Raw genomic sequence first — 576,716 nt, 5'->3', positions numbered from 1 at the left:
ACCACTATTCAACACAGTATTGGGAATAGTAGCCAGAGCAATCAGGCAAGAGAAAGAAATAAAGGGCATCTGGATTAGAAAAAAAAAAATGTCAAATTGTCCTTGTTTGCAGATAACATGATCCTGTGTATAAAAAAGCCTGAAAACTTCACAAAAAAACCAGAGTTGATAAACAATTTCAGTGAAGTTGCAGAATACAAAATAAACACTCAAAAATTAGTAACATTTTAATACTCCAACAATTGAACTAGCAGAAAAAGAAATCAAGAAAGTGATCCAATTTACAATAGTCACCAAGAAAATAAAATACCTGAGAACCAGTTTCGGCAAGGTGGTGAAAAAATCTCCACAATGAGAACTACAAATCACTGTTGAAAGAAATTAAAGAGGACACAAAAAGATGGAAAGGAATTCCATGCTCTTGGATTGGAAGAATTAACTTTGGGAAAAGGTCTACTACCCAAAGCAATGTACAGATTCAATATGATCCCCACCAAAATACCAATGACATTTTTTACAGAAATAGAACGTTCCTAACACTCATATGGAACAACAAAAGAACCCGAATAGTCATAGCAACCCTAAACAAAAAAATAAAAAAATAAAGCCAGAGGCATGACCCTACCTAACTTCAAAAAAGCGATAGTATTCAAAATAGGATGATACTGGCATAAAAACAGACACATGGACCGATGGAACAGAATAGAGAACACAGAAATCAACCCGTAAACTTACATCCAACCAATTTTCTACAAAGGCACCAAGAACATACACTGGAGAAAAGACTGACTCTTCAATAAATGGTGCTGGAAAAACTGGACATCCATATGTAGAAGAATGAAACTAGGCCCATACCTCTCTCCATATAACAAAATCAACTAAAAGTGGACTAAAAACTGAAGTATAAGACCTAAAACTATAAAACTCCTAAAAGAAAACACAGGAGAAACACTTCAGGAAGTAGGACTGGGTAAAGAATAACACCCCCAAAGTATAGGCAATAAAAGCTAAAATAAACAAATAGTATTATATCAAACTTAAAAGCTCTGCACAGCAAAAGAAACAATAAACAGAGTGAAAAGACAACCTACAGAGTGGGAGAAAATATTTGCAAACTTTGCATCCAACAAAGGATTAATATCCAGAATATAAAAGGTACTCAAACAAACAGTAAAAACATAAGTAACCCAATTAAAAAATAGGCAAAGAAGTTAAATAGGCATTTCTCAAAGGGAGGTATACAAATGTCCAACAGACACATGAAAAAATGCTCAACATCATGCAGCATCAGGGAAACACAAATCGAAACCACATTGAGATACCATCTCACCCCAGTTGGACTGGCTATTATCAAAAAGACAGATAAGAACAAATGCTGGAGAGGATGTGGAGAAAGGGGAATCCTCGTATACTCTTAGTGGGACTGTAAATTGGTTCAGTCATTGTGGAAAATAATATGCAGATTCCTCAGACAACTACAGATAGAACTGCCACACGATCCAGCAATTCCACTCTTGGGTGTATATCCAAGGGAATGAAAATCATCATGTTGAAGTGAAACCTGCTCTCCCATGTTTCTAGCACCTCTATTTACAATAATGAAAATTTGGAACCAACCTAATCATCTATCATTGGATGACTGGATAAGGAAAATGTGACATATATATATACACAATGGAGTACTACTCAGCCACAAAAAAAGAGTGAAATACTGTCATTTGCAGCAACATGGATGAATTTAGAGAAAATCATTTTAAGTGAAATAAGCCAGGCACAGAAAGAGAAAAACTGCCTGTCTTCACTCATCAGCGTGAACTAAAATATAAACATATAGTTAAAAATAAAAAGAAAGAAAGATACAACAATCACAATAATACATAGAACTTTCAAAAGGAGAGAAGAGAATTGAGGTTACCAAAGGTAGTAAAGGAGGAGTGGGAGGGAGATGAGTGAGGAACTGGTTAAATGCCACTAAAAACTATTACATTGCATAATGTTGAATCTACTAGTTATACTGATTTTAGATATCACATATTGCACACAGGTAATAATATTCAACTCTGTACCCCACAGAAATGTACAATCAACTATGTTACAATTTTTTTAAAAACAGGAAAAGATTAAACAAACAACATAAAATTTACACCACAGAGACAGGGACTTGTTTGTGGACTTGAAAGTTCATTTGGGATCCCACACAGCCCTAATGATTAATTGTACCCATAAGGAATGGTTTCAACTTCAAGCAACTGCTTGCTTAAACAGAGCATTATTGCTCTTACCACATGCATTCTGCACAGATGGTCTCTGTTATGGGTTCTACATCACACTGATGTCCAAATTTGTATCTCTGCAACATATTTGAGATTGTCCTCACTCTAGTTGGCTCCTAGTAAAAAAGAAGAATGATGTGTTTCCAGGTATCACATCCACATTCTATACTGGATAAAGGAGAAAGGTGAATGATGTTCTTTTCATAAAGGCTTCTCTTTTCTTTATATCTATTTATCTTAGAAAATACAATTTCTCTTCAGAAGATCACATGTTCCAAAACTTCATGCATTCTTTTTTATTTTTTTAAATTAATTATGCTGTTTTTTATGGTGGTAAATTATACACATTTCTTTTTCATTTAGTCAGGAAAAAGTTGAGGACGTATATCTGTGTGGCAAAGACTGTGATACTCAACAAATATTCTATCTGTTGCCCCTTGTTTTCCATCCCCTATTCAGTAAGGTAGGAGCACGTGGCTACATTGTGGACAATATAGAGTAAGCAGGAGTTGCCATATGGGACTTCCAGGATATCTCCTTAAAATTTAGTATTTCTACTTGTTTGGCTGTATTTTAATTAAGCTCATTAGTTTCCTCTAAAAACTCAGGTACCATTAATTTTAAAATAAAATAATGAAGATGTTCGTAGTCTCTACTACAGGATAACATATGCAAGCAATTTGGGGAGACAATTAAAATCCATTCTCAAAATGATTTTAAGATTATTAATTTAAGACAAAGTGTGATGGGATAAGAAAAGAGTAAGGCTTGAGGTTAGTTAGTCATGAATTACACATTGAGAAGTGCTGGGCTATATGATATACTAGGAGTACTGTGTCTCTACTTATCTGACCCCAGCACTGGAAAGTAAATATGAGTTATTCCATTAGCAGTAAAAAAAAAAAAAAAAAAAAAAAAAACTGTACCAGGAAAATTAAGTATGTAGGTCTCTGCTTCTCATCCTAGGACCCCACTTGGAGTACCAAGGTCTTGTAGGCACTCACTGAATACCGATATCATTTTCTTTCATTTTTGAATTTTCCCAGTACCTTGCTCAAAATAGTGCTCAACATATGTTTTATGATCACAAAACAAAATAGTAAAGTTAACATATTCCACGTTTGTAATTTATATAGATATGAATGATTAATCATTAATCAATCAGGAGGGCAGAGTGTAAAGGACACTTTCCGAACATCCCTCCCATTAAATAACCTCAATTTTGTTCACTAGCAGCTCGAATACTTTATTTCCATCCATAGTAATGTTCACTGCACTATATTCTGCAGATTTGGAGTGGGATGAAGATGCATCCCACCCCAAACCCACAGATGCAAGATGCAAGAATTCAGTTCTTGGACTCTTTAAGAAGATCCCAGATAAAGACTTAAGCTCTGAAAGTTTTAACAACTTTTTTTTTTTTTTTTTTTTTTTTTGTCCTCTCAACATTTGCTGTTTACAGTTGGCTCATAGACCAAGTTGATGGAGAAAAATAAGAAACTAAAAATAAACAAGATCTTTCATTCGAGGGGTAATGCAGTTACATAAGTCAAAGTGGCAGGTCATATGAAGCCTTCTGTGATTCCTTGGGGTTTCTGTCTTATTTCACTGGCTAGCAAACAGCAGAACAGTAGGATATATATTTTTCAATTAGGTTGTCAATATTGTGACCGAACAAGCTATTTATAACATTCAGGATTACTGTTCTGTTCCTGAGAACCACTAGAAGCTGCTGAGCGCTGAGAGTCATATTGGAGATTTGAAACAGCATGATTAAATAGGGTGCACTAACTTGCTTCCCAGGTCTCATCTGCCTGTCAGTCACGGACGTGTAGCACACTCATCATTGTGCCTGATGGTTGTGAGAAAACACCTCCCTTTGAATATCGCACCTACTATTCCTAATACTGTAACTTTAGTAATAAGAATAACGTAAGGTAAAAAATTAAAGACACTGAGTCCTCTGGGTCTTTATGAGTCCAAAGATGGGGAGGAGTATTTGTGGATAGGGGCATCAGAATCAGAGTTCTGCAAGGACAATGGATAAGATACTTTATTTAAAATAGCAGTTCATTTTCTCCAGAGTGGAGGCAGAAGAATTGGCTTCGCCATTCTTTTCCCTCCCAAAATACTATTTAGACTCTTATGACCATAGCTTTCATGGGCTTTTGGGAAAAGAATATGGACTTTGGGATCCAACAGACTTAGCTTCAAATCCATGCATTAAAAAAAAAAAAAATATTGCTAACTATATGACTATGTGCAAGCTCCTTAACATTAGAGCCTCATTTTCTTTGCCTGTTAAATTAAGACATTGATATTTATCACAGTTTATTGGAGAGGATCAAGTGAGTGAGTAGAAGTGAATGTACATTATGAATCATAAAACACTATACAAATATTACTTATTACTGATGTTGAAAGTCAATAATCTCCCATATTACAGTTATAGAAAAAAGACATATGTATAGAGGAATATATAACATATATATATTAAGTGAATTATAATTGCCTGAAGGATTAATGGTCTTAAACACCGAATAGAATATAGGGGGGTAAAAGAAAAGAAGAAAGAAAACTACTGTTTTATAGATACATAATACAAGGAAACATTTTCTTTTATTATAAAAATTTCCTATTAACATTTTCTCAAATAATAAGGGGCTATTCATAGCCTTTCAATATTTCTGTTACATTAGGTTTTCATGAGATCCCAACAGGGACAGTATAGCTAAAAGTTTAATTATCTAGAGTAACGAGACTGCCTTTGTTCTAATCAGGTTCTCCTTAAATTCCCATCTGAGGAACGGAGATATTCAGTGTCCGTAATCAATCGACCCAAATCATAGAGAGACTTTTGGGAAATGTACACATATCAAGAGGAAGAGAAGTTTAAGAAAAGTCCCAAAGAATGTCATTTTGATTGTATGACATAAATTCTTAGAGATGCAAAGTAGAAATATTTGGATACTTTGGCTTTTTAAAATATAAATGGAATACCTTGGGATAAATTTGCTCAGAAGCAATATTTAAGATCCCAGAGTGATACAAAACAGCATGCAGTCACAAGAAACTTCAAAAAGACAATTATTTCTTCCTTTCTTTACTTGTCTTTTTTTTTTTTCTAATGTCTTTGTTTCTTTTTTTTTTAAATTATAGTACATCTCACACACAGACTGGAGGCCACTTCCATACCTCTCACTTTCTGTTGCTTTACCCTCTCTTAAATACAACTAATTTGCCCACAAAAGCACAGATCTTACTCAGACCATCTAAACATCTGCTAGAGTCATTGGAACACCACCGATAAAATTCCAGCAGTCTGCCTGCTACTGCCACTCAACGTTTCTGGTACTTCGATTCCTCTTCTTCACCTTGAGCTGTTGATGTCACATCTATCTCATATATATGGTGGCTCTTCAGTTCTCAGCAACAGAAACCAACTCTAACAAACTTCCACAAGTAAAAAAACATGCATTGAAGGGGTAGGAGCTATAAAAGAAGACACTGGCTAGCTGAAAGAATCTGAGTCCATAAGTGTCCTCTGCTCTCAGACAACCATTATTTTCAGAAATAATCATGAAAAGAATTAAATAATAATGAGCCAGACAAGAAATGCAGTGAAAATTCTCTACTGCCTTCAAAGGGTTACGTCTAACTGCTCTCTGTAACTGTGCATCTCCATACAAATCTATATCTCTAGGAAAGAAAATACACGATTAGACTAATTGGTATTACAGGCCCACAAAGAGCCACATCGACTGGCAAAGAGGTGCTATTGCTCATTCAACCAAAAAGTCATATTAGGCATATGAAACCAAACACTACCCAATGCCCATTGCAACTTATTCACCTGGTCCTCTTTCCTGATGACACTTCACACAAGCATACCTTCTAATATATGCTTACATTCATATTTCATTAATTTCACTAACATTTGAATATGTAAAATTTGCTAATCATATTTAACCTTTGAACTCCAAGTGCTTAGAAGAAGGTAGTCAAGTTGCCTGCTTCAAAGCATACATTTTAGTGAAATGAAATATCTCTATCAAAATTATCTTATTTGTTTAGTTAATAAAACATCTATGATATGAATAAGATCAAATGAGCAAGGAGATAGAGTGATACATTTAGACAGGGTTGCCAGAGAAGACCTCTCTGGAGATGTGAAATGTACTCTAAGTTCTGGGTGATAAGAAGGTCTGAGTTAAGTGGACTATTCTGGAAAAATAAAAAAAAATTCAAGGCCAACAGCAGGGTCAAATGTTCTGAGATAAGGAAGGTCTTGGTCTATTTCAAGAATTACCATGGCTGAAACGTTGGGACAAAAAGGAAATGATGTTGGACATGAAGTTGAAGAGGACAGGGGGTGATCTTTTATGCTCTGCAAGTTATGGAGCTTGGATTTGTGCCTATTGCAAATGGAAGTCTCTGGAGGCTTTTAAGGGGATGGCATAATCTACTTTATGCTTTTAAAAATTCACTCTGGATACTCTGTATAATAGAGATTGTTGGAAAGTAAGGGTAGATATAAACAGAGATATGATGAAAAATGATGATGATGTGAAGGAGATGAAATGTGGTTAGATTTAAAATGTATTTTAGGAGTATCACACTATGTAACAAATGCTGGAGATACAGATAGCCCCTGCTCTTATAGCATGTGTAGTTATGAGGAGAAGATAGAAACTAAGCAATGAACCATGACTGTGAAAAGAATTTTTATTGGAAGATGTTCAATAGAATTTGGGCTGTATGTCAGAGGATATAGTGATGGGTGGGGTAGAGGATATGGAGCTGCATTATTTATATATTGCAACTATAGATTAAAAATAAAAGCCTACCTATTCCTCACCCCTTCACAATGCCCTGTGATGGTTCTGATTCAAAGCAAAAGAAATTGTATACATAAGTCAACAGTTTGTGAATTTCTCTTTTGTAGAATGCTTTATTAAAAAGAAAAAGATCAGAGCAAAATGTAATTTTTATTATAAATAGCATAATTAATTGATTATAGATAGGATAAAATACTATTGAGATGTATTATACTTCTATGAAACATTTTGGCTCATTTGGAAATTAGAATTTGAAATAGACACCGAACATATGAGCAGTATGGGGGAAGGAGGCATATATTATGAGGGAAAAGTAGCTTATATGGCATGCTAGCAGCATAAGTTGATAATTAAAAGCATATTTCCTAATGTTGATCAGACTGGGCTGAGATCCTAGAGTTGTGACTTCCAGCTTCGTGACTCTTGGCAAGTTATCTAATCTTTCTTAATTCATTTTCTTGTTTATAAAATGAAAAAAAATGGTGCCTACATTATAAATTGTAATGAGGACTAAAAATTTGACAAGTCAGAGTGACCGTATATGTAAGTGCTCAAGGTATTTTAGGTATTGTTGTTATTACCATTAAACAAGTGACAGACACTGATGAATACAAAGGACATAGCAAAATGTTTAAGAAAACGAATTCCAGAGCAAATTGCCTGGGTTGACTACTCACTCCATCACTTATACATCATAGATCTTTTCTTCCTCTTAAAACTGCAAAACAGGGCCGACACTGTGGCTCACTCGGGAGAGTGCGGCGCTGGGAGCGCAGCAGCGCTAGGACGCTGGGAGCGCCGAGGCTGCGGGTTCGGATCCTATGTAGGGATGGCCGGTGCGTTCACTGGCTGAGCGTGGTGCAAGCGACCCCAACCCAAGGATTACGATCCCCTTACCGGTCAAAAAAAAAAAAAAAAAAAAAAAAAAAAAAAAAAACCTGCAAAACAAGATTTGGGCAAAACTTCTCATTTGATACAACTCCCTTTTCGTTTCCAAATTCCAAATTCTTCTTTTACCCACTTTTCACAATATATTGGTAGAATAGTGCTCATTGGTTTATATGCTTCTTCCACCAATTTTCAAAGTCTTTCACATTATCTACATTATCTGTATCCTTACTGCTTAGCATGATATCTGGAACATAACAGATATTCAGTAAGTGTTTGTTAAATGAGAGGAAGAACAAATAAATGAAAGTTTCAGATACAAAGCATCAGAAAACAACCACTCTAAGGTGGGATCTGCACTACTCAAACAACTTGGAATCCACCTGGTTCAGCAATCTTTTCACCCTTTACCTTTCCTCCTTTCCCATCCTCTATCATGCTTTGACTTGCAGAAAAGAAGGGCTGAATTTGCATGGACTTGTGGAAAGTACTTTAGCCCAAATTTAAATAAACCTTTTCCAAATCACTCTCATTGACCCTGGCCAACTTAGCTTTATTTCTCTGTAAATTTGGGCCCTGTGCATCTCTGCATCTCAGTGGTGATCCCATTTATTTGGGGCTTAACATATTGATAGTTCTAGTAGGGTAGGAAAAATGACATTTTTCTATGAATTTTGGATTAGAAGTTGATATTTCAGCAAAGCACAGAAGGTCAGACCCTGCCCACACTGAGAGCTATTTGGTTGTTCAGAACCTTACAATGCCTTTGACCAGTACCTCTGTTTTCCATGGTTTATGGGACCTTCATTATTTTCTTTGTCTCCATACCTCTCCAGAGCCACTTCCCTACTTCTGTCCTGGATGGTATAAATGAAGGAATTTGAATTTTTTTTCCTACAAAAAATAAAACAAAATGGCATAGTTTAGTCTGTAAAATCCATTTTATATAATTCTCACATTTTAGAGGACACAACATTGAGCATTCAACATGAATAGACTTACACAAGGCCAAATGAAAAGTAGAAGCAGTATTCATGAAATACAAAGGATGCCCAAGCAAATTAGGCCCCTTTAGGCTTCATGAATAGGAAACTCTCGGAAATCACACCACCTTTTGGCTTGGCTTTGCCTGAAGCTGAGTAAATAGATAAATCTTTCAATTAAAATAAATATGTAAATATTAGTTAAATTCCCAGTACATATGTACATGCTGCTGTCAAAAGAAAATACCACTGTGAAGCACATAGGCTTTGTCACAGACAAGTACCTTCTATGGACTGCTGTTTAGAATGCTCACTTGTTTTATCGTTTTTCATAAGAAATGTTTATTTGCTTTTATGCTTCTCTCTCTCCCTCAATTAAAGAACAAAAGGAAATGCATAATCAAGCCACTATAAATAACAAGTATAATTTTCTGTATTTTTTGAAATTGTTATACATATATGTGCAGATCCATATTTATATATGTGTGTTTATATTGAATTTTAAGCAAAACCTTGACATCTGTCAACTATAAGAACTGCTGTTCTTTGTTTTCGAGCACTACCAAAGTCCAGGCACTCTGCTAAATATTTTATAAATCATTTAAATAAATCCTCAGAGAGACCACCTTAGATATTGGTATTATACTTAATCTGAATTTAAGAATATGCAAAAAATAAAAACACTGAAAATGAAATAATCCAAGAAATATGCACAAGATCATGTACTTGGTGAATGGCTTAACAGAGACTTAAACTTATTTCTGTTTGTTATTTTTGTGCTTTTAACCACTATGCCATAATTTTTCCCATCTAAACATTCAATTTTCTCTATCTTTCTTTGGAAATGCATCATTCTTCAGTCGAGTTCATAGCATCTCTCAGGATTGGTGGACATCTTGGGCATTCTAAGTCTCTGTTCTCCTTCAAACTTTGATACTTGAAAGACGAGAATAATTGGACTTGTGGTGTCACTGATTAAAATCTTTCTTTCTTTCCCTGTCCCTGTCATGAGTGGATGAAAGCTTAAACTTCAAGCTACCCAGAATTTTGCCTTCAAGTACCAGACCTAAAATGCCAGATTTTTTTCATAGAAGAGCCCATACTATTGACTTGGACTGTCTTGTGCTTCTATTGAGCAAGGCAAAAAAGATGGGTATACTCTAATGTGGGGTCCAAGGTATGAACTTATCTTTGAGAGCTGGCTCTCCTTACAAACTGTGTCACTTAGATCATAGTAATCAAAATTCCCACATTCATAAAGCTGAGATGATATCGTATGACACTATCTTGAAGTTATAAATAGTGCTCATATTAGCTGTATATTAAAGATGTAAAGTGGAACATATGTAAAGGGTTCTTTTTATTTTCACATCTTTTTACAAGTCTCTGTGTTGCTTTAGTTTGTATTTGGTGTGGAGATAATATGACTAATTGTCCTGATTTGCCCAGAACAGAGGGTATTCTGGGGACAGGGGCTATTCAGTGCTAAACTGGGAAAAGCCCTGACAAACAGGGTTAAGTTGTTCATTCTATCTGGAGCTTATAACATGACAGCTGTATAGCTATTCCAATTTTGTCATGTTAAATTTTTAATGTAGGTATACCCAGCTGATGAGTGACACCTGATGGCCCTGTACTGATCGGTGTGTCCGGGAGCAGCAATAAGACCATTTCTCTCTCAGAACTTGACATGAAACCATCTTACCTGATTCTTGTTTTGGGGTGATGGAGATGTAATTTACTCTCCCATCTTAGAAGCAGAAAAAAAAAAAAAAAAGGTGTTTGGCTTTTCTATCAAAATTTTCAAGTGAATTTTGACAGACTCTCTGAACAATGTATATTTAGAGCATATAGAATAGTTGTTTTCTCCCAAGAAAATTGTTAAAAATAACTTGAAAGGAAACCATAGCTAAAACCATAAGCTAAACACTAAAATGGCTTTTAGATCTTGTTCCAGGTATTGACAGATATTAGTACAAAAACTGAATTTCTGAACTCTCAGACTGTTAAGGACAATGTGAATTCATCTTAGAGCTGAATGTTCAACAGGATCATAGATTTGTTTTTAATAAAACCATAATTTTCCATTTTTAAATGACAATTCTTCCAACTTATTCTATTCTGCATTATTAAATTGTCAAGAGGCAACTTCTCATTATTATGTTTGAGACACTTTAGAAATTAGTAATTGTTTCCATTGTAATTTTTTTAGTGATGCATCAGATCTCCCTATTTTCCCTTTTACCTTATTCAGTTCTTTAGTTTAAAAAATGCATAAAATATTTTGAATCTATTCTACATCTAAACTAGGAAGAGATACGTCATGTCAGTTTCAGAGAGTCTTATAGGTGAATAAAAAATGTATATTTTGGGACAGCATAACATGGTGGTTGGAAAGAAAAGGGAAGCGAGTTAGCTGCAAGTAAACAGATGGACGTCTCTATGCTAGTACCATACTGTTTTAATTAGTGGAGCTTTTTTTTCCCTCCTAAATGTCCATCAATGGATAAGTAGATAAAGAAAATGTGATATATACCTACAATGGAATATTATTCAGTCTTTAAAATGAAGGAAATCTTGTCATGTGTAACTATGTGGATGAACCTTGAGGAATCTCATGCTAAGTGAAATAAGCCAGTCACTGAAGGAAGAACATTGCATGATTCCATTTATATGAGGTATCTAAAATAGTCAAACTCTTAGAAAGAGTGGTTGCCAGGGCCTGGCAGAGAGGAGCAAATGAGGAGTCAGTAATCAATGGGTATAAAGGTTCAGTTAAGCAATATAAAGAAGTTCCAGAGATCTATTGTACAACATTGTGCCTATATTGAACAGTAGTATATTGGACATTTAAAAACCTGTTAAGAAGGTAGATCTAATGTTAGGTGTTCTTACCATAATAATAATAATAATTTTAAAAAAGAACTTTTTTGACACTGCCAAAAGAGGGAGAAAAAGAAACAGAAAAAGAAAGAAAGAAAGAAAGAAAGAGAAAGAGATAAGAAAAGAAAAGAAAAAAGAAAAGAAATTGAGAAGTGGCAAAACACAGGACAGCACGAAAAGAGGGAAGGGAAAGGAATTAAAAGTGTAAGGAATGGGAGTTAGGGAAAGTGGCATTAATGTGACCTTTGAGTGCATTTAAAACTCCATATTTCCTACTTCAAAACTAAGGACAAATAAAGATATTCTAAAACAAATCCTTATGTATTAATGGAATCCTGTGTTAACTGCTACAACATTTTCTGAAGCTCCATTTGGTCATGTTTATGAAAGTGGGAGAAAAAAATGTTACATATTGTTAAGGTTAATTCTAGTTGTTAACTTGATTAGATTAAGGAATATCAAAAAACCTGGTAAAGCTATCTTTTTAGGTGTGTCCAAGGGGGTATTTCCAGGAGAGATTAGGATGAGATCCTGAATGGACTGGGTGGGAAAGATCCACCCTCAATGTGAGCAGGAACCATCCAATCTTCTGGGATCCCAGAGAGAACCAAAAACAGAGAAGAAAAGCTAATGGCTCTCCCTGTCCCTGGAGCTGGGATACACTCTTCTCTCCTGCCTGTGGACATCAGAGCTTCAGCTTTTGGGTTCCAGGACTTACACCAAGGACTCCATGAGCTTCCCTGGTTTTGAAGCTTTTGGTTTTGGACTGAGCCCAGTACTAGCATCCAGTTTGCAGACCATCTATCGTGGGACTTGTCTTCACAATCATGTGAGCTAATTCCCCTAATATATCCCCTCTCAAATATTTATAACAAAGCCTATTGCTTCCGTCTCTGGAGAACCCTGACTAATAGACATACGTTCATCATGTAAGCCTGATTTGCTATTGGAGAACTTTTAGAAAACATCCTAGTTACTCAATATAAGTAGCACAGTAATCGGCATCTTCATCAAAAAATAATGGGAAAAAACAATAAGCAAGATTTCCTTGAAACATTCTTTGTAGTAGTAAATTTGTGACAAATTTAACTATATTGAGAATTATAAAGCCATGAAAAGTATAATAATAAGGATTATAAAGCAAATTGAAATATTATATAGTAAGAGAATGAAATTTGAACAAAATTAGAATTAAACAGATTAAATTAAAAATTATATCTACAGTGTTAAAATAGAGATAAGGAAAGGACAAGAAAAAAGTAGAAACATATATACATTATTAGGATGGTAAATTTGTGGGAACTATTATTAGAATTTGATTCTCATTACCATCTTTTTAGAATTGAAGTTAATTTAAAATTGTGTTTTTGTGTGTATAAGTGTGTGAAAGACACAGAGAGCGTATGCGTGTGCCTGGAAACAGACAGACAATTTAAGGTTTTATTGTCCACAAATTTTGGTAAGATGATAAAAATTCAAATCATAACAATGCTCATAGGGATGAGAAAAATAATTGTGCCTCTTATTGGCCCAATTATCATTTTTTTAGTGTTGCTTATACTTGTCCTTGTATTCTATAGCATTCTTTTCCTAGATTTTCTGAGCTTTAGCAGAGGCGGAAAATTATCTGCAAATAGTGCACTTAAACAAGAATGTGACCAATGTAAGTGTAAAGTGCCCTTTAAAAATAGTCATTATCAATTGATTACCATAGAGACTGCTTCTTTTCAATATGCTTCATCAAATGCTAGTTGCCTATTTTACTTATAAAGCTAGAAACTGCTTCACTATGCTGCAGTTATTTGTTCTAAAATATTTTTCTCCATGTGTCACCTCTTCTATCACACTTAGCATCTTCTGCCACTGTCTCTTGAGAAGGTTTATAGTTCCAACCTTTAATAGGCAGAGTCAGTTACTGCTTGGGGTCTAAATGAAAATTGTGCTTCCTTGCATGGGGCCATGACACCTCAAGTGTTACACAATTAAATTTCTCCATTTGCAGAAATAGTTCAGTGTCCTGGCTATTTGCTCTTTGAGACACATAATTTCCATATGAAAACTGGTGTAAAATTACCTATTTTTCTTATATCAAAGAGATCTCATAATATCTAAGTAAAAAAATTCTTAACTACCTTGAATCAAATCTTCAATATTCTATAAAAACCATTATTTAATTCATAGATTAATGATACTAGCTGTATTCACTTTATTGCTTGGAATTTTCAATGTCCATAATTACATTTTAAAAACTGCTTCTTATTCTGGGATAAATTACAAAGATTTGGCCTTGAGAGTAACAACTTTATAAAAAAATAATTTAATTTGGAGTGCCCTCTGTCTCCAAGTTGCTTATATTAGTCTATTTCTGTGGCTGGTAACAGAACACCTGAAACTGTAATTTGTAAATAAAATTTATTTCTTATAGTTGTGGAGCCTGAGAAGTCCAAGGTCCAGGAGTGCATTTGGTGAGGGCCTTTTTCTTGGTGGTGACTCTGCACAGAGAGGCAGGGTATCACACGGCAAGAACAGGATGAGCGAGAGAGCTCACTCTTTCTTTTTACTCTTTCTCCTTATGAAGCCATCATAACCATGCCCTTGAATACCCATTAAACCATCAATGGCTTAAGCCGTTTCTGAGGTTACAGTCCTCACAATTTAATCACCCCTTAAAGGTCCCACCTTTCGATTACCTTAATAGAACTTTCCATCCTGTTATCACTGTTATGGAGGAGATTGTTTCCAACAGATGAACTTCTGGGGGAACATCTGATCCTTAACAATGCTTGTATCTAAAACCACTATGCAGTTCCCTGTTCAAGAGTTTTCCAGATAAGAGTCTTGCATCTTCCTCAGTCATCAGCCAAAACAACAGAAACTACCTAGTTAGAGTATATAGTGGGCCCCCATATCAAGTTTTCTGCAACCTCAGGACTATTAACATTTTAAGCAGAAGATTTCTTTGCTGTGTGTGACTATCCTGTGCATTGCAGGATGTTTAGTAGCACCCTAGATGCCAGTTGCATTCCTCCACTCCAGTTACAACAACAGTGTCTCAAAAATTTGCCAAATGTTCCTTAGAGAGCAAAATTAATTCTCTGTACCGAGAATCGTTACTGTAGAATGAATTCCATTTGTAACCTAGATATTCTTCAGTCCATCTCACAGATATCATTGAAATTGTTTGAAATGAATATGCAGATAACAGAGTCAGTCATTTTGATATAAAAGATAAATAAATGAATATTTAAAAAAATTTTCATTACTTTAATTTTCATTATTTAGGTAATTTTATTTTTTAATATCTCCATTGATGGTGACATGATGGGTTCAACAAAAAGCATGGTTGATGAGAATCAAAATATTATATGGTGGCATAATGCAGACTGGCAATATTACTGGATTTGATCAATAACCAATCATACTGAAATCATAGATGACATTATTCTCAAACAGCAGATAACTGTTTTTAGGACCAACTCTACTACATTACAGAGCAAATGCATACTGGCAGAGTCTGCGTTGGATATTATCCTTCAGTTCCTGTGTATCACACAAAGAAAGTTAATCATGCATGTGTGTGTGGTTTGTTTCTTTTTTTTAAAGAACTAACATAAGTTTATAAGTATGAGGCTTACAAATTAGCAATGGCACCAGTGAGAAATTTCACAGTTCTGTAACTGATTATGAAACATAAAAAGTTATGTTGCTAGTCTGTTAAAAATTGTACACAGTTTTTAGAGTCTACTTTCTAATTAGGGCAATTAATACAAAATTTTATACTTGGGAAAGGTGAAAGATTGTGTCAAATGATCTTTGATAATCTTTGTTGAACTTTTGAATTGCATATCATAATGTATTTACATTCAGTAAAGTAAGAAGGAGATGTGACACATTTGATAATATAAAATATAGCATATTCTAAATTTCTTTAAAGCAGCATTCTGAAAGGAAAAAAAAACTTATTGAATTAAGCTCAGAATATAATCTTCCATAGTTAGTTAAAATTTACCTAATCCAGATGTTTCCCTGTTACAAGACTTGGCAAGCTTTCCTATCTTATATTCTTCTGCAAAATGCGAAAACATTTTTTAGAAAGCCTTAGTCTATCCCTCAAAATAATAATAATAATAATAGAAATAATAATAACCTTATAGTATACCTTCTTTCTTGAATTAATTGTGTTAGTTGAGTTTTCTTTTGTCAAGTTACAGAAACTAATTTAAGTTGGTTTTCTTAAAAACTCAAATATTATTAAGACATAGAAATTCAGGTGCAGGAATGTGGAGAAGAAAAAAAACACCAGAAACTAGAAATCATACGCAATTTCCTCCACCTTTAAATATGCACCTTTATGTGCAAGACATCATTTACCTCTCTCTCTCTTCAACCTGACTCTCTCTGCTATTCAGTCAACAGGAAAGAGTATCTCAAATAGAGTACCTGAATTATTGCTGTCCACATGAAACCAGACTGTAACAATATCTCATAGCCCCAACTCCAAATGCTAGTTAGAGAATTCTGGTTAGAGCTTGGATCAGAGGTGATTTCATAAATTGTGTTTGAGGCTTGCATCTGGGGATTTAATATACAATATGACTAAGGGGACTCACTCAAAGCGATGAAGGGAGCTGGTAAGAAAGAATGCAGAATTGCTGTAATCTGGGAAGATTCCTACAAATAGCATGGCACTAAGAGAATATCCTTTGGTTTGGACCAATCAGTACTCTCATTTACTTCTCTAAGTGCTAAACTAACCCTTGTCTTTGTCCCCTAGACTGATCTTTTCCTGTATAGGTGTACGCTGTGGTGCTGTTTTTTTTCACTTTCCATTGTGTTGACTTTTTAAAACTGTCCACAGCCTGTCCACATCATGAACAGTACACACCTGAACTTAGGTGTAGAAAAGTAAACCCATTCATTTTGAGTTTTTATCTTCTCAGAATTGACTCAGGCAGTTACACTCTCTAGTACCTGTTGAACTTGGTGAATTCGTTACTTTTTGCCTCATCCTTCTGGATTTTCCCCTCTGTGCTCTGAGAAAATCATCTGTATCCTGTTTGAAAATTTAGCTATTGGTTAGGTGTATTACTAGCTGTGGGGCCTTGGAAAAGCATTTAACACCTGTAGGATTCAGTCATCATATCTGTGAAATTGGCCTGGCTGTATCTACATTACAGTGACAGGTTAATGTCAAGCTCTTTTACCTGCCCGTAATGCTGCCAACTGGGCCAATTGTCGAGCTAGGACTGGGTCTGGAGTTCACAGACCCCTCAAGCCCATTGTCCAGACTGGGTCACAAAACATTCACAAGCCAGGCTGGGTCACCAGACCCACACATTCAGGTCTATGAGCTAGGTAATTGGCAAAAAGGTCCTTGGAGCCTTAGGTTTGAGAGCAAGGCCGCACACAGCTGACTCCCGAGGCAGTCAACGCCAGCCAGGTAGTGGTGCCACGCATGTGAACTAACTCCACCCACACACAACTCATCCACAAAGAACGCACTGCACCACCCCCAACCAGACCCGATTAAATTATTCTGTTTTCCCAACAGTTAAGAATGAAATGAAATTATCCATGTAAAATACTCGATTTAGTGTCTGGTACAACTTAAGTAGCCCCCTCTCTTATGAATTTTAGCTGCTGGTACTGCTACGACTATCACTGTTACTAATTTTACCACTGCCATCATCACCACCACCACTGATGCTGCTACCACTATTGCTCTTACTAACCTGGTGACCATTTAAGATGGTATCTCTGACCACTGACTCATTACCCTGCAGGGTTTAGATCTCCAGGATATCACTGCTCAAGTCCATAGCATTCCCCACCCTCTATCCTAATCTTTGGAGTGTAGGGGAGATAAGTTTGAACAAATATGAGCAGAAGGTAGAATAAATACCTAATATGAAATTTCCTTCAAGCACTTTAAATTACTGTCTTAAAAATTTTCAAGTGTAGACCGACCAACAATGCATGAGAGTTCCTTTTTCTCCGCAACCTCGCCAGCATTTATCATTCACGGTCTTTTGGATTTTAGCCATGCTAACTGGGGTTAGATGGTATCTCAGTGTGGTTTTGATTTGCATTTCCCAGATGCTGAGTGATGTTGAGCATTTTTTCATATGTCTGTTGGCCATTTGTATATCTTCCTTAGAGAAATGCCTACTTAGCTCTTTTGCCCATTTTTTAATTGGGTTGCTTGTTTTTTTCTTGTAAAGTTGTTTGAGTTCCTTATATATTCTGGATATTAATCCTTTGTCAGATGTATATTTTGCAAGTATTTTCTCCCACTCTGTTGGTTGTCTTTTAACTCTGTTAATTGTGCAGCCTCTGTGGAAAATGGTATGGAGGTTCCTCAAACAATTGCAGATAGATCTACCATATGACCCAGCTATCTCACTGCTGGGAATATACCCAGAGGAATGGAAATCATCAAGTCGAAGGTATACCTGTTCCCCAATGTTCATTGCAGCACTCTTTACAATAGCCAAGAGTTGGAACCAGCCCAAATGTCCCTCATTGGATGAGTGGATATGGAAAATGTGGTACATCTACACAATGGAATACTACTCAGCTATAAAAACGAATGAAATACTGCCATTTGCAACAACATGGATGGACCTTGAGAGAATTATATTAAGTGAAACAAGTCAGGCACAGAAAGAGAAATACCACATGTTCTCACTTATTGGTGGGAGCTAAAAATTAATATATAAATTCACACACACTCACACACAAAGAAAACCAGGGGGAGGGGGAAGAAGATATAACAACTACAATTCCTTGAAGTTGATACTACAAGCAAACAGAAAGGACATTGTTGGGGGGGAGGGAGGAGAGGGAGGGGGGAGGGAGGTTTTGGTAAGGGGCAACAATAATCAACCACAATGTATATTGACAAAATAAAATTTAAAAAAAAATTTTTTTCAAGTGTACAATACCTTGCTATTGACTATAGTCACCATGTTGTACAATAGATTTCTTGAACTTATTCTCCCTAACTGGAATTATGTACCCTTTGACTAACATCTCCTCAACCACCCTATTGTGACCCAGCTCTGGTAACCACTATTCTACTCTCTACCTCTATGAGATAGACATGTTTAGATTTTATATGTAGTGAGATCATGTGGTATTTGTCCTTCTGTGCCTGGCTTACTCCATTTAACATAAAGTCCTTCAGGTTCATCCAAGTTGTCACAAATAACAAGATTTCTTTCTTCATTAAGACTGAATAGTATTGTAATGTGTATGCTCACCACATTTTCTTTATTCATTCACCCACTGATGGACAATTAGGTTGATTACATATCTTGTTTATTGTGAATAATGCCACAATAAACATGCGAGTGTGGATATCTCTTCAATATATTGATATCATTTCCTATAGATATATACCCAGTAGGTGGAATTGCTGGATCATATGGTAGTTTTATTTTAAGTTTGTAAAAAATCTCCATACTATTTTCCATAACATCTGTACTAATTTACATTCCCAGCATTGTACAAGGAGTTCTGTTTCTCCACAACCTCTCTAGCACTTATTAACATGTATCGTTTTAATAAATACCATTTTAACAAGTGTGAGGTGATGCCTTGTTGTAGTTTCAATTTGTATTTCCTTGATAATTAATGATATTAAGCATTTCTCAAAATATACCTGTTGGCCACTTATATATCTTCTCCAGAGAAATAACTGTTCAGGACCTTTGCCTACTCTTTAATATGGTTAATAAGATGCTAAGAACACACAATACAGAAAGGACAGTGTTCAGTAAATGGTGTTGGGAAAATTTGATATCCACATGTAGAAGGAATCAGACTTTTATGTCACGCCATAAAAAACAAACAAACAAACAAACAAAAAACTCAAAAGTTATTAAAGAGTTAAACATAAGACCTGAAACTGCAAAAGTACAAAAATAATTCATAGGAGAAAACTCATGTCATTGGTGAGGGCAATGATCTTTTGGTTATGACCTCAAAAGCACAGCAACAAAACCTAAAATATAGAATTGGATTACATCCAACTAAAAAGCTTCTGTCCAGCAAAGGAAATAATCAACAGAGTGAAAGAGACAACCTAAGGAATGAGAGAAAAGTTTGCAAGCCATACATCTGATAAGGGGTTAATATCCAAAATACGAGTATAGAAGGAACTCAGACAAGTCAATAGCAAGAAAGTAAACCTGACAATTAACATTCAGTTAACATCACGTTCAGATATTTCTCTTTTAAAATGTTACAAGTAAAAATGGGAGAAGAAGATGTATCCCTCTGTGCAAACAAAAGCCAGTTTGGTATTTTGTTTTGAAGAAAACGAAGGGCGGTGCAGGTAGTTCAGCATAAATAACCTGAATCAGTTGTCTACTTCAGTTTTGGTTTTAATTAGCATCACAAAAGAGAAACATTGCATATATTGAGCATAATTTCTAACCTCAGAAAGAAAATGTTACCTTAAGTTCCATGGTGAACACAAACTGAATTACTGTTCTAGCTCAGGGGAGGGTATATTTAAGCTTGTTTGTAAAGTATAAATTAGAGTAAATGTTATGGTGTCATAAATTAGCTGGATTACTGCAGCAGCTCCTCTCCTTCTGAATAATTAAGTGATGTGATTGAAACATAAGCACCAGTCCATGTATGCAACCTTATAAGTGTGAGACTATTTGTATAGATACACATATTTAATAAATTCAATCTTCAACTCTTAGACATGGAAGGCCATTTGATCTCTCTGCCTTTTCTGGTTGTGATGAAAATTAATAATAATAATAACAAAAACATCTCTAACCTTGTGAGCCTAAGGGGAGGATAATTAGCACACTTACAATTATTTATAAATAGATCTAGTCCTACTAATCAGCATTGTTTCCATTGGTGCTCGCTTTCAAGGTGAAGAGGAAAGGATTTACAACACTTTGAGAAGTGAAGGAAGAAAGTGGTTTGGTCTTCATTCTGACATCTGAGGAACAGGTTGGTGATGCTGAGGGATGGAGTGACTTTTGCTGAATTTTGGGATAGTTGCCCTGTAGAAAATGGTCATCCTTTGACCAACACCTCTATGTGCATCATTGTCTGGCTTTAAAAGTGGATTTTCTAATGTCTTTTTAAACAATAGATTAAAAAGCATCTGGCTAACACAATATCTTAATAACTGTTAAAAAAGGCATCATTTTGGAGAATGGGCTCAGAGGGGTCAGGTCCTCCCCTGGTTACATTATGATTATATTGAGATGGGAGTAGAGTCCCTTACACACCTACAATCAATCACTTGGATTTGCTTAGCCCCAAGTTCTCCTTGTTTTGGGAATAAAGCCCTAATTTTCCTTAGGGAGCAATTGCTTCTCTACACTTAGTTAATGTGGTGTGTGAAATTATGTTTTATGTCCAGCCAGTCAGATCTTTCCATCCTCCCGACCACACTGACTTGGTTCAGAGGTGGGCATATAAAACTGGTGAGACCAAAGGAACATAATCTTGGAACTACTGGGAAGGTTAATTTGTAACTACTTGGAAGGTCAAGTTCGCTTTTGCTGAGGTTGCTACACTATGAGAATATAGGTAGGCTCTGTCTAGTTGGGGACCTCATAACTTCGATGTTTATAGTATAAGAATAGCTGAAAGATGAAAAGGTATCAATTCTTGTAATATAGTTGGAGCTTCTGGACTCAGCAAGGATGAAAGGCATTTACCTCCGGTGATTTTATTATAGATACAATGTTTTCTCTCTCTCTCTCTCTCTCACTCTCTCTCTCTCTCTCTCTCTCTCTCTCTCTCTCTCTCTCTCTCTCTGTCTCCCTCCCTCCCTCCCCCCAATTTCAAGGGCCCATAATCAGTCCCTCCCCCTCTTGCAAATCCAAGGAATTCAACTCAAAATTTCTAGGTGACAAATCTCTTTATGACTACTGTATTGTATATTTTAGGACTCTTCTTTGTAGACAAAAGAATCTATGCTAGCATAAGCAGGGAGGTAATTAATAGAATTATTGAGTATTATGCAGAATCTTTGGGAAGGCTTCAGGCATTTGCTGAAAGCTGAGTTAACAGAAACAACCTTCAAACCACACTTCAGATTTAACTTTTCACAGAGCTTCTGTCATCAATAACTAATAACTGTGTGTCTCTATAGCAGTCTGGAAGCTTCCACCAATACCACAGACTACAGAACCAAGCTGCCTCTACCACCACCCTTACTATACCTGTTTACTGACTTCAAATTAATGTCAAAGTCATGTCAGTATGACTGGTAGGCGGAACCTAAATCATACATCCACATTTTAGCTGCAAGGGAAGGTAGAAGTTTTAATATCTTTTTTTATTTTTCTTCAATACGAGCCACACCTGAAACTTCCAAACATGCAAAATATACTCAAAAAGATCTGGGTGAGCATGAACAGTCAATTCACACACTGAGGCTATATTGTCTCCAATATAGATAGCTTAGAGTTGGCTATAGTAACACTTTGGCATTTATTATCTCAGTCTCTTTGTGAGAATTGATACCATCAAATTGATTAGATTCGTGAGAGGCTTGCTGTGCTAGAGCCCCAAGATGATCCATAGGCCATCATAAGCTGGATATATAATCAAAGAGATTCTATTAGCCACAGAGACAAAGGTCAGCCTTGCCTTCCAAAGGCACGTGTTCGGTACTCTCATTTCTGACACTCTGGCACACAGACGAGCTTTCCTTTTAGGAAAAATAATTAAATGCAGAGTAACAGATGTCAGCATTCATCAGGTAGGACAGCTGAATCTAATCAGAGCTGATAGTCAGAAAAAAATAATAATAAAAAGCATAACTGATTGTATTTTGAGAAGTGTGTCTTATTTTTCAATGTGGGAAACTAAACAAATATCAAGCTAGACTTTGTCACTTCTCAACCAATCAGCCGCAGTACAACAGAACTTAGGTATCCTGAAACACAAGCTCAGGACTCTTTATCACCTCTCAGCACTTCAGATGTAGTCTGATATGTGTTTTGTGTGCTGTTGGAAAATTGAATTTCCTCCTTTTCAGGCCTCAGTGTTCTTATCTGTGATGATGATAATGATGATGATGATGATGAGAATTTATTAAAGAAAATAAATGTCATGTGTTGTACATGTACTTTGTACGAGGCACTAACCTAACCACTACATATGAATGTTGGCTCATTTCTATAGCTATTTTTTCTATCTCTCAGTATAATGTTATCTTAATAGTAGTCCTAATTAGGCTGATATTCCCATCCTCATTTACATGTGCATATTGGTGGTGGTGGAGATGGAGATGTGATGCTTAACCATGGTACCAGGTCAGTGTAAATCTTAAACTGGGTTGAACTAGCTCTATTCCCACAGCACTAACCCACATACAGATGGAGGGTTTCCCTTGCTTCTCCCCTGATATACAATAACCACAAATAGATTTTGGGATTTATTAGTACACCAGGACCTTACTCAGTCTCTAGATGACTGAGTCCGGATAGGCAACCATCTATTCCAAAATCCCAAAGTAGGGCTGTTGTCACTGTTGAGTATCACAGTAAGATATTGGCTCCTGAGGTCACAGACAACTCTTGTAAAAAATAGCTTACTATGATTGTTTGGAAAAGGATAAACTATCTATGGAATTAAATTTAGCTCTAATTCCTGATCAAACATGGCTGAGATTTTCCCATGTGTCCACACATACATGGCCAATTCACATTACTTAACCTCTCTGGAGATTTGTAAGATTTTGGCCCCTCTAATATATATTTTTTTCCTTCCTAGTTACTAATTTCCATCCTCATCCCCCAGCCTGGGGGATAGGAGTAGAATGTAGATTATTTTCTACAGGGTTGATGAGCTCCTCAAATTCTTATTAAACTCTATTTATTTATTTATTTATGCTTAAAATTACTATCTTCTTAGAGCCAGAAAATCTTAATCTCCTCAATGAGCTAAACTTTGGAAAACCAAAGACAGCTGACTCAAAGAGTTTCCTGCTTTTCATTTAGTCCCATTTCTCCCAAAGGCCATAAATAGAGAACTATTCTTATGCTCGGTAGTGGAAAAGGAGAGGAGAAAATGACAAATATACTTTTATTTCCTCAATATAATATCTCAAAACTATTTTTTTGACATACACTTGAAGAATCTAAGTATAAAAGGAGAATAATAAATCTGTTCATGGTGACAGAATCAGTAAATGACAGAACTTGCATTATGATCAAATTGTGATCAAAATCCATATTTTTAACTCCCATGATTAAATATTTGCTTTTAACTACATCCTAGTACTGGAAAATAGGATTAATTAAATATATGGAATGCAATATTCTAGATATCAAATTACAGTGTATTACCTGAAAGTTAAAGAATTGTTGGTATGTGGTTTAGGTACTCATTGGTTAAGCTACAAATATATTACACAGTTATATTTCTGCCTATGAAATATATTATATAATCTGATAATATTTTTATAATTCTTTCAAAATTATACATGATAAGGGGTAAAAACATACTGTATCAGGTAAATAAGGTTCAGCAATTTTCATATTGACTATTATTCTCTACTATGCAGAAAAGGCTTTTTATTAGCCTTCATGATATTTTCTTCATCTATCCACTCCAGATATACCTAAGAAAAATAAAAAGGGGGATGTGGGAAGGGAAGAAAATGGAAGTAACATTCTATGAACATCTATTGTGAATAACATGTCTATAATACAAGAATGTTCTATAGAAAGGGGTGTAGCAGAAGTCTGACTGGAAAGAGAAGTACCCCCAAATAGAAAGAAAACAATTATATAACCTACAAAGAATAATTAAGAGCCATAAAAATTGAAAAATAAATAAAACACAGCAACAGGTTGTGAATTCCATATAGTTTCGTCCCTTTTTCTTTGCCAGACAGCTCTGAAAAATAAGTAGAGGCTGAGGCATAAGTAACATATTTGCCAGTATGTTCTAGAATTTATGGAGAAGGTGACTTACCTAAGATAGTTGAGCCATCAAACATGACTAAACTTTTCAAATGTGGACTTCTGGGGAGATATGACTACGACTTGGCATTTGACTGTCACAGAGAGTCATGATTTTCAAACTAGTTACTACCTTTATTTTGCTATACTCTATTTTTTTAATTATATTTCTTTTTAGTAAATATCCTCTTTAAGCATTTTCAATAGTTTCTCTGTACCATAAAAAAACATGAAGAGAATGCCTGTTTCTTAGAATTTCTCTTTTACTGAATGCCTAGTCCACAGTTTCCCACTCTCATTTATTTATCTTTCTCAACCTTGGATCTACCCAAAAACTTTTTATGGATGCTGCTTCTTTGTGCTCCATTTTTATAGCTCACTAGTTTCCCATTTGACTCAATCCCTTACACCACCTTGATTTTATCATTGCCTATAGCTGGGAGAAGCAGATTCTGTTTTTGGCAGAACCTTGCTGGCCTTGCTAGTCCACTGTCTCAAGGAAACAGTAATTCAAAAACCTGAGAATGAAATAAGAGTATCTGTAATTTTTTTCTTTCCACGAGCATTGTTACAGAAAAATGTTCCTACGTATCAAAATTATAGAAAGCACAAGGTTCATGCATTACACATATATATAGGATACAGAAGGCCAAACAACTTAGGTGCATTGTCTCATGTTACATTCAATTGAACCTATGACATAGAAATAATGTGTCAATCTTTCAGTTGAGCAGCGTTCTCATGATGAAACAGGCAAAACATAGCTAAATCCTAATTGAACCTCAAACTTCTGTAGTGTTAAGATACTATAGCAAAAAATTAGGTAACCATTTGTATTAAAGGATCTTAAGGAAATGGGATACAAAGATGTCCATTTGGGAGTAAAAAGGGGGAAAAAAGAATACATTTTCTGGTTGTTAGGAGAAAAGAATGAATGCTAGAAATGAACTAATCATGCCCTTTTTAATATACTATTGCTACATCTTAAATGTTGTTTGCATTATATTTTCTCTCCATTCCTTTCTGTAAGACCTGAGCCAAGCACCACTTGCATCAATAAACTCATCCTAACACTCTGCCTTCTTAAATCTATCCCAGTTTAGAACCCTGTGTTACTCAGTGAACACTTAGCACGTACAACTCTAAATTGTTGTTTCTCCTCTTAAGAGTCTAGTTTCTACAATTAAGCTATGATAAATGGGGGGGGAGGATGACAGCAGACATTATTTATTATTGAACTTTAATGCCATTCACCTTGGCAACTGACAGTAAAAGAGTGATGTCATTAGTCTGATAACCACATTTAAGTGATACTGACAGTGAATGAAATTCTACCATTTTATTACCCCATTATGTTTGACTATTTTGTGGCCACTTTCAATATTTAAAAATAGGAAAGAAGAGAACAAGGTCACCAATTATTCTTAGTCTTTTAGATTAACAACTATAGTATTTACTGTACAGATGTATACCAACTTAAAAGATAAAAATACTAAAACAACAAGAAGATAAACATTTAATATGTATTGACCACTTACTACATGGCCAGTATTCTCTAAGAGTGAGTTACCTTATTTAAGCTGCATTCCTACCTATGCTATGCAAAAATGAGTTAGATACAGTACCTGCATTTTAAGAATAAGAAAATTAAAGTAATTAGTGGTAGAAGTAGTATTCAACCCGGGCTACATGAGTACTAAATACAGGTTGACTGTTAGGCCTGTTTTCCTAATCACTACTATATTGTTTCTATTCATATATAGTCCGGATTTGAACCAGTTATCCACATTTCAAATTGAGTGCATGTTTCTTTATTTGGAAAAAAAAATGTTCCTAATAATAATTCCTTAAATGATAAGTTCAATCAACCATTCATCTACTATGTTTCAGTCAATATTTGAGATATGGGTGACATAACAATGAATAAAAATGAAGCATAAATCTCTCATTCCATAGAGTTAATATTACAGTGGTATAGGCAGAAAATAAACAAGGTACATTAAAATATAATGCATAAAACCACACACACACACACACACACACACACACACACACATATATCCCTTTGCCACTACATCCCAAGAGGGATAGTTTTAATATACCTCAACTTCATTAAAAACTTCAAAAATAAAAAGTAGGAATGATCAGAACTGACCATGACTTTGCCAAAGCCGTGATTCCCATTTTGTTGGCAAGAACCCATTTCCTGTGGATTTCATAATCTTAGCTCAAGTTTGCAGTCCTGAATGTGACAAAAAGCTGTAAAAGGACAACTATCGTCCTCCAAGCCACTTTAACCCCGTGGGCTCTGACAAGTTCACTTTTTGTTTTCCCACTGTGAGCTATAGAATAATTTTTTTTAACAGGTTTTTATAGAAATTCCAAAGCCTAGGTCCCACAACTTCTGATATGTGTTACATGAACAATCACATCTCTTCTTGATCATACTTTGTCTTAAATAAAATTGTGGGTTTGTGAGTTGTTAGCAAGAACATCTTCATTTATAACATTGTTTAACTGATACCTTTTATATTAGCTTTTTATCATTTTTTTTCATTGCAATGTAAGCAATGCAGCAGTTCTAATTATTAATGTTTAAGTGTTTTCCATTGAGTTTGAACCCAAGTGTTCAAGTGTGTGGTTACAATCCATAGGGTGCGATAAAGATACAAACTGGCACCTCATGATACTTTTGATATATTCTCCATCACCAATCAAGAAATAGTTTGATTTAGTCAATATTCATAGGCCAAAATTCCAGAATGTTATTTAGAGTGGATGAGAGTCATTTGCAAATGGAATAGGAATATAATGGGTGTTCCAGCCATTTTGACAGGAAGTATGTTGCTAAAACCTCTGCTTCCTTTTTCCACTGTGCTTGCTTTTTATCACACATGCCACTGGTTTACCCTCCAGCTCACCCATCACATTCCCATTCAGAAGGTGAATTGCACCAGTGACTTCACTTGGAAGTAGGACCAGATGTTCCAAATGCTCCTGGGCAAGAATGAATGAACATTTTAAGTAGTAGGTAGTGAAAATGTTCAAATATCATCTGTAGTCTCATTTGTCGCAAGACTACTTAATGAATGTCATAAACTTATGAGGAACAGCAAAATTACAAGGCATATGAAGAAAATAGACTGATAAAAATTGGCAAATTACGAGGCATTTTGTCAGCCTGAGGATGCCACTGAAGTGAACTGTTTGATGTTACTGTTTTTCTAATTCTTGTATAGTGTATTGGTTGTAATGCCAAGAAAGAAGTATTTGAGATTGCCTCTCTGAGTCCACTAGAATGTGATAATATCCACTAGAGTGATAAACCTCTTATCTAGCCAAGAGGGTGTCTTGATTTTAAGTGACTGGAACACCCCCCTCTGCTTGATAAAATTATACTGAGTTCACTACCCAGTTGATATCTTGATGCATGAACTATAGGTTAAGGGTAATAGCTGAGAATACAAATCAATTATAATGTTATCCTACAAAAGTGCACAGAAATTTAGATCAAGTTCAATTTATTATGTTATGCGGCATATACACAATATCTGGACCTTTAAATTGTGGAGAAGAAACCAGAATTTATTTTTTCCTTCTAGCCATTTTGATACCATATGATCATTGTGTCCATTTAATTAAAATTATAATTCATTATACATTTTCTGATCTATCTGGTGAACTAAGGATTTAAAACTAATATCTTACATACTCATATTTTCCTTGTTGAAAGTAAGAAGAGTCCAAGAGGATAGAGGTGTCATTGAAAGACACTACAAAATTTGCAAGCTGTTGGTTTATGATACTCTTTTTCTTATGACCTTTTGATCTATGATTTTTATTGGCTGCCCTGCTTTAAATTAAACTGGAGGAACAGCAGGCAAAATAAATGATTGACAGTGATAAGTGTTTGTCTTCATAAATCTGAAATAAAAGACTAAAGTTGACTTGCTATACTGAGCATATTGTCAAAATGCTAATTCCAGTAAAGCTTTCAAACTGGCACTTCTTATTGGCATTATTTTGAGATAAACTTTTATTTAAAAAAAATAAGAAAACTTTGAGTAGTAAAGAAAAAATATGTAGTTAGGCCAAAACTGCTTTATTAATTATATTAATTTAATTTTAGATTTGTTCTGAGAAGTGTCAGAACCTGAATAATTTAAAATCATTGGCAATACATAAAATTCCTTTCAATCAAAAGTCTTAATTTTCTCTTCCATCTAGTATTTGATGAAAATTGCCACAGGGTTCCAAAAAAGTTTTGTTTGGAGTGAATCTCTTCTGTTTTCCTGCCTCCATTTATGTGTAATAAATAAGGTAAATGCAAATACAGATATGAACAAAGTAGATGCTCAAAAATACTTATTAACACATGATTTCTTCCTTTTTGTAGTTTGTGTCATACATAACTAGGCATAACACAATGTGATGTACATATATTTATGAGGAAACACATACAGAACATTATAGAAATCCATTGAATATAAAATCCCTACTAAATAAGAGCATTTGAGGTCCTGCATGGAGGTGTTGGTATTAGAAGGACTAGCATATACTCTAAATGTGGAGATAGGGACACAGGACATGAGCAAACAAGGGACAAAAAATTAAAAACCACATTGAGGAAATGGAGTGCAGCTACTGTGGCTAGACAATAGTACAGTCTGAGATGAAGCTGTAGATGGACGTTTCAGGCAGATCATGGGAGGTTTTAAATACCAGGCTGATTGGACTGCAATTGTGTTGGAAATAGAATAGACACTAAAGGACCACGAAAGAAGGAATGGAATGATTCAACCTGTGCTCTTGGAAAATCAATTTGCATAGATTCACCTGGAGGGGACTTGAGACAAAGAAGTGCTAGGAAACTAGTGCTTCTACCTAAGTGAGAGTCAATAAAGCCTAAACCAAGGCAACGGCAATGAAGATTGAAGAGAAAGAGACAGCCAGCTTCAGAAGCCATTGCAGGATTATAATTGACAGGATCCTGAAAACGATGTGTTATCCTGGGAAATAAAGAAGTTGAAGATGGCTCTTAAATTTTGAACTTGTATATAAGAATGGTAATAGAGTTAACAGATAGGAAAGTAGCTGAATAATGGTTTTTTGTTTTTTTGGTCTTTTTGTGACCGGTAAGGGGATCACAACCCTTGGCTTGGTGTCACCCACACCGCGCTCAGCCAGTGAGCGCACCAGCCATTCCTATATAGGATCCGAACCCGCGGCGGAAGTGCCACTGCGCTCGCAAGCGCTGCACTCTCCCGAGTGAACCACAGGGCTGGCCCTGAATAATGGTTTTTAATAGATAGTTCAACTCCAGTACCAAGGTAGTGGCTTTCTGAGCTTCTCTAACCAAGATTGTGTGCCCAAATCTAAACCTCTAGGGAAAGGTCACCATGATGTATCAGTTTTGCCTGCCACAGGTACCGGAATGAGACAACATTTGTATGGATATCAGATATTTACCATGCTCAGTATTATACATGATAAAAGAGAGAGAGAAAGAAAGCAGAAATTAAAATTTGCAGGTTTATTTGACTTATTTCCAGCTGGTTGAATCTTCTAAAGATTAATGCCTGAAAGAAAGTGAGCCAAGATGCTGGGTACCGTTCAAGCTTTATGAAAGGAAAACAATCTGCCAGGCTGTGCTCAAAGTGGGGAACAGCCCAGGGCTGCCCTGAAAATGGGGGACAGCACCAGGTGGGTGGGTGGTAGAGCTTATATTGGTATGTTGGTGTCAAGAGCTGGGTGATACCATCAGGGAGGGTCATTATGCTAATGTGGATCGGGGTGGACAACTGCATCCTTTGCAGAAGCAAAAGGGGTTTCTGTTTAAGTCAGGAGGCTTATCATAAAGGGGGGGGGAGGGGAGGAGATGGGTGGCGCCATTTTGTACTTGGGCTTGTCTAAAATGGTTATGTTGCAGATCTATTAGCCAAGAGATCATTTTTTCCTATTAAGTTATTATTATATCAGAATAGAGGGCAGCAACAAAGACGTTAAAATCCTAATATACTCACTCGGAAATGATAAGCTTGGTTATTAAAATAGAACATACAATTGAAGGACCATTCAATTACAACAAAAGTGCATGGTTTTTGGGTAAAGGTAAGTCTCCTTATGTGAATTAAAAGTTTCCCATATTGAGTTTGTTTTATGAATCATATTTGCATTTTATAGAACAATAGGCAGATCTAAGCAGATAGCATAATTATAGCTAACAATAACAACTAAAAGACCATGAAACATTTTCTGGGAAATTTATTCTTTTGTAACTCAATGAAAGTTCACAATAACCCAAATAGCTTAGCAGTGTCTCCAATCCCATTTTGTAAATGAGAAAATTGAGGCAGAGAAATGTGAAATAATATGTCCAAGTTCACACTGCTAGAAAATGGTAAAGCCAGAATTTTAATCAAAGTAGCATGACCACGAAGTCCATATTTTTAGCTACTATAGTATAATGTGGTATACTATATATGGAAGAATTTTGCATAAAAAAGATAATGTGGATATTTTTAAAGAAAACTAATATGACATAAAGTTGGTAATGTGAAACCTAGGAGAAAAGCAAATCCCAATATCAGGTAAGTAAAGGAAATGAATGAAAGGAAATGGGGGCAGAGGAGAATCAGAGCATACATATTACTTCTAAAGAGAGTAGCTTTTTAGTAATAGCCAGTATAACTGGGGTGGGATGATATCTCAGTGTGGTTTTGATTTGCATTTCCCTAATGCTTAGAGATGTCGAGCATTTTTTCATGTGTCTGTTGGCCATTTTTATATCTTCTTTTGAGAAAAGCCTATTCAGAGAATAACAAATGCTTGCGAGGTTGTGGAGAAAGAGGAACCTTCCTACACTGTTGGTGTGACTGTAAATTAGTGCAGCCATTATGGAAAATAGCACGGAAGTTCATTCTTGAAACAACTATGGATAGAAATTCCATGAATTCCAGCAACCCCACTACTGGATATATACCCGAAGGAATGGAAATTACCATGTCGAAGAGATGCTTGAACTCCCATGTTTATTGCAGCTCTATTTACAATACCCAGGCTACGGAACCAATCTAAATGTCCATCAGCAGACTACTGGACAAATAAAATGTGGTATATATACTCAGTGGAACAATACTCTGCATAAAAAAGAACAAAATTCTACCATTTGCAGAAATATAGATGAACTTAGAGAAAATTATGTTAAGTGAAATAAGCCATGCACAGGAAGAGAAACACCGCATGTCTTCACTCATAAGTGGGAGCTAAAAAAAAACCCTAAGAAATAAAAAAAGAAAGAAAGGCACAACAATCACAATAATACACTGAATGTTCAATAGGAGAGAATACAACTGAGGTTACCAGAGTGGTAAAGAGGGAGGAGGAGGAGGGTTGGTAAAGGGCCCAAAAAATTGGCGAGAAATTGGTAAAGGGCCAAAAAAAATTATTACAGTGTGTAATGTTAAATACACTATTTATCCTGATTTAAACATTATATATTGCACACAGGTATTGACATTCAACGCTGTACCCCACAGATTTGTACAATCATTTATGTTTCAATAAAAAAAGTATTAAAAAAAAAAAGAGAAAGAGAGAGTGTAGCTACACTTCCAAGGAAGGAAACTTGGCCCACTGCTGATAGTGTTTATTCATCTTAGTGAGAGGACAGAAATCCAGAATATTATGGGAAATTCCTCTGTTTTTCAATACTGGGGACCAAGTTAAAATTGTTTAAAGATTGTGTTGGCCAAACCAAACAAAAACCAACAATGTGTAGTTAGACAAGTTTTAGTTGCAGACTTCTAATTGAGCACCCTTTGCTCTAGATGTAGAGTGGCTGTCTGATTGGTCTGAGCACTTAATTCAAATGGCACCTGCCCTAGTCATTCAGGTGTGGTTTAAGCCTGAATGTGCTGCTTTATCAATGGTGTCAGAAAACAAGATATTGGGACTTCAGATCTATCTAGTCATTACAATTAGCTTTGTGAATCTGGTGAATACTCCCAACCTTTTTTTGACTGTTATTGAAATGTTTAAAGAAAGAAAATGATGTTTGAAAGTAACTTCAGGGTCCTTAGAGTCTTTCCACGTCTAACATTTTTTTCCCTTTTTTATTTATCTTAATTTCTTCATTTTTCAATTTTTCATTCAAAATGAGACTAAGGGAATGTTTCAGGCTTTTCCAAATCACTGTATTATTTGCAGGTATAAAGCCAGGAGGAGAGTAAAAGAGCCTAGAATTTGAAGATATTTCTTTCCAGCTAAAGGATGGTCAAGGTATTCCAAAATGTTAATATATCTTAGATCATAGCTACCTCAAACAGTGACTGAATTCACAAAGAAGTTGAGTGTAAATGATATTAGAGCTCCTGGCAACTTGGTTCTCCAATCTTGCTCTTGAGAATTCATCAAAGCTTTTGAACTTTTACACTGATCACACCATATTAGAGGACATTTTTTTTTTTTTTGGCTTTTTCGATTCTATAATTTAATTATACCCCTACAAAGTGCCTATCTCCATGAAAATTTTTTTCTTAGGACTTGATAATGCAACAATGGAAACAACAATCAAACAACAAAATAAATAAACACATGAGTTCTCTGGGTTTTAGAAAACACTTTCAGTGAACGTATCTACATTCATAAAAGGCAATCGCTTGATTAAATATTCCATTAGTGAAAGTCACTTCTCCTTTGTTTGAAAGTGTCTACAACACACGCGTTTTTCTGGGATTTCTATCAGCATGCAGACAGCTTTCCAATATGTAGCCACCTATATAGGTGAAATATTAAATTTAGTGTTACCAAAATTTGTGACACAAGGAAAAATGTCAGGGACACAGAGAACTTCTATATCAGTTGAATCTTTTTTAATATCAAGAGAGAAAACCTCTGAATCTTGCTCAATTATATATATGAGAGCATGGTTTCAGTAACCTTTTATACTTTAGAAACAGCAGGCTTCATGGGGTCCAGACACAGAAAGTGGGAAGGACTCACTCTGTCTGTTCCTGTATGTTTCTCAGGATGGTCTATACCGTCATCTTTCTCATGCGACTCTGCTGTTATGAAGCACACTTCTCTCTCACTGCTGAGCATCTTTCTATGTGTTCACATCCTGCATCACATGGACAAGTGCAACAAACATACTTTGGACTATTTCAACACCTTTTAAAATTGTTTCCTGTAGGTTCTGATGCTGGGAAAATCTTTATAAAGTTCAGTTTTAATTCTCAGGTCAGAGAATCACATATTCTTAGCCCAACTTCCTGAGTTTTCTTATATATAAAATGGTGGGAGGGAGGGGTAATTTGAAAGCTGTAATAATTTTGTAGTTTGTTTTTAATATTTCAAATGACAACAATGATGCAATAAAATACGTCCACATCAAAATCTATTTTCTTGTTCCAATTTTTAAAGAGTTTATGTATTTTGATTCTGCTTTATGATGTAACTTGTTTATTTTTTATTAAGTTAAACATAGTAAAACATACATACACATGTATACCTCATACATATGTGTGTATTTACATACAAACACATACATACATACATACACTCATATGTACATTTTTATTTTTATTATTTTGTTAATATAACTTTGTTAAATTTTTCAGTAGAAACCCAATATCCTGTCCAGAAAATGCAGTGTTGGAAGGACAGTAGCCTAAGGCAGCAGTCTAAAACAATTTCACCTGTCCCTTTACAGATCAGCATTGTATAAGGGTACTTCAAAAAGTTTTAGAAAAACGGAATTGAAAAATAATATGGATCTTTCCATGAACTTTTTGAAATACTCTTGCATTTACTCAAAATAGACGTAGATTATACAGAAAAAGATGTTCTGAAGAACTAACCAGGCCCAAACTTGTTTCTCTACAGAAGTGTAAATTCCTCATTCAGTCTTCATGAATAGGTAAGGGGAAAGCTCAGAGTCCTTGGGAGATCAACACCCTGTGTTTAGGATCAAGTGCTTTCCCTTGATAGATCTACATTTTTACAAGTCACTTGTCTATGTCCACACTTCCCTTTTTAAAAAGTGAAATGGTTAAAAATAAGTATCTTTTGGTAATTGCAGATTCAGAGAAATCTATGATCCTGTGTTTGGCAATCTTGCCTTCCATCATACACCAAAATAAAACTTGTTAACCATTTGGGTCTATGTATTCTTCTCATAGTAGATCATTAATATCCCTGGTGGAATCAAAATGAAAATTTACGTATATAAATTTGTGAAAATACAATATGCAGCATTTGTTTATTTGTCCCTCTAGATCTACTCTCTGCCCTTTACTAACTCTGCTCTGTGTCTCAGAAAGCTTACCTCTCTAGACTGCATCAACTGGGCTCTCTTGCCCTCTATTTTCACTCGGGTTTTGCCCATGGTAGACACCATCAGGAGACTGAAAACTAGGAGAAAGGATTGAAAGTTTCTTTCCTGCTGTGCTTCACTTAGTGGTGCTCATCTCTACCTAAAGCTACAGTTCCTTCCAGGCACCACTCTCCCCAAGTTTTAAATGGAGTATGTGTGGATAAACACACACACAAAATCCTATTTGAAATTATAGATACTTAGGAAAATTAGGGCCCTGGTAATAAAGCTCTTGCTATAAAAAGAGATGATTCAAGAAAGTTTAATAAACCACTTGCTTCTTCTAGGACCAATACACATGTATATCATGCAAAAATCAAACAAATATTACTTATTTCTTGTGCATATCTTTACACCTTACATTAAAACCTTGGTCAGAGTTGACAAGAAAGACTGACTTGTAGGGAAATATACACTATTGGTAGAAATATAAATGTGTGCAAAATCTTTTGAGGTCAATTTGGCAATACATTTTAAAAAGAGAGACACACTTACCTTTCGTTAGCAAACACACTTTTAAGAATTTATCCTACAGATGTATAAAAATGTGTTATAAAACTTTGTGCATATTTGTAAGTAAAAGAAGGTTTTCACTGTATCATTAATCAGAACAAAGGCTGAAAATAAGAAAATATCCACCACTAGGAGCATTATTAAAGAATTAGGAAATGTAAATACAGTAAGCATTAATACAATCTATATATGAAAACATAAAAAAGTGTACCCATTGTAATTAAAGGGGAACAAAAAGCCAGTTTTTTTTTTTAATGTATGGAATCGAATATAAAAAAATAGTGGTTATATTTAGAAAGAAACATTGGGTCTATTTTGGGAAGTAGATTTAATTTTCACTGAAAAAACATTCTTTAACTTCTAAATTTTTATTCTGTGCATATTTTACTTTTGGTATTTCTTCATAAAATCAAATGAAATAAACTGGAAAGCAATTTATAACAAAAGGTATAGTATGCACCATGTCTATTAAACACAAACAAATAAAACTAATTTGATGTGAACATGTTGGGTGTTTAGCTAAGTCCAATGATTAGCAATGCAACGTGAATTCTGTTCACCAACTGCATCATGATTTGTAATTGTACAGAGGCATCAACTTCACTCAAACTGACTGTATGTCTTTCCAGTCAATAATCTTGATAGTTTTGAGGAGAATTGGTGAGGTATATTGTAGAATGCCATTTAATTGGCATTTCTCTGTTATTTTTCATTATTGGACTGGAGTTTGGTCTTGGGTAGTGTATTAGTCCGTTTATGTTGCTTATAACAAAATACCTGGAACTTGGTAATTGATAATAAAAAAATTATTGAATACAGTTTCTGAGGCTTAGAAGTCTGAAGTCCTTCTTGGTGGTGGCAACAGTAACCCAGCGTTCTCACATGGCAGAAAATGGCAAAGCAGACAGAGGGATAGTTCCTCATGTACTCTCCTGTTAAAGCCCTCAGAACCATGCCCATGACCACCATTTTTAATCTATTCACTAGGCATGGTCCTACAATCTAATCTCCTCTTCGAGGCCCCTCCTGTCAATAACCATAATAGGATTTCCCACCCTCAACAGATACAGTGGGAATGAAGTTTGGGGGGGATATTCAACCCCAAGCTGGGAGGAAGACCACAGTGGTAAAGTGTCACTTCAGTATGTCATATGAAGTGTCCATACTCTCAACAAGACTCACTACTGTTGATGTTAGCGTCGTTCCACCTGGCTCATGTAGTGTTTGTCATGTTTCTCCAGTGTAAAGTTACTGTTTTTTCCCAGTTCCACAATGTACTTTTGGAAGAAAGGAGCTATGCGCAGTCAACACTTAGAGAATGGGAATTATACTTCACTTTCTTGAAGGTGAATATTATACATTAATTAGAATACTTCTCCATGGGAACTTCCCTTCTTCTTTATTAGCTTCTTAGTCTATCATTTATTTATAACAACATAGACTCAGGGATATTTATTTTATACTTTTGGCTAGAATTCAGTACTGCTTCATTCTAATTGCATCATTCTAGCTTCAGCCATTAGAAAATCTTTCAGTTGGGTCCTGAGTCCCTTTTACATCTTCCGTTGTTGTCATGTGCACACACAGGCATACACAAGTATGTGTATGTTTTAAACACTTCCTTTCTCTCTGGCACTACAAGATGCTCCAAGTTTATCTTTCATATTTCCTGTCCCATCCTAGAATCAGCCGTTTTTCTGTGGAGCCCTGAGTTCTCTTTTTGGAAATGGTATTAGGTAATAAGATCTATGGCCTAGATATGCTCATTGCTACTGGGGGGTTGTTGCTACTGGGATCTCCCAGCTGACAAAACAAGGAGATACTTGTGTATATATTAACCCATGTATACACAATTACCAATAAATATTTCTGTGTCTATAGTAAGCTAAACTTGAGTTTATACTGATGCTTCCAACTCAAACCCATTTCTACACGGATCATTCTAGCTTGCTTCTCTTGCTTATTTGTAATCCCCCACTCCAACAGTTGGAAATCTGGCATCCACCAGCCACCACTCATTTACTTCATTGTTTAATTCCAGTATATGTGTACAGTGGCTTCAGAAGTGTGTACCCTTACTACTGTGGGAGGAAGAGGGAAAAAAACATCCTTTATTAACTAGACTACAGTGCTTATGAACAGATCTATTTGCTTTTAGTCTTATAGAATTCACTTATTTCTAAAGAAACTTAAGGCAACATCATTTTTCCTGTCCTTTCAATGAGGTTGTTCCATACATTTTTACTGCACTTTAATTCCTTTGTCACATTCTGCATTCCATTCTGTAATCTCCTAACCTCTCAAATAATTTCTATCTTACTTTGCATAAATTGGGGTTTACCCATTGAATTTTGCATAAATTCGATGTCTATGAATTTTTAGAAATTATAGTGTCGTGTATCACCATCCAACATCATGCAGAATAGTTGCACCACCCTAAAATATCCTCTGTGCTTTATTTAATTAGTTTCTCTTCCCTCTCGATCCCCTGGCAGCCACTGACTAGTTTACCATCTCTATACTTTTGTCTTTCTCAGAATGCCATATAAATAGAATCACATAATATCATAGCCTTTTCAGGCTGATCTTATAACTTAGTATTATGCATTTAGGATTCATCCATGTCTTTGCATGGTATATAGTTTGTTCCTTTTTATCACTGTTGTATGGATGTGCCATAATTTGATTATCCATTTACTTATGAGAGACACCTTCATTGCTACCAATTTTTGTCAATTATGAATAAAGCTGCTATGAACATTTGCATACAGTTTTTTATGCCAGCATTGTTTTACCATATTTTGTTATTTTTATTCTTAAGAAAGAACATTAAACTTGAAGAAATCTTTTTTGTTGTTGTACTTCACTTCCTAGTACAAGTGAAGTACATAAAAGTGCTTTACTACAAAATCATCATCTTTAAAGATTTGCTCGTAGGACTACAAGTGAACTTTAAGTTTCAAATTCTGCTTTCACAGGTGGCTGTTCTATTCTAATATTTTAATCTTATCTTCCAATTGATGTACTGTGAGTCAGTTTTATGTAAATGGACACTAGTAGTTTTAATCAGACAGAATGCTTCTAATTTCTTTATTAAATTTCTCTACAGAACTTTTTTGAATGGTTTACTAAACTCTAAATAAATTATGCCTTCTGAATTGGTTTCCAACTGTAACAAGAGTCATGGAAGGCTATCAGTTGTGTCTGACATGCTCTCCTTTTATTATTAAATACTATGTCATTCGGCAGACACTTTGTCTCCAAAACGAGGCCTTTAGAACATTTATTAATGCAACTGTTAATGTTGATGGATTCCTACTAAAAGGATAATGTTTTCAAATGTGTCTAGACAAACATTATTTAGGTATGAGTAATCCTGTACTTTATCTTTTCTCCATACGATGAAAAAGATTCTGGCATTACCTACCCACTCTGTTAATTCCCATCCGTATCACCTGCAAACTATTTTTCCAATTGTGCCCTATTCATATTTTTGATGCAGAATCTGGAGAAGAGATGGGAAGAGAAGAAGTATGAATGCTAGGGAAAAGGCATAGACACATGGGCTACACATTTTATAAAGTGGTTAGGAGAAAATGGCGACTTTCTAAGAAGATTGCCTACATCATGATCAATAAATGAAAGTAAAACCCTTTAGCTAATTTTAAATTATTTTTGGTTTCTTGATAGTATGTTCTGGAATGTGGCACTGCTATAAGATTTGGTCAAATGGCAAACAGCTTTAAGGGTGTTGCATAAATGTCCCTATGTTTCATTTGATGAAAGTGTGCACAAACACAATTTTAACAACAAATACAGCTACACCCAGAGTCACATAAGTTGGTGTAAAGTGCAGGTATAAAATGAAAAAGAAATTTGAGGTAATTTTCTGAGTAATTCATTTCAAAAAAAATAAATAAATAAAGAGTAACAGACTTAGGAATTTTAGATCTACAATCATTCACTTTGGGAGCCTGGAGAGTATTTAAAAAATTTTTTCCTAACTTTGTCCATATTCTGTTGCTATTTTGTTATTATTTTCTTTGGGTTCTGGATCAACCTTCTCTAAAGAGACAACATAAAAGAGAGCACAATAGGAAATCCAGCCTTGGTCCTGGTCATTTCATGGAGGTGATTAACTTTGGCAATGGGTGGACAGAAAAAGCACCAGACAGGATTAAAGAATTCTAAATTCTAGTCATGGTTCAGGCTCTAAAGAACCCTGAAACCTTAGGCAACTCACCTGACCACCCTGGTCCTCAGTTTTTTGTTTTTATCTGTAGAATGAGTTCAACAAGGTGATCTCTTGTCCCTTAAACACTAGCATTGTGTATCTGTCATTTAATCATTTTGAAGTAGCCGGCACAGAACCAAAAATCAAAGGACTTGATTTCTAGCCCCATATATGCTGTTTACTTGCAGTCGGCTAATGACAATCTCCATCAAAAATCTGCTAACTACTACCCATGAGCCTAATCTGCCTGCCTTTCTCTTTTTATCAGTAAAGTTTCATTTGAACTGGCCACATTCATTGTCTTACATGTACATACTTTTGTATGTACTGTCTATAGCTACTGTCTATAGCTACTTTTTATATTTTGTTTTTAATTGACACATAATAAATACACATATTTATGGGATACAGTGTGATATTTTGATTCATATATATACACTGTATGAAATCAGATCAGGGTATTTCCAAAGGTACTTCAAAACATGTAGAAAGATTTATGTTATCTTTCAATTTGATTTTTCCACTAGCTTTTTGAAGTTCCCTCGTAGCATATGCATCACCTCATATATTTATCATTTTTTAAATTTCTTTGTGCGAGAACATTCAGAGATGAGCTACAATGGCAGAAATGACAGCAAACATAGAGCCCACCAACCCACAAATATTTACTATCATGCGATTTACAGATAAAAATTTGCCAACCTATACTCTAAATAAACATTAATTTCTACATTTTAAATGGGGGACATTATACCTGTTTTGACAAACTTATCAAACTGTTGTGACAATAATTGAAAAAGAAATTGATAAGAAAGTACTTTAGAATATTACAAATACTAATTTTTTAAAAAATTATGATTAGTTCATAGGATAAGTTCATAGTGTATAATAATAGATCCTTTCTACCTATTGATATCAAGATCATGCATCTTGCCCTTGTCTGTTATTTTTCTCTGTCTTCACTGCCAGATCTACCCCTAGTATACACAGATCCCCTAACAAAATTGCATAGAACATACTGGCCACAAGCCTGACCTGACCCCTAGCTCAGCCTACTTCACTTTCTACCCCAAACTGTAACCTGCACCTCAAGAGGCTAGTGTGTTTATATGTGAACACCCCAGCTTACATTGCATTATCCACCACTCTACCACTAACAGCAGCTCTTTAGTAAGCCTTTTAACTAATGGTGCATGCCTTCCTTGTGAGGTCATCTGAGGAGAGAATTCTGCACATGTCCTGGAATGCATTAGTCCATTTCTGTTGCTTATATCAAAATACTTGGAACTGGGTAAATTGTAGGAAAACAAAATGTATTGCTTATAGTTTTGGAAGCTGGGAAGTCCAAAGTCCAGGGAACACATCTGGTGAAGGTCTTGGTGGTGGCAACAGTGACCCAGGGGTCTCACATGGCAGAAATGGTGGAGCAGAGAGAAAGAGAGACTCATGTGCTCTCCTTTTAAAGCCTTCAGTACCTCTCCCATGAAATAAGGCATGGTCCTTATAATCTAATCACCTCTTCATGGCCCCACCTTTCAGTCATTATAATAGGATTTCCCACACTCAACAGTTACAGTGGGGATTAAGCTTCAATGACTTACAACTTGGGGGACACGATTCAATCCATATAATCAAAGAAGGCTCACGTCCTTCAAGGAAATAACAGAGTTGGTGGAGTACCGGAGCACAATCCCCTAAATCCTGGAACTCAGAACACCCAATTCCTTGGTCTACCATTTGTCAGTACTGCTCACCTCCATTTCCTACCTAGTCCAGGCTCCTATTAGCTCATGTGCAAAAGATTGCGATAGTTTCCTAACTGTCCTTTCCATAAAAAATTTTCCTTCTGATTCTATTTTTACCTCTGGGAAGTAATGTCTAAAAGGCAAAATCACTCCTACCAACTGCCTAACCTTTATTGTGCTGAGAACACTGAGAAACCACTAAAGATTTTAAAGACATAGACTGAAGGGTTTGTGTGTTCCAGCCTTTGTCTATCTTAACAACTTCATTCCACACCACTTTCCTTTGTGCACCAGCCAGCCATGGTGCATTTTCAGTGTGTTAATAGTGCCATGTTTCTTCTGGCCACAGGGTTTTTGTGCATGCTCTTCCATGTGCCTGGGATGCTACACCCCACACATGCCACAGTTGTTTTGGATAGCCCTTCCTCTTCCTTCAGGTCTATGCTTAGTCAATTCTGTCTTTACATATTTATGTTTCTCAATTTTAGCAGGCCCTTAGAATTCTCACATACCAATGCCCCTGCCCCAGCCCATACAAATTAAATCAGACACATAAATGTAGAGGGATGGGTTTGGGTATTATTACAAAGCACTTCAGATGATTCTGATGTGAGGATGGGTGTGAGAATAATTGTTCTATATATTTCCTTGTAAACATGTCCATAAACCTCTCCTTTATAACCACACAAATCCCAAGAAACATCCAGAAAAATGGCAAATATCTGTTTTTCTTACTCCCTTGCAAGCTCCCTGAGGGTAGTGCCACCCACTTATTCACTCATTAATTATTTTTTAAAAAAATTTCTGGGTAATGGACTCTGTTCTATTTTATGAGGATAGAGCCATGAACAGTATCTGCACAGAATTTACATCTGGTGTCATTGTAGGGTTTCTGTACAGAATAACTGAGTGAGTATTCTTATGTTTTCATTGTTTTTCCTAGGAATTTCATATTTCCCCCATCCTGAGATAACTTCATTTCTCCCAAAATACTTAGAATAGTGAAGTTCTGAACTAGCTTTGTGAGCTCTTTAAATAGCTGCTCAACTTCCAGCTTCATATTGTCTTTTATGACAGTCTTTGGATTTCTTAATTATTGCATTTTGTCTTTCCCTGTAGCTCAGATAATAAAACTATAGTCTGTATTACCATTATTCAGACAGAAGAAAAAATTTAAAAAGCTTCCTGCTTTATTTTGTGACACTGCTACATCACCATTTCTCTCTGTCTTTGGAAATATATTGTTGGCAGATCTGCAATTTCTTCTGTCTGCTCCTTGGGACCCTTGCCAACATGTCACCTGTTCTAACAGATTTTTATATTCAGGGCACAATTCAGAGCTCAGGAAGAATTCTTTCCTGATTTCTTCCAGTCATTAATCATTGCCTACTGGCTCACTCTTAGGGAAACATCTCAGTCTACACATGTGCATTCAATTAAGGGTTGATTGTTTGAGTTTATGGATTATCTTGCTACTGTGTTTTGTTTTTATTTTTTTCCCTACATTCCTCTGAAATCATTTCCTAACTCAATTATTCATCGGCTTCTTTTTCACCATGAGAAGTATGGGGGATGGAAGAAGTAAAAAGAAAGTTAGTCTTTAGATCGTTGTTGCTGAAAAATGGGGAGATCCTCAAGCAGCTAACTATGGACATTGCATTTTATTCTGCTGTTCCTCCTATCCCTTCATTTAACTTCTGGGGGGGAAAAAAAGGGGGAGGGAAGCAGCATAGTGGAATGGGAAATTGCAAGACAGATTGGTTTGAATCTGGTTTCGGTCACATAATAGTTGAGGTCTTAGCCAAATATCTGAGCCTTAGTTTCTGAATCAATAGAATCAAGCAATGTTATAGACATTTACCAATGTCAGAAAAGTGGTGGATTATAATAAGATCACTGATTTAAATGCTTTATGATATACATATAAGAACATGATATCCAAACTCACAAAATTTATACCAAGTCAACTCATGTGTCAGTAAGCTAATGCCACAATATTGCTGCCTAAAATAAAAACACCCCCAAACTAAGTTACTTAAAGTAATCATCATGCACTATATTGGATCTCCGGTTATAGCTGGGGCAGCTTATCTAGCCTGAGCCCAGACATTCACTCTAGTCTGGGTACTCTTCGTGTGCCCCAGACTGAAGGGACAGAAGCTAATCTAGGGAAACTCTTCTCATGGTGATGGTAGAAGACAAGAGGCCAAAGACCAATGGGGCAGAAGCACTTTCCAACTTCCTGTGTTATGACTGTGACAGTTCATTTGAAAAAACAAGTCAGATGGCCAAGTCCAAAGTCAAACGGAATTACATTCTAGCTTCAGAGGCAGAGACAGTATTATAGGGCAAAGAACATGGCTACAGGGAGGAGCAAAGAATTTCAGACAAAAGTCCTATCTCACTTCTAATAACTGACTTCAGTTTTTACCATTCTCTTCAGCTTTCTGTCCTTCTACCATACCTGTCCTGACCATCTAGTATACCACTCACCGTTTATTATTTTTCATTTAAGTGGATACTTACAATGCTTTATCAGAAACATCAATGAATATTTTGAGAATGAGACTTGTAAATAACCTATTACACAAACGAAGACAAATACAATATTCATTTTTATGCAAGGACATTTATAAAATACATTTACATAAATTTTCATTTACATAAATTTATATTAAATATCCAAAGTAATGTCTGATTTCTTTATGCTATTTAAGAGGACATAATTCCCTGTACTTGTTTTTAAATTACATTTTATTGTGCATATTTAAGGTATACAACATGATGTTATGGGTTATCTACACACATAAAATTGTTTACTATAGTGAAGCAAATTAACATATTCTTTATGTCACATAGTTACCTATTTTTTTGTTTTGTTCTTATGGCAAGAGCAGCTAAAAACTACTCATTTAACAAGAATCTCAAATATAGTACAATTTTATTAACTATAGTCCTCATACTATACATTAGATCTCTAGACTTGTTTATTCTTTCTCCCCCTCCCCCGTCCCACTTCTGGTAAACACTGTTTATTCTCTAGTTCTAGTTTTAGTATATTTGACTCTTATTAAAAAATTTTTTTCCCATTGTCTATTCCTTTCTTTTTTTTTTTTTTTTTTTTCTTTTTCTTTTCCTTTTTTCCTTTTGGATTCCAAATATAAGTGAGATCATGCAATATTTTTTTCTTTTTGTGTCTGGCTTATTTCACTTAGTATAATGTGTCCAGGTTCATCCATGTTGTAGAATATGTCATGATCTCCGTTTTTATAACCAAATAATATTTCATTGTATATATATATGAAAATACAACAATTTCTTTATTGATTCACCCACTGATGGACACTTAGGTCATTTCTATACCTTGGCTATTGTGAATAATGCTGCATGAACATGGGAGTAAAGATATATTTATGAGGTGGTAATTTCATTTTCTTTGGGTATATACCCAAAAGAAGGATTACTGGGTAATGTGGTAGTTCTATTTTTAGTTTTATGAGGAACCTCCATACTGTTTTTTTTTTTTTTTTTTTTGTCGTTTTTTTTTTTTTTCGTGACCGGCACTCAGCCAGTGAGTTCACCGGTCAGTCCCATATAGGATCCGAACCCGCGGCGGGAGCGTCGCCGCGCTCCCAGCGCAGCACTCTACCAAGTGCGCCACGGGCTCGGCCCCATACTGTTTTTCATGATGACTGCACCACTACATTCTCACCACCAGTGTGCAAAGGTTCCCTTTTTTCCATGTCCTCCCAACATTTGTTGTCTATTGACTTTTTCATAACAGCCATCCTAACAGTTACAAGGTGATATCTCATACTGGTTTAGATTTGCATTTTCCTAATGATTTATGATGTTGAGCACCTTTCCATATACCAGTGGGCCATTTTTATGTCTTCTTTGAAGAAAGGTCTATTTAGATTTTTTGCCCATTTTTAATCAGGTTATTTGTTTTTCTACTATTGAGTTGTATAATTTTATTTTATAAATTTTTATATTAATTTTTTATCAGATATATGGTTGCAAATATTGTTTCCCAATCTGTAGGCTGCCATTTTATTCTGCAGATTGTTTTCTTTGCTGTCAGAAACTTTTTAGTTTTATATAGTCCCACTTATTTACTTTTGCTTTTGTAGCCTGAGTATTTGGTTTAATAATATCTAAAAAATTATTACCAAGGCAAATGTCAAAAAGCTTTTTCCCTATGTTATCTTCCAGAAGTTTTATGTTTTCAGGTCTTATGTTTAGGTCTTTTATCTATTTTGAGTAGATTTTTATAAATGGTATGATATAAGAGTGCATTATTCTTTTGAGTGTGAAAATCCAGTTTTCCCAGCATCATTTATTGAAGAAATTATCCTATTCCCTTTGAGTCTTCTTAGAGTCCTTGTTGAAAATTGTGTATGTTTGGATTTGTTTCTGGATTCCCTATTCTGTTTCATTGGCCTATGTGTCATTTTTTATGACAGTATCATACTGTTTTGATTACTGTAGATTTGTAATATAACTTTAAATCAGGAAGTGTGATGTTGTCAACTTTTTTTTTTTTTTTTTTTGGTCAGAATTGATTTGGCTATTTAGGGTCTTTTGTGATTCCAAGCAAATTTTAGGATTGATTTTTTTATTTCTGTGAAGATTTACACTGGAAATTTTATACAGATTGCAGATTGCATTGAATCTATATATATATATATAGCTATGGGCATATACATATTTGAACAATATTAATTCTTCTGATCATTATCAGGGACTATATTTTCATTTATTTGCTTCTTGTCCAATTTATTTCATCAATATTTTATAGTTTTCAGTGTACAAATCTTTCACCTCTTTGGTTAAATCTATTCCTAATTATTTGTTGTTATTGTTGTTGATGATGCTATTGTAAATACAATTGCTTTCTTGATTTCTTCAACAAGGTTGCTATTTGTGTATTAAAATGCCACTGATTTTTATATGTTGACTTTGTATCCTGCAGCTTTATTTAATTTGTTTGTTAGTTCTAACAGTTTTTTTGTGTGTGAAATATCTTGGGTTTTCTACATATAGAATCATATTATTAGGAAATAGAGATAATTTTACTTCTTTCTTTCTGATTTGGATGCTTTTACTTCTTTTTCTCATCTTATTGCTTTAATTAGGTCTTCCACTACTATGTCAAATAGGAGAGGCAAGAATGGGCATCCTGGTTTTGTACTGAATCTTATTGGAAAAGCTTCTTTTTTTTCCCATTAATTCTAACACAGTTTTTATAAATGGCCTTTATCATATTAAGAAACTTTCCTCTTATACCTAGACTGTTAAGAGCTTTTATCAAGAAATGATGTTGAACTTTGTCACGTGTTTGTCTGCACCAATTGAGATAATCATATGGTTTATATCTTTCATTCTGTTAATATGAGGTATCACATTGACTGATTTGTGTATGTTAAACCAGCCTTGCATGCCAGGGTCAAATCCCATTAGATCACGATGTATAATTTTTTTTGATGGTTTGCTGGATTTGGTTTGCTAATATTTTATTGATAATATTTGCCTCAGTGTTTATCAGATTAATTGGCCTGTAGGTTTTTTTGTTTGTTTGTTTGTTTGTTTCTTATGATGTACTTTGTCTGCTTAAGTATCAAGGTAATATTGTCTTCATAAATGTGTTTGAAAGTGTTCCCTCCAGCTCTATTTTGTGGAAGAATTTAATGTTTGGTGGAATTCAGCCATGAAAATATCTGGACCTGGGCTTTTCTTTGTTGGATGGTTTTGATTAATTTTTCAACCTCTTCATTTGTTATTATGCTGTTCTGGCTTTCCATTTATTCCTGATTCAATCTTGGCAAGTTGAATTTTTTAGGAATTTATCCATTTCCTGTAATTTTTTCAATTTATTGGCATATAATTGTTTATAATAATTCCTTATGATTCCTTCTTTTTTCTGAGGCATCTATTGTCATGCCTCCACTTTCATTTCTATTTTATTTATTTAATTATTCTTTTTTATTCTTAGTTAATTAAGCTAAGGCTTTGTTAATTTTACATAGTTTTTCAAAAAAAACTGTCTTAATTTAATTGATTTATGCTATGAGTTTTCTATTGTCTCTTTGATTTATTTCTGTTCTGATTGTTAGCTTTTTCTTTCCTACTGCTAAACTTTGGATTTAGTTTGTTCTTCTTTTTCTATTTCCTTGAGGCATTATGTTAGACTATTTATTTGGGATCTTTGTTCTTTTTTTAACATAAGCATTTATTACTATAAAATCCTTTCAGAACTGCTTTTGCTACATCTGTAGGTCTTGGTGTGTTATGTTTCCTTTGTCATTTATCTTAAGATATTTTTAAAATTTCTCTTATAATTTCTTCTTCAGCCCATTGGTTGTTCAATATTATGTTGCTTGATTTCCATATATTTATAAATTTCCCAAGATTCCTCTTGCTATTGATTTCTAGTCTCATACCACTATGGTTGGAAATGATATCAGATATGATTTTAATCTTCTTAAATTTGTTAAGACTCATTTTGTGGCTAACATGTAGTCTATCTTGAAGTATGTTTTGCATGCACAAAAGAAAAATTTGTGTTCTGCATTTGGAAGGAAAATTCTGTATATTCCCTATAATTGAATTATCTAATAACAGTGATATTTCACCGAACAAATGTGCAGGGAGGGTGGTATTTCTTGTTTTCAAATATTTCTACAGTTATTACACATTTATGTGCATTCTTATGTGTAAGGCAACACATAGACACAAATCTGAACTTTGGTGACTTAAACTCCTAGTAAGAACATGTGCTCACAATTTTGGAAGAGAAGCTCGGGATCAAGTAGACAAAGCCCTTCCCTTGTGCTTGAATCACCATCTACAGTAACCATATCATCAGGAGCTAGGAAGATGTATAAAGCTACCTCTGCCCAAAGTAGGCAAACATTATGGCTGCTTTTTTCTTCAAGTCCTTGATAAAATGTAGGTCAGAATCAGAAAAATATGCCTAACTATAGACATCACCCTACAGCCTAATAACTTGCTGCCTCATATCTGCTACAGGTTGAGTAATGAGATGATGACAGACAATGAAGCTTGGATACATATGGTTCACTGGGGTGAGTGACAAAGTTAATTCTACTTATGGTGGAGCAAACATTGGGTTCTGTTTCATATGTGGAAGTCTTTTAAAGTTCTATGCAAATGGAACAGAGTAGAGAACCCTAAAATCAACCCAGGTACTTACAGCCAACTGATCTTTGACAAAGGCACCAAGAATATACTTTGGGGAAAGGACAGCCCGTTCAGTAAATGGTGCTGGGAAAACTGGCTATCAATGTGTAGAAGAATGAAACTAGACCCAATCCTCTCTATATATACCAAAATTGACTTGAAATGGATTAAAGATTTAAATACAATACCTGAAACTATAAAACTCCTAGAAGAAAACATAGGGGAAACACTTCAGGATGTAAGACTGAGCAAAGACTTTATGAATAAGACTCCAAAAGTATAAACAACAAAAGAAAAAGTAAACAAATGGGATTATATCAAACTAAAAAGCTTCTGCAAAGAAAATAATCAAGAGTGAAAAGATAACCTACAAAATGGGAGAGAATATTTGCAAACTATACATCTGACATGGGATTCATATACATAAAATATAAGGAACTCAGCTTCACAGTTAAAAAAAACAACCAAATAATCCAATTCAAAAATGGGCAAAGGAGTGAATAGACATCTTTTGAAGCAACGCATAGAAATGCCACCCAGTACATGAAAAAACGCTCAACATCACTAATTATCAGGGAAATGCAAGTCAAAACCACATTGAGATATTATATCACCCAAGCTAGACTGGCTGTTACTGAAAAGACAGAATAACAAATACTGGCGAGGATGTGGAGAAAAGGGAACTCTTCTACACTGTTGGTGAGACTGTAAATTAGTACAGCCATTATAGAAAGTAGTATGCAGGTTCCTCAAATAATTACAGATAGTACTACCATATGATCCAGCAATCCCACTTCTGGGTATATACCCAAAGGAATGGAAGTCATCATGTCACTGGATTAACTGCACTCTCATGTTCATGGAAGTTCTATTTAATAGCCATGATATGGATCCAACCTAAATGTCTATCAATGGACAACTGGATAAGGAAACTGTGGGACATATACACGATGAAATACTACTCAGCCATAAAAAAAGAATGAAATTCTGCTATTCACAACAACATGGATGGGCTTGAAGAAAATTTTTGCAAGTAAAATAAACCAGGCACAGAAACAGGAATATCACATGTCCTCAATCAAGCAGAAGCAAGGAGAGAAAGATCACAATAAAAAGTTGAACTTTCAGAAGGAGACAACAGACCAACTAGAGGTGGGAAAGGGGTAGTGGGGTGTTAGGGAATAATTGGGTAAGGCGCACCAAGAATAATTACAATTCATAATGATAAACATGCTGATAATATTGATTTGATCATTATGTATTATACACAAATACTGATAGTCCACTCTGTACTCCATGAATATGTATAATCAATTGTTTCAATTAAAAAAAATAACATTTTATTCCCTCTTATTATCCATTTTACAGATAAACTAATTGAGATTCAGAGTCATTAACTTTTTTCTTCCCCCTGAAATTTCCTTGGTGGTTTTAAGGATACGAATGATCTTGAGAGGCAGTATCAGGAAAAAATGCTCTGCAAAGTGCTTATCTTTGCCAATCTGCTAATGAACTTCAAACAGCAATATAACATCCTTGGTGAGCCAATGAGATTAAGTGTAAGGGTATACCTTGTAGAGGCTGTCTAAAAAATGTCTCACCAAAATATAGTGTGGTAAAATAAACAGCAAAGATTTATTTAAACATGAAAAAAAAAAAAAAAGGTCTATGCATCATAGTATTGGTATACTTAAACAAAACAAGCAAACAAAAATGGCTTCTGTTAAGGTAGTAGATCTCAGAGTAAAAAAAAGAGACTCAAATCTGATATTAGCCTATGCCTTGTAGAAGGTGCATGACCAGGGTACTAGGGCAGAGTTCACATTATGCAGAAACAATTTGCAAGAAAAGTTTTCAGGTAACAAAATTCTTTCCTAGATAGTATGGAACAGTGTCTCTGTGTGTCAGAGAGACAGTTACTTGCGAGATAAGTATTGAAAGTCATGAAAGTCCCTGAATTTATTTACTTACCTGCTTATCTTTTAGCTAATTTTTTAAATATAAATTCAACACATATTTATGTAATGCTATATTGGTCAGGATTCTTCAGAGAAAGAATGTATACATATACATATACACACCCAATGGTGGGTGTGTATATGTATATGTATGTGTGGGGGGTAGGTATGTATGTATATACACAGAGAGAGAGAGATTTATTATAGGAGTATGGCTCATGATTATGGAGGCCAAGAAGTTCTAAGATCTGCCTGTCATCTGCAAACTGGAGAACGTGAGATCTGGTAGTGTAGTGTAGTCTCAATCCAAAGGCCTGAGAATCAGAAGTGCTAACATTTGAACCCCGAAGAAGATGAATGTCCTAGCTCAAACAGGGAGCAAATTTGCACTTCCTCTGCCTTTTTGTTCTAAGCAGACCCTCAATAGATTCCTACCTGCATTTGTAAGGGTGATCTTCTTTACCAGTCTACTAATTCACACACTAATCTCATAGAGAAACACCTTCACAGACACACCCAGAAATAATGTTTTACCAGCTCTGTGAGCATCCTTTCATCCTTTCAAGTAGACACATAAAATCAATCATCACAAGTGCCTACCATGGGCCTCTTTAATGAAGAGATTTTCACATCTCTAGCTCATTATTTAAATTAGGTTATCTGTATCTATAGAATTTTGTAGAAGTTCTTTGCATATTCTGAAATGAAACCCTTTTTTTGATTATATTTGCTACAAACATTTTTTCTACTCTGTGATTTGTCTTTTCACTTAATGTACTCTTTTAATAAATATACATTGTTAATTTTAATATAGTCCAATTCAAAGATGTTTTCCCTCATGGTTGATACTTTCTTCTTGTTGGGAAGAAAGCTTTAATTACCAAAATGACATATACATTGTTTAACCAATTGCTTATTATCTAATAAAAAAACTTTATTATTTTAGATCAAAAGTCCACTTACAATTGATTTGTGTGTATTGTGGTCAGGAGGGCATGGTATGTGTATATATGTCACAAATTTCTTTTCTTTCCCATTTTAAATAACCAATTTACACTGCAATAGTTATCAAAAAATATTCTTCTCTGGCTCTTTTGAAAAATCATTTTTGCCATGAAAAAGTGCTCACATATGCTAGTTTACTTATTTCTCTCTATTCTATTTCATTGGTTTTTTAAATCTTGTTCTTGTCCAACTCCAGCCTGTCTTAATGTTGCTCCTTTGTAACAGTTTTGTTATCCAATAGCCTAAGTCCTATAACTTTTTTCTTCTTGAAGATTGTCTTTCCTATTTCTGACACTTGGCATTTAAATTTTTGGAAAAACATTATCTGCACAAAACACACATGTAGCATCATATATAAATCATGAGTGTAAACTAATTGCTTTTCCACAAGTTAATCATACTCCCATACCTAGCATGAATCCCTCTAGAGCCTTCTCTTTTTTTTTTTTTTCCTCTAGAGCCTTCTCAATTCACTCCTACCACTCTTTCCAAAAGTAATCACTGTTCTGTTTTCTAAAGCTATAGATTAACTTTTCCTGCTTTTGAGTTTATATAAGCAGAATAGGGGATCTTTTGACTCTACAGCTAATTCCTTCACAAATATATTTGCAGCATTTGTCCAAGATAATGTGCATATTAGTTGTTTGCTGATGTTTATTATTATATACTATTCCATTGTGTAAATATATCACAATTTTTGTGCCCAGACTACTTTTATTGCCCACTTGTGTACAGATTTTTGACTATCAATAATGCTCATATAAATATTCTTGTACATAATTTTATATCTACACACTTCTGTAGTGTGTATAACTAGAAGTAGAATTACTGGTCCACAGGGTGTGTATGTGTTCAGCTTTAGAAGTTCATAAAAAACTGTATGTTTTCTAATGTTGAATTCTTCAACATGTAGCTTTTTTTGATTTTTCTCTGAGTTTACTAATTCTCTCTTTGGCTCTGTTTTATCTGACGTTAAATCTTTTTTTTATCCTCTGAGTGTCCATTTCTATTAGGTTGTGTTCTTTTTGGTACTGGTAATTTTTTGCTCTGTCATGTGGTTTGGTTTTCCCATATGCCTGACTGTTTTCAATTAAATGCTGTATCTTATATACAAAAATATTGTATAAACAGTTTGACAGCTGTGGATGAAAATGTGTATTTCTGGAGGGAAAATTCTCAGGACAGTTTCCTACAGGATATTTGTTTCATGGCTCGCAGCTAAGCCATGGGCTCCAGTAACTCCATATTATTTTAATCCAGTTAAATTTGGGAGTGATTTAAAACTAGGTGTCACATATTTGTAAGGCTGGCTTATTCTTTGTTGTCTTTTACTGATAGGATTTTCCCTTTGGGGCTCCAATTCAAATCAGGTGGTGTTAACAGGTCCTCTGCTCTTGAGAGGCCCATGACGCTATTCCCCCAACCATATAGGGCTATTAAAAGCTCTGCTCAGCTCTGCCTTTCAGATAGTGTTTGGAAATCAATTGCCTCAAAGAAAACACAGTACAAAATGCCAGTCTCCACACTTAAGACTTCTTATCCCACCTGAAAGTTAATTTTCACTTTCCTGACTTGGTATTTCTCTAATAACTTCAAACTTTTTTGTTAATTCAGTTTTTTAAATTTTCTGTTTGAAAGGGTTAGTCAGAATCCCATAGCCCTTATTAGGCCTGAAACACTACTGTAATCAGCAAAATATTTAAAGAAAAATTATCCAAAATAATACTTTCTAGCTCCCCTGACACCATTACCCTTTTTCCCCCAAGGCTTTTAAGTAATAGAGTTAGTTAGACTTAATAGGGAACAAATTAGGTGAATTATTTCTTGCTAGCCCAGGAGATAATGCTCTATGTTTTTCAAGGCTTGTTATCCTGTTTAAAGCTATGGGGTTTTAATTATTACTTCAATTGGATGTTTCAAAGGAAACTAGGGGCTTAATCACATTATTTTTTGCCTTTAGACTCAGATGGACTACATCGATCCAAAGATAGAGACTGGGCCATATCATTCATTCAACAAAAAAGCGAGGGAGATAGGTCACCACTTTGTAAAAATTTGGCTTTTTTTTGTTTGTATCTGATACATAAATAGTAAAATTGCATATCAGATACTACATTTCCTTTGGAATAATCTATTGAATATAGCCTTATTATTTTGGTTGGGATTTACATTTGGTTGGGACAAATGTAAATGCTGTCTCCTTACTTCCCCAGGAGAAGACTGGTTCATGCTTCATCAGACCTTATGGTATGTCCAACTTTTTATACTCATCATAAAAAATCATAAAGCAGCATATACTTCACACTCCACATGTATAAATATTGCTTTATTTCTCTTCATTTCTCTCATTCTCTCTCTCTCTCTCTCTCTCTCTCCCCCTTCCTTACTTCTGAACCAATATATGTCACTTAGGAAATATATTTTAGATGAGTGCACATTGAGAAGAGTCCTTTCTCAAGGTAAACTCTCACTCTACTAAAAATGTACATGGTAGAATTCTAGTTCATTGATTTACGTTGAGAACTCTTACTGTCCCTGGACCAGAAAACTTGTGGGTTATGTATTCTCTCCTTTATTAACAAGCTCAGATGCTACATAGAGTCTGTCTGCAGAGAGCTTGCCTTCTGGTGGGTCTCACTCCTTCATCATTTATGTGCCAGGCACTGTGATTGGCATTTGACTGTCATTGAATAAATATTCACTAAAATGAGTGATTAAATGAAAGAAAGGAAATGAACTGTTGATGGCTGGGTGACCATGGAATTAGAATAAAAAGAATTAGGTGTTTCAGATACTTATTATAATCAAGTTGTATTAAATCAATGTGTCCATCTCCCCAGTTAGAATGCCTTCCATAGAAGCAAAGATCTACACTCCTGTTTTAACTTGATTACCTTGGGTGACATAAGGTGAAACTAGACATAGATTATGTGAGAGAAATTGGAAAGAGTGTTACAGTTTTCCTATGTTCACAGATCCCTGGAGAGGACACAGCATGCCATGCAGGACCATTTGGGGAAGCACTAGGGTTAGTTAAGAGGCAGAAGGAGCAAGGGAAACTGTGTGCAAACTTTATTGTAGTTTCTATGGGAAGGAAAGAGTGTGGCAGTGGAAGTAGGTTTAGAATTGGGAAATAGGGGGTGTCCTAGTTTTCTGATATCTGCCCTGAGATGATTACTTCAGGTGTATAGTGTTATGGAATTGAGAACCCAAAAAGGGAAATGGTTGGCAGTGTGAACTTAATCTGTTGCTCAAGAAGGGGAACTAACCCACTGACCCTTAGCTAGGGCTTCACAACTGGGTCTTAACAGCACACACACGCACATGCACACACACACGCATACACATGCACACAAACCTATATTACAGTTCCCACATTTCCCCCTCCATCTCCATGAAAGTTGTCATTGGCCTTGCCAACATATTTTTCACAGATCTGGAAGTAAAATAATAATAATAATAATAATAATAATAATAATAATAATAATAATAATAATAATAACAACAACAACAACAACAACAACAACAGAACAACAGTAATGAAAGGAAATATATAAAGAAAGAAAGAGATAGAGCAAGAGAGAAGGAGAGAGGGAAAGATAATAACCTCATCTCCCTAATTAATGTCTTCCTCTTCCAGATCCATGCCTTTATCTAAAAGACAAATTCTTCCTTTAGATAAAATTCAACATTTTGTAGTCTAGTCAATTCATTCCTTCGTAACTATGCACAGTTTTATTTTTTAAGGTACCTTGATATCTAAATGTAATAGAAAGGATGAGATAAGATAAAGAAAACCTTAAGGAAGGAAACTCAAGTTGCTATCATTTTGTTCAATACTTTCTTTTCCTCTTCTGACATAAAGGTGGTGTGGAAGAGAAGTAAATGTCTCTTTTCAAATAACTTAGATAAAGAGAATAAAATGATGTCTAAAGGACATGCTGTATACTGGACTTGTATTTCCATTTATGGTGACATCAAAAGATCAAGTAGAAACAATTAGCAAATTGTATGCAGTATCTTTAAACATTCACTAAAATGAGGCTTGTAAATTTTAGTTGCAAAGTTTTAAGGTCTATTTTTGGTTATTTATTCTTAGAGAGAAATTTGCTTCTAATGTTACCCATACTTTTTTTCAATAAAAGCCTGACAAAAAGAGGAAGGAGAAAAAAACAACAACAAAAAAGAAACACGCACATACACACACACAATCCCACACACCAACCAGTAATAAGTATTACCTTCTTTGATATTTTCCAGTGGAAAATACTGACTTGTCACCTGAGGGGAAATTTTATCAGATGGCAAAAGACTCCAAGACAATGAAACCTGATGTGTAATCTAACAACTTGTATTTTTCCTACAAATGCCATGCTATTTTAAAAACTACTTGTTAATGATGTGATTGACTTAGATGTCATCTCAGTTGTTTCTTAATGTTTGCTTAAGTATATGATGTTTTGGAGATATTTGCCTGTAAATTGGAATTCTACATGCTATGTTGACATAAATTCCATGTAGAGACATGAACATGAATAAGCGCAGTACAATCTTTCATGTGGTCTATGATTTCATGGGAACACAATGTAAATGGGGACCTCTATGACAGCTACTCATGTTGAAATGCTGTCAGGGAACCTATTATAGCCTAAAGGCCAATGAGTGTCAGGTAGATATGTCATAATTTAGCATGCTTTAATGGGAAAACTTCAATACCATGTTGGAATCTTGATAATCTTTTACATTATTTTTTCTTCTCAAAATACCAATCAACATTTCACAGATTGTATTATAATTAGAACACATTGGATATGGAAAAAAAAGAAAAATTGTAATATTTTGAAGAGAATATCATGAGGACTTTCAAAGTTACTTATTTTGACTTTATTATTTAGTTATTTTTTCCACTTGAACATACTGAGTTGCCATCACATATCACCCATAAAATAGTTCTGGTTTGCTGGCCTCACTGACTTCCCTTTTGACTCTTCTCTGCATCCCAGGTAATTGAGAATGTATCAGCCAGCCTTCCCCAACCAAGTCTAAAAGCACCTAGTCTCTCAGGTTTTGCTGGCTTTTGTTATTGTCTTGTATACTTGGATTCTCTTAACTCCTCTAGCCCCGTGGGAGCATTGCTGTCTGTACAGAGTCCCATTGTGGAGAAAAGCTCAGAGTGGGTGGATAGGAGCCCTTCTTTTTGACTAAGGTTTTTAGGAGTCTGAGCTTCCATCAGTACCTGGACTACAGTGGGTTTCTGTCATCTACTGAGGGGAAAGTCTCTGCTGTGGAGAGAGATAGCAAACCAGATGCTTTTGTGAAAGATGGAGGGTGGAGTGAGAGCCTTTGCACCTTAGGGGTATGTATTCTCACAGTCCTCAGGGCTCAGTCTTTGAAATAAGTAGAATTAGAGGACTCTGCTTCTACTCTTTCCATCCCTCCTACTACACTCCCTTTCTAGTTGCTGTGGACCATTGCATCTTTCTAGAGGCAAGTATCCAGCCGGCAGTCTACCCTGTCCTTTGTAATTGCTCTTCTCCATGTCTTTCCTGCTACAGTATTTTAGATTTTGCTACTTTCTTTTCCCCAAATTCTACTCCTGTCCTTGCAAATAGAAGATACCACACTTGGGCTTAAGGCCTAAGGAAGCCAGTCACCTTCTGGACAAGGGCTCTTTCCTCCTTTCCTCCTTATCCGTGGCACTAAACCACTCCCCTGCTCCCTCTGCAGAAGAGATTCCTGTTACTGCAGCACTTGTGTCTGCCGGTCATAACTTGGCCACTGTCCCTGTCCTACAGAACTTGAGGGAGAAGGTGGTGGCTGTGTCTTTCCCCCGGTAACATCACTGTTTTTATTCCTTCCCTTTGGCAGCTGCCCTAACCACTCTGAGTCACAGGTGTGTGGGGTGGGTGGGGAGGGGAGAGCAGCACTTAAGCTGTAACCCCCAAGGAGGAAATAACTAAGAGATTCTTCCAGGGGTAGCTGGTGGTTGTGCTTTTTGTAGGCTGTTCCCTTTGCCTTAAACCTGAAGATGTCTCAAGCCTGTGGGCAGCATGCCCAGATTCCCAGATCTTAAGACACTGTGACAGTTGTCTCTCTTGGTCCACTGTGTTTAGTTGCAAGGATTTCTCCATGTGTGGTGTTTTGTTTTTGTTACTGTTTTAAAGGTGCGCATTTGTGATCAGCATTGTGACTTGGAGGTAATAAAATTTAGACTATGAATTTGAAAAAAAATAAATAAACAAATGTAATTGTTATGATACAAATGTTATGTTATGATAATAACTATGCCAGCCTTCTGTAGGCTGGGTTGGAGAGGGTGTCAGTTAACTATGTACATTCCACTCTATTGTCTGCCCTCCTCTTGTTCTGTTCTCTTATTTAGGGTAACTATATTTTCCAGAATTCCCTTTTCTCTAGCTTCTACCTTTCTTCATTCAATAAAACATCTTGATGCAAATTTGGAGAGGAAGGAGCAATGATGTATTTTTTACCTTTCTCTTGGCTTTCTACGTTGTCTCTGACAGAAGCAGCATCACTTTTCTGGATCTTACTCCCACCAGACAGTTCCTCCTCCATGGCTGCCTTTCACACTGAATAGCTCCTGCCAAACATCTGGATTTTGGGATGAAGATTCTGCATTCGGAGCTCTGATATGCCTACATGCCTACTCCGCCTACTGAACACCCAGCTCTAAGAGTAGTAGCACCTTCTCTCTGTTGTTAATAGCTGCTTTTTTTCACCATTCTCTGTTAGGCTGTTCATCTCTTGCATTACTAGTGTGAATAAGTATCTATACATAACTCCAGTACTTTTGTATAATAGAGCGGCCTAGAGTCACTTCTGTTTTTCTGCCTAAAACACTACTGACATCTGTAAACTAGAGTCATACAAACAGTGAGATGGATAATGTAGTCTCTCATACTTCAGGTGCTCACTTTCACTATCACTTATCCAGTTTGCTTAGTAATAGAAAATATATGGGTATTTGAATGATTTAAAAGATAGAATCTTAAGATAGGAAGGACATTTAAGGATTTGGGTAAATGAGACTTCTATTTAGGAAGGAAATCAAATATATAGTTTTTAAGGTTTGGTTTGGCAATAAAGCCTTTGATGATCCTTTGAGGATATCATGAGATATATATTAAGTTGTCTATTGCAGAATTGAAAAGAAGGGAAGAATAGTATAATTGTGGAATAGTTACTATAGACAAACAATATCTGTACAAATGATATTTGTCTTTTTTGTTGTTGAGATCAAGTTTTTTTTTGTCATGTAATTCATTCTTTCTGCCTGCAGAAATTTCTTCAAGATTTCTTATAGTGCAGGTCTGCTATTAATGGTGTTTCTATTTTTATTTGCATGCACAATGCTTTATTTCTCTTTAATATTTTGAAGATAGATTTACTCAGAATAGAATTTCAGATTGACATTTTTTTCTCCTTCACAGATATCACTCCATTGACCTGTGGTTTGCACATGTTCTGACACAAAGTTTGCTGTATTTCTTATTTTTATGTAAATGCAATATGTTTTCTTCTCTCTCTCTTTTTTTTTGTCTGCCTTCAAGATTTTCTCTTGATCTTTGGTTTTCAGCAGTTTGAATATGATGTATCAAAGTGTGTGTGTATATATAATTATTCTGCCTAGAGATTTCTGAGGTTCTTGGAGATGTAATTTGCTTTTATTATTGTTAGAAAATTATCAGTCATTGTTTTTCCAAATATTCAGATTCCATATGTTATTCCACCTGATATGTTTCCAGTCCTCTTGGTTATACCATTGTATTTTTTTTCTTTGTGTTTTACATTGAGTAAATTCTACTGAGCTATTTTAAAGGTCACTGTTATACCTTGTGCTGCCAAATAAAACACGAGAGATCGAGTGGCTTAAACAACAGAAAATTATTTCTTACAGTTCTGGATGCTAGAAAATCCAAACTAAGGGCATCATCATGGTCAGGTTCTGGTGAGGCCCTCTTCCTGGCTTTTAGACAACCACCTTCTTGCTATGTTTTCACAGGTCAGAGAGATAAAATGCTCTGGTCTCTTCCTCTTCTTATAACAACACTATTCCCATTATGCTGCCCACCCTCATTACTTTATTTAAACCTAATTACCTCCCAAAGGCCCATATATCATCATATTAGGGGTTAAGGCTTCAACAAATTAATTTTAGAGAAACACAGATATTCATTCAATAATATTCTAACCCCTAGACCCCAAACATATATTTTCTTATCACACATGCCAATATATTTATTTGTCTTATCCCAAACAGCACCAAAGTCTTTAATCTTTTTAACGTAAATTCTAAAGTCTAAAGATCACAGTCTTATTTAAATATTATTTAAATCAGATATAGGTGAGACTTGAAGTACAAGTCCACTCCTCTTCTCCAGACAAGTGGCACAATGGAAGTTTTTACAACCTCTGGCCTTGTCTAAAGTTTTTCATAGTGGCACCAGGTGAGATTTATGGAACTGACTCTGAGAATCAATATAAACTCCCGTATATCCTCAGCTCTCAGGACTTCTATATTCAGAGACTGTTAATATACTCAACATTTAGCAGTTCATTAAATATGTTAAATAATGTTTTTTTTTGTTTTTCCTAGTTTTATGGCTGAAAGAAGAGCAGTGGCAATTTAGGCAACCAGTTTGATACCATAAACCCATTTCTTTCTATAGAAACAGGAGAGTAGGTTATTAGGTCAACTAGAGTTAAACTTGTCTAAACCAGCTCCCAGCAATCGGTTCTTACCACAGTTGTATGAAAACAATTGCAAGGCATGCTTGGAATTGAATACAGAGGAAATTGATTAAGTTAGAGAAAACTGGTAGGAATCCAGAATTTAGGAATGTAGAGTCACAATATAAAAAAATAAAAATAAATAATTAAAAAAGGTATAGTGGATTCAATTTTTGACCAGGCTTGAAATTATGAACTCATGGTCTACTGATCACAGAAGTGGCAATGTCAGTGTCTACGAAGGGAATGCACGATGAGACCTTCCGGTCGTAGGAAGAAGGGGTGGTAGACCATGACTTTGGTGTAAAAGAACAGTATCAGATATTGAACAGATATATCTAGGATCCATCTTACCATATGCCCATAGAAGTTCAAAGCCTCCCCCACCACTCCCCCACCCACCCAAAAAAGGCCCAAAATAGCTTCAGTAATGATAAAAGCAAATACCACCAATTTGCTATTACCAAATTTGGCTGTATTTTGCTAAGTAAAAGATTGCATTCAATCCTCATCTTTCCTTTCCACATGTTTCCTTTTCCCTGTGAAGTATTAATTATTGTTCTCATTTTACAGATGAATAAACTTGCCCCAGAGTTGGTCATGTACAAATCGGCAGAGTCAAGATTCAAATCCACATCTTTCAGACTCCACATCACTTTTTCATGATGACATTGATGCCACTTCTTTTCCTACCAAATTTTCCACCCCTCCCCATAAAAGAAAGCATTTGGCAGATACACGCTGAATTTAAAGTTTAGTGGAATCATCTGTACAGAAATTAGTGTTCTTGAAACCTTACTAACATGGTTATAAGTTGTCATGATGGGGAATTGTGGGATGTTCAGAGAAACCAGCTATCATACTATTTGAGGATTATTTTTGTCTTCATTATTATCATTCTAATGTTTTTTATTTTATTTTTTAAATTGACAAACAAAATTGTATTATGTACAACATGATGTTTTAAGTATATATACACTGTGGAATGACCAAATCTAGTTGATTAACATATGCATTACCGCATATAGTTATCATTATTGTGGTGATAATGCTTTCTACCTTTCTCTTTTAGCATTTTTTTTAGGAATAAAATATACAGTTAACTATAGTCACCATGTTGTACTATAGATCTATTGAATCTCTTTCTCCTATTTAACTAAAATTTTGTGTCATTTGAGCACATTTACCCATCATTCCCCAACCACCCCAGCCACTGGTGACCACCAGTCTACTCTCTATTTTCGTTTTTTTAAATGTTTATCTGATATCTACTCATTCGGTCCAGGATAAGGGATATTGGGAAGATACTGGATTATTCTACATATGGATGGTGGGAAATTAATGATTAGTGAATGCCTATCATATTTCGAGCACTGTGCAAAGAGTTTGCTATGCAATTATTCCTATTTAATCCACTAATAGCCATGAATTCTCATCCCATTTCACAGATGAGGAAATTAGGGGTCAAAGATAATTGCTCAAGGTACCACTTTTAATACCATAAAAGCTAGGATGTTCTGTTTTACAAGACTAAACTCTTTTCACAACTGGGGGCTCATTAGCTTGGATAAAGTTGAGAATAGCAGGGAGCTGTGTTGATTGCTGAATCATTGCACTGCCCCTCTGTTGCTAATGTGATAGCCAGTGGAAATTGTCTGTAGGTTACAGAGGAGTGGAAAAATACCATGACAAGAATAATTAGGACCTGTCTGATGAATGTTGATCCCAGAGCTCTGGGAACTTATCCATTTTAACTATCCACATTGGTTCTTTGAACAGATTTATTCTATTTTTATTTGGAGAAACACAATATAAACAGGTGATGGCAATAATAATAGAATAATACATTAAAATATTAAATAATTATCAAACAGGTAAGATGCTCAAAGAGAAGTTGGAAATAGATTGAGCTATGGACAATTATCAGCACACTTATATGCAAAAAGACAGAATGAAAGATTTGTGTGTAAAATCAGGGGATGAACCAGGTTATATAAAATATCTCAATAAGAGGAAAGTTGATCAAACTCTAAGATGGAGGAGGTGGATAGTTACAGGTGAAGAAGTAGGGGCACCACCTGTTCAGGTCTTTTGGAATTGTTTGTTGAGGTGTTGAGGCCACACACCTCCTCCAGGGGCAGAGAACGAGCCACGACCCCACCCACATATGTGTATGTAATCTGTTGAAAACATTCGCCCAGACAGGAGAGATAAAGATGGCACCTGACAGAAGCCGCTGGGGAGTGGCCAAGGAAAGACATAGTTTAAAATTATTGGATAAAAGATATTTCCATGCTCATGTTGACCGCGTGATTGCAATAGCAAAGCATTAGAGCAAGATGCATGTTCACATGACCTTTAAGATGATAGGCTGAAGTTAGGAAATCCCCTTGCCATATTCTTATAAAAGCAGGTGCTTGTATGAAAATAAACGGAACTGCTTGATGGAACCCCTGCCGCCTCTGAGTGTCTCTCTGTGGGGCTGAATAGGTTGGCGGCATCCTCACCTTCCTCCCAGGCTCTCCTGGCCACTAGGGTGGCAGGAGTAATTCTACCGGTTCCCTCTCTTGCTCATCCCATGGCGGGGAGGATAAAAGGGGCTACTGGGAGGTTCGGGGCCCGCCACCCCTGAGACCCTGCACTTGTCTGTATCAAAAGCATAGAAATATCTTGTCTTCATACCAGGTATACCACCCTTATATAGAAGAATATGTAAACTGTCTTATTCTGATATACTTGAATAATAAAATCCTATGATTAACTTCTGATTCTTATTCCATGCCCATCAAGGAATCACGTTATTATATTTTTATTTTATTACAGTAAACTAACAGGAAGAGAATGTACAGGTGGGTCCAAATTATCTTTCCAGAAGGTCAAAGAGGTTATGTGGTATTTCGTTTATAATTGTCACCAAGGTTTATGGTTACCATTAGTCCATCTTTGCAAATCCCATCCATCTAGAAACAATAAAAAATCCAAGTCACTGAGACTGAATTCCTTGAAGTTCATTTCCAGGATGGTAAACTAATAAATATATAGTATCCAAAAGGACTCTTGTTTTGGCAGCTGTTAGGAGACTCCTAAATGGGGCCTGGGACACCATGTTGCTGCATTTTATATATTTTTTCTTTTCATCAAAGCAGGTAATGATGATAGATGTGACTGATATTCTTAACTCCAAGTTTTTGATGTACTTTTTATAACCTAGCCTTCATCTCTGCAATGAGAAATAATATTGTTCAGTATCTATAAAAATCATTTTAAGGCCCCTTTTAGAAGCCATGGAAAAAAAATGTGTCTAATTAAATGGGGAACACTCTTCTATCCATCCACTTCCATCTTCTAATGGAGGAGTTGGCCTGTTTTTCCTGCCGGGACTTAACTCTAAGTGTTGAAAGGATTAACTCAAGCCTAAAGCCAAAGAACCAACCATACAGATTTTGAAGATCCAAACTGTTGAGACCACTGAGGAATTCCATGTTTAGTAGAGAACACTTTGGATCAATGCTAATACCTGGGTAGTACATTCAGAATTATCTTGGATAGAAAACAGAGAAAATTAAAATATTTAACGTATCTCCATCAACTGGTGTCTTGAAATTTGTGTCTCATTTGATCAATATAAGCAAAACTCAGAAAAAACTTCGTGTGTAGAAAAGCTACAATCCCAAATATGGAAGCTTTCCCTGTGTGTATCAGCCAAGATCCAATCAAGAAAAATAACACAACTCTAAATTTCTAAACAAAGAGAAATTAGGAAAGGAGTTATTTCTTCAAAGGATGAAATGGAAGAAACATGCCACTACTGGAGAAGCTTCCTGATTAATATAGGGATGATAAAGACCCTGGCTTTTTATCAACTAATTTTTTTAAATAAATGTTTTATTTTTGAACAATTTTATATTTACAGATCAGTTTCAAAGATAATATGAAAGCTTTCCACGTAACTTTCAGTTAATTTCCCCCAGTGTTAACAAGTATAATTATGGTCAATTACTATTAATTAATCTCCAGACTTTTTTTGGATTTCACCAGTTTTCTACTAATGTCCTTTTACTTTTCCAGGATTTAATGGAGGATACCATATTGCATTCAGTTTTCATTTACTTCTGCTTTTACTTTTCCTGATAGAAGCTTTCAAATGTTTGAAACCGGGCAGAGACCAGCTGATGGAGGATTTGGGAAATGCAGCCTGTAGGGATAAGTCTACCTGCAATGCAGATTGGAGCAGGAGAAAATAAGACATGGCTTTGAGGACAAACAGGCCCAAGATTAGCACAGCAGGTTATACTCTCTTTTTATTTATTTTTAGATCTACTGTACTCTTATCACTATATTAAAGCCACACTTGCATTACTAATCATCTGTACAACAACCTTGAAAGTTAGGTATCACTGTCCTCTGGCCACAGACCACTAATAAATAAAACAGAATTTAAACACGGTTTATTTGGCACTTTCCACTTGCTTTGTTGAAGTTTTGAAATTAACATAGTTGTTTCTTAACACTATACCCAGACATCCACGTCTAAAGGTATCAATGTTTGCAAACTGTAATTAAGGTAGGCAAATCATTTCAATCCTTGAATACTTAACTTTTTCAGCTACAACATGAGAAGAACTTTATATGATCTTAAAATTGTTAAGTCAAACAGAGATAAAGCTGAACTAAGTTGTGTTTGCCTTTTAACGGGGTCATGTCAGAAGGCCAGCTGGGATTTGACTTTACCACTTCCCTTCCTGCTGGGTAAAGTGATTATGTGCCATGGTCAGACTGGTAGTCTTAAATGGCACCCCTTGGTTATTGAGGATGTATATGACAAAACTCAACTCGTCACCCTTCCCAGAAGAAGGAACGAAAATGTAAAACATGTTACAGGGTCATAAAGCTTGATATCTATATTAACTCATCAAAAATATGCTAGCCTCCCATTGATTCTCTGAATTCGAATGATCAGCTACTGGATCGGAGCCAGTCAGGCAGCAGGGACTGAGAAAGGAGTTCGGAGGTCAGCAGAACTAAGCAGAGGGAATACTTTGCGGTTAACCACATACTGCATTTTTTTTTTTTTTGGTTCTGTATTCATTTTTGTTGAATCCAATAAAGTTTTTACTTTTTGTTACCAAGGCTTGCACTTGTTATGTTTGTTCCCAGCAAACCACAAAGCACTGAAATCAATTCACACAGCTTGAGAGGCATGGCATTTTCATGTACAGTCTTTGCTGATGTTTAATGAGCTAAGGTGGTGACTTAGAATCTCACCATCACCACCCTCATCCCCAACTCTTGTTTGTAACCATTATGTAGAATACACAACAACCACTGGGGAGAATATTGAATGGATAAATGCACTAAATTAGATGGGTTCAATTTCCATCTTTGCCTCTTAAGTTACCAAATCCTGTACAAGTCATTAGAGGTGCAGTACCATGAATGTAAAAAGAATCACTGGTTCTAGAATATAGACTTTGCTTTCTCCCTTCTTCCTTCTTATAAAATCTTAATTTATTCCAGGTGTTTCCCTTCCCCAGCAGTTCAGCCTTTCTCTAAAGAGGTTCACCTTTACTAGTCAAAGTCAATTATGATATTCTTGTGTGTCCTGCCAGTGACTGGTTTAGTAACATGCGTGTGACACAATACTCCCTAGTTAAAAACAAAAAAAAACATTCTAGAGACACTTGAGAAAGGGTTTTTCCCAGAACAATGCTGCTTTTCTTCCACTTGTTTTTTTCAGGTCTAGCTGCATCTCTCTTGAAAATATGAAGACACCTAGCCCAAGATCAAGTCAACACAGCATGTCAGACAAGGAAGATTTGATAGGACTGTATCCTCAGTGATGTTACTGGTCTCTTAATTAACCAGAAGTATGAGAGCACCAGATTTGGAGGAATGAGACCATAAATATTTTTAATCTTTATGTTTCACGGATTTGGAATTTCCTGTTGGTTGTGGTTGATAAGATAGTAGATCATACAATGAAAAGCACCTAGCACAGTGTCTGATATATGATGGGCTTTTAAAAGTAAGCCTTGATTCTCTTCCCTTTTTTTTCCACTGAACAACAATGGCAGGTCATATCATCACTAAACCTTACAAGAGTACCCAAAAGGGTATGTATGAATAAATGGCCTGATCATTTGTATTGCAGAGACATAGGAATAAATACATATTTTTAAAAGGAGTTTTACTTCTTCCTGCCAGAGAAAAGAGGACTCCGGTTTCTAGGAGTTCCTCTTTATTAACTGGGAGGCTTCAATATCAATACAGAGTGCAAGGATAAGAGAGGAAATAAAACAAACCACACAAACTCTCCAAAGGGGGCAGTGAAACATTGAAAGGGCACAGTGGTCCAAGAAGAATGACAACTCTAGAAAGTGTATCATATGCGATTACCTATACCCTGCTTGCAGACACCAATCTGAGAGCATCACTATTTATTCCCACTTGCTAATGTCAGAACTCTAATTTTCACTTGTCCTCTTCCATTGTTTCATGAATGACTCCTTTTGCCTGGCTGTTGACTTCTCTGTCCCTGTCATTTGACCAGGATAATTCTGTAGAATTTCTTGACAGAGACTCCTGGAATGACTGGAAGGCCAGTAGATTCACTGCAATTTCCAGTCTGTCTTAGCAGTTTGTTGCTCCTCAACTTTTTGGTGACATGACCAGCCAATGTCTGTACTTACCTTCTTGCTGTAAATGGAAGCACATAATGTTTGATTTTTTGGTCTAGTTTCATTATTGGAATTGGATGTCTAATCCAGAGGATGGGCCACACTTATTTGCCATAAACAAGGACTCTCTTGTTTGGGAGGCTACTTTGTTAATAGTTTACAGTACTAACATTGAAAACAGAATCTCCAACAGTGTTCTACAGTACTAGTACAGATTGTGAGAATTTATGTCACAGTGGTGCCCAACAAGGGTACAATGAACAGAATTTGCCTGTTTCTAAAGGAAAAAGCAGTTATGTTACTTCTTTCACATGCAATGTTTATGTCTTATCTTGAGAAAATGTTCTGGGAGATTGTTTCAACCTCTACAACCAACTGAAGAATGTAAAAATACAAGTGTGGCTCCAGCTCAGAGCATTTCCTTGGGAAACAAAATATTCTGATATCTGTTGTCAGACAGATTTAGGTAAAATGTCTTAGATTACTAGGTTATTAGTTGAATAAAATTGAGCAAGATTAACAATTTCAAGCACTACTATCCCTCTTTTCCACATAAGGATTCTGACCATCCAAGAGTTTGTTGTTAGAAGTAAATGACTTAATTACACCATTTAAAACTCAGAGGAAACAGTAGACCTTCAATATATGTTATATATTAAAACTCTTTAAGTTCAAGTCAAAAGTTCATGGAAGACTGGCCAAAGCAATTCATATTTTCCTTGGAAGGAATTAACAGCAAAAAGGTATATATGGGGGATATCTTTCTAAACTGTAAGTAAGCTATAAGAACAATAATAATAAAAACATAGTAAAAATACATATACAAATATCTTCTAATCTGTTGACTATATATGGTAGAACCATCTCTTCTGGGTAAAATGAATTTGAAATCAGGAGAACTGACAATTTTCATCTTGAGGTTCTAGGTTTTATTTAGTTCTGTTACAGATACATATATGTGAGTGAGCCTGCTTAGATAATATATAATGTACATGTTGTCATAAGTTACATGTATCCTGACTACTTTTTTGCATAATTACCTTGGGAACTTTTATTGAAGTATAATTTAAATACAGAAAAGTTTATCATTTAAGTTTTGACAAATGCATACAATTGTGAAACATCGAGATACAGAACAGTTTCAAAAGGCCCCCAAAGTTTTCTCTTGCTTCCCTTTGAGGTCAGCACTTTTCTTCAACCCATCCCCCCCATTCCAGCCACTGTTAATCATGCATCTGTTTTCTGTCTTTATATTTTGCTTTTTTTTTTAATGTTATGCATATAGAGTTTATACTATGTAGCCTTTTTATCTGTTTATTACCACTTAGCACAATAAATTGAGATTCTTCTCTTTTTTAATTTTAAAAACACTTTATTTTGAATGATTTTAAATGGTTGCAAAAATAGTACAGAGTCCTTAGATAATCATTTCCCAGCTTCCTCTGAATTGAGAATGTTCTATGCTTTTTTCTGTATCGGTATGTGTGTTTTTAAACTTTAATTGGTAAGTAGTTAAGTAGTATTCCACATTAAGGATATCTTATCAGTTAAAGGATATTTGGGTTCTTTCTAACTTGGGATGATTGTGAATAAAATCACTGTAAACATTTATACAGAAGTTTTTGCATAAACACTGGCTTTCATTTTGCTTGGGTAAATGCCTAATTTCAGTGAGAATGCTGGATCATGTAATGAGTGTATGACAGGCTGTGATGGTGAATCGTATGTCTACTTGGCTGAACCATTGTTCCCAGATAGGTGGTCAAAAAAAATTTTCTGGATGTTTCTGTTAGGAATGTCTGGGTAAAATTAACATTTAAAGCTTTATGGACTTTGAGTAAAGTGGATTGTCCTTCGTAATGTAGGTGGGCCTCATCCAATGAACTGAAGGCCTGAATAGATGAAAAGATTGACCTTAGAGAAGGAAGGAATTCTGCAGCAGACAGCCTTCAGACTTGAACTTCAACATTAGCTCTTTCCTCGGTCTTCAGCCTGATGCCCTCTGGACTTGAACTGCAGCACCTGCTGTTCTCTGGTTCTCCAGCCCATCAGCTTACCCTGCAGATTTTAGACTTGCCAGCCTCCATAATCTTGTGAGCCAATTTCTTAAAATGAATCACTTTCTACACATATACAAACCTCCTATTGGTTCTATTTCTCTGAAGAACCTGACTTATACAGTTGCTGTAGCAATGTTTATTCCCACCAACAGTGTATGAGATAAGAGTTCCAGTTGCTCCACATCCTTGTCAGCAATTGCAATTTTCAGTTTGTTTCACTTCTAATGCTAGGTTTAGTAAAATATGTGTATTGATTTTTCATTGTGGTTATGGCCATTCTATATATACTGCATAGTATATAATTATCATTCGTTAAAAAGAAATTATGTTGAAAATAATAATCTTCAAACTTTTATAGCAGGGAGTAGTTTATCAAGTATGTTTACTGTATTGTAGTATTCATTCTTGTAGGTCAAAGGCAGAAGATAATTCATCTTTGTATCCCTAGGACCAAAGAGAGTGCTTTGTGGTTAGAAGTTGCTCAATACATTTTTATGGAACAAACAACCCTGTTATTAGGTAAAATGATAATTTCCGTTTTATAAATAAATGAATAGAGGTTCATAGATTGCAGGTCCCTCAACATAGTTTAGAAAATAAATTATAAAATTAGGATTCAAACTTTATTTTCTTCTGTCCAAAGATAGCAGCTTGCATTTTGGTGCTAAACCAAACTCTGTGCTGTAAACTTTGTAAAAAATATCATATCCATTGTCATAGATTATCTATCAGAACACAGAGGTCTAGAAAAACTTGCTTTTCCTTTTTAAATAAAATGTGCATAACCAGTTTCCATTTCCAACATTTAAGAGCTCTGAAGAATGTAGGAAGGATTTCCAGGAGAGTAATCAAGATGGTTGAAGGCAAATTTAAATTACTTTGATGAAAGTTTAAAGTCATCAGCATGACTTCCCTAGAGGCAAAAGACTAAAGGAGGGCGGAAGACTCATGTCTTTGTTTGTGCTGCTATAACAAAATACCACAGACTGGGTACTTTATGAAGAACAGAAATTTACTTTCTCACAGTTCTGGGAGCTGGGTGTCCAAGACCAAGGTGCTGGCAGGTTAGGTTATCTGGTTATGCTGGTTAAGGGTTACTCTCTGCTTTCAAAATAGCTCCTTGAATGCTGGATACTCCACAGGGGAGGAACACTGTGTCCTCACATTACAGGAAGCAGAAGAGCCAAGGGGGATGAAATTCCTACTTCAAGTCCTTTTAAAATGGCAACATTAATAAACGGAGGAGCCTGCATGATCTAATCACCTCTCAAAGGCCCAACATCTTAGAACCATCACATTGGGCATTAAGTTTCAACACCTGTATTTTGAAGAGTACACATTCAAATGATAGCAGTCTCATCTCAGGGTCTAAGTAACACTAACCAGACCCACTGTAAGATTTTACTTCTATGCCTTCTTCTTGACTGGGGACAATTACACAAAGCAGAGAAGCTTCTCTGTACAGAATGATCTCTGAAGGCAGCAGTTAGAACAGCCACATTTCACTCTGTTGATTGTTTCTTTTGCTGTACAGAAGCTCTTTAGTTTGATATAATCCCATTTATTTATTTTTCCTTTTGTTGCCTATGCTTTAGGGACATATTCATAAAGTCTGTACCCACTCCTACTACCTGGGGTGTTACCCCTATGTTTTCTTTATGGAGTTTTATTGCTTCAGGATGTATATTTAATTCTTTAATCCATTTTGAATTGACTTTGGTATATGGTAAGAAGTATGGGTCTAGTTTCATTCTCCTATATATGAGTATTCAGTTTCCCCAGCACCATTTGCTGAAGAGGCAGTCTCTTCCCCAATGTGTAGACTTGGTGCCTTTGTCAAAGATCAGATGACTGTAGGTGTGTGGGTCAATTTCTGGGTTCTCTATTCTGTTCCATTGATCTGTGTGTCTGTTTTTATGACAGTACCATAATGTTTTGGTTATTATAGCTTTGTAGTATAGTTTAAATCAAGTAGTGTTATGCCTCCAGCTTTATTTCTTTGCTCAGGATTGCTTTGGCTATGCATGGTCTTTTGTTATTCCATATAAATATCTGGATAGCCTTTTCCATTTCTGAGGAAAATGTCATTGGAATTTTGATGGGGATTGCATTGAATCTGTAGATCACTTTGGAGAGTGGAAGAAAATGTTTGCAAAATATCCATCTGACAAAGGATTAATATCCAGAATATACAAGGAACTCAAACAACTTTATAGCCAAAAAAAAATAATAATAATAACCCAATTAAAAAATGAGCAAAGGAGCTGAATAGAGACTTCTCAAAGGAAGATATATGAATGGCCAACAGACACATGAAAAAATGCTCAGCATTACTCATCATTTGGGAAATGCAAATCAAAACCACTTTGAGATACCATCTCACTCTGGTTAGGATGGCTAATATCCAAAAAACTTAGAATGATAAATGCTGGTGAGGTTGAGGAGAAAAAGGAAATCTCATACGTTGTTGGTGGGACTGCAAAATGGTGCAGGCTTTATGGAAAATGGTATAGAGATTCTTCAAACAGCAACAGAAAGATCTACCATATGACCCAGCTATTACACTGCTGGGGATATACCCAGAGGAATGGAAATCATTATGCCAAAGGGATACCTGTACTCCCATGTTTACTGCATCACTGTTTACAATAGCTAAGAGTTGAAACCAGCCCAATGTTCATCATCAGAAGAGTGGATAAGGAGACTGTGGTATATCTACACAATGCAATAATACTCTGTTATAAAAAGGAATGAAATACTACCATTTGCAGCAACATGGGTAGACTTAGAGAAAATTATATTAAGTGAAACAAGGCAGGCACCAAAAGTGAAATACCACATGTTCTCACTTATTTGTGGGAGCTAAAAATAAATAAAAAAATAAATATACAAACAAAGCATGGGGGGGGGGGTGACACAACAATCACAATTCCTTTAACTTGTTAAGACAAGGGAACAGATATGATGTTGGGGGTGAGTGGAGGGGGGAAGAGGAAAAGGTAAAGAGACATGAAAATCAACTACAATGTATATTGAGAAGTTAAAATTAAAAAAAGTAAAAAAGAACAGCCACATCTCTCAAAGCGTATGCCAAACCAATGGCTCTGTCATCCTTAGAACTCATCAGTTCACAGCTCAAATGCTTTAGAATTTGAACAAAACTAATTATTCTCATTCCTTTCTTTTGCTAAATTTGAGAACTTCTTTCAAAAATGGCAAACTTTTTATTAATCCCTCTTAATCAAAAAACAAGTATTAATTATTCAAATCTTCCTTTAACTTCCTTATGTTTTCATATAAATCAAGATTCTCAATCTTCCATTATTGAAACTTTGGCCTGGGAAATGTTTATTTGGGCAGACTGTCCTGTAAATCGTAGGATGTTTATTGCCTTCCATAAATACTTCCTAGCTTTTTAATCTATTTAAAAAGTTATTTACTGAGTATTTACTATCTGATTGAACTTGTGCTCAGTTCTGTGGATAAAACAAGCTTACTTCTCAAAGGTCTTTGAGTTCATAATTCAGAGGAAGAAACAGAAAAAAAAAATTTAAATGTTTTAATTTGATGCCTACCTTAAAATCTTTATGCACAACTGGATATCAGCAAATAGCTTTGTGTATGCATGTGTGTGTCTTATGCCTTGGATAGACAGATAGATTACCATTCAGTTTAATGGAATTTTGGAAGCTTCGCCTTAAAATGTTCTATCTTTCAACATCCCCAAATATACTTACTGTTTTTTATTAAGTATTTAATATATCTTTTAGAAAGAGAACTAAATATATGTATATATGCATATATATACATATGTATATGGTCCTTTGCCTCTAGGGAAACTATACACACACACATATGTGTATATATATAGTTATCAATTTGATATACATCTGATAACTCTATATATATACATCATGTATGTACCATATATATATATCATATAAATATATAGTTACATGATATATGTATATATCATATATGGGTATATATATCAGTCCTTTTTCTAAAACATACACACACAAACATGCACACACAAGAGTACTTCAAAAAGTCCATGGAAAAATAGAATTAAAAGGTAATACAAATCCTTCCATGAACTTTTATGTATAGATATTTTGTACACATACACACACACATACACACATATATATGTATATGTATATATATATATATATATACATATATATATATATATGTATATATATATAGTGTACTACTCTCTCTGTATAAATTCCATTGCAATAACCCAAAAATTGAATGGTGATAATTTTCCAGATGCCCCAGCCCCAATAAACAGTGAGAGACTATACTGAACTGAATAAGATCCCCCACATAGTACTTAGAAGGAGTATCTTATCAAGTTGATACTCCTGCCAAAAAAAGAGCTGCATATGGCTGACTGCCACCTGGAACCCTGCCATTCTGAGCATTTTTGCAAAGACCACAAGGTCTGAGTAAAGCTTAGTGTTATCTGTAGGATGTATCAAAACTGAAGCAGACATGTGTTCTCCATGGGGTGATTATCGAAGGGGGCTTTTGATAAAATTAAAGCTTCCATAGAGGCGTGTGGGTGGACTGTGGGGGAGTGAGATGGTACATTCTGTATGTATTTGTATGACTGTGTCAAAGTTCTTCTGACAAAGTACATGTACAAGAATTATTTAAGCCTTGAATGATGGGTTTCCAAAAGCAAAATAGATGACATCGAATATATCCAAAAAAAAAAAAAAAAAAGAGCCTAATAAATCACTACCAAATCCAGCTCAGTTTAGTTGTAATCATTTATCAATTTCCAGAGAAAATAAGATTACCGTACACATGCTTTCCATAGAAATTTCAACTGAAGTGCTTAGAACATATATAGAAATAGATAGCAGATTCTGTGTGAAACATGGTAAAAGTTAGTAAAATTCACTTTATAGCATCATGGACTGATGTATCAAGGACCCTAAAAATGTCATATTCTTAAACATAATAAATAATTTTTAATACATCTATACCAATAAAGTGCTATGTATATGAAAAATATATATTAACATACACACCAACCTCACACACCAAGAAAAGTTTATCATATGATAGTGAATTTGAAACAAGGACTATGGATTAATCACATATTATTAAACATTTTGATTAAATAAATGTTGGTAAATTTAGCTTATAAAACAGTATTATAACATACAGATTTTGTTCATGCTACAATATTATAAACCATCCCAAATATTATTTGAATATCAGATGAAAATTTTTTTAGTAAAACATTACATCATTTTATAGCAATATCCAGCTATGTCAGAATTATACATTACACTGCATGTATTGGGAAAAAAAGCACTGATTATCCTTTGCTGTTGAAACTAATTCATCTTTTTTTCTTTTTTCTGGATTTTTAAAAATGGTAGGTAATTTTTATCTACGTCTGTTACAGTGAAGAAAAACAATAATGCAATCTACAAAGCAAAAAAAAAAAAAGGGATAATGATTCTGGTGAAAGCACTGTACAAAAATGTATTTGACTCCATCGAATCCCATGTAAACAAATCTAACTACTAATCGCTAGGACAGCATCAGGACAACGTTGGGTGCTTGATAGTCCTTGCTGTCTTCTAGAATGAATAGAGAGGGCAGAGGAAGCATTTAAGAAAATAAACAATGCAGGAGCATGTGGTGGGGAGAAAGGGTGGCAGATTGCTGAAGAGTCAGACTAGGGAGAGCCTGGTGGTCTACCAGTATCATTCCTTTCATCATTAATGATAAAAAAATAAGAGAGTCTAATGAAAAAAAAAAAAAAAGGTCCTTCTTATTTGTCTTTGACTAATTTTATGGCTAAGTGAGGTTTTGGTAATTATTATGACTATTATTTTCTTTTGGGAGTGTGGTTCCTACTGAGGCAAGTGCAGGGTCAAGGCTAGATCCCTGGGTTAAAATTAGCTTCCTCAGTTCTAGCCTATTCCTTATCTTTTACTAATCATATAAAACACAAGGATCAGATAAATGCCTGCTGACTCATTTTGAGTGTTGTTTTGCAAATACAATTAAATTGTGGATGTGGGTTTCAGAAATGTTGTGTGCTCCTAATGCTAGGTTTTTCTGGACACCCAAATGTATGCAGTGCATCATTAGGTTGCGGTGAAGAGATTCTCACATAGGGAAGAGTTAATAGAAACCTTTGTACAGAAGTGGGCCTTCAATATCATGGAAAGGTTTTAAATGGGGTTTGAAGTTGCCCAATTATAGCCTTTCAAATAAATCAAAGACAAAGTCTGGTAATCTTCTTCTTAGGACATGGTCTGAGGCTCTTTGATGGGGAGGAGACAAGAACAAAGAGCAACTGTGCCTCCATAGGGATTATTAAATGAGAAATGGCACCAGTACATCACAGGCATTGGGGTAAACAAGCTCTGCTCATACCTCGTCTTGATTCATTTAAAAAAAAAATAATAAATCCAAAAAATACTCAAAAGGGTTTACTTCAAGGGGGTTGAAAGACTGTCCTTTGCCTCTTTATTGCACTTGTTCAGTGAACAATCAAAGAAATGGAGATTTTATCTCTGCAAGTGTTAGATTCATCTCTCTAAAATAACCACTGAAAATGTAAATCACTGAAAATGTAAATCTCTGAAAATACAAGAAAATCCATTTTCGTTTTTGTGAATGTAATTATAGATCTTAAATATCTGTTCCAATTGCTTAAAAATATGGACCGACTCCCAACAAAAACTGTGCTGCTTGTTTTCCATACTGTCTGTGTGATAATGACCTGATAGATTTAGAAGAAGCCCATAATTTCCTTATGTACAGGGATTTTCTATACGCTTTTTTCATGCTCTCTAACATACAACCTGCTTCCTAAGGAGGGGTAATAACTCCAGCAGGAGTGACCTTACCCTCCTCCGAACTTCTGCATGGCCTTTTTTGTCTCTTAACGCACTGCTCATATTTTATTTGACCCTATGATTTAATATCTCTTTCTGAGATTCATTAAAAAGGAAGTAAATAATGAGCATTACTTCAGCATGTATTTTTATCAGGTATTGTCCTACACACATACATGTTCTCTCTCTTTTTATTTTTATTTATGGTCAAGCTGGGATTCTAACATAGGCAGTCTTACTCTATACCTTGTTTTGTTTTGTTATTATTGTTTGGCTGTTGTTTGAGGGTTTCTTTTTTTTCCAATTTTTTCTTGTTGTGATAAAATACACATAACATACAATTTACCATCTTACCCCATTTTTAAGTTTATGGTTTAATGATAGTAAATACACCCATGATGTGCCGCCATCACAACCACCCATCTCCAGAACATTTTTCGTTTTGTAAAAACTGAAACTCTGTACACATTAACTCCCGTTCTTTTATCCTTTAACCCGTGCCAGCCACCACTCTACTTTCTAGCTCTTTGATTTTGAGTACTTTAAGTAGCTCACATAAGTCAAATTACATCGTATTTGTCTTTTAGTGACTGGCTTATTTAACTTAGCATAATGTCTTCAAGGTTTATCCATATTGTAGCATATCTCAGAATTTCTTTCCTTTTTCAGAATGTAAAATGATATGGTTGCTGTGAAAAACTGTATGGGGGTTCCTCGAAAACTTGAAAGTAGAAGTACCATATGATCCAGGAATTCTACTTCTGGGTATATACACAAGAGAATGGAAAGTAGATTCCCAAAGAGATATTTGTACAGTAATGTTTATTATTCACTAAATGTAAAGAATGGAAGCAACTCAAGGGCCCATGGACAGATGACTGGATAAGCAAAATGTGATATTTACACACAATGGAACATACATATTTTCATAATTTTGATAACAATTCCTGAGACTTTTATTATCCCCATTTTACCCATAATGAAACCTCAGTGTTGCATTGAAATCTTACAAGTTCACAGAACTAGTAGGTGACAGAGTTGGGATTAGGTCCCAGCTCTGACTTGATGATTGCTAATGATAACAATTGTTTCACTCTTTTAGGCCAAGAATGAAGACTGTACTCACAGACCATATCACCTGTATGTCAGTTGTCCCAGGATCTTTGCTACCAAATACAAATGGTATAAAAGGCTGAGATAGACATACACTGAATATCACTAAATGCTAAGAGAACATGGTAAGGCATACACATGTAGGTTTTTAAGTCAAGTACATGTAAATATGGGAAGTCTGCACCATTCAATTTAATGGAGTTGTCATTTCTTAGTTTGTATTTGAGTGATTTGAGTCTTGTACTCTACTTTGGAAAACAATGGCATAGGACAATGAGCACAGGAGTTAGAGTACAAATGATTTAAGGTGGAATAAATCAGTTATTTATTCTATGTGTATTTTTGCATACGTTATTGTATTGCTTAGATGTTATTCACCTCATCTTCAAATGAGAATGTTATTGATTGTTTTACAGAATTGCAATAAGAACTAAATTAGATAATGTGTATAAAGCAATCTATGTTGAATAAATGTAAGTTTCACACTTTATAAATTATGAAACAATATGCGTTAACTTGTTAAGTACAATATAAAATCCAGTTTTGTATTATTGTCAAATACTTTGTCAGCTGTTGTAGTTTAAAATATCACATCTTATATGCCCCCAGTGCCTTCTCCAATAAATATCTAATAGGAATTATTAAATTGCTACTAGGTAAACCATAAACATAATAACACTCGACTACAACATGTTCTTGAAAGGGGAAACTTTTGAGATAATAACTCTATTGCTACCAACATAACTGTCTCTAATCTATAGTTATGTTTTTCCCATCTGCTTCAACAATTCTGTGTTGAGGTCCTTAACAAAACGCTTAGAGTATACGTATTTTAGCTTCTCAAAATCAAGGAAATTTGCCTTAGATCAGATTTTCCAAAATCAGACCTTGGGATGAGGATCATTTATTAAGAAATTGTTCCAAGTGCTGGCCAGCTAGCTCAGCAGTTTAGAGTGCAGCCTTAGAATCCGAAGGTCACGGGTTCAGATCTCCCCTTATTGGCCAACTGCAATAAACAAACAAACAAACAAATAAATAGATAAATAAGTTAATTTTTAAAAAGACAGTGTTCCAAAGAGAAACAGGGAAAATATACAGGACATAGAAGAGGAAGAAAAGAACTAGTATGCAGTTTTAGGCACAGTCTCAACCTCAGCCCAATAGATAGGTGAATTCTAGAGCATGAGTTACACCTCAAAATTTGTCCAAACTCTAGATGAGAAAGCTGGCAGCCCCAGTAGCCAAAGGCTGTCCTACTAGAAAGTTACAAGTACAAGGCAGAAGATGCACAACTTGTAGACAGCCATGAAGAACATGTAAGAAGGCTCAAGGCGGATTTGGATAGAGCACTAACAAAGTCCTCTACTAATGCCAAAATAGATACAAGCCTGTTCTAGTGTCTATCTTATAGTTATCTATGAAAATTTCATGACCATCATCCTAGACAAAGTCTAACTCTAAACACACACACACACACACACACACACACACACACACATTTTTTTTTCCTCCTAAAACTCATCCTTTCAGAGAAGAAAAGATCAAGCCTTAAAAAGAAAGAAAGTTGGTTTGGAAATATATGGAACTTTTGAAAGTTAGAAGACAAGACTATCGATGTGTTTAGTCATACATAAGTTTATACTAAGACCAAACCTTTTCAGTACCAGATTTCCTAGACTGTTTCACATAGCAGTGATACTCCTAACAAAATCTACGTAGTTCTTAATGGCTTTCAAAGTATTTTACCCTTTATTATCCTACTTGAGACTCTCATAGCCCTGAGAATCTGCCATGTCATGTATTAGTGATTCCATTAGCAGCCAGGAAAACTAAAATTCAGAGAGGTGACGTGATTTACTCAAAGTTACACAATAAAATAGTGGCAGAATTGTGTGTTGTATTTTTCATTTTGTCTGCAAATCTGGTCTTCTTTCCTTTCACATGTTAGCAAGGATGAAGCTCAGTTCAAAACATTAGGTTCCCACAAATAAAACCTCATAGTTTCAGTAACAAGTCTTTTTTTTTTTTTTTTTAAGCTTTGATGCCCATCCCCATGGTACACGATAAGTAATTACTTGTATTTTTGTTGGTCAGGAAGCTCTGTGATGGCAAACCCTTTCCAATCTAAGCTGCATCTCAAAAATTTAGTAACTATTAGTCAGTAAGTGAGGTATTGAATGGTATCCCTGCAGGAAGGGACTACATGGACAAAGATATTGGGGAGCCTTTAAAAAGTGGTGATGAGTCAGCTGAGTATAAAAGACAGTGGAAGTTAGCTGGCAAGTAAAGGAAGAAAAGGCAGAGAGAAGAGGAAGTATAAGAATGTGGAGGTGCAAAAGGGCACAGGGTGTAGTTCATTATTAACGAAGTTTAAATTAGGTGGACAAGCTGTGACCAGAGATAAGGTTGAAGTAGAACTTAGGTGGCAGTACTGGCAGAATTTCCATTCTATTCTGAAGAACTTGGACTTTATCTCAGGTGGTGAAGAGTTGAATTGCTCTTAATAGTCAGATTTTTCTAGAGGGTTGGTGAAGAATTTGTATAGTTATGCTGCCCATGGAAAGATTAATGTACCAAATCATAAACACACACACACACACACACACACACACACACACACACACACACACACACACACACACACACACACAATCTCTGTCCAGTACATAAAGGATTGGCTAGGTTTATTGAAGATCAAATCATTTCAATATTGACTCATTTCTTATGGAAAAAATGAAAAACTGTTAGTAGACATGCAAAAAAAAACTTGTGAGAGTGTAGAATAAAGGGTGAAAAATATAATTTTTGTGAGTGTTCACAGGAATATGAGGAAGAGAAGGGTGTGCATAGGTGGAGAGGTATGAAAGGTGAAGTATGGTTGAGGTCTGGGGAAAATCCGACTGTGGCTGGAACTGAGGAAGTGATGACAGGTGAGCTGGCACAGTAGGTGGGACAATGTCTATCATCACAAGGAATTGTGCCACTTTCTTGAATGAAGATGTGCTTCAGAGATAGGAGAGGGAAGATATCCAGATATTTAAATAGAAGAATTATATGAGTCCAGGTTTGAATTTTAGAAAGGTACTCCCCACCCCCAGCAATCTGGAGAATGTGTCCCCTGATATTTGAGTAGAGGCAGAGTTCAGTGAGTATGCCCTCAGAACAGTCCAGGTGAGAGAGAGTTAGTTCCAAATTCAAAGAAGTGTGAGCTGGGGTGGAGGAGAGGCAGCAAGTGTCAAACAGTGGGGGAAGAGGCAGCAGGTGCTATAGAAACTATGAAGTTTTATTTGTGGACACCTAATGTCTTGAACTAAGGCTCATGCTTGCTATTTTTTTGGAGAAAAATTGGCAAAAATTGTGATTGATTAGCTATGGGTCTATTGAAAGAATATGAGAATAAGGCTCAAATTTGTAGCTGCAGTGATGTGGTATTCCTTATCAAAATGAATTGCACATAGGCAGGACCCTCTAAGTTAAGTTGTTAGGCTGTATTAGGGTGTATAGTACAGTTTGGTGCTATTAAGTTTCTGTCAAGCTAAGGATTCAGTATAGAGATCCTTCATTAATCCAGCTACCCTTTCTCCCTCTGAGATCCCCAAGATACAGATATCACAAAGACTTATGCTCAGTGGGAAACTTAGTGTCACTTTTCTATTATTACATGGGAAAATGCTCATTGTAGAACTCTGGAAAATGAGGATGAAGGATTTGGTTTGGGCCTGAGGTAGAAAGTGGATTTTTATTGTCTTTGTTTGGGCACTATGATAGAATACTATATAGCCTGAGTGGCTTAAACAACAATTTATATTTCACAGTTCTGTAGGCTGGAAGTCTGAGATCAGAAGGCCAGCATGGTCAGGTTCTTAATGAGATCCCTCTTCCTGGTTGACAGACAGCTGCCTTTTTGCAATAGCCTCACATGGCAAAGAGATAGACAGAAAGTAGGCTTTTTCAGGTCTCTTCTTACAAGGGCACTTATCCCATCATGAGAGCTCCACCTTACAAACTAATTAGCTCCCAAAGTCCTCATCACCAAATACCATCACTTTGGGGATTAAAGTTTCAACATAAAATTTTGAGGGGATGCAAATATTCAGTACATAACAACCATTTCTCTCAACTTAAAGATACACTTAATGATGAGACTTTGTAGAAATTGAGACCACTGCATAGATAATGCACAGGCTGCAGGAAGAAAGGAGAGAGAAGAAATGAATTAAATATTTAATGACTATGTCTAATCTGAGACAGTGCAATGTAGGAGAAAGCCCGAGGCAAAGTCATACTGGGAGAATTAAAAAAAAAAAAAAAAAACCCACAAACAAGCAGAAAAAAACAATATCCTTATGGAAAATAGTAAACTTACATAAAAGCAGAGAGAATGATATAATAAATACTAATATACTTATCACCCAGCTTGAGCAATTATCAGAATAAGGCCAGTAGTGTCTCATGCACCAACCACTAAACAATTGTTTTCATGAAGATCCAGGACATCATATCAATGTGTTTGTAAGTTCTTCATTATGCATGTCTAAGAACTACCTCCCATCCATGGTCAAATTTCAGTCTCTTGGAATTCTGATCCAAACAGATGGGCCTGGGACTTCTCTTTGGTCAAGGGTGGGGTGTGGGTATAATTTTTTTCCTGCTTTCCCCTACATACTCACAGAACATCCAGTTGCACTTTATACCTGGAACGTATGGCTTCTGGTCCCCCTCAAAGAATTTTAAATAAACACCCAAGTCTCGCATTCACATTGTAATGCTGGAAGGAAAAGGAGCACAGGGATTTACCTGGTATATTCTTTCCCAGAATAACTTATAGGCATTTACACAGCAATATTTTTCAGAAGTGAAGAATTAACCACAGTATATTGCCTTAAAATTCAAAACAAAACAAAGCAAATTTGTAGTTCTCAAGACTGTTAGATTTTTTTGCAACCCAATATCACAAGCAGGATATTACCTTTTTCACAGCTAATGAATTAAAGTAGACAGGGAGGAAGTAAAATCCAGAGTAGTTTAATATCAGGCTTTTAGCTCCTATGGTCATGGAGCAGATTTAGGCAGAGGATAACCCCAAGTCCCACTAAAAAATGCAATTATTCTGCATATCTGTGATAGGTCTATTTATGAAGAATTGAAGCAATCCTGAGAAATAATAGACATTATATTGGCAATTATCATAATCATTATTGAAGGGATAATATTAAATTTTTCTATGGATTTGTATAGTGTTTTTTCATATATTATTTTATTTTATGTCATTTTTTGTACTTTATTTTATTTTATTTTATTTTATCAATATACAGTGTAGTTGATTTTCATGTCCCTTTACCAAATCCTCCCTCACCCTTCCCTCTCCCCGCTCCTGCCCATCAACATCATACCTGTTCACTTGTCTTAACAAGTTCAAGGAATCGTGATTGTTGTGACTTCTTCCCTGGACCCCATTTATTTGTGTATTTATTTATTCATGTTTAGTTCCCACAAATAAGTGAGAAAATGTGGTATTTCTCTTTCGGTACCTGACTTATTTCATGTGATATAATTTTTTCTATGTCCATCCATGTTCCCGCACATGGTAGTATTTCATTCTTTTTTTATAACAGAGTAGTATTCCATTGTGTAAATATACCACATTTTTCATATCTGCTCACCTGATGATGGACATTTGAGCTGGTTCCAACTCTTGGCTATTGTAAATAGTGCTGCAGTAAACATGGGAGTGCAAATATCCCTTCAACTTGATAATTTCCATTCCTCTGGGTATATTCCCAGCAGTGGAATAGCTGGGTCATAAGGTAGATCTATCCGTAATTGTTTGAGGAACCTCCAAACCATTTTTCATAAAGGCTGCACCATTTTGAAGTCCCACCAACAGTGTAGGAGGGTTTCTTTTTCTACACAACCTCACCAGCATTTATCATTCTCAGTCTTTTGGATATTAGCCATCCTAACTGGAGTGAGATTAAAGGATTAATATCCAGAATATACAAGGATCTCAAACAACATTACACTAAAAAAACAAGTAAACCAATTGAAAAATGGGCAAAGGAGCTGAATAGGCATTTCTCAAAGGAAGATATACAAATGGCCAACAGACATATGAAAAAATGCTCAACGTCACTCAGCATTCAGGAAATGCAAATCAAAACCACACTGACATACCATTTCATATTTTAAAATAAATCATTCATGACAAATTTAACAATGATCGAATGAATAGCCTTATTACAAAGTTGGAATTTTCAACATTTTAGATCGGGGCTAGCTGTACTTTAGTAATATGTACAGTGTGTTTTGGGGAACTTTAATAGCAGTGAGACAAAACCATTCTCCTTGATATGAGCATGAGTAGATAAACCTTGTTAAGTACAACTGTTACTCAGAACATCTTACATGAACCATCTCATTTCTCCTTCACTCATCCCCTAGAGGTGGGCTTTCATACCTAATTTTACAGGTAAAAACCTGGCCAGGTTGTATGATATCACATAGTGAGCCTCACCTCTCATTTGAACTCACTCTGTTCCTCTAAATTTGGTGTTCCCTCTCGTATATCCATTTCTTCCACATGTTATTCTTTCTAGGTGGATAATGTTTTTCTCTCTTTGCCTAGGTTAATCCTACTCATACTCTAGGTCGTAACTTCTGTATTTAGTTCTTTTGGGAGCACTTCCTGGCTTCCTCTCTCCAAGGCTGTTAGATGCACGCTTTTTGTGTTTTCATATTTTTAATAATTTTATTTACAAATGTTCAAATTAAAAAGTAAAACTCCAATAATCCTCTTCTATATAGCCAAAATATTTGTTTAAAAAACATTGTATTTTCTGGAAAAAAGAAAAAAGCATAGATGGCTTGACACTGCTGCTTCCATTTTCATTGCTTCTTTATTCAAATACATTGTTCCCCACCCTACTTATTTCATTTTTATTTTTTATTGCAATCATTTTATTGTATTTCATTGTGGTTATGTAATAGAACACATGAAAGAGTTGCTGCAGTTATGAAAACAAAGTGGAATATTTTATAAAGATGCAATAAAGAATGTTGCAAGAAAAAGTATTCCTATATTAGGTGACCATGAAGCAATATAAAAAGAGCAGGAGAAATTCCGGATGCACTTATTTTGTAAGTGTAAGTTCTCTCCTCACTTTGACAAAACTGAAATCAGAAACTCAATTATGTATGAGTTACATGTGAGAATCGTGTAATAAAGGCAAGTTTGAATTCTGATCAATAGGCATGCATTCAAAAAAATCGTATCAAAAAACGGATGAATGTACATATATATGTTTAAATAAAAATTTGTCTTAAGTTTTGGATCCTGTACTCATTTTCAATTCCCAGTGTAACCGTGTTCTTAGTTTTGATATCTATATCTGTCAGGGTTCCTGAAGGAAACAAATGAAACATTAGCATGAGTTAATTAATGACAATTTAATTAAAGGGCCATTTGCAAAGGTACGAGCCAGTTTAAGGAAACCAGCAATGGACAATGAAGCATGTAACTTCTGGCAGCAGCAGGATGCTATTCTCACCCCTAGACCTAAAGGGGAAAAGAGGTTAAATAATGTTGCTAGAGCCAGGCAAGATATGGAACCTTGAAAGAGAACTTGCTTAATAGGAGCTATGGCAGTAGGTAAAGGAATGTGAGACTTTCCAGAATCACAGCCATGTGGGGAGAGAGGTGAAAGAAATATCCTGATTTCTTTTCCCTCTGGCTTTCCAGTCTGTGGCTGGTGCTTCCCATTAACACCAAATCAACTGGTATCCAAAGGGGCCTGGATAATGCGGTCCACAGAAATCAGCTCCCCGGGGACCATAGCAAGGCAGAGAAGAATGAAATGGATGTGGGTGACAGAACAACCAACCTACTAGTCAAGTACCTGTCTCTATCACAACTGGCAAGTAGGTTTCCACCATATCCATTTACCGTGTGTCTTTTCTTTTAGATTATAAAATGAGCTTTGTAAAATGAGCAATGGGCCCATTTTGTTATGTGAATATTGTTATAACCAGCAATAAGTAAATACCTGACATAATGTAGGCAATCACTCAAAGTTTGTTGCCTTACTGAATACTTAAAAGGAATAGAAACTCAACTTTAACACCGAATTAGCCTTCACATGATATTTTTTAAAAGCAAGATTAGTGTATGAGTTTCTGACAAGCACTGATGAAGAGACTGAACTTTGCCTGCCATCTCAGTTTCTACCAACACTGAAAGAGCAATTTGCTAGGTTTGGTTTTCACTACTAGCAGCACATGTTTTATCAGAAATGTTACCATACTGGAAGAATCACCATAACCAAGGCCCTCATCCATATAGTCCCTTCAGAAGAAAAATTAACTTAATTAGTTCTCAAAACAACACTACATCTTCTGCTGTTCATCATGTTTTTCTTTCCTCTTCTATAACTCTATGCTTACTTATTTCACCCTGCTCACAAAATAGCCCAGAAAAGTAAATTATATGCTCCCACCATGTGGTTGGTTTATAAGGCTTTCCTAGAAGACAACAACTCATGTAAAAGTCTTAGAATTAGGCATTTCTGTTATTTCTTTCAATATATTTTATTATCTCCTTTGTAATAATACTTGGTCTATTCACTGACATATGTCTCTAATCATTAAGGGCTAGAAAAATATTTATATGCCTTAGATTAAGTAGAAAGTTAACAAATTTGAAAAAAAAAACTATGTTAAAAAAATAGGTTGGGTTTGGAGACAGGTTTTAGTAGACACAGTCTGTCAGGTCTGATAGACATCATAGATATTTCTCGTCCAAACCCATTCCTTTTAAATAAAACTTCTGAGGCTCACAAAGGAGAATTACGTTACATATGATAACACAGAATCCCATATAGAAGATTCACTGTTTCTCTGGGACGTTACACTGGCGGGATTGCGAAGCTGTGTGTTTCAACTTGGGCTCTTCCATTTCTAGATCCAACTCTCAAAACAACAATGAAGGTACTGGGATGAGCTTCATTTGATAACATGTCACTGTACGGTAATGAAGAAATTTGAAGCCAGTTTGTTCCAGTCTCAGGTTATTGTGTGACTTTTTGTAAGATTATTGTATCATTTTTTTCCTTTCCATTTCATTGCATTATATTTATTTATTTTTAAGATTTCCTCAACAGTGAGTAGAGTACTAGCACAAGGGGTCAAACATAACATTTTGTGAAAAAAATCAAAACACAACAAAACATGTATCTCGGCCCCTTGCCTAAGGCTTTTTTCACTATACATTTTTTTTCACTTGTTTTTTAAATTTTTTTATTATTATTATTTTTTTGGAGCATCTTTGTATGTCTCACGTTATATGTTTGAAGGAAAATGTCTAAAAAGAATATGAAATTATTTTATTTTTATTGTTTACTTTTGTGTTATTAAATGAGGAAAATGCTAAAACAATTAACACAGGCAAACCAAAGCCTCAGTCATAGCATGAATGTCATTTCCACAAAATTAAATAAGTCAAAATAGTCATGACTTCTTTACAATTCTAAAGATTAGATCAGGGAGTTCTGACTCCCCTTTCTTCCTCGGCATTGTGTTCAGAGCTACAGGAACATATGTTTACAGATTGCTCTTTTGTATTTTCTGCTTATCTAAACCCCCCAAATGGGGGTTTGAGCAACAAAATTACAGGAAATCAACTTGCTCAGTCAGCTAAGCATGCAGACATAATGACACAAGGTGGAAGCTCGTGACAGGCAAGGGGAGTCAAGAGCACTGGCATTGAATCCACAGAGGCAGTGCTTGTTATTTGGGGGTTGGGGGTAAGTAGAGTTGAATGGGGGCTGAGAAAGAAGTTGGAGACAAAATTTATCACTCTGAAGCTGTACTTTATGTAAAATAGATAGCAGCTGAAAATTAGTTTTTTTGAAGAAATTTCAGGTCCACATCAATAATACAAAATTAGTATATAAATTTGAAAATATGTCAGCTCACATGACCTTCTGCAGGTTTTCACTTTTGTTTTATGGTTCAAAATGGTATGAAAGAAGGGGCAGAGTGACATGACAATTGGAGAATGTACCTATCTTCTGTAAGCAAGAGTGAAAAGAGGCGGGACAAGTAGGAACCTTCCATTCTCAGGTTATAGCAATCTTAAGAAAACGATACTATGGAGATATTTTTAGAAATTGAGTGAGAGTTTCTGGCCCCTAAATCGCATGGTAAAGTGATTACTTCCCATATACACTTATTTAATAAATATCTAGGGAACAGAAACATCTAAAAATCAAAAAATTGTTAAGGGCTATTATATTGCACATGAAAAGCACTTTCTTTATAATTGGCTTATTTTGTGCTGACAAGATTATTTATTATAAGATAGGTTCCCAGTAAAGGAAAATCAATGGCTTAGTAAGAAATTCAAGTACATCAAACACAAATATACATTGTGTACATTACCTGTTTATAGCCCCTAGCTGCGCACAAGGTGGTAGGAGGAGCAGTCCCTAAGCAGTCTCTAAACTCTGTTTAGTCCTCCTAAACAGGGACGCTGTTTCAGGTCTCAAGAATCCATGTGCATGTGCGTGTGCGTGTGTGTGTGTGTGTGTGTGTGTGTGTGTGTGTGTGTGTATGTGTGTGTGATCACAGGAGGAGGTTACCTTTCTCACAAAAATTTTTTTTTCCCCTAATCTCCATCTCTTAGATACTGGACTCTATTGTCTCAAACAAAAATACAAATAATCGTAAAAGAGTATAAGTTCTCAGCAAGCTTAGGGTGGGTAGCAAGCCACTCTAACAAAAAAGGGAGATACCTGGGCTGGAATCCTGAAAATAAGAAGAAAGAGATGCTATTTCATAAAATGTAAATAATATGGAGAAACAAATGATACATGAATTTTCTCATCATATTATGGGATGTCTAAGATAAATGGAACTGCAGTCTTCATTGCAATGTAAAAAATATTTTCCAAACATGTGAAAATATAGTTAGAGCCCAACTGTTCAAAAATTCCAAGTCCAAGAATTCCAGGTAAGATCTTTATACTAGAAGTAAAAGGAGTCCTTGGGGATTTTTTCCTAAAAGAAGAATAATAATGGGAGAAAGGAAAAAAAAAAGAAGTAATTCTTCAAATTATTTGTGTAAAATAAAGAAAGAAAACTGGTTGGACATCCAGGAAAACAAAAATAAAAAATAAAAAGAAACAAAAATCTGTTTCTAATTATTTTAACTTAAACATTCTTAGTGGACTCAAAGCTTCCTTTTTTATATATTTCATTCGTTAAAAAATGACAGGGAAAAAAATGGAAGAAAGAAAACGGGGGGGGGAGAGAGAGAGAGAAAAGAAATAAGGAAGGAAAACAGGAAGAAGGAATGAAAAAGGAAGAAAACAAGGAAGGAAAGAAAAAACAAAAGTCATTGAATTCTGACAGGATACAGAGTATTCACACAATGAAAAAATAAGTTATTGAAAAAAACCTCACAATCCTGTTTTGATTTGTTCATTTCCCCAGCATTGTTTCTTAGAGGTATTATAGGATAATAGTAATAGGATGATAGCATTAGAATCAGAGAGACCTGGTTGATTGTTTATTCCTGTTTCCTCATTTATGAACTAGTTAATACATGAATTTAGGCAGATTGTTGTGCTTTTGTCATCCCCCCATCTCTCTCTCTCTCTCTCTCACACACACACACACGCGCACACACACACACACACACACACACACCAATTTGAATTTTAAAAGCCCTCTGAGAAAGGATTTTGTGGATAGGTGGAATCAGAAAGGTTAAAAATAAAGGTACATAAATACAAGATTAACATTTAGTAAACACATATCGCCCCAATAGAATATTTTTTATTTGTTTATTGTTTATTGTCTATCTCCCAATACTGTACGTACATGGATGGCAGATGTTATGTCTCTCCTGTTCAGGGATCTTAACCAACTGTCTACAACTATGCCTCCCACAGAGTAAGCTGGCAATAGTACTTGTTAAGTGAATGAATGAATGAATAGATGAATGGACGAAGGGAACTTCTATTAAAATCACACCATCTTTTTGCACTGTTACTTTCTTCAACATCTACATTGACATTTTTATGGTGTTAAAATATATAATATTTTGTTTCAATAATTAGAAAGCCTCCATTTTATGTTCCACTACAAGAAGGGAAGAGGGCATGGTTAAGGAAAATGCTTTGCAACTACACCTTAAGATTATTTGATTGGGGTTCCATCTGAATCTTTGTTCTCCAGTACTCTCTGACCTTTGAATTAACATTTATCTATTAAAGAGCTGGATAGTCATAATTTCTTATTATTAATATAAGCTTATCATTTTTATGCTGCTGGAGAGGAGATTCAGCAAGACAATGGATTTTCTAACAAATTCAACATAGTTCTTCCAGGAATGGGCCAAGATCATTTACTGGGTCATGTATCCAACAGACATAGTACCATGAAGGTCCTGAATAAAATCTTACAAATTACTGCTTGCAGATTCATGGCGGGGGGGAAAGCCAATTTGAATATCTTAATTGAAATATTGAAGGTGGAGAAAAAGGTCTAGAGCCTCTCTGTGCCGAGGCACATTTGCAAGAGCTCACCTGGAAAAAAGATTAAATTAGGCTCCCTTTGGAAGAAATTAGAGTTCTTTAAAGACTCTAAATGTGGCTGGACGTTAGACAGAGGTCTAACCTTAAACCCAGTTTACAGAACATCCCCGGAGCCCACATCTCCAAATGTGAAGCAAAGAATTTTCTGCTAATGAAGGCAAAGGCTTCAAGCAGAGGTCATTTCAAATATTCGGGGAGGTAACAGAGGGCTCCTCTTCTGTCTCCATCAGGCGATTTTGCTTGTGATATTGTTCCCAGTCTTGCTGGACAGCCATCTGCATGAGACACTTAAGGACCCTGCAGTAGGGAATACAGAAGGGAATGGAAATCTCATTATTGAATGCTTCTGTGCTTTCTCAAGATTTGGAAAATGTCAAGGTATTCTTTCTTCTTTATAATGCCGATGTGTTCTTAATAGAGGAAGTGGTTAAGAGAAAGACAAATTCACACAGAGAATTGTTATTGACCACGCTGATTGCGTAGGTATTTTGCCTTTTGCTTTTATAGACTGAAAGAATGAAAAACCCTCTGTGATCAATTGGATGAGGGAAAGAAAGTGTAGCTTAATAGCATTCAAAACAAATATTTGCCAGATACAAAATGAAATAATAGCCTTGCTCTGATTACCACAATGGTTGTCATAAGAATTGGATAATTTAATAAATGAAATAGAGATAATTAAGATACAAAGTACTTCAAAATGTATAAAAACTCCCATCTTTTTGCATTATGGAAAGAATTCTCCTGCAAGAATTCTTTCAAGAACACTTTCAAGAACATAGTGGTATGAGTTTGTACGTGTGCTTGAGAGAGAGAGAAAAACAGACAGAGACAGATACAGAGAGAAAGAGAGACATAGATAGAGAGAGAAAGAGATAGCAAAGAGACTTAGGGAGCAAGGTTGCATGTAAACCCATGAAGGGATTTTGCAAGTTCAAAATTAGTAATAATTTCTTCTAAACATTAATTTCCCTTTAACCAGCCCTGGGCACCTAGAAGAATTTTAGTGTCTTACTCCCCTGCGTTTCAGTGAGATGCTTGTAAATTCATTTTGCCTTATTATGGATAATATGCATGCCAGGAGGGAATTTATTTTTAACTGTGGTTGGTCTTCCATTCAAAATTGTAATGCCTCTCTGATTTTATGAGCCATGAAATATAGTTTCCATAGCCACCTTCTGCCTCTCGCAGCCTCGCTTACACAGCCGGTCCATATTCTCTTACGGACATCAAAGAATATAGTTTCAAGTCATGAGTTCATTTTCTCTTACATGTTTAGAAAAGAAAATTTCCTAAGCCTTTATTCATAAACCTTGTCTCCCTATTCTCCATATGTGCAGACAGCATTTGTAAAGTATTTAGAATGTGCCAGGCAGCATGCTGAAAATTTGCAAAATTATCTCTCAAATTGGTATAGCTCAGGGCAACAGTGATCTTGAGCCATAAGTAACAAAAGAGAAAGGGACCAAGGGTGGAAGAGGTTAAACAAGAACTAGTATATGGCAGATGCCGGTTTCTAATTCAGGCCTGACTCTCTCCTCCTCTTTAACCCATGGCAAGTTATCTCCTCTTACAATACACTTCTTTCATTTAGAGTTCCAAACTCTAATTTCCCACCTTATATATTTTTTCTTATTTTCATAATTCATGGCTAGTGGAAATTGAAATCCTATAATTTCCTAAAATAATTACCAAAGTAAATTTGTGCATAAATTCATCCTTTGCTACATAAGAGTAATTGGTACCAAATTTTTTCCTTGTAGCTGAAAACCCCTGTAACCACCCATTAATTCTCATTATAATTAATATAAAAACACAGTGTTACTATTAATGAATATAATTATACACTGTAGATAACTGTAAACTCTATCATTATACTAATGAAATGTAAAACATTTTGAAGCAACTAGGAACTTTGCAGCAGCTGAAACCTCAGGTTGCAGCATTTCACCAGTTACTGGAGACGGGCATTAATGCTTAATAATATGTATGAAAACCAGTTTGGCACAAAATACAGGTGACTTTTTTAAAGATTATATACAGTGTTGGAAAGGGACATAAGAGGGTGCACCATGCAGACATTTACTTCAAAATGATTAGGAAAAAAAAAGTCATGATGGTGCAATTTAAGGTTAAGTATCTTAGGTTGTCAATACATCCTTCTTGAAATAAGCTGTCATTAGAGTTTTTTTTAAAAGAATGATTTTAAACCCCAAGTAACTGCAACAGCATCTACCTCTTGCTGGATTACATAAATGCTTTTGTTTAGAAACAGCTCTGGTGGCCTTGCCTCTCTCTGATATCCTCTCCTCTTTGCTTCTCTGGCTCAGTCCTCCTCTAGACTGGCACAGTCACACACTCATGTAAGCGTCTGCACAAACGCTACCTCTTCAGAGAGGCCTACCTTGACTTCTCTACCTAAACTCTCCTCACTTGTCACTCTCACTCCATTTAACCTGTCTTTTTGTTTTCTTCAAGTCTTTATTTTATTGTTTAGTTTTGTTTACTTATTGTCTGTCACCTGCTCTTGAGTGAAAGCCCCATGATGGCAGTGACCATGTTGGTCTTGCTCACCTGAGCATTTCCAGCCTTTAGCACAGTGGCTAGAACACAGTAAGTATTTAACAAATACTTTATATTTTTTATTTTTTAGAATGATTAGATGAATAGGCCATTAGTTATTCCCTCTTATTACAAATGAGAAAACAGTGTTGCACCAATCAAAGGCAAATTTCTCTACAACTTCTCTGGACTACAGCCTCCATCCACCCTTTCCACCTTGTCAGGGATTTCAGTCCTACAGCTGATTATCCCTTTTTCAATCTCCAATCATCAACCTCTCTTTACTCACTGGTTTATTTCTAATAAAGTAGGGTAAGATCCAGTGTCTCTACTACTTAAATAAGCAAAGCTAAACAATTTTCAAATGCTCTTCTGATTTCACATATTCCTAATATTAGTTCTCTAAAGAAATCTGTCCCTGAACATAAGTATATAAGTGTATAATTACTGTCTCTATTTCCTAAGTTCTCATTCTTTATTTTATCCACTTGGTTTGGTTTAATCTTCTTGGTTCAATCCAGTCTATTGCCCTGACTATGTGCATTCAAGGGTCACCAAGACAAATTTAATAGATGTTTCAGTCTGCATCTTACTCGATCACTCAGTTCTTTTCACCAAGTAGATCAACCTTAAAACCTTTCTTCTCTTTGGCCACCAGCCTCCAGTACAGCACCTTGCCTTGGGTTGCCTTCTTCGCCTCTGACTTCATTCCCAGTCTTTTTGCCATCTTCTTCTCTACTCTAACTTTTCCTCTATAAAGTAACCGGGCCTTTTTTTCTTCTCTTAATCACTGTGTGATTTCACACATTATATAGCATTTATGTGCTGATGGTGCCTAGAATTCTGTTTCCAGGAGAAAACTTTTTTGTTTTTCGGACTTGTCTCTTTACCTACCTCTTCAGTATCAGCCCATACAGTCATCCTGTCATTAAGATTGACTTCCTAATTAACTAATAATAAAAATAAATATAAATTATAATGTTGTACAAAATGCAAAATGATTTTTCCACTGCACGTCTCATCCAGTTCATCCCATGTTAAATTCCCTTTCTTTCACTATGAGGTAGCTAAACTCTTCTTTCATATTTGTACATTTGTCAAGCTCTTTTTTCCAGCATGGGGACCTTCTACCCTGTGATCCTGCCTTACTTCTCTTTATTTCTCTCTTGACCTGGTTAATTTTTTCTTGCCCTTTATATGTTAGCTTAAATGACATTTTTCTTATTTGAGGGCTTCCTGGCTAACCCAGTATAATCAGGCTCCCTTATTATTTTCTTTTATAGATCCTCAAAATGTTTTTTTTATAATATTTCAGAGCTTTCTATTTCTTATAGTGTTTCTGAATGATTTAGAAACGTATTTCTTTTCCAAAAGATAGATTGCAAAAAGTCACCCTCTCTGTGTGAACAAATAATTCTTCTTCCAAGCTGGCACATTCCCATACCATGACACTGGCTTGACTATATAGTCAGCTTAGATTTCTGCCTCCAGTGGTGTCCCCCTTTCCTTGTACAGGACACACTTGTTCAGCCTTATACTGCAACCCAGATAACACTTTCCACAATATATAAAATTCTATTTTAGGTATGTGTGTTTAAGCTGTTACCCTCCATCTCCCATACACTTTGATCCAGGAAGGCAGGAACCATGTCATTTTTATTTGCAACTGTGTACTCAGAACTCACTATAATCTTTAGCAGATGAGGGCACCCAATAAAAATTGGATGAATAAATATCTATATGACAGGTGTCTGTTGAAAGATTGAGCTTATTTATTTATTTTCTTTCTTTTCACAGTAGACAGGTTTACAAAGGTTTTGGGCACCAGGTGGATAAGGAGAGGATGATTTCACATGCATATCTGCTAAATTCCCTTTCATGAATGAGAATTTAATAGTCTGGTATCCCCTAGTCTCATTGGCTGACATACATACCCTTTTTTCTTGCCAGGTGTTTTCTGGAAACATCATTTTTTCCCAATAGTTGAGGACAAGCATAGGCTCAGAGTATTGGGATGCAAGCCATCACCGTTGATTATAACCTATGTCATAAGGCATTGAAACATTCTAAAATTATTTCTTAGATTGAATTTTATAGTTACAAAGAGGAATTTCTCTAAATATATGCACAGGAAAAAGAGTAAGCTGGCTCATATTGGAAATGTTGTTTCTAAACATAGCTATCTTGTGGACATAATGAAAGCTCCATAAAAAAGCGACAATGTTTTTCAAATTGTTTACTGGTAATAGAGAAAAAGCCTAATTTTGCTGAAGGTAAGTAAAAATAGCAGGCTTAGTGTTCCATGAAAATCAGGAGCTTGTTTGATTCTGTTTGATCGTAGAACTTTGTAAAATTCACTGCCACAATGGAGATGGCTTAAGAATCTTGCAGAAACCTCATTTACACAATTAAGTGAGATCATGCTTTTGGTCTCTCCTAGACATGCCACTTGTTATTAATTCACCACCCATGGACTATGATTGTCAGACTTTGTAATAAGGTGGAAATGTGATTTTGATCTAGTAACTTCATATTTCGGAGTCTCCGTTTCTTAGTCTGTAGGATACTGACAAAAATAGCACTTTTTTAAATTGACGTTTCATACAAGGGAATTCCATATTTCCTAATCAACTAACAGTTTAACATTTTTGTTTATTTCCTTTGCTCCTGCTTACTTCTCTCTGTGTCCTTATTCTGTCCCCTGATAGTTGGTGGAATTCCACAAAATCAAAAGGGACAACCACATTTTTATGCTATAGCTCCTGTCTCCTGTACTAAAACTTTAGCTTTCTTTCCAATTTCCAGTAACCGTTTTTTTTTTTTTTTAATGTCTGATCTCACATACTTTTTTTTTTTTTCATTTCTGATGCTTTTTTTTTTTAAATTTTATTTTGTCGATATACATTTTGGCTGATTATTGCTCCCCATCACCAAAACCTCCCTCCCTTCTCCCTCCCCCCCTCTCCCCCAACAATGCCCTTTCTGTTTGCTTGTCGTATCAACTTCAAGTAGTTGTGGTTGTTATATCTTCTTCCCCCCCCCCGGTTTGTGTGTGTGTGTGTGTGTGTGTGTGTGTGTGTGTGAATTTATTTATTAATTTTTAGCTCCCACCAATAAGTGAGAACATGTGGTATTTCTCTTTCTGTGCCTGACTTGTTTCACTTAATATAATTCTCTCAAGGTCCATCCACGTCGTTGCAAATGGCAGTATTTCATTCGTTTTTATAGCTGAGTAGTATTCCATTGTGTAGATGTACCACATTTTCCGTATCCACTTTTACAATAGCCACCAAAAAAATAAAATACTTAGGAATTGAGTTAACCAAGGATGTGAAAAATCTCTATAATGAGAACTACAAACCACTGCTGAGAGAAATTAGAGAGGATACAAGAAGATGGAAAGATATCCCATGCTCTTGGATTGGAAGAATCAACATAGTGAAAATGTCCATACTACCCAAAGTGATATACAAATTCAATGCAATCCCCATCAAAATTCCAAAGACATTTTTCTCAGAAATGGAAAAAACTATCCAGACATTTATATGGAACAATAAAAGACCACGCATAGCCAAAGCAATGCTGAGCAAAAAAAATAAAGCTGGAGGCATAACACTACCTGACTTTAAGCTATACTATAAAGCTATAATAACCAAAACAGTATGGTACTGGCATAAAAACAGACACACTGACCAATGGAATAGAATAGAGAATCCAGAAATCAACCCACACACTTACTGCCATCTGATCTTTGACAAAGGCACCAAGCCTATTCACTGGGGAAGGGACTGCCTCTTCAGCAAATGGTGCTGGGATAACTGGATATCCATATGCAGGAGAATGAAACTAGATCCATACCTCTCACAGTAACCATTTATTATTATTTTTCAGCCAGGACTAAGAATACTCGTGGGTTCCTTTCTGTTGTTAGCTTTGGGTTCTGCATACCTTTCTTGGTTTTCCTCAATTATGCCATAGACTAGAAATTATATACTCATTAACCCATCCTCAATTCCCTCATTAGAGTGTGCCATAGCTTTTTTGTCAAGACACTTACCCACACCCCCTTTCCCTGACTGTTAGCTCTCCTTTTCATAATATTGCCTGCCAAACTCATCTCATCAAAATGTACATGTATTAAACATTCCTTGTATATATATTTGTATAAAACAATCTAAAGGATTATTACTAGATATAGTTTAGTTTTTTATTTTTTCATGTAGTCCCTTAATTGAAGCAGATTGAACTCTCCTTAACCAAGGTTTCAGTATAGCAAAGCCAGTCAGCAGAAACTGAAAATGGAATTTTGCCATTACCCAGACATAAACATTTTAAATCTCAAAGACCATATTTCCATATTTAAGGGGTCAGACAAGAAGAGGCCAATAATTTTATCCAAAGAACTGGGTGATCACAGTTTGAAGTGGAAAACGGAATAGAATGCTTGGGTCAAAGCAAAGCATCTGAGAAGGTTGGACCATCGTGTAGTCAGTCAACAAACCACATCACAATGGAAATAATCAGAAAAAGTGGACATGGAAAATTTCAGAGTGGGATCACAGAAAGTAGTTATTGCTCTTTATTAGATTTTTCTGTGTAGTCCAGGAGAAGATTCTTCATCTTTGAGTATGGCCTTGTTGTGAAGATTTATGGTCACAAGTGACCTGTGGGGTGAGAAGAGACAATCCCCAAATCCTTAAATTTGTATTGCATACCACTTCTTCCTTAATTGATCCTGGGGATTTACAAGATTTGATTTTAGTAATGAGCTGATGGGGGACTGTGTGTGGAATTGATTTAATGACCTTATTTATACAACTCTGCCCATATATGGAGTACTTAACTCATCTTCGGAAAGAATTTTGAAGACATCTTCATCACTGTCCCACAAGCACATCTGTGAGAGTTAGTAAAAATTCTCACTGAGAAACTTGGTTGTGAGTGTGTGCCATCCTCTGCCGTCTCAGCATTGAAAAAACAGAGAAGAGCAATCGTTTTGCAGTGTTCTTACAAAACCATTATTGGTCACAGTCATTATTGTGATTATTAAACCATCACAGAGCTAGCAAAACTGGTTTTTGCCATCTTCAATGCCAGAATATTTGAAAGGAAATCAGCTCACCAAAGAGATACCTGTACCCCTGTGTTTACCTCAGCACTATTTGCAATAGTCAAGAAATGGAATCAGCCTAAGTGTCCATCAACAGATAAACATATAAAAAAATATGGTATTTATACACAATGGTATACTATTTAGCAATAAAAAAATGATATCCCATTTGCAGCAACATGGATAAGCCTGGGAGACATTATGTTAAGCAAAATAAGTCAGGCACAGAAAGATAAATATTATGTGTTCTCACTCTTAAGTGACGGCTAAAGAAAAGTGAGCTCATGGAAGTAGAGAGTAAAACTGAGGTTACTAGAGGCTGGGAAGGGTAGAGAGGAGGGAAGATTGGGAGATGTTGGTAATGAATGCAGAATTACGGCTCAACAGCAAGAATAAATTCTGTTATTCTACAGTCGTTCTAGATGCCTACAATTAACAATAATTTATTGTATATTTTCAAATGTCTAGAAGGGAGGAGTTCAAATGTCTCATCAGGAAGAAATGATAGATGCTTGTGGTGATAAATATGCTAATAATCCTGATTTTATCATCGCACAGTGTATACATGTATCAAAATATTATTCTACATCCCATAAATGTGTATAATTATTATGTGTCAATTAAAAAATAAAATTAAAAAGAATGTAGAAATAAAACTAACTTATATGAATGATAGTCTGTAAAAGACTAGTACTCTTATCAATTTAACATGGACCTTTCAGGACACCTCAAGTAGTGAGAAATACAATAGCATTAAAATGCCTCTTTTCACTGCAAATATTAATAAGATTAATATTAATTCTTGCTGGTTTTTAGGCAAGTCATATAGTGGCCATGACATCTTAGTGCAAAATGTCTGCATTCCTATAAATAGTCTTTCTGATAAGACAGACTAAATATTATAGAACAAAAGATCTATGTTACTTTTACTGTGAAATAATTATTCTAGTGTTGTCTTTACTCTGTTTAGCAAACTTTAAAAACATTTTTAACCTTTTTTTTTTTGTCACAGAGTTCCATTGGTTTTATTTAAATGTGCAGCTTTTGAGTGAAACATACAAGTTGGAAAAAAATAAGTAAATTGTGGGATAACTGCTCACAAAGATTTTTAAATCATAAAGAAAAGTTTGTTTTCAGTTTTAGTTTACTTGATACCCAGCATAAAACAAAAATTTTAGCAGGTAAGGTCACGTGATGATATTAGTGATGACGGAAGATCTGTGGCACTGTTAGCAATTTTTCTCTTAATCCCTGACCACTAGCAGCACTGGACAGGGTCTGTGGAGAACAGTTTGAAAGTAAGTGATGTATATAGTTCCCTTCCCTTCGTTTTGTAGAGGATGACCCTGAACTCAATAGAGACAATTGCATGTTTAAGGCCATGCAATCTAAAAACTGTGTCATATAAATATTTGTTTTCTTCAAAGTACTCAATCATCTCCATGTTCAATAAACATGACAAATGAATGTCTTCTTTGAATTGGGTTAGTACCCTATTAATCTTCCCAAAATAACCATTGTCATCAAACAACATATAGGTGTTAAAGGAGTTTATTTTTTTTTATTCTTCAAAATTTGATACTTTTAGGACTATTTCCTTTATTTATAAAATATCTCACTCTTTACACTTTGTCATTTTTACTAAAACTGTTGCCTACCTCCTGGTGGGTCGTACCTGATCTCAATGCCCACACACCCACTACTGTGAGTGGAACCTGAAGGATAAATATAATGTCTGCAGTTAAGTACCACTGGGAAGAAGAGCATTTCTGGATGCTTTTGGCAAAGGCCATTAAGAGGGAGAATCCTAGCTTGACCAAAGCAGAGACAGGACTTTAGATGAGGAAGCTTGGATGATTTTGCTGGCTTGCAGGTCATTGTTTATCACATAAAGCCTCTCTTCTCCACCATGGACCTTAAAACAGCCTGGACGTTTCTTTTCAGGGAGCCGTTTTCTACTAAGCCCTGGTGCATAATAAGCTCTTCAAATATATACTGAACCAAAAACTTAAAAACAACAAAAAAGAATGATTAAAAAGCCATTTTAGGTTTTTGAAAGAAGAATGATTAGTTAAATATGTTTCTTTAGGAAGATTATTTCATAATAGAGATTCCCAAAGATTGAAGAGGAAGATTAAAGATGAAGAGGCTATCCTGTAGATTATTCCAATAATCTATGTGAATGGTAATTGTTTCACAAAGTCCCCTCTCCTAAATGGGGAACCAAGACTAACAATCAAATTCAACTTTTTGCACATTGCTGTCTCCAGCCATTCCACACTTCCTTGACCTTTTCTCTTTTCTGAATGCAATGACAGCTTCCCCACACTTTATCACTTCCTTTGGATACTGTCATGTTCAGTCTGTCACATTACCTAATTATCTCATGCATTAAATTTATCTCTTCAATTAGCTGTGTGAAGAAGGCCTATGACTTATTTTACTGTTTTATTCCTAATTACACCTATTACAGAGCTGTGTGCAGTGTACATGCCCGATAAATAGATGATGGTATCCTTACTGTGACCCCCATCAAGAAAAAGGAAAGTAAATTAGATTTGATTGGATCCTCCCACTTTTTAAAAATCCTGTTTGTCTATTTATTCCACTAGCAATGTCTGTTAAATCCAATAGCGATTTTCAAACTTTATTTCACAAAATACATGAATGCAAAAAGATGAAATTGATTTTCAATGAAAAAAGAATATATAATTACATTTGAGAAATCCTGGGATAAACAAAATAATTTTTATTCCAATATCATTTCTAAGAGCTTTTAATGTGTGAATGTGGATTGTGACCTGGGCCTTTCAGCAAAAGCAAAATATATTGGAAAATCTAAATATTTTACTCAAAATAGTTGTCAAAGTCATATAGATTCCAGTTGTTCTTTACAACGTAATTCCATAGACTGGAGTTCTGGAGTTACCATCTTAGTCTAGGTTCATTAGCACATGAGAATTTTCACAATCCAAACACTACCCATCCTCCTCTCCACCACACACTAAAAAGGTGTGTGTTATTTATTGTCTTCCCTAAGCACACCTTACATTATTTATTTTTTTATTTTGATTTATTTATCTATTTACTTATCAGACCTCAAGTGAAAATAGTTGAATCATTCTTTCTTCTCAAATGGTGGAATGAGAAAAACTCTTTTAAAATATATGTTCCTGTGGGTGTGTTTTAATTTAGGTGATACTGTGCCATGAATTTTATTTAGCATTTTACATTATTTTTCACCTCACGATGTTTTCAAAATTTATACATATTGATCAAAGTGCATTTATTGTATTATTTCTAAATGTTTCATGGTAGCCCTTAGTGTTTATTAAGTGGCCATAATAAATAGATATTCCCCTAGTGTAGGTGCATAGTGTGTTTAGCATCTTGCTTAAAGAATGAATGAGCATAATGAATGACATTGGGCATATTCACTTATGAATCTGCACAAGGGTTTCTCTGTAATTTGTGTCCAAATATGGCATTGCTACATCATAGGGGAGACGCAATGTATGAAGCTCCTTGTTTTTAACTTGGCTCTATTCACCTTCCTGTACCTGTCTCATTAGTTTAGACAGAGAGCTTACTGTTTTACACTTGCATTTTTTAAAATTCAAACTAAGTTTGATTTTTGGTTCATATACTTGTGTCTGCTTCTGCACCAACAGCAGTAATTCCGTAGATTTTTTATGGCTTATTTTTTGTTGTTTTCATTATTTCCTTGTTTAATTTCTACAGGTTGGCAGTAAATTTTTCTCACTTGATAGTATGGGGAATACTCTTCTCTCCTCAACTCTCTTTTCCTTAGTTTTTGCTTTTCCTTGTATAGTAGCGGGAGTTAGAACTTCTAATATTATCCTGAACCAAAGCAGTGAGTACAGCCTTTCTTTAAAGAAATATGACTTACAGTTCTCTATTAACTATTTTATTTGCTATAAAATTTGGATAGATTACTCCTTATCAATTTAAAGAAGTTCCCATGTATGTTTTGCTTAGTTTTTTGAGGGTTTTAGTCTTATGTAGGTCATAAACTCTATCAGACTTTTTTTAATGCATCTATTAAAATGTCCCTATACTATTTTTGTCTTTGAAAGTCAAGTAACTATTATATAGTTATGCGCCACATAATGTCATGTTGGTCCATAACAAACCACATATACAACAGTGGCCCCATGAGATTATAATGGAGCTGAAAAATTCCTATGGCCTGATGACATCATAGCCATCATAACCTCATAGAACAACGTATTACTTGTGTTGAGGTTGGTGTAAGCAAACCTACTGTGCTGCCAGTCATATAGAAGTATAACACATACAGTTATGTACAGTGCATAATACTTGATAATGGTAATAAATGACTATGTTACTAGTGTATGTATTTAAAATACTATACACATTAATGTTATTTTAGAGTGTACTCCTTCTACTTGTATAAAAAAAGTTAACTGTAAAAACAGCCTCAGGCAGTTTTTATCTCCCATCATCATGACCAATTGAATTTTTAACTTTTTCACTGTGGAATAGCTCACTAAATATCCACCTCTTACCAAACTTATGAAGCACTAATCATCTTGATGCAGTGTTCTTATTGCAATTTGAAAGCACTAAAACGTATACGTATAAAAACATAGTGCCATAATGTAAAAAGCAAAAAAATCCATGTCAAGCTACTGCAGAAGACTGGAAGCTCTCAAAGAGAGGGATTGAATCTTATCATCTTTGACCAAGCCCCACAACATCTAGCACAGGACTTATCATATAATAAGTGCATAACAAATTAGGTGCATCTTTTTAAATTAGTTTTCATATAAATATTTTTTATACTTTTTTGTATGAGGCTTTTCTCTCCAGACTGATATATCACTTCAATTCTATGCACCTAGCATTTACTAAGTGCCAAACTCCTCAACTTCCAGTGAACCAGATAAACTTTATCAGAAAGTGGCAATAATCAAACAAACAAAAAAGATCTGTTTGAAGGAGTTTTTCCTGATATTTTTTATCATATCTAAACCACAAAGAGCAAATGTTTCTTCCCTTTAGAATTAGTATTTAGTTGAAAAGGAAAAGGCATACCTCAGGAATGCTTCCTGGACAATGTATTATGCTTATATATAAAGCTACATGTTCTTTTTTCCTACTTTTAGGTAAGCATAGATAAATGTTTTGAGATATAATTTGCTCATTTCTACTGAGAACTATTTCCAGTGAGTGAATCCATCGTACTCTAGCCAAAAATGAACTAACAGAAGTATAGCCTATATTTTACTTTTTTTATTTCTAGAAAGCTAAAAAAATATAAAATTTTTAGTCTGACTGGACCTTTTCTTCCTGAGACTAATCATGTGTCTTGTGACCTTTATTGACTCAGGTATTGATCCATAGAAGAATCAAAGTGTCAGAATGTTTTCTATATGGTCCCTGTGATGGTTAATTTTATATAACTTGACTAGGTCACAAGGTGCCCAGATTAAACACTTCTGGTTATGTTGGGGAGGATGTTTCCAGATGAGTATAGCATTTAAATCAGTGGGTTTAATAAAGTGGATTGCTTTCCCCAATGTAGGTGGGTACCATCTAATCCACTGAGGGCCTGAAGAGGAAGAAATTGGTCCGTCTTTTCTTTTGCCTTATAGTTTGAACTGGAATATCTTATCTCATCCTCTCTTGCCCTCATGCTTGGATTTACACCATTGTCTCTCCTGGTTCTCAGGCCTTTGGACTCAGACTGAACCACACCAATGGCTATACTGGATTTCCAGCTTGCAGACAGCACATTGTGTGGCATATCAGCCTCCATAATTTCATGAGCCAATTTCTCATTATCAGTTTCTCTCTCTGTCTCTCTCTCTCTCTTTCCTCCCCTTTGGTCAGCCCTTTGTATCCGTGAGTTCTGCACCTGTGGATTCAATCAACTGTGGAACTGATCTGTGTTATTATTTTCCATGTGGATCATTAGAGAAGTCAGGATGTCAGCCTGTGATAATCAAATTCACTTCAAGTCTTTCCAGTTTTTGTAAATGGCCCCACCAACCACATAGTTGTTCAAGGCAAAAATTCTAGGAGTTATCTTTAAATTCCATCTTTTCTTTATTTTACACATACAATTTAACCAACATCACTACACATTTTATATTCAAAATATATCTGGATTCTATCTGTTTCTTCCATCTCTATTTTCACTGTGCAGCAAAGATAATCTCTTCCTTGGGCTTTGGCAACAGCTTCCTATCTGGTTTTCCAGCTCTCATTCTTGTTTCTTACCATTTTATTTCCTTAGAGAAACCAGGGTAATCTTTTTAAAAGTATACATCAGACATCATTCCCCTGCTTTTGGCTCCCATCAATTCTCACCCTCTAACCCTCACCCCCACCCCCTTTCACTTAAAGTTAAGCTGAGCTTATTATACCAGTTGACAATGACCTGGATCACCCTGTCCACTCTAAGTAAAACATTTGATTTCCCATCCCTCTATTTTATGTTCTGAATATCACTTTTTTTCCTTATTTCTACTCATACATTTTTTTTTTTTTTGCACACCACAGGGTCTTTAAAGAAACAGACCACTCCTGTCCTATACACTGTTATATTCCTAGCACCTAAATTAATACAAAATCCTCAGTACATATTCGCTAAAGAAGGAAGGGTGCTGAAAATTTTGTGACATGTAGAATTTCATATGGTGAGATGCACTAGCAGTGGAGTTCATTGAGAGGTCCCCCACCTCAAAATCGCTATTCTTTCTCAGGCAGCTGGATTTAGTCTGGCTATATCCTCTAATATTCTAAGTTTAACAGTATACTACCTCCAACACTCATGCTAACACAGCCTCCAGAAGGATACTGTGTCTTGGCAGGCTTGTGCTCTCAAAACACTGTGTGCTTAGGGCTTCCACAGCATAGCCAAATCTAATTTTTTATCATTTATTTGCTTCTACAATTGTCCAGTTTGGTTTCATATCTTGAGAGGCAAGAAAAACATGTTACTCATCTCTTTTCACTCTCACTAGCATAGAATCTAAAACACATTATAGGGAAAAAAAGCTTTTATTATAAAGTTCTTAAAGTTTTTTTTTTAGTTTATTTGCAATATTGTTATTTATAACTCTAACATCGATCCTAAATCATCCATTCACATACTCAACAATCAGACTTGACAAATATGGAATAGCTCTCAAACTTTAGATTTTGAATTAAAGAAAACCTAGAAAAGTATTAGACAAAGTTATAGTCAAGGCAAAACATACATTGGAAAGGGGAAGCGATCCCAATGACTCCTAAATTACTGTGTTCAGTCTTAGAACATAGTTGTTGAAGTCTTGCAAAATCATAGAATAGCCCTGGAGATCTTTGCATGTACAAAAGAAATCTGAAGAAATTAAAATTTGCCTTTAGTGACCTCTCATTTCCTTTTGTGGTCCTGGCCTCTGAGTTCATTGAAGCCATTGTTTTCCACAGTCTTTCTCTTCAGACAGCATCTTGTGATATTTCTCCTAGCAACCCTCTTCCGTAATCTGTGGATAATAATAGAGATATCTATTATCTATTAGTAAAGATACTGCAAGACATAATACTTGCATTCAAGGTATGAATCAGATGGTGGTAAATAATTCAAACCGGGGGAAAAGTACCCACAGGCACCAATTTACCCAATAAATATTCTTGAGACCTAGATGAAACGTCCATAAATAAATAAATAAAGCAGGTGGAAGATACATATGAAAGCACTTACAACTTCACAACCCAGGAAAAGACCCAGAAAATGAGAATTTGATTCTTGTCCCTCTCACTTGTTAGATATGTAATTTAATCCTGGAAAATTCTTTATGAAGTCTCTGACACTCATTTTTCTCACCCATAAAACATGCCACAATTTAGGCAAACCTAGAGTGTCCTATGAGCACCCAATTTCTGGATCTAACTAAGTGTCCAAAAATAGGTTGCTCATCCTAAAAGGTGGTGCTTTTAATAATTTTCCCTATTGGTTTTTGGCTGTGATTTCTGTTGCTCCCATTCTTCAGTTACCATCTTTTTTTGAAAACTTCTCCATCAAGCCTTCTTGAGTCTTCTTATTTGGAGACAATTTCTTCCTCCTCAGTACTTCCATTGCACCATATAGAACTTTCTATTTCTTCTCATTACAAGCCTCACAATATAATTATAGAGAGGATTGTTTAGTTTAATGTTAAAGGGGATCTAATGACAGACTGACCTAAGTTTAAACCAGACTCAAATACTATTTAACTGTAGGCAAAGAATGTTTCAATGATTAGTTTACATGAAGTTGATTAACTCCAATTTACAAATGAACAAAATAAGCTTGAAGAGGCCATCATTTTTAATCTTTTCATATCAACTATGTAGCTAATTTTTGCATTGGAAGATGTTCAATAACTATAGTATACAAAATTCTTGTCTCTTAGAACATCAAGTCAGGAAGACTTTTACTTGCATATCCCCATAATGCTAGGACTGTGTCCAGAATGCTAGGACTAGGATATCTTAAACATTACCGTGTAATCCATAAATGAGTGTCGCCTAAGAAGAAAATAATGAAAATATTTTAATGATTTGAATAACAAAAATAAATACCTACTTTAAGGATAGTGAAGACATTGTCTTCTACAGTCATCGTCAATAGCAATAACTACAATGTCAAACAATATATTTGACATTGGCCAACTGAGTAATGTTGCAAAGAAAATTTGTAGAGCAAATAAAACAATATGAGAATTGAAGAAAAATAAAAATATGCAGTAAAGCATTTCCTACAAAATATATTCTAAGATTATTTTCTTCACAAAACTACAATAATATTAAAATACCTAAATACATGATTGGTTTGATTATAATCCCAAGTATTGTGAGTCATTACTTTGTTTACAAGTAAAAGCCTGCATTTAAAACCCTTTACTCTCAATCCAATTTATTTCAAATTTCAGGTTAGATTCAGGAAAACAAAGCATCAACATTCTAGGTTTTTGGTATTATGTGAGATTGTGAGATGAAAAATTACAAGTATAAATTATCCCCAGTAATTTGATTGTGTGTGTGTGTGTGTGTATGCAACTATATGTGTGTGTGTGTGTGTGTGTGTGTGTGTGTGTGTGTATATCTATGTGTATGTATGTATGTGTGTGTGTGTGTGTCTATATATATATATATAGCTGATATTCATATTTAAATTGTGCATTTATAGAGCTTTTATAGTGATACCCACTGTTTCCTTATCTTTTTGACTGACAATGATGGGATTTCAGTCATGCTCAGCCTTTCCGACAGTGCCAGTGATGGGATTTTTTGAAATCTTATTACTGGTTGCACTGCCCTGATCTCAGATGGGACTTTCAATCAAAAAGGCAATCAGAAGGTTATACATTTGTGAGAGTCCCTGCAAAGTCACTGATCGCGTAATACAACTTGTTGGAAGGGCCTACTTGCCTCCAGTCCTTATGTAGCTATAAAGCGTAATAGGCTACTTAGCTCTCAGCACCCGCTTTTCCTTCTCCAAAATACAGCATAGCCCAGAACTCTGTTGAATCTCAGTGTGGAATCCATCTGCTCCTAGGAGATTTCTAAGTCTCATGCAGAGACTTGTCTTACTTTAAGCATCTGATTAAGCAAACTCTCCCAAAGACACACTTGTCTCCTTCTAAGCATTCAGGTTTCACTGGTGATGCCAGTGAATCTAAGTTATCTTTTATTTTATATATAAACATATGCTTATCCACACATTTTTTTTTCCAAAACATTTTCTCAGTAAAGTTCTTAAAAATTCTGTGCTGCAAAGTTCATGTGTGAATTTAATTTGTAGCATATTTTAATCACCCAGTAATAAACTATTTTTTAACTTATAATAATTGCACTTATAAAAATTATTGTAAGGAATAAACTCCTCACACTTTGTAATATATATGTGTTTAAGAGACAATTTTGTTATTTGATTGGTCAAATAGCAGACAGGCTAGAGGCTGAATTTATCCCATATGGCATTCAATCACCCAGGGATGCATTGGACATCCATTCCTCAGAAAGGAACCTTGAATTGTGAGGTAGGCAGAGAAAGGTAATGTCTCACTTGGTTCCAACTTCACTGTTTTTCTGCATTAGGCATAGAACCCTTAGACAGGGATAGGTTTTAAGGATAGAAGAAGACTAATGTTGGGGGCACATAAAGATCCACAGACACATTAAAATGCCTGAGGACTGAATAAGCATTTTATTTGAAAAATAACCACACATGTATATGTAAGACATATGTTGATATTGTTGCAACAGAAAACAATGCACAGAGATAAAAATAGTTATTTTAATAAAGTTAAAAATGTATTATTTAATGAGTTGAGTATTATTATTTATTTTGAGTATAAATTATTTATTTAATGAGTAAATGTATTATTTAACTCCTAAAAAAGGACAGAAACCCCGTTGACCTCTTTTGCTTACGGAATCCAGGCAAGTCTACAGTTAATGTTAAGTCAAATTGGGGGGGGGGCGGGGCAGGGGGGGTGTATGTGTGTTCCTCGGATCATTATTTAAATTCAGGGTACTCTAAAATCGTAGTTCAGTCCTATTAGGAACAAGATATTACTCACTTGATCCCATACTACAAAACCTGAAATGGGCTCTTCAGCACAAAATGCTTGCATGGTGGAAGCAAAGAAAATCAGCAAGAGATACATGCTTTCATTTTCTCTTCCTGAGCAAAAGGTATCTCGAGGCAAGATTTGTGCAACCAGACATTATCTCCTGCCCACAAAAAACACCATTTGAAGATTATCCTATGGATTGCCAACACTGGAAGATATAGATTTTATATTCCTGAAAAAAATAGTATAATTTTACTATTAGACACGTTTGTGTGTCTGTAATTTATGGCATATCATTGGCAAAGAACACTAGAAAATGGTTTAGAATGTGTAAGGTAATTGAAATATTACTATTGATTATTACTACAACTACTACTAATAATTTGCATTCATCAAGTACTTGTTTTAAACATTGTACCACACGTCCTGGTGCATTTAAAAGTCACATTAGACCATCCCTTTGACAAGAAACAGTGTTCAACAGACATAGTAATAAGCATAAAAGATGAACTACTCTCAGGCAAAAGGAACTCAATAAAGAGTTGATTAAGCCACTAGAGTGTTATAAATTCTTAGTAGAATATTCAAACTTTTTGCTTCTGTCACAGTGAAAGCAGCCTCCAGAAGTTGGTGCCTTCAGTTTTCAAGCCAAAGCCATGCTCTTCTTAGGCAGCCCCAAGTCAAAGCCTGAGATGGCAGGAGACCAAAGCCTGACTATTTTTGCCCAATGAGGTACTGGTCTAATGGACAATCGGACTCCAGAACTCCCTATTGTGTTGGCAGAAAGTTTGCCAGGTCTGCATTGCAGTTTAAGTCTCTTTTGCCAAATCCTGCTTCCTGTTCTTTTTATTTTTACAAGTTTCAGATCTGCAAACTTGTCTGAAGATTTTCCCTGCCCAATGAGTCTGCTTTCGGAAGGACCCAAATGACAAAGTTGGACTAGCCTTTAGGTTCTCCATATTCTTTTTGTGTCCCTGCAGACATCTTGCTGTGTGATCACTGGCAAGCCATTTCTCTTCTCTGGCTCATATTATATAATAAAGACTCATACAAACAAAAGCAATCTTTGGGATGATTTGGTTGAACATTTTAGAATTTTAGTTAAAGCTGATGATTCTGTTAGTAGGTCTTTATCTGACTGGGAAAAAAGAATTGAGGACAACAAAAGTATTTATAAAAATATATTTCACAAAGTAGGAAACAATACAGGAGTTTCTCTGAGTACAATACATGGAGTAAATAAACAATATTGCATTAAAGCAAAGTAGAAAATTAAAATGATCTGCATGTAATACTTGAGTTTTATCATACATTTTCTACTCCTAAATGGCAGGTTTGCATTACAAATTAAATATGTTCACATCTTCAAGTGCTGTTCTTTTTTGGAGTCTAAGACATTCTGTGCATCACCATGAAGATCAGGGAGAGAAGTGCTAAAAACATAAGCAGTAAAATTATGTACAAATCAGTTCCTGCTCTAAAACAGTAGGGGCAACTTGAAGCGTGTTTATTGGGCAGGGTATTATATAGGTATCTAAAAGTCTAGAGTTTAAATATTCACAGGAATCAATATACTTTCAGCTGTTTGTGCTTGTAGTAAAAACACCAAATACTAGGATTATGAACAAAATAGAAAACAGTCCAAAAGTTTCTCTGGGAAAATGCTTTTCCTGCCATCACCAGTCACAATAACACTTTCTACTCTAAAGAGACTATTAGCTCTCCTTTTGATAATATTGCCTGCCATACTCATCTCATCAAAATGTACATGTATTAAACATTCATTTGTATATATATTTATATAAAACAATCTAAAGGATTATTAATGGATATAATTTAGTTTTTTCCATATAGTCCCTTAATCTATAGATTACCAACCTTAATAAATAAAAGCATTAATGGACATCAATAAAATATTTATTTCAAGGATTAAACAAATAAATTCACACGCTAGCAATAAAACCATCTGTCTCTTATATAGTCCACGGTGTGATACAGTTTATCTTTGTGTCCTTGTGGAAGAAGATGAAGTGGAGGGAACGAGGAATCCTGCTTATAGAAAACAATCCTGTTTGAATGGGATTTCTCTCCTCCCACCACTGAATTGGCAGTCCCCACCCTGGAATGGATTACGAACATGTGAATATTTTAAGGCTCGACACAATATTTAAAGATGCTATTCAGTCTCTGGTAAGTGGGGCCAAAGATTATGTACAATGTGTGGTCACTGTACCATATAATCTAAGAGGCCTCCCAAAATTCCAAAAAGTCATAATGTACAGCAGACCAAGTATTGCTTTATCATTTGTGGCGGGATCCTTATTGATGAAGGGGAAAAAACCACTTGCATTCATAAAAATCCTTGCAGAAGACACATATCAGCAGTAAATTCTTTGTAGGTCCATTTTTCTAAGAAAGCACCTTTTAATATTGATTTTTTCCTCTTTTTAAACTATTTCTCTAAACATTAGTCAGGATCCCAATCTTTGTCTGTGGTGGTCAGATAAATATCAAATATCCAAAAACTTCTAGACACTCCACATACTTAATTCACACTCCACAAGATTTATAACCTCCTAACATATATTTTTATTTTTATAACTTTTTTTGGTTCAACATTAAGATGTGGTTGAGTTCATAGATGATTGGTGCTAAACTCGCCTCTAAAACAAATAGCCACATTGGTTGTGTCTAAGGGGAGTGACCCTAGAATATTACAGAATGCTCAGTTCCGTTTATTTATTTATAATCCACTGTCAAGTTTCTTTGTCACTTTCACCAACAGAGTAGAGTTCGCCCAGTCTCTTAAAGCGGGGACCCCAGTCACTGAGGTAGTCAAAATTCTGGTCTGAGTCTGATGTGGTGGACTCCAAGGAGCTGAGGGAGCCAGCCACGGACCCTCGGCCTTCATAGCCATAAATCTGAATGGAGTCATAAGGTGGAGCCGTGGGGTCATTATCTGCCTCATGCAGCCTTACATTTATAAATTCATCGACATCAACACCATTCGGAACTGGAGCAAGCCCTTGCCTTGGCATAAACTGCAAATCTGGTTTAATATCCTTACGGGGTAAAAATCCATTAATTCCATCTGGGTTTTGTAAAGTTGCAATGTCAAAAGCCTCTGTGTCCTCTTCTCCACCTCCTTCGTCATCATAGCGAATAATGTTTTCTCGAACGTCTTCATCATCTTTGATAATTAATGGCTCATTTTTATGTCGCCGGAGAGTTACAAACAGCACCACAATGACTGGAGGAAAAATATTAAACAACAAAGAGCTAAATTAGCCTATCATTTCACAAGCATGACACTATATATGTTAACTGAGAGAGGCATTTAAAAAAGTTATGAGCATGCAGCTTTAGTAACATTTGCCAGGAAATTAAGCCGAACACCTTTCTGAAGGATGAGGATGGAATTTTCAGAAAATACTATTCCAGATTATTTCTGTTTATTAAACGGTGATGGAGCTTGGGTAAAAGAATAGGTTTAGACCTGTTCATGGTAAAAGCTGTATTTCATACTCTCATGAACTCTAGAGTAAATGGCACAAAATAGTGCAGATGTATGTCTAACTTGCTATGTGTCTTGGGCAAGTTGTTTTATAATATTTGATTTCAAGTCTCCCTTCTATAAAGAAAAAGGAGCAAACTAGATCATATCTACTGTACTTTGTGTTTTAACATTTCTTCAAGACACTCTCCAGTCAAATAATGTTCTTTCATGGAAGAAGTGAATGTAGAAGTTGCATAGGCAACTTCTTGTCTTGTACGAAGGCTAGAACTACTCTTTCTGAAAAGGTAGCCCTAAAGTGGGGAAAGAGAAAGAAACACATACCCAAGTAGTTGGATCAGCCAAATCAAACTTGGTTTGGCTAGTGGAGTAAAACATGGTGGCAAAGTGATGCTTAAATCCAGGGAACTGGGTAAGCAAGACTGATATAACTGGGAAGATGGTAACTGGCACTATTTTTACACTAAGGTGTTTTATTCCTCAAGGGTAGGATAAGATATAACTGTCCTTTTTGATGTTTTCTTATTGTTTAATCTCACTTTCATAATTAGATGTTTTTAATGGAAAAGATATAGAACCTTTCCCTTAATTGGCAATCTTTATTTTAAATTGATGCTAATATCAAGAAAAATATCTCAGGAACTGAACACAATGTTCTTTTGAAGGAAACATATTTTTGTTTGTTTGTTTTCTTTTCATCTCACCAAACTTTGTGAGAAGATGGACTCAGAAACCCAATCTATACATTGTTTCGATAAAACAGTATTGTGGGCATGTAAAAGCCCTCTATTGCAGTGAACTGGTTTACATCAGAAGATCTGGAGACCTTCTTATATAATAGATGCTGTTGTCACCACATAAAAGCTCAACTCCACTTCCACCACCATTGTGCTTTATCCATCTTTTTTCACTAGTGATGGGATTGAAAAAGGCACTGAAAGTCCTCTCCAATTGGACATTTACCATCACAACACTTTTTCTCTTTACCTTCTCTTAGTCACCTCAAATCAGGAAGAAAAAAAAAAAAAGTAAGTTCCTCTTCTCCAAAAAATGCTGATGCCTGGCTAGGTCAGAGTTTGCTGTCCTTATTTACAGTCATTTATGAACCAGAAAAATGGTGACCATTAGGCTATGAAGGAAATACGTACCTAGCAGCAAAATGATGCATGTTAATATGGCAATTAAGGCGCCCATACTGAGTCCAATCGGAAGGACATAAGCTTCAACATTACAAGACTGGACAACACCATCACTGCTGCAGCCACAGACCCGGATGGTCAGGGTGCTGGTGCTGCTCAGTGGGGGATTCCCACTATCACTGATGATGATTGGTAAGAGATAGACTTCTTGCTTCTGGCGGTTGAATCCATTATGCTTTGCCAAAATGCTGAGGGAATTATCTGGAAAAAGTGAAAATTAAAATAATTTGCATCATTTCAAAATAGCTGCTCAAACAACACTTGTTTTTCTAGTTCATAAATCCTCTGCAAACCTTAAGAAAATCCCAACTCTACTGGACCACGCAGGCGTTTTGCCCCTCCCCTCTTACCACTTTTCCAATTGGCATAGACCAAAACATTCATGTAACAGGCTGAATGAATGGGGCCCCATGAGGAACTGATGAAGTTTTACCATCACCTTATAAATACAAAAGATTTCCTTTATAAAAAATAATCTCCAAGTGTCCCTTCTGAAGACAAACATTATCCCAAGTCTCCATAAATCCATAAGTAAGTTTAATTTTCTTTTGTTTAGCCTTATCAGTCAACCATTAAGCAAGGTTGACTGGATAGAATTTCACCATATTTGAAAGGCATGTTTGATAAGCTCTGTATTAAAATATAGACTGTATGACATATGACATACAAAACAATGCACTTCGTTGACTCCTACAAGTACCTAAAAAGAGTCAGTCATGCCCTAGAACATTTATACTAAGATATAGAAAAAGGCCTATTTACTGCCAATTTGAGGAGAAATGCAGCATATCTTAAAATTCGGTAGAGAAGACCTATAGTGGTTATACAAGTAAGCAAAAAATGAGAAGTCATAAGAGTAGGTGCTCCATTTTGCATGTGTAAGTTACTTATATATATATTGGTTATCTGGAGCAATACTTAAAGTTATACTTTAGTTTGAAGTGAAACTGGTCAGTGAGAAGTGATTGGTCCCATGTTAGTCTTATGCTTCTCAAAATTTTATCCCCAAGATGAATTTTGTCATTCACCCCAATCTCATGAACCACAGTCACATTGTGTATATTGTTAATCTATTTTCTCATTTTGATTAATGAAAGACATATACATACCTAACTAAAAGGGAAACAGCAATTATCTCACACAGATATTCCAGCCAAAAGCAAATAAACAATATTTTGGTTACTGTGTGCAGTGTTATTTGGGCAAAATGGTTACTTCAGTTGGGATTTAAAAAAAAAAAAAAATTGGTAAATTGACAGACCTCAGAACACTGGGCTATTTTTTATTTCATATTAAAGCAGTGAATCCAAACCATCACTGTCCAGTTTCGGGTCATCTATGTCCAGACGGCTTTGAAAATCCTCAAATAGGTGGACAGATATTCCATTCAACTAATTTAAAGTGAATATATAAATCTTTTGTGCCATACAATACTGTATTATGATTTCTAAAAATATGAAAGCCCTTTTCCAAAATAGGTGTAATACATTTATTATTTCTTTGTTTAAGATATTAATGGGCCTATAGTCTCTTGCTAATAAGCAGTTAAACCAAAAAAGCAGTGAGTTGATAAATTTTTTTTTTTTCTAAATTTCTTCTGGTTGTGCCTCATTCTATAGCAGTTTGAAGATCAGAAAGGTTTCTAATGGAGTTAAGCAGTCATATACCAAATGATCCAGTAATTTTTATTTCCATGCCTTAGAAGGAATTTACCAGCAAGCTAAATGCAAGGGAATATTATCTCAAAGCAGACACAAAATATATAGTTGTGTTATATTTTCAGGAAGTGTGTGACAAGTTTGAGTACAGTTAATTAGTGCAAGAAGCATTTGTGAATGATTTCATATACCATAGTTCAAAACAGAAGTTGGGAATTGTTCTTCAAGATACAATTAATAAAATTGCAATGAGGCTTTTGTCTTTTGAGGTTGACATTATTTATATGGAAAACTATCTTTGCATATTTTCTCTTTAAAACAGTCTGTTATGATAATTTAGAAACTGCAGAAGGAATAATGCTTGATGCAGAACAAAGTTATCTTTATTACTTAGAAAAGCCTCATTGGGTCTAACACAAAACTCATACTCATAGTTTTTTACTAATCCTGGAATATGCATATGTTGTTTCTCTTTCTACACGCAGAAAAATGTTGTTTGTGTAAAGGAAGTATATGAGTCATTCTTGTTAAATTTTGCCTGCCAGCCCCAGGCAATTCCTTGTATGTGTACTCATCTTTTTCATTTTTTTATAACATTTTTGATAGGTGTTTGCATCTATTATTGATTCACTGGAATTCTTTTATTAGGCCAAATGAAATTGTCATTATTGTACACGTCAAATCCATAGAATATCAGCAGTTTCACACAGTTCAAATTAATGTTTTTGCAAGAAATTTTTTAGTCTTACATGTTGCAAATATTTTCTACAAAGTTGTGTTTTATTCCTTAAGAAATACAGTGCCTTTTCATTTTATTAAAATTTTATCAGTTTTATCAATTTTATCAATCTTTTATGATTAGTGATATTGTCTTATTTAAAAAAATAATTATAAAAATTATTTTTCATAATATTATTTTGTCATTTAGGTTACTATGTGAAATTGATATTTTCCCATACTGATAATTGATTTTCTCAAGGTTAATTATGGAATAACCTGTCCCTTACCCACTGATCTTCAATGCCTGGTCCCTTACAAATTAAGTTTTTGTGTTTCCTCATCCTTTTAGTCTGTTTTTTGGGGGGGTTTTTTAACCTAAAAATACCATGCTTTTTATGTATAAGAACTTTATTTGTTAGGACATTTTCTCTATCATGTTCATCTTTAAGAGTATTTTGTCTTTTCTTGCTCATTTGCTATTCTCTGACAAATATAGAATCCTATTATTAAGTTTCTTGAAAATTCACTTAAGAATTTTGGTAGAATATATTAAAATATAAACCAATCTTGAGAGAATTACATCTTTATAATCATTAGTCTTCTGTATCAAGTTCATGGTTTATTTTCCTTAATATATGTCAATAAAATATTGGTATTTTAGCTACAAGAGATTTTCACATCTTTTGTTAGATTTATTGTTGGTATCATACTTGTATATTTGGTTGCTATAGTAAACCTTTTTAAAAGTAATGTACTTTTTAAAGTTATGTTTTTAACTCATTGCTGATGGTGTATAAAATGTAATTGTTTTGTACATTGATTTTAATTCCAGCAATCCTCTAAGACTTTTTTTACTTATAAGAATATATCTCATCAGAGAATTTTCCTTCAGCATAATAGCATGAGGAACTCCACAGACATGCTTCCCAGTGAAAGTGTTGAACATTATTAAAGGAAAAACATTTAAAGTCTCTAGAAATGGTTCTGGAGGCAAGTAGCAAATGAAGAAACATTTATTCAAGAAAATCTACAAGAGCTTTGTAAGCATGGTGAGACTTTGTGGTGTGTGAACCAGGACCCACTCCTGCCCTTAATATTCCCAGTTCAGTGAGACAGAAACTCCACTCCAAACTGGTTCAGCCAAGAACCCAGGGCTGCTTCTACTCACAGCTAGCAGGTGGGGAACTATTTGTCTGGGTAGAGACAGAACATCAAAAATTATCTTTCTGCTCCTTGTTACCCATTGTTGATGCTAAGTTCTAGATTACAGTGGTCAAGAGTTCATGGCTTTTTTTCTCCTCACAGCCCCCACTCACAGGACAGAGGCTCTGCCTGGGCACTGCTCTGGAATATGTGCCTTCAACAGCCCTTGCCCCAGCCCATTTTTACATTCAAAGAGGCAAGCCAAAAATAATTGAAGGTATTGTCCCCCAGCATCACATGCTCTGTGTCAAAGTGGAGGTGTCACTCAGAGAAACATGCCATAAGCTACAGCCCAACTCTGGAGCCAGTAGCTCACAGATTTTGCCTGTGGGGGAAAGCAGAGAACCTGGGAAGGAGAGAGCCTTTGGGAGTTGCCCACATGGGTCAGAATAAATGTTAAACACTGATCTACAGAACTACTCTTTCAAAGAAGACCAAATTTTATTGGATTTGTAGTTTAGGTCCCAGGGTAGTGTTGAAAACACTACAGAAATCACGTGGAAATTAGTGGAGCTTAACATCCAGGTGTGGTCAGAGAAAGTGGCGGTCAAGGAGAGTCCTGCTAAATCCATGGTTATTCCAGGGTGATTGTAGGCATAGCCCAGGCTTTGATCCCCTGAGGTGAAGCATCAGAAACTTAACACTGAAGATAGGATATGACTTCACTAAAATAACCTAGCCAGTCACTGAACAAGTAACAAGCAAATAACAATAACAAGCCCTGGAAGGGGGCAGTACCCAGCTTTTATATAATACAAGGGGTCTTCAAAAAGTTCATGGAAAGATTGGTATTCTCTTCTAATTCTATTTTTACACTAACTTTTTGAAGTAACCCCATATACTACCTAAAATATCCAGTTTAAAACAAATTATTATGAGACCTGCAAAGAAATAGGAAAGAATAACCCACACGAAAGGGAAACAAAAATAGCAAAAGAAATGCCCATGAAAATGACACTGAAAAATTAACTAGAGTAGCCTTGAATTGGAAGAAGAAAGGATTACTGAACTTGGAGATAGAGCAATAGAGAATATGCAAGCTGAAGAAAACAGAGAAAAAAATAAAATAAAATGAACAGAGTCTCATAATAATGTGGGACACCACTAAGTGCACAAACAGATGTGCAATAAGTACACTAGATGAAGGGAGAAAGAAAGGAGCAGAAAAAAATATAGTTAAAAACTTCATAGATTTTTGAAAAACATTAGCCTGTACATCCAGAATGCTAAACAAACTCCAAGTTAAACACATACAAACAAAATCACAAATAGACGCATCACATAGTAAAAATGCTGAAAGTCAAAGACTAAAAGAAAATCTTGAAAGCAAGAGAAAATTTTGACTTATTTCTTCCAAGGGAATTTTGATAAGATTAACAGCTGAATTTTCACAGAAACAATGGAGGCCAGAGGGAAGAAGGATAACATACTCAAAGTATTCAAAGAAAAGATCTGTCAACCTAGACTCATGCCTGGCAAAGCTATTTTTCAAATATAAATATAAATACAAATGAAAAATATATTTATAAATATATAAAAATATATGTATAAATAGAGACATTACCAGACAGACAAAAACAAAACAAAACAAACAAACAAACAAAAAACAGATAAATTGTCACCAGCAAACATGCCTTGTAGCAAATACAAAAGAAAAAGAGTTTTCTTCAGTCTGAAAGGAAACAACCCCAGATGGCCATTCAGATCCACATTAAAAAAAGAAAAAAGAACATCAGTAAAGATGATTATATAATCGTAAAAGACACTATAAATGCATAGTTTTTCTTTTTTTGTCTTAACTGATTTAAAAAGCAGTTGCATAAAACAATATGTACATAATGTATTGTTGAACATATAATATCAAGAAATTCAAAAGTAATAGTTGAATATTCTAATATTCACTTTCAAAAATAGATAAAGCATGTAGGCAGAAATCAACAAGGAGACAGAAGACTTGAACAATAATGTATACCAAGTATACCTAAAAGACATCTATAGAACACTCCACCCACCAACAGCAGAATCAATATTCTTCTCAAGTGTACTTCAGGTATTCCACAGTGTAGACCATATGCTAGGTCATAAAACAAATCTTGGTATATTAAAAATGGTAGAAATAATTCAAAGTGTGTTCTCTGACCACAATGAAATAAAATTGGAAATCAATAATAGAAAAAAGTTTGGGGAACTCACAAATACGTAGCAATTAAACAATGAACTTCTCGATAACAAATGGGTCCAAAAAGAAAGCAAAAGAGAAATTAGAATATATTAGACAAATGTAAATAAATATACAACAAACCAAAATGTATGCTATGCAGCTAAAGCAATGCTTAGAGGGAAATTTATAGCTTTAAATGCTTAGATTAAGGAAGCAGAAAGATCTCAAATCAATAACCTAATTTTACACCATAAGACATTGGAAAAAGAAGAGCAAAGTGAGCTTAATGCAATCAGAAAAACGAAAGTCAGAAGGTTTTGAGTGCAAATTAGTGAAATAGAGAATAGAAAACTACGTCTGATCCTGTTTAGGGTATTCCTATATAGTCATATATTCTCTTAAATAAAGGATCTTATTCATTTCTTTCCAAGTGTTATTGCTTCCATGTACTTTTTAATCTTACTATGCTAACTAGAACCTCTAATATAATTATTAGTAAAAGAAGCTGTATTATAAACCTCTAAATTTTTCTTGATTTTTTTTTAAAGGAAAAGGCTTTTGGTTTTCAACATTTAGTAAGATGATTAATGGTGTTTACTGGAAGGCATTTTTGTATTGCTTGTTTATCTGTTTAGATGCACTTAACATTTTTTTCTCTTTAGTTTCTCTTTGATTTTGTTTTGTCATTGAAAAGGTGAAGAATATGCCATCCCAAAATATGCTGAATAATATATTTATTATTTCAACCTGAAAACTTCAGAGAAATTGTAGTTTTAGAAAAAGGCTAGCTGACCTGTCTTTTCCCGCATGTAGCAAACCATAAAGATTTTGTGGGGAGGGATGAATTCTCCTTGGAGTGAGTGAATATTCTTTATCACCAAAGACTGGGATTTGGTGCAGTAACAGGCCTGAATAAACCTCCCAAACTAACCCTACTTTCCACTCCTATTTACATCTCCAATATACTCCCCTAGAATTCACTGCCTCTTGCCAGATCCCCTATGTCCTGTCATTTTTTCACAAATTTATCTTTATTTGTCTAAAATGTATAAAAGCATATTGTTTTGGCCAATTCAGATTTCACTCTCTTGTGAAGATCTCCAGGTACATGTAAAACTAATACAACTTGTGTGTTTTTATCTTATTCATCTGCCTGTATCAATTTGATTCCTAGTTAGAGCCTAATAGCCCACATAAAAGATCAAACGAGTTGGAGGTGATCTTTTCCTCTCCTATAATTTCCAGAAATGCAAAAAGGAAGGGCAGTTATATAAGGGACAGTGTCTCAGCTGTTTGCCATCTCTAAACTTGACTTCAATTTTACTATTTCATTATTTAAAAACCTTCTTTTCAGTCCTGTATATTTTCGTGCATTTGCATTTTATAACACCTTGTTGTCTCTGCATCTTAATCTGTTCTTCCCCTTATGGTTTTTACTCCTGCTTATTGCATTTACTGCATTTACTTTATCTATTTGAGCATAGCCAACAGAAGAGTATGGACAGATAGTTATATGCTAGAGGAAGCAGAGACATTTTCTAAAACTGAAAAATATGGGAGAAAAGAGAGAAAATGATTACTGAAATGCATAGACATACACCATATGATTTTTCTTTTTTAATTTAAATCTCTTGAAGTTGAATATACAACAGAGTTTTCCAAAAGATGGGAGGATATCTTGGCAGGATCTACTTAAGAAATGGGTGGACCAACAGCAATCGGCATTCTCTAGGACGTACTAATATCCAACTGAATGTCCCATCTAATGCAGTCGTGATGCACTGAGACAAAAACATATCTTAATCTGACCACCTGGCTCTCTGATACTCTCAAAAATGAGATGGGATTTGTTTTTGTTTTCTTTTCTTATACTCTTACAATGCTTTACTTATGAGCATTGTACCAGGAGGGAAGAATGACTCCATTTCCAGAACCTTGCTTTGTACTCCACACACATTTGTTTCTGTTTATGACTGAGACTGTTGAAGGAAAGATCTTGATGGGCAGTTAAAGCCTAATAATAGCATCAGACATGCCTCAAATAACAGTAGTCTGAAAATAGTGATGGTATTGAGTTTCTTTACCCTTGGCTGAGAAAAACAAGGCATACACCAAATCAATAATAAAGAAGGGACCACTCAAACAGTGACTATTTTCAAGTACGTAGGTTCGCTTAGTTTCAGACAGCATAGTATAGTTATGTTCTTACATATAAACTTTTCTTCAGATTCTAACAGATTATGAATAAAAATATTTACTTTTTTCCTTAGTTTTTGTAATTTTGTGTTTCAGAATAATTTGTTAGAATTTTACTGGAATTTATGAGAGAGAGTATAAAAGTCAGTCATCCTAAAATTAATATTTTAGAATGTTTATGAAATGGTCTTTTGAAATTATTGAAAAGAAATTGATAATATTAAATAAACGTACGTATTATTTCACTAGAATATAAGCACCTGAGGGTGACTAGCCTTAGCCATAACTCTATTCCCAGTCTCCAGCACAGGACTTGTCACAGAGCAGGGATTCTCATAGTATTGGTTCAATTGTTTAACCCACTTTTATTTGGAATGATTTTAGGTTCAAGAAACTGAACACCTAACTGATTCATTACAACTGAGAAATGCTTAAAAATAGTTAGAAAATGAAATAGCAATGAATATATGCCTATGTATCCATCATCCATCTACCCATCTATCTAATCTTATAAGTATTACTGTTACTGAATAAAAATGAAAGACAGTAGCATATCCTTCTGGGAAAATTACATCAATAGAAACAGAATGTCATTTAGTCTAGATAGATAGATACAGCTTTTTCTAACTATCCATATGTGAGTACATCTAGATAGCTAGGTAGATAAATAGATGGATAGATAGATGGATGGATAGAAAGAGAAAGAGAGGAAGAGAGAGTCATTTTAGGATTTGTATGTTTCTATTACAGAATAGAGATTTATATTCCTTCCCCGAAGGCCTGCATGGTCTGGCTTCTGCCCAGTTCTCCAGCTTCATGTGCTGTCACTCTCCTCCTTTCTCTGTATGTTCCAGTCCCAATGGCCTTTCCTGAGTCAAACATCTTCCCTTCTCAGGACCTTCATATTTGCTTTTCCTTTTGCCTGATAATCTCTCTATCCCCCTTAGCCATAATTGTGAATATTTATGCATTCTTATATCTGTGCTTAAATGTCACTTCTCTGTGGATAATTTCCCTCACAAGTCGTCCCCAATCTCTTCAGTTGAATTAGTTACGTGACCTTATAAAAATCTCTATATATTCCTCAAAACACTATCACCAAGAAATAATATAGTGATGGAGATATAATAGACACTGGAGATACAGAAATAAACTAGGAAACTTCCATATAACAGATAACCTATTTAAGATGCAGAATGAGTATTCAGCAAATATTTGCTGAACAAATAAATGACTAAGCAATCATAAGCCGTATTTTGTAGGACTCATATTTATTTCCCTTCATGTTATTTGTTATAGAGGGTTATATATGGCTGTTCAAAATAAATCAGGAAGAGAGTTCAATTTTGGACTATTGGAAAGCATATATAGCCTGGGGTTGTATATGAAAATTTAAGAGCAATATTGATGGCTTCCAAGACTTTCTCTGAGCATGCCTTATATCATGAAATGTGAACAATAAACTGAGGATGCTTAGGTTCAAATAGAAAAATGGTCACAGAGAAAAAAATATCGCCTGAAATATCAGAAACACCATTACGTTAAAGAGCTGCACACTCAAATTCTCTTACTGAGCTGAAATTGATGCCTTAATTCTACATTCAGAGAGGGGCACACTGAATGAGTATCTCCAATGGTTAGTCTAGAAGAAATTTCTTCTTTGATTATTGAAATTCAGTCTTTACATTATTTGGAGTTGAAAATAAAAAAGCTATTCTTTCACACAACATTAATATCCTTGTAAGAAATTTGGGCTATGGACTGAATGTTTGTATCTTCCCCAAATTCCTAAGTTGTTGCTATTACCTCCACTGTGGCTATATTTAGAAATAAAGACTCAAAGGAAATAATCAAGGTTAAATGAGGTCATTAGGGTGGGGCTCTGATCCTACAGGATTAGTGTCCTTATAAAAGAGACCATAAAGAGCTCATACTTTCTCTTTATTTCTCTCTCTGGTAACACAACAAAGAAGTCATGGGAGAACCCAGAGGTATGGAAGCTGCCCACAAGTCAAGAAAAGAGGCCTCAGAATGAAACCTACCTGCACACTCCATATGCATCCTCCATGAAAAAGAGAAAAGTCTATTTAAAAAGATAGATGGTGCTCATCTGGATAACTCTAATTTTATTTGTGTAATTTGCCCCACAGTCTTAACTTTCTTCCTTCCTTTATTCTTTCCTTCGTTCCTTCCTTTCTTTCTTTCAGTTGCAGTAGTCCTCCCCCCCAATTATGGTTTCACTTTCTGTAGTTTCAATTACCTGTAGTCAACCTACTTTGAAAAACATTAAATGGAAAATTCCAGAAATAAACAATTCTTAAGTTTTTAATTGCCATTGTTTTGAGTTGAATGATGAAATCTTGCACCATGCCACTCCGTCCAGCCTGGGACATGAATCATCCCTCTGTCCAGTGTCTCCACCTGCCCCTTAGTCACCTGGTAGCTGTTTTGGTGATCCGATGGAAAAAAAAAAAAAAACATAGTAGATGAAGGGTTTGGTCCTATCCACCCTTTCAGGCATTGACTGGGAATACTGAATGAATCCCCCATGGTTGGGGGGGGTATTATTGTGTTTTTTATGTTTTTAATAAAACAAATAAGAATGAATGATTATTATTACTCAAATATCTCATGTTCTTTTCACATTACTTTTTTAGATAAAATAAGTCAGGTGAATTCCAAATTGTCTATTTGTTTCAGTGTGGCATTGAAATAACAGTTTTATCAGCTGTTACCCTGATGTAGAAATTTTAGATTCATCTAGGTCCCACACACTTAAAATCATGAGCTATGACTTTTGGTTGTCCTTTTAGGTGCAAGTAAGAAGGAAAAGGAGCCAGAGTTAATGAAGGCACTTGCCAGACAAATATTTATGACAAAATAAACTGATGAAGAGAATATCAGTAGTTTTTGTGCCTTTTTGAGAAATGTCTTCTGACACCTGACTTGCAAGTTTAATTCAAATTTTCTTGGTCAAGTCAAGTGGAATGAAAATGGTAAGAAGGTCAAAGCAAAGAGAAAAATGGCACTGTGTTTTGTATGTATGGACATGATATACAATTAAGTTCTTATCATTGTGTTGTGTTTGTAGTTTATTTTTAAAAACCTAGCAGAGAAATAAAAATTTAAAAAATCCATAAGATTTCAGCATATTAGAAACATGTGTAAACAGTCATATCCAGTACTTAGGAATATGAAGTAAATATTATAACACCCACACTTCAGTATATCTTTTTAGTATAAACACTGAGTCTTGCTGGAAACAATCACATTGTAATGAATTAATAAAAACTAAGTCTTTGTGAAGCCTGTCTCCTCCGGTACCATTATAACTTCCTACATAATTCATTGAAAGTGTGTCAACATACTACATCTGCCACAAACAACCAGATATTCTGAGCCACCTAATTAGATCATTGGCTTATTTGACACTGTTTTTCTCTTTCTTTCCTCATTAGATTGTCCATTGTGCCACCTGATGTCAGTAATCTCAATGTTTGAGTGTTGACTCATTACCAAGTATCCTAAGTATCCTAATATTTAATAAAAGAGTATATCTACTCGTAAAATATTGACCAAAGTCCACTTTCGAATTAGAAAAAAAAATAAAAATTAAACAAAATGTGATTGTGAATGTTTTTGGAAGTTCCTAGAATAAGGTCAAACTTCAACAATTAATAATTACACATAGAATAAATTAGCGCTTTTTCAACATAGAAAAACACTCCACAGGCTCTTTCTGCAGATTAACCATACATACAGCACTAAATTTCTAAAAATTTCTGCCTGATTGTCATTTTATAGTGGAGATGTACAGAAGGTGAGCTGTATTTTTCACTTCACAAATCTCAGGACTCATCAAGTGGCCTATCAAACTTAGGCACTTTCCAAAAGTTGTATAAGAAGCTAGATATGCTCTTTTTAAGTTGTTAATATAACAGAAATTTTTTAGATTGTATGAACTTGATTTTTAGTGGAACTATGTCTATGAAAAATGATGGTCACTCTCTCTATCCTCTTGTTTTTAATACACACATAATACGTGTGTATTATGGTAGATGGTGTAATATTAGTGTAGTGGTCTGAATGTTGACCCCCCAAAAAGACATGTCCACTTCCTAATCCTTGGAACCTATGAATGTTACCTTACTTGAAAGAGGGCCTTTGCAGGTAATTAAGAATCTGAAAATGAGGAGTTCATCTGGGAAGATACAGTGGGCCCTTAATCCAATAATATGTGTCCTCATTAAGAGTAAAGCAGAGAAAGATTTGATACAGAGAAGATGAGGAGGCATCATGACCACTGAGGCAGAGACTGGCATGATACAGCCACAAGCCAAGGAATGCCTATATCCAGTAGAAGGTGGAAGAGGCAAAAATTGGATTGTCCCCTAGAGTCTCTGGAGCAAGCATGGTCCTGCTAACAACTTGATTCCAAACTTCTGGCCTCCAGATCTCTGACAAAATAAGATTTTGTTGTTTTATGCTTCCCCATTTGTGGTAATCATTTATGGCAGTGGCAGAGAACAAATGCCATCAGCAAATCTGATTAAATATACTTGTGATTTACAGAGGAAGTAAAAGACTTTCTTATTCCCATTTTACATATGAGGAACAAGGTTCTTAAAGTGATTTGCTCAAGGTTTCTCATCTGGAGTCTAAGAATTACAAAAAAGTCCAATAAATTTTCTATAATCTCTCTCTCTCTCACTCTCACCTTAATAAAAATTACTTCAAAAATCAAGGAAACATGTGTGTAGGAAGAGTTTGTTGAGGCTCAAGGATAAGAGAAAAAGACAAAGTGTGTGGAGGAAGATTTTTGAATGCCATGAGACCTCTATCATAGACAAGGAAAAAATTAAATGTCAAGGCCATTGGTGAACACGACTATAGTATTTTTATAAGAATTAAAAAAAAAATCAATACGATGCTCTATAACTCTAAATCCCATACTTAACATACCACAGCACAGCATAACATGACCATGAATTAATTATGAAGAACTGGTCATTTTTGGTGCCAGAGAGCAATGCCTGTATCACAAAATTCAAGTTCCATGATAGATTGAATCACACCATCTTAAGTCTTGGGAATCTGATGATTTTTCCCCTGCACTTAACCAGCATGCTTGCTCTTACTCAAAATGCTCCATGCACCTTTTGTAGAACCCTTAATTCTCAGCGGAAAGGCAGATTTATCCCACTTCAGGCACTGGGGAATGAGGTATGAAGACTAACATTACCTTCGTTTTATATGAGAAATACCTGTAATAAGTAGCCCACAGAAGTGAAAAGTATACCAAAAGACAATCTCTATTTTGTTTAAATGGAAATTTTAAGGCATTTATAAGTATCAACATATCTGGAAAGAATATGTTACCTATTTGTATTTCTGCAGAATTGTAAAAAATACATTTTTTTCCCCACACACAAGCTACTTAGTGGGAGAAAAAAACAAACAAACAAACAAAAAAGAAACACCAAGACCCTTAGTGGAATTCCTTGTGAAATTTTCAGAAAAGAACCGGGCAGTGTTTAAAAATCCAGACATTATAAAGATAGCATTATCAGGAGAGTGACTTCTCTGCTACATCTCTATTGATTGAATAGATGCCACTAAAATTTATGAAACTGGGAGACAAAGATTAATTTATTTTGCACTGGGGTGATAAATGTGTACTCATTATCACATTTGATATAACAGGTGGTTGGCCAGAGAGTAAGATTGCTTTAAAACAGCTATTTGAGTGAAGTACACATTGGCACAAGATATTGAAATCTTTAAATGCTGTGAATGGAGAGCTGAGGACATGAAGGAAGGGAAGTTTCAAGGGCAGTTTGTTATCTAATAACTTGCTTTGATTTGAAGAGGGTCAAGTGTCCCTGGAAATCATCATTGTGTTAGATCCCATGATCTCCCTAAAGATTTTGAATTTGTACATATGAAAATAATACATATAAGCTGGCTGGGTACTTTAGTTGGTTAGAGCATGATGCTGAGAACACTAAGGTCCAGGGTTCAATCCCTCTACCGGACAGCTGCCAAAATAAAACAAAGCAAAACAAAAACAGAAAATAATACAAAATAATGCAGAAAGTGTTTCATCAGGTAAGTTCCAAAGTATGGTACAAATCCAATTTCTCTTGCCATTACCACTACCTTTATCTTAACTTCTTTCAAGTACTTACAAAAGCATTCAATTCATTCTGCCCTCAGTTATTCAACACCTCCTCTCCACACGACATCACTGGCAGAGGAAAGTCTTCCTCCGCAACATCCCACCCAGCATGGTGCAATACATTGGGGATCTACATTGTTTTTCTGTCTCACCAACTGTAGGGTCCTTGGATGTAGAGATTTTGCCTTCTTTGGCACATGCATCCTAGAATCTGTTACATGTGCCACTATACAGAAGTCTCTATGGTAAAATTGCAATTATTCCTTGTTGAATGAACAAATGGATGGCTACGTACATGAAGACATGATTACTGATCTCAAGGAACTTCTGACCCAGAAGGAGAGAGGAAATAGAGTATAACTAATCAAAATATCAGCCAGTTGATGGCCTCTTCTCTAATTATGATCTCTACCCTTCTGTCTCTGGAGAATGGCTTAAGAAAGGAGTGCATGTGAGCTGGTTTTAGAGGAAAGAGCTGGTTTGTTACAGGGGTAAAATACAGAGAATAGCATTTCCTCATGACCCTGCAACCCCATGTGTCTGTTCTATAGCAGTCTCTCCTCAGTCCTTTTCTTTAACCTCTTTATAAACTGTTGAAACTTGATTTGCTATCTGATTTTGAGTACCAGACTGCATTTCCTTCTAAAACTTCAGCCCTAGGGGTCTTCCACTTCCCTATTGGGCATGTCCACCTTTATGTCTAATACCACAAATTCAATTTTTCAATAACAGAACTAATAATATTTAGCTCCTCTTCTTCTGCATCATCAGAAATCTCTTTTTTGGTTATATTTCTTGTGTTTTTTTTTCTGTGTCATACACATTTCTTGATGATATAAAATAAAATCAAATTTAAACTTAGGCTGGCCAGTTAGCTCAGTTGGTTAGAACACAGAGTTATAACACCAAGGTCAAGGGTTTGGTTCCCCATACTGGCCAGCTGCCAAAAAAATAAAATAAAAATAAACTTTTTTTTTGGTTATATACATCTTTGTTATTGCATCTCACCCCTTCAATCCAATAACCTCACATCTTTCTTATCAATGTAGGGAAGTCCTAAAAGTCCTATCATTTTTCAGTAGTCAGCTAAAAATTTACTATTTTCTGCATAAAAAAAGTCAATAGAAACAAATAGACTAAGGATTTGGAGTATCTAATTTGAGATGTAATAGAGATTTGATTACAAAGTAAATGTGAAGTAAATATAAAGGTGTTGATTGGTTTGTTGAATAAGTACATAATAGCATCAGTGAATAAGAGTGAATCTGTGTGTAACAAAACAAGAGACTCAAAATGACAAAGGGTGCCTTGAGAATTCCAAATCATACCTAATTCTGTACAAATAGAATGCAATGAGAAAAACAGACATCACTGATCTTGCATTTATTATTACGTTAATTTCTAAAATTTAGTGACCTGAAATGTATACATACATCAAAACATCACATTGCAGCAGAATTTTACCAAACATTCAAACAGGAATTGACACCGATTCTTTACAAACTATTCCAAAAGATTGAAACGGACGCAAATCTCCCTAACTCATTCTATGAAGCAAACATCATCCTGATACCAAAACCAGGTAAAGATATAACCAAAAAAGAAAACTACAGGCCAATATCCTTGATGAATATAGATGCAAAAATCCTTACTAAATTACTAGCAAACAGAATACAGCAACACATACGTAAAATTATTCATCACGATCAAGTGGGATTCATCCCAGGGATGCAAGGTTGGTTCAACATACGCAAATCAATAAATGTGATACACCATATTAATAAACTCAAACACAAGGACCATATGATCATCTCTATAGATGCTGAAAAAGCATTTGATAAAGTTCAGCACTCATTCATGACAAAGACCCTCTATAAGTTAGGTATAGAGGGAAAGTATCTCAACATAATTAAAGCCATATATGCCAAACCCACTGCCAATATCATCCTGAATGGGGAAAAGCTGAAAGCTTTTCCTTTAAGAACAGGAACTAGACAAGGATGCCCACTCTCACCACTCTTATTCAACATAGTGTTGGAAGTACTAGCCAGAGCAATCAGAGAAGAGAAGGAAATAAAGGGCATCCAGATTGGAAAAGATGAAGTCAAACTGTCCCTGTTTGCAGATGACATGATCCTATATATCGAACAGCCTAAAACCTCTACAAAAAAACTGCTGGAATTGATAAATGATTTCAGCACAGTAGCAGGATACAAAATCAACACACAAAAATCAGTAGCATTTCTTTTCTCCAATAGTGAACATGCAGAAAGAGAAGTCAAGAAAGCCTGCCCATTTACAATAGCCACCAAAAAATTAAAATACTTAGGAATTGAGTTAACCAAGGATGTGAAAAATCTCTATAATGAGAACTACAAACCACTGCTGAGAGAAATTAGAGAGGATACAAGAAGATGGAAAGATATCCCATGCTCTTGGATTGGAAGAATCAACATAGTGAAAATGTCCATACTACCCAAAGTGATATACAAATTCAATGCAATCCCCATCAAAATTCCAAAGACATTTTTCTCAGAAATGGAAAAAACTATCCAGACATTTATATGGAACAATAAAAGACCACGCATAGCCAAAGCAATGCTGAGCAAAAAAAATAAAGCTGGAGGCATAACACTACCTGACTTTAAGCTATACTACAAAGCTATAATAACCAAAACAGTATGGTACTGGCATAAAAACAGACACACTGACCAATGGAATAGAATAGAGAATCCAGAAATCAACCCACACACTTACTGTCAGCTGATCTTTGACAAAGGCACCAAGCCTATTCAGTGGCGAAGGGACTGCCTCTTCAGCAAACGGTGCTGGGAGAACTGGATATCCATATGCAGGAGAATGAAACTAGATCCATACCTCTCGCCGTATACTAAAATCAACTCAAAATGGATTAAGGATTTAAATATACACCCTGAAACAATAAAACTTCTTAAAGAAAACATAGGAGAAACACTTCAGGAAATAGGACTGGGCACAGACTTCATGAATACGACCCCAAAAGCACGGGCAACCAAAGGAAAAATAAACAAATGGGATTATATCAAACTAAAAAGCTTCTGCACAGCAAAAGAAACAATTAAAAGAGTTAAAAGACAACCAACAGAGTGGGAGAAAATATTTGCAAAATATATATCTGACAAAGGATTAATATCCAGAATATATAAGGAACTCAAACAACTGTACAAGAAGAAAACAAGCAACCCGATTAAAAAATGGGCAAAAGAGCTAAGTAGGCATTTCTCTAAGGAAGATATACAAATGGCCAACAGACATATGAAAAAATGCTCAACATCACTCAGCATCCGGGAAATGCAAATCAAAACCACATTGAGATACCATCTAACCCCAGTTAGGATGGCTAAAATCCAAAAGACTATGAACGATAAATGCTGGCGAGGCTGCGGAGAAAAAGGAACTCTCATACATTGTTGGTGGGACTGCAAAATGGTGCAGCCTCTATGGAAAATGGTATGGAGGTTCCTCAAACAATTGCAGATAGATCTACCATACGACCCAGCTATCCCACTGTTGGGTATATACCCAGAGGAATGGAAATCATCAAGTCGAAGGTATACCTGTTTCCCAATGTTTATCGCAGCACTCTTTACAATAGCCAAGAGTTGGAACCAGCCCAAATGCCCATCATCGGATGAGTGGATACGGAAAATGTGGTACATCTACACAATGGAATACTACTCAGCTATAAAAACGAATGAAATACTGCCATTTGCAACAACATGGATGGACCTTGAGAGAATTATATTAAGTGAAACAAGTCAGGCACAGAAAGAGAAATACCACATGTTCTCACTTATTGGTGGGAGCTAAAAATTAATATATAAATTCACACACTCACACTCACACTCACACACACACACACACACACACACACACACACACACAAACCGGGGGGGTGGAAGAAGATATAACAACCACAATTATTTGAAGTTGATACGACAAGCAAACAGAAAGGACATTGTTGGGGGGGAGGGGGGGAGGGAGAAGGGAGGGAGGTTTTGGTGATGGGGAGCAATAATCAGCCACAATGTATATCGACAAAATAAAATTAAAAAAAAAAAAAAAAAAAAAAAAAAAACATCACATTGCACCCCATGAATATTTACAATTATTACTTGTCAGTTAAATTTTTTAATAGTACCTGTTGTATACTAAGCTCTGATATATCATGCCAACCTTGACCCTCCAAATTTCAAGCCCATTTAATTATCACTTATGTGTGAGCATATATTCACACAAACAGAAGTCAAGTGGAAAATGCATACAGTAATTCTGATAGAAATATCTGAGCATGTTAAAAATGCACATTCTTTGATTTTAACTTAAATCAACTGAATAAGAATTTGGGGAGACACAGGCCCTCGGCATCTGCATTTGAAGTAGATTTTGTTTGCATAAAGATCTTCAGGGATGCTTGAGAGCCATTTTAGTCTGTTCCATTTTTCCCCTTAGGTGCTAACAGTGGTTAATGGCTTGGCCCAAGCCTTTAGAGGCTCCACTGGGGAAGCTATTATGCTCTGGGTTGTGTAATCCAGCACGGGTAGCAGCTGATAGCAATTTTCCTGCATAATTCCTTCTTTCCTGGTTTAGTGGTAAAATAGCTGCTAAAAAGGAGGGAAATGATGCAAGAAAATGTGGCATCCTACCGTGAGCTGAAGTCCAGTGTTTGTCCTTGAATCATTTTAAAGTTTAATATGTTATATTAAAACAGCTTGGCTAAACATATATCTCTGGGCAGACGTCTTAATATACAGTGAAGGCAAGAGGATAGAAGGCATTTATGTGGGTAAAATTATCATTCAAGCAGTGGTCACATTGTCATTCCTCTCAGGTTTCTGAGAATGGCACGTGCTACTGAATCTTAAAATCCACATTCTTTCTAGTACTGGAAATAGTACTGTTTTGATCATACAAAAATGACTTTACATGAAAGGTCAAACTGATTTGCTTTACCTCAAATTCACCCACTTATTAACAGGTTAAAATACAGATGGGGAGAGAAGAAATAAAATGACTGAAAAAAAAAAGATACCTGTGTAGGTCACTCTTATGTTTGAAATAGAAATCACATCAAACTCATTCAAACTCTTTATATTGAAAATGTAATCTGCTAAAATTCCCTATTGTTATACACTATAGAGAAATCTGAATACATTTTGAAGTCATGCATGATTTCATTTTAATACTTTCTTTTAAAATAAAAGGAAATTTTTTGGATGAGTCTTTTAAAATATTCTCAAGATGATATTTGATATTCTAAGCTTGCCATCCCCAGCTGACGATGAATGTGTGGTACTTTCTGGCACTGGACAGTGATATACAAATCCTTACTATCAAATATTTTACATTTTGAATCATAAGAGTCTGCTTAACAAACAGAAAGAAATTTAGGGAATTTGTTCTCTTTTCAACATTCTTATTACTGAATAGCTTATGTTAGGTATAATTCCTTTAGGATGCATGTTTCAGCATATTTCTGAATATCATAATAGATAGTGGAGGCCCAGGAATCATCCAGAATCATTTTTGCATACCAATTTCATTATCTATTTTGTAGCATTTTTAAATAATTTCCCCCAAGTCATAACAGGTACTCTTACTATGCCCATATTACTAACTGCGAAACTAAGAGTCAGAGAGTTTTTGAGGAGTGAATGTATTACTTCACTAAAGCTTTTTTCAGTGTTTTTAATGTGAAAAGTGTTTAATAAAACTTAAAATAGTAGTAGTTATTATTACTATACGTATGATCCAAAATTACCTTATCTTTGAAATCAAGGAAAAAGCTGCAATCTTTTAAGAATATTTGGACTTCATAATTTAATTCTTTATAATAGTTTCCATTTGGAAGCCTCAAAGATGAAATATAAGTAACTCGTAAAGGACACACAAAAAATGTGTTAACAGGAAATAAGACTCTCCAAGATTCATATTGAGGAAAAGTTCCCTGAATGGTTTTTATAATATCCAGATGCAACATGAAGCAGTTTCCAAGCAAATGTTCCACCTAAAATAGTGTAAATCCATCAGTCCGTGGTTTGGTTAATCCAGAATTTGATTTAAAACTATCTTAATCAAAGACAAGAACACACACCTTTCAAGATCACCAAAACCAAACAAACACCAAGAACCACCAGAAAAACACTACAGTCCTGAACCAGGTTCAGAACCTATCCAGAGATGATGATTCCTATAAAGATGACTGTTTGGTGGATATTTACATGTTATTTCTCCAATGTCTAGCATTAGATTGTGTGCACAGTCGGTATTGTTAAATAACAGAATTTTCTCTCCTATCTTAATGGTTAAGCCTTCCTTAGCTCAAGATCATTTATATCATTTGATAGATTTCTTTCTATCTCTCTATTTTTGTGTTGAGGACTCCTCTTCGTATGTGTCTCTATTGACTAGGAACACAAATATTCCAACTATTAAAAAAAAAATATGTGTTCTCTAGAAAATTTTATCCATGTCACTTTAGGATGCATTTCATTTATCAAAAAGCTCACTTCTTTCTTTAAAATAGTCTGGTTTATGCCAATTCTTCTTTCTTCAGCTGTGAATCAAATTTTTCTAACATGATTATGCAACATTCGCCCTTCCAAATTCCACGAAATTTATATCTTTCTGTGATGCCTGGGTCTTACCTAGCATTGTTATTGTTTGTCATTGTAATATTTTATTGAACAAATACAAGTATAAATCATGCATAGAACACATTTACTCTTTCTTACAAAGGGATATTCAATAACACCAACTAGATTTTTTCTTTCTTGTCCTTGGAAGAAATTTAGGGCATATTCTACAACTTTGCCAGTGACTTTTAACAAGAGGCATATTATTTCAATATTTAAAAAGTATTATTCAATGTAATTTAAAAACTCCCAACTCAAGCAAATCCCCAACAGAGGATGACAGTCACACTGAGCTGAATAGACAGAGATGGGGGGTTGGCAATGATATGATATTGTTGAAATTTGCAGAAGTGAATACCAGAGAAGAGGAAGATCTGCAGGGAAAAAAGGAGCTTAAGAAATAGGATTAAGGTTCTTGAACCTTTGGTTTATTACCAAGGTACACATGCATAGGGTGAAATCCCAAAAGGCCTAGAAAGAATAAGTTCTGGAGATAAAATACCTACCATGAAGACATAAAATGCACAACTGCTGTGACTATCACAGGGTTTGGTAAAACTTGAGTTCTGATCATCCAGAGTGGGCAAACCTCACTGTACATAGAAACCAGAAAGACAGACTATAAGAGCAAGGATAAATGAACCCTAGAGTAATGGTCACTCTAGATCTGCCCCAAATTTATTTGCAATAATAAGCCTAAGATCGATTAGCACTGGTCCGAAATTCAACTAATTGCTGCCAAACAAAATTCAAGAGGCAATAAGAATTATATCAAAATCCAGATATCTGACAACTAACAGCTGTGGTGTCCAACACTCAAACAAAATCATGAGACATGTGAAGAAACAAAAAAATATGCAACATATAATCAAGAGGAAAAAATATTCAATAGAAACCAACATAGAAATGACAGTTGCTAATAAAACAAAAATTTTTTAAAAAGCTATTGTAAGTAATTCAAGTATTTCAAGGAAAACTAAACATAACAATAAGAGAAATGTAAGAATATATATTTTAAAAATACATGAATATTATGTAGCTAAAAACACATGAGATCGGAAATGAAATTTCAGTTGATAAGCTTAACAGTTAATTAAGCATTGAAGAAGAAAAGATCTGTTATTTTAAAGACATTGCAACTATCCAAACCAAAGCACAGATTAAAAAAAACAAAAACAAAAACAAACAAAAATAAAATAAACCTCAGTAACCTGTGGGATAATACCAAGTGGTCTAATATATGTATAATTAAAATAAAGAATGGCTAAAATGAAAAATTTTGTCATCAGGAGTCCTGCACGGCAAGAAATGTTAAAGGAAGTTATTCAGATAGAAGAAAAATTGCTTCAGATAGAAACATGAATCTAGACAAAAAAACAAAATGTGTCAGACTGGTAAATATGAAGGTAACTAAAAATAGTGTTTAATTTTATTATTTGTAAAATTTCTTTAAATGAATATGAACTGATTAAAGATAACTGTGAATTTTGGCTTTATAATGTACAGAAATAAAATGTAAGATACTTATAGCAAAAAGGATGGTTATGGAGACAACAGAAATTTACAGCGTTGTATGTTTTTTACATCATGTGTTAAGTCATATAATATTTGAAGATAGACTTTGATAAGTTAATGTATTATAAGCCTTAGACCAATGGCAATAACAGAATTATTGCTAAAAAGTTAACAGAAGACACAAAATAGTTCACAAAAATTGTCAATTAATACTAAAACACAATTTAAGGGAGACAGAGAGAATAAAATAATGTAAACCAGTAAGCAAAAGTTGTAAGATAGTAGACTTAAAGCTAACAGTGATAAATATTACATAAAAATAAATAAATAGAATAAATTCCATAATTAAAATGTAGACATCACATGAGTGGGTTAAAAGACTTAATGAGATGCTAACTACAAAAAAAAAGTAATTTTAATTGTAAAGTTATAAAGACACAGAGCAGTTAACAAGTAAAACTGCAAAAAGGAAAAAGAATTTTAAAAATGTATCAGTAAAACTCTAATCATAAAAAAGCTGGGGTTGTTATATTAATATTCCAAGGAAATTGGAGTGTCCATATGAATGTCAAACAAAATTGACCTTAGAACAATGAATATTTTCAATTATAAAGAGGGATAAATCATATCAATTAAAAGGTCAATCCAACAAGAAGACATACTATAAAAATGATATTAAGGGCCGAGCCCGTGGTGCACTCGGGAGAGTGCGGCGCTGGGAGCACAGCGACGCTCCTGCCGAGGGTTTGGATCCTATATAGGAATGGCCAGTGCACTCACCGGCTGAGTGTCGGTCATGAAAAAGACAAAAAAAAAAAAAAAAAAAAAAAGATATTAATACAACTTAGTGGTGCTTCTGAGAGAAATACAGATTTGTTTTTCCTTTTACCTGTGAAAATTAATCAATCACCAACTTAGTAGAATAAATGAGAAAAATCACATGATCATTTCAAACGATGAATTTAATAATATTCAACGCTCATTCATGATGCAAATTTTTAGAAAACTATGAATAGAAGGGAATTTTGTCATTCAATGGAAGGTCATCCATAAGTTAATATCATACTTAATGTTGAAATACAGAATCTTTTTCCCAAACATCAGCAATGAGCAAGGTTATACTCTCATCCCTTACTTTCACATTCTCCTGTAGGCTCTTGTCAGAACAATAAGGCAAGAAAAAGAATAAAAGACATATAGATAAGGAAGGAAGACATAAACTGCCTTTATTCATTGACAACATAATGAACATAAAAATTGCTAATCAAGATGTAGAACATTTCCATCACTCCACAAAATTCCCTCATTGCCTGCTGCCAAAAATGTGCAAGGGCACAACTACAAGGATGGCTAAGGGAACTTAGTAGAGAGATAAAAACGTTCCACATCTTGATTATGGTAGTTGTGACGTTGGTGTATACTGTTGTCAAACTTTTGGAACTGTGCTCTAAAACGAATGTTTCTTGTCGGTCAACTATACCTCATAAAAGACGACTTTAAAAATCTCCCAACATTTAATTTAAAATATCTGCCTCTTCCAAATTTGATTTTGCTTCAGGCTTGGAAGATAGCCTTGAAAAGTAGTGTATTGGGTATTTTTCTTTCTCTAGCCCTCTATTTTCTCTTTCAGGCAGGCAGATATCTGCTGTATCTGATTCTGACTTCTTCATGATCTGTCCCAGAAAACACACCAATCAAGGAAAAGGACATAATCTTGTATAGCTGATGTAGATATAATCTGTCACTGGTGCCCTATGAGAGGGAGATAAAAACTGCTAGGATACATACTGGGATTTCTCATGTGTCCCTCAAATACTCTCCTATTGGCAACTCTAACATTAATTAATTTAATGTAAATGGCGCCTTTCCCTAAAAAGTCCACAACTCAACTATTGAACTTCTCATATCTGGGTCCGTCTGCCCTACTAGATCTGGGATTTTCTTGGCTGCCGCTATATGAATTAGAAAATATCACCACGTATCAGTGGATGAATTGCAGCAACCTCAATACTAGAGAATTAAAAATGTGATTGACTTTGGAAATGTAGTTGGGTTGGAATTTTAGTCCCTATACCACACATCTATCTATTATTGCCCTAATACTAGGTCAGTCTCAGCTGCAGATCCTACCTCTGCATATGATAACAACATACAAAATTGTCCTGCTACTGATGAAACTACAATTTCTTCTCAACACTATTATCTCTTTGCTCTATTACAAGAGAGAGACAGGTTTAACTACTTGGTTTTTGTTTTTCATGTGTGTGTCAAAAAGAGTTCCTTTGTCCTGAAGCTCCAAAGCACATGTTAATACCTTCTAGTTGCACTTTTTGATTTCTCTTATTCTAAAATTGTATTGAGAAATTGCAGGAAGCCATATTCTTATACCCTTCCCTGGCAATCTGAAAAAGCAGTCCTTATTACTGGCTTCTTTACTTTCAACCACTTTTCATAAGCAGGAGACAACTTATATAATGATGTTAATGGACTTGGTTCTGCACCTTTGAAATTCTTCCATACACCATCTAGTACTGTGAGTTAGAACTTGGAGATTTACTGTAATCAGCTGTGCTGCTCAGCAAGTGTTTCTGGCTTACCTTCTAAAAAAATAGTATGACTACATACTCTTATACCCTTTTAAGTTGGAATGGTGTGGTCACCTGATCTGCTTTGACCACGGAAGTGTGAGAAGTGATGCGGATCACTTCCAGGATGAAATTTAATAGAAGTAATTCCCCATGTCCTATTTTTTCATTCTAGAGTGATCATAAGTACATACTGAGATGAAGTCTGGGTCATCAAATTCCCCCAATTCCCCATTCCCCAGCCCCTGCTGAATTCTTTTGAGACTGCAACAATGAGCAAGAATCAATTTCTGTTTTGTTGAGATATGTTGGTTTGATGGCCTATTAATTTAACCTACAGTAATTCAAAGTAAAAATCTTCATTTATATCTACTGTCAAATCTCTGATATAAAACATCATCAGAAAAGTCACCACTTAAAATTCTATAACAGAGTCATGGAGCATGCCTGGGTCCTAAGCAGGAGCCAAGGGCAACACACCCCTAGGAAGTAAGCAAGGAATATGCTGAAAATACCACTTCCATGTGGGTTACCCACCACAACCACTGCCACAGCCACAGCTAGCAAAAAAGCAGCTTGATGCCACAACAGTAGCCACAGCCACTGGGCAGGTGGCCAACCATACACTTGACTTAATTGACACAAGGAGAGTCACCAGTGTAGACCAGAAGAAGATGATGACATCCCTCTCCTCAAAACTAACTCCAGAGCAACTGCTCTATCAAATGACCAGACATCAATATAGAGATACTAGAAATGCAAAAATCTCAGATAATATGACACTACCAAAAGAATATAGTAATTCTCAAACACAAGACTTTATAGTGTTGGAAACCACTGAGATGACTGAAAAGGAATACTGAGCAACAATCTTAAGGAAACTCAATGAGATATAAGAAGACTCAGTTAGATGACATAATAAAACAAAACAAAAAAAAATCCAGGATATGAAGGAGGAAATTTACAAACAGATTAATATCTTGAAAAATCAAAGAATGTAACAGAACTCATGGAACTGAAAGATTTACTCAATGAAATAAAAAGCAAAACTAAGAGCTTAAGCAGAGGCTAGAACAAGCAAAAGAAATAATTTATGATCTTGAAGATAGTCTTTTTGAAATAACACAGGTGGACAAAAATAGGAAAAAAATAATTTTTAAAAAATGAAGAAAATCTAAGAGAGCAAGCAGACAACCTTAAGCACACAAACATTCAAATCATGGGTCTTCCAGAAGGGGAGGAGAAAGGAAAATGCCTGGAAAAACTATTCAATGAAATAATAACAGAAAACTTCCCAGGTATAGGGAGAGACATAGACCTTCAGATCCAGTAGGCTCAGGGATCTCTAAACATATTCAGCCCAAAAAGATCTTCTCCAAGTCACATTATAGTCAAACTGGAAAAGCTCAAATGCAAAGAGAGAATCTCAAAAGAAGCAAGAGAAAAGCATAAAGTCACCTACAAGGGAGCTTTTATCAGACTAACAGCAGACTTCTCAACAGAAATTCTACAGGCTAGGAGAAAATGTGATGATACATTCAAAATGCTAAAAAAACAAAACAAAACAAACAAACAAAAAAAAACAACCCTGCCAGTCAGAAATACAATGCCCAGCAAGGCTGTCCTTCAGAAATGAGGGAGAAATAGCATATTTTCCAGAAATAAAACTGTGGGAGTTCATCACCACTTGACTAGCCCTGCAAGAAATCCTCAAGGGAATCCTGTATCTGGAACCCCCCAAAAGATAATCAGTACCATGATTACACAAGAAAGAACAAAACCAACTGGTAGAACAAAAATGCAAACGAGAAAGAGAAACTAAATCTTACCATCACAATAAACCTTAATTACAATGAAATGAAAGCAAACAAATCATTACTCACTTTGGAAGATGATAGAGAAACAATTCATTTTTCTAAAACTAGTAAGTAAAGGAGAAGAGTCAAGCATTTATCCTGTCTTTCCTATATGAATTGTTCCACAGGGTAACCGTAAATAGCTGAGAAGGAATACCAACTAGTAAATAAAGAGGGAATAAAATAAGTAGGATATGGTATTTTGCAAACCCCTATTGAAATAATGGATCTAGTAAATGATCATCAATGTCTGCTAACGTCACAGAGAGACAATCAGACATAATGGGCCTCCTGCAGTAAGAACATATACCTCTGAAGCCAAATCTAACCTGAAGGAGATCAAACCTCAGGATACAGTAACTGATCATCAGGAAATGCAGGGGACAGTGCAACATATTAAACATTACTGGGATACAGCCAGCAAATCCAGAGCTTGGAAAACTTTATGGGGTAAAGGAGAAAATATTAGATGAAGAGGGAACCTACACATTAAAAGAAACTTAAGAGACAGTTGGCATAGCAACCAATGCAACAAGCAGAACTTGCTCGGTTCTGGATGTAAACAAATCAAGTATAAGAAAGAGGGAGGGGAAGAGAATTTGAGAAATTTAAACGTGTTTAATACTTGATTATATTCCGGACTTATTATTGATTTTTTAAGTGTGAGTATATAATGCAAAAAATTTAAAAAAAGAAATTAAAGCCAACAAATTTAAATTTTCTTGTATTGAGAATAACCAATGATAGTATGTTTTGCATTCCTAGAAGTAAGCTGTGTTTTTAAATTGTTATAACCTCATACCTTTCTGAAATCTTCCCTGCAAAATTGGTTTGGCTTAAATGCCAAAGCCATGAAAATTTGTTCTTTGATGTGACTGTATTTCCAATTTCTTGTTCATGTAAGATTTCGATAAAACTCAAAATTCTAAAATAAATAAATAAAATTCTATAATAGTTATTATTATCATATGCTATTAAGTTGTTATCACTATACCAATGGAACAATCTTTTGAAAGCATTTGTGGACAGACCATGCAATTAACATCTGTCAGTCATGTGCCAATTACTGTGCTCTGTAAAAGCCAATTTTTTTATGCCCATTATAATGCACTTAGGAAGAGGCTAAGTTATTTGTTCAAGGTCACAGAACAACTAAGAGGGAGGCACAGATTTCATCTCAAGTAATCAATATTGATTTAAAAAATAAATGCAATTCATGGCTTTCTTTTCAAATCAGGTGTTTGTTTGTCATTGGCATCTGAATACCGATGAAACCACACTAAAGCAGGAATCAAAATCTTAAATAAATTCTACATCATATAGCATTTGAAACAATGCTTGGCTAGATAATGGCTCTATCTGGAATAGATATGAATGCCTTCCATTCCTAAATTACTATAATTCTACCTGAATTACTATTTAGTTTCTGATTGAACATGTCCAAGGATAAAGGGATTACTACCTCATCGTAGTGTACATCACAACTGAAAAAACAAAAAGAATTAGAAAATTCCTCATTATATTGCATTGATATCCCTCTCCCAATATCATTTGTTCTTTTGCCTAATTCTATGTTTTGTAAATTTAACTTGTCAGATTAGTCAAGGACTGTCAAATGAAAGAAAACAGTTATGGTGATCTTTATACATCTTCTTTCTTAAACTTAATCATGTGTTGCTTCTAATAATAGTCTACTAACCATCTCCCTGCTCTAATCTTACCCCAATCCAAATCTACTCTGCATCCTGAAACCTGTTTTTAACATGATCAACATGCATCTTCAAAACACTGCAATTATTTTTCATTACTCTGACAAAGTTCTCACCATGTTTGGTAGTCCATGTCTTACTCTCTGGCTTCATGCAAACCATATCAGTCTCTAGTCTCTTAAAGATCACCACATTTGGGGAACATTATGCATTTTTGCGATTCATGGCAGCAGTTGGTAACCCAGGAGAATCACCTATGATAATGAGAAATATTCTACCAAATGCTGTTACTGACACATAACATCCTTCTCTGTCCTCCCTATTTCCTTTGAAAATGCAATAATCTTTGTGTGATATGCTTTTCCCTACTTATCTCCTCTACACAAATTTCTTCTCATGCTTTACATCTTAGCTCAATAGTCATATACTCAGGGGGACTTGACCTTGTGGATGAAAACAAAATTCTCTTTATTTATAAATTTGGATGTTATCACTTGCCCACCACACAACCTTTCTCTCTCTCTCTCACACACATACACACACACGATTGACACTTACCACATATATAATTTTTACATTTATTAACTTTAGTCTTGGATTCATTTCTGTTTGCTGCAACTATAAACTCCATAGTTATAAACTCCATGGTTATAAATTTCATGGGTCTTATGCCATTTGTTTGTTATCCTTTGTAGTTCTGCACCTAAAACAGTATCTGAGACAGAATTGTATATCGAGAAATATTTGTGTCTGAATGAAAAAATAAATGCACCATTCTGAGCTCTGTATTTAGTACAAGGTAAAGGGTATTAGAAATGCAAATAACCAATGCCAATTGAGATTATGAGATACCACTTCATGCTCAGTAGAATTACTATTTTTTAAGTACAAAATAAATTGTCAGTGGAGATATGTAAAAACTGGAACATTTATATTGTTGTTAAGACTGAAAAATGGTGCAGTCACTTTGGAAAACACTTTAGCAGTTTCTTAAAATGTTAAATATTTACCAAATGAACTAGCTGTCCCACTCTTAGATAGCCACCTGAGAGAAATAAAAACATGTTCACACAAAGACTCACATACAAATGTTCATAGAAGCCTTATTCACAATAACCAAAAAGTGGAAGTAATCTAAATTTTCATCAGCTGGTGCATGGATAAACACAATGTGGCATATCCATATAATGAAATATTATTTAGCAATAACAAGGAACAAAGTCATGATACAAGCCACAACTGGAATGAAACTCAAAATCACTGTGCTAAGTGAAACAAGATAGACATAAAATCATATATTGCATAATTTTATTCATATAAAATTTCCAGAAAAGGTAAGACTTTAGAGACAGAATGTAGATTAGTGGTTGTCTGCAGCTGGGGGTATAAACAAGGAGTGACTGCAAACGGTCAAGAGGAATCTTTCTGAGGTGATGGAAATGTTCTAAAATTAGATTGCCCTCATGGTCACACAACTCTACACATTTTCTAAGTGCCATTTAATTGCGCCAGAAAATAAACAAATTTTATAGAATGTAAATTATTTCTCAAAAAGCTATTTAAAATTTTGAAAAATAAAAGGGATATTGCTACATTTGTATTAGCATTCACATAGGAGAGCTGAATATTCTAACCCTTTGAAGTTTGAAAGTGTAGTTGCAAAGCCGAAATCATGACCCTAAGGCCTATTCACAGAATGTTCCTCTGAGCAACTGAGTGCTTGGGTTGACTACTGACAATATTTGTCATGTGAGGAGAGGCCCATATGGTAATTTGAATGATCCTACCAGTATTTATAATGCTTTGCAAAAACTGTATAAACCTTCATTGAATCTCTGGCAAAATAATCTCTCTGTATAAAGAAGGATAAGCTTCTGAAGATACTCCACATTTTAAAAAATAGATATTCACATAACTCAGTAAGTAGATCCTGCTGTTTAACTTGCCTCTCTATAACAGAGAAGAGCTTATTCAATCTTTTTTTTCTCTCCCTGTGAAAAGTAAAATCTAAACTAATCTTCTGAAAAGAGTTACAGCATTTTACTTTTATAAGAAGTCATTTAAGAGATTAAAACAATCTTCTGGGCATTTAACAGCTCATTAATTTTTAATGATCAGAAGCAATGGGAGTTTATTTATTAGGAAACAAAAATTTGAAGTGGAAAATATTAAAAATCTAAGGAGAAATAAAACTGGTTTCAAAAAATGTCCAAGGGATGTGATATGTGGATTTTCTAATTACTCTGCATTCTTACTTCTAAACACCTTTTTTCTGAGACCTCAATACCCACAGTAGTATGCGGTATGGAGGTGATGCTTAAATGGTTGTGTTGTTTTGTTACCATGTTTTTACAGTTAACTATTCTTCAGGATTTTAAAACTATTATTATTTCTTTTTATAATATCTCCATTTAAATCTTCCAGTTCACTACAGTCATAGTGTTTCTCCTCAACTGCTCTTCTTCCCTCCCATTAACCCTCATTTTAAAGACAAATAAATTTAAGGAAAAATATATTTATTTTTGACCTACATTTGTTTTATTGTAAATACTTGTCCTGTCTAAGAAACCAGTAGAGTATTTGTAATGACCCTGCTTAACTTTTGGAACAGTGATTGTCCATCCGTGTACAGGCTAAAATGGATGGTTTGCCAGTGACAATTGAAAGTGAAAGTAAGTGGTAAGTTCTAACACTCCTCAGTAATAATTAGTTCCACATTAAAGTATTCCATCCACAGGGGGGAATAAAGTAGCTACGTTAATAGAGAAGCTAAACAGAATATATTAAAATATTTATGAATGAATAATATGATATCAGGGACTTGCTTCAAAATAATACATGTAGAAGTAATCACTGAGGTAATAAATAAGTTTGGGCATGAGTTCAGAATTGTTGACATATGAGATATGGTATGTGAAGTTCAATAAACTGTCTGTCTACTTTTATATACTCTTGATATTTTCCATAGCGAATAGTTAAAAAAAGAAAAGGAAAGAAAAGAAAAGAAAACCTAGAAAGATATTTTCCAATTACATCTTGGCTTTTTATTAGCCAAGGTGGGATTTGGGCTAGATGACTTACCTCTTTTAGTATCTATTACCTTAACTAAAGAGTGAAATACTAGCATACCCCTTGTAGGACTACTAGAAAGATTCGAGATAATACAGTATATGTAAACAAAATAGCACAGTACAAAACCTAAAATCAGTAAATGGTACCAATGATTTAATTAATGGACCTTTGTAAGGAGGCATTAATGCTTTTAAATGAGAATTAGATGATGTGCTATATGTAGATCAAATAATACAGAGTCAGACTCGTAGAAGTAATTAAAGCATAAATATAAATTTTCACTTCTCTTTGGCATGTTTTAACCAGCCACAATCAAGGGTTGTCTAAGAAGCATGTTGAAAAATGTAGGTCCCTTAAAAGATACACTATTGGGGTTCTTTAAAAGCATTAAAAGACATTTGAGTATCATCAAATATTTTTCTAGGAGGATTGATCCAAGATATTATCCATTTCATCATGCATTGCATTCACTAATATCTTTGTAGGACTCTTCATCACAAATGTCTTCCTATTAAGGGTCACATAGATGGAAAATTCTAAAATCCATTTGAGCTTCTTGTTGCTCAGCTGCAATTTCTCTATAAAAGGCATTGTTAGTCACTATCATCAGCTATGAGGAAGGGTAGGGACTGTGTTTGCTAATTCTAAAAAAAACAGTGGAACACAGAACAAAGAGATTTTCGAGGATACCTTCCCTCCAATATTAGCTCACCACTGCACTTTTTTTTTTTTTTTCCATCAGAGATGGTTCCTGTCATTATGGTATCTTGTCTTTTTTATTGCCTTTCTGTCTTACACCCCCACAAATACATGAGATTTTTTAGATATGGAATTAGTAATGGTTCTATGAGACCAGAAATTTTGCTCTTAATTTCATGTTCTTGTCTTTTGGGGGCTAAAAGTCCAGGCTAGGAAATAAAACAAAAACGTATAAACAAATAATTATTGCAATTTGATACTGATGCTAAAGTATGCATCACTGTGTTGCTAAATCCTGAGTTATTCACTCTCACTCATTCGATTACCAAGTATTCATTGAGAAGAATTCTAAAAATTTTCCTATGGACTAGGCATTTTAGATATAGCAATAAAAATATTCAGATGCTTTCATGGAGTTTATAACCTAGTGGGAGACATAGTTAAACATCAACAGTAATAGCAGCAGAAATCACACACGTATTTCATTAATTATAATTGTTGCATGTGTTGTGTAGTAATTTTAGATTGCATTGTGGGTCTATATCAACAGGTCCTAAAACCAACCTGAAGCCTAACACATCACTGAAACTGTATCCATTTGACTGTTTGCATTCAGATTTATTTCTTGACCACCCGATGCTTTGCGCTGTACTCCAAGTGGTGCTAATGGACAGTTCCTGTGTCATCTGGAATTTGGCTGAGTTAAGCTAATGAGAAGCAGTAGCTGAAACTTAGAGAGCTAGAGAAAAAGAGACTCCAAGTTATCCATCTCCCTTTTCCTCCACTTCAGGTGTAGTTGCTGGCAGCAGCTAACCTTCTCAATGGTGTTAGCTCTCTCTCCTTTCATTTAGCCTCTTGTGATTTCAACTTTTGTGGTAAAAAACTTTAAAAGCCCAGACCCTGGGCTCCAGCAATTCTGCCCCTTTTCTTTATTTCTCTGCATAGTGGTCTTAGTAATTTGTTATATCTTTAGATTGCTTCCCTGTCCCTTGTTTGGCTTTCAGCATCTTCCATCATCCTTGTAAACATCGTCTTGCATTACTCAGTGGTGTTTTTTGTTTTGTTTTGTTTTGTTTTTTCTTTGTTGTTGTTTTTGTTAGATCCTTGGTCAATACACTAAGTTTTTAATTGAGAATAGAGAAAATTTGAAAGTAAAAGCTTTCTCTATAAGGGCTCCATTGGAAAAAAAAAAAAAAACAAAACGAAAGCAAAAACAAAACAAAACAAACAAACAAACAAAAAAACCTATAAATTTCCATTTCTTTAGTTTGGACAGCAAAACACAGTGTAAGAAGTTAGCCACCGAAGTAAGGGATGAATATCCTTAATGTGAAAATCCAAAATCTGAAATGCTCCAAAATTAAAAAAAAAAAAAAAAAAATACAGCACCAGCATGACAATCAAAGAAAATGCTCATTGCAGCCTTTTGGATTTCAGATTTTCAAATTAGGGATGCTCAACCTGTATGTATTCTGCAAATATTCCAAAATCTGGGGAAAAAATTGAAATTTTAAAAACTTCTGTTCACAAGTATTTTGAATAAAAGATTCTCAACCTGTATCACTGAAAGTGAAAACAGCCACGGAGAAAATTTAAGCGGGTTTGAAAATCGAGGAGAGGAGTGGAGAAAAGCATGCTCAGTGCAGGCTTGACTCTAATAGTGGCATTTGAGTAGATGTGAGGCAGAGGAGTGAGTCAACCATGCAGATATCAGGGAGGAGGAGAGAAAGAGAGTGTTGAGAGAGGAAATAGCACATTCAATGACCGTGAGGTATTTACATCTATGATAAGCTCAATATAGAGGAGAGACAAAGAAGGGACCTTTTGTTTAGTTTTACATGGATTCTACAGGACCTTTTAAAACATGGAAAGTTCAGTTTCCTTTTATATAAAACAGGAATAATAATATCACTCATCTCACAGAGTAATAGAGAGTAATAGAGAGGATGACTTGATATAGGGTATGCAAAGTGCTTAACAAAGACCAGACTCAAAAAAATGATGTCAATTTATTATTGTTATTATCATCATTATCACTATTACCATTGCCTTTTTTGTCTGTTTTCTCTTCCCTCAGTGCTGTCCTCCCCAGTAGAGCCAAAGAGTTTACCTTGCTTCACTCATACATCTCTTGGAAGATGATTGTTGGCTTATAGGGCAGAATCAGTGGTTCTAAATCAAAGCATAACTTGCTCTCTCACCTGAGAATGAAACTCACAATTAATTACTGCTGTGTTCATTGTAGTTAGATAGTAAATTCCTTTGAGGGCAAGGGTCTTTGTCTTAAATGGCTTTATAGCTGAGGAATCTAGCACTGAGGCTATATTTAACCTTTAATGTTTATGAAATGAAAAATGAATGTTCTAGGCCACCCAAGTTACACAATTTGAGAAAATTAAAATAAATGTGAAGTTGCCACTCTTCACTCACACGTAGCTAAAGCAAAAAGTCTTGTTCATGTTGGGTATTTCTGTGTCCATGTATCTGATTTTTTAAAATCAAAGTAAACCTTTATATATACACAAATATAATTTGAATGTTTAGACAATTATTCAAATAATGATCAATAGTCATCCAGGAATGTTTCCATTCTTCTTACTCTATTTTCATGACATCAGGATTTTTTTTTTTGCCGGAATTATCAATTTTGCAAATTTCTTAGTCACCTACCCTATACAAAGCACTGTTCCCCGTACTGATTTCCTCTACTGTACATTTAATTTTGCCTGTGAAAATAATGCCAAAGAGATTAAAAATCTCCTTTGTCATTCTGAAGTTCTTATTTTTAAAAAATCAGCAGTTGGTTTGTGTTCAAGTGTTACTTTTTAAGTGCCCCTAATCTAGTTCTTTTAATTCTGGAGCACTCTCTTTAATATGTTCAGATCACTAGCTATTCCTGCTGTGTAACCTTCCACCTACCTACCTCAAATCTGCCACTGTATTCTCCAGCCTTTTAAGCTCTCTGCAGAAAGATGAAATCATTAACGATATTAAAGATGTCACAGTAAAATTGTTATCTATGCTGGAAATGCTACTTGGGTGAAGTAAAGGAGAGATTTTTAATTGGAAGTCTTGCAGCTGGAAACCTTGACAGGGCCTGCATTTGTGTTTCTTTATATTTATTAGAGTGGATTCATTTTAGGCTAGGCAGTATGTGTTTGGAAATTAGAAGAACATTTCTGCATCTTGTATGTGTCCTTTTGAGGTTTGAAAGCAGAAGCTCTGTTTAACCAAATAGCTTTTGAAACAATAGGGAGTTAAGACTTTTCTTAACAATAATCAGGCATTTTTGAAGAGGGCAACAACCATGCGTTGTATAAAGGGTCCTATAGACTAAATCTCTAACTTCTTAAGCTTTCAAATATATGCACCTTACATAATTTCCTTTATTTCAGTATTGTAACCTTTAAAATTATGTTGATATTCTTCCTTAAAGGTTGTGATGGATTAAATAAACCATTGATCAGCAAGCCTGGATCATAACAGATTAAATTGAGTCTTATTTGTCTTCCTTTTTCCTTTATACCACAATTTAAAAAGTAATGAAATGTGATTGTGAAATAATGTTGGGAATGTTCACTCCTGACCCCATTCCTAAGCCAAAAAATTCACAGTTATAAAGTTTATAGAGTTTATAAAAGTTAATTATTTTCTTAATATGCACTGCACCTATACAGATTTTGTATGATCATTTTATATATGGGATCATAATAATCATATACCTATTTTAAAGATCAGGGCTTAGATAATCTAAGTAATTTTTAAAGAGCTATTGTTTCCTTTAGCAGCAGCATTAAATATCTGGTTCCTGATGCCATAGCCTATTTTCACAGATTTAAAGGACATCATGAAGTCTTGATGACTGTCATAAAAAGAATGCTATCAATTGAAATACCCTACAGTGATTTCATACTTACAACTCCACTGGTTCTTATATAATCCTTCTTGATTATATTATCCTAACTTTACACTATAAGAAACACCTATTAACACAGTGTTTTTGGTTGTACATTCTGGAGTCAGATTGTGTGATTGGAATCTAATTTTCCATTTAGCAACTAAGTGCCTTGGACAAGTTGCTTAACCCTTTAGTATCTTAAGTTGCTTAACTTTTAGTATCTGTAAAATGGAGAAAATTATACTACTAGACTCAGTAATTCTAATTATTTTATGAAATGTGTGCAGCCTATAAACCGGGAATTGTAGTGAGTTTTTTCTAAGTTTTATTTCATGTAGTGATTATCTTTTTTTAAAAAAACTGTTTCATTCAAAATATTTTAACACTTACGTTTACATATTTATGAGGTACAGTGTGTTCTTTCAATACATGCATATACTACACAATGATTCACTTGGGATGGGCAGCATAGGTTTGTACCCATTATTCCATGTTTCCCCCTTATCATGCACTATTTCAATCAGTTCCTACTTCTTACTTATGAGGAAAATCATCAGTCCCCTCTAGCAAGTGAAAACACTGACAATAAAAGCAGTGAACTGACTCATCCCATAAACTGACATAGCAGCCCTCTTGTTCATGTCTCTCTGTCCTCAGAATTCATGTTCTAAACTCTTTAAAAAATTTTATCAATATACAATGTAGTTGATTTTCGTGGCCCTGTACCAATTCTAAACATTTTGAAATCTATCTTCCCAGAAGGAACTTCCAAAATATGCTGGACCAGTAGAGAAGCAAAGGGAGGCACACCTATTGTGTTCACTCATTCCTCTCATTATGTCACATGCCTGTGTCACCTCTTTCATTCCAATTTCTCTGCCAGAACAACTAATTGATATTTTGTTAATTTAGACCTGTGCAATCCAAGGATGTAAGCACATGGGCATATGGCCCTTGGAAACTCTAATTAAGGACCCCAGCTTCATTTACCTAGAAATATGAGAACTCAAGATATATATTGTGTCAATTCTCTCTATGTGCCTATCTCCTGCAGGGCTCAGACTTGCCTGGAAAGCAATTTGTTTTCGAAAGAGTTCAAGAAGGAAGAGTTCTGCTCTTTTATGAGTGTTTGCTTTTTCATGCTGTTGACTGGCCATTGAGCAGTTGGAGGAAATAAAATGCACTTACTGTCTGGGATAATACCAAAGGCAGCAATTCTGAGTTCTGAAGTTAACCGTTGATATCGCCACATATGTGGGTTTCTGCAGAATTATTGCACTGAGATGACAGTGGAGATAGGAAGATTTGAACAATGTGAATTATCTTTCTCTCCCTTCCCAGCTAGGGAATAATCTGTACTGAGGGAGCTCAGGTTGATTGGCAAAGAAGATGCAGACTATTTAGAAGAGTGTTTTCTCTCCTTCTGTGTTGAGTAGATAGACCATCCTCAGCATCAACTCTACTGGTCTTTCTCATCTTCAAAGTGAAGTTTTCAAAAGTATAAGAAGAACCAAGTCTGTTCTATGCCTAAATAATTTTCAACCAAAGCTCTGTGGTAGGTGGGGGGGGGGGGAGTTAAAATGCAGGGGATTAACTTGTGAGAGCAGATATTTACTTTTAATTTCAGGCATATCCCAGCTCTTTTACCCACAAGCCACATACTTCAAATGTTTGCAATACATAACAGTCTAAAGTATATAAACCATTCACGTTGCTGCAAATGATAGGCTTTCATTTTTTATAGCTGAATAGTATTCTACTGTATCCCACAAATGCATACAAGTAAATGTTAAAATTTTTAAAAAATACATAAAAATATAGAAAGCAAGAGTAAGAAACATAATGGCTGGCAAAAATGGAGAACTTCATTGAAACACAGACTTCCAGGTTGCTCCATAATGTGGAGGTATGTCTTCTACTTCACTTGACAGTTTAGGAAACAGGCATCCTCTCTTATACAAAATAAGATTCTGCAGTGAAATACTGAGGGCTTTAGAATCCAAGTGACTGGAGTTTGAATCTTAGCTCTTCCGTGATCTTGGAAAAAATCCTTTCACATCACTCAAATTCTTACATATGCAAAATAAAGCAACAATACCTTGTTTTTAAGATTGTCACAGAGCTAAAATGAGATTAGATATATAAAGTACTTGACCCATAGGAAACACTCAATTAGGTTGGCCAGACTCTCCCCCAATCCCCATTTTCTCCCTCATATTCTCCCACTCCCACACATACACGCACAGACTGTATCCTATTTCTGCCATTTAATTACTACTCATTAGCTTCCTGACTTTAGGGCAATCACTAAACCTCAACCTTACTGAGCTTTAAATTATGCAGTTCTAAAATGAGAATAATAATAATATCTCCTCATAAATCTTTGGAATTAAACAAATGAGGCAGGAAAAGTGAAATCATTGCTGTGTAAGCCAAGATTCAATACTTACTTGCTATGGGTTTATTATGGTTGCAGAATCTTTTTTTTTTCTTTTTTTTTTTTTTTCAGTAATGATAATAATAGCCAGGTATTTGATGCAAGCAAACCTTCATTAAGTCTTTATGAAGATTTTTGTAAACATAAATAATAATAATATTATGAAGATGTCTTACTAATATGCTTTTATTTATTTATTTATTTATTTATTTATTTATTTATTTATTTATTTATTTATTTATTCAGATAAAGACTGAGTTTTAGAGAGTTTAACTAATTTATCCAATATCTCATCACTAATGTTAGAGCTGAGATTTAACAGTCTGACCATGCTATAGGAGCCACTGCTTTAGACTGTTTTTCCATTACTAGTTTCATGTTAGATGACCAGTTACACTATGATTGTCTGCAACTGTATTCTTAGCACTGTTCTATAAAAGTTGACATACTTCAGGATGTATAGGAGCAAGAAAGTGTGCTATACATATGTTGCATGTTGGGTCCTAGGGGATGCATTGGCAGTGCAATATCCATATTTTAAAGATGATTAGGTTGCCTGAGTCAAGAAGGTCTGCAAATTAGCTTTCTAATTCTTGGGGGCCTGGTTGAAAAGGAGTTATAACAATAGATTGTAAAGGTTAGTAATACCACTCTCTCGGCTTGAATGTTGGATTCTTTGTTGATCTTGGCTGCAATTCTGTCACTACTGGCTTTCTGGAACCTTGGAATAACTTGGTAAAGTAGTGGCAAGTTATAAACGCTCCTGCTAAATGAGTTTTCTTGCACATAGATAATCCTAAAATGGTCTCTTCCATCTAGATAACCTCTCATATTTCACATGACAAAAATGATGTTTGAAAGAGCACCATTTTCAACATGTATAAAATCTGCAAAGTTTTATCAGTGTTTGCAGGAATTGAAATTGTGAAATATTTATGCTCCTTTGATAAGCATACCTACCTTTACAGTTGCTATTGATAAGACATTTGAAATAAATCTCTTAGCTTTTTGGTCTTTTTATTTTATTTATTTTTTTATTTCCTGTATCAAGTGACATGTTCATTAACAGAACCATATGTTGACACTAAGATCATTGTCCAAGCTAAGAAAACAAAGAGATAGGAGAATATATCTAGACAACTCTAATTGAAATCTATGGATTTTTTTTTTTTCTTAAGAGAGATAGTTTATGACATGTGGGTGCCTCTTCCATCAAAGCTGATTGCAGTAAAATCATTTCAAGGATTACCTCCACTTTTTTCTTAGTTTGCAGTCTCAGCCTTGCAGTTAAAATCTTCCTAGGTCTCTCTCCAGCCTCATTTTTAGGCATTGATGCCAGCCTTCCCCTCACTTAATAGTCTAATAGTACCAGTGAGTTCCTCTTATATCTTTGGTTGTCTAGCCATGTTGTTCCCTTTCTCTCGAATGGTGCCATTTTCTCTTACCTTGGTAAATCATGCACCTTTGTTAGTGCTGTGACGTAAATGCATCTTCCCCCCAAAGCGCATATGGTAGCTTAATCTCAATGTGGCAGTGTTGGCAAGTGGGGCCTTTGGAAGGTGAGTGAATTTGTGAGGGTTATACTCTCGCAAATGAATTAATTCATTCACAAATTAATGGATTAATACATTAATGAATGAGTGGATTATCACAGGAGGGGCACTGGTGGCTTTATAAAAAGTGCAAGTGAGCATGTTAATAGAAATTCCTGCTCTACCTCCCTAGCCATGCAATACACAGCACCACTTGGGAACTCTGCAGAGAATCCCCACCAGGAAGAAGACCCTCACCAGATGCATCCCCTCAACCTAGGACTTCTCAGCCCCCAGAACTGTAAGAATAAATTTAATTTCTTTATAAATTACCCAGTTTCAGAAAAAGGACTAATACTGTTAGGTACATTCACCTTGAAGAATCAGCCCAGATTTACTCCCTCCAGAATTGAGTATCAGAGCTCCTTCTGTGTGTTCTAGTCACTCCCTATTATTGTCTCTCTCATTGTCTTAATTATCTGTGTTCTACTCTCAAGGGCCCTAATAAAGCAAAGGGCCTCATACTTATTTTCCATTTGCCTGGGTCATTGCTGAACTGAACTTTATTTGCATTATCAAGCACTGTGGTTGGCATACATTCACATTATATTTTGACATAATCTTTCTTTTCTCAGTTCTGTTCTCTTGAACTGGAGTCCCAGTAAGTCTTTACGTCCTCCATTTCATAATCCCTGTAAGGCTTGGCTCAGGTGTCTCCTCCTAGAAATCCTCATTGTCACTTTCTGTCACTGCAATCAGATTGAGATCCACTTGTTTGTGAGTCGACCTCTAATAGCATTGCTGAGGTTACAGATTTTGACATTGATCTGCAGCCCCCATATTTGTCACAGCACCTGTTCCTGATAAGCCACATAAACACTGTCAACTTTTGTTAAATGTGCACGAATGAATAAATAAAAGGGGAAAAAAACTATATAAATAACAGCTTCTGTAGTCCTTAGCTATAATGCACTGAAAACATACTGAACAACAGTGAGAATGCACAACTTATATGCACTTAACCATTCAATCAACATTTCTTGGACACCTTGATCAACTTCTTGGTCATCCTGCTAGACATTCACAGCTACTGAAATTTTTGCTATTTAGGCATTTTTAAAAGGATGTGCAGGAGAAGCACACTGTTATCCTCTCAAAAAATTTTAATTATAGAAAAATCAGTGATTTTCTATCATAGGGAAGCAGATGTACTCTAAAAGTTGGGTAACCATATAATTTATAATCCAAATACTTTGGGAACAAAAGGGGCCATTATTAACAACTATAACGCTAGAACAATTGATATAAACCTGGATTCAATTAGGCAAACTGAAATGAAAGTTTTCCCTATCTAGAGGGAAAAGGAAATGTTTTTACAACAGTCATCTATTGACATGAATCTCGATGTCCTAAAGCAAATGTGATGACTGAGCCTATGAAGACCCTCCTCCCATTAGAGATTTCTATCTAAGTGTCTGTGGGAGCCTGTGAACCTGACCACTGGATATTTTTATTAGTCACTCACTCCTGCTATGCATCATTACTGCAGTTTGATGGGTTCCTTTCTGCAGACCTATGTATATATGAGAATGCCTACTCTATTACTACTCTTCTGAATTTCCCCCATCATAGGGTATGGAAAAGTGTATAAATTTACTTTATCTAGGTTACTGAAACTTTCCCACACATATACACAGCAAAAACGTGTGTCCGTGTGGTGTATGTTGGGTTGTGTCTTGACTTCCAGTTAAGAAGAGACAACGTTTCTTTCTTAATGAAGGAGAATAGATCCTGCTTTCCTTGAGATTTTGCCCATAGTCACAGGATACACAATAGAATTAAAAGTCTTTAGAAGAAACCACCCCCTACCAAAAAAACAAAAACAAAACAAAACAAAACAAAACCCAAAATAAAACAAAAAAATAAACAAACAAAAAATACTGATCCTATATCTTTTCATAGAATGTTTTAATCGTTTTTTCTCCAGAAAAAATATTGTGCTAAATAATGAGCAGGCTAGTTATAGACTTTTTTTTCTTTTTTTTGCAAAAATGTCTGCAGTAATTCTTCTCTCCATAACTATGGATAGCCACCTCCTACACTGAATCTGGAATTAACCATGTGTCTTATTTTTGCCATTGGAACAGTAGAAAATTTGGCACAGCGCTTCGTGCTTGCCTTTTTCCCTGCACTTGGGGATCCTGGAACCATCACCATGTGAACAAATGTGGACTACAATCTGGATAATGAAATACACATAATGAAATCATCCCTATTTCCCAGCTAACATTAAGCCAATCATCACATGTTAGGAAGCCATGCTAGACTTTTCAGTTCCAGCAGAGAGTCAGTTCAGACAATAAAAATCACCCAGATGACCTTAATCATGAAAAATTAAAAACATCTATTATTTTAATTAACTAAATTTTGGATTACATTGTTATATATAAAAAGTCAACTGATTAAGAAATAAGTTCCTTAAAAAAAGAGTTGTAATAGAAACCTAAAATATGTAGCCTTGGCTTTGGGACTGGGTAGGTGCAGACACTAGAAAAGAGGTCAGGAAACTTTTAGCAAATGCTGATAAAAACAGCAAGGAAACTATTAGTTTCTTAGTAGAAGCTATAAAAATGGTGACAGAACTGCTATAGCAAATTGGTGAAATGGACACTTGTGTTATACAAAAACAAAACAACTGGCAAAATGCCTGTGAAAACATGAAGTATTAAAAAAAAATTTAAAAGCACCTAATGAATTTGTGGACACTGTCAGGATATTTTCTAGACAAAAAAATTGAAAGGGTCAATTGGCTTCCTTTAATAACATATAAGTTACAGAAAAAGGGAGATAAGCCAAAACAAGACAATGACAACAAAAAAGAAATATTCATTTTATAAGCATAGTTTAATGGAATTTAGGATATAGGGATTACTGGGTTAGAAAATAAAGCTGTTTTTTTCAGTTCCTGTCTGTCAATACAATAAAAGATCATCAAAGTATAATGTGCCCTGGCGCAGAAGTCAGCAAATTATAACCCATGGGCAAATCTAACCTGCCATCTCTTTGCATAAATAAGGTTTTATTGAAACACAAACATACCCATTGGTTTACATATTGTTTATTGGGTGCTTTCTCATTATAAAGGAAGATTTGAGTACATATGACAGAGAAGTTATGGGTCCACAAAGCATTTTCTGACTCTGTATAAGAAAAGTTTGTCAACCCACATTATAGGGTAAAGATAAAATCTGAGGTGTGGGTACCTTTTGTTAAGCACCTAAAAGATTTAAGATGGTACCTCATAGTATATCCCCATAAAGGAATTCTAGACAAAGAGAAGTTGCTGTTGTTGCTGCTATTATTGTTATTATATGTGTTATGTGTAAAATAACCTTTATTGCATGCCAAAGTGGGGCCCTAAGATCCCAGAGGAAGCCATAAAGAAGACAGAGGTAAATGAGCTATGATGTAAGGAAGTGAAATTAAACCACCTTCATTTTATAAATGTTTCTGACTCTTTCTGCTTGTGAGTTCCAGCTAAATAATAACAGTACCTACTACATATGGCACAGCTTCTACATGACAAGCACTTTACACATATCATCTCTAATTCTTACAATTATACTACGCAGTCAATAAATGACAGCTATTATTATGCATCATAATCTGTGGTAAATGCTTTGCATTATTATCACATTTAGGCCTTAAAATCACTTTTATGACAATCATTATTAACCTATCCTCACGAATAAAGAAACAGAAGCACCCAGTCCTTAAATAATAGACTCAAACACACCAAACTAGTAAGCAGCAGAGCATGAATCTGTCATAATCTCAAACCTATATTTTGTTGTTGTTGTTTATTTTTTTATTTTTATTTTTTTATTATTATTTTTTTTACCAGCACCACCTTGCATCTTGGCAGAAGGAAATACTAGATATTGAGATCTCTTTGGCAGGTATACATAAATATTGAGAGTGGATTTGATTACTTCATCCTCAGAAGTGGCTTTCTGGAAGCAAAGTGGAAGGTTGGGGAAGCTGTCCGCACTCCACAGTGAGTTCTATTGTGAGCAATATTGACTCTCCAGTGTCTTTGCCTGGCATGATTCATAATATTAAATGAATTTAGATCTGGAAGGAAGCTTTTACATCATTAGTTTTCACACTGTCTTCAGAAGTCATATTGGGGGTGATAGAGTTTGGTCATATTGGGTTGTATTAGTCTGTTTCTGTGGCTTATAACAGAATACCTGAAATTGGGTAATTTATAAAGAAATTGAAGTTATTTATTACAGGACAGAAGCTGAGACATCCAAGTATGGGGGCACACATCTGGTGAGGGCCGTCTTCTTACTTTGTGGGGCTTTGGCAACCAGGGTATCACATGGTGAGAACAGGCTGAGCAAGAGAGAGCTAGGCTTCTCACTCCCTCTCCTTAAAAAGCCTTCATAACATGCCCATGAGTGCCCATTAAATCATCAATAGATTAATCCATTCACAAGAGTACAGTCTTCTTAGTCTAATCACCTCTTAAAGACTCAGCCTTTCAATTACCATAATAGGATTTCACACCCTCTTTACACTGTTACAATGGAGATTAGGTTACCAATACGTGAATTTTGAGGGGACACATTTAACCTATAGTAGGGGGTAATGGAGTTTGGTAATAATGGAGGTAATGGAGTTTGGTCATATTGGAGGTGATGGAGTGGTGGGATATGAACAGGGTCGCTATTCCTGTCTCTCAGCTATGTTTCAATTATTGAAGCCTCATTTCCATGTGTTCTATAATAACTAGGGAATTTTAAGGATGTGGCTTAATAAAAGGATAGCTCCATTAAGTAAAAAACAAATAAACAACAAAAAAAACCCCCATAAAACAGATTCGAATACCTCTGCTTTATGCAAATTCCCATAGTACAGATGGGACCACTGGAGTCTGAGAGGAGAAATCATCCCCAAAACCCTCAAAGATAGACTTTCTGGTAGAGATAACATTAGACCCCAGCTTACCTGCTTTCTTCTTATAAGCTCTGCTGTGAGGCTGTTAGTATATGAATTTCTCAGTTAATGTTGATGTGCAGACAATTTTGTTAAGTGCCCCTTAAGCCCCCAAAATTTAACTGAATATTTAAATAATATATATGCCATGGTCTGTCTTGAGGATTACATAAATGAGAGAAACCAATTCCAGATTCATCAGTTTTACTTGGGGTCATGATCATACTTGGGCCGATTCATTTAAACAATGACCTCTGAGATCAGAGGCATTGTGAAGACACGGGACAGAAAGACTCTGTGGATGCTGTCCTGTGCATTGTAGGATGTTTAGCAGCATCCCTGCCTTTACTCACACTAGATTCCAGTAACACGCCACTCTTCTCCCAGCAATGCCAAATGTCTCCTGGACTAAAAAATCACCCCCAGTTGAGAGCCACTGTTCTGGTTTAGGCATAAAAATAACTGATTTGATCATTACTTCTTAGGAATATCTAGAAGAAAATTAAATCCACACTCTAAAACAATATTGCTCTAGTCTTAGAAAGCAAAATCAGTATTTGAGTAAAGATGGATACAGCGTTTAGAGTATGTTTTTCTAAAACTGATTTATGATAACTGAGTTGTGCAGGCACTGAAGTATTCGTGGATGTTTCAAAATGACCTGCTTTTCATGAACATCGTATTTTTGATCTATCTGTAGAAAAAAAATTGATTGATAGCTGCTATCAAATGTGGTAGCAGATCCTGGATATAAAAAAGTTTTCTTGCTATAAAATTTTAGCTGCCTGTCACTTACATTATATTATGTCACATCTCACAATGACATATTGTAATGTAATGAAATGTAAGTCACATAATAGACAGCTGCAATTCATAACTTTCTGAACAGGAGAGTCATTCTTTACTGAGAAGATTCCCAAGAAAAGTGAAGGAATCCCTCTGCTGAGGTCATTCATACTGCTGATGCTACTGGCCTGAGACGCTTATTTTACTCTTCATTTGTCCAAACTGAAAAAAAAAAAAAAAGACTTTTCTCTATTTCTTCCAGTTGTGATGTGGTTATCCATCAAATGGATAACCTCAGTTGAAAGGCTCCAGTGGAAAGTGGGGACTTAACCAGACTGACCCATCAGGTATCTCAGGGCTGCTGTTTGACTAAAGGAAGTTTTGTGTGGATTAAAAGATGGAGTCATCTTTGGAAATTTGGCCTCATGGTCTCTGGGGTTTGGCAATGGGATGATGCCTTCTGAAAAGATGACAATGGGGACCTCACTGAGGTCATGGTTTTTCAAGTGGAGTATGGGAAGGTTTACAGCCTACTCTTTCCAGGGCCAGGGACCTTGTACAGGGAACACCTTACACAACTGTACACAGCAGCCCTGAGAAAATTTCCAATCCATAAATACAGAGAATGGCTCAGCTGGGTCACATGTTCACTGCCTAGGACAAACATGGAGCTTTTTCTAGGAATTGATATGGAAATTGAGATAGAGAGCATCTCTCATCCAAAAACACCAACCTGTGAGATCCATACAGGCCTTCTCCTTCTGGGAGCTTTCTTTCCTGCTCTGTAGAGAGAATGTGCATGGCAGACAAGCTGGCACAGGGAAAGAAAGTACAGGAATAGAAAAAGGCTGAGTCGTACACACTTTGGGGGCAGCTGGATCTTGTTATTAGATAAGATATTTAAACACTGGACTTCCTCGTTATTTGGACTCATTTCTCTTTATAGTACAGATAGGCTAAGTGGGGTTTTCTGCCATTCACAAGCAAATAAATTTTAATAAATGCATTTACTCTCTCCATCTAGATTTCTTTGTCTAAGAAAAGCTCCTTTGTATGAAGTTATATTAAATACATTCACTCATTTAACAGTTTCTTACATTGTTTAATCACAGCCACCACCTATTCAATGATTTTCCCTTCAAGCCCATGTATAATTATTTGTTTTGGGGGGGAGTTGCTTATTTGTTTACTCCATGCAATGCTGTAAGTTATGCCTGGAGGTATCCATTTTAAGAGAAGACTAAGACTAAGGCTGAGAGATGTACAGCTTATCAAGGATCGGCTAGCAAGTGACGGAGCCCACAGACAGGACCCAATCTGTGGGAAATGGCTTCCTTGCTTTGTGTGATTGTCCCTGTCATTGATCACTCTCATCACTGTTGCCACAGAGGATCTGTTATGTATTAGAAGTCTGAGAAAGACAAGAATCGTGTGGGATCACTGATAATAGAATCACAGCTGTGACCTCCCAGGCCTTCACAGTCCCTCCAATCTGTTTCTGCATCCTAACTTCTTGTTGTTGTCTCTAAGCCCTCTAAGAGAACAAACATATTCCATATATCTAGAAGCTCAGACCCACTGTAAGGTGAATGTCCTTGCTTCTCTAAGCCCAGCATCCAATGGACCTAAAATGGCACTAGTAGAGATCCAAAAATTAACCAGTAAACTGTAAACTCTATCAGCTTAGTCTCCATGATCAAAGTTTGGCCTTGGTGATCTGAGTTACACTGGATCTCTTACTAGAACTTATGACTTCCCCGACATTTTACTTTGTTTCTTTTATCTTTGCCCTCCTAAGGAGCCATATATAGCCCACATAACAAAGCACCTTGGCTGTTGACGCTCTTAAGAGTGAGAGTCATGGATGGGAACATTTATGTCTAAAATGGCAGGAATTTGTTTTGTTTTTTCAGAACGCCTGCTGCCATGTCATCCTCACTAAATTGAGCCTTCTTATGCCTCTTGGGATCAGTATACTGAAGTTTAGGATACACTTCAAGATAGGTATTATATGTCTACTTTAATCCCTTAAACTCCATTCTTACCTGATGTGAGCTTCCTTTTTCCTTTTACAGGATCTCACCAATGTTGCTATTTCGTCTACCTGAGTTGAAATACTAAAAAATTCCAGCTGCTTTCCTCTTGTTCTCTGCCACTTACATATTGTACCACCCTTCTGAGAAAAAAAGGGCTCTGGTAAGAAAAGTTCTCTGATGCTAATACTTTATGTCATACACTCAAAAACAAGACCCAGTTCATTCCCCAATACTGTATTCCCAGGAGAATTTTGCACAGCCAAGATTTGGATGTTAAATTCTCACTCTGCAATTCCAACATTGGAAATTGTGCTTTTGAGAGAGACGAACAAGTAATTCCTTGTTAATGATACTTTAACTATTTTCAAAAACATTGCATTAAGGAATTAAGCAAGTGAGTAATATAATAAAAACAATGACTGCCTTTCAAATGTGCTTCTTTCTATCCCTTCAAGTTTGTCGATGCTCTAACTTCAGTGGACTGTTGACCAGCATTACATGATCTTTTCATCCTGCATTATTCTTGTACTTAGGTTTTTGTTCATAAGCAAATGGGATCTCTTCAGGTTTACTAATTGGAATACTGTATTTCACTGATTCTGGTGTGTGTGCATATATATATATATATTTTTTTTTTCTTTTCTCATGTTTTCTTATCCTTAAAATCAGAGTGTGTCTTACAGTCAAGAAAATATTGTATTTAATTGTCAACATTTTTGTGGAGTATAATTTTTCTTTCTTAGTTAGATGTAAATTAGTGGTGTATCTCATTAAAAATATCTTATATATGAAGACATTATTTAAAGTTTTAAAGTGTAAGATTAGAATTTGGGCTTTAGATCAGGAGAAATCAAAGATGATGTATTGGCCTGATTGGGTGTCAGGCTTCTATAATTGATCTTTCAAAGATGGTTCACTAGACTACATTAACATATGGGCTGAATGCCCCAGCTGAAGTCTCTACTTTGTTTTATGTGAATATAATATCCCTAGAGATATCCAGGAAAAGAGAATACTAGCCAAGGTCAGGAATCTTGGATTTCCTTGTCCCTAAATTTAAATTAATTCAATTTCACATTATATTATTAAAAGTATTTAAATACTGTTTATGTGGAATAATAGTGCTACAAAATTCCCATATCCAGAAAATAGCAAATATTTCTAAATGTTCTTTCCTTTCATTTAATGCATTGTAGACACTTTTATTTTAAAAGGTTAGTGAATTATCTGTTCTCTTTTTGTCCTAATGCACTGTGTACATTTGAGGGATGATGCATGATCATTAAAATAAGATAATGCAGAATGAATAAGATATGAATAATTAGGATTAAATAATAGTTTTCTCTTGCAAATTTCCAGTATGATTCACTGTTCTATTCAATTTATTTATGTGAGTTTTAAAAATTTAGATAATATGGAAAGGGCAAAAGAAATACCCAGACAGGATTGGCTACTGAATTTTTATGATGTTATTCAGGCACATTTCCTTCATTTCTGACAAATTATCTGTGGTACACCCTTGTTGTTATTGCTGTTGCTAGTATTTTTTAATCCATGTATTTCAACCTTTTAATTAATTGATAGTCCTTATAGACTTTGGCAATATGTCATCAACCTTAATTTTTATGGCTTTCATTTTTCTTTATCTTCTATATCGATATCATTTTCTATATTTCTATATTCCTATACCTTAATTAAATTTAGAGTGGAAAGCTGTGTGAGGCTGAATCAAACCTATTAGCCCAATACAGGAGTTGCCATTGTCTTCCTAAGGATGGGAAACTCAGTAAAACTTTGTTTCTTAATGACTCAGTATCATTTAAAGAATTGCAAAAATGATTGTGAGGGTCAGACACATAATGCTTGATGTGTACTAGATGCTCACTAAGTAGTAGGTATAATACTTGTTTTGTACTGCAATAGATCCTTTTGACTGTTCTTGTCTTTTTTGATGTTGCCAGGTTTTACCTCAACTAAATTATGACAGTCTTCTCCAATGTTTAGCTGATGGTTTCTAACCTCCCATAGTTTGCAAAAAGGAAGCACAAACCTGATAAAACTATAAAATAAAATACAAACAGTTGTATTGAGCAATGTTCTAGAAGTGAAGTGCAAGGCAATAAAAGACCATGTGTGCTATTGGTGAAAATGAAGCTTTAGCAGCTTGCTAGCCACATTCTACCCCTGGCAAGTCACATGACATATTTGAGGTTGAATTTTCTCATTTGTAAAATGACAATAGTAACACTCACCCTGAATACTTATATAGAGAGATAGATGGGTAAATAAATGTAATATAAATTATCTGAAATAAACAGGTGCTCAATAATTTTTAGTTATTGGTTTTTCTTGCAATATGATATAATCCATTTAGGACTTTCAAATAAAATTATAAATAGATGTGTAAACATACTTCCTAATCTTTATAATTATATTTTATATTCCTTAATATGAGTTATTTTATAAGCAAATAATTTATACGGCATTTAATGCTGGCTAGATTATGCCATGAGAAAAAGAAAAGTTCTTGCAAAATTAAATGTCCATTTTTGAATACATACTTGCTTTAGGAAGACAGAAAAGTTATAATAGAGTTAATATAGAGGGGTAGTTTTTCTTCTTGTTTCTGCCCTACCCAGTCAAAATGTGAGCTTTAATTATCTGCATACATTTTAGTTTTCTTTGGGAAGAAAAGAGAATGAATTTTAGGTAATTGTACCTTAAACATTCTAAAACTTTCTTTGTTGAACTTTAGCCTACCAAGATTTATAGCAAAGGCAAGTTTCATGTTGACTCAATATATGTTTAAGAACGTGGCCAAAGTTGCTTTTTTGTTGTTGATTTTTTTCTGTTTTTTACTTATTAGATTTGAAACTATTCACTAATGAAAATGTATATATATAGTACTGATGTATATAATATGCATTTATGTCAATATACTCTGAGTTTCATTATTAAACTGTGTGTGTGTGAGTAAAAGTCTCTTAAGACCTCTGCCCAAGCTGCCCAGAGGTGAGCCCAGCAGACCCACCTGGTGCTGGTGACCCCTCTCCACTCCTTAAACTCAGAGGGGAGTGCCAGCCCCCACTGACTGACCTGACAAGGTGAGCCAGCTGTGGGCTCATTCTATGACCACATATTCTGAAACAGGACCCACGGTGGTTCAATATAACCCATAACTACCACCACACCTACTGTCAAGCAAAGAAAATTCACCATCACAGTAGCAGCCAGGGCCACTCCATAGATAACCTCAGTTTAATAAAGGAAGCAAATCCACTACCTAATGTCCAAAAGTCAACAACAAAAAAATACTAGAAATACAAATAAATGAGAAGAAATGACACCACCGAAAGAAGGCAGTAATGCTCCGATGTCAGACTCCATGGAACAGGGAACCCTTGAAATGTCTGAAAAATAATTGTGAGCAATGATTTTAAGAAAACTTGAAGAAATAAAGGAAGGCTCCAGTAGAGAACACAATGAAACAAGAAAAAATATCCATAATATGAAGAAGAAGAACTACAAAGATATTAATACTTTAAAAAAGAGTGTAACAGAACTTGTAGAAATGAAAGATTCATTCAATGAAATAAAAAACACAGTGAGAGCTTGAGCAGCAGGGTAGAGCGAGCAGAAGAAAGCATTTCAGATTTTGAAGATGGTCTTTCGAAATAACTCAGGCAGACAAAAAAAAAAAAAGGAAAAAAAGAATTAAAAATAATGAGGAAAATCTAAGAAAGGTAGCAGAAAACCTCAAGTGCTCTAACATCCAAATTGTCGGTATTCCAGAAGGAGAGGAGGAAAGAAAAGACACTGAAAAGCTATTCAAGGAAATAGTAATAGAAAACTTCCCAGGTGAAAGGCGAGCTACAGACCTTCAGATCCAGGAAGCACAAAGGTCCCCAAACAAATTAAATCCAAAAAGATCCTCCTCAAGACACATTATAGTTAAATTTGCAAAGCTCAAAGACAAAGAGAGAATTCAAAAAGCAGCAAGAGAAAAGTGTCAGGTCACTTATAGAGGAACCCCCATCAAACTAACAGCAGACTCCTCAACCAAAACCCTACAGGCCAGAAGAAAGTAGAATGATATATTTAAAATACGAATGGAAAAACAATTGCCTGCCAAGAATTCTTTACCCAGCAAGGTTCTCCATCAGAAATGAGGGAGAAATAGTGCATTTCCCAGACAAACAAAAGTTGTGGGAGTTCACCACCACCTGACCAGCCCTGCAAGAAATTCTCAAAGGAGTCATTCATCTGGAATCTGAATAATGCTGAACACTATCACAAATAAATGAGAAAGAACAAAACCCACCATTAAAACAAAAATGCCAGCAAGAAAGAAAAAGAAGCTAAATCATCCCACCTTAAATCTCCAACTAACATTGAAGAAGAGAAATAAAAGGGGAAATAATGATCAAAAGATATTTAAACCATCTAAACAAGAAGCAATTAAATGACAGGAATAAAGTAACACTTGTCAATAACTACCCTTAATTTGAATGGACTAAACTCCCCAGTCAAAAGATATAGGCAGATTGATTGGGCTAAAAAGCTAAACCCAAGTATATGCTGCCTTCAAGAGACCCACCCCACCTATAGAGAAACACACAGACTAAAAGTGAAGGGATGGAAAAAGATATACCATGAACATGGAAACCAAAAATGATCGGGAGTAGCTATTCTTATATCAGACAAAATAGACTTTAAACCAACAAACATAAAAAGAGACAAAGAAGGCCACTATATAATGTTAAATGAATCTACCCAGCTAGAAGACATACCAGTTGTAAATATATATGCACCCAATACTGGAGCACCCAGATATATAAAGCCAACATTCTTAGACCTAAAGAAAGAAATAGGCCCTAATACATTAATAGTGGGTGATCTGAACACCCCTCTCTCAGTATGGGACAGATCTACCAGGCAACAAATCAGCAAAAAGACACAGGATTTAATCGATACCTTAGACCAACTGGACCTGGCAGATATATACAGAACATTTCACCAACAACTAAAGAATCTACTTCTCATCAGCTCATGGAACATTCTCCAGGATAGACCACATATTAGGTCACAAATGTAGTGTCAGTAAATTTTTTAACAATTACATCATTCCAAGTATCTTTTCAGACCACAATGTACTAAAATTGGAAATTAATAATAAGAGAAACTTTGGAAATTATACTAATACATGGAAACTAAATAATAAGCTCCTGAATGACCTATGGGTCCAAGAAGAAATTTAAAAGGAAATCAAAAAAATTCTAGAAACTAATAAAAATAAAGATACCTCATACCAAAACCTGTGGGATACTGCAAAAGCAGTACTAAGAGGCAAATTTATTGAAATAAATGCTTACATCAAAAGAATGAAAAGACTTTTTTTAAAAAATGACCTAACACTATGCCTCCAAGAACTTGAGAAACAACAACAATCCAAACCTAATGGTAGTAGATGGAAATAAATAAGATCAGAGCAGAACTAAATGAAATAGAGACCCCCAAAACAATAGAAAAGATCAACAAAACAAAAAGCTGGTTTTTCAAGAAGATAAATAAAATAGGCAAACCTTTAGCTAGGTTAACAAAAAAAGAAAAAAAAAAAAAAAAAAAAAAAGAAGCGAGAAGACCCAAATAACAAAAATCAGAAATGAAAAGGGAGAAATAACAACTGATAACACAGAAAAACAAAGAATCATTAGAGACTATTACAAACAACTGTATGACAACAAATATGGAAATCTGGCAGATACAGATAAGTTTCTAGATACATACAAACTACCAAGAATGAACCAAGAACAGATAGAAAACCTGAACAGACCTATAACAAGAAATGAGATTGAAGCAGTAATGAGCAATCTTCCAACAAAGAAGAGTCCAGGTCCAGATAGTTTTACAGCTGAATTCTATCAAACTTTTAAAGAGGAGTTACTACCAATTCTCCTCAAACTATTGCAAACAATTGAAATAGAAGTTACTCTCCCAAACTCATTCTATGAGGCCAACATAACTATGATACCAAAACCAGATAAAGACACAACAAAAAAAGAAAATTACAGGCCAATGAACAAAGATGCAAAAATCCTCAACAAAATATTAGCAATCAGAATAGAGCAACACATTAAAAAAATATACACTATGATCAAGTAGGAATCATCCCTGGGATGCAAGGATGGTTCAACATATGAAAATCAATAAATGTGATACATCACATCAGCAAACTCAAGGACAAAGACCATATGATTATCTCAATAGATGTTGAAAAAGCTTTTGACAAAATTCAACACCCCTTCATGATAAACACTCTCAACAAATTAGGTATAGAAGAAAAGTATCTCAACATAATAAAAGAGATTTACGACTAGCTCACTGCCAGTGTCATCCTGAATGGGGAAAAACCGAGGGCCTTTCCCTTAAGAATAGGAACAAGACAAGGATGCCCACTCTCTCCACTACTGTTTAACATCGCTGGAGGTACTAGTTAGAGCCATCAGGCAAGAGAAATAAATAAAGGGAATGCAGATTGGAAAAGATGAAGTCAAACTGTCTCTATTTGCAGATGGCATGACACTATTTACAGAAACACCTAAAGATTCTATTAGAAATTCCAGGTTGACCCAGTGGCGCACTTGGGAGAGTGCAGCACTGGGAGTGCAGTGACGCTCCTGCTGTGGGTTCGGATCCTATATAGGAATGGCCGGGGTGCTCACTGGCTAAGTGCGGCTCAGGTGACACCAAGCCAAGGGTTGCGATCCCCTTACCAGTCATGAAAAAGACAAAAAAAAAAAAAATGAAAGAAATTCCTAGTTGGTTAATAAGTTCAGTAACATTGCAGTATACAAAATAAATGCCAAATCAGATATATATATATATATATACACAAACATACATAACACATACACTCAAATAATGAACTAACAGAAAGAGAAATAAAGAAAGTAAGCCCATTCAAAACTGTCACACACACAAAAAATAAAATGCCTAGTGATCAATTCAACCAAGGAGGTGAAAGACCTCTATGATGAGAACTACAAACCACTCTGAAAGAAATTAAAGAAGACATGAAAAGATGGAAAGATATTCCGTGCTTCTGGATTGGAAGGATTAACATTGTGAAAATGTCTATACGACCCAAAATGATCTACAGATTCAATGCAATCCTTATCAAAATAGCAATGACATTCTTCACAGAAATAGAAAAAACAATATTACATTTCATGTGTAACAAGAAAAGATCCCAAATAGCCAAAGAAATCCTGAGCAAAAAATAAAATAAAGCCAGAGCTATAACGCTAGCTGACTTAAAATTATACTACAAAGCTATCATAACCAAAACAGCATGGTACTGGTATAAAAATAGACATTCAGACCTGTGCAGTAAAATTGAGAACCCGAAATCACCCCTCAGGCTTACAGCCGTCTGATATTGGACAAAGGCAACAAAAATCTACATTGGAGAAAAGACTGCCTCTTCAACAATTGGTGCTGGAAAAACTGGATCTCCATATGCAGAAGAATGAAAATAGATATGCATCTCTCACCATACCCTAAAATAAACTGAAAGTGGATTAAAGACTTAAGTATAAGACCCAAAACTATAAAATTACTAAGGGAAAATATAGGTGAAACACTCCAGCAACTAGGTCTGGGCACAGACTTTATGAACAGGAGCCTGAAAGCACAAGCAGCAAAAGAAAAAATAAACAAATGGGACAATATCAAACTAAAAAGCTTCTGCAGCAAAGGAAACAATCAACAGAGTGAAATGACAACCTACAGAATAGAAGAAAATTTTTGCTAACTATACATTTGACAAGGGATAATTTATCCATAATATACAAGGAACTCAAAAAATTGTATAGTAAAAAACCAAATAACCCAATTAAAAAATTGGGCAAAGGAGCTGAATAGACATTTTTCAAAGGAAGACATACAAATTGCCAAAAGATACATGAAAAAATGCTCAACATCACTAGTCATCAGGGCAATGCAAATTAAAACTACACTGAGATACCACCTTATCCCAGTTAGACTAGCTATAATCAAAAAGAAGGTAAATTACAAATGCTGGCAGGTGTGTTGGGAAAAGGGAACACTCCTACACTGTTATTGGGACTGTAAATTAGTACAACCACTATGGAAAACAGTATGGTGTTTTCTGAAACAATTACAGATAGATCTTCCATACGATCCAGCAATCCCATTTCTGGGTATATACCCAGAGGAATGGAAATCATTATGTCAAAGGGATATCTGTACTCCCATGTTCATCACAGCTCTGTTTATAATAGCTAAGATATGGAACCTAAATGACCATCAATGGATGATTGGATAAGGAAACTGTGGTATATATACACCATGGAATACTACTGTGCCATAAAAAAGAATTACATACTCCCATTTGCAACATGGATGAACCTGGAGAAACTTATGTTGAATGAAATAAGCAAAGCCCGGACGGAAAAATACCACATGTACTCACTCATATGTAGGAGCTAAGAAAGAAAGGAGGAAGGAAAGAAAGACCACGGTAGTGCATTGGACTTGCAGAGGGAGAGATCATTCTATCAGCTACAAAGTGGAGTGGGGAGAAAGGGAAGAGGGGAGGGAGTTTGGGGAAAATTGTGTGTGGGACACGGGGTACAAATGCAATTTGTGGTAATGGGTATACTGCCAGTATGAATCTGGCCCCCACATCATGGGCACGATGGGTGACAATCAGCTTTGTATTTCATGAATATTCATAACCAACAAAAATAAATAAATAAAATAAAAGTTTCTTAAATGTATAGGACACATTTCTTATCCTGCTAACACTTCAAGAAAGGATGCAGATATATTCAAAATACTAGGAACCATCTCATTAATTTCCTTGTGTGAATCAAGAAAACACGATCATAGCATTTATGAGCCTTTGAAAATTTTTCATAGCACTTGTCTTTTTAAAACATTTTTGGTCATTCTCTATTTCTCCTTTAAGTAAACTACTTGTATATCTGATCATTCTCCCTTAATTGTGGCAGACACATGAATGTCTTATTATTTCTGCTTATTTGAGAGCTTTTATTTTCCTAATAAACCAAAACTGAATCAAATAATTATGTATTTTTATAATTTATTTTTTTATATTTCCTTGTCTCCAGCTTTAGAAGAAATACAACACAACAAAATTCTGAACTATTGAAACCACTTGTCATATGATATTGAGTTCTTTTGGTATATTGGAATAATTAAATTCTTTAGTATGTCCAGAATTCTGCCCAAACACACTGCAAAAGCGAAACTGTAATGTCGTGGAAGCACATCTTTAAATAATACTATTCAATATTCTAATATGGAAGTGACTTTGTACAGTAATTTCTAGTGCAAAGATCACTTCCACAGGTATTATTTCTTTTGAAGCTTGATAAAGAAGATAAAGTACATAAAGTATCACATAAATTATAGGTACTGCCTTTGGCATTTATCCTACATTCTTTCATTTGTTCATAACAGAAATTTTGTTTTAACATTTTCAAACACAGTCTGTTACAGAAAATTGAAAGCCTTATCCAAAGTCACATCTCCGTTAATTGGTGGACCTGGGACATGGCTGATTTCAAAGTTTGTGATATTTCTCCTAATATCATATGGTCACAGACCTAGCATGTTAGAATAAATGAGTCCTTAGCTCTCCAGCACTAACCTATTCATTTTGTGTGAGAGGAAACCAAAGTCCCGGGTGGAGAAGTAAATCACAGTGCAAACTTGATGCAACTAGATTTGACTGTCTGGCCAAGCAGAGGAATAAAATTCAGAGAAGGATGATTGTGTTCAGCACACCAGGTACAATATCACATTTTTTCAGCCCACCCTAAGATAAACAGCCTCAAAAGACGGAGAATAATATACCTGAGCAATAGAAGGAGGAAATTCTAGTAAGCAATCTACTGGGATGAAAGCAAAGGCAATGAGAAACCTAGAAAGGTCCAAGGACAACAATTGCTATCTTCCTCTACAAAGTACATCAGCATATTCATTTTGGTGGCATCTCAGGGAACAGACAGAATAGGCAACAGATAGAGTATGAACCCAATATCCAGCCCAGAAATCAGCAAAATACCATCTGCTGGTTGCCAGGGGGCCTTAGTAAACATTATACACTGAAAGTTAGCTAAGACCTTTATTAACTGACAGGTATCTGAACCAACCATCCATAGTAGCTGGAAAAAGCATGAACTATACATAATGTGAGTTGGGTCAAAACTATACTAGATTTTAATAAGCCTGCAAAATGGAGTCATCAGCCCCAGCTCACTGGCAATGCTGTAGCAGAAATTACAGTGACATCTATGGATCACTATGCATTAGAAAAAGGCTCATCAACATGTTTTGACCCTGCCACTATAAACACATCGAATAGTGTGGTTCAACATACCTCATCTGAGCTCAGGCATAATGAGGACAGTACGAAGCCCAGAGGGAGCACTGGCTGTCCATAATTACAGATATACATCACCACCGAGACCAGCCGAATGCTTCCTAAAGATGGGAGTGACGGAATCCATGAAGACCTAACTCTTCTTTATGTGGGGTTAGTTGCACAAATTGGGTAAAGTCTAAGAGGTGACTTTTTTAATGTTAGTATAGAAGTTAGAATGTGTGACTGTTCCACCCTAAATCACAGTATTTTGCAGACTAGCTTATTAATTTCTCCACTATCTGACTAAAATCCCTGCTAAGTTATAGTTAACTCTCTGAGAATTCAAATTGTTATAAGACTGAATCTTGAGGGCAACAAAAATGCACTGTACAGGAAGGCAAAGGCAGTGTGTATTTCATTCACTGCTTTATTCCCAAATCCCAGAGTAGTGCCTGGCATAGAGTAGACACTAAATAAATAGGTATTGAATGGATTAAAGAGTGAATAAAGATATAATCTATTATTAAGAACCTCAGAGGATGGGGGGCGGGGTATAGGGACAGATTCATTGATTCATGTGTCTGTCCCAGCAGTTACCACATTTCCTTGCAGAGAAAAGCAGAGAGAACAAAGATCACAGCAACCGTTAAACACTCACTTATTGTGCTCACAGATGAAGGGAAGTTCTTCCTGAGTTATGAATAATTTGAAATTAGCCAGAGAGAAAAGGAAGAGAACAGAATGTGTGCAAAGGGAGAGAGGATTTAAAAAGCATAAATGGTTTGGCATGTTCAAGCAGAGAATGTATAAGGGATATATAAGGTGAGAGAGAGTGATGCAAAATAAAGTCGGAGATAAGACATCCACTCTCATGGTGCCAGTTTGTTGCTGTTGTTGTTTTAACACATTTAAAGTTCCGTATTTAGTACCCAAGACTTAGTTATTTACTAAGGTGCTCCAAGCTCAAAACTTCTGCCATTCTATCAACTCTCAAATATCCTATCTGCCAATATATAAAGAGTTGTATGCTTCCTCTAGCCCTATAGAAACCTGCAATTGTTAGGTACTCTTGATTTTTATTCTTTGGTTGTGCTACTTTAATAAAGGTTCTATTCAAAGAACTGAGTAAGTTACCCAAATATTCCTCTATTCCATTTCCCTTTCCCTCTCTGCATATTCACGCACAATACTTGCAGACATATTCAATCATTGGCCCATCAGGTAAGGGACAGTAAAATAGCATATCATTGGTTATGTCCCGAATACTTTTTTCAGGGTTTTTTTTAATTAATATTTTTATTTTCTGCATTGGGCAGATGAAAAGAGATTCAGGAGGCTCACATATTGCAGAAGAAAGAGAAGATGAGAAAGAAACTAATATTTATTGAATATCCCCATTTTTCCAGATAGTCAACTTAGCACAGTATCATTTTTTTACTTAATATTTTATTTTTCAGAACAACATAAAGATAAATATTATTTTCATTTCACAGATAAAAGTTCTGGATTATTCAGTTATTTGTACAATTTCTCACAGATCATGATCAGAAGAACTAGGATTCCCCTAAAATTTCCTAACTATGAAGGCTGTACCGTTCTATACTCCATAGGGTGTCTCTTTTATACTCTGTTCTAATTCATCCCAAGTCAACTTTTATAACATTTATCTATGTGGAATGCCCCCTTTACTGCTGAAAAATTATCTGCCTTCTCTATTCACTTTTTTAATAAACAAAGAGACCCTAAGCACTTGGTGTGTGTTATTCAGGTCACATCCCCAGATGGAATGTCATGCATGCCTAATGTTGTGTTTATAAAGTGTGCAAATTAATTCAAAATGCAAACTTCTGTGCTGAAAGGAGATGAAATGATTGTCAACTACATTTAATATATATGTATATATATATATATATATTTTTTTTTTTTTAGAAAAGGAGAATTTGCATAGACTGACAGCTCATTTTGTTTCTACATTTAATTTTAATGTTTGGTTGTGCTTTCCAAAGGACGGTCATGTTTATTTGACACTCACAAAATCCCAAGACCTATTTTTAAGCTTGTAAATGATAAATCAGTAAATAACATTATTTTTTAATGACACAAACAGCACAGTGGTACAAACAAGACTGGATAAATGAAAAACACTTCACTAAGTAATTCTTTATACTCCTCCTGATGTTCAATCCTTATTCTTCCAAATAAGGATTTGAAGCAAAAGTCTCAGAAAGCAAAGTTCTCAAAGAAAAGGTTCTGTGCCCTAAGTCACCTTTAAGATAACTAGGATGACTTTAAGATAACTAAGCAGGTGTCAATTTATTTTCATGGTTTTTCTCTTTGAAAAATCTTCAGAATTAGAACATTTTGTAAAGATCAGAAATGGTTGCTAGCAGATTGAGGGAGAAATTCTGATGCAATTCACAACTTTGAATAGCATTATGATAACCACACATATAAATCTATGCTATGTATCTAAATTATATCCCAGAAGTCAGTAATCTCAGAACTAAATTGTCTATCATAACATAAACTGAAAAACAGATACTAAGGGCAGGTCTTACCAGAGTAATAATTTTAGGATTTTCCATGTTTTTAGAGGTAATTCTTCACTTCTGAAGGTACCTGCGCATTATGATTTTAAAAAGAAAGAAAAATATGGAGACAGTACAAGATAATAAGACTTTTATAAACACTACTTAAGCAAAGAAATCTCATTTTCTGAACCTAACTCTGTAGTTATATGTGACTTTGAAAGTGGAAGTACAGATCTCTTATCTATTTTTCTTAGCTTGCTCATCACCCTTAATTACAGTTTAGGCACACACAGACAAAGAAACATAAATGGCTTTTTATCAGTTACACATTGCTAGAAGCATAAACAATAAATTACGGATTACTGAAACAGAAACCTTTGTGGATTATGTATGCACAATTCTATTTTACATATTTGGAATCCATTGGACCTCCTATTTCATTCAAATTGAGCCCTACCTTTTATGATTCGATGTTGAGGAAAGGTACCGTGCTTCATATGGGTCAGAGGGGATAACTTATATTGAAAACACCTCTAGTCAATATTTGGTGTTGTGCTGTGTTGTAGAAAAATCTACTATGTGAACAGGATAAACAGTGCCACCATATTGGATGGAAACGTGTGTGTGTGTGTGTGTGTGTGTGTGTGTGTGTGTGTGTGTGTATGTATATGCTTGTACAAGCACACAGTTTTTCTGTGTTTCTTAGGTATGGTTACTTGGGAAACCCAATAATAATGGATCTTCAGTAGCTGTGATATCAGAGCTTTTGTAGAGGCCATTTGAGAAAAGAAATGTTATTTACGAAAGCCATCTCTTACCTTTGATGCAGCCTGAAATAATGGAAGAACTTAAGGAGGCATGCGCTGGCCAGAAAGAGGACAATTGGCTTACCAAGGTGGCCTTCTTTGCTGTGCAGATCAGAAGGAATTGTACCTTACCTTCAGGTACAATTCAGCATGAATAGGTGTCACTGGCTTAAGGCAGAAGAGAGAGGAACTTTGTCTGCCTTGATACCTACATCCTGAATACAGGAGAGGTGTTAGTGAGGATTCAGCTGGAGAGAAAACAGCAGAGAGGGTCAGCTCTGGTTGCATTGGGATCAGTGAAATCCACTTCCACTTTCAGGCAGCAGATTTTGGTTTTGTGACAAGAGGAGTCTGAGATAAGCTGAAGGTAGTCAAAAGTGCAAAGGAAGACTTTCTGTAATTTTCCACCTCATGCAAAATGATTTCCTTACAGTATGTGTGTTGTGGGGAAGGATGGAAAGTTTCAGGCAATTTAAAACAACTTGATACACTAGAATTGGAAGCAATCCTAACAAGTTGGAAGCTGGGGTTAGCCATTGTGTGAAGAAAGCTGAGTTTTATTTTGGCAAAGGAAATATAGAAAGAAAAAAAGAGTCTTCATATTCAAAACTAGATCCAGGAATACTGCAGCGATTTCTGTGATTAGTAAATATTTTCATTGTTCTTACTCCTCCTCCTCCTCCTCCTCCATCGTCTTCTTCCTTCTCCTCCTCTCCTATTCCTTTTTGGTTTGTTTGTTTGTTTTTCTATTATAATATCTTTTAGGCTGCAATACATTCCAGTATTGCATGAGCACATTTTTTTTGCAATGCATTATAGTGAGGGTCAGTGTTTTCCTACTGCCAATGTGACCACTTTCAGAATTATTTCACAAAATTAAAACATCTGTAGAGTTAAAGCTACAAAGAGACCTGGTTGAGAATAAGCCAGAGGAGATATAACATAGCAGGAGAAGTTAGGAATGAATGGATTCATACATAAAGAGGATCTTGTCCCATTTATCAATGAATGTTTTTCTATGTCCCAAACATTGTGCTAAGAACTGGCTAAGTCCTAGCTTATGCATATCTGTCACAGCACACCTATGATGCAGGTAAAAATTGCTGCCATGGAATTACAGATGAGAATATTGAGGCTTAAAATAATTTGTTTACAGTCAGAGTGTTCTTACAAGAGATACTTATACAGGATAAAAAGAGATAAAAATATATACCACTTGAGGGAGGAGGTCAATCAGGTGAGATGGAAATCCCTAAAACAATGCATGAATTTTACCCTAAACAGATAAGTATGTTATGGACAATGAGCTAACACAAGATATGTTTATTCCAAAGTTCGAGTCAGCATCTGCGTTATTCAAATTAATTATCAAAATCATGCCTTTAGAGTGAGCTTCTTATCGATAAAATTGTGGTCAATGAGAAGATATCAAGAAGAAAAAAATGTCAGTATCATCAGATACTATGGTTCCCCTGCTGTATTTTCTTAAGCATAACCAAGCTATAACTAAGCCCAAGTTCATTATTTCTCTCCCTCATGTGGGCTGTGCTTAGAGAGCAGAATTTTATGGTTTTTTCCCCCTCATTTCTCTATACACACAATTTAAGCATTTCAATATACACCATGAAGATTCCCATTTCACCAGACTGTGCTCTGTCAATGCCAATCTAATTTTTTACCTACAGTATGCAGGCTGGAGAAGATCAAGTTTCTGCAGACTTCAAATTTCCTGCAAGCAAGATATTTCAGTATCTGTAAAAGGTCCATTTATCTTCCTTGTCTTGTTATATTTAATTGTTGGGTATCCTCCATTTCCATGGTTAGAATGGAAGCCAATACTGAAATGTGGTTATCAAAACTCTCTGTTTATAAATTCACCCAACTGCAAGATGAAGAAAGCAATGTCTGTGTCATGTAATTAGAAAATTCAAGGTACTATGATTCTTTGGTGTTCACATGTGATACAAATGACTCATCATATTTTGACTTTTATTTCCACCTTTATCCATATGGAGGGTAGCTTTCATATTGTGGTAGAAATATGATTCTCATATATTTATGAAGAGAATTATTTGTGAAATCACTCAACTGTGTAGGGGACAAGAGACATCTAATTTTGTTTTTGATTATAAGTTAGTCTGCTGAAAATTACATCAGGATCAATCCATATGAGAGGAGAAAGATCACAATAATTTTGAGGTGAAAGACATGGCTGCTAGTTTTTTTAGAAAATGGCAGATACTGAACCCATTACCCATAAAGATCAAATTAAATAGGAGAGAAATCCACCCACCACTTATGGACTTAAATATATTGGCTATCTTAAAATCTTCATGTTGCTCTGGTGGGCTACAACTCAGAACACAGGATGCTGTGAGTGAAGAAATATCACCTTCTAACCATTTTAAAGTCCATCTTAAGAAGAAAAAAAAATTAAATATGATTATATCATTTGATTTTACATTGCCATGTCTCCAGAATAAAATGTACCATAGTTACAAGGTGAATAAATGTCTAGTATTTTTATTTTTTTGGTTGCTTTTTTGTTCTTTCACCATTAACAATTAATTTTCAATAGTCTTATAGGATATTTGGATATCTACCTATCTACCTACCTACATATGTGTACATGTTTCTATATACACATATATATCTCTCCAACATTTTTAATTTGACAATCTCTTTCCATTTCTTTAATTGTTTTTGAATATTAAAAAGAGAAAAAAATTTTTTTTTCTATTTTCACAGTAACTATACAGATGACAAAGGAGTTGAGGTCTATGGAGCAAAACTCAGAAATGTTTGATCTAGGAGAAAGGAAATAGGGTATAAACTTCACATATCTTTCCAAAAATCTGTGGGTTCATGATTTATTCTATGAAGAAGATATTGAATATTTGGTTCTAATTCCAAAATCACAGTGAACAAATCTCCTGCTTGCCACATGACAGTCTTGGTTTATGGTGTTTTCTAGACATAAATATAAACAGTGACCCCTTTCACTTTAAAAAAATGTCCCAGTGAAAATAATAAAATAATGAACACAATTTAAAATAAGCAATCATGACACATAGAATGCTCTTCCCATCTGAAGTCATTTTGGTATACCTGGCATTTTTTTTTTTTTTAATTTCACAAAACAAAAAGTAAAAGAAAAACCTGTAAGATAGGTCAAAACTGTAATTTATAGTTTTAAAATAAAACAGATAACCCACATGACTTTAAATATTCTATCACAGGGTTTATTGAAATGCATGATTAGGCAGAAGAAGGTTTCCTACATGTACAAATGTTTACTTTCTACTAATTCCCAAAATTAGAAAAAAACAAAAGAAATTAATTCACTGTAGCATTAAATCTCCTCTTTAAAAGTATTATGGCATAATAAATACAGATCAAAACTACACCCAATAATACCTGTTCATACATCAAAGACCTTATGCAGTGCCTTCCGGGGCCACACGTATAACAGGCATATATCTTGAAATTATACAATGTACGGGAAACACCAAGGAGCTCCAAATAGTTGGAAAGGAACAACATTTCCTCATGGAAATTTTTTAAACATAGGACATTTTATATGCAAAATGAATGACTGAAACTTATCAGCTCACAATCAAAATAAGCCTGGACCACACGTATACACAGACTTTTAGCTCAGTTTAAGGTTTCCGAGAGAGCTCTTTCTTAGACATATTCATGTGACTTCCATAAAAAATAAATCTTGGCAATGTTAACTGAAGAGCAAAGACAATGTACTTGGATTAGAGTTCCTAATTAGGGGTGACTGACAAATAAGTACTCCACTATTATGGAAAAAGAACAGAATTTTTTCTCCTCAGTGTTTATAATAGTGGAAGCCAGCTAAATGAGTAATACCTACATAACAGCTTTCTCATTTCCTTTTCTGTGTTTCATCCACATTTATCAAAGCATCCCCAAAGAAATAAGTAGCATTATGTTAAACGGCAAGGCCGTAATATATTTAACACAAGCGATAAAATGTTATTTCATTTCATACAGGAAGTTTTATCAAAATGTACTACTTTCTTTAAACAGAATTTAGCAAATAATCCAAGCAGATATCAGAAACCAAATTTTATTCTTCTAATTGAGTAAAACTTGTATATAGACCATTCAGAAATCTAAACAGATGCCTATAGGAAAACCAGGAAACGGCCTGAGACAATAGTTATATCTTGCTAATCATTCTAAAACAGCTAAAACTAAGAAATACATTTGAATCAAAATAAAGTTAAAAATCCTTGTTAAATATACAGCCTCTTAGGAAACAAAAATGTATAGATGATATAAATTTTTAAAAAAATGATCTATGGACTTTATATTTAATAGACAATAGTTAAAGGAAAAGGTATTCCAAGCTTGGTCCTCAGTATGTAATGAAATGGATTAAATTTTCTTTGTGAGCAAAAGACTTAACAAAAACATCAGTTCGTATTAGCTCCAAAGTAATACTGATAAGGAGTGACCTTCAAGAAGGATTTTCTGATCTAATTGCTATTGTTAAAATTGGTACAGGCTTAAAACAAATGTCTCCAATGTGTACCCACAAACCAGGCAAAATTAGAATAGACTTTCCCTAAAGACCTGGTAAACATTCAATTAAAACTTAACAACTGCAAAGTGTGAGCCAGCTCCTCCTCTTACAGATATGTCAGTATCTCATAATTCCTGGAAGCTTTCACAGGGGTTAAATTTTACTCTTCATTTCTTAAAATAAGGTGATTAAGGTATTCCCTGGGATAAAATTAATTTTCACATTAACAATTTCCTTATCTATTGTTTCAATATTGGAAAGGGAAAGTGATGTAATTACCATGCAATTAGACTGTTATGCTGGATTTCAGCTGCTCATAGGTGAACAAAAATTATTTTAATGATATTTTCAGTTATAAAATTGCATCCTATTTTCCAATATATATTTTACCCTGTTTCACAAAGCTAATATATTTACCTTCATTTTTCTTGATAGTGAAATTCGGATTGTTGACCATTTCTGGAAGAAGACTGTATAAGAAATAATGTCCATTTTTGGGATCATCTTTGTCCATAGCACTTACTGTTTGAATGACCTGTAACATAAAACTTGACGTCAGCATTTCTGATGACATCCGATGGCTCCAACTGCCTTTAAAAGCTTAATGACATCCCTTTTGTTGTCTGATACTTTGGCCCCCCAAACTCCTTTTTTAGCTTTCTAAATCATCACTTTCATACCTCAGCTTTGATAAGTTGGCAAAAATTAAGAGCATTACCTTTGTATCCGTTCAGTGTCTGTGGCTTGAAATAGCAAAGTTAAGTGTATTTGAAAATTCTAATGGGCCATTACAGATTTCTTTCCAATTTGAGTGTTTATAGGCATCTAGAATGAGATTCAGAATTGTTACAGTGATTGTGGTATGGCTTTTGGGAGCATCTTGGAGTTGAAGGACTTACATTTTGAATTCTCAAATCTCTTCTTTCATTTTACTCATCAGGTTATGAGTGTTTGCCAAATAGAGTGCTCCTCAACACAAACATCACTGCAACAAACCTTTCTGATGAGTTGCATCTGTTCCCTTGCAATAATGAATACTGTTTTTAAAGCCAGTGGATAACACATGCAAATAATGCTTTGGAGTGTATCCTGAAATGAATAAATTATAAGGATTAGAAGAATTACCACTGTGCAGAGAACTGTTTGAATAGATACAGATACTTGGAATCGGTGCCTGTGGAATGTGCTTGTTTCATTTGCCAATCTGCATTAACTTAACGCTAAGTTGTTTTTTGGGATGTCAAAGAATTATCTTAATAATTCATATTCATGATTCTGTAATATTTACTGTTTCAGTGTGAAACACTGGACAAAAACTAATGTAGTAAAAGTTATAGTTTATACTACTACTGTAAATAAGTACTAAATAATTTATACAAAAAATGCCACTGAAGCACAGTAGCCAAGGTCTTAACAGATTTGGCATAAAAAATAGTAACAGTGAAATGCTCTCAGGTTTATGAAATTTAGAGAATATAACGATGATGCCTAACACATTATTTCTGATTGAACAATTATCTCCCACTGAACTCTGCCAAGTTTATTAAAGAGAAAAACAATGGATCGCTTCATTTTGAGAAAGGGTCATCATTGCTTTGTAACTTACTTCCTAAACAATGTGAGAACCACAATTTCAGAACTTTTAGCAACTATGGGGTTTTGCATTGTATCAAGCACACAGTCTGTAATGACAGACTGTGCATTAAAGTTCTTTGAGGCAAAAATGAAATAACTTCTCTCAAGGTCTAGGTCTCCATTCCTAAACTTTAACATTTTTACTTTAATTTAACATTCTGACTTTGAAGGTATTTGGCTTTTGTTAAGAAACATGTTGACTATTTATGCCTCATTACTAGCTAGTTATAATTGTACTTAGCTTGAGAGATAATACAACATAAAGTAGCACAAAAAATAACTCATGGTTACAACAGTTAAGTAGTCATTAAGAGTAAGGACTCTAGAATTAAGCTGCCTAGATAGAAGTCACAGTTTTACCCTTTACTTGTGTGATATTGAGAGAGTTATTTCACTCTTTCTGAAACTCAGTTTCCTTGTATGCCTAAAATACAAATAAAAAGAGTACTTTTTCTCATAGAGTTTCTTTAATTATTGATGTAAATTCTGGTTCCTAGTAAATATTCAATGAAATGTTAGATATAACCATTGTTGTTGTTATTAAGGGCCATTGGTATTTATCAATGACATGACACTTTGATAAGTGTAACAACTTTGATGTTACCCAAACAGAGACCCAAACTGATCAGAGGAAAATGTAATTATATTTACTGTATCTAAACACACCACTTTTGCCTTGACCTTGAAGAGCAGAGAGAGTCCCTGGGTTCTAGTTTCATAAAAATAAGCATGAATTAAAGTGCAAGGGGATAAGATGTGAAACATAGATAACTCTTTTGGACAGGCTGCATGCACAAATATTTAACAGAAAAGTATGAGTTGACAATTTTACCTAGAAATAACTGTGCCAGATTATTATGTTAGAAAGTCAAGGGAATAACTATCTTTGACAAGAGCTTTTTTTTTTTTTTTTTTTTTTTTTGGCAGTTACAAAGAATAGAGGGGGAGGGGAAACAGTTGCTTATGAGCAAGTGTAGCAACCCCTCTGCCATTTACCCTACCTTGTCCCTTGTCTCCATAGGACTTCTATTCCCAGGCACAACCCTTGAAAAAGTAACACCTGAAGCAAATGAGTGCATGTGAAGAATAAGGGCAACTGAAGAGAAAATTCTTGGTATTATGGGGTGGAGATCAGTCATATTTACATTCCTATAGTAAACTTAGTTGATAAAACTCCTATAAGTAATACCATTCATAATATTTCTAAGCAATCTTCAAGAAAATGTCTCCTACACCTATGTACTGGTGAGTACATCCAAATGAGAGTTATTTGATTAGCTAAGCCACCATGAACAAAACAAAAGTTGCAATAATTCAGGTTACCTGTAGTAAAGGTACATAACTACCTGCCATAACACATCTCAAAAGTTTGGTCTAAACATCACACCATAAATTAATATGTCTTTTCCGCCATTTATTTAAGCTAGGAACTCATTAAAGAATTTCTCAGTCCTCACCCCAGAACTACTGAACCAGAAAGTCTCAGGGTAGGGGCTATCAAACTGCATTTTAAACAGTCTTCTGGGTGATTCTGGTGCATGCTCAAGTCTGAGAACCACTGTTCTGAGCTAAGGGAATGGACTGATGTTCATGGATCGGCTCCCTCATCATTTATTAAGTGAGTTTGTATTGTCAAGTTCACATCAAAACTCAGTGCAGAATGAGTTGGAGAGAAAGTGGTTAAAATGGCAAATCTTTACATCATCTTCTAAATATCCCATAAACTGGCTATAGTTAAGATTTTTGGTCAAACCATGTTTGACACTTCATTTTATTTTAATGCAGATAGTCATTGACGAGCATTTTATCTAAAAGTAGACACCCGGTAGATCACTTGAAGGACTTTATGCCATTAAAATGCACACTAATAACATACCCACACTAATAAGGCTGACATTTTTATTGGTGTAATAACTTCTGAATACACTTAACTTTAAACAGTGGGGTGGGGGGGGCATTTATTGAAGGAAATGCACCTCCACAGAAGCAGATTGTATAGACATACTAAGTAGATGACAAATGGAAACCACAAAATATTCGCTCTGCAAGTGGCTATGATCTCAGCTGATTTTTAAAATAATTAGAAAACTATTTCATGAGAATAGTATAAAAATTTCTGGAGAGGCAATGGAATTTTAGGAATATACATCTAACTTTCAGTTTAAATATTTTCCTTTCTACTGATAAAGTTAGGATGCAACTAAAAAATCTAATGTTTGGTAATTTATTGCAATTTTGTTTTCAATTTCCAAGGAAACTGAAAGCAAAATATCTATCTCTATGAGAAGAAAAAAAAAAAAAAAACATATCTGGGGTGTTGGGATGATGAAATGATTTCCAGGGTCATGTTTGGATTTTGATGGGAGCAGACTTTGTTCTATTTCTTGAGACTGCAGATTTGAAATCAAATAACCTTTCTAAGGCATGCAATTGAAAAATAAATAAATAAAAATTGTGTGTCATATCATAATTCTGACTCAGAAAATGTCTTTTCACTGTATATTAATTATTTTAAATGTAAATCATATTGTTTTTGTTAGCAGAACTTATTAAACTTTATTTTGGACTATTTCACATTAACTCAAAAATATTTAATAGCAGCAGAGTATCACTGCCATTGCTATCTTTTGAAAAGGCAAGCAATCAGCAAATGAATACTTTTCGAATGATCTAATCTGCTAACAAGCATAACAGTATCGTGGGATCTATGAGAAAATCCCCCATGAGTTTCTGTAGATATTATTTATTGATTTGTTCTTAGGTGCCAGGCATAATAATGTATGAAATTCTACCCCCTCCACACACACTGATATTAAAACAATGCCTGGCACATGGAAATTGTTTAATATGTACTGGCTAAATCAATTAATAGATAGATGAATAAGTAAGTGATGGCAGATATATTTTTCATCATCACTAATTCTCACAATACTTTTATAGGTAAGTATTAAGAGACTTATCAGCACCGTGCCTCAAATACATTAAGTATAATTTCTGATACCAGATATGCCTTATTAAAAATTCCCTGCACAACCATCTCCCCAATATGCCAAGCTGCCTCAAAACCTTGTTGCTCATACTTTCTGTATATGAGAAAGTTTCAGTTAAATTGTGGCTTAGACCTTCAATATTTTGGAGAGCATGTAAGAATTACTCATTCGTCCTTGCTGCTCATGTACTTTGCTTTAGCAGCATAAAAGGGTCCCTATTGAATCAGACCTGTAAAATGCACAAGAAAATGAAAATTTAGAAGTCATAGTTCTCTCTACGTGTTGACAAAGTGAGAGAGGACTATTCTGTTGCAATTTTTGGAATATTTTCCAAGACTTCTGTAATGTATATCTATTCTCTAGAAAGATTTAGCAATGATGGCCAACATGGTATCTGCAGTTGCAGCACACTGTCACTTTCTCAGATAAAACTTAATTTCCTTTTCTTGGCATTCTTCGGTCATGATGTGAATTGGAATTTGATAGAAAGAGGGTGAATGAAAGGAGGAGAAGTTGAGATCAGTGAAGAAGAGATAGCAATATATTTCATTTTCTATTGATTCTTCTATTATTGTCAGTTCATTTATTATCAATATTTACTTTCCTGAAATACTAACCTGTATTTCTTAGAGCATTTTTAAACTTAGTGAAGAAAAGAATGATCCATGAATGAGCTTCATATGGCTTGCATTCCTCAACTTGAAAGTGAAATAGTATGAAATTATTTAAAATATGCACATATGTGAGGGGAGAGTGCATGGCTTTTACCAGATTATCAATGGTGTCCATGACTGAATGAAACAAAAAGTAAATTAAAAATTAATTCTTAAAAGACAGGTCCTTGAAAATAGGAATTATGCACACAAGACAAATCACGTTTTAACAATGATGATTAATTGAGAGAGGAGGAAATATAGGTTTTAGAGAAATTATATCAAAATCTACACAATGACCCAATTATTCCCAATTATTTCAAAACTGTGTAATACAGTTTAAATATAATTTCAGTTCATATCCATTTAAAGGATATTGCCAGAATATTTTTGATAATTTGTATAGCAATACAGTCTCTACCAAGATTTTTCTTTTCTTACCCATTCAAAGTGTTTTCCCATGTCACCTTTTTTTTTTTTTTTTTTTTGCATGAACACCATTGTCTTAAAATGTATTAAGTGACTATTCAGAGAGGCATAGAGCTTAGAGGTCTGACCTGCAGAAAATAGGGTAGGTGGATAAGATTCTATGTCTCTTTCAAAGACTAAGTGAGGTCCTCAGTTTGTTGGGCAGACATTTGGAACTTGCTTCTATATAAACCCACTGCAGAACTTCCAACCTTTGCTTCAGTGTCTTATTTCTTAGTGACACTAGACTGAAGTAAAATAATACAAAGCAAGAGTTCCCGAAGAATGTGCATATACAAAATTTGGATTTTCCAGTTGCTTCTGCCTTCTACATTAAAAATTATCCTCTCCCTTGGCCTGCCTTAAAAATCCTTTAATAGCTAAGTTTGATTGATAGGACAAAGTAAGTTTTTGGCATAATTTAGAAGTTTTAACTTCCTTTTTGTCTACCCTCCTACCTATTACTTCACAGGAATATATTTTGATGCTTCCTTAAGATTATAAATATTACCTCCTGAGCTGAAAATGTGCTCTATTGTTTATCCTCCCAAAGTAAGAGTCTTCCAACTGGGTCCCATCTACCACTAATACTATGATTTTTTCTGAAGGAAGTTTGAAAGATTTTATATGCAACTATGTTTAGCAAATTCCAAATACCACATAACACTTTTGGAGTTCCATATGTATTTATAAATGCAAGGGAAACTTACAGTTAAACAAAACAGAAGATAATGCTGTTTAACTTTGTTTAATTCAGTGTTTTTGAACCTTGTGAGGTAAAATATAAACATAAATAGACATACACGCATGCATACACACACACACACCACACCAAATACACATGCTAGAGCACACTTTTTTCTCAGAAACTCACTTTGAGAATTGCTAGCCTCTAAATTTTCACCTGAGTCTTAAAGACCTAGGTTTTTTCACCTCTGTGTGATGGTGCTGTGTCTACATAGCTTGTTGGTTACAGCATTGTTTGCATTAGCTTTTGTTTTTCCATTAATATGTCATCTCCTCTGATACAACAGTGTGTCTGATTCATGTCACTAGCACAAAGCCTAGGCTTAAAACTTCTGACTGTCCAGAGTCAATTTGACTGTCTTCAAAAAGTATGCTCATGATTATAGCTTCTATGAACACATGGAAACAAGCATCCCCATGTGCTTCCCACCATCTCCCACCTAAATTATTAATCAGTAATTTGTAGATCGAAAATAAAACAAGGAGAACACATCAGTCTGTTAAAGCCCAAGATTTTTAAACAGTCCTTAACATTATTCTCTCTGTGGATTATCAAGCTGAATTAGATTAGGGGCCAGAATAAAACATAGAAAATTTGCAATCACACACGAGCCTCAGCATTCAATGCAGATAGGGGCTGCAAGCAAGATTTATAAAAAGATTTAGATAATATGTGTTCCTATATGTTGATCCAGCAACTTTGAATAAAATAAGCTAATCCACAAATTCACATGGACAAGAATAAGGCATGAGTCCTTCCTTCACCCTTGATAAATAAAACACTTGTAAATTATCAGAGTAAGAGTTATTCCTATACAGGTCAATAGATTGTTCTCTATTATATTGACCCCATTTATAAAGCATTTATAGTTAAGTTGCTCCAAAGCAAAGCTCATAAAATATAACAGTAAAACCCAACATATTCAATACTAATAATGTATATTTTGTTTTTAGACTATCAGACTGTTTAAAATATACACTGTACTACTGATAATTACAGTATTTGTTGATCATGTAAATATATTTATATCGATATGTCAATATCTATCTATCTAGTTATTCCTAAATTGTGAGTCTAAACTAACAGAAGTTAAGGCTCAAGTTCACAAAACTAGTAGATGGTGAAGGTGTGATACATTTGTATTATTCTAGCTCCAAACTCTTCAATTATATTTATTCACTTATATTTTCCCCTCTGTCAAAGGTGTGCTCTAAAAATCATACTCCTGTTAATGATTCTCTTGAAATGTGTTTTGCTATATATGGTTTCTTCAAATATTGTTTTATGCATTTCATTAATTTGCCATCTCCTTACTTCACCCAAAATAAAGTGAAAATAATATTTTATTCATTTTGTTGAGCCCATCAGTTTCATCTCTTTTAAAATCAATCCTGTCTCCCTCTTGTGTATGCAGATAGATCATGAAAAATGCCTGCTGGCAGGAAAGTTAAAATTAAATCTCCTATATTTATTGTTTCATGAGTGTTATAAAATGCCATAATTTCATTTTATTGTTTCACATATATTAGAAAAACACCCACAGAAACTAAATAATAAATAAAGTATCAAACCCATCCATTGCTGGTTTTTATCAAAGGATAATTATTTTTACTTTTCTTATTAAACTTTATTTCTTTTCATTTAAGTTTTCCTAAAATGCTTTTGATTAAACTATGTTATTGGTTACAGGAATTTTTTTTAATGCTTACTCTTGATTAGAATCTTATTCTCCTAACAATTTTTCAAATAAGTGTGTCACTCAGGCAAGTGAATTTCAAAGCTCTGCTTTCTTGGGAAGCATTGTGAGATCCTTGAAATTGCAGGGACTGAGCCACCTTCAAGAGTCAACTTTGAAACCCATCTTCGTCACTTCTTAGGTAAGACCCATACTTTTCGTCAGCCTCAGGTTCTATATCTGCAGAATGTGGTTAACACCAAACTTCCAGAGCAGTGATATTGATTATATGGTAGATGTTTATATATATTATTTCACTTAGGTGAGCAAGCAGCTATCTCGATTACTTATGTATGTCTCCACTTCCACCACCTCAAACCAGGCTACCATTATATTTTGCCATTATAATGTTTTAAAAGTTCTTTCTAATGCATCCTGTGTGCGGGTGCACATGTGCAGGTGTAGATTTTATTCGAACATAAAGCTCTTTGTGTCCAATTTCATTCTTGCTTTTTACATTCTATCCACAGATGTCTTTATTTCTTCAAACAAATCAAAGTCTTTCTCCCATCAGGGTTTTTGCACATTCTTACTCTGCTGGCTATAAGACTGATTTCATGCCTAGCTCTTTCTTATTTTTTCCAGTTCCAGCTTAAATGACACCTACTTAAAAAGTAACTTTCTCTGACAACAATATATATATAAGTATATCCCTGTTTTTACTTTGTTCCCCTCTGTCTAGTTGCCTTGATGTTCATTTTAACTTAGTTTTCAAAATTTCAAATTATATTTTTTATTCATTCTACTCTTTTTATAATCTCTCTTCTTCATTAAGTTCCGTTAAAAAGGATACTTTTTTTGCCCTTGTACATTATCTCTCGAGATCGTATTGTAATGATTAACATCTTGTAGATGCACGAAAAAATTGTTCATTAATAAATGAAAATTTTTTCATACAAAGAGCTTAGCACATATACTGTGTGTCTATAAAACAAGTGTTCCTATGATAATAGTTAAGAAACCAGTTAATGAAATATTTATCATTGCTGAATAAAATAAAGTAGAACCATGATTTTAAAATTTTGCGAATGTTCATTAGGTGGCTAACACTGGCCAGATACATATCATCCAGAAGTATGGGTGATTATCTGTTTTTTTTTTTTTTTCTTTGAACTGTGATACTCCTATAATAAAAAATTTTATGTTGCTATAATGTTGGTCAGAGATAGAAAGATGAGATTAAAAAAGGTAAATCAAACTGGTTTTTGTTTGTTTTTTCCTCTTTTTGTAACCCAGACATAATTACTTGACACCAAATAGTACATCTCAACTTGGATAGACGGTGATAAAACTCAAATTATACTTCACTAGATTTATTTATAGTAACAGAGGAGTCTCTTTCCTGAAGGATAAAAGAATTGAAGCCGTCTGTCACCTAACTCTCAAACAGTGCATATTTTCTGAGACTAAATGAGAGACCTTGACTCCCTCTTAGACACTATTTATTTCAGTCCCTGTGCTGATGAACCACCTGGAAGAAGTTACCCTAATTCTGTATATGGTAAGCAAGAGGTCAGCATTTGAAATAAAGTCCTAAAAAGATCCTATTAAAGAGATAAGTGTTATGGAAGACCATCTGGTCAACACTCGTCACACAAGTTCCATACTCTCTTTCATGTTTGGTTCTGAGTGTGGTGTTGTCAACAGAACTAAACAAAGATACTGGTTTCTTCCCATTTGTTATCTGTTCCTCCACCTGTGCACCTAGATTACCATTCTCTTCAGAAAGGATCTGTTTTATCTCCACCTGACTCCTTTTCAGTATGTGATAGATGTTTTCTGTCTCTGGTGGAACTTGTTCTGTATTAAGAGGACTTTGGATTGAGATCACTCAGATGGCTCTATTTCGCTTAATCCCTTCAGCCTTTTACCTGTCCAGAGATTTTAGGCATTTTCTTGCAATTCTATGATTTTAGTTTTGAATACATGTTTGCCAGAGAGAAAATTCCATAAAAGAAAAAGACTGACTTTTAGGGTGTTTTATTGCTACTCACTGTGTTACCTAGCTAAATCCTGGCACATAAATGGTGCTTAATAAATTTTTACTGATTGAGCAAACCCTACTACCCTGTCAGGCACATGAACTGTCAGACATATATTTTGCTTTCTAATTTTGGAATCCTCAACATGTGCTCCCACTTCTGCCTTGGACATTAGAGAGGAGTAAATGGAGACTATCGTTTTTTATTCATCCTGTTAAACTGAGAACAACGTAATCTGTATAAGACTGTATTATACCATCATTGAGTTAGCACCTAAAGTTGTACATCATATTATATCTTTTGACTTAAGACACATTCCCTATAACTACTGAATTTTTAAAAAATAGAAGTAGCAATCAGAAAATATCATATTAAAATACTTTGTAAAAAAAAGGAAATTCCTTATTAATATTTAATTACATAACAGAGGAAATATTTGAAAGTATTCTAATCAAAAGGGATTCAGGTTGTTTTAGTGAGCTATTTCTCTCTGTGGTGGTGGTTGTTATTCTCTTGAGAGAACGAATTCAAGGGAATGTCACCTTTTATTTCAGAATCATGAGAAGGTGATACAAACAGATATGATTTCCAATTCTACTTTCAAAGTAAACATATGCAGATGTATCATAAACTGGAGATAAATGCCTAAACTATAGGGAAGTGGCCTTCCTTTTCCCTAATTTTTAAAACTATGACTGAGTTTAGATGAGACTAATTCAGTAGGAAAGAATAAACCACAACAGAATTCTCTATGTTCAAGGATTAACATTAGTTTTCATTTTGTGAAATGTTAAAAAAAACAAAAACAAAAACAAAAAACCACCTCTTTACATAGCATGTAGGATTAGGGTAAAGAATCAAACATGAGTTCTGACAGCACAAAGTTTTCAAACAATTCTGGAAAGCTGTTTGATCAAAGTTGTTTGAACAACTTCATATGCATCAACCAGCCATCCATACGTACAAAAGCAGTGCTAAACAAAGATCTGACCCCTTCACGTAAATAATACACTCTAAAAAACATGCCTAAACAGATTCCTTAGGGAATAGGACGGGCACACAGAACACAATTATTTCTTCACAAAACGAGTCATTCATTTTGATTTGCAAAAGTCATAAAACAAAGAATCGACTTTTTAAAATTTTATTTTGATCATGCATGAATAGGAAAGATGAGGAAACTGTATTTTTTCCTAAGGATAAAAAGAACTGCTGAGAAATCATCAAAACCTTGGAAGCAGTCAAAATCCACAGGGTAAACCTTCAGATTTCTAGAGATCCAACAAGCATGTATGTCAAGACCAAAAGTGAAGCCAATGTTGTGTTTTTCAAATAACAATGTCATTGATTCTAATTTCTGTGATGAGTTCGGCATAAGCGATGGAGTGTTATTTAAATCAGAAAGCATTTTGCAGATTATGGGTGATCAAAAATGTCTAGTTTATAAGTCTGTGTTTGGCTACATTCTTCTAGCAATAATCTGGTCCATACAACAAACGTACAAACATTTCCTTGAAACTGATCTGCAATATTTTGGTCAAACTCTCTCTGCCAAGTCAATCCAGCAACTTTGCTAAATAAAATTTACTGGGGTGTGTGTGTGTGTGTGTGTGTGTGTGTGTGTGTGTGTGTGTGTGTGTTTTATACACACAGATATATATGTGTATATATGTATGTATATATGTGTGTGTGTGTGTGTGTGTATATGCATATAGTATACACACACACATACACACAAATACACACTCCATTCTCAAAGGATCACATATGAAGAAGCTCGAAAGAATGATTGATAAAGGCGAATTCCACATTGAAATTAAGAAACATTTCAGTTAATGTAAGAATATTATGAAAACAAGTGTGAAAATAATAACGGCTAAAGATGAATGTTTTATCGCTTCTCGGCCTTTTGGCTAAGATCAAGTGTAGTAAAGATGAATGTTTTGATGAGAAAATAATATCCAGATATTTAAAAATTGATCAGTTCTATTACTAGAATTTTAGCTTGTGTGTGTTTGTGTTTGTGTGTGTGTGTGTGTGTGTGTGTGTGTGTGTGCATGCCTTATTTTGGTTGATAGAGAAAAGCTATATTTTAGATTCATGAAAGTAGTGTAGGGGAAAATGCCCACTGTTTTATGGGAGGGTAACACATTGATCTTTTGTAATAATTAAATTAAAGCATAGAGCTACAGTGCTATTCCTTTCTTTAAGGAAAAAAAAAATCTGACTCTTGTCAGGTAAACTGATCGACAAATAGTAAGTTTAATTCCTAACACCCACATGAGGCACAAGAATAGTTGGATTAACAACTCCAGTGTCATGCTGTCAGCTGCTGTTTATTTAAATTAAAATGTCACCATCCAGAAATAAATTAGGAAGTTGAAAAATGATAAATTTCTTAAACATACAGTACTTCAGCACCTTGTTAAAATAAATGCATTACATTTGTGTTTTTGTAGAATTTTACATAGGCTATTTCCATTATGACATTCAGAATATAGCAGGATTTGTTTTTGTTTTCTTTTCTTGCTTGATTAAACCTCTTCCTCTCTCCCTCCCTCCCTCACTTCCTTCCTTTCCTTCTTTCTTTCTTTCATCTTTCTTTCTCTTTCTTTTTTCTTATTGTCTTCATTGCCTCTATCTATCTATCCTACATGAGGCAGGAAAACAATTTTCTATTCATACATATGTCTAAAACATGCTGTTCATCTAAAGTTTAAATATATCTACATTTTTACAGATTTCAATATTGACTTCCTACAACTTAAACCATTGATCTTCTTGGGTTCTACTCTTCTGTTTTATTCATATGTTCAATATGAAAAACACTTCCATTCTCCATGAGATTTTACCTTGCTTCCTGTCATTTGAAGGTTAAAATTCAGTCACATCCTTTGCTATTACCTATATCCCAAGATATTTTAAAATATTTTAAACTCTGGGTTCATGGCACACTACGTTATTTCACTTTAGGAGCCAAATTGGTCATGAGTAGGAAGAGAATTAACAACAGAGGAAGAAAAATATTCCCTCTCTGTTCCCACTAGGATCTGTTTCTTGCCTGTGACTTTGAAGATCATAAATGATGCAAATGCACACTATAATGCAGGTTAATCAAATATGAGACAGTTGTATACAAACATATTTAGCATTAACAACATGGAGATATTTACTTGGCCGGGTTTTCCATTTTCACATAAAAATGCCTCATATTCAGATGCGAATTCAGGGGCGTTGTCATTGACATCCAGCACTTTAATAGCAACAGGTACTCGTGATATCTGACTGTGGTTCCCTATGGGAAGGAAAAAATAACATCAGCATTGAGGGTATTTCATTTTAACGTGCAACTCAACTTTCTCTTGAAAGCATGTGTGTCTGATTCTACTTCCCTTAATTAGATGTTTTCAACATGGTGATTATGGAGTCTGACCACTCAATAAGGAAAAATAGCAAGTGCTTAACTGCTTTAAAAAAAGCATAAATTTTTATTCCAAACACCATTTCCCGGAGCTTAGCTTGATAAAGAACGTATTTGAATAAATTAGAAAAGGTTTCCTTCATGAAGCAAGCTTTATTTTATAAATAAAATCCATTATTTTAAAAAATGTTGTGTGCAACAAAGATTTATCTCTTTGTTTATCTTGGGTAGAATGCAACCCATTCTGAGCTATTACTTGTTTGACTGGCTATACATTAGGGATGAACATTAAAAACCCAGCAAAAGGCCAGAACCAAATCCCTTATTGAGAAGGGATCCTTAACAATGATAAAAGGGATAAGATTAAAAATGAAAGATCATATATTTTATGGATTTTTAAAAATTAAATATTGACCTTGGGATTTTTTGGGGGAAGATGAACCTACGTCATTTTAATATTGTCATTTTCATAAAGAGTTTCATCAATGTAAACAGATAATAATCTTTTAATCTTTCCAGGTCAATTCAAATAGCAGAGAACTCAATATATAATCCTTAATCCTTCAATCTTTAAATTTAAAAAAATACATATATACATACATAAATACACACACACACACACACACACACACACACACACACACACAGAGATCTGGTTCATTAATATATTGCAGACCTGGGCCATATTATGATTTTTCACTTATAATAAACACAATACAGTTTGACTTTGTACCATGTAGTAATCTTTTGATCTGTTATAAATTATACAGAATGCATTGGAGATGGCAAATTATTTATTTGTGTTTCTGTGGCACTGAATATTTATAAGTAAGGCAAGAGGGGAAAATATTTGGTTTTTGAATATGAACAGACTTACATTTCATATATCAAAAATTCCTTTTTGACAATTGATTAAATTTAGACCGTTAGAACCTTCGTATTTGTTAAATATGAAAGTGCCTCTAAAACACACACCAAATAATCATTGCCATGCTAAAATTTAAAGTTTGTTAACCTCACTGGCTATGCAACAAAACTTGAATTTAGTTAACTACCATGGCTACTATCCAACATTCTAGTTTGGTTAACTAGGAATGGCTGAGTACTATCCTGTGGAATTCCTGCCACTTCAGACATAAAACATAACCCCAGATCAAGGTGATGACCTCCAATGTTTCATCAGGTATATCCTTTTTCTTTTACTGTTTTATATCTAATTAATTGATTCTTTCTTTATTCAGAAAGGAAGCACATACCTCCCTAGTTCTGATGAAAGGGAAAGCCTAAAAATAGTATAACACATGACTCTAAGACCAAAAATTCCTTACATTTAATGCTTTATCCACTCAACAAAACTTTGCAAAGATTAGATTTTAAATAGAGTATGATTATCTCCTCAAAGATTTACATCTCTTTTCTAGTCTGACCATGATCTGAACAGTAGCTCCTAGAGAGTATAAAGGAGTATAGTGTTTGTTCTAAACAAACACTGGGGCCCCAGTTTTGCCTCCTGCTATACATGAGATTCTGAGCAAGTTATTTAACTTTGTTTTATTCCTAAGGAAACTGAAACTCAAAGGTAAACACTTTATTTATAAAATTATTATAAATACTATATGAGAAAAAATTAAAAGTGCTCAATTAGTACTGGACACATATTCAAGGCCCCTCTAGCTTTTGCCTTTTGTAATTGTCAACATCCTCAGCATCATGCACATTGAGTGTTTACTGCACATGCTGTGAAATATTTCACATAATTGTACCTCATTCAATCCACACAAAAATACTACAAGGTTGGTAAAGAAAGAACCATATTTTAGATGTGGAAATTGACACTTAAAGTGTTATATGCCTTTACCAGGATTACTCATTCAAACTTTAACTCCAAAATGTAGTTTTGGTCTTTCAAACATGAGCTATTTTCATAGTATACTACTGACAAAGTCCAAAAATATATATACATATATATAAATATATTTATAATTCATAATAAAACTATATATACAGTTTTATTATAAATATTTATAACAACATAATATTTGCAATTTATAATTCATACAAAAACCTACACATATATTTTTATTATAAATATTTATCTCAAAAATGATAAAATATCAGGATGACTATATCTAATAGGTTGTACCACCACTAATATTCTCAGAATTGCACTTATTATCTGCAACCCTCCCTGAGAAACTGTACAATTTAACTTCCACAGATTTGCTCATGGTGCTATTTCACCCAAGCAGAGTCCCTTTAATTAATCAATATTCTTTTATAATTCTCTGTATCTCAACTCCAAGTACTATTGGTTAATCATTTATTTGTATAATATTCATTCTTTCCATTTCACATCTTAAACTAATTCTTGAGTACATAAATAGTTATAGGAACCTTCTGTTAGAATTTTTGTCTTTAATGTAATCATCTAATTAATAAATAGACAATGATCAACATAGACTTAATAAACTTCATGTACAGAATAAATGGTGAAAAATAGGTGCATAATCTTAGGAAAACTGAATGTGCAAGGATAAGCTATCCTACTTCTTTAATGCTATTTTGTTCCTTCTAAAAGAAAGAAAATGCTAATCTTATTGAGTCAGATTCCCAGACAATGGTTGTTTGGGCCACGTCTACTAAATATAACATTCTTTTTTCTTTCTTTTTTCTCATGTGACTTACACACAAACGCATAACCACATACAAACATGCATATACAGATTTTCTTCTCACTATTTTGGTAAAATGATAATTATGCCAAAGTCCATGTTCTCATTTCTTCTCTCTTCTCTTTTCTTGTTCTCACAGTTGCAATAAATTGCAATTATCTTAGTCCTATGGCCAGCAAGTATTAAAACTCAAACATAAAAGATGGAAAAGCTCCATGAGCTTCTTATTGAGGAAATTTCAACATTGAAGTTATGTATTTTTTCTTACATGTAGTAGCTGGGACAAGGTGGTATTTATCTATTCTAGGAGTCCAGAGCAAATTGTCATCAAATATTTTCTGTTACAAGCAATGAATGATTGGGAGCTATTCCTTAACACTGGTAGAAAATCATGAATGAAAAAGAATGATCTTACAGTGGTCATGTTTCATTTCTCTCAGCATACTCACAAGGAAATAGTCTCTTTTATGTAATGAGCATTGGGCATTTTGTAAATTATTTTATTTTCTTCTTTAGTTTGGCTTGTAGAAAACTCAGAACTAAAATTGGAATCCACCTGTAACAGCTGTAAAAATCCCATGGTGTACACTTTATATATTATGTTTAACCCAAATACAACTTATTTTTTCTACATTTACTTAACAATTGCCCAGATTTACTAAATCAGTCTCCTTATTTAGTTGAAGTTGCCTTCAAAAAGTTCCTGGAAAAACAGAATTAAGAGATAATACAAATCCTACCACAAACTTTATGAAGTACCCTTATATTTCTAGGTGTTTTGTGTTTTGTTTTAACTTTGTATTTTATAGTATTTTTCCTTTAAAAATCAAAAGAAACAAAACCTAAAATGTTAACTCTGCACTGAAAAGTGATATGCTTACAGAGTCTGCCCAGTATGCCCATATAGCTTTGGTGTCATGTAAAACATACTGGACAGTTCAACCTAACTAAAAATAGTTTAATCCCTTCTCTTTCTAACTGCTGAATTCCTTGCTATCCCTCAATATTTAGCCAAAGCCACATGTCTTCCAAAAAGCTTTTTAAATACATAGTTCAGTTTTGTTTGTTTGTTTGTTTGGTTTTTTTTTTTTTTTCGTTTTTGTTTTTTGTTTCTTTACTTATGTATGAGAGCATGAAGAACTCCACAGAACCAGTCCCCAGAAAAACTGATGAAAATTATTTTTCTAAACATTAAAGTCTCTGAAAAAAAGTCCTAAGGGCATGTGGCAAATAAAGAAAAATGTATTTAAAGAAAAATCTACTGAAACTCAGTAAGAGAGTCTGTAGTATTAGAACTAAGATCTGGTTACTCTTTCCAACCTAACAATTCAGCAAGATAGGAAATTCATTCCAGACTAGTACACCTGAGAATAAAGAGCTGCCTTTCCCCCAAGTTCTCAGTTGGAGCATTATCTACCCAGGAGGCACAGGATATTAGCATTTCTCATCACATCCAGCTACCAGTTCTGAGACTAAGTTCTGGTCAATTGCAGCAAAGAGGTAGCAACTGTCTTCTTCTACCAAGTCCCCACTCATGGGACAGAGGCTCTACCTTGGGCAAGAAGTCACTGAAAATGCTGGGGCCATGATCGCCCTTGTCATGGCTCATAAGGGGAAGCTTCTTGCTGGGGGAGGTGAACTAAGAAGACTGAGGTTACCACCTCTCCATCTCCCCAAAAAACTTAGCTCACTTAAAAAAAAAGGTTCCAGAACCAAAGCACAGAGATTTTGCCTGCAAGTAGGGGAGAGAAGCAGGCCATAAAGCAAAACACTTTGAACCTTTTATAAAGGAACTGAGTTCATTGGCAAAGAAATGTAAAGTTCAAGCCTAAAGGTGATCTCAAGATAGTGGAGGTGGCTATGCAAGGCAAATGAAAAAAGATTGGTAGATGCGGTATATTCACTGGAGATGAATCTACAGCCTGAACTGTAGGCTGGCTAGTTGTTGAAGAGAATTGGGTAGAGTCAGCTGGAAGAAGCCCTCCAAGAGTAATAACAAAACTCAAACATTTACATAGGGAACAGTCCCTTCCAAAGATCCTAGATGTGAATGGGTCATTCTGTGGAGAGAATTATGCAGCAGGGTATTGTTGAAAACAGTAGTGCAATCAGGTGACAATTAGTGGAGCTTAACACCTGGATGTGGTCAGGGAAAGAAATAGTCAAATAAAGCCTTGCTAAAACCACTGCTTATTCAAGTGTTCCTGGAAAAAAAAAAAGCGAGACTGTAACTTCTGTGAAGGAAAATCACTAAAATAATCTAGCAAGTCACTAAACAAATAAGGGTAATATTACCAAACCCTAAGGGCAGGGCAATAACTGGAGTTGCTAGAATGTATCTAAAATTTGCAGTTTTCAATAAAAACTTAAAAGACATTAAAACAAACAAACAAACAGGAAAGTATAATTCACATACCGGAAGAAAAAAAAAATTTTAAAAAGCAAGCAGAAGAAATTACATGTGAGACTGACCATATGTCAGATTTAACAAGCAGAAGTCAAAGTAATCATTATAAATATGTTCAAAGAACTAAAAGAAGTCATAAATAAAGAAGTAAAGGAGGGAATCATGATAATTTCACATCAAGTAAAATATATCAGTAAGGAAACAGAAGTTATTTTAAAAAATAAATAAAAACAGCAGCAACAATAAAAACAAACAAAAAATGGAAGTTCTACATTTGGAAAGTACCATAACTGAAATGAAAAATTCACTAGAGGGCTAAAGAGTAGATTTGAACTGGCAGAAGAAAGAGGTAGTAAAGTTGAAGATAAATAAATAGAGATTATGCAATCCAAATAAGAGACAAAAACAAAAAAAAAAAAATGAAGAAAAATGAATAGAGCCTCAAAGAAAGATAGGATACCATTAAGTTCACAGTCATATGCATAATGGGAGTGACAGAAGGGGAGGAGAAAGAGAATGGGGAAAAATATTCCAACAAAAAATACCAAATTTATTGAAGAACACTAGTCTATATACCCTAAAACTTCTTCAGCAAACTCTAAGTAGCATACGCAAAGAGAGATTCACAGTCTCATCATATTAAAAATGTGTAAAGTCAAAAACAAGATGAATATTTTGAAAGCAGCTAGAGGAAAACAAAACAAAACAAAACAAAGACAAACTTACCACACGAGAACCCCAATAAGACTAGCAGCTGACTTTTCATTAGAAATGATGATGGAGGCCTGAAGGCAGTGAGCTAACATATAAAATGTGTTCAAAGACAAAAACTGTCGAACAAGAATCCGATATCTATCAAAACTACCTTTCAAAAATGAAGGTGAAATAGAATTATTCTCAGATAAGCAAAAATTTAGAAAATCTGTCCCTAGCAGACTTCCCCTTAGAAAAAATTACAATTCCTCAGTTATTCCTCAGGTGAAAACAAGAGACCCCAAACAATAATTCAAATCCACATTTAAAAAAAGGAGAGAGAGAGAAAGAAATGGTAAAGGTTATTAATCATGTACTTATAAAAAACTATTAATATGTATTCCTTTTCCTTTCTTCTCTTAATGGTTTTAAAAGTAACTGTATAATATTGTATATTGCTGGACTTTTAACATATAGGAATGCAATATATTTGCCAATAACAGCAAAGAGGAGGGGGATGGATACAAAAATGTATTAGGCTAAGAAAATGACTCCAGGTGGTAACTCAAATCAACAGAAGCAATTGAAGAGACTAGAAATGATAAATAAGAAGGGCAAAAGCTATGAATATAAACTTTCTCTCCTTTGTTTAGTCATATTCTTTAAAAGACACACAGTTATATAAAATTATAATTATAATATAATTTTTGATTTATAACATTTATACATGTACAATGTATATCATTGATATCATGAATAAAAGGAAAAGGCAATAGAGCTATATCGTAGTAGCATTTTTATATCTCATTTGAATTAAGATGGTATAAATCTGAAGCTGATTCTGTTAAGTTAAATGTATATGGTAAGCCCTAGAACGAACACTAGGTAAATAACTCAAAAAAGATAATTAAAAAAATTACCAAGGCAATTGAAGTATAACATTAGAAAATATTTGCTTAATACAAAAAAAAAATGTAAAAAAGGAATAGAAGAACAACAACAAAAAAGACACAAGATATATAGAAAGCAAAAAGTAAAATGTTATAAACACAGATACAACAATATCGATAAGAACACTTAATATGAGTGGATTAAACAATGCTATCAAAAAACAGAGATTGTCAGGCTAAACAATAAAACAACATCTTCCTTATCATTATTAAAAATTGCAATATTTTGGAGGTTTTCAAGATGGCGGCGGCTGCGGCGGCTGGCGCAGAGTAGCTGAGGTGGAAAAGGTGGCCACTGGGCCTCAGGCAGCCGGGAAACTTGTGGACCTTCCTCTCGCCATCTCTTAAGGGAGGACTGCTGCTGCTGGCCGGTCGTGGGGGTGACCGCCACTTTACCCCCGGCAGGAGAGGCTGCCTCACTTACAGGCAACAGCTTTGAAGTATGGAGCAGGAAAAGAACTGTTTCTTAGCTGCAAAAGCGAGTCTCGAAACAGGGAACACGGCGCCAGGGCTGCTGTAGATGCAGACAGGACCCCGGAGGCCGGGGCCACGCTGAAGGCGGCCAGCTGCCCTATTCAAGATTCGAGGTTTCAGGCCGGCATTAAAGAAGATTCCTCGGAGCGCCCGAGCAGCGCCGCGACTGAACAGCCCGAGGCGGCAGCGGCCGAGAACTGGGAAAGGCGGCAAACCAGAGACAGAACGAGCGCCCGACCTGGCACAGCACTGTGAGTGACCCCTGGCACAGCTCTGTTCGGGGGGTGGATGCCCACGCGGCTCCCGCCTGCACCACCAGGCCACTCACCGCCCCGGTGCTGCCTCCATTTTCCCAGGTGCGGGCAGCTCCGCCCTGCTCGGCTATCACTGAGCCCTCCCACTTGCTTGGCCTGGCGCGGGGCTTTCCGGAGCCTGCAGACTGGCCTCCACTCCCACTCCCTCCGCGGTTCTCTGGTGGGGCTGGTGGCGGGGGGCGTCCCCGGCCAGTGTTGGGAGGGCAAGGAAGTACGGGCGGGCCGACTGTCACTCCACCACACCCTGGGCTCCGGCCCCAGGTAAACTCCCTGTTACTGGGAGGCAGATACCATCTCTGCGGCCACCAGTTTGGAAAAAAGCCTAACGAATTTCTGGTTGGGAATAGTTTGGTAGGAGAATTCCCAGGTCCGCTTGAACCTGCCGGAGACCAGGCTGCAGGTGGGTGCTAGACTCGGTTTATACTGGGGGGATACAAAGGTGAACAAGACCCGAGAAAGATCTACATAGTGCTACAAAGGCACCCAGAGAGACCGGTCGTCTGTGCCTAGCAGAAACCTGGTAGACTTCCTGGGCGAGGCGGTGCCGAGCAGGGTCTTGAAGGCCCAGCTGATAGACGAGGGGTGCAGAAGACACGCCCCAGCCCAGCACAGTGCGCACAGAGTGGGGAGACGTGCGGCCAGGGAGGCGGAGACTCGACAGAAACCACACACCCGGTGGGGTCGCCACTGCATGATCTAACAGCCTGGGCCAGAGCACACGGAACAGGGAGAAGTCCTGCACAGGAAGTGAAAGCTCAACAGAGATCACACACCCTGTGGTACGTGACCCACCAGCCCAGCAGAGTCCAAGCTGACCAGAAAGGTGGCTCCCCGGAGAAGCCCAAGACCCGAGGCAACCACACACACAAGGCACTAGAGGCCAACTGAGCAGTCACGGAGGGAGCCATACGAAATTGGCAACCACAGCAACATCCTAGTTAGTCATTAGTCTCAAACCGGTGGACTGTGAAACCCCCGGCCACAATGAATAAACACCAAAAAAAAAGATACCAGAAATACAAAAAATCAAGAAAGTACACCACCAAAAGTTAATAAATCTCAAACTCTAGATCCTATAGAACAAGAAGCCCTTGAAATGACTGACAAGGAATTTCGAGTGATAATTCTAAAGAAACTGAATGAGATACAAGAAAACTCAGCTAGACATCATGATGAAATGAGGAAAAGTATACAGGATCTGAAAGAGGAAATGTACAAGGAAATCAATGTCCTGAAAAAAAATGTAGCAGAACTTGCTGAACTGAAGAAGTTATTCAACGAAATAAAAAACACAACGGAGAGTTTAACCAGCAGGCTTGTCGAAGTTGAAGAGAGAACCTCTGAACTTGAAGATGGGCTGTTTGAAATAACACAAGCAGACAAAAAGAAAGAAAAAAGAATCAAGGACATTGAAGAAAATCTGAGAGAGATATCAGACAACCATAAGCGATCAAATATCCGAGTCATGGGTATTCCAGAAGGGGAGGAAAATGGAGATTGCATTGAAAACATATTCAACAAAATAGTGGCAGAAAACTTCCCAGGTATAGGAAAAATCACAGATCTTCAGATCCAGGAAGCTCAACGATCTCCAAATGTATTCAACCCAAAAAGGCCTTCTCCAAGACATGTCATAGTCAAATTGGCAAAACTCAGAGACAAAGAGAGAATCTTAAAAGCTGCAAGAGAGAAGCGTCAAATCACCTATAAGGGAGCCCCAATCAGGTTAACATCAGACTTTTCATCACAAACCCTAAAAGCTAGAAAGGAATGGGATGATATTTTCAAAATACTAAAAGACAAAGATTGCCAGCCAAGAATACTCTACCCTGCAAGGCTATCCTTCCGAAATGAGGGGCAAATAGTATATTTCTCAGACAAACAAAAACTGCGGGAGTTCACTACCACACGACCACCCTTACAAGAAATCCTCAAGGGAGTACTGGGTTTGGTTCCTGAAAAATAACTACCACTGCCATAAAAACCCAAGAAAAATCTAAACCCGCTAGTATAATAAAAATGGCATTCATGAAGAGGAAACAAGCTAACAAAAACACTATCTACAACCTAAGGAACCAACAAACACAGAAAACAAACAGTAAATCAGGAAGCAAGGAACAAAAGACACCTAAGACAACCAAACAACCAATAAAATGCTAGAAATAAATCAACACCTTTCAATAACAACTCTTAATGTAAAAGGCTTAAATTCCCCAATCAAAAGACACAGACTGGCTGACTGGATCAAAAAGCAGGACCCAACTATATGCTGCCTACAAGAGACCCACCTCACCCATAAAGATTCACACACACTAAGAGTGAAAGGATGGATAAAGATTTACCATGCAAACAGAAAAGAAAAACAAGCTGGAGTAGCTATTCTTATATCTGACAAAATAGACTTTAAACTAAAAACCATAAAAAGAGACAATGAGGGACACTACTTAATGATAAAAGGACTGATCCATCAAGAAGACATAACAATCATAAATATGTATGCACCCAATGTTGGAGCAGCCAGATTTATAAAACAAACTCTATTAGACCTAAAGAAGGAAATAGACACTAATACCATAATAGCAGGGGACCTGAACACCCCACTGTCAATATTAGACATCTGCAGGGCAAGTCTTCCTCAGAAGCCTCTAGGGAAGAAACTTCCTTGCACCCTCCAGCTTCTGGTGCCTTCAGGCACTCCTTGGCTTAAGGATACATAACAGTAGTCTCTGCCTCTACCTTCACATGGCTTTCTCCTCTTCTGTTGTGTCTTCTCTTCTTTCTTTTATAAGGATATTTGTTATTAGATTTAGGGCCTACCCAGGTAATCTATTAAGATCTCATCTCAAGATCCTTAACTTAATTACATCTGCAAAGACAGTTTTTCAAATATGAAAGTGACAGGTGTTTGGGATCAGGACCTGGACATATCTTTCTGGGGGCTACCATTCAACCCACTAAATTATCTCTTTCCAAATCTAAGATATTTGTGATGAACTAGAATGATACTATCAGAAACATGCTCTTGTCCTAGAACACAGAGATACGTCAAATTAGTTTACATAAGTCTTAGAATTCATTCTTCAAAATACTATAAGACATAAGCTCAAGGAGCGTGAGTAACCCCATACCTCTCTAGTTAGAATTTTGGATAACACCCTTTGTCACTCATTCATTCATTCCTTCATCATTCTTCTATTTAGTTTTTCAATAAATATTTACACATCTATTCCTAGTTATTGAGACAAATCTTATATAATCAAGTAATTCACAGTACTCTAGAAGACATCACATTATAATGATTTGCTTATACCTTCATCTATCCTACAGATTATTCACTTACCCAGTGCCACAAAAGAATGTAGGAAGGAGAAACACTTTCCTGTAGCCACAGGAATGATTTAAAAAAGGGAATGACCTTTTATTTTGCCTTAAATGAGTAAAAGTATTGTAGGTAAAGAAATTTGGACAATCCTTACAGTTAAAGTTGACAGCATGTGACAAGAACCAGAAGCTCAGATACCAAAAAATCAGTAGCTCCAATGGTGGGAATTTCCATAGATGAGACAGTTGGTGATGTCAGAAGAGAAAGTTGGGGACAATTCAGGAAGAATCCTATTTTATATGCTAATGAGCATAAGATATATCATGTGATCACTGACAAGCCATTGAAATATTTCTGGATCAGATTTATGATTTTAAAAATTAACTTAAAGCCGATTAGAAGAGATTTTTTTTTTCCCAAAGTGTGTGAATATTTACCCTAGTTATATGAATGAGCCAGAAATTTACTAGGAGTACTCCTTCAAACTGCTAAAACACAAAGAAACCCAATAAAACGAGATAAAACAAACGAAACCAAACACACCCAAAATGTTATGTTTTTCTATATTAGATGAACACACATGATTGAAATTACAACTAATAATTTTCAACACGTGTCGTATTTAAATACTGAAGTTTCACTTTTATCTAAATTAATGAAGTGATAGCAGTTCAAATTTTAAAGATATTATAGAGCAATAAAACTAATTAGATAATCTTCTAAGGAAATTATTCATGTCCTCTGTGACTGGCCCCCAAATGTTTGCCTTTCATCTGATACACAAACATTAAATATAAAGATATTATAATTAGAAATTTGATTAGCATTCATTAAAGATTAATTTTCTAAACACGAGAGATGGGACAAAGTGGTCTGGAAGGAAAAGCCCATTTCAACTGGCCACAAAAGTCAGGCTGCTTTTACACATGATGGAAGAAAAGGCTGAAATGGCATCTACTATAAACAACTTCTGGAGTTCTATTATTTGAGTCATAGTGACTTCCTGTCACCTCTCTATCACATCGCTTCATGAATTGACCATTAATTTTGCCCTTTTATAATCAAAGGTAATGGAATACTGCCAAGTCTAAGTTACTAGGGAATTTGCTTCTAAATGATTTCTATGAGCTGTTGTTTTTGCAGGCATCGATTGAGATAAACAGCTCCGCCTTTGCAGACTATAAGGAAGAAAAAATGATTTGACAAATTTAGATATACTGGTGGGGCTCAATAAATAATTCTTCAGCCTTCTACAAGTAGAAGGGAAGAAGCCATAAGCAGTAAATTACAGTCAATGGGGGAATGCAAAATAAAAGAATTTATAATTCAATAAGGGATGAAAGGAGCCATGGAAGTTTATAAAATAGGAAAATGTGAACTGAGTAATTGACAGAAAAGACAGCAACTTAGAAAGTTTAAAACAATACTGATGGGAATTTGAAAGATCTTGCAAAGTAATTTCATTAGGAGGTTTAAGCTCTAACGGGACTAGATGAAGACTTTTTGAGATGCGTTTTGCCCATTCATGGTGTGATAATTTCTAAATTACTAGTGATGGTTTACCAATATATGGAGTATTAGTGAGCTCAGGAATGAGTTTTAAAGTAATTAGCCAAGGACACCAGCAGGACAGAAATGCTATTGGGGATTTTTTTTTTTTTTTTGCATTTTTCGTGACCGGCACTCAGCCAGTGAGTGCACCAGCCAGTCCTATATAGTATCCGAACCCGCGGCGGGAGCATCGCTGCGCTCCCAGCGCCGCACTCTCCCGAGTGCGCCATGGGCTCGGCCCTTGGGGATATTTTTGATGGATTTTTCTCTTTACAGTATTATTTTTATGCATTACTTTTTCTTCATCATGACAACTGTATTGATGAGCTGGTTTAAACACAGCCTTTTGACTCCCTCAAATACCTATCAAGAATTTTTTGCCTTCTAGAGCACATAGAGGGAGTGATTGACCAAATACAGAATTTTAATAATTTTTGATTATAGGATTATGAAAATTCCAGTAAGTCAGAGACTATAAAGAGGAATCACTCTGTTTTGCTTCTTGAAATCTCAGTCCTATCTGTAGAATAGTTTAGAATTAAATTAGAACTTTAATCAAATTGAGGTTTTAGTATCTAATGAACAAAGCTTATAAGTTATAACTTTTCTATTAACCAAGAGGGGAAAAAATGCTTGTTCTCATCGAGAAAGCTTGGACTTAGACATGTTTGAAAATGTCTTAAACTGCCTGGAGAAAATGACGCTTAAATGGTAACTTTGGCTCATTTAACCCCTCATGACCCCTGTCTGTATTCCCTGACTGCTAAAAAGCATGCTATCTGGCACACCATTTTCAAATGCTCCCTAAACAGGGAGAAATGTGTAGGTCTCTTATTTATTACATTCATCTTAAGTGAACCTGGAAATAGTGTAGTCCTGTATAACCACTTGACATGTCCTCCTCCTTGCCTTCCTCCTAGATCCTGGATTTCTGCAATGACTTCTCAGTACCTTTCCTCTAGCTCACGAGAGTTAAGGTCTCGAAAACGAAGGTAGGCACATGTTGATACTATGGGGAAAAGATTTAGAGTATTGAGGTGAGAACTGACTTTACAAACCTGTCAAGATACTTTCTAGTTCTTAAATGTAAAACCTCAACAATCACGGTCTAAATAAAGGCAACAAGAATGGGAATTTATGGACAAAAGAATAATCCAGTTATACAATCAACAATATTGCAAAGTCCATCTGTGACATTTTTGTCATAAAGCAGTTGAGCATTTCAGTGCAGGACTGTTTCTTGAGTCTTCTGTTCTATTGGTCTATTTTTCTAGTACTATTTATAGGACTATCTTTTAACTCTATAATATACCGTTTTATATGAGGATACTTCAAAAAATTCATGGAAAGGTTTGTATTATAAATTTTTTAAAATTTTATTTATTATGAATATTCGTGATACAAAGCTAATTGTCACCTCTCGTGCCCATGATGTGAAGGCCAGATTCATACTGGGGTAATACCCACTACCAGAAATTACTTTTGTACTCTGTGTCCCCACCCAATTATCCCCCAACCTCCATCCCCCTCCCCCTTCCTCCCCACTCCACTTTGTAGCCCTAGGAATGTTCCCTCCCTCTGTAAGATTAAAGCACTATCCGCACTACCATGGTCTTTCTTTCCTTCCTTCCTTTCTCTCTTAGCTCCCACATGAGTGAGCACATGTGGTATTTATCCCTCTGTGCTTTGCTTATTTCACGAATGAAATAGTCCCATTTGCAACAACATCGTATCATATTTTAATTCTATTTTTTTCACAAACTTTTTCTTTTTCTTTTTCTTTTTCTTTTTTTCTTTTTTTTATTTTTTTAAATTTTATTTTGTCGATATACATTGTGGCTGATTATTGCTCCCCATCACCAAAACCTCCCTCCCTTCTCCCTCCCCCCCTCCCCCCAACAATATCCTTTCTGTTTGCTTGTCGTATCAACTTCAAATAATTGTAGTTGTTATATCTTCTCCCCCCACCGTTTGTGTCTCTGTGTGTGTGTGTGTGTGTGTGTGTGTGTGTGTGAATTTATATATTAATTTTTAGCTCCCACCAATAAGTGAGAACATGTGGTATTTCTCTTTCTGTGCCTGACTTGTTTCACTTAATATAATTCTCTCAAGGTCCATCCATGTTGTTGCAAATGGCAGTATTTCATTCGTTTTTATAGCTGAGTAGTATTCCATTGTGTAGATGTACCACATTTTCCGTATCCACTCATCCGATGATGGGCATTTGGGCTGGTTCCAACTCTTGGCTATTGTAAAGAGTGCTGCGATAAACATTGGGAAACAGGTATACCTTCGACTTGATGATTTCCATTCCTCTGGGTATATTCCCAACAGTGGGATAGCTGGGTCGTATGGTAGATCTATCTGCAATTGTTTGAGGAACCTCCATACCATTTTCCATAGAGGCTGCACCATTTTGCAGTCCCACCAACAATGTATGAGAGTTCCTTTTTCTCCGCAGCCTCGCCAGCATTTATCGTTCATAGTCTTTTGGAAAAAACTATCCAGACATTTATATGGAACAATAAAAGACCACGAATAGCCAAAGCAATGCTGAGCAAAAAAAATAAAGCTGGAGTCATAACACTACCTGACTTTAAGCTATACTACAAAGCTATAATAACCAAAACAGTATGGTACTGGCATAAAAACAGACACACTGACCAATGGAATAGAATATAGAATCCAGAAATCAACCCACACACTTACTGTCAGCTGATCTTTGACTTTCACAAACTTTTTGAAGTACCTTTGTATTCATTATAAGACCAACAATTTTGTTTTGTATTAATGTTAATTATTTTCTTTATTATTTTTGTCCTTTAAATTTTATGCACACTTCTATATTTACTTACTAATTTCATACATGGTTTAGTATCATTTGCAAAACTACACACACATACAGCTGATGGAATTCTGATAAATATTGCTTAGAATCTACACATAAATTTAAAGAAAATTGACATATTTTACATCTGAATCTTCCAAATCATAGGCTTTGTATGACTCTTCATTTATTTAGATCATTAATTTCTGTCATTAATGTTTTATAGTTTTACAGGTCAAGTTTAGAGGTCTTGTATTAGATTTTGCTACTATATAATGGAAATCTTTTTATAACTATCAGTAGTATTTTTATTTTATTTTCTGAGTATTGCTAGAAGATAAAATACGATTATTTTTATAACAACTCTAACAATCATGCAAACTTTACTTATTAGTTATAATACTTTAACTGTAGACTCTTTTTTCATTTTTTATATATTCAATCCTATTGTCTGTGAATAGTGACAATTTTATTTTTCTCTGTCCAATATTTATACCTTTATTTCTTCCATGTACCTTTTTGTACTGACTAAAACCTTCAGTATAATTGAACAAAAAATAGCAACAGTAGACAACTCAATCTCATTTCCAATCTCAGGGTGAAAGATTTCAATATTTAACCTTAGATCTGATATTTATTATGCTTTTTTTGTAGTTATCTTTTTATCAGATTAAGTCCCCTTCTATTTCCAGTGTAGAAAGTGTTTTCATCATGAAAGAAAAAATATTCATATATAAATTTTTCTACATATATATTGATTGATCTGATCTTTTTTTTTTCTTTTTCCTTTCTATATATTTTAATATGCATTAATGTATTTTTCAATGTTATATAATCCATCCCTGCATTCCCTGAGTGTAATAATGCTTTTCATATATTAGTGATTTTGAATTGTGAATATGCTACCTAGGATTTTGTAAATGATAATCAGGTTCATTCTCCTTTTTGGCAATATTTTTCCAATTTTTAGCATCAGGATTATGCTAGCTTCATGACATTAGGTGGGAAATGCTGTCTCCTTTACTTTTCTTTGATAAAATTTGTCAGTGAGTTCATTTGAGCATGAGGATTTATGTGTTAGGGGTAAGTAATTATGGATTAAATTTATTCAACAGAGAAAGAGATATACATACTTTTCTCTTTTTCTTATTTATGCCAATTTTCAAAGGCTGTGTTTTATATCTTATTAGCCAATGTCATATGCATTTTGAAAGTTATTGGCATAAATATGCCCAATTTATGTTATTTTTATGCCAAATATGCTCATATTTATGTCAAAACTTTTCTAATTTGAATAATTATTCCATTTGTTATATTTTTAACATCTACAGAAATTGTAATGATACCCCCTTCTTCATTTCTGATATTGGTAACTTATAGCTTTTTCTATTTTTTCTTGCAAGGTTTTATCAACTTTTTTCATCTTGGTGAATAAACAGCTGTTAGCTTTCCTGAATTTTATTATTGTACATTTGTTTTCAATTTCATTATTCTTTATCCTATATTTATTTTTACCTTTCTACTAATTTTTAATTTTAATTTTCTGTTCACTTTCAGCGTTTTTGAAGTGGATGCTTAGACAATTGATTTTACGCATTTCTTCTTTTCTAATATAGACATTCAAGGCCAATTTCTCTCTAGGCACTACGTTAGCTGCATTCCACATGTTCTCTCATGTCCTTTTGCTATGATTCATTTTTAAAATATGATAATTTCTTTTGTAACTTTATCCTGTTTTCATGGGTTATTTAGACCTGTGTGGCTTAATTTCCAATACTGAGGAATAATTTAACTTATTGGAATTGTTAGAATATACTTTAAAGTAATGTTTCAAATATTTTATGTACAATGCAAGAATGGTTATAATATATTTACTGCTTATGACAATTTATGTTACACTGTTTTTGTTTTCTATCATTGTTGTATATTTTCATTCTAAATCTAATTTATATATGGAAGACATTCCAATTATTGTAAGTTGTGTATATTCGTTTGTTATTTGAACCCATAATATTTTTAGTGTGCTTCTCTCCTTTATACATTACTATGTTGCTATTCAGGGTGTTTTTTCTTTTGTCAGAAAAACACTTTAAAAAAAATATTTATGTGAGAAATCGCTGGTGATGAATTTTACTTTATTTTATTTTATTTGGAAAAGGAAACTTTTATTTGAAGAGTCTTTATTCTTGATATAAGATCCTGGTTTGGCTGTTATTTTCCTTGTGTCCTTTAAAGATGCCATTCTTTTTCCTGACTGTCCTAATTTCTATTGTAAAACTTTTAGATTATAAATATCTTTTATTTTTGTCTGAATTTAAGACTCTTGTTGTCTTTCTTTTCTGTCGATGTTACTACAATGTACCCAGGTGTGATTTTCTTGTATTTATACTTCTTGGAGTTTGCTGAGCTTCTTGAATCCATGTCTTGTTGTTTACAATCATATTTGCAAATTTGTGCCCATTATTTCTTCAAATATTGCTTCTTCTCTAGCTTTCTTCCTCCTTTCTGGAACATTAGTTACACGAATGTTAGACCTTTTCTCTAGAACACAAATCTTATGATTATGATTGTATTTTAGTTGTTGTTCTCTCTTCCAGTGATTCTTCCTGGATTTTTTTTTTTTTTTTCTTATCTTATTTATTCCTTTTTTTTTTTAACTATTCCAAATTTGGCTTGACAATACTTTATTCTGTATCTCATTCTCTGTTTAAGTTGATTAACTACGAATTTTATATATTGAAACTTCAGAAACTTTAGACTTCTTTGATTATTTTTTATAGATTCCAGTTCTTTGGTAAAAGTATTCATTTTATCTGCTATCTATTTTCTGAAACATATTAACTATTTTTATTCTTGGGTCCTTGCCTGATAATTTAAATATCTGAATCTCCTGGATCTTTTTTCTATTACATGTCTTCTGATTGTTGGTAGTTAGTTCTCTTTCATAGCATGCCAGACCATTTTTTATTGAATTTTGGATACTACATATAAAAAATGTTATCCTCCTATAAAAAACGATTTGATTTTCTTCTCACAGTAAGATGCATATAGGTAAACCACCTTGATACCATCAAGACTTGATTATAGAACTTATGGGGCGGTGGTGAATTTAATTTCTGGTGTTCTCGTACTTCTAGAGCCCATCTTTCTGTTAAACTATTAACATATTTGTTTAGCTTTTTTGCTTCTTAGCACATGCTCTCTGATAGGTTTAAATCCTCTTACTCTGGCACATTTTAAGATCTGGTAAATGCACCTAGGTAACAACACTCAGAATGCCTTGATTCACTTCTCTTCAATTACCTTTCACTGTGATCCTTGCCTTTTTATTTCTGAATAAGCAGTGTCAAATGTAAGAGTCACCTCAATTCATTTCCTTTCTTTCTGGTATCTTGGCTCCTTAAGTACTGGTTGTCTGCAAATAGTGTTTTTCTCCCCTAACTTTATGATTGTTATCAGTGGGAGAGTTTGTCTTATATGATAAACACTTACATATTCCCTTCCACATAATTGTATAATATTTTCGTTATTTGCCTAAGAAAATTAAACTGTAAATCATTCTGTATTTGCTGAGCAATGGGCAAAATCATACTATAAAATAGCCCTAATCCACTATGAGTTGAAGAGACTGTGGTCAGTGCCTAACAGAATTCATGGATGGTAATTGAGAAAGTGTTATCTTTAGTTAATGCTATGACGGAAATGCCAGACCGATCTCTGGATATTGCCTTTCTTTAGCCTGTGTTTTGGCCACAGTGAATTCTGCATTTATTGTGACAGTGGACCAAGATATATGCACCTTATTGAATTGAATAAGTAAATGCATAATTCACAATGAATGACTAGCAGAGCTGGTTGAAATGATTGCAATGCAACCCACTACCTCAGTGTCAAGTACACCGCAATAAATATGTGCTGTTGATTTACTCCCAGATGTTAACATTAAACGGCTTGAATATATGTGAATGTAAACACAGGTATATACATAATTACATCTATACATCACTACTTCCTCCAACTGCATTTCTATCCACAACATCATCTATACATCTATGGATACTAGAAAGGTAACACAACACAGAATATTACGTATTCTTGTAATAAGATTTATTGGATGAAATATTCAATCCAATATGTAAGTAATAGAAAACACTGGGTTTTTTTTTCTTTTTTTTTTTTTATGTATTCACAGAGATAACGCAGAAGGCCTAATGTATAATGGCATTATGCACTTAGAATGTTTGTAAGCTTTTGTTTTTTTTGTAGTCATGGCTAAAAATTAGGTGCTAGCTGCAGAAAAATCACTCTAAAAATACCTACCCTATTAAAAGAAGATTAATAAGCTAAGCTTGGACCCAGTAAATCTTTCATGCACATTTGTAATGTAGAGCAACAGAGATGCTGACGGGAACACAAACATCAAGTATGTTTCAAAAAATTATGAGAAAGTGAGAGAATATAGAGGACATAGGCCAATATTGGAGTCTTCAGTGTTATCAACAAGAGATTTCCAAATAATGTCAAATAAGAAAAACGACTAGAGATTAATTTTTCCCCTGAATTGATGAAGGATAGAAAAATCCCTGTGTGTCACCACAAACACCTTAATTTCTGTTGTTGGCACCTGCATTTTTGCTGTTGTAAATAATCTATTGTTTTTTGTGGTCTCCTTTTTGACTTGGCCTAGCATAAATGGGGAAGGTCTTTGAACATAGTTATTTGGTTAAAAAAAATAATAATTTATCCTCGTATGTTGGCATATTCTTTCTGAAACATTAATTAGCTTGATGTAGATTTTCTCCACCAAGATACCAGAACCAATCAGTGGAGAATTAATCACTTTGATTGACTTTTTCCTCCGAGTTCCAGTAGGTGATACAAACATTTGTATGTTTGAGGTCCAAGCTCTGTGTATTCTTTATATAGGTCTTAGTCCATATGATCAAACTGACAGGTGAATCCTACTAGAAAACTGAAACTCTACTCTATGAGCAATCCAGGTCTGCCATATCAGAACGTCAGCAACATTATCATTAATCACTTTACAAAACTATGCACTGTTTATCGAACTCTTACTCTCAGGCACCATGTTTTCATTTTCATCACAATCTTAGAGAAAAAAGTAACATGTTTATCCTCTTGTAAACATTTCACATACAATAATTGTAATTTTAAAAGTACCTTTTCTAACCTCCATTTGTTTAACAATTATTGCCTATATACCTAAGGGTGCCAGATACCCTTGTAGGCACTATAGATACCAAATAGAAAAACAAACAAACAAAAAAACCCCCAAATATTATATTATGTTTATACATAAAATGGGGTAAGGCGTGAATCTGAAGTACAGATAAAACTTATGCACAAAAATAAAACCAGGTAAAATAAAAGAGAAAAATGTTGGAAATGGTGAGCTGTTTTAAATGTCATTTCCCCACCCATTTTCCTTTCTCTCATGCCTACAAACAATATATAAAGAAATGCAGTATTAAGTTATAGATTTCCTTTCTTCTCTCAATGACCAATTATCTTCTTTCTCTACTTAATTTTGACAAAGGGACACTGAATATTCATCCACAGTAATGAAATGAAATAAAACCTACTCATCTTTCTTAGTGATTGCTGGGAAACTTTATTTACCCTTAGTGGTAGGCTCATTGGCAACTAATCATGATCACAAAATAATGGCTTCCAAACATGCCCTCAAATATTTATGCCAACTGAAGCTTTGAATAGGGCACAGGCTGTTAGGGAGAAAAACACTATTTTCTTTCTAATTCTCTTTTGTGGAGAGAACAAATGAACTTATTAAATACTGGCTATTCAAGCCAGAGTTTACAATATTGAGGGAGGGCTGAGTGGTAAATTCACCTCTTTTGGAATATTTACAATAAAAGCTTAGCCAGGTTGTTCTCAAGTTCCCATGGATGTCATAACATTTGGTAGAATTTGAATCAATGATTCTAGTTTGGAGCCCCAAATTTTTTACTAGAAAAAAACAAGAAAGGGAGCCCTGAGTTTTGAGCAGGCTCAGTATGGAAAAATCTCCTTCATTTAGGAATCTTTCTCTGTCTATATCTTGAATCCTGTGAGGGTTTGGAAGACAGAATTAATGCTTTCTGTTTTTGTATACATTCTTTGTGAAGCTTTGATTCTTGAAAGGAAGAGTCTGTCCCAGCAACCACTCTAACAGTAGAAATTCAGACATTTATCAGACTGGTAAACAGGTATTATGACTCACCAAACCCCGGTTATCAATAATAGACCCTAGTTATCATTAACATCATCTAGAGAGAAATTTTGTCTGTTTTGTTCACTGTTGTATTCAGAACAGTACCTGGTACATGTGCACCATAAAGTCAAGACAGTACCGATCTCAGGGGTTATTGAAAGTCTTGGATGAAATCATATATAAACATGCCAAGCAAACTGCAGAATGTTAAAACAGTTAAGATCTTGTTTTTTGTCCCCTGTTGTATTTTGGTTTGAACTTTCAAGATACCTCCTTAGAGACTCAACTTCCTCTGAGATCCTGACAACTCAGTGTCTAATTCCATAAACAAGCTCCCCACCCCCTTAGCCTTTAAGTCAGTAAACTTAAGCAATGTCATGTAAACAAGTTTTCTTTTTTTAAAAGAAACTTTGTATTTTACTGGCAAAAGGAGAGAATAAAGCTTGAGGCACATTTTTGGTTCATACTAAAGATACACTTCTAACCCAGCTGCTCTAGAGAAAAAAGAATCAGTTTCCCAAGGTGGTAATTTTTTGACCACTGCAAGAATGCAACTACAGGGCAAGACTGTGGTAGTGGCACGTGGAGTACCAAGTGGTGGATGTGGAGTAGGTTTAAATATCTTCTCTAATCATTAAATTATAACAAGCATTGCTTTTTTTCTGTCTCACGTTTTAACTACCAAATTTTTACTGGGAAAGTTGTATCTTAGAATCGACTCAGTAAAACTAAATAAGCAATCGCTGTAACAATTTTCCATCTCATCTGGTTCCTACATTGAACATAGTTCATACATTCACAGCATTACAAAATTTTTCCCCACTAAGTTATTGATCTTTGACTGGTGGTAATGCTGCCCCCAGAATTCTCTTCCAAAAATAAAACCCTCAAATAGAAATGCTACCAATATGTTCCAGTGTGTAGTTTCTCATCCCAACATGCATATTTATTTCTAATTAACTGCATGAGAGCAATTCAGAATTTTATAATTTCAAATGTTGCCTATCCAGGTGATTTTTCATAACTATATGAGAATAAAAAGATTCAATAGCTTTTAATTTTTCACACATAAAACTTCATTATAATTTCTTCTCAGGAAATTGTTAAAATTTGCTCAACACTAAAGAGAATTAATTGCTTAATGTATTAAGGCAATTAAATAAATCATTTCATCATATGAATAACAATGAGTATAGTTTCAGAGTAACATAGAAAATGAAGACAAAGGAAGAGAAGGAAAAAGGAAGGTAATGTTGATAGACACTCAGTGTTTATTACATGTTAGTGTCCAATATACAGATGGCAAAACAAAAGTAAAGATAAACTTCCCTAAATTTAAACAATAAATACTGATGCAACACCGGATTTGAAACTCATGTGTGCCTAATTCTGAAGCATATCAATATCTCTTGCAGTTATGCAATATTAGCCTTAAATTTTAGCCTCATATAGGCACAAATAAAGTGGAGTTACAAAGTCCTGCACTAGCAAAGAGGATTTTCCTCTGGAAGTCTGTATAGGGTTAAAATAATTTGGCACAAATACCCTTCCATCTTATTCATTATTAAGAAAAAAAAAAAAGAAACAAATAAAAATACAGTTTAAGAAATTTTAAAAAATGACAAAGGAAACATGACTCTCTTAAAAAAAAGGAAACAAGACACATTCTTTCTCTAAGACAGAAGAATAAAAAAAGTTATTTTATAGGGTTAATAAAAACAACTGCATAAAAACAGTGTAGTGACAAGAACTCCGGACTAGAAGGCAGGTATATATCAGGAAACATATTTCCTCTCTCTGTGCTTCACACTCCATTTTTTGAAAATCAAAAGGTAATATTACATTGAGCTGTGGTGAAATTTCTAGTCCAAATATTTGAAGATGTCTAGGACAACCAAGCATATTATTACACTATCAATAAATTATCCAATGCAATCAGGTATTAGCGATGCTCTTCAAGCCAAATGATAAATGTTAATAACATTTAGTCCTGGTTTACTTGTTCTCCATTCATTTATTCTATCGATTGTTCCTTTATTCAACAAATATTTTTGGAGGGCTTACAACTACCAGACACTTTTCTAGATGTTGGGAAGCTATGTTCAAAGCACAAAACATTATACCCTGGAAGAAGAGTTCATGAAGAGTAAACGCTGTAATCGGCAAACCATATGTTGTGTTCGAAAGGATTAAGAGCTAATAAAAATAAATAAAGCAGGGTAAGGAGGATCTGGTACTGGTGCAGATCAGGGTAGGACTATTTCAGTAAAAACTTAAAGATGAGGGAGTTAGCTATGACTATAGCAAGGGGATGCATATTCCAGGCAGAGGAAATAGTTATTGCAAAGACCATGGAAAGAAAGAAGGCTAATATCTGGAAGCAGTCTATCACAGGTTTCATGATTAGCAAACAAAATTATTTTCTTAAGTGTAATAATAGATTTCCAAATGATACTGACGGACTGAAAGGAGAATTAAACAACATCCTCTTTTTGATTACCGAATTGAGATAATGTAAGACGAAACTACTCTAGGTTTTAACAAAGAATTAGGCTTGGGTTATTAACTTTAAAGGATGTAACCAACTGCTGTGTTCTTGTAGGATATTTTATTTCCTAAGGAAACCTCTTTTGATACATACCCATTGCAGACTATTTGAAAGTATTCTGTGCCATTTTCTTTTCTTATATTTTGACCTTCTGAAATATTTGTTTTCCCTTTATGAATAGTATTTAGCATATTCCAAGAAAGCAGTAAAATAACCGTGTGATGATATGCAAAAAAAATAGCTATTGAGTTTCTTTGCTTTTTCAGTGAATATTTGCTGTCATTTATAATGTGATAGTGTGCATGCTAGGAACTGTGAGGATTATAGGAAAGTGTAAGATGTAGTCTCTACCCTTGAAGGCATTAGTCTGGACGGGAAACAGAAGGCACACACACAAATAACTATAATTATAAATTAGATCATAGTGCTTGTTCTGAACTCCCATGTAGTTGCAGCACTATATAAAGCTTCCAAAAGGAGGTGACCTTTGATCTGGGCCATGAATAGTAGTATTTGGGAATGCAGAGATATGACAAGATATTCAAGGAAACAAACAAACAAAAATATGGGCAAATGCTCAGAGGTAGGGTACTGCACACCATGTCTGATGCATATGTAATGAGAAACAAGAGTTTTGGTAAAATAGATACAAGACATCTATGTAGTTCTGGGTGAGAAAAAATTTATGGCATTTTTTCCAAAATGTTTTCAAGTTTAAAATCAAAGCCATACATTATTATTGCTAATTGATATTTCTAATAGATGTTAAGTATTCCAAAGTAATAATAACAACAGTAATTCTTAATTAAACTGTTTTATTCATAACTGGGCCCTTAGCAGATTTGTTCATGTACATTATAAAAATAATAACTAAGACATTGAAAGTTTAGATTTTATAAGATAAAAATCATTTGGATCTTTAAGTTATAGTTAATAAATAAAGTACTCACTTACGATTCAAATCCAGCTAGTGGAGCCAAAATTGAGCAAAAGTGTGCACATGCACAATGTCAGAAATAGAATTTGTAAGGTGCTTTCTCATTTGAGTGGGGCTACAAAATGTAATAATAGTAAATATTAATGAAAAGAACATTAGTAGCAGGTTTCATACTTTCATCATCTGCAAGGTGTCACATTGGACATTATTACATACTACCTCTTTCTCTTTCTATATTTATTTAGTGAAAATTAAATCAGTGTGACTGTATTCATGGTTAAGAAACTACATACACTACTTGTAAGTAATAAACACAGGACTCCCAACATTTCCCGAACTCAGTGTAAGATCTCAAAATGAGTTCTGTCTGAGTATGAAATCCCTCTTCTTTCCTAGCAAAATCGCTCTAGGTTCTCAAAGATAGAATACTTTCTAATTTCCTTCACATCTCACACAAAACTTGGTCCTGTGTTTTGAGTATAATGATTAGTCAATAAATGTTTATTAAATAACTAGATATCTAAAAATGTAATTTATATGCAGGTATATTGTTGGATGGATGGACTGTTGAGTCAAAGAAAGATTATTACCAAGAGCAGTAAATTTTGCTTAATGTAAAATACAGTATTCAGAAGCTCAAGATAAGAGGTAGGCAAGCGACCTCTTTTGTTAGAAGAAAAGTTTCATGGTGGACTCAGTTTGCAAGAGTTAAGATAGAGGTTCCAGATAAATTCAGCCCAGTGAAAAGTGCAAAGTATTGCGTGAGTATTAATCTTAAGAAACATAATTATCAGAAGTAATCACAATTAACATATCTGAAATAATCAATAATCAATTAAACTGTGTGACTCTGAGTATTAGTATTTTGGAGCATATATGTATTGTCTACATTTGATGGATCCGTATTTTTATATCTGTATTAAATATATATTAAAGTATAGCTGTATATGTGTGTATGTATGTATTCATGTTAGTGATATAGTTTTATACTGTTTCTTCCAGTTAAATATTTCAAAATAGCAATGATAATGGGGTAAATTGAACACTTTAAATTCTCAGATTAAAGAAAAATTTACATACATTATAATTTATTTATACACTGAAATATCATGTAGTCAGTAATATGATGTATATAAAGTTTCTTTTATTGCACAGCAGAGGGAAAGTGACAATTTAAATTGCATATGGAATAAGGTAAAATTACAGAATAAATACTGTGAAGACAAGTATATTAAATGTTAAGGGCGGTTATCTCTAGGTTGTGAGCTTATGAAGATTTTGTTCTTTAATGACTTTTCTCTTCCACTTCTTTTATATTGTTTTTATTATCCATGCACAATATATTTGATCAAGAAAAAATAACTAAATTTTATTTTTCTTTTACTAATAGAGTTTTTTTGTTACCCAAGTAATTTCCAGTCTTTCAATACACTTTCATTTTGTACATTTTTGTGTTCATAAAATATATGCTATGAGAAAGATTTTCTTATACATCTTCTGTCACAGTTGTCTCGTCTCTGCGTTCCCAATAACCAGCAAGATTTTTTTTTATGGCAAAATGCTTAAGGTAAATCTGAATTCACCTGCCATTCTCTCCAATTACATACTCACTTTTCAAAACATTGAAAACCTTTTCAAAAGATTTTCCAGATTAAAACATTATATAGAAAATTACAAGTATCACTATGAGAGGTTCATAATCTTTTTGGACTTTAGAAGATAACAGAAACACATATACACACACATACACACACATGCACACAATTATATAATTATCCAATGCTGAATTAATTTTTTTGTTACATATGTAATATGAAGATCAAATTTCTCATCTAAAGATAGCAATTATGTGGTAGTATCATAGTAAATGTGATGTGCTATTCCAGCAAATGAAGAATATATTTTGTCTGAATCTCTATTTTTTCTTCATTCTTCTCCTTCTACAGTGTTCCTCAAAGTGTACTCTACAACTCCTCCATATTGAAATTACTTTGCAAAAAGCATGTATTACTGAACCCAACATAAAGCCCAGTGAGTAAGAATCTGGGCTTGGGAAATGGTATTCTTAGTCTCCTGCAAGCTTGAAAAACACAGTTCCAGCTTCCTGTCTGCACATATTCACCTCATCTTGAATGAACCTTCACCCAACCATATATCCAATAAGTGAGCACCTGTAGACCCCTGCAGCTTACTACCTTAGGCTCTCTTTTTAGATTTGCACAGTTCTCGATTAGCATGTCTCCGCAATAAGGAAATGTAGACACTGCATTCATGTCTGCTTTCTATCTTTTTTTTCATTTCCAATACATTGCCTTTATCAATTATCACAAATCCCTCTGAGTTAAGTAGGACAAATATTCTTAATATTTTTGGTTTACAGAAGAGGAAAAAAAAACCAAAAAAAAGAAAAAAAGAGGAGTCTTAGCAGATATAAGAAACATACCTAGATCACATAGCTGGTTTGACTGCAAAGTGTTAAAACAAGGACTTGTTTTATCAAGGAGTTGGTGAAGGAACAAGCAAAGTATGCAAATGCTCTTAAAACTCACTAAAGTTGTAGGACATATAACTATAAAATTTTTAAAAGTATTTCATAATATTTAATATGTATTGATATTTATTTGTAATAAAGTAAGCATTAAATATTATTATTTAATATTTTTAAGTATTCTGAGAGTATCAATTATCTTCTGCAACTTAATGCTTTTGTGTGACACAAATTAATGTGTCAATTTTAAGACACGGTCCCAAAATTCTTTGACATGCCTCCCATTGAAAATGAAGTATATGTACCCTTCCCTCAAATGCAGGTTCTGTGACTGATTGATAGTATATGACAAAAGTGGCACTGTGCTAATTTCTAGGCTCAATCCTTATGAAGCTAGCAAATTCTACTTCCTACCTCCCTTGAGATATTTGCTTTTGGAACCCAGACACCAAGCAATGAAGAACCACAAACTGCCTTTTGGAAAGGCAGCTGACAGCCATCACCAATTTGCCATGCATGAGTGAGCCATCTTGAACTTGGGTAGCCAGCCACTTTACAGCTGTATCAGCTGGTACCACATTCTGCAGAAACAAGGTGACCCTGACATCTCTTGCCCAAATTTCAGACTTGTGAGTACAATAAATGGTGGTGTGTTTTATGCCACTAAGTTCTGAGGTTGTTTGTTATGCAGTAGTAGATCATCATAACAAATTTTAGTGACTGGTAGTAAGAGGCTGCTGCAATGAAAATTTAAAATATGTGGCACTGGCTTTGAGACCAGGTGGCAGGCAGTGGCTACATGAATTGAGAGGACTCTTAGTGAAAACCTAAAGGACCTCAGGGACAATGTCAGTGGAAGACTAAAGGATTGTGAGGAAACTGTCGGTACAGTCTTACAGAAAAGTAAGTAGAGCAGGACAAGTATTATTAAAAGTTACAGAAAACAAGACCCTTGTATATAGTGTTGGGAATCTTGACTATGCCATCTGTGGGCCTTTTATAAAAAGAAGAAATGTACCTAACACATTTGATGATTTAATTAAAGAGATTAAAGGTAGAGTCAGAATATTAAAAGTGTCACATGGCTTCTCAGTGCTTAAGCAAAATGTAAATAGAGAAAAATGAGTTAAAGAAGAAACTTTTCCAGAAACCAGGATGTGTTGGGTGTGAAAATAAGGCTGTTTTTCATTCACAACTTCTCCAGAGAAAAACAGTTCTCAAATTAAGAAAGAATCTCAGTTCATAGATGAAACACAGAATGGGACAATATGATCCTTTGCTGTGAATATTTCAGAAAGTCCTGAGATTTCTTATGGGAACTTCCAAAGGGATAAAAGCTCCTCTGAGGATCTTAAGGACAGGGTATAACTTACAGACCCTCTACTAAGAATCTTAAGAGCACTGACCACAGCAGATTCACTTAGTGTTGAAGTCAAAATGGGCTCATCTTGAAGAGATTTGTGAGTGTGACTTTTGTCTAATAAAATGAATTATAAATTAATTAAAAAGAAGGCTACAAAGTCTTTAAAGGAAATATATTGGCTTTGATTAAAAGAGACAGTAAACAATGAAAGAGGCCACTGGACTCCTAAACATTCCCAGGCAGCATGCAGCTTGAGAAGACACCTCAACTGCAAACACAGGTAGGTTTTTTAATCAAGAAGAAGGATGAGAAGGAGGATGAGGAGAAGAATTATTATTCAGAAGGCAGAAACAAGGGCCATAAGGATAGAGACAAGAGTCGAGAAGAATCAGTTCCCTGCAACAGTACTAAATACTAAACAAAGAACCAGCAACATGGGCCCAGTTGAATTCGAGAATTGCTATTTACCAGTGACTGCTATGTGACTTCCATCTTCTCTCTTCTTGAATGATCGTATCTATAGGAATTATTCTCATCTAGTTCCACCACTGTATACTGGGCATGTGGTGGACAGGTAATATGTGTATTTACCTTACTGGTCTCTCAATGAAGAAGAAACATGTTCTGGGATTTTATCCCAAAGAAGTACACCTTTATTTGATTCAGATGATGTATCTCAAGCCTGAGGCTGATGCTGTAATGAGCAAAAACCTCAGAATGTTCTCAGTAGAAATACAAATAATTTGTGGCCAGAAATGGATTGTTGTTGGTTTTAAAACATGGCATAAAATAATTTAATACTCCTCTCATTAAGTCCTTTCCCAAGAATATGGGCTCTGTTTCTGACTAAGCAATAGAAGACAACAGAAGTAATTCCATGTCCATATCAGAGCTGCTCTGGACATAAGAAATAGTGGGTTTCACTCTCTGTTGCTCTTGGGATGGTTGCTCCTGGAACCTAGACAACATGGAACACATATATCAAGCCACCTCCTGAAGAAATGCTTGCGAAGACAAACAAAAATAAACATCAGTTTCCCGCTATTTGAGTAAGCCTTGTGGATCTTCCAGCCCCAGTCAAGCCACTCCAGTTAACACTGTGTCGATCAAAAATGAGCTGGTGTGTTTCGCTTTGCCCGAATTATAGATTTTAAGCAAATTAATTGCTTACCATTGTTTTAAGACACTAAGTTTAGGATTGATTTATTATGCAGTAACAGATATTTGGAAGAGAATTTTAACAGCGTCTCTCCAGAAACTGAAACTTTTCAAAATCCTACTGCTTAATTTAGGAGTAAGCTGAAGATTTAGAGGCATATTCAAAATGTATTTCCAAGAAGATTTTGATTTTAAAAGTCTTTGATGGTAAGATCTAATTCTGGCACATGTGCCTTAGTCTTTGGCCATCGGAAAGAAAAATTCATCCAAATGATCACCTCCATTGTAAATAATCTCTAAAGCTGAGGGGTTTCTCTTATTGGTAGGCAAAAAACCCTGTCTGAATATTAAGATTACCTTGGAAGCTTCCAAATATACAGATGTATGGGCTCCACACTATAGTGAATAAGAATACAGTGGTGAGAACCAGGCATTAGCAAGCTTTACAAACTTTCTGTTGGTTATATACTGCATGATTTCATTTGCATAACATTCTGAAATTGACAAAATTACAGAAATTGAAAATAGATTAGTTATTGCTAGGGATTAGGGATGAGAGATTTGGCTTCGGAGGGAGGGAGGTACGGAGGGATTCTTTTGATGTTCTGTATCTTGCTTGTAATAATGTCATCATGCAGTTTCACATGTGATAAAATTGCATAGTGCTAAAAACAATAAACACAAGTAAAACTGAAGTTATCTGGATAAATTGGGTAGATTGCATTGATGTGAATATACAGGTTACAATATGGTACGGTAGTTTTGCAAGTTGCTACCATTAGAAGAAATTTTAAAGGGTACGTGGGATCCCTCTGTCTTATTTTTTACAACTTCATAAAAATATATTTAAAATAGAAGATCTAATTTAAGAAAAAAGCTTTCTGCTGATTATCATCTTCCTAAGATTGAAAAACAAATACGGTTTTCAAAACTATTAACAGAGGTTTTTAGATAGGAAAAGAATTGGCCCAAGTCTGTGGTTTTCAATTAATGGACTACACTGTGGTATAGACATCACTTAGAAATTTGTTAAAAATGCAAATTCTCAGGCCCCGATCCAGACCCAGTGAATCATAACTCCCAAAGTGAGACCAAGTAATCTGTGCTTTAATAATTCCTCCAGGTGAGTGTGATGAATGCCGAACTTTGAGAAACACTAGCCTAGGGTTTTGTTTTGTGATATCTATTAAATATATATGAACAGTATTCCCTGCAACATGGATGAACTTAGAAAAAATTATGTTAAGTGAAATAAGCCAGGTACTTATTATATAGGGAGCTAAAAACATATAAATACATTTTAAAAAGAAAGAAAAATACAACAATCACAACAATATGTTGAACTTTCAAAAGGAGAAAACAGAACTGTGGTTACCAGAGGTGGGAAAGGGGGAGGACGATGGGAGCAAGGGAGCAATAGGTAAAGGGCCATGAAAAATGATTACATTGTATATTGTTGAATGTACTAATTATCCTGGTTGGAGCATCACATATTGCACACAGGTATTGATATTGACCTCTGTACCCCACAGATATGTACAATTAACTGTTACAATAATATGCTATTCAAAGTTAGTCCACTGACCAGCAATGTCAGCAGGACCCAGAAGCTTATTAGGGATATAAAATCTGCACCCCAGATTTAAGGAATACAAATCTGTGTTTTAACAAGATCCCCGGGTAATTCACAGGCACATTAAAGCTTGAGAAGCAGTGCCTTAGAGTATTTGCTGGACAACTATTATGTGCATTCCATCAAGATGCAGCTGCACTTCTAGTGAGAGTAAGAGGATTTGGGCACCAACCTTGTGCTGGGGCAGCTGTGTTAAACAAGTTGCTCCAGATCATGCTTCTCATAAGTAGCCCACCTAGGATTTGAGCTTGCACAGGACATAAAAGAACAACAGGAAAGACTCTTCTGGTCTGAATCCCTCCAGAGTCTATGTTCATAAGTGCTGTGCTAAACTGCCCAGTCTTTCTTCCTCTGTTAGGCCAACTCCTGTAGGCCAGTCCTGGTTTCCAACCATTTACAACAGGGAATGTCATGAACTGCATACCCACATGCTGGGGTTGGAATAGATATCATTATTCACTCAGACAGCTCTGACAGTATTGCTACCCAAACTCTAAGCTCAGAACAGGAACTTCGAATCTACCACTCCAGGATTTTCTGGCTTCAGGACAGCAGAGCGTCTGCATGTTGTCTTCCTCCTCCCGAAAGCCTCCCTTCGATCCCACCATGTGAATCACAGAGCACAGACTTGAAGTCTACAGAGAGCACATCAGTTCTAAAATAATATTGTTGGGAGATAGAGTTGAAAGGTAAATCTCTGTCCCTGACTGGATTTTCTGCATATTTATCTTCTAAACTTCAATTCTGTGGGAACTGTGCACACAGAACCAAGTGTTACCTGAATGCACAACTAACACTGTGAAAAATCATTTACTGTTTTTATGTCTAGGATTTAATTTCAAGAAAACAGCAAAATTCACATTGAGTAGATGGTTACAGGCTTTTAATCCTTTTGCTGATTAAGCAGGCAGGCAAGACTAAAAAAAAATGCTGCAAAGCTGTTAGAGAATAGATTAGGATTTTGCATATTTCATAGATACTCATAAGTGAAATAATAAATAAAGTTATATATGTAGCAGTTAAACAAATGGCTAAGAGAACAAGAAAAAAACTTCATTAATAATAGCTAGCAATAGCAACTAATGTTAGTGAAGATGATGCCCTAGTTTCTCTGGTAGGCCCTGCAGATTCACAAATAAATAATTTAAGGTGAGCAATACATAAGAATAAAATGAATTAATATGTCTGCTATAATTAATTGTCCATTTAAATGCATCAGGCATAATGCTAGGTGCTAAATATGGCTTCTCTACTTTATATCACATGACCTTCCTATGATATTGATATTATCATGCACATTTCACAAAGAAGGAAACTGTAGCTCAGAAGCATGAAGTGACTTTCCCATGATTCACACAGAATGTAGGTGACCCGTACAAAACTCTGACAAAGGAAATCTGCCCAAAACTCCTTTCTTTAATGAAAGAGGCAAGAAGGAGCATAGAAAAGAGGTGGGATGAGGTCAGGAGGAGTTAGTTGAGAAAGGAATGAATTTTAGGTTCAAATCAAAGAGTGGTGCCTAACTTCAATACTTGTCCTCTCTTTCTCCCATTGATGGCTTCAAATTTGCTCAGTTTATCTGTGGAGAAGCAATACTAATTACTACCATCCATATAAATTGTTAACCACTCACATCTAATTACTGATACAGCATAGTAATCATTGTACATGTTCATAAATATTTCAGATTAATGTTTTGTCTCACTGCTGAGGTACACTAGAGATTCTCTGTCATCATAGTCGGTTGTGTCATGCATGAGCTATTAGGGGAAAAGGTAGAGAAAATGGACATATTTAGGGTGCATGTAAAGGATGGTATGATACTGACAAAGAAATTACCTTAAATTAGTTCTCAGTTCTCCAGTGTTCATTTTATTGTATAGAAATGATTTGTCTCTGCAGCTCCTCAGGATATAAACTTTCATAGATCTGTAGATGTATGGATGTACAAATATCCCATCATGGTGAAACCTTAAAAAGTAATTTCTGTGTGAGGCTTGAAAATTAGTGAGCTAATATTTGTAAAATGTTTAAAGCCACACTGCAACTGAAAATGTGGAGTGGTTTGGTCTAGCTCCTTATTGTTGTTGTGGGGAAATGATTTTCTATCTCATTTTATCTTATTTTCTATGCTTGAAAAATGGGTCTAATAATACTTGCCCTTTACATACCTCAGAGGGTTGCTACAGGGATTAATGGAATATGTGTAAAGATCTGTAAACTGGATAAATTAAGATATCATCACCTTTATTCTACTGAATTCTACAAATAAAATTTCCCATAAAACTATGACCCTTCCAACCTTCCTGAATAAGGCTGATATGAGAATGTAGAAATAATGTAATTTTTCAAGAGGTCTTCCTTGTTTAAATCAAGTGCTTAAATCAAATGTGTACATCCCAAATAGATCTGAGAAACTAAAATATTTTTTCTTGAAAAAAGTTATACACATCAAAGGATTGAGAAACCCAGAAAGAGATGATCTTCACATACAGCAGACAGCCACTTCAACTTGGCACCTCACCCCAGATGACATCATTGTCATTAGATCTGTGACTCTAAAGATTTAGTAAATGGACTATTAAGATTTGTTTCTCCTGGAATTCACCAAAATTAGTTGAGATATTCATCAGGGCTTTCCCCACATCTGTTGCTTGACTGGATGTGGGTAAAATGCCAGTTAATTTAATTTTTCATTTTTTGTATTCATTATGTGTATACACCTATACACATATAGGTGTATAGATTGTATCCAAAAGTGCTCTCAGATGAATGCAAGAGGTTATAGTGTTTTCTCCCTTTCAGACTTTAACTACAATAAGAAAAGAAGTAACTTTATTATTTTAAAATACATTATTTTGGGAACTGAAATATTCATCTACCTTGACCCTGTACAACAATGGATCTGTATGCATTTTAACATTAGTTGTATTTCTTTGAGAAATCCAAGGCTGATTCAATGGTAAAAGGGAGAGAGATTAGACAGACAGGAGAGATTATAAACAAAATGACAGAATAAATACAGATACCTGCTAGGAGTCCATGTGCTATTGAATCAAATATAGTCTATTGATATTGAAAGAAAGACTTGGTGGACATTTTATTTCCATGTGGTTCTAGCTTAGCGACCTTGAAGAAATCACTTAACCTCTGTATATCTCAATTTTATAAAGTGAGAATAATGTAACCTATCTACCTACAGTTTATCATCCCAATATTACATGTAAGAAAATTGTGCTAAAAAAGATAATAGTAGCTTGACTTGTGCAAGTTACTTATGTTATAAAAAGGAGCTTCACACACACACACACACACACACACACACACACACACTCCCAAACCGGGGGGTGGGGTGGGGAAGAAGATATAACAACCACAACTACTTGAAGTTGATACGACAAGCAAACAGAAAGGACATTGTTGGGGGGGAAGGGGGGAGGGAGAAGGGAGGGAGGTTTTGGTGATGGGGAGCAATAATCAGCAACAATGTATATCGACAAAATAAAACTTAAAAAAAAAAGAAAAACATAATAACATTAAAATTATTTACAAAGTTGTTTTAAATACTCTAAAAAAAAAAAAAAAAAAAAGGAGCTTCAGACCAAGATTATGTTGACATCTTTAAATGCAGGACCAATCCTTTGAGCCACAAGCATACTACTCCATGCTGCAGATCCATCACTATGCTTTGGAAAAGACAATCTGCAGCAGAATGAGAGGATGGACACTCTGTATGGAGCAAGCCATGAGGCAACTTCCTCCTTTGAACAGAGTGGAAGCACGAACATTCTAAATTCTACTTCTGCTGTGCTGACTGACGGTCCCAAAGTTGCTTATCAAAATAATTTGTGCATGATTTGTGAGTGTGCATGACACTATTTACATACTTTCTAGGTAAAATCATCATTCTACAAAATTGAAGGTGATAGGCAGTGTGACCAACAGATACTGTCACTGTTACCATTGTCACAGTTTGTATTATTGGAATCGATCTATTGTACATCTGTTCTTGCAAAATAAATATTAATTAAGCACATTCTAATTATGAATTCATGAATAATTTTAGGGTTGCAGAATTACTTTGCACTGTCAAACTAAATGATCTTTAGTAATTGACTTAAACTTTTTGAACTTCAGATACCTCTCCTAAAATGCAAGATGATAATACCAGCCCTGACATATTTTATATAGTTGCATTGAGTATTCACTGTATTAAAGTATAAAGAACCAGTTTACAAAGAATATAACATCATAATTGAAATGCAAGGAATTCCTGCTACTAGCAGAAAGGAAGATTGGAGGACAAAATGATTCTTCTCTGGTAAGAGCCTCAATTTTGTGACTAAATTTTTCAAAATATTGTTCACCTTACTGGGTTCACTAAGAATTAGGGTGTGGTCCTCAGTGTGGCAGGAACAGAAATTTAGTCTGTCAGCATATTCTTAGTTGCTTCAGCACAAACATGTCTTCGTTAAACTCTCGAGGATAGTTACTTAACAATAAAGCTAATCTGTACATTTACAATGAAAAATAAAATGCCTGCCTAAGGCTTTATAGTGTGGTATATTGGTTCTCATAAGGCAGATGGTCCGGTGTCAAAGATTGGCTCATCAAGTATTGGTTGTCAGGTTTTTTAGAGCTTTGAGACATAAAATCACTGCTCAATTTTTTCATTTGTGCAGTGTTGATAATATGATTATCTACAACATAGGGCAGTTTTGTAAAATGCATGGGTGTCTCTCTTCAAAATGCTTTGCGTCAAGCACTGACAAAAGCAGGCTCAAGAAATGATGGAACGGTAGCTGTTATTATTTTTGTTGTTATTATTATTGTTTGGGTCAGCATGTTTTATTGCAGCTGTTTCTAAAATTGAATAAAATGATCCCCCCCAAAGTGATTTGAAAACCATGAAGTGAAAACGATGGGGGTTAAATGTGTACTTTAAATCTTAGAGGCCTTTTATGCTGATAATCTGCCTGGTTGCATGGGCAGGACTGGACCCTGGAAGAGCATTTGAGGCTTGGTCCTTAGTCCAGGGCCTCTCTCCCTGGCAGTGCCTGGATGGGTCCCCCCAGCCTCTTTCTGTGTGACACTTTTAATTCCCTATGATGCTCATATGCCTTTTTGAAAGAGTAATACAAAGGTTTTAGCAGTAGGCAAATCTCGATCTGTCTCAGGAACAATTTTCTCTCTTAAGGCAACTTTATTTAGTGAGACCCTGAAAATGTAAATGATTATATCAACTTATTTTCTTTGGGGATACGTTAATTATCACTCTGCTCTTAAAAATGACTGGCATTTATTGAGTTCTTACTGTTTATTCTATGCCAGGAATCCTACTAATGACATTATATGTATTCTTTCTTTCAGTATCCAACCTATGCTTCGCAGGTGATGAATCGTTTTTTTTCAATGTGCTATCCAAGACATATTTGCTATCTTTTTTATTACTATATCTCAAACTAATTGAGAAAATAAATGCATCTCAATACAGCCATTCTCAAACAACTTGGTCTCAGAGCCCCTTTAAAAATTATTGAAAAACCCCAAAATATTTTTATTCATTAAAGTTTTTGTTATTGGGTTATTCAATATTCACCACATTAGAAATTAAAACTTTTTTTCAAAAAAACACAAGAATACTCTAGCACACATTCCACTAGTTATTGAGGAATAACGTGAACACATACCAGGTAACCTCCAGAAAACTACACTCTGACTTGTGAGAGTAAGAGAGAAAAAAAGGCAAACGGTGTCTTATTATTATAAAAATATTCTGATCTTGCAAAACACTTAGATGTATCTCAAAGACTCTAAAGGTCTCTAGAACAACTCTGAATACTGATGTCTTAAAGGAATAAGAGACTCTCACTGCCCTAATCTTACCCCATATGTTTCAACCACTGTAGTATTTTTTTAAGACTTGTCATTATGTTAGATGCATCACACAACACTACAGAAGCACGTTACTGTCTTCACCTTACAAATAACAAAATTGAGGCCTAAAAAGGATGAGTGCTTTGCCTAACATCACATGACTTAAAGATATTACAGTCAGTTTACAATTCTGTATTTTTCTGTCCCCAATCCTGTGCTCTTCTTCCCCATGCGATGCTGCAGCCACTAGAAACTCATCAAATAGAGATGCAAGACAACCTCATATCTCATTTCAACCACATACTAAAGAGAACTTTGAAGTTCAGAGTTACAATTACAACAGTACCAAGAATTGAACCTACATTTCCTAAATGAATTTATCATACCCATTTCCACACCTTTTAAAATTATATGTTTCTTCTGCAGATAAAGTAATTATAGTATGTGCACATTAAAAAGAAAGACCGAAGCATTCATGGAAAAGTGACAGTGAGCCCAACTTCATAGCAAAACTACATGGAATAAAATTAATATACCATTATATGACTGTTGTTATTACTATTATTATTGTTGTTAATATTATTATTATTATTATTATTATTATTGTTATTATATTAGGATTCTCATCCCAAGTAGGCTGTAAGCAACGTGCAATGTGATTCCTGGATTTTTTTTCCTATACACATAGGATCAAACATAAGACCTGGAAACTAATGGTGCAATTGAAAATTTGTACAAAGATTAATATTTTTCAAAGGATGTTTGCCCATATACCATGATTAGTAGCACCAAAGAATAAAAAGAGTTCAGGCTTTGACATCAAATCTGGTGAATTCAAACTTAACTTTATTAGATCTATGACATTTTCCATGTTCCCTGACTTCCTTGAATCTCACTTCATACATTGCAAACAGAGTTCAGTATACATCCATCCCAACACTGTTATAGGGACTGAATTAAACAAGGAGTGCTTGCACACAGAGACTAGTATTTGCCTGAAATGAGGAGCATCTGGAATGCTAGTTCATTTTCTCTCCTTTACTCTCACACCCAGATATTTTTTTTTAACAGATGTAGACATTAAGCCAATAGATATCATGAGAGAGCAAGGGAGAGTATCTACTACTCTATTGCATTCATGCCAGTTTCCTAAATCATGATACTTATGATGTCTAAAGAACAGTGAGCTTCTTTAGCCATTATGCAATCAAAGACATAGCTTTGGCATTCTTAAATACTGAGCCTTCCCTGTCAGTCTACTACTCATTCTTAAAGCACAATCAAAAGATCCATGTGGAAATAAGATGTGTATACAGTGGAGTCTGTCATATGTCATATCCACAGTTGCATGAAACAGGCCAAGATCAACTAGTCCCATCTTTTCATCAAAAAATTCCCAAAACCTCCTTGATGGCCTTACAATATTCCCTTTTCCTGTCACATTCTTGCTTTTTTTCTTCACTTGTCACAAGGTAGCATCTAGCTTGACTGTGAAGGGCACTGGAGAAAGCATCATATGGAACTCACACCTTCCTCATAGGTATTATTCGGATACTTTCTCTCTCCTTCAATTAGACAACTTAACTTTTGTCCATAATTGTCTCCTCCACTGCAGAAACTGTACCTCCAGGCCAAGAGACAGGTCTTCAACAACGTGTGTTCATAGTATAGGCTGACAGAAATGTGTTAGACTCACTAATGTTTTGTGTATTCATTCTACAATTATTTGATACATTTAGTGACTGATTTATTAGATCTTAAACCTCTTTAAGATGGACACTATTGGGGACAAAAGCAATCATTCAGAGAACAAAGCCCTAATAAAGATATCAAATTCAGCACTTAGTTTTTTTTATTAAGATATATTTATACACCAGGGGCCATTTATAGAATATGTAACTGCCTTCTAAAATCCATGTCTAACCAATCAATTCTCATAGATACCAGACATTTTCAGATTTATTTTAGGTATCAGTTACCTCATACATCAGTTTCTGTCTGAGAAGCTTTTTATATCTATTCTTAAATAAACAAATGTGGGTTTCTATGGTATTCTGTGGTGTTCAGTCTTTGTTTCTTTGTAACTGCTACATAATTATATTGGAAATGTGAAAAAGGGTTCAGTGGGATATCAAATGCTGGCTCAGTATGAGTATTTTTATATCCTTAGATACTCGAATATGAACAAGCAAAGAGATTTGGATACTGTGCCTAATACACAATCTAATGATAAGCAGTATGTAAAAGCTAGAAAAAAAAAATAACAATTTTTGCTAACACAGATTTTCCTTACACCGTGTTACAGTTTTTTATTTGTTTCTGCTAAACAAAACAGCTAAATGAAGTTGAAACAGAAAGGTTCTAAAAAGTCAGTGTTCCATAAACATCAAGTGTAGAATAGTCAATTGAAAGAACAGACTATGAGAATGTATCATTATCATTTTCAAAAAAACAGTTCTTGCTAATTTAAATCATTTTTATATGTGAGGTAACTCTATATAATTACACACACACACACACACACACATATGTATATATGAAACACACATATTCTCTATATCAGGCAAGTGAATTTTAGTTTCCTATTATTACAGTTTCCTTTTAACTGATGGAAATAAATTATATAAGTCAAGGAAATTATTTTGGTTCAAGCAGATAATCATATATGAAACCTAGATTGAAATTCATATTTGTTTTACTGCAATGTCCAAGCTTTTTCCCTCCAACTCGTCATTCAGTTTTATTTAGTGTCATTCTTCTCCAGCCTATTGTTAAAGATTGTTATAGCATCAGGGGTGTGGAGGAGACTTCAGCATCTTTCCAGGCTTATCTCACTGGGGAGCAGGATGGAAGCAAACTTCAATATTAGTTCCTCATTTAGACTTTAAATTATTTTAAAATTTAGAAACCTGAGGTTCCTAAAAATCCAAATTCCTCTGGAGCAGAGTTCACAGATACAAATGTCAAATTCATTACCCTCAACTGGACACCTCCCCAAACCCCCACCCCATCCACCCCATTCAATTACTTCAGTGGGATTGAAAGCCTACCAATTGTGTTCAAAATTCTTTTCTGGAGACTTGGTTGAAGGAATGCTGTGAATACTTAAACTTTGGAAGTGATGGGTCAATTTTTCTGTAATCTGACTTGTTAACACGAGTCATGGGATGTCTCAATAGCAACTAGGCTATCACTACAAGAGGATAGATGCTAAATGTTCAGAAATTGGCAAGAGTCAGACAAACCTAGGTTCGAATCCAAACTCAACCAACTAAATCTGTTGAGTTTGCTGTCTTTGCTTTATTAGATGAAAGAACTGATGGTACTGACTCATGGAGTTATTGTGAGAATTAAACATAAGAAAGGGTATAGAAAGGGCAAGAACACTGCCTAACACATAGTAAGCAGCACCATCTTTTGCTGTATAATTATTTTTGTCCTGGTTGCCAAGGCTTACCATCTCTAGGAGAATTTCCTTCTCTTCTTTCATCTTTGGTTTTAACCAGATGCCAATTTCTGTCTATTCAAACTCCATCTCTAACATAGCTTCAGTCTTATTTTAAATTAACACTACAGGGGCTTATATAGTTCTCAAAGTGTGGTCCCTGGACCAGCAGCATCAGACTTTCATGGACTCTTGTTAGAAATACAAATTCATGGCCCAGCGATCTATGTTTTAACACGCCCTCCACATGATTGTCATGTACATAAAGTGCACTGAACATAGTGCATCAAAACATTGAATCATAGTCATATTCTTCTCCTTCCCATTCTTTCTGTCATGGTCTCTCCACTCCATTCCTAACTTATTCTGCTCCTAAATCTGAATGCTAATACTCTGGGCCATATATTTCCCTTATTACTATGCATTTAGTGGGCCCTTCTGACACAGAAAATAAGACATTTCCTTGATGCAGAATACAAAGGCAACCAAAATTGGCCTCACTTAACTTTCTGGCCACATTTACTTCTCCCTTCTTATTTCCCTCATCTTCAGAAGATATTCTAAGCTCTTCACCTCTTGTTCAAGATATTTCCTAATTTTGAAATGCATCTTAGACTAAAGCTTACTACTACTTCATGATCCTGATGAAAATATACCTCCCGCCAAGAATCTTACAGAGAACCCCGTCTCTCCCATCCAATGGAGAAGTCTTACCCTACTCTACCTGACATGTTTATTTATTTACTTATTTATTTTTAGTAAATGATATGCTAGAGCTTCAAATGCATGCCTCTACTTCTTTGTTCCCCTCTTAAGGCTTAAAAAGGAAAGCATCATGTCTTCTTGCTTTCCAAGAGCTAGCTCTTAACATGTAGTTAGTATACATGGAATACTTGCTGAAATGAGCTGAACCCTGTCTGCTTTGGGTATTTGTTGATGAAATTTTATAGAAATAATGATGGGAGAAGATGAAAGTGTTATGTTTTGGCAGGACTTGCTTTGCACATCTGGGCTATGTGGGCCTGGGGAGGGTGCTCCACCTCTCAGAGTATCCTTCCTCATCATTCCTCAAAGGATTTCTGTAAAGCTGAAATAAAACAGTGTTTGTCAAATGCTCAACACAGTGCTTGGCCCAAGGTGGCTGCCAAAGGATGGAAGTTTCTTTTTCCTTAGCTTATTTGAATTGCTGGATGAATGGAATTGGCAGCCATAAAAGGAGTGTGTCTGATATATCCTTGTGACAAACAGCATAACCTTTGACCTTGGCTGACATGTGAGGTAAGTCCTTGTCCTGTAGAGGCTCTGGGGTCCAGAAAATATCAGCACCATAAGGAATAGTGTAGAGTAACTGACAACTGCCACCCCAAATAAGACAGAAGCCAAGTTATAGCTTAAATGTCCACCATCTGGCTGAAGGGCTACCTGACCCAGCACTGAAATGCCAGGTGGAGAGAGTGGTGATTAAAGATGGAATTGGTGCCTATGTTTAGCCCCAGTTTCTAAGATTCAGATTAGGGATGCCTGTAATCAGAAAAACATGCTGCATTTTCATTCTTTTGGCTTTGCTGCTTTGTAACCTGCTTCCAGTTGTTCAATACAGATCAGATTAAATGATAAACGGGCTTGTTGGGTAATGAAGTATGGGCTGGCATTATTCAGGGCTTGCCTCAGGCTCTCAGAAGGAAAGAGAAATAAAGCTTCATAGATCAGAAGCCTGGTTCCTTGGGCAACAGAGAGGGGACAAGAGGTTTCTCTCCGCTAGCACCTCTCTCATCGTCTCTGACTTCCAAGATTGGTTTGTATTCTGCAGAAATCCTTCCCTGTGAGCACAGTCACTGCCCTGCAATTTTCATACAAGGAGAGCACAGTCATTTCTGCCCTTTATGTCTCAGCTTTAGTCACTCAGGAAAGAAAGCCCTAGTGCCTGTCTACCTATCTGCCTAAGATTTTTTAAAAAGAGCCAAGTGGGGTATATTATAGCAAAATTTTTCTCCATTGATCAATTAATAGTGTCTGTTTGGATTCAGCATTCATCAAGGTACTCCCTAGTGGTATTAATTCATTATTTTCTTCCTTCATTCATTCATTTAGCAAATATTTATTGAGAACTCCAAGCACTGTGCTAGACTCCCAGGATAAAAGAATTATAAAACATTTCATTAGAGCCGGAACTTTAACTATTACTTCCCTTAGAAATGTATTTTTAAAACTTCAAGTAAATGAGTGTGTATTATAAGTCTTGACCAGTCATTTGAAAGGAAAGAACACATACAACAAAATTAGAACTTTTAACAAAGGAAACTGGTTCAGCCAAGGATATCAGGAAATTAGAATAATAATAGCTAATACTTACACTAGCACATAGGCAGCAGAAATTGTTTTAAGCATTATAAATGCATTAATACATTTAATATAAGTTAATACAAATTTCTATTTAAGCTGAGATCCTAAAGAATCCATAATTAACCAGCTGATGGCTATTAGAAATGTGTTCGATCCTTTCCGCCAAATATGTAAGGTATTGAAGTAAAGAATTCTGAATGTGCATTCACTATCCTGAGAAAATGATTCAGGAAAGAAGTCAAGAAATGACATTTTTCTATCTCTCGAAACTGCTCTTGATAGTGACTTATTTTGGCCAATGGAATATTAGCAAACTTGATGCAAGTCAAGGCTTGAAAAGTGCTTGCTCACTGGGGCTTCTTTTTGGCTGCTTCTTGTAGTTTTGAGAGCATCCCTAAAGAAGCCAAGCTAGCCTACTGGAGGATAAGAGACCATGTGGAGCCGAGACAAATATTGCCAGCTGAGGCTCCCTGGACTAACTGACCTGTCACTTATACATGAGAGGCCATAAGACCATCAAACCCAGAGAAGCCATCAGCTGACTAGAAAGATTAGCAAAACCAGTTCAAACTAAAAGAACTGCCCAGCTGCTCCATAGAAAAAGGAGAGATACATGTTTATTATTTTAAGCCACTGAGTTTTGATATAGTGTATTAGGCAGCAGAAGAGACCCAATACATTTCAGAGCATCCATATGGCTTTTTGGTCCCCTTTTTCCCTGAACCCAAGTGGTTGCAAAAAAGGAGGAAATGAGTGACAAATAGGATGTTTATATATAGGATGGGGGTGATAGGAAAGGTGAGAGACAACAGGCATCAGGTTTGGTCTGCAAGAGGATAGAAGAGAAGATGGTGAGAGAGAGAAGAGAAAGTATATTATCAAGTCCTTGTTATATGCCAGGCTTTATTTTGTGCACTTTACCTGTGTTATCTCATTTAACTCTCATAACAACTTCAAATTTAGTTATTGAGGCTTAAAGAGATTATGTAATGTATTCAAGTCATATGCATATTATATGTTGGACCCAATATTTTGCCTGGGGCAATTTGCCTTCATAGCTTATGTCCTTAACTAGTAACTTCTACTGCTTACTGAGCAGGTGTTTATAGCAGTATGTATGGGCTTAGTTTTAGATGAGAAAGGAGCTTTTAAAATTACCAACCTGGCCCAGGATAATTAGGACTGACAGAAAGAACAAAGATGACTTTCCTTTTGGATACATACCACTGGGGAAAATCATGCCCCTCAAATAATCTCAAAGTAATACTTGCTGTATAAACTCACAATTTGGTGGATCCTCAGAATGAATCTGGGTGGTTTTGCTTGATGAGAAAAACAGTCATTTTTTGGCATATTGACATTATTACAAACATTTACTTTATGTTAGGCGAGATGATAGCCTTTAAGTACATTCACCCTTCATCACAAACCTCTAAAGATGTAGCAAAACATTCCCCATTTTATAGATGGGGAAACAAAGCCAAAGAGAGAATTAAGAAACTTACCAACAGAGTAAGCATGGACAAGTGTAAAATTATCTCTTCCCATTAAACAGACTTAGAAGCCTTGTCTCTCAACCTTACCTTGTTCTCTTTGATTTCAAGACTGATAAAGCCTAAGCCCAAGAGAAACCAAAAGCCCGAGGGTAAATCAATCCAATATCAGCCTATCTTTATAATCTGTTCAAATATCTGCAGTCTTCCCTACCTCTCTCTATCTGGTGTGCCAAATGTGAAAATGACCATTTGTTATGAGTGGCCAGCTTGCTGCAACCTGTACCTGAAAAGCTGGCATTCATGTTTGCTGCTTGCTGCCTTTCTATCCTTTGTCTGCAGTTGTCTACAGTCAGTTATTGCTGAGGCTTTGGAGAGATGGTTTATAAACAGAGAGCAGGGAAAGACATCGGGATAGGAGCCTCTTACCTACTTTCCTTTTGTAAGTTGGGACTAAGGGTCTATTTAACATCCTGACATCTTAAAGAAGGGCTAGGTTAAAATCTATACCTCCATTCTCAATCTGTGTGCTCTGTCCACTGTCAATCTTTCTAAGTAGACTAGAAGAGACAGGGGAAAAGACAAAGAGATGAAGACATCATGGGAAGAGATTGGCAGAATGGTTGCAGGACAAAGAGGAAGTCAGGGAGAAATTCCAAAGTCATTATGCAAAAATCTGGAGCAGCTCTATATGTAATGGCCACTCTCAGAGGTGGCAGAAGATTTATAAGGAATAAAATAAAACTGATATGGTCTACACACAGAAATACATTCATTTGGGCCTGCTTCAGTTAACTGCATGGACTTGAAATGACACTGATTACAAGTCTTCTCTCTGTTGAATTTTGTTTTAGATGCTAATCGCTTCCCCAGGAACCTGTAGCTTCCCCTTCATTTTCCCATATTTTGTTTTTCATTTCCTTTCATTATGTACCTCTTTCCTGAAAACACCGATCTCCACCTTACAGCACCTGTATGCTATATGAGGTGAGGGATCATGATAGAAACTTGCCATGAGACTACAGTCATATAAGTCATACTGCTACAGCCTCCCTGAGATTTGGGAGCCACTTAACCACTTCTACTCCTGAATTTTATATACCACTTTAGTCTCTTATCACCTTTCCCTTTCTGTGAGAGTTCTCTAACTGGACAATAGTTTCTCCCCATCTACTTCTCCACCCTACATAAGACAAGAACATTAATCTTAATAAAGCTCTAGTCCTGATTATGCCATAGGTAGTAGAGAGATATTGATATATTTTGAGCAGGAACTTGATATAAAATCTGAAGTCTTCAGTGCAATGAGAGTGTCCAAGCACATGCTTGCCTCATTTTGAAGGCTGTTCCTTAGCCGTTGGTCAATCTATAGTGCCTGTACAAGGGCCAAGATGAAGGCCAATCAACAAACATATTGGCTGTGCAATGCAGAAACATAACTTCACCTCACAGAACAGGCTCTGATTACCAATTTTTTGTTGTGGAAAGGGGAAGGGGTAAGAGATGATAAAAACTAAGTAAATAAATTTAAATTAAGGAGTTATTCAAAGCCCAGGGTAAGGGCTAAATTAACAACAAGAACATACACAATTTACTCATGACTTTCTAAAGACTGTAGATGGATTCTTTGTCAAAGAGAATAGTGTTATCACTTTTAATTCAATTCTCACTATGCCCAAGTGTTTAAAGAATAGTTTTTATTTCCCTTTCACAGATGAGAAAACTGAGAGTAAAAGAGGGAAGATAATGTACCCAAGGGTTATATGGCCATGACCCAGCCAAGACTCCAACTCCATTTAACTCCAGAACTCCAAGGTTCCTCTAAACAATGAAGTTGCCTGTAAAGATATATTTTTTCCAAGCAGACTGAGTTGGACAAAGTAATTATTCTGGCAACTGGGCCCCATGCCAGGAAGAAACATTCCTTAAGTGCTATCAAACTAGTGTTTTCCCTGGGAGCTTTAACCATCATTAGTGAAAAGCTTCATTTGCGATATTGTGTGCAGCCCACTGTAGTGGGCCAGAGCAATGCATTATCACTAACTCAAAGAGATTAATTTAATGGGCAATTATATGCTTCCTGCTCTGAAATACTTTCAGGTAACCAATGGCAGCTTTCTTTCTGTGAATGCCAATTGCTGGATCCCAGGTACAGAGCTTCAGAGAGTTTTGCCATTTTCCATTCCATACCATCAAGTTCCCTCTGAAGGACACTTGTTAAAATCGGCATTCAGTGCCTCTAGAATGACCCTGCAGGGACTATATTCTGAACAAATTGACTCCCTCACTGTCCCCCAATATCCTTTATCTCCCCTCTGACTGTGCTTATTATTCATGCTCTCTCATGTGACAAGCATTACCTCAAATCTCAGGTTGGTGAAATCTCATCTGATCAGCACAGGAAAAACAACAACAACAACAAAACAAATACAAAACATATCACCTTTCTCTGCCTTCCTTTGCAGCATTGTTAAATTTTAATGTACATCTCGTTTTTGGAAGTGAGGGGTGGGTGAGAAAGAATTTGTGAAAAGTGAATTCCTGAATTTCTCCCTTAAGATTCTGAATCAGGTTTTCAATAAAGTCCAGGAGTATTTTTTATTTTCTTATTTGTTTTAAACAATTATCTAAAAGATTATGATCAGTGGTTTTCAGTGAAAAACAAAGCTCCCTAAAATGTACAGTTTCCCAATCTCTGCAATGGGAACAGAATTCTAGTTTGACAAGTTCCAAAGCTCTACTTGGGCAATTTTCCTACTCTTGGTTTTACATGTTACAAGAGGGCCTGATCTAATAATGCATTTTTGTTCTTTCCTCCAACCCACCCATGTTCCTACCCCAGCCTTCTGCTTCACACAGAAAAACTCCTTCATTCACTTGCTTCAGAAAATAATGTGGAAGTGTCATAAGCTCAAATTGAGCAAGAACAAGAAGAGGAAAGATCTAAGTGAGGCTTCTGTGGATATTGTTTAAAAACCTATATTCTGCAGCTAAACAAAAGATTCCAGTCCTATACTTCCATTCCTCCAACCTGCTGTCCATGAAGCATTGGGTAAGTTACTTATCCCGTGCCTGGGTTTCTATTTATAAGAATAGAACCTACTTTCAAAGAGTGTTCTGGGAATTAAAAGCACTGTAAGGCTCACATAATACTTTTTTCAGTGTTTATTTTAATTGGTCAGCTAAATTTACTTTAAATCTTTATCCTCAAGAAAAGCAGCACCCATGCACTTAGTTTCAGGGGGTGGAATGGCTGCTAGCATAGATACGATATATCTCTTGTTAGCACATGGGGATCTAACTGCCAGCTCATGTGATGGGATGTCCCTGTTGATCATGATGGCAGGCTAGATCTATTACCACTGAAACACTTGGGTAATATACACAGTGATGCATCTCCGCCTTGGTTAAGTGGATCTGACACAAAAGGATAAAAGGTGACATCTCCATTCTCATTAAGAGGTAACAGATGGACTTCCCTAAAATCCACTTTTTAGCCTAATTTCATCTGCTTAATTCTTTTGTCTGATGAGAACACATTTGAAAAATAATTTTAAATTGTTCTCCCTGCAATTAATATTTCTTTATCATTATTAGAACCTCCCCCTAGGGGGTTCTGTTATCCTGAATGGTTTTAAATATTCTTCTGGAACAAATACAGTAAATTTCCTTTTAATATTTTTTTTTTTTTTACCAAAACATTATCTGTGGCTTTGAGAGATAAACATTACTTGTGGGCTAAATATTCAAACCAAGTAGAAAAAAAAATATATCTCTAAGCTATTTTCTTAGTAATTCTAATTTTTCTTAATTTTTCTGTGACATTATAATTTTTACTTCCTTTCATGATTTAGAACAAAGTAGCTTAATTATACATTTAAAGTTTCTACATTTATGCCCACCCCAGCTTTTATTGTATAGCTAAAATTTTAAGTTCTCTTTTGTTTTCTCATTCTTGTTGGCTCTAAGAAATGTGCAAATTTTTTTTAAAAAAGATCAGGTTGATATCTAAGTTTTTAATACATCAACATTTCTTAAAATTCATCTGAATTAAGCTTGTTATTTGGCCAAAATATGCTTATGTAATTTGTTTATTTTTCAAACTCTGAGTTAAAAAAAAAAAAAGCAAAAGGTGAGACAATGCCCACTGATTTCAAGAGAATAACACATGTTTTTGTTATATATTTTAAATTCTATAAGGATTATAGACAAGCTGAATACAATCATGTTCGCTGAGGCACGCTGTATTTATCTCTATATGGAGGCAACTGTAAACCTGAATATGGGACATATAGGAATCATTTCCCTGAAAACAAGAAGAAAATTTTATCTGGTCTACCTTTGATGTTTTTTTGTAATTTGGTTATATGGTATTTATAATAGTAATTAGCAATAGTAATATAATAATACTCCCTTAAAAATAATCTTAAATAGTTATTTTACTGATACATATAAAAGCTTGATTTCTAAAATATTTATCATGAAATAACTTTTTAAATATAATCATGTGTTCATTGAAGGAGTTCCATCCTTGCATTTTTTCCACACCATCAACATGGAACGACTTGAATGATCAGCATTCATCATCTTCTCCCTTACTGCTGTGTCTTTCTTTATGGATATTTCAGCAGATTCCAATTCACCCTGTCATACGTAGCTTTCCGCTGGAAGGAAAACTCCAAGAGGAGCAGGGTTTTTGCCTATTTTACTCTCTGCTATATCTGCAATCACTAGATGAGTGTTTGGCATATAATAAAGACTCAGTAAATAATTTTTGAAGGAATGAGAAAACTCAGGTCTTCCCTGGCTGGGTTTGGTACCCTTGTTACTCTGGAGTTAACAGCTCATTGCCCTAGACATCTGCTTTTGTATTTGTCTTCCTTACTTGTCTGTGATTCCTTGCAAATGAATCTTTTGTTTCTGGATTGCCCTAAAATGTTTCTTAAGCACCTGCTCTATGAACATTTCTTTTTGCTTTTTAGAATCCAGTACATGATTGCTTATAATTGGGACAACCTTGATGAAAATTTAAGTAAAAGCATCCATCTAATAAAATAAGTGACATGGATTAAGGTTAACACGACTAGGTTGTATTCAATATATGAGAAAAAAAATTTAAATGTAATCATTGACTACATATTTTAAATAAGAAAACTAGTTCTTTTGAGATTTTTTCTAAAGCCTTAAACCAATCTAAATAGATATAGTTTTTCTCAGAGGTGTAAGATGATAATAGGGCTTCAACACTGTAAATTAGAAAAAAATCATGTCTTCTAAATGGGTTTAACACTTCTAATAAACCAAAAGCACTAAATGGTATGCTTTATTTTCTTTTTCTCTTAATGCTATAAGAAACTACTGCCAGAGTAACACTTTAGAGAGGAAAATAGTACTCCTAAGCCAGCAAAAACACCAAAGTTCCAAGATTTTTTGTCTATCCACAGCCAGAGCTTGGTAAAGTTGAAACTACATAGCAACTTGACTGCGTGTTCTTTGCCTGCACTTGAGATTGCTATAAGAAACAGGCATTCTTCACTCTTGAATCTTCACATGCTCCTACAAGAGTTCTTGTTATCAAGCTCCAGAACAAGGAAAAACTGTGCCACTCCTGAATCCCTGGATTACTGTTCTTCATACAAATTAGTCATTATCTCAGAGATGTTTCCCCTGTTTTTTGCATTAGCTGCTAGAAAGCATAGCATGAATTTTAGGTCCCACATCCCATAATTATCATTTACATTCTCTATGTGGCATGTGTGCCCGTGAGTCTTTCTTAATGCTGATTTTTATTTACTCTTCAGATTCCCTTAACCCTAATTCCCTCAAGAACGTGTAGTCTTTTTGAATGTGTGTACCGCTTTGAAGACCTCATCAGGTTCTTTATGAAAAGAGATATTTAGATAACGCGCAAAACTTGTTTTGCTTGGACATAAAATGAATATCATGTCCCTTTTGCATGTTTTTTTGTAAAATAATAAGAACTGGTGAGGCAGAATGCAAGCTCTTGAAGATAGGATAGCACTAAATTTCACCAGATAGCTATTGTTTAGAGACTCAAGAATAGTTTCATTAACTGTAAAGAGGCTATGCTCATTAAAAATTAATAGAAAGACTAACATGCTATTTTAACAACCCTGGAAATTCCTGCCCTATAAAAAGCTTACATTTTTATCTGTAATTTATAAAACAAAACAACAACAACAAAAAAAATTTATTAAATTTATATTGAAGATACAAATCTAAAGAGTCCATGATTATTGTATAAAACTGATTAAACTATAAAATACAAAACAAAGAATTATCTATAATCTCACCCCTCCAAAATAATATGAATTTGTAGCGTAAAATTTCCTTTTATACGTTTTGTATGTATTATATGTATATGTATAATTCAAATATGTGAGAGTAATTGTTTCTATATTATACATATTTAAAATACAACAGTACTTCAAAAAGTTCATGGAAAAATTGAATTAAAACTTTCCACGGACTTTTTGAAGACCTTCATATGAGTTTCCACTTATTTAAACTGTAGTGTACAGTTCTTAAATTTTACTTTTTTTAAAACTATCCTTTTATGCTAAATCTTTTCCCATATTTTAAAATGCAAAACATTATTTTTAATGGCCGAAAATGGATATAAGATGTAAGAATATTTGGACATAGGACCATTCTACATATCTTGCAACCTTCTGGTAATTTAGCACAGTGTCAGTTATTTCATGTTGGGATGATGCGTTCAAAGAAAGGATCCTTGTTAACAATAAGAAGTTCCAATATTCAAAATAGCTAATGGAAACAGGGACCACTTATAATGTGATCAATAGGTATAAACTGAAACCAGTCACACAAGGAAAAAATGAACAAACCCAGGCACTTACTAATTTCAGTAGCAATGATCGTTATGTTGTGCCATACACTTAATTCTCGGTCAAGTGGTGTTGCCAGCGTTATCTTCCCATCATCTGCATTAATGTTGAACTGCCTCTCCAGGTCGGTGTGCCGGTCGATGGAAAACCTACAAAACAGACATATCTGTAATCTACTTCAACATTTATATGAACCATACATTCCACAGCAGACCTTCAGTAATCCTTGGAGGGCCATAGTTGTAAAGTCAAATGAATTGGGAAATTCAGTGGCGTCATAATTTCTAAAACTAAATGACTGGATGAGGCACAAGAAACTTAATAATTATTGTCCAAGGAGCAATTAGCTACATATGCAACATGGAGGTCATAAACTGTCATCACTTTCAATACGTAGTGTTTTCAAAAATGGATGCTGATGAAGAGTTAATTGGACGATCCATCACATTTATTGGACAGCTTATAACAATTAGCAGTTGCCACAAAATATCACACAAAACAATGAACTCAAGCCCAAAGCAGAATGGTGGTAGGCAGCATGTTATTCATGGCAGTTCAAGAAAAGTATAGGTTTTGTTAAACATTTATTTGACTGGACTACATTCACGGGGTTTCCTTTTGCTGTTGGCAATGGTAATATAGGAATTATTTTTCCACAACATTTTATTAACATCTTTTTTATAAATCAAAAAAAAATTTTTTTTTTTCTGGCTACGGAATGTTGTATCTAATGAAGTTTATGTCTTAAGGAATACAAGGCATACTTAGAAAGATCAGCCCATAAATAAGCAGTACTTGAAATGAACAAAAGCAAGATAGAATGGAGGCCCAAGGAAGGTCATATGTCATCCCATTCCAGGATGAATAACTGAAGAAAGCCTTCTCGGTCAAGGTGACCTCCTAATAAATGCACATACAATCTCTCTGTTCACTGATACTCATTAACCCCATTTCTGAAACATGGTCCATAGCTAGTTGGTACTGAGCATTTTTTCTTCTTTATACATGTTCTTTATAAACACTTATTGTATAATCAAGAATAAGACTATGCAATTATAAAAAAATGAGAAAAAATAATTCAATCCTTATAATCCTCTATCTGTACTTTTGTTTTGTTAATGTTTTAGTAAATTTCATTGCAAACATTACACATGTATGTATATGAATATGCATGTACCCATATGTATCGATATCTGCCTGGGAAGATACCTATCTAGTTAGATAGTAGAGTAGATATGTAGGTGTACATAGATATGCATATGGATTTTTTCTCCCTCCTTTTAGCATGTTCATTTTCAGTATAAATGATATGTATATCCTTTTTACCAGGTTCAAAATCTATCAAAAAAAGACATCCCTGTTAAATCCTCTACAACAGACAAACATCATTAAAGAGTTTGGAATATTAAAAAGTACTTGATTCTTCTGACAATTGTTTATTGAAAATCCTTTGAAAAAAACATGTAAAACAAAGTTATAACTCTCGATTTAGGAATGACTTAGCTACAAATAAAACTAAGGAACTGACTTATATCTATGTACCAGGCATTTGCAAACAACTCCTATCCCCACTCCCCATGCTGATTGAAGAAATTCAGAAAAGATTTAAGAACCCAGAGGCAGATATGGATTGACAATGCTCTTCATGAAATCCTAAGTATGAGGAAATGTTTACTGCAAAGATTTTGAATCTGCTGTATTATGAAAAGAAGACCAAAAGCCATTTTCTTGGGGAACAATGGTGGTTGATTAGACCAATGAGATTTGAAGTTTAACTGTAAAATTACTGAACAGACATGTGTTTGTTCCAGACATTGTGTATACTCTGACTCTTAGAAGAGCTAAGAAATGTCCAGAGAATTAATTATCAATTTTTGCATCATATTCATAAATAAACTTTGCAGGCATTTCTAGGTTCTGCTAATTTTATTATCACACTGCTATTTCATATATTCATGCATCAACCAATTTCCCAGAGGCCACAATAAACAAGAATCAGTCTAATCGCAGATACTCATGAATCCCAAATCAGAAACACACTACATGGCGATTTGGTTGCAGCCCAGTAATTGCCTGGAACTTCTAGCACAGAAGCGGTGGGAACAAGAAGAGGGTGTTTGGAAGCTGGCATTAAAAAAAAAATGTTATTGTTTGTTTAATCCCTTATTCAAATATGTGTTATGCAGGTCTCAAATCTGGAGCAAACTGAGTCTCTATTATTTATGTATTGCTCTTTCTATGAGAATTAGTAAGTTCGCTGACCCTCAATTTCTTTAGTGGTAAAATATGAAGTACCTATATCCCAGGAGTGGTGGTGAATAATAAAAATAGATCAGTCTCTGGCACTAGTAAGTACTAAAATAAGTTTCATCATCATCATCATCATCATCATCATCATATCATCATCATCATATCATCATAATTATTATTATCTCTCATTAAATGAAACCTTAATAAACTTCCCTATTTACAGGGTGGTGGAGAATGCCCTTCCTTAACAATTTATAAATGGCAGAAAACTAGGAGAAAACATTTAGGTATATTTAACTTCCATAACCCTAACAAAGGCAGGGATATTTTTCTCATTTTTTAAAATCCCAGTTCATGACAGACTTTACAGGCTAAGTCATAAGGATTTATGAAACAGGCTATAAATACAGCCCTTTTAGTAAGATCAGAGTTAAGAATGTCATAATATTACAAGATTACATAATGGAAGTACTTGATGGGAAAGAACTGACTTAGTTTAAAATACAGTTTAAAGTCTACCTCAACTATTTTGAGAAAGTCCTTGTTGCCTGTATAGACATTTCACACATTTTGTTGCTGAGTAGACTTTAAGGACTCCCAAGAATGGCTAAACAGCACAAAAAGTCTGACTCAACACTATGGTAAACAAACATGTATTGAACACCAAATTTGCACCAAGCACAGTGTTAGATGCCTTTTCCTTCTTTCATCTTTCTCTTTTTGCTTTTTCATATAATAAATAAAAGAAAAATAAGACTCTTAGAGAGTAGGACATTTTAAGAAACACAACTGGTAAATAGCAGCATCAGAATGAATATGCCTGTATGATTCATTCCTAAGTCCATATGTAAACCAACCACAGAAAAGGCTCACCTTTTTCATGTACAAAATGGGAGTAGTAATATCCCTGAGTCATAGGATTGTTGTGATGATCAGATGAGTTGATAAGTGTGGCACACTTGGCCAACACATGTGTGCTAACCACAGTGTATCAGGCACTGTGTAAAGGGCTCTCACATCCTTTGCATGACAGTGATATCTTTGAATGCTTATGTGTGTATTCAGTTTTTCTGAACCAACAATTGAGGCACAGAGTACTATGATTTGAATGTTTGTGTGCCCCCCAAATTCATGTTAGAATCCTAACTCCCAAGGCGATAGTATTAGAACATGTGATCTTTGGGATGTAATTAGGATATGAGAGCTCTGTCCTCACAATGGGATTAGTTCCCTTATAAAAGAGACCCCAGAGAGTTAGCAATCCCCCTACCATCCTGGGAGGACACAGCAAGTCAGCAGTCTGCAACCCAGAAGAAAGACTCACCAGAACCCAACCACACTGGCATGCTGATCTTGGACTTCCCAATTCCCAGAACTATAAGAAATAAATTAAATAAACTACAATAAATAAATAAAAAGCTTTAATGTTAGTGTTATTTATTGAGAAACAGCAGTAAGGTTGTACTAATAATTCCCTGACCTCTTCTCAGGTCCAAGCTAACACTCCTTTCACTTCTTACTCCCCTGTCCCTAGATAAGTTCATCTGGGTTTTCATGTCAATGGAATCAAGCACATAGAAGACATCGGTTTACATGACCAAAAATAAAGCTGGGGAGAAAGAGCAAATAGGGGGCCGATACCTCTATTTCTGGAACCATTGTAGGAATTTATTTTTCCATCACCTTTTCTGACCAAAATCTCTGTCCCATAGACTGACCATTCATTGCAGGTTCAAAGGTTTATTAGTTGAATTCTGAATTCATGTTGAGTATTCTATGAGCACTTGTTGTCATAATTATAAGATTAAACATGTTTTTTAAAAAAAGCATGCCCATGCCATTTTTATCAATGTGTTCAGAAGATACTGCCCCCCCACCCACCCCACAGCTATGCCAACACCATCTCTACCCACAGAAATTCAGCCACTTTCTTGTGATCCTCAAAGCTTCCACCATCCACTCCAACATCTTACTTTTTTCCTTCTCCTCCTATTCATTCCATTGTGTGATACAGCCACAACAGTAGCAGTAGAGGGTAGTATTTAATTACAGGACCCTGATATAGGCTCTTTCCTTAAGTCAATTCACAGAAAATACTTTTAAAGAAAAACTTAAATTTTAGAATCCAATGTGGAATGTAAGTTATCACTGTGTTGCAATTTGGGGTAGATGTCTCAGAAGTAGACACATAAGCCACTTTGTTTTTCTGGGATTCCCAGTGTTCTGAATTAGCAGCAGATAAGGTGGAATAAACACAACCTGAGAAGCCAGAGAATCTTCAGTCAAACCTTACGTGGGGGATCTCATTGAAACTATGTACCTCCTCTTAATCTCACATCTTCATCTATAAATAGTAGAAAATATCTACTTCACAGAATAGTGCTTTGCAGTAAATGCATTGATAAATGACTCACATTCAATAATAAATAAATAAAAATGACGAGTCAATTCTTCAATTTATAAGAGATATTTTCAGGCTGAGATTACTGTAGAAATGAAAATTCTGAAATAGAAAGATAAAAATAAGGATAACCATTCACATCATTTAGTAGCTTCCTGAAAGTCCTAATTTCCCAAGTGACACTCAGAAAGTATCCTGAAACTCATTGTGATTTTTGTCTATACCAGTGTTTACCACTTTCAAAATACCTGCTGCTATGGTATCTCCATAGAGCATAGACTGAGCTGAAGAGATGAGAAGCTATCTTGGGTTGTCTATTTCACAGCCCACCCAGAGGAGCCTTTTACATCTGGACCCAGGTTCTGCTGATCTTCCCTTTCTTAAGAATTTCTTCTCCTATTATTCTACAAGCATTTGCCTGAGCATTGCTCTTTAAGCACAAAGGGAGAATGTTTGATCCATATATTATAACATCACATTAAGTTAGAATTTTCACTGCAGTTACTTGATAACTGCTTATTGGAAGGATATACAAATTTGTATTGAAAATTGACTACTATTGTATGTGAAACATGGTGCTAAAGAAATGTGAGGAAAAAGTAGATAGAGAGAAAAAAGAGAAAAAAAGAAAAATAAAGAATTAATTTGGGACCTACTCTTCATATTGAAAAATGCAATGCCTCCAAATGTGTATTTTTAAAGTCCTAGTATTTTTAAGTCCAGTATTGAAGTCTCCATTCTAATTTCTTGGAAATATGCATGTATTGGATGTGCTGTTCCTTTGCAGAATTACTTGAGATGTGTTAGACAAAAGACCTCGTTTTGAGAAGAATAGTATGCACAGTGGAGAGTCATCTTCCTGACACAATAAGAAGAAACTTCTCATTAACACAGTGGCAAGTGGTACATGAGAAAACAGGATCTTTGGGCCATGTTAATTCTAATGATGGAAGTTTTGGAAATAGGCAGTACCTTTCAAGTGCAATAGTTAAGTTTTAGAAACTGGGTTGTCCTTGATAATCAATATTCACAGAAACCGTATTAAAACTTTCTCATTTTTAAACCAACAAATATCCTGATTGGCTGTAATACTACCGTTCCTCCAACCCATAGTAGTATTTCTTAGAAGTAAATGCTAAGGATTTCATTTTACTTTGTGGAATTAAGGATACAAAGGCAAGAAAATTTCTAACTATTAGCTTAGTACATTAGCACACGGCACTCTGACAACAGACACACGTTGAGGTCACCAGTTTATTAAGTTCAGAGTAGCTTTTAGAGATCAGAAGTAAATTTGAGAAAATGCTACCTGTGCAGTGGTTGAAAACAGGTCAAAATGACTAATTGAATATTACTGTGCTGGGAAATAGCACACTTCTTAATATTAATATTAATATTAAATAACAACTTTTAATATTAAATAATATTAATATATTAATACCAAACATTAAATAATATTAAATTAAGTTTAATATTAAACAGCTTTTGCCTAAGTAATATGTTTCCTCCATTAACACAAACTATATACATTTGATACCAATATTTGGCACAAAAAAATCCTACCTCCTGTGTGCATGTGTGTATGTGTGTACAAGACTGAGAATTTTTGTTGCTAATATATGTTATGTTTAAACATATACGTGTGTGTGTGTATATATGTTTAAAGCCCCTCCCACCTCCTTTCCCCCAATCCATCCCCAATGCTACACACTCACACAGAGCCACCATCCCCTGCTCAATTATTTTTCTTGTTTTCAATAAAGAACATCAGTATGGGACAATGCCAAGAACAATTGTAGGATTTTCAGAACCAAGTGTCCAACATCAAGGAGTATTTTGCTTTTACTCTTAGTGACTCCAGTGCAACATGGGCAGATAATTCTGGAGTGTACACATGCAGTTATACCAATGACCATGATAATCAGATAAATGAATAACAAGTTATATAACTTATTTTGAAGTGCACTATTTTCACTATAGTATTTGTAAATCTTCTGATGATTTTTGCAGGGAATATCTCTTCCATTCCTAACTTCTCTGCTAAACCAATTTATATATCTGAACCTCAATTACCTCATCTAAAAAATGAGAGCAATTGAATTGCCTACATTAAAAGGTTTAAGGTCCAGCTCAAATGAGATAATGCATTGTAGATTTCCTTATACTTTTAAAAGTGGTATCACAATGAATGTTTATCATTATTTGTAGAAGACACTCTGTCAGATATCTAGGTATTTTTAAACATTCATAAACATATTTGAAAGATGCTGGTGTCTGGGCTCCACATAGAAACAGCCATAATTTTGCAGTATTTCTATTTGTAATTTTCAACTGAAGGATGAAGCAGATTAACTCAACACAAGTATTCTCAGGTATCTTTTACTTTTTTGAGTCAAATATAGAAATCACAGATTCCAAATCTATTTGAGTTTACTTGGGGTTCCACTTCTTCAGTGTGTGTGTTGTTTTTCATTTTGTTCCACATACCGTTAGGGGAAATGACATCGTAAGACTATGGTCTCATGTGTAACTTTATGCAGCATTGAAAGAAAAGAAAATTGCTCTAGAGTGAATCTCAAATAAAGTTTGACTGATGATCAATTCTTCAATATTTACATAATAACTTTGGAGAAATTTGAACATTTTTCCCCCAGAGTCAGGAAAATAATCATGAGAATGCTAAATATAATGATATGATAGCAAACATATAAAGAGAAATTAAAAGATAAAAATAAAAAACATAAACTTTATTTTTCAACATAAACTCCATCAAGTTCCAGACACTTTTGTAAGCGATGATACCATTTAGCCCATCCCAAAGACCTGAAGTTCCTGGCAATTTAATCATGTTAATGCATTTTATACATAATGACTTAAGAAAAATGTGTGCCCTTTAAAGACTTTTTAAGAATAGGAAACAAAAAAACGTCAGAGGGAGCTAAATCATTGCATGAATGCCTAATAATTTCCCATCAAAACTCTCTCAAAATTGCCTTTTTCTGATGACAGCCGTGAAACAGCAGCATTGTCATTGTGGAGAAGGAATCTCTAGTGAAACTTTCCTGGGCATTTTCCTGCTCAAGCTTTGGCTAACTTTTCCAAAACACTCTCATAATAAGCAGATAATGTTCTTTGGTCCTCCAGAAAGTCATCAAGCAAATTGCCTTGGGCAAAATTGTTGTCATGACTTTTCCTCTTGATCAGTCCCCTTTTGCTTTGACTGGACTGCTACCACCTCCTAGTAGCCATAGATGTGATTGTGCTTTGTCTTCAAGATTGTATTTGCACAGTCATGTTTCATCTCCTGTTACAGTTCTTCAAAGAAACGCTTAGTCCCACTTGTTTAAAATTTCCATTGAAATCTCTGCTATTGTTTGCAGCTGATCTGGCACAACAGTTTTGGCAACCAGCAAGAAGAAAATATGCTCAACTGTAATTTTCAGTCAGAATTTTGTAAGCAGAACCAGTACAGGTGTCATGGGTTCACCTTGACCCAAGGATGCCAGGGGCAATCTATGAATGAAGAGTATCTTCATCTCTGTTAAATAATATTTTTGGAGCTGTTGATGATGCCAATAACAACTTTTCTCCATATGAAAGAGAGTGAAGTTTAATAAATATAACATAGACAACAGAATAGAGATGGCAGGAGATAGAAAAAGCACATGACTATATAGTAGTCTAAACTATAAGACCATCTCTAGTATTAATACTTGATAATATATTTAATGCATTTACCGTGTCCTTCCTAATTTTCAGCCTCTCTGCTAAGTCCTGCATATTAATTTCTCATTCAATACTCCCTATAAACTAATGAAGTTGCTCATATAAATTTTGCTGACTCTCAATGTTTCTACTTATAAAACGAGGATAATATATGATTTTCCCAGTTATGAAGTTACTGAGATAATATGTATTATATCTTGACCATAGCATCTGGTACATAATAAACTCTTACTAAATGTTGAATAGCTATGAGGATGGTGGTAGTTAATTATATGTTTATCCAAATTTGGTCAAAATTTTTTACAATGTAGGATAAATGTGTTTATAGAAAATATGCAAACTCAAAAAATAAGAAAATAGTAATGCATAATTATATCAAAGCAGGCATTTTGAAAATTTTATAAATTTATATATACTTCGAAATTTTAATTGACTATTCAGGCTCATTTAGCAAATGCTAGGGATGGTAAATTCTATGAATTAACTGGTGAACAAGATGTGGTCTGTTAATTCTTAAAATCTAGAAATATATTTATATTGGAATACCTTGTTTATCTGTCTAATGCATGACAATAATAACATAAGCACACCATTCCAGTGTTCTGCCAGATGTAATTCTTTCAAGTAGACAAAACTGTTTTACACAAGAAATACAGACCCTAAACACAATGCATACCCACATGGTCTAACCTGGTCTTATACATTTAAACAAGTGCAAAGTCCAAGATCATGTCCTTGATGTCCTGTAGAGGTTAGCCAGAAGCACCTCCTCTTTTGCCAGTGAGCAGACCTTCACCATGGTCTGCAGCCTGCTTCCCTTCCACATCTGTTCTGTTCAATTTCAGATCCTTGGCTTTGGAAGGGCATTTAAATCTTTTTGTGTCCTTTGCCATGAAATACTGTATGTCTTCCATGACTTTGACCCCTCCTAAGGATTTTCATAAATCTTATTCTCATTTATTGTGGAGCTACATACCTCAGATCACTCCAAACTTGATTTGCATCCTCAGGCCTATTTGAAAGGTACTTCAACTAGGCCTATCCCGTTCACTCTCCAGCAAGCAGAATTCATACACATGGGGTAGAGCTAATAAACATCTGATAGATGTATGAAAATTGAATTTCTCCTTTTTAAACATGTGCTCTTCTTAAAATATGCAATATTATGTTTTCCTCTGCAACATTAAATCAAATCTGATTGTCCTTTATCAAAACCAAGGTTGTATAATACATTGTGTCAAAACAGGATGTAGAAATATAAGGAAAAATAAAGGCTTGGTTGAAGTGACTCCCATAAATATTTGAACATCAGATAAGAATGTCAATCTCCCTTTGTCATGATGCAAAATAGGGAATTTATTTTGCCTTATGAGTATAATAATGTTAGATATTACTGCTCAGCCTACACAAGCATCTTTGTCTCTCTCAGAATATAAGGATTATTATCAGGTTTTGTTCCCTAGAGGGGGCAGAGGCTTCACTAATCAGAAAAAAAAAAAAAAAATGCTACTTTTAAACTCCATAACAGCACTTTCTATTTTTTTTTTCTTTTTTTCCCCTGTATCAAGACTCATACACTATTTTTTTCCACCCTGGATTACTTATTTTAAAATATTTTATTAGTACATGCAATTTGATATCATTGTTAATTAACAGCCAGGTTTACCACACCACACTACTAACATTTCAGGCAATTTGATTTTCCACTTAAGTGTCTGCATCCCAAAATGTATAAATATATACTTATCTAGGGGAAGACATCATAGGCTGAAAAGTTTGGTGGCAATGTGTGGATTTGGGAGCTAGACAGAGAGCAGTGTGAATTTAGTGAAATTATCTTTTTATTTAGTCAAAGTTTTTCAGTGTGTTTAGCTGTGATAGACAGAGATGTGCAGTATAGATGCCCCTTCAAGAAAGGATGCTGGAGCTGTAAGGGGTGTGTCCAACAGACAGCCTCCAGCTATCCACCCCTTGGGGTCCACTTCAGTTGCAGGGAGCTTCCTTTCCAGAGGTTATCTGGAGATTAAGCAAAAGATGTACAAAGGCCCTACCATTTCATCATGAAGTGAGAATACTCTGATACTCATTCTTGAGAGAAGTATTAGGTTGAGCCAACGTTCTGTGTGGACTGAGACGCAGTTTGATTTCTCCCCTGACAATCTTGCCTCTCTCCCCTGCCTTTCATAGGCGCTGATCCTTAACGAACATCTCACACCTCTAATTCCATCTACTTCCAGCAAGCACAATCCTGTAACACATTTCTTTAATGGGAATTAGAATATGTGTAATTCATTGTGTTAATGTAATAAAGTGTACATGAGATATATGTGGAGACAGCACTAAAATGCTAAATATGCATTACTGCTAAATCATATGCTAAATATGGAGAATACATATTGGAGTTTACTGAACATACTCCAGCAAATCTATCCTAAGTGAAATTCTGTTTCATGCTACCTTATGCTTTTACATAGAGAAATGCTGCTGAAATAGATTTTACTACGACATTGAAATGCTGAGACTAGGGTTTGGGTATGTTAGGCACCAGCCTGAATTCCAAAAACCCTGTGTTATAGCCATCACTGAGGTCTGGAGAAAGGAAAGGACAGGTATAAAAACAGAGTTTTATAATAAATCTATGAAAGAAACAAATAATTTCACCACTCCAAGTAGGTAAGCATCACAGTATGTGTCAGGATGCCCCTTAACAGCCTCTGTGGTAGTTATGAAGATTTTCTCGAAAGCTACACTAAAGAAGCCAGCTTTTCCTGGCAGATTCAATGTGAGAACATGCTATATGTCCCTAAGGGCTCTGAGGCAAGCATAGGGAATGTCAGTTCCCATCTCATGTAGCTGTATTCTAATAAAAAGAATTTATTTGATTGCTAGAGTTTTAAAAATTATTTTAAGAATCTTATCTTTATGGAGTTTCTGAAACAGTAAAAACCTAGAATGAAGAGGGAACCAGTTTTTCAAATCTCAGATGAAAATCCAATTCCTATCCGTCTAGTGCAGGGGTTGACAAACTTTTTTGTCAAGTAAATATTTTGTTTTGTTGTGTCTCTGTCACAACTACTCAATTCTACAGTTGTCAAGCATAAGAGAATTAGTTGCTGCATCCCAATAAAACTTTATTTAAAAAAAAGAAGTGGTGGGGCCGGCCCTGTGGCTCACTTGGGAGAGTGCGGCACTGGGAGCGCCAAGGCCGTGGGTTTGGATCCTATGTAGGGGTGGCTGGTGTGCTCACTGGTGGGCCAGAATTGGCCCACAGTCTGACCCCTGGCATGCTGCAATCGAGTCAAAACATTTACTAAAGTCATGAGTCCTTCTTTTAGTAGGCACTTTGTAAAGAATAAAGAAAGGTCAGTGAAATTCATATAGCAATAAAAAGACACACAGTCTATTAGGAAGAAGTGTGATGTTTGCAATACTCGGTGCATCAGAACCTGGAGCACAGGTAAGTACAGGAGGTTGAGTGCCCTCCTTTACACCAGCATGCCTCTCTGTGTGCTCCAGATGTTCTGCAGAGCAAAAGAAAGTTCAAAGATCAAGTGTGCTGCTTGCATTCTCTCCTTCTTAGGAAGCACAACATATCTTAGCAAATTAACTTACTGTGAGGTTCTATGGCAAAGAAAGTTGAGTTCAAACTGATCTGGTCACAATATCTTTAGTACCAACAGTGTTTCTTAGAGCACCATGTGGGAAATGCTGCCCTTGGAGAAAGTCAATGTGTATCTATTTTTCAAATTTAACAGGCATAAATGCACTTTTATATAATAAAAAATGTTTTGCTAACCACTGGTTTGCAGCCTCTATAGGGAAAATTTATAGGAAGATACAATTTTGAGCCAACAGCAAGTGAAGATGCTATTTAGAGCTGCACATAATGAAATAAACCCCTTAGTTTTGAATCAGTTATTATATTTCACTGAACTCCAACTGTTTCTTCCTCACTGCTTAATTTCACTCTAGCTTTTGTTATTAGGCCTAAAGAAACCATTTTTACATTTCCTTGCATGCACTTTGAGTATCCAAAATTCCATCTACAAGTTTTCAGCTTTTTGCCTCTAATTGCTCCACTGGTTGCTCTAACTGCTTTAATAAATAATATTATCTGAGTTCTGCTAGTCCATAATTCTAAGGTCCCTGCATCGCATATTATTTCTTATTCCTGTGAGGAGAAAAAGGAGCCTTTTTCTCCCCAAAGCATGTCATACAGTCAGAGAGAGAGAGAAAGAAGAGAGAGAGAGTAAGGGTAGAGAAAGAGAATAAAAAATGAGAGAAAATAAACACAATCTACCCTCCAAATTAATACCAGGTTCTCTACAGTGTGAGATATTTTGACATTCATATCATTGGATATCTGAAGTTACTTCTATTCAAATTTCATAGGAAATCTCCTCCTCCATGTGACCCTAAGGTTCCAATCTGGTTTTACTCATCATTTTCAGATACCATGTGTAGTTAGATAACTGGCAAGAGCTGGGGTTTTCTGTAAAGATTCAGCCAGCCTCCTTACTGTAAGGTCCTCCCTACTGTAAGAATAAGGTCCATGAGGACAGAGGCTGTATCTTTATAGGAATTTCCTGGAAAATTGTGGGTTCAACTGATATTAGTCAGACAACTAAATAATTAAGTTAAAAATACATGAATGCGTAAATAAATTAATGTGAATGCTGATTGGAGAGGTATGTAAATATATGACTGACTTAATGAATAAGTTAGTTGAATTAGCAAATATAGTAAGTTTTTTGAAACAATGTTGAAAGAGTTGGTACTTCTGAATTAGGAGAGAACCAAATTTATTTGGCCATGAGAGTGCAGGAATTAAATAAATCAAGTTTTAATTATTTAAAAATACAAGGTTCTTGTACTAGACTCTTGTACATTGTTGGTGGAAACATAAAATGGTGTAGCTGCTATAGAAAAAAATGTATGGATGTTCCTCAAATAATTAAAGATAGAACTACCATATGATCCAGCAATCCCACTTCTGAGTTTTTATGCAAAAGAATCAAAATTGTAATAATGAAATAATAATAATAGTAAGTTGAACTTTCAGAAAGAGGGAGCAGAACTGTGGCTACCAGAGGCAAGAAAGGGGGAGGGGGAGGGAGATAGTGAGAGGTTGGTTAATGGAAACAAAACAGCCAGATAGGAAAAATAAATTCTACTGGTATATGTAGAGCTAGGGATCTATAATTAACAATAATCTACTGCATGTGATCAAATGGCTAGAAGAGAGAATACATTCCACATCACAAAGAAACAATTAAGTTTTGTAATGAGGAATATGCTAATCACCATGATTTCATCATCACACATTGTATACATGTATTGAAATATACCTCTGTACTCCACAAATACATATAATTAATATGTTTCAATAAAAAAGTGTAAATCAGAATCATGAAGAGGCATTAGCACTCCCATGTTCATTGTAGCACTATTTGCAATAGCCAACGTGTGAAAACAGCCTAAAGTTCATTAATTGATGAATGGATAAATAAAATGTGGTACATAATACAATGGAATATTATTCAGCCTTAAAAATTAAGAAAATCCTGCAATATGCAACACCATGGATGAATCTTGAAGACATTATGCTGAGTGAAATGAGCCAGTCACAGAAGGACAAATACCACATGATTCCTCTTATACGAGGAATCTAAAAGAGTCAAACTCAAAATATTAGATACAAGAATGGTGGTTGCCAGGGGGTAGGGGTTGGGGGAAATGGGAAGTTGCTGGTCAATGGGCATGAAGTTTTAATTACGCAACATGAATAAATTCTAGAGATCCATTGTACAACACTGTGCCTATGGTTAAAAATACTGTACTGTGCACTTAAAAATCTTATGAGACCTAATCTCATATTAAGTGTTCTTAACACACACACGCATGTGCGCACGCACACACACAGACTAGGTCCTTACCCAAAGTGCTAGTTAGTGCAAGATTGAAGAGAAAATGAACCAACACACTATCTGCTGTTCAAATTAATACTAAGTTCTCTGAAGTATGAAATATCTCCGCTGTAGCATCATTGGCTAGCATGACTGTAAGGAGTATTTTCTGAAAAAGGCTCATTAGCAGCCAGCCTAGAAACTGAAGTCAATTATAAAAACGCCAGAATACCAACAGGTTTAAAAAATAAAAAATAAAAAAATAAAAAAAAGCAACATTGTTATGTTGAGTGGGCACTTACATTGAAGAGAGGAATTAAGACATCAGAGCACTATGGACACCATGATCATGTGTCAACTTCCTACTCTGCCTGCTATCATTTCAGCTTCTAATTTAAATGGCTCATGTAGGCTTACTCAGGGTGAATGCTGTGAAAGAAATAGGAAGCGACTACCTTAGAAACAGCCGCATACCATCTCAAAGCCACAGTAACACGCAATCCACATGAAATGAATTTGAGTGGAAAAAAAAATGGGTCACAACGGGTTTACACAAAAGCAGTGACTTATTTTTAATACCTACTGTGTGCTAGGAATGTTTACCTTAAATATAAATAATTTGCTGAATATAACAACATTTCAGAGTGTCTGTCATAAAACAGGGGCTCAGTAAACATCCCTGTCCTCATTCTAGTCCTCATTCCAAATTCCATGCCAGTAGAGCATGGACAAAGTGGCCAATGATAAGAATAAACTTCAGTTGAACCCCATCCCTGCATCCACCTGCTGTATCACCATGCACAGACAACTCATCCTTAGAGCCTTTGCTTCCTTCTCCATAAAACTGAAATCATACTATTTCCTGGTGTCTTTCATGAGAATTAAGTGAAATAGTACAAAGTAGAAGCTTAGCACCATGTCTGATTCATCAAATAAAAATAACATTATTTCTCCCTTTTTCTCCCACATAACAATATGGTTCAGAGCCAATAGTAACAAACCTGAACAAAGTGGCTAGACAGATGAGCAAAGAATACCTGTTCATACTCTGGTTAACTCCATAGACTTGATTTACTTTCCTTCCTTCCTGGTATGCATCCTGAATTTGATGAGGCCATTTAGAAAATGAATAGTTTATTATTTCAATTAAAATTGGCCCTGCTCAGTAATATTAAAGCATATAGACACTGGTGGAATTACAAAGATCACAGAAAATGAAAGGAACTCTGGCATAGAGATAAAGAACAGGCATATTGTTACAAAAACCCAGGTGCACACCTCAGTTCCACTCTTAACTATTTGTGTGATATTGAGCTAGTTATTCTTCATATCCTTAGTTTTCTCATCTGTTAAATGGGGGTAATGACCAAACATATCATCTCCAAAAGGTGTTAGAGAATGAAATGAGTATATTTAGCATATTCCCTGACACATATTAAGCAGTCACTAGTAAGAATATTTATAGCAGTAGCAGGGACAATTTAGATTAAATGAGTTAATTAGACTATTTAAAATATAACTGTTAAATAAAAAAATAGATAATTCTGCACATGGTAAGCCCCTTTAGTATATCAACCTACTAAAATAAGTACTAGGTTTTTAATTTGCATTTAAGGTATGAAATAAATGTTGGCTTACCCTTTATTAACTGGCAATACTAATAGCTAATACATATTTTATTTAACAATCTCATTTAATCATCACAATAATCCTGTGAGGAAGATTATGCTATCTCATAAGATGAGAAAACTGAAGATCAGAGAACTTCACAGACCACTGCCTGATAATTTGAACCTTAGACTGCCTAACTACAAAATACATCATCTTTATATAATTTATACAACTGTATTCTGTATTACTGAGAGGCATATTGTATTGCATAGAGTTGCAAATGTCAAATTAATGCTCCTGGAAGAGAGAGGGTAAAACTATGAATTTTGCTCTAGGTCACTAACTTCTCCTGGAAGGGAATATATACAGACATATTGATAGAAATGTAGATATAGATACACATAAAAATATCAGTATAAGAAATTTAAAAATACATGTTATTTCCAGCTTGACAATGTGATCTAAAAAGTTGAGTCTCATGGGAAGTTGGCCAACCAGCAAATGACTGCATGTTTTAACATGGAAGATGCCATGATAGATGCCGATTTCTTGCTGGATGGCCAAATATACATTATCCTCAAAAATGGATACAGTCTTGTCAGCGTATAAAATAAACAGTCCTGAAGAGAAAATAATGCATTTGTTACCCAGTAATTCCCTGAACTTCTATGTCCTCCAGTTCTGTTTTAAATGGTTAAATGGCTGTAAATCTGTCTGCTAGACTCATAAGGAACTATGCATTGCTCTGGCTAGTCAGGAAATTAAATTCTCTGCTCAAATTAACCAATTGTGCATAGAGAGAGAAAAGCTCTCTTCATAACCTAATTGGGGAAGGGGGTTGGAAGACAGAATAGCAGAAATGCAGAGCAGATACTGGAAAATGCAGTTGGTGATTCTTACATTCTCATCTGGAGCCAATCCATCTCCAGTCAGATCCAAGTTGGGCCCACCTTCTGAATGATACAAGAAATCCCCATTGTATATGCTTCAAAAATGTTTTCACCCTTTCCTTGGGTGGGACCATAGATGCCAAGGAACTAGCACTTGCCTGAAATCTATCAGAAGCACAAATATGTCTGTGTCATCAAATGCTACTTTATCTGTCCATCTCATTCTGGTAACACAGCCTCAAATCCCCTTTTGCTTGCCTGAAAATGAAATGCTTCTAAGCCAGACAGTTGTTGGTGAACAGCTTCAGGCTTCCTCTACACATACTTTTCATACCAGTGGCAATAATGAAAATAACAAAGCAAAAAGAACATCAACTACAATGAGAATTGTCCCTTGATTCCCTATGAACTGGAACTGTTATCAGTAAATCTCCATTTCTACATCAGTGAAATAAAGAGATTATACAATGTGCAAAAACACGTGTGCTATGAACCTGGATTTAAATCTAGTTCTGCCCATTTGAGGCTACTTTAATTATGTCATGAAAAGTTCCTCAGACCTCATCTGTAGCTAAGAATATGTTTCTGCACAGCAAGTCCATTCTCACTGGTACAGTGAATTCATGTTTGAAATTTATATGTAATTGTCCTGATAGTTGAACCCCTATTTTCTCTCAGTGCCCTTGGCTCAGCATACTCCTGCACCCTTACGTGCTCCTGGCTGACAGCAGTAGAAACTTTGTCAAATCAAGTGCTAAAACTGACCCCATGACCGGTCCCTCAGTTGAACCAATTTTGTTTACTCCCTTCACAGTCTGTCTCATGCTTGGAGGTGTAAAGAAAATGATGATTGCTTTTTATCTTTATTCCCTTCAGAGGAAATTAAGTAACATGAAAACAGGGCAGATTCATTCATTCAACAGTGATCATTGCCCCTATTTATATCAGCATTTCAGCATAAAGTCATCATACAACTACACTGTATTGTCAGGACATGGATGCCCACATAAATTTATTTTCTGGACACCTCCTGCCCTTGCATTAAACACTTGACCTTTTGATAGATATAATAATCTTAGCCAAATAAGGGGCATTCTGTATGTCTATAGTTTGCCGAATTCCTTTACAATGGAGAATGGCCAATAGCTCAATCCTCAAATCCCCAGGTGGAGTTTTATCTTCTTAGAGGTTGAGCGCTTCTGCAGGAAGCTTTCTCTGGGTCCTTATAGGATGCACTCTTATTTATTATGATGAATTTAGAAGTGGCTTGTGTTTTAAATAAAAGAGCTGTTCTGGATCTAAACATAATTCTTTTTTTGTCCAACTCAAATTATTTGAGACACTAACTGTTGTGTAGGGTTTTACTCTCAGGCTCATAGTTTCAACACCCTTGTGAGTAATGGGAATTTAATTCATTTTTTAAAAGTGAATAAATAAAACTTACAGAAAACTCACTTGTTTAGAGTTTCCCTGAAAAAAATAATTGGAAACAAGTGTGCCCTATATATCTGTGACGTAGAAATTGAAACAGTTTGGTATAAGCTGACATCTAACTCATAGATCAGCTAGACGATTCTTTAAAATGATATTCCTCCACCTAGTTCTTTCTCTTTTATTTTGTAACAAATATTTCTAAGGCAATATTAGAAATCCACATTCAAACACATCATTAGCCAGCACTTCACCCTTGGAGATGAGTGTACAAGTTATAGATTTTCAGTGTGCTTTCAGAAGAAAGCTATTTAGCTGAGCACCTGCACTGTCATTTGGGTGACTGGTGAAAGAGAAAAGATGTCTACAGTTCAACAGGAAAAAAAAAAAAAAAGGTTGGATCCACATTTCTAAAAAAAGGAAAAACTTTAATAAAGGATTATTTCTCATTCTGGGAAAAAAATTCTGAGCAGGAAAAGTATAAACAAAAGTTATTTTTAAAACGGCAGAGAAAGATTTTTTGTCTAGAGGACACCAAGCGAGATATGCTGAGCTATTGGAAATGCTCATGAACAGGTAATTTCAAAGCCAAACAACAAACACTGAAATAAGATAAAAACCTCCTAATGCACTGACACAGTGGTCTCATGCCTCTAAATTTTAATACACAAGGGTACTTCAGAATATTCACGAACACTTCTGGTCAAGATGGCGGAACAGACGGTCCCCAGTGTCACTCTCTCCCACAGATGAACCAATTTACAGCTATAAAAAAGCAACGACAGCCAAGCTGGGGCCACGAGAACTCAGAGGAAGAAGAGGAGAGACCTACGGAGTGCATGAAGGTGGGAGAAGCCATGATGAGAGAAAGAAAAGTCCCCTTCTACTGTTTTGAATCCCAGCCGTTTCCAGGTTGGAGCTGCTGAGTGCATGGAGCAGGAGCTGGCAAAATGCCACGGCTGTGACTTTCAGATGAAGTTACTTGAAGGCAGCAGGGGAGAAGAGGGCCTTGGTGGCCCCATTACCAGGCCAGTAATACCACTAATAGGGGTCCCATGGACCCACATAGGACTGAGGAGCCATGACAACTGTAAAAAAGGGAATTGGTTTGGAGGTTCCTCAAACAACTACAGATAGATCTATCATATGACCCAGCTATCCCACTGCTGGGAATATACCCCAAGGAATGAAAATCATCATGTCGAAGGGACACCTGTACTCCAATGTTTATTGCAGCTCTATTTACAATAGCCAAGAGTTGGAACCAGCTCAAATGTCCATCATCAAATGAGTGGTGATGGAGTTTGGATGTGTTGTCCACTCCAAAACTTGTGTGGAAATTTGATCTCCAATGTGGCAGTGTTGGAAACTGATTCAGTCGTGGGGGCAGATCCCTCAAGAATGGATTAATGCTCTCCCTGGGGGAGTGAGGGAGTTCTCCCTCTATTAGTTCCACCAGAGCTAATTGTTTAAAAGACCCTGGCACCTCCTCTGTCTCTCTTGCTTCTCTCTCTTGCTTCCTCTCGCCATGTGATCTGCTTGTACCCACCGGCTGCCTGCCACTTTCCACCATGAGTAGAAGCTGCCTGATGCCCATGCCAGATGCAGCTGTCCCGGAATCATAAGCCAAATAAACCTCTGTTCATTATACATTGCCCAGTCTCAGGTATTTCTGTCATCGCAACACAAAACGGACAAAAACAAGTGGATATGGAAAATGTGGTATATCTACACAATGGAATACCACTCGGCGATACCAAAGAATGAAATACTACCATTAGCAGCAACATGGATGGACTTAGAAAAAATTATATTAAGTGAAATAAGTCAGGCACAGAAAGAGAAATACCATATGTTCTCACTTATTTGTGGGAACAAAAAATAAATCAATAAATACTGAAACAAATGGGGGGGCAGGAAAGAAGACACAACAATCACAATTCCTTGAACTTGTTAAAAAGAGTGAACAGATATGATGTTGATATGTTGATGGGCAGGAGAGGGGAGAGAGAGGGGGAAAGGAGGATTCAGTAAAGGGACACGAAAGTCAACTACATTGTATGCTGATAAAATAAAATTTCGAATTAATTAATTAATTAATTAATTTTTTAAAAAAATTAAAAACAGAAAAAAATAAAAAATAAAAAGGAGCCACTCGGAGGCCGGTGAGTCATCACAAGGGACTGGCACACAGCTGGTCCCATCGGACGTGTTTGGAGCATGGGTGGTGGGGAAGACGGGCCCAGCCAGGGAACACTGGGGCACAGCAAGGACAGCTGATCTGCCCCCCAATTAATGTAGGACCACTCTGAGGAGACTGTTCAGAAATACAGAATTGCATGGGGTGCAGTTTGATGAAAAGACTCAGGCCCAGACCAGAGTTTCTACCCAACCCCTGACACCCACTACCAGTCCCACGGTGGTGGCCTTGGGCCTTGGCCACACACCCCTGACAAACACAACTCCCCCAGTGACAATCACTGAGCTGCCACAGGAAGTGCCCCAGGCTCTTCCAAGCTGGAACAGTGGAGGGCCAAGGGCCTCGGCCATGTCCGCCCCATACTCACGGACAGTCTAGTGACGACCACCAAGTCATAGCAAGAAAGGCCATTGGTTTCTGAGCTGGGGAGGTGGGAGGTAGGGCTTTTGCCAGTCCGGCAATGACCAAGCCACCACTGGAAGCCCCCTGGTCTCCCTTGTGGGAATGTCCGGGGTGCAACAGGCTTCAATTCCACCCCTCCTTCTTCCTCCATCTGCAATCACATTTCGTTCCCCTTTCTCCTCTCCCCCTCACAAATGCTCTACAGCAACATCACAGAATGTAAAATAAACTATAAAATAAAACGAAACATTCATGGAAAAATAGAACTGAAAGATAATGCGAATCTTTTCATGAACTTCTTGAAGTACCCTAGTACAATTCACCGTAGCTGTCAAGGGAGACAGAAGACAAACTAGCAATGTTTTCCCAATGCTACAAAAAAAAAAAAAAAAAAAAAAAAATGCATAAACAGGCAAAAATAAAATAAAAATATAAAATATCCACTCAAATGCACTGCAAAATATTTGTAAGTTTGCATTTTTCACTGTACTGTCTGAGAGCTGGAATAGCTTTATTCATCTTGTTCCTGTCTCTGGGCTCTGTATGTAGTACTGAGTAGGTACACAGGTACACATGCACACCCCACCCCATACACACAGAGCATGTGTTGACCAAAATTCCTTGATCATGTGCCCAAGGGCAGCCACAAGAAATGTATATATAATTGCCTTTTGTAGTTCTTTACTTGTTATTCGTTGTAGTCAGTACTTCTTTGAAAAGAGAAATACCTTATGGGACTGGAAGTGATATCAGGGTCACGAGCTGTCACTTGCCCAATCACAGAGTTTAGAGCAGCGTTTTCATGAACTTCAAGGAGGTAAGTCGGTGAAGAGAAGACTGGAGGCTCATCTGCATCCTCAACGACAATTTTGACTGTTGCCGTATCTTTAAAGGGCCCCCTGCCGCTGAAACGAGGGTCAATATGGACATTGGCTGCCTCTACCTTCAGAGTATAGGATTTTTTGGTCTCAAAGTCCAGAGGCTGTTAAGAAATGACAAAGACGAATGTTTCTCACTAATGACCACAGCAGCAAGAACAAATGAGTATAATGCTGACGGATGAAAGTTATGTGCATTTAAGCCCATTTGGAAGCCTTAATGGGATCACTCTCCATTCCCCCAGATTCAACCTGTAAATTTTACAGGCATTTATTGATATCTGTTTATTATACAAGCTCAGTGAATCTAATCTCCTATTGTTTTGTTTTGTTTTGCTCATTGCACTTGGAATTCACAAAATATTCACGGTCATGGATTGTGCCATCAAAATTTCACTTCAGAGTCATAATAAAATTTTACTAGTGATGGCATGAACTGCATACTAATCAGCCAGTTAATCGGGCCTCTGCTGGTAGGAGATAAGGCGGCACTGAACACAATCTCTATCTGGGAAGAATATTTTATTATTTCTGCAACAGTGTGTGAAATGTAAAGAATTAGAAATAATCATTGTTTAGTCCAAGGAGACATTATAAAGCATAATTTAGCACTAATCCCAACAAAGAGTGTTTTCTTATTTCACTTCCAAAGCATTGCTACTCTATTGATCATGTGGCTAAATTGAGGTTTATTATTTTTTAAGAAGTTCTCTATTATGAGTATTATACTATGAAGTAGGTGGGCACATAAAGAAATAGGTATATAGATACATGTGTACTTGTGTTTATATTTAGAAGAAGAAAGAGTGAGAGCAGTACAAATAGATAACGGAATTTGGCTGTGCCCCCACCAACCACTTAAAGGCAATCTGAAATTACCTCATTTCTGACATATTAATACTTCATCCCCTAAAAATCCAAGGGACTTCAGCCAATGACCTAGGTAAACAGAGCTAGGTAAAAGAATAAGTTCCCCTTAAATAAAGCAGATGTCCATCTGCATCAGAACCCTTACAGTCCAATGCTTGGCAACTCATAATACTACAGATTTCATGGATGCAAGTTTGCGATGCTTCAAAGAAACAGTTTATGCTTGCATTACAATTTATCACAAAAAACAGAACTTTAAATCTGCAATGTAGATTTAAGAAAAACAAGAAGCTGAAACACAAACTGGCATCAGTCAACTCTTTTAGAACTCCTGTGCAAGCTTAAATATATATTCTTATTTCGAAATTTTGTGTTGATTTTTATATTTGAATTCAGATTTAACAGGACTTGACTTTTTAATTTTTTAAAAAATATTTTCTAGTAAACAAGGCAAACACTTCCCTGTCTATTCTGAAATTACTAGGCATGTGTACTCATGAATAGATGATTCAGCATCAGCATATACACAATTTGCCAATCACGCCTACCGTAACAATTTTGCAATTTCAAATTCTGCAAAAACACTATTAAGTATAATAGATTATGTTCAACTCAACTCTTAGCTCAACATAGTGGTAATGTACAGAAACACAACCTGATATCCTTAGGATTTTATCAGACAAAAAAGAGGGCCCATGAATTGTGGAAGTATGACTCCTTACATATTATTCTCTAGAGTAAAATACATATGTGTCTTGGTGTCGAGGTATATAGTACATGCTTCCAAATTTATGCATAACAGTGAATAAAAATACAGCAAATGGCTAATTGTTTCAGTTTATAAAACACCTTATGGCAACAAAGGATAGCAGTTAATAATAACAATAAAAATGACAGTAAGTATTGTTAGCCAAGGAAAATGTGGCTCTGGGTTACTCAATAATTAACTCAAGTATAATTATACTGTACTCTATTTCAAACATTAGTTTTTAAGTACTTTACAACTCCTAATCCTAAATTCAGGCCAGGATCTTGGTATGAGGACAGTGTTGCTTAACAGGGACTTAAAATAAATGCACCTTTTTTCCCCCAAGATCTATTCTTAAAATTATTTTTTAAACAAAAGAATATTCAGAAAATTCCAGGTTCTCATTGTTAATACCTTTCAAAGGGAGAATTTTAAGAGCAGGATCACTGGAAATAGCCCTGTGTAACATGACACAGAGAATCAGATAGCAAGCTTAGAGTCATAGCGATGTAATGCTGATCAAGAAAGAGAGAAAAATTATTGGCTCTCAATAGTGTGGTCCACCATCTATCTTCTCATTCATGAACTAGCAAATCCATTTAACAATTAGTTTGATCTTCTTCATAACAAAAATATGAAGAACAATATTGAACAAAAAAACATAATGAAGATCAAAGAGTATTTTTCTTTCTAGTTCTTCATGCCATAAAATAATGAACTGTGTTCTACACATTTCTTATGAATGTAAATTTCATGATGAGAAATACAAAGCAAAATGTACAGAATTTTTCACAGCTACCAAAAAAAAAAAAAAAAACAAAACTAGGTGTTGGCAAAAGTGTCTCAAATTGTTATACATTATTTGTACTACTTATGGAAATGTTTCTTCCTCCATTCGTAGTCTCACACAGAAATAAGACAAATATGAGCTTCATTTCCCATAATGCTTGGACTTTTGAGCCATGGTTTGGAGAGTCCAGCAGTAGCAGGGCTGGCTCTGTCCTTTCTCTGAAAGTGGAGCCTTCAATAAAAACTTTGAAAATGTCAATGTATTTTGGGAAGATAGCTCAGGAAGGTGGAGTGCAGAAATGAGGCGTGTTACATAGGGAAAAACTAAAAGACATTGAACTTGTCACCTCTGTGAGCAACTGAGACTTGTTTGCCCCGAGAACCCCTTAGAAACCTTAAACCATATGCCTCAGAATAGTCTCTTCAAACAGTAGTAACTGTCCACCAATTTTTCTCCTCCATTGGTTGAAGGTGACCTTCAGGGCATTGACTTCCCCACATAGCTAAAGTGTCCTGTATAGGGACCAAGAAAATTCCTGTGGCTTAGGAAGAAGCACTGAGGCATAGAAGGGGAGAGAAATACCGAGTGAGATGGGAAGCTAGCATCACCCTGGTAACTGTTTACCAAAACTTTAGCTGAAGTGTGAATGGCCCAAGGGACAGGAGGTGCAAAATGGGTTCTACTAGTCATCCTGTCTCACAGCTAAAAGCTAAACATCTACCAGCTCTAAGATTCTATCTGTCAGGACATCCCCCCAAACTCCACAAACTTCAAAACTCAGGTTTCAGAGAGGCATTTTGAAGATGAGCAAAATCTTCCTTAGCTTACCTTTCTTAGCCTAATAATGCCATCCTGGGCCTGGGCATCAGAAGTGATTTCAAAGAGTGTTGTTCCATCTCCATCAATGATGTCATAGGATGACTGTGCATTTTCACCAATATCCTGATCATTGGCCTTCACCCTTCCTATTGCAGTGCCGAGAACCACATCTTCTGGTACTGAGAAGTGATACAGACCTTAGAAAAGAGGAGAAACACTGAGCATTGCACCGATTCTAACCATTCATTAATTCACTTAGCAACTTTTTCACTGGGCACCTCCTTTGTTCTGGGCATTCCCACAGATGCTGCTAATCCAGTGATGGAAAAGACAGAAATATCCCTTTCCCCTGTGGAACATACAGTCTTTTAAAAGAGTCAGAGACAAAGAGATCCCAGAAATAGTGTTATCTCTTCAAGATTCTTCTGAGGTAGGAAACTTACCTCAACCATGTGTTAACCTAGTATATGTTTGGAGCAGTTATATCAGGATGTGAGTGAGTTTATGTGAATGTTCTTTCCAGATTTCTGTATAATCACATTGACTGCCTGTGGGTATATTCATTGTTGCCCAACATAAAATATTAAACCAATTTCAGGACAGAAAGATGCAAAGTGTAACACACTGAAAGCCACTTTTGAACTTACCTTTATATTTACAGACTTGTGGACCATTTTTGATAAAATCCAATTACTAAACTTCGGCTGTGCCCTGAAGCAAGCTGTTCAGACACATGAAACACTCCTCTTGCTACTAAAGTCCTCATCGCTGTGAAGACCAAAAACCCTACCTTCAAAACTCTTTAAGCAAAATACAAATACAGTGTGTATTCATTTTCGGTGGGGGAGGCAGTAAAACATATCTAATTAGTGGCATTGGTCCCATTTTTATGCGAACCACTTTAGCTGTTGAATAAAACAGCTAAGTTGGTGTCACTCACCTTCATTGGCATAGAGGAAACTGCTGGTGCTCAGACATAACCCCCAGCTATTAACACTTTAGTGCACATCTTCCCATTATCTACCTGCTAATTCCTGCATTTCTTTGTCTGAAGGTTTTCTCTGGCTTTCAGAATCCATTTTACCTACTTCATGTCAGGTCAGACCTACCATAGAATCAATGCCCCTGAAGAAGCAGCCCTCAAAAACTTTCAGGAAGGGACTGGCCAGTTAGCTTAGTTGGTCAGAGTGTGGTACTGATAACATCAAGGTCTAGGGTTTGATCCCTGTACAGGCCAGCTGCACCCAGAAAAAACAAACAAACAAAAACAACCAACATAACAAAAAACCAAAAAAAAGCAGACCTCACAGGATTTAGTATATAAAACCTTAGGCTCCTCCCTTCTCTGGTAAGATAACTGTGTTATTTCTTATATATATTATATATGTGTTATTATATTATAATATGTAAAGAAATACAAAGAAATATATATATTTCTTTACAGTGATCAGACTTTCCCCAATAGGATGAAGCTCCATGCACCCACAGTGTCAGGTGGCTTAATAATGCACATTTTTTTGGCTCTCTTTCCTTCTCTCTCATTTCCCCACTGGTGCTTCTACGGACCATCTCCAAGTTAAACTACTGACAATCAAATTCTTGTCTCAGTACTTGTTTCTGGGAGAAGCAAATTCAGACAACCAGGAAGTTTTAATCTCTTTGCAATCACAACAAGAGAAAAATAAACATTCAATGGATCATAAACCCAAAGGGAAAAAATCAAGTGTAGAGAACATATCTAATTCTAGTTAGAACTCAATCATGAAGTCCCTTGGATACACTAAGTCTCATTTTACCCAATATAACAGTACTGGTTCAGATGAGAAGTAAAGTTTCTTCTAAAACTAACATCTTTTTACTTAATTATGAAATTAAAATGTCTCTTAGAATCATGAAGCTATTGGGCTGGGGAACAAAAGAGTTTCCAAATAGTTTTGCCATAAGGTGGGTGCCTAAAATTTTCGGGTCAAGCACAAGTCTTCCAATTCTCTAAAAACTGGTGTAATGATTCCAATTCCTTCGAACTTTATATTCCAGGAAAGGTTTGAGATGCTCCCTTTACATATGATTATTAAATAAATAAGGCAGCAAAGGGCCTCACCTTCCTGCTGGTCATGCATCACGGAGCCTGCATGGGAAACCATGCAAATGCAACATTCCTTTATCCATTCCTATTCTGCTCATTTTCATCACGCCTATCAGTGTGATCATAGTTAATAGTTACTACCTCTAAGGAGAATGCTTTTGAAATTCATCTGCCACTATTGAATTGGAAAATCATTTTCTGAGAAAGAAGAGTTGCATATTATAGCATTAAATACATAGTAACTAAAAAGGAAATAAAAGAGAGGGGGAAAGGAGAGAAGAAATGTTTTTCTCCATTTCAATAATTTTGTTTAAGAAGGATGCATTGCTGTCTGATTTATTCATCAACAAGTGTAAAAATTCTTAAATTCTTAATGAAAATGCTTTTCCTCTATTGTTTCTACCTTGGAATTTCTGCAGATAAATTCTCAAAGGTATCTCAGTTGTGTCATTTTCAAGCTACATCTCTCTCTCTCTCTCTCTGTCTGTCTCTTTTTCTCTCTCCCCTCCCCCCTTTAACCCTTCAAACACCAGTTCTTCTATGATATCTCCTGTCCAGTGAATAGCTATCCTTTGACTTTTGTCATTATTAACTCTTAACACGTATCACACCTACACAATTGTTTCCACTTCCACTGTGATCACCCTTGCTTGCCAGAGCTACCATCACCTTTTACATGAATGATTACAAACACCACTTTAACTGGCTGCAATGTGAAAATGGCATTTTCTTTTTCCTGATTTCACTGGGGCCAATCCTATCATTCCATCTACAATTTGAAGTCTTTTCAATGGCTTCGCAGATCTTAGAATAAAGATCATGGTACTTAAAATGGCCTGCAATCCAAGTACAGCTAATTCCCCCTTAACCTAACACTCCAGCTTCTTGTTCAAACACTTTCCCCACTATGCTACAGCTGCAGTGAAATTCTATTTCCAGACTGGCTATATACCCTCCTTCTACAGGGCTTTACTGTTATTATTATTATTATTATTGTCTATAATTAAGGTGTGCAATATGATGCTTTCATAAACAGAGTCATTCCCTTGGAAAGATATCTCCTCTCCCATGTTCATTGAATTATTCACAATAGCCAAGAAAGGGAAATAACCTAAGTATCCAACTGATGGATGAATGGATAAAGAAGTCGTGGTGTGTATATATACACAATTAAATATTATTCAGCCTCAAAAAAGAAGGAGATTCTGCTATTTGCAACAACATGGATAAAAGCAGAGTGAAATAAGCCAGACACAGAGAGAAAAAAATTGCCTGATGTCACTTACGCATGAAAGCAAATACCTAGACACAGGGCTTTTGAACATCTTTTTAAGCTGCAATGTCCATCCGCCTTCCCCTGGTTTCACCTTGTTCCAGCTGATCTATACTTATCTTTCATGTCTCAACTCAAGAGTCCCCTTGCCAAATCATCTCTCTATGTCATATTACTTGGATAAATGCTCAGAAGAAAAGTATTTCATGAAAGTACAAGAACGCTGACAAATAATAATTGTCTCCCTGATTCTTTTCATGTGGCTGCCTAGAATGCTGTTGTAAAGGTTTCTGAGGCGAAGTGCTGCCTTTGTAGGGAGGAGTAGAGTAAATGACTACTGATGTCCACCCCTTACCCCACCCCGGCTGCAGGAAGGAGTGTATGCGTTGCATCAGGCGTGCCTTTCCCACTTCAGACTCTAGGGATCTGGCTTCTTTTATTCTACAAATGAGGCTAATGATAGAGCATTATCAGAACTGCATTTCCATCATCCTCTTAAGTTTTCTTAATGGAAGATACTATGGAAAAGAGAAATGAGCAGACATCTTGCAGTCAGACATGCCTGTTATAACTCTCAGTGACTTAAAATATATTTGATATTTTAGAAATTTTCTCAACTTTTTTAAGATCTGTAATTTGAGGATAAACTTAGTGCCCAAATGATGACAGGATAATGGGTTGTTATATATATGTATATACACACATACATAATGTATGTGAGTGTATATGTATATGTATACATATGAATGGCCATACCTTGCACATAAAGGGCACTCAATAGTTGTTATCAGTTTTTTGAATGTCACTGAAAAGTATAATATAAATCCAAATGAAAACACTACATTTATATTCTCACTCAATGAAGGAAATTCACTTACTCTGTGCAAATTTTGGAGGATTGTCATTGACATCAGTAAGGGTCACTGTAAGTGTTGTGGTCCCAGACAGGCCACCAGAATGTCCACCCATATCTTTGGCTTGGATAACGACCAGGTACTCCTCCTTGGCTTCTCTGTCCATGTTGGGAAGGGCAGTTTTTATAATAGCTGATGGGGAAAAAAATGAAAGAATGACTTTCAGGCAGAGAGCTCATTCAGCAATGAGTGTGTAAATCACACACACATATACACAAACACACACGTGTGCATACATTAATTCCCCACTCAGATAATTTTTTGTTTTCTTTTAACATTTACCTGGTATCTGGGATATCAACACTGAGAAAGATTGTAGTCATAGTCGTTTATATGTAACTTGCAAAAGTACATACTATATGGCATAAAAATAGAACTTGCAAAAATATACATTAAAAACTAAACTGAATGGCAAACTCTTGCCTACCAAATTAAAGTATAAATCATAACCCAGCCTCATCTACCTTGGAAAACCCTGGAAGTGAAAGAATCATACAATTTATCACAGTCCCCAATTCCCCTACAAGAGGAGTAAATACACAAACAGCTTGAAGCCTCTGAGGTCAAAGATAAATTACTTTGAAGCTCACAAATCCATTAGAGAGATGAAAGAAATAAATGCATTATTAGAATCAACTCTGATGAATAAAACACCAATCAGAATTAATACAGTCAACTGTCTAAAACCTAAAGTACTGTTCAACTACATTTATATTTTAATTGTTTAGTAACATCTTCACTATTGTTAAAGCAACAAATAGTTTAGAAAAATAAAAAGACAGAGAAAAGAGAAATGCTGGTAAAACAAAAATCAAACAAAATAAGATAAAATTTTCAGGGCTAATATCTTAGTGTTTTTTCTTTCCATATATTTTCAGGGTTTCATGTGGGGTTTTTTGTCTGCTTCTGTTTCACTAGTAATTTAACATTCTTGTTAAAGATTTGAAATTTGCTTAGATGCTTCTGAAGTTATTTTGAAAATCTTTATTTAGCCAGCTCTCTCCCTGCCTTCACACTTCTTTTCATAGATAAATATTGGTGACATTTTGGCGTGCATAATTCCAAGGCCATTACATGTATATGCACACAAATGTGTGTATGCGCATATAAACGTTTAACCACAAATGCGATCATGATAAGCATTGTTCTGAGACTTTCTCCTTTATCTCAATGGATGTTTTTAAGAATTTTTCTTGTAAGCACATACAAGTTCACCTCATTATAGCCACATCATTTTTCATTGTATGAATACACTATAATAGCTTAAGCATTCTCATATTGATGAATATTGCAATTATTTCATTTCTTCCCATTTCAAACATCTAACAGATATATTATGATGATGATACTATATTTTTCTACTTGTTGCATTTTTACTTAACTTTATGGCATAAGATAGCCCCGATTGTTAAGTATTTGTAATAAAGAATATTGTGATTAGCCTGGAATATTCTTATTGAATGGATGTCTGCTCCATCTGTGCCCCAAGTGAAAGAAAACTGTCCAGATTAAAGATAATTTTCCCCCTTCACTTCTAAGCCCACGGGCACCCTGAAAGTTTAATTCAAATAGAGGATGAGCCATTCTCTTTGCCACATCTGAAGCTGCAATCCTGTTGTTTTGTACTCATATGCTCCAATTAAATCATCTCTCTGTAAAAGGTTTGCAAGAAGTTCAAATCCCTGAATCGTTTGAGCAGAAGGTGAGGCACAAGAGTGGCCAGGGAAATCTAATCCACCCAGGCAACAAGCAGACTCTGGAAAGAGCTGTGAGTTTTTGTGTACTTTATCAGACCTTGACACACATTTTACATCAGGGCTTTCCATTCATGGAGCACTCAGTTGGATAATCCTGCTTATTTGGAAACATTTATAGTAACAAAATGATATCTTTCAATACAATTGTTTGTTTCAGGAATTGATCACCTCATTATATAATTCATGTGTCATACCTATATGGATAAAAACAAAAACAGAAAGAAAAGAAAAACAGAAATACAGTAACTGTTCAGGCTTGGATATCTGTGAAGCATTGTTCAGGGGAAAATAAATAATCAAAAATAGCAACAATAATAAAACTTCATCATATTAGCGTGCTGAGATGCCAAGATAGTTACAGTGCCGTGGATATTTTTTCTAATAACTCTGAATATTTTCGTTACGGGTCCAATTTTCACAACGATAGATTAGAAAATTGTTTTACCCTCATGACATTTATATGAGAGCTTATAAAATTTAGGTTCCACCACATTTTAACATCATCATCAATTAAAGACATACAGTGGACTTTGGAGTTTGACATGGAGCTTCTAATAATTAGAGAAAAAAAATGATAGAATTCCCCAAAGAAGGCAGAAACTTTTTTCAAGAAAATTGATTGGCCAGGATCTGTACATGAGACTTCTCAGTTTGAGTGGAAGAATTCCTGCAACTTTCTCAGACTCATAGCAGATTGAAATGTATTATTCTCATCATTTTTTATATATCTTGAGTAAAATTTAAAAAAAAAAACAAAATCGTGATGCCTCTCAGACACTTGTAATTAAAATAGTTTTGTGACTCAGGTGAAAATAGCACACCTGGGTTAGTGTCTATGAGTTATATCAGAATTTGAGTGAAGCATCACAGTGGTGGCCCTTGCTTATCAAATAGGACAAGAAATGCTCCAGGGTCTCCACCAATTACAGTATTTTTATGCCGTCCAACATTGAGGGATACAACTTCATACTACCTAAGATGCATATATATTGACAAGTTTGATTCACCTTATAAATGCTCACTCATAATTGAATTCAAGCAAGATGGGTTTCTTATCTTAGGCTTACACTGACTAACTTTATGATTATGAACAAATTATTGAACCCATCAGGACTCAATGACCCACTCTGTCTACTGAAGATAATAGCATGCCTCTCATTGTGGGTATTCTAAAATTATGTGAGATAATTTATGCAAAGTTCTTGGCACACAGTGGTTATTCAGTCATGTTATCCCCCACCCTGTGACCTCCCCCTGAGCAAACTTTATTTAATGCTTATCCGGATGGTGGTTAGAGTGCTGGGTATTCTCCAGTTGTTCCTCAGACCCATAGTCCACACTTCTCCACCTACTCTTGGCATGGAAGATGTCCCTTGAATGGAATTTAGTTTCTGGCTTTCTGTTAAGCACCATCAACACACATTAGCCTAGGAAATTATGGGAATAGAGTAGGGTGAAGTTGGAGCAGGGCGAGGTTCCAGACCCCCCAAAGACCTTAATCCCATGTTTGGCCAATCTAGGTTTATTATTTAGGGATATTATTATAGCAAAACTCTGTCTAGTGTCCGATAGCTGCCCCATTCCCTCCTTGCCCCTTCAAACCTTTGGGTGATGATGGCACTTCTGTTGCTAGTCTCAGGGTTATTCATTATCCCTGACGGTCTCTCCTAACCTGGCCATACCTTTGTCCAAAGTCCCTTCATCAAATTCTCCACAATCACCCATTCCTAGCAGGACCCTAAATATGTGGGTTTGGTACAGGTACTTTATCCAGGTGTCAAATATGTTGCCAGCATATCATTCTTACACAGACATCTACAGTTCAAAAGTACTTCAACATAATAATGTATTGTGTGGTCCAGAGGAGAACTCCTTGAGAATGCAGGGCAGGTATTTGTTTCCTTATCTGTAAAATGAGAATAATACCCATTCAGTTATGTGAGTTGTTCAAGAAGACTCAGCTGGGAAGCTGTACATCTGGGGGTCTTCATATTTTCTCTTTTCTTCTGCAATATAAGGAGTAGGTTTCCTGATTTCTAAGGCAAGCGGGGAGTCTCTCCAAGGTCTCTTGAGGGCACACAGTGCACTTAATTGGCTTCAGTTCAAACTGTATAATGAGCAGCTCTAGCTTTGCCTCAGCCCACTGCCTCAAGTCTCAACCCCACAACTAGCAACAACTCATTAGAAAATCCAAGACAGTATTTCTGGAACTCTTTTCCTGCTACCTTGTGGCCATAAAAGCTGAATAGGAGAAACCTCAAGTGTCCTTGATCTTCCTTTTTTGCTTTTCTTTGTGTGGTGGTTTATGTATACTTGCTACTTATTTTTTTTTATTCCTATTCAATGGACAGACCATTTCACTTACACAGATATTTCAAGATTTTGATAAACTCCTGGAATAGAAGACTAAAATTGTGTTAAGAGTCCCTTCCTTTTATCCCTGCTTTGGCTCACATATTCTCCCAAGCTTTAGCTTTCTTTTTTCTTTTCTTTTTTTTTTTAATGGATAAGAAAGAGAAATTCCCTATTTCTAAAATCATTGTTTGGCATTAAATACCACCTAACAGAGCAGAATATATAGTAATTAGGGCAGGCTGTTTTCTCTGTCGAATTTGAGAAGTCAAAAATTACAACTGTGAATACTAAAAAAATGATTTAAACCATCAATTAAATGTCATTTCTTATCTATTTCCAACTTTGATCTTAAAAAGGCAGATAGGGGGTTTCTATATTCTTTTAGCCCAAATAAACTAAAACACCTTTTGATGGTACTAATTTGAATTAACTTCTCATGGTGACATGAATTGTGTCCCTCTCTTTTCACAGAATGGTCAAGCAACAGTAGTGCTCATATCTTCTATGGGCTTACAGTCACACATTCTCAATGCCCGGCAACATGTTCAGAAGCTTACATATGTTTTAGCTTCCACTACACCAACTTAGCAGCAAATTAGGGTTTTCAATTTTATGATAAGCAGTATGACAAAATGCTTTCTTCTGGGTAGTTAGTAAAATTCCTTTTTGTGGATATTTGATAAATAACCTCACAATAAAGAAACTCAACTTAGATCACTCTTTTTTAACCAAGGAAATTCTAGGATAAGACTTGAAGCAGTGTTCATTTAGGGTTATAGGTACTACATTAAACACTTACACAGCTCATATATTGTACCTTATTTATCCCATGCTCTAAGAAAAATCTATCCAGTTTTATTCAAGCTGATATTATCCAAATTATCCTATTACACCTTTTGTCTCTGACTTGTAGATTTCCAACTCAGTAGTAGTTCTAGGGTTTAGATTTAGACCCTCCTGTAGCTTTCTACCCTTGGACAAATCACAGAACATCATTGGGACAAACTTTTTTCCCTGAAAATGAGGGGCTCTGACATTCTGCAATTTTGAGAAGGGAAAACCACACACTTGGTGTTCAGGAGGACATGCCAGCCCTAGTGGACCCTCGGTAGCATTAACTGCACAGTAGATTCACGTGAGGGAATGCAAACAATTATACTTTAGAAGAGTTTCCCTGGAGCTCCATTTTGAAAATCTACTCTAATCAGAAAATTCAGTTAATGAGATCCCTCTATTATCCATGAATTTAATTCAATGGAGATTTGAAGCTGGCACTGGGGAGTGGAAGATAAGGGACAGGGGGAACTCTGGTAGGAAGATTAAAATGGAAAGGGGCATCATCTCTTGCTCTGCAACTGTCCTTCATTGTCTTGCTGTGAACAGACTGATCTCCTGTATTTAAAAGACATGGTTTTATCATTTTATCTTCACTTTTTTCAATCAAATGGAGATTTCTCTGGTGCCAAAGTTTAAGCATTTAAATCCTAGACTGGCCTAAGTTCTTCCAAAGTGCTAAACAGCTGTTCTTTATGTCTCATCATCCAGGGAGTACTTCTGATTAGAATAAAGTTTCAGGCATCTCAAAAATTTAAAGCTTGTGTTTTTTTTTTTTTTTTTTCCTCTTCCCATTGTCTTTAGTGTTATCATTTGAGAAGCATTCTGTATCTGTCATGAAGACTTCTTTTTATAATTTCTGTGATATCACCAGATTGAGAGGCTTCACGAGAAAAGCAAGGAGATGCTGATTAACTCTTTTGTCATTTTGAAGGCTGATTACTGTAATTCAGTCTTCGCGGGTCTCCCAGATTGTGCTGTTCAGAGATTGCAGTTGATATAAAATGCTGTGCTAGACTCCTCTTTTGAATGAGACTTGTTGAACACATTATCCTGGCCATGAAACCACTAGCTTTGTTATTTGCAAAAACCCTTCCCAATTCCATGTGCAATTATCATCTTCCTATCCATGAAAAGGGGTCTTTCATTTATGAGGTTAAGTGGCACTAATTCACCAGAGACAAGTTATTTTGGGGGTCTCATAAGACACCCATACTTTCTGCTAACTATGTGATTTGCACTACAGGCCATCAGATATAAAAAGTAAAGGGTGTATAACCAGAGACGCACATACACACCTTAACACTAAATAACAGCTTTGCAACAACGCCAAACCTGCACAGATAGATCATGAAGGAGAAAGTGCAAGACAGACAAATACATTAGACGATGATTCAGCCCTCATAGGGCTTAAAGAAAACTACATTTCCTTTTCCTTGTGACTAATAACTTATGAATTAGATAGATAGATAAAAGATAGACGGAAAGATATACAGACCCATAGGCATACAGATAGAATGGCCTGAATTTGGAAAAACTGTATCTCTTATTTATATAAAAACATAATTGGGAATAACAGTTTTTGAAATGAATCAGGATCAAAGGCTTGTTTATACATTTTGACCAAGTATATTTTAAACAAAGAACTTATTCTAAGGAAATTATAAATTTTGCTTTCTCTCAACCCATCATATTTTTAGGTTTAGTTGTTCATTTTTTATATGATAGTTTTTAAAAGAAAAGTAATTTAAATATTAACAATAGAGACATATTAAATTAATGATTAAGGTTATAAAGATCAAAGGCATACAGTATTAAGCAAACGTTAAAAACTAAGATTCTGTAGCAACATAAAAATGCTTATATTATCACACTTTTTCAGTTCTTTTCAAAATAATGTATGTCAAGATTATTCTACATTAAAATGTGCATATAAAAATTTGAGAGGTTATGAAATATACACAAAGATAGCTCGATGCGTGTTTGCGGAGGCACTGGAGGTATCCCTCTCCCACCCATATTTCTTACCACTTGATAATGGGAAGCACAGATCTTTATGTGTGAGAGAATGAGCTCTGAGGTTAGATATGTGAGAATTTATTTCTGTAGGAAGATTACCAGCAATGAGATCTTGGGTAGATCACTGAAACTCCCTGAGGCTTACTGATCTCATGTCTAAAATTTTAATTGCCAAACAAGCCCTTAAGGTTGGTACCTACATGATAGGTACAAAGCCAAATGTTTCACTTTATAAATGATATGCACACCCCCCCCCACACACATACACATAACCATACACATAGATATATGTAGATATATACATATTTTGTATTTACTTTTACAAATATATTCATATGCATACATATATATACTCACACATATATATGTTATTTTGTATTTACATTTTATATATACATATACATATATATGTAAGATAAAGTTTAGGTAATAATTCAATGATAATAATAATTAGCACAGACTATGCTTTTTAAAAAAATTAGAGACAAAGATAATAATCAGTGATACAAGATATGAACATCCTTCACCAGCTTCAAAAAGTTAATGCCTCTACAATGATTTCCAGATAACAAAGTAATTTTTCTTTTGCATTCAAATCTCTACGTGATTTGCCTCCAAACTTCTTTTACTATAGCATTCTAAACAGCATATGCCTTTCATTCCTAGGCGCCTTTCTTTCTTCAGACTTGCCAAATACTTTGGTGTCTCCACAATTTTCTGTGGATTGTGCAGTCTAGACCACCCTGGACCTCTTTCAGTTTTATTCATTCTTGCAGACCCAGCTATGATGTTTCAGCAAACAAGAAGCCTTCCCAGGTAAAGCTGATTACTCTCTTCCTTTTGATCTTATGCACCTTTGCAGGAACTTTCTCACAGCACTTACTTTTATGTGCCTTCTCCATTTCAGCACCTCCCTTACTATTTCAGTCTGCCCTGATGGTAAATTACTGGGTACAGAAGCCATGTCTCATTTATCCTTGTATGCCCAGAACCTAACATAATCTGCAGTTCATAATAGGCATTCAACAAATATAAGAAAGGAGAACCTAATTCAAAGAGAAAGAAAGAAGGCAGTAGGGAATGAAGAAGGAGGAAGAAAGAGGAAAAAAATGGAAATTGGATTTTTTCCGAGCTGCTCCGGGAACTCACTACTGGAGTATGCAAGCACTTGATAAATATTAATAATTTCCATGTCTTTAGGGACCTGAGGTATTTTGATACTGTTACAAGGTCACAAAGCCACAAAGTGTGGAAGGGGAATGTGAGACTTGAGAACTGAGCTCAAGTCTTAGTGTCTTCAATGCTCAAGGGCTATTCCATTCCACAACAGCCCCACAGTCACATATTAAGGTCATGTCAGTTTGCCAGAAAAAGGGCATACTGCTCCAATGAATGCCAGGAGGTAAGTGTGTTTATAGACTAAAGAAGACAGGAATTCTCATTGTTTCTCTAGATATTTTACCCATTTCGTAATTGGCATTTGAGTTATTAATTAAATATTACAATATAAATTTGTGGTGCAGTGTTCTAATATTTCAGATATTCTCAAGAATACTCAAAAAAGGGGTGGTGCTGATGGGCTATGTATCCTAGTAATATTTCATGAATTTAATTCCTTGGGGATTAATTCATGGAAAAAAATTGCTTTGATATGTATGCTTTACCAACAAATGATGCTCTGGTCTTAGTTGTGATTTTTGAAGTTCAATGGTTATTTATTTCTCTTGGCAAATATGTAGTTATGACATCCAAATTCCCCTACAATAGCTGATAGGAAAACATAATTCATTTTTCAGAGCTGAAAATACATTATCAAATGACTATTAGAGGTTTAGAATGTGGTCAAGTAATGATAAAAGTCTTGGACAAGGTTGTACAGTCTGTGGCTAAACAAGTATCTAAATACCAGTCTCTAGAATCACAATTATGAAACATTAATGAAATAATTCTCTTTTCTTTCACCAAAAAATCTCTGGTTAGGAAAATGTTTGCTCAACAATCTACTGTTATGCTAATATAGCATCTTAATATGAATTTCTTTGACAGACATGACTTCTTTCATATAGGTCTTCTATATTAACCTCTACATGACCTGGCCCATTTGTGTCTGAAAATTGTTACTTGAAAGTTTTAAATCAGACCAGAGAATCATTCAAGTGCCTCAATGTGTAAATATTGCTTCCTTATAGGTGATTTCCTGTTTTATAATGCAGTATATCCTTAGACTAGAAAACAATAGTTTCTTTACTATCCCATTGTGTAGATCACAGCCATATATATGTCATATGCAAATGGAATAATATATGGGATTCTTGCAAGTAAATTAGCAATATCCCATCACTAATGTTTTTTCCACACAATATGCATCATGACTTTACTGTATGGACTGTTGCTTCTGTAGCTCCTGGATGTCCCTGTCACATAATACTCCACAGGTCACCATTTCCAGCATCAATTATGGATAGCCAATGACTGATGCTACTTAAATTGCCAATTTTGAATTACACTGAAATACTTGCAATAATACTTATTCAGAATTGAGGTGAAATTTTTTTTCCACTAAATGAAAACTTTTCCAGGGACTACTCTATCAAGTGGTATTATTTCTGTAAAGAACATGATGGCACTCTCCTTTCCCTAAGCCATAACTCCAATAACTAATTACATCTATAATAAGTATTGGTGGTTTAAAAAAGCAAAGTGAAAGTCACCAAAAAAATTGGATGCTTTCTGCTAGCAATTCAGAACTTCAGCGGATGAGAACAGCAGGGTTGTAGAGTAGCTGGAGTACAGGCTTTAGAATGTCATAATAAAAAATGGAGCCAGGATTCAGACCTGAGTCTAAACAAAGCTAAGTGACCACCTTCAACTCTTTGAAACTCAGTCCTCTCATCTATAAAACAGATAGAAACACCCACCTGAGACGAGGTATATGAAACAGCACCTAAGGTAGTTTACGGAGTGTAATAGTTTCTCAAAACAAATTCTAATTGAATTAATACTATCCCCAAATATTAGAGTCCTGAGTCTTCTTATAGTCTGCCTTCTGGTCCTAGGTAACAATCAGACGAGCCATGTCGTTTTGATCACAGCTTCTCCATACAGACATGTAGGGCATGGTGTTTTAAGAGCCCAGACTTGATACCACACATTGGGTTTTATTTCTGGCTTTTTCACTAACCAGTGTTATAAGTAATCAGTTACATTTTCTTTACATCTCTGAATTCCTGATGTCTCTTCTGTTACATGAAGACAATGCTTACCCCATTATTTTTTTAAGATGATTATTGAGGAAGATAATGCATATAAAATATTTAGCCAATGATAATAAAAAGGAGTAATTTAGCTGATCAGTGACAATGACAACTACTTCTACAACTACCACTAAGACTGCATTTTTGCTCTAATGCATAAGACTGCACAGGACCATAGAGACATGGGCAACAATTTGTTTCTGTCACTTTAACAAAGGGCAGAGGGACATAACTACTTCAATGAAAGAACTTTGACCAGGAGAGGAGCATCTTTAATTATAGCAGGTACTACAATGGGTATTAAACACGTGCTGACGAATTGCCCAAATTCCCCTCAGAGTAAGAATCAGGAACCAGACTAAGCTAAAAAGAAATTTTCTAGGACTTCCTACCACCCTTGTGGTTCTACTGTTTTTTCTTTGCCATCCAAAGAGGTTTATAAAATATTGAGATATACAAAAGTAAAATGTGTTCAAGTACTGAGAGGGGTTACATGCTAGAGTCACTTAAAATCCTGACAACTTGATTCTTTTACAATAATTCAAAGGACTCAAATCTCACAACTAACCCTGGATAATTTCCTCACCATTCCTTTTGTTCCTTTCAATCCAATACCCTCCTTGACCCTTTTGTTGCATTCCATCTGTTCTGTTTTTGAAATCCTCCTACATTCTTCTTTGGGGGTACAGGCTCTCTTTTTGTCCCATTATAGTGACTCCCCTCCTTTTTTCACATTATCTCTCAAAATAGAATTTTCCTCCTCTTCCTCCTCTCATGTCTGTTCTTAGACAAAGTTGCTGCATGATTCCTGCTCAGTCAGATCAATGTCAGTGCAATAGCATCAGCTACATGCACTACACTCACCCCTTCTTTTCCTTCTTGCTTATAATCATTGATGTTGGTTACTATATTCTTTCTTTATATTTTCATATTTTATATTTTCAAAAAAAAATTGTACTCATGCCATTAATGCCTTTTAGCTCACATTCGTACACCTAAGAGGACAGGTGAGAAAATACTAAGCTCTATTTTATACAGAATAAGGAGACGAAGCTGAATGACTAAATAACAGACAAGGAATGGATCTGCCATTCCACAAGGGTTTTTTGAGCACCTACTACATACCAAACATCGTTGATGCTAAGAATAGAGTGAAGACAGACAAGGAGGCTGACTTCACAATCTTTACGTTCTAAGTGTGAAAGCAGAGGGGTGTATTGCAAAGTGCAAAGCTACATGAAACAAGGCAACCAGGCTCCACAAGTCATTGGCTTTCTGACCTTCAGCCTTTTCATTTGTGAAACAGAGAATGATAATTACTTTGCAGATAAAATGAGACAGATATATGTACTATGGTGAACCATTCATCAGTGGTTCTCATGTACACAGGCCACATCTTAACTATGATTAGCCCAGGCCATTTGTGGATCTTACAGTCCAGGTATGATTACGCCCTATGACGGAGAGGCAAGCATAGGGGAATGAATCTCTGTGTCCCTCTAGGACAGAGACAATTAGACTTGTATAAACAAGAAGTTGAGTCTGACCTTCTTGGGAGGCAAGCCAGAGGCAAACCAGTAACAAGGAAATTGAGTAGATGCTCTTTTTAATAGAAAGTTACCATATAGAGGGTTAGTAAAAGCAGGTTTTTGTAGATCTATTGTTCCCTTAGTGACAGTGGTCAAAATACATCACAGCACTGTTTCTTCAAATATACTCAGTGGCTTTTGTTTTTTATTCTTTATATTAAACTTTGAAACTCTATAACAAATACATACATTTTACTTTTCCTTCTCTACATTTTTAAAAATTATATAATTCTCCCTTGTCTTTCACTTACTGATTCTTATCCATCTCTTCTCAGGCTCCATCCCTCCTCCTTTGTCTGCTACATGTATTCTTCCTTTGAATGTCTTTGTTCCAAAAAATCTAAGTGAAGAGATGTATTATGAGAATACATATCTGGCGTGTGAATAGATGAATTAATTGGTATTGAAGATCAGTTTTCTCTAAATGTCTATTTCTTTCCATTCAATTCAAAACTCCTACTAATTACTTATTTGTGAAGCATCAGACTTGCTTGGGGGCCCTGCGTAAGATTCTCTGCAGCAGAGATACCCACGGTAGGTGGAAGATTACTTTCTTCAAATTCTTAGTTGTTCATGGTAATTACAGAACCTGAGGTTTATCTGCTTATGTTTTCTGTTTTTGTGCTTCCCTCAATACAAAGCAAGCAAGCAAATGATTTCTGAGAAACTTGCAATCACTACTTACACAAGACATTTTATACAGTGTAATGCTAAGTAAAACACCGACTCTAGAAGTAATCTGCGTATCTTCACATGAGTGCAACATATGTAAGAAAAGTCATGTGATACAGAGGAAACGATTGTGGGCTAGGATGAAGGCATAAATGTATCTTCAAATCTGACATTTATGTTTTGAGTGACTTTGAATAAGTCACTCTTCTCATCATGATTTCTCTGACCTGTTAAATGAAGAACACTAATCTTTTGTCTCTAAAATGATCAAGGAATTAAATCAAAGAAACGTGTGTGAGGTGGCCTGAATGATATACTTTTCTTCTTCCTTCAAATTACAGCATAAGTGGCTTCCTCAAAGTCACACTGCTAGCAATGATGTCGGAATACAGAATTTTCTAACTCCAATTCCAATAGTTCCCTCCCTAAGCAACAGTGTGTTTCTTCGTCCATCCTTGCTGAAAACATACATTTGTTGAGAACCCAGCGAACATATTGAAATATATTGCATCATAGATAGAGGCAGATTGTACTGATGATTACCACAATCTTTAACATTTTCTCCCCTTCTCTTTTGCTAGGAAGTGTTGCTAAGTGATGTCTCCAAAGGGGTCCAAAGATAAGGGAATGCCATTGATTCTTTCTAAACCTGTTAGTCATTCTTTCAATAGCTGCTTGTCTGATCATTTGATGTTGGAGTTTGAAATTAGTTTTGTTGTTGTTTTATATATTTAGAGGCAAATAAAACTACCTAAGCCTCACTATCTCCATGTATGCAGATGATCTGATGTGAGGGGGAAATTCTAGGGGCCTATTTCTAAATAATATCCAAAAATATCCTGTATGAGGGAATCAGGAAGCTGATAAATAAACCAACCTTTCTTTCTTCCTTAGTGGTTTTTCAGACTTGTGCTAATTCTGTCAAAATACTTCAAAATTTAATTTCTTAACACACCCACAGTAACACAAGAAAAGTAAAGACGTGTTACCATCTCCCATCCTCTTTAATTCCCCAACGTTGCATAAGGTTGGATAATGTGATTCCAATCAATGACCACAGTGAGAGCACTTCTAATGAGACAAGCACTGTATTAAGGGCTGGAGATACAAAGATAAATGAGTTACCATTCTCTGGCCTGGGAGAGCTCACAATCCAAAGGATGAAGCAGGTGTGAGCAACAGCTGCTATAACGCCAGTTCATCCTCTCCTATTTTGGACCCTGCTATCGTGTTTTGCATCACTCTATCCTAACATTTATCACACCAAATCTGTTTTCTATATGTGCTTCTGTTCTTCTTTTTACATCTACCTTACCTGTCCTTCTCTGTCAAAATCTGTTCTCTAAAGCTTTAAGCAGCCTCTTTTCTATAAAACTATCCCTGCTGCAATCTTTCCCATGCCAAAACATATGACTAATGCCTTGATTACTCCCTGAGCACTTTGGTGAATACCAAGACCAGATAGAAGTGATCTCCATCATTCCATGTTGTGAAAGGAAAGCCCTAAATTTAGAATTTCAACAATCATTATATCATAGGTGTGCACCAAAGAAAATATGACCATGATCAAGTCACTTCATTTCTTTGATTCTCTCTTCATTGGTAAAAACAGTATTGTAATTTCTCTCCTCAAATCTCAAACTATCAGTGAGGCTTTTGTGGCCAAATTTTATAAAACAATAATCATACATGGTGACCCTCCTATTCTTTCTTACCTAAACATCAAAGTCTCTGCCCACATGCATACTAGTGGGAGCAGACAGAAAATAAACAAATTGATTTTTCTTATTTATTGATGTTTACCCAACTCCTAGAACAGTATCTGGCACATAAGTCTTTTGGTAAATTTTAATATTTTTCAATGACTCAGTGCATGAATGGAATATCTTTTTTCTTGTTAGAAATTTCTAGGGTCTGGATGTTTGTTCCCTCTCAAACTCATGTTGAAATTTAATTGCCATTGTAACAGTATTGAGGTCGGACCTTTAAGAGGTAATTAGGCTGTGAGGGCTCTGCACTCATGAATGGATTAATGCCCTTATCATAGGAGGGGAATGGGTCCCTTATGAAACAACAAGGAGTTTGACCCCCTTTTGTTTCTCACGCTTGCCCTCTCTTTGTCCTCCCACCATGTGATGCCTTATGGTGCAGCAACAAAACAAAGCCCTTGCCAGATTCCTACACTTTGATCTTAGACTTCCCAGCCTCTGGAATGGTGAGAAAATAAATTTCTGTTTATTATAAATTACCCTGTTGTGGTGTTCTGTTATAAAAGCACAAAACATACTCAGATAGAAATTCTATATAAAATAAAGCCATACAAATAATTGCTATTTGCAGACTTCTTCTGAAGATGTATGAAGGATCAGGGCTGACTTTTTATACCTTTTCACCTCTAAGATGGGAAACCCTGGACACAGAATGTGCAAGAGTCAGAGCAGTACTGCCCTACTTAACAGGGAGCTGTGCGGTGTAATTAATTTATGCCTCTGAAACATTCTGAATATCTTAGGATCAAATTACTGTTGTGCTTATTCTCACTCTTACATAAATATTTGCACATTTGAAAATTCAGCGCCTTGACATTTATTGAAATGGTTGCATGGAAAAATGAGGCAAAATGACTCAGAGACAGGTGTTGCTATCAGTGGAAAGGAAGTCAGCCCTTTGTCAATGTGACAACCACAGTGGAACAGCTAAAGTGCAGAAACCAGGACCTACTGGGGGTGGGTTAGGTGAAAGGTGGTTTTGGAATGCCTCTTCCCCCTCAGCTGTTTTTGAGTCTGAACAAATAGCCTGGGCCCTCTGGTTATGTTCCGTAGGGCTACTCTACCAAGATAATAAGAACAGTTTTGTTTCTGTATTAAGTGTGAACAAAACTCAGTTTTCTTCCCAAATTTATTTTCAAGCCCATTGTCTGTTACTAACCATTTTTAGTTCCAATGTGACCCAGCATTCAGAGATGCAAAGTCCAAGAGAGTAATATTTGGGTTATTGCCCTTCAGTGAGAAGTCTAAACTTGGCAGGTAAGGTAACCCAATTAGTTGAGTAGAAACTACGTGTTCTGAATATCTCCATTTGAACCTATAAGAGCTTTGAAAAGTAGCTACGATCATTTGCCCTTATAGCTAATGATATTATTCTGTATATTCCTAAATTGTTAGAAAAGAAGATTTTGAATGTAATCACCACAAAGAAAAGATAAATGTTCAGGCGATGGATATGCTATCTCCCCAAAGTGAATTATTGTACACTATATGCATGTATTGAATCAATGCACTGTACCCCACAAATATGTACAATTAAAAAAAGAAAGAACAAAAAGGCTCTCAGGGATATGAAATATCTTAGTCAAGGTAATGCAACTAAGAAATGTTGGGGACAGAAGTTCAACCTAACTCTGACTCCAAAGTTCACATGCAGACCTTCACACCCCCTGCTGTCTCCCCTGAAGTTCTAAACCAGATTGTCACCACCTTGAATCCCCTCTCAGAAACAGTGATCATTCAGAGGCTTAGCTATGTGAAAAATCAGTGTTTAAATATAACATAGAGTGTTTCATTTGTCTTTCTGCTTCCTTGCAGCAAATTTTTCAGTTACTTTGGAAGACAGTCTTCAGTAACTATTTTCCAGAGTGTAGGAGGCACATTACTTTAGAGTTCAGAAGAAATGTAAATAAGACAAATCCCATTTTTAAACATGTTTTTCCCCAAGTCTATTTTCAAATGATATAGAAAGTGATGTCATCTCAGAATAGATGCCATTATGAAGATTCTAATATCTGCTTATTGCAATTTGGTATAACTGGTGGATAGAAAATAGAACATCATGGGAGAGGGGGTTGGGTTATTTCCTTCTATCTATTGTGGAATAACTGTAGAAATGGAACATATAGTGAGAAAAAACACACAACCAGTATGAGATTTATAAACATTTCCTTAAAACCTAATCATTAACAATCTTTGTGCAGTTATCCCATAAGAGAAATACTAAAAGTATGACTTTGTAAAGTCACTAAAATGTTGTTTTGAAGAATGCTTCTTTGATATCGAGTCCGACTTAATCTCTACTGATGTGTGACTGAAATCACAGAGAGTGAGCAAAGTTAATTATGTAAGACCTTTATAAAAACTTTCCTTGACTCCATTCTGCAAAGGAGAAACTGAGAGCCAGCAAGGTTCATTCCCACCTCTTTCAATTACTAAATGTTTTCCCCGCTTTATTATCCAAAGCCTGGCACATAGTAAGTAGTTTCTTTTATTACTATTTGTGTCTGGAGTTGCTGAAGTATGCTCTGCTGAGAGTGAGAACAAGGAAATGGAATTTGAAGTTTATTTCATCATGTCAATATAGTCATTGATTATTATTTTCATTGATAGCTCATGAATGTATTTGTTTAGAAATAGCGCAGTTTATGAACAAATCTTAATCCCTTTCTTTAAGAGATCCACAGGTGTTAGAATGCAAAGGTAGCTTCTAAGATAGATAATATCACAGCAACAATAGTAAAGGTAATGGGATCGAAAGAAAAGTTTCAATAGTGCTCTGTCACACACAATAAAATGTTGCTGCACATGGAAACTACATTTAAAGAAATTCTCCCAAATATATGTGTGTATACACACACACACACACACACACACATATACACACACATATATAATAATTATATACATACACATATACATAAATCTAATTATGGCTGTACTTAAGTTTAACAAAAAGTTCAACTCTGTTAACCTTATGAATACAAAAATCACAAATTTACTGAATTCCAAATTTCTTATCATTGTGGTCATATAAAAGTGCCTAGCTCATAATAAAACAACCACACTGAAGATTCAGAATGGTAAATCACACATAATCACAAATTGTAAAGTGAGTCTATTATAATCCTTAAATTACTTTTTTTTAATCTTTTTATTTGTAAAGCTCTCAAGTCCCCACCTATGAAAACTCAAAAACTGTTTTTCACTTGTTCTAAGCACAATACCAGGCACATAGGAGTTTGTATGATTTATTTATTCTACAAATATTTATTTAAAAGCTATGAGTAGAAATATACATTTATTTTTATAATATAATCGTGAAATTTTCTGACTGTAAGGGAAAAAAATGCAAGCCTACAGACTAGTACTTATTCTCAAAATTTCTTTTAAATCAGAGTTTTGCTTCAAATGGTAAGTCTCACAGGTTTTTGAGGAATGAAGGACTGATTCTCTTGAAACCAACTAATCTTTGCAAGCAGCTCCATTTTGGGTTTCCCTACCCAACATTCCTGAATCACCCATACCCAGACAAATCTGAACTAATTGTAATGGTTATTCAAGAATGTTCTATTAATTTTCCTACATTCCTTTCACAAAATATAACACAATCATTCAAATAATAATAACAATAGATCAACTATCTCCTTACCTTATGCTATGTGCCCCAAATTTCATGTGTTGAAAACAATTTCCAAATTCATATGTTGCTTGGAGGTGGGGCCTTTAGAAGGTAATAATTAGGGTTAGATAAAGTCATCAGGATGGGTCTCTATGATGGGACAGGTGGCTTTAGAAGAAAAGGAAGACACCTGAGCTGACATGCATACCCTTTTCCTCTTACATCTGATAACCTTCACCATGTTATGATGAAAAACAAAAAGTGCCTCACCAGATACTGGTATCATGCCCTTGCATTTCTCAGCCTCCAAATCTTTAAGAGACAAGTTTCTTTTCTTTACAAATTACCCATTTTATGGCATTTTGTTATAGCAACAGAAAATGGATAAAGACACTTTGCATGTTATCTTTACAGCACTTTGGATAATAAACAAGAAAATATCCAATTGATATAATTATAGCATAATTATTTATGACGACATCTCTCCAGTTGTATAAGGTGCAAGAAGTCAAGTCCTCCTCTCCCCCATACACCATTTTGTCCCTGAGACTGAAGGTGATTAATAAGGGTATATATAATTAATTGTATATTAATTAATCTGTTTCCTTGGAAAGTCAAATCCAAGAATAGATGTAGTCATTTAGAGGGTGGCAAAATATTTAGTCTACCTCTATTCTTTTTCTTCTTCACCTTCAGTTTTGGATTCATTGACTTTCTACTTATCTCGCTGTTATCGTCTCCATTTCCAGATAGAAAGCCCAATACAGCAGAGTTTGAAATCAGACAAATGCAGGAACCCAGCTCTGACTTTTACTACCTGGGTACTTTTTAGGACTCAATTTGCCCAGAATTTTTATTTCCTTATATGCAAAATGAGAATCATAACAACCACCCCCTTCACATAGCTACAAATAAAATTATAAAAATAGTAGATATTCGATAAATAATAACTTCCTTTCCCTTAATTTTCTAAACAGAATATAACAATTGGGGTGCACAGAGTTTTGTGCCACTGCCATAAATGAGAAGTCATGTCTTCTGGAAGGAAGGGGAGACACAAGCAATCTAAAAAGGGTACACTGATGTGGGTTATTCTTATGTGCCTGGTCTGCTATCAACAATATCATAGCTACTGTTCTCAAATAATCAGATGCTTATATATATTAAATATGAAAGAGATATATTCTAAGTTTATAGTAAGTATCCAGTTTTAAAATCCAGAATCTTGTGGGATCTGAAAACAACTACATTTAAATCCTTGTGAAGAAGTGCCTATTCTAACCATGTTTATTCTTGATTTAATTGTCTATGTTTGTTGATTCATTTGTGACATATTACTTGAACAATTATTATGAGATAGGCACAGTGTTAAGCACTAGGATTCATGGTGAGGGAAACTGGATAGGGTTCCTGTCCTTGTGGTACAAATTCTTTTTAAAAACAAAAACAAACAAACAAACAAAAAAGTCTTTCTTAGAAAAAAGAAATTATGGTCTTTCATGTTTTAGCCCAGAGGCATTTATTTCATAGGGCTGTTTCTGGAATTTGACTTTCCAAGGAAACAGATGGAGAATTTGTCTACTCCTTCTACCTCCAGCCTCTTAGTGGATTCCTACTCATGCACCAGAACCTATCTCAGATACCAGCTTTGACTTAGAAAACTACTCTGCAGTGTCAATTAACCCCCTTTTTTGAGCTTCCAATAACTAAACACACACACACACACACACACACACACACACACACACACACACACACACACACACACACACACACAATTAACTCTCCTTATGTACCTGGTCTACCATCAACAATACCATAGCTACTGTTTTCAACTAATCAGATGCTGATAAATGTTAAATATGATGAAATATATTATGTTTATAAAAGCATCCATTTTTAAAGCATCCATTTTCAACTTTCTGTTTCCCAGACTACAATGTTAGATTATCCTCTTTGTGGAGCTATATCTAAAGTCAACTTTGTCACAACATTTAAAACAATTATTGAGCACTGGGAATTTCTGAAAGGGTATGTTCTATATGGTCTTAAGTACTAAGGATGAAGAACTAGGTCATAGAAACAAAAGGAAGGAAACCACCAATAAACACAAAAGGGTATTATCTACTAATATCTATATCTATCTATTCAATTTTTTGAATATATAAAGAGTTGTCAAAATGTACATCTCTCAGATGTTGTTAATCGTTGATACTCTTACATAAACAGTGCATCCCTATAAATTCAAAGAAAACAAACCTTTTTCCTTCTTTACCAACTCATTTTAAACTAATCCACATGAAACCACATAGATTTCAAGGAAAATAATGAGTATCAATATGGGAATAGAAAGTACAATTTAATTATTCAAAAACATGGTACCTAGTGAGCTTGGAAAAATTTCTGACCCTATGTGGTATGTTCACATTGGATGAGTGTCTTTGGGGAATAAGTGTTTGCTTTTTCTTCCACCTAAGCCCATTCCAAAGCACCTCAGTGTGACAGCAGGTGTTACGTGTTGAGCTGTCTGTGGGGTTCATGGTCTTAAGTTCACCATGCACATCCAAAGATCTTGGACTGTCCGAAAATCCCTCTGATTCTAGCTATGGTCAGCACTGGACAGCTCCTTTTAGAGTTAAAAATGGTTTGTCAAAAGGTGTAGGTAAAATGACAGTCACACTAGTTCAAGCTTACCCAAGTATATTTAACTGTTCTACATGCTTGGGGTTGGGGGATTATTTTTAATAATCAAAAAAAAAAAAAAAAAAACAATACGAGCACAGCACTATCTCAACCTACTTTACCTACCATAGGAGACACCAAACAGGAAAATGAATGATTAAGTAAATGTGTGCAAGCAGCCAGCTGTCACATTCACTGGGCTATGAGGATTTAATCATCAGCAAAACTGGAGAGTTATGGCATTTGTTGGGGATAAATATCTGTGCATATTGAGCAAAGACCTATAAGAAATTAAAAATTAATTTAAATTTCAAAGAACACAGTGAGATATAAATTTAAGTACAGGTAAAATTACTCACATGAGATTATCATTACTCACTCATCAATTTATTCATCCATTAATTTGTCCAAAAATATTTATTGTAAACTATATGTACCAAGAATCTGTCACCTGTCTGACCTTGGCTGTATCATTTAACTTCAAGGATTCTCATAATCATAATCCTCATTTTTAATAAGATATTTTGAAATAGCTACTTTACCATTATAGGGATTAAATAAGAGTAAAAGCAATGACAATGGCAACTAGCACATAGTTTGTTGCCGCCTACAATTTTTATTCAGTCTCCAGAAGCAGTTCTCATGTCAGAAATGTAAAGACCATGAGAAAGATGACTGTCTTTCTCCATACTCTCCTTTGTCCTAAAACAAGCGTGGAGTCACACACTTGTACTTTTTTCCTCCTCTTTAGTTGCTCTGAATGTGTGTGTGTTTGTGTGCATGTGTGTTTAATGTTTGAAAAGGATGTATCCCTTCCAATCTTCTTTCTACAAAAATTAAGGAAATCCATGCCACCGACAATGTAAGAAACAACAACAACAACAACAACAAAAACAGATATTGGGTGAAGAGTTCATTAGGAGGGTATCCTCACAGGTAAGAAAACCACTGCTTGGCTTGCTCCCAAATCCTCCTATTGGCCTTGTGCCTGATTTATCTGGGGAGAACTCGTGTTCTTCCAGGAGTCTTAGAAAAGACTCCATATGTTACAGAAGCAGCTACCCCTGCATCTCCCCACCCCTGGCTGCCTACTTCATGAAAGGACATGATCTGGAGGTAGTTCACGATTTTTAAAAATGATTCAGCTTGTGATGGGTGGAGGTAAATCATCTTTTAACCAACACATCACATGGAAAGAGATTCTTGGTCCCCCAACTGTCCCAGGTAATGGTTAAGCCAACATCCCTCTTCCCTATGTCACTCCTGTCTTTCAAACTTTCAACTCCAAATCCAGAGGCTACAATAAAAATGGGTGTCTTGCATTTAACATTGCGGAAGTACATTTTTACCTACCAGTAATGCAAAAAAGCTTTGGATTGTTCTAAGTAGAAATGTCTTATCAAAAATGTCACATTTTGTTTCATTCAATAAAAATAAAAATAGAAATAATAATAATATAAAGATATTCTTACTTGGTGAAGAGCAAATGCAAACTATGGAGTATATATTTTTCGTTATCAGGAATGAAACAGTATTAACAATGTTTTTAAAAATTGGATAGTTCATCACAAAAAGTAAAGGAACTCATCCAGTCACACAGAAATTTGTAGAAATGTTTGAATTTCTAAATTCTAGCCTAAATTTATTGTACATAGAACAATCTCTTTAAGGAAATATCTTATTACTGTTCAGAAATTGAAAACTATTTAATTTCTCTAGATCATCTTGATCATTAATGCAATTTTTTACCTGACCATATATCCCTTTGATTTTCTCTCACCATTAAGACTTTATTTAACAGATCCCATTATCCACACACTCTTCATTTGTTAAACTTCAATCAGTTTTTCAAGACATAGTCTCTGGTGTCACTACCTTAAAAAAGACTTTCTTGGTCTCCATACAAGTTTGTTTAGTGGTACTTCCCTCCATCCCCTATATCATGAACTCTATATTATATACATATCAACATACCTATATCTATATATAGTATTTATCATATATATTTCATCCCCAGTGGCTACAACATGGCTTAGTGTGTACATATTGACTAAAACTCAATCAATGCATAATATGAGGACATTCCCACCTATCAGTGTATATCCTGTATTGTTGGTCTGCCTGAGATGTGAATACTTCTTTTCAAAAGTCTGCATTAAGGAAATTCTTTATCCAGTCCCCTTGAAATGATAATCTGTGCAATCCTGATTAAAAACAGACCTTGTGTGTTTGCAATTTATCACTTTGACTTAAAGATGTAGAAATGACTCAATTCCATGAAGGTATTCCATGAAGACTCTATGTAATATCTTGATTTTTCTAAAAAAGAACCATTCATTACATAGATTTTTCCCCCCAAGGAGTATTTTTTCCTTAGCTCATTTTTACAGGTTCCACTGAGACAAATGTTATTTGTATCCAATGAAGAAAGATGGGCTGAGTTTCAAAAAAGGTCAATGAATTAACTTAGTTTCTTTTTAAGTAGGTCATTTTTCATACTCTTGCTTGCCTGGAGCAAAGTTTAGAACATCCTGCAACTTTACCATGGTTTCTTTAGATAATTAAGCATTTGTTATTCACTTGCCTTGCATTTCATTTAGACTTTCCATCTTCAGTCACTTACGATGGACTGCAACTGTTTCCTCACTGTTGTCCTCAAATTAGTGCTTTTTAAATAAATGCCACATTTCTCCCTATCTGTGCCCAAAATATTACAAGCAAACATATAGTATTATGGTTGGCAGGGAGGGAAAAACAAAAGAAAAAAGAAACACTTTTTAAAACACAAATAAGCTATACTCAGCTTTTCAAAATACCATAATAAAAGCTATTCACAAAAAAGACAATTCATTTTACAATTACTCCTACTACCTCATGTCTTCTCTGACACCACTCTGCCTCCTATGCCTATGTATAAAGGATGTTTTGACCTGCTTCCAAGTTCTCTAGATCCCTTTCCAAACTATTGACACCCTTGGCATGAGCTACACTTCTTGGAAATCAAGTGGAGGTACAAGAGAATGTCAAAATCTAGAGTGTGAAATCAGACAGATTCACTTTGAATCCTGCTTCAAACACCTTAGGCAAGAAATGCATCAAGTCAAACTCTCTGTTATCTCATTCGTAAAACTTATATAACATTAATACTTACCTCAAAATATTATGTAGAATAAATTAAATTTGAATGCAAATCTACTGAGCATAATGTCAAGAGCATAAGGTGTTCAATAAATGAGGTGGTGGTTGTTTATGTTCTTGTTTGTTTGTTTGTTTGTTTGTTTCTTTGTTTTTAATTCTTCCTGTTGTTAGAGAGAATTTTCCCTGAAGGTGGGGAAGGCATTTTACTTTATTCTCTATGAAACACAGTTCTGTCATTTTAAAAATGGAGACAAAAATTCCTCCTTCTACAGCTTAGTTTAGTGCTCTGTCAAAACTAGAGGACTTTAAAACAATGATTTTTCCTTTTATTGTTGATATTATTATTATTATTATGAGGAGGAGTAGTAGTAGTAGTAGTAGTAGTAGTAGTAGTAGTAGTAGTAGTAGTAGCATTAGTAATAGTGGCACTATCGCAGTGACCTCTGGAATAAGAAGGTTCATTAATAACCATTCCTTCCTTTCTTAGTGCCCCCTGAACCTTTCTATCTCCCCATGTGTTCTGGAAGTAAACCTGAAAAAAGTTTATCATGGCCTCAAGCCTCATTTTTGCAAGTACAAGAATACCATAGTGTTGCCTAGGCACTTAAGACAAAGTATGAGATTTGGAAATGGCATGAATGTTAGACCTAAATAAATCTCAAACAACAACAACAAAATATATATATATCTGATGTTTCAAGGTTATTCTTTTCATAGAGAAACACATTGAAGGAATATAGACTGGAAACCAAGCTTTATTCCGTTGCTGAATCCTTTCACACCTTCCCTATGAATTGTGGCAAGCTTCTTTCTTTCTCTCTATTAATTTCTGCTTTCTTCCTCCTTTCCTCTATCCTTGCCTTGCTCCTTCCTTCCTTTCTTCTTTCCCAACTACTTATTAAAGGACTTCTACATGCAAAGCACTCTCCTAGGCATGAGTATACAAAATCAACAAATTGCACAAGCCCCATGTTTTTCCTTGACTATACATTCTAAGATATGAATTGATTTTTAAAAAATAGAACAAGTCAATAGATAAGAAAATTACTGACTTTTTTAAGCTCAAAGAAGAAAATAAACAGAACAAATGACATATCTGTCAGTGGCCTTAAGCTGATACCTGAAATAAAAGAAGGAGCTCTTTCCAAGGCAGAAAATAATTTCATAAATTTGAAATGTCATAAGCAAATGGACAGCAGAACTCATTTGTTTCCAAGTCCAGAGTTCTGTTATTAGCATTCTTGTAAAGAAACAAAAAAAAAAAAAAAAAAAAAAAAAAAAAAAAAAAGAAGAAGAAGAAGAAGATAAATAAAGGATTTCTTGTCTCTTGTGCTCTGTTGTATTTTTATTTTTTAAAAATATTCTAGCATGAAGGATTTCCTGACAGTGGTCAACAGGCAATCTTCTTTATAAAAATCAAGAAGGTAGTCACATTATATACCCTGTTGAGGGAGTATTCACTGTCATACTATTGATCAGTAAAGCTACAGATATGGCCCTTCCAGTATGGCCAGAATCCTGGTGTGAAAAAGGAAGTAAATGATGATATCATGTAAGTGGTAATATCTCCTGGTATTCAGCCAACATTATTTGACTGGATTATGCTGCGTTACTTCTTGAAGTCTTGGAGAGACCAGGCATGTAGAGGACCATCTTGTTAGGTACTCTATCAGAGGCATATTGGTCTTACAGAAGGAGTCTGTGCTCATCACTGAAATTATATTTATTTTGTTATACTTTGAATCCTGGGACAAAATTAGTGGACATTCTTAATGTTTTTAAAACATAGCATGCATTTTTTAAAATAATAAATATACCTGTGAATATTCCTACTATCAGTTTATTCACCAACCACTTGCCAATCCTGTATTTTATTGTTTTTAACAATAAAATCTGTTTTTATTGTTTTCACATTTGCACATTTGATAGGGTAAGAATATGTTTTCTATTTCTTAATTACTATTAACATATTCATTATTACAAATTGTAATTTTTCTTTATGCCCTTCACCTGATCTATCACTCCCCAACCCCACTCCCTCCCTCCCCCACCCATCTCTAGTATCTTTAGGTTTGTTCTCTACTTCTGAAAGTTGAATATATTATTGTGGTCTTTTCTTTCTTCCTTCCTTCCTTCCTTCCTGTCTTTCTTTCTTTCCTTCCTTTTTTCTTAGAACCCAGTTATGAGATTTGTTTTAATATCATGTTGTGGCAGCCACAGAGGCCCACTGCTTGGATTTCCCTTCAAGAAGGAACTTGCCAAGGAGTGCAGTGAGATGAAACCCAGCAGCTGAAGTCCCTTCAGAATAGGCCTCAGGATTCATACCGAGGCCCAGCTCTTCCCAGGCACATCCCAGCCAGTGAATGTGCTTAGTGGGTATATTCAAGTCTGGACATTTATGTGCAACATGTGACTCTTTTTAATGGTAATCTCCATGGATTTGGCCAAGATGTTGTCAGATCTGCTTTGCCTTATTCTGTTTCACATTCTCTTTCTTGCATGGATATCAGACCTGCATCTGCTATGGAAGACTTTCCTGCCCAAGCTTGCTTCCTGCCTCTATCATTCACAGTCATAAACCCCAATAAGCCACTTTTATTCTTAACCTCTTAACTCTGTCTCAGGGTCTGTTTCCTAGAGGTCCCAACCAATAAATACACATCTTTAGGTCACCAAAAAGGGTAATTCCTGTCCATAGCTTACAAAATTAAAACTCCAAATATTCAGAGGTTTTTTGTCCATTTTTTTTTCTATATTTTTCTTCTACAGAATATTTAAAGGGTGTTTTTAGTCTGTTTCTTAACAGCTCATATATCCTCCTCTAGCACATACACACAAGCATACACATTCATATCAGCCTCCAAAGTTTTTTTTTTTTTAAAAAAAAAAGAAAGAAAAGCCCTCAGAGACAGAATCAAATTTAGATTCTATAGAAACAACACTTTCTATTTTCATGTGAACATATTCAAGCCTAATTATGCAGGAATTTACACAAAAATGTTTACATTTCACTCATATATATAATTTATATTTCAGCTAAAGAATTTAGGCTCTTTACTGATTACTGAATTAGCTTTTATGTCCATCGGATTTGTGTTTGCTTTAGTTAAAAACCTCAACTTCATTTATCTAACATTTATTAGCAACTTCTAAGTAAGCACTACAAGTGTCATTTCTCTTCATTACATTATCCACATTCATGCCATAATAAACTTTCTAAATAAAATCAAATAAATATTTTATAAATAAAATATAAATCAGACAATTTCATATCTGCCAATTTGAAAATGATAAAGCTAATATGAATGTGTGTTGAGACAGACACTCAGTATGCTGGGTAGAAATGTAAAAATTAGATATTGCTGAAAACATTTAATTAAGCAAATGACAATATATAGCAATGAGACTTAAAATCACTCAAATCCTCTAACTTAGTTATCTATACCTCATAGTAATTTATTCTTGAGATATAAATTATTTAATTGCCATCACTATGCTTTATTTGCTTATGATGAAGAAAATCTATCTTCCAAAACGGATTGAGAATTAAGTGAAAAAATGGCCTCGGAGCAAAGGAGAACACTATTCAACTCCACTTAAGCAACTAACACATTTCTGTATTACAGAAGCCCCTGTACTATAATCACTGTCTAGGAAAAGAGAAGTGAAAAGAAATCTGACAGTAACTTTGAAATCAAGGATCTGGGTGTGAGTCATAACTCTGCTCCCAACTCTGCCACTGTGACTTTGGCCAAGTAATAGGACATCTCCAGACTTTGTTTTCTCTTACAACTCAGAGCTGATTATCTGCTCTGCCATTTCTCCAGGATCATCAAGGGATTCAAATGAGATAAAATTTATGACAGTCTTCCTTCTTGGCTGAGAAAAAATATGTAATTATACCTCTAATTAATGCATTTACAAGAGTTCTTTCCTGTTTCCAAATCTAAAATCAATATTGAGCCATGACCTATTTATGTATAAATGTACTTTTTCTCACTTTTAAATGCATGAGGATTTTACTCTTTGAATTAAAAAAGAAAAGAACAGAGAGGCTTTAACACTTTAATTTAATTAATAATTTACTTAATGGTAAATCATACAAATTTATCTCAATAATGCTGAAAACTCATGAATCGAAGAAAAAATAATATATGTTTATGCTCCCGTACATTGAATTTTTCTGCTTGGAAATTTGCAGACAAAACCACCAGATACAGAAGAAAATTATACAAAAACATATTGTTTTTAATAATAACTTTCTGAATAATTTTTAACAAAAATAACATTGTCCTTAACAATAATTTTCAAATGTGCTACAACAAAACCCCACAGGATTTTTAAAAGCCTGACAAAACAGATTTACTTGCTTAATATACTGTAAACTAAAACAATTAAAAAGATACATCTTTATTTACAAAAGCTATAATTTTAAACAAGTTATTTTTGAAATCAGTTTTAAAAAAGGGTTTCATTGTTTGTTTTTTAAATAACTAAATTCATGGTTTATTAAATCTGTACCACCAGACTGCAGGATATTGACTGGATTTGATATTGGATTTATAAGAGCTTTATAAGAGTTATAAGAGCTTTATAAGAGTTATAAGAGCTTTATACGAGCTCTTTATAAGAGCTCTAATGGGAAGATATCAATATTCTGTTTTATTAATGAGGAATCTGATAGCAAATGTAGCAATATCTAACATGTATTGAATAATTACCACATGCCATGCATTGTATGGTTGATATTTATTGTTTCATCTGATCTTTATCATACCACTATAAGGTATGTTCTCTACCCACTTTATAGATGTGCAAATTTTAACTTAGAAAAATAAGCAAATGTTACCTATCAATCATCGCACAGCCAATAAGAGACTAAATTTATATTTACATCTGATATTTTTGTCTGTCTGTTGTACAAGCACATTTGTTTTCCTTTATTCCAGGATGAAAAATGATGTCAGTCCATCTGTTAAATAGGTGATATTGTATAAAGGCTTGGTAATTTGTTTCAAATGGTATCAAAAATGTTTGTAGGGCTTACCAAGTACCGTGCGTTGCACATTCAAGTATTATTGATCCTGGCAGTGAGATACTTAACCATAACATTTCATAATCCACTTTTCTCAAGAAAAGTCTTTCCCTGAAGCAAAAAACATGGTATATAGAACTCAAAATTTAGGCCACAAACCTGTTTCAGGCTCAATGGAAAAATAAGGCTGTCCTTCCAAGATACTATAAACCAACTTTGCACTGTTACCATAAACTGGGTCATCTGCATCGGTAGCTGTTACATTAGTGACAGACGTACCTAATAAAAAAAGAAAGAGAAAAAAGATAATAATTATCACATTATTCTTTGCCAAGAGCTAAATTTGGCCAAGCATATCATACAGAAATCCATGTGTGGGAATAAAGAGGGAAATAAAGTTCTTTTAAAATATGGAGATAAACTGCATTGTATAACTTCAATGATATCCAAGTCTTTTAAAAGAAAGTGTACTTCTAGGCTGAAGTACTATATAATGCTAGTCCTCTTAGTATCTGTATTATTTAAGTTTCCTTTGTAGTTTTCATTTTAAAGATACCTATTAGATTCTTGTGGGCTTGGAGAATATGCAAAGGAATCATATCAAAGGAATATGAAACATAAGGTTAATAATATAATATAACATGTAGCATTTAAGTTTTGCAAAAGCACAACTGAAGGTACCTGGGAAAATTGGCTGCTGAAAAAGCTGTACAGAAATATCAAAGGAATATTTTATCCTATCTTATTTAAATCCTCAGAATATAAAATTAGATAGCAACCACCAATTAATCAGCAAGCTTAGATAATTAGACTTATGGATAATAGAATAAAGACCTTTTTGGATTAATTTTCTATTTTTCACTCACTTGTTCATTCAACATTTGATCACATACAGCTTGCCTGATATGACATACATACATACATATATATATATATATATTAAGACAAAATCTCCACACTTAAGAAGCTTATAGTTTGTTGGTGGACAGAAAGAGGCAGGCACAGACAAATATACCTAGAAATTCAGCTGAATGCAACAGCACAAAGTGTGGATCCCTTACTTAGTCCAGCGCAGACACAGTAGTCAAGGAGAGTTTTCTAAGAGAGTTTGCATTTAAGTTAATTTTTTTAGAAAGGTAGAGTTTAACCAGGAGAAGTGCAGGGAAGAAATTCCAAGCAATAAGTCAAGCATAAGTAAAGGCAAGTAATATGAAAGACCATGGAAAATTCTAAGAACTTCTAAACCTGGAGAGGAATTGGAGAAGTCTGGTGTGGTAACAAGAATCATTTTCTATGAGGGCAGGACCAACGTCTTCCTTACTGAGTGTAAAACACATAAGAGTTATTGAACATATTTACTAATTGAATAAATGGATGAGTGAATGAATTATCTGAAGATTTAATGAGGAATGGTAGGTTAGTGTCACAGATAAGTTTTCTGGAAAGCAGACTCTGAGATAAAGATTTCTTGCAGAATTTTTATTGGGGAGTGCTCTTTGAACAATATCTGTGTGGAAGTGAAAAGGACAAGATTTGACAGAAGGAGTATTTGGATTGTGATGCAGTCACAATAAAGGTGAGATTCCTGCCCCATCCACCTCCCTCCCAGAAATGGAGCTTTGGCCTTAGGCCAGGCTCTTCAGCTGAGGATAACTACAAGGTGGGGGCAGGGTTCATCACCTGAGCTGTCAACAGTCAACACTCCCAGTAACTAGGGGAAGAGTGTTTTAATTCTAAAAGGGATAAAGAGTGTATCTGAGCAACACATCTCAGTATTTACTGAAATAGGATAGAGCTCTGGCAAAATTTTGCCAATCAAAATCCTTTTGAAGTATTTTGAATTATGGTCTCTGTACAGGAAAGTGCAACAATAATATTTGTTGAGTAGTTGATAGACCTGTAGAATTGGAATTTCTACTCTGAATGATGAATCAGAGGTTCTACGAAATCTACAGTTAGACAACATGCACTCAATATCTCTTGTGTAACATATTCACCAGACACTGGGAACTATATATATGTATATCTATATCTATACATGTAAGAACCCAAATGCCCCAAGGGATCACACCCTGATCCTTCTCGGCCACACCCACCCCAAGCCCCATGCAGTATGCTAAGTAGGGATTGTATTTTAAGCCAATCAGCCTTCCCTTAAAGCCCTATATATATGTGTGTGTGCTGCCTAATAAACGATCTCTCTCTGGTGGATCGTCAACTGGTGTCGACTCGTCCTTTCATTTGGTGCCGAAACCCGGGACGGAGCTTCTCTTGAGCGGCAACACTTCTCGGATCGCAGCGGCAACATCTTCCAAGTTGCCCCTCAGGGCTCCCTCGAGCTGTAACACTTTTCGAATAGCAGTGGCAGCACTTTCCAAGTCGCCTCTCGGGAACTCCGTCCCACCAGGACCGGCCTCCCTTCCACCGCTCACCATTGACGGTCCACCCTCGTCCATTCCTTTCGGCGCTGGCTCCTTCCACTCACCACCGGCTCATCATTAGGTAAGCCCCCTTTCCTAAAGGGCACTGGCCCTTTTTCAGGCTACCACAGGGAGTCTAGATTGTCCGGTAGCCCCTAATGCCCGTACCCCATCCCACCACGGTCTTCACGACAACCATAAATTCCCAAACTATAACAGGTTCCAAAGCCCCGGTAAACTTTTACTTTCATTTTTGGAGGTTAAAAGCCCCATTCTGTTCTCTCCTTCACCCTCCTGTCCACCACTCTCTTCTCTCCACTTCCCGGTCCGGGCCCCGACCAGAAAATCCTGGCGCTAGGTTCCTTCAGGCACCGGGCTTTTGCCCTAGAGAAGTGGAGGTCTGAGTGATGACCCACACCTCCCTTCTCTCCTCCTGGTTCTACCTGAACATGCTGAGACTGACGTGACCTACTGGGGACACCCTCTAGGATCCCGCCTTTCCCCACCAGCCGAAGGATCTGTCCTATCACTAAATCTCTGTCCGATTTCTGTCTAAATTCCCATTAAGAGACCAGAATGGGTGCTTCCTCCTCCTCCCTAAGGGACTCTCCACTTCAATGCCTTAAAAACCTCACCAACCTTTCCCTCAGGCCAGATATTGAGCCCAAACTCCTCACCAAATTCTGTACAAAAGATTGGCCTTATTATCCTTTAGATAATCAAAACACATGGCCCCCTGAGGGCACTCTAGATCCTAATATTCTACGAGACCTCTTTAACTACTGCCAGTGCCTAAAAAAATGGAAGGAGATCCCCTACATCGAGGCTTTTCGCCTCTTGGCTCAGAACCCAGCCCTCTGCTCCTCCTGTGCTCCCTCTCAAGTCCTTTTAGCCTGTAAACCTTCTTCACAGTCACCCCTCGATTCTTCCACCTTAGACCCTGTTGATAAACCCCCACCCTACAGACCTCCTCCTCCCCCAGTGCCTCCAGCATCCGCTCCTCCTCCCTCGTCATCCGCGTCACCTCCTGCACCTCCTGCGCCATCCACTCCCCCGTCTTTACCCTCACCTACTCCTGACCCACTAAGCCCCCCTTTCACCCATTCCCCAGGACCTCCCCCTGCCCCTTTAACAATCTCCCCACTACATGAGGTAGCTGGTGCTGAAGGAGTAGTTAGGGTCCATGTTCCCTTTTCCCTAGCTGACCTTACAGAATTAGAAAAAAGACTAGGCTCTTTCTCTACCGACCCTACCACCTACATTAAAGAATTCCAATGGATCCTGCAGGCCTACAGCCTCACACATCATGACATCTTCATGCTCCTAGCCAATACCCTCCTCCCCGAGGAACGCCACAGGTTCTGGGATACAGCCCAAACCCATGCCACTGACACCCATCGTACCAATCTGAATCACCCGCCAGGCCCCCAAGCAGTCCCAGAACAGGAACCTAATTGGGATTATAACACAGCCCAGGGAATCCAGGCTCGAGACCGTTTTGCCTCTTGCTTAAAAATTGGCCTCAAAAAATCGGCTCGCAAGGTTGTCAATTTCCAAAAAATTCAAGAAATTGTCCAAAAAAAGGAGGAAATTCCCTCCGAGTTCCTCAATAGATTAACTCAGGCCTTTCAACAATACACTAACTTAGACCCCAACTCAGAAGACGGCCGGCATGTCCTTATGACCTATTTCCTGGCCCAATCCTACCCCGACATTAAAACTAAACTTAAAAAATTAGAGCAGGGTCCTGCAACCCCTCAGACCGAAATCCTGTCAGTGGCCTTCAAGGTTTTTCATAATCGGGAGGAGGAAAAGCAACATCAAAAACAAAAGGCCGACCACGCCAACTTCCAGATGTTGGCCCAGCTTATCAAACCCCTGGGAACCCTCCCACAGCCTCCACCTCTAAGCCTCCACCTGGAGCCTGCTTTAAATGTGGAAAGGAAGGGCATTGGGCAAAGGCTTGCCCCACCCCCAGGCCACCCACCACTCCTTGTCCAAAATGCAAAAAGAAGGGACACTGGGGATCTGATTGCCCCCTTGCCCGAAGGGGTGAGGGACCAACTGCCCCACAGTCCCCCGAACCGTGGGCACCACCTATGGTGGGCCTCGCTAAGGAGGACTGAAGGAGCCTTGGGCCCTTTCCGACCATCTCTATAACAAAGCAAGAGCCCAGGGTATCCATGGTTGTGGACAGCCACCCAATATCTTTCCTCCTGGACACTGGAGCCACCTTTTCAGTCTTAAGGGAATATAAAGGCCCCACCACCTCCAGCAACTCTCCTATAGTTGGGGTAGGAGGTAAACAAATCTTTCCCCAAAAACCCCCTCTTTTAACCTGCTGCCTTCAAGGCACTCAATCCGTTTTCTCCCATTCCTTTCTAGTCATGCTCCGTTACTTTGCCCCGTTTCCTTCCTCCTAGCACTATTTCAAGCCCAAGATCCTACTAATTCCACCCCTCCAAAGAAGTCCTTACCCATCCTAACGCACCCTGTTAACCCCACAGTTTGGGACACTGCCAGCCTTGCTCTGGCCCAGTGTTCCCCTGTACACATAAAACTAAAAAACCCTTCCAAATATATTTGTCAGGCTCAGTATCCGTTAACCACAACAGCCCTCCCCAGGTTAAGTCCCATCATTCAGGCCGCCTTGTTAACGCCGCTGTCATTCCCATTCACCCCCTTGTATCAAATCCATACACTCTTTTCTCCAAGGTCTCAGCGACCTCTGCTCATTTCTTGGTTCTGGACTTAAAGGATGCCTTCTTTTCCATACCCCTGGAAACTGATACTCAGGACATTTTTGCCTTCACATGGACTGACCCCCATTCCCGCCACTCCGAACAAGTCACTTGGACGGTCCTGCCACAGGGATTTCGGGATAGCCCTCATATTTTCGGGCAGACCCTAGTACAGGACCTCAAATCTTTTCACTTAAACCATCCAGAGTCCACCTTATTACAATATGTGGATGATCTCGTTCTATGCAGTCCTCCGTGAGAACAATCCCAAGCTGACACTGCCCATTTGCTTAACTTCCTAGCGGGTAGGGGATATTGAGTGTCCCCCACCAAGGCCCAAATCTCCTTACCGTCTATAACCTACCTTGGTTTTCTCCTCTCCCCGGGAAAGAAGGAAATCACCCTGGACAGAAAACAGTTTCTTACTGACCTGCCCATCCTCAAAACCAAAACAGAAATCCTATCTTTCCTGGGTCTAGCCAGATATTTCAGAGCATTGATCCCCAATTTCTCTTTGCTAGCCTGACCTCTCTATAATATGAGTAAGGGTCCTCCTAAAGAACCTTTACTCTCCTCACCTCAGCGCCCTTTTCTCAAGCCTCAGCAGGCCCTTCTAACAGCCCCTGCACTTCATCTCCCTGATCTAACTAAACCCTTTTTCCTCTATGTTCATGAAAATACGGGACAAGCTCTAGGCGTCCTAGGACAGAATTATGGCCCCTCCTTTGCCCCCATAGCATACCTATCAAAAAAGTTAGACCCCACTGTACAAGGCTGGGCACCCTGTTTAAGAGCCCTGGCAGCAGGGCAGTGACTGCATAAGGAGGCATCCAAATTAACATTTGGGGCACCTCTCACCATTCTCTCACCACATCACCTCAAAGACCTCCTTACCTATAAGGCTCTCTAATCCCTCCCACCTTCCAGAATCCTAACCCTCCTATCCTCGTTTCTGGAAAATCCTGCCCTATCCTTCACTACCTGCCCACCCCTAAATCCGGCTACCCTACTGCCTATATCAGATTCCCCCAACACCCCTTTGCACAGCTGCGTAGAAAGCCTTCAAAATTTTATACCTTACCGCTCTTCCATCACTGAGGGACCCCTATCTCACGCTGATCTCACATGGTTCATGGATGGGTCCTCATTCAAGGAAGGAAACAGTCATTACGCAGGGTATGCCATAGTCTCCCTTGATTCGGTTATAGAGGCCCAACCTTTACCCAAGGGTACTACCAACCAGCAGGCCGAACTTATCGCCGCCACGTGAGCCTGCGTTCTAGCTAAAGGAAGAACTCTTAACTTATACACTGACTCCAAATATGTCTTTCATATACTTCTCTCTCATGCCGCCATATGGAAAGAACGCGGTCTGCTTAACACCAAGGGTAACACAATCACCAACTCAGCTTTAACCTCCACATTAATTGAGGCATCCCATTTACCTTGTGAATTAGGAGTCATTCATTGCAGAGCCCACCAGAGGGACAATTCCCCAATCACTCGCAGGAATTGTAAGGCTGACCTCGCCGCACGCACTGCAGCAATGCACCCACAGACACAAAACCAACTTCCCATTCTTCCATACGGCTCCCAAGGTTCACAGACACCCTCTCAGCCTCAACTGCCTAATGATGATAAGTCCTCTCTCTTTCGCTTGCTCCATGACCTGTTTCACTCTAGCCCCAAGCTTTATCCCAGGTTTTACAAGCCTTCTTCTCAATCACCCCATCTGACAAAGCCCGCTTGCAAAAAATTTCCTCCTCATGCACAATCTGCCAGCGTACCAATCCTAACACTCGTCTCAAACCTGAGCCATACCCCTCCCACCAGGCCAGGGGTCTCAAACCTGCGGACGACTGGCAAGTCGATTTTACGCACATGCCTTCTGTCCGGCGCCTCAAATACCTCTTGATGTTTGTTGATACCTTTTCAGGATGGGTAGAGGCATTCCCAACATCCAATAAAAAGGCCTCCACCATAGCCCAGACTCTCCTTTCCCAAATCATCCCATGATTTGGGATGCCCACTTCCATTCAATCTGACAATGGACCTGAATTTACCACCCAGATAATACAAAAACTCTCTCAGTCACTCTCTCTCCCCTGGCACCTACATTGCCCTTACCGACCTCAGGCATCTGGAAAGGTAGAGAGAACCATACTAACTAAATTGTCTCTGGAATTACACCTTGATTGGGTCCGTCTTCTACCTCTCTCGCTCTACTCAAGACCAGAGCTCTCCCAAAAAAGCCCTCCAATCTTTCCCCTTTTGAAGTCATGTATGGTAGGACCCTCCTACCCCCAGGGATCACAGTGACTGAAGGACCCATACCACCCACCATGGCCTTACCCTTGCTCTCCCACCTTTGCACCGAGCTATGGAAGTACCAGGACTGGCTACTTCCAGATCCGTCACTTTCCAAAAATAACCTTTCACTCAGCCCAGGCCAATTAGTATTCTACACTTCCCCGGAACCTAAAACCCCCATAACCCCTAAGTGGGAAGGCCCATGTCCTGTCATCCTTTGCACTCCAACTGCTGCTAAACTTGCCCTGTCAGGTAAAGTGTATCCCTCATCCTACCAACCCTCTCAAACTCCGCCTATCCCGGACCTCAGCCCTACCCCCAATACTGGAGACATGAACCTTCTCCTTGGCCTTCTCCTGTTATTTTCATTTCACCCAGGGAGCTTTCAGGCCCCTCTGCTAGCTCCCCAGGGTCACCCATTTACACCTGGCAACAGATCATTTCTGAAACACTCATCTTTCTCTCTCTCTCCCAGAAATTGTTTTCTCTCATGCGACCGCTCCTGGCGGCCGTCCCCTTAAACGCTTCCCTTCCTCAACCATTTATAACCACACCGTCGCCCCACCAGGCTCTTTCTTCTGGTGCAATGGAACCCTCTCTACCTCCATCCTGCCTAATCTTACTGCCCCATGCCTTCTTGTCACCATCGTCCCTCAACTCACTCTGTACACCAGTTCAGAAATGTTCCATCTTCTTCATCCCCCCTCAAGGCAAAAAAGGGCCGCCTTCCTCCCAGTCATGGTCGATATTTCCCTAACAACATCAGCGGTCGGAGCCGGCCTGTCGGGAGGAGCCTTAGGACACAGTTTATGGGCGGTCAAAGACATAAATGCTAAACTTGAAGGGGCTCTGACCTCCACTGCCGAATCTCGTTCCTCTCTACAGAGACAAATTACCTCTTTAGCTCAGGTCACCCTCCAAAACCATAGAGCACTAGACCTCCTCACTGCAGAAAAAGGAGGTACTTGCATCTTCCTTGGGGAAGAATGCTGTTATTATATCAATGAATCCAGTCTAGCAGAAACAAACATCATCAAACTCACCGACTTAGCTTCCAGCCTACAAACCACATCCAGTTCTAACCCCTTTTCTTCTTTTATCTTAAACCCTATCCTAACTTGGATTTGGCCCATTTTGGGACTTCTAATCATTATCCTCATAACCTGCATTTTCTTTCCCTGCATCATTAGGTTTCTTCAAACCCAAGTGGGAAAAATCTCTAATCAGGTCTTTAACCAGCTTTTGCTTAGAAACTACCAGCTTCTAGATACCGATGAACCCCCTGCCTCATCTCGTGAGCGCCTCAGCCGATGCTGAAGAGACACCACCTTACAGAATAAACGCATCCTACACGCCCTCACCACCGACGCCTGGCTGCTCCCTCTAGTCTCCAACTATGAACAATGGAACCGGTGCATATTCGACTTGTGGCTTCAAGGAACATTTATGGACTTTTCCCCTTTTGAAATTACTTGTTTCTCCACCCTCCTTTGGGGTTTCATAATGGGTATTTATGTACCTTCCTCCCTTTGCCCCCCCCCCACAATGCCCCAGTTCAGCAGGAAGTAGCTCTATGACTTCAACATCCCCTTTCCTAAAACAAGAAAAAGGGAGGAATGTAAGAACCCAAATGCCCCAAGGGATCACACCCAGGAATGTAAGAACCCAAATGCCCCAAGGGATCACACCCTGATCCTTCTTGGCCACACGCACCCAAAGCCCCATGCGGTATGCTAAGTAGGGATTGTATTTTAAGCCAATCAGCCTTCCCTTAAAGCCCTATATATATGTGTGTGTGCTGCCTAATAAACGAGCTCTCTCTGGTGGATCATCAACTGGTGTCGACTCGTCCTTTCAATACATACATATATATGTATGTATATTTTTATATATGTATATATAAAATTTTATGTTATATTTATATACATAAATTTATGTTATATATATTTATATGTATAAATTTGTGTTATATATATTTATATATATATAAATTAAGACTCATTTTCACAAGTAACTCATCAATTCACTTATGAAAATGAAAACATGAAAGTACAATATTTGTAGTTATTTACATATTACTTGAGATGGAGAAGAATTGAAGGCAAAACCTTCCAGGTGAGAGGGTGACAGTGGGGTAATAGTGCTTAAACAAAACAAAACAAAACAAAACAAAACAAAAACTTGGAGCGATAACTGGAAAAGTTAGCAGTCAAAGCTAAGGCTGGAGATTCAAGCTGAGAACAAAATATAGGGGTATTTGAATGCCAAGACAGGGCGTGTTGGCTTTACCTCATGGCAAATAGTGAAGCCATTTCAGTAAGAGATTAATCCTATGTTGTAGGCCACTCCCACTGTAAGTACTCTCAGACTGAATTAGAGTCAGAGACAGAAGATTAGGAGACCAGCCTAGTTTATGAGGTTACAGTGGTAGTTCTGTTAAGAGGTGATACAACATTAAAACTGGGTAATGGCAATAAAAATGGATACCCATGTTAATTTCCTTGTATTGATCTTTGTACTAAGATGTTAAAGTAAACTAAGGGAAACTGAGTGAGGGGTTGCTATGGTTTGAGTATGTCCTCTCCAAAATTCAGGTGTTGCCAATGTGATAATATTAAGAGGTGATTAGGCCATGTTAATGGGATTAGGCGATTTTATCAAAGGGATTGATTGAGGGAGTTTGTCTTTCTTGCCCTTTTTCTTCCCATGTGAGTACACAGTGTTCCTTCTCCCCGGAAAATACAGAAAGAAGGCCTTCACAAGATGCCAGTACCTTGATTTTGGACTTCCAAGCCTTCAGACATGTGAGAAAATAAATTTCTGTTCTTTATAAATTACTCAGTCTCAGGTATTTTGTTATAGCAGCACAAAACAGACTAAGAAATGGGTATACAGTAACTATTTTTGCAACTTTTCTGTAAGTCTAAAATTAGTTCAAAGAAAGTTAAAGAAAAATTGTGATTAGCCAAAAAAAAAAAAAAAAATTCAAGAGTCACTGAAAGTTCTGACAGAGTTCAGAGACTAATGAGAATGGGCTGACTCTTCTGTTCCCAAGAGCACGTAACCATTATGTTTGCTTTGTTTTATTGTCTAGTGCATTTACTTTGGTTTTAAAGGAGAAAGTCTTTTCTCACTATGAAGTAACACATTATCAGAAAAAAAAAATAACATCAAGGTTTATTCAGTATGATGTTAAGTTAGTGAGCCTGAATATTTAGTTTCAGTCACTACCTAGGCACTGGAAATAAAAAGTGAATAGTCAAAAATTTCTCTCATTACCAAAATTATCCTATAGGGGTAACTCAAATTAAGGAATGCCTTTATGCAGAAGAAGTATATCCAAATATTTTCTGAAGAACAGGATCATTGTATATGCATCTGCAGTGGGTGTGTTTTTGAAGAACAGTGTGGAATTAACAGTTTTGTGTACAGAATAGTTCCAACCTGTTCTAAATCATCCTGAGTCTTTGAGCAAGTCTTTTAACCTAGCTTAGCCTCCAACTTGAATCTATAAGATACATTACGGTTATGGTGAGAGTTAAACAAAATGATATATAAACAGGTGCTTAGCAAAGAAATTACTATGTGCTAAGCCAGGTAGTTCCAACTCTAGCTTTGAAAAATAGATCTCTGGGATCCCTTCCAGATCAATGGAATAATAAGATGAAGACGGTGGTCAAGTACTTTTAAAAATTTTATCAGACAATTCTGATGTAAAGACATAGTTCAAAACACCTGTAGTGGCACCGAACTTTTTAAAATTTAACTTCACCCCTTCTGCCTAGAGACATTAATGTCTATTCTGATTACTATGTAGAACTCTTATTCAGATTTGTTTGTAAACTGAAGCATTTTTAAAAACATTCATACTGCATAAAGAGCCATGGAGACAATTTCTCATTAAATAGAAAATGAGAATATTTTCTCAGGAGTTTACTATTGCAAGACCAATGATGATCATATCTATTTCTGCTGATTATTGTAATTTAATCTTGTCTCATTGTGAGAGGTATCCCATCACATGACCATCAATGGTGCAGAAGTAAGGTACTGGGTTTCTGTCATTTACATGCTGTGTGATTCTTTTTTTTAATTTTTTTGACCGGTAAGGGGATCACAACCCTTGGCACGGTGTGGTCCGCACCACGCTCAGCCAATGAGCTCACCAGCCATCCCTATAAAGGATCCAAACCCGCAGCCTCCGCACTACCAGTGCCACACTCTCCCGAGTGAGCCACGGGGCTGGCCCCATTTTTTTTTTCTTTTTTCACATGCAAAGATAATCATTTTTATTCTGTAAACCTCAAAGTTTTATGTGAGGATCAAATGCAGTAATATGAAGTACAGAATAGAGGCTGAGAAGATAAATTAGGAGTCAAACTGTCTTGAACCAGAACATTTGTTTTATATTCCATCACCAACTTTTACTAATTCTGTGTCCTTAGCCAAGTAACAAAACATTTCTAAGCTTTGGTTCCCTAATCTGTAAAAAGGAAGGTGACAGTTATCATTACATCATTGGCTCTTTGATATAATTAAATGTCATCATTTATGCAAAGAGTATAGAAGAGTTATTGACACTTGATATTTCTAGGAGCTTACCGTCACTGTAAGATATTATATTGTAAGATATTATGTGTGTATAAGGGTGAAACTCAATAAAAAAACTAGTCTTCTACACTTTTAAGTGGTGGTGGATATTTTAATTTGTAATTAAATGTAGTTTTGTATAATGGTTTTAATAATATATTTTCTTTAATTTTTTTGGATGGGAAATTACACGAAGAACATCAGAACTATAACAATATGCTTGTATGATTAGTAAGAAGTTGATATTATTAGTAAAACTGCCTAAAAAGAAACACGCACACATAGACATCTCACATGCTTCCATCCAATCTATCTTAGTACTTTTTTGCAATAAAATTACTCTGGGTTCAAAAATAAAAAGAGTTTAATATTAAAGATAAGGCCAGACACTGGGTACATCATCAGTACAAATTCTGCAATGTTATTTGAATGGATGGCATTCAAATGAATGTCCTATCTCCCAGCCCATGCAAATCCCACATGATTGCCAAGATGAACTACTGGTCTGGGAACTGCAACAGGGCTAAGATAAGCTTTTACCCACATACTCACCCAGAATATTTCTGCCTGATGTCTGGCTTCCCTGAAATCCACATCCTTCAACTTTTGACATCTGGAAATGAAAAGGCAGCACTACTTTCTGTCAAGGATGATATTTCTCCTGATAGTGATTCAAGACCATTGACACACCTGTACACTGGAATAGATGTGCGTGGAGGTTTTGCAGATGCATTTGTCAAGTGATTAACCATAGAGGGAAAAATGGATGCTTTGAGGTTAATCTTGCAGCAGAAAAGATTTCTAGTCAAGCTGCAGTGTAGGCTTCTCCATGGAAATGCATGCAGAATGCAGACCACGGAGGCAAATTGAAAAGTGTGAACCTTGCGGGATAATGTTTCTTCAAAGCAGCAAGTGTTGGTGTGTGATAAATAGGACCCTGAGTAATACCCAGGAAATATAACAACCAGGATTCTCTGTTTGTGTTTTCATTTGGAACTGTTTTTGTCCCTTTGTCAAGGATACAAGAGACTCATTTAGCTAGTGACTATAAATTTGACACTGTGCCATTTCTCCAAGAAAGCCCCTATTATAATCCAACTTGATGCTGATCCTAATTATAATAATATAGCTGTTGTATTTCCAGCTGTTGTCAACAAAAATAATCCCTATCACCACCGTTCAGCCTGCTAGTATCAAATCTAGTATGGACACGTCAATTGCAAGGTGAACTCTGCTTTTAACAAATCCATTTTTCTGCATTAATTTCTTGGTAAAGTGCAATTTGTCCATGTGCTGCTTGGATTTTAATTAACAGAGGGATCAGACTCTCATTCGTCTCTTATCATACCTGAGTTTCTTCCCATTAGAAGCAGGACCCACATATTTCTCACCTATAATGACAGCAAACACTATAAGCAAAATTAACCATCAAAGATGTTACAATGATAGGTTAGAGGTTCCAGTTTGCTGACAAACCAAGATGAAAGACCTTCGCGAAAATAAGATGGTCGGATTTGGGTAGCACAGCTCTGTTAACTAGGCTATACTTTTTTAGGAGCAAGACAGCACACCAATTCTGCACATTATTCAGAAAGAAAAATGCTGGTACTGACACCCTGGGCAGGAAAACAAAGGCTTGGTGCAGCGTGAAAATGTGTACACAGAAAAGCTAAAACTCTTATGATGAGAGAAACACAAACCGCATTTGCAAAGAGTCATTTGCAGTACATTTTGAGAGAATAAGCATTTCAATGGCAGGTGGGAAAATAAAGAATCCGGAACATTTAAATAGCTGAAATTCAGAAAGGGATACATTCCAGGCCGCCTACTATTATTCTCAAACTTTTGATTTGACCTTCCAGCTACCCTGTTTCAAGTTTGATATGTACAATCCACAGAGTAGCATGTCTAGTATTATCATCTGAAAACGTCTAACTTAAACATTCACACAACCCAGAGATCACAGGCCTAACAGCTCATAGCAATGACGCAACTGCCCTCATTATTTTAATAGAACTAAACCCTCAACCCAGCATCTCTCACCCACCTTATTAATTTCCCAAGTACTATGCAATACAATAGGTATTGGGGCACAGGTGTTGCTATGACAACACTTTTTTCCTTGTTGAACAGCAGAGCAATAATTTCATAAGACCTGCCTTAACTTGTTGACACTTAAATTAACGCATACTAGAAACTGAAGTGTCTGGCTCTGGATATTTCAAGTGCGTCATGCCAAATCCATTACTTTTTTTTTTATTTTTATGAAATAATGCTCTTGGGATATCTCTGTACTTGACTGGCTTGTACTTCTAGGGGTTTTGTGTTTGTTTGTTTGTTTGTTTGTTTGGTATTCTTCCGGTTACAACAGAGTACAAACCTGGTGGGTTTAAGGAAAAAGCTGAGAAGTAAATGCAGGCAGCCATGTACTTTTCTTCATATCTCTCTAACTGATACGATAGTCTTCAACATCCATTTCTCCTGAAGGGCCTGAAGCAATTTCTCCAGTGGGAAACGTGGCCTAAATCCTACCAGCATTTTTCAGTTTTGCCATTTAATTATGGAAGACGCATGCCAAATATCCAAATCTCCAGGGGACACTTAGGGGGTCTTTGCAGAGTGAGTATGATTAAACATAAATAAGCAGAAATTGGGGATATTTAAAAAAAAAACCAATATAGGGAGAGTTCTTCCCCAGTCAAGCCCTAGGAGAAACAAATAGTGAACTATATCATCTAAGCAGGAAGACAAGAATTCCACTTCCTTCCAGGAACATCTGCTCTGAATCACTGTTGGTTAGCTAGGAGAGTGATATCTGGCTGATAACAGAAGATCAGACCCTTCTTTTTTGTGGGTGATCCATCTTTCCATTTATAAAAGCCAACTGAATAAAAGGCAGAGGCAGCGTGTGCTTGCCATTCCACTTTAGAAATCTCTGTTTTAAGACATATACTACACAATGGAATCCTAAACGATCAGTTCCCCTTTTATCATTTTTTGCAAAGGCCTAACCGTTGCTCACTGGGTGTTCTCCTCTTGTGCCAAGTCTCAGCCTGTAGTGAAATGTTGCTGCCAAATTCCACATGCTCTAAATTGAATTTATTATGGGAACAGAGACAGATTCCTAACTGCAGCCAGGCGGATGGACAGCACCGAAATGTATCCTGTCATTTCTCTGGCTCCGTGATTTGGGATATAAACTAGGGAAATGAAATTCAGTTTCCGTATTTTATTCTGGAGTACGGAGAGATAAACAATTGTGTAACTTAATGAAACATCTATGCACACTTAACACTGTGTTTTTAAAATGAGGCTGAAACTTTCCAAAACAATTAAACACTTCAGAAAATGCATTTGAGCACACAGATGTCTTCTATTCAGCCATGCATCATTCCAACAAACAGATGTAGTATGCACTGAGAGAAGTGGAAATACTATATGAAAATGTGTAACTGTAAAATTTCAGCTATGTTTCCTATGCACAGGAGGAAAGTACCTTCTGCATTCCTCACGAACATCACTAGCATGGTGGCCTACCCACTGCTTTTGCAAACAGATAATGAGGACTATTGGAGGCCTGGTTGTGAAAACTAATAAGCTGCCTGTTTTACAGTTCCATGTGCATAAATAAACCCTTTCAGAATCGGATGACTCTTTCTCTAACACAACAGAAAAAAAGTGTGTTTTCTTTTCGTAGGCTGCCTATTCCCAGCAATGCCTTTGCTAATCTATTACCTATCGAATAAAATCCTGCAAATGCTTGAGAACTAAACTAGCATAATATATGCTTTACACTGGCAGCTATAACAATCCTGGCCTTGCAAAATTATGCTACCTGACCTTGCAAAGTTTCGCTAATGATGACACCACAGGTGCCTTCTACAATACGTAAAAAGTGTAGGTAGAAACTTATTTTTTAAATTCAAAATACTTTACCATTCACTTGTACATATTTGTGCGATATAATGTGTTGTTTCAATACATGCATATAATGCACAATGATTCACTTAGGGTGGACAGCATAGTTTTGTACCCATTAGTCCACAGCTTTTCCTCCTCATTCTATTTTATTATACAAACTCATTCGTTCACTCACACGATGCCTATTTGCATGGTATATACTGTGTGCCAGGCACAGAGTTAGATGTGAAGGGTACAAGAATGTGCAAGAGAGTTAGTTTCTGTCTTAATAGTGTTTGAAGTTTATTTTAAGGAATGTTTTCACCTGGTATCTCTTTATTGTTAGAAACTGCAAATCTTTGTTAAATTTATTTTCTAGAAAGCAGCATGATGTAGAGGAAAACATGTACATACTACTATTACAAGGTCAGAAGTTTCTGTTGACATTATCTTATTATAAGACTGAGAACATGGTCTACATCCATGAGATGACACACAGCAAGAAAATGTTTTTTACAACATTAAGACTCAGTGTTTTAATCTAACAAAAGGCAATAAGGCTCTGGGCCCTGAAGAGTTTGTCAGGAGCCATGGGCCTCGGCCCCACACAGCGCTGCACACTGAGGCCAACCACGGAGCCAGAACCAAAAGCCCCCAAACCAAGAACCCCCAGTCTCTGAGATGGGGACACCGAGGCCCTTAGCCCTGTCCTCCCTTTCCCCTTCCCCTGCCCAAACAACATCTTAGAGTCTATTTATTAGACACAAGTGTTTCTATGGGTTGTGTAGCTTATCTGATCAAGTCCTTCACCAAGTTTCTGCTTAGATTTTTCCATTTCATTTTAAGAGTTCTCTTTTCATTAAGAATGCTTAAAAGAAAAGAAAATAATTCATACAACAACAACAACAAAAATGGGAATAAGACTACCCATGTCATGTTCTTATTCTCGGGCCACGTAAAGATAACACACAATCAGTATTCCCAGGGTGAGTGGACCTTGGTTCAGTCACGCCCCTGGGCTTTTTAGCCACTATTGAGGCTGTTCATTTTTTGTTCTTATAGAATAAGCTCGTTTTTCTACTTAAAAGCCAGAACCTTTAGAAATGATAATGATGGTGTTTTTGTTGCCCTCCTTTTCTAAATGTGTAAGTCAAAATCCTATCAAATTTCAAGCCTGGCAGAATAAAAAGCCACTGAGCCACTGCGAAGTGAAAGTCCTAGACAAAACAGGTTTAATTTGGCAATCATTACAAGCACTACGGTTTCAAAAAGAAAAAAAAAAAAAAAGTATTCACTAACTCACACAAAATACACTATGCTATACATGCTGCCACCCAATGATGTTCCTAAAATGAAGGTATATAGGGCTTGTCTCCTATTGGGCTCTTCATTATGTCAATATCTTTTATTGAGATCCTGCTACATGTCAAGCTTTCTTTTTGGCACCTGAGAAATCACAGTTAGAAGATGTTTGGCTTCTCAAAGGGCAGACTAGTGGGAAGACAGCAAATTCAACAATTGAGAGTATAAAACTATGCTATTTACCCTAAGTGAAACGTTGTGCAGCATACGTATGTATTGAAACAACACACTGTACCTCACAGATCTGTACAATAAATGTTAAAATAAAAATAAACAATTAGCTACCAAATGATGTGATCAGATGCTGTAGGTAAAATAGAAATACTGAAGAACAGAGTAGAAGCAGATAAATAGCTATAGCAAGGTTTCTGCTAAGAGGGGGCATTTACATTGAGATGAGGCAAGAGTGTTAGGTCAAAGAAAGTGGATGATCTTGGTTCAAACTTCACAGGTGAGTTGCAAATCAGGAAGAACCTTCATGAATTAGGTGAATCAGTTTAGAGCTTATTTTAGGGAAATGGAAAGTTAGAAAAGGGTTTTAAAAATAGAATTTTTACACCAATTACCCAGCGCTTTCAAATCTTCCTATTTTCTTGACCCACACACATGCTCACACAAACCCATTCCTGTGATTCCCCAACATTTCCACCTAACTCCATATGATCCAGATCCAAGGTTTAGTTGATTCCTAAGCTGAACCATTCCTTCCTCTGAACTCTCAAAATACTCGTACTTTATTTGACTGTCTCTGGGGCCACCTTCTACTTTTATATACAAACTGAAGTGCATACACATTCTGCCTTTTTTTGACTAAAAGCTTCTTGAGAACGATATTCATTCTTATCCTCTCAACCTTCCGTTCTAATCCTCCAGAATTAACCCATTCCTCCATAATGTGGCCTTGTCACTTTGTTCACATCATAAGCATGACTCTACCTTGTCTTAGTAGAGTCTTAGTTATACAAGTGTTAAGAACCAATGCCTGGCATAAAATATTTATTTATTTAATCTTTGCAACAAGCCTATGAGAATCGGTTATGATCATCTCAATCCAAATAGAAAGTGATAAAGCCTGTATTCAAAATCAGACGAGGAGTCTCCAAACCTGCCTTCTTAACTACTACAAAAATGCTATAATATTTCTGAATTTTGCATCTTCAAGTACAGAGAATATGACCTAAGATTTTTATTTTGCTTTCTAACATCTCAGCAAGTGCCTTGCATAGAAATGTTGCTAAATATATGAACAAGAGTGAATAAATTGGTTTTCTTTTGGAAGATTTATTCAGAAATTAATGTAGCAAGTTGCTCTACTGATGTTTTGAATTGATGTGCTGCTTTTATAGTTTTGTCTTACTTTCATTTTAAATTTACTAGGGAATAACCGTAGGGATTTCCCCTGCTCGTAAGAGGGTAGTCACCACCTTTTTTTCATAAAGTTGGACACACTTTTGGGGCTCCAGACATAAGCTAGTAGCATATCAACACTTGCTTAAGCTCATGAAAACTTATTACAGAAGAAATGAAGGACTAAAGGTTTTATTTCGGGGGGCTTAGAAGGTGGAAAGTGTCTTCACCCGGGGTAAAGTCCCTCCCAGGGCTAGGATGAAGGGCAAAGAAAGAGCCTGTTCAGGCTTCATCATCCTGCATCAAGTTGACTACAGTCATGTTCATGAAGGGTAGTCAGAAAGAGCCCAGGTCTGAAAATAGTGTGTCAAAGATAAACTTATCAAGGAGTAGATGGAGTAGCCAGAAATCTACCTTCCACAGAGGGGAAGCATGAGCTTGGCAAAAAACTGGACTAGGAGACTCCTTTAGAGCATGCATCAACAGAATCATTTCATAGTAGATAAGAGTAGGAATGGCCAGGGATGGGATGGGTGGTGAGGGCTTGGTGGGGGGATTCTCCTTTCCTGCTGTGAGAGTTTGAAGCCTGGTGGACCTTTCTCTGTTATGAGAAATCCCTCTAGATTTTCCTGTGATCCACACAAGTAAGAAGTTTTTGCCCATTTTAATAGTATATGCTTGAGGTCATTCTATCTAAACTATTGAAAATAATAGAAGGTAATATTTCTCAAACCTGAATGACTCTTTGTAAGAAACTACACTGACGTTACATAGGGAAGCTCTTTAATCCCTGCAGGGATGGGGGATCACAAACTGGGTATTATGGTTTACATGTTTGCATCCCCAAAATTTATATGTCAAAACCTTAACCCCCAATGGGAAAGTAGTAGGAGGTGAGGTGTTTGGGAGGTAACTAGGTAATTAGGGTGGAATCCTAATCATGGAATTAATTCCCTCATAAGAAGGATGAGACAAGAGAATTTGCTTCCTTTCTCTCTCTCTCTCTCTCTCTGCTCTGCCATGTGAGGAAGTAGCAAGAAGACAGCTATGTTCAAACCAGGAAGCCAGCTCTCACAAACACTGCATCTGCCAACACCTTGATCTTGGACTTCACAGCCTCCAGAAGTGTGAAAAATAAATGTCTATTGTTTAAGCCACTCAGTTCATGGTAATTTGTTATAGCAGCTGGAGATGACTAAGACAGAGGATATCAGCATCTCTTATTACCAGGGACTAGGTAATAATTTGAGAAGCTGGTATTCAAGTCCAGTACCATCTGTTCTGAAGCCAACACTTCTACTCTATTAAAAAAAAAAAGTGTACAGTGCATGTATTCTGGTATGAGTGTATTTTAAATTAAATTTTACTTCTTATCTTAGAAGCATAGACTTTACATCTGGAAAGAGTTAGAGAGAAATCACCAGATTCTAATTTCAAGCCTAGTTGGGACAGGGACAGTGACACAATTAACTATCTCTAAATACATGCTACAAACTGTGCAGATTACTTTACTTTCTCTTACTCATTTTTACACTCCAAAGAACTACTAAGCAGATACAGTTGTCTCCATTTTTACATGGGAAAACAGGCTTTAAAAGCAAAATAAATATATTAAGGTATGTAGCCAATTAAGTGGATAGACATAATTTTAACCAGTTTCCTTTTTCCCTTTCTCAAATTCAGAGTTCAGGAATCTTAGCATAAATAGTCAAGGTTACCTATATGTCTGAAAACCTAGCAATATGACTCAGAACTTCACCCGTGTCTAATCCTCACCAATAACCATCATGGTAAGGGCCACTGCTAGAAAATTAGCCTTTGCAAACAGACTTCACCTCAAAGAAAATGAATCACTGGATTTGAAGTCAACCTGATCCAAATCAATTCCTAACCCCATTCTTTGCTCCTGGGGCTATTGGCTCTTTCCTGGATTTAGGCATATCCAGTTAAGATCCTGTTATCCTTCCCCCAGGAAATCTTAAAATGTGTGTGCTAGAAAAAGGACTTTTATAGTTGTGTATGAAGAAGTTACATGTGGTCACATTAAACAGGAGTAGCATTACAGAAACATACGAGCAGAATGTAGTAAGACCTTGGTACATGCATGCCTGAAGAGAGTTTGAAAAAATGTATTGAAAACTCTACCTTCCTTAATTAAAATCCTGGCAAAAACAAAACAGCATGCAAAGGGTAAGGCAATGGGGTTATAAAAAATGATTAAGTTTCTGCCAACATCTCAAGGGTTTTTAATTTGGGAGGGTAGAAAGAGGAAAGAAGAGGGAGAGAGGATGAGATGGAGAGAAAGAAACAAATTTGACTGCTTATGCTTTTAGTCCTGAAGATGTACTGATAAATCTGACATGGTTCATACATTTAAGTAGTTTCATGAAATGTTAGCAGGAAAATTGAATTAATGTTTCATTTCTTCATCCTGTTCTTTCATTTCTCTTTTTTGGTATCTTCCTTTCTATGTACTTTCCCTTCCTTAGTCCCTTTTCCTCAATCTATAAATATGTATCACTTGCTGTATGCCATCAGACTATTCTTGGTCCTGGGATATCGAAGATGAATATGGGCCTTCTTGGCTCTCAGGGAGTTCATAGCCTACCGGGGGAGAGGCACGAAAAGAAACATCACCACATAGACTGTAACTTAGGTATGTTCAAGGAGTGGTGGGTGTAACAGAGAAGACTGACTCTGAGACCTGCTACTGGGGAAAGGCAGAAGGTAGGTTTGAGGTATATAAACGAAGTCTTCCTGATTAAGTGACATCATGGGTAGCCCAAATTTAAAAGTAGTCTCTGATTTCAGAATATTGCCCTTGTAGTAAATGGACAGTGCATATGTCTGTGTTTGGGTGCATGATTTTTTTTCTAATCCTCAAATTTTATCATGTTGAAATAAGACTTCTCCAAAATTGAGATTTATTTAAAACACAATTCAAAGTGCACTAATTTACTTGTATAACACATTTGGAAATATAAATATTTTCTTAGATTTCTTTAAATTTTAAATATGATGCCACACTGGGAAATAGTAAGTTTGCTAGGTGCTTATATAAGGTAAAAGCAAAAATTAACAGATTTGAAAGACACACAGAGAATTGGAAGAGACATCAAAGAGACCACAACTTTGTTTTAAAAATGGTTCAGTTCAGTTCTATTTTGGCTCTTTTCAGTTCTTCCGAGTTACCATATCTTAGGTGTAATAGAAGAATCTTAGGTGGAATAGAAGAAAAAGACTGTATACATTTTCCATCTGCTGTGCCTTTCCAGCTCAGTTTTATGTCTGCCACTTTTTTTTTTCTTAACATTTGTACTACCTTTGTGTTTACCCTTTGGGCTAATTTGTAGTTGACCGCAGTAATATAGCCATTTTCACCAACATTTTATGACAGACAATCATTGATTTAGCAGTCTTGCAGAGTGCCTTAAAAATCAATGCATACAGAAGAATGAACTGGTGAGACTTCATAATATCACATATCGTTTTAATCACAAATTTCCAATTTACCAAGTTCCTGTCTCATTATTTATATGAGACAGGGCATGCTGATGAGATACACAACCCGTTCTGTCCCTTTTGGCAATCCATTTATAACTGAAGCACAATTAATATCTTTACAGCTGTTCTCGAGGCAGAAAGAAAAATGTGGCGGCAAGGATTTTGTACATGTTTGAGTGTCAATGTGAGAAGTGCGGAGCACTGGGATATGTCTAAAAACAGTGGAATCTGGGCTTTTCTTGTTTTTAAATTCTCCAGAGATATATTTTCAAAACAGTATTTCATACAGGAAGAAAAGTTACCTTTAATAGCTCTCCAGATTTACCAAGAAAATAATTAGGAATCAGGATGATAATTAAATAAAAACTTCATGCATGGCTTTCCTTCAAAGACAGAGTAAAAGGGGGAAATCCACTAAATTTCTAGAGCATGCCACATCATTATAACCTCCTTTTTAAAATCCATTGTCAATTGCCTGTTTTACTTTCAAATTAGTCTTTTCTTTTAATTAGATACAGATAATTACCATTGAATAGAGAGGAACTACTATGTTTCTGGCCCAAATATTTATTTACTTGATATAATTATCTTATTTTTGATCACTTAAAACCTAAAAGTTAAACTTAAATCACTTTTATATTCTGCAAAAAGAATAGGTGTAAATAAGTACATCAATAAATCTTTGCTTTTAATTCATCCATCTACTCAAATTCAAATATGTTTTTCATATGGATACTTGTGGTATAATTATAATAGCAAGTACCACAAAAGTTAGTACAGCCAGGAAAACATATACACACACATACACATGCACATGTATATAGGAAGGTACTTCAAAAAGCTTATGGAAAAACAATTGTATTGTCTTTCAATTCTATTTTTCTGCAATTTAAAAAAATTATTATTATGAATATTCATGAGAGAAAAATTACCAGAAATTGCTTTTATACCCCGTGTCCCCACCCAATTGTCCCCCAACCACCCTCCCCCTGCCCCTCTTCCCCCACTCCACTTTGCAGCCCTAGGAATGTTCCCTCCCTCTGTAAGACCATCCAACTACTGTGGTCTTTCTTTCCTTCCTTCCTTTCTTTCTTAGCTCCCACATATGAGTGAGCACATGTGGTATTTATCCCTCTGTGTTTTGCTTATTCCACTCAACATAAGTTTCTTAAGGTTCATCCATGTTGTTACAAATGGGAGTATTTCATTCTTTTTTATGGCAGAGTAGTATTCCATGCTATATATGTACCACACTTTCCTTATCCAATCATCCATTGATGGACATTTAGGTTGGTTCCATGTCTTGGCCATTTTAAACAGAGCTGCGATGAACATGGGAGTGCAGGTATCCCTTCCACATGGAGATTTCCATTCCTCTGGGTATATACCCAGAAGAGGGATTGCTGGATCATATGGAAGATCTATCTGCAGTTGTCTGAGAAACCTCCACACTGTTTTCCATAGTGGTTGTACTAATGTACAGTCCCACCAACAGTGTAGGAGTGTTCCCTTCTCCCCGCACCCTCACCAGCGTTTGTTATTCCCACAAATTTTTTGAAGTACCCTTACATATATCTTGGAAATTATCTTATAGAAAGAATTAAAAATATGGACAAATGTTTTCGTGCTAGCTTCTGGTGGAACAAATAAATATTTAAGAAGCACTTAGAATATTCTTAGTAATGTTTATAATAGTAAATCATAAGATAGTCCAAAAAAAGCTGAAGATAAAATAGGATACACAACATGAAAACAATCCAAGAGAAATAAGAGAAAGTACTGATTGTTAAAAAGCAACAACCACAGCAGTAAACTAAAATGTTTAGGTCATGAGTCTGGGTCCCAATAACAAACAGATGTGAGACCTGCAATCAGAAGCTACTTCTGACTAATGGTAAATTACATGTACTTAATTGTTATGCTCTATTGCTCCTATATGAACAACAGGAAAAGAAAACAGTACTATTTGAGAATCAAAATGTGGAGACATTCACTGGACATATTTTGAAATCATCAAACAAAGCACAATATGCCAGAAAATGGAGCCAAAAATCCAGTTGGAGAAGAACTCTGTTTGGGGTGAATGCTTTCTCCACCACAATCAGACTCCTCTGAGAAGTTGTGTGTAAAATGCAGATCCCTGGGTCCTACCCAAATGAAACCAATTCAAATCCTCAGAGGAGGAGACAGAGAATCAATTTCACATGCGGGCTATTGTAAAGTGCTATTTGTGAGTTAGGGAGAGGAAAGTATGCTTATACTCTTTTTAAAGTTATTTGTTATTTCAAGTTTTTAATTACAAAAGTAATACATACTCACTGTGGGAAATACACCTCTTTTAGTAGTCAAATCAAAGAGATACCTGAGAAGGCACAGAAGCAAGAAGTCTGGGCTTTTAGGACTATGCAAAGAAGTGTTAAGGAGTTAATTAGCACCTGCATTCTAAAGAGCAGTCAAGTACAATTCAGGACAGATGGGGGGTCACACATTGTGAGAAACATCCAGAAGAGCTTGGAGGATTGTGAAAGATAACAGCTTAAACTCCACTTTTGTAAGTATTTAAGCCTACATTTTGTAATTTTTCTGGCCTCCTCTAATTCTCTCTCTAATGTGGGTGTATCTTGTGTGAATGTGTTTTTATTAATGGAAATAAATGATAAATACAATTGCTAATATTATATAAATAATAAAAAAGATTATTTAGATAAGCTCAACTGTCCTGTAGACTCTTAATTTACATAAACAAATCTAAGGTAGGCTGAATTTTTTTTTTTAACTCCATCTTTATTTGGTGGCATATCCCCCAGGCTGGCACTGTCCCTAAAAGGAACAAAAACCTTTAGAGCTGTGAAGCACAGAGACCACTTAAAGAAGCAGCAAACTATAAGCTTGTTCAACAAGAAGATTTCCAGGCTCCCCAAACAAAGGTTTTGACATATAATGACATTCATCAATTTATCTATGCCTTAATTAGTAATTAAGATTAGTAATTAATTACTAATTAAATAGCTGTGTGGCACAAAGTAAGCTCTCAATATATATACTATATAAGCTCTCAATATATATACTATATTTGGTAGGTATATTCAAATACTCTCTCTAAACAAATCAATATGACAGGTCTAACCTAGAGCATTATTTCACTCAACACAGTAAAGTGGTTCTATCATTGTTCCTATTTTACTTATAAAGCAACTAGACACAGAGAGGTTAAACAAAAGAAATCTCGCCTAATACCACACAGATTTTTGATGCTCTGTTCTTGCTAGAATCTGGAGATTTGAGATTAGACAAATAGGATGGAATTTTTAGAATATTTTGGTGGAAATGTTTGAAAAGCTCTGGCAAGTTAGGTAGTCATATTAGGTGACAGCTTTCATAGGAAGAAGCAGCCAATTATAAATTTGGAACTCTACTCTGAGTTCTGTTTTTTATTTATTTATTTTTTCAGAATATGTCATGCAGTTTCTGCATTTAATACTCTAATATATCAACATTATCTTTAAATATAAAAGAGCTGTACAAATGTTTCAGAAACATCTCAGAAAAATGTATCAGGACTCTCTTATTTTCTTTCAGAATTCCCTAGGATGCCACTATGGACTACCAATAGAGATATGCAGCATTGTAATCATTCACTAAACAAGTGGTTTCCAAAGTGTGGTCTCCAGACCAGCAATATTAGCATCATCTAGGAACTTGTTAAACATGTAGATTCTTGGCTCCACTACAGACCTACTGAATCACAAACTCTGAGGATGAGGCCCAGAAACTATATTTTAACTGGTCCACCAGGTGATTCTCATGTACACTAAAGTCAGAGAACCAATGTATTATGCGAGCAGCAACAATACAGTTATGCCAGATCAACAAAGGTATCTATGACCTTAAAAAAAAAAAAAAAAAACTAATTCAATATGTTATATAATGCTTTTGCTTCTTTTTATAACTTTACAACCTTCTGAGTGAGGTAAGACAATTATAAAGTTTCTAATTTTATAGAAAAGTAGATTAAAAAATTCCCCTAAGTGTTTTATGTTTTAAAGTTGTACAGAAAGTACTGCTGCTGGGTGCAAATCTAAGGATGCTTTCTAACCTTTTAATATGCTATATTTTTAGATTTACCAGTGAGGATATAACTCAGAAATCTCCCAGTGCTTTCCAGTAATTATGGTATCTTATCACCAAGTGGTAAGGTGCTGTAACCAGAATAGCTAGATAGCAATTTTTTTTTTTTTTGGATGACAAATTAAGAAATATAAAATATAGTAGTCTTTAGGCTAATTAAACTTTTCTGCAAAATTAATATATTGTTACATGTCTAAGCAAATTACGTACTTTGTGAATGTCTGATGAGAATTATATAAGCACAGATTTCCAGGCATATCATAAGGGATTTCACAAATCCCTTAAGAGTTGGCAATTTCTGCTTCCCTAACCCCATATGAGATTTGAAGACTTCAGGTTCTTGATGTCAACTTCCTGCTCCCCATTTATTATACAAGACACTCAGATTTCAGGTTTTTGGAATGACTAATATCAAGAACCTTGGGCATTTCGTATGTATGACAGTTTTCAAATAACCTTGGAAATTAGGTCTAGACACATTTTAATTCATCACCAGGGAAATGGCCTCTGCTTACTTGGGCTTAGTTTATTTCTTTGTACATTCTCATTCAGGGGACAAAAGCAGAAGCAAGCATTTTGAGATGCTGACTATAAAATAATCCTCTTATATGTGCATTCATATAGTAATGATGCCTTCTTTTCTCCTTATTAAAGAAACAGCTACTGAGCAACCATCAAGAACAATCTGAACTTTCCCTTTCTGTCTGTCCCCCTCTCCCTTATTTCTGATCCAAGCATTATCATAGACTTAATGGAAAGCACATTTGGTGTAGGGATCAGTGTATGTGGGGCTTATAGCCAATAAGATGTAAAAACGACTAAAAGCTAGTCAGTAAATCTCTAAGTCTAATTTATCTGCTTTACCCACTTTACTGCACTGACATGGAGAACTAATGAGGTGATAAAGACATACAACACTATTTCATAACAAATACAAATCTCATGCAAACATTAAGAAATCCTGAAAAATAATTGTGATAATTGTATTTACAAATTGGGTGTCAGTTTCATTACATCCTAACCTCGATCTCTGTCACTAGCATGATGTTCCTTTTCACAAACACTACTACATTCATAAAATCCATTGAAATCAAACACAATTACTTTAAGCACTGCCATAAAGAAATTGTTTCATCATCTTAGAACAAGATTATCTACTGCTATATTATGGTTGGAACTGACAAACTCACAACGAAATAAATGGGGTAATATGAAGTGCTTTAAAAAAAGAGGCTTCCTAAGCATTTGCTGAAACTCAATCCTTTGGAACTTGAATTGCCTTGAATCAAAGCCCACAATATAAATAATTTCTCATCCTCATTTTTGCCAAGATAATACAAGATTAATGATCTCTCATGTTTCTATGAAGACATTAGAATCTGCACATATTTCACTACGTGTATATATGGAGAGAAGCCTACTCTAGACAGAAGAGAATTCCCTTCAGGATAGAATTTATATTTCAGAGTAGAGAGATCGTGAGTCAAAGCAGCTATTTTTGTTGTTCCAGACTCTACACATTTTTCTCTTAGATTTGGAAAGAAAGCAACATTTTCTTTCCAATTTAGACAGTATATATCACACAAATTCATACACAAACATTCAAATAACGTAACATATAAAGATAAGATAAAATGGAGAGAATATGTGATTGTGTTTGTGTGAGATAGAGGTAGAGACAGAGAGAGAAAAAAAAGAATGAGAGAGAGAGAGAGAGAGAGAGAGAGAGAGAGAGAGAGAGAGAGAGAGAGAGAGAATGTGTCCAAAAGGGAAGAAATAACGAATTTTGCTTTCTTCAAGGATTAAAGAGAAACATTTTCGGAAACTGCAGTAACCTGCAATGAAAAAACAGTACAGGACCTAGGATGAAGATCTTATAAGTTTTTGTCATACTTCAAAAAATTACATGCAAGTACTAACATGTATTCGTGCTTGCTGTGTGCAAATCAGTCATGCAAACAACATGCCAAAGATGCGTGAGCAATGGTCCTACCTTCACAGAGCTGATCATCTAGCCAGATGTTAGAAGAGCATGAACTTCTCTTTGAATACTTACTTTTAATTTTGTTTAGCTGTAAAGTACTAGTGAAGGATGGAAGACTGAGTTTGAATTTTATATTCCATTCCTAGGGAAGGCATCCTGAAAAAGATGACTCAAGAAACACCTTGAATAAGTTAAGCCCAGATAGAGAAGTATTCTGGGCTTCTTAACCTGGTTTAAGGTATTTTCACATGACTTCAAAGGCTTTGATCTGATGTGAGTGAATGGGAAGTGAGTGAAGCCATACCCACCTTTAAAAAGTTGTGATTTTGGTAAAAATATACAGATATTAAGTGTACAATGGTGTGCTCCACCTGGAAGTTCAGCATCCTGTTTTAGTTCTATTAAAGGTTTTGTGGTAAGATTGGAGAGAATCACAGCACAGCTTGACTGCGTATCTCCTATGAGACCCTCAGAAAATCACTTAATTGCATTTCCTTAATAAAACAAAACAAAACAGCAAAACTGCCTGATAGGTTTGCTGTAGAAATCAAATCAGATGAAAGTACCCACTGCAGTACAGTTCTATAGTAGTAGTAATGATGATGATAATGGTATAGATTTACTGAACAATTACTATATGCAATACACTAGCTCAGGTATTTTACATACATTATTATTATTTCTGAACTAACAGTTTTAAATACCTACTGTGTCATTTGCTGCATGTACATTTTTTCTCTTAAAAAACAGTAAAAAAAATATAATTTTAAAGATAATAAGTTGAATGTGAAGAGAAACAACATATCTAAATTTGCATATAGAAAGAGTGGCCTCCACAATTCACTATCCAGATTCCTCATGCTCTCTGCTGCCCCAGTGAATCTGTATTTAACGCCTCATGTGTTAAATGCATGAATCCTATTTTACAACAGGGTATCTAAGTTACTACCCAAAGATCTGTTCCCTTATGTCTGAATAAGATTAATGTATTCACCCCCATGTCCTGCCTAAGCTTCTAAAGACATGAAAAAAATAAAAGATGATACAGTGAATCTAACATTCCATTGACTAAATCCAACACAAATGAATTTTCTTGAAAGTAGACTGCTAAATTTTATTCCCATGCCTTCCATTATGCTCTCGCCACTGATGACAAAAATTAAAAGATAACAATAAGTAAATCAATTTCATTATATTGAACCATGGAGGGGAAGAATGTTCTTGTTAAAGGGGGATTTTTCTTAAATAGCACAGAGAAACTTGGGTATCAAAAGAAAAATGAGGAAGTCCAAGAGCATTAAACAGATAGCACTTTTCTCATTCCTAAATCAGTTTGATTTATGTAGGGAGACTGAAGACAGTATCATCTAAAAAAATTTATATTTGTCACATTTCAAGATCAGCTGTCTTCTCCCTCTGAGAGGCAATACAGACATGGATAACATTCCAACATCAAGATGCCTCCTGTTTCTGTAAGACAAAGTTTTACTTCACCACTGTATCACTTGGGTGCTATCAGTTGCACCTGTCATCTGTCATGATTTTCACAAACTGCTCTGTGCCCTAGTCACTGCTGAAGCTCTCCCAGCCTCTTCTACTACATCTCTCAGAACCATAGATCATGTACAAGCAACTATCCTACACACCTAACCTTATTACAGAACATTCTTTTGCCTATTTCCTAACTAAAATTGAAATCTTGAGAGAAAACATTGCTCAAGACATTGCTCAAAAGTTGCTCAAAACATTGCTCAAACATTATTATCTTAGTTCTACCTTTCTTTCATTTAACACATATTTTCTGAGATATCTGCTGTGCGTCTGGCCCTGTGATAAGCCCTAGAAGACAACAGTGAACAACACAAACATGGTCTCTACATTCAGGGAACTTCTGGTCGAGCACAGATAACACAAATAATTAAACAGCTATAATTTGTATGGAGGAAAAGACAGAATTATATAAAGTCTTTAACAGACCTAGAAGAAGTGATGATAGTCTAACTCTGGAAGAATGAATAGTAGTTCGAGTTTTCCAGACAAAGTCAATGGTATGTTTGGAGGCTTTGAGGCCTTCACATATGACGAACAAAAAGCAGATCTGTGAGGCAGAGTCTAGTTATAAGATATGGGGATGTTGGCATGGTTAAATCGTGCACAGAATTATGAGACATGTTTTGAATTTTGTACTATATACAAATAGAAATGGAGGAAACCCTAAATCTTATTAAGCAGCGACATGCCATGATCAGAGAATGTATTAGAATAGGACAATGGTAAATATGGAAGTCCAGTATGAAGGCTAAACAGAGTTCTAAGTGAAATAAAATAGGTTCTTGCACGAGAATGGTGAGAGAAGACATAGCAGTTGAAAAGTGGAAGGTGAACGGTATTTACTATAAAATGATTCAAATCCACCTCCATTTATTCTAATAGCAAAGAGAAGGTGCTCAAGGAGATGCCATGCTCAAAACCATGTTTCACAAACGTTCTTACTACTGTAGAACTAGAGAGGAGTAGATAAGAATGAACATGACCTGTGACTTGCTTCAAACAAATACAATTTGGCAAGGTGACAGTTTTATATGATTGTGTGGACATGATTGTGCTGTATGAGACTGTGTCTATTATGCCAGAGACTTTCTTTCTTGCTGGCTGTGAAGCAGGTTTCCATGTCCTGGGCTGCTATATGGGGAGGCTGTGAAGCAAGTGGAAGGAGGCCACCTGACACAACCAGAGAAGAGACTGAAACCCTCGGCCCAACAACCTGCAAGGATCTGAATGCTGCCAACAACCATGAGACCTCGAAATTTGATTCTTGCCCAGTCAAAGCTCAAATGAGACCTCAGCCCTGGCTGAAACCTTGACTGCAGCCTTATGAGAGCCTGAAACTGAGGACCCATAGACCTTCGAATGGACTCTTAACCTGCATAAATTATGAGATAATAAATGTGTGTTGTTAACAGCCATGAAGGTGGTGGTAATATTGTTACACAGCAATAAATAATTGATACATTTGGTTTTGAATGTGCTGATTGTTACAAAGTTACCTCAATCTCCCATGTACGTGTCACATAAACAGTTTGAGGTGCAGGCGTGGAACTCAGAGGAAAGGTCAGAAATATGATGTTAGTTTTGGAGGGTGAATAAAAAATAAAAGAAAGGTTTGAGTCAAGAGTAAGGTCTGCAGTAAAGTTTAATAGAATAATCCTATCATTTGTTTTGAACAGATTAACTAGCTTAATTCTGAAAATGTATTCTAAACAAAAATATCAGAGAGGAATGCACAAATTCATAAACACTGATGCTTAGAGAATTCAGAAGCAGCATGCTAACTAAGAAGGTAAATCAGGGTAAACTTCACAACACAAAGTTAATGCTTCAGAGCCAGGCATAACCCCCCTTTTTTTGAAATATTGCATGGCAAACAAAGCATTTTATCCTTTCACATAATTTTCCTTTTTAAAATCCCATTTAAAAGAAAAAGAATCTCAGGTTCAGAGAGATAAATTCCCTTTCCATGGGTGCCCAGTAGTTAGGGGAAGACCCATGACTCCAACACCAGCCTGGCTTCAAAGCCTGAGCTTCTAACTTTGAACGCTCCAAAGAAGCATTAAATCAGATGTTAGGAAGCATTTTTTTATATTCTGTAAGCTGTCCTAAGCCTAAACTTGGATCCTACATATCTAAGCATGCCCCCCTTAAATTACCTTCTATAGTAATAGAAGCTCTACAGAACTTGAGCTATTGATATATCTAAGAAGACAGGCAAAGTCTTAGAATTAATATGTAATATATTTTCTGCTTAAACAAATGCCATAATGTGGCAGAATGTCCCTTCAAACCCCAACTGGGTCTTCTCTCTGAGGCTGGAGGTAGAAAAGCTTCAAAACTGCCTTTCTCACCATGGCTGATAGCACAGCAGTAACTTTAATTATGACATCTTAAAATACCTGATTAAATGTGTGGATATAATGTAAAAGCTCCCATCCAATATTAAAAACAATCACACACCTTTACATTCATCCACCTGCTTGCTCATTTGAATATGGTGCTAATTGCTTGCATGTACTAGATTTCTTAGACCTAGGGATAGAGAGATGACACCAAAATATTACCTATTTTGCAGGAATCAATTTTTCAATTTTGAAGCAGAGCCCACACGGTCATTCTAACACAGTCTCTGCTCTACTTACACAGCTTGACTTTTGAGCAAGAAACACTATGTGCCTATTTCTCATCAGTTCCAAACATGTTAAGAAGTCCTCTGAATCAGGAGGATGCATAAAATTGTAGTTGTTACCCAGTCATGCAAATGGTAGCCAAGCAGTGTCCCAAGTGATGTCTCCAAGCATCCTTGGGTGACCTAGGTAATCATTATCTCTGCTATGGTGGTTTTTCACATCTTTGGCCAGCCTCAAGACTGCAAGTTATCCTCCCTGTTGAACTATGTGCTCCTTGGAGGCAGGTACTGTTAAGAAAGAACATTTACTTCATGCATCCTGGCTTGGCATATACCAAAATATGAACATGCATTTTGTGTAACTTGTTGCTCTCCAAAATATAAGAAACATACCAGCAGGAAACTCTAGGTGTAAAAGGAATCAGTATTAATTAGCCTTAAATTCACAGTGAGAAATTTATATCCATTTAACTCTCCTTTTACCTCTTCTGATTACACTGTAGACAATATCTTAATTTTATGATAGTGTTTATCACCTTTCTGACACTTGCCAATATCCATTTATATAGCAATAAATAGGCAGGCTTGCAGATAAGAGCTTAAAAAAGCAGTAGTTTAAATGCAAACTTCATTATTTTTGTGCATTTATATGCATTTACATCATGTTTATCGAACATTATGTTTATCTGGCATTTTGCTTTCTATTTACAGCAAGTGTTACTAGTGGTAAGATAAAGTTTTGTTTTAAAATCATGACATATAAATTTTAAAATAATAATAGTTCTCTTTAACATGGCATGCCCTTTGTAGGTTAATGGCATATTTAATACTGGACAAAAATCCTGGAGGTGGATCTCAAAGGACTCAATGTGGATTCGAGGCTATGTCTAAGGAGACTAGCAGGGATTTCTAACAAGGCCAGCTGATACCAGAGAATAAGCTCTAAACCACTAAGTATTTCCACCTGCAAACACAGCTTTTATCTCTGTGACTTCACTGTCTGTAATTGCAGATACTCAGTACATGTTTGTTAAATGTTATTGATGATAACAATTAGAGAAAATAGAGAAATGGGGGTTGAAATAAACAAAAAAAATGGAAATAAAGTAAGAGGCAGAATAGGATATATATATAGTTTTTGCAACAAATGTAGTTTTAATAAGTGAATTTATTTTAAGAAAAAGTTGAGAAGTGATTGAAGTAGGTTTAGAGACTTCTGAAATGTCCCATTGGGTGGCTTTGCCATTGGCTTAACTAGGGGATGGTGCTGGTGAGATGCTTGAAAAACAATGCTGGCCTTAACATGGAAGTTCCTACTTAGCTGCCTTAAGCTAGGTATATAATATAAGACCACTGAAAACAGCATATCTGTTATTCAAGTCACCTTTCAGAGCAAGAAGAAAAGTGGGTGGTGGTGGTGGTGAGGATCAGCAATGTAAATGAATATAAGAATGAATATATTCACTGATTGATTTAAATACCTTGTAAACTTGGTAGAACTAGTTTCAAGTCTGTTTGGAGTGTTGAAAGGCAGAAACCAGACACAAAAACACACATAGTGTATGAGTCCATTTGCGTAAAGTACAAAGCAGGCAATACTTATCCATGCCATTAGAAATGAGGATATTGGTGATTTATGTGGAAATAGTGACTGAAAGGGGACATAAGAATGAATTTTGCGGGACTGGTGCTATTCTGATTTTTTCATTTGGGTGCTGAGTACACAAACCTGTTCAGCTTGTGCTGCTGTTATATATGCATCTTACTGTATAGATATTATAATTCAATGAAGAATTTAAAAATATGTACAAGGGACAAGAAAAGAGAGAATGTAGGAAAGCCTGAAAAGAAACAAGAATTGCTGCATATGCTAATGAATAATCTGTGTTACCAATGCCCTTAGTACTCAGTCGAGTAGTGGAAGTGATGCCGGATTCTTATCACATGGTCTCACTAGCTTTGCTGCATGGCCTCCTTAAAAAAGGCCCTCACAGGGCACTTATGTAGTGTTTACTGGAGATGTGAGATGCTGTAAGAGCAGCTCTTAAAATAGATACTGGCACTTCTTTCATTTAATTTTGACACTGTAACTTGTTACATATACATACATGTGTGGGAATTGTTTGATATTATTTCATTGCCGCTGAATGGTATTAGCAGCCCTAATAATTACATAGAAATAGCAATCCCTCCAAAAAAATGAATCCTGGGGTGATTGCCATTATTCAGATTATTCTGTCAAGGTGAGAAAAAGGATAATAAGGACAAATGAATTTTGCCCTTTGTTTTCAGTCTTGATCATCTAGTGTTTCTTTAATAGTAATTTTAAAAAGAGCAAAGCACAGAAGACTGTAGGTTGTCTTACATCCGTTTATAGGATCTGTGAATATAAATGGATGGAAGAGGGACACTACAGTTAGTATGAGAAGTCTTTCTTCATGCTGAATTAAGGCTATTCCTTCTGTCCCAGATCAGGGAGATGCACGATCCTTTCATATGCCTGCTAGAAGAGATATTTGGCCCCTCACCCTGGTTCTGACTTTCCCAAGTATTTAACATTTCAGCTCATTGCTTTTATCTATACAGCAGTAGAACGCAGATGAAGAAAAACCTTCTTCGTTTGTTCTTATTATAGTTTGAAGATCTGTGCCAAATATTACTAATATCCACATAATGCTTCACCCTGAGGATACAAGATCTTTTACATGGAAGACACAAAAGAGACAGTCTATTCTTAAGATCCATATAGTGAGAAAACTGCACATAATTTTTGTGAGCATAAATATTTATTATCTTTATACACCGTTTACATAGCCAGGAAGAAAGATGCTTCTGCATCCCTTCACTAATAGACCAAAATTCTTTTGAACAACTCATTGTCACTATCACCCACAGCATCCAGCAGACTAATTCATATTTCTTTAAAAAAAATTGTTTTTGAGAAACATAATATATGCCTCCTTTTTTGAGTTGTCATCTATAGACAGATGAAAGTATCATGGAAGCCAGAGATGGGAATTGCCTGAGGCTCAGTATGTTTCTAGAACCAGAGGCTAAGAAATCCAACAAGAAGTTTCAGTGTCTCATTTTTTCTTGTCTCAGCTGCCTGTTCCATCCCCTCCTTACTTCTGTGAAGTCTAGCTTTACTCTGTTTCTCTCATATATACCATAACATGATGATGTCTACCTGATGGTTCCCAAGTTCACAAATTTTTGTGTTGAGCTACTTGGAAAGGAAATATTTCAACATCCTCTTAGTTTCCATGACAAATACCTATGGTTGAGACTAATTGAACTAGATTTGGCCAAATGTCGACCTGTGTCCCAGAATAGAGGCAACTTTATATAAATCAGCTGCTGGTATACCACTCTGTCTACAGGGAGATGGATAGATGCTAGAGAATAAATACAGCATGAGTTAAGCAGACACTCAGTGGATGTTCACTGCAGCCTTGAAACAGGTAAGTTCTTCATTGGTGGCTTTTGACTGCAAGATACTGTACTTTTTTTCCATATAAACTTTCAAAGAGCAGGAATAGGCAGGATAACATGGGTAACAATAACTTGCTGAAATGACTGTCCGTGAACACATTTCCAAATAGGAGTAAGCGAACCCATTTTGACCAGAAGAAAGGAAAGATCAAATCCTTTTAGAATTTCCCAAAGGCATTGAGATCTGACAGCATTTTAAGGTAGTTTTCAATTATAATGTGATCATTGGAACTCATTCAAATACTTCTCTCATTTAACTGATTGTTTGTCATTCTAAGCCATTGTCTTACATTATATCCAAAGAGGATGTCTTTACAGTGTTTTATAGACTGTTCATAAAACCTCTGCAGTCAGTATTTTGGTTAAACTAATTAAAATCTTTTTTTTTAATGTGCTAAATTTTCTGAGAAATACTGTAATCATGTACATTGAATAGGACTGCTTAATAATCATTATGAATCTTTTTTATTGCTTATTAGCTGATACTTTTGAGCAAGTTATCTAACCTCTCTATATCTACTTCCTCATTTGTAAAATTAGAAAAATAATAGATTAACATTATGCAATAAAAATAAAATGAGTTGAAGATTGTAAATTAGCACTTAAAAGTGTGTTTAGAAAAGAGTTAGTTCTCAATCAGTGTTAACTATTATTATAGTAAACAGCATTTTCAACAGATTTGAAAAAAATAGAAGAAGTTCTACACACCATGAACTATGGGGTTTATTTTAGGAATGCAAGGCTTGTTCAATATAAGAAAATAAATCAATATATTCCATCATATCAACAGGCTAAAAAAGAAAAAGCACATGATCATAGCAATTGATAAAAATCATTTGACATAATCCAACATCCATTCATGATAAAACTCTCAGCAAACTAGGGACAGACAGGAACTTGCTCAACTTGATAACAAACATCTATAATCAATCTACAGCTAATATACTTAATGGTGAGAGACTGAACACTCTTAAAATAAGATAATGTCTTAGTCAGTCTGAACTGCTAAAACAAATTGCCAATAGACTGGGTAGCTTAAACTACAAATATTTATTTCTCACAGTCTTTAGGCTGATATCCCAGATGTTCTGTCCAAAATAAAGGTGCTGGCAGATTTGGTGTCTTGTGAGGACCCACATTTTAGTTTGCAAATGATCTGATCTTCTCTTTGTATCCTCACGTGGTGGAAAGAGAGCTAGAGAGCTTTTTCAAGGGCCTCTTTTATAAGGATACTAATTCCATTGTGAGGGCTCTATCCTTACAACCTAATTACTTCCCAAAGGTCCCACCTCCTACTACTATCATCTTAAGAATTAGAATTTCAACATACAAATTTGGGAGGGAAGAGAACAAGCATGCAGTCCATAACAGATTCAGAAAAAGGTAAGAATTTTCCATCTCACCACCCCAATTCAACATCGTACCATAAGTCCTAGCTAGTGCAATAAGACGAGAAAAATAAACAATATTCAGATTGAAAAACAGGAAATAATACTGTCTTTTTAGTGGTTACATGATTGACTATGTAGGTAACACCACTCTACAAAAAAAATCTCATGGATCTAGTATTATAATAAGGTCAAGAATTAAAGGTCAATTACAGTAGCCATTGCTTTTCTACATACCAGAAATAAAGAATTTAAAATAAAAAGCAAAATAATATTTATAGTATCACCACCCTCCCAAAAAATAAATTAAAATATTTACAGGCTGTATATGCAGAAAAACACAAAACACTGATAAAAAAAGAATCAAAGAACATCCGCAAACTCCAAATTTTTTTGTTTTCATGAATTAGGAAACTAAACGTTGTTAAGATGTCAATCCTTGCTAAATTGGTCTATAGGTTCAAGGTAATACTCATAAAAATTCCAGCAAAGTAAGTTTAGATATTGATAAATTAATTATAAAATTTGTATTAAAAGGCAATAAATATAGAATAGCCAACACAATATTAGATGAAAAGAACAAAATTAGAGAACTCATAATAACTGATTTTAAGACTTACTATAAATTATAGTAATCAAAACAACATAATATTGGCAAAAGAATAGTCACAGAGATCAACAGAACAGAATTATAAGCACGCAAATATAGTCAATTGATTTTTGACAAATGCAAAAGACAATCTATTGGTTAAGGGATAGGCTTTTCAACAAATGGTGCTATATGATTGGATGCCCATAAGCAAAAAAATAAAAGTGTAAAATGAACATAGATACGTAGCACAAAAATGAACTCAAAATGAATCACTGATCTAAATGTAAAATGTAAAACTGTAGAATTTCTAAAAAAATATGAGAAAACTAATGTGACCTCAAATTTGGTGATGAGTTTTTAATGACAAAAAACAAATCCATGGAAAAAAATTGGTAAGTTGGACTTATGAAAATTAAAAATTTTTTCTCTATGAAAGACACTGTTAAGAAAATCAAAAGATAAGCAGCAGTCCAGGAGAAAATATTTACAATGACATTTTTGATAAAGGACTTGTATGTAAAATATACAAAGAAATAGTAAAACTCAAAAAACAAGAAAACAGACAGCCTACTTAAAAAAAAATGGGCAAAATATCTGAACATACCACCTCACCAAAGAATATATATTGAAAATGGCAAATAATCATGAAACAATTGTCAACATCATTTGTCATTAGAAAATTCAATATTAGAACAAAAATGAGATGCAACTACACAGCTGTTAAAATGGTTAACATCCACAAACTTAACAACACCAACTGCAGGTGGGTATTTAGAGCAATGGAAACTCTCATTCATTTCTTATATAAATACAAAATGTTACAGCCACTCTGGAATATAATTTGGCAAATTTTTACAAAGTAAAATGTAGTGTTACCATGTGATCCAGTAGTTATAGACCTAGGTATAAATTAAAAGCATGTCTAAACAAAACTGAATTGAAAACATTTGTATAAACAAAAACCTGTGCATGAATGTTAACAATAGGTTTATACACAATCACAAAACATGAGAAGCAATCAGAATATCCTTCAATAGGTAAATCTATAAACAAACTATGGTAATCCATCCCATGGAATACTATTTAGTGGTTAAAAAGAAAAGAATTAACAAGCCATGCAAAAACATGGATAAACCTTAAATGCCGTTTCTAAGTGAAAGATCTACATACTATAAAATTACATTTATTTGACATTCTAGAAAATATAAAACTATAGTCAGTAAACAGGAGTGGTTGCCAGGGTCTCAAGAAATGAGGAGGAATAATAAAACTCAGGGGACTCTTTTAAGGAGTAAAACTATTATGTAAAACTGATGATGGACACATTCCACTATGTATTTGTCAAACCCATAGAACTTACGATGCTGAAGAGTGAACTGTAATGTAGGCAAATTAAAAATAATAATAATAATAACAATTTAAGAGGTTAGGGGTTCCCAGGATGGAATGCAAACTGGAACAAAGTAATATAACTGTATTACAGATGCATTTAAAAAATTTACTGAAGGGGGTGGGGAGCAGACCTGATTAATATTTTTTAAATTTTATTTATTTATTTATTTATTTGTTTGTTTGTTTGTTTTAACTTTTCAATATACATTATTGTTGATTTTCATGTCCCTTTACTCATTCCTCTCTCTCCCTCCCTCTCTCTCCTCCTCCCCACTACATTATATCTGTTCACTTGTCTTAACAACTTCAAGGGACTGTTGTGATTGTTTTGTCTTCTTCTCCCATCCTTTATTTGTTTGCATATTTGTTTATTTGATTTATTTTTAGCTCCCACAAAAAGGTGAGAACATGCAGTATTTCTCTTTCTGTGCCTGACTTGTTTCACTTAATATAAATTTCTCTAAGTCCATCCATGTTGTTGAGAATGGCGGTATTTCATTCTTTTTTATAACAGAGTAGTATTCCATTGTGTAGATGTACCACAGTTTCCTTATTCATAAAAATGAATGGAGGATGTAAAACTAAAGACCAAAGTAACCACACATTGCATCATACTGTAGTTGATAAAGTTGGTTCCCACAGGGGTCCAGATTACCCTCATACTGTAGTGAAATAATCAGGTATATAGGTGACCTAATCCATGTATACTGGAATCCATATATATCTGTTCTTGCTCTAGTAGCTGACAGGACCTAGAATCAAAGACAACCCAGTAGAAAAAATTGCACCTAGCAACCAGGTGTTGGTTTCCAACATTCTCTGATGAAAGGAACCAAGACTCCTGGGAGAAATGGCTAATTGTAGAACTGGAGGAATAAATATGCAAGATGATCCTGGAGCAATTTGTAGTGCAAGGAAGTAAGAAAGAGCTAAAAAATATTTTTTTAAAAAAATGACGGGGGTTCATCTAAGCAACATAGAAGCCAAATGAAAAAGTTCCCAGTGGCCAAAACTTGGGAGGGAGGGATGAGAGGTGCAAGAAAACAAAGGAATATTGGATTATAACCCAAATTATTAAAAAAACATACAACATAAAATCCTTGGCTCCATAGAAAGAAAGAAAAAGGAAGGAAGGAATGTAATAAAGCCTATAAATATCATGTGCCCTTGTGTCATGATGAAAATGTCACCTTTATCACTGTGGTCTTCCTCACTAGAGCACACAATGTATTTTACTTATTTATTTATTTTTATTTAAAACTGGAAACAGATGTTTTCTTTCTATGTATCTGGAGACCCTAATTCAAGGCTGACACAGGGACACACAGTAGTTATAGAAGACAGAACATTAGTACTTGATTTAATAAGTTTCTGGTTTTGACTCTGGTACTCCTAATTAAGTAAATCTGGCCATATAAAATGCATTAGTTTGGGCCGGCCCCGTGGCGCACTCGGGAGAGTGCGGCACTTGGGTGTGCAGCGGTGCTCCCACCGCGGGTTCGAATCCTATATAGGGATGGCCCGTGTGCTCACTGGCTGAGCGCGGTGCGGGCAACACCAAGCCAAGGGTTGCGATCCCCTTACCGGTCACAAAAAAGACAAATAAATAAATAAATAAATAAAATGCATTAGTTTGCTAGAGCTTTGTCTTCGTCTGGGTTCAGACCAATAGGATATGTATATAAATTCATGAGAGGGAATTTAAGAGAAGTGGCTCATGCCATTGTGAAGGCTGAGGAGTCCCATGATAGGCCACCTGCAAACTGGATGCTGTGAGCATGGCTCAGTCCAAGTCCAGAAGCCTCACAACCAGGAAAACTGATGGCATAATTCTCAGTCTGAGGCCAAAGGCCTGAGAGTCAGAGGTGCCACTGGTGTAAGTCCTGGAACCCAATGGCTGAAGAATCTTGAGTTCTGATGTCCATGAACCCTAGAGAAAAGCATATCCCATCTCCAGCAGATATAGAGGGAGATTGGCCTTTTCCTCTGTTTTTGTTCTCTCCAGGCTCCCAGCAGATTGGATGGTGCCTGCCAATATTGAGGGTAGATCTTTCCCACCCAGTCCACTCAGGCTCACATCTGCTTTAAAAACACCCTCATAGGTACCCTAAAACAATGCTTTGCCAGGTTTCTATATATTCCTTAATCTAGTCAAATCAACAGCTAAAATTAATCATCACAAGCTGCCATAACAAAATTCCACAGACTGGGTGGTTTAAACAATAGAAATTAATTTTATCATAGTTCTGGAGGCTAGAAGTTCAATATTAAGGTACCAGCAGAGTTCAATTCTTCAGAACCCTCTTTCCTTGGATTGTGGACAAACTCCTTCTTGCTACCTCTTCACATGGTTGTTCCTTGGTACATACATGCTCCTGATGTTTCTTTGTGCGTCCCAATTTCCTCTTCTTGTAAAGATTAGATTAGACTAGAGCACACTACATGACCTCATTTAGCTTTAATTACCTCTTTAAAGATCTATCTATGAATACAATCACATTCTGAGGTCCTGGGGGTTAGGGCTTCAACCTATGAATTTTGGGGAACAAAATTCAGCTCAGAGCACAAACCCACTCTATTTATATTGTTTTACTGTAAAAAATTGATAATAATACTGGACCAATATATAAAATCCTCGACATATATAATGCCCCCTTCTAAAATCCTATGCAGTGTTTTAAATGTACCTAGCCTACAACAGAAACTAAGTAAATAGTATCAGTCATGGCTTTGTTCTCTATCAATTTAGCTAAACTGAAATTATATTTCTAGAACTCCCTTCCTTATATTGTTCTGGTGAGATTTGACAAGAAATTTTCAAGATGAAAGTGGACAATTCAGACCCAAAGTGAGACTAAGGCATCAGGCTCTGGGGCAGCTCACACATGATTCAGCAGATCTTCAAGTTCACCATGTTGGCACCTGAGTTTACTGCTCCTTCAACTCCTGTAGGATTTGCTTCTTCAGATTCTCCAAGTCCTGATTTGGGTACATGTAAAGCTCTATGACAAGGGGCACCATCTTCTCCTGCAGGTCACCCACCCCATGAAAATTTGAAGTATTAGAGGCAGATGGAGGCTCCAGTTTTTCCTAATGGGTTACAGTGTATTCTGGGTACCTCCCACTTCACTTCCAGCTTTCCTTCTCATCACCAGAGGCAAAAGCAACAGTTTTGGATAGATATCTTCCTCAGCTCCATAGCTGTATAAGGTCTAATCCCTACAATAGTTCCCTTATTCTACAGTCTGTTAGTGTTTCTGTATGTCTGATGGGGCACTCCTATTCTTACCAGTGATAAGACCTTGAGGAAGTTACTTTACAGTTGTGTGCCCCTGTTTTCCCATTTGTAAAATAAGAATAATAAAATTCACCTCATAAGATCATTGGTAGAATTAAAAAAATAAATATGTACAGTGTTGAGGATATTATTTGGCAAAAACAAAACAAAACAAAACACGAAACACACAAAACACTTAATTAAATATTAATACTTACATAGTAATAAAATAATTATTCATTATGCTAGCCTTAAAGCAATAACATCACTTTGAATTCCAGAACAAATAATGTATATACATTTCAACACTTATTTCAAAAGCTTTATTTGGTGAACCTCCTCCTGCTCCCAATGTGTTTTCTGAATTTAAACCAGTCTAGCTACTTGCAAGAATTCATAATTGATAGACAATGATGAGATCTGCAAAGTCTGACGTGGTTATAAAAAGAAGCCTCCTCGTGTCATGTTTGCTGACAAAAGGAAAATGAATAAAATCATCTTCAACAGTGGCACAAATATGATTAGAATGATTGTGGACTCTGAGTACAAACACAAATAATGAAAACTCATTCCTTTAGGATGGGGGATGTGTATGATTCATATGTTCTCACCAACAGCCTCAGGTTGCAAAATACTTTTTTGTCTTTTTGTCAGGATATCTATATATCAAATGCATCTATGAAAATACAAATGAATGCATGCATACATTTACACACACACACACACATATGTCAAGTTACTGGTAGGGAGAATAGAAAAAAATGCCACAAAACTCATAAAACTATCATTGTTAATTGACCAAAGAATAAGAGCATTTGGTTCTAAATATCAAATAGCAATCTTCAAGGTCCACTGAATCCAGGAAGTACAATTATTAAGCCCATGATAAACAGATATCATAGTTAAAGAACTAATCATTATGCATACATATATAGAAACTCTAGAAAACTCCCAAGGTTCTCAAACGAGCATGCTGTACACCAAAAATATATTTTGCAAAGGTGTCCCACATTCATTTTCAGCCAAGGCTTCAGAATTTCACAAATACATGTTTTGGAGCTGCCCTGACATGCACTTGATTCATTTCTCTGACAGGTGAAAGTGGACAAAGAGTGAACTCTATCAGCTTTATTCTCCAGCCCTTTTTAATTCATGATTTTTCAGAATGATTATGTAACCAAAAAACATATAACACTGTGGGTGTTGACACTAATTTACAGAACTCTAGATACAACTGTGACTCGAATAACTTCAGGAAGATTTGCTCTATTGTCTAATGGAATCAATAAATATGTTGAACTCTATTGTATTTATTCTCATGTGAGGGAAAAGAGGCAAGGAGGACAACAGGATCATGGAATTGTGGAATTGTTTGGGTAGAATCCCGCCTGGGTTCCTCAACTTTCCATCTATATCACAAAGTTTTCTTTGAGTGTTTTGATTTTTCCTCATGATAAGTACAGGTTTACTGATTTAAGAATACTTTCCAGTATTTCAGGTATCAAAACATTACTTGAATAGAAAGCAGTGCGTGTTTTATTTTCCGCAGAAAGGCTCAGGGAAGTCCTGAATGAAAAGTTAGTCATAGAACATTTCTCCGAGAACAGGGAAAAGGGTTGCAATTTTCAGAGAGGCTAACCAATGTATCTAGAAATAGCAAAAGCCAAAATGTGAGAGAGTGGTAAACATATTTCTGATTAACATAAAGGGCAATATTAGGATAATCAAATTGAGTTTAGGATAATTCCAACAAGCAAGCACCGGGATATAACAGAGGAAAAAATTAAAAGGGAAATAACTAAAAGTTCAGCACTAGCTATTGCCAGAAATAGGGCTGGAAACTACTGTTTAATAAGTACATAGAAAATCTGGTTTAAAGGTTGAGATATATCATCAATGTTGCCTCTTCACTTAGATATTGTAACACAAATTCAAATTATGAGATACCTGTGGATGGGAGACACAGGTCTCAAAATTAAAACAAGGCAACAAATCACATTTTTCAGTGACTGGAATTGTTCACCTTTGGGGTGGAGTTAGAGGCAGATATCATTAAATTTTTATTCAGTAGGTTCAAATTTCAGGCATTTACATAATTCATTGAAATATATTTTATGTAATATTCTATTATATAGAAGAAAAGTGATACCAGTATTACCTCTTATAAAATCAAATGAGGTATTTCATCACATTTTCTTATGATTTATAACATTCTGATGAATTTCTAGAGGATAGTGATTGAGAATTCACCTTCTAGAAAGAATTCAAAGATTTTATTTTTCTTACTTGAAATTCCCAAGTTCACAGACCAATTCCAAGAGAAGAAATCATTGAAAACATCTACATTATGTTTGGTAATGGAATCCCAAATTGGGGTGGGGCAAGGCTGCTGAGACAGCCCTACAATGAATAGTTCTAGAATTTTAACTGTTTTCAAAATGACTGAAAGTGGTATTTCTATAAAATTTATAATAAAATTCCCTAAGCTATTCTACCTGTGTTAGTGTGTTTTAAGACTTTATGGGTTGAGATTCGGACCAAAGAACCCTAAATTTGAAGAGATCAGGGATATGAGTTCATCAATGTAAGGTCCTAAACATAGTTGGGAACCCATTAGGAGTCATGGGACAATACAATGGATTAACTGTATTTTTGTGTTATCAGTTAATTGACTAATAAAATGTAACATAATTTAGAGAGTACAGATGAGCAAGCATTAAAGCAAAATTTGATGAATGGAGCTTCCCCATCACAAAAGTTATCAAAATAAACCTTATTTATATCTTTATTATCATTCACCAAACTTGTTCTCAGACAAATGTAGGAATATCTTAATGCCTCCTGGAAGACTTATGCACCCCGCACAGTTAACTATCACCAACTTCCGTTTTGGATACTCTAGTAATGTCTAAGCCATGGAACATTTGAGATTTGGGAAAACCTTTGGGAAACACCAAAATCCACATATTGGAAACCATTGCTTCATTAAAAAAAAAAAGAGCTATTATACCAACTGACTACATATCCCTAATGGAGGTTTAGCTTCTTTATGCAGAATGAAACTGCAGAATCCTCACCCTATCTTATGGTTTTGACACCACAGCTGTTATGCACATTCATATCAGGTAGAGCAGCTGGATTTCTTTTGAGAGTGTTTATTTCAATCTTCATGATTTCCCGCCCATGTTTTCCTAAAGAATTTCAATTTTGTTCGTCACTCTGAATCAAACAAGACAAAAAATATAATCAAATACATCAAGATATGTTTCTTCCCTTTCTCACTTTTCATTTCTCCTTTAAAAATAGAGAAATGCTGCTGAATCGTTTTAAAATATAGCCTAGAGAGAGAAAGAAAGCCACAACCTCTAAATTATAAAAATGAAGTGTGCTAGGTTTAAGACAGTTTGTCAGGATGTGCATCCTTTGATCTTTATAGCTATGAGACATAAATTGTTTCTTTCATAATAAAAAAAGAATATGAAAATGAATCTCTTTAATTATTACTTTAGAAATATTATTTAATTTGGGCTAACATATGTACTGGGCAATGACAAGAATAACCATCTAATCCTTGTAAGCTATGGTCATCATAATTTGCAGCTCACTTCTTAGAAATTGCAATTGTCACTATTTAGCTGCATGCAAAATTAACATGTAGTCTTGCAAGGAATCAAAAATATATTCTCATTAGATGAGTGTTTCTAAAGCTGTTGTAGAGTAAAATTCTGTAATGCTACAGGATACTTCTAAAAAAATACAAGGGTACATAAAAAAGTTTGTGAAAAATATGAAATTTAAAGATAATGCCAACCTTTCCATGAAATTTTTGATGTGCCCTCGTAGTTTTAGGGGTTATATAAATATCCAAATTTCCAAAAGAGTATATAATATGAATTTATCAAATTATAATATACTAATATGTTAAAGATAGAAATAGAAAAAGCAGTTTAACTTTCTTTAATTTGGTATTTATTAAATACATTTGACTTTTTTTTGCACTAAACCTATTTTAAATACAGATAGGAATATATTGCCATAGATCTATTTTATAACAATAACAACAACAACAAAAAACAATTGAGATATATAGGAGAGAATAAATCTGTGTGTATATGTATTGTATACATATATATAAAAGAATAAAAGTATTCTGCTTCCCTTCTGCCTGAACAGATCAATCCAAAAGTCATTGGGTATGGCTTGGTAAGATAAGAGTCTACATAAGAGCAGGTAGGTGGCAGAAGAGTGGAACAGTAGATAAACATTTGCGTGGGAGTCAGTAGATGGGGAGAGGAAGCAAATGGAGATGTTACTGCATGGATGAAGAATGATCCACTTAGTAAATATATTGAGGATAAAAGACTCTGTTAGAGAAAGAGGAAAAATTAGAATAAATTTTGCAGTGTTGTTTTAGAATGGAGGTGCAAAGATGACTCTTGGTTTCCAATAGATAGATAGATTGTGTATTAGTTTCCTTGAACTAACAAGACAAATTCCCACAATTTTGGTTGCTTAAAACAGGTATTTATTCCCTCACAGTCTGGATTCCAAAATCAAGGTGTTGGCGTGTTCAGCACCTTGCTCCTTCTGAAGAATTCTTCCATGGCACTTCTTGGCTTGTAGCAGAATAACTACAATTTCTGTCTCTATCCTCACATTGGCCTTCTTCCCCATGTGTGTCGTGTATTTACATAGCTTTCTTATAAGAACACCAATCATTAGATTTAAAGCCCAATCTAATCCAGGATGACCTCTATTTAACAAATTACTTCTGCAAAGACCCTGTTACCAAGTGAGGTCATATTTTAAGACTTTAATTGACATGAAGTTTCGAGAAATGCTATTCAAGTCAGCACAGACAGATAGATATGTGATGTGTGTGCGTGTATGTGTGTACACTTGCTCCCATGCATTCGTAAGTTCTGACCTGTTCACTGAGAAGGTTTGAGAACACTGACACCCCAATATTAATGAACATGACTAATACCCAGACTTAAGTATGCATGTAAAATTCTGCCTTAAACAGAACCATTCTCCTTGCATAAGTGCTAATTCCAGGGCTGGGCTCGAGAAAGCACATAGTAATCCTCAAGCACTTTGTTGGGCTAGAAAAGAAGAATGTGCCTAAAGAGTGATGGGAGCATGTCAATAGGACACAGAATCAGCTTCATAGGCATATTATGACAAAGCCTAAGATAACCTGAACATCAAAATAAATTATTCAAGTATTCTATTATAACTCCTTAAATAAAATAAAAATCTAAAAGTCCAAACTAATGTAAATAAATACACAGCCAAAATAAATGGGTAGAACAGAAAGAATTCTTTTTGTAGGAGAATGCTAACCAATAAACGTATACAGAATAATAATGGAATTTGGAAAATGACCATCTGGCAACTCTCACAGTAATTAATTCAGCCATGAAGCTTCAATGGATGTTAAAATTTGGGGGTTAGTAGTTTGATGAGGAATAAAATATTTTCTTAGGCACAAAGTATCTGCCCACAAAGTATTAAGTACAAAGAGAAAAAATAACTTCACAATAGAGACAAATGCCAGACACCTCCTTAATGAAATGAACAAAGTAATTGTCACCAATAATGGAATAAATCAAAATCTTGTACCACCTGATACAAATCAATGAGATATTATCTGTGATGGACAATCTGTGATTGTCAAAATGAACATTTTGAATCTAATCCCAAAGAAACATTAAATATATTCTAACTAAAAATTTCTATAAAATATTTTTTTCCTGTAATTAAGTGTAAGATCATGAAAGTGAAGAAAAGACTGAAGAACCATTCCAGATTGAAAGAGTCTAATGCAGGTGTGGTACTGGATATGAACATCTTACTATAAAAGGATGTTATTTGGGCAATTGGAGATCCTTGGCTGAGGCCTGTGTATTTGATAGCAATGGTTTGTATTAATTTTCTAATTTTGATGGTTATATTGTAGTTGTATAAAAGACATCCATATGGGGAGGGCATACTGAAGTGATGGAGCAAAATGCCAACTGCTTACTTTCAAATGGTTCAGGAAAAACATATTTGTATTATGTTTGCGACTTTTCCTTAAGCTTATTCTAAATTAAAGATAACAAAAAACACAAAACAAATACTATGCATTTAATATGGGCCTTCCTCCAAAAGAAAGTTGAGGATGATAACCATATCATCCTCAAATTAGGCAGTTTTCTGTTGTTATCACTGAATACCTGAGACTGAATAGGTTATAAAGAAGTTTAATTAACTCATGGTTCTGGAGGCTGGGAAGTTCAAGATTGGCAGCTGCATCTGGCCGGCCTATGGTGACTGCCTAGTGCTGCTTCATAATAAGGTGGAGAAATAGAAGAGCAAACAAGAGCATGAGAAATAGAGCAAACGTGAGAGGCAGCCTTGCTTGATAACAACCTACCTTTGCGGTAACTAACGTAACAGCCCTGTGAGAGCAAGAACACACTCACTCCCCCAATATGGCATTAATTCCTACATGAGGGTGGACCTTCCTGACTTAATCACCTCTTAAAGATCCCACCACTTACATCATTGCCTTGGCTGTTAAATTTCCACATGAGTTTTGGTGGGGACAAAACAAATCCAAACTGCAACACCATAAAAGGACACATTTCCAAAAAAAGACATAATATTAATGGCACAAGAAGACAGGAGAATAATACGTATCCGTGTTTTTCAGAAGGAAAAAGACTGATAATACTTAGTAGTTTTAACATTTTCCTTTTGGCTGAGTCATTGTTCAAGAAGAGTAAGTTTACTTGCATATTGAATACTGACTTCCATAACCTCATCAGTGACAAGCCTTGGAGAACAGTGAGATTTGCCCTTTTAAACTATATATTTACTAAGTAATTTCTTGACCTTCTTTTGATATTTCAATTAATATTTTTTAGTGGACAGTGCATTTTCTTTTTTCATTTCACACCACAAAACCCACAGTCCATTCAGTTACTCTCCTTAGTATTTATCTTTAATGTATTAGGAACACTTCAGGTACATTTATTCACCACATGGTTCGTAATTACTTTTTACTGTTATTTGAATTCCCATGTGATGTATTGTTCTTATATTTTTAAAGTTCTTATATTCCTATCTTGGAAATTTTATAATACTCCACTCAAACTTCTTGTCAACTCTCCTCTCAGTTCTTCAGTTTAATTTGCTATGTATGCTGACCTCAAGAGCTCTTCTACCTTGGAAAAATATAAACTGTTATAAATATGCAGCAGAATCACAGTGCTTGTGTAAACAAAATTCTCTAGAGATATTATCAAAGATCAGCGGAGCATAGTGGTTAAGCCCACGGGGGTAGAACCAGATGTCAAACTTAAATCCCAGCTCCATTTAATATCTGGCTTTATATTACTCATTGTTTCCCCATTTTTCTGATTAAAAATAATGAGGAGTAGAGAAATTAATATTAGTGCTAATGTCATAGGATTGTTGTGTATATCAGAAGCATTTAACACAGCTTCTGGATAACTTTTCATGTAGTAATTTTTCAGTACATATTGATCATCATTAAAGGAGCCCCCAATATCAGAGAAAACTAAGAAAACCTTCAGTGACGTTTTATATAATTGGGTACTCAACAATGCAGTAATGCCTACAAGCTTAAGCACTGCTCCCTTTCTTATACTCCACCTTCACTAGTATGCCCTTTCGAATAAAACAGGTTTCATCCCAATATGTGCATTTTTAAATATAAAATTAAATCTTGGTAAGCAATTTTTCACTGATCAACGTATTCATATTATATATGCAATTTACGGTTGTAAAGCGACTAATATTTGTTGCGTTCCAACTCTGTTGTAGGTCAATTAGTTAGCACTTTAAATACAACCACTGAATTTTTTCAAACATACTTTAGTTAGGGATTATACAAGAGTAAGTGAGAATTAGATGAGTTATGTCACTTATACAAGTAGGAGTCAGATTTGGAGCCAAATGACTCAAAAATGTAAGTCAATATTAAATAAGTTTATTTTACTTTAAACCCAGGTTTAGTCACTTTGGAAAACAATTTAGAGGTTTCTCAAACAACTACAGATAGATCTTCCATATGATCCAGCAATCCCTCTTCTGGGTATAGATCCAGAGGAATGGAAATCATCACATTAAAGGGATACCTGCACTCCCATGTTCATTACAGCTCTGTTTACAATAGCCAAGATATGGAACCAACCTAAATGTCCATCAACAGATGATTGGATAAGCAAACTGGTATATATACACTATGGAATACTACTCTGCCATAAAAAAGAATGAAATATTCCTATTTGCAACAACATGCATGAACCTGGAGAAACTTATATTGAGTGAAACAATCAAAGCATAGAGGGATAAATACCACATGAACTCACTCATATGTGGGAGCTAAGAGAGAAAGGGAGGAAGGAAAGAAAGACCACAGTAGTGCCATGATCCAACAGAGGGAGGGAACATTCCTAAGGCTACAAAAAGGAGTGAAGGGCAGAGGAGGAGGGGGAGGGAGGTTAGGTGATAATGGGGAGGGGACAAAGGGTACAAAGGTAATGTCTGGTAATGGGTATGCCCCAGTATGAATCTGGCCCTCACATCATGGGCAGCAGGGGGGACAATCAGCTCTGTATCTCATGAATATCCATAATAAACAAACAAACAAATAAATAAATAAAAATCGGCATAAATGAATGAATGAATAAATTAATTAATAAACAAACCCAGGTTAGACATGCCAAGAGGGTTAAAACACCCCTCACCTCAATACATCACAATATTTAAACTATTTAAACTAACAATAGGTTAAACAACACTTAATCTATCTAATTTGTGTGAAACTTAATAAATGTAGGCACATTTTCATTGAAAAACCAACTTCAGTAATGCTATTTGGGATCCACAGTTAGAATCAGACAAGCTCACATACCTCTCTTTATGCAGTCTTGCTATAAAAGTGGATTCTCATCAAGTTACAAAATTCACAGTAGAATATAAAAGAACTGTGTCTCCAGCTTCCAAATAAGATATTTCTAAAATAATTTGCCTGCCATTTGGGCAAATACATGTGTGTGTTTTGTCTTGACAGCTTGTCAACTGGCAGACAGTTCTTGAATATCATATTCATTTCAATTTAACACTGGTAAATTTCTAAATTAGAATTTTATTTTTCACTTTCCGTACAATTAAATCCCCCGGTCTTTGCTGGCATTCCTCAGGGCATACAGGTGCAGGTGCTGGCATTTCTGCAGTAGCAAAGGAAGAAAAATGAAAGAAGGAAGGAGGGGAGGGAAGAGACCGACTGAGAGGGAACAGGGGTAATAGGGAGAGAGAGGAGATAGTAGCCGACCTTCCTGATATTCACCTTCATGAGAAATGAAGGGAATAATTCACATTTGACAATAAAATGCAGCTGCCTCTCTTTCCTTAACCAGAGAGGCTGGAGTCAAACAGAAACAAGACACCCAACGCATAAAATCGATACATAAGGAAAGGTCCAAAGGTGAGGAACAGATGAATAAAAATAATTTTAAAAGCCACACAACAACTACACTAACAACCTATTATGGAACACTTATTTACTTTATGGCATTCCTTTACCTTGTATTTTATCATGCAATTCTCACACAATGAAAGCAAGATAGAAATTACTATCCTTGCATTGTAGCTAAGTAAATTAGGCAATAATTTAACCTCCCTGAACTTCAAAGTCAACTCGATGATAAAGAATGGAACCAGGACTCAAACCCACACTTGCAACTTCAACACATTCCCTGAGGTTTTGGGAAGACATGTCTCCAGGCTAATATCTAAATACACACACACACACACACACACACACACAGATACACATACACACACACACACACATACACACACACACACATATATATATACACTCACATATATATATTTTATATATATGTATATATATTTCGATGTATATTTAGATATATACTAAATATATATTTAAATAAATGAAAAAAAACTATAATGTTAATGTAAATTATTTCTGCTAGCAAGAAAAAAATTTTAGATAAAGAAAAAATACATACATATTCACAGGCACATATACACACTGAATTGTGTAGCTAATAATATCTTTAAAATCTTTTCCTTGGCTGAAAATGGCCTTGACATTTGCAGAAGTTCCTGAAGTTTTCGTTTTAAAAATATTTATCAGGCACATGACTTATATACACAGAAATGGGAGTCTCTGAAATAGATGAAGACTTGGCGTTGAGATGTAGAAGTCATGATAGTGAGGTAAAAGAACAGCTTCCCTGTTCATTGTTTATTAGCAATTAAGAAAAAGCATACTTTATGTGCTGCAAGCACTAATCGTTCTTTAAAACGATGTCACTCTAAACTGGATGAAAAGATAAATTGGCAAATTCTCTGACGTAAATTGATTTGACCAAGCAATAAGAAAAAAAAATATATAGTGTTTCTCAGTTTCTGTTGGTATGTCAAAATCTAAAAGAAGTGCAAAAACAAAGGTTTTTTTTTTTTTTTTTACTTGTTTCTGTTTCTATTTTCTGGTGGAGGTGGTGGTGGTAGAGTGATAACTTCCTGCTAAAAAGTCATAGAAGTTTTTCTAGAAAAAGTGTCATTTCAGCCAACTAAAGAGAAGTGACAGAGAAGTGATTCAATTTTGATAAGGAGAAAACACACACACACACACACACACACACACACACACGAGGTAGATAAAATGGCATCCTCACAGGAGACATATACGCATAATATTTGAAGACCTGAAATTACTTCTGATTTGCTGCTGCAAAGGGTGCATCTACCAAAGTTATGTTGTAGGTAGGTAAGAAAGAAGAGATCAGATGAAGCCATGCTATGAAAAGTCTCCATGGGAGGACTCCTTGGGAATTACTCTATGGAAAACAAACACCTATAGAATGTAAGGGACATTTTTGTTCCAGCATAAATACATAGACTATTTAAGAAATAACTAGGTTAGAATCAAGCATATGATCTGGAATGTTGCTGAGATAATCCAGTGGGAGGCACTAAAATTTGGTCTAGGAGAGTAAATTTGGTCATAAGAATGAGATGAGATGATACATTAAGATTACATTGCACTTAGGAGTAACTAGAATGAGTGATTAAAGGGGCAAGATACCGCTGAGGCTCGAAGAGGTAGAAAAGGTTCAACAAAACCTCTTAAATTCTGTACATGGGAATTTAGAGTGTATTGGTATTACTGATAATATCACAGAAGCCGGGAAGCAGAAAAAATAATTTCATAAGGAAACGTAATTAGTTTGATTTTTAATCTGGCGTTTGAGCTGTCGAAACAACCGGGAATGTGGGTTACTAACTTGAGCAGATGGATGGAGAGGGGGATAGGATTTTAAAGGCATCCTCACTAAACAGATGGTTAAAGATATGGGGGTACCGAGAGACACAGTGTAGGGAGGAAGAGAGGAAGAAAGAGGAAAAGGGAAAAAAGAAGAAATAACAAGAGGAGGAGGAGTAATAAGAGAATGAGGGAAAAGAGGAGGAACAGGAAAAGGTAAGGGAAAGGAAAAGAACTAAAAGAGCTAAATAATCTTCAAGAGTAAGTGATAAAATAAGAGAAGGTCATTCAAACAGAGCAGATCAAAGAGAAGAACTAGGATATTTCTTTCTTTCACAAATGCTTGAGAATAAGTTATATGCAAATTAAGGCACTTATTCCACCAAGACTTTTTCTTTATTTAAAATTTAAATCCCAGCTAATTTCCATCAGGAATATGATCAACACACACACACACACACACACACACACACACACACACACACACACACACACACACACACGTGAATATCACATTGCAAAGCTAAAACAGATTAAAATGTCAAGACTACAATGGGGAGGTTAGGTCATGCTGTACTATACCTGATAATGGGCACCAGATTTAGCCTTGGAAACCACAATCAATATTTTGCCTTTATTTGTATCTACAATAAAGATGTTGCTGAGGGCACTATCCATTCCTATATTTCTTTCTGGTGTTCACAGCTGTATTTGTAATTTTTCTGAGCAGTTTGGTTTTATTGCATAGAACCTGTGAACAGGATTCTTGATCAAGTATTTTTCTGGCATATAATTTAATGTCAAATTTGGGGACTTGAAATGATGAATGTTGTATCACATCTCTAACTAACTCTGATCTTCAATTTATATCTCTACCTGTGTTTTTTGTCTCACCATCTTCACCTGCTTCTAATTTATGTGATTTTGCTGCAGAGCACACATCCTTATAGGTCATCCCAAATGCAATTTGAAAGAAACTAGGTATATATTACATACATAAAAATGACTTTTGTGATCATATACTTTGAATTTTGAATCCTGCCTATTACTCTTGTCAGACAAGGAAAAACTCTAAAATTCCTCTTCTTGTATAAAGTCTGAAGTTAGGGGTTTTCTGTAGCAAGGCCAGGGGCTTGGGGAGAGACAAAAGATTCAAAAAAGGGGATGAAAAGATTAAAATCATGTTTTGGAATATATATTGCTCTGTAAAGTATAATAGATGCTTCAAAGATTCAGAAAAAAATGGGATTGAGTCAATGGTGATAACAGTGGCTCCTAAAAAACATTCAATTAAGGTAAAATTGCCACAAAAACAGGTCTCTTTGGTAACAGTGATTCCCTAATCCACTCTAGATGCGACTCACCGACTCAATTCAATATCTGGCTGACTACAGACCTAGACAGTTTTCTATTTCTCTATGTGCTGCATCTGCATGTGAATATACACAAACAAATAATTAAACATCAGCAAATATCAATAGGATTAGCTTGGCATGTTGGAACAAATCTTGATAAATCCGCCTCAGTAACAATACTCAAACTGCAAGTTTATGATAGGAATACAAATTCAGCCTATTGAAGTATTGTCATGTAAGGAGAGATATTTTAATAAAACTGCTCCTCCGTCAGTTCCTATTACTAAGGGACTAAAGCTATTGAGCTGGGGAACTTAGGCCAAAAAGCGGGATTTGGAAATGCAAATTAGAGATAAGACAGTAATAAATGTCTTTTTTTTTTTTTTTTTTTTTCCCTGCAATACACCATCCCTGATGCCAGGAGCTATTTTAAAGATGACTCTTAATAGCTCTGTGAAATTGGAGGCATACATACCCAAAACGGACATCTCTGGCACTGTAGCATGATAGGGTCCATTAAGAAACTCTGGTGCATTGTCGTTGATGTCTTGAACTTTAATAATAAATTCAGAAGGAGGCTCAAGAGGTTTGCTCGTCTCCCAGTCCACCGCCTGAGCTGTTAGTGTATACTCAGCCTTCTCCTCTCGGTCAAGTCTTTTTATAGCATGGATATCTCCAGTTACATCATTTATTTGAAAGATTGTCCCAGCTCCATCGCCTGATAGAATATACTTGATTTTTTTGCTCCCAGGATCCAGGTCTGTGTGTAGCTAAAATGAAAAGTGGCATTAGTCAGTGATAGAACAATGTGAAAAGTTATTTTTTTACTACTACCTGTTTGAATATCAAGTTGGCTATTTTTACATAACTTCACGAATTCCTGCTAACAGTAGCTGTACAGAGTCTATACAGCTGTATGGATATCCGTCAAAAATAAAACATAATAAAACTCATCTAAATAAGTTAGAACAGCATTTTTTAAAAAATAGTCTGACCTGTTTAGTATAAACTGACATGCTTTTAGCATGATAAAAAGGTCAAGGAGAAAATACAAAAAGAAAAATATTTTCAACTTATTGAAACATTTTATTTATTTATTTAAAGTTCAACTTATTGATATATTTATTTAAATAATACATACATTTATTTATTATTATTTGGTACCTTTTAGGGATCACTTTCTGCGTGCCAAACACTGTGTGAATCACATCACATATTTGATCATTCCCTTAATTTTTACAAGAACAAACAAAAAAATGCATTGAGAATATTTCATATGAAACACGAGAAAACTGAGGTCCGACAAGGCACATAAGAACTTCTTCAAGGTCTACATTTGATAGAATCAAGTATGGTAGACCCAGAGTTCAACTCAGATCTGCCTGCCATATTTATACAAACAAAAATAATGGTAACAATCTGACTTATATTAAGGTGTTATGTTTTTGTAGGGCTTTTTCCCCTTGTATTTCTTATAATTATTCTGGTCCAGGAAAATCGAGGCCAGAATATGGGAGCGCATTTTCCAGAAATGGAACCTCTCTGACAAATGACTACTTTTGGACAGCAATTAAAATCCATCTCAGGACATGGCAACAAGTACATCGAACAAAATATTTATTGAATTTATGTATCAGGCAAATACTCTGTCTGAAACATTTGGGTAGGTGCTGGGGAATACAGAATCCCTGGTTTTAAAATTCTCAGTTTTCTCCTAAAAGGGAGACTTGTTCTGATATATGGTTCTTCTCTTTAACACTATGTTGATGTCTGTTAGAAAAACAAAAATAAAATGAGAATATGTATTTTTTGGTTTGCATTTTAAAAAGAAAAGTTCATTGAGTTACAGTTGCAAAATACTGCACATATTTTCATTTTAACTCAGTTACTTAACTGCCAATATAGTTCCATTTATTTCACTCTGAGATTTCAAATATTCGTTCCTTAAAAAAAAACAAAACCACAAAACTGTCTTGTGGAAAGAAACTCCTAAAAATTCAAAAGACACCGTGTTCTCTTGGGATCTCTTTTATTCAGAATAGGCTCTATCACTTTCTTCACCAATTTAAATTGTATTTAGCGCTTCAATAAGTGAAAATAAAGGATTATAAAAAAGACATAAAATAGCTACAGAACCCAAATGCATCAGATCTCCTACTTTATTTTTAAATATTTTAAAAAGTTAAAGCATAAGATTACATCAAAGATTTATTAAATCTCAAAATGTATCCCTTTCATTTATTGTATTAAATTTATTAACAAGAACAAATATTGAAATGCCACTTTATCTTAATTAATGTGGGATTATAACTCATTATGTGATATTAATCCTAATTTATGATCATTTTAATTTATGTGCATTTTAACATTTTCATTAGCATTTTTATTAAAAAAAGAAAATTTGAATAATATATCATTCATAGAGTTTTCCATTCACATAAAAGGCATTCTTGAGACACAGAAGGTATTGGTATGCTTCACTCTTATGCACAACATTTTTTCTAATTAACAAATAAACCATTGAGATTAAAATTATTATTATTTATGTTAGAACTTATTTGTGCCATATTTTCCTTTCATTTACCAGTAGCCACCTCTGATTAGTAAATTCTATTATAATCTTAAGTTTTGATGATTGCTTGTGTTTAAAAATAACTAAGGGATCAGAAAGTAAAAGCATAAATTTTTAAAATAAAACACAAAGCAAAGATTCATGTTTTTCTAACTATATGAACTGTAGAAATTAACGCATTTATTTGAGTTTTAGTTACTTTGCCTATAAAACATTCACCCTGCAGAATTGATTTTAGGATCTAAGATTATCCATCTATTTGAAATTTATTAAAAAATGGAAGTGGCTATATTAGTGTTAGATAACTAAAATCCTTTTTTACTTCACATCATATTCAACCATATACAATTATCTGAAAACATTGTGATAAACTCGTTTGCAATCTAAGTGAAAGCATGTACCCGAGACTCCTATCAAAGATAGCTTTTACAGATGCTGAAAAAAAAATTAAAAAAAAAAAAACCTTCGTAAACATTATATGTTTCAGCCTTCTTCCAAAAATTCATGTTTAGCTAATCCTGGTCATATCCAAATATCTGGGGCAATGGCAATCTTGAAATGGAATATTTTGTCTCTAGGTTTGTTAATTTTATCCTATTATTTGTGCACACAGACACACACACACTTTTGCACATGACTTGTTCAGGTAACCAGCCTGACATTACAAAGAAAAGATCATGAGTATGTAAAAATAGCAATTTACAGAGAACAAAGGCATGAAAGATTCCAGGTCTGACCCTCAGAGGTATTCAGGGTGCGTGGTTACAAGCTGTTGCTTTTTCTGTTCATCTTTACATACATCTGTCAGACCCTGTTCACTTCAATAAAACAACACTACCCCTATTAGTTTACCTCAGCCAAGGACCCTCTCTGTGAGATTATGGAGCCAAAGATATCCCAAATGCACTGAACGTTCACACATAGTTCATTATCGGGAAGTGTGAGTACCATATCTCTCAAAAGGGCTATTTCTGTTCATCAAAACAGGATAAGGGTTACATGCACACTCTCTTGGGCAGGTAAGACTTCTTGGGCTGGCTTTGGTACAAAAAGACACCATTCATTTATTTAATAAATATCTAGAGGCATTCCATGCTCCTCCATGGACTGTGTTAGGGGTTGTGGTAGAGTTATAAATAACACAGACATGGTCTCTGCTCTCAAAGAGTTTGGGGGACATAAAAACAAGCAGAAAATCTAGGGAGGGTATATTCATTATTTTTTATTATTATTATCATATGAATAGATTACTTATTATCTGGTGAACATTTTGTAAGTATAAATCTAATGTTATTCTCACAACAAAATAGAGACCTTTTCTCCATTATACCAATGAACCGATTGAGATTCCGAGACTTTCACAGAACTTTTTCAGAGAATGCACAATCAGCAAGTGACAATCTTAACTGCACACGTTTTTAGAGTCCATTTCTGGATTTAAATCCATGCTCTAAGAACCATGATAGGGGAAGAACAGGGGGCTGTAAGAGCATATAGAAATTTTACTTAACTCAGAAAGGGGAGTGTGGAGGGGTCAAAACAGGCTCCCCAAAGAAGTAATGATTAAAACTTCAGATCTCAAAGAGGGAGAAAATGTGTGCCAGGCACAGATACTAGTTTGGGTGAAGTTCTCGAGATAAGAGAGAGCATATTATGTTAGAGAAACTAAAGATGATCTAAACTGGAGAGAGCATGGAGTTGAAGAAAAGATGATAGCTATTTGAGATGATGCTGAATGTTCCTAACGCAAAGAAGTGACAAATCTTTGAGGTGATGGTTATCCTAAACACCCTGATATGATCATTGCACATAGTATGAATGTACCCACATATCATATTGTACTCCATAAGTACACACAATCATGGGTCAGTTAAGAAAGATAAATTACAAAAGGAAAAAAAAAAGAGAGAGAAATAGAATGTAGAATAATGGTTACCTGAGGCAAGGAAGGGGGTGGAGGGCAAGAGAGGTTGGTAGACTGGTACAGAGTTACAAAGTTATAGTTGTATAAGAAGAATAAGTTCTGGTGCTCTAGGGTGACTGTAGCTAATTGTTTTATATTATTGTGTATTTCAAGATAGTCAGAAAAGAGGATCTTGAATGTTATGTCCAAGAAGAAAAGATAAATGTTTAGGTGATTGATATGTTAACTATTCAGATTAGATTGTTATATAATATACGCATGTATTGAAACAACGAACTGTACAAACTGTACCTTATAAACATGTGCAATGAAAAAAAATAACTTAAAATAAAAAAAATAAAATTTTAAAAAAGATTTTTAAAAAAGGAGGATAGAAAGCAAGACAGGGGCTGGATTATGCAGAGTTGTGAAACCAAGGCAGAGTGTTGATTTGACTATCAAAGTGATAAGTGATCATAAATACAAGCATTTCAAAAAGGAGACTGGCACAATAATAGTTTTGCTGTAGTACCATTGCAGTGGTTGGTGTGTGCTCACTAACAAACTTCACAAAAGCAGAGAGGAAGCAGAGGTCACAGAGAAAACTTAGATAACAATCCACACAGCTGCCTAAATTATGATTCTCCAGTCCAGCTCAGCACCCAGGATCTGCCATATTTACAACCAGGTGAATCCCAAACAATTCTCTCCCCTCACTGCAGTCTGGCTGGAGAAGCACAGAATGCCAAGTGTATGATGAGTGATCCCAGTCTTTCCCATTAAATCATGTTTCAGGAACCATAACACAATTGCAGGATAATTGAGCTGAACTGAGTATCAGCATCATTACTCCCTCATCATCTTCTTTGTATTTGCATAACAACTCCCAATTAAAAGACCAGTTTTTACTACAAAAGTCATGGAAAGAAGCATTTGCATTTCACTCTCCTTTGTATTCCCTCTGCCTAGTAAGGTATCTGCCATCTTGTTGGAAGCTCAGTAAATATTTGTGGAGTAAAGTGAGTGTAAAAGAAGGGAAGGTAAAAAAAAAAAATTCTCATTTTATTTTCAAAGCAGTAATTTAAAGAAGGGGGCAAAGGAATTTAGAAAAGTTAAGCTCAGGGACCTAAAATCTTATCAATGATAAATGCAAAACTCTTGAGTTCCCCCAACTATGTATTTAAATTTAGCACCCAACATATACAAACTAAGACATAGTAGAGGGGCTTATGGAAGAAAGGATGGTCAAATGGATGGATAGATACATGGATAATGGATGAATAACAGATGGATGAAAGATGCCACTTATACCCAGATGTCACTGTTCTCAGAATCAGAGTAAAAACACTGGTCTTCAAAATCACCCACTCCTCTTGTGGTTGTACATATTCACTGACAGAAAAATATACAAACTACTTGTCCATCCTCTCACACAGGATCCCAAGTACCCTAAAGTAGTTCCAGGACAGGAGAACCTAGCGGAGATGAGTTCTGATTCAGTTACCAGAGGGAATCAGATTGGGCCATTCTGCCTACTTCCTCTAGAATGAGATGAAGAACTGAGAAAACTGCAGGAGAAACCACTTCCGATAGTGATGTCTGGGTATAAGATACTTGGCATCATCATCCTTTTATTACTCATCCATCACCATCCGTCTATCCATCTATTCACCCATCTTTTCATCCATGAGTCCCTCTATTATGTCTTAATTTGTATCTAGAATTTCGAAGTTCCATTCTATCCAGAAGGAAATCATGGGAGAGTCTCTCCAAATTTCCTTTTCTCTTCTTGAGAAGTATCTAAGTTACAGGGAGAAAACCAGAATCATTAAGAACCCAAAAGGTGAACAGCAATCACTGCAACAAGAATCTGTCACTTACTGATCTCCATTTTTAATGAATCTGCTCACCCTTGGAGAGGATAGTAAACTTAGCACTCAAATCAAATTGCATCTTAGCACTATTTTCCCAGGTTGTAGTATAGTGCCTGTCAGAGAGAAACTGTGCTATGAGCTATCAGTCTGCCAGTGAATGGATTATAATCCTGAAATTGCAACCATTCAGAATCAAAGATGGGACCAGGAACTTCAACACAATATTAGTTTTTGTCCTAAATCTCTGAGATGCTAAGAATACAGGACTTCAATCTAGAACAGGCACATTATTTAGGCTGCTAGGAGAGTAAAAGGGCAGGTGAGAAGGAAGAGCAAGATGAGGAAAATAGTTATTTTCCTGTATTCTGAACTTCTCCCCATAAGGACCAGGAGTTAGCTTTGAAATCTGCACATTTTAACTTCTAGTTCAGCCTTCCTCTTCACTACAAAACATCTCAAAATGGATGCTCACAAAACATGAAATGTCCCATTCAAGAAAAATTGAGTGCTTACTGTATTCAATCAGAACTGGACAGTTACCTGTTCTGGAAACTTTAGATAGAGTGGGAGTCAGGGTAGTGTCATGCTATGCTACATAATTTGTAAAATGCCTTTATATCCTGAACTGTTGTATTACTCCAGGCAATCAAACAAATTCAAGTATAGTTGTTCAGCCACTCCATTCTTAACAAGTTGTAGAAACAAATTATATCATAAAACTAAAGCTATATAATAGGCATACAAACATCCCAAGATTTTAGTTAAGATCAAGTTGGGAATATGCAATCACTCTTATGGTCACATACTCTAGGTAATCAATAGTTTAGTGAAATAATGACAGTTCTTAAAATAATTCTCATATAAACCAAGTTACCCTTTAATTTGTCTTAAGAGGTGAAATGCTAAGGAGAAACAATCCCTGATTAAATGAAAAGAACACATTATCCTACATAAAAAATGACCTCTACTTCATTTATATATGAGTGTGTGTGTGTGTGTATATATATATATATATATATATATATATATATATAATGTTTTACAGCAGGCAAATGTGTAGCATTCTTATATCTCAGACATGGGTTTTTTGCATTCTGAGTCAGCTGCTGGTGTGAGTATTGAATAGCTTGACCTTGCCAAGATGACTGGTGCCCAGAGAAATAGAAAATTGGAAGCAAGTCCAAGTGAACTGCTGTTTTTGGCTGCAGACACCTGAAAATACAGTCAGAAAAAAGAATTCACTGCTTGTGCTACTCTTTTAAATGATAAGTTCCACAAAGGCAGGCCGTCTATGTACATTATTCACCACTACACCCAACAACAAGCATGACACTTGGCAGATACTAACCGCTCATTAAAGTCTACTTCCTTGTCTGCACAGAGCTTATCTTAATGCCCTCCTCCTTGCCAGTGATTTTACACGGTTGAAGGACTCAGGTGCAGTAAATATATTTACTTTCTCAAGCTCACACAAATAGTAAATGATAGAACCATATGTAACCCATTGATTCAGATTCCAGATCATACACATTTTAGCATAATTCTATAGAGGCCCTCAGGAAAGTATAACTAGTTAGTCCAGAGACTTCATGATTTCCTAAATAGAGAACCCTCTCTAGTTTTCTCCTGAATGTCAACAGAGATTTAGTATATACATTTAGAGGCCATGTGTATGAAACTACACAGTCCAGGCACATTCTGTAAATCAACTCATCTTCTGAATGTCTGAATAGATATAGAAATAGAAAGCCAATATGCTCACCTAACAGGAATGCAAAGGAAAAATATTGACAAGAGGCTGGCAAGCTCTTTCCCAAGACATTTCCCAAGCTGACATTCACGACCTTGACATATCTTCTACCACCTTCAGACTGGACTGGACCACAGCTTTACAGGTTTGGAAACATGATGTGTCAGCCCTAGAAAATCCATCTTACATAGACTCCAATCAAGTTCACAAGTCTCATTAAAAAGAAAAAAGGCAATGTATTTATGATAAATAACATTCTAGCAGGCTAAAATACTTAAGTTATCATGAAGAGCAAAATTTATTTTTATATAAAGACCAACACACAAGTGAACCCAAATCTTCCTTATTGACAGGATTCAGAGAAAGGAGGATTGATGGATTTATTCTTGAATGATGCTAGAAAGTAAAATCACTTAAATATGCCCATTTTATAAACATGTCTTAAAAATACTCCAAGAATGCTCACATTCTATATTCTCAGAGTTTCTCTTTCCCTTTGCATACTGGGATGAAGACTTCCGTATTTAAACAAGCAGCCATGGAAACAAAAAGCAACAGATTCCCCTTTTATGGATACATCTTTTCTTATGTATACTGGTAACAGCCTGTACAGGATTAGAAGTCAATATGTTTAAAGTTTTAAAGAGCAACAGTTGATATTATGGAATCTAGAATGACAGCCTGATAAGAAAAAGAGCTATATTGAAAGAAAGACACTGAGAAATTTATTTAACCTCTCCCAGACTTAGTTTCCTAATTTGTAAAATGTTTTAATAACAGTACCTAACTTTACAGTTTTTGTAATGATTAAAATGTGACAATAGATAATGCTGTTAAAGGCATGATATATTCCAGGGACTAAAATATTAAAAAAAAAAAATCATAAAAGATGGATTTCTGTGGGGATTGAATTTAGAAAATATAATGATGTGTGCTGCCCAGTCTGGAACTGCTTTCCAAGAAAAATATACCTAACAATATATTCTGGATCAGAATTAAACACACAACATTGATTTGTAGTAAAAATAAAAGTGCCACTTCTTGAGTTAGATGATCTGGTTATAAATCTGAGCTTAATCTCTTACTCATATTGGTCAAGTTACTTAATAATTACGTGTTTGATACTTATTCACCAATTCAACTAGTAATGATAGTAAACATATCTGGAAGTTTCTATTTCTTGTTACTCAATAATCTTTAGCCTACAAGTGGGAAGAGGGTGGTCAATGTGCACTGAATCAGTGAATAAGTACCTAAAGTGGGCAGTAGTGTGACTGAATAGTAATAGTGGACCAATTACTGAAGAGACATTCAGGTGTATCATTCAAGGAGAGAATGAATGAATACATGGTTAGATGAATAAATTGGTTGATAAAAGAATTAAGAGGAAGAATATGGTGGAGGAATGGTTTTATTGGAGAATGTATGGATGAAGAAAACAGTAGATAAAGCAATGTGTGACTGAATAAGATTCTCAGCCATCATTCTATTTATATTCCAATGCACATTAAATGTTTTGAATCAGTGAATAAATAAATTGATGGATGTTTTGGTGAGTGGGTAGGCTGGAAGGAACACAGTTTCTCACCAAAAAATAATTTGGGGAAAATATAATAGTCTGTTTCAGAGCATTATTTCCCATCTTACGCTAAAGCAGGCATTATCATTGGTAGTTCAAACATATATTACAAGAGATCCTTACATGAATATTTTTGATGCATATTTAATTTTTAACAAAACAATTTCTCTTTTAAAATTCCCTGAAAACACCTCTAGATAGATAGATAGGTAGTTATACATACACAGAGAAAGATATAAGTATAGATACATATATCTACCCATCTCGTAGGTGAGGGGGCAGTTTTATGTCAAATAAACACCGACTGTAGTAATACATAAGGCAAGTAAGAAAAATAGGACTGAAAAAGGCACCCAGGATTATCAACCAAACAAAAGAAGTGGATTTTAAAGAGATATGGATATTTAAAACAGATGTAACAGATATTTAGGAAATTTTCCAAAGGGCAAATCACAGTGGAATATTCAATTGTACTGTTAAAAAGGGAGAGATTATAAGAGAATGTTGCAGCAATGTCCTTTTATGTTGCAAAGAACTTAATTAACCAGAGTACTAATAGGAGTTGAAAATATGAGATTGATTTTTGATGAGGTAATCATAATTACTTGCTAAACAGGATGTATCTTGTTACCCAAATAATTGACAAGATCACAGCAAGAAACAATGCAGTGAAAAATCAAATAGTAGTCCTCTACTGACTCTGAAATTCTATATTTGTAAAGGGAGTGGAAGGCAATCAAAATGCTGTGAACGTGGAGGAACACTGCAATTGAATTTTTAAAAAAATACATAATACAGGGGTTTAGCTTGAGTCATAGAATAGGGGTATGGCTATGGAAAATCATATCTTTTCTGTGGTCAGAAAGCCAGATAACAAGTGCTAGTGAGGATGTGGGAAAAGGGGCACTCTTCTACACTTTTTGTGGGGCCATAAATTAGCACAGCCATTATGGAAAACAGTATGGAGATTTCTCAAACAGCTACAGGTAGAACTACCATATGATCCAGTAAATCCACTACTAGGTCTATATCCAAAGGAATGTAACTCATCATGTCAAAGGGATACCTGTGCTCCCATGTTCATTGCAGCTCTATTTACAATAGCAAAAATATGGAATCAATCTAAGTGTCCAGCGATGGACAACTGGATAAAGGAAATGTGGTATATATATACAATGGAATACTACACAGCCATAAAAAAGAATGAAATTCTACCATTTGCAGCAATATGGATGAGTCTGGAGAAAATTAAGTTACATGAAATAAGCCAGACAAAGAAACAGAAATACCACATGTTCTCACTTATAATTGGCTTCTAGGAAGGAAGGAAGGAAGGGAAAGAGGAAGGGAGGGGGGAAGGAAGGAAGATGGAAGGAAAGAAGGAAAGAAAGAGAAGACCACAGCAATATGTTGAACTTTCAGAAGGAGAGAACAAGCCTAAGGATACTAGAGATGAAAGGGAGGAGGGAGAGTCAAAGGGCTTAAAGAAATATCACAATTTGTAAAAATGAATATGCTAATAATAAATAAAATTGTTTTTAAAAGTCAGATAATAATTAGGTAGTGTTACCCACTCCCATTCCTTGAGGAATATAAAGTGTCTCATTTAAAGCCTTGTAAGAATGCAGAGGATCAAGACCAGAATTCATATTCAACAGAAATAATCACATTTTCAAGTTTCAGTCATGACTACTCAAAGAGTGGATGAATGAGTTGATGGATGGAAGGATGAATGCATAAACAGATTGATAAGAAAATGAAGATGAAAAGGATGGGTAGATAAATGGCTTTACTAAAGAATGCATGGGTGAATGAAAGGCAGAGCAGATAAGCAGATGGCTGACTAGAGAGAGTCTCAAACGATTTTCCCTTTAAATAAGTGAGAATCAAAAGACCTGGATTGACTTAAAACTACCAGATACAGTCACTTAAATTTTCCCTTTATTAGTTTCCTCTTTTTAAAATATACTAACAAGGCCATTAGCACTATTGTCAAAAACCTTCCCAGATTGTTGTCAGAATAGTACGTATGTGAAAGGTTTTTTTTTTTTTTTTTTTTCCCCCACTCCTATTCTCTCAAGTATCATTATTCCTACAGTGCATGTGTGGAAATAGAGCCTAACATACAATCAAATGATTGGAATTAGATGGTAATAATGGAGCCTGCAACACTATAAACATGTGTGTGTTTAAGTGTGTGTGTGTGTGTGTGTGTGTGTGTGTGTGTGTGTGTGTGTGTGTGTGTGTGTGTGTAGGCTTCTCCCCTCCACCTCCATTCCACCAACAAACTCTGGAATTTGGCTGAAAAAATACAACAACAAAACTTCAAAGGAAATCTGAAAACTTAAGATGCCCTTTCTCTTTCACACTATAAATAGATCTGTCGGAAATCTGTATATCTACTACATTAATAATAATATTAATCTTTTATGAAAATTATATGGGTATATTGTTCCATTTCTAATCAAAACAATAATAATCATTTCAAGTCCACTGTTCTAGGCTAAATTGTTTCTCCTCAAAATTCTTATGTTGAAGCTCTAACTCCCAATACCTCAGAACATGACTGTACTTGGAGACGGGGCCTTTTAAAAGTGATTAAGTTAAAAAGAGGCTGTTAGGATGGCCCTAATCCAATACCACAGATGTCCTTATAAGAGGAGGAAATTTGCACATATAAAGACACCAGAGATGTATGCACAGACAAATGACGATGTGAGGTCATGGAGAGAAGGCAACCATCTACAAGCCAAAGAGGGAGGTCTCAGAAGAAAACAAAACTGCTGAAACTTTAATGTTGGAGGTCCAGCCTCTAGATCATGAGAAAATAAACTTCTGTTGTTTCAGCCAGTCCCGGTAAACTAATAAATTCTTCTAAGCACACTTACTTATCCATGAATACTTTCCTCATGCAAAATAGTGGCTACAGCTTGCAGTATGCTACTTATAGGTATGATTCTAGTGTAGTAGGCAGAATAACAGCACCCCAATATACCCATGCTCTAATTCACAGAACCTGTAAATACATTACCTTACCTGTTAAAAAGGACTTTGCATATGTAACTACATTAAGGACCTTGACATGGGGAAATTATCCTGAATTGTCCAGGTGAGTCCATTCTAACCACACGGATTTTTAAAAGAAAAGAACCTTTCCTTTCTGTGGTCATAGGAGATATGACTGCAGAGGAGTGGTCAGAAAGACACAATCTTGATGACTTTGAAGATGCAGGAATGGGGCCACTAGCCAAGAAATGTGGAGGGCTTCTGGAAGATTGAAAGTGCAAGGAAATGTGTTCTTCTTTAGAGGCTCCAGAAAGGAGCACAACACAGTCAGACACTTTTATCTAGCCCAGTAAGACCTATGTTGGACTTCTGGCCTACAGAACTGTAATAGTAAATTTGTGCCATATTGAGACACTAAATTTATGATAATTTGTCATAGCAACAATAGAGAATGAATATACTATTTTCAATCAATATATAATTGTTGAAAAGTTGATATGATTACATATCAGGTAGCTAGTAACTTTAGGAAAACCTCACATTCTTTCTAATTATACCTTCCTTCATTTGCAAAAATAAGAAAGAGATACTAAATTACTTTTTAGATGTGTTCCAGCACAAATAGCCTATGAAGATTTTGATAATTTCTTCCCATATGTATAGCTATTTTACATTTTCAATATACTACCATTGATACTCCCTCAGAAAATGTACTGTTACCACAGCTACCCAGGCATAGAGAATAACCTATACATTTGATTATTCTCCCCTTTCTTCAAGAACATTAATTGAGAGTTTTCTTACACCAGATATATTCATTTTCTATTATTTCATTTAATTATTATAACAACCCTATGAGGCACATAGTAGACTCCACATTTTATAGATTGCAGAAACTGAAGATTAGAGGTCTAAATGATTGCTCAATATTACATGTAGCAAGCAATGGAAAAATTACCCAAACTCAAATTTATCTGCTACTCAAGCTCATTCTTACTATATTATTTCAATGTTGTGTGTCAGAACCAAGCATAGGATAGGAAAAATAAAAGACAACACCTGCCATCAAAGACTTTACTGTTCCAAAACTGTAATAAGTTTAATGGGTTTTTTGAAACATAAATTTCACATATTACATGTTTGCTCAATAAGAGGCTTGTAAGAATTAAGTCAAGGTAAGAGTTATCATCCCTATAGCACAAAGTGGGAAACAGAGTCTTAGATCTCATGACTTCCGAAGACCTGTTCTATACAATTAACACCTCAGAGTCCAAGGTCCCTAAACTCCCTTTTGAAGAGGAGCATAATGATGGAAAACTTTCAGGGTGGGGCATGGGAGATAGGGAATAAGATAGAGAGAACTTGCCCTTGGCAACTGAAAAAGCTTTTGGGAAATCTAGCCAACCTAAGAGGTGGAGGTAAGAAGGTGAGGTGGGAGATTTGCAGAAAACAATGACTATTAGATGTACATTGCAAATCAGGTTCTACCAATGGTAAATATCAACTCAAATGATTATGCATTAACACTTCCCCTTAAAAAAATAAACTAAAACAATTTTTGCACACTAAATAATACCAATAATATAACAATATTGACTAGGTACATAATGGATACTTTACATGTAATATTGAATATAGGAAAAAGCTCTACATTATCTCATTTCTTCCTTCCAGTATTTCTATATACAAGGGTGCTTCAAAAGTTTAAACAGATTTGTATTATCTTTCAATTCTATTTTCCATGAACTTTCTAAAGTACCCTCATATATGTAATAGGAAACTATAGCTAGATATGTGAATTCACAACTTCTTTGTCCATTCTGATTATAAAGAAAGTTTTGTCTGGCCTGGTGGACTCTTTGGCCAATACTGAATTGAGTGGTTCCTTTAACCTTCTTCTGGCATAATCTGATATGCTAGTTTTACTTTCAATGGAAAGTTCAGAAAGACATGAAAAGGAGAGAGATAAAAGTGACAAAGAGCTTGCATGGGCAGGAGTTAGGAGAGAAGATCTGTCTTTTAAATATTACTTATTTACTTTCAATTTTGGTGTGTTTGAAAAGACAGAAGAAATTTGGGGACACATCATTATTGTGAAAGATGATTGGTGCTAAAAACACACAATGCGGAAAGAGCAATCTTTTCAATAAATGCAGTTGGGAACACTGGATATCCATATCTAGAAGAATGAAACCAGAACCATATCTCAAACCACTTACACAGATCAATTAAAAATGGATTGAAGATTTAATATAAGATGCAAACTGTGAAACTACTAGAAGAAAACATAGGGGAAATGCTTTATGACACTGGTGTGCAAAAGAATTTTTTCAATAAAACCTCAAAAGCACAGGCAACAAAAGTAGACAAATGGGATGACATCAAATTAAACATCTTCTGTACAGCAAGGGAAATACTCAACAGAGTGAAAACACGCCATAAAGAGTGGGAAAAAAATACTTTAAAACTATGCATCTGATAAGGAATTAATATCCTTATTGTATTTGTCTGTTTAAAACTTTGTATTTGTCTGATTCTGTTCCTTATAACAGAATACCTAAAACTGAGTAATTTACCAAGAAATGAAATTTATTTCTTACAGTTTTGGCAGCTGGGAAGTCTATGGTCCAGGGAGTACAACTGGCGAGGACCTTCTTGCTGGTCATGACTCTCTACAGCAATGCAGAGTGTCATGTGGCAAGGATGGCCTGAGAAAGAGAGCTAACTTTCTCACTCATTCTCCCTACAAAGCCATCAGAATCATGTCCATTAATCCATGAATGGATCAATCATTCATGATGGTACAATCCTCACAATCCAATCACCTCTAAAGGCCCCACCTTTCAAATACCCTAATTGGATTTCCCAACCTCTTAACAATGTTACAATGGGGGTCAAGTTTCCAATACATGAACTTTTGGAGGACATATTTAACTCATAGCAAACTCAATAACAAAATAATAAGAGTAACAGTCCAATTTAAAAATGGGCAAAAGATCCAAGTAAATATTTTCCAAAAGAAGACATGAATGGCTAAGAAGTAATAGTTCAACATCATTAATCATCAGGGAAATGTAAATCAAAAATGCAATGAGATATTACCTTACTCCAGTTAGAATGGCTACTATCAAAATACAAAAACTAACAAATATTAGTGAGGATGTGGAGGAAGGGGAACTCTTATACACTGTTGGTGAGAATGTAAATTAGTACACCCATTATGGAAAACAGTATGGACATTACTCAAAAAACTAAAAATTGAACTACCTTATGGCCCAGCAGTCCCACTATTGGAAATGGAAGGAAATGAAATCAATATATTGAAGAAATGCTTGTACTTTAATGCTTATTGCAGCACTATTCACAATAGCCCAGATATGAAATTAACCTTAGTGTCCATCAATGGATGAATGGATAAAGAAAACATGGTGTGTGTGTATACACACACACACATACACACACAGTGAAATATTATCCAGCCATGAAAAAAGTGAAATCCTGTCATTTGCAACAACATGGGTAAACCTAGAAGGTGTTATGTTAAGTAAACCAAACACAGAAAGACTCATATGTGCAATCTAAAAAAGTTGATCTCATAGAAGCAGAGAATACGATAAGGGTTACCAGAGGTTGAGGAGAGTAATGGGGGTGACAGGGAGAGGTCAGTCAATGAGTACAAAGTTACAGTTAGCTGGGAGGAATACTTTCTGTTGTTCTATTGTACAATATAGTGACACAATTAACAACAATGTATTGTATACTTCAAAATAGTTAGAAGGACTTTTAATGTTCTCACCACAAAGAAGTGGCAAATGTTTGAGGTGATGGATATGCTAACTACCCTGATTTGATCATTGCACAATGTATACATGTATTGAAACATAAGCATCTACAATTATCCTATGTCAATTAAAAACAAAATAAAACTTAAAAAATATTGATGGAGATACAAGGGGAATCAGGTTTCTAAGAGTTTTCACTGAATAATAAAATTGTAGATTTCACTTTGTCATGTTATGGAGTGTTAACATTTAAGAAATACATTGATTCCAATTATTTTTGTATGTGAGACTGAGGGTTCTTTGAAAGTGACCTTGTGCTGAGATAAAGACTTAATGCAGTTCATGGAGTAATTAAACAAATTATTTACTTATTTTATTTGTGTGTGTGTGTGTGTGTGTGTGTGTGTGTGTGACCTTGCAAGCTGAAAGCAAGAGTGGAGAATTGAAAGAGAGGATGGAAGCATGGAATGCTGCTGTGTTAAGTTGTCATCTATAGGTTAATCACCTAATGGTTAAGTAAAAAAAAAAAAAAAGAAAGAAAAAGGCTAGTCTTTGTCTTCAGGATTCAGGACAGCTCTCCAGGTGATCGTGGATCAACCCAGTTCTCCCCACTCTGAACAGTAACTGTAGAATGTGCTGGGAATGCAACATCCTGATATAAGGAGGGACTAGCCCAAACAGACTGGGCTCTGCTCCTATTCCTCCCTAGACTCAGGATGTCCTTCAATGCTTTAGCCCAGTGCACCCTGTTCTATGGTATAAACACTAGGATGGGCTGCTTTATGGGGTCCCTCGGTAGCATTGCAAGTGGGGCATACACAGATGAGAATCCCTCCACCCTGCACAGCTTTTATGAGTCTTGGGACATGGCTCATAACGAAGTCTAGGCTTTCGTTGTCCCTTGCTGCCTATTTATAAGTAACAAACCACTTCATGTAACTCATGTGTATAAGTGGTCTGTTTCACTATACTCAGGCACAGTAAAAGTGCAGCCCAAGATGCAGTAGACTGAAGCGGCAACCAGTATACACAGCAAACCTGCTTCATGCAGGGTAGTGAACAATTCTGGCAAGAAAGGGACCTGCAAGGTTGGTGAGGACATCTTTCTTATCCCTATAGGAAGCACCTCTGTCAGGACTTTGTATCTGAGCACTGGAAGAAACAGGCATGTCTAGAGCAGTAGTTGACAAAGAGTAGCCCACAGACCTCTTGGAATCTCTAACACTCTCAGAGCATCCAGGAGGTCAAAGCTGTTTGTCTTTGCCACTGTACTGACATTTGTATTGATGGCACACACGTAATTGTGGGTAAAATTGCTGCCATATTATACCAGTCAAGGCAGTGGCAGTAAACTGTACTAAGAATCATAGTAATCTTTATTACTAAACATTCTCAGGATTAAACAAAAAAAAGATAGACAGTTTCACTGAAGAATGTCTTTGATGAGGCAGTAAAAAACATTAATTGTACTACGTTTCATCCCTGTGTACTCAAATTCTTAATAAATTTTGTGTAATAGGCAATACACACAAAGCATTTCTGCTATATCCTGAAGTACGAGTGTCGTCTCAAAGACATAATGTATGATTGTTTCAGTTGCAAGCTGAACTAGCCATGTTTTGTATGGAATCTCATTTTCTTGAAAGAACAACTGACAGACACACTATGGCCATTCTAGATTGTGTATTTACCATATATTTTAACAAACAAAAATAAATAAAATTAGCCTATCATTCAAAGATAACCAACAATATTTGTTGCCCATGTAAAATCTGAGCTATCTAGCAAACATTAGAATTTTAGAAAATCTGTATCTGTCCCTGTGAGATTGAAGCTACTAGATACTTGATTTTTCTGTGAGATTGCTGATATTAGCAGATATGACTTTTAAAAATATTGTATAAAGAAATTTGGAAGATCTCTATAGCTCAGTAAACCAATATTTTCCAGATGCATGATATTAGAAAATTATGAATTTGCAAATATCCATTCAAAGTGCAAGAGAGATCAATGGATTTAATGTAGCAGAGCACAGAAATGTATTGATATACCGTAGTTTCAGATTCCACATTGCAACTAGCTTTTAAGAAACTACCACTTGTGGAGATTTTAAGATGAGATCAAAGAAAAAATTTCCACATTTATCTGAAAAGGTTATTAAAATTTTCATACTTTTTCCAATTACATATTTGTGTGAGTCTGAATTTTCTTTATATACTTGAATGAAAACAACATGTTTCAGCAGATTGGAGCCTGAAGTAGATATGAGAATCCAGCTATATTCTGTTAAGCCAGACAGTAAAGAGATTTATTGCATTAAATGCTCACTTCAGAAGAATGGAAAGATGGCAAGTGAACAACCTAACACTTCACCTTAAAGAACTAGAAAAACAAGAACAATCCAATCCTAAAGTTAGTAGACGGAAAGAAATCATTAAGATCAGAGCAGAACTGAATGAAATTGAAAACCAAAAAACAATTCAAAAGATCAACGAATCAAAAAGTTGGTTTTTTGAAAAGATAAATAAAATTGACAAACCATTAGCATGGCTAACAAAAAAAAGAAGAGAGAAGACTCAAATAACAAAAATTAGAAATGAAAAAGGCGATATTACAACTGATTCATCTGAAATACAAGGAATCATTCGAGACTACTATAAACAACTATACGCCAACAAATTTGAAAATCTGGAGGAAATGGATAAATTTCTGGACACACACAAGCTCCCAAAACTGAACCGTGAAGACGTAGAAAATTTGAACAGACCAATAACAATAAAGGAGATTGAAGCTGTTATCAGAAGGCTCCCAACAAAGAAAAGCCCAGGACCAGATGGATTCACAGCAGAATTTTACCAAACATTCAAAGAGGAATTGACACCGATTCTTTACAAACTATTCCAAAAGATTGAAACGGACGCAAATCTCCCAAACTCATTCTATGAAGCAAACATCATCCTGATACCAAAACCAGGTAAAGATATAACCAAAAAAGAAAACTACAGGCCGATATCCTTGATGAATATAGATGCAAAAATCCTCACTAAAATACTAGCAAACAGAATACAGCAACACATACGAAAAATTATTCATCATGATCAAGTGGGATTCATCCCAGGGATGCAAGGTTGGTTCAACATACGCAAATCAATAAATGTGATACACCATATTAATAAACTCAAACACCAGGACCATATGATCATCTCTATAGATGCTGAAAAAGCATTTGATAAAGTTCAGCACTCATTCATGACAAAGACCCTCTATAAGTTAGGTATAGAGGGAAAGTATCTCAACATAATTAAAGCCATATATGACAAACCCACTGCCAATATCATCCTGAATGGGGAAAAGCTGAAAGCTTTTCCTTTAAGAACAGGCACTAGACAAGGATGCCCACTCTCACCACTCCTATTCAACATAGTGTTGGAAGTACTAGCCAGAGCAATCAGAGAAGAGAAGGAAATAAAGGGCATCCAGATTGGAAAAGATGAAGTCAAACTGTCCCTGTTTGCAGATGACATGATCCTATATATCGAACAGCCTAAAACCTCTACAAAAAAACTGTTGGAATTGATAAATGATTTCAGCACAGTAGAAGGATACAAAATCAACACACAAAAATCAGTAGCATTCCTTTTCTCCAATAGTGAACATGCAGAAGGAGAAATCAAGAAAGCCTGCCCATTTACAATAGCCACCAAAAAAATAAAATACTTAGGAATTGAGTTAACCAAGGAGGTGAGATTTTTAAAATTTAAAAAGTACCATTCTTCTCACTATTTATTGTTTAAAAGTGTAGTTATTTTATTAAAATATATCATTCATGTAATATGATATTGGCTTATTATTTTTATTTATTTATTTGTGTGTGTGTGTGTGTGTGTGTGTGTGTGTGTGTGTGACATTGGATAAATTCACCATAGAGGAAAAATGGGAATAGAATTTGTTATTTATTTATTTATTTATTTATTTATTTATTTATTTTTACTTTTAATTGAAATATAATTGTACATATCTGTGGAGTACAGCATTGGATACGAATCCATGTGTGCAATATGTAATCCTCAAATAATTTTTACTTTTTAGATGAATTAAATCTTTAATTTTTTTCAGTATGGATTTCTAATATGGCAAACATTAATAAATATTATTCACATGAATCAAGCTTTGTGGAGTCCTCAATAAGTTTTAAATTATAAAGAAGCCCTGTGATTAAAATAATTGAGAACTACTTATCTAATTTAGTCTATCTATCTTAATAAAGTTTATTTTTAAAAACCTGGATGTAATTTAATGTTGCAAACATAGTCCTGGAGTGTCTGGATGGTAAGAAAGAGGAAGAGCGAGTAGGATGGTATGTTGTATGGTAACAATGAGGAAAGAAGAAAGGAGTACCTACAAGAACAAAGGGAAACAATATTTATTAAAAACTTAATGTTTGCCAGACATTGTACTTGGATGACAAAATATTCCATTTCACAATGCTTTGTGATGGAAATAACAGCAATCATCATCATGGTTAATTGGATGTCTGTGTACATAGTGATTAGATAGAAAGGCAGATGGATGATAGACAACCACCTGTCCAAAACACTTGTATTGCTGTTTGTGAGTATGAGGAATAATGTATTATGTAATCTTTACTTTTCTAAGAAATAAGAATATAAAATCTTTGCCTAAAATGGCATGGATAAAAAGTGGCAGAAGCATAATTCAGTGCCATGGTCAAAAGCCATTCTCTACATACACTCTTATCACATGGCCTTGCTGAGCTGGCTATTATGCCCATTTCACAGATGAGACAATGAAGATTCAAGAAATTAAATAACTTCAAAGCCTGATGGTTGATGAGTGGCAGAGCAGGGAATAAAGCTCATTTATGCTCCTACCACACCATACTGGCTCTGAAGCAGTACTGTCTAAGGATGTTTCAAAGTCTAAATTCGAGGGACTACATGATTTTATAAATTACAGATTATAATAACAATTTTGACCTAACTCTCCAGAGACAAATGAAATACATCCCTGGAATTATCCACAAAATAGAATGAAGTCTCAATTTCTATTGTTGTGGGTGCACATAACCCAAATAATTTGGGGAAGATTTTATAATCACAGGCCAGAAAGAATCCAGGCCTTGCTAATAAACACAGCAGTCTACCAGATCAATAGCATGGAACACTGTAAGGAAATAAATAGTACACATCCTTATACATTCTTCATGCATATTTGGTATAAAATAATCACTTTATAATAATATTTTTTATTATTATAAAAGAAATTCATGTTTGCTGTACAAAATTTGTCAAAGTAGATAAGCATTCGGGGAAAAATATAAAACATGCCCCATACAGAGGCAACCATTTCTGTTAATTATTTATATAAAAAAGCATAGAAAGAAATAATTATGCTACACTTGAGATGACATTTTACTTACATTCTTGCATACTTTTTCACTTTACTGTTTTTATATAATGATATGCAAATTTTTAAGTATAATTTTTATATAAATAACACACATGTTTAAAATTCTTTTTTATAAAAGTAATTTTTAGAAATCATTTGATGAGAGGAACTAGAATTTTCATAACCACTCCCACTACTGTCCTATGTCAAGGCAATTTTCATTTTCTCATGCTTATAACTATTGTTATGATCAGCTTCTTTGATCAAGAACCTGTAAAATGTAGATTCACTGACAAGGAAAAATTCCAAAATCCAGGCAATGTTATAAATGTTTTTTTAAAACTCTATGCTTTATAAATCACGTAGAAAGCTATGCGATTTGGCAAAATATACTTGCCCACTTTTCAACAGTTGAGTAATGAATAACAAAGCTTATTAACAGGTAATATAATATATTAATAGTGTCACGTTTCTACCAATAATCATATCCATATATGATATTAAATTTTATAAGTGCTGTCATATATTGCTTTGTTTGATTTTTCCCACAACTCTGGGGATTCTTCCAACAAGAAAGAAATTGAAATATCTCAGAGATTTGAACCCAGGTCTTTTCATTCCAAACTCAGCTGTTTTCATTCTATCACACTGCCAAACACTGGTAAGTTTTGCTGTATCGAAGACATAATTTGAACTGAAATTAGTTTATAATGCACATCCTCATTCAATCTTTAGTCCTCAGGGTCATCGGTGATCACTTTTACTCTTAATAACCAATGCAAGTAGCAGTGTAACATTTGGGGAGAAATAATGTTAAAGTTTGGCATCACAAACATGAGTCCAAGATTCAATTTGTATGACCACAGGAAAGTCACACTTGTTTCATTTCAAATCGATGCAAGTTTTACAAATGGGGAGATAAGCTCCTCCCTCTCTGAACTGTTGTAAATACTAAGTAAAACACTATGTGCCAAATGCCTAATATGAAGCTAGCATATTTAAGGTCTCTGCCCAAAATACCCTTCTTCAAAGTCAATCAGCAATAATTTGCACACTAAAGCAATTCTTCTGAGATGCTGGGAACTTATCTCAAATCACAGGTGGATATTACCTTAGGTTATTATAAAGCCCTGGCAATCTAGATGGCTAGAGAAAATAGGTGTGATGAGCACATTTTATTTTATTTATATATAAACAGTGTAAACTTTAGCAAGCATCAGAATCACCAGTAAAAACACAGATTTCAAGGCCCTCCCCCACAATTTTGGGGTGGGGCCAAAAAAATTGCATTTCTAGGAAGTTCCCTGGTGATGCTAATGTTGTTAATCCAGGCATCACATTTTCAGAACCACAGATTTAGAGAGCAAAAATAAATTTCCCTCCTTTTTTTTTTTTTGGTATTTTAAATTCCTGTAATACTCTAAGCAGAATTGCTTCATTTGATAATAGCACATGCCATTTTTAATAAAAGGTCCAAAATGTTTCTCGTAGAATAATCAATTAGGATTCAAACATATTTTAAGGACTTTCAACCATTCATGTCCTGAATACTAAAATGTTTAATTGTGTAGAAATACAGTCATGCATTCAGGAATTATTTATAATACCTCTACTGTGTGCCCAGGACACAGGTTGTCATCCCTTCTTTTGGTTACAGGTTACAGCAGATTCATACTCTTCTTATAACGTTAAACATCAGGCCAAAATTATTTGCTCACCTGGATCCACGGGTAAGTGTAATGTTTAATAGCAAAGTCCCTTCCCTGCCCCCGACCTCTACATTTACTTCTGAAAGTTGCTGAAAATAATAAGCTTGCCAAACAAACATCATCAGCATATGCTCATGTGAAGGTTAAAGAGCATCATACTCAAAAATTACACTCATAAATATACAGGATCTTGATGATTGATGGAGCAATATAATCAGGATAAATGAATATTAGTTTCAGTAAAAAAAAAAAGAAAGAAAAAAGACTTAAACACTTCAAAACTATCTTATCTAGGCCCATCTATCTAGTCATCGTCAGTTTTGCAAGAGGTAAAAACTTTCTCATCTAGTCATCTCTAGTTGCTGCAAATCTAGCTAAAATTCAGCCTTCTATTTTTAACATCTCATCCTGTTTTGGCAAAAAATAAAAAAATAATAAATAATAAATTAAATAGACAGCTTTTAGTTGTCCTGATGAGGATTATTTGTAAGACACTCTTAATATGCAATTTCCATAGAGTTGCTAATTGTTTCTTCCTTTAAAATTCATTGCTCTGAGAATGAGATGAGGTTGGTAATGGAAATATCAACCAGGCAGAGGATACTGTTCTGCATTAGCATTCACATTATTATTCAGTCATAATTAATACTCCTCTAAAATAAAGTGTTGACAGCACTCTTATTCAAATATATAGCATATGTTTATAGTCTCACACATTGAGGCACACACATAATTACAATATATGTGTGAGAGAAATTGCAGAGGCAGTCCAAGGAGCCATGCTCACGCTAATTGAAACCTGCCATTGTCCAATTAAGGTAAGTGAGACCATGGGGTGGCGACACTGTCAAATGCCTATCAGACGTGGCCAGGCTGATTAAATTTCAAGACAAAATGCAATAAAAAGAGCAAATAAGTTTTTGTTGTTCTTGTTGTGGTTGTTTTAACAGAACACCGAGGAGCTAATGGAAATGAGGATATGTACTGTTTCTTCTTATCCCAGTCAAAAATCAATCTCAATGGAATAATGTATCATTACAGCCAATATAGAGTAGCTCAAAAGCACAGGACTCACCTTAGACCAAAATAGAGTCACTATTTGGAAGAGAATAATTATCTCTAATTGTTAGCAATGTGCTTGTGATGACTTTAGGGAAACTAAAGGGTGTGCTATTAAGTTACTTTTTGTATTATTTTTATTTTTTTTCCATTTGAGCTCATTAGAAAATAATTAATGCATCATGTGTAATTACAGAGGAGATACTCCACACTTATTTCAAAGCATTGTGCAACATGAGTTTCAAGAGGAATTTAAATTAGGGTCATTCTTCTGCAAAAGCATAATATACTGTTCCTTTGAGGAAATGCATGTTATAAAATGTTAAAATCAAGACTTACAGTAAATAACCACTCACCCCATAAATGATTTGAGTTCTTAGGTATTCTATTTAGTCAGGGGTGGAAAACAAAGCAAAACAAAATATCTAGTGTTATTATTTCAAAGATGACTTCTATCAGGATGGGTTCAGGAGGGGGCAGGATAAGTTGAAGGAGAAAGGGAAAAGATGGAGGAGGAGGAAGAAAGCTGTAAACATATATGAAGAACCTACCATGTGCTCTATGCTGTTCAAATTCCTTTACATGCATTACTTAATCCTCATCATATCCTTGCAAGGTAGTTTTTATTATTCTCATTTTACAAATGAGAAACCTGAGACACAATAGTTAAGTAACCTATTCCATGCCACATAAGCACACAAGATAATAAACAGCAAGACCATGGAATTTTGGTCTTGGACTCAGAGGAGGGCAGTGTGTGTGTACACAGATATTTGCCTTAGGAGTGGGGAAAAAATCTATACTCTAAATATGGGAAGAAGGAAACAGAATGAACATTTGTTGCAGTTTGATCCTTTGGCAGATTATTTAACTCACAAGACAGCAAACAGGAGAACAGATATTTGAACCCAAGTGTGCCTGACAGCAGCCCATTAATCTCCAATAGCTCACATTTCTTTCCAAAGTCTTCAGCGTTATTTATAGACATTTTTGCTTCCTGTCTTTGTAACACCTTACAAATTAAAACCCTGATCCATGTCCTTGTTAGCTATTTCCTCTAAAGGGTCAGCACTTGAATTCACCAAACAGATGAAAACCATTAGGTGGTAGAAGGACTTTTTTATGTCCTTAGGTTTCTGTGACACCTGACAGATGGAGCTTATGCCCACAAATGATACAGCATTTAAACAATTGTTGTGTTGTGTGTGCAACAGGATGTCCAGGATACAGTGTGCTCTTTCACGAGGAAGAACTATTAAAGGACTCATAATTTTGATTCAATAGGTTCCATTATTTCTTTTGTGAATCTACATAACTCGCATTAATAGTAATGGCAATTATACGTAGATACACACTAGAAACTGGCATCTACGGTGTGTTGAGCTAATGGTGAGATTTGGGAAGAAAAAATGACTAGAAAAGGTTTCATTTAAGATGTTATGCACTTTTTACTTAAGTGGCTAATTACCACCATTGAACTCTGCCATTTATACCTTTCCTGACAATTTCAAGGATAAAGAGTAGAAAACAACAGAGACAGTAGAAGGCATTGCATGAGCTCTTGCCTGTGATCTGAGTGCTCCACCAGTTAGCCTTGGAGATCATTCATATTCATCTCTCTTCTCTCTTCATTTTTGTCTTGATTAACTTGTTATATAATTCAGCATCACTGAAAGATTATGGGTGTTGAAGTCACTCAGTCCTCAGCCCTAACTCAGCTTTGTGATTTAAACATTAAACTTTAGAAAAATATTTTTACTGCTCCCAGCTTCAGATTCTAAATTGCTATACAAATAATAATATCTCATACTGTCAGAGTGAGATTTACATTAAGTAGAAGTACATTTGTTAGTTGGCAATAGTAGGTACACAAGGTGTAAGTATAGGTATAGTTATAGTAAGTATAGCTCTGGATTCACCAAATGTTATTTTATTTCTACTTGCATATGTCTTTCAGTAAACACACACACACTCATCCCATATATATGTGTGTTTATATATACATATATTTTAATGTTAAATTACAGACATTATATAATATATATTTATAAATATACATTTGTAAACTTATTCTAAAATTCTTTTTGAAATAATGCTAAAATTGCAATTATAATTTTAGTTTAGGTATACACCACCCAGCCAACCAAATGTCAAAAAATTTAGTTAATAATGCCACATAAAAGTCACGTCATTTACTAGTTCTGCTACTCAAATGTAGGATTTCTGTGTTACTCAAGTCATGACCTATGTTGGGGTCTGGTGGCGACTGATCGACAATGCTTCTGGTCCAGGCATTGTCCAGCTCTGGGCTAGGACCAGAGTCTGCTGTGATGCCTCAGGAGATGAAGCATGAGGAGCCTATTGTCGGCCATTGTGGCCTGCAGCATGACGCTAAAGCCTCAACTTTTATCAATTTTAAATGTTTTATTGAAGATTTCGTCTGACAAGAGGGTTAGGCTTCTTAAGAATATTTGAAAACCACTACTCCGAATACTCTAATACCTATCCCTACACTACATAAGAATACATGAGAGCTCCATTGCAATCTGATTTGTATAACCAGTCTTTCCCTTCAGTAGAGTTAGTTCCACTGATTTGTACTTTGCACGTGTTAGTTGAGTTTTAGGGACCTACATTAAGGACTGTTAGAAATTAAAAGTCCTATGAAACACCTCACTGTGATATTACATAGCTGGAGCTGAGGATGTGCTGATGATACTGCCTAGTGTACTATAGAGAGAAAATGTTTAGGGGGAAATAAGTATTCCCAACACTAAGACAGTGACCAAATTTCTTGAAATGAACTAGTTAATTTTATCTTACAGGTACTCTAATTTGTACTACTAATTTGCTATTACACTTCACAATGGATATTAACAAGCAGAGTCAATTCTTTGGCCCAATCAATAGCAAATGTATAGGAATTCCATTATAAAATCTTGCACATTAGTTTAATTTACCTTGCCATTTTTGCTCTTCTGTTTGTTTTCCATTTTCATGATTTTGTTTTCAACTATGACTAATTTATGTAGCACTGTCCTTGATTTTTATGTTTCGTTTTGGTTTAATTATTTTTTTTAAAAAAATGTATTTTCCTCTGTGACAAGCTTTAATATGCTGAGATAAATAAGGAACACTTGCTTTTGAGATTTTTAAATTTGTGCCCAATATGCATAAATGCTAACTCCACATGACATATGTTTATTTATAATTCTACACCTTTTGTCAAGGAACCCAGTCAGGAGATAAGAGAGTATGTGTCTTCTATGACTTTAAACTGTCCTGGGTAACTGTGTCTGTTGTGTTCCTGCACTTCCTCCCCCATTGCTTCCTATCTGTGTCCAACAAAGACTGCACACCTGGCTAATGAGTGTCCTCTCCTCCTGACTCTGACACTGGCCACTATATTACGCACCTAGTAATGGTCAATAGGAGAAGTTTATTATCCTTTTAAATGAGCAAATGAAAATAGCATTACCTGTTAGGAACACATTAAAAGTGATTGAAATGAGGATTCTTTTGAAGGTGTTCAGTTATAGATGCTGTTGTATGAGCCACCTCAATCAAAGTATTCTTTCTCTATTTTCTTTCTTTCTTTTTTTTTTTCTTTTTTGACTGGTAAGGGGATCATAACTCTTGGCCTGGTGTTGTCCACACCACGCTCAGCCAGTGAGCGCACCAGCCATCCCTATGTAGGATCAGAGCCCGTGGCCTCGGCACTACGAGCACCTCACCCTCCCGAGTGAGCCATGGGGCAGGCCCTCTGTCTATTTTCTAAGAGGTCTACGTATTTGGGCCTAAGGTGGCACCTGGCAGACTTAGAAAAAGGACATCTCTTAAGCAGCAAGAGGAGTTTGTTGCACTATGTACGTTAGATAGTTCTGTAATAGAGCTTACAGGATTTTTTCTGTTTTTTAGATTCTTATCTGTTGTCAGCTTCTGTGGACTTTCTATATATAACTCAGATAAACATTCTTAAGTCTTGGTTTCCTAATGTGTATAGAGAGTCTCTAGTTACACATCTAATAGCTTTGATATCAACTGAGCCACCCTGAATCTAGAACTAGAGCTCCTAATCATGTGACCAAAACAAACATTTTCTGACTGCAAAAAGTTTGAGCTAAGTGTTTTCATTCTCCACTCTCTGAACGGGGTCTAGTTTCACCCACATGCATTGGAGATTCTTGGGAAGAAACTCATTGTGCTGAGCTTACCAGTAAGGTTTTCCAACAAATCCGCAAATGGGGAGAGCTCAACAAAACCATACCTTTTTTTTTTTTTTAATGAGAGGGGGATTAATTAATTAATAGATTAATATATACAAGAACTATCAATTACATGACTCAGCCAAAAGCCAAAATTCGATAAAATATAATCATAGGTCATTTTAATATATGCAATGCCTTTTCTTCTATGACTCTGTTCCATAATAAATACTCGTATATGCCAAAAATAGCATTTAAACAGAAGGTTGATCACTAATCGGTTTGTAATCACAGTGGTAATTAGTGACTGCTTAAAAAACAACTGCTTACTTAGATTTGTATTATACAATGCCAAGGGCAAGAGAAAAGTTTAAAGTAAAAAAAAAAAAATTGTAAGTGGTAAAGGTAAACATAGTATTTATGTGGAGTGATTACCAGGAATTTCCTGTTTAAATACACACACACACACACACACACACGTACACACACATATGTACATGCATACATATATTTTTTTAAATGAGAAATACAATGTTATCACATTCAAGTGCACACAATCTTTAGATTCAAGTTAACTAACTGTTGCTAGGACACACCCCAATTTAAGAACAGGATAAGAATATGTAATTAGCACATTAAGTCACTGACCTTTGCTTACACTGCAATTAGATGGCCTATTTGTCAATGCATCCTTTAAAAGTACTTGAAACTAGCTTATTTCTTTTATGACAAAAAGACTATACATTTACAACCCTACATTAACCCTTGGAATTCTGAATTCATCATTCACAAACCTTAGGGGACTCTTGATGTTGGCTTAGAATGTATATTAAGATCTCTATGGACTTTTTATTACATCAAAATAAACCATAAATTTTATTTTTTATCCTGGTAAAATAATGTCCAGATTTAATACAACTAAAGTAAGAGTTTGTGCTATATCATTCCTTCCTCCATGGATCATTATGAATTTTCTAGCTACAATTTTGAGTAGTTAAGAAAAGTGGTCTCTGGGTATTTGACCGAAAAAAGTCAAAGGGCCCTAAATGTCACCCCCAATGAAACTCCTAATGTTATTCTTCATTACATAGCTTGAGTCACCCAAAAGACAAAATGTAAGCTTTCAAAAGAGCCTGGCTTTCTTCCAATTGGGTCTGACCAGCAAAATGCACATTTAAATGCACATTTTACCATACTATCAATTTAATAAGTTGCTGGATGGTCACATCAAAGACAGTACATGTTTACTTCAGTATTTTGTGTGTATTTGATTATACCAATTTGAAATAGTTAGATATAAATATATATTAATTGGAGAATTTCATTCTTTTTATGGCAGAGTAATATTCCATGGTGCATATATACAACAGTTTCCTTATCCAATCATCCATCGATGGATATTTAGGTTGGTTCCATGTCTTGGCTATTGTAAACAGAGTTGCAATGAACATGGGAGAGCAGATATCCCTTCAACATGATGATTTCCATTCCTCTGGGTATATACCAAGAAGTGGGGTTATGGAGGGATAAATACCACATGCACTCATCACAAGTGGGAGCTAAGAGAGAAAGAAGGAAGGAAAGACAGAACATTGGACTTGCAGAGGGAGAGAACATACCTAGGGATACAAAGTGGAATGGGAGGGATAATGGGAGGGGGAGGGAAAATGGTGATAATTGGGTGGGGGACACCAGGTACAAATGCAATTTGTGGTAATGGGTATGCTGACAATATGAATCAGGCCTTCACATCTTGGGCATAAGCAGTGACAATCAGCTTGGCATCTCATGAATACTCATAACCATAAATAAATAAATATTAATAACAATGCACTTGAAATGAGAAAGTTAAAATAATAAGGATATTTTTAAGCATTCATTAGTAATCATCTGGTTTCACAGCATGCTGGCTGAGTGAAATGTAAACTGTACTGGGCACTCTTCACACTGCTGAAACACTTCTTCTGGACAATAGAAACTCCGACTTTCTACTGCCATTAATTGTGCTACATTGTTATTTGGATCTTTCAGAAAGTTTAGTTTATGAGGTATTTTGCCTACTATAAGAGTCATAAGATTTAAACAAAAATGTTATCAATCACTATAAGGTATACTTTTTAAAATTCTATAATATTACAGGTGTGGTCTTGGGATGTCTTCTGAATACACATACACACACTTATCTAATCAATAACTAGATTAGAAGTGAGATGTGATAAAATATAATGAAGAAGTACAAAATATCTCCATGACATAATGCATCACTAATTTAGAAGAGCATTCTGGAGCCTATTAGTTATAATGTTAAAATAAAACAAAATAGAGCATTATTAAAACAGAAGTGTAATTCAAAGGTTTTAGATTCCTGTGCTTTAAAAATGTATTGAGGATGTGTACATTTGCTTCCCCAAATATATGCTCCAAAGAGGAGCATATTTGTGCCCTGTGGAAGGGAAAAAAAAATCTGGAGTTATGTGAGCTTTAATATACATAGTGTCCTTGAATATTGTGTCACTACTATGTAATGACCTAGAGCTATCAGGCATAGGATATAACAGTAGTTTGGGTGATGGAAATTGTTGCCATTAATTATTTTCTGGGCCTGACTATTCACTTATTATTTAAAAAAAAAAAAAAAAAAAAAAACAATTACTTAGTGCACTGCTCTAAACCCTGGGGATATGAATGAATAAGTCAGAGCTGTCTTCTGCTCTCAATGGATATACAGTATATTCCATTGGCCCTGATAACTTGATTTGAATTCCACAAGAAAAAATAGAGTAGTTAAAAGATATATCCAGCTGTAGGAAAAGAAGAATCCAACCTTTAGCCTAGTTACTTCTAAACTTTAATGTGTACGTTGGGGAATTTTGTTCAAATATAGATTTTGATTCAGCAGGACCAGGATGGAGCATGAGACTGTGCATTTCTAAGAAGCTCCCAGGTGATGTCGAGGTTATGTAGTCCAGGGACACCATAGACACACTTTGAGTAGCAAGTCAGGAATCCATTCTTTAGAAGGTGACAATGAGGGGCAATTGCCCTTAAAAGAAGAAAGTTACATCTACTAAGGAGGTTATTGTCTTCTTTCTTACTCATAATAGCCCTCAGATAGAGACTTCCTCATCTCTATTTTAAATACACAGGATGTAAGACCAAGAGAAGTTGCACAGTCCAACTTGAATCCAGGTTCAGTTCAAAGCTCTTTCTCTTTCCAGTTAACTCCCTTGTGTATCAAACTAAAGGAATCAATGTTAGTTGAATAATTTCAAGACACCAAAATTAGTCCAGTAGAGTCAGGCAATAGAGGATGATGCGGACAGTGGCAAGCAGGGAATCTGAATTTGTAGGCAGTGGTCTGCTTGTGGGCATCTTATAGGTACATTAAAGACACTGGACTTCTACCCTCAGGGGTGTGGAGAAACTAATGAATGATTTAGAACTTGAAATTAACATGTCCAGACATGTGTTTTTGAAGCATCGTTCAGGATGCAGAGTGGAAAGTTGATTGAAAGATTCTGATCTTGAACTCAGGAAGAAAATTTTTTAAAAAATTAAATAAATTTTGTAGCAATATGTAGAGAAATAAATCAGACAAGCAAGGATAGCAATGTAGCTTAAGTGACAGCAGCGCAAATGGAGAGAAATGGTGAGATTTAATAATCATTTACTGGGATACGGTATTAATGGGGATACTTATTAATTCTACATGCCTACCTTTTTATTGTTTCTGTTGGTGGTGGTGACAGGTTTTTGTTTGTTTATTAGTTATTTGCAAATTTTACATATGAAAAAGGGGCAGAGTTCCAGAAAATTTTCTCCTACTTTAAGATTTTATAAGGTCTAGTGCATTTTACATTAGCTTGATTTTCCCAAAGAGAGGCACATGAGTTAATTTTAAGTGGTACAGAGAGAATAATTTAAAAATTTATAAATTTATTTTTCTCTGAATAGGGAGGGAAACTAACACATCAAAACCTGTGATTGTAGTGATAATATTGGTTATGTCAAGGCAGAAATAAGCTACTGTATTCATACTGGATCAGCAACAGGAATGTGGTTGGATGCTGGCATATGGCACAAACTAAAGAGATAACAGCTAAATGAATGAAGTTGCCTTATCCCAGAACTTCTAGAAGCACCGGGTGGTTCCCAGATTTAGCCAAAGCCAGACAGCCTATCCAAACCTCTAGAACATGAAAGCTCTAGCTGCTGAGAATCTCAGGCACACCAGCCTGCTCAGGGAAATTGGGGGGCAACATATTTCATATAACTTAAGAAATACAGAATGTATTTGGGAATCTGAACAAACTCCCACCTACCCTTCAAGTCTCATAATAAGCTCAGTTTATTACTAAGGGCTTTCCAAATCCTCTGAGAAAATGGTTGTCTATACTAGTTAATGTAAATCAAAGGGTAGAAATAAAAGGAAAGCTTAATGTCAGAAATGAAGAAGGATACTACACTTAATACATACTTAAAACCATGGGTTGTGGATTACCCAACAATGTTTGATTAGGTGCATATGCTATTTATTTTTCCTTAAATAACTTATTTATTCTTTCTATCACAATTGTTCAGATGGGAAACTAAGTAGAAAAACAGAATTCTGAGAGGTAGCTGTCTGGTATTTAGCAATTACTCAGTCCATGGAAGCTGAAGTTATTTCATTATGAGTACTCTAACCACATCCCTCACATCTCTGTATCCCTGGCACTGAGCACCACGGTTAGTGTATTGTTGGTATTCAAGGCATGCTTGTAGAATTATCTGATGACCGCGAGCACTAAAATCACCAGAGAATTTAGGTCTGATTGTCACTGAAGCTTTTCAGGGATAAAAATGTAAGCTTCAACTTCTTGTACAATAATTACAACCGCAGGACATGACTCTAAAGTTAGATTCCATGCCAAGTCCAAAGTAAGCAGATCAGATAGAAAACCATTTTGAAAGACTGCTGCTGGAAATGTTTTGAAGTTTTTGATGCTTATATTAACTATCTGGTCATCTTTTGCATCTTTTACAAGACCACAGTGAATTCTGCCTTTATATATGAGGGGAGGAGATGGTTACATATGGATTGGGTATTAGATGACATTATTGATGAGAAAGCTCCAACATTCTCAGTAAACTCTGGAAGAATAAAAGTTAGAGCTGTTACAGTCTATATTCTTTAAATCAGCGTGATATATGTAAAAGTAGAATATAGTTATCTTATGCTGAATGCATCAGTAAGCTTTAAGATGTTTATGTATGACACATAACTAGAAAAATAAAGCCATCATAGTATTTTATATGAAATGAATTAACCAATGTACTTTCATTAGATTTCCATTAGAGTCAAATATAGCTTTATGTAGGCAAATTCTGAATGGAGAAATTTGGAAATGATGAATGTCAACAGTATATCATTGAAAAAAAATATATATATATCAAGAGCTATTCCTGGGCTTCAGTAATACAGTACTAAGAATGGATATACACATTTGAATTTTCTCATCTCCATCCCTATCCTGACCAGCATCTCATATTTGCATACCTTTGATGGAAGAGCAAGGAAAGAGCATCATATTTCTTAGACATTTACATAACTTTGTTTCTAAGTTTATTTCTTTCTGAGTTCACTATTCATTTTTCTCTTTGGTTCTATTTTTAGCATTTTTTGAGCATGTAGTACATATCAGACACTTTGCTGTGTATTAAAGACATCGAAGTATAAAAGACATACAAATGCTCTTACTCTGGAAGGTGTGCTCCTTGAGAAAAGAGAAAATAAACACTGCATGCAGTATAGCATCATAGGTACATTTTCAGTCTGTACAGGAGACAGTGGAGAAAGATAATTGTTTTTTGGAGGAGGGGAGAGTCTTTAATGAATTCACCTAGTCATAATGCTTGAGAGCTAGATCATAGGGGGTAAGACAGTAGGTGTTGTAAAGGTACATTGCACAGGCTCTGAAATCAAACTTACTGTTCAAATCCCAGACCCACCCCCATATTAGCTGTATCCTTCAGAAAGTTACATAACCTTTTAGGGACTCTGTATCTTTACCTTTAAAATGGGGGTAATAGATTTAAGAATTTACATATTTTTACTTACCACATAGATTTAAGAATTAAATAAGATATATATATGTATAAGACTTAAAACGGTGCCCATTACAATTGGTAATATTTGAGGTATGTTAGCTTTCACTTTGTATACATACATACATACATACATCTTTGGTGACAGAAAAAAACAGCATTTCAAAAATAATGAATAATGAGAGGAGAAGCATGGAGTTTTGGGGACTTCAGGTAAATACTTATATAGTGCTAAAAATAAATGCAGTAAGAACAGCCAACATTTATTGAACATTGAACACAGCTAAACAAATGTTCTGTGTTCCTGTGCTGCTGCTTTATTTAATTTGCAAAGCTAGGGCTAGTCAATAAGGATTGCCAAAACATCACTGGCTTTCTAACAAAATGGAAAAGACTAGATTTATCATGACTCCATCAGGGAGAGGATGTATGTGGCTGGGAAGAGTAACATGAGAAGTCACTGGAGTGGTAAGAGGTGACCTGCCTCCCAAAGAGGCATGTTCAAGTATTAATGCATCATCACCATGCTGATATTTAAGAAACAGTTTCAGTTCATCAGAAGGCTTTTGTCTTGCTGAATGGGACTGCTGGTATAGGGGTCCACAGCTTTATTGCTTAGGACAAAAGATACAAAAATGATGACTGCTACCAAAGGTGCTACTTGTCTGATCATTTTCAATGCCTTGTTATATCTCTCCAAATAAATATTGAATTAAAAAATATTTTGGGAATACATTAAGAACCTCAGGACTGTCTAATTCCATAGTTTATTCTTAACTGCAGGCAATATTACCTATGATTACATTATTATGTTATTTTGAAGTGGTACTAAAATTTGGATGCAAATTGAAATCACCTATCTCTGGGAAACTTTGTAAAACATCAATGCCCAAGCATTGTTTTGCTACATGCTGAATTAGTAGATTACAGTGGTACCCAGGAATCGGTATTTTTTTAAAGCTTCCCAGGTGATTTTAATATGTACTCAGGATTTAAAAACGCTGTTATATTGCTTTTCGGTGAAGCAGGGATTTTCCAAATGTAACTAGTGAGTTGTTCAATGAAATCCGAATTTTTGACTAGTGTATTTATATATGTGGAATTTTAAAACATGGTTCTAGACCTATAGTTCTCAAAAACTTGGGAATGAAGAACAAGAGAGAGTTGTTTATTATAGCTTGTTTTGTGCCATATGAAGGAGCTTGGATTTGTAACTAAGGACAGAGGGAAACCACTAAAGGATAATAGCTAGGGATTACTCAGGTTTATGTTTTAGAAAAAAATCAAACTGACTAATTGTATATACAGTTCAACTGACAGATGACGAATCTTAAAGTGGGACATTGGTGACCAAAAGAAACAATCTTTTTGTTTAGTGTTGGCTCAATCTCTCCCCTCCCCGCTCCCTCCCTCCCCCCACCTCCACCTTTCCCTCAGACCTTGGAAAATTTGCAGAAGTCAAAGAGGGCGTGAATAGCAGACACTTTATAGTCAAAAGTTTTACAAACTAAAAAAAATCCCAGGAACCAATATGTATTTTCCCAAGTAATCAAGCCTTACAGACATATGTCAATGTCTATGAAATGAACTGCTCACCTCCCTAAAGGAAAAAAACAGACAAAAAAACAAAAAAACAAAAAAAACCCACATCTACAGGCAGTGACTGAACCCCGGAGTCCTGAGTCAGAGGCTAACCATCTAACTGTGGTTCCTTCTTTTATTCAGGGCACACCTATCCCTAATTTCTTTCTTTATTTCTATTTATATTTTTAGCCTGGAGAAGTGCTGGGAGAATTAATTACAGTAGTTAATGTTTCCATTTGAAACAGATGATACTCTGTAAGTACTAAATATTATTAAATGTAATGGAATTAAATTGCTTTAAAAGAGACAAATGGTACAATTCAGTATTTCATTGATGCCCTGGAAAACTACAACACCTTATGTTGAGTTATCGAGATAAAGTAATGGAGATTTTTTAATTCCCTAAATCACACATAAAATGGTTTCTTTGGCTGTATATCTCACTGATTCCTAACAAAGCAGAGATATATGTAGTAAATCAGTGGTTCTAGACAAGTTGATGAGAAATGAATTAATTACTGAGTTATCCCAAGTGGTACCCATTTTACAATATGTATGATCATGATTCCCATGTTCTTATCAGTCATTTCAGAAACAAAATAGCTCATTCTGGGGAAATAATACCATAAAATTGCAAGTTTTCATTCCTTGCAGTTAGAAATTAATGAGTAGTTCCTCCACCCACCTCCTGTTAGAATCTCTCTCTGCTTGAAGGGGATATATATCTCTTCACCTGCATGATACAGAACCAGAAGACCTGTGCTCTGGCCACATCACTAAGAATTGCAAATATACCTCCTAAATATTAGTGTTAGTAAATAATACATATGAAAGTGATGTTAAAATGTAAGGTAATATAGCAAATAGCTAAGCTGGGAATAAAATCATGAACTGTATCCACCTGGTAACCTCTTTTTGCCAATCATAGCTGAGAAAAATCATCCAAGTATCCAAAGATCATTACCTTCAAGTTTTCATCCCCAAGGGGTTTTCATGGAAAAAAACTTCTGAATTGAGGTTAAGTTCACAGTAGACTGCTCGTGCCTTTGAACTGGCTTTGATGTTGATATGCTGTGTTACCCTAAGCAATTTGCTCAATCTCTCTTTGACTCACCATACTAATCTAAAAAGGTGACGATGCTAGTTCACATAGCATAGAGTTGTTTGTGAAGACTAAATGAGATAATATTAAAAATGTTTAGTATTCTGTCAGCTATTTAGTAAGTATTTAATCAATGTTAGTCATTACACTTTTATATGTACTTGTATTGTATAAACATGCCTGTCTGTCACTTAGGGGGAAAAAAGGCCAGGGAAGATAAAGAAATCAACAAAGGGCTCATGTAGGATGGAGCACATATCTGTTCTTCAGATTCTGTGCTTCACAATTTCTAGAGGTGATACTATTTGTAAAATAATGAATTCTTTTTAGAAACATGCATCAATACAGATATTGATATTGAATACAGAAAGATGAAGATGTATAAAAAATGCTTCTATTTATCTAAATAATTCAACTTGTTTCTAATTAGAATTAAGTCACACATTTTAATTCAGGAAATGCTTGCAAACAAAACATGGCTTCCCCATCTCAAGTACAAAAAAATTGGGAGGGGAAAGTTTATTGTTACCTAAAGAGGAAAAAAAAAAAAAAGATTTCTCAGTCTTCCAGATTTATTAAAGTTTATATACGTAGAATAATTCTAAATTCAAATAAATTATGTTTCAAGATGAGAAGCATTATTTTTCCTCCTTTGCAGACATTATCCTGACAGCTAAATTTAATTTATGCTATCATTGGATACATTTTCATCATGTGACTTTTACTCTGATGTTTGAAGAATCCAGCTATTTATTTCATAACATGACATTATAATTTATTAGCATTCCAATTAAAAACATAATTTTCCTCTAACCTTCAAGTGTATTATTTATACTCCACCTTCTTAGTAGCTAATAAATCATTTGTAATTGACTATAATACCAAAAAGCTAAATACCAAGCCCCACCATAATCTGAAAATGATAGGCTATGCAAATAAATCTGTCTCTCCTACTACACATAAAGTTGGAGAAAAGGCTAACAGTTTAGCAATTTGTAGAAAGATGTGAAACAGCATTATAAATAGCTGTCACTAAGTGAATATCTGCCATTTTCAGGGACATAAGCATTATTTGTCACATTGCATAGATGAGAAGCTGAGACTCAAAGAGTTTAAAATCTTGTGCAAGAGTACATGGAATCTAAGTGATGGGGCAAGAATTTAAACTAGAAATGTCTGGCTCACAAAACATCACCCTCCTCCCAGTACTTTTCTTCCAATCCCAAATAAAAGAGGTGCATTCCATTCTTAGCATATCTCCTTATTAATTCACTCATTTTACCACATCACAAATAATAAATATCAAAAGAGAAAATAAAAGTTGGTCTTTGGATTATATTTCTTGAATTGTTCATAGATTTTTACATGAATGGATTTATTAAAAATAATACTTCTACCTCTTATCTCCTTTTACTTCTTTCTTACATCAAACGGTGCACATCAACATAAGTCACTACAGGATCAAATCATACTGTGTTCCTTGCCCCATCTAATATTTATTTGCACATTAAAGATCTCATTACTGGCCCAAATTGCCTTCTGAATATATGGGTTCCTCACTAGGGCTAGAGTTTACAGCCTTGCTAGGGAGAGCTGTGTTAATGGGTTCTTTTATCTTACAGAAAGGCCTAGAACAGAGGCTGCTGGAATTTCTAAAGCTTCCCTGGATCTAATGTAGCTATGGCTGATCTGACAGCAACTTCTGGGCAAGAAGATGCCATATGGAACACCCCCAGCTGATGCCCTCTTCCCTGTCTTCTTCAATCTTTCAAGAATTGCAGACTCAAGTTTGAAGGAGGCTCAGATGTTAAGGACAAGAGAAACATATACATGAGAATGACCATAAAGGTATTAATAGCAATAACACTAATCATAAGAGAATGTTGGAAGGTAATGGGAATGAGAAGTGAGCATATTTATCTGTATCATTTTAAATGCACACAGAACTTAATCAAGTTGAACCTGACACACACAAAAAATACAGTAATTTCATGGTAATGCAATACTGTTTTCAAATAATTATGTCATAATCCACAAGAAAAATAAAGAGTTAAGACAAATTGCACTCATCTTTGGTTCTCATTGTATTCGTGTGAAGACTTAAAAGACAGTTTCAATTGAATGGTAAAATTTCCAGAAAGGTGACCTAGAAATGTGGCTTATCCTTTTTTTATCTCCCTTTTTTTGGAAGTTAAGACTTCTTCAAAGGGTTCTTCAAATAGCTCTTGTTTTGACCCCAAATGATTTGAATTACAGTCGTGAAAAACAAGTAAAAGAAAGATTTATATTCTCTTTGGAACTTTCTCATTCTTGACTTCCATAGGGTTTCACTCTCCTGGTTTTCTTCTGATTCCATTGTCTTTCAGTTTTTTTATTGCTGACGTCCCCCATCCTTTTGCAAAACTCAAAAGGTTAGAGTTCACCACAGTAGTGTTTTCAGTCTTCTTCTCTATTTACATACTCTCCTTAGGAGATCTTATCCTATCTCAATGTCAATAATACAAAAATGTGTATGTTCAAGTATGATCTTCCTCTAGAACCCCAAACTCACATATTCAACATTGTGCTTGACATTTCCTCCTGAATATTTCAAAGAAACCTTAATGTTAACTTGTCCTTAGCAGAACTCTCAATCCATTGATCTCTCCCTTACACATAATCTACTCTTTAGTAAGTAGGAATACCATCCACCCAATTAACCAAAGCAGAAACCTAGAAGTCCTCCTCAACCCCTCTCTTCTCACTAATACTACATCCAGACAGTCAGTAAAAAGTGTTGGCTCATTCTCTGAAAATATCCCTAAATGGTCTTGTTTTCACATCTCCATTAATACCAAAATCCTCAGACCAACGAAATATCATCCCTTGCCTGGATCACCTAAGAGTCACCTGAATGGTCTCTCCTCCTTCTACCTTTATCTCCCTAATACCCATTCTCCATATTGTAGCCTGCATGATCATTCTGCAATACTGAAAAAAGAACCATGTTGTTGCCTACAGTTTTAAACTCTTGAGTACCCACCCATCACATTCAGAAAATAAACTAAGCTCCTTTCCCTGACCCATGAAATCCTTTGTTACCTAACCTTGATCTTACACTCCAGTGTCATCTCATACCACTCTACTCCTAGCTAACAGCTCTCCTAGCTAACAGCTCTCCAGCCACCCTGAATTTCTTTTTGTTCCTCTTACAAGTCACTCTGTTCCCTGCTAAAGGCATTTGTATCGACTCCCCTTATCCTGCCATGGTTGGTGACTTCTAGTCATTTACATCTTAGCTTAAAAAATCACCACTTCAGAAAATATTTTCCAGACATCCCAAACAATCATACGGTCATTCCATATTACATCACTCTGTTTCATCTGATTTTCTTACTCTCCAACCTCAAACACTAGACTATGAGCTTGATGAAAGCAGAGGGCCCGTCTGTCTTATTCAGTGTATACTTCAGCACCTAGAAGAGTGTCTCACTAATATTAGCTGTTGTGTAGTGGATTTCTGAATGAGGAAACAAATGAATAAAAACAAACATGGTGCTAATAAAATGAATTTTCATCATCTAGATTCCAGGCACTTGAGAAAGAGAAAATCCAGCGGATATTTTCTGTTCTTTAAGTTAGTTTGGGATTCTGGATAGGAGTTTGCAGATCAATTTCATGTCAAAATGGAATGGAGCTTTTGATAGAGTGGTCATTCTACTCTGTCTAAAAACCTAGTTGTTCACATAAATTCCAAATAATCCCTCACTACGTCTGCAGAAAAACCAGGTTAGATTTTTGAATGAATGTGTATTCTATTTTCCACGTACTGTGTTGTCATTGGGCAATATAAATATAACTGAAACATAGCCTTTTTTTTCTCAGCTTCTCTATTCTAGATAGAAAATTAATACTACAGCACGTTTAATGAAATTATTATGATGGGAAAGTATTACGACAGAGCTCAGAAGCTGAATATCAGAGAAGGCTTCTTTCAAAGGATTCTTAAAGCAGCATAAGAATTAGGTGAACTGAGCCACATCAGGAAGTGCCCTGGGCTCCCCAGCTGGGGTGGTGGGGGGCAAAGGGCCTCAGCCATATCCCCTGACATCTGCAACCAGCCCAGCAATGACCACCAAGTTGCTTTTGGAAGCCCCCTTGTCTCCCCTGCAGGAATCGGGGGGAGCCCACAGGCCTCAACTACACCCCCTCTTCCTCCTTCTCCCACTGTATTTCCTTTCCTATTTCCCTCTCCCCCTCCCCACCAACTGCTCCACAACAATATCTTAGAATGTAAAAAAATTATATTTTAATTAAACTTTAAATATATATATATATAATTGAAGTCTCACACACAGACACACAGACACACACACACACACACACACACACAAAGAATTGACTGAGAACCAAGAAACAGGGAGAGTATCAACCAAAGAAAATTTACTGAAGCCTGTGAATGAAACTCGAAGTAGACAGAAGTAGACAGAGGACCTAAACAGCATAGCTTAATGATGAAGAGCAAATACTGTAAAATAAGAATTCGATTTGCATTCCAGCATTGCTACAAATTTGTTGTGCATCTTTGGTGAAGATACTTATTATCTTTTCCTACAGATAAGAACAATGGAGGTTTCCAGAGCATTGCTCATTAATCACCTCATAGGGGCATTGGGAGATTGGAGAGAGACAGCAATAGATACAAAACATGTAGTGCCACAGTTGCTAGCAAATATGTCCCCAATGCATTTTGCAACACTCAGTTGAGAAGCATGGAGTGACAGGAAATGAGTTAATGTGGCCAAATTACAGTGCTTGAATATCGATTGTCGGAGAATCTGTAATCCTTGCTGGCCTTGGATTAAGACATTTTTAACAGAAAAATAAATCTCTAATGATTTTCAGTTGTTCCTTTCTAAACACAGCTAGGGGAGGTGCACAGTATAATTGCTTGAATATTGCCTCTATTGGGTATTAGCTGTATCACCTTTGCCAAATTATTTAAGCTTTCACTTCTTTAAAAACAGGAATAATGTCGATGGCTAACTTACTAGGTTGTTGTGAGAATTCAATGAATTAAATGCATGTAAATCACTTACATTTTAAAAGACATTGACATGTATAAATCCACAAGAAATTGGAGCAATGCACCAAGCATGGTTCTAATTTTCTCATTTCCTAAACAAGGCTTCTCAAGCTCAAGGATGTCTGTCAATAAGGCAAAAACAGAAATTAAAGTAAAAAGTAGATTATATTTATGAATAATAGTAATCTCACACACAATTATATACATAAATTCCTACCAATGATAAAGAGGAAACAAAAAAAATATGGCTCCAAATCTAAGATGATAGATTCAAAGAAAGATCAAGTTCATGAAACTTACTTCAACGGAGGATGGAGCACTATGGCCCACTATGGGTAGAGCTTGCCATTTGGCCTTTAGTGGGGAGAACTTTCGGCTTTTGAGTCTGACAACTCCTGAGTTTGAATTGAGATTCTATTCCTAAGAGCTGTAGCATATTAGCAATTTCTTCAATGTTCTAAGCATCTTTTAAATTGTTTTAAAAGAATATATGAGATTAGCCATTTGACAGGGTCCTTATAAAGATTAAATGTAGTAGTAGATAAGATCTCTGTTTATATAATTTGCATGTGAATAGTTGCAAAGTCAACTGTTCCTTTTAAAACTGATTGTCACTGCTCAAAGAAAGACTTGGTAGGTGGCAGGGTACTCAAGACTCAATCAGTTCTGCCAAAAAGCCAATTTCATTTTTTGCCTGGATGCATGATTTAAAAAAAAAAGGATTCAAGTTAATCCCTTCCTATATGTCATCGCTCTTACTCCCAAAGCTTACCTAAGATCAAAGGCACTGTGGATCTCTGGGAGCATCCCAACTCAAAGGTTAGCTGTGAAGCCAAAGTTTGTTTAAGAGTTAAGAATTTGACGAGGAGGTACAGAGAAGAGCAGACAGTTGAGGAGGCCTAACACCATATTTAGGAAATCCAAACCCAGGGAGTCATCTGAAAAGCCTGAAAGATTAGCTTCAAGGAAAATAGCTATTCCAAGACACTGAGGAGAAATTAGAAACGACCAGATGGTGTGAATCAAGAGAAATATGTTGCTAAAAGGTGGTGGAGCAAGCTGTTTACAGAGAACTAGGCTTTCTAACAGCTTTCTCAGGCACAATGACTTTTTTTTGTGGGGGGTGCTTTGTTTCATTATTTCTTCCTATTTTTCTTCTGAATCCTTTGGAAGCCTGTAGAATGAATGACTATAAAACGTGAAAAGAAATGTTGCTGAATCAAAGGATGCTTTGTGATTTCTCTAGATTTTAATAAGTAACAGGCAGAACAGATTTCAGGATCTTCAAAATCACTGCCTGTCAAAGGACTCTAAAAAATGTGAGCCCACTTTCCTCCTTTAAGACTACTATTACCTACTGCCCATCCCAACATCCCACTTGTACACATGAACACCTACACATACGTGTGCATGCACACACTAACCATGCACATACAGAGGAAATCTAAAACACACTCCTGCCCAAAGGCCTACCCATTGTTTTGGAGAAGACTACCAGGATTTCTTTCTAGTGGTAATTTCACTTCTTCTGACTAAGATCCTTCAGAAAACTGTGCAGCTGAAGATCCCACGAAAAGTTTGAACAAGACTGGAAATTCTTTTCTATTTCCATTAAGCAGAAGTTATTGCTACAGGAAATTGTAGAAACCACAAGAATTAAAGACTGTGTCCTTCATGGTGCTTAGCAGAATTCTAAAGAAAGCATTATGGCAGAGCTTTGAGAAACTTATGTTGAGTGAAATAAGCAAAGCACAAAGGGATAAATACCACATGTGCTCACTCATAAGTGGGAACTAAGAGAGAGAGAAGGAAGGAAAGAAAGACCACAGTGGTGCATTGGACTTGCAGAGGGAGAGAACGTACCTTAGGATACAAAGTGGAGTGGGGGGAAAGGGAGAGGAGGAGAGGGGTGGGGGATAATTGGGTAGGGGGCGCAGGGTACAAATGCAATTTGTGGTAATGGGCAAGCTGTCAGTGTGAACCTGGCCTTCACTTCTTGGACACGAGGGGTGACAACCAGCTCTGTCTCTCATGGATATTCATAACCAATAATAAAAATAAAATGAAATAAAATAAAAATAAAGAAAGCATTACTTTTTATACCTATATGTAAAGTATTCCTGGAGAGGCAATTTAAGGGAAAATAAAAGAGATGAATTTCACAACCAGACATATCAGGACTGGAGTTAAAGCTCCAATAGTAAGAGATTGCTTGAGCTTCTACCTTCTCTTTTGAGGTAGGGAGGGGTCATCATACTTATTTAATAGGTTAGAAAACTGAGGTTTGATAGGTAAGTCTTTGGCACACAAGTGTTCGATATGTAGTAATTGTCCTCCATTTTTCCTCCTCACACACATTCGCCCTTTTGATCCTGAAGACAAGATGCAATTTAGAGAGAACAAGGTTATTCTGAAGTTCAGAACCACATAGTAAGTAGCCCAGTTAGACACAGACTATCAAGCTATCTACAGATTCTAGATCTTCATAATTTGGCCTCCTAAATATTTGCTGAACTGAATGGAAATGCTTCTCTTCTTCTCTTGACTGATGCAGAACAATCTTAGGTGAAAAATTCATAGACAAGGAGATAAATGATTAATGATCCAGATAAAGTCTAGAAGCAGACTGTAGGGTAATGTGAAAGTTTTCAGAATCAAAATGAAGTCACTTATGCCAAGTTCTCACAAACTGGAGTCAGGAGGCCATAAAATAGGGGCTCTCATACACACATGCCTATGAAATAAATATTACAAGGACTCTCTGAAAATCACGACCTTACACAAAGGCCAACGCAACATTACACAAATACCTCTGTGAGGATATCTGCCCAGGAATGGCCTATTTGACCTTGGGCTGATGCTGCCCTTACTATTGACCCTTGTAGTCAGTGATAATTATTTCAAAACATGTGTAACCTTCCCCATTTTGCCTTTAAAAATTCTTGCCTTCCTTTGCCTCCCTGGGTATACTTATAGCCCCCCATGGAATTCCACGGCATGCTCATTCCCAGATTGCAACCCATTATTTACTCCCGAATAAACTCAATTTTCCTCTAGAGCCACCCTCTCTGTTGTTATTTTAGGTTGACAGTAAATAAGATTGGCCAAATCTAGTTATCTACTTCTCAGGTAAGTGTCACCTCTCCTATTTGCTGGATAGATGATTTCACAGTGATTAAAGCAATGTGTTTCTATTAGTTTACCAAATATTATCCTGCTATGGAGTTTAAAACAGCTCTTCTTTTTTCAAAGGCCGAGAAGGTCAAGACTGCTCAAAAGCAGTATCACAAACAGTAACAAAACAACCTTAAACTATTATTTATTTCCCATATATGAATACGATTGTGAACCTTATTTCTAAACCAAAGTATATAGGACTTAAGATTGAGTATGTTTATTATTACAATGATTATGAGGAAGTAAGGAAAATATGATTTTTCTGTAAGTCAGTAAAATATTTTTTCTATGAAGACAATTTGAATAAAAATTCTATTAAATGTGTCAAGGAAAATGCTGATCATTCCCCAAGCACATATTTCTGTAATTGTACCATTCAGAAACAGATTTAGCTTCTTTTCAGTAATACAAAGTCAACAAACGCATATTGAGTTCCTATTATGTGCAGAGTAGTTAACACATAGGGATGAGGAATAATACATGGCCCCTGCCTTCAAGGAGTTCTCATTTGATATTGAATTCTTGCCTACTAAAATATATGACTAAATGTAAAATAAAAGTGGAATGGAATTCAGGTTTCAGATAGTTTAACTCCGAGGAGAGAAAAAACACATTTTTCCTCTAAATGAAAAAAACACATTTTTCCTCTAAATGAAGTAGCTCACTCCTTTCAGACTTAATCTATGAACGTGATTTTTCTCATTCTACATGTTTGTCTCAACTCATTCTTTAAAAAGCTTCATTCATTACTCTAGAGATTTGTAAATTATTTCTCTTATTAAAATAAACATTAAAGAGTGTCAAAATGTGTGTAAATTTCTAACATGGAATTATTGGTCAACTTGCAGAGTTGTTATGGCTTTGCTCTCAAATAGCATTTGCCTCAAAGAAATGACAATAATTCAAGGTCATGTTCATCTGAATGAATTTATATTCACACAGTGAGACAGTCAGGTAAACTATGTGTCAAGTGCTCAGGCCTCCTGATTACATGTAGTTAACAATCTCCATTCAACCTTTCTCCCATTGATAATGGCATTATAATGGGAAAACCACATGAAAATGAATCAATCATCTTATAATTACAAACTGAGCTGGATTTGATAACACCAAATTGGGGGACAAACTGAGAAGATATTTGAGTGGAGAGGGTAATAAAGTAGAGAGGATAAACATAGTAGAAATGGAAGATATTAAGATATGCATAAAAGAGTTAACTTAAGCCTGACTATAAGAATTAACTTCTCAGGAATTCTGATCTCTTGCTTTTTTTATTATTCTGATCTAACCATTCTAGGTTTAAAAAAAAAAAAAATCCTAAAGTTGAAAGAAATACCCAACGGAGTTTGGAACACAATTAAAATCTAACATCTAGCACAGTGTCTCTCAATAGTAAATGCACTATGAATTCTTTATTCACAAAGTATCTTTCAGTGTGTCACCAGAATACCACTTAGACTTCAAGGAGCGCAGGAGCTGTCCAGTGCTGATTGAATGAATAAACAGCCTAACAATAGGTATAGATAGATATTAAATGCATACCTTTAATCCCTCTCAAGAATATGCTAAAGACAATAGTATATACTAATTGTTCAGAACAGTATTCTTTTTAAAAAATCATCTTTCTATTTTTACTCTCAATATCTAGAGACTGATCTGTAAAACTCTTCATTTCAAATTACACAGCCAATCCCAATATTACTGGGGCAAAGAAGTACACTCCTTCCATGGAGATGAAAGTGGGGGAGGAATTACAAAGTAATCTTATGTACCAAAGCTGATTAAATGCATTTTGGAAACATTACCTACTATGTCGATCTTATCCCACATCCCTAAATTGGAGATACACAATAAAGGTCATCATGATAAAAGTTCTTATTATGCCTGCAACAAAGGGACACGTTAAAATATGATTAACTCATGGGGTTTGGGACAACATTGGGGAACTCTATTTCACATGACATCTACTAATACCTCACATGATGTACTAGAATCTATGTTATAGTTTAGACACCTTAATTTCCATGAACCACAGCATCGCAGTGATACTTATTCCTCTCTGATTTCTTGCAGCATGTATAGCCTGAATAATCCTGAAATCAAGACAGCCAGGGACCTGTAAATGAGGTTGTATAGCAAAATTATTGATAAAGCACTTTCTATCTGTAGAGGGTGAGTGCAATACACTCTCTGGTAAGTGATGCAGGTTGTAATAGAGAAGGCAAGGCCTTTTGATCTCAAATGGATTTTTTTTTCCTGCTTTGACTTCTCGTTGAGAGAAGGTGCTAGAAATAAGACAGGGAATAGGATATTTTTAGCTGAGAAGGAGCTCTTCATAAAAAAGGAACCTTTAGGGAAATATCACTAGTGGATACTAGATTTTACTCTATTTTGCAAATGTACATAGGAGTTCAATACTCGTTCACTGACTGAATCAATGTTGAAAAGATTAAATGATGTGAGTGCAGAATATAATGGAGAATGTGACTGGGTATCTATCCCACCTGTCACTTCTTATTCAAATGGCTTTGTGACAAAATGAGTATATAAAGAAACATAGTGTCAAAATGTGAGTCTACTTTGTCTTGCCTTTCCTTCAAAAAAAAGAATAACAAAACATTCACTGTATTTCTTATTTTCCTCCCCCAAACCAGTTCAACTCTCATTTCTGGTTCTTGATATATTTAGGCCATTAATGCTCCACATTCCAGTCATTGGATAATAAATAATAAAAAATGGCAGGTACATTTTGATGGGTGCTTTTTAACCAGACATTATTCTGAGCCATACAAATATATTTCATTTAATCCTCTCAATACACCAATGAGAGATCTCATATTATCTTCTTTTCACATAGATGTATAGAAGTCAAAGAAGTTAAATAAATTGCTCGAGGTCATTCAACTTGTGTGAAAAAACAGGAATTCTAAATCAAGGGTCCTGCTTTCCTCATTTCCATTGAGACTCACATTTTATTGTACTGAACCTAAAAGCCTAAAAAAGCTTCTGAACCACCATTACCCTTCCTTAACTTTAGCACTTTTATTGGATGTTAACAATTTCTATCACACCTGTCTTTTTTTTTTTTTTTTTTACTCTTTTAAGGGAATACAATTTCCCAATGCGCCACTGTACTAATCAGTAGAATACTGCAGATCCCCCTCACCCAGAGGACATGCATTTCCAATTTAATAATGCAAATTGATGGGAAAACAGGATTGGCTTCACGGGAATTTGCCCACTTTGCTGGAATTCATTCATTGCATAAGCTAGTAGAAACCTTTGATGTGAAGAGAAATAGAATAAACCCGATAGCAGTTATCGAATATTATTAGACATCTTAAAGACAGTGACCGTGTCTTCTTGTTTATCTATGTAGCTCCAAAAGCAGAGCTCCTTAGAGCTGATATTTCATAATTGTCTGTTGAAATAAAATGCCTTTTTTGAGACTTGTGAAAATCATTCTTTTCATTATCGATAGGAGTTAAAATAGTAAGCAAAATAAACTATGAATTTCTTTGATGAGTTTACGACATGAAAATAAAATACCAGTACCACAGCTGAAGAATACCACAAGGGAATTCCATTTATGGTTAACTCAATAATAAACATATTTTGAACTCCCTCACTGTGGTAGGTGCTGAGGACATAAGGCTGAACACCAAGAAAATAATACCAGCGTATAGTTTGATTTGGGAGACATACTTACTGTTTTACTTATGGCATTTGTGTTGCTCAGAATTATGAAAGACAGGTATTGGGTGTCATGTGAGAATGAATAAAAAGATTTCACTTCACAGAGAGGTGTCAGGGAAGGCTTCTCAAATGAAGTAAATATTTAACAGATTTGTGGAAAGTCTGGGAGTTAATAGGCTGGTTGCTGGGATGGCAGAGGAGGTGAATTCAAGGTGGAGGAAAAAGGTCACACAAAAACCCTGAAGAAAAATCCCCACAAAAGTCAAGAAATGAAAGGAGGCCAGACTTGGGGTAGCACAAATACTGCTGAAGAGGGTGCATGTTCTGCAGAAGGTTGAATAGACAGGGGCAAAATAATGTATTGTCTATTAGAGATCCTCAGAATTTTATCTCCTCCTGTAAGCAATGAAAAGTAATTCATGTGTAGTGTCCTGAATGATCTTCCCAAAATGCAAATCTAATCATATCCCTCTATAATTAAATATAGAGTACAGATTTAGAAAAGGAGCAAATGGAGGGAGATCATTTAGAATACCTTTGCAATAATTCATGAAAAGAGATGATCATTGGATCCTGCTATGATCTGAATGTTTGTATCTCCCTAAAATTCCTATTTTGATATTCTAATCACCAATGTGAGGGTCTTAGGAGGCGACGTCTCTGGGAGGTGATTAGGTCGTAAGGGCAGAGCCTCCTAATGGAAGTAGTACTTTTATAAAAGAAGATCTACAGAGATCCCCCACCCTTCTACCATGTAAAGATACAGCAAGAAGGTGCCAGAAGGCACTATCTGTGAATCAGAAAGTGGGCCCTCATCAGACACCAAATCTCCTGGTGCCTTGATCTTTGACTTTTAAGCCTCCTGAATTGTAAAAAATAAATTAATAAGCTTCCCAGTTTATGGTATGTTATTACAACAGCCTGACAGGACTAAGACAGGGGGAAATGGAGATAAGTGAACAGATACAAACCATATTTAGAATGTCTGCTCTCCACAGAGTAGAACAATGCTTCCCACACTTCTGCTGTTCCCCTCCATCTACTTGATTTTTTTCTGTACCAGAAGATTATTAATTTTATTTGCTGCTCTTCATGTGAATACATTTAATAATAACTTATCATTTTGTTGTTATTGAAGAACTAGTGTCATTTTATGATGAGAACATTAAAAATACAATGAAAAGAAGTACGTGTATAAATACTAGTTCTCGTCTTCCAAAAAAATCTCTGAGTGTGAGACAAATTCTCTCTTACTCAAAAATACATACTGGTAGGTAATTTACATTAAGAACATGCTATTTACTATATAGAAACTTTCTCCTTCAAATGTCAAAGGATTGAGAACTAAACATAGAATAACTTCTATCAAGAGATTAAATTTTTGTTTAATGTTATGCTGACCAAATGTATAAACTCATCTCAATTAATATACCACATTCAGAGGGCATAGTTGCCAAATTTAGAGATTAGTAAGTGGAGTCTTCTGCCACGCTGAAATTTTTCCATGGCAGGGTTTCTCATATCTCCCTAAGACACATTTTGAAGTCGGTTGCCCAGCTCTCACCTATCCACCATAAAGAAAAAGGAGCAAAAAACTAGATATGTTATTTTTCTCTCTTGGTTATGCAATCCATATCCTCTGTCCTACCCAGGATTTTATGTCAAAACAATATCTGCAGTCCCATTGCCAATGGTAATTTTAATAGTGTGTGCTCTATGAGGACTAGAACTGGGTCTTTAAATATCACTGTGTCCCTAGCTCCTAGCATTAAATATGACTCATGATAAATACTCAAAACACATTCACAGAACAAAAATTCTGTTGAAAATCAGTTCAAGCTCACATAATCATTTGATTTTTGGAAACTAATCCCCAGTCTATAGTTGTGTGAGAAGTGAAACTTCTAAAAAATGAAGCACATATCTGTAAATACAAACTCTGCTTGGTAGTAATAATATTAAATGCTAACACGTAATAAACTACTACTATCACATTGTACTTCAGCAATAAGCTTCTAAAGTATGTATTGGTTCCATTCTACAGGTGAATAAGTGAAACAGTTAAGGAAATGACTTCGCTAAGGCCATGGACCCAGTAAGTACATAAGAAGTAGACTTCCACCTAAATAAAGGCTATGCTATCCTCCTCTGAAGACTTCTGACATTCACAATCCAAATGGATTCTTGCTTTTCATTCAGATGTCCTAGTACCTCACAGACATAACCATCATCTAATTTTTAATTTTGTCTTTTTCCCCTTTTGACTGATAATTTATAAGAAAGATTACACCATAATGTGATTGAGAAGTTGTTGCAAAAAAATGTGGATAACTTAGGACAGGGGAATTGTAATAGGAAGAATGTTTCTGATAATCTGTAGAAGATCACACATCTCTATTGCAGTGCCTAGTATCCTGTAAAGGTGTGTGGTCCTGGAAAATTCAAAACTATTGAGTACTCTCCACAGCAAATGCTTAAGTACTAGAAATAGCACTGGACCAGTAAATGCCCAAATATAGGTAGTCTTGTTATCACAATTGCCAGGAGGGATAGAGTAAAACAGCATGTAGAAAAAAGCTATCCCACACAAACCATCAGACAGAATTGAGTCCATTATTAAGAAAATTCAAATCCTTATATTTACATTAAAATCATTGAGCTAAAGAGTAATTGTACCCAATCACTTTAGATAAATATACAAGTGGTATAATAAAAAAATTAAAATGTGCTTAACTTTCTCTAATATAAATCTTCATGTGTTTTTAATAATTAGACACACAATACCAACCCTGCAAGTTAGTTGCCAAATACACACACATACACACATATTCACATATATATATATACCCTTAAACTATAAATATCTACACACTGAAATTAAAAACAATATTCCTGTTTTGATCCCATTTCTTAAAATGTTCATTGCATAACTGGAGTGATGTTTGTCTGTTTTGTTTTAAAGTAGGCAAGACAGCCTGAAAAAGCAAAAGATTCACATGGCAAAATTGTAAGGTAAACTTAAAAAAAAAAAATCTGTAATATACTCAAATAACCACCAGACTCCAATAAAATTTATCTTGGGAAAAGGAAGAAGAGGTAAATTTACATTGTGTTTTATTTTATTCTTCAATGTTATCTAATTTCCAAACAGCACACCCAAGGTAATGCAAATTCTATTTTATGAGGGCAAATTAAGCCTGGTTTGCATAAGCACAAAGCAGTATCTATTTTTACAGTAAAAATACCAAGTCCCTAAACAGTATTTTTATGGTGCTGCTTAACAAGCTTGCACTTCCTTGGCAAGAAGAAGTTATTTTACTTCTCAAGTATAAAACAGAAAGGAAAAAAAAAAAAAAAAAAGAATAAAGCTAGGTAAAATGCTCATTTCAGTGCAACTCATTCCAATTTCAATAGTGTTTTCATTGGCATTGATTTTCTTCACCCAGCACCCACAGAGATGAACTTGAAGTACTTCAGGCAGGAGGTCCTGCTTGCTAGGGGTTTGTAGGGTCCTTAAAACTGACATTACATGATTGCCTGCATTCTTTCCAAACCACTTTCATCCTCCTTGTGGTCAAAACAGTCTATGTTCCCAGGTCATTTCTCATGCTAATAAGTACGAAGTAGTCAATGTGTGTGTTTAATACAATGTGGACGCTCCATTGAGAATATTAGTTGTACCTGGGTAATTTAGTATTTCTAACTGATTTTCAGAGTAGATTAGGTGTTAATGTAATATTGCTTGGCAAATCATTTCAGCAGAAGCAAGTTAGTAGAAGTGGTTATATATTCAAAATTAGGTTTTGGCCAATTGATTCTTAATTACACAGAGACGCAAGAGATCAAAGTTAATAGTTCCTTCTCCTCCCTTCAGACATATAGATGCACACACACATACACAAGCATAAACACACACACACCTTGAAAGGTTCTAGCCACTCTGTTATCAAAGGATATCCTGGTGGTATTTGTCTAAGAATAAAGCTTCAAATGTCTAAGCAAGACCACCTACTGTCTATCTGATTGTTCCCTTCAAGGAAGCCAGAAAGAATGTCGATTTAAGAGCCACAAGCAGCAGCTAAGTGTAGTTTAAAAGGAACACATTGGAAACCCTCCCTCTCTGTCAGGTTCACAGTTTCTGCAAAAAAGACCACCAGTTAATGTGACTTCAAGAGACTTCAAACTATTTAAGTAGCCTTTCAGCTCAGGCACAAAAGAGAATAGAGCAAGATTTAAGAATGGAAAGGAAAAGACTGACTGAAATACATGTGAAAAACTGCACGTAAGTATATGAGTACAAACGCACATACACTCACACACTCACAGACAGTCATTTGCTCTGTTCCAGCCACACAGGTTTTTTGAACATTGCAAATTTTTCTGTTAACACAGATCCTTTGGACTTGCAATATTCTCCATGCATGAAATACTCTCTGTGTGAACCTTTACATGGTTGGTTTCTCACCCTTCAGGTCACAGCTTGAATGTGATTCCATCTCTGCTGACCACCACATTGAAAGTCATTTTCTGTCCCTTCTCTCATTTATCTTTATTACATCTTTTCCTCCATCTTTATATTTCAAGAATCTAGCACAGCATCTAACTTACAATAAGCACTCACTACAATTTTCTGTTAATATTAGGTGCTCTATTCGACAGTTAATTCTACTTGGGTTATTGGAAATAACATATGCTACAATATGAATGTTCATTGACTATATTACAGGTTGTCCTGAGAGTGAATATAGTATAAGAAATGAAACAGTTTTTGCCCTCGAGAAGCTCACATCTTGTGGAAGAAGAGGATAAGTAAGCTAACCAAACTATGTGGATGATGACAGATTGGAAAGCATACAGCTTTAAGGAAACTTCGAAAAGGGAAGCCAAGCCAGTCTGCAAAAGGCAGGGAAAATCCCTCAGGCTGGTGATAGCTTAGGTGGACCCTCAGGGATTGAGCTAAATAAAAGAATGCTTAGAAGTGCTCTCCAGTCAAAAGAAAAGCATCTATGCAGGCTTGACGTTATGAGAATTCTCTGATCTATTTAAAGTTGAACTTATCTATATAAGTGGGGTGATATGTGGAAAAGCAGATAAACAAACCAGAGCTATATCAATATAAGAAAGCAATATTGTTCCATTCATCCATAACAGCAACATGATAAAATTCTATCATCCTTATAATTTAGGTCAACCCTTGACAATTTGTCAAAACCTTTCCCTGCCACTGCTGTTTAACTACTATTCCACAGGGTAGCAAAGAAACCCTGAAGGTTAAAGACTTGGGCTCTGGAGTCAAAATACTTGAGCATGAATCTGTTTCTCACTTCATCTCACTCAAGCCACCTGTTTAGAGAGTAACAGTCTCAATCCTCAATTTCTTTCATCTGTGTTAGGGATGGATAATAATCTTCAAAGCTACTTCATGAAGTAAAATAATGCACATGAAACTATTTGCACAGAGTGTTATATGATAATAACTATAACCGCCATTCTCCTGAAAATCTTCAGGAGAATCTGCACATCTGTGATTATCTATGAAGAGTTGTACTTCAGAGACAATTAGCTTTTCTACTCAAGAGTATGACACAGAAATCTCTCCCTGATCTGACTCTGACCATTTCCTTCCAGCTCCAACTCCAGTTAATATCACCCCCAGGCCATTCCCTGGACAGCAGCCTTAATGACAAGTCCCCAGGCACAGGAAGCCAGTTCATAACTTTTCATATTCACACACGTTGCTTGTTCTCTCTGCCTTTTTCTCCTTTGGCCAACTCCTGATTTTCCTTCAAAAATCAATTTAATTCTCACTTGTTCCTGAAATTCTTCTCTGACCAGCCCCGCACACCTCTCACCTTTGTCTGACTTAAATGCTTCTATTCTGTGCCTGTCTGCAGGCATCTCTCACATAGGGAAAGCCAGGGTCTACTGTAATTATGGGTTCCTACATCCACAGGCCTGGCTGCAGAGCCAGCTACATATTTGGTGGTGCCCAGGACAAAATTAAAATGTGGAAAAAATATCAGGAAAAAATATGTAATTTAATTTGCTAAAATATAAGGTATTTTTTTCTTTTTTCCATATATCTCTTTGGCTTACATGGATGTTCCTTTGAACCATCAAATGTCACTTAAAAAATGATTTTTAAGAATTTCAAGACAGTGACAGCAGAGCCTTATTCCAAGCATGGGACACTTCTGGGTAACAGAGACCTGCCACATGTCCAAGAAGCTGGACCTGCCTATCTAGAATCTGAGTTCTTAGGGTGTAATGACCATATTCCCTGTATATATATATATATATATATATATATATATATATTTTTTTTTTTTTTTTTTTCTGTCCTCAGCACAGAGCCTGTCACATTGTAGGTACCCAATAAAAATTTATTGAAACTTTTTTTCTGAATAGTGCATCATTGTGTATTGAGCCTGTAACTATTAGTGCTCAAAAATATTCACTCGAATGTTGAAAGAACTACACAGTAAATGACTAAACAAACGGATGAACTACTGCTAATTCAGAGCTGTTCCCCTTTTTCTCATTCAGTCTGCCTTCCTGTTTCCTTCCCTCCCATCCTTTCTTCCTTCCTTCACCATCTACTATTGATCAAAACCTTAATTGGTTGGATCTTTCTGGGCAAGCTGAGCAGAATCCTTCATTCTTTTAAGAAAATAATGTCAGACCTCGCCCTGCTCGTTTCAAGATCACTTGCCTCAATTTGCCCACTTTCCCCTACCCACATTCTCTAAGGATATTCATTCATTAAAGTTATAAGATTAAAGTTCTCAGAAAATCAGAGTAGCGTCTCACGTGGGCTCCCCGCTTCTATTCCTACCTCCTTACAGTTCATTCCCCTCAATGGACCCAGAATGATCTCTTTAAAAAAACAAACAAACAAACAAACAAAAAACATGAATTGGATCACATCACTCTCCCACTAAAAAATTTCCAGTGGCAGTGGATCCCCATCACACACTTCCCAGGAAAATCCCTTTCTGTGGCTTCTGAGGTTCTATTTCTGTTACTTTCTTCTCTGTCACTCTCACTATGATCATGGCACACCTGTTCTATTCCTTTTCCTTTAGAGCTGCCCAGCTCCTTCCCATCTCAAGGAAAGAGTTTCCACAACCCTTTCATTCAGTGTCTGCTCTCTTGTTATTTCTTTGCAAAGAAATCTCCTACCTGTTTTTTTACTCTTTATGTACTAGCCCTGCCTTATAGATAGCACTTTCCCAATTACAGTTCTGTTCCACTGGAAATTTGTGTTTCACTTCAAAAATAATGTTAGGTAATATCTGTCTTATGTATCTCTAAGTCTCTATACCTTTTCAAACGCCTAACAAATGGTAAAAACTCCATAAATATTTGTAGAACTTGTTGAAAGTGGAAAAACCACAAATGCCAAGTAGGCATGTCTCCCTGTCAGTGGACTTAGCCTTGAATCCTCAATTAAGGTGTGGTGGGCCTGGGGTCAGTTGGAGGAGGTGGGAGGAGCAGGGAGGAGGATGTAACCAGGACTGTGCCACTGTCCCCGGTTCCTTTTATTATCACGTGATCCACACGGATCTGCTGTTTGAGGAGAGTGCTGAGCTCATCTTCCATAAGCCCAGTTAGTCTTGGGCTGCCGGCCTAATGCATTTCTTCTAATGCTGTTGGACTTAATGAGCTTTGACTTAAAATTAGTGCTTCACTCCTTTCCTTCCAAAATGGAATGTGTGCTCTTTCTTCTGTTTTTTTTTTTTTGAGAGAAAGCATGGCATAACATAGCAAAATGAAACACAAGTGTAATATTGTGTAAAATAAAAAGTAAGACTTTTTCCATGTCCAAATCCCCCAACCTTGCCCGAGGCAATAATTGATGACTTCCCCATGTGTATTTTTCCAGACATTCTCTATACACATCCACGTTAATATGCATATAACATTTATTTTCTTTACAGACCTGGGAGAAATAAAGCACAATTATGCAGCATTTTTGACCTTTTTAAATTTAATGTATTTTGAAAATCAGTTACAGCATTGTATTTACATCACCTTGGAATTTTTAATGACTATACACCATTCCATGGTATAGGTAAAACATAATTTACTTTTAAATATGTACCTTTGACAAATACGTAAATTAAGTTTTGCTCTCCCCGCTTTTACCCCATTAAGGTTGGATTCTGAAGATCAGGGCTGTCTTGTATCTTGCATTCACTGTCTTGCTTTGGGAAACTGATTCTTCTCCCAAAGTGAAAAGCAAAGTAGGAAGTGATAAAAGATGGGAAGAAGGGGGACTTCAGGAGGGCAGACCCAGGACCTGGCCCTTAGCACACCCTTTTTCTGTGTGCCCTCCGTGTCACCATGATCATCACTGCAATCATTGACCCAAGGAATCTAAAATGATGCATTATATTTGTTACATACCTATACCATCTATAACACTTTTACTTTTGTATTTAAATTGACTTTTTACTCAAATTTATTTCAAAAGAAAACTTTATATCACCACTATAACAGAAAACTTGTATCACATGCCATCCATAATGTAGTCATAAAAATAAATTCAATGAAAACAAAACAATGTTATTAGAGTCTGTCTAGATGCTATTGCCAGCCAAAGAAAGGCTCTTAAGAAAGAGGGAAGGGGCCTCAGGCCCAGGGTGGTGTTAATCTCTCTTTACAACACTCAACTGAGACTTTATTCTCCATTGTGATAAGAACTGAAAGAGAACCTAAAAGGAATTGCCTTAGGAAATAACAAACTACCTAATTTCTGAAGCCTTCTCAATCTCCCACAGTTTCTGAATATTGGAGAAAACAAATATACCAGTGATGTTAATTGATTTTTTTGTTGTTGCTGTTTCTTGAATTGAGAATCTTCTAATAAATCAGATGTAATTGAATGCTTAGAAACCCACTTTTAAGCTTGCTTAAAGCCTTTCTGGCTTGCTTATCTCTACAAGAGCAAGAGGCAGCCAATGGCAAAACAATTGAACCCTTGGGCATTTCTCTCTTAGAAAGCCCTTTAAACTTAACTTATTTACAATGGGCACAATCTTAAGAGGCAAAGATGTAGTCCTAGCCCAACTCTTGACTGGGTCTGTGACCTTGGGTAAATCACTGCTCTTTTGGGGCCTCAATCTGCCCTGAAATATAACATAAATCCAACATCTACCTTTTTACTCCTGCGTAGATCACCATCAGTGCTCTCTCCTGGGTTAAATGTTAGCCTTCCAGATGGCTTACTGCCTACCTTACTGAGTCTCCCTTCACCTACTTCACTGCTCTGTAGATGATGGATTGATTTTTTACAAATGTTAATTCGATTTGATAAAACAGTAATCTGTTCTGACTGAGGTCAACTACATTACCAAAAGACTTGGGAAATCTGGAATGGGGTGACAAGCCATGTCCACATATTCTAAAACTGTTACCACAAGACTATTTTTAATCTAAAATCAGACTTTGCAATGCCTAAAGAAGTGGTATTAATTTAGGAATGCTAAAAATGTATCTTGTGACCCTTATTCATACATCTGTGCATAGGATGTAACCAAGATCCAATCATTAGCCTATGTGATGCTGCATAACCAGACTTCCCTTTTGTTCCCCCTTTCTCTGTTACTATAAAAATGCTAATATTCTGCTGGTCCTTCTGAAAGCACTTCCTAAGGAAACTTAGTGATATTTTTCTAGGCTGAAATCACACATATTGGCTTGAATAAACTCTCTGATACTTTATTAGTATCTCAGAATATCTTTCCAGGGTGACAGATCACATTCCTTTTTGTTTAAAATCCTTTCATTGCTTTGCTGTGCAAAAAAAAAATAAAATCAAATTCCTTACAGTGTTCTACTCAGTACTTCATAATCTGGCCTCTACCACAGATGGCTTTTAGTTCCTCATATACACCTTGTTCTTTCCTGCCTGTCTATCCCAAAGCCTTTTCTGCATGCTGTTCTTTATGCCTAATTTTTTTTCTCCTACATTTTTTTTTTTTTTCTCCTATATGTTTTTATTTCTATGGCTTTTGGGGTTGAGGTTGGGGGCAAGACTATTTAAACATAGGAAATAACATGTTAAAATTCCCTCAAGTGGGCATCATCTAGGCCTAATTAAATGTTAAGAGTGGTCCATTTATGACCACTTCATCTAAACTAGACTTCCCATACCCATTTGACATTTTCTATCACCACCCTGTTTGTTGATTCTCAGCCAACTTCCCATTGTGATGCTTTGTGTATTAATATGCTTACATTCTTGTACAGGAGGTAGGACTGAAAAGTGAGCCACCTTTTGGTAAGGGCTGGGTCACATAAACTATTGAATCCCCAGTGCCCAGCACAACGCCAGGTGCAGGACACTTGCTTCATGCAAGTTTATTAAATATTCCCAATAAAAGACCCCTTTGCAACTCCCAGTGTTCATAATAGCAAATTTCCTAACTCTAATATTTAGCTATCCAACTTTCTACAAGCCATCACTCTTAGAAACCTAAACAAATAAATTCTAAAATGAGCTTACATAAGGTGGGTGTCTCATAAAGTAACTTCACTCTTCTGCTATCAAACAAACTTAATTCTAAGTAAAGGAAAGGCGATGAACAAAGACAAGAACTAAAACAAGCACCTCCGCAAAATCATCTTACACCTGATTGTCTTCCTGCTAAAACGTGCTGACAAGGATGGGTAGTGTTAGTGTACTTTGGGGAACATTGTGACTGCACATTTCCAACTAGGTATACTCATTTGCAAGCGGGCACTTTCATGAAAATGGGCCATTACATATGTTAATTCTTTCATTTGCAGTGGCTCTTTAGCATAACATGTATATAGAATGCATATTTCTGAATTATCCTTCTGTTTACACCTGAATGCTGACAGTTAATTGTTCTGGTAACACCTTATGCCTTGATCAAAAATGTGACACTATCAAAGAGTAAGCAAAATTGGCTTCCTGGGATGAAAAACCATGCCTGCAAAGTTTAGAAAGACTTATCAATTAATTCATTGATTTTTATCACAAAAGGACTTATTAGGCCAAAGCTCTTCAATGAAAATGTTGCTTTGAAAAGAAAGGTATAAAACAGAGCCTTAGTCCACATATTTCTTATGCTTCTTTCATAAAGACATGAAGTGGTAGTAACTTAAGAGCAAACCAACTTGTACACTGACATAATTTGCCAATAGAAAAAGAGTGTGGTTATTCAGAAACATACACACATGGTATATACCTAAATATTCAACTATATAATTAATTAATCATCATAGAATCTAGATCTCAATGAGAATCCAAAGAATACATTGAGTCAAATCATTAAAAATCAATCAATCACATCAATCATTTCTAAAATGTAGAAATAAAAAATGAGCAATTATTAATTTTTAGGTAGAGAGAAGACCAGCATTTTAAAACCACCACCCTGTGCAAAACTCTGCACTAGAAACTATACATGCATTACCTCACTTATTAATCAAAAGAACCATCCAAATATATGAGGATATTTTCACTTTACAAAAGAGGAAAATCGGTCTTGGAAGGGATAACATACTAGCCTAAGTCACACAGCTAGAAAAAGGTAAACATGCCAAAGTATCCCATGTATGGTTCACTGCAAATAGTGTGTAGGTTTTATTTTTCATTTTCCAGTGCCACCCAACATTTCCTCCCAACACGTAATACTGATAATTAGTAACCAAGTGAGAAATCTCATGCTGAGATTAAAATATTTACATTACTAGTATCACGGATGGATAAACGAAGACCATGACTTTAAGGCCAGGGGTTCTTTAATTAGAATAAGGGTTACTTGGAGGATAGTTTAATGCAAATTCCTGTGCTCAACATATATATATGTATGTATATATATGTGTATGTATGCATATATATATGTATTTATGTATGTATGTATATATATGTATATATGTGTGTGTGTGTGTGTGTGTGTGTGTGTGTGTATATATATATATGAAATTTTTGCATATGACCCAGAAGTCACTTTGTGAGAAACACTGAAATAGATTCTATACCTGAAGGTTTTCCCTCCTCCTTTTATTTATATTTGTTTATTGAGTTTTGGGTCTGGCGCTCCTTTCCCACTCTCATTCACCACAATCTTACAGTTTAGGTAATTATGCCATTTCTAAGGATGGTAGATAACCTTTATCCCAAAAGCTGTGAGACCTAGGACAGGTAAAAGGCCTAACTGCAAGTCAGATCCATTTTCCGTGACTTCGAGCACAACGTTCTCCACCTCCAAACCTTCACTTTTCTTCCCTTTTCAGCGAAGTATAAAATAACACTATCAAATAAGCAGACTAGATGAAGGGAAAGCCTAGCTTTTAGTGTAAAAACTATCACTGAACAGTATCTGAGTAGAATTTCTGCAGCTTAATTTAATAAAGGAGGCATCGTTTTAAAACTCCAAGCATAATAAACTCTCATTTGCATTGACTGGATTCATAAATTCATGCTGTTAAAAACCTGTTTCTGTCAGGGTTGGCCCAAGCCCCCACAGCTTTCACTCACATTCCAATTTTGAGCTGCAGGAGGGAGTTTGCCCATCACAAACATCAGATATCATTAGTTCATTTCCTTTAGTGCTGCTTAAGAAAGTGGCATGAAGCCTGACAGGGTGCAGGCTGCTCATCTGAAACAAGTTCTCCATTGCCCCCCAAAAGGGTGAAGACACCTCTCTTTATCCCTTTACCACCCACTGATTATTTTTCCTGCCAAAAGACCATGGTAGAAGACACACTCATTGAGACACACTGACCTAGGTTTTGCATGTACACAAAAAGGAGCAGAAAAAATCTTTTAAGGCAGAGTTACATATTCAAAGAGGAAGAGAAATAAAGGTGATTGTATTGTTATGTGTTGAAAAGCTGTATCTCCTTGCCCCTATGTGTGCAAGAATGATACGAATGACTCAAAATAAATAGAACTTCCTGTTAGCAGGTGAGTGGTGAAGTGAGGATTGACATCTGACAGAGAGAGTTCTCAGAACCTATGGAACATAACCAGAAACAAACACAAAAAAATTGCTTCAAAAAGCCAACTCCCACAGCAAACCCATCATTGGATAGACTCTAGGTAGACTGAATTATCCCTGGAGGCTTTGAAATATTAAAATGGATTTCCATCTGTGTGACCTGGCCGGATAAAACATAGATAGCGAATTAGAATAGATTTTTATAGCACAGTATGTTCCCTTATTAAAATCATGGAGGCATAGGTTTGAATTCAGGGTCTGACACCTGCTAGCTGTTTGCTTTTGTTTAAGTTACTTAACTCTCTGAGTCATTGGTAAAATGAGACATGTAACCATATACTGTTTTTGGTAATAAAGTTACTGTCTTCCTTGACATGTATCAGGTCCCTTGAATATTGTCTACATTTTATTTTGAAATCTATGAAAGCATATCCAAAGTGCAGGTAAGTCCTTTGTGGGTTTATGTACAGAATGTACTAAATAACCTCTGATACCTCTTCCAGCTCAAATAGACTAATTTTGTCTATTTACTAAGCATCTAGTAGATTCAGTGTGTGCTAGAGCACTGGTGAGGTATGATGTGTATAATCTCATCTCTGATCCCATTACTATATATTGCATTCTCTTTAAGTTCACTGGCATGAATATAAATTGAGTGTATAGAAGCAGCTCCCTGGACTCTGGTATGAGAACATAAATCAGACACGTCCCCACCTTCTTCCAGAAGACATAATTTGGACCCAGAGATAGGCACGTAATATAAAGTCACCAATTAAAATGGTTCCAAAGGACTGATATGTGAAAAGAGTAAAATGGGCATTCTCTTAGTTGGAGGCACTAATAAAAAATGGTAACTTCCTTCAATGCTATGTGCAAGGCCACATGCTCAGGAATTCACACAGATTATCTGTGATCTTCAAAATATTTCTTAAAGGCATGCATTATTATTTTTCTATTAAACATGCTTTACAATATTAATTATTTTCTACAAGGTCATCTCATTTCTAAATTTAGAACTCTGGACTTTTACCCAAGTCCATAAGATGCCATAATCCATGTAATTTTAATTATATCAGGACAATTTGAGCTTAATGTGCTGATGTGGTCTTCTAGGTAGAGCTATTAGCCAGGTGGTTTAGAAACTTAAATGAGAGACCTGGTTTCGAGATGTATATTTGTGTGTCATCATTACCTACGTGAAATCTCAATTCAAAGTGGAGGATGAGAAAAGAAAATCAAACAGGAAATTTTGAAGAATGTCTCTCTTCATATGTGAAAGTTGCAAGGATGTTAACTAAGGCATAGAAGAATGAAAAACATGATAGTGGTAATCATTTTATAATGTACACATATACCAAAACATCACATTGTACACCTTAATTATAAACATTACATATTATTTTTATTTGTCAAATGTACACCAATAAACTCGGAAAAAAATAAAAAGAAAACTTAAAAAAAGAAAAATGAGAAATAAAGCAAAAAGTGGAAAAATGCAGAATCTCTAAAACCCAGGACAAAAAAAAAAAAAAAAAGAATGGAGCACATCAGAATAAGAGGAAAATGAAAAAAAAATGTGTTCACCTCCCTGAGGATGATCGTGGAGGAAGCATCTATTCTTGGATTGGTTTGGGGTAGGACAGTATAAGCATCGTGTACTATTCCTGAAGGCAATGGCAGGGCCAGTGAAAATTTGATTAGACTGATGTGCAGTTTGACTTGTAACTAGAGTGCCTGTGCCTCTTCTCCTCTGTTAGTGAGAAAGACTGTCTTTTTTTCCGGGAACACAGTTTTTTGTTTGTTTGTTTGTTTGTTTTGTGTGTGTGTGTGTGTGTGTGTGTGTGTGTGTGTTTCTATGTGTTTTATTTGGGCCTGGTTTCTAGAATATTCTGAATAACCCTCTCCATGACAATGAGATTAGACTGTGAGCGGAATATCACTGAATCAAGGCTAGTCAGAATCTTTCCATTGAATGAACAAAGAGTACTAGGTGATAGTAACCTCACTTTTCCTGTTGTCTTTTGAATTCAAAGGAATAGTTTAGCTTACAGGCACCAATGAATACCACTGTATTCAGGTTCTGCGTAGAAGCAGTCTGCATAATGATTTCCACTTAGAGAAGAAAGCAGAACTGAGACATAGAGAAAGATACAGAGCTCAATCAAGATTGTATGAGCCTTTTCAAACAGGTGCATCTGGCTTCAGAAATTGCTTTCATTAAATAACAGAAAATTCAACTCACACTAGCTTAAGCTGGGATGGTGATTCTGAGGCTTAAATAATATGTAACTATTCAGAGTCTTGAATAATGTACATGTGGTTTCCAGAAGCTCTTCTCACCTCTCCTACACAACACAAAGCCTACGGTTTAGTGAAGCCTCATGCACAGTAGTACAGAAGAATCGTCCACAGGATGCTGAGAAACCTGGATGGGAGTCCATGAAAATCATGTCATGAGATTAGATAAACCAAAAGAAATCATATCCTGAATGATGACCAGAAGAAAAGACCCATAGATTGTCAGTTTCCAGGTACAGATTAAATTACCTTAGATTTATAATTTTAAATTGATATACAATCATTCCAAACTTACTTAACACATTTCCAAGTCCTTGATGCATTAAGGATCTCATGTATTCAAATGCTGTCATCTCAAATATTTGAAATGGACCTTAGCTCACATGCCCCCTTAGTCGTCTATCAGGTTTTTATTCTCAGACTCATCAGTCAGTGAGTCACTAACCCCATGCCTAGAATACAGTAAATAATTTGCATGTATTAACAATCACAACAGTTTCATGGTGTAGGTATGATTAGCCCTATTTTGAAATAAGTAACATGAGGTTTAGAGAGAATAAATAACTTGACCGATGTAGGTAGTAATGGTTATAGCTGATGCTTCTCTATAACAATTCAAGAGATTATAAATAGAAGAAACATATGAGGAATTGCATTAATTGAATGAGAAAATATATTTAGGTTTCAATAAAAGAGACTATTGGAAAAGGATGATGAGGGCATATACTGAGTTTGCATAGCCAACCATTAGTGGAATGCTTTATCAAGTGTACGGAGGGATGCTGTATCAAGGCATCCCTCTCTGAACTAGGCTGTTCTTACCATGAGAACAGGGGTGAGTAGCAACCTGTGTCAGAAATGAGGGGTCTGATAGCAGCATCTGCTGCATTCTGTTAAGCCTGGCACTGCAGGGTGCAGTTGGCTCACATAAATGAGGCACTAATGTGGGCAAGAGTGTAGTAAGTACCATGAAATACAAAACCCCAGTTCTGAAAGTTTTGACTAACTTGGAACATAATTTGGCACTATTACTGTTGGTATCACAGCCTTTGAGAAGCCTGAAAACATACTTTAAAAAAAAAAGAAGAAATTGTAGATATTCTGTTTTTTTTTAATTTCCAAAAAACACTAGATTAGATAATATATAAAATAAAAAATAAAATAAAATAAAAATATCATAGCAGAGCATTCTCTGCATTTTGTTTTAGCATCTTAAATAATACCTTGTTCATGGGCAGTAATTCTAGGAGGTGTGGCATTACTAGATGATAATACCCAGCAGATCTGAGATCAGAGTGAGAGCTTTCAATCCCAATTCCATCTGCTTGGGCAGATGGCAAAGTGCATTGAATTTCTCCAAATCTCCAATCCTCAGTGCCCCTTCAGCACATTGATTTCCTGATAAGAACATATGGAAGGTTTTTGGGGAAAAAATGTTTTGTATTTTTGCACTGAGTGTACTGACAATTAGTCTATGATTCCTTCTGACTTGACCTTAAGAGTAACAAGTGGATGCTTGTAGAATGGCTCTCTTTATAAGAAGAAAGATATGTGTGACCTGAAAATAATAAAAGTTGTCAAGAATATTGAAGTGTAGTACAAAGAATTTCATTTTATTCTCAGAGAAGCAGGAGACAATCTCAGGAAGCCATAAATCTCTTTGTCTTCCTTTAGATCATCAAGGTTCTTTGGTGGTCTATGGGTTTAGGATGAAAGTATCATTGAAATGAAAGACAGACAGAAAGACAGACAAAAAGAAAGCAAGATGAGAATCCTCCTGCCAAAAAAAAACGCTGCTCAGCATTTTGACCCCAGAAATCCAAAGCAAAAAATCCATTCTGTTGTGCCATTTACTGTCACACATGGAGTGGTGGGGTTTAATTCAAGCTCCACCTAATATCCAGGTAACTAAACTGCTCTTCATGTCTCTATCTGTCAAATGACAGTAAAGATCATCTCTCTGAGGAGGTCTAGTGAATGCAGTTGGCTAAGGATAGAGACTGCCATGTAGTTGGTGATTTAGAAGGAGCCCTGACGGTGAAAAGAGTAAGTGAAATTAACAATAAGAAAGACGACTAATAGAATGAATAAAACAGCAAGGAAACATTTGCTCTCATTTGTTTAATACTTGCAAAATTTAGCAATATTTTCAATATAGTAAATAATGGTAATATAAATAACTGAAGTAATACATTAATCATCCATTCATTTATTCAATCATTCATTTTTACAGTTTTTAACAACGGTGGAAAAGATATTTCTGGTCCCTCACCCATGAAGCTTTCCTTTTAAATGTATTACTTATATTTTTAAGGGGGGAATGATAGGCTCTGGAAGACTGATTTCTGCAAGATCACAGGGCTAATAAGTGGAAGAGTGAGAACATCTAGCCAATGTTTTCTAACTCCTAGAAAATCCACATACCTAGCCAGCTCCATTGAGTGCACAACAGTAAAATGAAGATATCTGGGCTATAAAGACAGAAGGAAATTTGAAATGTGAGTCCCAAAACCTGTAGATTTCCTTCAACAAATGCATATCAGAACTAATGTAAACACCATTGACTGAAGAGTTGAGTAGTAATACCTGAACAAAAGGACTCCCTTTTCTACATTGTCCTCCAAAGGCTATACTGTTAATCCTATGCTTAAGAATTGGTTGAAAGTTCCTCAGGGAGAGTATTATAGTGAAATGCACTGTATTCAAAACCAAGTTCAGGGTTTTATTAGCTGTGCAAACTTGGGAAGTTTGCTTAACCTCTCTGACTCAGTTTGCAAAACAAGAATGAAAACCATCCTTCAAATGTTTCTGTAGTAATACATACACAATAGGCTTTCAGTGCCTGGTAGTTATATTTCAATTATACATAATTCATTTTAAGAATAGCCAAGGTTGATTTTATGATAGATCTTCCTCTTTCTCTCTCTCTCTTTCTCTCTCACTGTCTCTCTTTTGGCTTCTCAGTTTCTGAGACTTCTGATATCTTAGCAAACCACCACCACTGGTGAGTTTGGGTGGGGACTCTTGAGCTCCAGGAGTGAGTGTTGGCAAGACTTTTATCAAGCTATCACCATTTCAGGATCTCAATGTGCTCTCTGGTTCAACGGACTTCTCATTGATTCTGTAAACCCAACATTCTGCCACTAGTCCTGCTTAAGTCAACTGATAGTATTTTATTTTTGTTATCTCCAAAAATTCCAGAAAGAAATGGTATTGATAATGAGAACTTATAATTTAGTGATAATTACGCTAAGGACACATCAGTGTATAACTATGATGTAATGGATATTGGTGGAGACCATAATTGCAAACCAAAGTTAGAAGAGTATGAGCAGCTAAATGGTTCTTAGGCATAATTCCTTGTTATTCATGCTGATGTTAACTTTTACTTCCATTGAGGAATTCACTCATCAAACAATTGAAATACATCCAAAAACTGTACAGTAATTGATTTGAGAAAACAGTCTGGAATGCAGACTTCCGGTATGTATGTCAGTTTCCAGAATACTTAATAGCATATGCAATCAATGGGCTTTTGAACTCCATAATACAAGAAGCCAGAACTGTAATGAAGAGCACACAGCCATGGAATTCAGGCAACATCTGTCTTTTAAGAAGGTGAACTCTCACTGCTGTGGGATTTATACAGTCACTTTAATTCTTTTCTGAGATTCTATCTTTTCCCAGTCAGGGGGCAGTTGATGTTCTGAGGGATGCTGAGATGCCAACTCCTTAAGGCAGAGAGAACACTTTAATTGTCTTTGTTTCTCCAGCTCCAAGCAGTGTCTGGAGCATAATAAATGTTCAACAATGTCTGAGTAAGTAAGTCAAGAAAGTAGGAGGCATGACATCTGGCAAGACAAATCTTGAAAATCATGGGGGGAAAAGTAGCATGGTAAGGTGATATTATTCTACATTCTACATTTCTCCAAGACCATTTACTAATTTTAAAGAGAAGTACCTTCTCCCCAAGACTTGTGTATTAAAGAAACATGATAGCTAAACTGCCAATATAAATAAATTCTTACGTATGAAAAAGGTGAGTTTGAGGATAAGGGCAATTGAAATCAGTTGAAATGTGATACCCACAATAAAGCCTTTCCCAAGTCTAAAATGAATAATACAGCTTGAAGAATAATCTCCCAGAATTTTCCATGAGACTTTCTGGGAAGTGAAATGAATGAACCATGATAAGTTTCCTCATATGTAAGTTTGACTTGGAGGAAATGGAGAATAAATTTTAAGACCATGCCTCCCCTTAGCATTCCCATAGGAAGTCTGAACTCTTACCTACCAATACTGGATTCACCATTTCTGAACTATGTATCCATGAACAAATTGTAATTATTAACTTAGATTTTTTTCCTTTTTATATTTCTTCACAAACACAAGACATGGGATCTTTAGGCTTAATAAGGAACTTACCACATGCCTGGCACTAGTAAGCATTCAGTTGCTTAGTGATTGTTTGTTACTTTTATTATTGTTATATTTGTTGTTGCCTTCATTGTTATGACAGCACAGAATTATGTAAAAGAAGGCTAGTACATGAAACAGCTTTTTCTATCCACATCTATGCTCAGTTTAAGTCCAGAATCTATGGACTTATAATCTCTTTTTCTTTTGGCAAGGAAGACATACTATCATTGCATATGCCAACATTTACTTCTGCCTTGCTATTAATATCTTCATACACCTTTAAAAGATAGATCAGCATTTTAGTGAGCATATTGTCTTAACAGTGCTGAAAAACAATATTCTCATTATGCATGTACATATGTGTGTGTTTGTATGCGGGTGTGAATGTCTTTCTGCACAAATCATGCTTTCTTTAGTCCATTTAGTAAAAAGGATAAGACCATTCTTCCTGACTATACATGCTGAGGGAAGTTACCCTTTGATTGTTTTACTGTTCTGCTGCTACCATTGCTGGTGGTGGTAGTGATGGTGGTGGTGATGGCAGTGTTATGTTTTTGTATGGCAAACATATTTATCCAAATGAAATGCTTAGAGATGTTTACTTTACACTAGCCTTCTGAAATCGAATAGGTAGGTCTGGTTTGCATGTAATTAGTCACATGTTGTCAAATTCCATTTTTTCTTCATGGTAAATTTAAGAGAACCAAGTTTTACTACTGACAATCTACTGCATGTCAGGTTCTGGACATGGTACTTTGCACGCATTGATCCCCATTTTACAGATGAGGAAACTGGCATTTTGAGACCTTAAGCCATTTGCACAAATTCACACTTCTTGTAAGTGATCCAAATTCAGGTATTTTTGTCTCAAAGCCTGTACATTTTCCCACTAAACTGCCCATCTTTAGCAGCACCTACAAAGGGCTACTTATAGCTGATTTTACTTGCAACAATGCGGAAATTGTGTTATCTGTGTATGGAGCTGTAACACACATGCTGCTTTTGCCTAAAAGCTTCCTCACCTCCCTCCTGCCAATCTTTACCTTTTAATCCCTGTTTGAGTCCGCAAAGTGGAGAACCACAGGCAAATATTTATTCACGAAATGATCCATTTTCCCTATTTCTAACCCATCCAAAGCTGCTTTAGTTTCTCTTTAAACATTTGAAAAGCAATTTGCTTCTAGACTGAGAAAAAGTGAGAGAAATAAAGAATCTCAGCTCAAAGCCAGAGCCAGAAACAATGGACCAGAAGTGAAAGTGTCTTCAGACTTTGCAATATTTCTCTGCAACTGACAGGACATATCATGGATATTAAAGGTGAGACATCATATGGAACTTTTGGAATTGAGGTAAAAGACACTTTTCATCCTTTATGGATAAAGTGACAATAAGCAGAGTGAAAAGTGAACTTGAGAAACACTAGTAAGGCCCAGTCCCAGATAGTTAGTCATTAAATTAAACTTCTCTCATTGATTAGTAAAATAAAAAATCCTTTAATTATAGAGTAACATAAATTACTCTGTAATAAACATAGATAAAGGTCAATAGATGCTTTATGTGGATGGCTCAACTCTACCATCATGCACACGTGGCAGATACCATCAATTGATCAAGGCACTTTTTTTTAGTATCCTTATAAACACAACATTCCAACCAGTCTCTATCCATCACTTAGAATAGACACAAGGGAAAAAAAAACCTTTCTGCCTAGACAAACATAGAAGACAGGCAATATGGACGACTATGATTTTGTTTTGTTTGTTTGTTTTGTAATTTACCCTCAGGTTTTTCTATAATATTATCCACTGTTCTAATCAGTGAATACTCTCATGACTTCAGAAATGTTTTAAGTTAATGCTTTAAATATAGATAACATTTGGCCAATAACGTTTTCCCCAAACAATTATTAAGCACCCATTTCATGCCAGATGCTGTAATATCTGCTGGACAAATTGAGATGAATCTTGTCTCGAGCCGTCCTTAAGGTAGAGTAATTTAACCCATTTGTCGTACACCTTGATGAAGTGCTACCATGCAGAAATGCACGGTCTTCTCCTGTGAAGACCTGTAAGAACGTTGTCTAGAGTATATGCACAATTTGATCCACTCCATTCAGTGACAATCAGGAAACAGAAACTTAAAAGATAGAAGTAAAAAGAGAAGCAAGCCTAAGATGTAGAGAAGGCATTCAGGATTCTATAACGAGGCAATCAAGGTGTTATCAGAAAGCAAGAGGGAGAGCACATACATGGCTGTACAGAGAGGGCAGGGGCAGGGATATATGTTAAGAAGAGCTCTGGGCCGACCCTGTGGCTCACTCGGGAGAGTGCGGAGCTGGGAGCACCGAGGCCACGGGTTCGGATCCTACATAGGGATGGCCAGTGCGCTCACTGGCTGAGCACAGTGCGGACGACACCAAGCCAAAGGTTACGATCCCCTTACTGGTCACAAAAAAAAAAAAAAAAAAAAAAAAAAAGCTCACAGCATGTACTCTGGCATAAGCATTTTATGTAGGAAACCAAGGAAGTGCCTCTGATCTAAATTTAATAAACAGAGTAATCCATTCACTCCGTATAAAGGTGGGGGAGGGGGAGGGGGGACACGGGGAGAGAAAGTCTTCCAAAAATACAAACCTGTTGAGCTTTACCTTGGAAAAGTGTGTGTGTGTGTGTGTGTGTGTGTGTGTGTGTGTGTGTGTGTGTGTGTGTGTGTGTGTGTGTGTGTGTGTGTGTGTGTGTGTGTGTGTGTGTGTGTGTGTGTGTGTGTTGGGGGGCAACAAGTGAAAGGAGAAAAGTATTCCTGGCAGAAAAAGCAGCATAAAATATATCAGATACTGATACAGTTTGGACATGTTGTCCTCCTCAAAACTCGTGGAAATCTAATCTCCAATGTGGCAGTATTGGGAGCTGTTTGAGTCATGGGGGCGGATCCTCAGGAATGCATTAATGCCCTCCCTGAGGGATGGGGATAGTGCGTTAGTTCTCGCTCTATTAGTTCCTGACAGAGCAGGTTGTTTAAAGACCCTGGCACCTCCCCCGTCTCTCTCTTGCTTCCTGTCACCACGTGATCTGGTTGTACGTTTTCCACCCTGAGTAGAAGCAGCCTGAGGCACACGCCAGATGCAGCTGTCCCAGAATCATGAGTCAAATAAACCTCTTTTCTTTATAAATTATCTATTTTCAAGTATTCTGTTATAGCAACATAAAAATGGACTAATATAGATACATTCCCTATGCATCCAGGCATTGGAAAATAATATAATAAATCAAGAATCTCAGATTATAGAGTAATCTGGAGCCGGAGAATGAAAGGCCTTATCTGTGTTATTACAATTTTAAATTAACAAAAACATTAAATTCCTTCATAATTTCTTCCTGTTTTTCTTCTTATCTTCTTTCTCAATTCATTTCTCCCTCTTTCTATCGTTCCTTTGTCTGAGCATGATGCTGGCTTTCAGGAAACGAAGACACTATCTTATTTTTATTTTTATTTTCTTGTTACTGTGCCCCCATCTTCTAGAACAATGACTTGTACATAACAAATACTTAATAATGTGTCAAATAAATAAATTACCAAATTCACTTCTATAAAACTCACAAATTATATATATGTATTATTAACATATAATGGTCAAAGCACATCCTCTGAAGTCATATTCCATGGGTAAAAATCAGATTTCTCTATTCACTAGCTACGGGATATTAAGCAAATTATTTTAGTTTTTTTTTTTTTTTTTTGATTGAAACACAATTTATTATATGCTTTTGTGGGGTACAGAGTTGACGATCAGTACTTGTGTACAGAATGTGATACTCAAATCAGGATAATTAGCACATTTATCAATACAAAACGTAATAATTCTTTTTGTCCATTAACCAATATCTCATCAACCCCCCATCCCCTCTTTCCCACCTCTAGTAACCATAGTTCTGTTCTTTCCTTCTGAAAGTTCATCCTATCATTGTGTTTATTTCTTTTTCTTTCTTTCCTTCCTTCCTTCCTTAATTAATTCTTTCTTTCTTTTCTTTCTTTCCTTCCTTCCTTTCTTTCTCTTTCTTTCCTTCCTTCCTTACATCCTTTCTTTCTTAATTCTTTTCTTTTTCTTTCCTTCTTTCCTTCCCTCCCTCCCCCCCCCCTGTTTCCACTTATTTATTTATTTATTTATTTATTTTTTAATTTTATTTTGTCGATATACATTGTGGCTGATTATTGCTCCCCATCACCAAGACCTCCCTCCCTTCTCCCTCCCCCCTACCCCCCAACAATGTCCTTTCTGTTTGCTTGTCGTATCAACTTCAAGTAATTGTGGTTGTTATATCTTCTACCCCCCCCGTTTGTGTGTGTGTGTGTGTGTGTGAATTTATATATTAATTTTTAGCTCCCACCAATAAGTGAGAACATGTGGTATTTCTCTTTCTGTGCCTGACTTGTTTCACTTAATATAATTCTCTCAAGGTCCATCCATGTTGTTGCAAATGGCAGTATTTCATTCGTTTTTATAGCTGAGTAGTATTCCATTGTGTAGATGTACCACATTTTCCATATCCACTCATCTGATGATGGGCATTTGGGCTGGTTCCAACTCTTGGCTATTGTAAAGAGTGCTGCGATGAACATTGGGGAACAGGTATACCTTCGACTTGATGATTTCCATTCCTCTGGATATATTCCCAACAGCGGGATAGCTGGGTCGTATGGTAGATCTATCTGCAATTGTTTGAGGAACCTCCATACCATTTTCCATAGAGGCTGCACCATTTTGCAGTCCCACCAACAATGTATGAGAGTTCCTTTTTCTCCGCAACCTCGCCAGCATTTATCGTTCATAGTCTTTTGGATTTTAGCCATCCTAACTGGGGTTAGATGGTATCTCAGTGTGGTTTTGATTTGCATTTCCCGGATGCTGAGTGATGTTGAGCATTTTTTCATATGTCTGTTGGCCATTTGTATATCTTCCTTAGAGAAATGCCTACTTAGCTCTTTTGCCCATTTTTTAATTGGGTTGCTTGTTTTCTTCTTGTAAAGTTGTTTGAGTTCCTTATATATTCTGGATATTAATCCTTTGTCTGACGTATATTTTGCAAATATTTTCTCCCACTCTGTTGGTTGTCTTTTAACTCTTTTAATTGTTTCTTTTGCTGTGCAGAAGCTTTTTAGTTTCCACTTATGAGGGAGAGCATGCAGTAATTTTCCTTCTGTGCGTGGCTTATTTCACTTGGCATAATTTACTCCAAGCTCATCCATGTTGCTGGAAATGGCAGAATTTCATCCTTTTTTTTTTAATATACACCACATTTTCCTTATCCAGTTGTCCATCAATGAACATTTAAGGTGGTTCCACAATGTGGCTATTGCAAATACAGCTCCAATAAACATGGGAGTGTAGGTATCCCTTTGGCATGATTTTCACTCCTTTCAGTATATACCCAGAAGTGGGATTGCTCGATCATATGGCAGTTTTATCTATAATTGTTTGAGGAAACTCCATACTATTTTCTATAATGGCTGTACTAATTTACAATCCCACCAACAGTGTCCAAGGGTTACCCTTTCTCTGCATCCTCACCAGCATTTGTTATTCTCTGCCTTTTTAACAATGGCCAGTCCCACTGGGGTGAAATGATATCTCAAAGTGGTTTTGATTTGCATTCTACTGATGATTAGTGATGTTGAGCATTTTTTTCATGTACCTGTATGTCTTCCATTAAGAAAAGTCTATTCAGCTCATTTGCCCGTTTTTTAACTTTATTATTATTATTATTATTATTATTATTATTATTATTATTATTATTATTAATTATTTTACTGTTAAATTGTTTGAATTCCTTGTATATTCTGGATTTAATCCCCAGTTGGATTTATTTGTTGCTAATATTTTCTCCTGTTCTTTAGGTTGACTTTTCACTTTGTTGATTATTTCCTTTGCTGTGCAGAAGGTTTTTAGTTTGATATAATCCTATTTGCTTGTTTTTATCTTTGTTGCCAGTGTTTTCCCTATATTTTCTTCTAGGTGCATAAAGCTAGTTTCAGATCTTATATTTATGTCCTTAATCCATTTTGTGTTGATACTGGTATACGGCGAGAGGTATGGGACTAGTCTCATTCTTCTACACATGGGTATCCAGTTTTCTCAGCACCGTTTATTGAAGAAGCTGTCCTTTCCCCAGTGTATGTTCCTAGATGAGTTATTTTAACTCTCCCAGTTTCAGTTTTCTTATCAGTAGTAAAGGGATCTATAATAACCATACCCTCTTCTTTGAGTTACTATAAAGATTAGAATGTGTTAACTTGATAAGTAAATGAGTGTTAACCTCTTTAAAAACTATGAGGTCCATAGTCAGCATTCAATAGACACAAGCCATTCTTATTTCTAGAAGTAACTGTAGCAATTCTATCTATCTGTAAGTGATACTAGAATTTCATAACATATAAAGTAATGAATTTGGTGAGACAGAAATTTAAGTCACAGGAACACTGAGTCTGAGCCTGGAAGAAGAAAAAATAGAATAGCACATCCCTTAGCTTATGAGTGAGCCCAGAGGTTCTCTGTAGTTAGTAAAGTATATTTTTATAAAGCAATTTATATGCTGCCATAATAATGTTTTCTCTGTTTTGTTTTGTTTTGTTTTTTGTACACTAATTTTATTGTGAAATAAATTTTCTACGTGTAAATATACAGGTAATATATACAAGTAAGGTTAAAGAATAATACTAAAAAAAGTATTCATGAATTAATCAATCAGATAAAAAACACAAACCTATATCTGAAGCCTTGAATATGATTCTCCACTATAGCATTCCCATCTCTTGCCAGTAAAGGTAACTGGAACCCTAAATTCTGTCCTTAAAATTCTATTCCCTTCGTTAGAGCTCAGACTCATATATACTTTTGTGACATTTTTTGCTCAGTTCTGTTTTTGAGATTCTCTTTAGATGATGGTTGCATTTATAGTTTATTAGTTTTCAACCAAGTTATGGCTAAATAAATCCAGTTTATGTTAGATAGAAATTTGATTTCCAGGTTTTGTTTTTCTTGAAAACATTATGAACCATGTTGACATGTATCTTCTGCTTGAACTCTAGTGCTCATGTCTGAGAGTTGCTGGGGCATTTACCTTAGAGGAAAATTGCTAGGTAATAGATAGCCATAGCCTCAATTTTTCCATCTTCTGAGATAATTTGAAATTCTTCTATGAAATGATTTTATGAGTTCACACCTTACCTATTAGTTGTAAGAATGTACTTTGCCGTACATCCTCATCCCTTGATATTGTTTACATTCAAAATGTTGCAATTTATTAAATACAAATGCTACTTAACTGTGCATTTTAACTTGTATGATGTCTTAGGCTGCTATAACAAAATAGCATAGACAGGATGGCCTAAACAGCAAGTATTTATATCTTACAGTTCTAGAGGCTTCGAAGCCTGAGATCAGGATACCTGCATGGTGAGGGCTGTCTCCCTGGCTTGCAGAGGGCTGCCTTCATGTTGTGCCCTCCTATGGCAGAGAGAAGAAGCTCTTGTGTCTCCTTTTCATAAGGGCACTAATGCCATCATGGTGGCTCCACTCTCATGAGCTCATCTAAAACTAATTACCTCCTGAAGGTCCCATCTCCAAATACTGTCACAGTGGGGGTTAAGGCTTCAACATATGAATTTGGAAGGGACACAAACATTTATTCCATAACAAATGACGGACAGTTAAGTAAGTTTTTATATGTTTTAGCATAATACATGCTTCTTTTTCTTCATTTCTCCGTTTTTTGCTCAATTTATTTGTCTTTTACTTTTTAATTGTTTTTATATATTCTAATAAAAATCCTTTATCAGATACATGTGGAAAATATCTTTTCTTTTTCCCATTCTCTTCCTTTCTTTCTTTCTTTCTTCCTTTCTTCCTTTCTTCCTTCCTTCCTTTCTTTCTTTCTTTCTTTCTTTTCTTTTCTTTTTGTAATGATGCCTCTTGGTAAAGGAAAGTTCTTAATTTATATGCAGTAAAAATTTTTAATTTTTCCCTTTAAGTTTTACATTATTTGTTTGTGGCTTAAAGGCAGTCTCTCATATGCCTTCCGAAATTTGTATATTTCAAACTTAAGACCTTCATTCATCTGAAATTGATTTTTTGCATTGGTATAAAATAGAAAATGATTATTTTTCATATAGATAAGTAATTGTCCCTGAGCTATTTATCAACTAGTTCATCCTTTCATTACTGACCTATTTCTGCTTATATAAAGTTTTATATTCTCTTTATAAGCTCTTTATTCCACGTCTACTGTATATGTGCTTATCTCTGAGCCAGTGCTATGGTGTATATTCCCTTTACAATGAGTACTGATATATATTAGTCTAAGCAATCACACCGTGTTTATCCCCTTCAGGAATGACAGTTGTTTAAACTACGAAGATTCTTGAAGATCTCTGCTGTACCTTTGGTAAATGGCAAGGCTGAAATCCCTTTGCAGGGATGATCTGAAATACTACTTGGGAGTTAAGTAGCTCTCTAATGAAGCTGGGAGACATTCTGGACCTATACTGATTAATACAGTGGCCACTAGCCACATATGTTCAATTAAATTTATATTAATTAAAATTAAGTATAATTAAATATTCAGTTACTCAGGCCCACTACCTACATTCAAGTGTTCTGTAGCCACAAGTGGCCACCATATCGGACGCACAGTTGTAGAGCATTTCCATCGGCACAGAATGCTCTACCAGACAGTGCTGATTTAGACCCTTAATACAGAACTATCAAAGGAAGTTGGTTTATTTGCTTTTGAAGAAAACATTGAAGCAGTAAACCCAAAAAGGTATTTTTATTTTCAGTGGGTTTTCTCATCTTCCGTATTACCCAACATTTAGATTTCTTAAAAATTTCCACATGCAATGTTTTCTCTATATTGCTGCATATAACTATAGTCATTACAATAGAGGAAGAGCTAAAAGCAAAGAAGTATTGAACAGAAAAATCAAGGTAGCCTGAAGAGCAGGTTGAACCTTATACATTCCCCTTTGCAACCCCTTCATCCCTTTTTCCTCTTCTGATATTTGAATCCCCTGGGCAACTTCCAGGATAAGTGATATCTGAATTGTACATGGTTGGTGATAAGAAATTCATTATCTTCCTAGGCTCTGCATCCACCTTGACACAGCTGTTAAAGAGCAACAAGTTCTACTATATCTATTATATGTAAGTAACTACCAAAGGAAGAACATGTGCTTTGGAGGACTTGATCAAAAGTTTGTCTGAACCATCCCTGAAATTATGAGAACTGAATTTGACTAAGAACTAGAGATGTACATCCAGCATGAGTCGCCACAGTGACAGGGTCTGGATGCAATTATGTACAGCAGAGCTGAAGTATTATGTGGGCTACAGCAGAGAGTTCAGGACTGTGTGGAGGTAGATTAGAGTCAGAATAAATAATGTAAGAGATCCTCTAGCTTAATCACAGGTACTATGGCCTTGAAAGAGCTTTCAAACACAACTTGACTGCTTTTGCCTGGGAATACCATTTACTTTCAAAAGGACCAAGAAGGGGCATCAGGATATGGAATATAGGACATTTGTCTAAGCATCTTAATGTAATTTTTGTAACTCCTCTTTCTGTGACTGACTCTTCAGATCCAAATCTCAGGTAGGTTGGCCTGCCTATTAGTCATAACAATAAGGAAAATGCAGTGAGAAATGATGACCTCAAACTGGGCTTTCAAATATCTCCCCCTCGCAACTCCCAGGAAGTTAAACACAGATATCTTACGTAGGAGAAATACGGTGTTTACATTGTACGAATCCACTCTCTGATATTAATTCATAATAAAAAGTTTAAAGGAGAATGCATAAAGGGTTGAAAATATACTGGGTTTTCACTATGGGTTATACAATTTGGAGTCATCATGTTACTTAAGTCTTAAAACAGCCCTTAGGGATATGCATTATTACCTCCATTTAGTAGAGGAGAAAACAGAAGCTTAACTAGTAAGTAGTGAAGCCAAAATTCAAATATAGATATGGCTTATTTTATAATCTCATATTTCTCTCATTACAATATGATGTCAGAAACATGAATCTCCTCAGTACTCAAATTATAATCAGTACAGTTTTTCAGCTTGGCAAAAATGCTCAGTCTCTGAAAATTGTTCATCCTTATATATTTTTTGTTTGGATATTAATATTAATACTAATACCTAAAATTTACTCAGGGTTTACTACATTTCAGGCACTTTGTATGAACTGCCTCATTTCTTTCTCTCAATAACCCTATGAGGTACTTAATATCATTTTCATAACTTTCTAAACAGGCTAAGTGTAGCTTACTAAATTTCCTAAATTTACATTGCTTGTAAATGGACCAAGCCTCTCTGATTTTATAGTACTAAGAACCCAGTCTGTGATCAATTTATATTTTATTCTTAGAGAACAAGATTGTTCAATTAACAAAAACACCCATCACCACAACACCAGAATACTCATGATATTGCTGTTATCTACCCTTTATTCCTGTAGGTAAGTTCTGTATTTTCCAACCTCTAGAAAACTATTTTTAATGACAAAGGAAAACTTACAGGAAGTCATATGAAAACAAAACAAAAATCCTAACTCAGTGAACAAGCAACCCTTCATACAGAAAGATCTTTCTTAAAATTTTAACTGAGTGTTTCTACAAAGAATTATCCTCTTAATAGAAAAAAACTTCACAAGAACAGAGCCATAGCAGGGACAGAATTGGTATGCAAGTCAGCTCTTCACCTAGTGGCATGTACAAAATATGACTTTCTATCCTTGATTAAACAGGTGCTCTTTAAACCAAGCCCTGCATTTTAATTGTAAGCATTCTTGTAATAATAGTATAAAAAATACTCCTGATAGCATGCAGCAGTTAGTCACAACGCCAACTGCTTCCCAGGGCCAGTATTCATGAGTTATAAATACCAAAACAAGAACTACAAACAAAAACAAACATACTAAAAACCCTGCATGTTCAGCTGATAGAACATCCTCTATTAAATAAACATAAAAGAGACTGAATTACAGGTGAAAATAAGATTACTATGTTTGTTATAACACAGTTGGATGGGAGGTTTTTAAAATGATTTTTTTTTTATTAATTCAAATAAGTAGTAAATGTTGTTGGCCAACCATTTGTTGGTAGTTTTTAACTCTGTGGCTCAAACTCCTCTAAAATTGTAAAATGTTACCCAGGAAATCTCAATCTTAGGCTAAGTAAGGACATAAAGCTGCTGAGGCCAGTAATATTCACACATGAGATCACTGCATCAATATAATTTTATTTCAAAAGGAATTGGTTTTTTTGGCAAGAAAAAGAGTGAAACGGTCATAGTATAGATAAGACTTGGATAGAGCTCCTAAAAACACTCTAGAAATTTTTCTCTGGTCTGGATTGGGCTCAGAGACAGAAAGTTCCTTTGATTATGTGAGACTTGCAAGTAATGAGACTTCTGCAACCTTGGAAGTGAATTAGCTTAAAGCCTAGTTCTAAAATCTAAAGTCAGATAGAGATAGAAGAAAAATAAAAAGAACGCTGAAACTATAATTTCACACTTCTGTATTCTTTAGCAAGCATGCTACATTCTCTTGAGGTATTATTATTTTAGACAGAGAGTGATTTAAAATAGTCCAGATAAATCAATACCATGATTGATTGAAATGAGTTCCCCCACACATGGAGGCTGGTTTGTACCAAAGTGCTGATATTCAAGTTTGGGCAGCCAGCTTTGAATGGAACAGTGAACTCCCAAGATGTGAAGAGATATTGAGATTCACTGTAATTTCAACTTGGTGCCCTACAGAAAGCAGAGCACCTGGCCCCTGGAGAGAGAGCAATATATACATCCAGAGATTAAACCAGTCCAAAGGGCTGCATCTCACATCTCCTGGAACATTTTTCTTTTCAGATATTTGTTTGTATAGCCAGAGCCCCAGTCCCTGCCACTGCAAATCAGCTGCAAATCACTATCCTTAGCTCCTATGATTGATCAGGGAGGTGATGAAATAACTGTCATAAATTGCATTAGAGCCCAGAGAATTAAAAAAAAAAAAAGTGCATGTTTCTATTCTTTTGTATCCTAATTCAAGCCAATAAGTACTGTATAAACATTAAGTCCGTCCCATAATCCCTTGAAATTATGCTAAAGGTACAATTTTATTTGCTGTCTCTGTTAGGGTCCTGTGATATTATATTATTTGTCCAAGGCAATTAATTTAGTCTTTGGGAGAACTCAGAATACAGGCTTCTCTATTCTTCTTCTTCTAATGCCTTTAAAAAAGTAAGTACCCATGCTGGTTAGGATCCATCAAGTCCTCCACTTACTGGATTTTTATCTACGAATGGTGTATAGAATCTCTTTGAATTAGAAGATTAACTAATAGGTACTATTTCTTGTTATACAAATAAGAAAACAAAAATTTGATGGTTAATACAGTGTCTGTATCAGTGCACAGTAATCAAAAGTTCTTACTGAATGGATGTTGTCATTAGCTGTTACAACAGATTAGGAAAAGGGCCACTAAACCAGGTTATATTAGTTACTACCAAGTATTCCATTTATCAATATACTTGTTAGTAGCTAGATCCTTTAACAAATCCTTCATGTATTTTAGCTCAAACTTCTTAACATCCTTATAAAGCAGAAGGCATTCCCATTTTACAAGTGAGAAAAGCTGAGAGTCACATATTAGGGTACACATTAGTTGAATAATCTTAAATAGACTCAGGATCTGACTCCTCATCTTTGTGGCTCTAATATCTTCACTATTAATACCCAGATATAAATCATATATGCATACCTTAAACCAAGCTGGCAAGTTCAGAAATCCAATTTTCTCCAAAATGCTGGAATTAGCATCTTGAAGTCATTTTGGGTAAGCAGGGGCGGAAGAAAAGGAAACATATCTATTAAGGCACTACCATCTGCCATGCGGAGTATGAGGCACTTTCGTGTGCTCCGTCTGTACTACAAATTTTTCTTTTTGTAAACTTCTGCTCTCATTTCCACATAGAAACCAAAGGTCATTGGAAGGTAAGTGATCATAACCTTCTAGTTGCTCTTAACACCTAATGCAAATATGTAAGACTCAACTTAGGCAGGCAATAATGACTTTATATTTCCGTAGCACTGGGGAAGTTTACAAAATACTTGCACATATTTCACTTTACATGGTACTTAAAACAACATTTGGAGCCAGATGGAGGATATATCATTATCTATTTTACAGGTGAGAAAGACAGTTTCTGAGAAATAAGAATTTTATCCAAAGCAACAAAAATCAGGGACAAAGGTGGTGCTCAGTCCCATTCACCCACTTACTTAGGTCAGAAAGCTTGAGAGTTATCCAAGATCTTGATCTCTCTGTCTCTCTGACTTTCCTCTTTACCACTCTGCCCCCATTATTCCACATTGGCAGGCCTCAAAGAGTCAGCAATTCTCATTTCTAAATGGAACTGGGAAGACAAAATATGTATCACCCTCCCCAGCCCATCCAGAGAGACAGGAGAAAAGGCGGCAACTGGTCTAATCTGATTCCTAAAACTAGCCATGTCAAAACTTACCTACTTACCTACTAATTTGGAGAAGCAATCTGCTCTTATGAGACCATGGGATGTCTAATGTTGTGTGTGTGTGTGTGTGTGTGTGTGTGTGTGTGTGTGTGTTTAACTTGCTAAGTGTGTATTGAATGTATCCCTGTAACTGCCTGCTTTCAATAAAATATATAATAGGCGTGTGTGTGTGTTCTCTTTGCAGAAAATAAAACGCAAGGGAATATACCCTGTGTTGGGCTCTACACCAAGGTGAGGAAGAAAAAACCTTTAGAATGTGACTCAGAGAATAAAAATTCAAAGAACTGAGAAATTAAAGTCCTGCTATTCATTCATTTAATAATATTTATTGAACACCTACTTAGGAAGTACAACAGATACAACAGTGAGTAAGAAAAATAAATTTCTTGACTTCAGTGTATTTTCCTTCTGGAGTCGGAGACAGACTTTTTTAAACCTGCATATATTATGTTCAAAGACAAATTTTTATATGTATAGAATGACTCCAGATAACATCTGGGCTTTATAACTCTCTTAGGTCAACTTCCTCCTTTCCTCCTTTCCGTATATCCTCATTTGTAACTTTAATCGCTATTCAAGATGTTAACTGAAAGAGAAGACGACTGCCCTCCCTCTCTTCAGCCGTTCCACCTGGAATTCATTTTTTATATTTACAATAGTAATCTCTTTTACTCCAAAATGACTTGTTATTATGAGGGTACTTCAAAAAGCTGGTGGAAAAATAAAATTGAAAGATAATATAAATCTTTGCACTAACTTGTTGAAGTAACCTCGTAGCAGTAGTATTAGTAGTAATAAATACTGAGAAATGAATCACTAGGCGATTCTGTGTTGTGTGAACATAACGTGTACTTGCACAAACCTAGACGGTACAGCCTACTACACACTTAGGCTCACATGGGCCTATTGCTCCTACGTGAGTAATGAATTGGGCTACGGTCTCACTACGATAGTAATTTTTCAGTTTCATTATAATTTTATGGGACCACCATTGTACATGTGACCCCTTTTTGACAAAAGGTTATGTGGCCCATAACTGTATATATAAGATTAAAAAAATAAGTGTGCATGTCAAAATAATGCTGTAACTGTGACTTTCAGTTAAAATTTATTCCCTGTTTAAATTGCTCGTTCTTTCAGTAAATTTCCATGACTAAACTCTCATTCTGTTTCTTCCCATCTGCCCCTTAAGACAATGCCTCTAGCACAGAAGTTGAGAGCTGTGAGCCTAAGGTTTCTTTTCAGGATCCTTACGGTTAGCTTAGCCCAACCCAAACCGAGCTAGGCAGGCTGAGCGTGCAGACATCTCTTCTGAGCTTGTGGGAATGTCTGACCTTTGACATCAGAGGGCAAGTGCTCCACTTCCAGATCGTGTTGACGCCATCATCTTCTGAACATGCAGGTGGCTGTGCCTATGCAGATCACTGAAGGACTCCTTCAAACCCTTTGACCAGTTGCAATCCCCCATGCCCAGCACTGCCCCTAAGCACTTCCCCATAAATGTACCACCTTCTCCATTGTGGGGAGGTGGATCTGAGATTCTAATCTTCTGCCTTCTCACAATGGCCACCTTTTAATTAAACTTTCTTTCTTTACTGCAAAAACATGTGCGTTGGTGATTGGCTTTCCAGAGCAGGCAGGCAAACAGACCCCACTGGTTCCATAACAATGTCAAATAGTAGGGGGAAAAAAAAAACTAGAGCAAAAAGGACCCTTTTCAATATGGAACCCTGTCCTCCAGTTCCTCTCTACAGAGGCAATGAACTATCAAATTATATTATATGTGTTTGTACATATAAATATGTCTATATCCAAAGAAATATTCCATGTGCACACAAGCATAGGCAAGTGCATACATTCTTCTTTGTACACCAATTAAAAAAAAAAAAATATATATATATATATATATATATGTGAGGACTATTCTATATCTTTCTCTAGAGATAAATCCATATGTATGTAACACTAAATCATTCTTTTTCACAGCTGCATAGTATTCCACAGAATGGACATACCATAATTTATTTAGGCATTTGTAATAGAAATTTAATCTCATTACTCCTTTATTTAAAATCTTCATTATCTGACCTTCCACCCCATCACATACATAATAAACTGCAAACCCCTAAGAATACCAGACAAAACTTCTCATGCCTGAGAAACAAATAGGGATTAAACTGCGGAGGAAGCATATGCCTCCATTGTATTACGTGTTTTGTTTCTATTGAACTGTTTACTATTTTTTAATTGTATTCTTGTTTCACTCATTTGTGCCTTCAAATCTCATACTATCTGCTTGTAATATTGTTGCCTAGTGTAATAAATCCTATATGATGTTCAAATCTCCTTTTAGATTTCTGCTCCCAAGAAGCTTACCTTGAGTGCAGGTCCCAGGTCCAAATTGAGTCAGGTACTGCTCCCATATGTCTGTCCAGCAACCATTAATAACTTCCATTATATAGTCTACTGTACTGTATTGAGATCATGAATTTCCTTGATTGTCTTCTCTACTTGACTATAAATTTCCTTAAACACAAGAACTGTGCCTTATTACTCTCTGTATCAACAGGGCATAGCACATAATTTACCTGTTATAGCCAAGGAAAATTTGTCGAATGAAGAATTGAATGTAAAAAAGCTCTATGACTCCGATCCGATGTTCTCTCCAGTACAGACAAGAGCTACTGAAATGAATCTATTTTGGGGATATGTTAAAGCACCAGTACCACAAGTGTGGTTCCCAGAACGGCACTGTCAACATCACATGGGCACTTGTCAGAAATGCAAGTTACCCTTTCCCACCCCAGAGGTACTGCAACAGAAACCCTGAGGGCAGAGTCCACCATCTATCTTTTAACAAACTCTATGTGACTCTGATTGCTTACTGAACTTTCAGAACCAGTGTAAGAGAATATGTTTCTCAATGCTTGTTTCTCAATCCCCCTAAAAACATTTTTTCTCCTTATATTAGAACCAGCCACTGGGAAAAGCAGCAAAATATCACCACTCCTGTTCATATTCCCTTCTACGACCTTATTGAAGTTCTAAGCTTGTCCCACAGTACTTACTTTCTGTACACAGACCTATTTGAAGGCTATCACTACATCCCAGGGAGATTTAAAAAAATGAACCAAGTTTCAAAGAAGGTGATTACTTTTGTGAAATCATGCTAGTTCTCTTGTTCTTAGCCAAGATACTCATTGAAAAAGTTTTTATTAAAGAGGGAATAGACCTAGTATACATACAAAGAAGACATTCTTCTCTGTAAGACATAAAAAGCATTTCTTGATAGAGGATTATGAACGAGATAATGTCCCAGGATTGAACCTACTTAAAGCTATAATAAAGAAAGAAGGAAAAACAAAACAAGAAAACAAAATAGAACAAGTTATTTTGAGGTGATTGAAAGCAATTCTCGTTGTCCACAAAAGATTATCTAATTCTCAGACTCTGAGGGCCTGGATGGGTCTGTTCGGAGAGCAGGCATGTTTGAAGTTACTTTTACCTTTTACATGTCTCATTCTTTACTCAGACTAATTGAAACAGAACAACTTTAAGGCGGCCATACAATCATATGAAATAATACGTTTTGTCATTATTGGTCAAGCAAAGTTAATTGATGTATTTAAAAAAGGATGGAGGAAAACTTGCTTTCAACTTCATATGCTTTCTTCTCATCTGCCCAACTCAGTAGGTATAATCCATCCACACTTCTCATCCACTTTCCCTCCAACAAGAATTTATGAAATCTTCCAATGCCTCATACTGATCCTAATTCTATGTGAAAGTTTCCTGTGTTTTTAAATCATGCTGAAAAGACAGTCCAGCTAGGCAGCTTTAAAGACATATGTCTCCTTCGCCTCAAGACAAAGAAAAATAAACCAAATCCATCCTTGCAGATAAATTCATCAAAACTCAAAGCCGCTGGAAATGTTTGCTAGTGCTTTTTTTCTATCTCTTAGCTTCGAGTATCTGACTAGAACGGACCTGACAGATCACCCAACCCAATCCCCGGAAGCAAAGATAAAAATACAGCATCAGGGCTGAGGTTGAACCCAGGATGGAAGAATCCTGCCTTCTAATTGCACAACATAGTCTTGTCAGTGCCATTGCAGGGAACGGCAAATACTGGAGATGGGGGAAAATTCTGCCTTCGTCAGAGAATGAGTGTACTGAAATGTTCTTCTCAACCTCTACCCAAACGAAGCAAAGGCATGCTCTGTCATTCTCCCTTCTTAAAAGAGCATTAGTACATTCCTAGGAGACATAACACAGCACGTTTAAGAATGCTTATCTATGAGAGATTTTACTTGGGAATACATGAAGTCATATAATATTAATATTTCCTAAAGCTAAAACAGCTTTCATTCTAAACTCTGAAGGTTTCCTACAAACATGGGCCTAGACAGATGTTCATCAAGAAGCAGAGATATTTCACCTAAATCTGTGGTTTGGTGTAATTTAATGATGAAATAACTTTCAAAAGACAGATTGAATTATGTCATAGTGATGAGGGTAGTTTATTACATCCGTGATAAGGTCTACAATTTATACAATACTGAAACATTAGGTAGTTTAACACTCTGCTTTTTTTCATGCATAAGATTAACGTGCATCAATCAGACATTTCATGACCATGGATTTATTATTATTTTATTATTTTTTTTTAGAGGAATCCCTTTCTGATTTTCTAGTGTCTTTTCTCTTATGTTCCACATTTTCTTTAAAAAGGACATAATTCTAATCTTAAGTCCAAACATAGAGCCTCCTGGAGTCTACTTTGCTGATGTGCCAGGTATTCCCACATTATTGCACGACGCTGCCTTATGTACTGTTGGAAGTAAAATTAAGCCATTTTATTGGAAAGAGAACATAATGAATATTTCTTTGAGGTCCTTCCGGTATCATGTTGTACATGCCATGAAAATGATTGATCAGCTGTCCCACATAACAGTTATTTATCGAGGCACTTAAAGTCTATGCATTGACTCTTATACCCCTATATTTTCTTTTGCTTCTGCTGTATTTTTTTTTTTTTTCATCCAGAAAACAGTTGCCAAAAAATCATGGACTTCTTTAGAGTAGAATACCGGTTAAGAAATATAGAAGTAATAAAGGAGATTTTTAAGAAGTCACAAATTGATGCTAAATCCATTGAATGAATTCCTGATGAAGAATAGGATTTTCACACAGTAGCTACCCACAAATTGCTTATTAATTACCAGAGGAAAAATAGTAGATTTACAGAGAAAGGACTTGATGGACACCATTTTCACTATGTGAGTAAAGTTAGCATCATCAACACTAGAACAAAATGACATCATGCAACTCATGATATGCACTGAGATGAACACAGCATCACTTCTACAGGTTTTTCAGCCAAAAATGCCAAACATGTAAATAATCACAAGGGGATAGCAGATGCAAAAATTGAAGAACATTCTACAAAATAACTGGCCTGTAATCTTCAAAAATATAAATTTCAAAAAAGACTGAGAAGTTTTTCTGATCAAAGAAAACTACAAAGCCATGACACCTCAATGCAGTATGCCATCTTGACCTGTATCAAGAATTACAAATATCTATAAACAGCAATTTTGGGGAAACCGATGAAATTTTATTTGGATTTTCGATAGGATATTAGTATTGCTCCAATGGTACATTTTCTGATTATGATAATTTTCCTATGGTTAGGGAATACATTGAAGTATTTTGTGGTAATGAATAAATATCCCCAACTTGCTCTCCATCAGTTCAGAAGAAAAATACAATATGCATAAGAACATAGGTAGTAAATGATAAATAAAGCAAAATTAAACACTTGATAAATATGGGGAGATCCTTTTATTATTATTGCAACTTTTCTATAAATTTGAAGTTATATCACAATAAAATGCAGCCTCCTACATCAAATAATAATGAAAGCTGTTGATCAAATTTCCACAGGTGTCATTTTCCCCATTTGACAGATGAGTAAACTGAGATTCAAAGAGATCAGGTTATTTGTAAAAGAGCATGTGGCTAGTTAGTAGAAGAATTGGAATTTTAACCCAGGACTGTTTACATCTAAGATTCCCACTCTACCATGATGTCTTCAACCAGGCCTCCTTCTTCCTAGACACGAAGAGGCTGATATGGAATTTAATGTAGGCCTTTCTTGGTTCTTCCTCTGAGATGTGCCCATGATCTGTTTGGAATTATTGAGAATGCTGAGATTCCCAATCTGAGCTCACGGATCAGAGGAGTTCTGGCTGGGTGGTAGCATTGCCACCCACAAAGGAGCTACCTATCAGGTGGAAAAGATATTCAAGTCTCTGCTTCCTCCAGGTACTACTTATGAATGAAACTGAGTTCCTGGTCCCCAAAATTATTTTCTCTAAGACTAGATCTTGTATTTTAATTACTCATTGAGCTAAAAAAAATAATAAAAATCAATAAGAAAGGGAAAGAATTCATTTCTAATAAATCAGGAGGATAAATATTATATGGGAGCTGAAACTAAGACACGGGTGTGACAAAGCAGGTAAGTTCAGTTAAGTAAAAGAGTCTCATTAGCAAACAGAGCCAATACACAGCCTTAGAAGGATGAAAATGTTAATGATTAGTGGTGCCTCTATATTATCTGATTATAAACAATAATTGGAAGAGTAAGGGAAATAAAGAGTAGCTTTTATTTCATTTACTGAGTGCCTACTACATGAAAGACAGCTAGGTACTTCTCATATATGTCGTATCTAATTTAATACAAAATGTAAAATGACTAAGTATGTTACAGATGAAAAAACTGAGCTCAGAGGGGTTGAGCTAACTTGCTCATGGTCACATGGATCTGGGTATAAAAAACAGTTCCACCACTAATTTTGCTAGGGCATCACAGTTTTGGAGGCTAAGGCTAATAAAAAGAAACATTGATATCTGGAGACAGTAACTTTTATAGTAAAAGGATCATGAAAATCATAGAAATTATAGGCTATTTCTACACAGGCAGTATGTTGAATGAGACAAAGCTTCAGAGTTAGATAGATAAATGTCAGAGATGGCCAGACAGAGCTCTGTGTTAACTATGTTAGAAAATTTTCCTAACCTCTTGTAGTGTACTGGTTTCTCAGTACACAATTGAGATAATAACACCTAACATTTAGGATTATTAAGAGAATTAAATGAGATAATGGGTATAAAGTGCCAGGTAATGATTATGAATTTAAAAGACCCTATAAAAGGTCATACACATTCTTACAGATTTCCACGTGACTCTGAAATTAGTATTGTGCTCACTGAGGCATGTGAGGACATGAGCCAACTGTTCCTTCAAGAAAAACAAACAAACAAAAAAATGAAGTCATAGTGAATCCTCTTCTTATCTTGGAAGCACGTGGCTTAAGATAGCTCATGCTACATCTTTTCTGAGTAGACTGGTTTTCAAAAAGTTGTGAGAGAAATAAAAGATAACATGCAGGATGTATTTATTTATTTAGCAGCTAGGGCTAGATGGTTTTATAAGGTCTAAAACAAATATTACACAGATATGCCAACAATTGAATAGAAAGAAATTGCTGAAGACATCACAGGACAGAGAAAAGATTAAGGCTTTGGCTGAAATTTTAGCTGAATCTCCTCACTTCTCTGAGCTGAGTTTCTTCATATGGTTGCTGAGAAAATCTAAAATTATTTTCTCATGTTAAATCTGTAGACACAAGTTCACCGGTGTTTTGAGTAAGTACCATTAGAAGTAGTAGCCACAGTAGTAGTAATGCTAGCAGTAAGTGTTGTAACAGCAATTCATTAGTGAATAATAATTAGTATTTTATTATCATCATAGTTAATAGTTACATAACACTGTTATGTACTATTCTAAGTGCTATATTTCTATCAACTTAATTAATGTTTTTAACCACCCTGAAAAGTTAAATGACTTTCCAGGTCACATAATAGTAATTTCTACTCACTGAGGCTAGGAAAGGATTTTGGATTCATCTACAGCAATAATGAAGAAACAGAAATTGTACATGTAGGGGTACAAAGTGTCTATTTTTGAAATTCAGAAAAATGATTCTGATGCAACAGAGAAAGTTGGACTGGAATAGCATGTTTGACCACCGACACGGAGAAGATTGACTCTAATTTCCCACTCCCAAGCCTGTGGTTAATAGGCACACTTAGAGTTAATCAAATAGAAATTGATTTGAGATGGAATTTTTACTTCATCTCTTCTTTACTTGGGATTTGCAGGTTGGGATGGAGAGAAGGATATTAGGAGTCCTGAATTTCAGCTAATCTAGTGTGACCTGAGACTCGCCCTTCAGAACAATATGGTGTGTGTGTATGTTTGTGTGTGTGTGTGGATATACTTATTTTTTTCAGAAAGCTACCCTGTGGAGACAAATAGCCTGAGGTAAATACACAAACTATACATTCTGCTTTTGACTGGAGGCTTAACTTGTCAGTGATAATGATTTACATAGTGATCTTCTCCCTTCCTGCCTGGAAAGTTGCAGTAGCTTCAAGCTATGTGCTCTGTTAAAGAGTCATGGGAAGACAAATCCTTCCCATTTCAAGCTGGTTTTGATTGTTGATTTCTTTCCAGGGGTGATATGAGACCTGAAAAATGTAGGTGAACTGGCTGTAATGCTGTACTTGCTAAGATGACAAGTAGATATTATTTTTTAAATGGGTAAAAACTTTAAAGTTTGCAAAGCCCACTATTGGATAGTTCTACCTTGTTTCTTCAGAGTGAATGTTTATGTCAACCTGAATCTTTTTACAGATCTCACTCACCTCAGCAAAAGCCCTGGAACATAGGATGTCCCCATTAAATATCATTAAATAAATATATCAAACCACATTTACCCAGTAATTTGTCAGCACTTCAGAATAACAAAATAGTCAATTGTATTAATTTTGAAAAAGCAGAGTAAATAAATCTGTGAAATGCCATATTATTTTCACACTCTGCGTGTGTTTGATAAAATGATATAATGTCAATATTTCAGCCAAGAAACTTAACTTTTTTATGAGAGATTATATATATCAGAAAAATTTTAGAACTATAATTGATGACAAATATACTCACGTTTGAGATCTGATTCAGCAATGTCAGCTGGCTGACCTTACACAAATTATACAACTTCATTAAATATGTTGATGTCTACAAATTGAAATACATTACAGTGTGCACCTCATATGGATTTTGTGAGCATCAAATGAAATACGCTGTAAGTGCTCAGCCTAGTGTAAGCATAAAAGTGCTCAAAACGTTAGCCATAGCATTATCATTAACAGTAATCAGATTTCCCATTTTCCTTAGAAGAATACACAAATGGAAGTTGTGGTACAGTATAGTCCAGAGATTTTTTTTTTCCCCTTTGGTAAAACACCCTACTTTTATAAAAACAAAAGTAAATAAAAATCTTAGGTGAATTTATAAGTATCACAACTTAGATAATATATTTAATCATCACTGTATCTAAAAACAAATTTATCAGAAATGTTTAGCACAATAATTACCCATTAGTAGGAAAGTTAGTAACTGCTAGTTTGAATAGGTATGGAGTTTTAGTGGTATGCATGTGTGTGTATGGGGGGGGTGGATAACATGCTTAAGTAATTATGAATCTAAAATTCTTTCCTTTCAATATTAATAAAATGTGCCACTAAAGTATAGCTTCATTTTGACAAATTCTACATACTTTAAATCATAGGATTTTTTTAACTGGCTGAAGAGTTTGAAGATCAAGCCTTTTGAAAGTTTGCACAAAAGAAAATAGTAATTGAATAGCACTAAGTTATTGCAACATAATAGCTTTCATCAAGTATGCTTTAATAACGTTATTCTTTTTATGCAACTCCTAACAAGGTGCTATAGATTTAATATTTCATTGCAATTCATATTACTGTGGTGGTGGCAATTCCATCACCATAAATAAGAATTATATTTTTTTTACACTTTTTTTTCAGGGAATTATGTTTACTCCTACATGGCTCAAAAGAAAGATGACCCTTCTCACCCTTCACTGAAGGGTGGTCTGTATCATGACAAAACTAAAAATCACTGTGTCCACGTCACTCCCTAATTAGATGGGTTACCAGATGGTAGAGGTTGAAAGTTAGTGAGCATCTTCAATATCTCTCTCTTTTGATCTTTAAAATAATTATTTTGGGCCGGCCCCATGGCTCACTCGGGAGAGTGTGGCGCTGGGAGTGCAGTGGTGCTCCCGCCGCGGGTTCAGATCCTATATAGGGATGGCTGGTGCACTCACTGGCTGAGCGTGGTGTGGGCGACACCAAGCCAAGGTTTGCAATCCCCTTACCGGTCACACACACACACAAAATCTTATTATTATTATTATTATTTTATTTGCACTGTGCCATTTTGAAGTATTAGAAATGTTCACCTATCAATATAGAATGTGGGTATCCATCATTTCATTGTTAATTTTCTACTTCTCTTTAAGAATTAATGAGTGAATAAAACTGAAACAGATACTTTCATCTATAGCCTCAGTGGGCAAACTGCTGCTAAAGAAGCATTATTTGTTCTGTTACGTGAGATCGATTCCTTTCTCAAACTCAGCGTTATATCAGTTTGTATCACTCAGATTTATAGAGAAACAGAATGTTGGATTTCAAAAGGTGCTAGAGAGTACTGAAGCAACCCATGTCATTCTATGGATGAGTAACATATGGCCATGGAGTGACAAGCGTTAAAAAATATCTAAGTAATGGCAGTAAGAAAAAGCTTTAATTAATGACAAAATATTTAAGGCGTATACTGCTTAAAATAGTAGCAACTACCATTATATTAGTCCCCACTAATTAAACTGAGATATCACATCTATTGCTTGAAGGAATTCCTAGAGGACGAATTTTACTGGCTAAATTTTTAGGTGAGGAAACTGAGGCTTAACAAGATTAAAGGACATGTAAAGTTATATGCTGTAGTGTGTGGCTATTGTGACAGGCTTTGAAGCCCAATTTGTCTAACCACAGAGCAGAAGCTCCTTGCCATAATTCTCCAGGCTATGATATTCTCACTGAAAAAGAAACAAAGCTGTAGTGTGGACCATCAGAGGTCAATGGAGGTATTGTAGGGTATGTTTAAGTTGTTCATCCCAGAGAATAAATATGGGAGGAAAATAGGCAAGCCACTGTGGTTATAACAGCAAAGAAGATAGAAGTTGTGTTGAAAACTTGCTAATGGTTTCAGAAATTTGTGTTAAACTTCCTTTCCTAATTTTGCCTGAGAGTTTATACCCCCTGCTGCCTCAAATTCGAGCCTATGACTCATAAAGGGTATGATTCTGGTGAAACAACATATCTTAAATAGTAAATTGTAAAGCAGAAAATATTGCTCTTTTAAGAGAAAAAAGGTTCAAATTGAATGTTCATATTCAGCTGCTCAGCCCTAAAGCTTAGAGTTTTCAGGAGATGGAGAGTTAGAACTTAACCCCTAAATTAATTAGATGGACTAAAAACAATTGTTTTAAAGAGCAAGCAAGAACCTTGCAGAACTTACAGAGTAACAGAATGAGAGGATTTTGCATTTGCAAAGACTCTTCAAAGTCTCCAATTCCAAATTAGAAATCCTTTGTTCAGCTACAACCCCAAAAGTTGTCTCAGGAGAGGGGAGCCTTCAGATATAGATTTTTACTTTACTAAAACATCACAAGGAGCAGTTCCCAGGCATGCTGACTTTTTTGTTTCTTACTTTTTTTTTTTTTTTGGTCAGTGTGACAAAGCTTCCCTATCAGGTCATAGTGCAAAATCGTATCCCAGCATTTGTAAAACCAAGTGAAATAGAATTGTGCTACATCTTCCCACCTCAATCCAAGCCTGGTGAACATTCCTATGGAAAGATTCAACTTCAAAGACCTTCCTCAAATATTAGCAAAAAAAAAAAAAATTCAACATTCTTGCATTTATGGTTTCATGGACTGCATTATGCATTTCCCAGAACGTGGGATGCTAGGCTGTATTAAGGAAAACAATTTTGGATAATGCGAAGCTAAAAAGTCACAAGGCAGTACAGGCTTTTGAAAACCTCATTCGATAATATCCCCTGGGAGGATGTCTATTATTAGTCCAAGTTCTCAGTCCACATTTGCCATTGTAAGTAGGGAACTAGCATAGTTCCCTAGATTTAAAAGAGACCACAAAAACCATGTGACTGAATGGTGAGCTCATCCAGGGCTTTCCTACATTGCAGCAGTGGCATGCTGCAAGATTCAGAAGTGGGTATCTTAAGAAGCCTGCTCTGTAGTGCAGCCTGGAACTGCAGTAGTAATCTCAACATGCTTCCTAATAGAGAGGAGTTACCACAGGGGAGATGGCTTACGTGATGCTGAGTGATTCACAAAAGACTTTGGAGAGGTAGCACAATCAGTGGAGAAAACAGTGGCCAAGGAGTCAGAAGGCCTGCTTTCTACTGAGGGTCGTGTACCATCTCAGTGACTCCATTTGGCCCTCTGGGTTTTGGGATGATCAAAAGAAATATTTGGAAGAGCAAAATGTGTTGGGTAAAAATAAGAATTTTTCCATATTCCAAAAGAGCATATCCATGTGCAAAGAAACATGAGGAAAAAACAAAAAACAAAGTGAGGGAGGGAGGGGGCAGTGCAGGGCAGGCAGAAGGAAGCACAGGTTTTGAAATCAGCCAGTTCTGCATTCCCATCCCAATCCCCAATCTTATTAATTACCCCGACAGTGACTAAATCTCTCTGAACCCATTTTTTTTATCTATAAAGAGAAGGTGATGTTAACAGTCCTATCTCACAGAATTTAAGTGAGCTCTAAATAAAATTTTCTATATCCTGAAAGGCACTATGTACTCAGAAATTATTTCCCTTTGTGCTACATATATACACCCTTCAACTTTTGCCTTGCCTGTTCTTTATTGGGCCATTAAGAATATACTTGCTCAAAAGTATTTGTAAAGTAGCAGAAATAGAAAACTAGCCTCAGCCTTCTCTATGGCCATTTTAGATTGAAAATGAATTGCATGTTAAGTTGTTCCCATATAAAAATATACTAAAAAGATGAATCCTAATTAAATGCATTTCATTTTTCTTCCAGTGTTACAAAAGCACATTTCACAATTCAAGAGAGTTTCAGAAGAAGTAAGGGGTGACCCATAATCCTTTTCTACATTCCCACGTCTCTTGCAAACTAGTGTCATGATCTGGAAGTGTGAAATATGTTATCATTTTATTTAAAGACTCATTATTAAATTATTATACTCTGTATCTGATTTGAGGTAAAATGGGCCTGATTCAGTTTCTAGTGCCAATTGCTAGAAAGGGTACAACGTTAAAAGCCAAAATTGTGTCTCTAAAAGTTTAAGAGAAAAGAAAGATCATCATGTTTGTTGGTTCACTCAAATTGTTCTGACTTCATGCCACGTCCTGCCAGCCACAGTTAGTCAGCAAATGCCATGTGTCAGAAACAAAATGCATTCCTTTTCAAAGAAAGCGGACCTGTGGGGTCAGAAATACCATAAAAGTATGCATAAGCCCATCTGTCCAGGGGCTAAAAGAAATTAGTCTGTGCCTACTAAGAATCACTAAGCAGACCACAAATCCACTCCATATGGTTGGCTTTTCTCTGCTTCTCTCTCTCTCTCTCTCTCTCCCCCCTTCTTTCACTATCCCGCTTTCTACCTCTCTCAGTCTTCATCTTCACCCTGTCTCATTTTTTCTCTCATTGTTTTTGATCCTCTGTGTTTCTTGAATTCTGTGCTCCTGTGAAAATCTGTCAGTTTTTGTATGTTTGTGTGTGTGTGTGTGTGCGTGTGTGTGTGTGTGTGTGTGTCTGTGTGTGTCTAGGCTCCTTTCTCACGTTGTATCATTTGTGATGTGACTTTCTCTGTGTGTTTCAGGATTTGTGTCTCACTCTCTATTTACCACATGCCCCTATGGTTTGTGTCTCTTTGACCCTGTTTGACCACCTCATTTTGTTTAAATGTATGTGGTGGAGGGACCAATGTTTACTATTTGGTCTTTCAGCTTCTTTTGGCTTATGTCTTTCCTCCAACTGGTAGGATGGAAGAAAGGATGGGAACTTTTAAATACATCTGTGATAATCTACTTGGAATGTGGAATTTGGGTTCAGCTACAAAAAACTAAGACCTTTACAGAAAAAGTCTAATGACAGGAAAAGCAGAAGGGAAGACGAGAGAAACAGTGGCCTTGATCAATAGGACCCGCCATTGCAAATGTCTAATGATTTCTGAAAAAAAGTCGCGAGGCTGATTATTAATGTTCCTGCAAAGGCAGGGATGCAATCACAGGATGAGCTCTGCCAAAGCAATGCTGCTCTAAGAAAAAATAATAATAATAATGGGATACACACACACACACAGTGTAACAAAAGGCAAACTGTAACGAGAAATTCATTTACACTTGTAGGTTCCTACAAGCACCTAAGGAAAAAAAATCAAAGAAAAATCCACTATAAATAACCATGCCACATTCTAAATAAAGCTTTTTAGTGACTAGACAGTCTGACTTGCTTTGAGGACTTAGAAAATTTGGTCATTATTAATAGCTGCGCTTGCTCTTTCACCGAATTACTTTTCATGAGAGAATTTGCTGAAGGCATAAGAGCGTTATTCTCAGTGACTCAAGGTACACTAGTAGCAACGGACATGACCAGAGCTTCCTAGAGGAAAGTCACCATGATGAAGGCTGGGACGGAAGAAAGGAATGAGAGAAGGACACATGCTTTGTAAAAAGACTCATGGAGTTGCAAGGGGCATCATAAAAGTCACTGAAGAGAGCTAAGTCAATTACAGATCCCACTTCTGAAGTCTGTGATATTGTCTACCAACTCAGTTTCCCAGAGTCCAGGGAATTGTTACTAAATTACTCAGCATTAGCACAATTAGTTCAAGCAACAGAAGGGCACAAGTGTTTTGTCTTCTTTTAGTTCCTGTCTATGTGTACACGATTTATTTTTCATTCCACTCAACCGTTCCACTCTTCTTTCTGCTGTTCTGGTGATACTCACTTTAAGAGGAACCTAGAAAATTGCCCAGTTTTCTGGCCAAAGTTTCCAGTGAGCTCTCTGACTTAATGTTACAGCTCAGGAGTAGTTAAGAACTCTGTCCAGCTCAGGCAAAGCCAGAATCATTTCACTCTAGTAGCCTAACTAATGAGAATTTCCTTCAGTCCAAAAGTCTTGATTTTCTTATATACAAAATGGGGAATAATCATTTATGTAAATATATTTAAAGCACCAAGCAAGATGCTTAAAGTGTTCAATGCAAATATTGTTCTCCTCCTGCTACTCCTTCTTCTATGTCATTCTTTTCTTATTGTCATAATAAATTTAATATATACTTTTAAAGCAAAAAAGAGAAACTGTGCTAGCCCCTATATTTGGAGAATTCTCCATAAATCACTGTGTATATGGTACCAGGCACAGACTATGGCAGTGTCATCTTCTCATAAAGGAAATAAAAAAGCCACCACATGCATAAGCCTCAAGGGCACTTTTCTTCTCTCAAGGAGTTTATATACACCTCTGCCTCTGACTAGCAAAGCATATAGAGGTACGTACAGGAAATATGTGTATTGTCTTTGCAATTAGAAAGACATCTCCAATTGTCTGCTCAAATCTTTCCTAAGCCTTTTACATCCTAGCCATGAGATTACACCTTTACTATAGTGGTCTCACTTTTTACATCTGCAAATTGGGGTCACAGCCTGGCACAGGGAGCACCTACCAATGGGTTCAAGTGAGATCATGTGTTGTCATGGTTACAGGAATAAGATCTGTGGTCACCATGTCGAGGTGTGACTCCTGGCTTCATCATTTATTCACTGTTTTCCTAAACTGTGCCTTCTAATGGAAATAACTCTCTCCCAATCTGGTAAGGGGATAATGGTACCTTTATCTGGAGGTTGCTATGAGGATTGAATGAGCAATCTTTATAAGTGTCTGCCATATAGTAAACACTCAATAGATACTATTTGGGTTACTTAAAACCTCTTTTTCTCCCCTTCTTTAATGTCCCTGGACAATGTCAAAAAATTCATAGTCTCCACCATATATTCATGGTAAAAGACATCTATGCAACACAGCTGAGCTTTTTTTTTAGGTTTAAGAGGAAATAGAAATATGCATCTAGTGTTTTATTCCCTGCTGTTCCCCAATATTCCTCAGCCCTTCTGATCAGGCTCATTTGGATTCTGCTACTGTCACCCATGGAAGCCCAGTGACATTTGATCCTCTGCAGATTTCAGAGCACATCTGCCACGCTGTGGTAAACTCATACAGAGAAAAGGAATAGTCCATGGAACTGGGCAGGGAACAGTTGGCACTAACTAACCAAGCTGGGGGGTGGTGCGGGGGTGGGGGGTGCACATGCTGTTGCCTTTACAATCACCTGCAGCGTGGAAGGAGTTCCATCTGCAAATTGATGTTGCAGCCTACCAAGTTCAGCACCTACCACATGGGGTTCAAATGACATAAGCAGCTGCTTCCTAGCCAAACCTCAACTGGGGTTTTTGCAAACACCAGTCCCCAAGACGTTTTTCTTTAATCGAGCAGTATTCAGAAGGGACTTGGGTTGGATACAGAGAGCAAAAAGCATGATTAAGCCATGCTGGTGCTGATTGATGATTGATTGATTTCTTAAAAACTAAGTATGTATTTAGTTTTAATGCTTTAACACGCACAAGAATTACCTGGGGATATTGTTAAAATGCAGATTCTGATTCAGTAAGTCAGGTGTATAGGCGTTGAATGAGATTCTGCATTTCTAACTAGCTCCCAGGTACTGCTGCTACTGGTGGTCTGCAGACCTCACTTTGGATAATAAGAATGTAGTGTATTATATTTCTCCTTCAGGATATGACATCTAAAAGCATTTCTAAATAATTAACATCTGAAGTGAGTGAGCAAGTGCTGATGAGAAAATATGCCCACATCTTAACTGAATGTTCAGATCTTCGAATGTTGACAAGGCTGACTTTATTACATATTGAAATATTCAGAAACTTAGCTTGGGACAGGAACATGCATGACCAAATTATGCCAAGGTGTACGTGTGTGCCAGAGATGAATTTAAGTTAATGATAAAAGAAATGATATATACAGATGATAAATACCTAAATATTTTAAAAATACCACTGTTTAGAAAACATTCACAGACAGGCCAAAAGAAACCCTGTGAATGTTGTTGCACTTTTACCTTATAAAAGTTATTATATTATCAATAATATAATTCCATAAATAACTTTTCTATGTTATTCTTGTTTATTGAAAGGTAACATGCAACACGTAGGCCAAATATATTACTTGAACACTCGTGAGGTAGTTTCTCATGGCAAGGCCAAACATAATACCTTCACGTCTGGTTAATATTCGGTTTATTCCATGGTAACGGAAATTGTTTACCAGCATTTAGCAGTGCAGCAAGACTGGCTGTTCCTTCACTCTTTATAGTTTCATTACAATGATTAAATATATTTAGCACTTTAATGTATTAATTGAAGAGATTGGCTCTCCAAGTGTTTAACACAGGTGTAGTCTTTTTAAAATAAGATTCTATTTACCAAATGAGTTTCATATTAAATAATGATCACACAAAATACTGTGGTTGGATGGCATTCATTTAAGGAATATTGAACCATATAACTTTATTATTTATTTTTTGCAGAAAACAAAATGCACACTATTAATTTTTACAACTGAAATCCAACCAAACATATGGGAAAAAGAGATTGAATATACTGCTGTTTCCTTCGGTTCCCCTTTATTGCTTTGTGGTATAGTCATTAATCTGAATCAATGTCAGGAATTCATTCCTCATGTTTTTTTTTAAGGTGGGTTACCTGGATATCATTTACTAATTGGATGTAATCATACATTTGGTAATTTTTAGGATCCTATGTTGTTTTTAATTGGGGAGATCTTTACATCAAAAACTGTGGGTGGTGGTTATCAATACATTTAGCATTGTCCCTATGTTAATTTTTAAAATAAAGAGCATTAGCAATGAGTGTGTATTTATGGGGGTGGGGGGTTGAAAAAATAATAGCAGAATGGTGAAAATTATTGAAAATGGGTAAGCAAAGTACTAAGTACTAGTCATTTGTTATTTTGGTAAATGTTTGAATGCATACATATATGTGTTCAGTGTTTGAACATATATTCATTAAATGGCTGATGTATATACATATTTTTCAGTATTTGAAAAAATATATATTTTTATGTGCACAGACATATCTTATTACGTATGTGCCAGGCACTCTGACCATATCACGCATGGATTTTTATAATCACATTCTACACACATTTTATATATGTTGCTTCTGTTATTTATTATGTTACGAACATGTCCTCATGTTATAAATCTTATTTTTTTAAGGACTTCATACTATTCTGTCACATGAATATGCATGAATCATTTTCTAGTTGTGCAGTAATTATGTTTTCTCAATTCTTGTGAATTTTTGTTTTCATGCTTGTGATAGAAATCAATTTATTTTTCCATATTGACTATCTTGCTGCTATTTATTCATAAAATAGTATTATATAATCTGGCACTTTCACCCATAAACATGTGACTGGAATGATTTTGCTTCAAGTGGTAAAAATATCTGCCTCAATGAGATGAGTCTCACCAGACTGACAAAATACGTAAGACTCTTCTGATTGAATTTTATTTCTCAGGGCATCTACAGAGATAAGCACAGATTATCCACTCTCTCTCACCTCCCTTGGTAAGGAATGGGGCAAACAGGGTGAGAGTCTGGAGCTACATAAAGAAAGAATTAGGAGATTTTGAGATTTTAATCATGTACAATCTCAGTTACACACTCATATAGACCTTCAATGTGTGTGTGTGTTTGTGTGTGTGTGTGTGTGTGTGTTTATGTGTTTACAATTTCTGCTGATTTAAATGACTAATATTATTCCCTTTATTTATATTAGCCTCAAAAGATTTCCGATAGCTCTGGGATGCCTGTTATTTCTAAGTCAGGACATTGGGCAAAAGACCGACAACTCTCGTTGCTTAGCCAGATTGAGACATGAAATGCTGAATTGCGTTCCTGCCAACTTATTGGTGCACAAGGCTCTGTCTGAGTAGGCAGATGCTTCACAAAACTGACAGTGAATTGTTCTCACAAGGCCGAAGATACAATTTGGCTGTGGCTGCGTAGCCCAGTGCTCTTAACATGCAAACGGCCAGCAAAAATAATGGCATGTCAAGTGCAATTTTCTCACCAGTCGCTGACATCGTAAACTGTAATATAGTGTAATTATTTGGCATCTCGTGTCCTTCATACTAAACACCACCCAAACGATTTCCAAGTTACAGGGAAGGGGGAAGGTTAGAAGGTCAAATTTAAAGAGAGAAAATGAGTCAGTGCCTTGGAGGAAGAAAATTATAAATAGATGTGGCATCACCAGCGAGAGAGTTACATCCAAATAAGGAACAGCTCAGAAGCCCAGGTAGGAGGCAAAAAGGGAGAAAAGAGAGCAGAGGAGTTTATATAAGGGAGAGGATTTAGGATAGAACTCTAACCACCTGGAGAGGAAACTATTTTTTCCCTGAAAATAAAGCAGTATGTGGAACTGAGAATCACAGCAAAAGGGCTTAGGCAAGTTGGGCCAAAAATTGATAAACTGATATATGCTACATACACACACACACACACACACACACACACACACACACACACACACACACACAAACACACACACAAGTGTATATATACTCAGTCCACAGTCGTCTCGGTATCCACAGGGGATTGGTTTCAAGACCCCCCAAACACTACCCAAATCTGTGGATGCCCAAGTCCCTTATATAAAATGGGGTAGTGTTTGCATATAACCTACGTACATCCTTCTGTATACTTTAAATCATGTCATATCTAATGCAATGTTAATGCTATGTAAATAATTTTTATACTGTATTTTTTTATTGTATTATTTTTTATTGTTGGGTTTTTTCTCCCCAAATATTTTTAATCCTCAGTAAGTTGAATCCAAGGATGTGGAACCTACGAATATGGAGGGCCAATTGTACAAGTATATATACTCCTGTTCCATAGAAATTTGTATCTTAAATATACAACACCATTATCAATCATACAATTAAAAGTGAGGAAACTGTGGCCAAGAGAAGCTGAGTGACTTTCTCTCCCAGTTACCTTGTAGTAGAGCTAACATAGAAATAAGCCAGATCTCCAAGAGATTCTTACCTATTCTTCTATCCTGACTTAAAAGACTCTGGTTCTCTGTCTTCCAGGGCAATGGACTATAAGCTTGTGCCCCCCCAACCCTGCCCCAATTCACATGTGGAAATCTTAATGTTCAATGTGATTGTATTAGTGAGTGGGGCCTTTAAGAAGTAATTAGGTCATGAGGATGGAGCTTTCATAAACGGCATTAGTGCCCTTATAAAAGAAGCCCCAGTGAGCTCTCTCACCCTCTTTGCACCATATGAGGATACAATAAGAAGATGGTGGGCTGCAACCAGGAAGAGGGCCTTCACCAGACTCCAAGCAGGCTGGCACCTTGATCTCAGAATTCCAGCCCCCAGTACTGTGAGAAATGAATTTCTGTTGTTTATCAGCCACCCAGTCTACGTTTACTTGTTATAGCAGCTGGAATCGACTCAGACACCCAGTTATCCCTACCTTTTCTCAGATCCATAAACAGCCTTGCACATGCTCCCTCCTCTGTTGGGAGTGTTCTCTCTTTATCTTTGTACCCTGGTTCAATGGGTTATTGTGTATCAGCTCACAGGTTATTTCCTTAGGGAAGATTCCATCTTCCCACAGAAAAGGTCAGCTTCCTCTGTATATGCTTCAACAGAACTATATTCATTCATTTCAGAGTATTGTCTCAGTTTTAATGGACATATGTTCATATGATTATGTGTTTTGATGTCTGTCTCCCCCAATAGTTTATTAGTTTCATGACATAGGGCATAGATATGTATTTGCTCAGAGCCAAGAATCCATTGGCAATGGAATACTTAGCAGATAGCAGGTGCTCAGTAAATATTTGAGGAATGATTCTATCAATTTTCATCCTGACTTACAGCAAAGGGTTCTCATGATGACATCAAGCTGTCTACCACAAAGACTCTATGCACATTTTACAACAAACACAATATTTTTGTCTCAGTTACAAGATTTATCAAAATACCAAGGGTTTTCTCTCTCTTTTCTAACACCAAAGCAAATAAGCATATTTGGCTTAAGGATCCCATGGGCCACATTGTTATCTGCCAGAATTTCTAGAGACAGTCAATGCTGGAGCTATGTGTTAATGTGGAATGCTCAGTATCTATGTGTTTATGAAGAGGCCCTATTCCGCCTTGTTCTATAGAGAACTGAAGACAGGAGTGGAGTCTTCTGGCCCATATTAGTTTTTCAAAAATTCAGTAAGGGGCCAGCCCTGTGGCTCACTCGGGAGAGTGTGGCTCTGGTAGCGCCAAGGCCATGGGTTCGGATCCTATATCAGGATGGCCGGTGTGCTCACTGGCTGAGCGTGGTGCGGACCACACCGTGCCGAGGGTTGCTATCCCCTTACCGGTCAAAAAAAAAAAAAAAAAAAAAATTCAGAAAGAAGGTTTCTGGTCTAACTCGTGCTATAAGCACAAACAGAATTTTGAAGACGGACTTGAAAGATAATATGCTGCTTCATGCCACTGGTAAGAAAGCAGTCTTCATAGAGGTGATCTGTGTACTTTTTGAAAGAGAGTTGTTTCGCGAATTAATTCTTCCATTCTGACTACTTCAAAGAAAGACTTTTGAAATCAATACATAGAAACAATTGTTTAAACTACTCAGCTGGTCAATAAAATATCAATATGAAAGAGATAACATGAAAACAATGTATTGGCTCCTTTATTGAGAAGTGCCATTTAATTTAAGTCTGATCGAGTTTACATGAATTTTATAAATTCCTCCACTAGGTAGGTGGATTATTCATCCATTTATTCATGTAAAATATTTACTGAGTGCTTCCTCTATGCAGGCAGTGTTCTTAGTTCTGGGGATGTATAGTATAGAAAAAAGGACACAAAAATCCTTTTTGGGGTGTGTGAAACTTGCATTCTAGCAGAGGACGAATCGTAAACCCAGTGAAATAAAGAGTATGTTAAATAATGATCATCAGGAAGAGGGAAAATAAAGCATAGACAAAGACATGAAATGTTGGAGGAGAAACAATTATATTTTAGACAGAATGGGCAGGAAAGCCCTAAGAATATGACTTTCAACTTCATTTTAATTTGACAGGAAATATAAAGGTTTACGTTGCTTCTAACTGAGGAAACCCTCAGTCGCCTTACCTCTATCCCCATGACTTTGCCTAAACCCTCTGTCCAGCTGGAGGACCTCACCTCCCACCTACCCCACCCGACCCCATTGGGCTGAGTGCCAATTACCCTTCCAGACCCACTGAAACGTCACCTCCATCCTAAACAACCTGGGAGGAGCCCCTCTTTGGACTTCCAGAGTCCTGTGCTCACCTCGTTGGTGTGGTGGACAAGCTGACAGTTTGTCCACCACACCAACTACACACACACACACACACACACACACACAATTAAGAATACAATTATAACTACAATTACTATGAGACAGGCACTATGCATCTATTACTCTATTTACTCATGTATACTCTTATTTATCTTATTTTCTTCCTCATTGAAAAGCTATAGTCAATTTCCCAGGGTTAACACTCAGAAAGTGGCAAAGCCAATATTCAAACCTCTGAAGAGTCCACCACTAATTTCAGGTGCTTCCTTGGCATCCAGCTGCCTACCAATATAGCAAAAACAGATGATGAATGATGTAAGGGTATATGTGAAGCTCTAAAGAGCCAATCACTCAAAAACTGGCTCTGCCCGCGAGCTTGAACTCAGCCTGCTAGGTCCGAGGCCCCCACCATGATGACTGGCGGGAGGGCCTTTTAAAGAGCAGGTATGCTCATAAGTAACTAAGGCTTCTCAGATGGTTCCTGGGGAGAAGCTCAGCAGTGAAGTGGTTTAAAGAGTCGGATGTGGAAGAGTGTGCACAGAGATAATATTGTAAAGCACCGGTGGGCACCCAGATACGGATCGTCCCCATGCTCAGCCTGACTCATAATCCGAAGCAGTTGCCTTAAATGTATTTTTGGCTTTGCTACAGCCCGAGATCCTCAAAGGCTAGGCTGTCATAATTCAGGAGCAATTTCCTTTAAGTGGAAATATAGATGATTGGAAATGTTCTCCAGAAAATAATTTTAATTCTGATTTAACAATGGTTTGGGAATTGGTCATGGTAGGAAGCAGTGAAAGGGCTAATTCATAAAAACGATTGCTAAGAGTAAGGAGCATTTTGGTCATTTTAAAATTCTAGGGTTCATAGAAACTTTTCTGTCATTCGGACATGAACTTGTCAAGCGTTACTAAGTTCCAAATGGATGCAGGATGCCTTGCCATTTCTTTCTAGCTCTATTACTTCGTTTAAGGGCTGGAGGTGAACTCACTTATCAGATTCTGAGTCCTAAACAAACTGCTCTTTAATTACTTTTTCCATTCAGATAAAAATGAATGTGAAAATATCCATCCATCATGTATATATATACATATTTCCAGAATTTCGTAGGGTATGAAAATGACTTGCTTTAGGCTGATTAAAAAGTTCTGAATAGCCAGAAGTAGGAATTTAAGGACTTTGCATTTTAAACTTAATATCTCAACTGCAAATTACAATCTAAACTTTAGGTAATGAGTTACCAGTATTTAACAGCATAAGGTAGGTAAAATTATGGCCGTGGTAATCCCCAACAGGATTCAAACTCAGGTAGATCATTTACATGCTCTGCAACCTTCGTTTGCTTTATTTATCCATCTAAGCCTCTATTCCATCTTTTGCAGGTTTCTGCACCTACAAAAAGGATAACGTTGGTCAAGGAGCCCATATCCAAAATTTACAGGGCTAGATGTGTTTTGGAATTCAGAACATTTCATATGTTAGAAACATACTAATTACATAAACTATATAGTAAGTAGAACCCTCAGCAGGGTCTGGGGCCACGCCCTGTAATCAACCCCATTAAAGTTTCTGCAGTGAAATATATGAACAGTTACAGTTATAGGATGCATTATGACTAAAAATAGCCTCGGGTCAGTTCTGCTACCTGAGTTTGTATAAAGCATACAAAAAAATTCCTTCGGAGATTTTTGTATTTTGGACTTATGAAAAAGAGAGTGCAGACCTGTTTTATACACGTATATGTTTGTATGTGTATGTATATGCATATATAGACATACATGCACACACACAGAAATATATATACATACTTGTATAACAATATGGGGGGCTATTGTTAGATTTAATAGGTTTGTGCCCACAAAGTGCTTTTATAATAGGGCTAACCACATAATAAACAGTATCGTACAGAATTTGAGTTCCTTGAAGGCAGAGACCATTGTTTTTTGCTCAATGATGTGTCACCATGTGCCTAATAGAGTGCCTGGCACATAGAAAAGGTTCGATAAATATCTGTGTAATGATTCATGATATCCCCTCATCGAGGCTTTCTTCAGCCAAGCAGAATCATATGAAACGAGAACGCATAATCCTTGGGGAGGCTTAATTTGTGCTGCAAGACAACAGGGTAGATGCAGGGATGCCTTCGAAGTTCCTAGTGAAACACAAAATGTTAACTCAAGTCTTGAAGATCAATATTCAATTCCCCTTCTACGAGGGAACTTCAAAGAGTTCACAGAAGGATTTGTATTATCTTTTAATTCTATGTTTCCAAGAACTTTTTGAAGTGTTCTCGTATTTTTCTTTTAAATCACTGCATTTGGAAAATGAATAACATTGGCATGATTCACTCTGAATCTGACTTATTAGGAAAATTAACCATTGGTAGGCTCGTAATTTTATCTACAACTATGGTACATGTCAAAATTGTAGCTTATGAACAGTTCAGAGGAATAAAATTGTATAATTTTCTATAACCCACAGTGTGATTTTGGAAAGCAGGCAGCCAGTGTCTACACGAAGAACATTTGTCTAACCTGCCAAACATATGTAAATCCAGTCAAACACATACATACATACCACTAAATTGAAATTTTGATTACATACATTTGATTCCACCTTACATGTATGAATTAGTTTCATATTGCAAAGTTTATCAAATTATAGTACAAAGTGCTGTTAAGCATCTACTCCAAGAACTTCTCTTTCTGGGTCCTAGGTTAATGATTGAAACAACAAACAATGAAACAAAAAGGGAGAAAAATCTACCTGAAACTGAAGACATGTACAAGGCTTTAAAATGAAATGAAACAAAATAACAACTTAGTAATTGAGGTGGTAGGAAGTCAAACTGGGCAAAAATGTGTACCTCTTCCAAGTGCTATACACTGGAGAAAAGTTTTGGCATAGTGAGAAAGAAAACCTTATTTGTTTATGCATTACACAAGTGTTGTTGTATTTTACCTACAAGGGGTGGAAAAGTTGGGGGTGGAGCTATCCCTAGAAGACCATTTAAAATTATTACTGAGGGATTATTCATATTTGTAAGGGAACCAACAGGTAAACTAACCATCTGACCTAAAGGATTTAAAGCGAAATGTGGCAACAACTGTGCACAGTCTGATGTTAAACATCTAAAGACCACGAACAGACCCTGAAATTGGGATCTTAAAAATGAAGCTTACCCGGCCAACAAGAATCGGTTCAGGTCCAGAAAACTCTTCCAGGACAAACATTTGATTCCAAACCCAGCCTCTTTTGGAACGGTTCAAAATCCGCTGTTCTTCACCCAGCCTGTTTAGTTCCAAAGGGGATCCACTCATTAAAACTTGAGACTGATTCATTGGAGCCATGTAAATGCAAGAGGGAAGAGTAATCCATAATATTATTAATGGAGTCCAGAGATCCAAGAGCATTTCCGCTAGCCGTTCTGGCATGGTCCCACCAGTTAAGCAAATCACCACGAAAATGAGACAATTATTTTTTTTGTCTCCGGTCTGCAGCCATCCAATTCATCATGCAGTGCTGAGCATTTACTTACAGCTCTGCCATGTGTTTATAGCATGGGAAACAGACATCATCTAAGCAGCTTTTCTAAGACCACAATCCACTGGCTGTCCTTCTCATTAAAATTTCCTGTGAAAACAAAAAGGAAGAAAGATAAGGGTCCACTAAAACAGGTTTTAAAACAAAATTTCTGCTTTTCAGAAGCACCTAAGTGAACAATAGTAGACACTTCCCAAACTCTTGAGTTAACAAAGTGGATCTGAAGAATTAGAATGAGTAAAGTAATAAATCCTTTTATTCTTAAACTCTATTTAGATTTTAGTACTCACTTTGTAGCTATGTTACTTATCAAAATCTGCTTCATGTAAAAATACAATTTCCAATTGAAGAGATTCAGAAAGGGATGGGCAAATAAATGAATGAATGAATGAATAAATGAATGAATTAATGAATGAAAAATAAATCCCCATTACCTGAGGTGTCAAATACATTTTTTGCTTACCTTCAGCATAGCAAAACATGTTTCTTCCCTCTCAAAAAAAAAAAAATCATTTTTAAAGAAATAATGTTCACTGTAGATTCCAGAGAGAAGCCTTGCTGGATTAGATTAGAAGGGAAAATAATTGCTCAGGACACCATCGGGAACAGTTTGGCTCAGGGAATTCATAATAGGGTAGGGGACCTTTCACCTCTAGGTCCCTGGTTCCATTCTGCCTCAGAATAGGAAAGCAAGAAAGTCATTAACATTGGCTGGGCTGGTAAGCAGCCTTAGTGAAGCCAGCTGAAAAGGGTAGACCCAGATCCTGCTGCAAATACAGGTAGTATCTGATCTAACCAAATGACCTGCTTGTCACTCTTGGCCTGGGCCCAGCTCAATCACTAAGACTTAGTACTTCAAAAGGGCCCTACCCTGATGAATGCACAGGGGAGCCACTGCAAGTAGCAGTCATTCAGTTTTGGAAGCTGAAGGGAAGAACAGCTTTCAACAGGGAGCCAACTCAGAAAACAGAGTCCAGTGCAATGTCCTCTCCTTTTCCTGGAATTGCAGCATGCTTGGGGAAATCAAGTCTTCCTTTAATCCAGAGTTTCCTTAAGACCTGCTTTCATCCCAGTGTGAGAGCAGAAACACTGTAGGCTTTAAAACTAAAATGAAACAATATTCAAAAGTCCTAATAAATAAATCCCAGGATATTTGTATCTTCTGAATTATCAATCCGCTTATTTACTTAAACAGCACATCCATTTCATGCCATGCTCTCTCCTAGTCATGGGTTAGGGGCAGTGCTGAAGAAATATTGTAGTATGCTGGAGAGTGTCTGCTCTGAAGGTAGACAGACTTGGGTTTGAATTCCGGCTCACTCCACTTGCTGTCTCTGGAATGTTGGACAAGATACTCAAGTACTCTGAGCTTCAGTTTAATCTTCTGCAAAATGGCAATAATAATAATTCCTATCTTACAGAGCAGTAATGTGGTTCAGAACCAAGACACGTGAAAAGCAGCCAGAACATGGGAAGCACTCACTAAACTGTAATGCATGTGGCTATCTGAGCCAGATTATGAGGGTGGTGATGAAATGGTCCCTGCCTTGGAGAAGCTCTGGTAAAATAAGACAAATGAACGAAGAGTAAAGCTGCATGACCTTGGCAATAAAAACAGACAATGTACAAGGGTGGCACAATGATGCTCAACTATATCCTAGACTAGATTAGAACCATCTGTGTGAAATAGTCCAGCCCTTCTCTCACCAATGTCACCCTTAACCTTCCACATGCCACTTAAGGTACAGTCTTAGGATAGACAAGCATGTACAGTTCTTTTAAATTGTGCCAAATACTCTGCAAGTATACTCTGGCATCTGTTTTATTAATGATTCTGGAATAAAGAGGTTTAATTGCAATCTAAATTCACAATAGACACTTCCTTCATGGAAACTAACAAGTGACACTCAGGATGAAATATAACATGATAGGTACCCTACCCGAACATGCCAGAATCAGGTAAAGAGTGATAATAGACCCTGAGACAAATTTATATAGACTTGCCAGTATTAGGTAAGAAGTGGTAATAGACCCTGAAATGATTTTATACAATGGCATATCTTCATTAGTTAGAATGAAGAGATGAATAAAGGAATAGGTGTGTAGCCACAATAGTATCCACTAACACAATATCTCATGGTTAGGTAAAGTTTACTACACCTTGCTTGTTGTGTTCAAAACTGAAGCAGAAACAATTAAATTACTTGCTCAAGGATCACATCTAGTAAGGAGAAGAGCTACTATTTGAACCCTGGGAATGTAACTCCAAAAATCTCTCATTATATCAGTATTTGATGAGCATATACTGTGTGCTAGGTGCTCGGGATAGAAAGGCAAGCAGGCTAGAGCTCCTATCTTCAGCAAGCAAAGAATCTAACTGGCAAATACAAAGAAATATAGAATTACAATATTCAGTGAAATGTAGTCTTAGAAGGGTTAGGGGAATACAGAGTGATGGGTATGCCACTCTTCATGACAGCATCATAGAAGGCTTCCTGGAGGCGTTGTCATCTAAACGTTGAGAAAAAAAATAGCTTACTGGGATGGGGTAGGTGTGAAAGGACATTTTAGTTAACCAATGGCCAGGAACAAGACTACCAAATAATCAAGGATCTCTGAATGAGTCAGAATCTAAGGTAGTTTTCAAATTATCACTTACAAGATCACCCAGCTAACAGTCACTCCACCTTTTTCCCTACCCATCAAATTCATACTAGTCAGGGTCTCTACAGAGTACATGTCAAATAGGTTGCCCTCTTTCCTGCCAGTCCTCTATGAAGAAAAGAGCATGTTTGATTTCTCCAAAGGTTCGGGGAAGAAAAATATATGCCATTCTATAGATAGGGTGTAGGAAACAATTGAGTGCTATTCCAGCGCAACTTCTCAATTTTCAGAGGAAGGGGAGAGGGTGATTTGGCCAATCCCCTGGTCTGGGGAGAAACTAGCTCGTCAGTGAAAACACTTCTTCATCTCAGTGGTCATTCCCACACCTCCCGCTGTATAGAGCTTCTAGCGACTAAAAGTCTCATGGGCCACCTCCTTAAATTTTGCCAAATTCTTCAATTAACTGTATTTTCACTTTATATTTTATTGAAATAAACTCATTTTTTGAAATATTTATTATAAAATCAAAAGCCAATATTACTTGCCATCATGAAATATGACTGTAAAATTATCAGATTAATACTGAATACTTAGAAAATGCCTGGATAATACTAAGTCATAAAGAAGGACTATAGGGCCGACCCCATGGCGCACTCGGGAGAGTGCGGCGCTGGGAGCGCAGCAGTGCTCCCGCCACGGGTTTGGATCCTATATAAGGATGGCCAGTGCGCTCACTGGCTGAGCGCGGTGCGGCCGGTCACAAAAAGACAAAAAAAAAGAAGGACTATAAACTCACATATACACAGAATTCTTATTTACTCTTCAAAATAACTGTATGACATACTATTATTACTTTATCATCATTCCTACTTTAGAGATAAGCTAGCTAAAGTACAGAGAGATTAGTATTTTAAATAATGTTTTATTTTCACTAAAGCAGATATTGCCAAAGACTGAGTTCATCTCTCCCTTTGTTAAATAGAAAGACCAGCAAAAGTAGAGGAAGGCTGGTAAACATTTAACAAATGACTCTCTGAAAGAAAATAAAAATCGCTGATTTGTAGTGTTTTCTGATTTCCATGTATAAATACTTTCAACATAACCAATTTCAAGATTCGAATGTGACCATTAACTGGCTCTGGCAATTATTGAAAATTTAGTCATAAGATCTTATACGCCCAGTAAAGAGTCAACTCCACCACATCTCTAGTGGGGTGCTTCTCAAATATTAATAGGCATACCAACCACCTGGATATTTTGAGAAAATGCAGCTTGTGATGCACTTAGTCTAGTGTGGAGTCTGAGATTGTGCATTTCTTATAATCTGTCCTGCCATGCAGATGTTACTGACTTGAGGACCACACTTTGAGTAGCAAGCTGTTCAAAAGAAAAAGGCTACCTCTTTGGGATTACCTGCAGGATTCCAGGTATGGGAGAGAGTCACTTTCTCTTCCGTGTCAATTAATGTCATGCCCATGCACTATTTACCATCACTGTGCATACAAGAGTGCACGCATACATTAGACTTTGGGAAGCCCTGTAACAGGGTGCATAAACATACAGAATTTTATATGATATTATAACACTCTCTTCCCTTCCCCAGCCCCAAATGTACCTTATGTGTGACAGTGGGAAAACTGCGCAGCTAACTGGTGTGTGCACGTGCATGGCCATACTAATCAGGGAGTGTTGCGACTTGCCTTCAAGGTGATCCTGCCACTTGGAGAGAAATGGGATTCTACTGCAACATTTAGAATACTATTATTCGTATATTTGTACTTCTGCCATGGGCAGAGCTAATGTTTTCCTTCCTCTTAGGACATTAGAGATTAGCTTTAGAGGAAATCTTGAGATGCAACTGAATGTTATGTCACTGTTATCAGAATTAATAATCATTGTGAATAGTAGCTACATACACAAATTGCTGAATTCCATGCAAGGGAGAAGAAATTGAGCAAGGTTGTAAAGCTTGGGTAAAACATCAATTTATTTTTACATTTTCCAACCACAGTATATATGTCTGACCAAGCAATCCATTTTATTATAATGCTGCTGCATTGATTTACATGCAGATAGTGAGATGAACAAATTTTTCAGTGTCTCTGGAATTCTTACGTATAACAATGTCTTTAGAATTCCCCCATAAGAAGATATCTTCTCTTGGGAAAAAATACTTATAATCTAACTTTTCGTTTATACTTACATTGTAGATATAGTTCTAATTACAGCCTGGCTCTCACTCTGCTGACCCCAACATTTTGTTTAAGGTGATCTCGATCAATTCTCAGATATGTAAGTCATTATGCAAAAACATATTACACCATCGATTTTGTAAGCAGCGTGGATTAAAGTTCCAAATGAGGAACCACATGCTGATAGGTGGAAGTCTAAAATAAAAACAGGCTTTGCAGACACTTCAGGATTCAATCCAGCAGATTACTGTGGCTGACAGGAAATTATGCTTTTATTATCCACTGGGCTTAGTGGCCACAATATTTCACGGAAGCAAAATGACACGCAGGACCAGAGAGTTTCTATTAAAAATGTTACTGACCTTGAATTTAGAGTCATTAGCAGCCTGCTTCAGAACAGGTAAATGCGCATTGAATTCAAACTGGTATTTCAGGGACTCAGGGGATGTGTTTCAGTATGTGCCCCATCGAAATTCACACCAAAAACTGCATGACTGAAGCCAAAGAGATAGGGACGGTCTTTGGATTTTAGAGAGGAACTATACCTGTATGTATCCAAATATAAATAATACAAAAAGATCACATTTCTGAGAGGCTTCAGAATTCCCTGACCAGAGTCCCTTGGCAGAAAAAAATGCTAAAATACTGTATTTTATGTACACACACACATACACGCACACACAAATGTATTTCTTTTTTTATTGTTGTTATTTATCTTTTCCCTCAGCCACAACCTTTCTCGTCATCTTTCTCTGGCTTTAGACCACATACTAATCCAGATGTCAATCTGTCTAAAAGCATATCATTTGTGTGTTTTACCATCCAGAGTAACACTTGCCAAATTCACTTTTTCTTGTGTGATTACATGCTTTTCTTTTCTTCCTAAAACTTTTTTTTTTGTTTCCTTTAATTCTATAATTGCTGGTAAGCTTAGCAAAATAAACAAATAAATATCCTTTCCTCCTCCTTTCCCAAGATCAGAAGTTTATTCTTCATATAGATGCTTTTCTTTCTGTTATAGAAATTTCTGAAGGAGGTGACTAGCCTATAAAAAAGACAAAAATATCAAAATAAGACCTTTTCTTTAGTGTTATAGACCCAGACATTCATTTATAAAACTTCCTTGTAATTATGTTTAGTAGAGACATTGAGGGGAAATCTATTCTGTTGGTCTTCCTTAAGGATTAACTGTTTTTAGGTCATCACAAAAAGATGTGCATAAGTTTCACATCACTCTTGCCAATTACAGGCTAATCTAAATTCCTCCCTCATTCTTCATTTAAAAGCTGTCTTTAAATTATATATTTTTAAAATTTAATAGCCAAAGACCTAGTGAGTGAAAACAATTTGTACTGGCCCTTTAAATCACAGCAACCAATTAAAGTAAACTTAGTCTTATCAACCTTGCAATACAGCTGAACTGTGGGGAGCCCCACAGGTAGTTAAGAGCATTGACTTTTGAGTCAGACATTAGTTTGAATCATAGCTCTTTCATTCGTAAGGTGAGTGAGATGGACAAAGTCATCTCACTTGTGGCAGATGAGGAAACAGATGCTCTGTGGTTAATACTACCAACTTTGAAGGATTGAAGAAAAAATTAAATAAGGTATGTAAAACTCTTTGTCAGTGTAGCACTAATAGTTACTATTTATTGAGTGTTTCAAGTGAGTTTATAAAATTACTTTATTTCAGTTATTCAGTGTACATCACTGGGGAAAATTCCAATATTCTATGTAGAGAGGTAATAAGTAAAATAACTTTTTTTAACTCTTGATTAAAAAAAAATGGAATGAACTAAAATGAGTATAAATGAAAGAGCATTTCATAAAGAGCTTGCCTTATCCACAGCTAACATACAATTAGTAATAACTTCAAACTGTTTTATTATGCCTCTGAAAGGCTGTGATTTTACTCTCCAGAGCCAACCATGTCTCTCCTTTCTATAGAAGACATGGATTGTCCATTACTATTTTTGGTGGAGAGGGCAAAGTTCAAGCACTACCAGTGCACGTCAGAGCTATTCACTTTCAATCAAATTGTAACCACTTATTAAAAACATGGCCTGGTACTTCTCTTCTACATGATAAATTCCATCGCATTTCATAATCGTCCACATTCTTGTGAAGACAGTGTAACTGGAGACTCCCTACTAATTCTAAGATGACTCCAAGGTGATATCCATGCATAACTTAGAAAGGAGCTCAGAGAAGATAATGCTAATTAAAGACTGAGTCCAGGTAGTGTCTTCTTTCAAAAAATATTCAACAAATTTTTTCTATTTATTTCAAGGAATTTTAGCAGTACTAATAATAGTTAGAAATTAGAAGCTTTCCCTTTTTGCTTAAGAAATGTGAAAATGGTTAAAATCAGTTATATCACTTAACCAGGGCTACAGAGTCTGTTCTACTGAAATTGAAATGCAGCCAAGTATCCCAGCATAATAAGTCAAGATTCGGCCAATTAGATTATACTGTGCAGTAGCCATGCTTACAAGTGCACCTTACTGTCATTCTTTCATGTTTCAAAGACTTTATAGTTTAAAAACCACCCACTAACACTGTGAACATGAACTATGGACACAGATGATGAATAGGTAGACAGTCAGAAAGACAGCAAGCAATTATTTGAGAAAAATAATATTGAGTTATCATCCAGAATGTATAGTTCATGAAAATTAAGAAATTGCTTATGCATATTCTAAAATTAAACTATACTATCTTCAGCTACTATATTTTAGTGAAACTGGAAGACAAGACAGACAGGTGTGTTTTACTACTCTAATCAAAATAAGTCAATTATTTTTTTCAATTTTTTGAGCATCCCCATTTTGAAGATGGAAATAGTTGAATACAAAGTTAAATTCTATTTGTCAAGCTCAAACAGCAATAGACTAATAAAGAATAGAATGCGTTCTAACTTTTATATCAAATTTTGGAAATGAGATTGCACATCAGAAAAAATCATTCCCTTCATATATACAATCTCATCTCCAACTATTCCATCTACTTATTTTATGTCATTTGTGTCACATCAGGAATCAAATAATCATATTTTCTGCATTGATCTATCTAGAAAGAAACAAGGCATGGAAAATAGTGTTCTTATTGCTAATAGAACATAAATATATCATGAAATTTTCATTTGATGTACATAATAAATATATATATATTTTTTTGTCTTTTTCGTGACCGGCACTCAGCCAGTGAGTGCACTGGCCATTCCCATATAGGATCCGAACCCGCGGCGGGAGCGTCTCTGCGCTCCCAGCGCAGCACTCTCCCGAGTGCGCCACAGGCTCGGCCCACATAATAAATATTAAGGAGATCCAATTTAATATTCCATTGCAATATATTCAACATACTTTCAATATATTCAACACGCCTAAAATATCAATAAACATGTCCAGAGAAACACCTTATTATTGTATATATTATTTTCCTTGTGTGTATATGTAAGGGCCAGGTATCCTGTTGGTTAAAATCAACTTAGAGGACTATAGAATTGTCTTCTAAGACATTCAGATTTAAAGTATACATGAGGTTAATGTGAAGTGATTTATTTGAATACAAATATATATTAAAGAGAGAAAGAAGGGAGGGCAAGAGGGAGCCAAGGAGGGAGAGAGAAAGAAAGTTCATTTTTGTTTATTTTTTATATATTCCCAACCATGGAAAGGTACAAACCATGAGTTACACATGTGACAATTCCACAATGAGAACATTTTTCCAAATAAAATGTAACTTTGCATCAGATATAGTTTAATGGCATTCTTTGATACAGGTCTAGTCTTGGAGGCAATCTCATTTTTACAAAGCTGAATTATGTTATTTTTTATATTCTCATATCTTTTTTTAAAAAAAGTGATTGTGGGGGAGAAAAGAATACGCTTTACGGAACATGGATAAAATTGATTTTTAAAAAATGAGAAAAGCTGAGTCTAAAAATAAACTTAGGAGGATTTATGAAATTTCTGTAGAGAAAATTGTGGTAGATAAGTCACAGTATTTTTGCATATAAATGTGTTCCTCTTTCCCCTTTATTGAAAATAGCCTCATAAGAAGGGGGAACAGAGTCTTTGCTAAATTTGTTAATGCATTAAATAAATGTTTACTGAGCACTAATTCCATGCTTATCCCTGGACCAACCATTGTTCTAGCATTTGCAATTTTCTTTAGCAGTGGGAGTAAGGAAGGAAAGTATTTGAAGCTTCTAAATACAATAGTTATTCTTTTATGATACTTTCCAAAAAGGTACATAAAGTCATATCTTTATATTTCTATTTTCTAATAAAACATAAAAAAAGACAAGACTCTAAAGGCAAGAGGGTGGGTGGTGTTTATGATATGATACAGCATGACATTTAAAACTCAGAAAATAAATGCTTGGGGCATCATAGAAAAAGGAAACAGTATTGCCCTTGGTGCTTTGCCAAAAAGTGGCAATGGAGATTTAGTGAGCAGCAACATATGGGAGAAGAAGCTAAATGGCATCCCTTGAACTTATTTCTTTTCTGACCTTTTGAAGTTGCCAGGTTCAACTAATTTTCTCCTCATGGTTACATCTGAAGCAGGTTCCAGAGACAGGAACCAACAGTTCAGCAGAAAATAGATTGTGCATCACAACTTTCTGTGAGAATGAAATGAGAAAGGACTAATAGCCCTTTGGTTAATGAAGCACTGCTAAGTCAAATGATTGCCTTTATCCATCAAAAAATTGTTCTACTTCATAAATATACATTTATTGGATTGTAGGGGGAAATTCTCAGCACCACAGGTATAGAAGACTGAGCAATACACAAATCTGAATAACCAGGAGGGCAAATCAAATAATCCAAGGCAGATGAAATGGCAAAGGGAACATGATAAAAATCTCAGACGTGAACCAATAAATGAGTTAGTTATCTGGGCACATTTTCAAGAAGTAAGCTGTGTGCATGTGTGTGTGTATGTGCATGCACACAACACAATACAGAGCAACAAGAATCCGCCTAGGTTTATTTCTACCCTGTAATAGTGTATAATACACCAAAATGAGGAACTTTTTCCTAAATTAAGTAGCAAAGTCAGTCCATTTCTTCTGAATGTCAATATTGCTGAAAGCAAAAAGAAAATTGTATTTTCCCCTGCTGCATAGGATAACTTTGTAACAAATACAAAATGACTAAAACCGTATCAGCAGCACCTCTGAGCACAATATTTTTTTTAAAAAAGTTTTGTGACTTTAAATTGCATCTATAATTGACAGTCTGCTCTGATTATACTTGTTCTTTGATTTGTAAAACAGAAAACTTTACTGATGGACCAGAGAAGTGTGGTTGGAAATATAAATTGAACATCACATTACCCACTGAAACCTTTTGGCTTTGCATGAAGAATGTGCTCAAATGGGAATGTTAAAGCCATGAGATGTGCCACCTTGAGTAGAAAAATTAAAAAGATTTTTTTTTTCTTTAAAGCATTAATTTACTTATATTGATAAGGTTTTTTGAACAGTTGTTGAAGTATGGATTCTAACTTCTCAATATGTGTGTATTCTTTTTCCCCACCAATAAACAATGAAAGAAACATAGGAAAAAAAGCACAGAGGTACAATTTCTTGAACAGAATCATTATATTCTTGTTCTTTGGAGTTTCTGTACTTTGCTCCAACAATATGATCCTCCTGGCTAACAAGGAGTTTCAGACCTTAAATCTATGCATAGTTTCAAGGAAATGTTACCTCTTAAGTATATTCATATGACAGTCTTTACAAATGCCTTCTCAAGAAGTCTATTCCATCCTGCTGAGTACGTTTTATGGGTTTTGTGTTTGTCTTTTCTTTTTTTTTACATCGACCATGCTGCCATTGGCTATCTTAATTGTATTCAGTGCTAAATTGTTGGAGATGAATAATGTCTTGACCACAGACTTACCTAGTAACTAAAAGTTATTTTCCAGGGTCAGGACTTCCTGCCCTTCAGAGAAAATATGTATACAGTAGGCAAATCTCGCTGCTACTCTACTGAGGACTGCTATAAAATTGTCTGTTCTACAACTAAATCCATTCAAGAACTCAAGAAATGCATCCCAGACACCAGAAATGCAACCAAGAAATGTTATAGTCTTGGGTGCAGAGATTTACCCATATGGATTCTTGAGGGCTTTAGGACACTGTAAATTTATAAAGCTGAAGCATTGATTTGTAATAATAATAATTAGAAGTATAAGATCCGATTTGCAAGGGGCTAATATTTAAAAGTTTGAATGACAGCATTACAGCACAAATTCCAGAGAACATTAGTCAGTGACTCTAAAATATTTGGCATATTTGTGATGGATGGAAGATACCTGGACAATCATTTGGGTGGTGTGAGGAACAGAATGGGGAAGATGAACTGCCATTGAACAGCCCTAAATGAGGCAATACCCCGCAGTTGCTCGGAAAACTCTTTCCTGTTTTACGAAGGGATTTCCCTAAACTCCTGCCCTCTTCAGAGTCAGGGGCGGGCGGGGGGAACAGAGGTGATTTAAAATCCAGCAATTGCTCCAGCATGAAATGACTGCGTGACAGGAGCTTCAAATCTGCTAAAGCAGAATTACAGAATATTATTAGCGGAATTATTATTTAATAAGGGGGGTAGCCCTAGAATTTCTTTCAGCCATAGAGCTCAGGGAAGTGGAAAAACATGTCTGGACATAGTGATTATAGAGAACTCCCTTTAAGGAAAAATAAATAAATAAATAAATGTAATCCTCAGAGAACATCCTTCAAAGGTATCAGTCGCCTCAGTAGAAGAATCTCTCTCTCTCTCTCTCTCTCTCTCTCTCTCTCTCTCTGTCTCACCGCCCCCCCCCCCCCCCCCGTGAAATGCCTGCAACACTGGACACAGCTAATGAAAGGCATATCCAGGCAGAAATTTCAGTGGTATTTAGCATGAACGACAGGGCTTATTTTGCATGCAGTGAGATACGGCAGCGATGTTGAATGTATGGAAAATCCCACTATCGAATCTTACATAAATATATTTCCAACATATAGTTTTCCGGTTGAAAAGCTCCTATAATGAATCTGGAGGTGACAGCCCAGGGAGGGTTTTTAACCATTGAGATGGCTGTCAGGAGTGTTGTAAAGCGGACAAGCGCTTCAAACCGTCCCCAAACAACCCCAGTTCCTCCTATCTGCTTCCCAATGGTGCCTGATGCGAGAGGGCACTACTCTCGAATACATTCTCCAGCGTCCCCTCGTTCCAACAAATACTGTGAAACCGGCGAAAGGAAGGAGCCGGCTGATCTGATGAGCAGCTCTGGCGCGCTAAGGGATTGTCGGATCGTGCCTCCTGAAGAGGAAACTCTTGTGGAATCTTGAGGAAAGGGTGGTAAAGTTGCAAAGACCTTTTCTCCCTCCCGCTTGCTCAGTGATAAGCTCTATCCTCTAATTGGAGCTGAAGTGAGCAGCTGCCAGCCTGATTTTCCATTACGGACTAATGTTGTACGTTTGCAACAATAAACAATTAATGTTGTTTGATTTCTTACATTTAGCAACCCAAGCAAACAGCTGCCATCTCCGCTTGGGGAGGCAAACGGCTAGTCCTTGACATGCCGCCAGCCCCGTCCCCGCCGGGAAGGGTCAACGACAAGGAAACTTTGAGGTTTCTGCCAGCTTGAGTGGGGGAAGGTTTGGTATTTGGGGAGGGAAAAAGGGGAGAAAAATGTGGATACCTGTTGGCATCAGCGTTGGGAGCGGCAGGTTTTCATTGCTTCCCAGGCTTGCCGGGAGCCTGGGAGAACGCGAGTGGGTCCCTTATGAACCTGTTACGCACGAGCAGAACCCAGGGAGAACCCTCTTTTCCTCCCGTCCTGCGAGGGGCGCGGCCCGCCCCCCAAAGGTTAGCGGATGAGGAGCGGCCGGATGACAGAAGGCACAGCTCCCGGCTCTGCGTGTCTAGGAGAGGGTCTACGGAAGAGTCTCGGGCTCAGGGGGCTTCTGTGAGCGCAGTCTCGCGGGCTTCGGGAGAACACTGCCCGGGTGCGCGGCAGCGTCTTGGCGAGTGCAGAGCCGCAGGGTGAGCCCAGCAAGTTTGCAGAGAGCACCGCGCCTCCAAGGCTGGAGCAGCCACTTGTGGGAAAGCTGGGGGGTTTTCGCAACGGAGCCACGGCCCCGGCAGCTCCACCGCGGGGGTCGCCCTCCCTCGCCTCGGAGATGAGGAGCTGCAGAAAACCGGCGATAAGACACCTCCGGCCCCTTCGCCTCCTCTCCTGTCGGGCTCGCACCCTCCTCGCCACAGGCGGCGGGTGCTTTCCAGTCACCGCACGGACCCCGCAGTGAAGGCGCGCGGCTGAAGCGGCGCCTGCCTGTGTTGGGAGGCGGCGAAATCGCCAGGGGACTGCGAGGAGGGAGACCGGCCCGAGAACTGGAGGGGCACAGCCTGGAGCCTGCTACCCCCAGGATCTGCTGTCAGAGCAGTTTGTAAAAACCGGCAGGCAAAACCCTGCGGCGTCCGCATCAGCCATGGATACCGCGAAAGAAGACGCAGCTCAGCTTCGCGCCTGGACTAGGAACCCGCATCCTCCAGCTGGGGGGAAGGAGGTGCGCAAGGTGTCGGAAGGGCTATGGGGATTCCTAAAAGAAATAGTCCCTTCTGGGCCCTCGGGGCATGAAGAAAAACGAGGATGGGGGGGGGGATTGGGGGGAAGACACTTACTCTTGCGGGGCTCGGCGCTGGAGAATTCCAAGGTTCACAAATGGCTGGAGGAGCTCGGGGTCGGCTCCCGAGAGCGGAGAGTGCCGACCGGTCCCCGCGCGCTGAGCAGGCGTTTCCGGATTCCGTGCATGCCTCTAGGAGCTGCGGGGCTCGGTGCGGCGACGCGGGGCAGGCGCGCTGGGCTCTGGGTGTCCGCAGCCCAAAGTGCAGCTGGTGGGGCGACGCTACCGTCTGTGCACAAACCCGCCGCGGAGGAGCTTCGAGGAGGCAGGGAGATTCCAAATAAATCCGCTAATTCTGGGCTGAGCGCTTCGGCGTGCGAGCCCGCCTGCCTGCCTGCCAAATGTAACTGTGAAGTGATGTGGAAAAGTGAGCCGGGTACCTCCCCTGACGGATCTCATTGGGCAGAGCGCAGAGGCAGGTCTATCACTTGGAAATTCATGTAAGCGGTCCCCCCTCCCCGCCCCCTCCCGCCTTCCCCCTTCGCTGTCGCGCGCTCGCTCGGTGGCTCTCTTTCCCCCTACCAAGTGGGTACACAACTTTTCGCTCCTCGCTTTCCGAGCACGCCCCAGCGCGCCTCCGCCGTCAGAGCCACCGGGCCAAGAGGCGCCCTTCCGTGCAGTGCGCGCAGCCCGCGGAGGGCCAAGCTCCGGGATCAGAGGGCTGGCAGATGATAAAAGGATGCGGAGGAGGTACCCGCCAGCTCTCTCTCTCTCTCTCTCTCTCTCTCTCTCTCGAGGTCTCACCTGAGCTCTGTGGCTAGCGTTATCTTGAAATGCGTCTCAGTGGCCCACGGCTGTTTTCCGTGAGAGGGAGAGGGCGCGACAGTGCAAAGGGACGCGTGTGGGTCGTGTGCCTCCTCTTCATTCCTCCTCTTGTGTTCAGAATAAGGCGGTTGTGAGACCACTGCCTACTACTCAGACGCTGCGCTTTGGAGGCTGTGTGTCCTGGTCCTGTTCTGGAACACATCCCTGATGTTCCCTGATGTCCTGGACCTTCTACTCCTTTGGGGAGATGGGATGAGGGACAGCAGAGGGACAGCCAGGAGGGGCGTGCAGTAAGTGGGTGTGGGGGGGGCGGGGGAAGCAGAACTTGCTTGTTTCTTAAGGGGAGGCATTGCTAGTTCTTCTCAATGTGCCCTGACCTCCGTCCGAATCGCCTCTCAGTTACCATCCATTTGCAGGCTCACCCTGCCCCTTTCAAGAGAGGCCCTGTCTGTGGCCCCTTCACGTCCGCTGATACGTTCCTCTCAGATCTTGAGAAACGGCCACCCCGCGGGAGAGCCAGTGCAAAAAGAAGGGATCGTGAATCAGGAGGTCCAGATTTCTTTTCTTTTCATCACGGAAGCTAACATGCAGCCACTGTGATCATCTTTTAATGAAATTAGTGAAATATAAGACAAACTAATTCTTACCCTTTTTTCACTCCCCTCCACAGGAGACTCGGATTTTGTCCATCCTAGAGGTGAGCTCTGAGGGTAGATTTTGCCATCTAGGGCCAGGGCCAAAACAGAAGGGGAAAAGGGTGGAGAGGACCAGACACACTGCAGAGCTTGTACATCTTACTCAAATTAATGAGACAAAGTGAACAGAATGAGAAAATAGGCACAATATGCTGGTAATATTTATGCAAATTTGACATTATTTATGCTGCATCTAATGTCCCCTTGTGAAATGTTGAAAAGAATATAGACTGTAGGTGTAATATCTGTTTGTTTCATATTCTAGATGTCATAGGCAAAAAACTTAGTGAATTATTTTAGAGAGGGAGAGGTGAAGAGAACCAGGAGGTATTTTTTTTTCTTTTTTTTTTTGCCAGGCAGTCACTAAGTAACTGTTTGTTCTCTGCTCAGACTGCATCTGCTTGCAGGGGTATTCTGGAATTGGCTAATTCTGTCGTGGAAAAAGGAACAGCAGTCAAACCTCAATCAAATTATAAGTGCTGCTAAATCAGACAGTTCCAAGTGGAGAAAGAAACAGATCACATCTTAGGTTGTGCTTAATTTTCAGACATTCATTTTCACTTTAAACAAATGGTTTGAATCTTTCTCTGGGATACCTTCTTACATCTATGAGAACTAAAGAAAAAGTCATGTGCTACTATAGGCTGGGGATTGTCAAAACTAACAAACTCACCTCTAAAGACAGCCAGGGGGTTAAAGAGACAACATCCTCAAATCTCATTTTCTTAAAGAAAACAAACAAACAAAAAACTGTGCTGACAAAGTGAAAAGAGTCAGAATGTCAGAATCCAGTGGCTTTGGGTACCTTGGATTACCATGAGTTTGTTTTGATTCACGTTATCCATATTTACTTTTACAGCCGTTATATCCATTGTCTTCATTGAATTTTGGCCTCCTAGAATTCAAGGTAACCCCATCTACACTTGCTAATCTCTGCTCAAAGCATTGCAGTAGGAATTTTCTGACTAATTCTTAAAAGAGGTCTGGATGATTAAGCAGTGTGAAAGAGGATTAGGATAATGATTAAAAGCCCTATAAGGATATTTCTAAAATAATCAGGATGCTGAAAGACAAGGCGCTTGTCTCTTTAACAATTCCACCCACTCTTAATAAGATGCAGTGTAATGTCACAATGGTGAGAGCCTATCCCCTTAAGAAAGTGTTTTCTTTTCAACATTTTCTTCAGGGTTACAGCCTTCTAGCGGGAAAAGGACTGTGCCACACAGGCCTTTTAGAATGGCGACTGAAATTGCATGTGTTGTGGAGCATTGCGGAGGAGGAAGGGTGAGGCATTGTCTGATAGGGCAGGAGTATAATCAGAGAAGGATTTGGGGGGAGGGAGGATCGCATTCAGAGTAACCTTGGCTGACTGATGCAAAAAGTGGGACGAGGCGGGATGCCTCCAGACTGGGGCTCAGTGACAGGCAGACAATTTTGTGGAAGAGTCTATTGCAGTTGAGAGTGAATGAGATGGAGAGAGACTCCATGTGGTAAAGGTCACTTGTCTTTTTCACTACGGCTGGAACTTATGTCATAATTTTGACTAAGGGAGACAGTAAACCAAGTGGTCAGATACTTGCGGAGAGAGGAGTCAGCTGGATTGTAGGAAACAGAACCGCAGAAGGGAGAGAAGAGCAAGGGAGACTCCAACTTCTCTAATTGAAACAGGAGATGCAGAATGGATCATATCTGTCATTTGCTGCATTAAAATTCAACTTTTTCTAGTTTTCACTCTTCAGTACACAATTAAAACGTAAAACAGTCTAAAACAAAACAAACGAAAGAACGTGTATTTACCATGGTATTATTACTGAGAACTTTCAGGTTTATTGGATTGCTTTTAAATTTAGATGAATTAAGGAATTCATGGTATATTGTCTTAACATATTCATGAAGTTGAGGAGTGTAAGTTTTATGAATAAATGGATTTTACAATGTGTTTCCTGCCAGGGGTATTATCATTTAAAATAAAAACCTCAAGAATCTGAAATATGAAGAAGACCAAAACATAAATGCAACACAAATTAATATATAATATTTTCTAAGAAAGCAGAGTCCTTTTCCCACATTTCACTAGGATGAAGAAATTTGAAACCAAATTCTTTATTTTGCAGTAGAGGAGGGTATCATATAACAAGTGTGGCTTTAGGCGTAAGAAACTGAAATTTTCTTCTGAATTCCATTATTGGAGCATAAGAATGGAAAAAAAAGAAAGCAGTTTTGAGAAATTTGGAAATGTTTAAATACATTTAGAATAGTGTTTTGTTTTGTTTTGTATTTTTAACTTATGGATTTGTTTTAAATAGGCCTCTTACTAAAATCACAAGAAGATATTGTGGTACTCAGATTAAGTGAATGTGAGCAATTACAGGGATTCCTTTAGGCCGCTGATTCTTAACCTGTGATCCCTGGACCAGCTTCTGCCTCAGTATCCTCTAGGGATTTGTTAGAAATGCACATCATGGGCCCCGAATCCAGGTGGGGCTCAGAAATCTGGGTTTTAGCAAATGCTCCAGGAGATTTTGTTGCTTATTAAAGTTGGAGAACCACTGCCTTAGTTGACTCCTTTCTCATGTGATATATATAAAGAGAAGGAAAAAAGTTAAGTGGTGTATTATATTCTGTGAATATTCTGTTTTAAGACAAAATACTATTTTAAAAAATAAAATTTAAAAAAAAAATGTAAGCACACTAAATTTATCATGTGATTGCTTCACCAATTTGAACAACTAAACAGATTTCTTTACAAATGGTTATGAGTTCTTGGGGCAAAATCATCATTGAGCTTGCTATTCAGAGTTGAGATGCCCTTCATTTCTTGGCTGCTGGTTTTAGCTGTCCCTGAAATTAGGCCTGTATCTCTGAATATTGACTATAATTACTAATTTTGAACTTGCCATTGTATTTTCAGTAAATGCAGGTGTAAACATTTTCTGAAAACATCTGTGCTGAGAGCATTTTGGAGAAGGTTTTCAAAATGGCATTATCTCCCATCTTCCCAGGTGCTAGAAAAGAGATAAGCTCAATTCAGCTTCTAAACAGAAACTGAAGGGGGTGGGGGCAGTCAATAGATTTAAGGGGACTGGCTATCAAGTAAGCCAGCCCAGCTTTTGTAGACTTTGCATTTTAGTTTTTTGTTTCCTTTCTCTTTTTCTCCGGACAAAGAACAGTAACTACACTAAGTCTCTAGACCCCTTTTGTTAAACTTGGGAGCCAAAAAGAGGAAAAGAAATAAAAATAGTTCACATTGTGTTTAAAAAAAAATAAGAAAGAAGAAGGAAAAAATAAGAAGAGAAAAGGAGAACCCCCTCCCCCCATATGCTACTAGTTTATTATAGCAGAATGTATACAATATTAAAACATAATAAGTAAATTTAATTAATTTTATGTCTGGTTTAGATTACCATTATGTGAAATTTGCACACTTATACTATGTATCATTACAGATGTATGGGGGGCGCAACAGTTTATCATGCGTAAAATGAATTTTATAGTTCTGAAGAGTTATTATCAAGTTGTTTATTAAAGAGAAAAACAGGTATATATTCATTTATTCCACAAATGCTCTAAGAATGTGAAAGGAAATTACATTATACAGAATGTGAACAGGATTTCTTTATTAGTCAAAGCTGCATAATGCTGTCTAAGAGTTTTGTTTGTTTGTTTGTTTACTAAAGATGCTGCTATGTGGAAAACGGGGTATTGCTTTTAGGTTGCTGCCTCCTGCCTGCACAGGCAACTGGTCCTGTTAGAGTGAATGTCAAGGCTTTTTTTCTTCTACCTCAAGTGCCCTCTAGCGTGCAATATCTGTGCAGGTTGCTATGTAGAAGGAGGTGGAAAGAAGAAAGAAAAAGAAATATTCTACCAATTGCTATCCTAATTCCTGAATTGCTCTGCTATTTTTTTCTTCTTCCTCAAAGGGGTCATTTTAACATAAGTGTTCGGCAAAACAAAAAAGATACTATTGCTTTTGCATGGAAAACAAATCACTCATTTACTAAACTGGGAAACAAATGTTAACCCTTTCTCAGGGGTTTCTTTTGAACATTCATCATAACTTTCCAGAAGTATTATATACTCTAGTAATCAGGCAAATAAAAGAAGGTAAGTTGCTCCCTAGGAAGAAATTCAGTTTTGTTCCTGACTCCACCGCAGACCAGCTACAAGGCTTTTGATGCAAAGTGATTAACCTCTCCATGGGTTTTAAGTTTGTGTCTCCATAAAAGTGCACAATACTTTTTTGCCTCAGGGGTGTGTTATGAGGCCTAACTGAGGTTTATAAAAAAATTTCAGATCCTCAGATGCAATATGATATACAGTTGAACCCATCTTTTATATTGCATCTACTAACAGGGTTTCAAATTGTCTTTGGTAGTCCATAGGGAAACTATGATCAGGATCTATTTTTTAATAAATATGTCATTAAAACAGCTCTATTGTAAATAGTGGATTTGCTTAAGAGATTTGGTATAGTAGGGAATGGGAAAGAATATTTGGAGAAGAAAAATGTACTTATTTTTGCAAACGTGTCTGTGTATGAATAAATATTACTAAATAGTAAGGCGAAATTCCTGCAAGGCATACATTTGGGCATATCTCTCTAAATTTTAAAACAAACTAACAATAACAGAAGGTAATTTTATTCACTCTGTGCCACCCACTGAATGCTTAATCTCTGAGAGAGAAGGAGATACCTGTAAACAAACTTTGGCCTTGGCATCCATCCGCGTAATAGGATATCTAGACACCTGTTACACAACTTGGAAATTTCATTACTGATAATATAATTATTATGAAGCATTGTGTTTTATCAATATCCTCATAGCTATGATATTTTGAAGAGCAAGCAAAGAGGGAGACAGGCTAACATATTAAAACATACTCCATATCTTTACATACGGTATCTCTTTAATTATTAAAGCCCTGTGAATAGTAGCTATTGTTGGTATCCTTTAAAGTTTGAGAAAACTGAGGCTGAAAGAACTTAAGTGATTTGCTCAAGGTTAGACAGTGAAGGAGTTAAACAGTGGAATTTAAACCAAAGTTTTCCACCATCAAATAATACCTAGTACTACATCTCAATATTAAAATAGTAATCATAAGTAACTATAATAACCTACTTCTAATCAGTGTATTACTTCATTACAGAAAGGATTCAAAAATTGCAAAGAAAGTTGAGCTAAATATTTTGTGTTCACAAACAGAATCAAAATCTTTAATTGCATGCGGTTTTGTAAATGTAGATCCCAGATTCCATGGCTAACCAACTAAATCAGACTCTCCAAAAAGAATGTGTATTTTTAAAAAGCTACTAAGGTGATTCTGATTCAGCAAAACAAACACCTTTCTGGAGACCATTTGGGAATAATGAAACCAAATGGCATCAAAGCCTTGTTTAACTCAGTGCTGGAGTCCCAGGTTAAGTCACATCTCTGCTATTACTTTTTAGATTTGAGTAACTGTACATTTCCAAGCACATTGTCTCTCTTATGATCCCTGCAATTATCTTCCAAGATGAGAAAAAGATGTATTATTCCAAATGTTTTATAGAGTTACAGGCTTTTAGAGCCAAAAGGGCCCATAGAGATCATCTGGCTCAAACTTTTAAATTTACAGGGAAAAAATCAGGTAAGGCTTTTGACTTCTGAACCTAAGGTTACAGAGCAAGCTCTTGAAAAAAACAAGACCAGATCCTAGGTTTTTTAAGGATGTAAGAATATCACTTGCCCCTGCTAATATGGTTCAGGGAAAAATTATTAAGCTAACAAACTGAATGATCTTCAAAATATGAAGTCAGAAGATTGGGGAAAAATGAAACAAAACGAAACATAGTTCAGGTACTCAAATCCAAATTAAAGACATCTAGAGAAAGTCTGCTTTCATTTTCCAGAGAGATTGCATTTACTCCCATCACCTAGTCTCTGTTCGGACCAATTCGTCTTGTCTTGGTTGAATTATTTCAGTACCCTGGAGTCTGGCTCATTAATGCAGCCCCAAAAGCTTCATCAAAGCAGATGTTGGGTGCAGCAGATTTTCGGAGTGAGGATTATTAGGAAACCAGAGAAAAACAACAACATAATCGTGCTCTCCTATGTTCTGATGTACCCTGAAACTTTCTCTGGGATCTTATGGTAGGAAACTCAAACAGGAACAATAACTCATTTCAAACGGACGTAGGTAAAACTGACTCCTATATTCTCCCAAAGCAGGAAAAACAAATGTACATGACTTGCTCAAATCATGGAGCCTGGTGAATTTCTCCTCATTAATCTTTGTATAATGGTATGCCCCCATGCATTTACTGTGCCCGAGCAAAGAACACCTTATTTTTCACTGTGTTCTTTTCTCCCCCCAAATCACATAAAGCGTATAATCTCTTGTCTGGAGTAGAAAGTGATAGTAAATGTCACTAGCAGTTGTACTTGACGTTCTTAGTATTTAGTGTTTCATATCTCGCCAGGCACTGTGGGGATTGACTTACATAACGTTTTCTCGATTATTCTCTACACTAACAACCTAATTTTTCAGATGAAGAAATTGTGAAGGTAACTGCATTTTACTTCTCTAAATCCCAATTAGGCTTCTACTTATCTTTCCAATACCACTTCATAAAACTATCTATTTTTCCAGTATGCACCAGCCAAACTAAACATTTTTCAGTACTTTGGAAAACGTAACTTCGTATTTGGGGGGCTGGGAAAGTGAGATTGCAAGAAAGCGAAGACATCTGGAGACATAGAGATATTGTTTCAAGACCTGCCTGAATATGTTACTGACTCTGTGTATTGGATCAGCTAGTTAACCTGTTTGTTAACCTCTCTGAGTTGCATTTGCCTTTGTATATAAAAATATTTAACTGATAGGGTTGTTGTATTAAGGGCTGCAATGAAAGAAAAATGTTTAGTTTCCTCTCAAGATAGCCCACTGAAGCTTACCTATGAAGAGCAGATGGCCAGAGAACATATCCTTCCTTCAGAGATCTCTACAGCTAGGCTACTCCTCTTAATTGTATAATTCTGTCTCATTGTAGCACAAGGCACTCAGTCAGATCTCAATCAGTCCTCTTTTAAATGGTATCATCCACTGTTTTCCGGTACATTCTGAGCTCTAGGAAAATTCTCCTTTCATGTTTCTTCAAATCACCCTGTTCTAAACAGTTTATGCCTTACATATACAATAGCATTCCTTCCTGCAGATTAAAATTTTGTTTTTCTTGTTTTATTTGCTCCCCTGGCCTCTGCCTTCATTAATACAAGACTAAATGCAGCTAATGTTAGAAGGGTAGCTGGTAAGAATTAATCATAATCTCATAAGAAATATAAATTAATATTTTGTATTTAATCTAAAGGAGAAATACTGGGATCCCGACACATAAATGAGAGAAAGGAAAGGGCTAGGGCCAAGATCCTTAATGAAGGAGAGTTCTAGCTCTCTGATGAAACAGGATCTGGTATCAGTTTGCAGTCAGGAGAGTGCCAGAGTTTAAAGATATGGAAAAGGACTGGCCACTCATCTTCATGCTAGGGTTTAGAACATTTTGTAGGTGTGTCCTTGACCGATTTAGGGCTTCAGAGGAGTATCCTGTCAGTGGTGGGTTAGCCTCATACCCATTTTTCCATTGATGAACTCTGCTGGGGATTTTTTGTTTATCCAAATACCTGATGTCACCAACCTTGGTGACTGGACTTGACCAGCCTTACACATTGACAGTCTCAGGGGAAGAAATCTGGATTGAAATGCCTAGGTTGGAGCTTAGGAGGAGGGTCTGGTTTGTCTGGTGATTTGCCTGGAACCTGAATTTGCATAGGAAAAACACCGATTTTTACACACATTGTATGTCTACCTTGAGACACATTGCTATCATGCTGTTGGTGACTACAGAGGAGCTCAAGATTTCCCTGCACTTACAAGATCTTCCTTGGAATTTCCACTAGGCTTGGCTCCATTCTCTGGGGATGCAATTGGGATCAGCTTGTTGAACAGACCCTGATCATAGAGAGATGACTTTCTTCCTCTCTCAGGATACCTCCTTATGAATAGTAGCCATCTTATCTTTCCAGATGGATCACAAATGTGACTTATTCTATTAAGTCTTCTCCTACGTCCCCACTAACATGCTCCTGCTACTTCTTGCACACATCTACAGCATGAGGCTTAACACACTGTCCTGTCTTTTTATGTTTGTCTGACACCCTCACTAGATTGATAATGAACTCCTTGAAGGCAGTGTCTCTACTATCCATGTCTGTATCTCAAATCTAATCCAAAGCCTGATACTTTCTCTAAGTTCACACATTATATTATTTAAGATAATGAACAAATGAACATAACTGCAAGGATAACTATGGTATTATTGTCAACAGTTAGCTAGAAATAAACCTAGATTTGGAGTGAGAAAAATCAGATGGCCCAGCAGATTGGTGTGGGGAGCTCAACAAGAATAACAGATTTCACTGGAAAAGAGAGAGGGAGAAGAGAAGATGGTAAAACAAAGTGAAAAGAATCAAAACCAGGAAACTCAGTCTTCCAAAGCAGATATGGAACAGTGAGGATAACAGAATAACAGACTAAGAGGCTGAACAATTGAGAAAAACTAAAAATACATCCAACTAACACAATTAAGTGTGAACGTAGGGAAACAATTCAGATCCCCAAACGGTGATTTGCATAACAGTAATAGTAATATTATAGTAGTTATAATTATTATGACAACAAGCATTAATGAGAATCCATCTGCTCCTTAGCACCTCATAATCTAGTACCTGAGTGTTTATGAAGCAATTTGCCATTCAGCAAGCAAGTGATTCCTCAGGCAGAGTATAATGTCTCTGTAGTTCTTAGACTCTCACACATCTCCCCATCCCAAAGGCAGAGACCTGAGACAGAGTTCAGAGTGCTTTCTTCCTCCAGAACAAGGAGTTTCCTTTAAAACCAGAGAAAAGTATTTTGTTCATTTATCTTTGAATCCTCAGTAGTACAGAAGAGATGCTCAATGCATTTTCATTGGTGTGTCATCTTACATCTATCCCACAACAAGCTGCAAGATAAATAGTTCCTGTCCTGTATCGCCACTTTTCAGATGAGGAAACTGGAGACATCTGGTCAGAACTCAAGCAAGAAAACAAATCTGGGATTGTTGAACACATTGACTTTTTCCTCAGTGCCATGCTACAGCCTAGAAAGATTACCGAGGCCACACTGCTTATTAATTACTTCTTTTCTGTTAGGAATTCTAAGACAGCATTTTTTTTTAGTATTCAAATAGAGGGCCAACAAAATTTCATGCCAAAATTACTACTTTTCATCCTATGCAAGAATCAAGGGCAAGGCTTAGCACTTTTGAGTCAGTCTTGAGCACCTAAAGCACCCTTTCAAATTTTGAAGTGATGGAAAACAGGAAAGGTATTTTTCATCTGGATGTAAAAATCCATGTGTATTCTAAGAGAAATGAAATCCATGCATTTCTGGTTAATTTACACTTAAATCAATGAAGTGTTTTGAGAAAGATATTTGATGTTCAAGAAGCCTTTTTAAAAGAGCCTAATGGGACTTTAAAGCTGTTTTTATCTTAAGAAGAGGAACCTATTTTTTTCCCCATGAACTTACACCCAAATGACGTGATTTCAAAGTCTCATTTCCTAACATAGTTTTGTTGCTCTCAAAAATCATTCCACTTGTGCCTACACAGAGATGGTTAACCTGGATTTTATTATACTATTACTAGATTTTAAAAAAATCTATCATATATTTATTTATTTTACCACTGGAGTTTTCCATAGAACAGGCAAATATACTTGGGCAATCTGTCAGAATATGGGATGTGATTTCCTCAGGACTATGGAAGCCTCCGAGTTTTTTAGCAAAACTGTAGGGTGAATTACATAAAGTAAGATTTCCCTGTGAAGGAAGCAGATGCAAATGGTAAGGACAGCAGCTTGGAATGGATGAAGTCTTCACGTTTGTAGAACAGATAGAATGAAAAGAGAAAACATGTTGAGGGTTGATGGTAACTAGAATCCATTGAGCAGCCCTCGTATGCTGGTGTTTTTCCATTTAACCCACATAACCTTTTGAAGATGCAGATGTTATTACCTCAATTTCTTAAATAAATGAGGTAAGACTCAGAAAGGGATACTGACTTCCCCAATTCCCATATCTGGTAGGTGGAAAGTGTAGTATTTCTATCTGTGATTTGGGTCCAGCCCAAACTTGTTAGGAGACCACAACATTTGTCATGCTGCAGGTAGTGCACCCCCCTTGCAATTTCTGATGGGACATGCGGAAAATAAATTGGTGGGAAAGTAACTCACTTTCCTATTCTCTTTCAAGGCTCTGATTTTGTCAAGAGGGAACATTTCAGTTCCTGCCAGTGCTGATCTTTCTAACAAGCAGAATGCTGGCCTCAGGCTCTGAGCCTGAAGCAGACTCCAAGTGCCTTGTTAGAATGTTAAGAACATTGTTTTGCATTCACTCAATTTCTTTCTTTCTTTTTTTTTTCTTTTCTTTTTCTTTTTTTTTTCTTTGTGTGTGTGTGTGTGTGTGTGTGTGTGTGTGTGTGTGTGTGTGTGTGACCGGTAAGGGGATCGTAACCCTTGGCTTGGTGTCGTCCGCACTGCGCTCAGCCAGTGAGCGCACTGGCCATCCCTATATAGGATCTGAACCCACGGCCTCGGTGCTCCCAGCACCGCACTCTCCCGAGTGAGCCATAGGGTCGGCCCTTCTCAATTTATTTCTACGTTTACCTTGTATTTATGGCAAGTAAAAATAATTTCTCATTTTTAGATATGGATATAGAATTCCCTTTTAAAGCAAATGTTTATTTTATGTCTTTAAAGAAATGAGTCGATTGAAATATTATATCATACAGATGGTGTACAGACAAAAAAAAAAACAGCACAGAACTATATACATGAGTGCAGCTTGGGGGGAAAAAGCTGTATTAAATCAATGTACTTTCAAAGTACCATTATCAAGTAAATTGTTCCCTTAAACTCAGGGGTATATATATTTAAAGTAGTAGAGGGGGGTTATCCAGAAACTGGTTAATGGACACAAGGAATGATTACATTTTGTAATGATGAGCATGCCCATTATCCTGATTTGATCATTACCCGATGTATACAGGTATCAATATTCAACTCTACCCTCCACATATGTGTAAAAAATTATTTTTTCAATAAAAACTACATAAAAATTTTTAAAAGCTATTACTAAGCTTACTGGTTTTATTAAATATTAAGTGTTCCAAATATCTCTACTTTGATTTTCTATAAAATCAACTCTTAAAAATATAAATATCAGGTTTGGGAGTGTTTAAATTTGGAATAGTATAACCGATTCCAGTGGACAATGAAGAAATACTTTTAGTCTTCAGGTACAAACAGTATTATACTATTATGTTTCTCCCTGCCTCCCTTACTAATATTTCAAAACAATAATCATCATCTTCGGTTAACATCCTGGACATAGACAAAAATCCCATTGTAGTTTCTTTTTTCCTTTTTTTTTTTTATCAGAAAAGACTGAGCTAAATAAATCAAATAAATCTTCCCAATGTACAGATCTGGAGCAGAGTTTGTGAAAACAAACTAAAACTTCCATTTCTGTGCCTATTTCACTTGGTTTATTACCCGATTTCATTTGCGGAGACATTGTGGTCCTCTTCAATGAAAGTTTATTTTTATTTTTTTCCCCACCATTCCAAAGAGAAGTCAGCATATTGCTCATAAAGTGGTTAAGTCTTTATGAACTGCTGAACTGCTGATAGATATCAAGGAACTGCTCTGAGGATTAGGTGGTGATATTGTGGCAAAACATCCACTTCCTCTAAATATTACCTTCAGTAGCTTTATAGCAAATATTGCTGAAGAAAAAGAATATAAATCACTTAAATCTCCCAGGACTTAATACTGAACTACCATTTATGTTTTCCTTTTGTTCAAATTACTTACTAACATTATATTGAGTAAGGAAAACAAACCCTTTACAAAGAGAAGTGGAGAAAGAAAGAGAGACAGAAAGAGAAAGACGGAGAGAATGGAAAATAGTGGTAAAGACTGGGTCTGGTTTCTTTTTGATCCTTGGTTTTGCATGCTGTGCCCAAGGCCTTGCAGTTTTGTGCACTTCTGTGGGGATATACACAATTGTGAACCATGCACATCTCCTATCAATGCCAGGTGTGAAGTACACAATTCAGTAAAGCACTTTAGGATTGTACAAGTTTGGAGTCAAAAAATTTAGGATATATCCTGAGTCCTTTCACTTACTAAAGGGACAGAACTTTTAAATGGTAAATTAGCTATTGCTCTTTTGTTGTTTTGATTTGATTCTCTTTTTAAAATGAGTTTCTGGACGTCACTACTTGACAGATTGTAACAGGACCCTCCCCACTCTCTCTGCTACCTGCCCTGTGAATTTGTTCTTGCTGATTGAGTCAGTCGAGATGGGAATGCTAATTTATTATGGCAGTCTTTTGTCAATGTCACTTTGATACAGAGCTTTTGCCTTTTTTATTCTTTTTCCATAGTAACCAATTCCACTACCCCTCAGTAAAAGATTGCATTTAACCTTCTTGAAGTTTGAGCTCCTCATCAGTAATTTGGAAGAAATAACCCTTGTCTCACTTCTCTCACTGAATTTTAGCAAAATTCTAATAATATGAAATATATGTGACAAATCTGTGTTAACTATACACAGACACACACACACAGTTATTTATGTTAACATGTAAAATCAAAAGCAAGAAACAAAAATCCTTCCTATTTTCCTAAAATGTTGAGTGTAATATTTTGTCTGTCATTCTTCATGATGTTGCAAACAGACAGAAAGTGTGGGGCCAGGCACATGTGGGGGCCAAAATCTCCCTTGTTAGCAGACATCTTTGTCTGTCTTACCATTCTTTTTGAAAATTTTACTATGAGCATTTCTCATTAAGAGATAAGGCATTATGTGAGTGCTTAGCAGTAATAGCATTTAGTTTGTTTGATTAGCCCACTAGAAGTCAGTGTTTTATTAATGTATAGATAAGTCCATGGAAGAATACATCTACATGACTACCCAGTTTCATCGAACATGCATTAAATCTCATGTTGGTTCCTACTTAGAATCAGGTGCAGATAATTCAGAGATGTATGAGACAAGATGCCCTCAAAAGCTCAGTCAGTGGCAGAGACAGACAATGTGAACACATGTTCTTGGTACAACGACAGCTCTCAAGTGCTGTAGCAGAATGGATTGATGGAAACAGTGAAGTCTTAGGAGCCGGAATATCCTTGAAAATGTCACTTAACCTCTCTGAATAGCCTTGTAACCTCCTAACCTTGCGAGTCCCTTATCTTCTCTGACATAGGATACATGGGAGAGTACAAGAAGAGTGGAGCATCATGTATCTAGAAAGTTAAATTGGCCAGCTCACGGGGCCTTGTCTTCCAGGCTGAGAAACTTGGACATTAATCTGCCAAGACTTTCTCATGTTGCAAAATATCCAGAAGGTAGGGGTGTGTGTGTGTGTGTGTGTGTGTGTGTGTGTGTGTGTGTGTGTGTGTGTGTGACCTTCATGATAGCTGTTTACGAAGATTGCCCTAGAAGTTGGGTGAAGTATATATTGGGTAAGGAGTAATAGGAGGCAGGGATACCATTTAATAAGTAATTGTGATACCAAGAAAACAACAACAAACATAAAATAGCACTGTTCTAAGTACTTTAACTCATTGACTGCTCATAAAAAAACCTATGATATATGCATGTTTGTTGTCCTTATTTTACAGGTCAGAAGTGTGAGGTACAGAGATGTTAAGTAACTTGTCTGTCACACAGCGTGGCTTCAGAGATCTGACATCTAACCATTATATTATATTGCAATAGTCTAGACAAGAGAATTTCAGGGCCAATTGGAGAACCATGCTAAAGCATTATGAAAACACGCTTTTTATGTGATTGTACATTTTGGACTTACTGTTTCTCTGCCTATTATATCATAGTAGCTCCAGGACAAGCACCGTGGATTCTATAAATTATTATTATCTTTGTTATGTTTTAACAGGGCTGAATTTAGTACCTGGCAAATAGCTCACATCTGTTTACCAAATGCACCATGGTGATGGAGTCAGAAGTATCATTAAATTCTGTGTACAATTCCAAGCGTACAATTCTACTGTAACATATGACTGCAGGTATTGTCAGACAGGCATACAACAGTACCCATTGCTATTTCCTTTCTCTGTCATCATTGCTCATTGCTGTAATTTCTTCTTTCCTGTCCCTTACAGTTTATGCATGTGAACATCTTGCTGGACCTCCAAGGTCCAACTTGCTGACAAGGGAGCTCCTGTAAGAAGCTGTTGCCCTCCACGATCGCTCCATCAAGACTATTGTACTTGGAGCACACTGCAGTATCTTCTAGATATCTGATATCTGTCCTATCTCATCTACTAAAAATCTGGGAAAACAGGGAGCATACATAACTTTAAGTAAGTTTGAACTACACACAAGCCAATATGCAGTCAGGAAAATAAAATATCTTAAAGGATTGTTAACATTTGGGAAATGATAAGTGACTGACAGTGTCTAAATTGTGCGGATGGAATAGCTAAGGGCTTAAGTCAAACAAAGTTTGTCCCGCTGGCTTTTCACACATTATATAGTAAGTACAAATATATGAGTGTATAATTTTCTCACAGTGTATAATTTCCTCAGCCTGGCATCCACGGCCTTTTTAATCTGCCCCCAAATTCCCTCTACTAACCAATCTCTTATACCCACTGTGTAAAATGCAGGAGTTGGTGCTTTGGCTGACCAGATTTTTAAAATTCTTTGAAAATGGAAGTTAATACAGATACCTCTGCAGTCCTATAACCACGGCAGACACATCTAATTGATCATGGCTGAGCATGGATGCATTTTTAACATTTATCTCAAGGCAGCACTTAAGACAGCTACTAAAAATCATTCAGAATTGGACAACTAGATTAAGTTTCTTTGCCAAATAAGCTTACATGCTTGCCTCGGTTTGAAATGGCCTACTTCATCAGGCTCATGGTTAGGAATCCTGCCAGTTCACGTCCTCTGTGAAACTGCCTTGATTTCCTTAACTGAGGAAGAATCACCCCCTCTGACCTACTGTAGCACAGGTCCACACACTTAGACGATCCTTATCTATTGCTTTCTGGTCTGGCTCCCTAGCTGTTGTAGGCACAGTTACCTTCTGCCTGCAAGATGACATGCTTCTTGGTGGAGGTGGAAATGTTCCTTGTATTCCTTAAGGCACTCGTTTGTGTCTAGCACTTAGTAGGAGTTCAAAGAAGCCGGGATAACTGAGATAACTGGCTGCTGGGTGGGAAAGAATGCAAACCCAACGAGAGACTGATCGAGTTTAGTATAAACCAAGAAAATGGAATTTGAAGGGAGGGTGGATTGGCAGGCCCATTATGTGAGTTAATTTGCTCTAGAATGTCAGCCCCATTCTTGGCTTTCCCTGGCTTTCAATCTGCATGAACACCTTGTCCTGCAGACAGACAGACAGCTTCAGGGTGGATTAAATAATCAGTCAAGTGAGAAGAGCATCTCCCAATATGTCTGCAAAAACACTTCTATTTCAAGAATGATTATTAAAAGCCACAAGGAAGGCGGTGATATCACAGTTGAAGCATTGACTTACTGATCAAAAGAGACACTAATACACACTCCTTAAGGGAAACGGTTAGATTTTAACATGCATAGAAGCAAATCCTCTTGCTCCTTCTTTCTCTTTCTGCATTGTCACACAACACTTCCATTTCTAATACTTTCCTTTTGGCTCACAGCTCTTCTCCTGCAAATAGCTTTCTTATCTTTCTGCTCTTTCATTCTTCCTTTTCTTTCTTTTTTTCCTTCCATCTTTCCTTTCACTTTTATTTTGTCAAGGCTGTTTTCCTTTGGGTTGTGTATCATTTTTGCATCACTCTTTTGTTTTTCCTTTCTCCCTCAATTCATTTTTTTCATTATATTCAGAGAGATTTTCCATTTCAACTAGATGGTGTGGCCACCAGAGCAGCATGCACTGTACAGTTCATTGAAGAGTAAACTTCATTAAATAAATGAGAAGGGTTGTAATCTCCATTTTTGAATAAGATATCTTTACTTCTCTAAATCTAAATTTCTGCATCTGTAAAATAACATGTGTACGGTATAACTAGCACTAAGGTAGAGTCATAAATGGTAACAGTGATCACTTTCATCACTACCGCATACATATGGAAATTGAGCCGCTGACATGGGGGTATTTATATCAGCTCAATGCAAATTGGATTTTTCATTGTAATTCCCTGGGATTTTTACTCACTTTATGTATACAGTCCATTTTCTGAGATGCTTGGTTCTTTTCACCCAGAATAACCGTCTTCTGCAACACACTAACTTTCATTTCTATGTGGCAGGTAGAGAGGGCACTTTTAATTAAAATGCAGGATGCTGCAAATGTAAAATGGACACTGAGCCATAAACAAATCGTCTCACAGTAGCTGACAAAAATTGACTGGGCATACTTTTTTTTTCACTGAGGACAGAAAAGATCTGTTTATAAAATATGCACACATATCACAAGCACTTCCAAGTTAACTCTTTCTAATGGAAAATCTGCTTTCAATGGCTTAGGATTCGAGTGACAATTGAAATTGGAGGAGTTGTCTTTCTTCATACTTCCTCCAACTACATGCTTATGTAACACTTTAAAGTCAATTTTCAGGAAAATAAATAAGGCAAAATCCATTTTTAAATATTTTAAAACATTCGGTGTTACCATTTCAGAGCTGGAAGGGCACTTAGAGATAATGTCGGTCACTGATTTATTTTACAGTTGTACAATCTGAGATCTGTGTTCTGCAAGAAACTTACTTCGGATCACACAAGGAGTTTGGAAGTGCTGGTTCTAGCTGAGCTTTGGCACAAGAGACTTGTGCTGTATGCTTTCTACTCAATAAGGAACCATAACAGCTCCAAGCCAGAATAAAAATCCAGGGCTCCTGACTCATGGTTCAGAGATCTTTCATTTTATGTATGTCCTAAAAATCCTTTCAATTTGTTCATGGGGGGGGGGAAGACAAGCAGTTTTGCATCACTTATGTCATATATTTTCTTGCATGAGTTGGATATCAATCCTTTTTGAGTTCCTCCTGGATACCTGGCACTTAATATTTATTATCTATTTTTATCATTCATTTCAAAAACTATAAGATAGGTTATAAGATATAAGATAGACCCCAGTTTTTAAGTTGAGAATGAGATAATTAGAGAGAACTAATAATTTTCTCCAAAGGCATAGAATAAATCCTGGAATTTAGCTTAACCTACTTTTAGTTAGAAAGCCCACATAATTTCCACCAAACCATTCTGCCACCTAAATCTTCCAAATAGTTTCATTACAGTGCCCAAAATAAATTAGTTATCGTGTGCCGATTTTCCTAATGTTAATGAACATCTCCTAATGTTCATGATCTTAATGAAATAAATTTAAACATACATATGGTGCATTATTTGTGAGTATATTTAATACTTATTCAATTGATTAATTACATATATTTCATGATATATTTTTTCTGAGGTTAATCAATTGAATAGTAAACTGGAGCTAAATGGAGGGACTTACAGAAGACATTGCCTAAAGAGCAATTGTGAATTCCTTGCAGAAGTAGTCCAAGTACTACTCAGAATGCCATTACAAACTGAGTTTTCCTTAGCCCAGACATATGAAGAAATATTACTTTCCATTAATATAGTCACAAATTATCTCTATCTTTGGAGCATTAACTAGACCTTCTAGTATTTCCCAACATTTTATTGCATGTATTTATCATCGTCCTCAGCATAGCTAACATTTATGCTGTTATTTTCTATGCCAGGAACAATGCTAATGGCTTTACTACATGTACTCCTTTAATCCTCACAAGACCACTACAAAGTAGGTACAATTCTTATTCCCCTTTTATGGAAAAAAACCCTCAAGTTCAGAGATTTAAAGTATTTTGCCCTAAGCCTTGCAGGTTGGGCATCCATAATGAGGGTTAGGATCTAGAAACTCTGATTGCAATTCTAAGCCTGTACTAAGGAACTGCTCTATAACCAAACTCTATCTACAAGTATATAGAGTAGGACTTGACATCCCACTGTCCAGGTTTTGTCCTGCCAGTTCATTGAGAGAAGCCCTAAAGTTGTATGGCTTATTAGTATGCCATTGTCCTGATGCATCATTTTTGGTTTTTAATGTCACAGAGTCCTTAAGATTGGTATACAAGCAAGAAGACAAATCAAGTTCTCTGTGTTAATCAAATTCTAGATCATCCAACATTCATGTCCTGTGTTGTTTCTACTCTTTTTCATTTTTAAATGTTTAAATTCCCTAGCATAAAATTTACACACAAACACAGATGAATAAACAAAACTTCCTCTTGATATAAATCTTAACCTTAAGCAAAGTGCTATTACTGTTATTGATAATACAAATGAATAGAGCAAAAGGAAATCTAAAAAATATATATAGTTTAGAGAACAGAAGATAATGGTTTTGAGTAAGTTAACTTATGAGATATTGGATGTGACACTGGCTCAGATCCATAGCATTACTGAATCTTCCAGAGTATTAAGAAAGCAAAAATCCATTCAGGAAATGTGCATGTCAGTGCTCGAGTGAACTATATCTGATCCATAGGGAAACCCTGGCCTTCAGATGCATGGTATAGGAAAGTATAAAAAGCATTCTCATCATATCCTATTATTAAATTTCATGATCCCTGACAGTTCAGTAGAGTTAAAACATAGAATGATGCCCTGTGGCTCTGGGCATGTGTTATCTGTTCACCGAGCCTCAGCCTTCTCATCTGTGAAATGAGGGCATGATTTGGGGTGGTATTTGTAGCTGCTAGTATCTCAAACCTGTTCTTCTTTCTCAGGAGCAAATAAAGTGTTGGAAAGGGGGGGGAAATCCTGACCTCTTAGAGAAATTGGGGAACTCACGTTTGCCTAGAACTCAGTTTCAGGGAGGTTAGTGTTCCAGGTGCTGAAAATCTAGAAACAATGATGATTTTTCTTTCATAACCTTTGTATGATTACAGTGGATATAAGTTACACAGATTTTACTGTTTTTGTTTCATGATACATTTCCCCTTTTTTAATGTCTGTTGGTTGGTTGTGTGAAAATGCTTGGGCATGAGTAAATGCATATTTCTCAAAACCATTTAGAATTCCTCCATTCCATGTTTCCTGCTAGGTGGGCAGTTATAATCCATGCTTCAATTCATAGTGAATGATGCTGAGGTTCACCCATCCAGAAGTCTAGACTGGATCCCTTAGTCTCTCTTGCCAACCATATATTCTCTCAGTAAGTTCAGCTGCTGTTTACAGCTCCTTAATATTTTGCAAATACATTTGCATAACCACTGACATTGCTCTACTCTAATTGCTCTCCATCTCTTGGATACATTATTACAAAAGCTCCCTAACTAGTCTACATGAATCCATAAAATCAGCTCTCAAAAAAGTAAATCTGCTCATGTAACTGCATAACTGTTCCTCTCAGCCCTCTTCCTCTCTGCTCACAAAACTCTTTAGAATCCTGCTGTGGTTGTTCTTTCCTCTTAGTATATAGATGGACACTTTTGTCATATCCTCCTAGCATTTCATAGGTTCCTGTTGTTTGGGATCTGGTACTGGAAAATTATTGCCTTCCTTTTGGGGTGTCACATTTCCTTATTTTTTTCACGCTTCTCAAATCCCCGCATTGATGTTTGGGCATCTTGTGAAGCAGTCATTTCTTTTAATTTTTAAAGTAGTTTTTGAAAGGAGAAACTCTTTCCTGTAGAAGTGTTCTACATTAACAGTAAATATCTGGACTACTTCTCCTCATCCTGCACCAACCCACTCACTGCTTCTTATCTTTGTTGGAGAAAACTAGCATTTGCTATGTTCCTTATGCAATACAGACATTTGCTTTGCTTACGTGCTTCTTTCTGCCTAAACCACTAATCCCTCCATTCTGAATTAATTGCACACATGTTTCAGATCTTAGTGCAAGCACTCAACTTTCAGGAAAACCATCCCTGAATCTATTTCCATTTCCAACAAATGTGTTGCATTCTGTTAAATGGTCTCATAATACTGCCTCTTCCTTTGTGTAGAAATACTTACTCTCAAATCCTGGCTCTACTACATACAAACTCTGACACCTGAAAGAAGTCACCTAGCTGCATTGAGTTCAATTTCTTCGTTGGCAGACAGAATGATGATGTCTACATCATAGCTGTGCTGTAGGAATCAAAAGAGATGAAAGAGGCAGTGCCACACATACGCTTCTTTAATGTTATTTGCATGTCCAGTGCACAAACACCTTCTCTCTCTCTCTCTCTCTCTCTCTCTCTCTCACACACACACACACACACACACACACACACACACACACACACACACACCAGTCTCTTACTTTTCCAAAGGGTGTGCCTAGGGAGTGTTAGACAGCTTTTTCAGAACCCAACCTCAACCATCAAAGTTTAAACGGAAGGGGGGGGCATTTAAAAAACCCACTCTATAGATTCTTCTACCATGAGTTTTTTTCTTTGGAACAGTGGTTAAAATCAGAGACGTTCAAGCATCACTGCCTGGGTTCAAGTCCAGGCTACACTGCTTATTTGACGTATGATCTTACATAGCTTATTTGCTGTGACTCCCCTTTAAAATGGGAATAATAACAGAACAGAACTCACAGAGTAGTAATAAAAATTAGATAAATATATTATAATAGTGTCAAGATATAATAAGCACCATATGGGTTCTAGCTTCTAGGACAGATAAGCTTTTACCTATCTGAAAAGCTCAATTATACAGATAAGCTTTTACCTATCTTGAAAACTCAATTAAACATGGTTTTATTTCCATAAAGTAATGACAGTGCTCTTAGAATTCTGAAAATGTACTGGGAAATGAGGAAAAGAGAAAACAAGCCAGCCCAGAAGTCACATTTTACAATATGTATGTATTATGTACATGAAAGTTAGCAAGAGTGAAAAAATTCATTTGTTTGCCTTCTTGTGATAAGCCATATTTTAGGGCCCTGAGTGGAATAAAACTAACATATGACACCAGCAACATCTTTCTTTGCTATGTGATATTATTCTTCTGACAAAAACCGTATGTTTTTTTCAGGATGTTTACAAACATATGAATGAGATCTTCAGACCATATTCACGGCGAAAAGATGCTTGGGAAAGGAGGGGAGAGAGGGGACGATTTTTAATAAATTCTGACTAGTTCCCAGGCACGGGGAGAAGAAGTTTAACTCATTTATCCCTTCCAAGAACCCTTTGAATTATAGAAGACTCACTCATTCCTTGTGGTAGAGATAAGACACATGTTTTAATTCCCCTTTTCCCTAAGGAAGGCATCATTCTCATCCTATTGAATCTTCCCTTTGATTTCCCTTCATTTTTAAAAATCAGTTTAACTATTTTCCTTGAGACAGTTTACAATCTTGACCCTTAGCAAACCCTAATGAATCTGAATCAACATTTTCCTAAGAAAAAGAGAACTTTGAACAAACTTTCTGGAAGGGAAGGGACATGAACATATCCAGTTATTTCAAGCCTCTTCCTAGAATGAGTTTCCCTTTCTCTTTGTCTGGCTAATTCCTGTTCTTCAATATTTAACTCAGATGTGATCTCTTTGGGAATGCTTTCTCTAACCTTCCCTGTTCTCCCAGGTGGTAAGTTCCATATCATTTGTTATGCTCTAGTCATTAGAGAGGCTGCCATCAACTTGGCACTTAATGTGTTTATCTTTTTGCCATTAGAGTTGCTTATAGCATAATGGTAGAGTGGCAGTCAAGAAAATACATTTCTCCTTCCTAAAGAATCTCCAGAGAAGGCCTGGCACTTAATAATTTACTTCCGTTGAGTAGGCTTCCAAAACCCTATTCTTTCCATAGTTGAGTTATTTAGCCCCTTTCTTGAGTTCACATTCCAATTTTCCTGCCTCTATCAGAGATATTACCATCCTGTTCTCTGATAACCTGTTCGCAAGTTCTCCAACACAAATTTAGAAATTCCTGTGTGTGGCAGTTTTCTCTTAGTCATCTCTGAATCCATGGTTCTTACCAGAGGGTATGATGTATAATTGGTGTTCAATATATACACCATTTACAGAAATATATCAAGATTGTAGGGAAGCTGAGGCCGCAGGGGGGGAAAAAGCATAAAGGAGGGCACAGTAATTGGAGCATGCATCTCCCCAACCTCTCATGTGAAATATTCTAAGACATCATGTTCTCTAACCCCCTTGCAGGGATGGAGGGGGAATGCATGCATTTGGGTTTTTGTATTGCATTTAACAACTAATGTCTCTGACCATGCCCCTGGAAAAGCACACCCTTAGAAGGAGTGGTCAGCTCTCACCCTCAAATGGTTCTGCACCCTCATATAGACTGGTCCCATTGGTCATTTAAAAGATCAATGCACAGCAAAGTCTGCCTTACACACATGGAATGAAAGATGCAGCAGAAGGCTTTATTTATCAGTGGAAAACTGGGTGTTCCATTGAGGGCTGGCTTTTTCCATCCAGTGATTCTTTGCAGCATGACACTCTTATTGAGAAGAGCACATATTAGAAATGACTGTGCTCCAAATACACCTTTGTCCCTGTGGGTTTCAACAGCATATCTGTATGCAGCCAAGCCTCTATGCACTATCAACCCTTAATGACGCAGCAGGCGCATGCACATTTTAGTTTCTATAACCCAATCTGACCAGAAAATTGGGTCTTTGATGGTGAAATTATTTTAATATTTATATTTTGCTTCTGGGTAAAGATAAAGGGTGTTTTATTATATGCCATTTATTTACATTACATATTTCCCCCTATATTTAATGTGCACAACTCCAGTTTAACTAATCTAAAACTAACTCATGCCTTTCTTTTCAAAAGGACTTTGTTGTAGTTGTTTTTGTTCCACTATTTAACTAAAGATGTGTGTGTAAATGTGCCCCTAAGATTATAAATGTACCCCCAAGATCAAGAGTGTCAAGGCTTTGTTAGGAACAGATACTCTAAAATAATAATTTTAATACTTTAATGTAAATATTTAATTGGAAACATTTTATTCAAAAGGATAGTTAAAATAATCGTGTGTAAATTCTCAAGTTAATACTTTCAGCAAAATTGTAGAAATTACGGCTGTTAATAATATAATTATTAATTGTAATTAATGTGAAATTAGGTTGCATATAAGGATGACTTTTCCCATTATTTTGTTTTAATAATAACTCAATAAAACCACAATAATTGAAGGGATTTTTACACTGCTAAGTGAATCAGTTAAGGAAAATCTTCAATAAAAAATATTTTTAATGTCCAGAGGTTTCAGAGGAGAATGTGCCTAAAGAAATCAGCAAAACATTGTGGGTTAGTACAGGGGTTCTAAATAGGAATTGCCCAAATGCCTGATTTTCAGGTCTCAAAGTTTTCTATTTGCTGATGCTCTGTGCATTCAGAAGCAGGGATGTTGCTAAATATGAGAATGCAAGCCAATGGCCCATAAATTTGATAAAACTAATGTTAAGTGCACCAGAATCAAACGTTTTTTTGCAAAAATGTGCATCTGTTTTTTTCTGCCATGATTTTACATTCTAGCAGTTCATTTCATAAAGGTAGTGTTTGTTACTGTACAGCTAAATTCTAAGAATATATTTTACTATTTTAATAAGAGATATTCTGTGCATTCTTGCGTGATGAGTCTGAAGAATTTTCAGAACACCCTAAACATTCCCCCTGCCCTTCACCTTCTTTGTGTCTATCAACTGTGTTTAAGCCAGGGATGCACAGACTATGTATGGACACATTAATGGATTTCAAGTCATCTGTGAACCTTCAGAAATGTTTAAGTTGTATTTGTTTACAGTTTTTATAAGAAAGCTTTCGTTAGATTTTCAGTGACCCTCCAAATATCAAATCCTTTAAAAGTGTAGGATTTGAGTAGTTGAAAGAGGTAGAGGAGGATACATCAATCTCCTATTGCATTTCAGGATCTTCCCATTAACAAATATAATTTCCACTGTGGTACAATGAGACAGCTGAAATTATTTGTTTCTGTTTTGTTTTTGGTGTCTGGTTGGTATGGGGATCCAAACCCTCGACCTTGATGTTACAGGGCTGTGCTCTAACCAACTGAGCTAATTAGGTGGTCTTGTTGAAATTACTTCCACTTCACAATTAGGAATTTAGATTTTGAGATGTTAAGCAGTTTAACTAAGTTATACAGCTAATAAGTGACAGATTGGGCATTCAAACTCATATCTATCTTTCTCCAAAATGAATACATTTTCTGCTAAAATCTACTGCCTCTCACAGACAAAATATTTATTAAAATAGTTATTCTCTTTTGAATTTTTTTGTTCCATTGTGACTAGAAGATACTCTGAAAGATCTCTATTTTACTCATGCTTTAGGATAAAAACTATTTTTTGGCCACTTGTATTTTTATAGTGCTTGGTTCACCATGACCATTCACAGTCCATGTCTTCTAACCATACCATCATTGTGTGTATTATTTAGGGCAGAGATTAATAAACCCATTCCACAGATGATTTTTCTGCCTTTCTTTCTTCTGAAATGGCTGATCAAGGGTTGCACTTGGTTAATGTATTGTTTCTACTGCTGTTTAGGAGTTTTACTGAAAGTCAGAATTGCAGGATAGGTGACCTGCCAGATTCGGTCTAAAAACAAGGATGAAAATTATAGCATTTGATTATGCCATAAAACAAGCACTAGGGCATCAAAGTTTAACTTGCAACAGGATCAGCTTCATAATTTTTATCTCCCTTTCACCTACCTGTTTGGACCCATATCAGACAAATACAGTGGCTCTTATGACCTGTTATGTGAATTCAGAAGCTTTCGTGAAAATTCCTTTCATCATATATCAGCAGGTCTTAGGAATATTCCATCTGCTCTGCAAGTAAAGTGAGAACATACCTTTGCTTTAGGTAACGACACAGGATGTCATAAATGATATAGCATCTCAAAAGTTGATTTCACCTTCATTTATGCTTTCCATTCTAGAATAGAGTAGCTCATTTTCCTAGTTTATACTAATATCATTAAACACTGTAATTGAGCGAACCAAGTGACTTCTGGCAGTCACTAATTTCTTACATCAGTTACACATAAACAGAACAGATGGAAACAGTTGCGACATTCTGAGGCTCCTGTATTTTTCTCTGTTAGCAGGCATAAGCACCCATGGAATTTATGACTCCTTATTTCACTACCTCCTGGATCTTACTGAAAGATATATCTCTATTGCTACGCCATGGTTAGAGGTATCTTTCATTTGCACAGGAACTTTCTGTAGGTGGATTAGGGTCAGAATCACAGGAAAGGTTAGCCCAGGGGGGCATGTTGATGGTTATGGCAATGAATACCCTGCTTTAACTTTTTCTGACCTATATTTCCTGCTGTCTTTTCACAACTAGTCCCAGGTATTCCATTCAGATGCTCTGTTCCTTTTTACTTAGAAAAAATAAAACAATTTCAGCTGACATTTTCATCTAAGGGATTCTTAGGGCATAGGGTGTTTTGAGGAGATACGTTGACATGTATGGTGAAAGTATTGACCAGCATCAGAATGTTAACTTGCATCTCATTTGTTCCAGACTTAGGATTGGAGTGCCAGATATTTACTCACTAAGAATAATGTGGGCTATAAATTGTCAGTAGACAAAAAGAGAATTCATGAGTAAAAATGAAAACGTTCAGTGGTGAAGTCCATAGAATTTGTCTCTGTCCAAGGATCGTAACTGGGGCTGGAGGTGGGAGTGGGATCCCTGTCTATTCTATTATATGATGGGGAGAAATGAGTCATGACCTTTAACCTGCATTCTAATGGCTTTATATCAGTTCTTGCACTTTTTAGGGTTTCAGTTTTTCTATCTGAAAGTTTGGGTGTCTATTAGAACTGAAGTGGTCCTTAGAGATCTGTTAAGGATTTATTTGGTTTGTTTTGCTTATTTTGTTTTCTAAAATCATAAAATAATTGTCTAATAACATATAGCAAACTTTTGGCATGGCTTGAACCAATCCAAGTTTTCCTGGCTCCCACCTTAGGATTTTCATTCTTTTACACCTTTTCTTAAAGATAATTTTCTTGGAGAAAGCTTTCCCATGGCCTGCAATGTTCAGTCAAGTTTCATTATTATATGCTATGGCAAAATGTCATTCTTTACCTTCATATCACCTTTGTTAACTTTTCATTATTCATTTATGTCGGGGTTACATGATCAATAGTTGTTTCCTTCACTTGACTCTAGACGTTGCAACATCTGAAAATTTGTCTCTGTTCATCTTTGTAACACGATGTCTTATACAAACAGACTGAAATTAGTTTCTCAGTAATGTTCCTTAAGTGAAAGTGTAAATAAATAGTGTTGTTTAACTTCTCTGAGTCTTTATTTACTCACCTGTAAAATGGTATACCACTATATACCAATCAGCATTTTTAACAAATCAAATGGATCATTTCCAAGGACAGCGCAGTTATTCAATGAATGTGCATTATGATATCTCTATGAAAATTGTGTCTTTTGACAACGATTGTTCCTTGCAGAGTTACTGTGCAGATAAAGTAAAAACAAATATCACTGGAGATTACCTACAGAGCACCACGTACACAACACTCAACATCACAAAGTTATGTTTGTGTTTAAAGAAATGTGGCTTCTTTAACTTTTTTCCATTAACTAAATGGTAAAGACAATGGTACCAGTGCTACAATAAACAATTTCTTTATTATTTTTTTTCCAAGAAAATAAAGTAAATACACTTGGATGTTGATTTTCCTGACGTACAGTAAACTAACTGAAAAAAAAAAGTTCCCCTTCTTAGTTCCTAATGTCAGAGGTCATGCATAAGAGTTGCCATCTTTGCCCATCCCCAAATCTATATATAATGTCAGTTTTCAAGAAAAGATTTTATTATCAACTTTATACATTATACATGCATTTTTAACGCATGGATGTTTTCTTTACTGTGAAAATTCAACTAATTTTTATTTTTTAATAACATAACTATATGATCTGATCCTTTATATATTTTGGCCTTGAGAAACCAGACTCTCTGATGTTTGACCCTCTTTTAAAAAATAACACAAAATATATTATACAAATACACATTGATATTGAGTTATTTACACAATGCACAAAAATCATTTTAGAGAAAAATGCATGGGGATGATTCTTTGTTAATGGCCTTGTGAGGCACTCCAATATCTTTTATTTTCTTCATGAAAAGTTTCAGCAAATACTTTAGCACTAAGAATAGCTCTCAAATAAGTGAAAATAGACAGGGAAAAAAATGAACATTCATAGTAGAAAGGAAGCTTTGGAAACAATAAAATATTCAATATTATAGTTTGGCTAAATGATGCTTGAATATAGTATGCTTAAATATTCTAGTGTTAGAAATAATTTTAAAAGTGAAGAAAATTTGAATTATCGAAGCAGCATATAAGTTTAGTATTATCCATCCAATTTTTATGTACTATAATTGTTACCTGGAGGAAAACTGCTAATCTTAGGATCTGCATCAATAGGGCTAGAAGAAGTCAAAGTATACTAGGAATATTTACTATAAAATACAATCAGTAGCTATAACCCATTGCTTCTTGTATATGAATCAATTTCCTTAAGTCTCTGTAGTCAATTTAGTCAGGAAAAATCCTCTTTTGTTGATATAAAACCTGTGAAAATTAGAATAAGCAAATTCACTTTAATACTTAGGTGCTGTGAGACATCATTTACTCCACAAATACTTTACTTTAGATCCAAAGATTAGGTTAAATTAGGACATGAGAGAATAGAAAATGTGATTTGTAAAAGAATGACACAGGGGCCGAGCCCATGGCGCACTCAGGAGAGTGTGGCACTGGGAGCGCAGCGACGCTCCCGCCGCGGTTTGGATCCTATATAGGAATGGCCAGTGCACTTACGGGCTGAGTGCCGGTCACGAAAAGGACAAAAAAAAAAAAAAGAATGACACAGTCATGAAAATGGGTTTATTTTGTGAACTTCAATTCTATTTGAATAGGGTCTCAGTATCACCCAAATAAAAGGAGGCATTCTTCCTTCATATGCAATATTTAAAAAAAAAATTTATTGAAACATATTGATTGTACATATTTATGGGGTGCAGAGTTATATTTCAGTACATGTATGCGATGCATGATTCATGGTAATTAGCATATTCATCACTGCAAAACTTAATCATTTCTTTGTGTTGTGCACACTTGATCTACTCTCTTCCAGTAATTTGGTAACATGCAGTAAATCATTGCTAATTATAGATTCCTGGGTCGACGGTATACCAGTAGGACTTATTTTTCTTATCTAGCTGTAATTTTGTGTCCATTAACCAGCTTCTCATTATCCCGCCCCGCTCCTCTCCTTCCCCCTCCCCTTTCCCAACTCTAGTAACCACAGTAACTTTTAAGTTCCAGTTAAAAATTAAGATATATGAAAGTGGAGCCAATCTCCACTCACTTACTTACTTCCTATACCTGTAGAGATTCAAAATAAATCCTAGGCTCGTAGGAGATTATTTAAGGGTGAGAAGAAAGGGCAGAAACATTACCTATAATATGGGAGTCAGTGGGAAATGTTTTCAAAGACAGTGTGAGACTAGGTTGTGACAAGACTAAATGCTACTTAAGGAGTTTGAGTTGCATTCTGTAAGTGAGAATATTTACTGAGGCAAACACTTGGCCAGGTGTTTTGGGTATAACATGTATGTTAGTCTGCATTGGTGTGCCCAGGTAAAGACTTTCAACTCTAGGGGATAAAGAGCTAGAAAGCCTTCTGTATTAGTGTGGGTTCTTCAAAGAGACAGAGCCAACAGAATGTATGTGTGTGTGTATCTATATGTATATGTAAGTATGTGTGTGTGTGTGTGCATATGTTTATGAGAAAGAGACAGAGATTTTAAGTAATTGGTTTACAGGATTGTAGAGACTTGGCAAGTAAAGAAATTAATGGGATAGGTCAGCGAGTTGAAGACTCAGGAAAGAGTTGTGTTTTTAGTTCAAACATGGTCTACTGATAGCATTCCTTCTCACTTATGAGAGCTACGTTTGTGTTCTATTAAGGCCTTCAACCAATTGGATGAGGCCCACCCACATTATGGAGGGCAATCTGCTTTACTTAAAGTCCACTGATTTAAATGTTAATTCCATTCAAAAAAAAAAAATCCTGACATAAATTTCTAGAATAATGTTTGATCAAATATCTGGGCATCATGGCCCAGTCATGTTGACAGATAAAATTAACTGTCACGCCTTGATTTTTTTCATGAAATTATGATCAGTTACCATGAGAAAGGAATGCAAGGTTAGCAGTGGTTGGGATTGAAAACATGTCTCTCCTTTAAAATTAAAATAGGGTCACTTTAGAAACCATCCAGCTGTTTTGCAGGAAGATATTTAAGCTCAGACTCTTAAATTAAGTCACAGTTGTGGTTCTTGTAATCCAAATATGCTTTTCTGATTTTGAGTTCCAGGGCCCTAAAGAAGCTCAAAAGCTCTATTGCTAGGGAGAGAACTATTTCTAGAGGTAAAAAGAACAAGAAAATAGAAACTGATCTCTGGAGAGAGCTTCCCTGGATCTAGAAATATGGATATTGATTATGTACTCACCCATGGCATATAAAGCTATTGTACTGGAGGAGGGGGACTTGAAGGAGGCTGCAACTGTGTGTGACAGACAGAATAATGTGAGGGGATCCAAAGTCAAACAAAGCACTGATGAAAGGACATTACTTGCAGAACAAATTCTCACATGTTCCAAGACATTTTCCCAGATCTGGGGTATAGAGACTTCATTATAGCCTAGACAAACTGCAGTGGTTGACTAGTGGAAGACCACACCGAGGAGCACACCTTGTGGCATGGTGGAGTAAGGACATCCGTAGAAACTTGCTGATAGCACCAGAATCCCCCTTTCCAACCACAGGTCTTTAGATAGGAGCCTGTCTGATATTTGAACTGTGTAAGGCCTTTAGGGCTCACTTATGATCCTTAAGTTCTAAGGACAAAGAAAGAATGGTAGAGGCCTGACACTGGAACTGTATTCTTACCAATCTGGCAGGTAGCCAATTTTAATATAATTGGAGGGAAATATAATTGTAGCTTCACTCATACTATAAAATGGTATAAAATAGTTTGGATGCATGGCATCATTTTATCAGCAAAATAATTGGCAAGCTTTTAAAATTTTTCTCATTTTAAAGATAAAATTGTGAACTTAGGTGCTAAATAACTTATCTAAGATCATTCAGGAAATAAGTGGGAAAGTGTAGATCTTGATTTTGCATAGGTTTTAACGTCATAGTGACTTGATCTGCTTCATTAAAATAAGTCTGTTATAAACAGTATTGAATATGTGATTTTGTTATTGTCAAAGTTATTACTAATCAGAAAAGGATTTTTTTCCCTTTGTTCCTGTATAAGATTTTGTACCAGCCTCTTGTGCCCGATTGTTTTATTTCCAGATGTCTTAGCTGTTCTACTAGTTCTCTGATAGGATCATAAATGTTCATCCAGTTGTATATTATGGTCATCAGCATTATTTTGTTTATGTTGGAAATATAATTTTATTAATCAATATTCCTTGTGGATAACACTTTGGAAAATGCTTGTCAAAGTGTGTAGACCACTTAGGAAAATAGAGGCTAAAAATACGCATTTGGAATTGATCTATGTATCTGTCAAGAATGTATGCATCTTGGAACCACATCAATTACAACTTTCAACCACTGGTCCGTGGTTTATCATGGAACACTTCACTTAGGATTTGATAAGACAAAAACGATGACATGGAAATTCTGCACAGAGGGACGAAATTCAATTATGGCTACAAAGAGAAGGGATCCATTCTTCTGAGGAGGATGACTTCTTAAAAAAGGAAATTGTATATACTGTATATGTTTGCATTTGTACACAATTTTTAAAATGTATTTTATGCAGTATATGTTAGACTTTATTGTAGTTAGTATTCCTTGTTAGCATGCAATACAGCTTCAGAAGCACTTTCTAGAGAAATCTGTTTATAATGATGATACTCATGAGGAATGCACTGGCATATTCAAAATTAGATAGGAAATGGGTGAAAGAAAATGATTGAGAAGCTTCAATGTCCTTTTCCAAATGATATTTTACTGTTCCATGTTCTACTTGTACTATCACAGGGAAAAATTGTTGTTCCTCGGTGTTCCAAGACTTAGAAGTTACAGGGTTTGCTTTCGTTGCAAAAGATGATATTCAACACATTGCTTAATTACAATGTTTTGTCTGTTTTAATTGTAAAAAAAGGGCCCTAATAATCTATTTAGCCAATATGCCTGAGTCTTGTTCCTGTGATCAGTGGGATTGGGCATCCCAGTAGGGAAGTATTGTGATGAGAAGGAAGAAGCCAAGAAAGATTAAATTTCTCTTCCTGGTACTAATAATGTATCCTCTGATCATCCCAAAACCAAAGAATAGGGACACAAATGGGTAGGGAGCTCAGAGGCTTGTAAATACTTAAAGTCACACCTTAAAAAATACCTTTGTTTAAGGCCCAGTGTGTGTGTTGGCGATAAACACTTAAACATAAGATATTCAACACAGATTGTTGTTGTTGATGGTGGTGGTGGTGGTAATGTTATCTTGTGACACTAATGGCTGAACATAGTTTTAACAGATTTTCCAGGCAAGGTTCATTGGATACATTTTCAAATTTAATTTCACAACTCAATCTATTACTACCATGTTAGAGAGGAATAAAATGAGGCTTTGAGAGATCAAACAATTCTCTCAAAGTCACTGAAGGCTTAAGTGGTGGAGCCAGTAACCCAAATTTTAATGTTCCAAAGTCTGTGTTCATCACATGATAATACTACCTATTTCTTTTATTTTTAATATTAATCGTTTTAACTTTCTATTTTGAAATAATTATAGATTCACAGAACACTGCACAAATAGTCGCATAGTTTCATGTATGGTTCCTTCAGCTTCCTCCAATGGTAACATTTTATATAAACTTAAAACAATATCAAAACCAGGAAGTTGGCATTGGTATGACACTGCTAACTAGACCATTGGAATCATCCGGTTACTGTTAAGTTTTTATAATTCATATTGATATAATTGCAAATAAACCATATTACAGTATTAGGATTTTATATGAGGAATCAACGTAGTACAAAAGGAAAATCGCCGGTAATTTACAGATGAAGTTCTGCTATGAGAATACACCAAACACTGAAAATGAATTTTCATTATAAGTGCAATTGCAAAGTCTTAAGAAAAGCAGGTCTTAACAAGCTGTGACTACCTGACATTAAATAAAAATAGTCACATCACGGATCCAATTTTCTCTTAAGAGCAAGTGTTCAGTACATTCTTTAATATCAAGTGGTCAGTGCCAACCTCGTTTTATCTCCAAGTCATAAAGTTCAGAGGAGAAATATAAAAATCAATCAAAATGAAAATATAGTGAAATAGAAGATATATAAACATGTGTATAGTTTCTGAGTAGATTCCTTGAATCATGCACAGCTGAATAGCAAACACTTCAGGACTTTGTACAACCTGGCAGAAGCCTTGGGATGGATTAAAGTAGAAGAGAATTTCTACTTTTCTTATCTCTTTCAATAGCCCCACCTAACAGGAATAACCAGTAAAAAGTTTTCCTGGAATGGAAGAATAGAGCTATTCAATTTATATGGGGAAAAATATGAAAAAGTATATATAAATATATTTTCTTTTCAAAAAATAACTTTCAGACTAGAAGAGGAAAACAAGTGCATATGCATTGTGTTTGCAGCACTGTTGTCATAGTGTTTCTGCTGATCATGGGCAGATCCCTGTTAGTCAGTGGTTGATGTTTTTTAGAAAAACTTTTAAATAAATTGGCCCATAATGATAGCAGTCAGAGGAAAACAGGTGGTTTATAAAGCACTTCTCACACATTGGAAATTTTTTGAAGGATTGAGTGGATGAGTGGAGAGGTGAAGGTTCACTATATCATTATCAGTAAGGCTTAACAAGCTATTGGCTCTTTATCTTTACAAGACAAAAAGTCAAGAGTAATTAAGAATGGTCGGTTCTCTGTGAGTAGTACAATATATCAAGCCCCTATTTGCAGTTTTCAGGTTTTTCCCCTCATGTATCTCTTATGTTTCTGAAATCAACTTCCTTCTTTCTTTTTCTCCATCATTTATTTTTTCCTTCCTCTCTCCATTTTGTCATCCCTCCCCCACAAAAATTATTCACTTATTGCTCTTACCATGAACACCCCATTGCTTTAATGTAGTCGTCATTTCCTCTTGATTATGTAGGTGATTCTTTAAGAGTAGAAATTGTACTGTATGTTTTGAGTACCCAGTACAATGCTTGGCACACTGTTAAGTCGTGGTAAAGCAACTCTTGAGCAGTCAGTTCAGGATCAAAAATAAAGCAAGAGTCTGTAAGCCCACATGTATTTTATGCAGACTGTTGGAATCTGGATTCCAAACAAGTGGTTCTTCCCCAAAGTGGGGAGTAGGAAATGGAAGAGATGTGGGCTTCCCATTTGGGCTGCCATCATTTTACTTCAGGTCCTTAACAACTCCATGATTGGTCCTTCTCTGTCACTTTGATTCCTGTGAATTTCTTCTTCATAACTGGAATCTCAGAGCCCAGCTCTCTTCCATTTATGGAAAAGTCCCACACATATTTCTGGAAACAAGAATGCAATAATTGTGTCTTATAATAGGAAGACCATTGACCTGATGTCATAAGCTTTGAGTTCTAGTCCCAATGAGTCACTATATGTTCTCTGTGAATATGGTCCAGTTTTCTTGGCTGTAAAATGTATCCAATGAGTTGCATATCACAGTACTATTGCAAAGATTAAATAATATGATGCATATTAATGGCTTAGCACAGAACCTGGCTCAATGTAGAAACTCTCCATTGTAACAATTATTGTCTCTTCCAGCACTATTTCTTTTTCTTTGCTTTTCTAATCTTCTTTGGACAATTTAATTTTTTTTTGAAGTTTTTTTTTTTTTTCTTCAAGTTCCCCTTTAGTAAAAACTATCTATATTTCTGTGACTTTTTGCATAGTAGAAATTTGAAATTGATATTCTTAACGTTAACATTATCCATTTTGGAGGTGTTATGTCATCAGTGAGAAAAAAAAAAAAACAGCATTAAACTTGGAAAAAATAATCTTCAATGGCAACATTTTTAACTGGGATGCTTTCTTTGGGAGAATCAGTTTGGTCTTTGAGATCTTCCTGACTCCATTATATTATAACTAAGAGACCACTGTCTGCATTTTCTTCTTGGGTACCCATTAGAAACATTTGGAGAGCTTTAAAATAGTCTAGTTTCTAAGCCCCACCTCAGACCAATCAACTGAGAATCTCTGAGAATGGCCCACAACAATGATACACACACACACACACACACACACACACACACACACGTATATATTATTTACATATATATATATATTATTTACTCAGTTGATTGAGAGTCAGGGTGAAGAATCATTAATATAAATAAATGTTTCTTCAAGTGCAGCATATTGGCAATATTAATCAGAATTACCAAGGCTGGCTATTCAAGTAATTACCTAGGGGGAATTCATAAAGTATATGAATTCTTGCATACTAAAAAATTCACTGAATCACAGTTTTTGAGAAAGGTACTCTGGGACAAATATTCTCTTTATTTTATTTATTTTATGTATTTTTTTTTTACTCTCAATGTTTATTTGATTTTTTAAATTTTAATTTTTATTATTATTTTTTGTAACTTTATTAATTTTTTTTTTTACATTCTAGGATGTTGTTGTGGAGCAGTTGGGAGGGAGGGGGAGAGGGGAGAGGGGAAGGAAATGTGATGGAAGAAGGAGGAAGGAGGAGGGGTGGGATTGAGGCCTGTGTCACCCCCCACATTCCCACAGGGGAGACGGGGGGCTTCCAGCAGTGGCTTGGTCATTGCTAGGCTGGGTGCATATGTCAGGGGGGTGTGGCAAAACCCTGCACTCCCCACTACCCCAGCTCGGGAACCTGGGGCCCTTCTTGCTGCAGGTTGGTGATCATGGCTGGGCTGGTTTCATGTGTTGGGGGGATGTGGCTGAGGCCTAAGACCCCCCCACCATCCTGGCTTGGGAGAGCTGGGGGTGCTTCCAGCGGCAGCTCAGTGATCATCGCTGGTTTATTTGTGTGTGTCTGGCCGAAGCCCTCGTCTCCCACACTCAAGAATGGTTGCAGGCATTGGGGGTCATTGCTGAGGCCCCTGGCCCTCCCCCCTTCTTGGCTTGGTAGCACAGGGAACTTCTTGTCCTCCTAGGTGTTGTAGGTGTTCTTTGGTGAAATGAGATCTTTACTATTTAATATCAAACTTTGTCTCTGGTTTCAGATACTTTTCCTTTATTCTTTCAGTTCTTTGTTGGATTATATGCTCTTCCCACGTCTTGAACTCTGCACTGTAACTAATTTGCTGTCCTTTGCTTATTTCTCAAATGGGAGAATTTCCTTTGGGGACCAGTTCTTGAGCTTTGTGGTTTAGCTAAATTGCTGCTTTGCTGCTGATTCCCTAGGGAAGTCTTTTTGTGCAGTTAAGGTTTTAATGGTTGACTTTATAGGTTCTTTCAGGTCTAATGAAATCTGGTGTACCTGGGTTGTATAGAAACTGGGCTTGACATCAAACTGACCCCATGCAGTTCTATATTCCTGACCAGTCTCCTCTGATTTGTTCTATGATGATAGGGGTACAGATCAGCTGTCCTTTCTGTGCCCCATTGTTCTCCTGGTGGGCCCGTCTCCCCCACTGCCTCTGCTCCAAACACTTCCCATGGGACAGGCTGGGTGCTGGTCACTTTCCGTGACTCACCGTCTGAGTAGCTCCTTTTTTTTCAGTTGTCGTGGCTCCTTGCTCCTGTGTGGGTCCACAGGAACCCTACTCATGGTCTTGCTGATCTGGGGGCCACCAAGGCCCTCTTCTGCCCTGCTGCCTTCAAACAACTTCATCTGAAGTGCACAGCAATGGCTTTTGCCAGCTCATGCTCCATGCACTCAACAGCTCCCACCTGGAAGTGGCCAGGGCTTGAAATGGTCAGAGCAGTTTTTTTCTTTCTTTCATCATGGCTTCTCCCACCTTCATGCACTCTGTAGGTCTCTCCTCCTCTTTCCCTGAGCTCTAGGGGCCCCCGCTTGGCTGTCACTGCTATTTTATAGTTGTAAATTGGTTGATTTGTGGGAGAGAGTGACTGTGGGGACCATCTATTCCACCATCTTGACCAGAAGTTCTGGGACAAATATTCTTAACAAGCATCTTGGCTGATACATATACAATGAAGTTCAGTAGCTAGTAATCTCGAATTTCTGAAATTGTACCCTCTATCAGACTTGTGACACCTGACTTATGTGGACCTGTCTTAGTCCATTTGTGCTGCTGTAAAAGAATACCACAGTCTGGGTAATATATAAAGAACAGAAATTTATTTCTCACAATTCTGGAGTCTGGAAAGTTCAAGATTAATGTGCCAGCCTCTCGTTAGGGCCTGCTCACTGCATTCTCACATGGGAAGGAACACTATGTCCCCACATGTTAGAAGATGAAAGGATTAATTGGCATAATGCCACATGAAGCCTCTTTTATCAGGGCTTTAATCCCATTCGGGAGGGAGAAGTCCTCATGGCTAATCACCTCTTAAAGGCCCCACCTCTTAATACAATCATACTGGCAGCATTTAAATTTTGGAGGGGATATACTCAAACCATAGTGACACCTTTGACAGGTTGTTTATTTAGCACAAAGCTCCCTTTCAGTTCTGGAGTTTATTCTGCTCTTTTCGTAAGAGAGGTTACAGGTCAGTTTTTCAGAGGGATTAGAAGTTCTTGCCCACTCTGTTAGAAACCAACATCCTTAATCTTCCTACTTTGAATCTTAGGGGAGACTCTGTAAATATCAGTCAAGTTTCTGTACCCGGGCACTGTACTTAAATCCCCCAGGAATCAGTTTCCTTATCTGTAAAGTGCTAATCCTCAAAGACTTGTGGGTAAGATGGAACCAAATATAAGTGGACGTCAAAAAGTTCATGGAAAAATGGAATTACAAGATAAAAGTAAAAATATGAACTTTATTTCTCAACGTAAGCTCCGGTAAGTTCAAGACACTTTTGTAAGTGCTGATATCAGCCTTTTAGTCCATGCCTAAAGAACTCAGGAGCTTGGGAATTTAACCATATCAATGCAATTTTGCTTTGTCTTTTACATTATTAACTGAAGAAAAATGGGAGCTCTTTACATTTTTTTTTTTTTTAATATGAGGAAACGAAAAGAAGCCAGAAGGAGCCAAATCAGGTCTGTAAGGTGGATGTCTAATGATTTCCTATCAAAACTTTCACAAAATTGCCATTGTTTGATGAAAGGAATGAGCAGAAGCATCGTCGTGGTAGATAAGGACTCTCTGGTGAACATTTACCAGTTGTTTTTCTGCTAAATCTTTGCTAACTTTCTCCAAACATCTCATAATAAGCAGATATTATCATTCTTTGGCCCTCCAGAAAGTCAACAAGCAATATCCCTTGAGCATCCAAAAAAGCCATTGCCACGACAATTGCTCTTTACCAGTCTGATTTTGCTTTGACTGGACCATTTCCACTTCTTGGTGGCCATGGCTTCGATTGTGCTTTGTCTTCAGCATCCAACTGGTAAAGCCACGTGTCATCTCCTGTTATAATTCTCCAAAGAAATGCTTCGAAATCTTGATTTCACTTGTTTAGAAATTACACTGAGAGGTCTGATCTTATGTGCAGCTGATCTGGACACAACAGTTTTGGTACCCAGCAAACAGAAAGTTTGCTCGATTGTAATTTTTCAGTCATAATTGTGTAAACAGGATCAATTGAGTAGTCTCTGGTGCTGACTACTGTCTATGCTGTTAATTGTGGTTCCTCTTCAACTAGGGCACAGACACAATTAATTTTTTCCCTCACAAATTGATGTGGATGGTCTGCCACTGCAGGCTTCCTCTTCAACACTGTCTCACACCTTCTTCGAATGAGTTATCCATTTGTAAACTGCTGATTTCTTTGAGACATTTTCTTCATAAACTTTTCATGAAGCACCGGTGATTCTACCACTCTTTCATCCAGGCTTCTCCATAAATTTGGTATTTGTTCTTGCTTCAATTTGAGCAGAATTCGTGTTGCTCTGATAGGGGCTCTTTCCAAACTGAGGTATTCTTCTTCTTGGTGCCTCAAACTAGATCCTGTTCAGACATATTATAATAATTTAGTACAAATTTATTTTGATACAAAAAACTTGTTTTGCGATCCATGCCTAGTTTTTTATAATATGCATTTTTCATCAAACTTTTGAAGACACTTCATAAATGTTCAAATGTCCTGACACACAGACAATCCTTAATAAATGTTAGTAAGTCTTTTTTTAATATAATAACTTTAGTTGTTTTATAATTCCTCTAATTAAAAAGGCAACAATAAAATTCAACAAAAAGTACAAGTTCTGACTGTGAAAAGAATTTAGTCATTTTACATAACAGCTAACTTGTATAAATATACACATATATGCATATTATATCACCATATGTTTAAAGATATATGCATTTATAATTTTATGTATATATAACTATATTTGGTTTATTCTTAATTAGTTTTACACATGTTTTTATCAACTGCAAGATGAGTAAAGTTACAAACACATGAAATTAACTAGAAACATCTCCTCACTGGAGTCTTTGCAAAGCGCAGATTATCACACAGTTATGTATATGCAATGATGAATGAGATAATAAATGTAGGAAAACTGGCTTGAACCTTACTATCTGTGGTAAAATTCCCGCTGAATTACTGTTAACTATGAGATTTTGAAAATTTTACCTAACTCCTCTGTGGATGTGTTTTCTACTCTATAGACAGGGAGTAATGATTGATCTACCCAAACATATTGTAAGATGTAAATACCATAATGCATGTAAAGTACGTGGCAAAGTTTTACTGAAAATTTCATAGGTGCAGGCACTCTGTTATGATTGGCAAAGCAGATATTCTATGGTATAGAGAAAGCACTTAGTAAATTGGGTGTTATAGGCTGAATTATGTCTCCTCCAAATTCATATATTGAAGCCCTAACACCCAGTACCTCAGAATGTGACTGTATTTAGAAATGGGGCCTTTAAAAAGGGTAGAGATAGGGTCTTTACATTGTTAAAATGAGGCCATTAGGGTAGGCCCTAATCCAATCTGACTGGTTTCCTTATAAGAAGAAAATGTTTGAACACACAAGAAACACCAGGAATTGAAGTGCTCAGAGCAAAGACTGTGCGAAGACATAGAAGATAGCCATTTACAAGCCAAGGAGAGAGGCCTTAGAGTAAACCAGACCTACTGACAACTTGATCTTGGACTTCCAGATTTTAGAACAGCAAATAAATTTCTGTCGTTTGATCCATTTGGTCGGTGATATTTTGTTATGGCAACCCTAACAAATTAATACATAGAGTAAATAAATTCAAGAAATGAATGATGGAGAGGTAGGTACAAGAAAGAACACATGTGTATTGGTTTTTACTATTGTTCTTTCAATAAGTTCTTCTATCTCTCTCATGCAATCATGGACACTGAATCAAGCAGATTTAATTGCTTTTCCTGACACTTTCCAGTATTAAAACAGTCTCATGCAAAGATATCTAAATATCCAATTCACTAGACTATAAAAACTTCACAATCTTTCTCTAGTTAAAAATATTCATGCTTCTCCATCCCAGCTCAGTGTCTATAATTCTTTAGGCCAGTTTGTGTACGTGGATTCTGAGATGCTCTTTCATTCCTCCTCTCTTTCTGCTCCTTCGCTCCTACTTAATTTACCGAGCTGGGTCCTACAGGTATCAGGGCAAAGGAGATGGATGGAAGGAAAGGGGCAGGGAGATCATTTTACTTAGAGGTGCTCTTTCTACCTTTCTCTGGGTTGCTACATGTGCTGATATAAGCCCCAAAACTAGTCTGCCCTGGGGCCTCTATCACCACTGGACGCTGATGCTGCCCTCTGCTGTCAGCCTCTCACAATACCCTTTTAGCTTTCTCCAGTGATCCTCTTGGTTAGAATTATTCAAGGTGAGTACAGCTAGGGGGCCCTTCTGTGGTGCCCACTTGCCTCATTTTTGGCATGCCAATCACTGGAAGTGCATCATCTCCCTCTGCTCCGGTAATTGTGCAGGACAACCCTGTGAGTTCCTGAAGCACACCTCTCATTCCTCTATTGGTGAGTTTCTAATTTCCAGACCTGGGATGCAATTCCATTCTCCAACAGAAGTTGTTCTCATTAGGTCCACCTCTTTGCCTTGGTTAGAAATATCTAGAAACACAGACAGCAGAACACCCTCTTACGCCTAAAACTTTATAACGACACCTCTGATGCATGCCAATAGTTTTCTGGGTTCTTCTTACCAACAACTTGGAGTTTGGCATTAATCTGAAATCAAAGAACCAGGTGTAGCCACTATATTCAGAGGGGTCCTGCAGTGCTGGTGTAATACCTTTATGTAATCTGGGGTTGTTTCAACTGATATTTTGAGCCAACAAGGAAATCCCTGGTAGCATACTATTATAATGGATATAACCATCACAATAAAGAACTGACAAGAGTTCTCAGTCTCTAGGCTTGTATGTCTCTCTGTCTCTCTTTCTGCGTGTGTGTGTGTGTGTGTGTGTGTGTGTGCATGTGTGTGTGTAATAGGGTTTTGCAATATGTGGATTTTAAGCACCCAAGAGGGCCATGGAATTACAGGAAGGATTTGTAATTTTTTTTTTAATTCATGCCCATAAAGGCGTAGAATATTTTTTGTCTTTAAATATTCACAGAAAGATTGAGTAAACTTGAGTAAGATATTTTCACCTACATACTACTATTTTGAAGGTGTCCACAGATGCAATTAAGATGTGTGCAATGAAGAACACACATATTTTCTTGTATGTTTTCAGAATGATAGTATACATTTAGGATTGTTTTCAAACAATGTTAAAAGTGCTCTATTATTATCCTAGATCAAGATATATTTGTTTATTTTCAAGACATGTCCCACACTTCCTAGAAATATGGGTCTGATTTACATAATATAAAGAATGCTATTTGAAAAGTATCTGCTGATTTTGATCACAATGACTTCAAGGCAATAATTCCTCTTATAAACACTAGGCATTTGTTGAAAATGTAATGTATCAAGACAATTCAGCTAGTCATGCCTCTTATTAGATAGTTCTAGGAAAGTAATTGCTTGGGCACTAGTGCTCTGTGTTACCATAGTACCGTGTCTTATGACTCACCAGAACTCACCCTGTATGAGGACTCCAAGCCCTATGTCTTCACCATCACTCACAGCTTTCTAAGAAAGAGGGATACAGGATGTCAATCTCATGGTTCATGTTTAGTTCTCAAATGGACTGGACCTCCATTACCTGCAGAACTCAAATTCTGAACTCTCCCATTATCAAAAGGGAAACAAATAGATGTGTTTCCTTGGAGAACCTTGCCAACCTTCACATTTCTCTTTCTCTCTCTCTTTCTCTCTCTCTTTCTCTCTCTCTCTCTCTCTCTCTCTCTCTCACTTTTGCTCTAGCTCTCACTTTTTAATATATGCAGTGACATCAGTATCATACTTACAGTGAATAGAAATCACAGTTAAACAAGAATGCATAATGTGGTAGAAAGAATATAAGACCTGAACCAGTAGAGTAATCTCAAGGCTTTACCATTCATTTGCTGAATGAATAAGATCTTTCATTTCCTGGGATCTGTTTTGTGTCTTGTAAAATGGTAATAAGAGTACCTACAAGAGAGGTTGCAAGGACCAAATGAGTTCAGGGATGAAAAAGGCACTCTGGTTATGGGCTGGCCTGCCATTCTTTTTTCTATCAGGGATTCTGAAACTTCAAAGCTTGAAGTAGATGAAAGGAGTTATACCAGAGAAGCCTGAATGATATTTTATTTCCACAGGGTGCCTTGCTGGTCATGGGTCACGTGACAACAGTGAGATGGCTGAAGATACTGAAGTACATATGGATACAGGAGAGGTCAATTAAAGGAGTTAAGGTATATCATGTTCAGTGCATACTATGGTCCAGACACTGTGTGAGTCTTCTGGCAAGCTATAGCTAATTTAATTCTAACAATAACCAAAAAGAGACACACTATTTTTTTTCCTTTTTTACAGAGGTTACTGGGCACAAGGATATAAACAATTTGCCACGAGTTTCATAAAAAACAAAATAGCTATTGGATTTTAGCTTAAAACCCATATCAGCTTAAGTTTAGATATTGTGCTTTTAATTAACATGCTATTCTCTAGTTGAGGCAGGAGGAAGGTCAGCTTCAGGAGCAGATGAAAATTAAAAAAAAAAAAACATAGAAGAACACAGGATACCTGCAACCACTTTACATTTTATTTAGATAATTTATTTTAAACAATTTCAAACTTACAGAAAAATTATTAGTACATTTTGTGAATTTTTTTCTTATTTTCCTTAAAAATACGTTCAAGTATCTGACGTGATATCCCATCACCCTCCAACACCTTGCTATGCATTTTCTACAATAAGTGCATTTTCCAACATAACCACAGCTGATCATCTAAATCAGAAAGTTAATATTGATACATTAGTACCATTGAATTCTCAGATTTGATTCAAGTTTTGCTAATAGATTCAAAGTTATCCTTTATAGCACAGGGGATCAGTCTAGAATTTAATTCTCATGTGTCTTTATTCTTCTTTAGCCTAAAACTGTTCTTCAGTCTTAACCTTACCTTTTTATGGTGTTACTATTTTTGAAGATTACAAGGCAGTTACTCTTGAGAATGTCCTACAATTTGGGTTTGTCGGATAATTTCCTACGATTAGATTCAGGTGATGTATCTGTGGCTCCAGAACTACAAACATGGTACTGCATTCTTCTCATTGCATCTTATCATATAACATCCAGTTTCTTTTTGTCTTATATCTTGGATGTCAACGAGGCTCACTTGGTAAAGACAGTGTCTAGCAAACTTCTCCATTGAAATATACTTAATTTTCTGTTGACACTTAGTAAGCATTTTGTGGGGAGTTATCCTGAAACTATACATATAGTCCAATTCTAAGAAAACTTTCTAATGAGCCATACCTTTCAAATGACATAAGGACATGCCATTTCATATTTCTCATTCAATATAAAAATTCGTTATTATCATTAACTATCTTTTTATTCAGAATATTTTAACATTCACTTGTACATATTTGTGGGTACAGTGTGTTGTTTCAATACATGCATATACTGCTCATTGATCCATTTACGGTCAATAGCATAGTTTTGTGCCTGTTAGTCCACCACTTTCCCTTCTCCTCTCCCCCTCCCTCTGTAACCATTATTCTCCTCTCAACTTCTATGAGAAACATTTATTTTTCTTTTAGATTCCACATATGTGTGATATTATGCAGTATTTGTTTTTCTGTGCCTGACTTGCTTCACTTAACATGATGATTTCCAGTTCCATCCATATTACTGCAAACAATAGGATGTCATTTCCTCTTATAGCTGCATAGAATTCCATTGTGTATATATAACACAGTTTATTTATTCATTCATCCATTGATGGGCATTTAGGTTGATTCCATCTCTTGGCTATTGTGAATATCATTGTGTAAACATGGAGTTCAGGTGTCTTTTTGATATATTAATTTCATTTCCTTTGGGTATATACCTAGTAGTGGGATTGCTGAGTCATAAGGTAGATCTGTTTTTAGTTCTTAGACCAAACCTCCATGCTGTTTTCCACAATGGCTGTACCAATTTGCATTCCCATTAACAAAATAGGAGAGAATTTTTCTGCATCTTTGTCAACATTTGTTATTTTCTGTCTCATTAACAATAGCCATTTTAACTGGGGTGAGATGATATATCAATGCAGTTTTAATATTCATTTCCCTGATGACTTAGTGATGTTAAACATTTTTTTTATGTGCCAATTGCCCATTAATATGTCTTCTTTTGAGAAATGTCTATTCAGGTCATTTGCCCATTTTTTAATTGGGTTGTTTTTTTGCTGCTGAGTTGTTTGATTTCCTTGTATATTCTGGATATCAGCTCCTTGACTGATGTGTGGTTTACAAACACTTTATCCCATTATGTATATTGTCTCTTCACTTTGTTGATAGTGTCCCTTGCTGTGCAAAAGCTTTTTAGTTCGATTTATTCCTGTTTGTGTATTTTTGCTTTAGTTACCTATATTTTGCAGTCTTGCTCCAAAAAAGCTCTGCCCACTCCCATTTTGTGTAGTGGTTCTCCTGTTTTCTCATAATTAAGTTTAGGTCTTTGGTACATTTTGAGTTGGTTTTTGTGTATGGTAAGAGATGGGGTCTAGTTCTAATTTTCTGCTTGTGGATGTCCAATTTTCCCAGCACCATTTATTGAAAAGGCTGTCCTTTTCCCATTGTATATGTTTGGCACCTTTGTCAAAAATCAGTTGGCTGTAAATGTGTGGGTTTATTTCATGGCTCTCTATTCTATTCAATTGGTCAGCTTGACTATTTTTATCCCTGTTGCTTTGGTTACTATGGTTTATCTTTGACTGTTTTTATTCCATGCTGTTTGGGTTACTATGGCTTTATAGTATACTGTGAAGTCAGGAAGTGTAATGCCTCCAACTTCATTCTGTTTGTTCAAGATTGCTTTAGATAAATGGGATCTTCTGTGGTTCTCTACAAATTTTAAGATCATTTCTTTTTTATTTTTGTGAAGAATGTCATCAGTATTTTGACAGGGATTCTGTTGAATGTGTAGATAGCTTTGGGTAATATGGACATTTTAATAATGTTAATTCTTCCAACCCATGAACATAGGATATTTTTCCATTTATTGTGTCCTCTTCAGTTTTTTTCACTAGCATTTTATAGTTTTCATTGTAGAAGTCTTTCACCTCCTTTGTCAAATTTACTCCTATGTATTTCATTTTTGGGGTAGCTCTTGTGAATGGTTATTATTTTCTTGATTTCTTCTTTGGCTATTGTGTTATTGGTTTATAGGAAGGCTATTGATTTTGGTGTGTTGATTTTGTATCCTGTCATTATATGGAATGAATTTATTAGTTCTAGCAATTATTGATATTAGCCACGTATTTGTCATATAGGGACATTACTGTGTTGAGGCACATTACTCCTATACGTGATTTGTTGAGTTATTTTAACATTAAGGGTGTTGGATTTTATCAAATGCTTTTTCTGCTTCTACTGAAATGAACATTATTGCTTTTCCTTCATTCTGTTGATGTGATATATCACCTTTACAGTTTTGCATATATTGAACCATTCCTTGCCTTGGTTGAATAACATTTGATCATGATGTATGATCTTTTTAACGTGTTGTTGGATTCTACTTGCTAGTATTTTGCTGAGTATCCTTGTTTCTGTGTTCATTAGAGACATTGGTTTGTAGTTTTCCTTTTTTGAGTGTGTCTTTTTCCAGTTTTGGTATGAGAGTAATGAGAGCCTCATAGAATTAGTTTGGAAGTTTTCCTTCCTTTTCAATTTTTTGGAAGAGTTTGAAAAGAATTGGTGTTAGTTCTTTAAATGTTTGGTAGAATTCTGCAGTGAAGTCATCTGGTCCTGGGTTTTGTTGTTGGAAGACTTTTTAATACTGCTTCAATCTAATTACTCATTATTGGTCTACTTAGGTTTTCTAGTGGTTCAGCCTTGGTAAGTTGTATATTTCCAAGAATTTATCCATGTCATCTAGGTTTTCTAGTTTGTTCACATATAGTTGTTCATAGTAGTCTCATAATCTTTTGTATTTCTGTGGTATCAGTTGTAATATACCTTTTTGCATTTCTGATTTTATTTGAGTCTTCTCTCTTTTTTCTTTGTTAGTCTAGCTAACAATTTCTTTAATTTATCTTTTATAATTTATCTTTTCAAAAAGCCAACTCTTTGTTTCCTTGATATTTTGTATTTTTTTTTTTAATCTCTAATTCATTTATTTCTGGTGTGATCTTTGCTATTTCTCTCCTTCTACTGATTTTGGATTTGGTTTGTTCTTGTTTTCTAGTTTCTTGAGGTATAATTCTAGGCAGTTTATTTGATGTTTTTCTTCTTTTTTAATATAAGCACTTATTATTATAAACTTCCCTCTTAGAACAGCTTTATATCCCATAAGTTCTGATTTGTTGTGTTTTCATTTTCATTCATCTCCAGGAATTTTGTAATTTCCTTTTTGATTTCTTCTTTCATCCATTCATTGTTTAGGAGCATATTGTGTAATTTCCATATATTTGTATGGTTTCTAGTATCTCTTTTGTTGTTTATTTCTAGTTTTATTCCATTGTGGTTGGACAAGGTGGTTGATATAATTTCAATTTTTAAAAAAAATTGTTGATATTTGTTTTGTGTTCTAAGGTATAGTCTATTCTTGAGAATGTTCCATGTGCCACTGAAAAGAATGGATATTCCGTAGCTGTTGGATGAAATGTTCTATATATGTTCATTAGATTCAGTCAACATATAGCAATAATTAATTCTGATGTTTTATGAATAATTACTGTCTGGATGATCTGTACTTTGCTGAAAGTGGAGGATTAAAGTCCCCAACTATTATTGTGTTGGAGTCTATGGTGTTAAGTCTAATGGTAATTCCTTTATACAATTGGGTGCTCTGGAGTTCGGTGTGCATATATTTAGAAAAGTTATATTCCCTATGTTGAATTTATCCCTTTATCATTATATTATGACCTTCCTTATCTCTCTTTTTTTTTTTTTTTTACTTACCTTGGCTTGAAGTCTATTTTATCTGAAATAAGTATTACTCCTGCTCTTTCTTTTTTCAGCTTCCATTTACATAACACATGTTTCTTTTTCATTCCCTCTCTTTCAGTTGGTATATGTCTTCATAGGTTGAGTTTCTTGTAGACAGAAAATCATTGGGTTTTGTTTTATAACCCATTCAGCCACTTTGTTTTTTAATTAGGGCATTTAACCCATTTACATTTAGGGTTATTATCTATGTATAGAGACTTATTACTGCCATTTTGTTGTTTTTCCCCTGATTATTTTAAAGACCTTTTCTTCCATTTTCTTTTGGTCTTACTGTCTTCATTTGTCATTTAGTGTTTTTCTCTAGCAGAATAGTTTGATTTCTAACTGTATATTTAGTATGTCTCCTAAGTTTCTGTGCTATGGCTACCAAGAAGCTTGCAAAACACATATTATAGTTATAGCAAATTATTTTAGACTAATAACAATTTAACTTTGATATCTAAGGAAAAAAAACAATGAAAACTCTATGCTTTGACATCATTTCCCCCAACTGCTGGATATTTTGTTGTTCCCAAATATATCTCTTAATATTGCCCGTCTCTTATATCATTGTCTTATATGTCATTGTCTTGTTAGGTTTGTCCTTCAACTTCATACTAAGGATATAAGTGGTTTATTCACCACCTTCCCTACCCTAGTGTATCCTGAGGTTGTCTGTGTACTTACTTTACTAATGAGTTATGTGCTTTCAAATGTTTTCTTGCTACTTTTTAGTGTTGTGTTCTTTCAGACTGAAGAACTCCCTTTGGCATTTCTTCTAAGGCAGGTCTACTGTTAATAAATTCCATTAGCATTGTTTGTCTGGGAAAGACTTTATTTCTTCTTCAATTTGAAGGTTACTTTTGCTGGATACAGAATTCTTGGCTGACAGTCTTTTTCCTTCTGCACTCTGAATATATCATCACATTCTTTTCTGGCCTGTAGTTTTCTACTGAGAAATCCACTGAGAGACATATTTGGGCTCCACTGAATGTTATGTGTTTCTTTTCTCTTGCTGCTTTCTTTATTCTTTCTGTGCCTTTGGTTTTTGATAATTTGATTATGTGTCTTGGGGTAATCCCATTTGGATTGAATTTGATTGCTGATCTCTGTGCTTCCTTGCATGGATGCTGTCATCTTCCACCATAATTGAGAAATTTTAAATCATTATTTTCTTGAATATGTTATATAGATTTCTTCCTTTTTCTTCTCCTTTGGGAATGCCAATTATATAGAGATTGCTTTGCTTGAGGGACTCCCATATTTGCTATCTTTCTGTTTCATTTTTTCCTATTCTTTTTTGTTTCCACTCCTCTGATTGAATAATTTCATATGTTCTATCTTTCAGCTCACTGACTCTTTCCTCTGATTAAGTCTGCTGTTAGAATTTTTTTTCTTGTTTTTCAATTCATGCATTGTATTGTTTATTTGCAGGATTTCTGTTATTTTTATAATTGATTCTATTCCTTTTTTATGTTTCTCATTCAGCTCTTAAATTGTTTTCAAAATATCATTTAATTTTTTTTTAACATTGTTTAGAATTTTATTTTACTTTTTATTTATTTTTTTTTAAATTTTATTTTCTCGATATACATTGTGGCTGATTATTGCTCCCCATCACCAAAACCTCCCTCCCTTCTCCCTCCCCCCCTCCCCTCCAACAATGTCCTTTCTGTTTGCTTGTCGTATCAACTTCAAATAATTGTGGTTGTTATATCTTCTTCCCCCCCCAGTTTTTTTTTTTTTTTGTGTGTGTGTGTGTGTGAATTTATATATTAATTTTTAGCTCCCACCAATCAGTGAGAACATGTGGTATTTCTCTTTCTGTGCCTGACTTGTTTCACTTAATATAATTCTCTCAAGGTCCACCCATGTTGTTGCAAATGGCAGTATTTCATTTGTTTTTATAGCTGAGTAGTATTCCATTGTGTAGATGTACCACATTTTCCGTATCCACTCATCTGATGATGGGCATTTGGGCTGGTTCCAACTCTTGGCTATTGTAAAGAGTGCTGCGATAAACATTGGGAAACAGGTATACCTTCGACTTGATGATTTCCATTCCTCTGGGTATATTCCCAACAGTGGGATAGCTGGGTCGTATGGTAGATCTATCTGCAATTGTTTGAGGAACCTCCATACCATTTTCCATAGAGGCTGCACCATTTTGCAGTCCCACCAACAATGTATGAGAGTTCCTTTTTCTCTGCAACCTCGCCAGCATTTACCGTTCAGAGTCTTTTGGATTTTAGCCATCCTAACTGGGGTTAGATGGTATCTCAGTGTGGTTTTGATTTGCATTTCCCGGATGCTGAGTGATGTTGAGCATTTTTTCATATGTCTGTTGGCCATTTGTATATCCTCCTTAGAGAAATGCCTACTTAGCTCTTTTGCCCATTTTTTAATTGGGTTGCTTGTTTTCTTCTTGTAAAGTTGTTTGAGTTCCTTATATATTCTGGATATTAATCCTTTGTCAGATGTATATTTTGCAAATATTTTCTCCCACTCTGTTGGTTGTCTTTTAACTCTTTTTAATTGTTTGTTTTGCTGTGCAGAAGCTTTTTAGTTTGATATAATCCCATTTGTATCTTTATTTTCTTGTGACTCCCTGAACATCTTTAAGAGGGTTATTCTGAACTTTCTGTCAGACATTTCATAGATCTGCTTTTCCTTTGGGTCCACTGCTGGTGCTTTGCTGGTTTCCTCTGGGGTGACATATTTCTCTGCTCTTTCTCAATCTTTGTTTCTTTACATTGATGCCTGGGCATTTGAGAAGACTGCTATGTCCTCTAGGTTTTATAGGTGTTCCTTGATGGTGATAGATCTTTCCTGGTTAATATAAGAGTTTCTTTCTGGTCTTTTTTTTTTTTTTTTTTTTTTTTTTTTTTTTTTTTTTTTAGTTGTTGTTGTTCTGTGGATGGTTAATAGCTACCACCATCACCTAGACTATACACTGGAACTAATGTGCTGTACTGTTTCTAATTCCGAAGTTGGGGAACTTCCTGTGGGAACAAGAACTTGAGCTCTGTGCTTGAGCTAAATTGCTGATTTGCTGCTGATTCTCTACGAAAGGCTTATAGTGTGGAACAGATTTTAATTGTTCAATTATTAATCACTTCCATGTTTAGGCTGTGAGAAAATTCTGGCTTGGGACAATTTCCTGCAGACTGTGCCCCCTTGTCGTTCCAGGGAGGCTCAGAAGTGGCCAGGACCTAGAACAATTGGAGTTGTCTCTCCTCTCTGTCACCATGGCCTCTTACACCTTCACAAACTATGCAGGTCTCTCTTCCTCTTCCCCCAGCTTCAGTTCTTCCAGGTTGGCAGTCTTTCTTTCTAATAGTTTTAAATTGATTGCTTATGAGAGGGAGTGATGCTGGGAATTGTCTATTCTGTCATCTTGATGATTTAACTGTTTCCACACTTTCTGCAGGTTACTTTCAGAAATTCTTCTCACCTATTTTAATTTTCAAGTTTGCCCAATGACACCCTTTCAAATAAGGCTTCTGTGTCCTTTTGAAATGCCTCATCATCTGTTAGTATTTCCTTACTTTTTGGCACAAGATATTCCAGGCTTAGTTTGTGTGCTGTCCTCTACCTGCTTGGACTCTGACATCCTGTTCTTTCTTACACAGCTGCCACTGACCTGGCACAGGCACTTACATTTCTTTCTCTTGTATTGTCTGGGAAGATAAGGGAAGGGAAGGATAAGAGGAAGAATAAAAGAAAAATGCACAGAGTTTTGGAAAAAACTACATCTGGAAAAGAGAATTCTGGACAACTGTTACAGTATGGAAGTCAGATAGGTCATGGTGTGTTAGAAATCACTCTCCTGAGGGGGTCAGAACCAGATGGCTGACTAGAAGACTCTACCACTCATATCTCCCACAAAGAAAAGCAAAACAACAAATACATATCCATATTTAGATGAAAGTAACTAAAGGAGAGTGCTGGAGCACATACAAGGAGCAACAGAAATGTTAGAAAGTGCACAAACTCAGAATAACCACATAGAAGGGAAGAAAATTTCTGGCATCCACTAACCCATCACTCAACCAGGAGCAACAGGGAACCAAGGGAAACTTCTGCCCTCAGGAAAAAGGTAAGAGAGAGTTGTGCTACAGATGCCTGCAATCCAAGCTGCAAGGGAGCTGCACGGTCCTTCCAGGTAGTGAGCTCAATGTGGGAAGTTGGGAACCTACGTGACTGCGTTAATCCAGGGAGGACATATAAACTCCCATCCCCTGCCTAGGTTCTGGGCTGCTGCAGCACTTCACCATTTGGGGATTGGAGCCAATACCTAAATGCCTTTTTCCCCAGGGTCCAATATCTCCTCATCCCACCAGAACTCTGGCAATCAAACCCATGCAGCACTCTGCACCTTGTGAAAAGGCAGTCCAGCACTATGCAGAGGCTACCCCCAGGAGAGAGGGAACTAGTGTGTGCACTTTCCAGAGCCAGATAACTTGCAAACAGGCCTTCTGTCACTGCTGGTTGCCTTCCTCTCTTCAGTGGAGCACCATGCACTTCTCACAGGGGCACTGATAACCTGCTGGCTCCAGCAAACCTGCCCTGAGCCATGAAACTGGAATGGGAAATTGTGGAGTTCCTACAGGCCTCTCTCAAGGGCACAAAGCCCCATTTGCAGCTCCAGTGAACCTGCCCAGGGTTATCTGCTCCAGCTGGGGAGCTGCAGAGAAACCTAGCATTTCTCTTGAGATACACAGTCTCGCTTATGATCATAGTTGACCAGAATTGCCCATTCTAACAGTGGGTCCTGCCTACAACTGCAACAAGTTTTCTCAGAGTGACCCACTCCAACAGGGATGTTTCAAAGCAAACCAGTGTCTCTCTTGAGGGTGCAGGGCCCCACCCATGACCCCAGTGACTTTACCCAGAGAAGCCAAACCCAGCTGAAAAACAATAGAGGAGCCTAGCATCTCTCTTGGGGGCACAAGGTCCTGCCTGCACCCCCACCAACCTCACCCAGTGTCACCCACTTCAGCTGAGGAGCTGAAGAGTGCCCCAGCACCTCCTTTAGGGGCATAGGATATAGCCTGAAGCCCAAATGAACTCCCAGAATGGCCCACTTTAGCTGAGGAGCTACTGAGTACCTCATTATCTCCCCCAAAGTCCAAAATTCTAATCTCAATTTCAGCAATTCCACTCAGGAATGTCCATTTATAAGCTGAAATGGTGCAGAGCACCCTAATACCTCTCCCAAGAGCTCAAGACCCTGTCCATGGCCCCTGCCACTCAGCCTAGTGTTGCTTACTCCAGGAAGAAGCTGCTCAGCCTGCTAATGCCTAGTCTATGGAGGCATTCATAGACAACTTTGATGTTAAATAGTCAAAAAAAAAAATCACACAATGACTGCACTTACTGTGCTTACCTATTACCAGACCTAAAACACCCTACCTGACAATTACTATAGAACACATCTAGAGAAAAGAGTTTCTGCCTTCAAAATCTACTACAGAATAGCTGAAAAAGTGACTGGTCCACCAGATGCTAAGAGATCAACAATGGGGTAAAAGAAAAATGGAAAAAAAGAAAGAAAGAAAGAAAACATGACAGCCCCAAAGGAGTACAATAATCCCTCAGCACAAGACCCAAAGAAAAGTAATCTTATGAAATGCGTTAAAAAGAATTCCAAATAATCTTAAGGAAACTCAATGAGATATGGAAAAACACTGATACCCAACCAAACAAAATGAGAAAAACAATTTAGAATCTGAAGGAGAAATTCAAAAAAGATATAGATATCATAGAAAAGAACCAAACAGAAATCTTTGGAACTGAAGAATTCATTCAATGAAAAAACAACAAATGACAACAAAAAAACAAAAACAAAACAAATGAACAAACAAAAACAAATGACAGCTTAAGCAACAGGTATATCAAGAAGAATTTCAAAACTTGAAGCAGGTGTTTTGAAACTACCAAATCAGAGAGAAAAAAAAGAATTATTTTTTTAAAAATGAAGAAAGCCTATGAGATCTATGGGCCAACTTTAAGCATACAAAAATTTGCATTATGGATGTTCTGAAAGTGAAAGAGGAAGAAAAAGGCATTAAAAACCTTTTTAAAACAAAATAATAGCTAAAAGCTTCTCGAATATAGGATGAGATACATGCTATCAGATCCAGGAGTTTCAATGCTCCCCAAAAAGGTCCTCTCTGATACGCATTACAGTCAAATTGTCAAAAGTCAAAGACAAAGAGAAATAAAAACAGCAAGAGAAAAATGGTGTAATACCTATAAAGGAATCCCCATCATACTAATGGCATATTTTTCACCAGAAACCTCACAGGGCAGGAGAGAGTGGAATAATATAGCCAAAGTGCTGGGGAGGGCAAAAAAACCCCAAAAAACAAAACAAAACTACCTGCCAAGAATAGTACACCCAATAAAGTTATCATTCAGAAATAATGAAATAGTGTCTTTCCAAGATGAACAAAAACTCTAAGAATTCAACTCCATGAGACCAGCCCTACAAGAGGTCCTTAAGGGAGTTCTAAATCTGAAAACAAACAAACAAAAATGATAACTAGCATCATAATAACATTCAAGAGAATAAAACTAACTGAAGAGCAGATATACGAATGAGAAAGAGAAATGACATCTTATTACTACAACAAACCACCAAACTGCAAAGAATATCAATAAAGCAGAAAGAAAGTAACAAAAGATATAGGAAACAACCATAAAAAATCAATAAAATGTCAAGAGTAAAGCAATACTTTTCAATAACAACTTTGAACATAAGTGAATTAGATTTCCTATTTAAAATATATAGTAGACTGGCTGAATGGATTGAAAAACTAGATGCAACTATGTGCTGTGAACAAGAAATCACTTCACCTGTAAAGATACACACAGATTAATAGTGAAGGGAGGGAAAAAGATATTCCATGCAAATGGAAAACAAAAACAAGTAGAAATAGCTATACTTATATTGGACAAAACAGACTTTTAACAAAAAACAATAAAAATAGATGAAGAAAGACATTATATAATGATAAAAGAATCAATTCAGCAATAGGATATGACAACCATAAATATATATTCCCCAACATTGAAGCACCCAGATATATAAAACAAATATTGGATCTAAGGGAAGAGATAGAATCTAACACAGTAATAGTTGGGGAATTCAACACCACTGTTTTCGCATTGAACTGATCATTTAGACAGAAAATCAACATGGAAACATTGGAGACAATCAGAAGGATGAGAAAAAATGTTTGCAAACTATGCATCTGACAAGAGATTAATATCCACAATACATGAGAAATTCAAACAACTTAAGAGTAAAAAACCAAATAACCCAATTAAACAATGGTAAAAATAGCTAAATAGACATTTCTCAAAAGAAGGCATACAAACAGCCAACAGGTCCATGAAAAAATGTTCAACATTGCTAATCATCAGAGAAATGAAAATTGAAACCACAATGAGATATCATCTCACCCCAGTTGGACTGGCTATTATCAAAAATAAAATAAATGCTGGTAAGGATGTAGAGAAAGGGGAACCCTAGAACATTGCTGGTGGGAATGTAAATTGGGACAGCTATTATGGAAAATAATATAGAGGTTTCTCAGACAATTACAGATAGAACTATCACACAATCCAGACATCCCACTGTGGGGTATATATCCAAAGGAAAGAAAATCAACATGGAGAAAGGATGCCTGTTCTACCATGTTTATCACAGCTCTATTCACAATAGCCAAGATTTGGAACCAACCTAAATGTCCATCAATGGATGACTGGATATGGAAAATGTCATATATATACATCATGGAGTACTACTCAGCCATAAAAAAGAATGAAATTCTGCCATTCTCAGAGACATGGATAGGCTTAGAGAAAATTATGTTAAGTGAAATAAGCCAGGCAGAGAAAGAAATACCACATCTTCTCACTCATATGTGAGAGCTAAAAATAAAATAAAATAAAACATATAATAAGTTGAACTTTTAATAGTAGAGAGCAGAACTGTGGCTACTAGATGCTGGAAAAGGGAGAGGGAGGGGGGATAGTGAGAGATTGGTTAAAGAATAAGAAATTACAGTGCTCGCTTCGGCAGCACATATACTAAAAAAGAATAAGAAATTACAGTTAGATAAAAAAATAAGTTATACTGGTTGACAGTAGTGCTAGGTATCTATAATTAATAAAATTTATTATATGTTATCAAATGGCTAGAAGAGAGGAGCTTAGTTCTCATCACAAAGAAACAATAAATTTTTGTGTTGAATTTGGTAACTACACTGATTTGATCACTATGAATTGTATATATGTATTGAAATATAACTCTATGCTCCATAAATATGTATAATCAACATGTTCCAATTTAAATAATAAAAAAATTGAAAAGAAAAAAATTACTGTTTTGACACATTAAATACTTACACAGTGCAAGTTGGCTCAGTAGCACAAAGTGAGTCTAGAGAGGTAGACTGGTCCAGTTTGTGAAGAACAGTGAGTTTCTATTGAGCATAGAATTGGTGTCTGCTGTATTGGTTGCTCAGTAAATATTTAATGAATACATTTTGAATGGATGTTATGCATCAAAAATCATCAGTAGAGAGTGGCCTGGAGATATACATAGCCTCTAAATCCTAGAAATATGACTTGCTTCCTGAATACATTTCCTTGCCTTGGAAACTGGAAAACTACCTCTTGGGAATCTGCTCCTACCTGTTGGGAATTTTTCCTATTTACCAGCATCTTTTAAGTTAGATGCTTTCTAACCTTTCTATAACACCTTATACATATTTATATCTGAACACTAAGGTTAACTGCGTGTGACAGAAAAAAATACAAATACCTATAGCTTGAACAAAATAGAAATTTTGTTCACCTCTCACATAAAAGAGATTAGGGAGCTTTATGAACATCAGACTTCTGTCCTTCCAGGATGAAGCCTAACAATTCTTGATGTGTCACCTCACAGTCTAACATGGCCCCTTGAGCTCCAGCCATCATATCTGCATTCCAGAAATCACTAAAGACAAAAAGAGAAAGAAAAGTGGGCTATCTCTCTACAGGACAATGTTTTAAAATTGCACATAAAACCGCATTTCTCACTAATTTAACTGAAGGTTCTTGTAGTTGATGGCCATACTTCATGTCTTAGTCTGTTCTTTCTGCTAAAACAAAATATATTAAACTGGGAAATTTATAAGCAACATAAATTTATTGTTCCTAGTTCAAGGGGCTAGAAAGTCCAGGATTAAGGCTCAGGTTGATTTGGTGTCTGATGAAGACTCAGTCTCTGCTTCCAAGATGACGCCTTATTGCTATGTCCTCATATGGCAGAAGAGATGGAAAGGCAAAAGGAGAAAGGAGACTAGGGCACTTCCTCCAACCTCTTTTATAAGAGCACTAATCCTATTCATGGAAGTGGAGCCCTCGAGATCTAATCACCTCCCAAGGGCCCCAGCTCTTAATACCATCACCTTAGGGGTTATATTTCAACAAATAGATTGTTGAGGGACACATACGTTCAAACCGTAGCACCTCACGACATTGGAGAGTCAAAGATGTGATTTAAATTTCTTGTTTCCACTAGACTGTAGAAAGATCAGAGGTTTCTTTATAAAGAAAAGGGAAAGAAATGGATTTGGGGAGACAAATAAGAGTCTGTGCTGAAAACATTTATTGGCATATGAGTCAGTAGCATACGTTTATATGGTCATCGCTCTCAGGTTGGCTTGCTTATTATTTCATGTATCCAATCATACATTTATCCACTGAACAAACACATTCAGCATCAACTCTAACTTAGTTTATATGCAGTATTGTGGGAAGGAATAATTTCAGTATATTAAATAGAGCGTCATGAGTTCCTTCAAGATGTGGGTGACCATTAATTTTCCTTGTAATCCCAGCACCTTCAGCAGTCTCTAACACAGGACAGACATTAAAAACGGTAGTTAATTAAATGAATGAAAATATTAGGAGCAACACAGAGTCCGCTAGAAAAATATATTCAGCAAGAGAGGATAAGAGCCCAGTATCTGAAAGCAAAGTGCCTGGGTTTAACTTCTACCTCTGTCACTTACTGAATGACCTTGGGGAAATTATTTAATGTTCTTTAGAATGGGAATAATAACAGCTATTCTTCAGAGTGTTTCAAGGAGATCAGATAACATGATACATGGCAGGTGCCTAGAAGAGTGTGAGACACATTGAAAACACTCAATTTTTTTTTCTTTTCTAGGTTAAAGTATTTTTATTCTATTTTCTTATAGTGCTCTTTCATATCAGACTTACAAACTAATTCTATTGAGCACAGGCCTAACCTTTCAGTGACAGTACTAAAAGCCATCTGTAGCTTATTGGTAAAATATGTTTGTAGCAGTACAAGGATAGAAATGCCATCCTGTTCCCTGTGTTGCTATCGCTGCTGTCAATTGCTTAGTTAAAAATGTTACCAAAAAGAGACAAGTTTTACTGTTCATATCAAAGCTGTTTCCTAGCTGTAAATTATAATGATTGTATCCTATAATGAAAAAAAAAAAAAAGGGTTTGGTAGGGGAGGGAAACAATCTGTAAAAGATTATAGGGCAGTATATAATGAATGGAATACTATCAGAGCTTTTTTTTTTTTATTTCACTTACACTTGAACTCCAGAAACTTTAAAATCTTCCATGAAATCACAATCTTTCTTCTCCTCTCTTCTTTCTCCCTAAAGTTAAAAGAATCTGTCTCTCTCTCCTTCTCTTTATCTCTCTCTTTTTGGAAATGAAATTAGGTGATTAGCCCCTACAAAGCAGAGTTACAAAAAATATCCATCAGCTCAACATTATTCTTCTAAAGAACATGCAAGAAAGAGGATGAGAAATGTGCCCTAAAATGTTGGGAGGGAAGAAAAGAACCAGTGCATTGGGAAACCTGTTCTGTGATTTCAGATTGTTGCCAAATAGTAGCTCAGAATGGGTTTCAAGTTTGAGAAGCCAGTGTTCAGATCTTGGTTCCACCAATTGCTCACCCAGTGACCTTTAGAAAATTACTTATCTGGGCCTCAGTATCCTCAGCTGCAAAAAAGGTTAACACCTCCCTTACGAAGGTGGGATAGGCAAGCAAAACAATCATTCCATGTCTGACACATAACATAGGATAAAATATCTTTGGTATTTTAATCTCATTTTACAAAGATAACATGGTGGCTGAAAGAAGTTCAGAGTTAAAGTCTCTGAGATAAGGTATGATTTAGACTTGAATAGAAATCTATGGAATTCCAGAGCTATCACCCTTAACTTTTACATTCTAGATAGTTATTAAACTTATCTATTAGACAAACAAGCAAAAAAAAAAAAAAAAAAAAGCAAACAAAACATAGAACAAATTCTTAGGCTCTACCTCCAGATATTTTTATTCAATTATGATTAGTTTCAAACTTCCCCAAATGATTTAAAAATGCATTCATATTTGAGAAGCGTTGTACTAAAATCTGGCTCTTAAAATTTAGTGTGCATCAGAATCACCTAGAAGACTTGTTAAAACATAGATTTCCAGGCCCAGTTTCCGGGGTTTCTGATTCTGTTGGTCTTGAATGGGGTCTGAGAATCTAACCTGAGTAGGTTCACAGGTAATGTGGAAGTTGTTGGTCTGGGAACTGCATGTTGAGAGCCCCTGCTCTAGATGCTTCTGCTTTCACTAAGATGGGTGCTTTTCCAGAAATGCTCATGGATTAGGTTCCAGGTCTGACTGCACCAATGGCCTCCAGATATCCCCAGGTAGACATAAAGCTTGTGATAACAACAACTGAGTATGAACCTGCAACCTCTACAACAGTGCCAGACAGCCAGACTTTCCTTTCACTGTTTCTCCTTTACTTAGCTGCCAAACCAACTGCTCTGTAGAAACAATTCAGTTAAGCATACATCTTGGGCAACCTTGTCTCTGAGCACTGGCAAGCCATTTTATATTGGTTGGTGAGGTAACATTGTTTTGTACTTCAGATATTGTTAGAGTCACATTATTCACCACAATGCTTGCATTTGTCTTAGGGACAACAATCATTGGGGTTGTCTAGTGGTGGCCATTATGATACTGAAGCATGCCATGGAGAAAGAGCTATGGGTCCTGCCCTACTTGGAGGATTATAATTCTGCTACAGACCTGAAGCTACCACAGCACGTGATCTTTGGAACAAATAAACAAGTCTATTATAAAGGGCTCAAAAAGCAGTCAAGATATTTCTCTTGACTGAAATTACTTAGAAATGAAGATAATTTAGCCACATTGATATATGTATTTATATGACTACTAAAGAACTTAGAACTAATGTCTCCCGGCTTTGGAAAGATGTGACTGTCTGCCATTGTTAGTGGCCATCATATCATTTATATGAGAAATCTAGGAAGGTGAAATACATTTAGGATTAAGACCTAGTATCCCTACAAGACTGAGTTTAAACTCTCTCAGTGTCACTCTACAGCACTGTGAAACTTGATGTGTCATTAGACCTCTCCAAACTCCTATTTCTGATTTGTAAAATAGCAATAATGATAACTACCTTGTTGAACTGTTGCAAGAATTCAGAGACGGAACATAAAATAAGCACTCAGTATGTAGTATGTTGTACATAATATCTGATACCATTAATTGGGAATTTTTTATTATGTTATATATATATCATATATGTAAGCAAGTAATCCTTATTTCATTCAAAAAGTATAAGACAATATTTGCTAATACATTAAGCCAATAATGTATTAGCAAACATTATATAGAAAGGGGTGTTTTCTTCATAGCATGGTTTTATCTCTAGTTATTGAGTTTTTATGGAATGTGTTAGCTTTCATCTTAAGCACAAGAGTGGGGAGTGTTGTACATTGATTTAGTCAATAACAGAGGCATGAAGTGAGCAAGCCAGAGGAGAGTGGTACAGAGAGGGAGTTGTCACAAACAGCTCCCATTCTAAGACATTCGTTTTTCTAATGTGATAATTGCTATTTATTTTATGAGCTTGCACATGACATATCACCACTAAAACTGCATCTAATTCTGCTTTATTAACCTCACTTTTCAAATCTTTATCGACCTTGGGCAAGACTATTTTCCTCTTCGCAGCATCAACTGAAAAGCTAATTCAAGTTTGCTTTAAAAGAAATTAATCTCAAAGCTATTCCTACATTTTAAAAGGACCTTGTATGAGAATGTTAATAGCTGCTATTAGGCCTGGAATCAGCTCTTCCCTAAGAGGGAAACAAAAGGGTAGGTTTAGTGTCATTTCATCAGAGACACTAATAGGATGGCCAAGAAATGCTGCTACAGAGCAGCAGGTGCAATAGAAAAAAACAGACAGAGCTGTCATGCTCAGCTCTGGCACTTTCTAGATGGGTAGACTTGGATAAGTTCCTAAACCTCTCTGTATTTCAGTTTCTTCATCTGTAAAATGTAAATACCAATTCATACATAGTTTTATGTCAGTTCCCTGCATCTATTTGCTGGAGCACATGCAAGGAAGAAAGTAAGCAAGAAAGGAAGAAAAGAAGGAAGGATGGAAGGAAAGAAGGGAGAAAAAGGAGTATTAATAAAACAGACAGAAAGACTGAGACAGAGAATGAAGAATGGCACATGTAGTCTGGCAAGGATGCATATTATATAGCAGCAATAAACTGAATGTTTTAAATCAGGCCTTGTAAGCAATAGCCAGGACTCTTTGTCACCACATCTATGACTTCTACTCAGGTTTTGTGTTTGGGGCACCTAGCAGATATCTTTTAAAGCTTTCCCAGAGACAGGCATCAAAGGAAGGAAAGTGGGCACTGATTGAGTGACTATAATTATGAAGCATGCAGTATAGTTATACTTAATTATCACAATAATCTTATCAGTGATGTATTTTTGATCTCCAGTGTTGCAAAGTCGAAGTCAAGGTTAACAGAGTTGATGTGAAGCACCTGGAGTTACAGAATTGGTGAAAGGGAAATCCGTGATCTCAAAACAATTTGATTTCAAAGTCTATGTAGTAACTACCATAGGTTTCTGTGCTATATCTCCCAAAAGTCAGAAATATTAAAAAATAATTCAACAGACCAAGCAATAGGTCGTCTCCAAATCTCATAATACTATGTACCAGTCATGATTTCAGAACTTGTTTAAAGTGTCTTATGAAAGAAATGTTCATCATGCTCACTCAGACTTCTTTGAGATGAAACCACTTGCAGAAAGTTTATAGATCAAATGACATTCTAGGCAATTAAGGCCTCATAGAACATAGGAAGGATGCAGAAGTTTTCAAAAATAATTCCAACTATGGCAGAAATGCAAATTGATTAAAGTTACAATGTCACTCAGAAAGTTAGCTAGTCTTTTTAAGGATGACATTAAGCAGTGACAGACAATTGACAGGAATAGACACTTCAACGGAGGTTGACAGAGGGACGAGGATGCTTAAAGAAGAGAAAAAAAAATCCAGTGTGAGATATGAATAATGAGTAATGGTTTTCTTTCCATTCTTTTCCTTTCTGTATTCTTAAATATAGATGTCAATATATTCTTTTTTCTAATTTTTTGAATACGAAAACTTGCTTTTATATTTGTTTTATGATCTCAAATAGTAGTCACTGTGCTTTGCATTTAAACGAAAACACCTTAGCTAAATAAAATGGAGTTTATAAAATAGAACATATGGTGCCATCTGCAGAATAGTACTGAGAATTTGGGGAAAACATGGAGATGACTGCATTTTTTGCATCTGCAACATCCTCAAAACAAGGAGCTTAAAGTTTTTTTCTTGAAAGTTCTGACATTGGAAAGTTTCCAACTGATTTCTCATCATAAAACCAAATGAGCCTGGATAAGGTTGTGACCAGATTCTACTCGAACGTTAAATCTGGAAAGAAACTTCCACTGGTAGGTTTTATAAGCATGAAACATGGAAAGCAGATGGTGAAGAGGGTTACTATCTTCACTTAGTGAATAAATGTCAGAACTTAGACAAACTTAAACCCCTGTCCATTGTGTTGCACATCAGTGCTGCACATTAAGGAAATTCGCCTTCCAATAGAGATGCAATGTTCCCTGGATCAGTGTCTGAAGAAGAGCAGTGGTTTAAAATTTCATATTATGCATATATACCTGTGTATATATATTTTTTCAATTGAATCTGTTGTTATACATCAATTTCACTTCAGTTCATTACAGCTGATGTTTGCTGAACTCTCACAATGTGCCAATAACTTTATTGGAAATCAGGACACAAAGGAGAATACGTCAATTCTTGCCCTGACAAGGGGTCTTCAAAGAATTTATGGAAAGGTTTGTATTATCTTTGAATTCCTTTTTTCCAATCAGTGATTTACTGGTGCCCATCAAGTTTGCTATCTTGTAGCAAAAGTATTATTGAACTCCCCCCCACAACATTCAACAGTGTCCCAAGCAAACAGTAAGATCTCAACAACTATTTATTTAATGATTAAACAATGCATTTTCAGCAAAAGGAACACTATTTAACCTAGTTTTTCTCTCTCTAGTAAATTTCCAATTAGTTTGCATTACTATATTTAGAACGCCTACATATTGAGAACATAATGCTAACTGTGTGCCCTTAAGTAAATCATTTTCTCTTCAACCTCTTTATCATACGGAAATAAATGAATGGACTGGAAAAATATGTGATTCTTTTGTGAAACCTCTGCTGAAAGTCAATTATAAATTGCTGGGCATTTAATTTTATTTAAGTGTTTGAATTTTGAATGGTAGACTTATTTGTGAAAATCATTGTCTATTAAGACCTTTACAATATAATACCATTTTACTTAGATGAATTTCCTGGTTTCATTGCGACTGAAAAATAATATCCATCTTTACATATTGTTAAGTTTTAATGAAATACCTTTTACCGGATTTGCAATTTGCTAAAATTACATTGAATTCACTTTTTGTTTTATTTATTTATTTATTTATTTTTACTTGCAGCTTGTCACTCCAACACCATCCTGGAGAAAACAGATGCTCATTTTAGGAGCAAAAGAAAATTCTTACTAGGCAATTCTGCTGCATGTTATTTAAGTTGGTATAACAATGTATTTCTTCAGGTCCAACATACAACACAGGCTAGTTAGTGTGACCAATCTGAGCTGTTTGCCTGGGACTTTCTTGGTTTTAGCACTGAAATTCTTTGCAGAGAATCACTTCAGCCCTGGGCAAGGCAGAGTAGTTAGTCACCCTAACTGAAATGAAAGGGAGTGAGAGTACTTAGACCAGTGATTCTCAACTGGGAACTTTTTGCACACACATCTCCTCACCCCAGTGGAAACTTGACAATACCTAGAGATAGTTTTGGTTGCTATGACTTTGGGAGAGGGTTGGCTGCTACTGGCATCTATGAGGTAGATGCCAACGATACTGCTAAACATCCTATAATACACGGGAAAGCCCTGCAACAAAAAATTATCTTGTCTACAATGTCAGTATTACCACTCTTAAGACACCTTGGTATAAAGCCTAAAATGCTTCTTTGGTGCTCTAGGTTTTTTGCTTTCTTGATCAAAGTTTAGCTCTATCCATTTTACTTTCTCCTTTAAACATCTGCAGTTTTAAGATGGGGATACTTTTTTCTGAAGAAAATAAAAAATTCAACTTTTTGGTATCACTGTAGATGAAATTAGTTTTGATTGTTTTAGGAATGATGCATCTTTTTTTTTTCTTAATCCCTCCTTTGTGCCTTTAAACCACTATCCCCTATGGTTCCAATACAGTAACTTCAGGAAATTTATATTTTAAAGTCTTGTAATCAGGACATCACTCTTTGTAAATCGCCTCCTTTCACCCTGACAAAAATTTCATCAGTGCTATCTCCTTTATTCCAAAACCTTGGCTACTTACTGTCCCTGCTGAAGGTCTCTCTGGCATTCATCGTCCATTCAAAAGTTTCTATCTCCACATTTGAAATTCATTTTTCTATATGCCCTCTGATTTCACTCACTCTTTTGGCTCTAATTTTCCAGACAGAAGCAGAGTATGGTAGACACTGTGGTGCTCTGCCCAGATGCCTCTTCACAGTAGAAGCTTCCATTCTCTATCTCCTGGAAACATTGGTTGCTGATAGCTCATAGCTGTCGGTCCTACCGGGCACTGTCTCAGTCACAGGTGGTGCTTGGCTGTTGAGGACAAGCAAAGGCCCTGCTGCCTTGACTCAATGTTCAACAATGGTAAAGGGCCAGTCCAGCTTCAGAGTTTCCTGTAGGATTTTCTGAGGCCTCAATCGCAACTTCATTGTAAGTCAGTTTCTCTCTCTGTCCAATTCTGCTTCCATCACTTTCTTACAGGTATAACCCCCCAAGAGCTTTTCCCAGTAAACCTTGTGTATACAAGTCCCCATCACAGAGTCTCTTTCCGGGGAATCTATTCTGCCTTGCTCAGTGATCCAGCCTCAGATTCAAAGGCCCCCTTCTCAGGCCTTTTTGGCCGAGTCCCAACTTTGCTTAGTCTTGTGCCATTGTCATAAAGAGTGTGCTTCAACTAGCATCTCTTCGTGGTGTATTCACAAAGAAAAGATGAGACAAACTGCGTGAAAGTCTTACATAAAATTAGGCTTATCTTATCTTACCATGAAATCCATTAAAGCACTAAAAAGTAAAAGTTCAGGATATCAGCCACATAGAACTGCATTTATAGTCATCCAAAACAGCAACTACAACAAAACCCAGAATGTAATGTCACATCCATCTTTGTTAGCACATCTGTCGAACTAGATTGCCATGCAGTTTTTGTAAAAGCTAATAGGAAACATCAGCAATATACGAAAATGCTTATTGCTATCCAGACATGGGTCCTGCTATATAATTTAATTATATTTCCTCCGTAACTTACAAATGAACAATGAATAACATTTTGGTTGGCAGAAGTCTTGTAATATTAGCAGTGAGATTTATGCATGATGACTTAAAATATGTTTAATATTGTTTTATGTGGTTGGTTCTTAAAGTTCTTATAGTCTCTCCCTGCTCCACCTGCCTGCACATTTTTCCACTTTTTTATACTCATGCAAGCACCTACCACCTCTGCCATGAATCACAGAGCCCTTCCTGACTTTCAGTCTTCTCTGATTCTTGGAGCACAAACTGATTTCTGCCAGGCAGATATGAATAGTTCTGTCCTTCTATCAATCATCTGAAAGACTTGATGAGTAGGCAGGAGCAACCAAATTCTTAACTATTTTTGTCTTATTTTAAGGTGTCAAAAGTGGAATTAATGGACCACAGAAAGGTTCTTTCAAAGGGAAAAAATATAAATATAGGAAATGAAGTTCATGATCCAGAGACCAGAAGCTTTTTTTGATGCACCAGGCAAAGGTATATTGACTTAAATGATCTAAATGCATATGGAAACAGAGACTTCTAAAACCCAATACTATGATTTTCACATAAATATTATGTTCCTATTTCCCTCTTTGAAAAGTGGTTTCCCTCATGGGTCAAAACAAGAAGACTATATATCACATTTCAATCAGAAAAAAAATATATTTTAATATTCTGATCAAGTCATGGACAAGTCTTGAATATGATCTAATTCATTAAAAGACTCCTTTAAATGTGCTTCCCAGAACTGGTCATGATTATCCAAATTAATGTCCAAAGAATCATTTCTTTCCAATGATTTAAGCACTGTACCTCCCTTAAAACATGAGAGAGTTGGACAGTAGAACATTGATCTTCTAACTGGCATTCAGAAAAACATCCTTCCTTGGAAGCCAATATTATGAATTTCACATAAATATTATGCGCCTATTTCCCCCTTTGAACAAGGTAAGCACAATAAGGGTAACATAAATTAGTAAATACTTCATAGAAGGGTGGTTTTGCGAATTGTAGGGCAGTTAGGAGTTTTCTCTTTTTACAGGTTTGTTCTTTATAGGTTTAAACTGTTGTTTAAAATTTATTCCATCAGGTGTGTGTTTGTATATCTGAGATTGAGTGTGTTTATGAGTGTGTTTGTGTGATTCAACTGCTCATCGGAAACCCATGGTGCAGTTTTCTAAGGAGCATACACTACTAAAACTCATAATGAACTGTCCTGCAGAGGGATCCCCGTGTGTTTTTAGTTTGTTTTTGTTTTGTTTTCTTTTGAAACTAAATTAATCTCACAATGGGGAGAAGCATTACTAGGAAGAAAGACATGAGACAAGACCAAATCCTTAGAATAATATGTAGAACTTTCTGTGAAGTCGTAGAATAATGTTAAGGATGTCAATTACTCCATAATTAATTAACGAATTCAACAGATGTATATCGAGTTCTACAACACTTTAGGAATGGATTTAGTTACTGAGGATTATAAAAATAAATAAACCAGTCCAAATTCCTGTTTCTTCATGAGTACATTGCACTGGGAGAGAGAGATGCATTATATATCTATATATTATATATCATCTGTTTTTTTTATTTTAAATGTGCATTTATTTTATTCTACATTTGGTGGTGGGATGAACATATTTGATTTTTGTTTTTGAAGATCATGTTGGCTGCTGGGTGGACCATTGAGTGTTGAGATGCAACAGAAAAAGTAGGAATTTCAAGAGAAAGGCTATTAGAGTAATCCAGGGAAAAGACGAGTCGGCATCACTTAGGCTGTTTAGAATGGGTACAGTGAACTGTGTATGTCTAGAGAATAATTCTGAAAGAATCTGAAGGTCTTACACTCTAAGGATTCACTGAATTCTAAAACACCAAGTGGGTCTTTGAAATTAAAAAAAAAAAAAAAGATAGACAGTGAAAAGAAGCATGACTTTTTCCCATGCTCAGTCCTGTGCTCCACTTTGAGGAGAAGGCACAGGATTCTATCATTGTCACAGTTCTATCAGTGCTGAACAGTTACTGACAGTGGCAAGCATCACAGTTAGCAGAGAGGAGGCATAATGCTGAAAAGCATCTGGATAGTGGGTGAATCTGGGGGATCCTAAGATAAACCCTCCTCTTCCCCAACAGAAACTAAAGGGAGGTGACTTTGGAATGTGAGTACAACAGGGAGACTGACTCCTGAGAATATACCTGTATAAATTATGTTGGAAATGAAAATAGACTCCCATTAGCAGAAGTGGCTCAAGCTCTGCCTTGTTCACTTGTGTTTCCCCATGTCTTTGTATCATATCTGATGCACCAATGAGAATATTTCAGCACTTTCGACAGGTGGCCAGGCACAAGTGAAGAGCCGTCGTGTGACAGAGCATAAAACAGTGACAAACTTACTAACTCAATCACCTACTTTTCAAAGGCTGGGAGAGACACAAAAGTAAAGATCAAGGCAGATCTAGCTATTTAGAGCTAAGATAACATTATCATGAAAATTGGACTGCACGCCATCAGAATTGAGTAATGTTTCCCCGCAACCAGCTCTTTTTCCCCCATTACTTGATCTTCAACTTTGTATTATATGACAAGGTAACATTTTTATGAACAAGCTGAGTGTCTGTGATCAGCCTTCCTATGAAATTAGTTTTGTCCCAAATGCCTGTTATTCCAGTTGTTAAATTACTTCACGTCATGCTCCAAGGCTTATATAGTATACAACAATCAAACGGGAACAATACTTTGCATAGCATTAAATGCCAAATATTCTCTGACACTCCAGTAACTGAACAGCAGCCAAAAAAATATGTGTTTGCTAAGGTTCCTTGCTGTCCTGATTACCAAGTGAGCCCAGCTTGGGAGATATTGGCTTGCCAAGTGTCAGCAGTATGTTAATATTATTATTCTCTGTGAGTGAATTATAGAATGCCATTTCCTCTAAAGGTATTATTGATAGTGAAGATTACCATTACAATTTGTATAATTATTGCAGCACCAATAACTGAATCCCCTTTATCAAATATTTATGTAACTATGCTGGCTTTTTCAGCAATACTGAATTTGAAGGTGTTTCATGGGTTGTTTCATAGGATCCTTACTATCCAGCTGAATATTTAATTCAGATGTGGGTTTCCTAGATAATCAAGAGTGGGGAAAACTAGGGCACTTGATAAAATTTTACTCACAGGTTGATCAGGCTGAACCAGAGGGTATTAACCGGGTTGAGAAAGCCTCCTACTACTTTGTTCAGCGAACTTTCCTACTTTCTTTAATCATGTGAGGTAGCTCCTCCCCTTGTTTGCATCCTGATACATATCAGATTAGGAAGATAGGACTTTCTAGCAAAGTGCAAGATAAAATAAAAAAAAGAAGATACTGCAAAGGTACATGGTAGTATGGATGGCCCGGATGGAAATACCTTTTTTTCCTCTGATATCACAAAGAACACATAAAATCCCACTTGAAATTTCAGAGAGCAACATCTCAGCCATCTTGGACCATGGGGATTGAATCCTGACTCATGCTGTAACATTACAAACAGCTTTGCTGCTCAGATTTGCTGCACTGGGGATTCTCAATAGTTTGAGAGGGGAGGTGAAGACCTGTCAGAAGAGGATATATGTGCAGTGGGGGGTGGGGTGGGGTGGGGGCGTATGAAATCCTGGATGTTGTAGAGGGGACATGACAGAACTGAAAGAAGTCAAATCAAGAAATTTTTTCACTTTTTCTAGATTTAGTGGAAGAACCCTGGTATTTCCACATAGCGCAAAGTGAGGGTCTGATGCAAATCTCTCTTCAGGAAAGTAATGTTTAAAAACCTACAAGTATTTACTTAAGAAAGGGCAATAGGGTTATGTGTATTCTTAACATTAAATTAAAAGTGTCTGGTATAGTATTAAAAATTCCCCCACCACTATTGTACCAGGAAGGCAATGGGCTATTAGCTTCATTAGCAAATAGGGACCTGGGCTAACCCTGCTTTCTGTCTGATTATAAGGACTATGATACAGTCTATGCCACTTAATCTGGACCCAGGTAATAAGCACATCTTAATTAAGATGTCCCACTGGGAACCAATTTAATGCAATATATATAATAGGATTTCAATTCTGCTTTGGCGTCTTTGTGCTAGATAATAGGGGTGACTGGTGAAGCTTTATGTCACTAATTTCATGAACTGAATACAATCTCAGTATCTCAGCATGAGTATTTTGAAAGCTCAGAGGAGAAAAAAATGAAATAGCATCAACTATTTTAGAATTGTGTAAAGGGAACAGCTTTTAAACTCCTTTTCATCAATGTCTCATTTTTAGAAGCTATGTTTAAGGGCACTGATGATAGCATCAATTGATCTCTTTTTGTGTAGGGGTTTTGTAAGATGTTCAATATTTCTTGAATTAAAAGAAAAAAGTGTTTTCCCCCAAATTTCTTCTTTGATACAGTTTTAGGAGAAAGAAGATCTGCCTGTTATACTGAATTGGAAGAACAATAAAGTGGATAATGAGGAAGCATTTAAAAAAATTACAGTGCTGGGTATTTATTTTTAACACTTTGTTTTGGTGTTTTTATGACAATAAAATAGTGTAGTTTGACTAAAACTCTGACAATTATCTGCTTCTTCATCTATCCATCCATCCATTCATCCATTCATCTATTCGTTCATCCATTTATCTATCATCCATTAATTCATTTAATCGGTCATTCATTTATTCCATAAATTTTAGTGAGCATTTATAAACTTATTCACATCTTATGTGAATAAGTTAATATTTCAGGATGCCACTCTCTTTACAGGCTAGGAGCATTGCAAGAGCAAACTAGACTAGCAATGGCAATAAAAGAGCAATACAATGGGATAGGAGTTGCTAGAGGAGTTGACACATGAACCGAGATATGGACTTGGATGATTAATTACAATAAACAGTTAGGAAATGGCTTGAGTAGGTAAGAAGAGACTGGAAAATTATTGCAGTTTAGAAAATTTATGTAAACTATTTTTAAAGTTCTCTCTCCTTGAGTCACTCTGAGTCCAGGACACTATGTTTTCCAAGGTATAGAATTTTGTCTACACAATAAAATATTCCTAAAATATTTTCTTCTTTTTACATTATCTTAATACCCTGATATATGTATACAGTAGATATAATATTATATGTGTTAGATACCTAATATATGTGTGTGTATGTGTATACTGTATAGCTTCCACCTTGCTTTTTGCTCTTGCTCCCCCCCCCTTTTCATTTTAAGCATTTTGTAGGTTTTCTTCTTTGCAGGGGGTAGGGGGTCTAGGGAGCAATGGCAGAGATCTTCTACATAACTCATCAAACTGTGATCCTCAAATGAGTGAGGTCTGGTATACAAAGTGAGAAAGCTAACTCCCCAGGGGTTCACATATTGATGAGCTTTAAGGAATAAAAGATAGAGGCCTTGAATATGTAACCTCTGTTCATTTCATTTTGTTTGGCAGAGATTGCAGAAAGCTCACAACAGTGAACTGTAACAAAACCTTGATTTCAATTGCATCACATTCTTGGGACTCATGGTAGGTGAATTAAATGTCTATACTTAATTAAATTAACTATTTCACAATCAATTGCATTTATCTGGCTGTCTAACAGCCTTTAACAGTATACCTACCAATTATATCATATCTTTATATCAACTATATAACTTAAGGTGAGCCAGTTCATTTTGATTCCTTACCTCAAACTCTTAAATTTTATAGGTTTCCTTAGGGCAGTTAGCAAACAGTTATTTAATAAATATAACTAATTTGTATTCTAATTTCTGCTAACACACATTATCTGTCATAAAACAAGCAATTGCCAAGAAGATATATTTTGCAAACAAACGTGACTTCAAGTGTCTCAAGTGACAGAGCAAAATCTCACACATTTGTACATACATTTGTGAAATTTTAACAAATGAAACTTTAGTGTCTACATCTATAGGCGTTCTCTAAAACAAATAACAGATAACACAAATTAAAACAGATCAATCCTAATATCACTAAAACATTTTCATTTAGATTGCTATGCTTTATTGTTAATCATTACAGCTGTCCTGTAGCTACTTTTATTATCTCCGTTGAACTGATGAAAGATGGAAAGGTTAAGTGACTTGCACAAGGTGATTTAGTCCTAGAACTTGTGTACATCTCAGGCCAGTGAGGCTATTATGCACATGCATCTCCCACTGGTGCTCATGTCCATAAAGCACTGGTTTTTATTGCCTCATATATGCCATCTCAGCATTCTAAATTTTATCCTAAATCTAAACGTCTTATACTTTTGCCTCCTGATTTTCCTGATCTTGCCTGAGAGATTGCTGTTCAACCATTCTCTGCACAAAAATATGAAGGCTATTCATGAAATGTCAAATTCTTAGCAAACTTCTGTTCATTCTTGTACCTGAACTGTTTAGTTTACTAAATTGTTTGTAAGTTGTATATATGTCTTTGAATTGATTGCTGGTAGCCTAGATGACAACAACAATGATTCCTTTTCCAATTAACTCAAGGAATGAAAGGATTAACTGAAAGGAATGTTGAATTTCTTCCTAGCTGGGACTTATAGAAACTAAAAAGCAATTGTTCTCTCTCTCTCTCTCTCTCTCTCTCTCTCTCTCTCTCTCTCTCTCTCTCTCTCTCTCTCTCTCTCTCTCTCTCTCTCTCTCTCTCTCTCCCTCTCCCTCTCCCTCTCCCTCTCCCTCTCCCTCTCCCTCTCTCTCTCTCTCCCCGCCCCCCACTTCTTCTTCTCTCCTAACCTCCTATAGTCCCCCATGAATTCTTCTCTCTGCTTTCAGTGACCGGCTTCTTTTCCCTGAATAAGAACAGCATGGCTCCTCCATTCCTGACTTTTCTCCTTCACATGACCACCACCATGTTTTGATTGAGGACTGTTTCTCTTTTGATTCAGATTATTACGAGAGTGTTCATCTATTTCTGCGTTCTCTGTTCTATTCCATTGATCTATGTGTCTATCCCTCCACCAATTTCCTAGTCTTGACCAATGCATGCATATAATTTTTCTTGAAATTGAGTAGACTGATTTCCTCTCACTTTATTCTCCCTTTTCAAAATTGTTTTACGTATTCTACATCTTTTGTTTTTCCATATAAATTTTAGAATAATCTTGTCTATATGCACACAAAAAAATTGTTGGGATTTTGATACAAATTTCGTTAAATCTATATGTTAATTTGGGGAGAATTAACAGATTTACTATTGTTTCTTCCAGTCAATGAACACAGTATGTCTCTTCACTTATTTAGATTTTCTTCATCAATATTATGTAGTTTTTATCAAAAATGGTGAAATATGTTAGCATGTTTCATAACAACCATTTTTCTATTCCTGGAATAAATCTCACTTTGTCAGAACAAAAACTCATTAAGAGAATTACATGTTGTTTTCTTAGCCTTGCCTATGTACTCATATTACTCTCAGCTATGACTAATGCAGATAGGAGGAGTGTAAACAGGATGAGGTGATCTTTATGGCATCTTAGGACCACTGTCATAGTAGATGTCATATATTGTATGCTGGTGGTGTAAATTTCAAAGCAAAATGAGTGAGACCAGCCTCCTCCAAATTGCTTATAATCTGTATCAATTTATTAGTTTCCAAGAAATTATAGTGAAAAGAAGGAGCTAGAATCTCAGACATGTATTAATTTTCCAGAATAGCAAATGAGATCATTGTCTCTTATGATATTTTGCATGTTCTAAAGATCTTTGCCTTCACATCTGAAGAGCACAGCCCATTACAACATTTTTGGAAGCCATAAAGTTGTATAGATTTTCTGGGAATTGGTACTCATTGAGTCAATCTTTCCATTTCAAAATATTCTACCAAAGTTGTTTCAATAACCATTTTAAATGGGAAAGATTGAGCTATTCAGATCACCTATTAGTTGGCTTATGAGTGAAAGCAAGTTCATAGCAAGGCATAAACAATGAGGTAGCTGTTGCTACACTAAGTCTGAAGACTTAAAGAGCAATATGCTTTGCTCTTTCGAGTATGCTTACTACTCAGAATATTGGATTACACAGACAAAGTACTGCTGAAGTTTCTGGACTTCTGGAGATGGTAGAATCCCTTCCACGTCCCAGTCTCTTCACTCATTGCTAACCATTTTTAATGAATGCCTATTTCCCTCCATCGAGTGTTTCTGTAATAACTAAAATTCCATGCAGTCTTGTATATTCCCCTTTGAAAGCTACAAAAGGGCTTGCTCCAGAGTCCCATTCCTGGGAGGAGGGAGTGTAGCTGTACTTGAATTGAAAGGAATCAAGGGAAATACTGCAGATGAAAATGAATACAATTAACAGGTGCACATCAGCAATATTAACAAGATAAGTGAACAGAGACCTCATGTTTCTGGGTTGATGTAGGGAAAACAGAATAGGACAGCATTGCTGTGCATCAGAGAGAAAGTCCAGGACAGAAGACTCCTGCAAGTCAGGAGAAGATACACTGGACTTAATGGTATTTAATTAGTGTGCTGATATGGAAAATTCCAGAATAAGTGCAGAATAGTCTAAGATTTTCTTTTGGGGAAGTCGATATTCCATAGTACATTGGATAGCTCTATCTGTGAGAGTTTCACTACATGTGGACAAAACTAATAGAGGAACAAGTGAATTTTTATTTCAATATTTAACTAAATATATGTACATAAGTTTACTTCCCAGCCTAAGATTATATACAATAATTTTGTTCCATTCTTCTTGTTATAGATTAGAAAACTGATGCTTGAAGAGGTTGAGTGGTTTGTCTGAAATCCCAGGATTAGTTCGGATAGTTCAAAATTATAACTGAGATTTATTGATTTTATTTTTGATGCTTTTTCCTTTAGGTACATCACCAAAAAATTAACAAAAGAAAACAAAAAGACAAAAATCTTCCAATATGAAAAAATACAACAGGGAGTTCATAGACAATAATCTAAAGAATAATCTAAATAGTCCAATTGATGGTCTATTGCAGAAATCTGTCAAGGCTCAAGACATTTTGTATAATTTTTTATTACATTTCCCACTGTATCCATGTTCAGTTGTTTCAAAACTGAACATGGAAAGAATTTTCATTTTTGTGTCTCTTTTTAATTTTTTTTCCTTCTATAACTGATATTTTCATGATTTTTAAAAAAAGTTGGAACAGGCTGTATAACTCTTCCTTACAGACAACATGAGACTTCAAATTTCACTATCACATCACTACTTTATAAAAGAGGAAAAATGAGACTCTGTGATGATTAAGCCAATCATTAAAGCTTTCACCAGAATTGACAGGAGCAGGGTAGGGGGAAGGAGAAGGCTTAAAATCTGAAGGTGAGAGCATACAGGTATTAAATTACTATATGAGGGTACTATTCAAACTCTGCTTGAATAAAGGGTCCTTTCTTTCTTTCTTTCTTTTTTTTTTTTTTGTTTTACCTTAGAATCAACTCATATTGCTTTTTGATTCCAGAGATACCAGAAGTATTCATGTACTGAAAAGTAATTCAAAGTTTCCCCTAATAAGAAACTTATGGATTACAAAGAATTGAATGAAAGGGAAGCAAGACTGTCCTAAGGGGCACAAAATTTCTCCTCGTCTGGCCCCACACTATCTTTCTATCATGAACTTCTACAAGACACACCTCAATTTCTATTATTTCTGTAGGTATCTTTTTTTTCTCTCAAATGAAATTTTATCCAGCTGCATATCAAAACTTCTTAAAATGGATATCAAACCTTTCCTCTGCCTCTTCCTTTTTATAATTTCCTTCACACTGAAATTGTTCTTAACTTCAAGGTTTGAAACTCTGTAGTTCTTCTGTGTAGTCTCTTTGGTCTGGAAAGTTTAGCTGACCTTACCTGCTTCTCTTCCTAAGCTCGTCATGACTAGTTCCCATCTCTTCTCCAGATTCTTTGTTTTCTTTGTGTACACAGGTGTAGTCTGATCTTTAAATTTTCCAGATTTCACTTTTCAAACATTTGCCTTTTTTGTATATTATATGTTGACATCCAGAACTGCCCTTTTTATGCCAGATTTGGGCTGTTGCTCATCAGCTAATTACCTGACATTTTATTCTCTCACATAGTTGGCACCATCTATAACAATAGCATGCCAGATTGTGCAACTACTTGAATTTTTTATGGAAATTGCTTGCATTGCTTTATAAAAACAGTGAGTAACAGGGAGACATAGCTATAGCAGTGGTAGAGTGTTATAAAAGGGTAATGAAGTTTAAAAAGTTATAGAAATCATTAAATGCATATCAAAAGCAGTACAGGTCTAGGCTTAGTTGGTCACTCATTGAAACTAAGCCAGTCATCAACATGTCTGATTGTAAACAAAGGGACAAAATTGAGGAAATCATTTTAAAAGCTAGTATTATGTTACTGAAAATTGCATTTAAAATAAAAAGTAAAATCAGTTATAGGATTCTATATTTAAGCTCTCTGGAAATAGAATTACCATAATAACTTGTGGGTCTAATCTTTGCAGTTTGCATTTTTAAATTTTGGATGCATTTTTTTAAAAGTATTATTTACAAGGTTGGCAATTTCCTGCATTAGTTTGCTGAATTGATAATCATAGCAGCTCCTTCTTGTCAGATTTTCTTATATTGCTAGTCTTTGGGATATAGAAAGAAGATATCATTCTTCTTTTTTTTCTTTTACCTTTTTTTTCCATGTGAAAAATCAAGGACTGGAGGTTAAGGTTTCTTCTCTATCATTACATTGAGAAAACATGGCAGAACTTAAATTAACTTAAAGTCTTTGCCTTTAGATCTAAGGGTTTTTGTTTTTAAGCTTCTTTATTCTATCTTACATGAACATAATTAATACAATCCACTAAATATGTAGACATCTTTTCATGAAGTACCAACTAAAGAAATATTAGTCCAGCATAAAAAATAGTTAAAAGAAAATTAAATAATGTAAAATAATCTCTGATTCTAAAATCTTACTGAAAATTTGTTTTTCCCATCTCTCCACAATATTGCCCCCACACTGAAAGCTTTTCTTTCCTTTACTCTAAAAATCTAAAATGTTATTAAATCCAATTTGCAGAGTTCTTGACTCGCATTCCCCTCTGGAATAGCACTTTACATATGGATTTCTTTAGTGGCTTTGCTTATTTTAACTTTCTTGCCCCCATTCATACATCGATATCTGAATTCTATGCAATCAAAAAGGACAAGGTAGTTAATATATGATGGAAGAATCATGCTTCCTTAGACACGGGAGAGAGAGAGACATTGAAAACATTCATAAGTCATCTTTAAATCTCTCTTGCAAATATTTGGACTTTCACTGAGCAACCATGAAAATGGGTGGTGTGAATACATCCAACCAATTTTCCACAACAAGAGAAAGTGATCACTTTTTATTATTAAAACAATAAGAGACAATGAATGTTTGTTCTAAAGTGTGTCTCATCTTGGCAGTTCTTTAGTCTGTTGAGATCTAAGACCTCCACAAGGTTGTGGAGTAACTAAAAAGAGGAAGTAGAAATTATAGTGACTTTTAAGCATCTTCCCAGAGGAAAGCAACTAAAGGCAGCAGCATTTTATCTCATTATAGAAAGGAATAAAATCTCAGCTAACTGTGGCATGTTGAGCAGGTATTTAACCTCCTTAAGTACTATAACCTTCTTCATAAAATGTGCATAGTAATACCGACCTCATATTGCTAGTTGGGAGGATAGCTGACGTTATAGAAGCACAGTACCTGGTGCAGAATGGATTCTGAATAATGTATCTCCCTGACTTTTCTCTTTAAACACAAATGAAATTTGTTTTCTACTCTCAAATCGTCTCAGCAAAATTTCTTAGCATGACAGAAATATATTTTAAATAGCTAGTGTGTCAACCAATAAATAGGGTATCTGCTGTGTACGGAGTAATGCCTAATAAACTTATAGAAATTTTTTGCATAATTTTGATAGCAGGGAGAATACCACCAGGGGAATTAACATGAGAGAGAGAGAGGAACAGAACTACAGTAGCTAACAGAAGGATACCAGGGGTAAAAAGGGAGTTTCTTCAATGAATGAGGTCATGGTGCAAAAGCAGGTCACTTACCAATAAGGTCTGGGTACTAAGAGAAAGCAAAAATTTGCCCCAGGAGTATTCATTGTTGTTTGTTTGGATTTGTTTCCCCTGACATCCAATCTCATAGACAACCTTATAGATTTAGATGTTATTCTTCAACTTACTGAACAAAAGATAGGACCTGGATAAACTGTGTCTTATAAGTTATAGTTCAAAAATTTGTGGGGTTGCTAAACTGCAATGTGGATGCATCAACTCTTGTTAATTTAAAAATAAAGTGGGTTAAAAACTCTCACTTTTTGTTCTGGTAACAATGCCATGATTTGATAAAACTAAGTATCAGACATAAGCAAAATTTACTCATTGCAATGAGTTATATGTGTTCCCCAAAGTTTCATGTATTGGAAACTTAATCCTCACTGTAAAAGTGTTGAGAGGATGAGAAATCCTGCTATGGTCATGGAAAGGTGGGGCTTTTAAAAGATGATTAGATTGTGAGGACTGTACCCTCTTGAATGAATTAATGCACTGATAGTTTAATGGGTGGTCATTGGCATGGTTCTGATGGCTTTAAAAGAAGATCAAGTGAGGAGGTTAAACCTCTCTTGCTCAGCCATTTGTTATGTGATACCCTGGTCACTGCAGGGCTCTGCAGAGTTCTCACTAAGAAGGCCCTCACAGATGCACCCCCGGGACTGTGGACTTCCCAGCCTCTGAACTGTAAGGAGTAGATTTCATTTTCTTATACATTACCCAGTTTCAGGTGTTCTGTTATAAGCAACAGACTCTGTTTCTCCTTGCTCTTCCACTGCACTAACAATAGAGCCCCTCTCTTATCTAATCACTAGAAGTAGAAATGTGAAGTCTAATCAATCCTTCTCTCCTTCATGGACCACATCTGATCAATTATTCCTTAATCTCATCTGACCTTTCCATTCTATTGCCTCTTCCTTAGTTCATCATTGTCTTCTGGAGTTTTTCAATAGCTTTTTTTCTAGGGATGGTCATTTCAGCTTCTCTCCCTCTGATCCCTCCATCACTCTGAAGAGCAATCTTTCTGAATTCTAAGTTGGCCAAGCAACTCTTTTGCTTGCAATTCTTCCATGGCATCCAATGAAAATTTATAATTTAAGAGTCCTAGCTCTGTCACATGACTACATTTCCAAAATCATATTAGGCCGATTGCTCATTTGCAGCCTATTTGCAGCCATGCAGGATTGTTTGTACATTTTCTTCCAGTAGTGATTTCACAGACTCCTACATCTGTGCATGGGCTTTGTCCTCCTCCCGAGATTCTTCATGATCACTGGTTCTTCCTAGAAAACCTATGCTCATTTCAAAAAATCAGCCTGCTTAATATCTACCTCTTTTGTGAATCCTTGGATAATGTCATGCCCTGATGTACCATGCCCATGTCCATTCCCAAGGGGGAAAAAATACATGAGATTACCTAACACTTTGTTGGGCCACACAGCAAATTGATGACACACTGTGACTCTGTAGACAGACAGGCTTAATTCCTGACTATGCCACCTCCTGTCCACATCATATCAGGCAAGTTGATGAACCTCTTTAGCCCCAGGTAACCCTCAGGAAAGCCCCATACCCAACGCATTTCATTGTTGTGAGCATCAGATGAGATTATGTTTGCAAGTATTAAATTCAGTGTATGGCACAGATGCCATGCTTAATAAAGATTGCTCTTTTTAGCATTATTACCAAACTCAATAGATGACTATGATACCTGTTGGTAACTATTATAACATAGTGACTTGCACACATGCTATTTCTTTTATGAGACTGCAAGTTTCTTGAAGGAAGGAACCACATTTTATTCATTTCTTCATGTCTGTACTCCTGGTCTCAGCACCAGTCTAGGACACATGTTTTTTGAATGAATGAATAAATTTCTCTAAAATAAGACTTTTTTTTTTTGTCATTATGGTATTCTCATTTATTGACAACATTCACATCCCTTGTGAGAATACATTCCTTGTGCCGATGTATAGATGCTCAGGATGCATCAGGAAGGAATTTCGAGCAGTGGTATTTAAGGAAAGCACAACAGTATTACACTTCAAAAAGACATTTCTTGGATGCCACATATAAGTGAAAATGCCTGTGGAAACAGTTTCTACACAGCAGGTTGTTAGATTAAACAGGGGATGCCCTTGGTTAGAAAGCCCAAGCAGAAGTCAGTTTATTGCCTGCTAATCTCTGTAAAGTATACTGTCCTAACCATTACCCACAGGTATCTCCAAGTATAATAAAAGCCAATTACCTTGACAACATCTAGTAAAAGGAGAATGACTAGTAACTAACTTTTTTTTCCCTTTTTTTAAATCAAGTACTTTGGAAAAGACCCCTTGCTGTCTAGAAGTGAATCAAGATTACCCAACAAGGTTTCTAAAGGAGATATAAAACTTTAAAATGAAAACACTGGATAACCTCATTCACGCTAGCTGTACTTCTTTGGTGATATCTTTATGGGAGTTTCTAAAATAAAATTAATGCCAACAAGAACCGTAGAAGTGTTCATATGTTTTGATTCAGTAAGCTAAGTAAAGAAATTATTAATATAATCATACAAATAAGGATGGTATTTGTCTCATTTTGGGGGCAGGATTATTAAGTCAAGAAGTACATGTAATTTCATCTGAAAGCACCTATTGTACAATCTAGCACATGTTAGGGATCTGCATGTGTTTCCATGTAGACTTTTGTATTCCCTCTTTATAGGGCAACTTATTGTCTATCTGAGCACAGTTTATTGCCGAAGTATAGATGCTCAATATTTTTTCCCCTGAATTAAAACAAATACTGCATTTATATATACTTAAACACATAGGAACTTTCTTATAGTCCCTTCCCTAAAGGATCTTGCAGTCTTATGAAGGAAATAGAATGTAAAAAAGTCATTATCCTATAGTACTTCCCAATAGTTATTGCAAAGATCTATGGAGTTTGGTAATCATAATAAAAATAGTGATTATTTACTAAGCACATGCACATATATAATATATTAACATTATTTATTCACATCATAACTAATTGTGTATATATATTCATATATTTTACATCATACTCCCTATATATAACATATATTCTTTATAATTTCTATATATCATTTCTAATTATATGAATATATGCATATATGATTCTCTCTATATATTTCTCTCTATGTACATATGTTATTTATATACCTTTATTAACAATTTATATATGAGAGCACTTCAAAAAGTTTGTGGAAAATGGAATTAAAAGATAGCATGACTCTTTTCATGAACTTTTTGAAGAGCCCTCCTATATCATTATACACACACACAAGAAACAAACAAGACACATACACTAATGATTAGATCCTTTGAAATATTGTAACAAATGTACCGCCAAAGCTGTAAAATTTTTCAACAGACATAACCAGGTTATTAGTATTTTTTCTCTCAGTGTGCTAGTTTCAGGGCTCAGCATTGTAATTATTTTTTGAATGAACCTTTCCAGATTAAAAACTATTCCTGTTTAACAAACAAAGTTTCAATACAGTACATATTTCATTATCACTGTCAAACATCAAATTACATTAAATCCCAGATAATCTTCCATGACCTTACCTAGCACATTGTTAGTGATCACAGAGTACACAGATATAGAACATTCATTTTAAAATATAGATAACACATATTAATAAATAGTAGGACAAACCACAAGCTTTCAGATGTTGTCAACAAAAGGCTTCAGGGTGGCTGCATTTTCACAAAACCACTGCAGGTGAATCCCCAGAGGTAATGACTCAGACATTAGGACTGTACTTAGCTAGCTGCACAGTTTCCAGACAGAATTATATTTTACAATCATTCTTATCGCAGTAATTAGAACACTAATATTACTTAACAGGTGACCTGAGAGATGGAAATATGTCAAAAAAGACTTTGAAACCCTTTAAAAGTCTTCATTCTTTTGAAGGCGTAAGTCAGGAGGCGCTAAATCCTGGGCTTTCTAATTTAATTTACCAATGTCCCTATGAATTAAGAATAATTAACACCATTTTACAGACTAGAAAAATGAAGGCCCATAATTAACTGAGCAAAAAGTAACACTTCTTTTGCCTTGATTCCAAAACCTGTGTTTGAAATGAAAGCAAGGAGGTAGAAACATATTTACTGAGAACTTATTATTTAGATGATATCACAGTACTTTTCTTATTGTGTGTGTGTGTGGTGGTAGGTATTATTATGCCCATTTCATAGTTGAAAACTCCGAGGTCTGAGATGAGTTAGGTAAATTACCCAGGGTAGCATGGCAAATAAGCGGTGGAGCCTTAGTCTGCAGCTTTCTTTATTTAAGAACTTTTTTTTTAATGATATATTTGAACTTAAACATCTAACATAAGAGCTTCACTCAAATTTTTTAATATGCACTGACAACTCTAAAAGACTCAATGATTTGCATATACACACATGCCCTCAAAGTTGCATTCCCTTTTTCAGTCTTTGTAATATAAGGCAAATATGCCCAACACCAGACTTTCTGTTGATTAATCAGCAATGATACCAGCTATTATTTATGGAAATTTTATTTGTCAGCTTCTATACAAAGTGCTTCATATGTATTATCTCATTTCACCACCCCCCAAAAACTCTGTGAGGCAGCGTAGTAGGTAGAATCTAAATACTCTTTTCTTCCCCCTAAAAAATACATTCTTATACATTAATCTATCTACTGCTGTGAAGGAAGTTTGTACATGGAATTAAGATTACTAATTGTAGATGAAATTAGGATTTCTAATCAGCTGACTTTAAAATACAGAGGTGATTTTTTATTATTTGGGTGGGACCCATGTAATGATATACACCAAAAGCAGAAGAGATGAGGCAAGAGGGAAGATAAGAGAGCTTTAGGTCATGAGAAAGAGTTGACCTGTGTTGCTGGCTTTGAATAGGAAGGATGTCAGAGGGCTAGTTCCTAATCACTACACTGAACTACCTACCGCCCAGCTAACTTTCCTAAAGACCTTGTTTAGAAATCATATGACTAAAAAATGTGCTACCGATTTCCAAACATAAAGGTTCTAAGTTATTACTGCGAATAAGGAGCCTTTGCAACAACAGCAATGTATGATTCTATTTTGGACATTAATGCCATTAGAAAACAAATATTTTGATGTAAAAACAATTAAAAGGAAACTCTTGTAAAAACATGTTTATTCCCCAAACCACAGACCCAAATAATTATTTTTTCCCTTCATGTTAATAGTACTGTTAATAAAATTTTCTCAAAGGCTTGGTACAGTTGAATTTGCATTTTGAGATATAGAGAGGGCAAGATATCAGTGCAAATTGGAAATAGAATGAAACAGAATATTTATATTGGTTTTAGATATTTCAACATTCATCGTGTCATTTTTAACCAACTGATGGAAAGGTAAAGATGTCAGAATTTTTCATTTCACGAAACGGCACGCAGTGTTTGCTGTACTGGAAATTGTTAGTTTTCTGAAATATAAATGCTCTGTTTCATTCCATTCCAATTTACACTCATGTCTTTCCCATGGCATCTCATAAGTTACAAATCGATATGCAGCATCTTTTTATTAATAATTTCAATGCTAACTAGGATGTGGCAAGGGCTCGCCATCAACTGAAAACTTGTAATTTACTCTCTGCTTCCTGCATTGTAAAATGATGAATAAGACCTATTCACAATTAAGGGTAAGAGATGACAGACAGTAAATAGAAAGAAAATATATTTTATCATTAAACAAACATTAATTCAAAAGATTATAAATGTTTATTTTGGGAGAAAAAGAGCTCAGATTCTATCCTTATCTTTTGCCAATATCCTCTGCCCTCATCCAACCTAATGGAGCTGCTCTAATTTCTCTAAAATTATATATACATATATTTTATATAAAAACAATATATTTTTATAAAATATATTTAAATGAATATATATTATATATTTTCAAAATAATTCTGGCTTATGCTATTGCTTTGGCTGTGAATACACCTGTAGGCCAAATCATTTATTCCAAATTCTTCGTTTCTTCCTTTTATTCAAACTATACATTCTCTCTCTTTGTCATGGACTTTTCAATATCATCCAGCAGAACTGGATGATTTACTTCGCCATCCTATTGATATTGGATTGTCCATATGACTTACTATGGACTGTGAAACGTGGGAGGGATTGGCACTGTGCTTTTTCTGGGCTCAGGCCCCAAGAGACTATAGTATTCTGCTCATACTCTTGCCTTTCTGCTCCTAGTAAAGAGACGCACTTCCTCTGTGTAGTTGCTGCCCTGAGCATGAGTTTCATAAGTAATAGAAGAATGAGGTTTAAACACAACACACAGTGGTGTACCAAGCCCAGATGGCCCTGCAGCTTGAAGCAGAGACACCTGGCTAGGCTCAATCAGGATCAGACCATGCTGCAACCAACCTCAAAGATGTACAGGTGAGTCCAGCTGAGACCATCATAGTTGGCCCAGCCTAACTACACACACATGAAGTAATATGTGCTTATGGTTGGATGCCATTGAGAACTTGTGGTTCTATATTATGCAGCTTTGCTGCAGAAATAGCTAACAGATACAAATACCCTTTTCCTGGTTGTGTAATTGAGTAAACTATCTTTAATCTGCCAAAGTTGCACTCAAATTATCACCTGCTTTGTGAGACACTGATCTTATTTATTCCTTCTCCATTCAAGCACAGTTATTTTGAGTTTTCCCATATGTACATGATAATATCTATTATATTTTACTGAAATGTCTTGTCTTTGCATTTTCCTCTCTCAGTAGATGACAAGTCACTGGAAGACAAGGGCTGTGTCATATATATTTGGAGTTCCTACCTCAGAGTGCCTCACATATAGCTGGTGGTTAAGTAGACTTTTCTAAATGATGGAATAGATTAATGTATTTTTCACTCATTTGATGTCATATGACATTTGAGTATTCAAAGTGCTATATACTGTTCTGGCAAGGACCTTAGTTAAAAGGAAAGTGAGAACACCTAAACTATTCAAAAATGGATAGTAATGTCCATTTGTTATCATCAGTGAAAGCATTCTTTATAGTATCCTTTTAGATTCCAGGAGAAATCTCCCTTTCTCTTTTTAGTTCAAACAGTGAAGTGAGCTGCAGAGCTTTCTTTCTTAATGACTTGTAATTTTCCGGTTTTTCACAAATTACATATTTTGAGATTTCAGTCATTATACATGTCTAGCATTAGGAATTTTGATCTCAGTGTAGGTTTGGAAAAACCATGATTGGACTACTGTATGCTGTGTATGTCAGGAATATAAGGGAACCAGCTGAAAGATGTGTAATCATCTGAATTTTGACTAACAGAGTAATGAAGAAAAAAAAGCAGAGCTATGGCTTTCTCTTAACCCAGCACCTGACCAAATATTTCAGGCTGAATTAGAGCCAGGGTATATTGGATTCAAAGTTAGGACCATACAGAGTTGCAGAAACTATGTCAAATAGTTGACAGGACATTTAAGAATACCAGATACTTACTTGATTTCTAAGTTTGGGCTTTTTTCCCAATAATTTCTAGTTTTAGTAAATTACAAACAGAGAATGATTCTATAAAGTTCTACTCTATGGAAATTACTGACTGTTTTGTGTTTTAAAATATATCAAATTTTTGTGAATGTTCCCTGTGTGCTTGAGAAGGAGTGTTCTTTCTCATCAGGGTATGTAGATTGATATATCCATTCTGATTGTGTTCTATAGTTTTTTTGTGTGTTCTTTGTTTTTTCCTTTGTTTATTCATTTTTTGTTTACTTGATCTGTTTTATAATGATAGCGGTTTATTTAAGTCTCCTATTATTAGTGGGTTTTTTTTTTTTTTTTTTTTTGTCTGTTTCGTGACCGGTACTCAGCCAGTGAGTGCACCGGCCATTCCTATATAGGATCCGAACCCGCGGCAGGAGTGTCACCGCACTCCCAGCACCGCACTCTCCCAAGTGTGCCACGGGCTCGGCCCTAGTGTTTTACTGTCTATAGTCCTTGCATCTCATGTAGTTTTTGCTCTATGAAGGTGGTTGCTGTGTTATGTGATACATATATGTTTATAATTATTTATTGTAAATTGTGAAATTTAGTATTAAAATGTTCTTCCTTGAATACATAATATGTTTAGATTTGTAGTCTACTTTTATTATGAGTGTCACTACCTCTATATTTTTACTGTTTCTTTTTGCCTAGTATACCATAACTCAACATTTTCTCTTTAGACTTTTTCAGTCCTTGAATACATATAGTTGTGGGTGTGACTTCTATAAACAGCATATAGTTGGGTCTTTGTGAATCAGATTGAAACCTTTTTTTTAAAATAGGCAAGTTAAATCCATTGACCATTTTTGATAAGATTACTGTTCTTGGTCTCAACTCTACTATATTATTTTTTATCTTATAATTAGTACTTATACATATATTTGACATTTCTTCTTTTATACCATATATATACATACATTGCTCTTTAAGTTTTTAATTTATTATAGTATTTAGGAAGATTGGCGGTTTTATTTTATCAAATACCTTTTAATTATATCTTTTAAAATGCCCTTTATTCAAGATTTTATATTCAAGGTATTTCTATTTAGTTTGTCATTTATCCTTTAACTCACACTCATTTCCTATAAAATAATCAATTACATGTAGTTTATTCTACTTTCCATTCATCTTCACCTTTTCCTTCCATTTTTCAGTGGCATAATTTCTACTGTGTCATGAATATACAATAGATAACTTATAGATCATATGTCATATTATTCTTCCACTCCCACCCTACTTTATTCTTATAAATGTAATATCCAAAATTATATATGTATACTAATTAATATATTAATGCATTAATGCTCATCATTAATCTCTTGCCCAATTTCCCCAGATGTCATTTGAATGAATATCCAGTTCACGTTCTGGCAGATTTCTTAAGAGTTCATGTTTTCAGAATTCTCTGCATTCTAAAGTTTCTAAACAATTTTTTAATAGCCCTGATAGTAAATGGTGGCTTGTTTGATAAGAAACTAAAGGGGGAAGAAAGTGTAAAGCAAGCTTTGTTTCATGCTTTCTTTTCTTGAATTGATTGAAAATGCTTCACCATTTTTGCCTTAGTTTGTATGTCATTTTGGCTAAGTCCTAGACCAATCTAACTTGTTTTCTCTTTGAAATATTGTATCCTTTTGCTGAAGGTCCTAAGGGTAGTTTAAAAATCTTTATTGACTATGATTTTTTTACTAGTATATATCATGCAGTTTATCAATGCAGGTTAGTTTTTGCAGGTACTTGGTAACCCTTTAAATATGTTGATACAAGTTTGCTTTTATTTCTGAAAAGTGTTCTTATATAACAGTTTTAGTAAGAGTTTTATGTTTTTATTCAGAGGTCTTTTACCTCGAGCACTGTGTAATTTAGTCTTAATTTCTAAAATTACTTTGTCTTTTTTTCTATTCCTTTGCAGAGATAAACAACTCATATTTCATTTTTTCCTTTTTTAATACATTTCTATTTTTACTTTTTAAATTTCTGATACAAATTGTTTTCTCATATTCTCAAATGCTTTTTTGAGTATACTTAATTCAGTTCTGAGTGTTCTATTACAGGTTTTTGATGAAGACTGTTCATTCCTCTGCATTTCTGTGGTCATGCTTATAGTGTATAATGGTTTATGAATAATGATTTCTAGTTCAAGACTCTCCTCTTCTGTCAGAGTAGAAAAATATGTTTCTTTCCAGTATTTTTTTTTGAAGGGGGGGGGGTGGGGAAGGAGTTGCATGTTCTTTGCTATCTTTTACTTTATTTCAGCTTGCAAGATTCCACATTTTCTCTTCTTCCTTCCCCCCTTTCCTCACCTATGCAGTTTTTAAGGGGTGATTTTTCTTTTCTTTTCACCCACTTTCGTCCACATAAACATTTTAAGCCTTTTTCCGTATTCAATACTTTAATCTACCTATATGCTTTTTCATCATTTTCACACAGAAAGAAGCCTTCCTTTTTCAGATGTGTTTTTAGTGGGACAAAAAAAAAAAAAAATGCTAAAGTTAAGTTTCAGTAGTTTTCCCAAAATGTACTTGCATTTCCACATTCTTGAGGCAGAAAGCATATAGAAAGCTGAAACATATTTGGTATTGTTTGTCTCCTGCCTGGCAATTTAATTTTAGTTTTTTGCTATCATTATGTTATGTGGAAAGCATGGATTTCTGTAGTTTTATTTATTCTTGTTGGTCTTTATTGTTTATTTTGTTGGAGAATTTGGTTGTGTTAAATTTACAAACCTGATATTGTCTTGGCTACTGTCTTAGTTTGGGCTGCTATAACAAATGATCATAGACTGGGTGGCTTAAACAACATTTATTTCTCACAGTTTTAGGGGCTGGAAGTTCAAGATCAGAATGTCAGCATGGTTAGTCCTCATGAGGACACTATTCCAGGGTGTAGACAGTCAACCTCTCCTTGTATCCTAAAATGATAGAAACAGGGCTATCTAGCTCTCTGGTGTCTTCTTTTTTAAAATTTATGTATTTTTAGTTGTGCATGTTTATGGGGTACAGTGTGTTGTTTCAATGCATGCATATATTGTACAATGATCCCCTTTGGGTTGTTAGCATATCCATCACCTAAATGATAACATTCAAGATCCTCTTTTATAGATGTTAAATATACAATATGCTGCTATTAGCTATAGCCACCCTAGAACACAGAAATTATTCATTCTATTAAACTTTAATTTTGTACCCACTGAAAAACCACTTCCCCTCCCCTTCCCACACTCTGGTAACCACCATTCTACTCTCTACTTCTCTGAGAACTACTTTTTTAGATTCCACATATTAATGAGATCATACAGCATTTGTCTTTCTGTGCCTATCTTATTTCGCTCCCATTCATGTTGCTGTGAATGACAGAATTTTATTACTTTTTATAGCTGAATATTATTCCATCATGTATATATACCACATTATTTTATCATTTCATTCATTGTTGGACATTTAGTTTGATTCCATCTCTTGGCTATTGTGAATAGTGCTGCAATGAACATGGGAGTGCTGGTATTTCTTTGGTATACCAATTTTACTTTGGGGGGATGGTTATAACTAGTAATGGGATTGATGGATCATAAGGTATTTCTATTTAATTTTTTTAGGAATCTCCTAATGTCTGTTAGGTCCATTTCATCTAGAGTAAAGTTTATTCTGACATTTATTCATTGATTTTCTGTCCAAATGATCTGGCCATTGCTAAAAGTGGGGTGTTGTAGTCCCCAACTATTATTGTATGGATTGTATTGGTGTCTATCTCTTTCATTACCTCTAATAATATTTGCTTTACATATTTGGGTGCTTTATTGTTCACTGCATCCATATTTAGAATTGTTATATCTTCTTGTTGAATTAATCTCTTTATCATTATAAAGAGATTTGTCTCTCTTATTTTTTTTACTGTTCTTGACTTAAAGTTTGTTTTATCTGATGTAAATATAACTACTCCTGCTCTTGTTTGGTTTCCCTTTTTAAGGAATATCTTTTTTCATCCTTTCACTTTCAGTCTATGCATGTCTTTATAGGTGTCTTTCTTATAGGCAGCATGTAGTTAGGCCGTGTTTTATAATCTATTCAGCCTCTCTATTTCTTTTAATTGGGAAATTTAACACATTGACATTTAGAGTTATTATCAATAGATAAGGACTAACTATTGTAGTTTTGCTACTTGTTTTCTGGTTGTTTTTTAGATTTTTTTTCTCACTGTCTTCTTGTGACTAAGTGATTTTCTTTAGTAGTGTGTGTATGTGTGTGTGTGTGTGTGTGTGTGTGTGTGTGTGTGTGTGTGTGTGTGTCACTACTTATTTTTCTTGTATCATTTATAGTTTTTTTTATTTTATGGTTACCATGAAGCTTACAAAAACATGTCATAGCTATAACAGATTATTTTAAACTAATAAAAACTTAAGTTTGATTACTAAGAAAAGAAACTAGAGCAGACTTTACACTTTGATGCCAATTCTCCCCACCTTTTGACTCTTTGTTGTTTCAAGTTACATCTTTTTAGATTGCCTATCTCTTATAGAGTTGTTGTATTTGTTATCTTTAACAGAATTGTCTTTTAGACTTTAACTAAAAATATAAGTGGTTTACTTAGCACACTTACAGTATTAGAGTAGTCTGAATTTGTCTGTGTACTTACTTTACTAGTGTGTTTTATATCTTCAGATGGTTTCTTGTTAAATGTCAGTGTCTTCTTTCAGATTGTAGAACTCCCTTTAGCATTTCTTGTAAGACAGGTATAGTGTTGATGAATTCCCACATGCTTTGTTTGTCTAGGAAAGTCTTTATTTTTCACTCATGTTTGTTGGTCATTTTTGTCAGGTACAGTATTCTTGATTCACAGTCTTTTTCCTTCAGCACTTTGGATATGTCATCCCATTCTCTCCTGACCTATAGGATTTCTGTTGAGAAATCTACTGAAATCTGTATTGGGGCTCTGTTGAATGTTATATGTTTCTTTCCTCTTGCTTCTTTCAGTATTTTTTCTTTGTATTTGATTTTTGATAATTAGATTATGATGTGCCTTGGGGAATTCATCTTTGAGTTAAATTTAATTGGTGACCTCTGAGCTTACACTACCTGGATGCTGTCATCTTTCTTCATACTTGGGTAAATTTCAGCCATTACTTCTTTAAATAGGTTTTCTGGATCTTTTTTCTCATATCTTATTCAGGAATTCTTATTATACTAAGGGTATTTTATTTGGTAGTGTCCTATAATTTCTGTAGTCCTACTTTATTTTTTCTATTTTTTTCTTTCTTTTCTTTTCTTTTTTTTTTGTTTCCTTTATGCTTTTCTGATCGTGTGATTTCGGATATTCTGTCTTTGTGCTCACTGAATCTTTTCTCTGTTTGATCAAGTCTGCTGCTGGAACTTTCTATTGACTTTTTCAGTTCAAATATTTTATTCTTTATTTCTAGAATTTTTATTTTTTAATTAATTCTATAGATTTGTCATTTCTCATTCTGCCCCTGAATTTTCTTCCAAAATAGTTTTATTTTCTATCCATATTTATTTATTTTCTTGTGAAACACTGAAATTTTTAAAGAGGATTACTATAAATTCTGTCAGATATTTCATAAATCTGCAATTCTTCCATTCCTTGAGCTTTGTTGGTTTCTTTTGGTGGTATCATATTTCTTTGTTATTTTAGGGCCCTTGCATATTTATACTGGTGTCTGCACATTTGAGTAGACAGCCACTTCTTTCAGGTTCTGCAGGTGTTCTTAGGTGATGTTAAATCTTTACTGCTTAACTTTTCTCTGGCCTGCAGTTGTTTTATCTACAGGGAAGATTTATACTAAGCGTCACAATTTAAATACTACATCCGAACTAACTTTCTGTCCTGCCATTTCTTCCTGGTCTAGGGAAGACTTATTGCAAAGACCTGAATTTAATTGATGACCTTTAAATTACTTCCATTTCAAGGGAAGACACCACCAAGTGCACTTGGGCTGTGCATTAGTCCATCTCTGTTGCTTGTAACAAAATACCTAAAACTGGGTAATATATAAAGAAATAGAATGTATTCCTTGCAGTTTCAGGGGATGGGAAGTTCAAAATCCAGGAAACACATCCAGTGAGGGCCTTGGTGGTCATGGCTCTACAGCAATGCAAGGTATCACATGGCAAATGGCTTGAGCAAGAGAAAGCTAACCTGCTCACTCACTCTCCTTATAAAGCCATCAGAATGGTGCACATGACCAATTATTAAATCATCAATGGATTAATCCATTTATAAGAGCATGGTCCTCACAATCTCATCGCATCTTAAAGGACCCACCTTTCAATTACCATAATAGGATTTCCTACACTCAACACTGTTAGAGTGGGGTTTATTACATGAACTTTTCGGCAACACAATTCAATCCATAGCAGGTTGTATGAAAAATCCAGCCTGGGGTTGGATCTTTCCTGCACATTTTTCCCCTGCTGCAGTATGGTTTCAGCTGGTCTCCTCTGTGTGGTGCCTATGCTGATCAGAACTCAGAGCAGCTGCCTTGAATGTGCCTCAATTGACCCCTAATGGTTTCACCTTCCAAGAGTTTCAACTCTTTCCCCTGGAGCAGGCCCAGGGTGGACTTCTCATGAACATTCTCAGACTATTGGAAAAATTGAACACCCACTTTCTATTCCCTCCTATTCCATTAGAATCCATGGGTCTAGTGAACTTCTTTATCTATGATGCTATGCCATCCTGGAAAATGGGTTGGAGCAGTCTGTAGATATTTTTTTCTCCCAGTTTTTAAGCCTTTTCTCCCTTCTGTGGGCTCGTAGGAACTTCTCCATGAACAGCCACTTGGTGTTGGAGATAGAGTGGTCTGTAGTAATCTTTTATCCCACATGTCACAGCTGTCTCACTTCTTTGATCTCTGAGGAGCTTCTTCATGAGAGATGCTCTGCCAGCTTTGGGGAGAATATAAGCAGTCTGCAGTGATCTTTCTCTTCTTAGGTCATTGATTTTCTTACTTCTATGGCCTCAGAAGGCTTCTCTTTTTCTTCTCCCAGTTTCTGGTGAATTCAGGATGGCAATTTTCTGCTTGAATTATTACTAGTTGTATTCTTGTATGGGGAGTGATGTTGAGGATTAACTATTCTGCCATCTTGGTGATGTCACTGTCCTCTGACATCTTTTTAAAAAGGCATTAATTTCATTTATAGGGCTTCACTCTCAGGATTAGATTATTTCCCAAAGGCCCACCTCCAAATGTTATAACATTGGGGATTAGATTACAACATATGAATTTTGGGAGGACAAAACATATGCTCCATAATAACTACCCAAAATTAGCTTCTTAATAATTTTTTAGTGGGCATCAAACATTGCAAATATCACATTGATGAGTGTCTGGATATTTCTGTCTTCCTTTTAAAACATTAAATTTTGTTTCATTTTGCAGTTAAGATATTGTGGGTCAGTTTTGAGACTTCCTAGGCTGGTTGTTAGACTTTTTTAGTACTAGTATACAGTATTTATTATTCTGTATATAGTTTTGCCCTGATACTGATGTGTGACTTATCACATGCCTACTGGGTACCCTCATTATTCAATGAACAATCTCCCGTAGATTGGTCGGAACTCAAATGACTCCCAGTCTTATGTGAACTCTGAGAATTGTTTATTTTTCAGCTTCCTGGTACTATTCCTCTGCCTAGGTTTATGGTATTATTCCCTGTATATGTGCACCTTTGTATTCAATAAAAGACTTCTGGGACCTTTGAGGATTTCTGTAGCTCTTTTTCTGCATAGCTTCATTCTTTTCAGTACTCTGCATTTTGAATCTACTGTAGTGTCTCTTAACTCTGATATAGCTTCCTAATCTTAAGAATATTGCCTAGCCTTAATGAGTTTCCTGCTCCTTGTACCAGGTCTAGAAAGCTCATTCAGGCTGAAATCCGGGAAAATTGTAAAGTACACCTCATCTATTTCCTGTTCCTCAGGTACGATAATTCTATGTTTCCTGTTGTACAGTGTCTGACAAATGTTGTTTTATATGTTTGCCTAGTTTCCTAGTGTTTTACATGGAAGACCTGAATCAGTTACCGCACTACAGTGGAAGTGCAAAATTTGGGCAGCATTAATTTTTAAATGCTTTATAGGTGACACCAATGTAAAACTAGCTTTAAGAAACACCAGTTTATTTTTGTGAAGAGTGATAAGATGAAAGAACATAATGATTATCTTGATACTTATGAATGCTATAAATAGCTATTGAGTATGTATTGTACTATAACTTTTCAACAAATTTTGAAGGATAAATTAATCAATAATAATCTTTGAGTTCCCCTTTAGTGAAACTCAATTCAGTCTAGTTCAAATAAATGAGAAAGCCAGGCAGTGTATTGAGGAAGTATGCAAAACAATCTCAGGGACCAGAACTAGGGAATTGAGGTAGATGCCCAGACACATAATCTCTCTTCCTTCCCCTCTCCTCTCATCCCCTTTCTTTCTCATCCTACTTCTCTTTCTTCCCACCTCTTTCTTCTTCCTCTGTTTTCTCCTCTCCTCTTCTCCTTCCTTCTTCTCTCCTGTCTCTTCCTCTCTCACACTCTCCCCTACACACACACACACACACACACACACACACACACACACACACACACACACACACACACACACTGTGTATCTGTTAGCCTGATTTTGGCTGCAAGTAAGGAAAACCTTGAAACAACTCACTAAGTAATGATGACATGTGTTTACTAATGTAATAGGAAGTCCAATGATAGAGAAGTCTCCAGAATGTTTGATTTAGGTAATCACATATCACCCAGAATCTTAGTTTTGTTTTGTTTTGCTTTATGTCTGCTCTGACCTTATGTTGTTTTATGTTTAATATGATTTTTTGATGACTGCAATTGTTTCACAAAGTACATGGAAACACAGCAACATACAGAGGATGGAAAAGATTGTCTCATCCTAGTGAGGAAAAATTTCCTAGGAGAACTCTTTTCATCATTCTTTGGTCAGAATTGGGACATGTGCTCATCTCAGAATCAATTGATGGCTTAAGGTGAGGGGGCTTAACCTATCAGGCACTTCAGGTGGCTTTCATCAGCAAAGGTAAATCCTTCGGTGCATTTTGTCAGCGTATGCTAGGATAAGTCACCATCTGCAGCAGGGGGATGGGTTTGCTGTCATAAAAGGGGATTAGGCAAAACATCAACAGCATTGCTGCCTGTTATCACCTCCCTTTCACAAATGGTGTATTTGAGGCTCAGTGTGTTTAATCTGATCAAAATAAAACAAGTAGCGGTTTGAGGAGGTAAAATTGGAAGCCACATCTGTCTGACTCCAAAGTTGAAACTTTCAATCAATATTCAATAAAATGGCTTTGAAGATAAAATCTTTATGAACCTACACTAATATCAATGATAATTCATCTCAACTCATTTCTCAGATGTCTTTACTTAGCAAAAATTATTTGCATTTCCTTTCTAGCCACTTGTGCTTAGAAGTGTCAGCAACCTTGGAAGGCATAGTCTAATACTTCCACCTCCCCTATCTATTTTGGAGCCCATTTGGTAACTTCAAGGGGTCTGAGAGGGATCATCTTATCTATTTAATAATATTTTTAAAAGAAAAGACATTCTCCTTGAAGTGCAGAGAATTGGTTCTGTCTGGGCACCTTACAGGCAAGTCCTGTGGGCAGAGTTAAGTGACAGCAAAAGGAAAAGATCACATGTATCCCAGGAGTGAGAAATCCTTACAGCTAAGTCAGCTCTCCGTAGTTAGGCTGCGCTTTGATGTTGGCAAAAGTTTCCCTAGTGGGAGAGGCAGAGAGAAAGGGCAGGGGAATAAAGAGAAGACTTTACTTACCAGGTCTACCTAAAGAAGTGAACAGGACATCTGCCTGATATTTAATATAGTCTTCTCTTCCTAGGACTGGAAATGTGTTTATTAGAATGTGCATAAGCAGCTGAGTGATAGCCTTCAAAATAGACTGGAAGAAATACAGGAGAGGAAGCTGACTCACAGAAAGGCTTATAAGCCCTCACAGAGAGCCAAATTGCAACAAGAATTCATGCAGAGTGGAAGGGAGTTTCCCAGGGATTGTTTGTAGAATTGTCTTCTCTAGTGGATGCCAAGACATTTATTCCCCCAGCTGCTGAGAATCAAAGTGTGGGCTGCTAATAGCTCATAACTAACTTCTTTACGAGGAAGCAATCCTGACTGTGCCCCAGTGTATGCTCCCTCTCTGAGGTCAAATAAAAATACAAAGAGTGATCTGTATGGTAGTACAAATACCCAATCATCATGCCTCAATTTGGAACAACTCTGCAGGTTTTTAGACCAGCTGTAGTCTCTGTTGCAACTGCATCGTAGTTCAACTTTCCCCTTGCCTAATCTTGCTGCCTTGTGCCTTCCCTCATGTTCCCAAAAGCAACTCATCAATAAATTTTCTGCATGCAAATCTCTTTTTCAGAGTCTATTATTTCTGAAACCTGACCTAAAAAACGTATCCATAGCAAAACTCATGACTTAGACTAACCACTTAGTTTGGGACTGATGATTTTTCGAGGATATGAGACATTCAGTTTACACTGGAAGAATCCTAGGCAAACCAGGATGGTTATTTTATCTATCTATCTATCTATTTATTTATTTAGTTAGTTATTTTAACATAGTTGAATGTACATCTGTGAGGTACAGAGTTGAATATCAATACTCGTGAGCAATATGTGATGCTCAAATCAGAATAATTATTATATTCAACAATAAACACTGTCATTGCTGTTTGTGGACCTTTACTAATTCATTGTACCTCAGTTATGCATGTGTTGTAGACTGAAAATTCTATATACAGATGGGACAAGGTTGTCACATACGTTCTATAACAATGTGCATTGAGGTTTTTATCTTTTGCTGATCTATAGAAATATATTTTTCTGCCTCTGGTGGCCAGTCTCCAGTTTCTATGTCACCATAAATCCCCTTATATATTGCTGACAGAGTAAACTTCCTGATTTGAAACTCAAATAAGGAGACAGCCTCCTCTCACCTTATTTTAGAACCTTGTCATGGTTCTAGTGCTTCCATTTTGTCCTCTAAGTTGCTTCTGG

The 576,716-nt window shown here is 35.9% G+C and overlaps 1 protein-coding gene and 1 pseudogene across 2 annotated transcripts; one reads left to right on the top strand and one right to left on the bottom strand.

Moving 5' to 3' along the window:
• Positions 1-105,000: 105,000 nt before the first annotated feature.
• Positions 105,001-466,322, bottom strand: CDH8 (cadherin 8). 2 transcript variants are annotated; one of them, XM_063110265.1, is made up of 12 exons: positions 466,071-466,322; positions 358,026-358,320; positions 302,434-302,553; positions 273,516-273,683; positions 269,288-269,475; positions 265,902-266,155; positions 244,369-244,505; positions 192,513-192,634; positions 179,546-179,663; positions 112,850-113,101; positions 111,218-111,437; positions 105,001-105,112 (listed from the first exon to the last, which is right to left on the bottom strand). In XM_063110265.1, exons 1-12 carry the CDS (start codon positions 466,320-466,322, stop codon positions 105,001-105,003), a joined length of 2,238 nt encoding a protein of 745 aa, XP_062966335.1. The 2 variants fall into 2 exon arrangements, with proteins under 2 accessions (XP_062966335.1, XP_062966334.1); XM_063110264.1 differs by lacking the exon at positions 105,001-105,112 and having other exon boundaries at positions 110,944-111,437.
• Positions 191,233-191,325, top strand: LOC134389910 (U2 spliceosomal RNA; annotated as a pseudogene).
• Positions 466,323-576,716: the final 110,394 nt, after the last annotated feature.

This window comes from Cynocephalus volans, chromosome 10 (assembly GCF_027409185.1).
Source record: "Cynocephalus volans isolate mCynVol1 chromosome 10, mCynVol1.pri, whole genome shotgun sequence".
Classification (NCBI taxonomy): Eukaryota; Metazoa; Chordata; class Mammalia; order Dermoptera; family Cynocephalidae; genus Cynocephalus; species Cynocephalus volans.
This window is presented reverse-complemented; position numbering and strand designations above follow the sequence as displayed.

Bases quoted from the DNA above. Each gene is read 5' to 3' on its own strand.
- CDH8 (XM_063110264.1), bottom strand. From the start codon at position 466,322: ATGCCAGAACGGCTAGCGGAAATGCTCTTGGATCTCTGGACTCCATTA. The intron at 358,321-466,070 runs GTAAGCTTCATT...TTTTCATTTTAG, and splicing joins AACCGATTCTTGTTGGCCGG to CTACACACAGACCTGGATCC. The intron at 111,438-112,849 runs GTACGTATTTCC...TTTTTCCTCCAG, and splicing joins ATGCATCATTTTGCTGCTAG to TCATTGTGGTGCTGTTTGTA.